The sequence below is a fragment of the Coregonus clupeaformis genome, chromosome 18, assembly GCF_020615455.1.
Source record: "Coregonus clupeaformis isolate EN_2021a chromosome 18, ASM2061545v1, whole genome shotgun sequence".
Classification (NCBI taxonomy): Eukaryota; Metazoa; Chordata; class Actinopteri; order Salmoniformes; family Salmonidae; genus Coregonus; species Coregonus clupeaformis.
The window spans coordinates 50,000,202-50,576,917 of NC_059209.1; the positions used below are offsets into that span (position 1 = coordinate 50,000,202).

The 576,716-nt window shown below is 44.3% G+C and overlaps 17 protein-coding genes and 1 long non-coding RNA gene across 36 annotated transcripts; 10 read left to right on the top strand and 8 right to left on the bottom strand.

Moving 5' to 3' along the window:
- Positions 1-3,799: 3,799 nt before the first annotated feature.
- LOC121530934 (RILP-like protein 1) lies at positions 3,800-25,922 on the top strand. 5 transcript variants are annotated; one of them, XR_005994076.2, is made up of 8 exons: positions 3,802-4,480; positions 8,288-8,435; positions 17,911-18,029; positions 18,272-18,547; positions 18,833-19,113; positions 20,475-20,573; positions 24,455-24,671; positions 25,577-25,665. XR_005994076.2 is itself a non-coding variant. In XM_041836325.2 (8 exons), exons 1-8 carry the CDS (start codon positions 4,193-4,195, stop codon positions 25,580-25,582), a joined length of 1,305 nt encoding a protein of 434 aa, XP_041692259.1. In that variant the 5' UTR covers positions 3,802-4,192; the 3' UTR covers positions 25,583-25,666. The 5 variants fall into 5 exon arrangements, 4 of the variants coding, with proteins under 4 accessions (XP_041692257.1, XP_041692259.1, XP_041692258.1 ...); XM_041836325.2 differs by having other exon boundaries at positions 24,455-24,542; positions 25,577-25,666; XM_041836323.2 differs by lacking the exon at positions 24,455-24,671 and having other exon boundaries at positions 3,800-4,480; positions 25,577-25,922.
- LOC121530935 lies at positions 6,196-7,756 on the bottom strand. Of its 2 annotated transcripts, XR_005994078.2 has the most exons (4): positions 7,497-7,756; positions 7,003-7,260; positions 6,674-6,913; positions 6,196-6,575 (listed from the first exon to the last, which is right to left on the bottom strand). It is a non-coding gene; the product is annotated as an uncharacterized LOC121530935 (long non-coding RNA). The 2 variants fall into 2 exon arrangements; XR_005994077.2 differs by having other exon boundaries at positions 7,003-7,756.
- A 232-nt stretch (positions 25,923-26,154) lies between the features above and the next one.
- Positions 26,155-29,347, top strand: rilpl2 (Rab interacting lysosomal protein-like 2). Its single transcript, XM_041836328.1, has 4 exons — positions 26,155-27,911; positions 28,135-28,286; positions 28,364-28,501; positions 28,976-29,347. The coding sequence occupies exons 1-4, from the start codon at positions 27,618-27,620 to the stop codon at positions 28,995-28,997; spliced, it is 606 nt and encodes a 201-aa protein (XP_041692262.1). The 5' UTR covers positions 26,155-27,617; the 3' UTR covers positions 28,998-29,347.
- A 3,247-nt stretch (positions 29,348-32,594) lies between these two features.
- LOC121530937 (N-lysine methyltransferase KMT5A-A) lies at positions 32,595-35,644 on the bottom strand. Of its 2 annotated transcripts, none has more exons than XM_041836330.2 (8): positions 35,481-35,644; positions 35,203-35,276; positions 34,861-35,008; positions 34,314-34,482; positions 34,088-34,175; positions 33,791-33,850; positions 33,515-33,705; positions 32,595-33,392 (listed from the first exon to the last, which is right to left on the bottom strand). In XM_041836330.2, the coding sequence occupies exons 1-8, from the start codon at positions 35,512-35,514 to the stop codon at positions 33,182-33,184; spliced, it is 975 nt and encodes a 324-aa protein (XP_041692264.1). In that variant the 5' UTR covers positions 35,515-35,644; the 3' UTR covers positions 32,595-33,181. The 2 variants fall into 2 exon arrangements, with proteins under 2 accessions (XP_041692264.1, XP_041692263.1); XM_041836329.2 differs by having other exon boundaries at positions 34,861-35,062.
- A 6,543-nt stretch (positions 35,645-42,187) lies between these two features.
- On the bottom strand, positions 42,188-51,065 carry mtrfr (mitochondrial translation release factor in rescue). Its single transcript, XM_041904255.2, has 2 exons — positions 50,633-51,065; positions 42,188-42,513 (listed from the first exon to the last, which is right to left on the bottom strand). The coding sequence occupies exons 1-2, from the start codon at positions 50,903-50,905 to the stop codon at positions 42,283-42,285; spliced, it is 504 nt and encodes a 167-aa protein (XP_041760189.1). The 5' UTR covers positions 50,906-51,065; the 3' UTR covers positions 42,188-42,282.
- A 24,975-nt stretch (positions 51,066-76,040) lies between these two features.
- Positions 76,041-180,125, top strand: LOC121530938 (membrane-associated phosphatidylinositol transfer protein 2-like). 2 transcript variants are annotated; one of them, XM_041836332.2, is made up of 25 exons: positions 76,041-76,640; positions 132,984-133,201; positions 138,798-139,012; positions 139,963-140,084; positions 147,986-148,219; positions 148,450-148,791; positions 149,647-149,742; positions 152,293-152,397; positions 152,547-152,611; positions 157,006-157,250; positions 157,392-157,575; positions 158,395-158,514; positions 158,763-158,977; positions 167,592-167,767; positions 171,123-171,293; positions 172,321-172,473; positions 173,685-173,849; positions 176,519-176,667; positions 176,777-176,893; positions 177,001-177,117; positions 177,769-177,917; positions 178,153-178,302; positions 178,439-178,619; positions 178,866-178,994; positions 179,097-180,125. In XM_041836332.2, exons 2-25 carry the CDS (start codon positions 133,124-133,126, stop codon positions 179,448-179,450), a joined length of 4,032 nt encoding a protein of 1,343 aa, XP_041692266.2. In that variant the 5' UTR covers positions 76,041-76,640; positions 132,984-133,123; the 3' UTR covers positions 179,451-180,125. The 2 variants fall into 2 exon arrangements, with proteins under 2 accessions (XP_041692266.2, XP_041692265.2); XM_041836331.2 differs by lacking the exons at positions 172,321-172,473; positions 173,685-173,849.
- Positions 180,126-186,758: 6,633 nt separating this feature from the next.
- LOC121530942 (ADP-ribosylation factor-like protein 6-interacting protein 4) lies at positions 186,759-189,286 on the bottom strand. The gene is made up of 6 exons (XM_041836335.2): positions 188,788-189,286; positions 188,303-188,650; positions 187,996-188,113; positions 187,814-187,880; positions 187,650-187,702; positions 186,759-187,346 (listed from the first exon to the last, which is right to left on the bottom strand). Exons 1-6 carry the CDS (start codon positions 188,972-188,974, stop codon positions 187,343-187,345), a joined length of 777 nt encoding a protein of 258 aa, XP_041692269.1. The 5' UTR covers positions 188,975-189,286; the 3' UTR covers positions 186,759-187,342.
- A 220-nt stretch (positions 189,287-189,506) lies between these two features.
- Positions 189,507-203,457, bottom strand: mthfd2 (methylenetetrahydrofolate dehydrogenase (NADP+ dependent) 2, methenyltetrahydrofolate cyclohydrolase). Its single transcript, XM_041836334.2, has 8 exons — positions 203,182-203,457; positions 197,496-197,680; positions 197,151-197,273; positions 196,744-196,896; positions 196,524-196,631; positions 196,218-196,310; positions 190,910-191,035; positions 189,507-190,784 (listed from the first exon to the last, which is right to left on the bottom strand). The coding sequence occupies exons 1-8, from the start codon at positions 203,259-203,261 to the stop codon at positions 190,636-190,638; spliced, it is 1,017 nt and encodes a 338-aa protein (XP_041692268.1). The 5' UTR covers positions 203,262-203,457; the 3' UTR covers positions 189,507-190,635.
- A 608-nt stretch (positions 203,458-204,065) lies between these two features.
- On the top strand, positions 204,066-222,306 carry mob1a (MOB kinase activator 1A). Its single transcript, XM_041836336.1, has 6 exons — positions 204,066-204,279; positions 204,854-205,020; positions 214,944-215,037; positions 219,191-219,324; positions 219,424-219,587; positions 219,859-222,306. Exons 1-6 carry the CDS (start codon positions 204,266-204,268, stop codon positions 219,934-219,936), a joined length of 651 nt encoding a protein of 216 aa, XP_041692270.1. The 5' UTR covers positions 204,066-204,265; the 3' UTR covers positions 219,937-222,306.
- Positions 222,307-222,454: 148 nt separating this feature from the next.
- LOC121530939 (TRAF-type zinc finger domain-containing protein 1) lies at positions 222,455-228,471 on the top strand. Its single transcript, XM_041836333.2, has 12 exons — positions 222,455-222,939; positions 223,301-223,337; positions 224,134-224,269; positions 224,400-224,453; positions 224,572-225,013; positions 225,190-225,465; positions 225,671-225,735; positions 226,418-226,672; positions 226,920-227,058; positions 227,221-227,407; positions 227,612-227,675; positions 227,771-228,471. The coding sequence occupies exons 2-12, from the start codon at positions 223,303-223,305 to the stop codon at positions 227,807-227,809; spliced, it is 1,692 nt and encodes a 563-aa protein (XP_041692267.1). The 5' UTR covers positions 222,455-222,939; positions 223,301-223,302; the 3' UTR covers positions 227,810-228,471.
- Positions 228,472-230,047: 1,576 nt separating this feature from the next.
- Positions 230,048-308,488, top strand: LOC121530944 (smoothelin). 5 transcript variants are annotated; one of them, XR_006661973.1, is made up of 21 exons: positions 230,048-230,487; positions 259,874-260,037; positions 261,566-261,644; positions 261,891-261,969; positions 263,975-264,054; positions 281,566-281,668; positions 285,118-285,806; positions 286,856-286,901; positions 287,810-288,451; positions 290,054-290,127; positions 300,380-300,556; positions 300,856-300,931; positions 301,282-301,311; positions 302,305-302,487; positions 302,593-302,655; positions 302,791-302,866; positions 303,028-303,183; positions 303,261-303,387; positions 303,659-303,810; positions 304,621-304,723; positions 305,682-305,757. XR_006661973.1 is itself a non-coding variant. In XM_041836339.2 (21 exons), the coding sequence occupies exons 1-20, from the start codon at positions 230,437-230,439 to the stop codon at positions 305,827-305,829; spliced, it is 3,195 nt and encodes a 1,064-aa protein (XP_041692273.1). In that variant the 5' UTR covers positions 230,048-230,436; the 3' UTR covers positions 305,830-305,862; positions 308,010-308,096. The 5 variants fall into 5 exon arrangements, 4 of the variants coding, with proteins under 4 accessions (XP_041692273.1, XP_041692272.1, XP_041692275.1 ...); XM_041836339.2 differs by lacking the exon at positions 304,621-304,723 and adding an exon at positions 308,010-308,096 and having other exon boundaries at positions 305,682-305,862; XM_041836338.2 differs by lacking the exons at positions 304,621-304,723; positions 305,682-305,757 and adding an exon at positions 308,010-308,488.
- Positions 308,489-311,912: 3,424 nt separating this feature from the next.
- On the bottom strand, positions 311,913-315,927 carry selenom (selenoprotein M). The gene is made up of 5 exons (XM_041836342.2): positions 315,592-315,927; positions 314,181-314,216; positions 313,981-314,015; positions 312,907-312,985; positions 311,913-312,624 (listed from the first exon to the last, which is right to left on the bottom strand). The coding sequence occupies exons 1-5, from the start codon at positions 315,685-315,687 to the stop codon at positions 312,406-312,408; spliced, it is 465 nt and encodes a 154-aa protein (XP_041692276.1). The 5' UTR covers positions 315,688-315,927; the 3' UTR covers positions 311,913-312,405.
- An 8,723-nt stretch (positions 315,928-324,650) lies between these two features.
- Positions 324,651-361,143, top strand: LOC121530946 (phosphatidylinositol 4,5-bisphosphate 5-phosphatase A). Of its 2 annotated transcripts, none has more exons than XM_041836343.2 (13): positions 324,651-326,287; positions 336,743-337,295; positions 337,900-338,007; positions 338,326-338,434; positions 350,479-350,595; positions 354,915-355,090; positions 356,522-356,633; positions 356,782-356,891; positions 357,008-357,215; positions 357,436-357,573; positions 357,721-357,804; positions 357,918-358,022; positions 358,253-361,143. In XM_041836343.2, exons 2-13 carry the CDS (start codon positions 336,757-336,759, stop codon positions 358,550-358,552), a joined length of 2,106 nt encoding a protein of 701 aa, XP_041692277.1. In that variant the 5' UTR covers positions 324,651-326,287; positions 336,743-336,756; the 3' UTR covers positions 358,553-361,143. The 2 variants fall into 2 exon arrangements, with proteins under 2 accessions (XP_041692277.1, XP_041692278.1); XM_041836344.2 differs by having other exon boundaries at positions 324,651-326,078.
- A 22,832-nt stretch (positions 361,144-383,975) lies between these two features.
- Positions 383,976-390,091, top strand: LOC121530947 (S-adenosylmethionine synthase). Of its 2 annotated transcripts, XM_041836345.1 has the most exons (8): positions 383,977-384,506; positions 385,492-385,569; positions 385,798-386,033; positions 386,238-386,381; positions 386,613-386,831; positions 387,044-387,226; positions 387,347-387,480; positions 388,126-390,091. In XM_041836345.1, exons 1-8 carry the CDS (start codon positions 384,413-384,415, stop codon positions 388,226-388,228), a joined length of 1,191 nt encoding a protein of 396 aa, XP_041692279.1. In that variant the 5' UTR covers positions 383,977-384,412; the 3' UTR covers positions 388,229-390,091. The 2 variants fall into 2 exon arrangements, with proteins under 2 accessions (XP_045082852.1, XP_041692279.1); XM_045226917.1 differs by lacking the exon at positions 388,126-390,091 and having other exon boundaries at positions 383,976-384,506; positions 387,347-387,484.
- A 20,077-nt stretch (positions 390,092-410,168) lies between these two features.
- On the bottom strand, positions 410,169-414,454 carry LOC121530950 (UPF0561 protein C2orf68 homolog). Its single transcript, XM_041836347.2, has 4 exons — positions 414,113-414,454; positions 412,697-412,812; positions 412,447-412,592; positions 410,169-411,256 (listed from the first exon to the last, which is right to left on the bottom strand). Exons 1-4 carry the CDS (start codon positions 414,220-414,222, stop codon positions 411,134-411,136), a joined length of 495 nt encoding a protein of 164 aa, XP_041692281.1. The 5' UTR covers positions 414,223-414,454; the 3' UTR covers positions 410,169-411,133.
- Positions 414,455-414,572: 118 nt separating this feature from the next.
- On the top strand, positions 414,573-418,659 carry usp39 (ubiquitin specific peptidase 39). The gene is made up of 13 exons (XM_041836346.2): positions 414,573-414,739; positions 415,083-415,155; positions 415,256-415,350; positions 415,452-415,588; positions 415,819-415,971; positions 416,091-416,316; positions 416,465-416,539; positions 416,706-416,773; positions 416,908-417,096; positions 417,612-417,754; positions 417,869-418,004; positions 418,148-418,234; positions 418,367-418,659. The coding sequence occupies exons 1-13, from the start codon at positions 414,688-414,690 to the stop codon at positions 418,418-418,420; spliced, it is 1,488 nt and encodes a 495-aa protein (XP_041692280.1). The 5' UTR covers positions 414,573-414,687; the 3' UTR covers positions 418,421-418,659.
- Positions 418,660-419,209: 550 nt separating this feature from the next.
- Positions 419,210-437,498, bottom strand: LOC121530951 (prosaposin). Of its 3 annotated transcripts, none has more exons than XM_041836349.1 (11): positions 437,413-437,492; positions 433,850-433,911; positions 425,836-425,910; positions 421,900-422,025; positions 421,572-421,706; positions 421,321-421,401; positions 421,044-421,227; positions 420,715-420,857; positions 420,272-420,352; positions 419,945-420,055; positions 419,210-419,764 (listed from the first exon to the last, which is right to left on the bottom strand). In XM_041836349.1, exons 1-11 carry the CDS (start codon positions 437,462-437,464, stop codon positions 419,729-419,731), a joined length of 1,086 nt encoding a protein of 361 aa, XP_041692283.1. In that variant the 5' UTR covers positions 437,465-437,492; the 3' UTR covers positions 419,210-419,728. The 3 variants fall into 3 exon arrangements, with proteins under 3 accessions (XP_041692283.1, XP_041692282.1, XP_041692285.1); XM_041836348.2 differs by lacking the exon at positions 437,413-437,492 and adding an exon at positions 435,811-436,495; XM_041836351.1 differs by lacking the exon at positions 433,850-433,911 and having other exon boundaries at positions 437,413-437,498.
- A 24,275-nt stretch (positions 437,499-461,773) lies between these two features.
- Positions 461,774-498,196, top strand: LOC121530952 (transcription factor COE2-like). 4 transcript variants are annotated; one of them, XM_041836353.1, is made up of 17 exons: positions 461,774-461,950; positions 462,252-462,367; positions 465,097-465,253; positions 467,268-467,331; positions 468,461-468,516; positions 468,633-468,706; positions 470,257-470,325; positions 492,075-492,156; positions 493,845-493,986; positions 494,270-494,400; positions 494,666-494,792; positions 494,941-495,029; positions 495,158-495,223; positions 495,333-495,507; positions 495,702-495,887; positions 496,168-496,332; positions 496,526-498,196. In XM_041836353.1, exons 1-17 carry the CDS (start codon positions 461,912-461,914, stop codon positions 496,549-496,551), a joined length of 1,764 nt encoding a protein of 587 aa, XP_041692287.1. In that variant the 5' UTR covers positions 461,774-461,911; the 3' UTR covers positions 496,552-498,196. The 4 variants fall into 4 exon arrangements, with proteins under 4 accessions (XP_041692287.1, XP_041692286.1, XP_041692288.1 ...); XM_041836352.1 differs by having other exon boundaries at positions 496,552-498,196; XM_041836354.1 differs by having other exon boundaries at positions 467,274-467,331; positions 496,552-498,196.
- The last annotated feature ends 78,520 nt before the right edge of the window (positions 498,197-576,716 follow it).

Here is a 576,716-nt window from a genome sequence, read left to right on the forward strand (position 1 = left end):
TGGACAGGATCACAACATATTGAACTAGGCCATATCTGGGACAGCCTCATGTTGTAATTTTCTATGTTGGTTGGTGTGTAGGAAAGGAAGGAGACATTGGCACACAGATCATGCGGAAAAGCACACATTTCCAAACATTAAGTCCCTGTTCGATGTCTCTGTATTAGTTCCAGGTTGTCATTACTCCTATAACTTGACCTATTTCTAAGTGGGACTGTGGAACTATTTCCATATCACCACATGATCATCAGTAAGACCAGGGGGTGAGAATGTTCAGAGAAAGATCACCCAACCCTGTTTAGGTTACCTCGCTTGATTCTAGATTTGACCAATTAACACCTGGTCCAGGAACAGCTCCCATCATTAAAGCATGTACTAGTTTAGCTATACACATGGAAGTATAATTATGCATTTTTATATACAATAGGAAATTCACTCAATAGGGATTAGCAATCTGCACATCACAAATTAATCTTTGTATCTCTCCTAGGTGCCCCCTAGCCACTGAATGTCTCTCACAATGGGTATATAAAACTGGCTATGCAGTCAAAGGTCGTTGGTGAAGATGTTGGTATACAAATGGAATCTACAGTTGAAGTCGGAAGTTTACATACACTTAGGTTGGAGTCATTCAAACTCGTTTTTCAACCACTCCACAAATTTCTTGTTAACAAACTATAGTTTTGGCAAGTCGGTTAGGACATCTACTTTGTGCATGACACAAGTAATTTTTCCAACAATTGTTTACAGACAGATTATTTCACTTATAATTCACTGTATCACAATTCAACTAAGTTGACTGTGCCTTTTAAACAGCTTGGAAAATTCCAGAAAATGATGTCATGGCTTTAGGTGTACCTGTGGATGTATTTCAAGGCCTACCTTCAAACTCAGTGCCTCTTTGCTTGACATCATGGGAAAATCAAAAGAAATCAGGCAAGACCTCAGAGAAAAATTGTAGACCTCCACAATCTGGTTCATCCTTGGGAGCAATTTCCAAACACCTGAAGGTACCACGTTCATCTGTACAAACAATAGTACGCAAGTATAAACACCATGGTACCACTTAGCCATCATACCGCTCAGGAAGGAGACGCGTTCTGTCTCCTAGAGATGAATGTACTTTAGTGCGAAAAGTGCAAATCAATCCCAGAACAACAGCAAAGGACCTTGTGAAGATGCTGGAGGAAACGGGTACAAAAGTATCTATATCCACAGTAAAACTAGTCCTATATCGACATAACCTGAAAGGCCGCTCAGCAAGGAAGAAGCCACTGCTCCAAAACTGCCATAAAAAAGCCAGACTACGGTTTGCAACTGCACATGGGGACAAAGATCGCACTTTTTGGAGAAATGTCCTCTGGTCTGATGAAACAAAAATAGAACTGTTGGGCCATAATGACCATCGTTATGTTTGGAGGAAAAAGGGGAATGCTTGCAAGCCGAAGAACACCATCCCAACCGTGAAGCACGGGGGTGGCAGCATCATGCTGTGGGGGTGCTTTGCTGCAGGAGGGACTGGTGCACTTCACAAAATAGATGGCATCATGAGGAAAGACAATTATGTGGCTATATTGAAGCAACATCTCAAGACATCAGTCAGGAAGTTAAAGCTTGGTCGCAAATGGGTCTTCCAAATGGACAATGACCCCAAGCATACTTCCAAAGTTGTGGCAAAATGGCTTAAGGACAACAAAGTCAAGGTATTGGAGTGGCCATCACAAAGCCCTGACCTCAATCCTATAGGACATTTGTGGGCAGAACTGAAAAAGCGTGTGCGAGCAAGGAGGCCTACAAACCTGACTCAGTTACACCAGCTCTGTCAGGAGGAATGGGCCAAAATTCACCCAACTTATTGTGGGAAGCTTGTGGAAGGCTACCTGAAACGTTTGACCCAAGTTAAACAATTTAAAGGCAATGCTACCAAATACAAATTGAGTGTATGTAAACTTCTGACCCACTGGGAATGTGATGAAATAAATAAAATCTGAACTAAATCATTCTCTACTATTATTCTGACATTTAACTTTCTTAAAATAAAGTGGTGATCCTAACTGACCTAAGACAGGGAATTTTTACTAGGATTAAATGTCAGGAATTGTGAAAAACTGAGTTTAAATGTATTTGGCTAAGGTGTATGTAAACTTCTGACTTCAACTGTATGTGCTTGACAAATAATGATCACCTTGAATTTTTAAAGAGGAAGGCTACTTTCCAAAGCTAAAAATGGACGGGGATCTAATGTGTGTATGTGACAGCACAAGGGGGCTGTACAGTATGTGGATCTCTTTTGCTTCTGGGAGCTTTTCTTAATGATTACTTTTATGTTCTTTCACCTGTATTAAACATGTTTATACATTCAAATCTATTAATATATTTTAGTAAAGATTACTGTGGTTCCTCCATGTAATAAGTGTACGTCAAATGAGCAATAAATGTTTATGGACATATCTGTTTGTTCCTCTGTATTTTGGACGGTAAAACGGTAGTTGTGTCAGCAGGTTTTTAAAACGTCAGTTTTGTTAACTGTAAATATTTGGCTATTGCTATTATTGACCCAGGAATTGTTTACTGGGACGAGGCATAAATGAGGGCAAATTGCCCAACATAGAGGGGCATTATATAGCCTAACAAACTGACACATCCTCCGAGGATGTTTGAAAATGGTAAACAGAAGAAACAAAATATAAATGCAACATTTAAAGTGTTGGTCCCATGTTTCATTAGCTGAAATAAAAGATCCCCGAAATGTTCCATATGCACAAAAAGCTTATTTATCTCATTGTATGCACAAATTTGTAGACACGCCAGCCCAGGACCTCCACATCCAGCTTCTTCACCTGCGGGATTGTCTGAGACCAGCCACCCGGACATTTGATGAAACTGGGTTTGCAATTCAAAGAATTTCGGCACAAACGGTCAGAAACCGTCTCAGGGAAGCTCATCTGCGTGCTTGTCGTCCTCACCAGGGTCTTGACCTGACTGCAGTTCGGCGTCGTAACCGGCTTCAGTGGGCAAATGCTCACCTTCGATGGGCACTGGCACGCTGGAGAAGTGTGCTCTTCACGGATAAATCCCAGTTTCATCTGTACCGGGCAGATGGAAGACAGCGTGTATGGCCGAGCAGTTTGCTGATGTCAACGTTGTGAACCGAGTGCCCCATGGTAGTGGTGGGGTTATGGTATGGGCAGGCATAATCTATGGACAACGAACACAGTTGCATTTTTACCGAAGGCAATTTGAATGCACAGAGATACCGTGACGAGATCCTGAGGCCCATTGTTGTGCCATTCATCCACCGCCACACCTTCATGTTTCAGCATGATAATACACGGCCCCATGTCGCAAGGATCTGTACACAATTCCTGGAAGCTGAAAATGTATCAGTTCTTCCATGGCCTGCATACTCACCATACATGTCACCCATTGAGCATGTTTGGGTTGCTCTGGATCGACGTGTACTACAGCTTGTTCCAGTTCCCGCCAATATCCAGCAACTTCGCACAGCCATTGAACAGGAGTGGGACAACATTCCACAGGCCACAATCAACAGCCTGATCAACTCTATGCAAAGGAGATGTGTCTTACTGCATGAGGCAAAATGTGGTTACACCAGATACTGACTGGTTTTCTGATCCATGCCCTACTTTTTTAAAAAAAAGGTATCTGTGACCAACATATGCATATCTGTATTCCCAGTCATAGATGAGGGCCTAATGCATTTATTTCAATTGACTGATTTCCTTATGAACTGTAACTATTTAAAATCTTAGAAATTGTTGCATGTTGCGTTTATATTTTTGTTCAGTCTACATTCACGTTCATGTTAACATTGGGCAAGAATGATTAATTCATAGAGGATAGAAAGAAGCCAAACTTGATGACCTGAAAGTGCCAGTCACAAGTACACTTCAGCAGCAGAACCAAGAATACCTTGACATGCGCAGTAGGCTACACGGACACTGTTCATACCCCGTGATAGGTATTGGATTGCACTGTCTGGGGAATCTGGAAGTTGATAATTATTTTAGAAATAGGCCTACATTATAATAGTAAAATGTTTAGGGGTTTTAGCAGTAGGCTATAGGAAAGAATAGCAATAAGAAGTAGGCCTAGATTGTACTACAAACGTTACAGAATAATAACTGTCAGATAACTGTCCTTGTTGATTTCGGGGAGGGGAGAAACAGCCATGGAAGACTTCGGAATACCCCTGGACAAAAACGCGACGGAGTTGACCGTTATGGACGTCTATGACATTGCCGCGGTTGTGGGCCAGGAGTTTGAACGCATTATCGATCAGTTTGGATGCAAAGTTTTACTGCGGCTGATGCCCAAAGTGGTCCGGGTTCTGGAAGTTCTGGAGGTGCTGGTCACCCGAAACAGTATCAACCCAGAGATAGAGGAGCTACGGCGCGAGCTGGACAGGTTGCGAATGGAACGGAATGACAGATTGGAGAAAGAGAAGATACATCAAAAGGTGTGTTTACGAAAGATTCAGCTGACGTGTGCAACACGAAGAGTAGCCTGCTACTCCATGTATTGGCTTTTCATGACATTCCTCTGCTCTATGACACGTGGTGTCACATTGCACAAGAGCATGTTGACAAAAGTTTCGTAAGTAATGTCGTACACATGCTGGATCCACTGTGCACCAAATACCTTGGTTTCAGACTCTTAATTATCCTTACAACTCTGAAGACTAGCCATTTACATGCCAGTCGGAAGAATGTAGGTGTTTTATCTCTGAACACTCAAAAGCTTGTTTCTCCACCGACAGTTGGATAAGGGGAACCATAGGTTGTTTACAACACTCGGTGGAGACTAGAGATCCTGCCATTAAATTAACCTGACACTCACACCTCACCATTTTTACAGCTCTCCCACTCTTGTCAGACTCCATACATAAAGTGTACAACATAAGACATTAGTAAAAACATATATATATATAATATATATATATATATATATATATATATATACATACATACATACATACATATACATATATATATATATATACACATATATACATATATATACACATATACATATATATACACATATACATATATATATATATATATATACATATATATATACACATATATATACACATATATATATATATATATCCCACTGCCCAAAAATAAGTCATGTAAAAACCTAAGACATTGCAAGCACTAACAGTGCAATACATATTTATAAATAAAAATACACAAAGACATTTATCACCAAAAACGATATAAAGGGAAGTAAAAAGAAGGGGGTAATGTTCTGTGTGTATATGTAACGGTGGGTGAGTGAGTGGGAGTCTGTGCAAAAACGTTTGAGAAGCAGGTGTGAAGAGTTCGTGAAAAGTCGTAAACGACAGGTGTAGACTAACAGTTAAATGCTTACTTACTGGTCCTTTACCAAAAATGCGGAGTTCAGGATAATTTTTGTTGTTGAAATAGTGACACAATGAATAAATACAGTGTATAATGAATAACAATAACGAGTAAAAATAACATGGGCTATATATATATAGGGAGTACCAGTACCAAATCGATGTGCAGGGGTACGAGGTAATTGAGGTAGCTAGTATGTACATGTAGTAGGGGTAAAGTGACTAGGCAACAGGATTGATTAACAGTAGCGTATGTGGTAACTGAAAGCGTGTGTGGTTGAGTGGCGTCAGTATGCATGTGTGTGCGTGTTGTGTGTTGGGGTGTCTAAGTATGTGCGAGTGTGGGTAGAGTCCAGTGTGTGTGCATGGCGTCAGAACAAGAGAGTTAGTGCAAAAAAGGGTCAATGCAGGTAGTCCGGGTAGCCATTTGATTAGCTATTTAGCAGTCTTGTTTAGTAGTCTTAAGGCTTGGGGCTAGAAGCTGTTCAGGGTCCTGTTGGTTCCAGACTTGGTGCACTGGTACCACTTTGTGTGCAGTAGTAGAGAGAACAGTCTATGGCTTGGGTGGCTGGAGTCAGAATTTGTTTTGGGTCTTCCTCTGACACCGCCTGGTATAGGGGTCCTGGATGGCAGGGAGCGCGGCCCCAGTGATGTACTGGGCCGTACTAACCACCCACTGTAGTGCCTTGCGGTCGGGTGCTCTGCAGTTGCCGAACAAAGTGGTGATGCAGCCTGTCAAGATGCTCTCAATGGTGCAGCTGTAGAACTGAGGATCTGAGGGCCCATGCCAAATATTTTCAGCCTCCTGAGGGGGAAGAGGTGCTGTCGTGTCCTCTTCACAACTGTGTGGGTGTGTGGACCATGTTAATTCCTTAGTGATGTTGACACCGTGGAACTTTGCAGGTGATTGTGGTCTATTGTACAATCAGATGTTTTGGGTAGGGCTGCAGTGGACGTGGACGGTTGCTCCGGTTTTCATTCTGACGGAGCCTTTTCTCCCAATAAGCACGCTTGGTCCTTCTCCAGTCTGCTGATACAATCAGGTCCTCAAACTCAGGGGAGTGCCATGGTGGGGAAGTTATAAAAAATCTGGGTCTGTCTCCACATCAGACATCATTTCTTCAGTTGCCCCTGCAAATCACTGCTTCTCTTCAGCAGAGAGTTATTTTGACCGACTGGCCAGAGCCTGTGAAATTACAGGAGACAATAAGTTATTCTGCCCAATAAACAAACAGTCTTGAACCCTGGAATCTCAACAACAAAAAAAGCTAAAGAAGCACTCACTAAAAGCTGTGGAACCAGTCTCAACTTGCAGCTGCATCTGAGGAGTTAGTGTGGTGTATTAGCAATGGTTATATGCATCAAAATCCTTGAGAAAATTGTAAGATGTAGAATTATACAGTCAGTCTATGTCTTTATGAGACTACTCGCCTTCAAAATCTGCCATGCTCCACTCTCCATCTGTGCACCTTAATCTCAGTTGACTGACCAGCAGACCCAGTACACAGGCGTTGTGCAGACTTCCTGAGACACGACAAAGAAAAAACATCAAATTGATATTCTCACCTCTATTTCATGTAAAATATTTGAGAATGCTAAGATAACTTCCATACAACTTATGGATAGCTTATTCCATCTTGCTCGACGAACGCCCGTTGCTCGTTCCAGTGCAGGCGCTGGAGAAGTACTCTGTTGTAGCTGCTGCTGTTGGAATTGTTGAGCGACTTGTGTCATCAGCCTTTCGTTCATATCAGCCACCGTGTTGTAGTCCGGCATCTGATTCAGCCTGCCCATGAGTTGTTGGAAATCCATGCTCTCGTTTGGTGATGCATCGTTTACTTGCACGAAGAGGCTCCTGGTGGTCCCACGAACTAATTGGATCAATGAAAAAAAAAAAAAATTCAATAGCCGCTTCTCTCTTTTTCTGTATTTTACTAGGCATGTAAGAATAGCTAGCTACCAAGCTAGCCGTTCTTCCAGCTAACGTTGGGTAGCTAACATTAGCCAATGTGCTTTGGTAGGTAGCTAGATAACGTTAGCTAGCTAACTTTGCTTGCCAGCTAACATTAGCTTGTTTTAGTCAAAACAGCAACGTTCAATTTCTTACTCCTACAACTAGAATCCATGTAACATGATCATGTTAGCTACAACGTTTGTTAACTAGCTAGGAAGGTTGTGGCCGTTGGTTGTAGAGTATTGCAGACTCAGAGTACCGTTATAAACGTGATCCGTAATGATCTCCATGGCTTGGTGCTACAAATAGAAATTCTGGGAGTTGTTCATTGTTAGCTAAAATAATATATTTGTTTTAGGACCGCCAATAGAAAACACACACAAATTAATTGTTGTGCCTTTTAAAGGGAAGTGGTATGGCAGAGTTTTCAAATCGCGTTCATTTGATTTGTCATTTTCAACCGTCACGCCCTCACTTCACTTTGATTGGATTATTTACCTTTCAATCACTACGCCCTCCCTTCTATTCCCATGCATTTGATTGGCTGATGAGTTTGTGCCAGTGTTTCATGAAACTACACTTCCTGTCCCATCAAAACAGAAACTCTGTGATATAAGTGTGTCGCTCCAGCAGAGACAGAAGAGGAAGCGAGACAACTCTCTGGCTAATTTTTGCGGGTTTATTTACAAGTAGACCAGACCCAGCTGCTATCGCATTGGCGTCTATAGGAGAGCCACCCCTTAAGTAGACCAGAACTGTAAAGATTTTTTAAATGGTAAACGGCTTGAGTAAGACATCTTCATTTATCCACCATCTTTGTCAACCAGTCTTTTTACCTTTAATCAATGACACCTTTGTGTTTTATGTGCAATTATGCAGAATGAAAAAGTTAAAGATGCTACACCTGTGTGTGTATGTGTGGGTGCGGTTGATGCTTTCCCCAGGAGTTGGAGCTGGTGGAGGATGTGTGGAGAGGGGAGGCCCAAGACCTGCTGTCTCAGATCACACAACTGCAGGTGGAGAATAAGAGCATTCTGAAGAGCCTGGCCTTAAAAGACTCACCTGTGACTGAGGAGCTGCAGAGACAGGAGGGTATGTGCAGCACAGAGTCAGTATGGCATTTAGCTGCAACGTGGTCTCAGAGCATTTCATATTATTCTTTAAGTAAATCCGAGACCCCATTTACATTTACATTTTAGTCATTTAGCAGACACTCTTATCCAGAGCGACTTACAGTTAGTGAGTGCATACATTTTCATTTAGTATGAAATGTCACGTTTCTAATGGTATGTATTAATTTGTCGATCATCCATTTAATTTGATATGTTACAACTTACAATTGGTATTATATGTTACGAATTGCAATTTGTACAATATGTTACGAATTGCAATTCCTACAATATGTTACGAATTTGAGAAACGTACAATATGTTACGAATTTGAAAAACGTATGATATGTTACGAATTCCAATTTGTTGTGGCTAACGTTAGCTTGGGGTGGCTAACTTTAGCTAGGCTAGGGGTTAGGGGTTAAGCTTAGGAGTTAGGCTAAAGGGTTAAGGTTAGGGTTAGCGGAAGGGTTAGCTAAAATGGTTAAGGTTAGGGTTAGGGGAAGGGTTAGCTAACATGTTAAGTAGTTGCAGAGTAGCTCAAAAGTAGTAAATAGTTGCAAAGTTGCTAATTAGCTAGAATGCTAAAGTTGTCCGTGATGGAATCGAACACGCAACCTTTGGTTTTTACCTTAAGTTACCTTCTATCTTATGTAACCATAGCAACATAACATATCATACTAGTTTGAGTGTCCTGGATTTACATTTACTATGTTACGTCTAGTCAATGAGACCAGTCTGAGTTAGCACCTTGTCAAAAACAGCACAAGTTATAACACAGGCCTACATGCATAACATGCATATGTAACAGTTAAAGGGATACTCTGGGATTTTGGCAATGAGGCCCTTTACCTACTTCCCCAGAGTCAGATTAATTATTGGATACCATTTTTGTGTCTCTGTCCAGTATGAAGGAAATTAGAGGTAGTTTCTTGAGCCAATGAAGAATTCCAGTCATTGCGCTAACACTAGTTAGCAATTGCGCTAGCGCTAGTTAGCAAATTCCTTCAAACTGCACGGAGAGACATAAAAATGGAATCCACAAGTAGATAAAGGGCCTCATTGTCAAAATCCCAAAGTATTCCTTTAAGAACGTACCTTAAGCTCACTCCACAGCTAGCTTGAAATGTCGCCAATGGAGCTATCCAATTGGATACTTTTTTATAGCTCAGTCAGTTGGTACGTTGTCAAGGAGGGCGGTCACGTGTTCTAGCAAGGCAGAGGTCCTGGCTTAGAGCCTTGTGTGAGCCAAATCAGGAGGAAGCAGCCTAATCGCCAAGCAAGCAGCATGACGTCTGTTACACATAAGTTCCATTTAAATTACCATTAAACTTAAATGAAATGCAAAGTCTCAAATAGCCGGCACACATTTTCGCAAACCCATACGGAAAAGTAATAGATTTATACAGTGTGTACTTATATGTATATATATGTGTGGATACATAAACTCAGCAAAAAAAGAAATGTCCTTTCACTGTCAACTGTGTTTATTTTCAGCAAACTTAACATGTGTAAATATTTGTATGAACATAACAAGATTCAACAACTGAGACATAAACTGAACAAGTTCCACAGACATGTGACTAACAGAAATGGAATAATGTGTCCCTGAACAAAGGGGGGGGGTCAAAATCAAAGGTAACAGCTGCATTAAGTACTGCAGTGCATCTCCTCCTCATGGACTGCACCAGATTTGACAGTTCTTCCTGTGAGATATTACCCCACTCTTCCACCAAGGCACCTGCAAGTTCCCAGACAGTTCTGGGGGGAATGGCCCTAGCCCTCACCCTCCGATCCAACAGGTCCCAGATGTGCTCAATGGGATTGAGATCCGGACTCTTCGCTGGCCATGGCAGAACACTGACATTCCTGTCTTGCAGGAAATCACGCACAGAACGAGCAGTATGGCTGGTGGCATTGTCAGGCTGGAGGGTCATGTCAGGATGAGCCTGCAGGAAGGGTACCACATGAGGGAGGAGGATGTCTTCCCTGTAACGCACAGCGTTGAGATTGCCTGCAATGACAACAAGCTCAGTCCGATGATGCTGTGACACACCGCCCCAGACCATGACAGACCCTCCACCTCCAAATCAATCCCGCTCCAGAGTACAGGCCTCGGTGCAACTCATTCCTTCGACGATAAACGCAAATCTGACCATCACCCCTGGTGAGACAAAACCGCGACACGTCAGTGAATAGCACTTTTTGCCAGTCCTGTCTGGTCCAGCGACGGTGGGTTTGTGTCCATAGGCGACGTTGTTGCCGGTGATGTCTGGTGAGGACCTGCCTTACAACAGGCCTACAAGCCCTCAGTCCAGCCTCTCTCAGCCTATTGCGGACAGTCTGAGCACTGATGGAGGGATTGTGCGTTCCTGGTGTAACTCGGGCAGTTGTTGTTGCCATCCTGTACCTGTCCCGCAGGTGTGATGTTTGGATGTACCGATCCCCCCCCCCAGAAGCGCGGCTCCAGCCACTGGACATCGCCGGCCAGGAGGACGACCCCAGCCGGAACCCAGCTCCTCTCAGGACCATACCCCTCCCAGTCCACCAGGTAATGGAGCCGTCCAGCAAGTCCCTCACTGCATACGCCGGACTCCCATCAATGTCCAGGGGCGGAGGAGGTGTATCCCGGGGGACGGCATCCGCCAGAGGACCAGGAACCACCGGCCTGAGGAGAGACACATGAAAAGTGGGTGAGAAACGGTAGTGAGGGGGAAGGAGCAGCCGGTATGATGCCTCATTTATCCGCCGGATGACCTTAAACGGCCCTACAAACCGGGGGCACAGTTTCTTGCAGGGCAGGCGGAGAGGGAGGTCTTTTGTGGACAGCCAGACACGATCCACAGGCTGGAATACAGGGGCCTCACTGCAGTGGCGGTCGGCTTGGTCCTTCTGCCGACGAATGGCCCTCTGGAGATGGACGTGGGCGGCGTCCCAGACCTGTCCGGCCCTTTGGAACCACAGGGCCGGCTGGTACCCCAGGACGCACTGGAAGGGAGTGAGCCCCGTGGAGGAGTGAATGAGGGAGTTCTGGGCATATTCTGCCCAGGGAAGAAACCTCGCCCACTCACCCTGCCGGTCCTGACAGTGGCAACGAAGAAACCTCCCCAGCTCCTGGTTCATGTGCTCCACCTGCCCATTCGACTGAGGCCTATACCCGGAAGTGAGGCTGGCCGTGGCCCCGATCTTCTCCAGGAAAGTCTTCCACACTCGGGAGGTTAATTGGGGGCCACGATCCGAGACGATGTCCTCCGGAAGTCCATAATGACGGAAGATCTGTTGGAACAGGACCTCAGCGACCTGGAGAGCAGAAGGAAGACCAGTTAGTGGCAAAAAACGGAATGATTTGGAGAACCGATCTACGACCACCATGACTGTGGTGAAGCCGTCAGAACGTGGAAGGTCGGTGACAAAATCTATGGACAGGTGTGACCAAGGTCGCTGAGGCACTGGGAGAGGAACTAGTTTGCCTGCCGGGGCGTTCTGAGGTCTCTTCGTTTGGGCACACACGGAAAAGGAGTTGACGTAGCGGGAGACATCAGAAGCCAAGGTGGGCCACCAGTATTTTTGGGCTAGAGAATGCAGGGTGTGCGTAATACCAGAGTGCCCTGCCGTAAGGGTGGTGTGTGTCCAGATCAGCAGGCGGTCACGGACACTGGTGGGTACATACACGCGCCCCGGAGGGGCGTTGGCAGGCGCTGGGTCCTCCTGAGCCACAAGGCGGATGTCTTCGTCCACATCCCAAACGACAGGAGCAACGATGAGAGACGAGGGCAGGATAGGACCCCCCAGATCCTTCCTTTCTCCGGTATGGTGCATCCTGGAGAGTGCGTCGGCCTTCACATTCTGGGATCCTGGGCGGTAGGACAGAATGAATTGGAAGCGAGTGAGAAATTGGGCCCACCTGGGTTGACGAGAGTTCATCGGTTTTGCTGCCCGTATGTGCTCCAAATTCCAGTGGTCAGTAAGAATCCGGAATGGATGGACTGCACCCTCCAGCCAGTGTCTCCATTCCTCCAGAGCGAGGACCACCACCAACAGCTCCCTGTCCCCAACTCCATAGTTCCTCTCTGCGGGGGTAAGCTTTTTAGAGAAAAAGGCACAGGGATACATTTTCTCTGGCTTACCGTGCCGCTGGGAGAGGACCGCACCCACGCCCTCCTCCGATGCGTCCACCTCCAGGATGAAAGGACGAGATGGATCTGGGTGTTTTAGGATGGGCACTGTGGTGAACCTCTCCTTCAGCCTCTTGAAGGCAGCGTCAGCCTCAGGGTTCCAGGCCAACTTCTGAGGCCCACCCTTAAGGAGAGAGGTGAGCGGGGCGGCAATGGAGCTGAAGGACCTGATGAAACGCCGGTAGAAATTAGCGAAGCCCAGGAAGCTCTGTAGGCCCTTGATGGTGGTGGGAAATGGCCATGACCTGACGGCGTCCTTCTTCACTCTTTCCATGAACACCCCCTGAGGACTGATCCGGTATCCCAGGAAGGAGATGGCCTGTTGGTGGAATTAGCATTTCTCCCCCTTCACCAACAGGCTGTGTTCCCGGAGGCGGAGTAGGACAGCTCGGACGTCCTTGACGTGCTCTTCGAACCTAGCCGAGTAGATCAGGATATCGTCAATGTACACCACCACCTGTCAATCAGCATGTCCCGGAACACGTCATTGACGAAGGACTGGAACACAGAAGGTGCGTTGGCGAGGCCGTAGGGCATGACGCAGTATTCATAGTGGCCTGAGGTAGTGCTGAATGGCGTCTTCCACTCGTCTCCTTCCCGGAATCGGATCAGGTTGTAGGCAATCCTTAGGTCCAACTTGGTAAAGTAACAGGCCCCTCGTAGCTGCTCGATGGCCGACGGAACCAGAGGGAGGGGGTACTGGTACTTGGTGGTGACTGCGTTCAGCCCCCTGTAGTCAATGCATGGTCTCAGTCCTCCGTCTTTTTTGGCCACGAAGAAGAAGCTGGCGGAGGCAGGAGAGGTAGAGCGTCTGATGAATCCCTGTTTCAGGGTCTCCGCCACATACAGTGGGGAAAAAAAGTATTTAGTCAGCCACCAATTGTGCAAGTTCACCCACTTAAAAAGATGAGAGAGGCCTGTAATTTTCATCATAGGTACACGTCAACTATGACTGACAAAGTGAGAAAATAAAATCCAGAAAATCACATTGTAGGATTTTTAATGAATTTATTTGCAAATTATGTTGGAAAATAAGTATTTGGTCAATAACAAAAGTTTCTCAATACTTTGTTATATACCCTTTGTTGGCAATGACACAGGTCAAACGTTTTCTGTAAGTCTTCACAAGGTTTTCACACACTGTTGCTGGTATTTTGGCCCATTCCTCCATGCAGATCTCCTCTAGAGCAGTGATGTTTTGGGGCTGTCGCTGGGCAACACGGACTTTCAACTCCCTCCAAAGATTTTCTATGGGGTTGAGATCTGGAGACTGGCTAGGCCACTCCAGGACCTTGAAATGCTTCTTACGAAGCCACTCCTTAGTTGCCCGGGCGGTGTGTTTGGGATCATTGTCATGCTGAAAGACCCAGCCACGTTTCATCTTCAATGCCCTCGCTGATGGAAGGAGGTTTTCACTCAAAATCTCACGATACATGGCCCCATTCATTCTTTCCTTTACACAGATCAGTCATCCTGGTCCCTTTGCAGAAAAACAGCCCCAAAGCATGATGTTTCCACCCCCATGCTTCACAGTAGGTATGGTGTTCTTTGGATGCAACTCAGCATTCTTTGTCCTCCAAACACGACGAGTTGAGTTTTTACCAAAAAGTTATATTTTGGTTTCATCTGACCATATGACATTCTCCCAATCCTCTTCTGGATCATCCAAATGCACTTCAGACGGGCCTGGACATGTACTGGCTTAGTACCGGCGTAGTGTGTTACTGATGGTAGGCTTTGTTACTTTGGTCCCAGCTCTCTGCAGGTCATTCACTAGGTCCCCCCGTGTGGTTCTGGGATTTTTGCTCACCGTTCTTGTGATCATTTTGACCCCACGGGGTGAGATCTTGCGTGGAGCCCCAGATCGAGGGAGATTATCAGTGGTCTTGTATGTCTTCCATTTCCTAATAAATGCTCCCACAGTTGATTTCTTCAAACCAAGCTGCTTACCTATTGCAGATTCAGTCTTCCCAGCCTGGTGCAGGTCTACAATTTTGTTTCTGGTGTCCTTTGACAGCTCTTTGGTCTTGGCCATAGTGGAGTTTGGAGTGTGTAGACAGGTGTCTTTTATACTGATAACAAGTTCAAACGGGTGCCATTAATACAGGTAACGAGTGGAGGACAAAGGAGCCTCTTAAAGAAGAAGTTACAGGTCTGTGAGAGCCAGAAATCTTGCTTGTTTGTAGGTGACCAAATACTTATTTTCCACCATAACTTGCAAATAAATTCATTAAAAATCCTACAATGTGATTTTCTGGAGAAAACAATTCTCAATTTGTCTGTCATAGTTGACGTGTACCTATGATGAAAATTACATGCCTCTCTCGTCTTTTTAAGTGGGAGAACTTGCATAATTGGTGGCTGACTAAATACTTTTTTCCCCCACTGTACTTCTCCATGGCCTCAGTCTCCGCCATGGAAAGGGGGTAAATGCGACTCTTCGGGGGGTGTTGTCCCTCCAGCAGGTCAATGGTGCAGTCCCAGGGCCTGTGAGGAGGGAGACACGTAGCCTTTACTGAAGAGAAGACATCGGAGAGATCTGCATACTCACGTGGAATGTTGGGCTGGAGGGCGGACTCCGGACTCTCCACTGACGTGGAACAACAAACCACCGGCAGGCAGGTCTTCCGGCATGAGGGGGACCAGGCTGTGATCCTCTTGGTGCTCCAATTGATGGTGGGGTTGTGTACTCTGAGCCAGGGCAATCCCAAGACAATCCGGTGAAGGGGTAACGTGACGATGTGGAATGACAGCTCCTCGTGGTGCTCCGGTAGTGTGGGAATGGTGATGGTGATGGGGAGAGTGACGTGTGTAATGGTGCCTGATCCAAGGGGTTTATTGTCCAGTGAGGTGACAAGTAGCGGAGATGGCAGTGGAACGGTGGGCAACCCCCATTCAGAGACCAGCTCCCTATCTATAATGTTCCCCGCTGATCATTGCGGTAGAAATGGAAGAGAAGGAATAACCAGTCACCGTTATGAGAACTAAAAACAATGGTTTTGTGATAGGAGCTGACGTAACACTCACGGAGAGGCGACGGGAGTCTTACCGCCTAGATAGGGAGCCGCCAGGAGATCTGTGGTCCGTGGTTGTGTAGGGGGTGCTGCCCACCTCCATGGGTGAGGACTCAGAAGCAGGGCGGCTTCCATAGCTCAGAGGGGGTGAGCGTCGAGGCTCCGGGAGGTGTTGGGAATGCCGTCTCTCTCCCAACATGTCGTCAAGACGGATGGACGTGGTGATGAGGGTATCAAGGTCCATCTCGTCGTCCCGACATGCGAGTTCCGTCTTGATGTCCTCCCATAAGCCTCTCCTGAAGGCAGTGCGCAGAGCACGCTCATTCCAGCCGGAAAACGCTGCCACCGTGCGAAAGCTCAGAGCGTACTCGGACGCGGGCCCCTCTCTCTGTTGTAGATGGAGGAGACGCTCACCCCCGCCCTTTCCCTCCGTGGGATGATCAAACACCGCCCTGAACCTAGCGAGGAAGGTGGGGTAGGGAAGCGCCACTGCCTCCTCTCCTTCCCAGACTACCGTGGCCCAATCCAGCGCCTTTCCTTTAAGAAGTGAAATCACCAGCACTATCCTGGCTTGGTCAGATTGATATGCCCCAGGCTGACGCTCCAGATAAAGGGAAACCTGTAGCAGGAAGCCGCTACATTTAGTAGTTTTACCGTCATAGCGCTCCGGTAGGGCGAGGGTTCCCGCAGGAGTGGGTGATACCACGGGAACAGGTGGATTGGGGGCACTCGCCACTCCCTGAGGTGGAACCGAAGCTCTGGGCAGATTATGCAGAGTTTGGAGCACTTCCTGCATGGCGGCGTTCAACTGGGCAAGCTGGTGCTGGTCGAGGCACTGGGAAACTCCTGCTGCATCCATTTTCATTTGGTGTGTGATTCTGTGTCTAGTGCTGAGTATACGAAGAGGCAGGACACAGACGCTGGAATTAACATGGTCAAGATTTACTTAACAATTGGCAAGAGAAATAACCAAGATAGAGTAAATGACATGAAGCTTAACAATCACACACAACATCATCCAGAACAGTCCAGGGCTAAATAGGAGTGGTGATGAGATGATGAGGTGCAGGTGCGCTGGAGGTGATTAGGGTGCGTTGGGTTTCCATTCCGGTGTTGCCGAGGTGGTGCGCTCAGACCGGTGGCTCAGTAGACTGGCGAATCAGAGCGCCGGGGAGACGTGACATGGAGAACATAAACTACAGAAAGTAGAGCATTGTATTGCTGGCAACACAGGGTCTCTGATCACCATGTCAGTGAACACCTGAATTTCCAGCTGTACCTAAATCCAGTAGGAAGACATGATCAGGTGATGCACCATAAATGGGACTGATTTATACGTTGAAGTGTCATTTGACCTACATGCTACCAGGTGCCCCTGGAATATGCGTGTGTATGTTTTAGTGTGGGTGTTTGAGTTTGATATCAGGTATTGGCATGTTATGCAGGGTGTGACAGGGACCCATTTCATCTCATTATCTGTTTGTGTCTTGTGTTAATATTTTTTGTCTCGCTGTATGTTTTGACGTAAAACAAAGCATTGCCCAGGACAGATCAGATTGAACCTACTAACCCTCATCAAAAGTGTTCCTTTTTATGAGGGTTAGTAGGTCTTATTGGTCTATTATAGGGTTATATCATGTCTATGAAGCCATGAGTCATGATCCTCCATTAGAAGAAGTGTGATGTCAGGTTCTGCATGTAAGCCAACATCTCATCTTTTAGTGTGTTTGTGTCCACTACATGTGTTAACTTGCTGACATCAGAGACAGAGGGTGAGGGGGAGGAGGCAGTAAAGGGAACTATTTTAAAACCAGACAGAAATACAGCCCATGTGCGAGTCTTTCATTGGTCACCATGGCTATATTTACTCATAGGGCCAAAACACACATAACCTAGAAACACCGAACAAATCAGGATGACCAACCAGCTATAATACTGAACATATACGGACACATATTACATCTCATGTATGCATGACATGAGATGAGAAAGCTCTCTGGTAGATATACTTCTGACTACATGCATTGTACAGTATGTGCTATTTAAGACTGAATTCCTTTGCCATTTAGATATAGTATTATTGTCCCTTGGTAATGCTCTGAATAAAACTACATAACATTCGGAAGTATTTAAATTCAGCAACATTAGTTCAGCAGCATTAGTTCCACCTGTTACATTATCACAGTTAGTTTTATTTAACACAGTATGTGCTGATATATGTTTATGTGTTAATGCCTGTGTGGGCTGTATGTGTGTATGTCTTGAACAGGTGTGTCAGAGAGAGAGCGTCAGCTGATGAAGATGCTAAAGGAGGTGGTAGACAAACAGAGGGATGAGATCCGGGATAAGGACCATGAGCTGAACCTCAAGAACGAGGACCTGGAGGCGGTGAGGCTTGTCTCTTTCCATCTAGTAGCATTCCACACTCCCTGAACTACATAAGACATCGCTCCTAGGCCTCCTACTGTCTGTAGCCTAATGCTCCAGCACATAGATGTCTCATCTTTCACAGTTGTTCTCATGCCTGAGGAGGACACCAACTTCCACAAACAATCTGGACACTCAGAGTTTCCATCAGTTCATTACAGACAAATGAGTAGGATTAAATGGACTCCTTCCTCCCCTTATAGATTCAGCTGCAGCAGCACCGTCTGATGAAGATCAACCTGGACCTGCGGCACAGGATCAGTGTGGTAGAGGCTCAGGGCAAGGCAGTGATCCAGCAGAAGGCTGAGCTGGAGGCTGTGTCCCAGGCGCGACAGCAGGAGCTGGGGGCCCTGCAGCAGGAGGTGGCAAGGCTGAAGGAGGAGCGCCAAGAGTGGGAGCTGGACATGAAGAGGTCAACCGAGGAGGAACCGTCACCCTCAAAGGCTGTGATGACAGTGCTTACACCAGCGTCGGCTAAGGTAACCACAGTTACAACCCCCTACCTGATCAAGTCCATTACATTTCTCTTTAAGACACCATTACATATCTGTACGCTTTACCTTATAGAGTTAAGAAGATTATAGAGTTAAGAAGATTATACCCAAATTACAGGGTTTTAAGTTCCCTATTGACAAGAACAAAATAACATTACATCCACCCAAGGAGGGTGAGTCATTCTTGTAGATTAGCTATTGAGTATCATTGCCACTGCTCACAAAGCCTTTCATAGCACTGAAAGTGACCATGCTATTTCCCAAATCCAGTCATTGGTACCAGCATCAGCAGCCTCCATCGTACACAATTCTTTTTGGGCGGAATGCAGAGGTGACCATGAATTCCTGGCACAGTGCTTTGAGTCAGCAGAGAGCCCTCCTGTCCTCCGGCTGTATGACGAGGAGCATGAGGAGGAACCTGATGCCCTGGACCAGAAGGAGTCCGACAGGCCCCACTTTACCCTTGAGGAGCTACAGGACGTCCTGCAGGAGAGGAACGAACTCAAAGCCCAAGTGTTCATGCTGCGAGAGGAGCTCATCTATTACAAAAGGTTACATGATGTGAAAAAACGAAGTGAATAAAAAAAAAAGATTCACCTGGAGTTGAGGGACAAGGGACTATCATCACTTTGTAATACCCCTGTCTCTTCAACTGCATCTTATGTTATTACGATACTGAACAAAAATATAAACGCAACATGCAACAATTTCAAAGATTTTACTGAGTTACGGAAATCAGTCAATTGAAATAAATTCGTTAGGCCCTAATCTATTGATTTCACATGACTGGGAATACAGATATGATTCTGTTGGTCACAGATACCTTTAAAAAATAAAGTAGGGGCGTGGATCAGAAAACCAGTCAGTATCATGCAGCGTGACACATCTCCTTCGCATAGTTTTGATCAGGCTGTTGATTGTGGCCTGTGGAATGCTGGATATTGGCCAGATCTGGAACATGCCATCGTACACGTCGATCCAGAGCATCCCAAACATGCTCAACGGGTGACACATCTGTGACTATGCAGGCCATGGAAGAACTGGGACATTTTCAGCTTCCAGGAATTGTGTACAGATCCTTGCGACATGGGGCCGTGCATTGTCATGCTGAAACATGAGGTGATGGCGGCGGATGAATGGCACGACAATGGGCCTCAGGATCTCGTCACGGTATCTCTGTACATTGAAATTGCCATCAATAAAATGCAATTGTGTTCGTTGTCCGTAGTTTATGCCTGCCTGCCCATACCATAACCCCCCCGCCACCATGGGGCACTCTGTTCACAACTTTGACATTAGCAAACTGCTCGCCCACACGACGCCATACACGTGATCTGCGGTTGTGAGGCTGGTTGGACGTACTGCCAAATTCTCTAAAACGACATTGGAGTTGGCTTATGGTAGATAAATGAACATTAAATTCTCTGGCAACAGCTCTGGTGGACATTCCTGCAGTCAGCATGCCAATTGCACGATCCCTCAACTTGAGACATCTGTGGCATTGTTGTGTGACAAAACTGCACATTTTAGAGTGGCCTTTTATTGTCCCAGCACAAGTTGCAGCTTCTTGATATGCCACACCTGTCAGGGGGATGGATTATCTTGGTAAAGGATACATGCTCACTAACCGGGATGTAAACACATTTGTGCACAAAATGTAAGAGAAAAAAGCTTATTGTGCATATGGAACATTTCTGGGATCTTTTATTTCAGCTCATGAAACATGGGACCAACACTTTACATGTCGCGTTTATATTTTTGTTCAGTGTACATTTACTAATGATGTAGTATTCCACTTTCTCCTTTTCATTTTTTGTATTTAGTTCATAATACAGACAAACACTTGATAGCCCCATCTTGATGACTTCACTAAGTCCACAGTCTTTTAATGAATCCCTTCTCCCTGCCTCAGTGAGGAGTTGGAGAATGAGATTTACGGCATCAACTTGGATCCACCACTTCAGTCACAGCCTGCAACCGCTGAACAGCCTGACTCAGGGATCAAACGTCTGTAAGTACTGAGACCCACTACACCTACACCATAATACCCCACTCTATCTCTCTTGATGGTATATGCTCAGGCCACACACATATAGGTGCTCAGCGTATCATTCCCACAATCTCTAACATTTTCAAACAAGGTTGTCACTAACCACGTTTCCATCCACAGTTTTTATGCAAGTAAAGTCATCACGACAGCTGTGATGGAAGTTTCAGTAATAAATAAATAAATGCTGACCGATAATTTGTTCGTTCCACGTGGTGGGATCTTTTTGTGTCAATAAAATTAATAATGCGAGAAATGCCGGTGGAAATGCCTTTATGCGTAAATATCGATATAATAACCATCGTATCAAAGTACTCCTGAGTGGCGCAGTGGTCTAAGGCACTGCATCGCAGTGCTAACTGTGCCACTAGAGATCCTGGTTCGAATCCAGGCTCTGTCGCAGCCGGCCGCGACCGGGAGACTCATGGGCGGTGCACAATTGGCCCAGCGTCGTCCAGGGTAGGGGAGGGAATGGCCGGCAGGGATGTAGCTCAGTTGATAGAGCATGGCGTTTGCAACGCCAGGGTTGTGGGTTCGTGTCCCACGGGGGGCCAGTATAAAAAAAAAAAAAAAAAAAAAAATATGTATTCACTAACTCTAAGTCGCTCTGGATAAGAGCGTCTGCTAAATGACTAAAATGTAAATGTAAAGTAAACTTGGAGTCATGAGATGATATGGCGTGTGGTCCTCCCACTACGACTCGGGAAACAATGCAGTTTATTAGGATACAGATGAAATAAGTTATTTTGAACTTCACAGGGTGGTGAAAGTGCAAGGGGATCTTGATGCTCCATTCCAGTAAATATCGAGGGTCTTAATCTGGTGACATGATGCTTGACTGCCGTTTTACAATTTTTTGTATTTTTATTTAACCTTTATTTTGACAGGGAAAACATATTGAGACCTAGGTCTCTTTTCCAAATGCGCCCTGTATAATACAATATAAAATACACATTAAACGAAAAATATATACACTACATGACCAAAAGCACCAAACTTTACAGTTGGCACTATGCATTGGGGCAGGTAGTGTTCTCCTGGCATCGTGAAGAGTGACTCATCACTCCAGAGAACGCGTTTCCACTGCTCCAGAGTCCAATGGTGTTGAGCTTTACACTATTCTAGCCAACGCTTGGCATTGCGCATGGTGTTCTTAGGCTTGTGTGCGGCTGCTCGGCCATGGAAACCCATTTCATGAAGCTCCTGACGAACAGTTATATTGCTGACGTTGCATCCAGAGGCAGTTTGGAACTCGGTAGTGAGTGTTGCAACCGAGGACAGACAATTTTTACGTGCTACGGGCTTCAGCACTCGGCGATCCCGTTCTGTGAGCTTGTGTGGCTTACCACTTCATGGCTGAGCCGTTGTTGATCCTAGACGTTTCCACTTCACAATAACAGCACTTACAGTTGACCGGGACAGCTCTAGCAGGGCAGAAGTTTGACGAACTGACTTGTTGGAAAGGTGACAACCTATGACGGTGCCACGTTGAAGGTCACTGAGCTCTTCAGTACGGGCCATTCTACTGCCAATGTTTGTCTATGGAGATTGCATGGCTGTATGCTCGATTTTATACACCTGTCAGCAACGGGTGTGGCTGAAATAGCTGAATCCACTAATTTGAAGTGGTGTCCACATACTTTTGTATATATAGTGTATATACACTACCGGTCAAAAGTTTTAGAACACCTACTCATTCAAGGGTTTTTCTTTATTTTTACTATTTTCTACATTGTAGAATAATAGTGAAGACATCAAAACTATGAAATAACACATATGGAATCATGTAGTAACCAAAAAAGTGTTAAACAAATCAAAATATATTTTATATTTGAGATTCTTCAAATAGCCACCCTTTGCCTTGATGACACCTTTGCACACTCTTGGCATATTCAGAGGTGTAGGGAGGGTGAAGTCTGTGAATCCAAAAAATAGGAATTATCAAAGTAAACTTGGAGTCACGCAATGACATGTTGTGTGGTCCTCCCACTACGAGCATGCAGTTTATTAGGATATAGATGAGTTATTGAATTAAGTTATGTACTTCACAGGGTGGTGAAAGTGCAAGGTGATGCGTTTGATGCTCCTTTCCAAAAAATATCGAGGGTCTTATTCTGGTGACATGATCATCGATGCTTGGCTGCCGTTTGACAAATAAAAATAATCTATTTTGTCCATGTTAATCTCATAACGTAGGGTATACCAGCACTGTATCTGCCAGCTGTTGGCTAGAGCGCACGTGCCAATACCAGAGTACGTACACTCGCTAGTCTAAAAAGAAAAGGTTCCTGGAGTATCCTTTAATGGATCCTCAAAGAACCTTTTGGGATTAATTTTTAACTACCCCTCCCCTATTATTATTATTATTAATAATAATAATAATACGCATAACAATAACAACAAAAACACAATATTTTAGTTCTTAGTGTTTATTATGATTTTAGTGGCAAAGCAAAATTAAAAAATCAAAATATGAGGTAAACTCCCAGCAGAGCTCCAAGTCCAATTGGTATATCCTCTGGCGTGTTGATGTTAATGTGTTGATGTTCTCCGTATCCATAGCGAGAATGATTTTGCAGTGCATGGTGATCGAACAGGTTTCCTGTTATACTCATCAGAGGTGTAGGGAGGGTGAAGTCTGTGAATCCAAAAAATAGGAATTATACAGATGATTAACAAACCATGCTCACAACAGTATTCATACCTTGGTTTTTATGGTAAATGTAAATGAAAAAAACTGTTTTGATAATCGTTTTCATACACATACCTTGTCCATAATGTAGAGGCCTATGGGATATTCATTGAAGAGGTAAGGGAGGAGGATGGTAAATGTGATCGGCCTAACATACCAATACCAATTGACATACCTTTGCATGGCTCCTCGTCTGTATACCTGCAGACACAAAAGTGTGCAGTTCAGTCATCTGCACCCAATACAGCTAGTCTTCAACATATTATTTTAGCCTACATATTCTTACCTCTTTGTTGATTGATATCCATTGAATTGTGTCCATTTTCTGTTTTAGAAAGATTTGCACAAATAGATGGTATCATCATAAAACAATATCAATATAGATCATACAAGGGACAAACATTACCTTAAATTGAGGAGATCTTTACATTTTTCAGTTAAGTGCCTGCACCTGCTGTCCTTTCAAATCCAAATGTTTCACTTGGGCAGTTAGGTTCCTGCAAGAACCCTCACCAACTGAGGAGGTTCCTCAATGAACCCCACCTCCTATGGGGTTCTTGGAATAACCTTTTGGGGGCCATTTTCAGTGCCAAGAACACTAAGGTTCTTCGAGGATCTTAGAAGAACCCTTGTTGAACCCCTAATTTTTAGAGTGTATATAACGCTTTTCTTTTTTTTGAGAAAACCATCAGCGTTGAAAATGCGATGGAAACCCATTTAACTTTAATTTTTTTAATAAACGCAAAAGGTATTTTTATGTGCACTACGTCATCATGCACAGACTTGTATCACCAACAAGTCAATTTGATGGAAATACATCTCTGGTGGGAAAATGTGCATATTGTTTTTACGCAGATTTTAGAATATTCGCATGAAAATCTGTCGCCAATTGGGTGGAAACCTAACTAATGTCATACTTCCTGTCATAGTGGTTCAGGTTTGCAGTCAGGGATTTGATCTAGCTTTATATCTGTATGTCACTGACCAATATGCTTGCGTGAGCACCAAAAAAAATAATGACAATTTAGTTTACACAATGCTTGTTTGGGAATGTTATATTTGTGGAAGGACCTATAACAGGACGAAGGGATGAAGTTTCAAACTCGGACTAGTCATTTCACTTATGTCTCTTTGTCTGTACTTCTTTGGACAGGATATTCACTGCAGTAATGCCGATGGTAGCAGCAGGGTTGATTGCAGACGATCCAACGTTACAGCCGATCAGACGACTTATGTCCTTTGTATGAACTTTTACATTTATTTTATCTCTTTTTGTGATGTCATTGTTCTTGAGCCAAGCACCTCCACTGTGCCAAAGCCCCTCCTCCGCCTGTCATCTCAAATGCAATGCTTCCTTGTGATCATGATGTGTGAGTAGAATGTGGGAGTATTCTTATTGGCTGATAATGTGTAGATCTTGAACCAGCTCATCATAATAGATGCCACGATCATTAAAATGGTCACCTCTTTTGCCAAAATACTAAGTAGAAGGCCACAAATCCACATATGCATGTTGTCTGAGCTAGGATTGTCTCATAGCAGGATAGTCACTGTTGACAGCTCTTAATTTGTTGAATAAAGTGGAGTGACTAACTATGTAACCCACTGACAGGGCAAAGCTTATGCACCCCCCAACCTTTTGTTTAGCACTTTTCCTCATGCAAGCACTCATTCTGCTTTTGTTCAATGTTATCACTCACACTTCATGAATAATCTTAAGTGTAACCAATGTATTGCTATTGATCTTAGCAGTAGTCAAATCAAATGTTATTTGTCACAACACGTGTTTAGCAGATGTTATAGCGGGTGTAGCGAAATGCTTGTGCTTCTAGCTCCAACAGTGCAGTAATATCTAACAATTTCACAACATATCCCTAATACACACAAAACTTGTAAGGAATGGAATTTAAGAAAATATACATATATATGGACAAGCAATGACAGAGCGGCATGGACTAAGATACAGTAAAATATTATAGAATAGAATGCAGTATACATATGAGATAGGATAGGATAGAAGTAATCCTTCTACCCCCCTTACCCCACCCCAAAGAAAGAAAGAAAGAAAAAAATTAAAGAAAAAAAAAACATATTGTAAAGTGGTTATCCCACTGGCTATAAGGTGAATGCACCAATTTGTAAGTCGCTCTGGATAAGAGCGTCTGCTAAATGACGTAAATGTAAATATTATTAAAGTGAGTGTTGTCATGGCTAGGTATTTTTTTTTGGCAGGGTGTAACCTAAATTCTTAATTTCTCTCATTGCACCTATCCAGGTTTAGCATCTTCTCCGGAGAAAAGAGGCGACCTGAGGAAGTGCCGGATTTGTGGGAGAGAGATTATTTGCACACAGAGCAGGCTCAGGAGGCACTGAAGCATCCATAACCAGTGACCTACACAGAGTGCACCAAACATTAGGAACACCTGCTCTTTCCATGACATAGACTGATCAGGTGAATCCAGTTGAAAGCTATGATCCCTTATTGATGTCACCTGTTAAATCCACTTCAATCAGTGTAGATGAGGAGACAGGTTACAGAAGGATTCTTAAGCCTTGAGACAATTGTGTATGTGTGCCATTCAGAGGGTGAATTGACAAAACAAAATATTTAAGTGCCTTTGAACGGGGTATGATCGTAGGTGCCAGGCGCATCGGTTTGTGTGTGTCAAGAACTGCAACGCTGCTGGGTTTTTCCACACTCAACAGTTTCCTGTGTGTATCAAGAATGGTCCACCAACCAAAGAACATCCATCCAGCCAACTTGACACAACTGTGGGAAGCATTGGAGTCAACATGGGCCAGCATCCCTGTGGAACGCTTGACACCCTGTAGTCCATGCCCTGACGAATTGAGGTTGTTCTGAGGGCAATAAGGGGGTGCAACTCAATATTAGGAAGGTGTTCCTAATGTTTTGTACACTCAATGTATAATATCCCATGCTGGTGGTCTCCAAGTAAAAACAGCACAGGACTGGGCTTCTGGTCAGTACACCCACAATTGCCATGCGAACAGCCCAGGACAGCAAGTTACCACCAGAGGGTGTAGGGGAGCGCCAGAGGGAGAATTATTGGAGCACTGGTTGAATACAGTACCACAAATATGTGCTCAGGCTTGGAGTCAGATGATTTATATTTAAGGCGTAGTTTTCCAGCAGAGCTTGGTGTTTTGAGGCCTAGAGTGACAGTTCCTCCAGGCAGAAGTGAGTAAGATGAACCTAAGAAGAGGGAAGGAAGAAAGTCATGAAGAGCCTCATGCCAAGAGGGATTGTCAGGACAAAGTTGTCTCTTGTGGGGACAATGGAGAGATGGATTCTGGAAAGAGTAATGTGCAATCAGAGATATCCTGTGCCTTTTGAATACATTTTAGGTTGTGCAGCCTATGGTGCTTTATACTAGCAGTAAGTATTAGTGTAACTTCAGAGATAGCTCACATGTTTATTTTATCAATAAAAGCAAACTTTTACCAAGTCTGATAAGGAGGCCCCAAGGTAGACAAAATATATTGAAGGCATTTTGACGTGGTTTGATGTGATGTAACTGTATCGGTCATATTTCAATGTTATTTATGTAAATAATTTATTTTGGACTATACTGCACTTAAGTTTCCTAGTGTCTGTTAGTCTGAATATAAAGCTGACATATTGTTGACTGTTTGTGATGTGAATATGAACACACACCATTTTTCCTATAGATATGGGTTTTCAACCCGTTTTCAATGTGTGCTCAATATTCATTGTGGACACCTAAAAATATGAAATTGCACAATGTTTTAATGCCTGTCAGTTCTTGCATTAAAATGTGAGATGTTTTGGCCTTGTTCAATTTGATAGTTTTATCCCTGCTTTTTCAGTGACCCCTGCAAACGTTGAGATCCCCAAGGCCCCCCTGGTTGATGGAATGTCAATTAAACTTCGAATTTTAAAGTATAAAATTGAAAATACCGGCGAAACATCACGTGCTGTTTCACCTGATTAGTGTGGCCCTACTGGATTATGTGCATGGCCTCACCTGTCGCCAGGGAAAATTTGTTATCTTGTTACAAGCGGAGGGGAACAGGACATTGCTATTGGCTTACTTGTATGTCACTTATACACTGGCTACAGCAAGTCAACCATTCAGAATTTAGAAAGAGGATGGTCTATTCAGTTAGGCTACTACCCGTAATTTGAAGTGGCTACTGTAGCATGCATGGAACTAAATTTACAGTTCATAAGTATCTTGTATGTTAAATGTCACAACGCTCGATTTGAGAAATCGTTCCCACCGGTTGAGAAAACAAAAACGTGTTGAATTCAGTGCGTTTTTGGAACACGAGCAATGGAAGAGTTGAGCGAGTCTTCACCCGCTTTAGCGTTCGAGAAGGAAGCATTTGAGCTGACAGTGGAAGATGTTTATGACATTTCATACGTGATTGGCAGAGATTTGCTGAAAATAAGTAATACAGGTGAGGAAGTCTCTGATTTGCAATTCAAAATTGTCCGGGTTTTGGAGATGTTTGAAACTTTAGTGAATAAGTACAACCTGTCACTGGAGGAGCTGAAAATGGAACGAGACAACTTGAAGAGTGAACTGGATAGAATCGTGAGAGAAAGTTCTGCCGGGCAGGAAGCGGTGAGTTTGATCTTTTCAAACCAGGAAACTTTGTAACTGTGGTCAAAATCGATAACTTTACATTTTCCATAAATTGGTTATTCTCTAACTGGACTACGTCTGTCAGGGTATGTTCAAGGATGTTCCGTAGAGTTTCACTGGGTCGCTATACACTACTGTGCAACATACAGTTGTGGAGTCTTTTTTTGTTATACGTTTATCCCTTTAATCAATATGTTCTCAGCAAACACTAGGACCAAACAAACTGGTGGTGGACTTGAAAGATCCCAATAGACCACGCTTCACAATGCAGGAGCTGAAGGAGGTGCTTCAGGAGAGGAACCAGCTCAAGGCCCAGCTACTGGTGGCACAAGAAGAGTTACAGCTCTACAAGAGGTAGAATACACATCCAGACTTGACCAGTCCCCACAACCCACACACATATTTCATGTAGTGATTTGTTGTACTTGCAGTGGGATGCTGCCACAGGGCGAGCAAGCAATGGTAGAGGTTGACCTAGTATCTCCATCCCCTTCGAACCCCGTTTCTGACACAACAGATGAGACTAAAGAAGAGGAACCTAATGAAGGAATGACCACCATCAGAAAGCTGTGAGCAATTAGCTTCTTTCACCACCTAACTTTGCATAATCATAGTGAATTGCGAGAAGAGCATGCAGTTTGAAAAGGTTTATTTACACCCTGAAAACAAGTATTTCAGAGACAACCATAGTATCACACAGTAGACAACCATGTGTAGTTTGTTCTCACGGTCTGTCTCTGCCCTCGTAATGACCCGCTTGTGACTGGCTGGCTGTGTTTGTGCTGATGCTGTGTGATTGGGAGAATCTGAATGAAGAGGGGGAAAGAGAGAGCTGATGCCACTTCACGAAGCCAGCTTCACTGCTGTTGTCAGTATTGTTATTGTCTGTCTGACGTGACTCAGTCAAGCCTCAGCAGACACTGCAAATTCACGCAATCTCCTTCACCTCCTCTGTTAAGACTAGTAACTTCCAGGGACCTACATTGTGTTGGCAAGCTTACTCTAAAAATAGATTATGAACTAATTCTTATTTCTTTTTGTAGGTTTTCATTCAGACGGAAATAAGGACAACCTGTGAGAACAAGGACCTAAGGCATTAATAATATTAACGATGAACCAAAACATTTATGCACATGCTTTCTATTAATTCTTTGTATTAGATCAGTTATTTTCGGTAATGAATGAATGTTTTTAACTGTGGAATAATTTTGGCTTTTTAAATGATATCTCAGCGTTGTCTTTTTATAGATTTGTCTTAACTGTTGTCATTAATACAGTTATGGGAAAATAACTATGCACATTTAGGTCAAATAACATGGTACAGACCAATGATTTATACAGTGCGTTTGGAAAGTATTCAGACTCCTTGACTTTTTCCACATTTTGTTACGTTACAGCCTTATTCTAAAATGGATTCAATTGTTTTTTCCCCCCCCTCAATCTACACCCAATATCCCATAATGACAAAGCAAAAGCAGGTTTTTAGAAATTTTGGGCAAATGTATTAAAAATAAAAAACGGAAATAACCCATTTACAAGTATACGGACCCTTTACTCAGTACTTTGTTGAAGCACGTTTGGCAGCGATTACAGCCTTGAGTCTTCTTGGGTATGACGCTACAAGCTTGGCACACCTGTATTTGGGCAGTTTCTCCCATTCTTCTCTGCAGATCCTCTCAAGCTCTGTCAGGTTGGATGGGGAGCGTCGCTGCACAGTAATTTTCAGGTCTCTCCAGAGATATTAGATCGGGTTCAAGTCCGGGCTCTGGCTGGGCCACTCAAGGACATTGAGACTTGTCCCGAAGCCACTCCTGCGTTGTCTTGGCTGTGTGCTTAGGGTCGTTGCCCTGTTGGAAGGTGAACCTTCACCCCAGTCTGAGGTCCTGAGCGCTCTGGAGCAGGTTTTCATGAATGATCCCTCTGTACATTGCTCCATTCGTCTTTCCCTCAATCCGGACTAGTCTCCCAGGCCCTGCCGCTGAAAAACATCCCCACAGCATGATGCTGCCACCACCATGCTTCACCGTCAGAATGGTGCCAGGTTTCCTCCAGACATGACGCTTGGCATTCAGGCCAAAGAGTTAAATATTTTTTCCATTTAAGAATGATGGAGGCCACTGTGTTCTTGGGGACCTTCAATGCTGCAGAAATGTTTTGGTACCCTTCCCCAGGTCTGTGCCTCGACACAATCCTGTCTCGGAGCTCTACAGACAATTCCTTCGACCTCATGGCTTGGTTTTTGCTCTGACATGCACTGTCAACTGTGGGACCTTTATATAGACAGGTGTGTGCCTTTCCAAATCATGTCCAATCAATTGAATTTACCACAGGTGGACTCCAATCAAGTTGTAGAAACATCTCAAGGATGATGTTGAGATGGCGGCAGGTAGCTTAGTGGGTAAGAGCGTTGTGCCAGAAACTGAAAGGTCGCTGGTTCTAATCCCCGAGCCGACTAGGTGAAAAAATGTGTCTGTGCCTTTGAGCAAGGCACTTAATCCTCATTGCTCATATAAGTCGCTCTGGATAAGAGCGTCTGCTAAATGACAAATGTAAATGATCAATGGAAACAGGATGCACCTGAGCTCGATTTCGAGTCTCACACCAAAGGGTCTGAATACTTATGTAAATAAAGTATGTTTATTTTTAATACATTTGCAAACATTTCTAAAAATATGTTGTTCGTATTGTCATTATGGGGTATTGTGTGTAGATTGAGGGGGGGTAGTAATCATTTCATAAATTTTAGAATAAGGCTGTAACCTAATAAAATGTGGAAAAAGTCAAGGGGTCTGAATAATTTCTGAATGCACTGTATATACACTTGATGACTGAGGGGGTGCTGTGTTGAAGCCACCACGCCTCCATCTTGGCATTCCTGCACAATTGTAAAAATATTTTGCCCACAGTGGAGGTTTCATAATACCCATAAAACCTAGCGGTCAAACAGGGAAATGGTCCCAATCGTTTTTCCACAGGGGATTTAGAAACAATTAAAATAAGGGCTGTGTTTCGTGTAGACTAACCCTGGCGTGACGTTTTGATAACCATGTAAATCTCTTTCGGGCAAGGTGACTTAACAATATATTCGGCGCTATTTACTCTGAGTCAAATGCTAATTCGCGTCAAAGTAGACATCATGCAAGACTACAAATCCCTGCAAGCTCTTGCACATCACATTTACATTTTAGTCATTTAGCAGACGCTCTTATCCAGAGCGACTTAGTGAGTGCATACATTTTTTTCATACTGTACATCATCTCTAGCTGACACCTTTGCCAACAGGTAGTGTACATTTTAAACTCAAGACCATTTACAGAATTGCCCATTTATTCATTACTACATTTAGCTAACATAGTTAATGGAGATGTTTTACCTTTGCCTCAATTCGGCAGTCTCATCCAGATCATGGCATTTTTAGTTCTTAATGATAGCCACATTAGCAGCTAATTAGCGTTTCATTTGTTTGGGGTAAATACCGGCAAATATTTTTATACGTCACCTTGTCCGAGAGAGATTTACATGATTATCATGTAAACGTCACGCCAGGGTAAGCCTTCATGACACATAGCCCTTATTAAGTTTCTAAAATCCCCTAAGAGAAGATTGAATGGTGAAAAAACAATTGGAACCATTTCCATGTTTGACCGCTAGGTTTTATGGGTATTATGACTCATAATCTATAGAAATGCATTTATGTCTAGGTTTGTTTTTGCCACATTTATTCTATCAGACACCTCAATGCATACTTTTAAATTGTGAGCTAAAACAAAAAATGTCCTTCAAGTATTTTGTCCCCACTACAACAAAAATAATGTATTTTTTACTTAACATTTTAATTGAAATACTGTAGAATTCCATTCATTCCTATGGAGGACTGCCAATATGGCTGACCGGTGGCTTCAAAGCCTCTCAATGGCCAAAACATAGCATTAGCAATCAAGGGTTTATATAGGCGGCAGGTAGCTTAGTGGTTAAGAGTGTTGTGCCAGGAACTGAAAGGTCGCCGGTTCTAATCCCCGAGCCGACTAGGTGAAACATCTGATGTGCGCTTGAGCAAGGCACTTAACCCTAATTGCTCCTGTAAGTCGCTCTCTGCTAAATGACTAAAATGTAAATGTAAATATACATCACTGGCAGAGACTCACAACTAAATGTTTCCTCAAACTTTGTAAACAAAGGAACTGTAACAGAGGGTGTGTCATTTCAATTGAAAATGTCTATGGCTTTTAACGCTGGGTTGAGTAGCACAGATCATGGTAATGAATCCCTCCCAAAATGATTTATTGTGGATTAGATAAAGTACAACAATTACATTTGCAACTACACAGGTAAAAGAGACTATATAAAAGTGTTACTAAAATTGTCTCTTGTAAATTTTTATGCACTTTCAGGACATTTTTTGCTCTGAGTGACTGAGCATAACTATTTCACGCTAGTTCACACGAGGGCTTTTAAAGTCGACCATTTTAACCTTTCAAATAAGAATAGAGCAGCTGTAAAGAAAGCAGTTTAGAATTACAAAATCACTTTGTTGCACATTTTGAAATACACTGACCTACAGGGAGGATGCTGGACTGTTACATGTCTTTGGTAATATTCATTGGTATATTGTCAAAGGCCAAACTAGCTTTTCTATGCATTGCAAAATGAGCTTCCATGCTAGCCAGATTTCTGAACAGATTTATTTGTCTATGTACACATTTCATTTACTCTCAGAGCACCTTACATTGTAAATTGTTCAAAATTCATTAGGATTTCACCCATTGCAAAACAAATACCTACATTTTAAATCAAGTATAAGCTGGTGTCCCCGAAGCCTGAAGAGCATTGATGATCATATGAAAATTGTTGCTTCAACTAGAACCATACCTAACATTATCACTAATATAAAAAGCAGCATTATAAAAACAATAGCTTATGTTACAAAATATTTTTAATATCTTCATGGAAGCACAGGCCTAAATATGTATAAAAACTACCCCCAAATCCAGCAAAAAATTGATATACAGTTTTAACAAATTGACCTATGTGTCATCTCGAAGGTTGTCCTCCATTGTTCATACTGCCACAGTTTTGCCCAAATACATTGCTTGAAAAAGCAGATTAAAGCCAAACAGATTTCATTTGTCTCACCTGGAATCCCGAGTTTGCAGCTTAGGGCCAATGGAATGGTTAAAAAAAGAGAAGCTGAATCAAATGCACCTAGTAATTCCCTTGAGAGAATACTCTGCTAGTGTAAAAACAGCACATCAGTATTTGAGCCAAGGGTGAGCCGAGATGGATTCCTTGCTGCGGTCACCGTAGTCATAAAGCAGCTCTTCCTTTGCCTCAATGTCCCTGGAAGCTACCAGTATGAGATGAGGTATTCCATCTATGTCATGGAGTTTGGTCTGGCAGTTGCCATTTTTACTGTGGTTTAGCAGCCTTCCCAGGCGAGTTGATTCTTTTGTAGCATCCACACTGTAAAGAGGAAATTAAAGGTTTGAAAACATCCATGAGCTAGCTGACAACATCAAAGTTGTGGCAATGCATAAGTCAGTTACTTAATACACATTAAAATGAAGTTTGAGTAGATACCTTACCAGTATGTTTTGCTGAGATACTGGAAATAGTACATGTAGCAGCCAGTCCCGGGGTCTTGGGCATACAGAGCCTCTCTCTCCTTGGCATCAGCCAGATGCAACAAGTCTCCATGATACTCAATTACAAACTGCCCCTTCTTGAAACGTCTGACGGCAAACACTCCTCTTCCCTTACCCTCTATATGTTTGACCTATTGGGTTCAAGTACAGGTCAAATCAAATGCCAGGTTAAGATGATCCATTTCAGTACAATGTTACTTTAATTTCTAAACTAACCTGCAGTCCTTCTTCAACTCCATTTTTTATCAGGTAATCAAGGTGTCCGTGTTCTTCATTCTGTTGGCAGAGAGTGTGGTGTTTAATGAGTAAATAAACATTAGCATCCTAGCCCGGATGACGAAGTTGGCATAATCCAATGCAATCCACAGATAGTGGAAACTGTGGGTTAAAGGGATAGTTCAGGGATAAAGGCCTTCATTGCTAAAATCCCAAACCATCCACACGTTTTTTTACTTGTTCTTGAATGGCATGGTTGATCTTCAAGCACAATTCACTCTGGCATTATAAACTGACCTTCAATTCAGCTTTGCTTTTTCTGGAACTCCGTCTAATAGGATAATAATCGGTGACCTTCCTGTTTTGGGCAGCATTGCTTTCTGCTCTGGATGAAAAGAGAATACAGTATTCCAGTGCGAAACAAGCTAATATTCCAATGGTCAGATGATCTGGTCATGAAGTGCTGGCCTGACAAAGAAATACTGTGCTCCATTTGAACAAATATTTTGTCAACATGACTTACTTTTTTACTTTGACTTTTTGACTAGCCCCCCTCTCAGTTTTGGGCTTGGTGACATTATCATCTGGTGCAGTTGGGTTGGGGTGTGATTCTGGATCCTCCTCCTGGACATGCAGGGTAGTTGTCTCTCTGGGTACCAGAGCCAGGCAGGTCCTCACTTTATTCAGTCTCCCTGAATAGAATAGTTTGGAAAGAAGCACAGTGTACATCAGACTTTGTTGTATAAGCAAAACATAAGGCTTCAGGAGGGGAATGTAATGAATGCCTAAATAAACAATTAGTGGTGTCATAAGACATTGGTCAGTGGACACTACTGCCATTCACACAGGAAATTATTCTGGGGGTCACTTAACTCCGATCTCCTGACTCAACGAAATTAGAGGTAAAAAATACATATGAGTGCAAGCATCGCATAGCAACATCTGGTGGGTCGCCAAGGTCTTATTCAGACCAATATTGTATGATGACGAAAAAGAGCAGGTAGAAGTCCAAGTAAGAGATTTTAACATTGTCATTAATGATGGTGGTTGAAGGACAAATGGTGGGTTACCTTTCACTTTCTTTGATGTCTCAGTTTGAGTACATTTCTCTGGCACATTTTCCTCTTGGATGACAGAACTTGAGTAGTCACACAGAGGAGATCTGGGTTTGCCAGGACTCCAAATACTTTTTATAGTGGGCTGACAATTACCTGCGTCCTGCAACACAATAACGGATGCAACATGCACTTGTGGCTGACCAGTACATGCGTCCTGCAACACATTGTTTTTTTAAAATAAGTGAATGGATGCAACACGCACTTGTATAATTTAGCTAGCTAACAACTGAAAAGTATTGATAACCAATTGCCTGTATTAGTGCTATATTTCCAACACATTTAATAATAAGTTACCCGATTCATTTCTGGTTTATTTTCCTTTGTCTTCTTTTTGACCTGACGGGTTTCCTCGGGTCTGTTTTTCTTCCCTTTGAAAGCAAACATGTCAGGAGGTTAGCTAAGTGGACCTTAATAGCCTACCATATCCACAGTATATCCAACGCTTATGATAACTAGCTAGCTGATAGTCAAATGAGGGACGCAGCTTGCTAAGGAGTAACGTCGTCATCTAGCTAACGTTACTTCAAAACAGCCCTGTCTCGACTTTACTACCCATAAATTTCGTTACTTACCTTTTGCCATCTCAACTCTCCCACAACTAGACATGTATGTGCACAAGTTCGTGTTAAAAGTTGTGTAATGTTCGCGTGTGCTTCGTTATGTTGTGTTAACGAACAAACGCATCGCTAGAAGCCGACATGAAGAGCCACCACCACGCACAGAATAACAAGACAGGGACTTCCTATCGTTTAAAAAGTTACTGCGTCCCTGATTGGTTAAACGCAACTTCTAGTAGCATGTGATTGGCGTGGTGCGAAACAAACTTTAGGAGCCCAACTAATGGTGAGTTCGTAAATTCACTCTGGAGTGCCAGAGTGCGCTCTAGGCGTTCGTAAATGCAGAGCATTGTCAGATTGTACTTTCATAAATTCTGAGCGTTGTGAACTCACAACGGCAGTCAAGCACCCAAGCTAACGTTGGCTAGACAGGATGAGAGAACCTCACCTCTGACCATTTTCCTAGACCTAGCAAAAAAAAAAGTATATATATATATATATATATAGGTCGAGGAAAATGGTCACATACATGTTTAGCAGATGTAATTGGTGGTGTAGCAATGCTTGTAGCAGAGCTGGTTAGGCTGCTTTCATGTTATCCAGAGCGTTGGTGACTAACTGTGCTGCTGGCAACAATGTAAATGTTTTTGTTTTGTTTTTAAAGGTCGGCAAAAAATGTAATGACGCTCTAGATAACATGAAAACAGCCTAACCAGCTCTTCCAGGTCGAGTAAAATTATCAGATTGAGGTGTTCTCTCATTTGTGTCTGGAAGTAACTAGCAAGCTAGCCAACTTTAACCAGCTAGCTTGGGTGCTAGACAATGTATCACTTTGGCTACTTAATTCTACCAGTACGATTCCATGATTGTTTCGCCAACGATTGATCGGGAAGTGGACCGTTCTTTGACTCTTATGACACCCAGTGTTCGCTGAGCCTCATTGCATCTCACCCCCCATACAGCCTACTACTATAGACTACATAAATTAAACAGACCTTGTATTTAATAATAATAATAATAATAATAATAATAATATGCCATTTAGCAGACGCTTTTATCCAAAGCGACTTACAGTCATGCGTGCATACATTTTTGTGTATGGGTGGTCCCGGGGAAGATAAAAGTAATGCAGCATACCCATTGAAACAATACCATTTGTGCGGTTGTGAGGTCAGAACGCTCAGATCAACCCTACTCCTCGGCCACAGCGTCCAGTGTACACTCCGAGAGCTAAACACTCTGAATTTAAGAACAGACAATCTGACAACGCTCTGAATTTACGAACGCCCAGAGGGCACTCTGGCACTCCAGATTGAATTTACGAAAACACCCTCTGATAATGCGCTAAATTTACAAACGACCCAGAGCACACTGGAGGCAATTTACGAACGCACCCTAAGGGTATCCCGAGAATGTATTTTATGAGTTGTCTGGGTTGATGTGATAAAAATAAAAAATCTCAGTAAGCGAGTAGGCAACATGTTTTCATTCCGTTTAACCCATATGTGTCAATGTGTGTGTGTGTGTGTGTATATATATATATATATATATATATATATATATATATATATATATATATATATATATATTCTGATAAAGATAAATGTTACCTGCAAATATTATTTGTTCTCACCTTCTGTTTCTATTTTAGAACTCTTGCTTTCCCAGTTCTAGATTCCGTCACCACCACATAGACTCAAGCGAAGCAATTCAATGCGTGTCATTCATCACATTGTATAGTCCATCATGATTGTGTAGCCTAAATGTTTAAATAATTGACGTAAGAGTAGGCATAGGCTATATTTTTAGATATTAAACGTTTTACTGTAACAACAATATGTGTAGGATAATAATAATGTAATTGTAATAATGTCCTTTATCCTTATTAGGCTACTAGCACAGGCTACAGTAGATGTGTACATAGTCATCTGCAGCATTCTATTTCATTCATTCAGTCATCCGAGTTTGACATTAGTACTATCTTTTGAAATATTTTGTGTTAAATATAACCTAATACAGTATTACAATAGGCAAATTCGCTGTTCACCCATGACAGAGTGGCCACGCACATCTCCAACTCAATCATCAAGTTTACAAACGACACAACAAGTTCCTCGGCGTGCACATCACTGACAACCAGAAATGGTGTATCCACTCAGACAGTGTGGTGAAGAAGGCGCGACAGCACCTCTTCATCCTCAGGAGGCTGAAGAAATTTGGCTTGGCCCCTAAGACCCTCACAAACTTCTACAGATGCACCATTGAGAGCATCCTGTCGGCCTGTATCACAGCCTGGCACACAACTGGACTGTCCGCAACCGCAGGGCTCTCCAGAGGGAGGTGCGGTCAGCCCAACGCATTACCGGAGGCACACTGCCTGCCCTTCAGGACATCTACAGCACCCGGTGTCACAGGATGGCCAAGAAGATCATTAAGGACCTCAACCACCCGAGCCACAGCCTGTTCACCCCGCTACCATTTAGAAGGCGGAGACAGTACAGGTGCATCAAAGCTGGGACCGAGAGACTGAAAAACAGCTTCTATCTCCAGGCCATCAGACTGTTAAATAGTCACCACTAGCCGGCCTCCGCCCAGTACCCTGCCCTGAACTTTAGTCACTGTTACTAGCCGGCTACCACCCAGTACTCAACCCTGCACCTAGAGACTGTTGCCCTATGTACATAGTCATTGAACACTGGTCACTTTTAATAATGTTTACATACTGTTTTACCCACTTCATATGTATATACTGTATTCTATTCAAGGCTTATTCTATATAACTACTGCTGTACACACCTTTTCTATTCATATACTGTCCATAATGTTTATATACACTGAGTGTACAAAACATACACTGACCAGGTGAATGCTATGATCCCTTTTTGATGTCACCTTATTGAATCCACTTCAATCAGTGTAGATGAAGGGGAGGAGACAGGTTAAATAAGGATTTTTAAGCCTTGAGACAATTGAGACATGGATTGTGTATGGGTGCCATTCAGAGGATGAATGAGAAAGACAAAAGATTGAAGTGCCTTTGAACGGGTTATGGTAGTAGGTGCCAGGTGCACCGGTTTGAATGTGTCAAGAACTGCAACGCTGCTGGGTTTTTCACACTCAGTGTGTATCAAGAATGGTCCACCACCCAAAGGACATCCAGCCAACTTAACACAACTGTGGGAAGCATTGGAGTCAACATGGGCCAGCATCCCTGTAGAACGCTTTCAACACCTTGTAGAGTCCATGCCCCGACGAATTGAGGCTATTCTGAGGGCAAAAGGGGGTGCAACTCAATATTAGGAATGTGTTCCTAATGTTTTGTACACTGTGTATATTTATATTCCAGACTCTGACATTGCTCGTTCTAATATTTCTTTATTTTTATTTGTGGGATTTGCGTGTATTGCTTTGTATTGTTAGTTATTACTGCACTGTTGGAGCTAGGAACATTTTGCTACACCCGACCAATACAATTGTATTTGATAAAGCAAGGTAAAGGTACACTTACTGTTAACTGTTTTACCATAGATTCACAGTTTTTTGGTGTAACAGTGTTGTCTCGTGGGTTTCATAACCACCTCCTTATAACAATTCAATAATGATGAGACAGGAATCAGTTCAACCATTTATCTAGAACGTGCTCGGTCTACAACACATACACCTCCCATGATGCTCTGCGGCACAACCCCAATACACAACACACAGCTTCGACTGTTTTTATTTTTATTCCCTCGAGTTTCCATTAGCTTATGAACTGTCGCCGTAGTTCAGGTAAATGTGCAACGCAAAATACCTCTGTGGGAACCTGTTAAAAAGGCGCACAGCAAGTATATATTTTGTATTGGTAAAATTAGTTCTCCGTGATATGAACGTTCCAAAGGCTTCCAAAAGCGTATCACAAGCAGGGATTATGAATGTTTCTAAACATTCAAACAGAGCGTCAGGACTGTAGTACACATTGGCCCAGCAGTGGTCCATATGTCTGACTGAAAACAATAGAGAGGGCTGTATGCCTCCTTGGGTTCTCCAAATCTAGTGCTTGCCGTGTGAAATATACTATGCACCATTGGGTTCTGTAAAGTTATAATTTGATGTTTCATGTACTTTTGTTTTTCATTTGAAGGTATCATTCATGCCAGGGGGCTTGTACGTGAATGCTTGGCAGAAACTGAGAGAAATGCAAGGCCCTAACAGGCAAAGTGCAAACAAAGTTATTGGATTGAATTGGATCAACTCTCCAGACTGAAGATCTACAAGGCTCAAAAGACAAAGCCCTTAGTTTTTATTGGTCCAATAAAAGTATTGACTAAAACGTCATTTAAAAAAAAAAAAACGAGGTGGCACATGGGGCTTCGACAAAAAAAGTTACCTATGAGCTGTACTTGACAGGAATTTCCTGGTTTTATTTGTGTTCCCATTGGGAATGCCTAATTTCAATATTGCTTGTATAAAATATGTATATACAGTGAGGGAAAAAAGTATTTGATCCCCTGCTGATTTTGTAAGTTTGCCCACTGACAAATAAATTATCAGTCTATAATTTTAATGGTAGGTTTATTTGAACAGTGAGAGACAGAATAACAACAACAAAAATCCAGAAAAACGCATGTCAAAAATGTTATAAATTGATTTGCATTTTAATGAGGGAAATAAGTATTTGACCCCCTCTCCATCAGAAAGATTTCTGGCTCCCAGGTGTCTTTTATACAGGTAACGAGCTGAGATTAGGTCTCATTTTTCTCAGCTTAGATCTCAGCTTGTTACCTGTAGAAAAGACACCTGTCCACAGAAGCAATCAATCAATCAATCAATCAGATTCCAAACTCTCCACCATGGCCAAGACCAAAGAGCTCTCCAAGGATGTCAGGGACAAGATTGTAGACCTACACAAGGCTGGAATGGGCTACAAGACCATCACCAAGCAGCTTGGTGAGAAGGTGACAACAGTTGGTGCGATTATTCGCAAATGGAAGAAACACAAAATAACTGTCAATATCCCTCAGCCTGGGGCTCCATGCAAGATCTCACCTCGTGGAGTTGCAATGATCATGAGAACGGTGAGGAATCAGCCCAGTACTACACGGGAGGATCTTTTCAATGATCTCAAGGCAGCTGGGACCATAGTCACCAAGAAAATAATTGGTAACACACTACGCCGTGAAGGACTGAAATCCTGCAGCGCCCGCAAGGTCCCCCTGCTCAAGAAAGCACATATACAGAGCCATCTGAAGTTTGCCAATTAACATCTGAATGATTCAGAGGAGAACTGGGTGAAAGTGTTGTGGTCAGATGAGACCAAAATCGAGCTCTTTGGCATCAACTCAACTCGCCGTGTTTGGAGGAGGAGGAATGCTGCCTATGACCCCAAGAACACCATCCCCACCGTCAAACATGGAGGTGGAAACATTATGCTTTGGGGGTGTTTTTCTGCTAAGGGGACAGGACAACTTCACCACATCAAAGGGACGATGGACGGGGCCATGTACCGTCAAATCTTGGGTGAGAACCTCCTTCCCTCAGCCAGGGCATTGAAAATGGGTCGTGGATGGGTATTCCAGCATGACAATGACCCAAAACACACGACCAAGGCAACAAAGGAGTGGCTCAAGAAGAAGCACATTAAGGTCCTGGAGTGGCCTAGCCAGTCTCCAGACCTTAATACTATAGAAAATCTGTGGAGGGAGCTGAAGGTTCAAGTTGCCAAACGTCAGCCTTGAAACCTTAATGACTTGGAGAAGATCTGCAAAGAGGAGTGGGACAAAATCCCTCCTGAGATGTGTGCACACCTGGTGGCCAACTACAAGAAACGTCTGTCCTCTGTGATTGCCAACAAGGGTTTTGCCACCAAGTACTAAGTCATGTTTTGCAGAGGGGTCAAATACTTATTTCCCTCATTAAAATGAAAATCAATTTATAACATTTTTGACATGTGTTTTTCTGGATGTTTTTGTTGTTATTATGTCTCTCACTGTTAAAATAAACCTACCATTACAATTATAGACTGATCATGTCTTTGTCAGTGGGCAAACGTACAAAATCAGCAGGGGATCAAATACTTTTTTCCCTCACTGTATATATTTTTTTTATGCATTGCATGTAGCAATGCCCCTATCATTTAGTGAAACTCGCATGGATTTTATAGTGTAAGAGTGTATAAAGGGCATTTTGACAATGGATGAGTACTAGCTAGTATCTTTTAAACATATTTAAGCATGAGTGACCGCAAAAGGGATAGTGCCAAACACACTGTGATAAACACACCACATTACATTTACATTTACGTCATTTAGCAGACGCTCTTATCCAGAGCGACTTACAGTTAGTGAGTGCATACATTATATATTTTTTATTATTATTTTTTCATACTGGACCCCCGTTGGAATCGAACCCACAACCCTGGCGTTGCAAACGCCATGCTCTACCAACTGAGCTACATCCCTGCCGGCCATTCCCTCCCCTACCCTGGGCCAATTGTGCGCCGCCCCATGGGTCTCCCGGTCGCGGCCGGCTACGACAGAGCCTGGATTCGAACCAGGATCTCTAGTGGCACAGCTAGCACTGCGATGCAGTGCCTTAGACCACTGCGCCACACGGGAGATCATTAAAGCCATTGTTTGCGTCTTTGTATTTATTACCCGTTGTAATAAAACTTAATTTCATTACAATTACAGAAAATACTATGACATCATTCCTGTACCTTAGACAGATTGATAACAATATAATTAATTTCAATAGGTGCTCTTTATTTACAATACAGATCATAATGAGGTAGGACATATTTGTTGATCAGTCTAAATGTTATGTTCATGCATACTTTTCATCCCCTGTCATCCCCTGGTTTGGAGTCTGCCATCAGTGCCTCTTTGAAAAGTCTCTTCTTCTCCAAATTCTCGTTTGCCTTTTTCCTCTTGTCTTGTTTCCTCTGTATAGACTCCTTCTTATTCTTCAGAATGTCGCTCTCTTCTCCCTTGTAGGTGACCTCAAGCTTCTCCCTCATTATCTCCCGCGCTCTTTTGCGGTTTGTTTCCACAGATCTGGTTTGATGGCACTGAATTAGGAGAGAGGAGTTAGCAATAAAAATGTACAGATTACAGTACCTCCTAAACAGGTGTGTAGTGCTGGGAGCGCCTCAATTTTTTTTGGTGTATTTTACCCCCTTTTTCTCCCCAATTTCGATCGTCTCATCGCTGCAACTCCCCATCGGGCTCGGAACCTGGAAGCCAGCCGCACCAATGTGTTGGAGGAAACACCGTTCAACTGACGACCGAGGTCAGCCTACAGGCGCCCAGCCCGCCACAAGGAGTCCCTAGAGCGTGATGAGCCAAGTAAAGCTCCCCCGGCCAAACCCTCCCCTAACCTGGACGACGCTGGGCCAATTGTGCGCCGCCCTATGGGACTCCCGAATCACGGCCGGTTGTGATACAGCCCGGGATCGAACCCGGGTCTGTAGTGATGCCTCTAGCACTGCGAAGCAGTGCCTTAGACCGCTGCGCCACTCGGGAGGCCCGCGCCTCTCATTTTTCAATTAGAGAATACACCAAAAATGTATTCTGATCAATTCTAAATAAATTATTTAATTACCACAAAAATTCCATGAAAAACGATAGAATGACATACCAAATAAATATGTAGTCTATAGCAGCCTAGAGGCAGGTAAATGGTGGTTTCTTCCCTGTCTTCTCTCTGGCGGTGGCGAGAATGATGAAGAACTGTAGGCTACATGTGTGCACTGCGGAGGCCCGTTGGAGGCTTGACAACTTTGGCCAATCAGAACATAAAAAATAAATAATCTAAATTCAACTTTGTGTCTGCCTTGATGTTCATAAAACTCCACCAACCCTCTCTTGCGCAGTGGAACCCAGAACGATATGCGACTACTTGGTTACGGCGACACCGTTCTGCCGAGGACACCCAACCAGAATGGCCACCGCAAAGCCCAAGAGCCTGACCCCCTCTGGAAGTTGCTGTAGCCATGCTTGGGATATTTAGCCTATATTGACTATTGGTTCTGTGGGCCTGTGAATCTGGGCCAAATTGGAGGTAATAATGTATTTAGGTTATAGTTTATTGAGATGCATGAATACACCACACCAAAAGCTTGATTTTATGGCTGGTTTAAAACGAATTCCCTTAAATTAGTAATGATTTATGTTCACTACATGGTCAATTGATTTGATGATTAAATCTATGCAAATAAATTCTATGAATTGATAGTTCACCTCTTATTTTATTCTGTAATAGGGTATATTATAACCAAGTGTTTAGACTAATCAAATCAAAATGTATTTAGCGCTGACCTTTTAGAACCACGAAGGGTGCTCCAATTGTTTAAAATAACAGTTACAGTGAGGGAAAAAAGTATTTGATCCCCTGCTGATTTTGTACGTTTGCCCACTGACAAAGACATGATCAGTCTATAATTTTAATGGTAGGTTAATTGAACAGTGAGAGACAGAATAACAACAAAGAAATCCAGAAAAACGCATGTCAAAAATGTTTTAAATTGATTTGCATTTTAATGAGGGAAATTTTTCTCAATACTTTGTTATATACCCTTTGTTGGCAATGACACAGGTCAAACGTTTTCTGTAAGTCTTCACAAGGTTTTCACACACTGTTGCTGGTATTTTGGCCCATTCCTCCATGCAGATCTCCTCTAGAGCAGTGATGTTTTGGGGCTGTCGCTGGGCAACACGGACTTTCAACTCCCTCCAAAGATTTTCTATGGGGTTGAGATCTGGAGATTGGCTAGGCCACTCCAGGACCTTGAAATGCTTCTTACGAAGCCACTCCTTCGTTGCCCGGGCGGTGTGTTTGGGATCATTGTCATGCTGAAAGACCCAGCCACGTTTCATCTTCAATGCCCTTGCTGATGGAAGGAGGTTTTCACTCAAAATCTCACAATACATGGCCCCATTCATTCTTTCCTTCACACGGATCAGTCATCCTGGTTTCCACCCCCATGCTTCACAGTAGGTATGGTGTTCTTTGGATGCAACTCAGCATCCTTTGTCCTCCAAACACGACGAGTTGAGTTTTTACCTAAATGTTCTATTTTGGTTTCATCTGACATTCTCCCAATCCTCTTCTGGATCATCCAAATGCACTCTAGCAAACTTCAGACGGGCCTGGACATGTACTGGCTTAAGCAGGGGGACACGTCTGGCACTGCAGGATTTGAGTCCCTGGCGGCGTAGTGTGTTACTGATGGTAGGCTTTGTTACTTTGGTCCCAGCTCTCTGCAGGTCATTCTCTAGGTCCCCCCGTGTGGTTCTGGGATTTTTGCTCACCGTTCTTGTGATCATTTTGACCCCACGGGGTGAGATCTTGCGTGGAGCCCCAGATCGAGGGAGATTATCAGTGGTCTTGTAGGTCTTCCATTTCCTAATAATTGCTCCCACAGTTGATTTCTTCAAACCAAGCTGCTTACCTATTGCAGATTCAGTCTTCCCAGCCTGGTGCAGGTCTACAATTTTGTTTCTGGTGTCCTTTGACAGTTCTTTGGTCTTGGCCATAGTGGAGTTTGGAGTGTGACTGTTTGAGGTTGTGGACAGGTGTCTTTTATACTGATAACAAGTTCAAACAGGTGCCATTAATACAGGTAACGAGTGGAGGACAGAGGAGCCTCTTAAAGAATAAGTTACAGGTCTGTGAGAGCCAGAAATCTTGCTTGTTTGTAGGTGACCAAATACTTATTTTCCACCATAATTTGCAAATAAATACATTAAAAATCCTACAATGTGATTTTCTGGAAAAAAAATTCTCAATTTGTCTGTCATAGTTGACGTGTACCTATGATGAAAATTACAGGCCTCTCTCATCTTTTTAAGTGGGAGAACTTGCACAATTGGTGGCTGACTAAATACTTTTTCCCCCCACTGTACCTTGCGTATCTATTTGGACAATTTGCACATTCGGATCGAAATTACTATTCATTAATATCATCACCCCTTTTGAGTTTCTTTGCCCATGGGAGAAGTATATTTCGCCCCCCCATTCCTTTTTCCACGCAACATCTAGAATTGTTGAATGAGTTTCCTGTAAACAATAGATATTATATTCCTTCTCTTTGAGCCATGTAAATATTGTTCTTCTAAGCCATTACAATTATAACTGGCTATACTTTCACCATACACCACAATGAGACACAAGTTTCAAGTCTATTTATCGCACAATTGGCCCAGCGTCGTCCAGGGTAGGGGAGGGAATGGCCGGCAGAGGTGTAGCTCAGTTGGTAGAGCATGGCGTTTGCAACGCCAGGGTTGTGGGTTTGATTCCCACGGTGGGCCAGTATAAAAAAATAATGTATGCACTCACTAACTGTAAGTCGCTCTGGATAAGAGCGTCTGCTAAATGACTAAAATGTAAATGTAAATATATGTTTGTAAATTTACCAATAAAAAATACCGTAATGATTGAGTGTCCATATAGCTGTACCATGATATTTGCATTGCTACTAAGTATCCCTTCAATTGTTCTCCACTAATTCCCCCGCAAAAGCCCCTCCCCATCCCAAGTTGAGCCGTCATCCCAGTGATCGGCATCCCACCCACATCCCTCCGGATCCCTAGGGCCCCGAGAGGCCAGGACCCATCCATCGAAAACAGCACACAGTGCCACACACATAACAGAAGCAGATTAACCGCCAAAAGCATTTCCAATGCTGTCACCTCTATATATAACTATTAAAAAATATATATCTATTCAAATATCTTGCATATCTTATTACAACTTTTTGAATAGCCATGGAGTAGTCTTTGTGTCTCTGAACATCTGGTTGTCAATATATAGTTTATCGACCACAAGTGCCACACGTTTCCCTTTTAATCTATTTTCCTTGAAGATTGGATACAGAACTTTGCGCCTTTCTGCAATCTCCCTCGGGAACTGATCATTCATAATATGGACTTGGTCTTTTACCAAATAGGGCTATCTTCTGTATACCCCCCACCTTGTCACAGCACAACTGATTGGCTCAAACACATTAAGAAGGAAATAAATTCCTCAAATTAACTTTTAACCTCTACAGGATCGGTGTCCCTTATACGGGACGGTTGTTGCTCAATATGCGATATGTGACTAGAATGGTGTTGTAAACAACAGCCAACATTCCGGGACATAGACATAAGTTTAAATTCTTGTTAATCTAACTGCAGTGTCCAATTTACAGTAGATATTACAGCTAAAAATACCATGCTATTGTTTGAGGATAGTGCACAACAACAAAACACTTATCACTTAATTGGTTTGGTACATTCACCTCTGAAGGTAAATAATGTACTTACATTCAGTAATCTTGCTCTGATTTGTCATCCTAAGGGTCCCAGAGATAAAATGTAGTGTAGTTTTGTTTGAAAAATCAATTTTTATATTAAAATGTAGGAACTGGGTTCTACAGTTTGACCTCTGACTCCACACCCACCCCGCCAGGCCATCTAGATGTGTGAAGGTTAGTGTCTTTTCATTTTTGTATGTTATCTATAGTTATGTACTTGAAAACCAATCCGGCACATTTGGGAAAACTCCTGGCAGACTTAATACAAAATATTGTGTAGTGATGTAATTCTTCACTGGATCAGTCTGAAACGTTGCACATACTGCTGCCATCTGGTGGACAACATCTAAATTACATATATAATCCTACATCACTGTCTGGCCTTTCTCTTGCATTAAAAAATTATGCAAACATTTTTTGTTTTTTGAAAATGCATGTTTTTTTGTTTGTATTATCTTTAACCAGATCTAATGTGTTATTCTCCTACATTAATTTCACATTTCCACAAACTTCAAAGTGTTTCCTTTCAAATGATATCAAGAATATGCATATCCTTGCTTCAGGTCCTGAGCTACAGGCAGTTAGATGTGGGTGTCATTTTAGGCGAAAATTGAATAAAAAGGGTCAGATCCTTAAGAGGTTTTAAGAAGGCACACCTGTTAATTGAAATGCATTCCAGGTGACTACCTCATGAAGCTGGTTGAGAGAATGCCAAGAGTGTGCAAAGCTGTCATCAAGGCAAGGGGTGGCTATTTGAAGAATCTCAAATATAAAATACATTTTGATTTCTTAAACACTTTTTGGTTACTACATGATTCCATATGTGTTATTTCATAGTGTTGATGTCTTCACTATTATTCTACAATGTAGAAAATAGTAAAATTAAAGAAAAACCCTTGAATGAGTAGGTGTGTCCAAACTTTTGACTGGTAGTGTACATAAAAATCTAGCTAGCTAGCTAAAAGACTAGCGAAGTTACAGTACCTTCAGAAAGGTATTCACACCCCTTGACTTTTTCCACATTTTGTTGTTACAGCCTGAATTTGAAATTGATTACATTGAGATTTTTTGTCACTGGCCTACACACAATACCCCATAATGTCAAAGTAGAATTATGTTTTTCAAAATGTTTACAAATTAATAACAAATTAAAAGCTGAACTGTCTTGATTCAATAAGTATTCAACCCCTTTGTTATGGCAAGCCTAAATAAGTCCAGGAGTAAAAATGTGCTTAACAAGTCACATAATACGTTGCATGGACTCACTCTGTGTGCAATTACAGTTTTTAACATGATTTTTGAATGACTACCTAATCTCTCTACCCCACACATACAATTATCTGTAAGGTCAATCAGTCGAGCAGTGCATTTCAAACACAGATTCAACCACAAAGACCAGGGAGGTTTAACAATAAAAAATAAGAAGCTGACACTGAATATCCCTTTGAGCATGGTGAAGTTATTAATTACACTTTGGATGGTGTATCAATACAACCAGTCGCTACAAAGATACAGGTGTCCTTCCTAACTCAGTTGCCGGAGAGGAAGGAAACTGCTCTGGGATTTCACCATGAGGCCACTGGATACTTTAAAACAGTTACAGAGTTTAATGGCTGTGATAGGAGAATGGATCAACAATATTGTAGTTACCCCACAATACTAACCTAATTGACAGAGTGAAAAGAAGGAAGCATGTACAGAACAAAAATATTTCAACAAGGCACTAAAGTAATACTGCAAAGAATGTGGCAAAGCAATTAACTTTTTGGCCTGAATACAAAGTGGGGCAAATCCAATACAACACATTACTGGGTACCACTCTCCATATTTTCAAGCATAGTGGTGGCTGCATCATGTTATGGGTATGCTTGTAATCGTTAAAGGACTGGGGAGTTTTTCAGGATAAAAAAGAAACGGAATGGAACTAAGCCCAGGCAAAATCCTAGAGGTAAACCTGCTTCAGTCTGCTTTCCACCAAACACTGGGAGATGAATTCACCTTTCAGCAGGAGAATAACCTAAAACAAAAGGCCAAATCTAAACTGGAGTTGCTTACCAAGAAGACAGTAAATGTTCATGAGTGGTTGAGTTACAGTTTTGACTTAAATCTACTTGAAAATCTATGGCAAGACCTGAAAATGATTGTTTAGCAATGATCAACAACCAATTTGACAGAGCTTGAAGAATTTCGAAAAGAATAATGGGCAAATCCAGCTGCGGAAAGCTCTTAGAGACTTACCCAAAAATACTCTGTAATCGCTGCCAAAGGTGCTTCTACAAAGTATTGACTCAGGGGTGTGAATACTTATGTAAATGAGATATTTCTGTATTTCATTTTCAATACATTTGCAACAATTTCTAAAAACATGTTTTCATTTTCTCATTATGGGGTATTGTGTGTAGATGGGTGAGAAAATTCAGGCTGTAACACAATAAAATATTGAATAAGTCAAGGGGTGTGAATACTTTCTGAAGGCTCTGTAGCTGCGTTGTTACTTGCATGTGTCTGTGGTCTTGGGGGTGGCATACAGTCTGGGAGACAGAGCTGCCTGTCAGTCATCGTTCAGGGCTTAAATGCCCCACAAGGGCTTAGATGCCCCAAGAGCTCTTAGCTCAAGGTAAAGGACATTTAGCTTTCTAACATTCTAACTTATAAACTGATGAGCTCCAAACACAAATGAACGCCTTATGTTAGCATAAAATGTACCATCCCTTAGTGTAGCAATCAATAAAAACAAATATGCAGATTGACTGTGGGCTTTGCCGCATAAGGCATACTGTCAATCTAACGTCATTGCGTCCACTCGTATTTATAGAGTTTCTCATGATCTCGACAAAACAACTTTTGTTATGTCGTGATCATGAGAAATGTATCATGTGATCTTGAAAAAAACTACTTTTAATATGTCGTGATCATGTGATTAATAAATTGTGATCGACATAATCAGGGAATCTTTTTTTTATTCATATGTCCTCTCTGGACTTCCGTACTAATTCACTCACAAACAGTAATTCAAGAAGATCGAAATGCATAGGCTATTCCCATGAAACTGATTGAGATCAATCAAATGATTGCCATGCAGATGCAGTTCGATCTGGTAAAACGTGTAGAATTATCATTCATGATCGACAGTGATTATGGCCTATTTTGAAATTAGGTATGCCTAACTTGGTGCTTTAGGGTATTTAAAAATACAACATTTTCTTGAGACAATATGTGTGGGCATAAGCAGATGTTGCAATTGGAGGATGCATTTTATGCATATTCCATAACAGGGCTCTCCAACCCTAGTCCTGGAGCGCTATCATGTAGGTTTTCATTTCAACCCGAATATAGCGCAGCTGATTCTAATAATTAGCTGGTTTATGAAATTAATCAGATTAGTTACAACTGGTGTTGGAGTGAAACCCTACAGGACGGTAGTGCTCCAGGAACAGGGTTGGAGAGCCCTGTAATGCTAGGTCCTCTGTAGCTCAATTGGTAGATCATGGCGCTTGTAACGCCAGGGTAGTGGGTTCGATCCCCGGGACCACCCATACGAAGAAAGGTATGCGCACGTGACTGTAAGTCGCTTTGGATAAAAGCGTCTGCTAAATGGCATATTATTATAGGCTACATCTGTCGGTACAAACTTTGATTGAGGAAATTACGTCATATACATATTTTTTGCGCTCACTCCCCTAAAAAATTTGCACTGCTCCTAAATAGGGCACCTTACCCGCCCTTATGGGGCACTTAAAAGACCGCCATACATCATATGCTAATGGATGTATGGCTCAGGGAGGATAGCCTATCGATAAGTAAATGTATTTATTGTTGTCCATGTGTAATACTGGTATCTTATGGTCATCATGAACTAATGAAGTCTTAATGTAATATGTTAGATAGTCACCTTAACGACAATGCCAGTTGGGATGTGCCTGAGCACCACACAGTTGCTGGTTTTGTTGGTCGCCTGACCACCAGGTCCAGACCCTCTAACAAACTGCTCGTTCAGCTCGTCTTCATTTAGGACAGGGAGATCAACGTAATCTTTCTTACCGGCGGTCTGAACGTGTGCCAAGCTAACGGGTGGCACGGTAAAAAGTGGAGGTCGTCCTGAGGGTCCCCATGTTACCCTCCCCGTCACTTGAAAGATCAGGTTAACGAACGATCTTGACGACATTTCCCTCCCGAATTACGTGACAGCGCTCAGTTTGCATTTACACTAAACGTGATATCTCTTTACAGTGTTTCAATAATGTAACGGACAAATGTAGGTGAAAAGATAATTGTTACGTTTGTATTTACACGTGAAAAATCACTTCCTCTTCAGCCTCAGCCAATCAAGTTCACCGTCTACTTATTATTCCCTCCTGGATTGGTGGCTATGAACCAACAGTGGGACACTATCGCCACCACATGGACTGAAATATAAGGAGGACCAACACCTCAGTGAAGGCTATCCTGGCTGTCTGACATGATTTCCTTTTACGCTTACCTTTAGCTTACCATTAATGTATTCTAGAGCATAATCAAATGGTAAAAAGGATCTGATTGGGAAACCGAGTCAGACAACACCATCCATATGCAACAATTCCTTGACCTTTTCACGATCAAATGTTGGTCTGTGAAAGTAGATTAATCATGTGTAGCGTGTATACAGTGCCTTCAGAAAGTATTCTCCTTAGTAGTGAATGTGTACACACAACAATCCCCTGGACAGTGGCAAAACAAAAAGAATGGAAACAGACCCAGGAATCAAGGGCACCGACCACAGCAGCAGACACACCAACAGACACAACAACCACAACAGGGTAATTGGCAAAGAAATGACACCAGCTCAGATGCATGGCAACAGTCTCAGACACAGGCTCCACAAGGCCCAGTGAACCCATGGGGAGGACCAAATCAGGGATACTAGGGATGCCCAGAGAATCCTAGAGGGGAGGGTCAGCTAGTGGCAGTAACTATGCAGGCTGATGAAGAACCTATGCTAAAGGTTCAGGTGAAGAATAGAGGCACCCCAATGATGATAGATACTGGAGCAACGTACTCATGTGTAAGTCCAAAGTATGCCTCTCACCTCCCCATGTCAGGCAAATATGCAAAGACAGTAGGATTTTCGGGACAAACGCATCCAAATGTATACTGGATAGGAAACATAGAATCACCAGTACAAGAGGTACTAAAGAAGTGGGGAAAATGTATCAGGGCACAGGTTCCAGAAATGAAATGACCAAAATTAGGCTACACTGCAATATTTTTTTTCCACCTTTATTTAACCAGGTAAGCCAGTTGAGAACAAGTTCTCATTTACAACTGCGACCTGGCCAAGATAAAGCAAAGCAGTGCGATTAAAAACAACAACAACACAGAGTTACATATGGAATAAACAAAACATACAGTCAATAACACAATAGAACATCTATATAAAGTGTGTGCAAATGTAGTAAGTTATGGAGGTAAGGCAATAAATAGGCCATAGTGCAAAATAATTACAATTTAATATTAACACTGGAGTGATAGATGTGCAGAAGATGATGTGCAAATAGAGATACTGGGGTGCATATGAGCTAAATAAATAACAATGTAAATAACAATATGGGGATGAGGTAGTTGGGTGGGCTAATTACAGATGGGCTGTGTACAGGTGCAGTGATCGGTAAGCTGCTCTGACAACTGATGCTTAAAGTTAGTGAGGGAGATAAGTGTCTCCAGCTTCAGAGATTTTTGCAGTTTGTTCCAGTCATTTGCAGCAGAGAACTGGAAGGAATAGCGGCCAAAGGAGGTGTTGGCTTTGGGGATGACCAGTGAGATATACCTGGTGGGTGTTGCTATGGTGACCAATGAGCTAAGATAAGGCGGGGATTTGCCTAGAAGTGATTTATAGATGACCTGGAGCCAGTGGGTTTGGCGACAAATATGTAGTGAGGGCCAGCCAACGAGAGCATACAGGTCACAATGGTGGGTAGTATATGGGGCTTTGGTGACAAAACGGATGGCACTGTGATAGACTACATCCAATTTGCTGAGTAGAGTGTTGGAAGCTATTTTGTAAATGACATCGCCGAAGTCAAGGATCAGTAGGATAGTCAGTTTTACGAGAGCATGTTTGGCAGCATGAGTGAAGGAGGCTTTGTTGCGAAATAGGAAGCCGATTCTAGACTTAACTTTGGATTGGAGATGCTTAATGTGAGTCTGGAAGGAGAGTTTACGGTCTAACCAGACACCTAGGTATTTGTAGTTGTCCACATATTCTAAGTCAGACCCACCGAGAGTAGTGATTCTAGTCGGGCGGGTGCAAGCAGCGTTCGATTGAAGAGCATGCATTTAGTAATATGACCCATATCAGAATCTTTTGCTGGAACAACTATGTTTGAGGAAGGCATGGGGTAAACCGGCCTCCATGAGATCGCAATATTTTATAATAGGGAAACAACGGGCAGCAATGGATGCACAAGATGCTCCAGGGTCTGATATCATACAAACCTGGTTTGATATACCAGGAACTGAACCTCATATAACACTTTTAGTGGCTGAAGGATATCAGGCAAAAGACCTAGGACCAATGATGAAGGAGGCTAAAAATACACTGTGGGTAAAAAGAGAATCCATTACAGTGGGGAAAAAAAGTATTTAGTCAGCCACCAACTGTGCAAGTTCTCCCACTTAATAAGGTGAGAGAGGCCTGTAATTTTAATCATAGGTACACGTCAACTATGACAGACAAATTGAGAATTTTTTTCTCCAGAAAATCACATTGTAGGATTTTTAATGAATTTATTTGCAAATTATGGTGGAAAATAAGTATTTGGTCACCTACAAACAAGCAAGATTTCTGGCTCTCACATACCTGTAACTTCTTCTTTAAGAGGCTCCTCTGTCCTCCACTCGTTACCTGTATTAATGGCACCTGATTGAACTTGTTATCAGTATAAAAAACACCTGTCCACAACCTCAAACAGTCACACTCCAAACTCCACTATGGCCAAGACCAATGAGCTGTCAAAGGACACCAGAAACAAAATTGTAGACCTGCACTAGGCTGGGAAGACTGAATCTGCAATAGGTAAGCAGCTTGGTTTGAAGAAATCAACTGTGGGAGCAATTATTAGGAAATGGAAGACATACAAGACCACTGATAATCTCCCCTCGATCTGGGGCTCCACGCAAGATCTCACCCCGTGGGGGTCAAAATGATCACAAGAACGGTGAGCAAAAATCCCAGAACCACACGGGGGGGACCTAGTGAATGACCTGCAGAGAGCTGGGACCAAAGTAACAAAGCCTACCATCAGTAACACACTACGCCGCCAGGGACTCAAATCCTGCAGTGCCAGACGTGTCCCCCTGCTTAAGCCAGTACATGTCCAGGCCCGTCTGAAGTTTGCTAGAGTGCATTTGGATGATCCAGAAGAGGATTGGGAGAATGTCATATGGTCAGATGAAACCAAAATAGAACTTTTTTGGTAAAAACTCAACTCGTCGTGTTTGGAGGACAAAGAATGCTGAGTTGCATCCAAAGAACACCATACCTACTGTGAAGCATGGGGGTGGAAACATCATGCTTTGGGGCTGTTTTTTCTGCAAAGGGACCAGGACGACTGATCTGTGTAAAGGAAAGAATGAATGGGGCCATGTATCGTGAGATTTTGAGTGAAAACCTCCTTCCATCAGCAAGGGCATTGAAGATGAAACGTGGCTGGGTCTTTCAGCATGACAATGATCCCAAACACACCGCCTGGGCAACGAAGGAGTGGCTTCGTAAGAAGCATTTCAAGGTCCTGGAGTGGCCTAGCCAGTCTCCAGATCTCAACCCCATAGAAAATCTTTGGAGGGAGTTGAAAGTCCGTGTTGCCCAGCGACAGCCCCAAAACATCACTGCTCTAGAGGAGATCTGCATGGAGGAATGGGCCAAAATACCAGCAACAGTGTGTGAAAACCTTGTGAAGACTTACAGAAAACGTTTGACCTGTGTCATTGCCAACAAATGATATATAACAAAGTATTGAGAAACTTTTGTTATTGACCAAATACTTATTTTCCACCATAATTTGCAAATAAATTAATTAAAAATCCTACAATGTGATTTGCAGGATTTTTTTTTCTCATTTTGTCTGTCATAGTTGACGTGTACCTATGATGAAAATTACAGGCCTCTCTCATCTTTTTAAGTGGGAGAACTTGCACAATTGGTGGCTGACTAAATACTTTTTTTCCCCACTGTAGTTGTCCAGTCTGTTGACAAAAACCTCATTAAAGTCATATGCTTTGCAGAGCTGATGGGGGAACCACAGGAAGTGGAAATAACTGAGGAAAGACAGATGCCAGTAGTTGAAGAAGAAACAAAACAAGAAAAGATAAGGAAACAAATGGAAAGTATGATCCCAGAACCCTTATGGGCAAAACATGATACAGATGTGGGTTTGGTAAAATCAGCTAATCCAATCTGCATTAAAGTAAAGGCAGACACAAGACCCCCACTCCACGAGGTACTGAAGGCCCCCCACCCGACACCTCGAATCCAGGATGGAACGGACGGAGTACGCCGGGGCCCCCTCGATGTCCAGAGGGGGTGGAGGGACCTCCCGCACCTTAGACTCCTGGAGCGGACCAACCACCACTGGCTTGAGGAGAGACACATGAAATGAGGAGTTAACACGGTAATCGGGAGGGAGTAGTAACCTATATGTAACCTCGTTGATTCTCCTCAGGACTTTGAACGGCCCCACAAACCACAGGCTCAGCTCCTGGCAGGGCAGGCGGAGGGGCAGATTCCGGGTCGAGAGCCAGACCCGATCACCCGGTACAAAAACCGGGGCCTCACTGCGGTGGCGGTCAGCGTTGGCCTTCTGGCGACACACGCCGTGCTGGAGGTGAACGTGAGCAGCGTTCCACGTCTCCTCCACATGCCAAAACCAGTCATCCACCGCAGGAGCTTCGGTCTGGCTTGGATGCCACGGTGCCAGAACCGGCTGATAACCTAAGACACATTGAAAGGGAGTTAGGTTAGTGGAGGAGTGGCGAAAACTATTCGGCCCATGGCAAAAACACAGACCACTCCCCCGGCCGGTCCTGGCAGTAGGACCGCAGGAACCTACCCACATCTTGATTCACCCGTTCCACCTGCCCATTAGACTCGGGGTGAAACCCAGAGGTCAGGCTGACCGAGACCCCCAGATGTTCCATGAACGTCTTTCAGACCCTGGATGTGAACTTGGGACCCCGGTCAGACACTATGTCCTCTGGCACCCCGTAGTGCCGGAAGACGTGAGAAAACAGGGCCTCCGCCGTCTGCAGGGCCGTGGGGAGACCGGGCAGAGGAAGGAGGCGGCAGGCTTTTGAAAAGCGGTCCACAACGACCAGGATGGTGATGTTACCCTGAGAGAGGGGAAGATCAGTTAGAAAGTCAATACACAGGTGGGACAATGGCCGTTGTGGAACTGGTAAGGGCTGTAACTTACCTGCTGGGAGGTGCTTAGGTGCCTTACTCTGGGCGCACACCGAGCAGGAGGAGACATACACCCTCACGTCCTTAGCCAAGGTAGGCCACCAGTACTTTCCGGTCAGGCAGCGCCCTCTACGACCGATACCTGGGTGACCAGAGGAGGGAGATGTGTGGGCCCAATAGATCAGACGGTCACAGACAAGAGACGGCACGTACTGCAACCCAGCTGGACACTGAGGTGGAGATGGCTTTGTGCGTAACGCCCGCTCTATGTCCGCGTCTATCGCCCATACTACCGGCGCCACAATGCAGGAGGCCGGGAGTATGGGGGTGTTGTCTATGGGCCTCTCCTCTGTGTTGTACAGTCGTGACAGCGCGTCTTCCTTCATGTTCTTCGTACCCGTGATGTATGACAGAGTAAACTCAAACCGGATGAAGAATAGGGCCCACCTGGCCTGGCGAGGGTTCAGCCTCCTCGCTGCCCGGATCTACTCCAGGTTACGGTGGTCCGTCCAGACGAGGAAAGGGTGTTTCGCCCCCTCGAGCCAGTGCCTCCACACTGTCAGGGCTCTGACTAAAGCCAACAGCTCCTGATCACCAATGTCGTAGTTCTGCTCCGCCGCGCTGAGCTTCTTGGAGAAGAAAGCACAGGGGCGGAGCTTGGGTGGCGTGCCTGAGCGTTGAGACAGGACAACGCCTATCCCTACCTCGTACGCATCAACCTCCACTACGAACGGTAGTGATGGATCGGGATGGGCTAGTACCGGGGCTGAGGTGAACAGAACCCTCAGATTACTGAAGCCCCTGTCAGCCTCAGCAGACCAGCGGAGCCGGGACGGCCCACCCTTCAACAGAGATGTGTTGGGAACTGCGACCTTGTCAAAGCCCTGGATAAACCTCCGATAGTAGTTGGCAAAGCAAATAAAGCACTGCACCTCCTTTACCATGGTTGGAGTCGGCCAATTACGCACGGCTGAAATGTGATCTTGTGGGTAATTTTTGGTTAACTACTCTCTCTCACTTAGGGGCAGACAACATAAAAACCAACTATATAAATTATGCATGTTGTAGAATGAAATGCCTATATGCCTTATATGCTTATGGATTAAGAACCAATTAAAGGGTTAAAACAGAGCAGATACATTTCTTTAGTGCAAATGCTGTGCTTCTGATAAGAATGGTTCCCTCTAATTCCCCGCAGCTGGTCTGGGTATGTCAATGACATGTGATGGAGATACAACTTCTCGTTGTGGCTGTGTGGAGATAGGAGGAACAATGGAACTAGTGTTATCACTTGTTTGTGCTTATGACCTGACACACATAGTCACATGCACATAGTCACAAGGAAAAACCATAGTGGCCAGGGAGGATGGCTGTTGGTAAAGGCTTAAATGTATGTGGTTGAGAATGGGTTACGGACAACATGTTTAAACCATGTTTAAGTATTAATTGATATGTTTTATAATGTGTTATGAAATGATAAAGGTAAAACAGAATGAACATGATTGATACTTTGTACTCCAGATGCATGCCTGGATAGTGTATATAGTCAATACAGAGTGTGTGTCACGTTTGTTGTGTAAAGGATCGGACCAAGGTGCAGCATGGTATGCGTACATACAGTGAGGGAAAAAAGTATTTGATCCCCTGCTGATTTTGTACGTTTGTCCACTGACAAAGAAATGATCAGTCTATAATTTTAATGGTAGGTTTATCTGAACAGTGAGAGACAGAATAACAACAACAAAATCCAGAAGAACGCATGTCAAAATTTTTATAAATTGATTTACATTTTAATGAGGGAAATAAGTATTTGACCCCCTCTCAATCAGAAAGATTTCTGGCTCCCAGTTGTCTTTTATACAGGTAACGAGCTGAGATTAGGAGCACACTCTTAAAGGGAGTGCTCCTAATCTCAGCTTGTTACCTGTATACTAGACACCTGTCCACAGAAGCAATCAATCAATCAGATTCCAAACTCTCCACCATGGCCAAGACCAAAGAGCTCTCCAAGGATGTCAGAGACAATATTGTAGACCTACACAAGGCTGGAATGGGCTACAAGACTATCGCCAAGCAGCTTGGTGAGAAGGTGACAACAGTTGGTGCGATTATTCGCAAATGGAAGAAACACAAAAGAACCGTCAATCTCCCTCGGCCTGGGGCTCCATGCAAGATATCACCTTGTGGAGTTGCAATGATCATGAGAACGGTGAGGAATCAGCCCAGAACTACACGGGAGGATCTTGTCAATGATCTCAAGGCAGCTGGGACCATAGTCACCAAGAAAACAATTGGTAACACACTACGCCATGAAGGACTGAGATCCTGCAGCGCCCGCAAGGTCCCCCTGCTCAAGAAAACATATATACAGGCCCGTCTGAAGTTTGCCAATGAACATCTGAATGATTCAGAGGAGAACTGGGTGAAAGTGTTGTAGTCAGATGAGACCAAAATCGAGCTCTTTGGCATCAACTCAACTCGCCGTATTTGGAGGAGGAATGCTGCCCATGACCCCAAGAACACCATCCCCACCGTCAAACATGGAGGTGGAAACATTATGCTTTGGGGGTGTTTTTCTGCGAAGGGGACAGGACAACTTCACCGCATCAAAGGGACGATGGACGGGGCCATGTACCGTCAAATCTTGGGTGAGAACCTCCTTCCCTCAGCCAGGGCATTGAAAATGGATTGTGGGTGTTCCAGCATGACAATGTCCCAAAACACACGGCCAAGGCAACAAAGGAGTGGCTCAAGAAGAAGCACATTAATGTCCTGGAGTGGCCTAGCCAGTCTCCAGACCTTAATCCCATAGAAAATCTGTGGAGGGAGCTGAAGGTTCGAGTTGCCAAACGTCAGCCTTGAAACCTTAATGACTTGGAGAAGATCTGCAAAGAGGAGTGGGACAAAATCCCTCCTGAGGTGTGTGCAAACCTGGTGGCCAACTACAAGAAACGTCTGACCTCTGTGATTGCCAACAAGGGTTTTGCCACCAAGTACTAAGTCATGTTTTGCAGAGGGGTCAAATACTTATTTCCCTCATTAAAATGCAAATAATTTTATAACATTTTTGACATGTGTTTTTCTGGATTTTGTTGTTGTTATTCTGTCTCTCACTGTTCAAATAAACCTACCATTAAAATTATAGACTGATCATTTCTTTGTCAGTTGTCAAACGTACAAAATCAGCAGGGGATCAAATACTTTTTTCCCTCACTGTAGTCGTTTATTTTAATAAACACTGACAAAATAACAAAATCCAACAGAATGTGAAGTTCAAGAGGCTAAACATCAAACAAGCCAAACAGAAACAAGATCCCACAACTAAGGTAGGCAACATGGCTGCCTAAGTATGATCCCGAATCAGAGACAACGACCGACAGCTGCCTCTGATTGGGAACCACACCCGGCCAACATAGAAATATGTAAATTAGATTTCACACCCTGACCAACTCAACTAGAGAGCTCAATGTCAGGGCGTGACAGTACCCCCCAAAGGTGCGGACTCCGGCCGCAAAAACCTGACTCATTAGGGGAGGGTCCGGGTGGGCATCTAGCCTCGGTGGCGGCTCCGGCTCCGGCTCCGGCTCCGGCTTCGGACGTGACGTAGGCAGTAAACTCTTCTCACATCCTGCCTCCCCTTTGCACGCCCGGTCCGGTCTGGACCCCGGCGCGATGCTCCCCCTCTCAGTCCTCCCACAATGCACCAAGCCCTGTCTGGACCCTGGTGTGGGAGCCCTCCACCCTGGAGAGGGGCTGACGTCTGGTCCCGGCCCAGCAGTCCTCCCGCGATGCACCAAGTCCTGTCCGGACCCTGGTGTGGGAGACCCCGACCCTGGAGAGGGGTTGACGTCTGGCTCTGGCTCGAACCCCGGTGGAGCGGATGGCTCCGGCATGGGGGAAGAGCAGCGGAACGGACCCGGACTGGGCACCGGTGAAGCGGACTGCCCCGGCTCTGGTAGGGAGCAGATAACCGGAGCTGGACTAGGCACCGGTGGAGCGGACTGCTCTGGCACTGGAGTGAAGCAGCTGACCGGAGCTGGACTAGGCACCGGTGGAGCGGACTGCTCTGGCACTGGAGTGAAGCAGCTGACCGGAGCTGGATTAGGCACCGGTGGAGCGGACTGCTCTGGCACTGGAGTGGAGCAGCTGACCGGGGCTGGACTGGGCTCCGGTGGAGCGGACTGCTCTGGCACAGAAGTGGAGCAGCTGACCGGCGCTGGACTAGACACCGGTGGAGCGGACTGCTCTTGCACTGGAGTAAAGCAGCTGACCGGAGCTGGAGACTCTGGACTGCAGACCGTCGCTGGAGGCTCTGGACTGCAGACTGTCGCAGGAGGCTCCGGGCCATGGACCATCACTGGAGTCTTCGTGCCATGGACCATCACAGGAGGCTTCGTGCCATGGATCATCACTGGAGGCTTCATGCCATGGATCATCACTGGAGGCTTCGTGCCATGGATCATCACTGGAGGCTTCGGGCCATGGATCATCACAGGAGCCCGGCAAGTGCGGGGCGCTGGCACATGATGCACTGGGCTGTGGACACGCACCATTGGTTTGGTGCGAGGAGCAGGCACGGGCCGTACCAAGCTGGGGACACGCACCACTGGTTTGGCGCGAGGAGCAGGTACGGGCCATACCGGACTGGAGACATGCACCACTGGTTTGGTGCGAGGAGCAGGTATGGGGCGCACCGGGCTGGAGACACGCACCACTGGTTTGGTGCGAGGAGCAGGTATGGGGCGCACAGGGCTGGAGACATGCACCACTGGTTTGGTGCGAGGAGCAGGTATGGGGCGCATCGGGCTGGAGACACGCACCACTGGTTTGGTGCGAGGAGCAGGTACGGGCCATACCGGACTGGAGACATGCACCACTGGTTTGGTGCGAGGAGCAGGTACGGGGCGCACCGGGCTGGAGACACGCACCACTGGTTTGGTGCGAGGAGCAGGTATGGGGCGCACAGGGCTGGAGACACGCACCACTGGTTTGGTGCGAGGAGCAGGTACAAGCCTTACCGGACTGGAGACACGCACCACTGGTTTGGTCTGTGAAGGCGCACTGGCGGCACAGTGCGTAAAGCCGGCGCATAGCCTGGTGCCTGCACGGTCACACGCTCCTCAAAGCGAGTGCAGGGAGTTGGCTCTGCTAAACCTGGCTCCGCCAGCCTCTGCTCTAAGGACTGAGCTCTCTGCTGCTGGAGGGTTAACTCCTCTCTCAGCTCCTCCTGTTACCTGGCCAGCTCCTCTCTCCGTGCATCCACTGACTCCTTCTCCCTATGGGCCTCCTGCAGCACCTCCTTCTGAAGGGAGAGCTCCTGCTCCCACTTAACTAACAGCTCCCGTAAGAGGGTGGTCTCCTCTCTCAGAGTACTGAGCTGCAGGTCTTGGAGGGCATCTATCATAGCGGCTTCTTCTATCGCTATCTCCCTCTCCAAAATCAGCCCTTCAAGGGCCTCCTGCTGCTCTGCTAACCACCCCGTGTGCCCCCCAATTTTTTTTTCTTGGGGCTGCCTCTCGGGCTTCCTTTGTGATTGGGACCTTTTGAGTCGCTGTTTTTTCTCTCCTGCCTGGGCTTCTTCCTTCGCCCAGGGTCCCTTACCGGCCAATATCTCCTCCCATGTCCAGAATGTTTTCCCCACCTGTGTCCAGCATGTCTGCTCCTCCTGGCCACGCTGCTTGGTCCGTTGGTGTTGGGATCTTCTGTCACATTCGTTGTGTAAAGGATCGTACCAAGGTGCAGCGTGGTATGCGTACATAGTCGTTTATTTTAATAAACACCGACAAAATAACAAAATCCAACAGACTGTGAAGTTCAAGAGGCTAAACATCAAACAAGTCAAACAGAAACAAGATCCCACAACTAAGGTAGGCAACATGGCTGCCTAAGTATGATCCCCAATCAGAGACAATGACCGACAACTGCCTCTGATTGGGAACCACACCCGGCCAACATAGAAATATATAAATTAGATTTCACCCCCTGACCAACTCAACTAGAGCTCTCAATGTCAGGGTGTGACAGTACATCAGGGTGTCACATTCGTTGTGTAAAGGATCGTACCAAGGTGCAGCGTGGTATGCGTACATAGTCGTTTATTTTAATAAACACCGACAAAATAACAAAATCCAACAGACTGTGAAGTTCAAGAGGCTAAACATCAAACAAGTCAAACAGAAACAAGATCCCACAACTAAGGTAGGCAACATGGCTGCCTAAGTATGATCCCCAATCAGAGACAATGACCGACAACTGCCTCTGATTGGGAACCACACCCGGCCAACATAGAAATATATAAATTAGATTTCACCCCCTGACCAACTCAACTAGAGCTCTCAATGTCAGGGTGTGACAGTACCCCCAAAGGTGCGGACTCCGGCCGCAAAAACCTGACTCATTAGGGGAGGGTCCGGGTGGGCATCTAGCCTCGGTGGCGGCTCCGGCTCCGGCTTCGGACGTGACGTAGGCATTAAACTCTTCTCCCATCCTGCCTCCCCTTTGCACGCCCGGTCCGGTCTGGACCCCGGCGCGATGCTCCCCCTCTCAGTCCTCCCACAATGCACCAGCTCGGCTTTCGTTGCTTTGTGTAATAAAAGTCTATCTTGATTCAACAAAAACTCTGGAAGTCGGCCCAGCACTTTGCGAACCAGGGACACATGCTCGGCGCGTGTAGCGGAATACACCATAATGTCATCGATGTAGACCACTACACCGTGACCAAGCATGTCCCGAAACGCCTTGTTCACAAAGGACTGGAAAATGATGGAGCATTCATCAAACCGTACGGTATCACCAGGTATTCGTAATGCCCCGTGGTTGTGCTGAATGCTGTCTTCCATTCGTCCCCCTCTCGGACACGCACCAGGTTATACCCACTCCGGAGATCTAATTTTGTGAAAAAGTGCGCCCCATGCATTGACACGATTACAGGTGGGATGAGGGGCAGAGGATAACTATAACGTAATGTCCCCTTGTTCAATGCTCGGTAAACAATGCACGGGCACAGACCTCCGTCTTTCTTCTTCACAAACCCCCCCACTGCCCCGATGAGGTGGTAATTTGGTCGCCTGCGTTTTGGAAAACGCGTGCGCCAAATTGAGGTATTCGGGGGGGATGCGCACAGTGGAGGAAGTGGTTGTACCAACTGAAACAGCTACGCACCTACCCTGACACTCTCGCGACCACCCCGTGAGAACCCTCTGCGGCCATGAAAAGGTGGGGTTGTGTAGTGCCAACCAGGGAAGACCCAATACAACAGGGAAATCGGGGGACAAAATAATAAAAAATGTGACGTGCTCTCTATGGGTCCTTTGGGTAACCATCGTGATTGGTGCTGTAACTTCCCTAACGAACCCTGACCTTGATGGTCGACTGTCAAGTGCTTTGATGGGCAGTGGAGTGGATAGGGGAACCAATGTAATACCTAGACTTAGAGCTAACGACCTGTCCATAAAGTTCCCAGCAGTGCCTGAATCGACCAGCGCCTTACACTGGGAAACTACGGGGTAGTCAGGGAAGGTGATGTGTATGGTGCAGTGTGCAGCAGAGGGCTCTGACCGAGTGTGGGTTTGCGCTACCTGGGGTGATGCGAGAGTGCCCTGCCTACCGCCTCCAGACCCGGAAGATCCCTGACGACAGCCTGCAGTATAATGTCCTCTTCTGCCACAAGAGTGACACTGAAGCTGTCCTCCTCCGTTCTCCCGGATCGCTGTCCCACCCAGCTCCATTGGAACGGACTCCGAGTTGGGGGTGTGAAACGGGAAGGCCACTCCCAGGACGTCCTTTAGCTGCAGCAGGTCAAAGGTTAACATGGCTTCCTGGCATGCTAGCTCCCTTTGGACGTCCTCTCGCAGGCTGCACCGGAATCCGTCGATCAGGGCCCGCTCGTTCCACCCGGACCCAGCCGCTAAGGTCTGAAACTCCAGGGCGAAGTCCTGCGCGGTCCTCGTCCCCTGCCTCAGTTGGATCAGACGCTCGCCCGCCTCTCATCCTTCGGGCGGGTGTTCGAAGACTGCCCAGAAGAGGCGAGCGAACTCCCCGTAGTTGTCCAATGCAGTTCCTCCTTCTTTCCAGACCGCATTGGCCCAGTCCAGGGCTTTCCCCGAGAGGCAGGAGACGAGTGCGGACACCTTCTCCTGCTCCGATGGAGCCGGGCTGATATTCACAAAGTAGAGGTCCAGCTGCAGGAGGAATCCCTGGCAGCGGGCAGCCGTCCCATTAAACTCCCTCGGTCGGGATAGATGAATCCCTCGGGGTGCTGGAGTGTGGGTGGCCGGATCCGGTCACTCAGCTGGTCCCGACGGGTCGGGTCCTCTCCTCTCCAGGCGTTGGACGACCTGGAGAACCCAATCCATTGCTTCTCCCAAGCTGGCTTGCATCCTGGAATGCTTGTGGACCCATGCCACGACTCCCGGCATGGACTCTTCTTCTGCTGACTCCATAGCGGGTGTGTGATTCTGTGGTGGTGTGATTTGAAGGAGTCAGGCACTGGAGGGTAAATCACAGAATAACAGGTTTATTCCATTGACACAGCGGTAAGCAGCAATGTGTCAAACACTCCAGTGCAGAAATATACAGCGCACTGGAAACAACAAGGCACATGGGAGAATATCCCAGCGATACAAAATACAAGAGCTCCACCGAGATAAACTAACCTTCACAATAAACAATCACACACAAAGACAAGGGGGCAGAGGGAACACTTATACAGGTACTGATGAGGGGAATTGAAACCAGGTGTGTGTAATAAACAAGACAAAACAAATGGAATGATGAGATGAGGAGCGGCAGTGGCTAGAAGACCGGTGACGACGAACGCTGAAGCCTGCCCGAACAAGGAGAGGAGGCAGCTTCGGAGGAAGTCGTGACATCAGCAGACTAAAGCAATTGCACCCTCGCAGTTGGAATGGTTGAGTAAGGCTCCAATGCCACAAACAGTGGGACAGATGCTAATGTTTTTAGGAATGGCAGGATTTAGTTCAGATTGGGTAGAGGAGTATGCAGTAAAAACAGCCCCTTTGAGAGAAATAATTAAGAGTGCAGGAGTAATAGAATTGAGGGCAAAGCTGAAATGGAATAGCAATGCAGTAGCAGCATTTGAAACGATAAAACAGGATACGCAAACAGCCCCAGCATTAGGCACTCCAGACTACATGAAACCTTTCTTACTGTATGTTGCAAACCGCTGTCAGGGATTTGCTACAGCAGTGTTGATGCAAGAAACCTGTGCAGGAAGAAGAAAGCAACCAATAGCATTCTATAGCTCTAAATTAGATTCAGTAGCACAAGGGCATCCACCGTGTTACCAGGGATGGGCAGCAATACAGTATGCATATGACAAAGCATCCACAATCACAATGGGTTACCCAGTGGTGATCTACACTCATCATAAAATAACTGAGCTGATTGAGCAAGGAACATTTGTACTGACCAATGCCAGAATATTGGAGCATTTGACACTATTGACCTATCCAGATGTAACCATAAAACGATGTACTTGTCACGCCCTGGCTCTGGGGACTCTTTAATGTTGAGCCAGGGTGTTAGTTCCTATGTTTAGTTGTTCTATGTGTTTATTCTAGATCGTTTAGATCTATGTTGGCCAGGGGGGTTCCCAATCAGAGGCAGCTGTAGCTCGTTGTCTCTGATTGGGAACCATACTTTGGCAGCCTGTTTTGCACAGTTGATTGTGGGATCTTGTTCTGTATAGGTTTGTGTTGGTGAACCTTTAGACTTCACGTATCGTTTTGTTGTTTTGTTGTTGGTGTAAAGTACTCATTAAAAGATGTACGCCTATCACGCTGCGCCTTGGTCTGCCTCTTACAACGATCGTGACAGTACTACAGTTATCCCAGCAGCAAGGATGCCAATAGAAACTCAAGGCGAACCACATGACTGGGTAGCAGAGTCCTTGGTGTTCACTAAATTGAGACCTGATTTGTTGTCAATTCCAATCCTGGGAGCTACAGAGGAATTGTTTGTAGATGGGTCTTGCTTTAGAGACTATGATGGTAATTATGGTGGTTATGCAGTAGTAAGGAAAGGACCAGACGACCAATTCTACACCATAGAGAGTGAAAGTTGTGACCAACCATGTTCTGCTCAACTAGTAGAGCTAAGAGCATTAACGGCAGCATGTAACCTAGGAAGGGATAAAGTAGTAAATATTTACACTGATTCAGCATATGCACATGGAGTATGCCACCTGTTTGGAGCAGTCTGGAAACAGAGAGGGTTTAGGAAAACAGATGGAAGCCCAATTTTGCATTTTGAACAAATACAATAACTACTGGTGCCAAGCTTCCTGCCATCCAGGACCTCTATACCAGGCGGTGTCAGAGGAAGGCCCTCAAAATTGTCAAAGACTCCAGCCACCCTAGTCATAGACTGTTCTCTCTGCTACCGCACGACAAACGGTACCTAGCTCCTTGCAGCTGGTCTGGCATGTAGTCAAGGACATGGGATGGAGATAAACTTTAGGAACAGATAGACCTGTATTGTTTCCATTTCTCATTGCTTCTGAGTAATCTGGTCACACGGTCAAGACAAACAGCCTCAGAATGACCACAGTTTTCTCAGTTCATCCTAGACAAAGAGCCTCAGAGTGACCACAGTTTTTCAGTTCATCCTGTCTTTTACTATCTTCCAAGGGCGCAGCTGTGTGGAGATATGAGTAGTAACGGAACTAACATTATCACTTGTTTGTGCGCTATGACCCGATACACATAGCCACAAGAAGAAACCATAGTGGCTCCAGGTCAAGGGAGGGTGGCTGTTTGGATAAAGAGGGGGTTCCGATATGATATGAAAAGGAGACCAAGCAGACATGGGGATAGACAATAAAGAAGCTAGACAAAGAAACCATAATGGCTCAGATATGATATGAAAAGATGAAGCTGTATAAAAAGAGAGCTCCAAGTCTGGGACGGCAGTTGCTCTGCAGACCAGCTCGGCTCTATTGCTTGTGTAATAAAGTCTATCTTGATTCTACAAAAACTCTGAAAGTACTTTGTTTGTTTGATAATTTTCCACAACAGTTTCTCTTTGATTATTTGAGCAGTTCTTACCCTAATATGGACTTGGTCTTTTACCAAATAGGGCTATCTTCTGTATACACCCCCTAACTTGTCACAACACAACTGATTGGCTCAAACACATTAAGAAGGAAATAAATTCCACAAATTAACTTTTAACAAGACCCACCTGTTAATTGAAATGCATTCCAGGTGACTACCTCATGAAGCTGGTTGAGATAGTGCAAAAAGCTGTCATCAAGGCAAAGGGTGGCTACTTTGAAGAATCTCAAATATAAAATATATTTTGATTTGTTTAACACTTCCTTGGTTACTACATGATTCCATATGTGTTATTTCATAGTTTTGATGTCTTCACTATTAATTTACAATGTAAAAAATAGTAAAAATAAAGAACAACCCTGAAATGAGTAGGTGTGTCCAAACCTTTGACTGGTACTGTATATTGTATATAATGGTGTGTATAGACAGTATGGACAGTATATGAATAGAAAAGGTGTGTACAGCAGTAGTTATATAGGATGAGCCTTGACTAAAATACAATATATACAGTACATATGACGTGGGTAAAACAGTATGTAAACATTATTAAAGTGACCATAGGGCAGCAGTCTCTAAGGTGCAGGGTAGAGTACCGTGGATAGCCAGCTAGTAACATTGACTAAGGTTCAGGACAGGTACTGGGCAGAGGCCGGCTAGTGGTGACTATTTAACAGTCTTGTGGCCTGGACATAGAAACAGTTTTTCAGTCTTTCGGTCCCAGTTTTCATGCACCTGTACTGTCTCCGCCTTATAGATGGTAGTGGAGTGAACAGGCCGTGGCTCGGTGTGTGAGGTCCTTGATGATCTTCTTGGCCTTCCTGTGACACCGGGTACTGTAGATGTCCTGAAGGGCAGGCAGTGTGCCCCTGGTGATGCGTTGGGCTGACCGCACCACCCTCTGGAGAGCCCTGCGGTTGCGGACGATGCAATTGCCATACCAGGCAGTGCTACAACCCGACAGGATACTCTCAATTGTGCATCTGTAGAAGTTTGTGAGGGTCTTAGGCGTCAAGCCGAATTTCTTCAGCTTCCTGAGGTTGAAGAGGCGTTGTTGTGCCTTTTTCAGCACACTGTCTGTGTGACTGGACCGTTAGTGTTGGGATCTGGGATGACAGTGTGAGATTATGTGTGAGATTTCACATTTTTAAGACCAATGCAAATTTCTGGGTTGATAATGGAGTACTCTTCCCTTAGACACCACCAAAAGATTGGAACAGGTGACTCTCAGTTTTGTTTAGGAGGAGCTTGATTAAATTGCATCCATATTATGTCACACAAGTGAGAAGGTTTCTGTGGGTCTTGCTCATAGACCGTATATATAAAGGTCTGGCTATAAACAATGCAACATATGGCTGCAAGGCCCCGTTTTGTTTGAAATCGTACAACATTAAGGATATAAGGAAAGCACAAAGGAAAAGAGACCACATTTAAAAATGTTCCACTTTACTTTATGTTTTCTTTCGGCTTTTAAAAGGATAGTTCACCCATATTCCAAAATTACATATTTGTTTCCTTACCCTGCATGCAGTCAGGGATATATGGTCATCATCAGCTGTAGGCTGGGTTTCCATGGTGCTTCCTATAGAGCCCCACAGTGGAGGTGTCATAATACCCATAAAACCTAGCGGTCAAACAAGGAAATGGTTCCAATCGTTTTTCCACCATTCATTTTTCCCATAGGGGATTTTTGTGTAGGCTAACCCTGGCGTGACGTTATAATAACCATGTAAATCTCTCCCGGACAAATCGAATCAAATCAAACCAAATGTTATTTGTCACATACACGTGTTTAGCAGATGTTATAGCGGCTGTAGCAAAATGCTTGTGCTTCTAGCTCCGACAGTGCAGTAATATCTAACACATAATATCTAACAATTTCACAACATATACCTAATACACACAAAACTAGTAAGGAATGGAATTTAAGAAAATATACATATATGGACAAGCAATGACAGAGCGGCATGGACTAAGATACAGTAGAATATTATAGAATAGAATGCAGTATATACATCTGAGATGAGTAGTGCAAGATATGTAAACATTATTAAAGTGACTGTAAACATTATTAAAGTGACTAGTGTTCCATTTCTTAAAGTGGCCAGTGATTTCAATAGGCAGCAGCAGCCTCTAATGTGCTAGTGATGGCTATTTAACAGTCTGATGGCCTTGAGATAGAAGCTGTTTTTCATTCTCTCGTACCAGCTTTGATGCACCTGTACTGACGTTGCCTTCTGGATGATAGCGGGATGAACAGGCAGTGGCTCGGGTGGTTGATGTCCTTGATTATCTTTTTGGCCTTCCTGTGACATCGGGTGCTGTATGTGTCTTGGAGGGCGGGTAGTTTGCCCCCGATAATGCGTTTGGCAGACCGCACCACCCTCTGGAGAGTCCTGTGGTTGCGGGCGGTGCAGTTGCCGTACCAGGTGGTGATACAGCCCGACAGGATGCTCTTAATTGTGCATCTGTAAAGGTTAGTTAATTTCTTCAGCCTCCTGAGGTTGAAGAGACTCTGTTGCGCCTTCTTCACCACACTGTCTGCGTGGGTGGACCATTTCAGTTTGTCGGTGATGTGTACGCCAAGGGACTTGAAGCTTTCCAACTTCTCCACTGCGGTCCTGTCGATGTGGATAGGGGGTGCACCCTCTGCTGTTTCCTGTAGTCCACGATCATCTCCTTTGTTTTGTTGACGTTGAGTGAGAGGTTATTTTCCTGGCACCACACTCCCAGAGCCCTCACCTCCTCCCTGTAGGCGGTCTCGTCATTGTTGGTAATAAAGCCTACTACTGTTGTGTCGTCTGCAAACTTGATGATTGAGTTGGAGGCGTGCTTGGCCACGCAGTCATGGGTGAACAGGGAGTACAGGAGGGGGCTGAGCACGCACACTTGTGGGGCCCCAGTGTTGAGGATCAGCGAAGTGGAGATGTTGTTTCCTACCTTCACCACCTGGGGGCGGCCCGTCAGGAAGTCCAGGAGCCAGTTGCACAGGGCGGGGTTCAGACCCAGGGCCTCAAGCTTGATAATGAGCTTGGAGGGTACTATGGTGTTGAATTCTGAGCTATAGTCAATGAACAGCATTCTGACATAGGTATTCCTCTTGTCCAGATGGGATAGGGCAGTGTGCAGTGTGATGGCGATTGCGTCGTCTGTGGATCTATTGGGGCGGTAAGCAAATTGAAGTGGGTCTAGGGTGACTGGTATGGTAGATGTGATATGATCCTTGACTAGTCTCTCAAAGCACTTCATGATGACAGAGGTGAGTGCTACAGGGCGATAGTCATTTAGTTCAGTTACCTTTGCTTTCTTGGGTACAGGAACAATGGTGGCCATCTTGAAGCATGTGGGACTGTGTTATCCTCAAAGCGGGCGAAGGTGTTTAGCTTGTCTGGAAGCGAGACGTCGGTGTCGGCGACGTGGCTGGTTTTCCTTTTGTAGTCCGTGATTGTCTGTAGACCCTGCCACATACGTCTCGTGTCTGAGCTGTTGAATTGCGACTCCACTTTGTCTCTATACTGATGTTTTGCCAGTTTAATTGACTTGCGGAGTGAGTAGCTACACTGTTTGTATTCTGCCATATTCCCAGTCACCTTGCCATGGTTGAATGCGGTGGTTCGCGCTTTCAGATTGGCGCGAATGCTGCCATCTATCCACAGTTTCTGGTTAGGGTAGGTTTTAGTAGTCACAGTGGGCACAACATCACCTATACACTTCCTGATAAACTCAGTCACCGTTTCAGTGTATTTGTCTAAATTATTTTCGGAAGCTACCTGGAACATATCCCAGTCCGCTTCATCAAAACAATCTTGAAGTGTGGATTCCGATTGGTCAGACCAGCGATGAATAGTCCTTAGCACGGGTATTTCCTGTTTGAGTTTCTGCTCATAGGAAGGGAGGAGCAAAATTGAGTTGTGGTCAGATTTACCGAAAGGAGGGTGGGGGAGGGCCTTATAACCATCCTGGAAGTTCGAATAGCAATGGTCGATGATTTTGGCAGCGTGAGTACAACAGTCGATATGTTGATAGAACTTCGGCAGCCTAGTCCTCAAATTTGCTTTGTTAAAATCCCCCGCTTCATCAATAAGTGCATCGATGACGTCGTCCCCACAGTGACCGTACGTACATACCCCAACCAGAAGCTATGGATTACAGGCAACATCCGCACTGAGCTAAAGGGTAGAGCTGCCGCTTTCAAGGAGCGGGACTCTAACCCGGACGCTTATAAGAAATCCCGCTATGCCCTCCGACAAACCATCAAACAGGCAAAGAGTCAATACCGGATTAAGATTGAATCGTACTACACCGGCTCTGACACTCGTCGGATGTGGCAGGGCTTGAAAACTATTACAGACTACAAAAGGAAGCACAGCCGCGAGCTGCCCAGTGACACAAGCCTACCAGACGAGCTAAATCACTTCTATGCTCGCTTCGAGGCAAGCAACACTGAAGCATGCATGAGAGCACCAGCTGTTCCTGATGACTATGTGATCACGCTCTCCGTAGCCAATGTGAGTAAGACTTTTAAGCAGGTCAACATTCACAAGGCCGCAGGGCCAGACGGACTAACAGGACGTGTACTCCGAGCATGTGCTGACCAATTGGCAAGTGTCTTCACTGACATTTTCAACATGTCCCTGACTGAGTCTGTAATATCAACATGTTTCAAGCAGACCACCATAGTCCCTGTGCCCAAGGACACTAAGATAACCTGATAAATGACTACCGACCCGTAGCACTCACGTCTGTAGCCATGAAGTGCTTTGAAAGGCTGGTCATGGCTCACATCAACACCTTTATCCCAGAAACCCTAGACCCACTCCAATTTGCATACCGCCCCAACAGATCCACAGATGATGCAATCTCTATTGCACTCCACACTGCCCTTTCCCACCTGGACAAGAGTAACACCTACGTGAGAATGCTGTTCATTGACTACAGCTCAGCGTTCAACACCATAGTGCCCTCAAAGCTCATCACTAAGCTAAGGATCCTGGGACTAAACACCTCCCTCTACAACTGGATCCTGGACTTCCTGACGGGCCGCCCCCAGGTGGTAAGGATAGGTAACAACACATCTGCCACGCTGATCCTCAACACAGGGGCCCCTCAGGGGTGGGTGCTCAGTCCCCTCCTGTACTCCCTGTTCACCCATGACTGCATGGCCAGGCACGACTCCAACACCATCATTAAGTTTGCTGACGACACAACAGTGGTAGGCCTGATCACCGACAACGTTGAGACAGCCTACAGGGAGGAGGTCCGAGACCTGGCCGTGTGGTGCCAGGATTACAACCTCTCCCTCAACGTGATCAAGACAAAGGAGATGATTGTGGACTACAAGGAAAAAAAGAGGACTGAGCACACCCCCATTCTCAACGACGGGGCTGTAGTGGAACAGGTTGAGAGCTTCAAGTTCCTTGGTGTCCACATCACCAATGAACTATCATGGTCCAAACACACCAAGACAGTCGTGAAGAGGGCACGACAAAGCCTATTCCCCCTCAGGAGACTGAACAGATTTGGCATCGGTCCTCAGATCCTCAAAAAGCTTCACCATCATCACCGCCTGGTATGGCAACTGCTCGGCCTCCGACCGCAAGGCACTACAGATGGTAGTGCGTACGGCCCAGTACATTACTGGGGCCAAGCTTCCTGTCATCCAGGACCTCTATACCAGGCGGTGTCAGAGGAAGTCCCTCCTAGTCATAGACTGTTCTCTCTGCTACCGCACGGCAAGCGATACCGGAGCGCCAAGTCTAGGTCCAAAAGGCTTCTCAACAGCTTCTACCCCCAAGCCATTATTATAAGACTCCTGAACAGCTAATCATTGCTACCTGGACTATTACGCTGCTGCTACTCTGTCTATTATTTATGCATAGTCACTTTAACTCTACCCACATGTACATATTACCTCAATTACCTTGACTAGCCGGTGCCCCCGCACATTGACTCTACACCGGTAGCCCCCTGTATATAGCCTCCCTACTGTTATTTTATTTTACTGCTGCTCTTTAATTATTATTATTTTATTTTTTTACTCAACACTTTAAAAAATACAATATTTAAAAAATGCATTGTTGGTTAAGGGCTTGTAAGTAAGCATTTCACTATAATGTCTACACCTGTTGTATTCGGCGCATGTGGCAAATACAATTTGATTTGATTTGATTTGAAATGCAGCCTCAGGATATGTGGTTTCCAGTTTGTATAAAGTCCAGTGAAGTTCTTTGAGGGCCGTCGTGGTATCGGCTTGAGGGGCGATGTACAAGGCCGTGACTATAACCAAATAAAATTATCTTGGGAGATAATACGGTTGGCATTTGATTGTGAGATATTCTAGGTCGGGTGAACAAAAGGACTCGAGTACCTGTATGTTACTACAATTACACCATGAGTCGTTAATCATGAAACACACACCTCCGCCCTTCTGCTTCCCGTAGAGATATTTATTCCTGTCTGCGCGATGAACTGAGAACCCATCGTGCTGGACCGATTTCGACAGAATATCCCAAGAGAGCCATGTTTCCGTGAAACAATGTATGTTACAGGCCTTGATGTCTCTCTGGAAGGAAATCCTTGCCTGGAGTTCGTCGATCTTGTTAACCAAAGACTGAACATTAGGGAGTAGTATACTTGGAAGCGGTGGGTGGTGTGCGCGCCTCGTAAGTCGAACCAACAGGCCACTCCGAGTGCCTCTCCTCCGCCGGCGATGTTTTGGGTCAGCCGCTGGAATCAGTTCAGTTGCCCTGGGGAGAGCAAACAAAGGATCTGCTTCGGGAAAGTCGTATCCCTGGTCGTAATGCTGGTGAGTTACCGTCGCTCTGATATCCAATAGTTTTCCCCGGCTGTATGTAATGATACAAAACACTTTCTGAGCTAATAATGTAAAAAATAATACATAAAAAAACAAAATACTGCAAAGTTTCCTAAGAGCTAGTCGCGAGGCCGCCATCTTCGACAGCGCCAGGTAGTCAGTCTATTCTTGTTGTCACGCCCTGGCTCTGGGGACTCTTAAATGTTGAGCCAGGGTGTGTAGTTTCTGTGTTGTGTTTATTTCTATGGTGAATATCTATTATGTGTAGATCTATGTTGGCCGGTTTGGTTCCCAATCAGAGGCAGCTGTAGCTCGTTGTCTCTGATTGGGGACCATACTTAGGCAGCCTTTTGGCACCAGTCAGTTGTGGGATCTTGTTCCGTGTAAGGTATGTTGTTTGTATGCTACCTTGGACTTCACGTTTCGTTTGTTGTTTTGTCGTTAATAAATATGAATGCATATCACGCTGCGCCTTGGTCCTTCTCGTCCGTAAACGATCGTGACACTTGTTCTGAGAAAAAATGAATAAATAGGCTACATTTCTTTAAATGTACAATTCTGTGAACTGTCTTGTGTAAGTTTTAAATTGACACAATACCTGTTAGCAAAGGTATCAGATAGAGATGACGTGCAGGAGCTTGCAGGGATTTGAAGTGGGTCTAGGGTGACAGGTATAGAGTACCATAGTATGAGTCATAATACCCATAAAACCTAGAGGACAAACAAGGAAATGGTTGCAATCGTTTTTTTACCATTCATTTTAGAAACACTTAAAATAAGGGCTGTGTTTTGTGTAGGCTTACTCTGGCGTGATGTTTTGATAACCGTTTAAATCTCTCTAGGACAAGGTGACTTTTATCAGTATATTCGGCTCTATTTACTATCAGATTCGAAAATGCTAATTAGCATCAAAGTAGACATCATGCAAAACTACAAATCCCTGCAAGCTCCTGCATGTCATATCTAGCTGAGATTTAAAACTTACACAAGACAGTTTACAGAATTGTCCATTTAAAGAAATGTAGCCTATTTATTCATTACTACATTTAGCTAACATTAGATAGTTAATCCAGAGATTCTTATCTTTGCCTCGATTCGGCAGTCTCGTCCAGATCATCATGGCATTTGTAGTTCTTTATGATAGCCACATTAGCAGCTAATTAGCATTTCATTTTTTGTATTTTTTTTTTTTTTGGGGGATAAATACAGGTGAATATATTGATAAAAGTCACCTTGTCCTAGAGAGATTTACACGGTTATCAAAACATCACGCCAGAGTAAGCCTACACAAAACACAGCCCTTATTTTAAGTGTTTCTAAAATGAATGGTGGAAAAACGTTTGGAACCATTTCCTTGTTTGTCCTCTACGTTTTATGGGTATTATGACTCATACTGTGTCTTTGAATGTAATGTTAAGCCTTATATCACTGTCATATGCACGACCTAAATTGTTCCTTTACATAATTTGATCTTTTCATAAGAATGCATCATATAGAGAGAAATAGTAATGGCATCTTTTTGTAGGCACTAACTCCGCCATGGTTCTTTGGACAAAGCCTATTGGGAAATTAATGGCGTTTTTGGATAAACGCCGAAAATAAGGTCTGTGGTAAACACAGGCTTAGGAGATGTTCTTCTATGAGATCATCTTCATCAGCTAACTTCATTTTTTGTAAATTTTGAAGCATTTATGTAATAAAAAAGAACATAAAGGCTTCCTAATTCATAAAGGTCATGTTAACTGACTGATATTGTCTCATATATCAAAATGTATAGGATCTTCTAAGCCTGTGTTAATCTCAGACCTTATTTTCGGCGTTTATCCTAAAACCCTATTCTTTCCCCATTAATTTTCCCCTAGGGATGGCTACACGAACCAGAGGTAATTTATTTCCGGTTGCGGAAATGGGTAATCTGCACGAGCGATTGGCCAACAGGGGGCGCATTCCATTTGGCCTGAGCGCGAGAGGGAAGCAAATTCATAGCTGTGGTTCACGTTCACATATGCAGCGAACAAGACTAGAGGCAACTATCTGAAGCTCAGGATTGCGAGGATCTTCATCATATTTTCGCTATACTCTTGATTCAAGAGGTTATACGGATTTTGCTTTTACCGGTGTTTGAATCCAGAGCGTCTCATTCGCTTGAGCGGTAACTGAAGTGATGAAGGCAACTCGTGTGTGAATTACTACTGGATACAAGTACGTTTTAGTAGCCTACATGGCTTTTCCGTCAGTTGTCATAACTTGACTCCTGCTTTTTATCGGTTTAAGTAGTACCAAACAGTTTAGGGCCAACGTAGTTATTTGGTCAAGGACATGTGAGGACTCTGATGCAGCTCGAAACAGATGATGACCTGAGGCTGTCCCTAATTCCTGTTTTACATGAAGTCGTTCAACTATCAAACGGCCTCAAGACAACGGAAAGGAAACCGACTCAATTAATTTTGGGCTACATTGTAACATTTCAAGCTGGCATGTGATGCCACCTTTTATTTTCTATGTCCGCTGAGTAGCCTACAGAGGAATCAGAACGCGCTCGTGACCAAAAGAGGGAACGGACAATTAACTTTGATTTTGGGTGAGTCCTAGACAGTATTCTATTTCAGCGAACAGGTGCGCATCCTTTTTATGTAGAGTATGTGATGAGCATTGCAAGCCATCAATTTGTGATTACCATGCCGCGATGTTGCTAGGTAACTGACTTGTGTAAAGATGGTGGGTTTACTTTGGGTCACAGTGAAAACCTCGGAACAATTTAAATCCTTTCCTCCACAGACAGCAGCAATTCAAAATCCAATTGCATATGAAATGTTCACTATGCTCTCAATAGCTCACGATCAGAGATGTCTGTCTAGTAACGTTAGTAGGTGAATGATTCGATGCAGAAGCATCATGCTTGATTCCCTTGACTTACATTGTTACCACCATCAACAATCTCTTCATCAGCACACGGAAGAGATCAATTAATGCACGGGAGAGCTAATCAACATCTCTGGATTTGTTGAATGCTGTTGAAAAGAGATGCATTATAACACTTCAAACTGTTCCCTATGTCTGGTTATTGGGGAATACTTTTTGCCATTGAGTGATTTAAAAATGAGCCTGTTTGGTTAACTTTTACATTGTTGCCTCAGCCAGTCACTTGTTATAAATCTGAAGATTGTGTAACATGTTGCAACATACTGTACCTTTCCACTGTACCTTTCTTGAGAATCTGCAGCTACGGATTCAGTACTGATTCATCATGCAAGTGCATACCTTAGCCCAACCCATGCTTATCTCTATAATATTGAGAGCATTAGCAGGTTGCCCTTTGTGTTGTCATTCTATATTTTAGGTTGTAAATATTAGTCAGTTATCTCCTGACACCGAGGCCCATCTGGGTCGCTGTGTTCATAGTTTGTCATCTTCTATTTTCACATGATGTATTTTCCCACAAGGTTTGTAACTGAACTGTGCTTGTTGTTATAACAGGGTAATAATGATATTGATTGGAACAGTTATATATGGTAGCCTCTTGGAATGATCTTGTGTTTTTCATCCAGGTTTTGTAATGGTCTCTTGTCAGTCTTTTAATAATTGGAATTAATAAGCTCTGACTGCAGCATAACCTGCACGTTTGTTCCACTTGATTTGACTGTCAAACTGAAGAGAGATAGTGTGCTGTCTGTCCATCAATGCCGCATAATATGTGAATTCCTGACCATGTCTCTTAATGTAGTCAGTTTGGTTAGGTTCTGTGGGCTTCCATGGTGAGGTGCGCTCCCCAGTCTACAGTAATTGAGGCCAGGGTGACTCACTCTCCAGTGCTGACAGGGGGCTGTGGCCTCTGCTGCCCAGATGGTGGTTCTGCACTGAAGGGCAGCCCTGACGCAGTGCCACTGTTCTGTAGGGCGGCCGCGCTACCACGGCACCCTACCCAAGGTTGCCCTCTCTCCCAGTGGCACTGTACTGAAAATATGCACATTCTTTCTGCAAATGTATGATTGTCGGGCCAAAAGGCGCAGGTTTCCCTTTAATTATTTGGTTGACAAAGTAGCTGAACCCCCCCTACTGTAGCAGGTTGTGGAGACATGTGGTGCCTCCCCCTCCAGGCCTGTGTAAAGGACAACATGGCATCACTCCAGCCACACACCATCAACACACTGATAGAACTGACGTCCTCCTCACACACAATAACATCAACATTACACGTCTACTGCCAGAAATAGATAAAGGGATTAAAAGTGCATAGGCTACTTTGAGGGGATGTGAGGAAACTGTTATGACACAGCTTTTTATTTTTAGGAAGTAGTAAACAGTGGAATTCCTGCCTTCCAAACATGGACGACAGGCTGCACTCGATTCTTAAGTGGCAAGTTGTTATTTTGAGATGACTCTGTAGGTGTTGACGTGTATTTCGTCATGTGCACAGGATCTTTGCACAGATCAGTTATCCTCCATGCTGGGCTTGTGGGATCTTGTTTTGTATCCTGATTTACAAGCATTTTTACAATTCAGTATCCCTAAAGAGACTGACAACAAAGCCAAATGCAATCGGAGACTTGAAATAAAGATTCTGTACATTTTTGCTGTATGAATTGAATTAGTGGCATGTCTTTGCCATTATTTCCCCAGTGCACACCCAGATGTAAAAATTTTTACATTTACGGATAGCCAGGGGCACACTCCATCACTCAGACATCATTCAGAAACAAAGGATTTGTGTTTAGTGAGTCCGTCAAATCAGAGGCAGTAGAGATGACCAGGGGTGTTCTCTTGATAAGTGAGTGAATTTGACAATTTCTGTCCTGCTAAGCATTAAAAATGTAACGAGTACTTTTGGGTGTCAGGGAAAATGTATGGAGTAAAGCGTACATAATGTTCCTTAGGAATGTAGTGAAGTAAAAGTTGTCAAAAATAGTAAAGTAAAGTACAGATACCACAAAAAACTACTTAAGTAGTACTTTAAAGTATTTTTACTTAAATACTTTACGTCACTGCAGAATGCTGTGGTAGCCACGCTGGTTAAGTGTGCCTTGAATTCTAAATAAATCACTGACGGTGTCACCAGCAAAGCACCATCACACCTCCTCCATGATTCACGGTGGGAACCACACATGCAGAGATAATCCGTTCACCTACTCTGCATCTCACAAAGACACAGCGGTTGGAACCAAAAATCTCAAATTTGGACTCATCAGACCAAAGGACAGATGTCCACTGGTCTAATGTCCATTGCTCTTGTTTCTTGGCCCAAGCAGGTCTCTTCTTCTTATTGGTGTCATTTAGTAGTGGTTTCTTTGCAGCAAATTGACCATGAAGGCCTGATTCACGCAGTCTCCTCTGAACAGTTGATTTTGAGATGTCTGTTATTTTTACTCTGAAAAAATGTAAATGCATTCCAGGTGACTACATCATGAAGCTGGTTGAGAGAATGCCAAGAGTGTGCAAAGTTGTCATCAAGGCAAAGGGTGGCTACTTTGAAGAATCTCAAATATGTTTTGATTTGTTTAACACTTTTTTGGTTACTACATGGTTCCATATGTGTTATTTCATAGTTTTGATGTCTTCACTATTATTCTACAATGTAGAAAATAATAAAAATAAAGAAGAACCCTGGAATGAGTAGGTGTGTCCAAACTTTTGACTACTACTGTATGTACAGATACTTCTGACACACGGTCAGCTTCATTATACGCTGCAGATTGTTATGTTTGCGCTCCCTGTTCAAAACACACGTCAGATAAATTGATTTATAACAGCATAAAGTGTGAAAAGGAAAATGAGTCACTGGGTATTTTCTCACTCTCTCACAAATGTTTCCGTGTGTCATGAGGCTGAGATGACTGTGTGTTCCCCAACCCCTGGAGTGGTGTCTGATGATAATAAAATAAAAATTCCACTCAAACTATCTTTTGTTATTTGTTTCATTAGTCCACCGTTGATACAGTCCCACAATGTTTTGCAAGTCAGCAATCATGATAAAGAACTTTCAAAATACAGAAATACAGCCAGTATGATGTGTTTTGCATTATGTGATGTATTTTGCGTCATACCCGCTGTATTTCTGCCCAGCGTGAACGGCAAGAGCTCAGATATGCATCGAAACATGAAATGACCCCGGGAATCGATGGAACATCACTCAGAGATGCCCCAAAATGATATAACATAAATGGGTGAATCTTTGCTTTAAGGGGGGAGAACTTGAGGTGAAGAAGATCTATTATAGCCGTCAGGATAACCACTAATACCCACTGACCCAGGGAAACTCCTCACTCTCACTTGATTGTAGGGGTGTAACGGTGCACGTATTCATACCGAACCGTTCATTACGGGGACCTCAGTTTGGTCCACACTGTGAACCCGAATGAATACATAACAAAAAATATTTACAAAATAAATGTGTATTTATTATTATGATCTATAGGCTATGCCTACACTGAGTTGTAGGTGTATGCATCTTGAGTAAATCTGGCTATTCAGGCTATTCCGTTAAAACAACTAGAGTCTATGCGCACGTTGCAATCAAAAATCCAAATCTTAATTGGCGCATTTCAAACTGTCCTTTTCCAGACCCGTCGCCAGACCTCAGTCTTAAGGGGGGCATATGAAATGCATGGGAGGGCAGGGCACAATTATTATTAGCCTACAGTACATATATTTAATAATAAATTCCCTCAAGTGGGGGGGGGGGACACAAGCATTTTTGGGGGCGGGCCCGGCCCCCTATGGCCCGCCCATAGCGACGGGTGTGTCCTTTTCTGAGGTGCAGCCTGGAATTAGTTCTGTACGATGGCGAGTGATGGGGTCGATAAACCAGAATTGGAGGATCCTCCATCATCGTTTAAATCTCCAGTTTTCGAACATTTTGGCTTCCCAGTAGACTACACCGGCGATGGAGAGTTGTGGATAAAACCCTAACAGTATGTCGCCATGCTCAACGAGCTGCCAACACCTCAAATATGTTGAAACATTTACGCCGACGTCACCCCAGTATACCGGAGCAAGATGGAAACAACAACACAACATCATCTCCCCTCTTCATTCAAGCAGCCCTTGGCAGCTGATTCTGACCTGGCCGAAGGAATTCCAATAGCCATAGGTAGGCTATGTTTATATTTTTTATAGTGTTTGGTTTATAGCTGCGGATATGCACCCATTCTCAGTGGTTGAGAATAGAGGGTTTCAGCACCTCGGGAAAGCCAGTGTGTAGAAAAGTACTACCCAAATATGCAAAGGAGGATATTGCATATTTCTACCTTTTGTATTTAGGATACATATCACCATGAAGAGAATGACATTCATATCCATAATTATGTATTTCTGTGTAGTACAGATCAGGGACCCATGAAGAAAATTATGTTACTGGGTGTAAATCCACTTCACTTACTGTAGTTCAATAACCAAAACAGATTTTTTCAAAGTCAAGGTGTCATGTCATAGCTGACACCCCAGTCTTCTCCAGACATCTTTGAATCTTAATTCGGAGCTGTCACGATTCAGACAGATGACCAGAGGACCACAATTGCGTCACACCAGAAAGTTTATTAAACTTAAGGGAAAAGGGAAGTAGGGAGTGAATGAAGGCTCCAGGGGTAACAGGGATCCCGTCCAATGCGCTGGGTCTGTGCCCCCCCCAGTGGCAGCGATGCGTCCTATGAAGCCGGTGGTGGGTGGTCCAGAAGTCCTGGGGGGGGGGAGACACAGACACAACAGGGCGGAATGAAACCAGGCAGCAGTACAGTTCAAGGGAAATCCAAAATACGTAGTAGCAAGGCAGAAGGCTGGTCAGAGTTACCGGGATTGAAGAGTAGTCAGGAGTCGTAATGGCAGAAGCAGGTCTGGATCTCCTGAGGCAGAAGAGTATCCAAAAAACAGGCAGGTCCGGGGTCACAAAACCAGGGTGAGCCAGAAGCGCGAGCAAACAGGTTCCGGGTGTGAGCTTTGCAGACGATCTGACACAGGAGAGCTGAAAGACAGGGCTATAAATACTGGGAGAGGTTAGTGGGTAATGCAGCGCAGCTGGCAGAGTAATTAGAGCCGAGCAGAGCAGGGACAGGTGGAGCTAGTTAGGCTGAGTAGAGAGAGAGTGGTGAGCAGAGTGGAAACAACTTAAGGTGGTAACCCAGTGGAGTGAGAGGGCTCATGACAGAACCCCCCCCCCCCCCAAGGGACGGCCCCAGAAGTCCCAAGAGCAACACCACGCCGGGCGGGAGGAGGGGAGCCGGAGGAGGGCTAGAACTCCTCCGAACGGTCCGAGTGAACGTCCTCATCCTCGGAGGAAACCGGAGGGCCGTGGTCGGGAGATGGGACAGGTCCCGAGACAGGATCAGGCACAGGACAGGAAGCCGAGCGGGCAGGACGGTTAGAGACCCCTCTGGGGCGGCCCCTACGGATTGCAGGTTGATCAGGATGCCGTTGGTGGAAAGCGGTGATGAGAGTCCTATCCACAATCCGACTAGCTGGCACCCAGGTCCTTTCCTCAGGTCCATAGCCCTCCCAGTCAATGAGGTACTGGAGACCCCTACCCCTCCGTCTGGACCGAAGCAGGCGGCGGACGGTGTAAACCAGACCACCATCGACGAGCCGTGGAGGAGGAGGACAAGGCGCAGCAGGGACCAGCGGACTCCTGGGCACAGGCAGGGGCTGCAGCAATCCGGCTGGGGGCTGGCAGGACGACTTGTGTTGGTTGCAGATGGGGCAGGCTTGGACGAATTCCCGTACATCCTTCCTCAGAGAGGGCCACCAGAACCTCTGGGCGAGCAGGTTGTAAGTGCGGGTGGAGCCAGGGTGACAAGCTAGGCGGGAGTCATGTCCCCACTGAACGACCTGGGACCTCAGGTCTTCGGGGACAAAAAGGCGGTCAGCTGGGCAAGTGCTGGAACCTGGCTGGTTACGGAGAGCCTCCAGCACCTGTTCCTCAACAGCCCAGGTCAGAGCTGCAACGATGCAGGGACTTGGCAGAATCGACACAGGGTCCTTGGAGGGGTCAGGAGCGGAGTTAGTAGGTACTGGCCGAGGGGGTAGTGCGGCGGCAAGCAGGCAGGTTCGGTGGCAGTCCTCTCCCCACTCCCTGATCACCCCGGTCACCCAGTCGAGCTGAGGGTTGTGCCGGGCGGAGCCATGGGTAACCCAGGATGAGGGGTTGGCCTGGAGAGGGGGAGCAGGTGAAACTGGATAGTTTCTTGATGGTTTCGGACAGACCCATCGAGACCGGGGCCGTGACATGAGTGACCGATCCGAGTAAGTGTCCGTCCAGTGCCCGGGCAGGAATAGGAGGTGTCAAACGGAGGTTCTCCAGTCCCAGTTGGCGTGCCAGCTTGATGTCCATTATGTTGGCTTCGGCGCCAGAATCCACCAGAGCAGCCAGGGTGTGAGTTGAGTCAGGGAGGCGGAGGTGAACTTGCAGCAGGGGTTTGCGGTCGGAGGACTGGATGGTCATTGAACTCAACCGGACTCCCCTATGCCCGGTGAGCTTCGGCCCTTTAAAGGGCAGGTTACCACACGATGTCCATCACCTCCACAATAGAGGCAGAGGTTTGAGGTGAAGCGTCGCTGGCGCTCTGCAGGAGTGAGAGAGGCTCGCCCAATCTCCATAGGCTCAGACTGATCAAGCTGAACTGGGTGAGTGGCAGTAGATGACAGGAGCCCAGTCGGATCTCTCCGAATGCCGGTAGTAGGTGGACCTTGGCGCCCCCTCTCACGACGACGGGTCTGTATCCCTCTGTCGATCCTGACAGTCAGTGCGATGGCTTCATCAAGAGTGGAAGGCAGTTCATGGGAGACCAACTCGTCCTTGATATAGTCAGCCAAACTATGGAAGAACGCGTCCACCAACGATGGTGTGTTCCAAGAACTTCGTCTAGCCAGGGTTCGGAAGTCGATGGAATGGTCTGCGACTGTACGTCTGCCTTGTCGAATACTGAACAGTTCACGAGACGCCTCTGCGGTTGGTGAATCCAGGTCAAACACCTTCAGCATCTCCTCGGCAAACCGGGTCGAAGGTTGCACATGCGGGGGTTTGACGTTCGAACTCTGCTGCTCCCCAGAGTCGAGCTCGGCCCGTCAGGTGAGTGATGGCATACCCAACCTTAGCCCCCTCCGTGGCGAAGGTCCTTGGCTGCAAGGAGAACTGAAGTCGGCAGCTAGTCAGGAATGGCCGGACCTGGGTAGAATCGCCGTTGAACCGCTCGGGGTTTCCAATCTTGGGTTCGAGCAGCGGCTGCAATGACCGGGGCAGGTAACTCGGGGGCAGGGCTGGTGGGCAGACTGGCTGGGGTCAGGTTGGTGAGGAGTTGAATGATCATGGCGAGTTGTTGTTGCTGCTGCTGGGACTGCTGCTGGTGCTGCTGGAACTGCTGATGCTGTTGGTAGCCGGCCTGAAGCAGAGAGGTGATGTCGCCGCTCATGCGGCCTAGCTCTCTCTCAGTGTGTTCCAGGCGTAGCATGGCGGTGGGTTGCTCAGGTTCTTCGGTTTCCATGTCGGGGGAAGTGTGCGCTGAGTCCATAATGGTCAGATCGTACTGTCACGATTCAGACAGATGACCAGAGGACCACAATTGCGTCACACCAGAAAGTTTATTAAACTTAAGGGAAAAGGGAAGTAGGGAGTGAATGAAGGCTCCAGGGGTAACAGGGATCCCGTCCAATGCGCTGGGTCTGTGCCCCCCCCAGTGGCAGCGATGCGTCCTATGAAGCCGGTGGTGGGTGGTCCAGAAGTCCTGGGGGAGACACAGACACAACAGGGCGGAATGAAACCAGGCAGCAGTACAGTTCAAGGGAAATCCAAAATACGTAGTAGCAAGGCAGAAGGCTGGTCAGAGTTACCGGGATTGAAGAGTAGTCAGGAGTCGTAATGGCAGAAGCAGGTCTGGATCTCCTGAGGCAGAAGAGTATCCAAAAAACAGGCAGGTCCGGGGGTCACAAAACCAGGGTGAGCCAGAAGCGCGAGCAAACAGGTTCCGGGTGTGAGCTTTGCAGACGATCTGACACAGGAGAGCTGAAAGACAGGGCTATAAATACTGGGAGAGGTTAGTGGGTAATGCAGCGCAGCTGGCAGAGTAATTAGAGCCGAGCAGAGCAGGGACAGGTGGAGCTAGTTAGGCTGAGTAGAGAGAGAGTGGTGAGCAGAGTGGAAACAACTTAAGGTGGTAACCCAGTGGAGTGAGAGGGCTCATGACAGGAGCAGATATTTAACAGAGTTTTTGGAAAAAGTGGTCACATAAAAAATTGAGGGAGAATTGACTGAAATTCTGTTACCAAACTTTGCATCTGCGCAGTTCTTCCAGTAAATGTTTTTGTAAAATGTTCAGTGTAAATTGTTAAAAGTAGTCCTTGTGCATGGAGTTGTATGGTTTGTTAAACTTTGAAATCAATGGTTTTTGTTTGGCATATATTTTAAAAGAAAAACATGAGTCTCAGCGCAATTCTGTGGAATTGCCCAGAGGTTTAGTGGCTTCACCCCCTCCTCTCTTGCATGTGGTGTCTGCTGTGGTATTAGTGTGTTATGTGATGGAGCTATGGCAGAACACCAGATTGCTCACTGTCTGTCCCACCTCTCTCTATCTGTGACAACGCTTATGCTCCAGCCTGCCAATCCTCAGCCAGGGGAGAGGACAGGAACCTGGTGTGCTCTGGTGTGCTGTGCTGTACATAGACAAAGTCAGGTGCCAGAGCGGGATCTTGCCCAGGTAGAGGAACCCACTAGACTACATTCTGCACATAGCCTACCTTCATTAAGACTGGGGTTTGGCCCAAGTCTGTTGAGCCTGTTGAGCTTGTTTCTCACACAGTAGATCTACACAGATGTGTAGCGCTAGGATCCTTTGTCCCCCAGGCAGTGTTAGCCACACCCCTCAGAGACAGTCTTAACTTTTAAAACTCAAACCTTTCCAAGTCCTGTCATCACAAATTCACATTCTGTTCAGGCCCTCATCAAAATCACAGTAGGTTAAATAAATGGTTTTTACTTTTGCTGTGTCTGCTACTTTCACTCCTGATGCCCCGTTGTATTGCTGTTGCCCAGACTTTGCTGTTAAGATAGACCTTTTGTGTTTCCTGCAATCAATATTTAACATTCTAGTACATTCTGATGATGATTTAATTGGAGGTCAGAATGTGATATGTCCACGCTAAAGCTATTTATAAACTGGGTGGTTCGAGCCCTGAATGCTGATTGGCTGAAAGCCGTGGTATATCACAGGTATGAGAAAAAAGTACTTTTTACTGTTCTAATTACATTGGTAACCAGTTTATAATAGCAATAAGGCACCTAGGGGGTTTGTGGTATATGGCCTCAGATTGCAGCCCAAATAAATGCTTCACAGTGTTCAAGTCACAGACACATCTCAACATCAACTGTTCAGAGGGGACTGTGTGAATCAGGCCTTCGTGGTCGAATTGCTGCAAAGAAACCACTACTAAAGGACACCAATAAGAAGAAGAGACCTGCTTGGGGCAAGAAACACGAGCAATGGACATTAGACCGGTGGAAATGTGTCCTTTGGTCTGGATTCCAAATTTGAGATTTTTGGTTCCAACCGCCATGTCTTTGTGAGACGCAGTGTGTGTGAACGGATTATCTCCGCATGTGTAGTTCCCACCGTAAAGCATGGAGGAGGAGGTATTATGGTGTGGGGGTGCTTTGCTGGTGACACTGTCTGTTATTTATTTAGAATTCAAGGCACACTTAACCAGCATGGCTACCACAGCATTCTGCAGCGATACGCCATCCCATCTGGTTTGGGCTTAGCGGGACTATCATTTGTTTTTCAACAAGACAATGACCCAACACACCTCCAGGCTGTGTAAGGGCTATTTTACTAAGAAGGAGAGTGATGGAGGGCTGCCTCAAATGACCTGGCCTCCAGGTGAAGCTGGTTGAGAGAATGCTAAGAGTGTGCAAAGCTGTCATCAAGGCAAAGGGTGGCTATTTGAAGAATCTCAAATTATAAAATATATTTGGATTTGTTTAACACTTATTTGGTTACTACATGATTCCATATGTGTTATTTCATAGTTTTGATGTATTCACTATTATTCTACAATGTAAAAAATTGTAAAAATAAAGAAAAACCCTTGAATGAGTAGGTGTGTCCAAACATTTGACTGGTAGTGTACAAAAGTATGTGGACACCCCTTCAAATTAGTGGATTTGGTTATTTCACCCACACCCGTTGCTGACAGGTGTATAAAATCGAGCGCACCGCCATGCAATCTCCATAGTCTAACATTGGCCGTTGAATGGCCTTACTGAAGAGCTCAGTGACTTTCAACGTGGCACGGTCATAGGATGCCACCTTTCCAACAAGTCCGTTGGTCAAATGTCTGCCCTGCTAGAGCTGCCTTGGTCAACTGTAAGTGCTGTTATTGTGAAGTGGAAGCGTCTAGGGAACAACAACGGCTCAGCCGCGAAGTGGTAGGCCACACAAGCTCACAGAATGGGACCGCCGAGGGCTGAAGTGCTGAAGCACGTTAAAATTGTCTGTCTTCTGGAAGCAACGTCCGCACAAGAACTGTTTGTCGGAAGCTTCATGAAATGGGTTTCCTTGGCCGAGCAGCCGCACACAAGCCTACGATCACCATGCGTAATGCCAAGCATCGGCTGGGGTGGTGTAAAGCTCGCCGCCATTGGACTCTGGAGCAGTGGAAACGTGTTCTCTGAAGTGGTGAATCACACTTCACCATCTGGCAGTCCGACATATGAATCTGGGTTTGGTGGATGCCAGGAGAACGCTACCTGCCCGAATGCATAGTGCCAACTGTGAAGTTTGGTGGAGGAGGAATAATGGTCTGGGTCTGTTTTTTTCATGGTTCGGGCTAGGCCCCTTAGTTCCAGTGACGGGATGTCTTTACGCTACAGCATACAATGACATTCTAGACTATTCTGTGCTTCCAACGTTGTAGCAACAGTTTGGGGAAGGCCCTTTCCTGTTTCTGCATGACAACGCCCCCATGCACAATATGGTTTGTCGAGATCGGTGTGGAAGAACTTGACTGGCCTGCACAGAGCCCTGACCTCAACCCCATCGAACACCTTTGTGATGAATTGGAATGCCGACTGCGAGCCAGGCCTAATCGGCCAACATCAGTGCCTGACCTGACTAATGTTCTTGTGGCTGAATGGAAGCAAGTCCCCGCAGCAATGTTCCAACAGCTAGTGGAAAGCCTTCCCAGAAGAGTGGAGGCTGTTATAGGAGCAAAGGAGGGACCAACTCCATATTAATTATCATGATTTTGGAATGAGATGTTCGAGCAGGTGTCCACATACTTTTGATAATGTAGTGGACATCTATATAGGATCTCCAATTTAACCCCTTGTGTACAATTAACCTACTGTATATGTTTAGTTCTATCTCTAAGACATTCGTCCATCTGATTTTAAACATCATCACACACACACACACACACACACACAGAACACGTTCTGAGTAATCAAGGAGTGTGATAGGAGGGGGTAAAATGAAAGGGCGGGCAGGTAGCTGACTGGTGGTGGCTATTCAGCAGCCTGATGGTCTGGGGGTAGAAGCTATTGGCCAGTCTGACAGCTTTTGCCATGATGCTCCTGTACTGCCCGCATCTGAGTGATGGGAGTGGGGAGAACAGGCAGTGGATCGGGTGGCTGAGGTCCCTGATGATCTTCTTGGCCTTCCTGTGACACCTGGTGTTGTAGGTGTTCTGGAGAGCAGGCAGTGTGCACCCAATGGTACTTTGGGCTGAGCGTACCACCCTCTGTAGAGCCTTGCGGTCAGCGGCGGTGGAGTTGCCGTACCAGGCTGTCATGCAGCCCGACAGTATGCTCTCGATGGTGCTCCTGTAGAACACTGTGTGTGTGTGTGTGCGTGCGTGCTTACAGGAGCTCATCAAACATTTATATTTTCTTGTTTTGGTTCTGCCTGTAACAGTGTGCTCATGTTTTTGTAATTTCCTTTCTGGAAGCAACAAACAGGAAGAGCAGAAGCATGTGTGTGTGTACAGCTCTTATTCACCATCGACCAGATTAGTTTACACTTCATATTGCAGTTACTGTGTGTAATGAGTTAATCATTCATTATATTATTATAAGCCATTCATTCATTATGACACTTGATGATGTTGATACTTGCCATCAGCAATTAGGGATATGTTTGCAGAAAATTACTGGTATCCAACCTTGCAGCCACTGCCAACATATAATCATGTCATTTTAAATTAACAGGAATAACTTGTTGAAAATACTTTATTTGAAGGTTTACTTAAACTGTGTGTTAACTATTAGTAAATAGTTTGTTAACCAAAATCAGTTATTTGAAAATCATTATGTATCATAGGCTAGTGGCTTGTGTTTTGGTTAATCATGTCACATGACCTGGATTTTAACCTTTATTGTAAGCCTTTTCCAGAAATGACAATTAGACCAAAAATGAGGATGGTGCTGGACCATCTGACATAAAAAGAAAAGGGTACAGTAATAAAAAAACGTTCAATAAAGGTTAAGATCCAGGTCATGTGACATGATTAATCAAAACACGGGGCCCTATCATAGCATATATCAACATGGTAAATGCATGTATACTTAATAGGGCTGTCCCAGACAACAACAAAAAATCTTAGACGACCGAGAGTCGTCTGTTCGATTGGTCGAAATGTTTAAACGTGTATTTTTCTATATAGACACACCCTATGTTTAAAAAATATATATATTACGCTATATATAGGCTACTGAGCCTGTCTGATGCTTTAAGCACTGTGATTTAAAAATGAAGACACAAATTACTAAAGAGGGAGCCAGAGAATTATATAGCCTAACCAGAAGAAAAAAACCTGTTCACGACCCGACCCTCCTCCCGCTGCTGCTGACCTTCACATATTCTGCCGTTATGCTCCTGAAGTTGCCGGTAATAGGCTACACCAGCGGTCGGCAACCTTTTCCATTTGGAGTGCCAAGTTATCGTACCATTTCTACTGATCTGCGTGCCAGTTATGACTTTCATATGTACATTTTCGTGGAACAGTTTAATTTCATTTATAATAAAGTCTTCATATCTCAAAATTAATGTAATGTGGTTAATCAAAATTATATCTTATGAAAATGATACAAATCTAAAAGTAACTTATATTGCCATTGCCAATATGTAAAAATAGCCTACATAAAGCCAACAAATAAAAACATTGCAGCCCGCAGGTAGAAAATATCCTGATACAAATAAATATCCTATAAATCACATTGGCTACGAATGGCCTGTTTGCAAGGAACTTGAAACATTGCTAGCACAAGCTTCAGTTGATTCCACCGGTCACAAACTTCCAACATTGCATAAAATATTCTGGGCCCTCAGTTTCCCACGCCAGTGAGCTACAGACAGACACAGCTGTATGCTATTTGCGAAAGGCATAAGAATTAATCAGGTAGGCCTTTCTTATGACGTTTCCACTGGATCAGAGCATTAAAAATTTTTCCCCTTTCATGCTGAGTGGTTATCGAAAGGGAGAGAGCTGGAAATATTTTTCAAATAGGCTACGTTGAGGAACTATTGTCATTCTCAATGGATGTAAAAACAGACTTTTGTTTACTTGCTGTCAGAGGCGAAGAAAAAATTACTTTGAGAAGCTCCCCAGTGATGGCAAGTTAAGACAATCAGAAATACTATCAGATCCCCAAATGGGCACATTTATAGGCCTACATTTGCGTGCAGGCCAGGTAGCCTAGGCCTACTTCTATGCGTAATCAGGTGCGTGTCCTTACTCAAGATTGACAGGAGTGCTCCAAACAAAAGACAATGAATAAATTGACAACTCGTAAATGGAAATAAACCAAAACTTTTTTCTCACAAGTGTAGCCTAGGTTGTGCGCTCTGCAAACAACGTGTCCACTCTTACAATGACAACGGTAAGACTGTAATAATAATATATTGAATGCATTAACAGAAATGACCTTAACCAAACAAACATTGTAGATTATAAATTATGGTAATTAATGGCACATTTACATTTACATTTTAGTCATTTAGCAGACGCTCTTATCCAGAGCGACTTACAGTTAGTGAATACATATTTTGTACTACTGGTGATACTGGTGTGCCATCCCCGCGGCCTCCGCAATGGATTAGTCCACTCAGACAGGCGTTAATCAGACTGGTGTCTCGTGTGCCATAAAACATTTTTCATATATTTGCCACAGCTCGACTAAAAAAATCTTGGTCGACCAACAGCCTATCGACCAAACAATCGACCAGTTGACTAAATGGGGTCAGCCCTAATACTTAAAATAATTTGTTAATAGGACCTGTAATAAATCATGGCTAACCGGAAATGTAGGTGTATTTATTCGATTTAGCTTAATTAACAAAAATAATGTTCATAAGCAGTTTATAAGAAGACCTTGAAATAAAATGATCAATTGATGGCCTAGTGAAAAGTCATCAACCTGAATTGTTGGTATGCTAATGTTTGAATTAGGCCTCTGCTTAATTCATGCTACTTCTGTAGCTGTAACATAGGCCTACATTGTAACAAACTTGTATTAAATATCACTCCCCCACTAAGCCTAGAACACCCGTGTTTTCTACATGACTGGCATAATCAGATTTGCATACAGGAAACAAAACGAGACATACTTCCTGGCAGTTGAGATTTTATAGACTTTTGTGGCCGTGCGGTGCATGATTTTGTTCATTTTGAAACTGTATAATTGGATACAAGATATCATGAGATCACTGAGCATGGAGAGTATAGAGAGAATGATGAGCATAGATCACAGTAGATTTTACAGGGCACAGACTCAACACAAACAAGCTTACAGCCTAAATGCTCCTTCTTGGGGAAACTCCTTAGATGGTATATAAGAGATGCTTCATGTTAGTAGTTGCAGCAACCTTATGTACATGTTATGTACTCTGTATTTGCACAACTGGTGTCAATATTTGTCCCAATTGTACTGATGTAAAAAATGTCAAAATGTGTTTACTCAGCGAACATTAACTGTAAATGTTTTCTTCTGCCTTGGCTAGTCAGAGGCTATCACAGTGTAACTGAATCATTCTTGTGTAACAACCCCTTCGCAGTCACCAGGTCCACATCAATAACTAACTAGGTCCACATAAATAACTATACTAAACTCATTTGCTTGTTGATTTGTGTGTGTGCTGGGTATTTTTTCGTAGCTGTCTATTTACCACCACAAACTGATGCTGGCACTAAGACCGCACCAAATGAGTTGTACAATGAGGGAAAAAAGTATTTGATCCCCTGCTGATTTTGTATGTTTGCCCACTGACAAAGAAATGATCAGTCTATAATTTTAATGGTAGGTTTATTTGAACAGTGAGAGACAGAATAACAACAAAAAAATCCAGAAGAACGCATGTCAAAAATGTTATAAATTGATTTGCATTTTAAGGAGGGAAATAAGTATTTGACCCCTCTGCAAAACATGACTTAGTACTTGGTGGCAAAACCCTTTTTGGCAATCACAGAGGTTAGACGTTTCTTGTAGTTGGCCACCAGGTTTGCACACATCTCAGGAGGGATTTTGTCCCAATCCTCTTTGCAGATCTTCTCCAAGTCATTAAGGTTTCGAACCTTCAGCTCCCTCCACATATTTTCTATGGGATTAAGGTCTGGAGACTGGCTAGGCCACTCCAGGACCTTAATGTGCTTCTTCTTGAGCCACTCCTTTGTTGCCTTGGCCGTGTGTTTTGGGTCATTGTCATGCTGGAATACCCATCCACGACCCATTTTCAATGCCCTGGCTGAGGGAAGGAGGTTCTCACCCAAGATTTGACGGTACATGGCCCCGTCCATCGTCCCTTTGATGCGGTGAAGTTGTCCTGTCCCCTTAGCAGAAAAACATCCCCAAAGCATAATGTTTCCACCTCCATATTTGACGGTGGGGATGGTGTTCTTGGGGTCATAGGCAGCATTCCTCCTCCTCCAAACACGGCGAGTTGAGTTGATGCCAAAGAGCTCCATTTTGGTCTCATCTGACCACAACACTTTCACCCAGTTCTCCTCTGAATCATTCAGATGTTCATTGGCAAACTTCAGACGGGCATGTATATGTGCTTTCTTGAGCAGGGGGACCTTGCGAGCGCTGCAGGATTTCAGTCCTTCACGGTGTAGTGTGTTACCAATTGTTTTCTTGGTGACTATGGTCCCAGCTGCCTTGAGATCATTGACAAGATCCTCCCGTGTAGTTCTGGGCTGATTCCTCAACGTTCTCATGATCATTGCAACTCCACGAGGTGAGATCTTGCATGGAGCCCCAGGCCGAGGGAGATTGACAGTTATTTTGTGTTTCTTCCATTTGCGAATAATCGCACCAACCGTTGTCACATTCTCACCAAGCTGCTTGGCGATGGTCTTGTAACCCAATCCAGCCTTGTGTAGGTCTACAATCTTGTCGCTGACATCCTTGGAGAGCTCTTTGGTCTTGGCCATGGTGGAGAGTTTGGAATCTGATTGATTGATTGCTTCTGTGGACAGGTGTCTTTTATACAGGTAACAAACTGAGATTAGGAGCACTCCCTTTAAGAGTGTGCTCCTAATCTCAGCTCGTTACCTGTATAAAAGACACCTGGGAGCCAGAAATCTTTCTGATTGAGAGGGGGTCAAATACTTCTTTCCCTCATTAAAATGCAAATCAATTTATATAATTTTTGACATGCGTTCAACATTTTTTTGTTGTTATTCTGTCTCTCACTGTTCAAATAAACCTACCATTAAAATTAGACTGATCATTTCTTTGTCAGTGGGCAAACTTACAAAATCAGCAGGAGATCAAATATTTTTTTCCCTCACTGTATGAGGCCATAAGCAACAGGAAAACGCTCATCCAGAGGCAGCGCTCCTAGTGGCCGGGGACTTTAAAGCAGGGAAACTTAAATCCGTTCTACCTAATTTCTACCAGCATGTTAAATGTGCAACCAGAGAAAAAAAAAACTCTAGACCACCTTTACTCCACACACAGAGACGCGTACAAAGCTCTCCCTTGCCCTCCATTTGGTAAATCTGACCATAATTCTATCCTCCTGATTCCTGCAAAAACTAAAGCAGGAAGCACCAGTGACTCGGTTAATAAGGAAGTGATCGGATGACGCAGATGCTAAGCTACAGGACTGTTTTGCTAGCACAGACTAGATATGTTCCGGGATTCTTCCGATGGAATTGAGGAGTACACCACATCAGTCACTGGCTTCATCAAAAAGTGCATCGATGACGTCGTCCCCACAGTGACCGTACGTACATACCCCAACCAGAAGCCATGGATTACAGGCAACATCCGCACTGAGCTAAAGGAGCGGGACTCTAACCCGGACGCTTATAAGAAATCCCGCTATGCCCTCCGACGAACCATCAAACAGGCAAAGAGTCAATACAGGACTAAGATTGAATCGTACTACACCGGCTCCGACAGGCTTGCAAACTATTACAGACTACAAAGGGAAGCACAGCCACGAGCAGCCCAGTGACACGAGCCTACCAGACGAGCTAAATCATTTCTATGCTCGCTTCGAGGCAAGCAACACTGAAGCATGCATGAAAGCATCAGCTGTTCCGGATGACTATGTGATCACGGTCTCTGTAGCCAATGTGAGTAAGACTTTTAAGCAGGTCAACATTCACAAGGCCGCAGGGCCAGACAGATTACCAGGACGTGAACTGAACTGGCAAGTGTCTTCATTGACATTTTCAACATGTCCCTGACTGAGTCTGTAATATCAACATGTTTCAAGCAGACCACCATAGTCCCTGTGCCCAAGAACACTAAGATAACCTGCCTAAATGACTACCGACCCATAGCACTCATGTCTGTAGCCATGAAGTGCTTTGAAAGGCTGGTCATGGCTCACATCAACACCATTATCCCAGAAACCCTAGACCCACTCCAATTTGCATACCGCCCCAACAGATCCACAGATGATGCAATCTCTATTGCACTCCACACTGCCCTTTCCCACCTGGACAAGAGGAGCACCTACGTGAGAATGCTATTCATTGACTACAGCTCAGCGTTCAACACCATAGTGCCCTCAAAGCTCATCACAAAGCTAAGGACCCTGGGACTTAACACCTCCCTCTGCAACTGGATCCTGGACTTCCTGACGGGCCGCCCCCAGGTGATAAGGGTAGGTAACAACAAATCTGCCACGCTGATCCTCAACACAGGAGCCCCTCAGGGGTGGGTGCTCAGTCCCCTCCTGTACTCCCTGTTCACCCATGACTGCATGGCCAGGCACGACTCCAACACCATCATTAAGTTTGCTGACGACACAACAGTGGACAACGATGAGACAGCCTATAGGGAGGAGGTCAGAGACCTGGTCCTGTGGTGCCAGGATAACAACCTCTCCCTCAACGTGATCAAGACAAAGGAGATGATTGTGGACTACAGGAAAAAAAAGAGGACTGAGCACGCCCCCATTCTCATCCACGGGGCTGTAGTGGAACAGGTTGAGAGCTTCAAGTTCCTTGGTGTCCACACCATTAACAAATTATCATTGTCTAAACACACCAAGACAGTCATGAAGAGGGCACGACAAAGCCTATTCCCTCTCAGGAGACTGAAATGATTTACAGCTACACCATCGAGAGCATCCTGACAGGTTGCATCACCGCCTGGTATGGCAACTGCTCGGCCTCCGACCGCAAGGCACTACAGAGGATAGTGCGTACGGCCCAGTACATCACTGGGGCCAAGCTTCCTGCCACCCAGGAACTCAATACCAGGCGGTGTCAGAGGAAGGCCCTAAAAATTGTCAAAGACTCCAACCACCCTAGTCATAGACTGTTCTCTCTGCTACCGCACGGCAAGCGCTACCGGAGCGCCAAGTCTAGGTCCAAAAGGCTTCTTAACAGTTTCTACCCTCAAGCCATAAGACTCCTGAACAGCTAATCATGGCTACCCAGACTATTTGCATTGTCCCCCCCCACCCCACCTCACCCCACCCCCTCTTTTACGTTGCTGCTACTCTCTGTTTATTATCTATGCATAGTCACTTTAACTCTACCCACATGTACATATTACCTCAATTACCTCGACCAACCTGTGCCCCCGCACATTGACTCTGTACCGGTACCCCCTGTATATAGCCTCCCTGCTGTCATTTTATTTTACTGCTGCTCTTTAATTATTTGTAATTTTAATTTTTTACTTATCTATTTTTTACTTAACACTTATTTTTCTTAAAACTGCATTGTTGGTTAAGGGGCTTGTAAGTAAGCATTTCACTGTAAGGTCTACACCTGTTGTATTCGGCGCATGTGGCAAATAACATTTGATTTGATTTGTGTCTATGTAGCCAATAGGAGACCAGTAGATTCCTCAAGTGTATTTCTGGCTTTGACATGTGGATTTTCACCCTAGCACTCATGCATGTTCTATTTGATACCGGTCGGATCAAAAGATCAGTGCGAGGGGCAGGAGAGATGCAGCGTATTGGCCTGACCAGTCCAACCTCAGAAAGCCTGCATCCTGAGTCCCACCCTTCCCCTAATCTCACCCCTGGAGGCTGAATTATCACTATGGGCCAGATGATAAGATGCAGTTGATAGTGTCTGAGATACAAATGCATTAGTGTAGCTTGTTGTTGATCTGAGAAGGACCACTATCTCACTTTTGTGACCTCTGATTTGTCCACATTCCAGACATTCCCATGGCCTTGTCGACCAAAGTCAGTGGCTCTAACAATTCTGCACGGTGCTAGTCGTAAAAAATTATTAGCTACAGGCGATGATGATGACATTGGCACATGGTTATTTTCTTACCACAGTTCATTGGAAGTAATAAAAAAGTGCATTGTTCAACTGGTAAAAAATAATGTGTGATGAGTTAAATGAATAGTTGCATGTTGATTATGAAGATGGACCACATATTTAGATAATGTTTCTTCCTGTATGCTGTTTCTATATTGTATATGTATGTTTGTATGTGACATTTGTATTAGTGCCTATGTGAGTACCAGAGTCTATTACAGCAAGCCTGCTTGTTTTAATGTTACATTTTTACCTCGGTTGGTACTTGAGGTGGTTGTCTTGATGATATTTTAAATTAACCTCCATCATTTACTCAGGTGCCATATCCTGAATGGAACATTGTGTTTCAGAACAGTTACCATGCCAACCTCCCTCCCCGTCCCCATACTGGTACCCAACTCAACTTATTCCACATTTTGTTGTTACAGCCTGAATTCAAAATTAATTAAATAGATACTTTTTCTCTCTCACCCATCTACACACAATACCCCATAATGACGGTGAAAACATGTTTTTAGAACCCCCCCCCTCAAAATGAAAATGATGTACAGAAATACCACATTTACATAAGTATTCATACCCCTGAGTCAATATGTTAGAATCACCTTTGGCAGCGTTTACAGCAGTGAGTCTTTCTGAGTAAGTCTCTAAGAGCTTTGCACACCTGGATTGTACAATATTTGCACATTATTATTAAAATAATTCTTCAAGCTCTGTCAAACTGGTTGTTGATCATTGCTAGACAGCCATTTTCAAGTCTTGCCATAGATCTTCAAGCCGATTTAAGTCAAAACTGTAACTCGGCTACTCCGGAACATTCAATGTCGTCTTGGTAAACAACTCCAGTGTTTATTTGGCCTTGTGTTTTAGGTTATTGTCCTGCTGAAAGGTGAATTTGTCTCCCAGTGTCTGTTGGAAAGCAGACTGAACCAGGTTTTCCTCTAGGATTTTGCCTGTGCTGGATTTGCCCCAAACATAAGGCTTTGTATACAGGACATGAAGTTCATTTCTTAGCCAATTTTTTTGCAGTGTAACTTTAGTCCCTTATTGCAAACAGGATATTCTGTATAGGGCTCCTTCTTTTCACTTTTAGGTTAGTATTTTAAATAGAATGTTGTTGATTCATCCTCAGTTTTCTCCTATCACAACCATTTAAACTCTGTAACTGTTTTAAAATCACCATTGGCCTCATGGTGTATTGATACACCATCCAAAGTGTAATTAATAACTTCACCATGCTCAAAGGGATATTCAAGGTCTGCTTTTTTTTTTTTACCCATCTACCAATAGGTGCCCTTCTTTGCAAGGCATTGAAAAACCTCCTTGGTCTTTGTGGTTGAATCTGTGTTTGAAATTCACTGCTTAACTGAGGGACCTTATACAGTGGGGAGAACAAATATTTGATACACTGCCGATGTTGCAGGTTTTCCTACTTACAAAGCATGTAGAGGTCTGTAATTTTTTATCATAGGTACACTTCAACTATGACAGACAAAATGAGAAAAAAAAATCCAGAAAATCACATTGTAGGATTTTTAATGAATTTATTTGCAAATTATGGTGGAAAATAAGTATTTGGTCAATAACAAAAGTTTCTCAATACTTTGTTATATACCCTTGGTTGGCAATGACACAGGTCAAACGTTTTCTGTAAGTCTTCACAAGGTTTTCACACACTGTTGCTGGTATTTTGGCCCATTCCTCCATGCATATCTCCTCTAGAGCAGTGATGTTTTGGGGCTGTCGCTGGGCAACACAGACTTTCAACTCCCTCCAAAGATTTTCTATTGGGTTGAGATCTGGAGACTGGCTAGGCCACTCCAGGACCTTGAAATGCTTCTTACGAAGCCACTCCTTCGTTGCCCGGGCGGTGTGTTTGGGATCATTGTCATGGTGAAAGACCCAGCCACGTTTCATCTTCAATGCCCTTGCTGATGGAAGGAGGTTTTCACTCAAAATCTCACGATACATGGCCCCATTCATTCTTTCCTTTACACGGATCAGTCGTCCTGGTCCCTTTGCAGAAAAACAGCCCCAAAGCATGATGTTTCCACCCCCATGCTTCACAGTAGGTATGGTGTTCTTTGGATGCAACTCAGCATTCTTTGTCCTCCAAACACGACGAGTTGAGTTTTTACCAAAAAGTTCTATTTTGGTTTCATCTGACCATATGACATTCTCCCAATCCTCTTCTGGATCATCCAAATGCACTCTAGCAAACTTCAGACGGGCCTGGACGTGTACTGGCTTAAGCAGGGGGACACGTCTGGCACTGCAGGATTTGAGTCCCTGGCGGCGTAGTGTGTTACTGATGGTAGGCTTTGTTACTTTGGTCCCAGCTCTCTGCAGGTCATTCACTAGGTCCCCCGTGTGGTTCTGGGATTTTTGCTCACCGTTCTTGTGATCATTTTGACCCCACGGGGTGAGATCTTGCGTGGAGCCCCAGATCGAGGGAGATTATCAGTGGTCTTGTATGTCTTCCATTTCCTAATAATTGCTCCCACAGTTGATTTCTTCAAACCAAGCTGCTTACCTATTGCAGATTCAGTCTTCCCAGCCTGGTGCAGGTCTACAATTTTTGCTCTTCAAGTCATTCCACAGATTCTCGATGGGATTTAGGTTGGGGCTCTGACTAGGCCACTCAAGGACATTCACCTTCTTGTCCTTCAGCCACTGTACGGTTGTTCACTTATCCAAATAGGGTATTATACTGTTTTACTTGTAATACATTTTCAGAGTTTATTATATATATTTTTTCACTTGGATATTGTAGGTTACTGTGTGTAAATAAAGCCGGAAAAATACTAATTTTATGTGTTTTCATTTCAGGCTGTAAGGCAACAAAAGGTGAACATTTTTTAAAGGGGGTGGTGACTTTCTATACCCACATTTATTTTTATTTTTTTTATTTTCTCCCCGGTCCCAGCTAAAAAGTTTGCAGAGGTATCTGGTTAGAATGTACCGTGTTCTGTCATGTCAAGCCTGCAATTTCTCTCTGTAGTGTTTTTTTGCCCTGACAGGTATTGCGTTTGGGAGGTGGGGGTGCAGTAAATCAAAAAAATTAGTGTTTTTGTGTATCAAGCCATTGGTGTGTGTTTTGCCTTGTCTGTCCTTGTAGAGGCATCTGTGCTTGGTTTGTGGGGTAGGTTCTTGTCAAATCTGCAGACAAATCCCTTTGTGGGAGTGATGTGTCTTGTCCAATGGAGCTGTGTTATGTGTTGCCATTCTAAAGGACTGGTGGGAGAGAGGTGATGAGCCCAGGGACTCAGGGGCCCACCATCTTCATCAGGGAAGTGCACAGCTATCAAAGAAGAAAAATGCAATTAGGCCTTACTCAAACGAAGCCAAGACCTCAATCCCCTGGTAGATGCTGGATTGGCAAATCTAATCAGCAAGTGCTCTGCTCTAGTGATGCGCGGGTTGACTCATAACCCGCAGTCCCTGTGGTCATATCTGCGGGTTTAGGGTCATGAAATATTGTGTTGATGAATGGCGGGTGGGTGGCGGGTTGAATAAAGAGAAAACAATGCATTCAAAATCCATAAATCTATAATTCTTGTGCAAATCTTATCTATAGGTTACATTTAGATTTTTCTTTCATAATTGTTTATCTGGCGTTAGTGCGTAGCCTGAACTTCAGGGCTTAACTGTAGCGAGCAAAATACATGCCAACTGCCAAATGCTTTTGGGAACTTGGGCAGCAAACGTCGATCTACTAAGGCAAAAAGGACAATGTCAGAGTTTAATTCATTAAGAGAAAAGTTGCGGAATGGTTGCGGAAGATAAATAAAAGGGAGGGCCAGACCAGTAGTCTAATGTTTGGAAAAGATTTGGTGAATTGTAAAAGAGGATGATAGCAGTGGCTATGTTATGTGTGATGATTGTGAGGCGTTATGCAAATTCGACAACCACAAGACGGGACTTCAAAATGGCACGTCAAGGGAATTTTACTGTTCAGATGGGTTAAATGAAAGGCGGCAGGTAGCTTAGTGGGTAAGAGCGTTGTGCCAGTAACCGAAAGGTCGCTGGTTATAATCCCCGAGCCGACTAGGTGAAAAATCTGTCGATGTGCCCTTAAGCAAGGCACTTAACCCTAATTGCTCCTGTAAGTCGCTCTGGATAAGAGCGTCTGCTAAATGACTAAAATGTAAAAAAAAATGTAAATGGAATTGTAGCCTAACTCAAATCTGGACACTGACTGTAGGCCTATAACCTCTCACATAGCCTAATATAATATTAACTCCTGATGAATTAAGCATTTCTTGCAGTAAAATGATACACCAAATGTCCATGTTGACTTGGGAACAGGAGTGGAGAAATATGATTAATTTATTTCAGCATCTTGAGAGAACGAATGCGCGGTTAGGGACCGTCTGTAAAGGTGCTATCTTTATCAGCATCATAAAAGCTGATAGTATTTCAACCACATAACATATGCTTCCAAGCCGAACTGAAATCTTATCAAAAACATGTTTCTTTAAAGGCAGTCAAACTGATGTCATTTGGACATTTTATGGAAAATATTTCCTTTTTTTTCTTCTTTCTTTTGGGTGCATTTTCTCCCTGGTCCCTAAAAGGTTTTGCTGCGGGAGAGATGCAGAGATGAAAGTGAAAACAAACTTTACCGATGTCAACTAGATTGAAGCATTCGTTCTATCGATTTTCTGACATTCTTCTGGTGAGCATGGGTTTATTTAGTCTTCTAGGGCAACATATAATGACAGAAGAGAAGCTGCATGTATCTCATTATAGACAAGTTGAATAGCCCCTACCAAAATGTTGGAAATTATAAGCAGAAACATAGGCCTATCAAAAAATCATTCAGCTATCTCTGACTGTACAGCACATTTGTATTTGCGGGTAGGAGTCGGGTGCTGGCCTCAGATTTTCACTTTATCACATAGTCGGGTGGTTGCAGATGGGTAAGCAATAATGGGTGGGTGCAGGTGAACAAAAAGCTGACCCGTGCTCACTACCCTGCTCTGCTTTGAATTATGAATGTTGCTGCCCCCTCTTCTAACCACACTGTTTTGTGGTCCTCTTTTGCCTAGGCCTGTCTGTCACCTGAGTGTGTTTGTTTGTGAAACTTTTAGTTACTGTGAACCTCAACTTTGCTGAATATTTATATATTGGATTTTCTTTTTATGTATGACGTGTCCCTCTCTCCTTGTATATGCCTGACTGTGTGTACAGTGCTTTCAGAAAGTATTCACACCCCTTGACTTTTTCTACATTTTGTTGTGTTACAGCCTGAATTTTTAAAATGCATTACATTTAGATTTTGTGTCCCTGGCCTACACATAATACCCCATAATGTCAAAGTAGAAATATATTTTTATTTTTTTATTTTTTTATTTTTATACAAATGAATTTAAAATGAAAAGCTGAAATGTTTTGAGTCAATAAGTATTCAACCCCTTTTGTTATGGCAAGCCTAAATTCAGGAGTACAAATTTGCTTAAAAAGTCACAGAATAAGTTGCATGGACTCACACTGTGTGTAATAATAGTGTTTAACATAATTTTTTTAATGGCTATCTCATCTTTGTACCCCACACATACAATGATCTGTAAGGTCACTCAGTCGAGCAGTGAATTTTAAACACAGATTCAACCAATTCCTCACAAAGAAGGGGACATATTGGTAGATGTGTAGAAATAACAGAAGCAGACATTGAATATCCCTTTGAGTTATTAATTACACTTTGGATGTTGTATCAATACACCCAGTCACTACAAAGATACAGGCATCCTTCCTAACTCAGTTGCCGGAGAGGAAGGAAACTGCTCAGAGATTTCACCCAATGTTGACTTTAAAACAGTTACAGAGTTTAATGGCTGTGATAGGAGAAAACTGAGGATATTGTTACTCCACAATACTAACCTAATTGACAGAGTGAAAATAAGGAATCCTGTACAGAATAAAAATATTCCAAGACGTGCATCTTGTTTTCAACAAGACACTAAAGTAATACTGCAAAGAATGTGGCAAAGAAATGAACTTTATGTTCTGAATACAATGTGTTATGTTTGGGGCAAATCCAACACATCACTAAGTACCACTCTTCATATTTTCGAGCATGAAGGTGGCTCCATCATGTTATGGGTATGCTAGTCATAGGCAAGGACTAGGGAGTTTTTTTTAGGATAAAAAGAAACAGAATAGAGCTAAGCACAAGCAAAATCCTAGAGGAAAATATGGTTCAGTCTGCTTTCCAACAGACACTGGGAGACAAATGTACCTTTCAGCAGGACAATTACCTAAAACACAAGGCCAACTATACATTGGAGATGCTTACCAAGACTACATACCCAGAAAGACTCACAGCTGTAATCGCTGCCAAATGTGATTCTAACATGCATTGACTCAGGGGTGTGAATACTTATGTAAATTATATTTTTCTGTATTTCATTTTCAATACATTTGCAGAAATGTCTAAAAACATTATTTCACTGTCATTATGGGTAGATGTTTTTTTAAAATGCATTTTGAATTCAGGCTGTAACACAACAAAATGTGGAATAAGTATGAACACTTCTGAAGGCTCTGTATGTGTATCAGTTTGTGTCTGCGTTTGTGTGTTCCCTCTCCCTGCTCCCACTCCCTGTGCAGTGTGTTTGTCTGCGCGCTCTGACTCACAGTGATCATGTAAAATAAAAGCGACAGCGCTGCTCCTTGTCACTTTACTCTGCTCCCCTCGTTCTTTTCCACTGGCCGCAGACGCCTGACTTTTATGTAGCTAAAAATAGCCCCCCCCCCTCCATCTTCTCCCTCCTCACCTCGTTCTCCTTTATTTCCCTGAATATGTGCTGCTGTCGGAAGTCTCTCCACATTATCCCTTTGCCACCTGGTTTCGTGTCACTCCGAGGCAGCTCCTCCTCTGGCCCTATCCTTCCATTCCCAATTTAGAATAGAGAGTGTGGCCGTGTTGTCCTTGTCAGAACCATCGGGGCCCCTCTGGGATGTGTCATGACACAGACAGGACTGTTGGATTTTTAAGCCTCGGTATGGTGAGAAACTTGTATGAGGGTAAATCCATTTGAATTCTATCACTATTTGACAGTATCACTTTTGATTTAAACAAAGTTTTCCATACATATTTGCCCATGGAAGAAGTGGTCAGATAGTGAGGTAAAGGTGACATCCATGTCTTCATTACTGGAAAAGATAAATGGTTGAGTTTGATATCATTTAAAAGCTTACAAACAAGGTTGTCAAACTACAGCACAGAGACCAGATGAACTCGAGTCACTGGAGTGGGAGAAACTCTGAAAAAGTAATTTTTATGGTCAACAGGAGAGTGGCACTCTGTGTTCACCGAGTAGGACCCTTCTGGAAAGACTGTGACCACATCAGTAGTGCACACTGGCACAAAGAACTGCATGAGACATCACTCAGACACACCACTGTCCCAGGTGTCCCTCTTTTTAGTTCTTTGGCCTGATGGATGCTATTTGTTTTAATTTGTTTAGTAGGATCCCCATCATGGTTTCTGTTAGGAAAATGTGGCACCGGACAACGTGAGTAGGAAGATTTTAATTGACTGTCCATTTGAGAAATGTACTTGACCCATATGCATTGGGTGCATAACCCATTAGGGCGTCCACCCACAGTGCTCAGAATGACAGAAATCACATTTGGATTATGGTAATGCATCTTAACAGAACATGCAACTCATGTAATGATGCAGCCAATAAAACATAATTGGAAAACACCATTCTAAACAGCACACCTGATAGTGGTTCCAAATGTGACAGAGATGAAAATCTCTGTTAGAAACTTAGAAAGAGGGGGAATCTAAAGATGCAACAACGAGGACGGGTTACTAATATGACTAGGATTGTGCCTTTGGCTTCTGGCCAATTAAATAATGTTGATATGAAAACCAATAGAACAGGAGAGAAATGGCATAGCGGTGGGTCCAATAGGGAAGTAAATGGAAATACATTTGCTAACATTCTATAATTACTCCTGTCTATACAGAAAGAAATCAAATCATTCAAAATACTTCACCAGAAAGCATGACATAGCCACAGAAGAATCAAGGATCATTAGCTTCTTTAAAAAAATTGCTGTGGATTGTTACAAATCACAAGTTCGTAGGCCTATGCCTATTTTTGGGAAGCACGCGTGGCAATAGGCCTAGCTGATTATTGAGTTGCGGCTGTCGGTGAAAAACATCTAAAATATGTGTGAAGATGAATTAGTCATTTGCCATTCTCATTCTCAGAGTGGAAACGTTGTTTGCAGAGGTCACAACCTGCTACACTTGTGAAAAACAAGTTTAGGTTAATTTCATAACCATAATTTACTAGATTTGTCAATTTGTTGTCTTTTGTTTGGCGTGCTCCATGTGAGCAATGAGCATGTGTCTGATAATGTTGAGGGAGCTCGCTCACCTGAGCACACACAGAAGTACACTACATGACCAAAAGTATGTGGACACCTGCTCATCGAACATCTCATTCCAAAATCATGATCATTCATGTGGAGTTGATCCCCTTTGCTGCTATAACAGCCTCCACTCTTCTGGGAAGGCTTTCTACTAGATGTTGGAACATTGCTGCGGGGACTTGATTCCATTCAGCCACGAGCATTAGTGAGGTCGGGCACTGATATTGGGCGACTAGGCCCGCAGTCGGTGCTCCAATTTATCCCAAAGGTGTTCGATGGGGTTGAGGTCAGGGCTCTGTGCAGGCCAGTCAAATTCTTCCACACCGATCTCGACAAACCATTTCTGTATGGAGCTCGCTTTGTGCACGGGGGGCATTGTCCTGCTGAAACTGGAAAGGGCCTTCCCCGAACTGTTGCCACAAAGTTGGAAGCACAGAATCGTCTAGAATGTCATTGTATGCTGTAACATTAAGATTTCCCTTCACTGGAACTAAGGGGCCTAGCCCGAACCATGAAAAACAGCCCCAGACCATTATTTATCCTCCACCAAACTTTACAGTCGGCACTATGCATTTGGGCAGGTGTTGTTCTCCTGGCATCCGCCAAACCAAGATTCGTGCGGCTGCTTGGCCATGGAAACCCATTTCATGAAGCTCCCGACTAACAGTTTTTGTGCTGACTTTGCTTCCAGAGGCAGTTTGGAACTCGGTAGTGAATGTTGCAACCGAGGATAGACAATTTTTACGCGCTTCAGCACTCGGCGGTCCCGTTCTGTAAGCTTGTGTGGCCTACCACTTCACAATAACAGCACTTACATTTGACGAACTGACTTGTTGGAAAGGTGGCATCCTATGACACTGAGCTCTTCAGTAAGGCCATTCTACTGGGAATGTTTGTCTATGGAGATTGCATGGCTGTGTGCTCGATTTTATACACCTGTCAGCAACAGGTGTGGCTGAAATAGCCGTATCCACTAATTCTAAGGTGTGTCCACATACTTTTTTTTATTTGTTTTATACCTTTACCCCTTTCTCTCCCCAATTTCGTGATATCCAATTGGTAGTTACAGTCTTGTCCCATCGCTGCAACTTCCCTACGGACTCGGGAGGGGCGAATGTCGAGAGCCATGTGTCCTCCGAAACACGACCCTGCCAAGCCGCACTGCTTCTTGACACACTGCTCGCTTAACCCGGAAGCCAGCCACACCAATGTGTCGGAGGAAACACAGTCCAGCTGGCGACCGAAGTCAGCTTGTAGGTTGCCCGGCCCGCCACAAGGAGTCGCTAGAGCACGATGAGACAAGGAAATCCCGGCCGGCCAAACCCTCCCCAAACCCAGACGATGCTGGGCCAATTGTGCGCCGCCTCATGGGTCTCCCGGTCACGGCCGGCTGTAACACAGCCTGGGATCGAGCCTGGGTCTGTATTGATGCCTCAAGCACTGCGATGCAGTGCCTTAGACCGCTACGCCACTCGGGAGGCCCTGTGTCCACATACTTTTGCATATATAGTGTACCTGGCCTGGTGTGCAGAAATGTAGTAAAGTGTTTTTCTAACATCCATTGCAAATGATAATATATTAACTATAGTTCCTCACAGTAAGCTATTTCAAAAGTACTTCCAACAATCTCCACCTCGATAATCACCAATCCTCAGTGTGAAAGAGCAATGGAAGTTACAGGCCTACTGCTGCATTGGCCTATAGGCTAGGAGTTCCATGCGCTCATTTATTTAGTCGCCAATGGATCATGGTGTATCAATATGTCCATATGGCAGAGGCTGGTGATTTCGCATTAGTTTACTTTTAACTTTAAAATTGTTATCATTTTAATTAAGATTTTTATGATTAACTACGTGACAATGATTTTGAGAAAATAAAATGTTATTATTGAAATGAAACTGTTCCACGAAAATGCGCATATAAAAATCATAACTGGCACGCAGAATGGTAGAAATGGTAGGATAAATTGTAAGCTTCCCTAAACTTGAAATGTATGCGCCGCCTATGAAGTCTTATAAAATAATTGCCTCCACGTTTCCATGGTCGGATTTTGCCTATAGGCTACTTTGAAATAAAACGTTTATGTTTCAAACAATTAAGTATGTTTTCAAAATGCGTACGGCCTCCAGATCACATTGTAAAGTGGTGAGTGACGCGCTGAATGGGAGGTAGGGTGACCACATTTAAAATACCCAAATGCGGGACAACATAATTATTTTGCGGGACATTCGAGGGACAGTGTAGCCTACATGAATAAAAATATCTGCCTAGTCAGGTGTTGTTTTTGGTGTAACAGTAATGTTATGATATTATATTTTGATGTTTTATGTAGAATACTAATGAATCATTGTGATCTTCCAAGACATTGATTCAGATTTGATCTAACATTACTAAACGAGAACCATTGGGAAAAGTGGCACTCTGTGTCCTCCAGCAGCACTACACTCCTGCAGTCCACTGCACCGACCGAGCAATTGAAGCGTAGCCTACTCTTGATGCAGAAATGTGAGACCACGTGACTGTTTTATGAAAATCTCTGAACATTTTCCCAAGGAAAAGTTTATGGTTGGTCTCAGGGAATGTAAAACAGTTAGGATGGGAACCTTTTAAAAAGCATGGAGAGCCTCACAATTTTGACGAAATTACAGAAATTACCTCTTTTAGTCTAAAACAGCTAATTACTTACTTTTGTAGCTCTTCATCAGAAGCACACTTTTTGTAAGTCGTTAGGAGGCCTAACCATCCTCTCCAAGGTTAGCTGGAATTTAGCCCGAAAGGATTAGTTATTTCATAGTTTTGATGTCTTTACTATTATTATACAATGTAGAAAATAGTAAAAATAAAGAAAAACCCTGGAATGAGTAGGTGTGTCCAAACTTTTGACTGGTACTGTACATACACACATTAAAATTCAAAAACACAGGCATGGTAAGCACAAATAAATCATCACAAATCACCCAGAAACAATACAACAAATAAATAATGTGTCTGTTTGAGTGTGTCTGTGTGTGTGTGTGTGTGTGTGTGTGTCCCCTCACAGTCCCCACCGTTCCATTAGTTGTTTTTTAAAGGTAATTTTGCTGTTTGCAGGGAGTTCCATGCAATCATGGCACTGTATAAAACTGTGCATGTACTTGAATTCGTTTTGGACTTGGGGACTATGTAGAGACTTGTTGTGGCATGTCTTGTGGGCTATGTATGGGTGTCTGTGCTGAATGTTATTTGATTATGCAGACAATCTGTACAATCTGTATGTGCATGATGCTGCCTGGATAATAAGTGAACTTGAGTGAACTATGCCGTTAGGATTGTGTAGGCCTAATCTTTGTGCAGGTGAACAGTCTTATAGCCCACACTCATGGTTTCTATTCAGAGCAAGACTGTGATCATGTATAGGCCTTTGCCAACTTGCCAAGACTTATCTAACTAGGCCTAAAATAGAGTTCTATATCAATAAATTGCTTTGCTCGTCTCCTGAAGAGACCTTAAATAACCAGGTAGAGATAAGTACTCATTCTGTTCTGTGTTCCTTGGTTGAGTTTAAGCGGATGGATGAGTGTGCTAGCCTATTGCATAAGCAGCCAGTCGGTTGTTGTGGTGCTGCTGCTGCTGTGTTTGGTGCATCTATGCTGCTCCAGAGCCTGGGAGCCCAGTGAGAGGAGCAGCAGTTTTTAATAGCCCTGAATAGTGGCACACTGTGGGGAGCTCTGAGCTCAAATAATTTAAAAACGAAGAAGTAAAAGAGGCAATGCAGCCCCTCATCTCTATAAATAAACCAGCATCCACCCTTCTCACCCATCCCTCCCTCCCTCCCCCCTCTCTCTCTCTCGCTCTGACGTTGGTCTTGGCGTCACGGCCTGATGTGTGCTCCTGTCTTTCTCCTTTTCTCCCTTATTTTCACCCCTCTTATCTGTCTCATTCCTTTCTCTTATCTGTCTCATTCCTTTCTCTTATCTGTCTCATTCCTTTCTCTTATCTGCTCTCTCTCTCTCTCTCTCTCTCTCTCTCTCTCTCTCTCTCTCTCTATACTCTTAATATCTTCTGTTGCACACATGTATCTTTTTCTCCCCGTTCTCTCCCTTTGTCCCCATTGCACTCTCCTTCTCTCAAAACTGTTTTTGTCAGTTCCAGAGCAGGAGAATTTGGGACACTATGGACTATGTTATTTTCAGGGACTGAATAGAAGAAGTTTGGACTTCATACGTTTTCTCCAGTGCGACAGCGCTTTCCATTCACAGTTAGGACTTTCAAAAGCACATATTGCACTATTCTGCAACAGTGATGCAAAATGTTGAGATGATCAACTACATTGTAATAGCACCATTACATTACCTGACAGCATAGTGTAATGACTGGCTGCCTGTGGGTACTGTCAGGGTTTGCCTTAATGCTGCTCTCCTGTCCTTCCTCTCCCAGGTGGGGCTGGAGGACAGCCAAACTAACATGAGTGTTCGCTCCGCTTCACCAACACATGCTTTTTCCTCTCTGTTTGTGTCTCTGTTTGTCCTGATTGTTAACGTGTGAAGTGGTCAAGGATAACCTGTCTGGTTTATGTGCTTACTACATGTACCAGTGAATGGGATCTATTTGTTTGAAATATATCATTTAAGGTGTGGTATGATATAGAGACAGCGTAAATAATTAGTGAATTAATTTCCTACATTCAATTATAGCTTATTTTTTCAGACAAAGAGTTCACAGGACAGACTTTCCAACAAGTTACATAATCACTAATCTCGGTTAACCCTGAACTAAAATCTAGCGTAATTGGTCAGCTGCTCGATTAAGTTCTGGGTCCATACGTGTTAAGAGAAGAGATGAATAGATGCTAGAACGAGGAACCGGAATAAGGAGGTCCACCCTCTCTCTTTGCAAGTTACGGGCAAGTCTATGTGCCGAATGTCCCCTCCCCTTTCCAAAATTCTAAAGATGCTATTATACACCTGTGAAATTGTGATCTGTCCAAATAACCGGTAAAGAAAAACCAAAGCACCGGAACTATTGCTGCTCGTTAGCTATCGGTGCCCATAGTGTAAAGACAGATCTACGTACCATTTATGTTTATGTAGTCTGCCCACGAGAGATTACAAAATCACTATAAAATCAATCACGTTTTCGGGATCATCAATAGTACACCAATGTAGTTATGGTCGTCTGACTCATACTGTGCCTCATACAGTGCCTGTCTTCCATTTGATTTCCTCTTGGACTAGACACGACCACAGTGCAGACAGTTATATTTACCTTTCTATCTACAAATGAAGCGTGTTTTGCATTGTGTTTATGAGAGAGAGAGAAAGAGATGTTATGTAGTCCCCATGGGACGTCTAGTGGTTAATATTTGTAGTCTTTATGTTGTACAACAAATAGGCCTACACGTAGGGTTCTATTTGTGAAGTTATTCCCATGTTATAACACACAGTCAGAGGAAAATTACATTGTGTGGATATACAGTATGTGGACTACACTGTGAGAGCAAGACACTGGCATAGAGCATAGAGGAATAATATAATCATACTGTATACAGTCACACAACATAAAAACAAGAGGGAGAGGAAGGAATCGAGGGAGAACATGGAAATTAAATGGAACTGATGAACTATGAGGAAGAAGGGGGAGATACAGTGGGGAAAAAATGTATTTAGTCAGCCACCAATTGTGCAAGTTCTCCCACTTAAAAAGATGAGAGAGGCCTGTAATTTTCATCATAGGTACACGTCAACTATGACAGACAAATCGAGAAAAAAATATCCAGAAAATCACATTGTAGGATTTTTAATGAATTTATTTGCAAATTATGGTGGAAAATAAGTATTTGGTCACCTACAAACAAGCAAGATTTCTGGCTCTCACAGACCTGTAACTTCTTCTTTAAGAGGCTCCTCTGTCCTCCACTCGTTACCTGTATTAATGGCACCTGTTTGAACTTGTTATCAGTATAAAATACACCTGTCCACAACCTCAAACAGTCACACTCCAAACTCCACTATGGCCAAGACCAAAGAGCTGTCAAAGGACACCAGAAACAAAATTGTAGACCTGCACCAGGCTGGGAAGACTGAATCTGCAATAGGTAAGCAGCTTGGTTTGAAGAAATCAACTGTGGGAGCAATTATTAGGAAATGGAAGACATACAAGACCACTGATAATCTCCCTCGATCTGGGGCTCCACGCAAGATCTCACCCCGTGGGGTCAAAATGATCACAAGAATGGTGAGCAAAAATCCCAGAACCACACAGGGGGACCTAGTGAATGACCTGCAGAGAGCTGGGACCAAAGCAACAAAGCCTACCATCAGTAACACACTACGCCGCCAGGGACTAAAATCCTGCAGTGCGAGACGTGTCCCCCTGCTTAAGCCAGTACATGTCCAGGCCCGTCTGAAGTTTGCTAGAGTGCATTTGGATGATCCAGAAGAGGATTGGGAGAATGTCATATGGTCAGATGAAACCAAAATATAACTTTTTGGTAAAAACTCAACTCGTCATGTTTGGAGGACAAAGAATGCTGAGTTGCATCCAAAGAACACCATACCTACTGTGAAGCATGGGGGTGGAAACATCATGCTTTGGGGCTGTTTTTCTGCAAAGGGACCAGGACGACTGATCCGTGTAAAGGAAAGAATGAATGGGGCCATGTATCGTGAGATTTTGAGTGAAAACCTCCTTCCATCAGCAAGGGCATTGAAGATGAAACGTGGCTGGGTCTTTCAGCATGACAATGATCCCAAACACACCGCCCGGGCAATGAAGGAGTGGCTTCGTAAGAAGCATTTCAAGGTCCTGGAGTGGCCTAGCCAGTCTCCAGATCTCAACCCCATAGAAAATCTTTGGAGGGAGTTGAAAGTCCGTGTTGCCCAGCGACAGCCCCAAAACATCACTGCTCTAGAGGAGATCTGCATGGAGGAATGGGCCAAAATACCAGCAACAGTGTGTGAAAACCTTGTGAAGACTTACAGAAAACATTTGACCTGTGTCATTGCCAACAAAGGGTATATAACAAAGTATTGATACACTTTTGTTATTGACCAAATACTTATTTTCCACCATAATTTGCAAATAAATTCATAAAAAATCCTACAATGTGATTTCCTGGATTTTTTCCCCTCATTTTGTCTGTCATAGTTGACGTGTACCTATGATGAAAATTACAGGCCTCTCTCATCTTTTTAAGTGGGAACACTTGCACAATTGGTGGCTGACTAAATACTTTTTTCCCCCACTGTATATCAAGTGAGGGGGAAAGAGGGGAGGGGGGGAGGAAAGAGAGAGAGATGCTCTGGCAGGGTCTGGTCTCCACTTTCCTCGTCACTCTGACTGCATCCCAGCAGCCAATGATGACAGAGCCTTCTATGTCTCCATAGTAATCTCCTGTTGAAGCAGTGATGTAGAGGATAGAGACTGAGTTTAGGGGCTCCATTGTAAAGAAGAAGAGCAATAGTTTCCGCCCCTTCAAAAACCATTAGTCAAAAATCAAACAATATTCACAATGTTGTCTCTCTTCACCTCCTACATTGTCTGTATATTATTAGAGTTGATTGCCAGGCCACAGCAGCAATATCAATAACAAGATGTATTAAGCTATTGGTGGTAGAGGACCTCAACTCAAGGCAACGATGAATACATGAGAACTGGGGTAATTGAATGAATTCATACATGAACGAATATGAACAATGCCCTTCACTTTTTCCACATTTTGTTACATTACAGCCTTATTATAAAATAGATTAAATCAAAAGAAATCCTCAGCAATATACACACAATACCCCATAATGACAAAGCAAAACAGGTTTTTAGAAATGTTGCCAAATGTATTAAAAATAAAAAACAGAAATACCTTATTCAGACCCTTTGCTATTAGACTCTAAATTGAGCTCAGGTGCATCCTGTTTCCATTGATCATCCTTGAGATGTTTCTACAACTTGATTGGAGTCCACCTGTGGTAAATTCAATTGATTGGGCATTATTTGGAAAGGCACACACCTGTCTATATAAGGTCCCACAGTTGACAGTGCATGTCAGAGCAAAAACCAAGCCATGAGGTCGAAGGAATTGTCCGTAGAGCTCCGAGACAGGATTGTGTCGAGGCACAGATCTGGGGTAGGCTACCAAAACATTTCTGCAGCATTGAAGGTCCCCGGGAACACAGTGGCTTCCATCATTCTTAAATGGAAGAAGTTTGGAACCACCAAGACTCTTCTTAGAGCTGGCCGCCCGGCCAAACTGAGCAGTCAGGGGAGAAGGGCCTTGGTCAGGGAGGTGACCAAGAACCTGATGGTCACCCTGACAGAGCTCTAGTGTTCCTCTGTGAAGATGGGAGAACATTCCAGAAGGACAACCATCTCTGCAGCACTCCACCAATCAGGTCTTTATGGTAGAGTGGCCAGACAGAAGCCACTCCTCAGTAAAAGGCACATGACAGCCCGCTTGGAGTTTGCCTAAAAGGCACTTAAAGACTCTCAGACCATGAGAAACAAGATTCTCTGGTCTGATGAAACCAAGATTGAACTCTTTGGCCTGAATGCCAAGCGTCACGTCTGGAGGAAACCTGGAACCATCCCTACAGTGAAGCATGGTGGTGGCAGAATCATGCTGTGGGGATGTTTTTCAGCGGCAGGAACTGGGAGACAAGTCAGGATCGAGGGAAAGATGAACGGAGCAAAATACAGAGAGATCCTTGATGAAAACCTGCTCCAGAGCGTTCAGGACCTCAGACTGGGGTGAAGGTTCACCTTCCAACAGGACAATGCCCCTAAGCACACAGCCAAGACAACGCAGGAGTGGCTTCGGGACAAGTCTCTGAATGTCCTTGAGTGGGCCAGCCAGAGCCCAGACTTGAACCAGATCGAACATCTCTGAAGAGACCTGAAAATTGCTGTGCAGCAATGCTCCCCATCCAACCTGACAGAGCTTAAGAGGATCTGCAGAGAAGAATGGGAGAAACTCCCCAAATACAGGTGTGCCAAGCTTGTAGCGTCATACACAAGAAGACTCAAGGCTGTAATCGCTGCCAAAGGCGGTTCAACAAAGTACTGAGTAAAGGGTCTGAATACTTATGTAAATGTGATATTTACGATTTTTTTATATATAAATTAGCAACAAAAAATGTTTACCTACTTTTTGCTTATGGTGTATTGTGTGCAGACTGATGTGGGGGGGAAAAAACGATTTAATCAATTTTAGAATAAGGCTTTAACCTACCAAAATGTGGAAAAAGTCAAGGGATTTGAATACTTTCCAAAGGCACTGTAATTCTGTGGAAATGGTCACTCCCAAACCTGAACTGTGGGAAGGTTTTCTCTTGACTGCATTATAAAGCCCATAACACGTCTCACACCATTAGTCTGACATGCTTAGTCGGTTCAAGTTCCCGTTTTTGTTTTGCCCAAGATTCATGGTATGCTGTTTTTAAGTGAAAATGCCTTGAAGATGTGTTTGGAACTTTCACCTGTGGAGAGGAACGAGGAAGAGTAGGGAGGAGGCTGGGGTATGAAATTACAGGCTTAAAATACAACTCTTTAAAAGTGTTTTTGACATGGGTACAGGGAAACCATCCGCAGGACGAGACCTGGTCTGATTGGGCTTGGGCTATGCCGTTTCTAATCAGCAGAGTGATTTCCCTGCCTTTTACTTCATCCAAGCAGGTGCACTGTCAGTGGTGGGAGCATTCTCGGTAATAAGCCCCATGACAATGGAACCATGCTGAGTTTGCCTTTAATCAGCTGATGATGACATCAGCGGGATTAATGGGGGGGGGCAGCAGGGATGTTTTTCCCTTCCGTCTTTGAGTTACATAAGGCTGTTCTCTGTTACGCAGTTCATTCCAGCTCTTCGATTAAGCTACCTGGACAGAATTTCACTGATGGGAGTTTTCATACTACCTCGGCACTTAACTGTTTTGCATACAAGGTCACCTCACCTAATCCAGTGTTTCAGGTGAAGGTATGGTGCAATGGAGGCTTCTCAGAGCAGGAAGGGGAGGACCATCTTCCTCTGTGAATTTCATAGATTTTTTTGATAAAACTATAAAAAATATATTCACATGTTACCAAATAATTGATTCAAACACACTGTTTTGCAATCAAGGTCTACAGTAGCCTAGGGCTGGGCGGTATACCGTATTTTACAATATAACGGTATTGATGCACGGACTGGTTTGGGTTTTTACTTTACCTTCTATAATGCTATTTGAATGTTTGGTTTGTTAAATGTGATACACCGTGTGTAACGTCCATTTTTATAGTTTACGTCGCTACTTGAGTCTTCTCTCTCCGCTCTATCTCTCTCCATGCCGCTTTCCACACAGACCTAGCCCCGCCCCGTCACTCAAGGAGCGCATTTGTTGTTCCTCCTTGACCACTAGACACTTGCGTTCAGTCTGCATGGTCAATGCAGTTTTCACTTTGCTTCTTAATATAAATCCTCTAGCGTTCTATAATTACACTATTCGTTTGTGTTTCTTACATCTGCAAACAGCTAGTTTTTATTTTCTTAGTAAGTTGGGCATAAATCTTGTTAGCCGCTAATGCTAATCGATAGCTAGCTAATAATTGTACTGAGTCAGAGCAAACATAACTAGCTATACAGCCTGATAAAACCAGTGATGGTGTAGACCTATATCTGCATGTTTTTTGTGCAACAGTATCTTCTAAATCAAAGGAATACGCGAAGAAAGAATTTGTACATGAAGTAGCTAAGCGAAAACATTCAGTGTAACCAAAGATTATAGGGTCCCCTAGGAAACACTTGTCAACACTTTGGTTCCTACCCTATCACAATAACTCCACCCTGGCATTTTCATTTGTTGTCATGTCAAACACTGTATTCAAAGTGCCCATTATTATATTCTTACTATAGAATTAGAATAGTCATTCTATTTACATGATTCCGACAGTTCACCCAAGTATTTTGCTTCAAATCACAAGTCAATTCGCAATTGCAACATTTGGTAAAAAATAAGGCCTAGATTGTTTTCCCATATTGTGCAGCAATACGTGGCAGTGTGGAAATGACTTCAAATGAGTGCAGGAAATGCAGAAATTGATGAAAATGCTTAAAATTATTTTGGTTGATGTTGTATTGAACAGTATAAAACAATTAGAATGGAGAAAGACCCATTAAAATCACTTAAAATGTATGTGTTGCCACCCTAGGGTCATGCACTACTCATGAAGCAAATGTAGAACTTGTATTATTCAAAAACATGAGAAAAAAGAAGAAACCCACACACTGCTCTTGCTAGTATCACTGCTCTTTATTAAGCTAGCTCAAGAGGAGTGTGCGGGTTTCTTCTTTTTTCGCATCTTATTCAGCGGTTAACATGCACCTGCAACAAAGATAGCTCAGATGTGCGATTGTGTTTTGAATGTATTATTCAAAAACATAAAATACTGTCATACCGTCTAAAAAATGTTTTAAAGCCGTGATATTATATTTTGTCCATATTGCCCTGCCCTACAGTAGCACCATGGTGTAGCCGGAGGACAGCTATTTTCGTCTTCCTCTGGGTACATTGACTTCAATACAACACCTAGGAGGCTTGTCGTTCTCACCCCATTCCATAGACTTACACAGTAATTATGACAACTTCCGGATGACGTCCTCCAACCTATCAGAGCTCTTACAGCATGAACTGACATGTTGTCTACCAAATCAAAGGGTCAGAGAATGAATCTAGTACTGAAAGCATAAGCTACAGCTAGCTAGCACTGCAGTGCATGAAATGTGGTGAGAAGTTGACTCAAAGAGAGAGAAAGACAATAGTTATACAGTTTTTAACAAATTCATTTCTTCAAAAAGAAGGTGATGCGAGAGAGAGCTAGTTATATTTCGTTGGTATATTTTTTCACTTTCACTTACTTAGCTAGCCGATGCAGCTAGCTAGTTTAGCCTACTTAAACACCCGGCTCAAACAGAGAGGGATGCTATGTTAGCTAGCTGGCTATGGCTATCCAACACTGTAACTCTTCCAAGTCAAGGTAAGCTTTTGGTTTTATTCATTTATTGCCACCCGGGCCCGCCGGTGTAACTGCTAAACTGCTTGCTCTACTGTACACTGTACTGCATGATTGTAGCGGGTTTACTAACGCATTAGTTCTAGTAGCTATGTTGATTATGACGTTAGCTAATAGGGTGACAACGATGTAGGCTGTGTGTAGCGGTTAGAGGTTATGATAGGAAGGTTTGGATTGGAAATGTTTTTTCGCCTGGTCACAGACAGCTGATGTGTTGTGCACTGAAGTCCACAAGCGAAGGGAAAAGGTGAGAGGAGTAAAGCACGTAGATGCGAGAAGGAATTATACAACGATCAAAGGGATCATGCTGTTTGTATGTGGCTGCTATGAAAGTGAACTGTGTTTGCGTGTGATCAGGGGGGTATTCATTCCTCCGATTCTGTTGAATACATTGAGCTGGGTGAATGGAATATGAATGACTGTCATCCAATATCCTGTAATAGAAATAAGGCCTTGCTCATGAAAAAAAAAATGGTCCTCCCTCATCTTAAACGGCACCGACCGCCACTGGTATGGTGTTGATTGGAGTGACAGCCAAGTATAAAAAGAGGCCCTGTGGTTCCTGGACTTAACGAGGCAGGACAATGCCGAACATAGCCTGAACCATACTACTAGCTACTAGTACATTGTTAATGACTGCAGGAGCTCACCGTAATCAATGCATGTACTTGAATTAACATCTGTTTACTATGCACCAATGGCGGCCTGGCAGCGGGATGCTGAGAGCTGCGGTCCACAATAACTAATCACTGAGTTCTAATTATAAAAGGTTATCCCCTTCCTCCATTGTAAGACAATTTAGTCCTGCCTTGCACCCCTCTACTTCTTCACCCCCTGATGTTTACAGCCATACTGCATCTAATTGAACAGAATAAGGTGTGTTTTACGGTGAGGGAAAAAAGTATTTGATCCCCTGCTGATTTTGTACGTTTTCCCACTGACAAAGAAATGATCAGTCTATAATTTTAATGGTAGGTTTATTTGAACAGTGAGAGACAGAATAACAACAACAAAAATCCAGAAAAACGCATGTCAAAAATGTTATAAATTTATTTGCATTTTAATGAGGGAAATAAGTATTTGACCCCCTCTCAATCAGAAAGATTTCTGGCTCCCAGGTGTCTTTTATATAGGTAACGAGCTGAGATTAGGAGCACACTCTTAACGGGAGTGCTCCTAATCTCAGCTTGTTACCTGTATAAAAGACACCTTTCCACAAAAGCAATCAATCAATCAGATTCCAAACTCTCCACCATGGCCAAGACCAAAGAGCTCTCCAAGGATGTCAGGGACAAGATTGTAGACCTCCACAAGGCTGGAATGGGCTACAAGACCATCGCCAAGCAGCTTGGTGAGAAGGTGACAACAGTTGGTGCGATTATTCGCAAATGGAAGAAACACAAAAGAACTGTCAATATCCCTCAGCCTGGGGCTCCATGCAAGATCTCACCTCGTGGAGTTGCAATGATGTATGGCAACTGGTATGGCAACTGCTTGGCCTCCGACCGCAAGGCACTACAGAGGGTAGTGCGTACGGCCCAGTACATCAAGCTTCCTGCCATCCAGGACCTCTATACCAGGCGGTGTCAGAGGAAGGCCCTCAATTGTCAAAGACTCCAGCCACCCTAGTCATAGACTGTTCTCTCTGCTACCGCACGGCAAGCGGTACCGGAGTGCCAAGTCTAGGTCCAAAAGACTTCTCAACAGCTTCTACCCCCAAGCCATAAGACTCCTGAACAGCTAATCATGGCTACCCGGACTATTTGCACTGCCCCCCCACCCCATCTTTTTACGCTGCTGCTACTCTGTTAATTATTTATGCATAGTCACTTTAACTCTACCCACATGTACATATTACTTCAACTACCTCAACTAGCCGGTGCCCCCGCACATTGACTCTGCACCGGTACCCCCTGTATATATAGCCTCCCTACTGTTATTTTATTTTACTTCTGCTCTTTTTTCTCAACACTTTTTTGTTGTTTTATTCTACTTTTTTATTAAAAATAAATGCACTGTTGGTTAAGGGCTGTAAGTAAGCATTTCACTGTAATGTCTGCACCTGTTGTATTCGGCGCATGTGGCCAATAAAATTTGATTTGATTTGAGTTGGTGCGATTATTCGCAAATGGAAGAAACACAAAATAACTGTCAATCTCCCTCGGCCTGGGGCTCCATGCAAGATCTCACCTCGTGGAGTTGCAATGATCATGAGAACGGTAAGGAATCAGCCCATAACTACACGGGAGGATCTTGTCAATGATCTCAAGGCAGCTAGGACCATAGTCACCAAGAAAACAATTGGTAACACACTACGCCGTGAAGGACTGAAATCCTGCAGTGCCCACAAGGTCCCCCTGCTCAAGAAAGCACATATACAGGCCCGTCTGAAGTTTGCCAATGAACATCTGAATGATTCAGAGGAGAACTGGGTGAAAGTGTTGTGGTCAGATGAGACCAAAATGGAGCTCTTTGGCATCAACTCAACTCGCCGTGTTTGGAGGAGGAGGAATGCTGCCTATGACCCCAAGAACACCATCCCCACCGTCAAACATGGAGGTGGAAACATTATTCTTTGGGGGTGTTTTTCTGCTAAGGGGACAGGACAACTTCACCGTATCAAAGGGACGATGGATGGCGCTATGTACCGTCAAATCTTGGGTGAGAACCTCCTTCCCTCAGCCAGGGCATTGAAAATGGGTCGTGGATGGGTATTCCAGCATGACAATGACCCAAAACACACAGCCAAGGCAACAAAGGAGTGGCTCAAGAAGAAGCACATGAAGGTCCTGGAGTGGCCTAGCCAGTCTCCAGACCTTAATCCCATAGAAAATCTGTGGAGGGAGCTGAAGGTTCGAGTTGCCAAACGTCAGGCTCGAAACCTTAATGACTTGGAGAAGATCTGCAAAGAGGAGTGGGACAAAATCCCTCCTGAGATGTGTGCAAACCTGGTGGCCAACTACAAGAAACGTCTGACCTCTGTGATTGCCAACAAGGGTTTTAGCCACCAAGTACTAAGTAATGTTTTGCAGAGGGGTCAAATACTTATTTCCCTCATTAAAATGAAAAATGAATTTATAACATTTTTGACATGCATTTGTCTGGATTTTGTTGTTGTTATTCTGTCTCTCACTGTTCAAATAAACCTACCATTAAAATTATAGACTGATCATGTCTTTGTCAGTGGACAAACGTACAAAATCAGCAGGGGATCAAATACTTTTTTCCCTAACTGTACATTGGAGTGCTGGTTTAGCAACAGGTTTTGATGTGCAGTGAGAGATCACGGTTGGTGGATAATTTACAACCTGCTTGTTGCTCAACTTGAGCTGCGTTTCAAGGAATCTTTCAGAAGTTTATCACATGCACAAAATTATAGCAGTATCAATATCCAGCTCTTTTTCTTTATTTCTCTCTGTGTAAACCAGAGTCATTTTTAGAAGCAGGCCTGACTTGATGGGTAGGAGTAGGAGGAGGTACATGATGAAAGAGATGCTCGTGGGTGTCGAGTATTTTTTATCTCTCTCCCCGTAGCGGAATGATGAGTAGAGGACCAGGCCAGGGCAGGTTGTGCTGTGAATCCCTCCTGCTCAGCTTGTGGAGGGCATGGAGAGGCGATGACTGACTGCTCCATGGTACACCGTCTGGACCATGGGAGGCTGCCCTGTGGGAAAGGCAAGAGCCCGGCCCCTGGGCTGCCATGGTTGTTAAACAATATTCAGTAATTTTCCTACTTGGATCTTTCTAGTCACGGTATGTCCACATGTCTGTTTTCCTCCTAAATGTTCATAGGAGATCGGGGCGCGGCAGGTAGCCTAGCGGTTAAGAGCATTGGGCTAGTAACCATAAGGTCGCTGGTTCGAATGCCTGAGCTGACTAGGTGAAAACAAATCTGTCGATGTGCCCTTGAGCAAGGCACTTAACCCTAATTGCTCCTGTAAGTCACTCTGGATAAGAGAGTGCTAATTTAAAACATTTTTTAAATGGTCATGGGAGGCAGATGGCAATACTGCCAATTCTTACCACGAGTCACACAGACGAGACTGTATTGTCCTAAGCGCTTTGCCATTTTATCAGGATTGGGAGATAAGCCCACTCATGGGGTTCTTACTATACACTGAGCTGTTTTTGAAGTGGTTGTCATGGCTAACGTTGCTCCTGCAATGTCAAGGCGACTGTGAAAGTGATATCTGGTATTTTAGGCTGACTAGGGAACAACATTTTCCACTTGTATTTAAAGGGGTTTTATTATTGGCGCGTCATGAGGGAACCGTCTTGCCGCCTTACGCTGTCGTGACGATGGCCAGCACCAGCTGTTCTGCGCTGTTGTTAGATGTGTTTACATGTACATTATGTGTTCACTATGATAAGAATTACGTGAAGAGAGGTCAATGCTGAATTTTAAAAAATTATTATCTAGATTGTTTTAATCATAGCTTGTCTTGCTATTACGTGAATAGCCCTTCCCTAGTAGGCCTATTCCTCTGTGGGAGTTGATGGTTGTTTGATGATACCATGGAATAGCCACAGAGCAGCACTACCTGGAAAATATTAGTGGGGTGTAGTAGAGGGTGTTAGAGGGGAACTGTGTTATGCGGCACTGAGATAGAGATGGTACTGGCATTAGATTTTGTGCTTTACTCTGCCACAATCCCGTATTAGTGGGAGAATGTCATGTGAGTGTAGGTAGGCGTGTACATGTATGTAAGATTGTGTGTGTGTGCGCGCTGTTACCCGTCTGTCAGGATGCATAGATGTTTGTGTGTTTACTGGTGCTGTCCTGCTGATTCCAGTAGGGCTAAGCATCATGTTATGTGGGGCTTAGGCCCAGGATCTCTGTTGAGCCATTCTGGAACTATGGAAAGTTAGATTTTCGAGTTCTAAAAGAGCTGTTAAGCTCTCACAAAGTGCCCCATGCACAAGTGTAGTTAAACATAGAACCTTCTCAGGAGTGTGTTCTGAATGACCTCCCTGTGTCCCTGGGGCCTCAGGCTAGTAGCAGACACTGAGGTTGGATCAGTCTCATTGCAAACGCAGCCTGTGCTCTTCAATGTCTAACATCTTATATGTCAAAATGTTACAGCAGATGTTACTCCCTTGCTGCTGGCCACCACTATTCAATTAAATTAAAATAACTTTATTTATAAACCAATGAGAAACCCTTCAGATGACACTGGCCCAGCCACAGTGGTACAGTTAGCCTAGTTTGAGTAGAGAAATCTCAGCTCCTCAGATTAATGCTGTGGGGCCACTGTGTGCTGCTATTGCGTCATTACCCAGGGTGTAGCAGTGACTGTATTTTTAGACGGGAATGGGCATATTCTACGTACGTACAGCGTCAGGCACTCTGCTTGCGTATGCTAGGATTATTATGACCATTCTATTTTTAGACCTCGTGTGTGTGTGTGTGTGTATGTGAAGGTTGCTGGTGGTACATGAATGAGAGGTATCTGCATAATTGTCCATTCATTCTAGTTGGGGAAAGATTACTGTGTTTTCTGTTATGACATTTTCTGGGTAGCATCTGAACAGGAAACTTGCTTCACAAAATGTTCTGGGAAAACTACTAATCCTTTATCAGGAAGATGATGGTCTTCGGTTGAGGAACGGTGCTGATTTACACTGTTCAGTAGAAAAGACAGAAGAGAAAAGACTAGGCCTAAGCAGAGTAACTAAAGTAATTCTCTGTTTGATGGGGAGGTTTTCTAGGATGCTGCTCTCTGTTCTCTTTCAGTACCTGTGTCACTCAACCATCAGTGCACCAGACCAGACAATCTCTCTCTCTCCAGCTTGAGTGTTTAACAAGCACACCGAAAGGTTTTTAGAGGAGTTTGAAGTTACTAGTGTGTGTCAGTTTGTGACTGTCTTTTTTCCAGGAGGCTCTAAAAAAGTTGGGTAGAGAGAGAGCGATAACGAGATGATTGAAAGAGACAGTGAGGGAAAAGATGGGAAGGGAGGAGAAGAGTAACTGTGACAGAGAAGGCCTTCCCTTTCCTCCATCTCTGAGCGGTGAAGCAAGAGGCTAATGAATCTTGTATGTTGATGGCTGGCTGTGTGGTAGACGGTGAGGAGGGCTGGGCCATATCTGAATGCGTCAGCACAATCCCTTTCTGCAGCGTCATTATCGCTGCCCACAGGCTCCCGTCAGGTCCCCCTAGACAGAGCCACACTGTGACATTGGACCGGTCTGTTGGAATCTCTCTTGCTCTCTCTCTCTCTCTCTCTCTCTCTCTCACACACACTCATACCCTGTCATTCACTCTTCCTCAAGGGAATTTTGACTGCAGAGGTCTGTAGGGACAAAGACACAGGGGCCTTTCTCTTCTCTGGCTTGACTGCTTAACAGTCAACAGTGTGTTTTCAGCATGGCAGATCATTTCTGTCAGTGTGCGCGTTACAGTATTCAAGACTGTATTAGCATCTGTTGGTGTGTTAGCACATAATTGTGTGTGAGAGGGGGTGTGTATAAGCTGTATGTGTGATGGGTGTGTGTTATCAAATAGCGCTAGAGAAGTAGGCCTACATTTGTCGGTGGTGGCTCAGAGACTTGCTAATCTCTCACACACTCTCCTCTGTGTAGATTTCCCCCTGTTCCACTTCCCCTAGATAACCTCTAAACAGTGTCTGCGTCATGACCCTGTGCTGCCTCACAATTACGTTTACCGGTATGCACAGGCCCTACCCTTGCTATAGGCTATTTAATGAAATCTGTTAAAACAATGGCTCTCACATCCTTTCCTGCATATTTGTCCAACCAGATGCATTACAGTACAGTATAAACCAGCCCCTCCTCACCACAAGTAATGTGCATTAACCCCCTTTCTCTTTCCCTTCTTTATGAGTTTTCAGGCCTAATGGGAGGATGACATCTTGGACTGGGCCCGGTTTCCCAAAAGCATTTTAAGGCTAAGTTCATCGTTAAAGCCTTCGTAGGAGCATTGTTAAATTACAGAGCTGTTTCCCAAAACCATTGTTATTAACGCTGAACATGAAAATGCTCATAATCTAACGCCTGCCTCAGACCACTCGTAGAACAGCTAAGTGCGTCGTTAGATGCTTTTTTGCCCTCTGCTAAATGAAAAAAAAAAAAAAAAACATCTCCGCTAAACATAAAATCGCATGGTTTAGCCGTTTCTCTGTGACCTCCAATAACTTCAGAACAAAGTTGACTACAAATACAAAGTTACCAATGTCTTTGCAATTGATAGAAACAAGCAACGTATAAAAATATACTTCAAACGAAAACCAAGATGACTGCATTAAAATATAAACAGAAGGCTATAGGTCTATTTCAGTCATATTGAAATACATTTCATGTTCAATCAATTTAGTTATATTTTGCTACTTGTAGGCTACTGTCTGTAATTTGTGTCAATATATTTCATGTGTAGCCTAACATACCAAATTGGTGATTTAGTGCATTTTTATTGGGTAAGCCACTTCAATATTTGCAGCCGTTGGTGGTAATATCTCTCTAGGAGCTGAAACGTAGTCAGTATTGTGAAATAATGTTAAGGTAAGATTTGAATGAGAAAGCTAATCCGAGAGTAGCGCTCCCTTTCTTTCGATCCCATCAGTATCGACCCATGCTCCAACGACGCACTTACGACCATTCTCTCTGCGTGGTGTTTTGGGAAACGCATGTTACATCTTCGGCCGTTATAGGAAAGATGCATCTTTAAAACACTTGTAAGTTCCATCGCTATCGAGAAAACCGGGCCCTGGACTGTAATGCAAGGATCATTATACCTGCTTGTTGTGTCTAGGGTGCATGTTGAATCAGCCCTGTCCTGTTAACTGCTGGTGTGTTGACTGACATTGGTTACAATGGACCGTTTCACATCATTATGATTTTGACTGTAAGAGCACTAGAGAAGGGAGTTCTGGAAATTGATTTCACAATTTTTCTTTCCACTATGCTCCATATTACAAAAACTGCAGGGATTAGATCATGTGTTTTGGCACAGTGGCACCAGGCTTAAAGGAAAATAACACTCAAAGACTATATTTTGCATGTCAGCAATCAAGTTTTCAGGATATAGAACTTTCAAAATACAGAAAGTGTCACAGGTCGTAAACGATTGTGGGACATCTTGGCTCGTTCAGTGTGACAGGGTCTAAGTCTACTGATTAAGTACCGCTACGTGTGGTCGTAGGCTCTGACAAAGTTCTAGCAGTGTCAGAATTGTGTTTTCCTTTATCGTGTAGTGTGGCTGCTGTTACGAGCCGATCCCAGTGACTGACCCTTAGAAACACGGCCGGCACTAAGTATGCACACAATAATACGATTATTGTGAATAGTCAGATGAATATAATAGTTTGAATTAAACATTTATCCTACATGCTGTCCAAGGATAATTATTTCCCTATTTACATGACACATCTGAAATCAGGCTACCTGATGGGATTTTGATAAATGCATAAAATCACCAATCAAAATAAATGTTCTACCACAGCGACCATGTTATTTTTGGGAAGCCTATTTTAGTCTGAGTTTTGACATATAAAGTTTGTGTGAAAACGAGTTGTAAGATGGATACTTTCAGTTTTTCTGAACTCACTGGCTTGCGCTGCTGGTGCTGACATTTTACATTTTAGTAGACGCTCTTAGCCAGAGCGACTTACAGGAGCAATTAGGGTTAAGGGCCTTGCTCAAGGGCACATCGACAGAGCCTTGTCGGCTCGGGGATTAGAACCAGCCACATATATCTAATACACCGCTGCAGTTGATGTAGATGTAGCCTACTTCGGCTGACATAGCCTAACAAGCCAATCGCAGAATGTGATGACAGAACGGAAGCAAATCGTACAATCTGGCCAGGTTGATATCAAGATTTGAATTTGGTAACATCGTACAGTGTGACGTGATAATCGTAAAAGACTGAATCCGTCATAGTCTGCAAAGTCCTTAAGGGGGATTGAAAGGTGGTGTTCAGCTACTGCAGTGTTAGCATGATGAGTGGTGGTTTGATTTCTATTCTCTATCTACAGTAATGTTGTTATCTCTTCTCCCAACCCCCCGGGCTCCCTCCTGTTTCTCTGCCTGCCTCCTCTGTAGGGCTCTCTAGCCTACTTTAATCTCAGTGTTTCCCAGGAGTGTGGTTATTTTAAGTGGAGCATGATGTTCCGCTCTGCTTTTGTGGATGTGTCGTCCCATCTAGAGCAGGCTGCTTCTCTTTGTGTAGAGGATGAAGAAATAGCGGAGGAGGAGAGAGAAGGAAGAGGAAGAGTTAAAACCCCACAGCTCCACCGCCCTCCCACACTGTGAGCCAGTGCTGCCTGCCTCTCAGTCAGACCTGTTAAGTCATCAAATCTATATCTAATCTAATTTTATTTGTCACATGCTTCGTAAACAACAGGTGTAGACTGACAGTGAAATGCTTACTTAAGGGCTCTTCCCAACAATGCATAGGAATAAATACACAATGAGTTACGATAACTTGGCTTTATACAGTATTCAGACCCCTTGACTTTTTCCACATTTTGTTACATTACAGCCTTATTCTAAAATAGATTCAATATTTTTTTTACTCATCAATCTACACACAATACCCCATAATGACAAAGCGAAAACAGAAATACCTTATTTACATAAGTATTCAGACCCTTTGCTATGAGACTTGAAATTGAGCTCAGGTGCATCCTGTTTCCAATGATCATCCTTGAGATGTTTCTACAACTTGACTGGAGTCCACCTGTGGTAAATTCAATTGATTGGACATGATTTGGAAAGGCATACACCTGTCTATATAACGTCCCACAGTTGACAGTGCATGTCAGAGCAAAAACCAAGCCATGAGGTCGAAGGAATTGTCTGTAGAGCTCTGAGACAGGATTGTGTCGAGGCACAGATCTGGGGTAGGGTACCAAAACATTTCTGCTGCATTGAAGGCCCTCAAGAACACAATGGCCTTCATCATTCTTAAATGGAAGAAGTTTGGAACCACCAAGACTCTTGCTAGAGCTGGACGCCTGGCCAAACTGAGCAATCTGGGGAGAAGGGCCTTAGTCAGGGAGGTGACCAAGAACCCAATGGTCCCTCTGACAGAGCTCCAGAGTTCCTCTGTGGCGATGGGAGAGAAGCTTCCAGAAGGATAACCATCTCTGCAGCACTCCACCAATCAGGCCTTTATGGTAGAGTGGCCAGACTGAAGCCAATCCTCAGTAAAAGGCACATGACAGCCCACTTGAATTTTGCCAAAAGGCACCTAAAGGACTCTCAGACCATGACAAACAAGATTCTCTGGTCTGATGAAACCAAAATTGAACTCTTTGGCCTGAATGCCAAACGTCACGTCTGGAGGAAACCTGGCACCATCCCTACGGTGAAGCATGGTGGTGGCAGCATCATGCTGTGGGGATGTTTTTCAGCGGCAGGGACTGGGAGACTAGTCAGGATCGAGGAAAAGATGAACGGAGCAAAGTACAGAGAGATCCTTGATGAAAACCTGCTTCAGAGCGCTCAGGATCTCACACTGGGGCAAAGGTTCACCTTCCAACAGGACAACGACCCTAAGCACACAGCCAAGACAACACAGGAGTGGCTTCGGGACAAGTCTCTGAATATCCTTGAGTGGCCCAGCCACAGCCCGGACTTGAACCTGATCGAACATCTCTGGAGAGACCTGAAAATAGCTGTGCAGCGACGCTCCCCATCCAACCTGACAGAGATTGAGAAGATCTGCAGAGAAGAATGGGAGAAACTCCCCAAATACAGGTGTGCCAAGCTTGTAGCGTCATACCCAAGAAGACTCAAGTCTGTAATCGCTGCTTCAACAAATTACTGAGTAAAAGGTCCGAATGGGATATTTCATTTTTTTTTTTAAATACATTTGCAGAAATAATCAAAAAAACCTGTTTTTGCTTTGTCATGGGTTATTGTGTGTAGATTGATGAGGGGAAAAAACTATTTAATCCATTATAAAATAAGGCTGTAACGTAACAAAATGTGGAAAAAGTAAACAGCTGCACCATTGAGAGCATCTTGACTGGCTCCATCAACGCTTGGTATGGCAACTACTTGGCATCCGACTGCAAGGCACTACAGAGCGTAGTGCGGACGGCCGAGCTCCCTGCCATCCAGGACCTCTATATCAGGCTGTACGCTTGTTAATTTAGCAGACAAGATATGCTTTTAAGTCCGGTGCCATTATTTTAAATAATATGATTTTATAGTAAGAAGAATATAATTGAACTTAGCTGAATAAAATAGAAAGGATATTTTCCCATTCTGGAGGGAGTGTGCATATGAAGTGGCTGTGTTGACTGTAAAATTGATCATTTGAAACAGATCCTATATGCTAGATTTATAGTTATTTGGCAACTTTAGTTGTGAATGATACAAACCTTAGAATGTCTTTAGAAATCAGAACATATGCATGATGCGACTATAGGCTATTGATGATTTGAGAAAATTGTTTTAAAAAAATCTATGTTATCTGTTCCTTGCCTCAGGCTGCACACACTGTTCTTTCATCAAGTGATCATATTTTCACCCATCAGACTATTCTCAATTTAATATTGTCTTTACTAAAATGTCAAATTAGTTTAGATTTAGAATGGCCCATTATCAAATGGGCAGGAACAGGGGCAGGGGAAAAATACTTGTCATCTGTATGCACTGGAATAGTGAATGTAGGCCGCTTTCCCACTGGCTCGCTTTTCAATCATGCCAGGTAGGCTACTCCGGTTATTTCACTCCATGCGTCAACCACTGTTTGAGGAGCATGCAGCCTCTTGCTGTGCGACAGGTGATATTCCGCCCAGACTCTGTATGCCTTGGGCTCTCCAACCCTGTTTCTGCAGCTACCCAGTGCTTAATTTGGGAAACCAAGTGAAATCTGTTTGGGAACATCACTAGTAACATGTTTTCACAACAATTTAATTCAACTGTTGATGCACTGGAAGAGGGACAATAGAGCCCTGTGTACCAGGCCATTAGTGACCTAATGGTCGTTATTGAGTTGGGCACTACCAACGCATGTCCAGAGTGCATAAGAGGAGATTACCGTGACTCAACTTTACTGCAGTCATGACACATGTATGCCAGTGTGGTGGTAATACAGTCACCGCAACAGCCCTATACTGGCCTCCTCTCTATAGGCGTTCTCATTGTCATCGGTGATCAGGATACCACCGTCGTGTTGTCAGCAAACTTAACGATGGTATTGGAGTCGTGCGCGACCATGCAGTCGTGGGTGAACGGGGAGTACAGGATGGGACTAAGCACGCACCCCTGAGGGGCCCCCATGTTGAGGGTCTGTTTGGTGGATGTGTTGTTGCCTACCCTCACCACCGGGGGGCGGCCCGTCAGGAAGTCCAGGATCAAGTTGCAGAGGGAGTCCCAGGGTCCTGAGCTTAGTGATGAGCTTGGACGGCAGTATGGTGTTGAACGATGAGCTGTGTTGATGTAGAAGTGTTTATCTCGAGCTGGATGGGTCCCATCCATGTCCTCTGTGTTCTAGGGGTGCATCACTCACCTTTTAACGGGTTAAGTGAGAGTGTCTGAGTGGAGGGGTGTGGGTGGGAGGTTCGGTGGAGCTCTCGACAGGTCGAAGACCAGAGTGTGGAGGGCGGCGTCACTAGGAGGTTCTCTCAAAGTCAGCCTTTGTTCAGTGGATGAGTGTCACAGTGGGAATATATTAGCGTGATTAGATGGGATGGCTGAGAGCCAGAGACGACCACAGTTGCTGCTATTGGGGGAGCGTTATGGTTATGCAATGCTGGGGTAATCACTAGTGTATGACCATGGGCTGCCAGTGTCAGGCCTGCAGTCAGTGCTCTGGGTTCGCTCCCCAGGTTAGGCCTCAGGAGAATGGGGAAATGGGATTGGATCAGTGGAAATAATCTAAAGGCTGGTTTACAGTCAGTCTATCGACATTTCTGTAGACAATTGTCGTAATGACATCATGAACATTCTATTGTCATAGTATAAAGACAAAACGACAGCCTCTGCATGACATCAACAGCCCGGTGCTCCAAGTAGCGTACTTTCTCTATTTTAACACCAATAAACCCATCCATCCAGGCAAATAAAATCAATTTTCTAAATCTTTTGGTTCGTTGCTAGCTAGCTAGCTGACTAGCCAGTTCAAATAATGACCAGTGTATAGTTGACACCGTTTTAACTTTAGCTACTTTTTGTTCATTACTACAGGAAAATAAACCCAAAACAACATCATTATTTACAAGGTAATTGCGAGCTTACAGAAAATAGCTTACTGCCACAATGTGACGAAATAAAAGTAGGTAATTCTATCTGAGAATTTTAGAACTGGATTTTATTTTCTCTACATTTTAGTCATTTAGCAGACACTCTTATCCAGAGCGACTTACAGGAGCAATTAGGGTTAAGTGCCTTGCTCAAGGGCACATCGATAGATTTTTCACCTAGTCGGCTCGGGGATTAGAACCAGCGATCTTTCGGTTACTGGCACAACACTCTTAACCACTAAGCTACCTGCCGCCCCATCATCTCTAGTGTTTTAAGGTCTGATTTTTCAAGACCAAGCTGCTGGTTAACTTTCCACACTCTATGACCAACTTCCACCTAGAAGCCTGTAGATCATCAGTTGCTGTTAAAGGAACTGTCCAGTGTTTCCAGATTTCTATGAAATATGACCTATAATTCATTAAAATATGAGTGAAATTGTTAAAAAACAGCTTTTCTGTGTTGGAATGGTGTGGGCGTACCCCAATAACAGAATTGTGTGACGAGTCACACATAGAAGCCCCACAGTCCCTCCCACCACCAGCCCCCCTCCCCTCCCTCTGTCCCTCTCCCCTCTTCCTGACCCCTATCCCCCCACCCCAGACTCACCATGCTGATCAAGGAGTACCGGATCCCAATGCCAATGAGCGTGGACGAGTACCGCATCGCCCAGCTCTACATGATCCAGGTGAGGCCAACAGACACCTCCAACTCCTGACCACTCACCTCCAGGACAACACCGCCACCCCAGGGTTCAACAGAACACTCACTGGACAACAAATCTGTACTGGAGCGGAGGGGGAGGTTTTGTTGTGTGGGCATACTGTATACCGGTTATTAAAAATATTCATGCCTGTAGATCGCTGATTGGCCAGCTCATCCTCTATGAGGAAATAGCAAACATTTTTGAAACTGTCTGTTTGAGATATAAGTTTGAGGTGGGTTATTTTTTTTTTTTTTAAGTGTTTATTCTCCAATATATGAGTATAGGATGAGTCAACAACATTATTTGGGTATGAGTTAACAGAATATGAAGTTTTAAAAGTGAGATTTTCACTGGACAGTTACTTTAACTAAGGGTTGGGCGGTATCCAGATCACCCCGGGATTTACGGTATTACCGGTTTGGGCAAAAAAGCCCATTGGGTGTCTATTATCAGAATGCTAACAGAATTAGCACAAGTAATAGTGAATTTCCATGGAGGCTGCTAGCTAAATATGCTAATGAGAGCAAACGAAAATAAACTAATTGCAAAGACAGGCAATCCAGCTCATAAAGTTATACATATATAGGTAGAATCTACTGCATGTCATTTTTTGTGAGTTTGGACATTTACAAGTGAATGTGAACGAGGGACATTGTGCAAATGTACAAAGTTTTGATGCATGCAGTACTGGCTCTTCAGCAGCATGTCTACATGCTGTGTCTGTGTGGAGTCTGGAGTCACTAGGGCAACGGGCCTGCCTGCTCTGTTTTGAGAAGATGGGGGAGAAGCAGACAGGCCTCGAAAGGGAGGAGAAAAAACAAGTAAATCAAGATAGCAGTGGCAGCTGTACAAATAACTCATCCAAAGGGCTTCTCCTTCTCAAACAAGGCAGAAAGCTAACATAATATGATGCCCATCACCTTATTAATTAATCCACTAGCAAGTTAAACTAGGGGCCGTGTTAACGCATAATTCTGCGTTTTTCACGCAGGAAAAAAATATAAAACGCATAAGAAATATCTTGCTCCGTTTTGTAAACACATATCTAAAATGCTTCTTATTGTAATTTCTGCTCGGCATCAGACTAATTTTGTGCTTCAGTTGCACTTCTAAACTCGGATGAGAATTCACCAACAGGCATTCTATCAGCAGACAGTTCTCCCACTGATGTGGAGCTTCTTTTCTCCGGTACTTTTCTCAGTGTAGCCAGCCTATTTTGCTCCGGTAAAATGCAAGATTAACTTTAAGCAAAACGTTAGGAAATGTAGCTGGCTACATTCTTTATATGACAGGCCTTAACATTAGAAATATGATGGCCATACATCGTTTTTGCAAGAATTACCTTGCTTTTTCATTGTAAGCTCATTTACTTGTGTGGCTGCCAGCCAAATAGCATTGCACTTCTGTTGTCATCTGATGAAAATGAAGCTATTTTATGCCGAATGTGTTGCACTATAGTTGTACGTCCCTGATCACTCTAGTGAAGCAAAAAAACACTGTTGACTTTCAATATAAAACACGACCCCTGTCAATACACAGCTGGACTCACCTGCTCCCACTTTCTCCTGTTGTGCTATTTGCAAACAAACACGTGACTGGCTCAACTGTGCTGGGGAACTAAGTAAGCTAAAATAATGTGACAGGTGAAATAAGAACATGATCTGCTTTACGCATTGCACAAGTTGACTGCAGGTATTTACTAAAAAAATTGCAACAAATATTAAAATGTATTGAAAAACTTCAAATAAATAGTTTAGACGGTATTGAAAAAGCATCCCCTGCCTATTTCCAAATACCCCGGTATACGGTATATACGGTATATTGCACAAGCCTACTTGAACTGTTCAGCTATCTTACCGTTATGTCTCTCTTCTCATCCACAGGCACCATCGATGAGGACGCCAGCAGTGAACTGACGAGTCACACATAGAAGCCCCACAGTCCCTCCCACCACCAGCCCCCCTCCCCTCCCTCTGTCCCTCTCCCCTCTTCCTGACCCCTATCCCCCCACCCCAGACTCACCATGCTGATCAAGGAGTACCGGATCCCAATGCCAATGAGCGTGGACGAGTACCGCATCGCCCAGCTCTACATGATCCAGGTGAGGCCAACAGACACCTCCAACTCCTGACCACTCACCTCCAGGACAACACCGCCACCCCAGGGTTCAACAGAACACTCACTGGACAACAAATCTGTACTGGAGCGGAAGGGGAGGTTTTGTTATTGGCCCTCCTGTAGCTCAGTTGGTAGAGCATGGCGCTTGCAACGCAAGGGTTGTGGGTTCGATTCCCACGGGGGGCCAGTATGAAAAATGTATGCACTCACTAATTGTAAGTCGCTCTGGATAAGAGCGTCTGCTAAATGACTAAAATATAAAAATATTATACAGGGGATTTTCTACCGCGATTGGTCATTAAAGTGCTTAATTATAAATTGATTGGTCACACAGCGTTTAATGTTGTAATACAGCTGGGTTCCCAAACTGGTGTCCGGCGCCCAAGTATTTTGCCCCCTAAGTTTTCTGAGCAAAAAAAAAAATATATAAACTTAGAATTTTCTTTGTTTGACATAAAATACTGTAAAAACACCAGGAAATCAGCTCCAAGTGATTTTAATTTAAGCAATCTGTTCCCAAGTATTCCCGCGCATAATAGAGAGACACCTGATCGTATACAAATGTAAGCAAAGTTTTAAATGATTTTTTTTAGTCAGCAAATTATTTGTAATTATGTTCAGGCCCCTGACCATCCGCTCAAGATAAAGTCGTCCCGCGGCTGAATCTAGTTGAATCTGGCTGCTCCTTCCTTCCCTCCCTCCCTCCCTCAGCTGGGTGTGTGTTTTGTCCAGGGAGGGAGGGAGGGGCACTCTGCTACTCTCTTACAGCAGGAAGGAACTGCTGTGACGTGAAAGCCGGCAGTCTGAAGCTGCTAGGAAGGCCCATTCTCCCCCAGGAGGGATGTTTCTAATGGATTCATTCTTTCTGTTGTTTATTTATGAGCCAGAAACATTTTGCTTGTAGGCACTAGGTAGGGATAATTAAGAAGCTGCTAACACAGGATATTGAGAATCACAATCAACGCTCCTCTGAATTCTCTTCTGTCTACTAGGCAGGTTGATTTAACTGCAGCTGTCCCTATTTAGCTGCATTACATGTAGCCAGCCCAGCCCTCTCCCTCTTCCCCTGCCTGCCTATGTACAGTAAATACAATTTGTCTTTAACCTTGCTGGATTAGATTTTGCAATATCGCTCCATAATAGATCTTGTTCCTACTGTAGCTGATGGTGGTGGAAAAAATCCGAGGAGATTAAAGCACCACTCCTTAATGTTGTTGCTGGTACTCTCTGGAAGGGTGCCAGGCCTCTTTGTCTACAACATTGTTATTTGTTATTTTTGTGCTGTGCATTATCCTCCGGTGTACATCACTGGCCACTAATCCAGTTGAGCTCCATTTCCCTGTAAATGGGTTTGAACATGGGCATGTGAACAGACATGCCCCAAGGCAGTCATAAAAGTTGTGTGCCTGCTTCTTTAGTGCTTTGTCAATACTGTATTAAAGGGGTTGGGTACTGTGCGGACTTGTACTAGACCTGTTTAAATAGGACTGTATCAGAGGAAGGGTTTTGACACTAGAAGGAAGAGTGGCTGATAAGTAATTTCCAAAAATGGGGTTGAGCTCCAGAGCCATTGATTCTGGCCCAGTGCCATAGGTACTGGCGAACCTCAGCAAAGTGAAAAGAGAGAGAATCCACAAGGATAGGGTGTTTACAGGCAGGCTGAGGCAGGCAGGCAAGGGAGGAAGGATGGTGTTAAATTGACCTGTTGGATCAGTGACCCATAGTTACCTTTCCCCCTGACCTCAGCCTTCTGTGTGCAGCCTCACTCTCTCGCTGCTGTGAAGTTCCCATTACCCAGGGCTCTGCTGACCTTTTTTACAAGGAGCACGTGTGCGCCTAAGTTGTGCACCTAATGAAACATATTTGAGATAATAAAGCTAGAATCCTTCACTAGTGTTCCTAAAATAAAATTCCAGGTCGCACAGACAAATATTTAGGCGCATATACGAGTAAAATGGTCACACTGTAGAGCCCTGTTACCATGCCAACCATGACATCAGCAGCATGCCGGCAGTCAGGTTTTGTTAGAGAGAGAGATAGAGAGAGAGAGAGAGAGCACGTGAGAGAGGAGAAGAAATGGTGAGGAGAAGAAACAGAGAGCGTGAGGAAAAGGGACAGGGAGAGGGAGAGTTAGAGACGGAGCGGAAGAGGGGAGGGAAGAAACAGAGAGGGAAATATATTTTAGGGAGAGTAGGAGAGGCAGGGTGTGGATGGATACCCTGTCTTCATTACTGCATGTTACCAGGGCAACCTCAGGCAGAATGCCTGCCCCTGATTTATCCCCAGTGTAAGCATGGTGGCTCAAGCCTGGGCCTCTCCGTACAATGAAAATCTTCTCTTTACTGTATGAGTATCTTCACTTCAGCAGGCCAGACTCCTCCTGACTCCATGTTCCACACTGCTGTCTCTTGTTTACCTTCATACCTTATCACGCTGCCTCCTCAATTGATAGTTAATTGTGAATGTATTATCGCGACTTTGATTTGCAAAGATATCAGAAATGCAGGGTGTAAGTTCAATTAAGTGGGCACTTTCTCTCTCGCTCGCTCTCTCCCTCCCCTTTCCGTATTTATTCACCACCCACCATTTTGCTCTTCCAGTTTCCCTGATCTGATGTCGTGAGGAATAGGCCAGGATATGACTCTCTCCTCCAGTCAATACAGTCAGCCAGGTAGTTATGAGGAAGCTGAACAGATAGATTACAGAAAGACTGTCCTCTATATTTAGTCCTTCCTGAATAACTTCATGTAATGTAGCTTCCTTCCTGAATGTAATTTATCCTTTAGTAACCTTACCTCTCTCTGTCAGTTTGGGTTTAACTCCTGGAAACATGTCAAACCAATGAGGAAAGAGACATAAATTGAAATAGCAATGGAACACCCCTGCCTGCATTCCCTTCCTCCCTTCCTTTTTCAGTTCAGTTTTGTTAGAGACCCTTGTTAGAGCCTGTTCCTTTAGCTCTATTCTCCCTAAGGGGAGGGCTGAGCTGTGGCCTGGCATTTTTTATCTTCCTGATGGTTTCTTCTGAGCTGCAGAGCACCAAGAGCCAGCCTCTGGCAGGAGGGCAGGATTGATACTGGCCAGTGGCACCCGGGTTTGCAGGCCACAGGCACCTGTCAGCAGGATAATGAAGTGCCTTGCATGTGTGTGGGTGTGCGTTTTCTGTGTGTGGGTGTGCGTTTTCTGTGTGTGGGTGTGCGTTTTCTGTGTGTGGGTGTGTACAAACTACAGTATGTTTGTGTAAGCGTCTGGCTGTGTCTATATATGGGCGTGCGTGTGTGCGGCTGTGTGCACATAGGCCTATACTGTATGCGTTGCAGAGTGTTTTTGAGCATCTGCTTGTGTTTGTGTGTGTGTGTATCTTTGTGTGTGTGTATTGTGTGCTTCTGCAGTCAGTCTGTCAGTGTCTGTGCTGTGTCTGAGGAGCTTTGTCTGGCTGTTGAGAGCAGGGTAGGTGACTAATGAACAACCTGTCAAAGGTCATGAGGGCTGGATGAGTGGATGCCTCGCCGCGCGCATCTCATCTCTCCACTACACCACTGATTCACTGCCTGCTCTCCATCCTGTTGTCCCTCTCCATCCTGGTGTCCCTCTCCATCCTGGTGTCCCTCTCCATCCTGGTGTCCCTCTCCATCCTGGTGTCCCTCTCCATCCTGTTGTCCCTCTCCATCCTGGTGTCCCTCTCCATCCTGTTCTCCCTCATCATCCTGTTGTCCTTCTCCATCCTGTTCTCCCTCTCCATCCTGTTCTCCCTCTCCGTCCTGTTCTCCCTTTCCATCCTGTTCTCCCTTTTCATCCTGGTGTTCCTCTCCATCCTGGTGTCCCTCTCCACCCTGTTCTCCCTCTCCATCCTGGTGTCCCTCTCCATCCTGGTGTCCCTCTCCATCCTGGTGTCCCTCTCCATCCTGGTGTCCCTCTCCATCCTGGTGTTCCTCTCCATCCTGTTCTCCCTCTCCACCCTGTTCTCCCTCTCCATCCTGGTGTCCCTCTCCATCCTGGTGTCCCTCTCCATCCTGGTGTTCCTCTCCATCCTGTTCTCCCTCTCCACCCTGTTCTCCCTCTCCATCCTGGTGTCCCTCTCCATCCTGGTGTCCCTCTCCATCCTGGTGTTCCTCTCCATCCTGGTGTCCCTCTCCATCCTGTTCTCCCTCTCCATCCTGTTCTCCCTCTCCATCCTGGTGGTCCTCTCTATCCTGTTCTCCCTCTCTGTCCTGTTCTCCCTCTCCACCCTGTTCTCCCTCTCCATCCTGGTGTCCCTCTCCATCCTGGTGTCCCTCTCCATCCTGGTGTTCCTCTCCATCCTGGTGGTCCTCTCCATCCTGGTGTCCCTCTCCATCCTGGTGTCCCTCTCCATCCTGGTGGTCCTCTCTATCCTGTTCTCCCTCTCTGTCCTGTTCTCCCTCTCCATCCTGTTCTCCCTCTCCATCCTGTTCTCCCTCTCTATCCTGGTGTTCCTCTCCATCCTGGTGTCCCTCTCCATCCTGGTGTTCCTCTCCATCCTGGTGTCCCTCTCCATCCTGTTCTCCCTCTCCATCCTGGTGGTCCTCTCCTTCCTGTTGTCCCTCTCCATCCTGTTGTCCCTCTCCATCCTGTTCTCCCTCTCCATCCTGTTCTCCCTCTCCATCCTGGTGTCCCTCTCCATCCTGGTGTCCCTCTCCATCCTGGTGTTCCTCTCCATCCTGGTGTCCCTCTCTATCCTGTTCTCCCTCTCCGTCCTGTTCTCCCTCACCATGCCCAAAAATGCTGCCTGTAATTAGTAAAATGCACTGTGTGCTTTGACAGGTTGATTTATGTACCATCATTTATATCAAAGTGAAAAATAGAGCATTATGTAAAAGCAGGTAGTAGCTAAGGTATTAAACGCACATGTAATATTGACTCTCTGATATTAACTCAGAGTCTCTGGGAATGTTATACTGTAGTCCTTGCCCTTACCCTCACGTTTTCACCGTCCTCAGCCACTTGGACTCTGTTCCCTAGTGTACTTTTAGCACGCCTGTTTCCCTTGTTTCTACATCAGCAGGAAGCCTCTCCCTGGTGGATCCCACTGCGTTATGTTTGAAAAGTAAAGTCATCAAACCATTAAGTCCCCTATGACGTGTCCTTCCAGCCCCCTACCCTCCCCCATTACTGTTGTGTACCTGGAATGTAAATATGGGAAAGGTGTGTCTCACTGAGCTGGCTCAGCAGCTCTCCTGACTAAGCAGTGTAGATCATACCTAGAGACAATGTTTATTGTCCACACATATGAGTCATGACATGCAGTGTTTCAACTGCTGGAACTTTACCAGCAGGGTAGAGTTCGTCCAAGCATCTGTTTTATGGCAGAAATCCTTTGTGAGTCGCCTATGGAACCGGTGAAATAACATACCCGGTGATTTCTAGACCTACGGGTGGAGCTTAGATTAATAAAAAACAACATTTGTTTTGGTTTTGATGCCACACTTGACTTGTTGTTGTCTTCACATCAGTGTGCTTCACCTGACCTCCCTTGTTTAACCTCATTTCAGTCCTCAGTTGACCTTTGACCTATGCTTCCTCCCCTAACCCATCACTGTAATGTATTGTGATCTGAACAGAAAAAGAGCCGGGATGAGACCTGTGGCGAGGGCAGCGGAGTGGAGATCCTGGAGAACAAGCCGTATGAGGACGGCCCAGGGGGAATCGGACAGTACACTCACAAGGTTTACCACATCGGCATGCACATCCCCAGCTGGTTCCGCTCCATCCTGCCCAAGGCAGCGCTCCGGGTGGAGGAGGAGTCCTGGAACGCCTACCCCTACACCCGCACAAGGTGTGAGACTATTACCCCCTACAGGAGTACCACCCTTACACCCCCCACACACAGGAGTACCACCCTTACACACCCCCACAAGAGTACCACCCTTACAACATCAAACCTTATCCATAATGGAGTGATTGTTTATCCAATCTGCCCCTTCAGGAAGAAAATACTGTTACTAAGAGCCAAGTAAAGAGCCAAGCAAAGCTAAAAGATTCCAGAGCAGTTATCAGAACACTGCAGAGCGTGCCAACCAAGACATGGGTAGTCATCCGGTCAGCAGCTCTGCTAGCCAGCCTATCGTTAGGAGTTGATGACCCCCTAGACTTAGGGTGTGTTTATTTGTTTGTCTGTCTGTCTGGGGCCTGGGCAGAGCTGCAGGCGTGAGGCTGAAATGAGAAGCGCCCCTTGAAAACACTGTCAAGGTATTGATAGACTGGAGCCGTCTGCTGACACGTTCATCAAAGCAGTGACAGCTCTGCAGCAGACGACAGATGGGCAGGGCTAACAGCTCTCCACCTCGCCTGGAGCCAGAGACAGAGAGAGAGTGAGAAAGAGCTAGAGTGACCAACAGAGACAAAGATGAGCAGTAGCTAGCTCTTGCCAGGTAGAAATGTTTAAGACTTGCCCATCATTTAGCCCAGAACCCACTAAATAACAGAGACATCGGCAGGTAGCATAGCGGTTAAGAGCGTTGGGCCAGTAAGCGAAAGGTTGCTGGTTCAAATCACCGAGACGACTAGGTGAAAAATCTGTCGATCTGCCCTTGAGCAAGGCACTTAACCCTAATTGTTCCTGTAAGTCGCTCTGGATAAGAGCGTCTGCTAAATGACTAAAATGTACAAATGTGATGTTTCCACCATACGCAAAGCATTTTTCTGTGATGATATACTGTGTCCTGGTCAACATATTGTGCTTATTTATTACCGACGCCTCTAAGCTTGCTCTCCTCTCTCCTCCAGATACACCTGTCCCTTTGTCGAGAAGTTCTCCATTGACATTGAGACGTACTACAAGCCAGACCTGGGAAACCAGCCAGACGTCTTCAACATGTCCCCAGCCGAGAAGAGGCTAAGGACTCTGGGTAAGACCCTGTGGTGCCAGTCTGGGACAAATAGTGGGAGATTAGAAGGACAATAGAGCTTCAGACCACAGTGTCCAAATTGACAGCACTTTTAGATGATGATGGTGATGATTTCTCCTTACTATGGACAACTTTCTACTACCTGCAGCAGTAAAGTCAAAATGACAGGTCTAGGTTAGTGGTCTTGTTTGAATAGCCATGGTTATTGTTGAGGGCTTCCTGATGCATGACCTCCACCAGGGTTAGAGTGAAGCTCCTGGGCTCACACAGCAGCCAGTAGAGTAGAGGCCCACTGGTGGCCGTTTGCTTCCACTGCAGCTGTTTTCCTGTTGTTGGCGGCAACAGAGGCTCTCGTTCTGACGCTGCTCAGATGCTCGTGGTTTGAGGCCATGCAGTGACCCAATTTACGTGATTCATTGTCACAATGTTTCTGAGATGTCATTAATGACGTTTCTACCATGGTTCATCCTCAGCTCTTGGACTGAAAATTGAAAATATATGTCCAAGAAATTCCTTACTTTGTTGTTAAACAAATTTGTTTTGACCAACAGCCATAAAACTACTGGCTATGTTATGTAGAAACATGTGGACACTCCAGCAACCCACCTTTCTTATATGCCTTAAAAAAAGTATTCACATCCCTCAACTTTTTCCACATTTTGTTGTGTTACAGTCTGAATTTTAAATGGATTAAATTGAGATTTTGTGTTACTGGCCTAAACAAAATACCCCATAATGTAAAAGTTGAATAATGTTTTTATTTTATTTTTTACAAATTAATACAAAAATTAAAGCTGAAATGTCTTGTCAATAAGTATTCAAACCCTTTGTTATCGCAAGCTTAAATACATTCAGATTAAAATGTGCTTAACAAGTCACATGATAAATTGCATGGACTCACTCTGTGTGCAATAATAGTGTTTAACATGATTTTTGAATGACTACCTCATCTCTGTACCCCACACTCTGTAAGGTCCGTCAGTCAAGCAGTGAATTTCAAACACAAATTCAACCACAAAGACCAGGGAGGTTTACCAATGGCATTGGCCTCCTGTAGCTCAGTTGGTAGAGCATGGCGCTTGCAACGCCAGGGTTGTATGTGTATGTATGTGTATATATATATATATATATATATATATATATATATATATATATATATATATATATGTATGTATATATATATATATATATATATATGTATGTATGTATGTATATATATAAAAAACATGGGGGATTGGAAGTGATGCAGACAATTACTGTCACGAGTTACAAAGCCAGAACCCAGAAGCAGACCAGGACAAGGTAAGTTGAAACGAAGGTGAGTGTTTATTTACAAAGTCAAGAGTGATGCTGAATAATCCAGGGAACAGAGCGGGCGGCGTCGATTAGTTGTTGGGGGGTGCAGTGGTTGATCCAATCATGGCTCGGCAGCCGCCGACCACCAGGCAGAGGTTGGATGAAGGTTCCGGACGAGTGACTGCAGATGGAACAAAACGGAGGTAAGTAAACAACAAACCAACAAGGTGCAAAACAACAAAACTAACGCTAGAAGCTCTAAGACTGATACTCTGGTAAACCTACTGTTCATGGCTAACGATCCGGCAGGGAATGGATGTTAGGCCAGAGCCTAAGAAGGGTGATGATCAGGACCAGGTGTGCAGATTGCTGATGGGATGCAGGTGCGGAAATCAAGAGAGCTCCCCCGAGCGTTCCAGAACCCTCGGGAAACTGGAGATCACGAGCCGAAAAACTAGTCCACAGACAGGACCCGACTCAGACTGCCGGGATCGTTACAGTACCCCCCCTCCGGCGAACGCCACCGGGCGGACTCCCGGAGCGCCAGGATGGAGGCGGTAGAAGTCACGGATGAGGTCAGCATCTAGGATCTGTCGCCGCGGAATCCAACTCCTCTCTTCAGGACCATACCCCTCCCAGTCCACGAGATACTGGAAACCCCGGCCCCGCCGTCTGGAATCCATGATGCGTCGCACCGTGTAGGCAGGACCACCTCCGATCATCCGAGGAGGAGGAGGAGGAGGCGGAGGAGGCAACAGAGGACTGAGGAAAACAGGCTTGAGGCAGGAGACATGAAAGGTGGGATGGACTCTGAGCGTCCTCGGGAGTTTGAGTCGAACTGCCACCGGATTGATCACCTTCTCCACCACAAACGGACCAATGAACTCGGTAACAACTTCCTAGACTCAGTCCGTAAAGGAAGATCCCGTGTGGCCAACCAGACCCTATCTCCGATGGTGTAGGTGGGAGCGGGGATCCGGCGACGATTCGCCTGGAGCTGATACCGGTCCGAAACTCTAAGGAGTGCCTTTCTGGCCCGATGCCAGGTCCGGTGGCAACGACGAATATGGACCTGAACAGAAGGCACTGAGAGCTCCTTCTCCTGAGAAGGGAACAAGGGAGGTTGGTAGCCATACAGGCACTGGAAGGGAGACATCCCAGTGGCAGATGTAGGGAGAGTATTGTGGGCATACTCAACCCAAGGCAACTGAGAGACCCAGGAGGGGGGGTTGGAAGAGGCCAGGCAGCGTAGCGTGGATTCCATCTTCTGGTTGGCTCTCTCCGCCTGACCATTAGATTGGGGGGTGAAAACCAGATGTGAGACTGACTGTAGCTCCAATGGCCAAACAGAAGGACTTCCAGACAGCAGAGGTAAACTGAGGGCCACGGTCGGAAACGATATCACTGGGCAACCCGTGGACCCTGAAAACCTCCCTAACCAGGATCTCGGACGTCTCCGAGGCAGAGGGAAGCTTGGCAATTGGCACAAAGTGGGCGAACTTGCTGAATCTGTCCACGATAGTCAGAACGACCGTGTTCCCCTCAGAAGCGGGCAACCCAGTGACAAAGTCCAGGGCCAGATGCGACCACGGTCGCGCGGGGAATAGGAAGGGGGTGAAGTAGTCCAGAGCTGGGCCGATTGGTACTCTTATTCTGCGCACACACTGGACAGGCAGCAACATAACCCCGAGTATCCTCGGCCATGGCAGGCCACCAAAAACGTCTGCGAAGAAACGCCATCGTCCGAGCCACGCCAGGGTGACAAGCCATCTTGCTGGCGTGGGACCATTTGAGGACCGCAGGACGAACCGACTCAGGCACAAACAACCGACCGGGTGGACCGTTACCGGGACCGGGCTGCGTCCGAAGAGCCGCCATCACCTCCTCCTCAATCTTCCACCTAACAGCTCCCACGACGCAGTTCCGGGGGAGAATTGTCTCGGTCTTGGACCCACTCTCCTCCGTCTTGGAGAACATCCGAGACAAGGCGTCCGCCTTGCCGTTCTTAGATCCAGGTCGGAACGTCAGGGAAAAATTGAATCGTCCGAAAAACAACGACCACCTGGCCTGGCGGGGAGTTGAGACGTCTAGCCGATTGCACGTAAGCAAGATTCTTGTGGTCAGTCCAGACAATAAACGGCTGCTCCGCCCCCTCCAACCAGTGGCGCCACTCCTCCAAGGCAAGTTTCACCGCGAGAAGCTCCCGGTTACCCACATCGTAATTCCTCTCCGCAGGCGAAAGGCGACGAGAGTAGTAGGCGCAGGGATGGAGTTTACTGTCCGTGGAGCATCGCTGCGACAGGATGGCGCCAACTCCCACATCAGACGCGTCCACTTCAACGACGAACTGACGGGCCGTGTCCGGTTGAGAGAGAATCGGTGCGTTGGTGAATCGCCTCTTCAAATCCAGAAACGCTCGGTCCGCCTCCGGATTCCACTTGAAGCTCCTGATACTGGAAGTCAAGGCCGTTAACGGAGCGGCCACACGGCTGTAATCCCGGATGAATCTGCGGTAGAAATTCGCAAACCCCAAAAATCTCTGGAGCTGCAATCTCGTACCGGGCTGGGCCCATTCCAGAACCGCTCTAACCTTCTCCTGGTCCATCCTAATCTCTCCCCTGGAGATGATGTACCCGAGAAAGGATGTCGTGTGGGCGTGAAACTCGCACTTCTCGGCCTTCACGAACAGGCGATTCTCCAACAATCGCTGCAGAACCTGCCGGACATGCTGGACGTGGTCGGAAGGTTCCTTCGAGAAGATCAGAATGTCATCCAGGTAAACAAACACAAAGAGACCGATCATATCTCTCAGGACGTCGTTCACCATACTCTGGAATACCGCTGGAGCATTGGTCAGTCCAAACGGCATCACCTGATACTCGAAGTGACCCATCGGTGTATTGAAACCCGTCAACCACTCGTCTCCCTCTCTGATCCGGACCATGTGATACGCATTGCGTGAGGTCTAGCTTGGTGAACACCGTAGCACCCTGTAAGGAGTCGAAGGCAGAACTCATCAAGGGCAGGGGATACTTGTTCTTGACCGTGATGTCATTCAACCCCCGATAATCAATACACGGTCGAAGAGAGCCATCCTTCTTACCCACAAAGAAGAATCCTGCCCCCAGGGGTGATGACGAGGGCCGAACGAGACCAGCAGCTAGGGACTCCTTGATGTAGGTCTCCAAAGCCTCACGTTCAGGGCGGGAGATACTGTATAACCTTCCCTTGGGGTAGACAGCTCCAGGGAACAGGTTGATGGCACAATCATATGGTCGGTGGGGGAGGGAGTGACAGAGCCTTCTGCTTACTGAACACTTCCCCCAAATCGTGATATGTCTCGGGAACCAGGGACAAATCTGGGGGTTTAGCCTCAATCACCTGACTGGGAACCGAATGGGGACAGGCAGTCTTGAGACAGTTAGCATGACAATCAAGGCTCCAACTCGTTACCTTGCCCGTCACCCAATCGAACGTGGGATTGTGTTCCTTCAGCCAGGGGTATCCAAGGACCAGAGGAACATGCGAAGACGGCAGAATGAAGAATGAAATCATCTCCGAATGATTCCCCGACAACAGCATCTTAACCGGTTCAGTCCTCATCGTGATACGTGCCAGACTACTGCCGTTCAGAGTGGTCGCTTCAATGGCTTCCGGCAATTGCTCCTTGGAAAGCCCCAGCTGTTCCACCAACTCGGCATCAAGAAAGCTTCCATCGGCACCTGAATCGATAAAAGCGTTAAATCGCTAAGCTCTGATTCCTGTTCACAAGGGTAGCCGGGAAACGGGGTCTGACAGAGGTACTGAGAGGTTGAAACTGGCTCGCTAAAAGTCCTCCCAACTTTAGCGAGCCGGGCAGTTTGACGACCGCCGGGAACAAGTGGAGATGTAATGCCCCGAGCTACCACAGTAGAGGCAGCAGTTGGTCTTACGTCTATGTTGACGCTCCTCCTTGGTTAACCCGTGCCGCCCCACTTGCATGGGTTCAGAATCGGGAGAGAGGACCTCTCCACTAATCCTTTGTGGTGGAGAATGATCGACGTGTTCTGGTCCACCACCCGACCCGACTGGGAACTGAGAAGCTGATCGATTGGACGGACCCCATTGCTTCTCCCTCCTTCGCTCTCGGACTCGATTATCCACCCGAATAGACAAGGCTACCAAGCTGTCCAGGTCACTAGGCTCCGGATAGGAGATCAACTCATCCTTGAGCTGCTCCGACAGACCCTGGTAAAAGGCCGCTTGCAGAGACTCCTCATTCCACCCACTCTCCACAGCCAACGTCTTGAACTCGATCACGAAGTCGGCCACGCTGCGAGTTCCTTGGTGAAGCGAAAACAGGCGCCTAGCTGCGTCCCTCCCTCGGACGGAATGGTCGAAGAGCTTCCTCATCTCGGCCGTGAACCCCTGGTATGAAGCCATGCAGGGGTCTTGTCGTTCCCAAACGGCTGAAGCCCACTCCAGCGCTCGACCACGCAGCAACTCAATCACAAAGGCTATCCTAGCCTTGTCTGTGGCATAAGAGTAGGGCTGTAGATCGAACACTAACCCACACTGCATAAGGAAAGAACGGCATCTTCCCAGCTCCCCCTCATATTTATCCGGCGTCGGAACCTTGGGCTCACGGAAGGACACCGCTCCAGACGCGGCAGGCGAGATGGGTGAAACCGGTAGTGAATCCTCCACCGGAAACTGGCGCTGGTTCTGGACCTCCGTCAGACCGGTAGAAAGGTTCCGAACTGCCAACGCGATCTCCTGTAGCTCCGTGCTATGATGGCCCAACATCTTCTCCTGATGGGTAATGGCATGGCGAACAGAGTCCAGGTCCGCTGGGTTCATTACTGGCCGGATCGTTCTGTCACGAGTTACAAAGCCAGAACCCAGAAGCAGACCAGGACAAGGTAAGTTGAAACGAAGGTGAGTGTTTATTTACAAAGTCAAGAGTGATGCTGAATAATCCAGGGAACAGAGCGGGCGGCGTCGATTAGTTGTTGGGGGTGCAGTGGTTGATCCAATCATGGCTCGGCAGCCGCCGACCACCAGGCAGAGGTTGGATTAAGGTTCCGGACGAGTGACTGCAGATGGAACAAAACGGAGGTAAGTAAACAACAAACCAACAAGGTGCAAAACAACAAAACTAACGCTAGAAGCTCTAAGACTGATACTCTGGTAAACCTACTGTTCATGGCTAACGATCCGGCAGGGAATGGATGTTAGGCCAGAGCCTAAGAAGGGTGATGATCAGGACCAGGTGTGCAGATTGCTGATGGGATGCAGGTGCGGAAATCAAGAGAGCTCCCCGGAGCGTTCCAGAACCCTCGGGAAACTGGAGATCACGAGCCGAAAAACTAGTCCACAGACAGGACCCGACTCAGACTGCCGGGATCGTTACAATTACATTGATGGAAGTTACAATCTATCTGCAATATTAAGCTGATCTACCCCCTAAGAAAAAAAAAAAGAAGGGCACCTATTGGTAGATGGGTAAAGAAAAAGCAGACAATGAGCATGGTGCAGTTATTAATTACACTTTGGATGGTGTATCAATACACCCAGTCACTACAAAGATATAGGAGTTCTTACTAACTCAGTTGCCGGAGAAAAAGTAAACCGCTCAGGGATTTCACCATGAGGCCAATGGTGACTTTAAAACAGTTACAGAGTTGAATGGCTGTGATAGAACTGAGGATGGATCAACAACATTGTAGTTACAATACTAACCTAAATGACAGAGTGAAAAGAAGGAAGCATGTACAGAATAAAAATAGTCCAAAACATGCGTCCTGTTTGCAATAAGGCACTAAAGTAAAACTGCAAAAAATGTTGCAAAGAAATGAACGTTATGTCCTGAATATAAAGCGTTATGTTTGGGGCAAATCCAACACAACACATCACTGAATACCACTCTTCATATTTTCAAGAATGGTGGTGGCTGCATCATGTTATGGGTATGCTTGTCAATAAACAGAATAAAGCTAAGCACAGGCAAAATCCTAGAGGAAAACTTGTTCAGTCTGCTTTCCAAAAGACACTGGGAGACAAATTCACCTTTCAGCAGCACAAAAACCTAAAACTCAAGGCCAAATATACACTGGAGTTGCTTACCAAGATTACTTTTAATGTTCCTGAGTGGCCTAGTTACAGTTTTGGCTTAAAAATCTATGGCAAGACTTGAAAATGGCTGTCTAGCAATGATCAACAACCAACTTGACAGAGCTTGAACAATCTTAAAAAGAATAATGTGCAAATATTATACAATCCAGATGTGCAAAGCTCTAAGAGACTTACCCAGAAAGACTCACAGCTGTAATCGCTGCCAAAAGTGATTCTAACATGTATTGGCTCAGGGGGCTGAATACTTATGTAATCAAGATATATTAGTGTTTTATATTTCATAATGTTTTTACCAATGTTACAATTTTTCTTCCACTTTGATATTAAAGAGTATTTTGTGTAGATCGTTGACAAAAAATGAAAATGAAATCCATTTTAATCCCACGTTGTAAAACAACAAAATGTGGAAAAAGTAAAGGGATGTGAATAATTTCTGAGGGCACTGTAAATGTTATTTGTGGCAAGTGTTGAAGTCAGACTCTCTCTTGCAGACCCCATCGACATTGTCAAAGATCCCATCACCCCACATGAGTACTTGCAAGAGGAGGACCCTCGGATCTACAGGTCAGACAAGACCAAGAGAGGGCCTCTGCAGGAGGACTGGATCAAGGAGTACAACAACAACCCGGGGAAGACGCCCATCATGTGTGCTTACAAACTGTGCAAGGTGGAGTTCCGCTACTGGGGCATGCAGTCCAAGATCGAGCGCTTCATCCATGATGTAGGTGCGTATGAGATGGGATGAGGCGTTGGAAGAGTAGTTTGAACAATACCTTAATATATCCCTGCCCGTTGCTGGCTATATGAGTGCTAGGTCCATGGAGCAGTTGTGTTTCCATACTACAGGCATGCTGCTGCTGACATCGTGTCAAGATGTTAGAGGTGGCGGCCTGTTGGGATGCCCTGATGTTTTCCAGTGCTGTCTGTCTAAACTCTCTCCCCTGACCTTTCTCAGGTCTGAGGAAGGTGATGGTGCGGGCCCACCGGCAGGCCTGGTGCTGGCAGGACGAGTGGTACGGCCTGACCATCGAAGACATCAGGCAGCTGGAGCTGGAGACCCAGCTGGCCCTGGCCCAGAAGATGGCCCAGTTCAGCCAGGCAGACGAGGCCACAGAGGCCAATGGAGCTGTTTCATCCTCAGACAAGAACCAGGAGGTCAAAGATACCATCAACTCCTTAGAAGCTGACGAGGTGGTCAGTGCAGGGGGCGGGGGAGACTCTCTCCAAACAAAACGAGCAGGGCTCACCAAGCAGTGGTCCACCTCCTCCAGATCCTCCCGCTCATCCAAGAGAGGAGGTGAGATGTTTGAGCCCAATTGTCTGTATCTGTGTGGAGGTATTGGACTGTTGACAATTAATTTTCCAAAATAAAATGTTCAAGCAGGTGGTGTACAAACATCATGTGTTAGTGAGTATGTATCTAGGTGCTGTATCTACAGTACCACTGTCACAGCTTTATCCAGATAGTTTTAACCTGCTTAAATATACAGTCTATGGACAAACCCCTCTCCTACAGACAGTACAACCCCTATCCCCATCCTCACTTCTAAGCAGCAGTCAGAATCCTGCTTGCCACCTGGATCCTCTCGCTCTCCACCAGCCAGACTAATTTCATCCCCTATTACCCCCCTCTCCAGAGCGCTCCTGGGCTATTTATAGCAGCAGTATTGACATCACAGGCTAGAGGAGGCTGACGCTCTTCACACTGACCCTCCGCTCCACCCCTGCGGCTCCCGTCTATCGGCTGACAGGCACAGCTGCGCTTCCCAGCCCATGAGCATCCAGTATGTGCCAGCCAGGGTTTCAAAGAGACCCCCTCCCCTCCCCACTCCTCCTCAGTGATATAGGAGGCAAACAACAAAGACATATGATGGACAGTCCTACTTTTAGTCCAGGCTCTTTTCTTCACACCCCCTCCTGACCACTGAGCAATCCTTCTGTGATTAAGTCAAGCATTACAGAGACTGTTGAGTGTTTATATAACACTGTGTGTGTGTGTGTGTGTGTGTGTGTGTGTGTGTGTGTGTGTGTGTGTGTGTGTGTGTGTGTGTGTGTGTGTCAGTATGAGCGTATGTCAGTAAGAATATTATTCAGTTGGATCTTTAAAATAACAGCGGTACTGTTTGTTTCCCTCCCTGTTTGTGTGTTTCAGCGAGCCCATCACGCCACAGCCTCTCTGAATGGAGGATGCAGAGCATAGCACGAGACTCCGAGGACAGCTCAGAGGAGGAGTTCTTTGATGCTCATGGTAAATCCACCATTTTGATAGTCGTCAAAAAAGCCTAGAGTAGGTTAGAGTAGATAACACTAGTAATGTGTTCCCTTTCCCATAACCCTCCTGGTGCTTCCTCCTCTGACTCTGCATGCGTCTCTTCAACACAGATCAGTTCTTAAGCTACCCAGATACCCAGCATGATTTGGGCCTGCGGTTGAAATAGGTGGGTGTAGCTCGACACACGGTTGTTCGTCTGTTGGGTGAGTCCAGGAGATGACTCAACCCGGGTTGGCTTGTCCTGAAGAAGTGCTGAAATCACCACCCTCTACCTTCACCTGTTCCCAATTGCCAAAACTATCTCACCCTGCCCTCACACACACACACACACACACATGCTCACAAACGCACACACATTCCCTGTGGCGAGTAAATCATCCCATCAAGTCAATCCACAAAATGATGTTCTATTGTGTAGGGGTATGTGTGGAAGCATGATTCACTTAGATGTTCCATATGACATCATGAATTTAGAAGTATGAATAACAAGTCATTAAGTAAGAATAATAAAGCAATGCATGTTTTCTTTTTATCTATTTATTTATATGATACTGATGCTATTTGGTTGTCATCTTTATCTAACTGTTGAAACTGTTCATGATATGTCATGAATTAACTGCATTTGCATTTAGCTGCATGTTCAAATATATATACCTGTATGCTTTTGGTGTTTGTGCCATTATTTATGTTCACAATGAGATGATAAATTGTTGTTTCATTCATGGATTAATCTGTTTTTCACTAACAATCATACAGTGGTATATACATCATGCATACCCCAGTATGTGGCTAAAGGGATTCTTCAACTTCTCATTGGACACCTGATTAGTATATTTAAATAAATTACAATGTGGAAAATAAATGCTGAAACACAATGAACAATATTTCACTATAACTCTTCTTTTATAACAAGCAACCCTACTCAGTCGCTTCATGAGTTAATCCCTTGAAAATGAACTGAGCCAACTTTGCCATATGAGCAAAGATTTCTAGAGCAGCAGTCTTGTGGGGTTGTAATTTTATAGGACAGTAAGCACTGAGCACTGACATTGGCTCCACTGAATCTTTTCCTCATTACATTTTCCTTGTGAGTACGGTAGTATATCATAAGAGTTGAGAACACCCATGCCTCTCCACCCTGTCTCTGTGTTAGCCATTCATTAAGATGGTTATGATCAGTTGGTGATGCGATCAAAGAGATTACAAGGATGACAAAAGCGTACATACAGGCATATGTAATACAATGTCAAGTCAGATAGTAGGTGTATACACTGAGTATACAAAACATTAGGAACACCTTCCTAATATTGAGTTGCACCCCTTTCTTGCCCTCAGAACAGCCTCAATTCGCCGGGCATGGACTCTACAAGGTGTCGAATGCGTTCCACAGGGATTCTGGCCCATATTGACTCCAATACTTCCCACAGTTGTGTCAAGTTGGCTGGATGTCATTTGGGTGGTGGACCATCCTTGATACACACAGGAAACTGTTGAGCGTGAAAAACCCAGCAGCGTTGCAGTTCTTGACACAAACCGGGGCGCCTGGCACCTACTACTGTACCCCGTTCAAAGGCACTTAAATATTTTGTCTTGCCCATTCACTCTGATTGGCACACATACACAATCCATCTCAAGGCTTAAAAATCCTTCTTTAACCTGTCTCCTCCCCTTCAGTGACACTGATTGAAGTGGATTTAACAAGTGACATCAATAAGGGATCATAGCTTTCACCTGGATTCACCTGGTCAGTCTATGTCATGGAAAGAGCTGTTCTTAATGTTTTGTACACTCAGTGTATATAGCCATAACATTTCATCCATAATCATAGTGCCACACTACTTACACTGTATCCATTCATGACATTCTATGTTAGGTCATGATGACATGACCAATGTGACACATTAATGCTACCGTTTGTAGCACCATTTTGATCAATTTATGCTGAAAAGTGTTTCATTGAGCATACTCAGATAAATGCTCATGGTCATGTAAAAGCTTTTATACTCCTCAGCTTCTCCCTGATCTGTGCAACCGAGGACCAGCAAAAAAATGTATGGCCTTTTATGAGTGGTGACCTTTTGATAAAGCAGACGTGCATAGGCTACAGTATGTGTAATGTGATTTCACTGAAAGATCCCAGTGTCCCAGTGGCTTGTTGATTCAATTGAGGAGGCTATGCTACTGCAAAACCACTGGTTTTCAGAGGAACACATAAAATGCAGGGTGCCAATTACTTTATTAATCAGTATTCATATTTATTTATCTTAAAGTAGTGCTCACATGGCCACATAATGTAATATGGTAGGGATCAGGGTGTATGTTTGTCTGTATCTGTACTCAGCCAGTACATGGAGGCCCCTTTCACATTTGTGAACATATAAATGTCTAAAAAGTTTGGTGTTCCTTGTCACAGAATGTTTGAGAATGATCTGTGACTGGTCATCTGAATATACTGAAGATGAGATAAAATGGCACATTGACTTAGCAGGTGTTAGTAAAAATCATGTCTGTCCCTTCTCCACACAGAGGACTTGTCAGGTGATGAAGAGGTCTTTCCCAAGGAGATCGCCAAGTGGAACTCTAACGACCTCATGGACAAGATTGAATCGGCTGATGCAGAAGACACTCCTGGTATGGAGAGGAACGCTGTGTGTGTTAATTGATTGGAGATGTCTGAGAGACAGAGGAGAGATGGAGTTTGTGTCAAAGTTTCCTTTTACAGACAGTATTATATTACTCTGATTCTCAATATTAAAGTGTGTCTGTGGATGTTTCTGCAGGAGAGCTATACAAGGACATGACAGGGGACTATGAAAGGGAGGCCAGCGAGGAGAGACTAGATGAGGTAGGTACCTGGGAGGGTGAATGGCTTTTCAACTGAACATTGGTATACCAACAACACCATGACAGCCAGATCCAATATCAGTAGCATGTCACATAGAATCTGTCTGGCTGAGATCATATACATTGATTGTGCCGACGAAGATGGCGGCCTCGCGACTAGCTCTTAGGAAACTTTGCGGTATTTCGTTTTTTCATGTATTGTTTTTTAAATTATTAGCTCAGAAAGTGTTTTGTATCATTACATACAGCCGGGAAAAACTATTGGATATCAGAGCGGCGGTAACTCACCAGCATTACGACCAGGAATACGACTTTCCCGAAGCAGATCCTTTGTTTGCTCTCCCCAGGGCAACTGAACTGATTCCAGCGGCTGACCCAAAACATCGCCGGCGGGGGAGAGGCACTTGGGGCGGCCTGCTGGTTCGACTTATATTACACGCTAATGTTCAGTCTTTGGATAACAAGGTCGGCGAGCTCAGTGCAAGGATTTCTTTCCAGAGAGACATCAGGGCATGTAACATACTTTGTTTAACAGGAAACATGGCTCTCTCGGGATATTCTGTCGAAATCGGTCCAGCCAGATGGGTTCTCAGCTCATCGCGCAGACAGAAATAAATATCTCTCCGGGAAGCAGAAGGGCGGAGGTGTGTGTTTCATGATTAACGACTCATGGTGTAATTGTAGTAACATACAGGAACTCAAGTCCTTTTGTTCACCCGACTTAGAATACCTCACAATCAAATGCCGACCGTATTATCTCCCAAGATAATTTTCTTCGGTTATAGTCACGGCCGTGTATATCCCCCCTCAAGCCGATACCACGACGGCCCTCAAAGAACTTCACTGGACTTTATGCAAACTGGAAACCACATATCCTGAGGCTGCATTTAATGTAGCCGGGAATTTTAACAAAGCAAATTTGAGGACTAGGCTGCCGAAGTTCTATCAACATATCGACTGTTGTACACGGGCTGCTAAAATTCTCGACCATTGCTATTCAAACTTCTGGGATGGTTATAAGGCCCTCCCCCGCCCTCCTTTCGGCAAATCTGACCACAACTCCATTTTGCTCCTCCCTTCCTATAGGCAGAAACTCAAACAGGAAATACCCGTGCTAAGAACTATTCAACGCTGGTCTGACCAATCGGAATCCACGTTTCAAGATTGTTTTGATCACGCGGACTGGGATATGTTCCGGGTAGCTTGCGAAAATAAATAATTTAGACGAATACACTGAAACGGTGACTGAGTTTATCAGGAAGTGTATAGGAGATGTTGTGCCAACTGTGACTATTAAAACCTACCCTAACCAGAAACCGTGGATAGATGGCAGCACTCGCGCAAAACTGAAAGCGCGAACCACCGCATTTAACCATGGCAAGGTGACTGGGAATATGACGAATACAAACAGTGTAGCTACTCACTCCGCAATGCAATTAAACAGGCAAAACATCAGTATAGAGACAAAGTGGAGTCGCAATTCTACGGCTCAGACACGAGACGTATGTGGCAGGGTCTACAGACAATCATGGACTACAAAAGGAAAACCAGCCACGTCGCCGACACCGACGTCTTGCTTCCGGACAAGCTAAACACCTTCTTTGACCGCTTTGAGGATAACACAGTGCCACCGACGCGGCCCACTACCAAGGACTGTGGGCTCTCCTCCGTGGCCGACATGAGTAAGACATTTAAGCATGTTAACCGCCGCAGGGCTGCTGGCCCAGACGGCATCCCTAGCCGCGTCCTCAGAGCATGCACAGACCAGCTGGCTGGTGTGTTTACGGACATATTCAATCTCTCCCTAGCCCAGTCTGCTGTCCCCACATGCCTCAAGATGGCCACCATTGTTCCTGTACCCAAGAAAGCAAAGGTAACTGAACTAAATGACTATCGCCCCGTAGAACTCACCACTGTCATCATGAAGTGCTTTGAGAGACTAGTCAAGGATCATATCACCTCTACCTTACCTGTCACCCTAGACCCACTTCAATTTGCTTAATGCCCCAATAGATCCACAGACGATGCAATCGCCATCACACTGCACACTGCCCTATCCCATCTGGACAAGAGGAATACCTATGTAAGAATGTTTTTCATTGACTATAGCTCAGCATTCAACACCATAGTACCCTCCAAGCTCATCATTAAGCTCGAGGCCCTGGGTCTGAACCCCACCCTGTGCAACTGGGTCCTGGACTTCCTGACAGGCCGCCCCCAGGTGGTGAAGGTAGGAAACAACATCTCCACTTCGCTGATCCTCAACACTGGGGCCCCTCAAGAGTGCGTGCTCAGCCCCCTCCTGTACTCCCTGTTCACTCATGACTGTGGGGCCAAGCACGCCTCCAACTCAATCATCAATTTTGGAGACGACACAACAGTAGTAGGCTTGATTACCAACAATGACGAGCCTACAGGGAGGAGGTGAGGGCTCTGGGAGTATGGTGCCAGGAAAATAACCTCTCACTCAACGTCAACAAAACAAAGGAGATGATCGTGGACTTCAGGAAACAGCAGAGGGTGCACCCCCCTATCCACATCGACAGGACCGCAGTGGAGAAGGTTGAAAGCTTCAAGTCCCTTGGCGTACACAAAAACTGACAAACTGAAATTGTCCACCCACGCAGACAGTGTGGTGAAGAATGCGCAACAGAGCCTCTTCAACCTAAGGAGGCTGAAGAAATTTGGCTTGGAACCTAAAACCCTCACAAACTTTTACAGATGCACAATTGAGAGCATCCTGTCGGGCTGTATCACCGCCTGATACGGCAACTGCACCGCCCGCAACCGCAGGGCTCTCCAGAGGGTGGTGCGGTCTGCCGAACGCATTACCAGGGGCAAACTACCCGCCCTCCAAGACACCTACAGCACCTGATATCACAGGAAGGCCAAAAAGATAATCAAGGACATCAACCACCCAAGCCACTGCCTGTTCACCCCGCTATCATCCAGAAGGCGAGGTCAGTGCAGGTGCATCAAAGCTGGGAACGAGAAACTGAAAAACAGCTTCTATCTCAAGGCCATCAGATTGTTAAATAGCCATCACTAGCACATTAGAGGCTGCTGCTGCCTATTGAAGTCACTGGCCACTTTAAGAAATGGAACACTAGTCACTTTAATAATGTTTACATATCTTGCATTACTCATCTCATATGTATATACTGTATTCTATATTATTGTACTATATCTTAGTCCATGCCGCTCTGTCATTGCTCGTCCATATACAGTGAGGGAAAAAAGTATTTGATCCCCTGCTGATTTTGTACGTTTGCCCACTGACAAAGAAATGATCAGTCTATAATTTTAATGGTAGGTTTATTTGAACAGTGAGAAACAGAATAACAACAAAAAAATCCAGAAAAACGCATGTTATAAATTGATTTGCATTTTAATGAGGGAAATAAGTATTTGACCCCCTCTCAATCAGAAAGATTTCTGGCTCCCAGGTGCCTTTTATACAGGTAACGAGCTGAGATTAGGAGCACACTCTTAAAGGGAGTGCTCCTAATCTCAGCTTGTTACCTGTATAAAAGACACCTGTCCACAGAAGCAATCAATCAATCAGATTCCAAACTCTCCACCATGGCCAAGACCAAAGAGCTCTCCATGGATGTATACAAATGTGTCTTTGCCCTTGGTTTATGTTGTTGTTCTTGGCTTGTTGTTGTGGTTGGCTAAAGTTGGAAGTGTTTGCTGTGTGACCAGCTGGGGTGTAGGTTGGTCCAGTGTCTCTTAACGATGCTCTAATGCTGTCTGAGTGTGAAGATGAAAGCTGGACGGGCATGCTGTTGTGCTGCTACATTACTATTGCTTTACTATCAATATTGCGTTACCAGAAGGGTGACATCACATATAGACTTCCTGTGATTCATGTCTGAAGGAAGTGGAAGTGCACACTGAACACACAATGAGATGTATCACTATACACTGAGTGTACAAAACATTAGGAACACCTGCTCTTTCCTTTCACCATGTTAATCCAGGTGAAAGCTATGATCCCTTATTGATGTCACTTGTTAAATCCGCTTAAATCAGTGTAGATGAAGGGGAGGAGATGGGTTAAAGAAGGATTTTTAAGCCTTGAGACAATTGAGACATGGATTGTGTATGTGTGCCATTCAGAGGGTGAATGGACAAGACAAAAGATTTAAGTGCCTTTGAACGGGGTATGGTGGTAGGTGCCAGGCGCACCGGTTTGAGTGTGTCAAGAACTGCAACGCTGCAGTTGTCAGTGGTCATGAATCATTAGCAGCCAAGCCAGAAGCATGGTTCTATGGGTGAATGGCTTCATTTCCCTTGAGTTTAACAGATCTCTCTAATGCCCCTCATCCTGCCTTTCCTCTTTACCTCCCATTCACCCCATCAATTCCCCCTCCTTTCCTCTCCCCATAATAGGACCTCTCCTCCCAGCAGTGTCTGCAGCCTTCTAAGATCCACATGCTGATCCTGGTGCTCCATGGAGGCAACATCCTGGACACGGGAGGAGGGGACCAGACCAGTAAGCAGGGCGACATCAACACCATCAGCACTACCTTTGACACAGTGATGCGCGTGCACTATCCCACCGCACTGGGACGAATCGCCATCCGCCTGGTGCCCTGCCCTGCCATCTGTGCTGAGGCCATCTCCCTGGTGTCCAAGTGAGGGACACACAGACACACACACACACACACACTACACAACCATAAATATTGTAATGTGTACATAATGACAGTACACACACTACCAATACTACTACTATTACGAACCTTTACCCTGTGTGTGTCCGTCCCTGGCTTCAGTCTGAGCCCGTACAGCTATGATGAGAGCTGTCTGTCTAGCAGTCAGGACCACATCCCCCTGGCTGTCCTGCCTCTCCTGGCCACCTCCGCCCCCCAGTACCAGGAGGCTGTGGCCACCGTAATCATGAAAGCCAACCAGGTGTACAATGACTTCATCAGGTCCATTGATGGGACAACCTTCAAGGTGAGGTGCTGCCACTGGCCTGTCAGCCTCTCCATTGTTCCAGGTGTGGGCATGGGCTGCTCTTTATTTGGAGCTCTCAAATGGCCGAACATAATATCTTCAGTCCAAACACTAAGATTCAAGAGCATGTTCCCAAGTCAAGGAGGAGATACACTTGATTTATTGTGAAGAACATCAGTTTTGAAGCCTTTTAGTACCAATGAATTATGTGAGTGGTTTCTGTTTCTGAATTATGTGGGTGTTTTCTGTTCCTCAATGTTCCTTTAGATAACCAAAATGACGCTAGCATTCGATATATTTGACACAGGTTCAATTTAGTATAAATTCTATCCTTTTTATAACAAATTATCAGAAACTCACATAATTTAATAGATTGCTCATTCCATAAAGGGTGTATTTTCATCTAGCTTTTGGTTTGTGTGTAGGTGTATGTGTTTTCTTTTTTTTGGGGGGGGGGGGGTTTACTATCCTTGTGGGGACCAGAAGTCCACAAGGACAATTCGGACAATTATGACATTTCGTCGGTCCCCACAAGGAAAACGGCTATTTTAGGCATAGGGGTTAGGTTTAGGGTTACAATTGGGGTTAAGGGTTAGGTTTACGGTTAGGGAAAATATGACATTGAATGGGAATCCATTGTTTGGTCCCCACAAGGATAGTAAAACAAACGTGTGTGTTTGCGTGAGCGGGTTTGTTTGATTACATGGTTATGACATCTGATTAGTTTAAAAAGGGTTGGACAATATTATCTGCATCCTGTTTGATAGATATCTAATGATCTGATCTGTTTTAGTAAATTGACCTGTGACCTCTATGTAGGTGTGCCTGATTGGGGACTGCGTGGGAGGGATCCTGGGGTTTGACGCCTTGTGTAGCAGCAACCTGACTATTGGTGAGAGCCAGAACAGCAGCCGCAGGGGTAGTGTAATCAGCATACAGGTAAGACCCAAACCTTAAAGCTTAGCTACTCTCCCTGTTCCTAAGTTTTGCCCCTCCCCCAAATCCCAGACACTCACCCAGAAGCTCTTATTCACCCTAAATACAGCCCTCCACTATTTCACCACCACATTTCTCCTCTAAGAAAGGACACTTATCCAGCGCCCATCCTAGTTCTGGTGCCGTTTACTTATCGGTCATTTCACTATACATTCTGCAATCTCTGTCCTTCCTCCCATACCTCCCTGCAGGACCAGGACCTCCTCTCCCCAGGTATCATCATCAACAGTGGGCACGGCTCTGCCTCTCCCACCCTGGAGGGCAGCCGCCACCTGAGCCGCAGCAACATTGACATCCCCCGCTCAGGAGGACCAGACGACCCCAAGAGAGAGCTGCCCCGCAAGACGAGCGACTCCTCCACATATGAGTTGGACACCATCAAACACCATCAGGCCTTCCTGACCAGGTGTGACGGGGGGTTACATTACTACAGTTACATTACATCATTGATGTAGCTGATGGTTAATATTGTTACTTTCACTGTACTGAGAAGGGTATATGGCTATGCATGTGATATTGTAGAGTAATGGGTATGGCCGCCACACGGGCGGTCACAAGACATGAAGGCAGTCAAATTCCACATGACCGTTTAGTCACGGTAATTAGGCTTCTCCAAGCTCTGATGCAGCTGATGGTCATTAGTTGCCTACCAAACTTGCTAACTGCCTGGTACTCAGCACTCTATTGTCCCTCTAATCACTCTGACATTTTATTTATTTATTTCACCTTTATTTAACCAGGTAAGCCAGTTGAGAACAAGTTCTCATTTACAACTGCGACCTGGCCAAGATAAAGCAAAGCAGTGCGATAAAAACAACAACACAGAGTTACATATGGTGTAAACAAAACATAAAGTCAAAAATACAACAGAAAATATATATACAGTGTGTGCGAATGTAGTAAGTTATGGAGGTAAGGCAATAAATAGGCCATAGTGCAAAATAGTTAAAATTTTGTATTAACACTGGAATAATAGATGTGCAACAGATGATGTGCAAATAGAGATACTGGGGTGCAAATTAGCAAAAATAAATAACAATATGGGGATGAGGTAGTTGGGTGGGCTAATTTCAGAATGGCTGTGTACAGGTGCAGTGATCGGTAAGCTGCTCTGACAACTGACGCTTAAAGTTAGTGAGGGAGATAAGAGTCTCCAGCTTCAGAGATTTTTGCAGTTCGTTCCAGTCATTAGCAGCAGAGAACTGGAAGGAATGGCGGCCAAAGGAGGTGTTGGCTTTGGGGATGACCAGTGAGCTAAGATAAGACGGGGATTTGCCTAGCAGTGATTTATAGATGACCTGGAGCCAGTGGGTTTGGCAAGGAATATGTAGTGAGGGCCAGCCAACAAGAGCGTACAGGTCACAATGGTGGGTAGTATATGGGGCTTTGGTGACAAAACAGATGGCACTGTGATAGACTACATCCAATTTGCTGAGTAGAGGGTTGGAGGCTATTTTGTAAATGACATCGCCGAAGTCAAGGATCGGTAGGATAGTCAGTTTTAAGAGGGCATGTTTGGCAGCATGAGTGAAGGAGGCTTTGTTGCGAAATAGGAAGCCGATTCAATGCAAATGTATTCGAAAATCGAATCAAACACTTCATGAGAGCCCATGTGCTCATGTTGCGCAACATTTCTATAGGCTATGCAATTGAGGGAGAAAACAGAGTGATGGCCGCAAATAATCAGCCATCACTCTGTTCGATCCCATCAGCTTTCTATAGGCTAGGCCTACTATATTTATTTCTCAATTTTTCTAATATTAAGCACATTGCTTATATTTACAGTGCCTTGCAAAAGTATTCATCCCCCTTGGCGTTTTTCCTATTTTGTTGCAATACAACCTGTAATTTAAATGGATTTTTATTTGGATTTCATGTAATGAACATACACAAAATAGTCCAAATTGGTGAAGTGAAATTTAAAAAATTACTTGTTTTAAGATCTGGTGCAACCAATTACCTTCAGAAGTCACATAATTAGTTAAATCAAGTCCACCTGTGTACAATCTAAGTGTCACATGATCTGTCACATGATCTCAGTATATATACACCTGTTCTGAAAAGCCCCAGAGTCTGCAACACCACTAAGCAAGGGGCACAACCAAGCAAGCGGCACCATGAAGACCAAGGAGCTCTCCAAACAGGTCAGGGACAAAGTTGTGGAGAAGTACAGATCAGGGTTGGGTTCTAAAAAAATATCAGAAACTTTGAACTTCCCACGGAGCACCATTAAATCCATTATTAAAAAATTGAAAGAATATGGCACCACAACAAACCTGCCAAGAGAGGGCCGCCCACCAAAACTCACAAACCAGGCAAGGAGGGCATTAATCAGAGAGGCAACTAAGAGACCAAAGATATCTCTGAAGGAGCTGCAAAGCTCCACAGCGGAGATTGGAGTATCTGTCCATATGTCACGTTCGTTGAAGGACGGATCAGACCAAGGCGCAGCGTGATATGCATACATGTTTATTAAATGCTAAACACACAACAAAACAACAAACCAACACGTGAAGTCCAAAGGCTAACACAAAACAAGCCTAAACACGGAACAAGATCCCACAACTAAACAGTGCCAATAGGCTGCCTAAGTATGATCCCCAATCAGAGACAACGAGCGACAGTTGCCTCTGATTGGGAACCACACCGGCCAACATAGATCTATACATACTAGATCATACACATAGCTATACACAACATAGAAAATCCACACCCTGACTCAACATACAAGAGTCCCCTGAGTCAGGGTGTGACAGTACCCCCAAAGGTGCGGACTCCGACCGCACAAACTTTACTTAACAGGGTAGGGGCCGGGTGGGCGGATCCGGCTGCGGGCGTGACGACCACATACTCTCCGCCTCCCTGTTGCGCCCCTGGTCTGGTCTGGACCTCGGCGCGCTGCTTCCCCTCTCCTTCCTCTTACGATACTCCAAGCCCTGTATGGACCCCGGTGTGGGAGACCCTGAACCTGGAGAGGGGCTGACGTCTGGGTCTGGACTGGAGCTGCTGACCGGAGCTGGACTAGGCACCGGTGGAACGGACTGCTCTGGCTCCGGAGTGGAGCAGCTGACCGGAGCTGGACTAGGCACCGGTGGAGCGGACTGCTCTGGCTCCGGAGTGGAGCAGCTGACAGGAGCTGGACTTGACCCCGGTGGAGCGGACTGCTCTGGCGGAACGGGCACGGGCCGGACTGGACACACGCACCACTGGCTTGGTGCGAGTAGCAGGAACATGCCCGGGCCGGACTGGGAACACGCACCACTGGCTTGGTGCGAGGAGCAGGAACGGGCCGGGCCGGACTGGCGACACGCACCACTGGCTTGGTGCGAGGAGCGGGAACAGGCCGGGCCGGACTGGGAACACGCACCACTGGCTTGGTGCGAGGAGCAGGAACGGGCCGGACTGGCGACACGCACCACTGGCTTGGTGCGAGGAGCAGGAACGGGCCGGGCCGGACTGGGAACACGCACCACTGGCTTGGTGCGAGGAGCAGGAACGGGCCGTACCGGGCTGACGACACACACCACTGGCTTGGTGCAGGGAGCAAACACGGGCCGTACCGGACTGGCGACACGCACCACAGGTTTGGTGCGGGGAGCAGGCACGGGCCGTACCGGACTGTGGAGGCGGACTGGAGGTCTGGAGCGGAGAGCTGGCACAACCCATCCTGGCTGGATGCCTACTTCCGCACATTATGTGTGAGGCATTAGCACAGGACGCACTGGGCTGTGCACGCGCACTGGCGATACAGTGTGTAGAACCGGCGCAGGATATGCGGGACCGAGGAGGCGTACTGGAGACCAGAAGCGTTGAGCCGGCACACCCCGTCCTGGCTGGATGCCCATCTTCGCACGGCACGTGCGTGGTGCTAGCACAGGACGTACAGGACTGTGCCGGCGCACTGGCGACACAGTACGTAGCTCCGCATAACACGGAGCCTGCCCAGTCACACGCTTCCTGGCGTGAGTACAGGGAGTTGGCTCTGCTCTGAAACTAGGCTCCACCAACCACCCCGTGTGCCCCCCCAAACATTTTTCTTGGGGCTGCTTCTCGGGCTTCCTCCTCGACCGGCGTCCTCTGTGTTGACGTAGCTCCTCTCCTGCCTGGGCATCTACCTTCGCCCATGGTCCTTTCCCCGCAAATATCTCCTCCCATGACCAAATCTTCCCCACCTGTGTCCAGGGTGTTCGGTCCTCCTGGGCACGCTGCTTGGTCCGTGTTTGGTGGGATCTTCTGTCACGTTCGTTGAAGGACGGATCAGACCAAGGCGCAGCGTGATATGCATACATGTTTTTTAAATGCTAAACACACGACAAAACAACAAACCAACGACACGTGAAGTCCAAAGGCTAACACAAAACAAGCCTAAACACGGAACAAGATCCCACAACTAAACAGTGCCTATAGGCTGCCTAAGTATGATCCCCAATCAGAGACAACGAGCGACAGCTGCCTCTGATTGGGAACCACACCGGCCAACATAGATCTATACATACTAGATCATACACATAGCTATACACAACATAGAAAATCCACACCCTGACTCAACATACAAGAGTCCCCTGAGTCAGGGCGTGACACCATAGGACTACTTTAAGCCGTACACTCCACAGAGCTGTGGCCAGAAAAAAGCCATTGCTTAAAGAAAAAAATAAGCAAACACGTTTGGTGTTCGCCAAAAGGCATGTGGGAGACTCCCCAAACATATGGAAGAAAGTATGAGACTAAAATTGAGCTTTTTGGCCATCAAGGAAAACGCTATGTCTGGCGCAAACCCAACACCTCTCATCACTCCGAGAACACCATCCCCACAGTGAAGCATGGTGGTGGCAGCATCATGCTGTGGTGATGTTTTTTGTCAGCAGGGACTGGGAAACTGGTCAGAATTGAACAATGATGGATGGCGCTAAATACAGGGACGTTCTTGAGGGAAACCTGTTTAAATCTTCCAGAGAATTGAGACTGGGACAGAGGTTCACCTTCCAGCAGGACAATGACCCTAAGCATACTGCTAACACAACATTCGAGTGGTTTAAGGGGAAACATTTAAATGTCTTGGAATGGCCTAGTCAAAGCCCAGACCTCAATCCAATTGAGAATCTGTGGTATGACTTAAAGATTGCTGTACACCAGCGGAACCCATCCAACTTGAAGGAGCTGGAGCAGTTTTGCCTTGAAGAATGGGCAAAAATCCCAATGGCTAAATGTGCCAAGCTTATAGAGACATACCCCAAGAGACTTGCAGCTGTAATTGCTGCAAAAGGTGTCTCTACAAAGTATTGACTTTGGGGGGGTGAATAGTTATGCACGCTCAAGTTTTCAGTTTTTTTGTCTTATTTCTTGTTTGTTTCACCCCAAAAATTATTTTGCATCTTCAAAGTGGTAGGCATGTTGTGTAAATCAAATGATACAAACCCCCCAAAAATCCATTTTAATTCCAGGTTGTAAGGCAACTAAATGGGAAAATGCCAAGGGGGGTGAATACTTTCGCAAGCCACTGTACAACAGATGTATAGCCTACCTGGCTGGCATGAAAATAAACCACGGGGAAAAGCGTCCTCCATTCGCTATTTAAGTGCATAGATGACATGTATTTTTTCCCGCTGCCCCTGTTTCGATACAGGTGCATGATAATGGTCCATTCTAAATCAAAACAAATTTCACACATATACAGTGGGGGAAAAAAGTATTTAGTCAGCCACCAATTGTGCAAGTTCTCCCACTTAAAAAGATGAGAGTGGCCTGTAATTTTCATCATAGGTACACGTCAACTATGAGAGACAAAATGAGAAAAAAAAATCCAGAAAATCACATTGTAGGATTTTTAATGAATTTATTTGCAAATTATGGTGGAAAATAAGTATTTGGTCAATAACAAAAGTTTCTCAATACTTTGTTATATACCCTTTGTTGGCAATGACACAGGTCAAACGTTTTCTGTAAGTCTTCACAAGGTTTTCACACACTGTTGCTGGTATTTTGGCCCATTCCTCCATGCATATCTCCTCTAGAGCAGTGATGTTTTGGGGCTGTCGCTGGGCAACACGGACTTTCAACTCCCTCCAAAGATTTTCTATGGGGTTGAGATCTAGAGACTGGCTAGGCCACTCCAGGACCTTGAAATGCTTCTTACGAAGCCACTCCTTCGTTGCCCGGGCGGTGTGTTTGGGATCATTGTCATGCTGAAAGACCCAGCCACGTTTCATCTTTAATGCCCTTGCTGATGGAAGGAGGTTTTCACTCAAAATCGCACGATACATGGCCCCATTCATTCTTTCCTTTACACGGATCAGTCGTCCTGGTCCCTTTGCAGAAAAACAGCCCCAAAGCAAGATGTTTCCACCCCCATGCTTCACAGTAGGTATGGTGTTCTTTGGATGCAACTCAGCATTCTTTGTCCTCCAAACACGACGAGTTGAGTTTTTACCAAAAAGTTCTATTTTGGTTTCATCTGACCATATGACATTCTCCCAATCCTCTTCTGGATCATCCAAATGCACTCTAGCAAACTTCAGACGGGCCTGGACATGTACTGGCTTAAGCAGGGGGACACGTCTGGCACTGCAGGATTTGAGTCCCTGGCGGCGTAGTGTGTTACTGATGGTAGGCTTTGTTACTTTGGTCCCAGCTCTCTGCAGGTCATTCACTAGGTCCCCCCGTGTGGTTCTGGGATTTTTGCTCACCGTTCTTGTGATCATTTTGACCCCACGGGGTGAGATCTTGCGTGGAGCCCCAGATCGAGGGAGATTATCAGTGGTCTTGTATGTCTTCCATTTCCTAATAATTGCTCCCACAGTTGATTTCTTCAAATCAAGCTGCTTACCTATTGCAGATTCAGTCTTCCCAGCCTGGTGCAGGTCTACAATTTTGTTTCTGGTGTCCTTTGACAGCTCTTTGGTCTTGGCCATAGTGGAGTTTGGAGTGTGACTGTTTGAGGTTGTGGACAGGTGTCTTTTATACTGATAACAAGTTCAAACAGGTGCCATTAATACAGGTAACGAGTGGAGGACAGAGGAGCCTCTTAAAGAAGAAGTTACAGGTCTGTGAGAGCCAGAAATCTTGCTTGTTTGTAGGTGACCAAATACTTATTTTCTACCATAATTTGCAAATAAATTCATAAAAAATCCTACAATGTGATTTTCTGGATTTTTTTCTTCTCAACCTATGATGAAAATTACAGGCCTCTCTCATCTTTTTAAGTGGGAGAACTTGCACAATTGGTGGCTGACTAAATACTTTTTTCCCCCACTGTATATTATTTAGTATATGTAAAGACAAGATTACATCAAGAATAGTCTGATGGGTGACAATATTAGCCTATCACTTGTGAATGATATATTATCACTTGTGAATGATGCACAGCATAAGAAACAATGCCTTTTCTGTGACTTTTTCGAATCATAGTCGCACACCTCATGTAGCCTAGCCCATAGGCCTATATGTTTTAATAAGGTTTGTATCACAACTAAAGTGGCCAAATAACTTCTTAAAATTAAGCACATTAATCCGCTTTACAAGGGGTGTAGAGCATTACTGGCATAAGCAGCGCGTGAGTTTCAATTTTGGGGAAGATAATTTGCACCATAAAAATGCACCTTTATAATAAAAGCATTACATGCAGAATTGCATTTGCGGTCACTTATAGCCTACTACCATGTGCGCATTGCTGTGCTTATAATGTGAAGAAAATAGCCCTATAATTTATCATTTTAAGCTAAACGTTCTGATCTGTTGCGTAAGCACATTGCATAAAAAAAAAAATTGGATGCTAGTGGTTGTATTAATTTGGGATCTATCGCATCCCACAACTGTCCCAGACTATGTTTGGAATATTTATTTCTCGCACAGATTAGAAGAGGTCGACTTTTGTACTATGGGGGATAGTAGATTGACATAGGCTAGTGCGTTTGCTGTTCGTTAGGCCTACTCATCTTGTTGGCTGACGAAAAGTAAATGTGGACAGTTCTTCCAATATCTTCAATATGCACCTCGGAATTGGATAAGGACGCGCGCAGTTGCGTCCCCGATGTGTCTGTCTTCACTTGTAGCCTGTGAGAAAGACCTGATCATGTGATGGAGCGCACAGCACTCAGAGAGAAGGGCACAACGGCCAATGGCTGCAAAAGGCATGGATTTTTTTAGGGTGCATTACAGCCACATAAAGGGGATGCCGCCGTGAAATTCAAGGCATTATCAAGTGCTTGTCAAATTGTGAATGAGTGACTGGTGTAGTGTGTACAGCCTGTACAAAAAACAAAGCAGAGCTCATGCCTTTCAAGCAACTTTTTTCAAATCATCATTAGAGTCGCATCATGCAGCCTGAGAATGTATTAAAAATCAAAACATATAGCCCAACGTTTGTAGAACAACTAAAGTTACATTAATAACTCTAAATTAAGCATATAGGAATACCTATTTCTTTGTTGACCGCTCAACACAGAATAGCTGCATGTGCGGCACTCCCTCAAATTGTTTGGAGAAAATATTCAGCTTTGTTCAATTGTATTCTTCATGCTATAAAATAATGCCATGGAATTCTAAGAAAATATTTTTTGCTAAATGAACTAGTGTAGCCCACAGCCATTTGGCATAGCCAGATCAGGACCTAAAATAAGGACAACTCAAGAGTATGCTATTCTGTTCTTCTGAAATAGACTACATTTTCTTCATATCATGCTTCTTTAGACCTGTCTAAAATAAATAATGCATTTATTGTAGGCTATATTACATGAATGTATTACTTTTTTTAAATGTAGATGTTCCAAAGGTCTGCGTCAGTGGCTTGTAGGCTATGTGTGGAAGCCAGGAGATGCTAAATGTGAGACCGACAGTTATTTGCTTGACAATCACCGGCTGATGAAATTTTGTGACCTCCACAGCCCTAGTCATGGGTTGCTATAATCGTTTACCTACATGGGTCTCGGTTTCTCTTACTGTGTGCTGTGTTTGTGTGTATACAGTACATGTGGATGTGGGTGTGCTTCCCTCCTTGTGACTCTGACTGTTTGTTGTCCACTCAGCCTTCACTCCAGTGTTCTGCGGACCGACCCATACTCACGCAGGTCCAGCAGCAGCACCTTCCAGGATGCAGGCTCTCTGGGGAAGTTTGACTTTGAGGTGGCAGACTTCTTCCTCTTCGGCTCTCCTCTGGGCCTTGTCCTCGCCCTGAGGAAGACTGTCATTCCTGTGCTGGATGGTAAGCCCACCTAAACAGAGGTAAAATGAATAAAGCACCTTAAAAATGTGTTATTTAACATTTAAAAGTGTTGTGCTATGAATTGGGTGGTGAAAACGTAGGAGGTACTGTGGGGTCTTATCTCCTTGAAACCCCCTTCTTCTCCTTTATACGGTCGTCACTAGTTACCACAGCCACAAAGTCAGAAGGCCCGCCTACTCTACCAATCAGATGAGGGAATGTGATGACGCGTATGCCGGTTTAAAAGGCCCGTCTACCCGACCAATCAGATGAGAGAGTGTGATGACACGTTTCCGGTTCGTGGGAAACGCCTAATTTCCGAAATGGCATATCTCGAGTTCAAGTTTGCGGACTAAATACATTTGGGAACAAGAATTGGCAACGTCATTAAAATTCATAACATTGAAAAAGGACAAACTTTTTTGGCAAAAGTGTAAGTTGTCTTTTCTTTTTTAGATAACTAGTAACAAACTTTGGCTACTCTAGTCTAAAATGAGCTAGCTAGCTAGCATAAAGGATTCCATTCCAAGCACAGAGTTATTCTGAGTGGCGCAGGGGTCTAAGGCACTGCATCGCAGTGCTAACTGTGCCACTAGAGATCCTGGTTCGAATCCAGGCTCTGTCGCAGCCGGCCGCGACCGGGAGACTCATGGGCGGCGCACAATTGGCCCAGCGTCGTCCAGGGTAGGGGAGGGAATGGCCGGCAGGGATGTAGCTCAGTTGATAGAGCATGGCGTTTGCAACGCCAGGGTTGTGGGTTCGTTTCCCACGGGGGACCAGTATAAAAAAATAAAATAAAATAAAAATATGTATTCACTAACTGTAAGTCGCTCTGGATAAGAGCGTCTGCTAAATGACTAAAATGTAAAATGTAAATGTTATTCTATTTGATAGAGCAACGTTGTTAGTTTCCCTACAAGCCTTTCAATCTAATAGTAATATAACATATTTTTGACCTTCAACAGATGCACAGCCTTTGGCAGGGAAAAAATATACTGTAAAGAGCTTTGGGTGTCTAGAAAAGTGCCATGTAAGTTCAATCAATTGCTATTATTAAATGTTTTGTCACCTTCCATAGCTTGAAGACCATGCCTTTGTACAGAGATGGAAACTGGACTGCAAGGCTATGTTAAGTTAAATAAATAAATTACTATAGTAAGTGCCTAGGTGTCAAATAAAGTAACAGGGTTGAAGTTTTCATCTTAAATCAGCCAAAAGAATGGCCAATTTCAAACATGTTTTACTTGTGGATTTTGAAAATAAAAATCTAAAATCAAGATGTACATTTCTTTGTTTACATGCCATTTAAAAAACGATGCAGATATTTGAGTAAACCTACACTGAACAAAAATATAATATATTTTGAAGATTTTACTGCGTTATATTTCATATAAGGAAATCAGTCAATTGAAATAAATGAATTAGGCCCTAATCTATGGATTTCACATGACTGGGAATACAGATAGGCATCTGTTGGTCACAGATACCTTAAAAAAGAAGTAGGGGGTGGATTAGAAAACCAGTCAGTATCTGGTGTGACCACCATTTGCCTCATGCAGCATGACACATCGCCTTCGCATAGAGTTGATTAGTCTGTTGATTGTGGCCTGTGGAATGTTGTCCCACTCTTCAATGGCTGTGCGAAGTTGCTGGATATTGGCGGGAACTGGAACATGCTGCCGTACACTTCGATCCAGAGCATCCCAAAGTTGCTCAATGGGTGACATATCTGGTGAGTATGCAGGCCATGGAAGAACTGGGACATTTCCAGCTCCCAGGAATTGTGTACAGATCCTTGCGACATGGGGCTGTGCATTATCATTTTACATTTTACATTTTAGTTATTTAGCAGACGCTCTTATCCAGAGCGACTTACAGGAGCAATTAGGGTTAAGTGCCTTGCTCAAGGGCACATCGACAGATTTTTCACCTAGTTGGCTCGGGGATTAGAACCAGCGACCTTTCGGTTACTGGCACAACGCTCTTAACCACTAAGCTACCTGCCGCCTCATGTTGAAACATGAGGTGATGGCGCCGGATGAATGGCACGACAATGGGCCTCAGGATCTTGTCACGGTATCTCTGTGCATTCAAATTGCCATCGATAAAATGCAATTGTGTTCGTAGCTTATGCCTGCCCATACCATAACCCCACCACCACCATGGGGCACTCTGCTCACAACGTTGACATCAGCAAACCGCTCGCCCACACAACGCCTTCTGCCCGGTACAGTTGAAACCGGGATTCATCCCTGAAGAGGACACTTCTCCAACGTGCCAGTGGCCATCGAAGGTGAATATTTGCCCACTGAAGTCGGTTACGACGCCGAGCTGCAGTCAGGTCAAGACCCTGGTGAGGGCATTGAGCACACAGATGAGTTCCCTGAGACGGTTGCTGACAGTTTGTGCAGAAATTATTGGGTTGTGCAAACCCACAGTTTCATCAGCTGTCCGGGTGGCTGGTCTCCGATGATCCCACAGGTGAAGAAGCCAGATGTGGAGGTCCTGGGCTGGCATGGTTACAAGTGGTCTGTGGTTGTGAGGCCGGTTGGACGTACTACCAAATTCTCTAACACGACGTTGGAGGTGGCTTATGGTAGAGAAATGAACATTACATTCTCTAGCAGCAGCTCTTGTGGACATTCCTTTAATCAGCATGCCAATTGCACGCTCCCTCAAAACTTGAGACATCTGTGGCATTGTGTTGTGTGACAAAACTGCCCTTTATTGTCCCCAGCAATAACCTGTGAAATGATCATGCTGTTTAATCAGCTTCATGATATGCCACACCTGTCAGGTGGATGGATTATCTTGGCAAAGGAGAAATGCTCACTAACAGGGATGTACAAAAATGTGTACACAAAAGTAGCGAGAAATAAGCTTTTTGTGCATATGGAACATTTCTGGGATCTTTTATTTCATCTCATGAAACATGGGACCAACACGTTTATATTTGGGTTCAGTATATTTGGGTTTAAGACAAAGTAACTATGAGTAAGGGCAAACATCAAGATAAGCTTGCAAGCTGAGTTTGAATAAGACATCCGATTACCACTTTGCATTTAGAACGGTTGGTTTTATTATAGCTAATCAATTACCAAATCATTGATGGATCACTAGATAAAACAAATGCATGTCTCTTGTCTGTCCCTGCAAGCCGGTCGGCATATGTGTCATCACACTTCCTCATCTGATTGGTTGAGTAAGCAGGCCTTCTGACTTTGTGGCTGTGGTAACTAATGACAACCCCTTTACGCCTGTTAACTCAATTCAATTTAAGGGCTTTATTGGCATGGGAAAAGTACATTAACATTGCCAAAGCAAGTGAAGTAGTTAACTCTCTGTCTCCCCCTAGTGGCCCAGCTGCACCCTACCTGCCAGCAGGTCTACAACCTGTTCCACCCAGCTGACCCCTCGGCCTCGCGCCTGGAGCCCCTCCTGGAGAAGAAGTTCCACCTCCTGCCCCCTTTCAATGTTCCCCGCTACACACGCTTCCCCCTGGGGGACGGCAACTCAGCTCTACTGGGTGAGCACACTGGATTGAGTGCTGGAAACTTGTACATACACACACACACACTCTTGTACCTGTATGAGCATATAACTGTTGTGCATTCATATGCAAAGAAAAATTTACATATTTTGTTACATTCATAGGTTATATAACCCGTGTTTTGATTAACCATTGGGGACTCTGTGTGATGTAACAGGGTGTGTAGAAACTGACAAGTGATGGATTATGTAGTTCGTTTTCTTTCCCACAAGGAATGTCTCAGACCTTTTGCCAGTGGTCTGTGGATTGCTGTTAGAGGCCGAAAAGGCCTTCAAGTTGAGAAAAATGTTCTATTGTTTGTTGTTCAAGTCTTTGTGAAGCAATGTTCTCATCTATATGTTTTCATGGTGCTGCTAGTTTCTGTTATGGCTGGCTAGCCCTTACAGTAGAGGAACCTTACAGGCTACACTGCACCCTTTCTGTTTAAGTAGGGCTCAATGATACACTATTATTCTGGATATCTAAGTTGCTATTCAAGAAGTAATGCTAGAGACTCAATCAGTCCTTTGCTGATACTCTTTTCCATTCATGGATATCCTTTAATCAGCAAGAGCAACAAGGGAAGTGCTAGTTGTGAATGGCTACTAGCTGTGAATCTTTTTATCTTAGATATGATATAATAGATTGTTAAGTAATATGATGATAGTTTTGATCTAATGAGCTGTCAGCCCATATCCTCAGGTTTACTGTGCAGCATTGAGAAAGTTTAAAAGATACATTTTGGTTCGTTAATCAGTATGTGCCGAGGTACATTTAAATGTGAGTTAGAGCCAGCCGAGTCTGAATTAGAATCTAGTACCAGCATTACCCTTCTACTGCTCACTTTAGCTCAACTCTAGAACTTGTTGTTGCCTTAGTTACAGCTACTGCAGTATTTCCTGGGCTTGACTCGCCTTTGCTGTCTTTTCTGTGTCTTCATTGTCTCCTTTTCCCCCTCCTCTCTCGGCCTCCTTCCCCTGCCCCCCTGCCCCCTCTCCTCTGACCCCCCCACCTCCCCCTCTAGTGGAGACAGTCCAGAGCAACCCTCAGCTCCTGCTCGATAGTGGGCCCCCCCTCTCTTTCCGCTGTCAGGAGCCCATCAGCGAGACCTGCATCCCTGTGCCCGTGCTAAACTGGCAGGAGGGCTCCCTCAAGGCCACACCTGCTGTTCTGGAGTGTGTGTAGCGTCTCCTCTTCACCTCTCGGGGGGGAAGTCTCTCACTCTGTGTCATACACGTGTATTTTTGTGTTAGTTGCAGTTGCACCCTCCCTTTCCACACTGACTGTGTCTGTGTGTGTATGTTTTCACACCCTTACCAATACTGGTGCATGAAAATGCTGTGAGAATGTTACCCCAGTCATGAGTTGGGGTCACATTACTGGCTGTTCCAGGTCAAACATGTCCTGCATGAGCCCTGTTTCTGCAGTATTCAGTCCATTACCTTTATTATAGCTCATTAGCATGGCTCTCAGAGCCTGTCTGTTTACACTATCTCTACGAAAATGAGGTCATTTTGCTAATCAAAATGTAATAGTCATTGTTGTTGGCATTTTAGTGATTTAGAGAGACAGCAATGGCTTTCACAGTGAATTATTCAGATAGGTACTTGGAGGAAACCTTGACCTGGAAGAGTCTGTCCTTGTTCTGCTGTGTTGTGCTTGCTGTTACCATCAATTATTAATGTCCTTTGTAATGGTATGAAAATACAGTACCACTACCTGCATTCATTGTTGTGATGTGGTTTCTTTGCTGCTGCAGCATCTCCTTAACGACAAATACAAGAGTTGGGGAGTGTGTAAAGGTGATAGGAAAATGTCTCCTTATAAACCATAACACTGTGACTAGAGAACTATCTTCTCCTAGTGGGGGATTTTGCCAAATTGGAGGCTTGGAAGCTATACGGATTGTGTTGCTCAGATGTCTGCTTGAACCATGGAACCCTGCCGCTTGCATTGTAATTGTGTATCCTTGTGTATCCTTGTGGTCAATATAGTTTCTCCTGACCTTTCTGTTACAACAACATGTTGATTACACATACTAAATGGACTGTTATCACCTTAGTGATACATGCTAATAATAATCCAGCTAATCCTTTGACAGACATTAAACATTTTGAGACATAGTAATGTGACAGCCAATAGAGTAAAAGTTGCCACACATGTCACTTTTCACATGCTGTTTTATTCATCAGACTACTATTTGACCACTCACTGATTGCCCCAGAAATCTGATGTTGGCTCCTGCTGGTTTCACACCCACTGAAACCATGGCCCATCACATATCTTGGTTGCAAACCCCCTCCTTCTCATCCTGTTTCCTCCCTGTTCATCCACCTCTCCTCTCCTCTTGTCTATGTCTAATGGGATATCCTTGTTTCGGCTCAATAGCGGATTTTGTTCAGTCTCATGGTGGTGTCTTCATGGACAGTTCGTACCCCTCCTCCCCTGTTACGGGCCCCCACTGCCGGGGCCTGCGGAGGGGCAGTGAGGGCAGCATTGCCAGCCAGGTCTCAGGAATGGCAGACAGTTACACTGCCACCAACATAGCCAACAGTAAGTGTTCTCGTTACCACAAGTATCTCTCTCTCTCTCACTCACACTGCTCCATCTCAACTCCTCTTTAAGTCAATCTCTTCTCGTTTTTCTCTCTCACACACACACACACACACACACAGACACACTGCTCCATCTCAACTCCTCTTTCAGTCAATCTCTTCTCTAGTCTTTCTCTCTATTTCTCTCTCTCTTTCTCTCTCTCTATTTCTCTCTCGTTCCTCTTTCTCTTTTCTTTCACCCCCTCTCTCCTTTCTTTCTTGCTCTCTCTTCCTCGTCCTACTCCACTTAATTCTCATCCCAATCCTTTCTCTCTCTGATTCTCACCCTCCTTACTCACACTCTGCACACATCACTCAGTGCGCCGGATCCCGAGCGGCTCTGTAGTGACCCAGTTGTGCCTGCATTCACAGAATAACTACTTAGTTACCTGCTAACTCAGCTCCAACACATTACGACACCTGTGATGGATTACACTGCTCTAAGCCCCTTCATCATAGAGGGAGCGTAACATCACCACAGACATACAGTGGACCTTATCCATTGTTCAAATACAATGTGCCAGAAGATTAATACACTTCTACTGAAGAATCAAAAGCTCACGTCCTGCCACTGCGTGTTTGTCCTACTCTGAGCCATTGTTTGAATGTAAATGCAAAGGAGGAGTTCTGCATTTGTTTAATGTGTTTGCAATGCATGTAAAGAGACCCCGTTTCGCTGAGTCATTCCTGCATCGTTCGCTCCCTGTCGCACTGTCTACCTAGATGCCCAAGCTTCTGTTGTGTTTGATGTAAAGAAGAATGTCTCCCAAAGTCTTGCTTTCCCTTGTAATCTCTATCTGAAGTGGATATGTCCTATATAAGGACCAATAACACATACATACGCATCACATGGCTTTCAAAACATTTACTAACGTTCTACTCAGTTGGGAAGTTGTAATAGTGCATTGATGAGGTCATTTCCAGTTCATGGTCGTTGGAAGAATTGCTTGTTGCTTGTCAAAAGCAAGTGCCATGGAATGCTTTTGTCGCTGTTCAGAAATGCAACAAAATGGAAAGTTTTGTAGTGAAAAAAAGAGTACGAAAATGGGTTTTGTCAAAGATAATTCTAATCTTCCTTTTTCAGTTCATCTGAGGACCAGTCGGACACTTAATTGATTACTTTGTTTTGAAGCCAGTTTCAGGTTGTGAATGCAGCTTGTAGCAGAAGTACTTCACACGTGTTTGCTAACTGGAATTAACTGCACTATAAGATATTGTACTCGACTGTATGAAAACGATTCCCTTTGTCATTATCCATCATTCATTTTCACGTGGTTTATTTATTTTTGTTTTGTTTCCCATAACACAAGCATGCCAAATTAACCAAACCAAAAAACTCAGCCTTTTGTCCCAAATTGCCTTGACATCACAAACCAAATTCTCCCTGAGAAGCCCCCTCAAGTCCCCTAGAAAACAAAGGAGTGACCCAGTCCCAGGAACTACTGATACAGATCCAGGAAACGGGCCACAACCAGACCTAGAGGCAGACCCAGACGCAGACGCCAACAGAGGTGTGAGCCCCTGTGGCTCTGGTCAGTTAGAGACACTTGTCAGCTGGCCTGGATTATGCCATATATGACCTGGTCTCACTGGACTCCAAGGCAGAAATGGATCAGGGTATTCTTATAAAACACTGGACCCTATCAACTATGTACCAAATCCAGGCTCAGCCTACTACTGACTTTATTCTGTGAAATCCTAATATATTGCACAATCAATCTCTTTTTAACATTGTTCTTGTCTACCAGAGATTTCTCTCAGCTTGTCTCGGTTTCTCCCTTTCTGTTTCTATGATGACCATGTTCCCTGGTGGACTATGTTTTTCGAATACAGCACAGTCCCATTAACTTCACAAACCAGACCAGTAAGAGAGACCCTCTACATACTGAGATGATATTGTGACTTTAAAAGTGTAACATACCCATCATCCAAGAATGCTACTTGCCCAACTTCCCAGTCTCTGCCTCACAGTTGACACCATTCAACAAAGGCAAGTTTGTGAGCAGTCCACCACCAACTAAATGTATTAATACTGAAGATTCTTTACAAAACCATCACACAATTTTACCACTGCCACGTGGTGGAGCCCTATGGACATTGTAACAGATTCAATAGAGTGAAACAATAACAAAACGGTTATTCAGAAATTTGTGCCCTAGCCTGTTCTGAAGGCAAACATTACTTCATCAGTGACAGTCCCAGTGTGAATCCACTTAGTGAAGTTTTATTTGGCAAAATCATTGACTTTATAATCCCATCGTCCCTTTTCTTCATAGTTCATATACTAATACAAATAACTGCTGGTTTGTTGCTATTTACGTTGACTCGTGTCTTGAACCAACTTTAACAATGTAATTATTGCATAATAATGATTATCTTCCTTATCTATATTTATTTCAAGAGTAACAATCTTCAACTCCTGCCTTACTTCCCCTATAGCTGAGGAACTGCTGTGGACTATCTGGGCTTTGATAGTGGTTTATGATTGAGTACAGCCTTCAATACAGCCAAACGGTTTATGGTTGAACTTTTCCAGTGGTGTGTATTGGGATGTTTTGCCCCTCTGCCTTACTCACATTGCAACTATGCCACCCCACCCCTACCCATGTACCCCCTCTCACCATGCAGTCGCAGCCCGTTGGTGGGGCACCAAGCGGGTGGACTTTGCCTTGTACTGCCCTGATGCCCTGACAGCCTTCCCCACAGTGGCACTACCGCACCTCTTTCATGCATCCTACTGGGAGTCCACTGATGTAGTGTCCTTCCTGCTGCGACAGGTGAGCTCACCCCACAAACTTCCATGGCCTGTGCTTCTGGCCCACTTTAAAATGTACACTAATGTAGCTATGGTGAGTATGTGTGTTGTCATCTATATGTTTCTTTTAGATTATGCGGCATGACAACTCCAGCATACTGGAGCTGGATGGTAAGGAGGTGTCAGAGTTCACTCCATCTAAACCCCGGGAGAAGTGGCTCAGGAAGAGAACCCACGTCAAGATCAGGGTACAGTCTGCTGCAGCTACAACAGTGTTGACCACTTGAAGAGATTCACTCTAGCTAACACTGTAATTGTGTCTCAATCTATTCATGTGTGTGTATTTCTTTGACAGAATGTGACAGCCAATCATCGTGTAAATGATGCAGTGTTCACAGAAGGTGGGCTGCAGATCGTGACTGGCCGCTTCATGTACGGACCTCTGGACATGGTCACACTGACGGGGGAGAAGGTGGGCTCTCTCTCTCTTTTTCTCTCTCTCTTCTCTCTCTCTCTCTCTCAGCAATCAGTATGATCATTTCCCATTAGAACAATGCAAACAGTGGGTCTGTAACACACAAAGGCCTACATACAAATATAGTTATCCCTCCATCCATCCACCTTATCCCTATGTACTTATCCCTATGTACTTATACCTCCATCCACCTTATCCTTATGTAGATATCCCTCCATCCACCTTATCCCTATGTACTTATACCTCCATCCACCTTATCCTTATGTAGATATCCCTCCATCCACCTTATCCCTATGTACTTATCCCTCCATCCACCTTATCCCTATGTACTTATCCCTATGTACTTATCCCTCCATCCACCTTATCCCTATGTACTTATCCCTCCATCCATGAGTCTTATCTGTATTTGTTTTCAGTTCAACATACTTTACGTGTATGTGTGCATATCCAATGTGTTTGTGTTCAAAGTGGTCGTATATCTATCTCTATGCTGGTCCTTTGTAGCTCAGTTGGTAGAGCATGGCGCTTGTAACGCCAGGGTAATGGGTTTGATTCCCAGGACCACCCATACGTAAAACGCTTGACTGTAAGTCGCTTTGGATAAAAGCGTCTACTAAATGGTATATATAGTATATATTATGTTTACAGGTGGACATCCACATCATGACCCAGCCCCCGTCTGGAGACTGGGTGTACTTTGACACGGAGCTGACCAACAGCAGTGGCCGCGTGTCCTTCATCATCCCAGAGAGCAAACGGCTGGGGGTTGGCATCTATCCGGTCAAACTGGTGGTCAGGTGAGACTGGCATCTATGGCACACTCTTCTATGGCCTCTTTCAGCCAATCCGGTCCTGAGGCTTCAGAAATGCTGACCTTTGTTTTTGGAGGGTTTTAGGTGACTCTGTCAAAAAACACTTACATCTCTTTTGTCTTCTTTTTTTATTCTGTTCCTCTGCCTCTTTTTCTTTCCATATGTCTCTGTCTCTTCTCCTCCATCTTCCAATTTTTTTGTGTCCTTCTATCACTGCCAGGGGGGACCACACGTTTGCAGACAGCTACCTGACAGTGCTTCCCCATGGGACAGAGTTTGTTGTGTTCAGTATAGATGGCTCATTCGCTGCCAGCGTGTCCATCATGGGGAGCGATCCCAAAGTGCGAGCCGGAGCAGTCGATGTGGTCAGGTAACATGCACCTGGCATCACTTGGGATTGAACAGTCATAAGCATCTGCCAAAATGATTTATGTCTGTTTCTGTCTCTATAACCCATTGTGTTGCACTCTCTCCACTCTTTCTTATACTGTTTGATTTCTTTCCAGGCACTGGCAGGACCTGGGCTATCTGATCGTCTATGTGACGGGGCGTCCAGACATGCAGAAGCAGAGAGTGGTGGCCTGGCTGTCTCAGCATAACTTCCCCCATGGCATTGTCTCCTTCTGTGATGGCCTGGTCCACGACCCACTCAGACACAAGGCCAACTTCCTCAAGTCACTCATGGAGGTCAGGATGGGAGTGGGAGTGGGGGTTGGGTGGTGGGTTTGTTGAGGGTACTGGGGTGGGTAACAGGGGCTGGGGGTAGGTTCAGAAGTAGGTGAGGGCTGAGGGGAATGGTGCAAAATACATGATAGGTGGACAATGAAGGGATGAAGGAAGAGATGGGGCAGACAAAAAGATTGAGAGATTTTCAAGTAAATACGTTTTCTTGGTCAGAATTTGTAGATGACACTTTCATTGCTGGTTCCACAGGCTCACATGAAGATCTTTGCTTGTTACGGTTCTACCAAAGACATCGCGGTCTACACCTCCATCGGCCTCTCTCCCTCCCAGATCTACATCATTGGCCGACCCTCCAAGAAGATGCAAGCTCAGTGCCAGGTACGATACACAAGCACTGACTTTTTAGTTTAGTCCTGGTTTACCATATTCAGCACTTCATTACATTATATGACTGTCTCTTTCCCCTGCCTGTCCCAACAGTTCATTACAGAGGGCTATGCGACCCACCTCTCTCAGCTGGAGTACAACCAGCGCTCCCGGCCAGCAAAGACCAGCAGTGCCCGCATGGTCCTACGGAAAGGCAGCTTTGGTGTGGGTGCAAACAGCGACTTCCTGCGGAAGCGGAACCACCTGCTGCGCACCATCTCCGCCCAGCCGGCCTCCAGCTTGCCCACTGGCAGCGGCCACAGTAGACCAGAGCGCACAAAGAGCCAGTCAGACAGCCACAGCCAGCACGGCCCGGGACCAGCCCAGCGCAGCATGAGCATTGCAGCAGGCTGCTGGGGCCGCAGTGGCAGCACCAAGCTGGAGCCTGGGGTTTTCAACCCAAAGTAGGAGGATGAAATTGAGAAAGGACAAAGGTGATGAGGAAAGGGAAAAACTGCAGAAAGAGAAATTCAAGAAATGAAGATTGAGATGACAAGAGAATAATTTAAAGATGTGAGAGTGAGATGCTGATCGTAGGCTTTCAAAGCTCTAAATAGAGACAGGAAGAAGAATGAGAGAATACATGCAGTAAAGAGGTCAATGTAACGTGGGGGAAAGCGCAAGGACGCTGTCATTGGCGCCTATTCAAAAAAGCTGATCTAACAAATTGGATATTCGTCAAATCCATCAGGATTTATGTGTTCTAACAGGCCCACAATGTGGTTACTAAAATCAGATTTGGATATATTTGGCAGTTTTCGCTTCATAATATATAAATGTCTGCTAAATGCTAACTTCTGTTCGTATAAGCTGGTAGTAAAGCAAGTCATAGAAATCGTTGGCGGTAATTGAAGCCGTTTTTAAGTGTAATGCTTGGTGACAATAACATAAACATGACATCCATAAAAGCATTATACTCCGAATTATAAACTGGGTGGTTTGAGACCTGAATGCTGATTGGCTAAGAGCCATGGTATATCAGACAGTATACCACAGGTAAGACAACAATTTATTTGAACTGCTCTAATTACGTTGGTAACCAGTTTATAATAGCAATAAGGCACCTCGGGGGTTTGTGATATATGGCCAATATACCACGGCTAAGGGCTGTGTCCAGGCACTCCGCGTTGCGTCGGGAATAAGAACAGCCCTTAGCCGTGGTATATTGGACAAATACCACACACCCTCGGGCCTTATTGCTTAATTCTACCCCAACATTGTGTGAAATACACATATAAACAATAGCATAAATGTAGGCTAATTTTGATGGGCGACAATGAGGAGATTCTGAATCTTGTGTGCATGGTGTTTCTGATGTTTTGGTCAAATTCCATTGATCTCTTTACCACATCTATACAGCATTGAAAACCTTTGGTGCTACGAACCAGTCTTTATAAAGCAACACCATCAATATGCCTCTTTTTTTTTTCAGACAATGATACAATGGAGAAAGGCCTTTTTAAGAAGCATCTTATTTAAGCAAGGAACATGCATGCACAGCACACAAACAAAACTCTGGCCAACAATAGGAAGAGACTCCTAAAGAAAGAGACTTGGACTGTTTCTGAGTTGCATATTTTTAAAGTTTTTATTTATCATATATGTCTTTAATACCATATATGGATATACAGAGTGTGTGTCCTGGACTGGGGCTTCAGATTGGAGCTGGTTTCATGCGGGTTCCATAATGTGGTAACTCCAGCGCCCCCATGTTGCCGATTTGGCTTAACTCCTGATAGATCCATGTGCCCCATCTCCCACTCTGGGGTACGCAGGTGGGTTGCACCATGACACAGTCTACAGTCTCCAGAACCACACACATACAGCCGAAATAGAATTATAGCAGTGCTTCAGCAGCTGCAATACTCTTAAGTCTGTATACCAATTGCGCTTTGATTACAGTAGAGACCCCAATCATTGTCTGTTTTATCATACAGAATGTGTTACATTATAGTCCACTGTAATTATTGCCTATACTTAAGTATATTTATGTATATCAATTGCAGGGCAAACTTGTATCACTGTAAGGTGATGTGCCAAAGTAGGCAGTATGAAATTGTGCTCAATTTACTACTGTATGTGAAGGGAGAAGCTGAATGGAAGATGTCCGTTGATTATATTGTATGTAGAGCTGGGGTCAGGCCTACCATGGGGCAATTCTCTAGTATCCTCTTCACACTGAGGACATGCACATTCAGGATACACTTTTTCATTATTATTTAACATGTTACATAGATATAAATGTATATATTCCTTTTTTGTGAACAGAAAAACTATTGTTTTAGTGCTTCTAACTACATAGTGTTTCATTTTTTATGTTATTTTCTCATGCAATCATCCGCAGCAGCCAATACACAGCAGAGGTATTTGCCTTCCATAGTATTGCATTTCTACCACATTGACTGATCATGCAAATGATGAGTCTTGTGTTAATGTATCTGCTATCTTAATGTGTCATATGTTTATTATGATATACACTACATGGCCAAAAGTATGTGGACACCTCGTCGAACATCTCATTCCAAAATCGTGGGAATTAATATGGAGTTGTTCCCCCCTTTGCTGCTAATAACAGCCTCCACTCTTCTGGGAAGGTATTCCACTAGATGTTGGGACATTGCTGCGGGGACTTGCGTCCATTCAGCCACAAGCGCATTAATGAGATCGGGCACTGATGTTGGGCGATTAGGCCTGCTCGCAGTCGGCATTCCAATTAATCCCAAAGGTGTTCGATGGGGTTAAGGTCAGGGCTCTGTGCAGGCCAGTCAAGTTCTTCCCACACCGATCTCGACAAATCATTTCTATATGGACCTCGCTTTGTGCACGGGGGCATTGTCATGCTGAAACAGGAAAGGGCCTTCCCCAAACTGTTGCCACAAAGTTGGAAGCACAGAATCGCCTAGAATGTCATTGTATGCTGTAGCGTTAAGATTTCCCTTCACTGGAACTAAGGGGCCTAGCCCGAACCATGAAAAACAGCCCCAGACCATTATTCCTCCTCAACCAAACTTTACAGTTGGCACTATGCTTTCGGGTAGGTAGCGTTCTCCTGGCATCCGCCAAACCCAGATTCGTCCGTCGGACTGCCAGATGGTGAAGCATGATTCATCACTCCAGAGAACGCGTTTCCACTGCTCCAGAGTCCAATGGCGGTGAGCTTTACACCACTCCAGCCGACGCTTGGCATTGCGCATGGTGATCTTAGGCTTGTGTGCGGCTGCTCGGCCATGGAAACCCATTTCATGAAGCTCCCGACGAACAGTTCTTGTGCTGACGTTGCTTCCAGAGGCAGTTTGGAACTCGGTAGTGAGTGTTGCAACCGAGGACAGGCGATTTGTACGCGCTACGCGCTTCAGCGTCCCCGTTCTGTGAGCTTGTGTGGCCTACCACTTCACGGCTGAGCCGTTGTTGCTCCTAGACGTTTCCACTTCACAATAAAAGCACTTACAGGTGACCGGGGCAGCTCTAGCAGGGCAGAAATGTGACAAACTGACTTGTTGGAAAGGTGGCATCCTATGACGGTGCCACGTTGAAAGTCACTGAGCTCTTCAGTAAAGCCATTTTACTGCCAATGTTTGTCTATGGAGATTGCATGGCTGTTTGCTCGATTTTATACACCTGTCTGCAACAGGTGTGGCTGAAATAGCCGAATCCACTAATTTGAAGGGGTGTCCACATACTTTTGTATATGTAGTGTATTTTGAAAGTCAATCACTTCCTGAGCTGTAAATGAGGCATTGAATGTTATTGAGCATGTAGACAATACTATTTAGGTTCAGTTGGGAGTTATTTGTTGAAGCCTCCGATGAAAAATCTGTAGATATTTGTAAAAATATGCTTTGGAAAGTAGGAACATACTGTAGAGTTAAGATGATTGATTTTAGGATTATTCATGCAAATGAGGTGTGTACCTTTTCCCTGTTTCAAAACTGTGTAGAACTATGACTGTAATGGACCACTGAGTACTGAAATGTTAGTGAGAAGGTGCAATATTACCCACAATCATGCCACAGCAGCAGATCCACCATATAGAAAGAATGCCACAATGCATCGACAATCAGTTAAGCAGGCACATGCAGCAGCAGAGACAGAACCTCGTGCTAACACACTCACAAAATGTCTAGGTGCCCTGTGATTTGAGACATACGGGTATAAACATTTTCAAAGCACATGATCATCATAGCAAATTGTTTAGCCAAATGGGATCTTGGTTGAACTGTCATTACATCATTGGTGTGATCCTGGGACAGCAAGGAAGACAGTGTTAGAGGTGTATGGGGAGGGAGGAGCATCATGGTGAAGTGGGGTCCTCGCAATCCAGACTGCTCTGGTCTATAGCCCTGTTTATACCTGGTACTAACATGTGCCCGTTGTCCTGATCTTGTCCACATTCTGATTGTGCCCACATTTTCAGACTGGTGTAGACTATTAAAAGACACATTGTGATCTGATTGTGATCAGATCTTCCTGACCAGGCACGCATTGTGTCTGGATATCAATCTAGTGAAAGCAGATATATATGGATGGTCAAACCATTTAAATTATTATACCGGCCTCTAAAATCATTGACAGGTAGCACAATTTACTTATGGCATCAGTAATTAAAGAAAAGCTTAATTCATATTACTTTGAAATAATATTTGTCAAATACTTTGCATACAGGGAGGCACCACCTAATCTGGTCACAATGTCGACACAGTTGTAATACAATGTGTAGACGCTAGAGCTGGCCGATATGGACAAAGATCCATGTCACGATAAATGTACTGAATTATCACGATAATGATCAATTGAACGATACGTTTATAAAATTAATAATCACCAGTAATTATTTGACCCTTTCAACTACTCCTACAACTTTGACTTATCAATTGTCCCGTTAGCAATAGACTATATTAGCAGACTTAGACCTATTTCATTTCAAACTTCACATTTCTCTAGTAAAGGCTACTTATTGTTGTTATCCATATCAGTAAAATGTCCTCGATAAATGGTCGGTTTTGATCATTTTCAGTTTATCGTCCCAGCTCTAGTACATTTACATTTACATTTTAGTTATTTAGCAGACGCTCTTATCGCTCGAATCGAACCCACAACCCTGGCGTTGCAAACGCCATGCTCTATCAACTGAGCTACATCCCTGCCGGCCATTCCCTCCCCTACCCTGGACGACGCTGGGCCAATTGTGCGCCGCCCATGAGTCTCCCGGTCGCGGCCGGCTGCGACAGAGCCTGGATTCGAACCAGGATCTCTAGTGGCACAGTTAGCACTGCGATGCAGTGCCTTAGACCACTGCGCCACTCAGGAGTAAAAATAGACTTGACTAACCTTAATAAGAGTGATTGGATCATACTGATCAGATCATGAAACTCACATGTTAGCACAAGGTTTAAATGAGGCTATTGTGAACCCAATGTTCTAGAATCCTTGCTTTACCACCAATTCATCTCATACATATAATATGAGCTCATGCTATTCCTGTCCATTGCCCTACTATAGGCATATTTCAGGGTGACCCAGAAAGCATCACCCCAAATACACATGAACATGCAACAGGCATGGTGAAGAATGCAGTCAGTTGAGATGGAAGGGCTTGTGTTGTGAAGAAATGCAGTTGTAACTGATACTTTGGGCTACGAGTCACTGTCCATATGATATGCTTTTTACCTTTTTTTGTGGCACATAACTCTAAGGGCAACCCACATGGATTTCTCTGTAGACAACAGTCTTTCTGTGCATCCTAACAGTGAAATTGGAGAAGACTGGTTAGCACATCCAGCTAAAAGAAAACATACACCTCTCTAACAATTATTACATGGTTGCTCTTTAAAGCATCAGTCTTGCTCCAGAGATACTGTATCAATCAACTGGACACTGACACCCCAAGAATGTAAAGATAACTTGTGCAATCATCAGTTATGCTCAGACATATCTGGACAAAGACATTCCCCGTAGTTCTGCTACTGGCAGATGCAGATATTACTAGAGGCCTTACAGTACAGTCGTGGTCAAAAGTTTTGAGAATGACACAAATACTAATTTTCACAAAGTCTGCTGCCTCAGTTTTGATGATGGCAATTTGCATATACTCCAGAATGTCATGAAGAGTGATCAGATGAATTGCAATTAATTGCAAAGTCCCTATTTGCCATGAAAATGAACTTAATCCCCCAAAAAAACATTTCCACTGCATTTCAGCCCTGCCACAAAAGGACCAGCTGCCATCATATCAGTGATTCTCTCGTTAACACAGGTGAGAGTGTTGACGAGGACAAGGCTGGAGATCACTCTGTCATGCTGATTGAGTTAGAATAACAGACTGGAAGCTTTAAAAGGAGGGTGGTGCTTGAAATCATTGTTCTTCCTCTGTTAACCATGGTTACCTGCAAGGAAACACGTGCCGTCATCATTGCTTTGCACAAAAAAGGGCTTCACAGGCAAGGATATTGCTGCTAGTAAGATTGCACCTAAATCAACCATTTATCGGATCATCAAGAACTTCAAGGAGAGAGGTTCAATTGTTGTGAAGAAGGCGTCAGGGCGCCCAAGAAAGTCCAGCAAGTGCCAGGACCGTCTCCTAAAGTTGATTCAGCTGTGGGATCGGGGCACCACCAGTGCAGAGCTTGCTCAGGAATGGCAGCAGGCAGGTGTGAGTGCATCTGCACGCACAGTGAGGCGAAGACTTTTGGAGGATGGCCTGGTGTCAAGAAGGGCAGCAAAGAAGCCACTTCTCTCCAGGAAAAACATCAGGGACAGACTGATATTCTGCAAAGGGTACAGGGATTGGACTGCTGAGGACTGGGGTAAAGTCATTTTCTCTGATGAATCCCCTTTCCGATTGTTTGGGGCATCTGGAAAACACCTTGTCCGGAGAAGACAAGGTGAGCGCTACCATCAGTCCTGTGTCATGCCAACAGTAAAGCATCCTGAGACCATTCATGTGTGGGGTTGCTTCTCAGCCAAGGGAGTGGGCTCACTCACAATTTTGCCTAAGAACACAGCCATGAATAAAGAATGGTACCAACACATCCTCCGAGAGCAACTTCTCACAACCATCCAAGAACAGTTTGGTGACGACCAATGCCTTTTCCAGCATGATGGAGCACCTTGCCATAAGGCAAAAGTGATAACTAAGTGGCTCGGGGAACAAAACATCGACATTTTGGGTCCATGGCCAGGAAACTCCCCAGACCTTAATCCCATTGAGAACTTGTGGTCGATCCTCAAGAGGCGGATGGACAGACAAAACCCCACAAATTCTGACAAACTCCAAGCATTGATTATGCAAGAATGGGCTGCCATCAGTCAGGATGTGGCCCAGAAGTTAATTGACAGCATGTCAGGGTGGATTGCAGAGGTCTTGAAAAATATGGGTCAACACTGCAAATATTGACTCTTTGCATATACTTAATGTGATTGTCAATAAAAGCCTATGACACTTATGGAATGCTTGTAATTATACTTCAGTATACCATAGTAACATCTGACAAAAATATACCATAACACTGAATCAGCAAACTTTGTGAAGACCAATACTTGCATCATTCTCAAAACTTTTGACCACGACTGTACATTTCCCCTTTTGCCTTAAATTTGCTGTTTCCCTGGTCTGACTCATGCCTCCATGGAATAATCCTCCAATAGAATTTGCTGTATGGTCACTGAAAAGGGCCATTATTTCCCAATTAGACTTTGGTATGACTTGTGTTTGGTTGGTTTTATCTCTAGGGAAATAGTATAAATGTACATAGGAATATATTAAATAAAACGACTTGCACACTGCGCTTAAAAACAGGTTTCATCTCACACGCTTATTGAAATGGCAATGCTGACAATTTGATCACATCAAAACGTCCCAATACCTTGGCTTTGTTAAAGCGTGGTATATTTAGTATACATTTTATTTGTGTTACTCTAAAGTTTGACAGTTTTATTTACCAGTTCCCTGTGTTTCCCTGTACAGTGTATAAAAAGTAAGTATGAAGAACAGAAATTAAATGTGTGGTTACTTGTCTCTAAATTATTTGAATGGCGGGTGTAAGATTAGGTTTTAAACCTGTAACTGAAATAGTAAATACCCGATGCACACAGGAATGGTCAAGGATAATTATCTAAGAAAAATACTTTATTACATGGTAAAAAAGTAAATCGCATTACACAGTTGACTTCTGTTTTTGTGGTCAGTTTGAATGTATGTTTAATTTAATTTATAAAAACTGACAGTTCGGCCATCATTGTCATTCTGAATTTCTGATGCATTCAGAGAAAGTCCAAAGTGAATTGTGATGAAAGGATGCTGGTCAACTAAAATAAAAAATAACATTTTATTACATTTAATTTGAGCAATTAAACAAAGTGTGGCCAAACCTAATTTAAAGTGTGACCAAACATTATGTATTTGATTGAGTCACACTTGCAGTACAGTACAGTCATAGATAGGCACAGAAAGGGTTGTTTTTCACTTTCATTTTGGAGACATGTAGGGATCCTGTCACAAACTAGGCACAGCCCAACTACCTGGAGACTTATTCTTCTGTCCTATCTAAACACAATAGTATAGATGGCTACTTCCTCCCATAGCCTTTACATCAGGGGGTTACCCTCTACCTGTTTAGTCCTAGTTTCTTCTGAAAGGAGTTTCCGTCTCCCTTTGTGGCTTGCTGTGACAAGAGAGGAGGGCCAGTGTTAGGTAGGCATTTTTTTTAGGTAGACGACAACATTTTAACCCACAGCACACATAGCTGCATGGCCTTTGATGGTTTTCCATTTACCTTGATGTCTTTGTGTCTCTCTTTACTGACAATCTCCTCAATGATCTCTCCCTCTCCCCTTATCAGCCTGAAAAACAAAAACAGAAGGAATAAAAACCAGCACACACCCATATAGGAATAGAGACTGAAACTACTGAACCATAGATGCCATGGGAACACTGTTGTATATAGCGTTGGTGTACCTGGTGCGTCCAGTCTCAGGGTCTACCACCCTGCGGATGACACTCTGCTTAGCCTCATACTCCTCCTTTGTTAAGGGCCTCTTGGTGGATAGCCTGGCTTTCTGCTCATCTGTCATTGCTACAGAATGGACAAAAACAAAACATCCATCTGCTCAGCTTTATATCTGGTTTCATCTTCCATTCTTTGTTGAGCTAGGTAACAAATAAACATCTAACTACTGACGATATATGACAAAATATGAGACCGCTACAAGTCTAAACTCAACTGCTGGCGCAAATTCCCTATGGATCTCATTGACCAGCATACCTGGTCCATGATCTTCTGTGCAATCATCACTCTGCCACAACTCCAGGAAGGGCTGGGGGGCGCTGCCTACAGGCTGTGGGGGGGCTGGAGGGGGCATCAAATCTACAAGCAGGGATGCTCTTCTTTCTTCCAATTTCTTTATCTTCTTCATTTTCTTCTTCTCCAATTTCATCTCTTTCTTCAACTTTCTTTTCTTCTTCTTTAACTTCTTCTTGAATTTTTTCTTTTTCCTTTCCTTCCTCTTGGACTTTCCATCACTTGAGGAGGATGAGGAGGATGAAGAAGAAGAGCTTGACGAGGAAGATGAGGAACTTCTTTTATTTTTCATTTTTTTCTTCAGTTTCCCATCTGAAGCAGACAAATGTACACATTGTAACATTGATAGACATACAAAGACATTTCATTATCTTATTCTCTGACATTAGATATCTGTCTATGTGAGGATGTACAGGGTGAAGCTGTCTACTACTACTAGTGAATAAAACCTTGGCTCTTGCTGAAGGAACGTGATGCTTTCTTTGAAGGGGTCGGACTCGCACTGCTGCTGGACGATGAGGAAGAAGAGGAGGAGTGTCTTCGCTTTTTCTTCTTGGCCAGTTTTTTCTCTCCGAATTGTCTGCTCGTGCTCTTGGTCGTATCCGCGGAACTGTCGCGAGATCTACTGCGCTCCATAGTCGAAAATGTATGCTATGGCAATCAATTAATCGTATTCCTCTAAAACTTTACTGACGTTTCTGTAAATAAATGTAGAAATACATTGCTAGCTACAGCTGAAAATGAGTGGCGACAAAACATGTCCACCCCAAAATAAATAGGTCGTGCAACTGTTTTATTCCCCAGTGCATTTCCGGATCGTTAGGAAGAGTGTCCGCTTCACATTGCTGTCCTCTTGCACACTGATAATGTCATTTTATGGGCCGCCTATCATATTGGCAATGAATTACCTGAATAAACCTTTTTATTTTATTTATGAGACTGATATAAAATCAAGATGTATATCATACTCAAAACTATTTTTCACCTGAGGGTTGAAGTAGAGGGTTAAAGGTATTGCATTATGTGATATTTTGTATCATTCCTATACAAACTTAACGAGAGTGACCTACCTGCAATCTTTACAATGGAAATTATCATATTAAGACTGATGTGTCTGTTGCAGAGCTATGCTATAAGCACCTCACCCCAAAAAAACATGAAGACCATCCATTTGCAAAAACATTTTATTTCGAAATAATTTTTACAAAGGCATTTTTGAAACTAAATGTAAATGTTATGGTGTTTAACAGACTTGTTTGTTGCTTACATTTCATTACTAGCCCTTAACCCTCTTAGCTCACAGTGCTTATGTGACCTAAAGCAGGGATGGGCTTTTATTTATTTTTTACTTACTGTTGCGAGTTAGAATAGTAGGATATACATTGCTTGACTTGGACTAAAATAGGTGCCGGTATTCATTTTGGGTGCCAGAACTGTTTATATTTAGGGGCAGGAGCACCACAATACTTTTGAGCTAATATTCTATAAGAGGGACAGGAGCTCAGGCAGTAGAACATTTGAGGTGCAAGTGCTCAGCACCGGTGAGCTCCTGCCTAAGTCAAGCACTGAGAATACACAAGGTGCATTTTGATATTTGGTTGTGCATCAGCAGTTTTTCTTTTTATGTCAGTCATTGATAGTCAGTGAATTAGCCCATGTCAGCTAAAAGTGTTTAGATAGCTGGCCACTAAACGAATGTAGCAATCTAAACTTGTTATCGTGGTCGGGGGGGGGATGTGGGTACGCAGACTCGCAACCAAATGCGGCCCCTCATGATGAGCAGATTTTTTTGTGGCCCCCACCCCCATCAAAGTTGCCCATCCCTGATCTAAAGGGTGTTGTAGAGATGGGAGATAGACAAAACTGTCCATAGAATAAGGAATTGGAATAATTAATTGGAATAATTAACTGTCTTTCTTGCTAATTTAAATTGACCGGTTCCCCTTGCAATTTTTTATGCTTTCAACATATTTGACAAATGAATGCAGAGAAATAAATAAACAGGTAGTTCAAATTCACCTAAAACCAACAGGTCTCATAAAAAGGACATGAGAAAAAAATATAATAAAAAGTCTAGAAAATAATAAATATGTAGTAGCTGCATGGGTGAGTTGTAACATTCTGAAATGGCGGGTAGAGGTTATGTAAGTGTAAGGTACCAGCAAGTTGAGAACCTTAAAGCTATCATGTTTTCATCCATGTCTGTGTGCAAGGGAGTTCACCGAGTTGCTCAGAGTAAAAAGTGGAGGGGTGTGGGGATGTAATGTGTCACTGTTGACGGGGTTAGGCATAGCCTGTTATGAAGAGGCTACCATTCGGATCCTCTCAGGGGGAGTCAGCAGGAGGTTCTTAGCTGCCTTGATGGTGTTCTTCATAAGCATGGCCACTGTCATGGGTCCTACTCCTCCAGGCACTGGGGTAATGAAGCTAGCCTTTTGCCTCACACCTACAAAGGTAGTGATAAAAGGAGAGAAAATGTTGCAGAGAAAATGTGTGTGAGAACACAGTACATGTTAGGATTAATGCAAAATTTGACAAATTGTGAAGTCTGTCTAGATTAGAAACTCGCACCTTCAAAATCCACGTCCCCTACAAGTCTGTTCTTGCCAGTCAGAGGGTCATGCACTCTGTTTATTCCAACATCAATGACGGCTGCTCCTTCTTTGATCATGTCTGCAGTGATGAGGTTTGGAATCCCTGAGATTAGGAGAGGGTTTAGAGGGAGATCAGTTAGTAAGGGACCACACACACACCGCATCCATGGCTGTAATGGTCATTTGTTCTAATTTCATATATTTTTTTAAATAATAAAAAAATATAAATTGTACACAATAAAGAAAATCAATTACGGGTCAATATCTAAATATTGCTCCCAGCGTTGAGCAAAGCTCAGAACATTTATATTCTTGATCTGACTGAGTTCTAAATTGCACCTGCCTCTACGAATGAGTGGAATCATGAACAGTGGTTTGTTCGTTATGTTCGCCTGCATCCCCCGGATATGCCCTTTTTAGCAGCACATTCAGCGCACTCTCAAATTGCTAACTCCGCCCTCTCACGGCACAGGCTGAGGGCGACGTGAAACAAACTACCCCAGCTTGCGAGATGCCGGACAAAAGGCAATTTAAAACCATCCCGCGACTCCTGCCATGTCTACAGACATCCCCCAAACAAACAAAAAACAACTCTCGGAGAATAAGTGCACAACTGCTAAATAGTCGCTTATAGATACAATACCAGTCAAACGTTTGGACACACCTACAGTTGAAGTCGGAACTTTACATACACTTGGGTTGGAGTCATTAAAACTCGCTTTTCAACCACTCCACAAATTTCTTGTTAACAAATTATATTTTTGGCAAGTCGGTTAGGACATCTACTTTGTGCATGACACAAGTAATTTTTCCAACAACTGTTTACAGACAGATTATTTCACTTGTTTCATTATGTTTGGAGGAAAAAGGGGGTCACTTGCAAGCCGAAAAACACCATCCCAACCGTGAAGCACGGAGGTGGCAGCATCATGCTGTGGGGGTGCTTTGCTGCAGGAGGGACTGGTGCACTTCACAAAATAGATGGCATCATATGAGGAAGGGAAATGATGTGGATATATTGAAGCAACATTTCAAGACATCAGTCAGGAAGTTAAAGCTGGGTCGCAAATGGGTCTTCCAAATGGACAATGACCCAAAGCATACTTCCAAAGTTGTGGCAAAATGGCTTAAGGACAACAAAGTCAAGGTATTGGTGGCCATCACAAAGCCCTGACCTCAATCCTATAGAAAATGTGTGGGCAGAACTGAAAAAGTGTGTGCGAGCAAGGAGGCCTACAAACCTGACTCAGTTACACCAGCTCTGTCAGGAGAAATGGGCCAAAATTCACCCAACTTATTGTGGGAAGCTTGTGGAAGGCTAACCGAAACGTTTGACCCAAGTTAAACAATTTAAAGGCAATGCTACCAAATACTAATTCAGTGTATGGAAACTTCTGAATTTTTACTAGGATTAAATGTCAGGAATTGTGAAAAACTGAGTTTAAATGTATTTGGCTAAGGTGTATATAAACTTCCGACTTCAACTGTACTCATTCAAGGGTTTTTCTTAATTTTTACAAATTTTTACATTGTAGAATAATAGCGAAGACATCAAAACTATGAAATAACACATATGGAATCATGTAGTAACCAAAAAAGTGTTAAACAAATCAAAATATATTTTCGATTTGAGATAATAGCCACCCTTTGCCTTGATGACAGCTTTGCACTCTTGCCATTCTCTCAACCAGCTTCACCTGGAATGCTTTTCCAACAGTCTTGAAGGAGTTCCCACATATGCTGAGCACTTGTTGGCTGCTTTTCCTTCACTCTGCCGTCCGACTCATCCCAAACCATCTCAATTGGGTTGAGGTCGGGGGATTGTGGAGGCCAGGTCATCTGATGCAGCACTCCATCACTCTCCTTCTTGGTAAAATAGCCATTTCACAGCCTGGAGGTGATTTGGGGCATTGTACTGTTGAAAAACAAACGATAGTCCCACTAAGCCCAAACCAGATGGGATGGCGTATCGCTGCAGAATGCTGTGGTAGCCATGCTGGTTTGTGTGCCTTGAATTCTAAATAAATCACAGACAGTGTCACCAGCAAAGCACACCCACACCATAACACCTCCTCCTCCATGCTTTATGGTGGGAACTACACATGCGCAAAATCATCCGTTCACCCACAAAGACACTGCGTTTTGAACCAAAAATCTCAAATTTGGACTCCAGACCAAAGGACAAATTTCCACCCGTCTAATGTCCATTGCTCGTGTTTTTTGGCCCAAGCAGGTCTCTTCTTATTTTTGGTGTCCTTTAGTAGTGGTTTCTTTGCAGCAAATCGACCATGAAGGCCTGATTCACACTGTCCCCTCTGAACAGTTGATGTTGAGATGTGTCTGTTACTTGAACTCTGAAGCTTTTATTTGGGCTGCAATTTCTGAGGCAGGTAACTCTAATGAACTTATCCTCTGCAGCAGAGGTAACTCTGGGTCTTCCATTCCTGTGGCGGTCCTCATGAGAGCCAGTTTCATCATAGCGCTTGATGGTTTTTGCCACTGCACTTGAATAAACTTTCAAAGTTCTTGAAATGTTCCGTATTGACTGACCTTCATGTCTTAAAGTAATGATGGACTGTTATTTCTCTTTGCTTATTTGAGCTCTTCTTGCCATAATATGGATTTGGTATTTTACCAAATAGGGCTATCTTCTGTATACCTCCCCTACCTTGTCACAACACAACTGATTGACTCAAACACATTAAGAAGGAAATAAATTCCACAAATTAACTTTTAAGAAGGCACACCTGTTAATTGAAATGCATTCCAGGTGACTACCTCATGAAGCTGGTTGAGAGAATGCCAAGAGTGTGCAAAGCTGTCATCAAGGCAAAGGGTGGCTATTTGAAGAATCTCAAATATAACATATTCTGATTTGTGTAACACTTTTTTGGTTACTACATGATTCCATATGTGTTATTTCATAGTTTTGATGTCTTCACTATTATTCTACAATGTAAGAAATTGTACAAAAACTTTTGACTGGTAGTGTATGTCAGACAGGTGGCTATCAGCCGGCAGAGACTTCTATTGCAGTAACGTTGAAGGGCTCTGGCTAGAATTACTTAGCTTCTTACTTCATCCTTCTAGCTGGCTAACGTTAAACGGAGCCTACCTCAGCAGGGGCAAAAAATAGGCTTCTACTGTAAGTTCTCATAATAACTTTGCTTTACAGAGAGTAGGCTACTGAGACAGACAGTGATGTGGCGCTCACTGGTAAGGCTGAGGCAAGCTGCAATGCATGCAGGAGGAAGCAGAGGAGACACTTGGGGTCAGGCCCCATGTGGGGTCCCTTGAGAAAATCTGTACTAATCTTTTCAAACAAGTTAGGAACTTATAAAAAAGAAGATATGCTTCAATATGAACATATCCACATGGCCCATCTTCCATATAAGCCTACATTAAAATGCAATCAAAATGCAAACAGTAAAGTTCAAAAAAATATGTTTAGTCGTTAATGCTATGTGTCAGTGTGAATCATCTCTCATATTTTCCCCCTTACAGGGGTATAACATTACAATTGTATAGCTAATAGGCAATGTGTTTTTTTGTAGATGGACTGAGGTGATTGAACCTACAGCAGCCATGCTAATAATGGCTGGGGGAATTTATGCTGCTCTCCAAATAGTATTGTAAAATTGTTTGAACTGTATAGAAATGCAGTAAATGAGCTTCACCTTTCAAAGTTGGTTTGCACTCGGTTGGCTAAGTACTCTCCGCCGGCAAACGCTACCGGTGTGTCCGTGCCTTAAGAGACCCACCCAGGACAAGCTACTCAAGAGATAGAGCCAGCTAGTAGTCACAAATTATAAACTTACAAATACAGTGAGGGAAAAAAGTATTTGATCCCCTGCTGATTTTGTACGTTTGCCCACTGACAAAGACATGATCAGTCTATAATTTTAATGGTAGGTTTATTTGAACAGTGAGAAACAGAATAACAACAAAAAAATCCAGAAAAACGCATGTCAAAAATGTTATAAATTGATTTGCATTTTAATGAGGGAAATAAGTATTTGACCCCTCTGCAAAACATGACTTAGTACTTGGTGGCAAAACCCTTGTTGGCAATCACAGAGGACAGACGTTTCTTGTAGTTGGCCACCAGGTTTGCACACATCTCAGGAGGGATTTTGTCCCACTCCTCTTTGCAGATCTTCTCCAAGTCATTAAGGTTTCGAGCCTGATGTTTGGCAACTCGAACCTTCAGCTCCCTCCACAGATTTTCTATGGGATTAAGGTCTGGAGACTGGCTAGGCCACTCCAGGACCTTAATGTGCTTCTTCTTGAGCCACTCCTTTGTTGCCTTGGCCATGTGTTTTGGGTCATTGTCATGCTGGAATACCCATCCACGACCCATTTTCAATGCCCTGGCTGAGGGAAGGAGGTTCTCACCCAAGATTTGACGGTACATGGCCCCGTCCATCGTCCCTTTGATGCGGTGAAGTTGTCCGGTCCCCTTAGCAGAAAAACATCCCCAAAGCTTAATGTTTCCACCTCCATGTTTGACGGTGGGGATGGTGTTCTTGGGGTCATAGGCAGCATTCCTCCTCCTCCAAACACGGCGAGTTGAGTTGATGCCAAAGAGCTCGACCACAACACTTTCACCCAGTTCTCCTCTGAATCATTCAGATGTTCATTGGCAAACTTCAGACGGGCCTGTATATGTGCTTTCTTGAGCAGGGGGACCTTGCGGGCGGTGCAGGATTTCAGTCCTTCACGGCGTAGTGTGTTACTAATTGTTTTCTTGGTGACTATGGTCCCAGCTGCCTTGAGATCATTGACAAGATCCTCCCGTGTAGTTCTGGGCTGATTCCTCACCGTTCTCATGATCATTGCAACTCCACGAGGTGAGATCTTGCATGGAGCCCCAGGCCGAGGGAGATTGACAGTTCTTTTGTGTTTCTTCCATTTGCGAATAATCGCACCAACTGTTGTCACCTTCTCACCAAGCTGCTTGGCGATGGTCTTGTAGCCCATTCCAGCCTTGTGTTATTCTGTCTCTCACTGTTCAAATAAACCTACCATTAAAATTATAGACTGATCATTTCTTTGTCACATTTTTACACATTTACATCATTTAGCAGACGCTCTTATCCAGAGCGACTTACAAATTGGTGCATTCACCTTATAGCCAGTGGGATAACCATTTTACAATATGTTTTGTCAGTGGGCAAACATACAAAATCAGCAGGGGATCAAATACTTTTTTCCCTCACTGTAAGAGAGAGACAGGTAGTATACAAGGTAAAGATATATCCTCAGTAGGAGGAGAGGATCCATACCTGCAGCAGCAACAACGATGTCTGCAATTCTTGTGTGCTGACGGAGCTGATCCTTTGGTGTGTAACGGTGAGAGATGGTGACTGTTGCATCACCTGCAGAACCAAAAAATAAGTAAATGCCAGGGCCATGATCCACAAATTCCATTTCAACTTCATCATTTCAGCTTTAAGTTAAAACTCAGTATTATCTTTATTACCCATTGTTAATCTACTTTGACATTATTAATAATAATCAATTAATAATAATTGATCGCAATTATATAGCATACACCCTATCACTGTAGCCCCTAAGTCATCCAGACTCACCCCCAGGCCTCTCATGGCGCCCATCTGAGTGCAGCAACATGGCAATGGGCATGCCCACATTCTTGGAGCGTCCCGCCACCACAACATTCTTCCCAAGGGTAGGAATTCCTGGGAAACAGGATTGAACAGTCAGTGACAGAGTTGTCATTATTTCCCCCATAACAGTCTAATTCCATTCATATAACAGAGGGAGGTGAGAGCTCCCCTCCCACTAGCTCACCTGTGCGTTTGATGATTTCCCAGACTCCCCAGGGAGTGGCGGGCAGCATGGTGGACTGGTCCAGGCACATGCGGCCCACATTGACCACGTGGAAGCCGTCCACATCCTTGCCAGGGGACACAGCATTACAGATGCGCCGCTCATCAATGTGTTCTGTGAGAAGACAGTGGGAATGATGGTTACAAGACAGTATGTAAATGGCTGTTCTACAGTAAATAGGGCAAAGGCCAAACCATTCAGGGATATGCAAGTATTAGCTATACATATTCAAAACAGCTTCAAACTGTCATTATTTATTTGTCTACAAGGGTTGTATAACTGTTTGCTCACCAAGAGCAATAACCCCCCTACCCATATGCCCTTTCCAATGCCATGCATCGTCTCCTCGCCCTAAAGCCACTCCTTACCTGGCAGAGGCAGCTGCACCAGCAGGCCGTCGACCCGGTGGTCTGTGTTGAGTTTGTAGATCAGGTCCATGAGTTCATCCTCAGAGATACAGGAGGGCTTCAGGATGGTCTCACTGCTGATACCTGCAGAGAAGAAGAAGAGGGAGGAATTATGAACCCATTCTATCCCAGATTAATATGAACAGGGACAGAGAGAGGGATGGTGACCAGGAAGAAAGAGGGAATTAGAAAGCCACGTTGAAAATTCATAGAGTAGTTTCTAAGTCAAGTATGCCCAGTATGTACACTGTTGTGCAACAGAATTCAGCTCCAGCACAGGTAAAGTGTGTGAGTGTGTTTACATACCAACATCAGCTGCAGCCCGGGTTTTATTCAGGACGTAGGAGTGACTGGCTGCATTATCTCCTACAAGGACCACGCTCAGGTGGGGTCTCCGGTTGCCAGTGGAGACCCACTGTTCAACATCGGCCCTGGCCTCCTCCCGGATCTGACAGGCCAACTTCCTGCCTGAGATGACCACTGCTTCCTGTCTAGAGAATCAGAGAGGCAGATGTTAGAGGACAGCAGAACATGTAAACAGCCAGGGGAACGTATACACTGGGGTGGGCACGTGATTTATAGTCCTGCAGACTAGTTGACAATCCCAAAGTGAGTGTGCATGGCAGTCTTAGCCAGCAAGGAGTGCTGGTAGGCAACCATGTAGGGTTCCCCATAAGCCAGCGATGGCAAAATACAGTCAAACCATGTACAGGGCTCCTGGTGTTACCCATGCATGAGAAGTGTGGCGGCTAAAAACAGCAATACACGAGTTACACTGTGGCCCATGCTATTAAATAAACTTATTGGAACCCCTGGCCTTTAAGTCAAGTTGTTGGCCTCGGTGTGGAGTGCCATTCACACTCACTTTGCCCAACTTCCAACGTGCACACAAAGCATGAACATAATGTTTTGGTCTGGGGTTTTTTGGTCTCCATAGGAGGACAACCTTGTTGGAAATGTGTTGAGTTCTCAGCAAACAGTTGACCACAGACCATGTTAATGAGTAGTTCATCTCTGACAGGATAGAGGGCATCACAACCAATGAGAGGTCTGCAGAATGCAGAAAGGACACATTAGGCCTTAACTTCCACCCAATGAATACACCTTTGTCAAAAATGCATGCACTTTTCACAACTTGCTGCCTACCAGACTAGTTCTCCTTCACACAGTGCCAGTACCATGATAGGGAAAGGATTGGCAGCAGACCCAAAGAATCAATACTGTCAGCTCTGAACTAGAACCCAAGCCAATGTGTTTTAACACATTTCCTAATTACCAATCAGCAAGGCTGTGCCAGCTCTGTTCCCAAGTATGGGCTTTGTCCTGAGTGTGAAATGTAAATAGAACAAACAATGCAACTTGTTTTGTGTTATGGTTTTATAAAGTAGGCTATGCTCATCTGAAGTGATGATAGGTAACTGTTCTGAAAAAACACTGTCCTATGTTGACCCTAACCTTCTACTCAATAAAGTGCATCTTAAATGTGCATGCTCCAAATGAGACTCATCTCGTGCTGGCTTAAAAGTGGCTAAATCAGTTGTGATGTTAGTCATGTGCATAGTCACAGTGCAAACACAGGCGTTTTTTGTTTCTGGATGATGTCTGGAACATTAATTATCCTAAGGAATGTGCTGCAGCAAGGCATGCCTCAAATAAAACATGGAATTAATCAAATACAGTGGGGAGAACAAGTATTTGATACACTGCCGATTTTGCAGGTTTTCCTACTTACAAAGCATGTAGAGGTCTGTAATTTTTATCATAGGTACACTTCAACTGCGAGAGACGGAATCTAAAACAAAAATCCAGAAAATCACATTGTATGATTTTTAACTAATTAATTTGCATTTTATTGCATGACATAAGTATTTGATCACCTACCAACCAGTAAGAATTCCGGCTCTCACAGACCTGTTAGTTTTTCTTTAAGAAGCCCTCCTGTTCTCCACTCATTACCTTTATTAACTGCACATGTTTGAACTCGTTACCTGTATAAAAGACACCTGTCCACACACTCAATCAAACTCCAACCTCTCCACAATGGCCAAGACCAGAGAGCTGTGTAAGTACATCAGGGATAAAATTGTAAACCTGCACAAGGCTGGGATGGGCTACAGGACAATAGGCAAGCAGCTTGGTGAGAAGGCAACAACTGTTGGCGCAATTGTTAGAAAATGGAAGAAGTTCAAGATGACGGTCAATCACCCTCGGTCTGGGGCTCCATGCAACATCTCACCTCGTGGGGCATCAATGATCATGAGGAAGGTGAGGGATCAGCCCAGAACTACACGGCAGGACCTGGTCAATGACCTGAAGAGAGCTGGGACCACAGTCTCAAAGAAAACCATTAGTAACACACTACGCCGTCATGGATTAAAATCCTGCAGCGCACGCAAGGTCCCCCTGCTCAAGCCAGCGCATGTCCAGGCCCGTCTGAAGTTTGCCAATGACCATCTGGATGATCCAGAGGAGGAATGGGAGAAGGTCATGTGGTCTGATGAGACAAAAATAGAGCTTTTTGGTCTAAACTCCACTCGCCGTGTTTGGAAGAAGAAGAAGGATGAGTACAACCCCAAGAACACCATCCCAACCGTGAAGCATGGAGGTGGAAACATCATTCTTTGGGGATGCTTTTCTGCAAAGGGGACAGGATGACTGCACCGTATTGAGGGGAGGATGGATGGTGCCATGTATCGCGAGATCTTGGCCAACAACCTCCTTCCCTCAGTAAGAGCATTGAAGATGGGTCGTGGCTGGGTCTTCCAGCATGACAACGAACCGAAACACACAGCCAGGGCAACTAAGGAGTGGCTCTGTAAGAAGCATCTCAAGGTACTGGAGTGGCCTAGCCAGTCTCCAGACCTGAACCCAATAGAAAATCTTTGGAGGGAGCTGAAAGTCCGTATTGCCCAGCGACAGCCCTGAAACCTGAAGGATCTGGAGAAGGTCTGTATGGAGGAGTGGGCCAAAATCCCTGCTGCAGTGTGTGCAAACCTGGTCAAGACCTACAGAAAACGTATGATCTCTGTAATTGCAAACAAAGGTTTCTGTACCAAATATTAAGTTCTGCTTTTCTGATATAAAATGCAAATTAATTACTTAAAAATCATACAATGTGATTTTCTGGATTTCGGCAGTGTATCAAATACTTGTTCTCCCCACTGTACATTTAGGCAGACAGTTGGAGGAAAGATTGTCTGCAAAAGCTAGGTTTATGTACACTACCAGTCAAAAGTTTGGACACACCTACTCATTCAAGGGGTTTTCTTTATTTGTACTATTTTTTACATTGTAGAATAATAGTGAAGACATCAAAACTATGAAATAACACATATGGAATCATGTAGTAACCAAAAGTGTTAAAGAAATCAAAATATTTTACATTTGAGATTCTTCAAATAGCCACCCTTTGCCTTGATGACAGCTTTGCACACTCTTGGCATCATCTCAACCAGCTTCATGAGGTATTCACCTGGAATGCATTTCAATTAACAGGTGTGCCTTCTTAAAAGTTAATTTGTGAAATGTATTTCCTTCTTAATGCGTTTGAGCCAATCAGTTGTGTTGTGACAAGGTAGGGGAGGTATACAGAAGATAGCCCTATTTGGTAAAAGACCAAGTCCATATTATGGCAAGAACAGCTCTAATAAGCAAAGAGAAACAACAGTCCATCATTACTTTAAGACATGAAGGTCAGTCAATACGGAAAATGTCAAGAACTTTGAAAGTTTCTTCAAGTGCAGTCGCAAAAACCATCAAGCGCTATGATGAAACTGGCACTCATGAGGACTGCCACAGGAATGGATGACCCAGAGTTACCACTGCTGCAGAGGATAAGTTCATTAGAGTTACCAGCCTCAGAAATTGCAGCCCACAGACACATCTCAACAGCAACTGTTCAGAGGGGACTGTGTGAATCAGGCCTTCATGGTCGATTTGCTGCAAAGAAACCACTACTAAAGGACACCAAAAATAAGAAGAGACCTGCTTGGGACAAAAAACACGAGCAATGGACATTAGACGGGTGGAAATTTGTCCAAATTGGAGACTTTTGGTTCCAACCGCTGTGTCTTTGTGAAACACGGTGTGGGTGAATGGATGATCTCTGCATGTGTAGTTCCCACCGTAAAGCATGAAGGAGGTGGTGTTATGGTGTGGGGGTGCTCTGCTGGTGACACTGTCTGTGATTTATTTAGAATTCAAGGCACACTTAACCACCAGCATGGCTACCACAGCATTCTGCAGCGATACGCCATTTAATCTGGTTTGGGCTTAGTGGGACTATCATTAGTTTTTTAACAGGACAATGACCCAACACACCTCCAGGCTGTGTAAGGGCTATTTTACCAAGAAGGAGAGTGATGGAGTGCTACATCAGATGACCTGGCCTCCACAATCCCCCGACCTCAACCCAAAATTGAGATGGCTTGGGATGAGTCGGACGGCAGAGTGAAGGAAAAGCAGCCAACAAGTGCTCAGTATATGTGGGAACTCCTTCAAGACTGTTGGAAAAGCATTCCAGGTGAAGCTGATTGAGAGAATGCCAAGAGTGTGCAAAGCTGTCATCAAGGCAAAGGGTGGCTACTTTGAAGAATTTAAAATATAACATATCTTTTGATTTGTTTAACACTTTTTAGATTACTACATGATTCCATGTGTTATTTCATTGTTTTGATGTCGTCACTATTATTCTACAATGTAGAAAATAGTAAAAATAAAGAAAACCCCTTGAATGAGTAGGTGTGTCCAAACTTTTGACTGGTACTGTATATATATATATATATATATTTTTTTTTTAAAGGTTGTCTGGTGTTCAACCTTCCCAAGTTCTCTCACGTCACCCCCCTCCTCCGCACACTCCACTGGCTTCCAGTTGAAGCTCGCATCCGTTACAAGACCATGGTGCTTGCCTTTGGAGCAGCGAGGGGAACGGCACCTCTGTACCTTCGGGCTCTGATCAGTCCCTACACCCAAACGAGGGCATTGCGTTCATCCACCTCTGGCCTGCTGGCTCCCCTTCCTCTACGGAAGCATAGTTCCCGCTCAGCCCAGTCAAAACTGTTCGCTGCTCTGGCACCCCAATGGTGGAACAAGCTCCCTCACGACGCCAGGACAGCGGAGTCACTCACCACCTTCCGGAGACATTTGAAACCCCACCTCTTTAAGGAATACCTGGGATAGGATAAAGCAATCCTTCTACCCCCCCCACACACACAGCGGAGTCGCTCACCACCTTCCGGAGACATTTGAAACCCCACCTCTTTAAGGAATACCTGGGATAGGATAAAGTAATCCTTCTACCCCCAAAAAAAAAACAAAAAATGAATGCATCAATTTGTGAGTCGCTCTGGTCTAGAGCGTCTGCTAAATGACGTAAATGTGCCCTTGAGCAAGGCACTTAACCCTAATTGCTCCTGTAAGTCGCTCTGGATAAGAGCGTCTGCTAAATGACTAAAATGTAAATGTAAAAATGTTAAACACATAGGATATGAAAAACAACTGTGAATACTGATCACTGTAGTTGTTTGGTGACCCCCATTTGTAACAACTGTCTGAATACTGATCACTGTAGTTGTTTGGTGACTCCCATTGGGAACTTGCTCGCCTATATGCAAGTGTTCTGTGCGATTTCATCAGCCATGTACCACTGCAATGATACCGGCATAACGTTAGGCGGCGCATTACGACGATCATTGATTCAAGACCACTCTTCGCTACAATGTATCGTTTAAAACGTTACATAATTGTCCTCAGGGCACAATCAGAAACGTTATATGCATAGAGACGGTCAGATGCCGGGATACGGTGACACATAGAAAACAAACGTAAGGGAAAGTGCCATAGACAAGCAGGAAATTAATACCTGGTAGGCTACCTTAAAAAGAAGAGGGCGCATTTTTCATATAGAAAGCAACCTATCATAGTTCACCAAGATAGATAAATAACAATAATCTATTTGATATCTTAATTGTATAGGATTACTAATACATACCTTGATGCTGACATATGTAGACTACACACTTGATGCTGCGATTGCTGGCATAATTTTCTCAGAGCCCTCAGCGTTGCCATGTTTACTGATCTAGATAGGCTAAGTAATCCAACAATGAGAAAGGTGAGAGAGAAGTGAGGGAGATTGAAAGAGGAAGCAAGCCCGGTCTGACAAACAGACCACCGTCTGTAAAAAAAAAGATAGATACGGCTCGAGATGTTTTAAAGGCTTAAGTCCCCCCGCCCGCATATTGTATCTACGTCAGTTTCCAGGCAAAATGGCCACACCTCTAAATGCAAAGCTGCCGAACCCTCCTCGAACCTGGTGGCAGCAGTGCTTTCCTTTACCTCACTCACTACCCTGGCTTATGTTCTGAAAAACTACCCTTGACTAGTTCGAGTTCACCACTGAAAACCATAGAAAAGTAAAATCCCGTTTTATTGAAAATGACCATGTGGTTTGGTTTACAATTGCAATCGGCTTGTGACTGGTGAAAACATCCAAACTCAGGCACGTGGAGCCCATTGTCATTTAGCATACATGTGCCTCTGCCATAAAAGTTGAGGTGCATCCGGAAGTCAATAATTCTCTGACACTTAAATATTTCTTATAAATGCGCATGCCATGATTTGTAATTGTGTATAAATACGGTTAATGCTATCCGGAATTCTTGGGACGTCCATACACAAAACACTAACCCATTTCAACTTCAATTGTATAATGTCAGAGTTTGGACCTCTCAAGGAACTAAGATTGTAAGGACCGTATGAATACTGCTGAACCAACCATGTTACATCAATTACTGAAATGGTTTCCATGTGAGTCCATATGAGGGCGACAAACGTACATGTCAACAAAATGTTGCGCTAACTATCTACGTCAAAATATTATTTATTCTGCGTACGACACACACTGACAAGTGAGAGAAGGGTTGGAAAGTTCGGAGACTTTTCACCAGGGAAGCTAGAAAGGCTGTATATTCACCAAACAACCAGTGAAACGTTCGACACGACAGTTTTACTTTGAGCGTCCACATTCTTTGGTCTGCATTTGTCTTCGTTTTTCGACCGAAATTAAGTTAACGATGAGCTTCCTATTGTAAGTAAAGCTAGCTATGTATGTCGCGTTTTACTCGTAGCAAGCTAATGTTACCGCGCCGGCTAGCTAACATGTTAACTATAACGTTAGCTATGTTTGCATAACTTTAGATGCAAACATATTGACTAATTAGTCATGATGGAACCACAGATTATCATAATCTTTGCTGTAACTGTTGATTATCTTACGTTTAATATAGTTAGCCAAATGTGACTAACGTTACCCAGCTAGCTAGATTAGCTAACGTTAGTTAGCTAAATAACAACACGATCATGTCACGTTATAGTTATCTTACGTTAATTAGTTAAATTAGGTGTTTCACTCATCAGGGGAACTGCTCATTGACGCATTTTTAGCATGTAGCCAACTAGTGAATAAGTTAACTAGCTAGTAAACAATTATAGATAGCCTGGCTTCCTTCCTGTTTTGTTGCTGTCTGCTGATCGGAGTAAAGTGTTTAACAGGAAGACTCTGACTAGTATGGTTTCATATCTGAGCACATCTACTCATCACTAATAGCTAAAACGTGGAACATCACAGTTTGACTCGAGCTCCCTCTCCTCCCTTGATCCAGTGGCAGTCGCTCATCTAAGACCTTCAAGCCGAAGAAGAACATCCCAGAGGGCTCCCACCAATACGAGCTGTTGAAGCATGCAGAGGCAACGCTGGGGAGTGGGAACCTGAGGCAGGCTGTCATGCTGCCAGAGGGGGAAGATCTCAATGAGTGGATTGCTGTTAACAGTGAGTAAAGGGTGATTGAAGGAGGGGAGCACAGAATTGACACATGTTCTTAATGACAGCCTTTAGGTTTCACAGGCGGACGCACAGTCTAGTAGCCTAGTGGTTAAGTAACCGAAAGGTCGCTGGTTTGAATCTTTTGGTGCCCTTGAGCAAGGCACTTAACCCTAATTGTTCCTGTAAGTCGCTCTGGATAAGCGCGTCTGCTAAATGAGCGAGAGAGAGACAGGGCCAAAAATATTGGCACCCTTGCACTTTTTTCAAATAATGCACAATTTCTTCCAGAAAACGGTTGAAATTAAACAATATTTTGGTATCCACATATGTATGTCTTTGGTTTGCAGTTGAACAAAACAAAAAATCGGAATAATTGACTAATCTTACCTTAATCCACAAAGAAATCCGACAATATTATTGGCACCTTCTAGAAGTAGTTAGAAATAATTAGATTTCAAGCAGGTGATTCTCCTTTACTTTGGAATTGAACTCACCTGTGGTGAGTTGCAGGTGCCTGCAATATAAAAATCCCTAATTCAATGAGTTTGAATAGAGAAAAGGACCCATTCTCCTGTTTTGTGACAGTGTGTACCGCAAGGAGAATCGAAAGAAACCAGATAATTATCTGAGGAGATCAGTCAGACACAATATTGTAGCCAAGCATGGACAATCTCAAGGCTACAAGTCCATCTTCACAGACCTTGATGTTCCTGTTTCCACTGTACGTAATGTCATCAAGAAGTTTAAGGCCCATGCCACTGTAGCCAACCTCCCTGGACATGGCCGCAAGAGAAGTTGATGGATGATTGCAGCAAAGGAATGTTAGAATGAACAATCAACTGCCACACAGATTCAAGCTGACTTTCAGACATAGGGTACGACAGCTTCAACTCGCACCATCCATCAACTCAATGAAAGGGGGTTATATAATAATAAATAATAATATGCCATTTAGCAGATGCTTTTATCCAAAGCGACTTAGTCATGCGTGCATACATTTTTGTGTATGGGTGGTCCCGGGGATCGAACCCACTACCTTGGCGTTACAAGCGCCATGCTCTACCAGCTGAGCTACAGAGGACCAGGAGACCCAGGAGGACCCCACTGCTGAAAGAGAGAGACATAAGAAAGCCCGACTGCAATTTGCCATAACACACCTGAACATGCCAAAATCCTTCTGGGAGAATTTTGGTAAAGAACACTTTCTCTGTTTACAGAAAACTAAATGAAGCCTTCGAAGAAAATAAAACCTTCCCTACAGTCAAACATGGAGGAGGTTCAGTGATGTTTTGGGGTTGCTTTGCTGCCTCTGGCAATGGGTGCCTTGAACTTGTGCATGGCATCATGAAATCAGGAGAATACCAAGGCATTTTGGAGCACAATATCGGACCCAGTGTCAGAAAGCTGGGTCTCCTTCTTAGGTCATAGGTCTTCCAGCAGGACAATGACCCCCAACACACTTCAAAACGCACCCAGGAATGGTTCAAGACAAACGCTGGACTGTTCTGAAGTGGCCAGCAATGAGTCAAGATCTAAATCCCATTGAAAACTTGTGAAGAGATCTGAAACAGCAGTTGGGAGAAGGCACCATTCAAATCTGGGAGAACTGGATACGTTTGCACAAGAGGAGTGGACCAAACTGCCAGTACAGAGGTGCAGGAAGCTTTGCTGGTTATAGGAAGCGCTTGATTGCAGTTTTTTGACCAAAGGCTGTGCTAACAAATAATAGGTCTAGGGTGTACATTTTGTCAATACCATTTCTGTTGATTTTCTGATTTTTAAATTGATCTGTAATATCAACAGTGAAATAAAGAATTGTGGAGACTAAATTTCAACTTATTTTTAGGGATAATAGTGAGTTACTTGAAAAAGTGCAAGGGTGCCAATATATTTAGCCACATGTGTATGTACAGTACCAGTCAAAAGTTTGGACACACCTACTCATTCAAGGGTTTTTCTTTATTTTTACTATTTTCTACATTGTAGAATAATAGTGAAGACATCAAAACTATGAAATAACACATATGGAATCATGTAGTAACCAAAAAAAGTGCTTAACAAATTCAAATATATTTTATATTTGAGATTCTTCAAAGTAGGCTATCTTCTGTATACCAACCCTACCTTGTCACAACACAACTGATTGGCTCAAAGGCATTAAGAAATAACACACATTTCAGGTGACTACCTCATGAAGCTGGTTGAGAGAATGCCAAGAGTGTGCAAAGCTGTCATCAAGGCAAAGGGTGGCCTATTTGGTAAAAGACCAAGTCCATATTATGGCAAGAACAGCTCAAATCAGCAAAGAGAAACAACAGTCCATCATTACTTTAAGACATGAAGTCAATCTGGAAAATGTCAAGAACTTTGAACGTTTCTTCAAGTGCAGTCGCAAAAACCATCAAGCGCTATGATGAAACTGGCTCTCATGAGGACCGCCACAGAAAAGGAAGACCCAGAGTTACCTCTGCTGCAGAGGATACATTCATTAGAGTTAACTGCACCTCAGATTACAGCCCAAATAAATGCTTCAGAGTTCAAGTAACAGACATATCAACTGTTCAGAGGAGACTGTGTGAATCAGGCCTTTATGGTCGAATTGCTGCAAAGAAACCACTACTAAAGGACACCAATAAGAACAAGAGACTTGCTTGGGCCAAGAAACATGAGCAATGGACATTGGACCGGTGGAAATCTGTCCATTGGTCCGATGACTCCAAATTTGAGATTTTTGGTTCCAACCGCTGTGTCTTTGTGAGACGCAGAGTAGGTGAACGGATGATCTCTGCATGTGTGATTCCCACCGTGAAGCATGGAGGAGGTGGTGTGATGATGTGGGAGTGCTTTGCTGTCTCTGATTTATTTAGAATTCAAGGCACACTTAACCAGCATGGCTACCACAGCATTCTGCAGCGATAAGCCATCCCATCTGGTTTGGGTTTAGCGGGACAATCATTTGTTTTTCAACAGGACAATGACCCAACACACCTCCAGGCTGTGTACGGGCTATTTGACTAATAAGGAGAGTGATGGAGTGCTGCATCAGATGACCTTGGCTCCACAATCACCCGACCTCAACCCAATTGAGATGGTTTGGGATGAGTTTGACCGCAGAGTGAAGGAAAAGCAGCCAACAAGTGCTCAGCATATGTGGGAACTCCAAGACTGTTGGAAAAGCATTCCAGGTGAAGCTGGTTGAGAGAATGCCAAGCGTGTACAAAGCTGTCAAAGGCAAAGGGTGGCTACTTTGAAGAATCTGGTTACTACATGATTCCATATGTGTTATTTCATAGTTTCTATGTCTTCACTATAATTCTACAATGTTGAAAATAGTAAAAATATAGAAAAACCCTTGAATGAGTAGGTGTGTCCAAACTTCTGACTGGTACTGCATTTGGAAAGTATTCAGACCCCTTCACTTTTTCCACATTTTGTCAAGTTGAAGTAGTTTTTTCTCCCCTCGTCAATCTACACACACAATACCCCATAATGACAAAGCGAAAACAGGTTTTTAGAAATTTTTTGTTTCTGGATGATGTCTGGAACATTAATTATCCTAAGGAATGTGCTGCAGCAAGGCATGCCTCAAATAAAACATGGAATTAATCAAATACAGTGGGGAGAACAAGTATTTGATACACTGCCGATTTTGCAGGTTTTCCTACTTACAAAGCATGTAGAGGTCTGTAATTTTTTATCATAGGTACACTTCAACTGTGAGAGACGGAATCTAAAACAAAAATCCAGAAAATCACATTGTATGATTTTTAACTAATTAATTTGCATTTTATTGCATGACATAAGTATTTGATCACCTACCAACCAGTAAGAATTCCGGCTCTCACAGACCTGTTAGTTTTTCTTTAAGAAGCCCTCCTGTTCTCCACTCGTTACCTGTATAAAAGACACCTCTCCACACACTCAATCAAACAGACTCCAACCTCTCCACAATGGCCAAGACCAGAGAGCTGTGTAAGGACATCAGGGATAAAATTGTAGACCAGCACAAGGCTGGGATGGGCTACAGGACAATAGGCACGCAGCTTGGTGAGAAGGCAACAACTGTTGGCGCAATTATTCGAAAATGGAAGAAGTTCAAGATGACGGTCAATCACCCTCAGTCTGGGGCTCCATGCAAGATATCACCTCGTGGGGCATCAATGATCATGAGGAAAGTGAGGGATCAGCCCAGAACTACACGGCAGGACCTGGTCAATGACCTGAAGAGAGCTGGGACCACAGTCTCAAAGAAAACCATTAGTAACACACTACGCCGTCATGGATTAAAATCCTGCAGCGCACGCAAGGTCCCCCTGCTCAAGCCAGCGCATGTCCAGGCCCGTCTGAAGTTTGCCAATGACCATCTGGATGATCCAGAGGAGGAATGGGAGAAGGTCATGTGGTCTGATGAGACAAAAATATAGCGTTTTGGTCTAAACTCCACTTGCCATGTTTGGAGGAAGAAGAAGGATGAGTACAACCCCAAGAACACCATCCCAACCGTGAAGCATGGAGGTGGAAACATCATTCTTTGGGGATGCTTTTCTGCAAAGGGGACAGGACGACTGCACCGTATTGAGGGGAGGATGGATGGGGCCATGTATCGCAAGATCTTGGCCAACAACCTCCTTCCCTCAGTAAGAGCATTGAAGATGGGTTGTGGCTGGGTCTTCCAGCATGACAACGACCCGACACACAGCCAGGGCAACTAAGGAGTGGCTCTGTAAGAAGCATCTCAAGGTCCTGGAGTGGCGAGCCAGTCTCCAGACCTGAACCCAATAGAAAATCTTTGGAGGGAGCTGAAAGTCCGTATTGCCCAGCGACAGCCCCGAAACCTGAAGGATCTGGAGAAGGTCTGTATGGAGGAGTGGGCCAAAATCCCTGCTGCAGTGTGTGCAAACCTGGTCAAGACCTACATGAAACGTATGATCTCTGTAATTGCAAACAAAGGTTTCTGTACCAAATATTAAGTTCTCCTTTTCTGATGTATCAAATACTTATGTCATGCAATAAAATGTAAATTTAATTACTTAAAAATCATACAATGTGATTTTCTGGATATTTGTTTTAGATTCCGTCTCTCACAGTTGAAGTGTACCTATGATAAAAATTAGACCTCTACATGCTTTGTAAGTAGGAAAACCTGCAAAATCGTCAGTGTATCAAATACTTGTTCTCCCCACTGTATATAAATACCTTATTTACATAAGTATTCAGACCCTTTGCTATAAGACTAGAAATTGAGCTCCGGTGCATCCTGTTTCCATTTATCATCCTTGAGATGTTTGTACAACTTGATTGGAGTCCACCTGTGGTAAATTTAATTGATTGGACATGATTTGGAAAGGTACACACCTGTCTATGTAAGGTCCTACAGTTGACAGTGCATGTCGGAGCAAAAACCAAGCCATGAGGTCGAAGGTATTGTCCGTAGAGCTCCGAGACAGGATTGTGTCGAGGCACAGATCTGGGGAACGGTACCAAAACATTTCTGCAGCATTGAAGGTCCCCAAGAACACAGTGGCCTTGATCATTCTTAAATGGAAGAAGTTTGGAACCACCAAGACTCTTTTAGAGCTGGCCGCCCGGCCAATCCGAGCAATCGGGGGAGAAGGGCCTTGGCCAGGGAGGTGACCAAGAACCCAATGGCTACTCTGACAGAGCTCCAGAGTTCTTCTGTGGAGATGGGAGAACCTTCTAGACCGACAACCATCTCTGCAGCACTCCACCAATCAGGCCTTTATGGTAGTGGCCAGACGGAACCCACTTGTCCTTAAAAGGCACATGACAGCCCACTTGGAGTTTGCCAAAAGGCACCTAAAGGACTCTCAGACCATGAGAAACAAGATTCTCTGGTCTGATGAAACCATGACTGAACTCTTTGGCCTGAATGCCAAGCGTTACGTCTGGAGGAAACCTGGCACCATCCCTACGGTGAAGCATGGGGGTGGCAGCATCATGCTGTGGGGATGTTTTTCAGTGGTAGGGACTGGGAGACTAGTGAGGATCGAGGAAAAGATGAACAGGGCAAAGTACAGAAAGATCCTTGATGAAAACCTGCTCAGGACCTCAGACTGGGGCGACGGTTCACTTTCCAACAGGACAATGACCATAAGCGCACAGCCTGGGCAATGCAGGAGTGGCTTCGGGACAAGTCTCTGAATGTCCTTAAATGGCCCAGCCAGAGCCCGGACTTGAACCTGATCGAACGTCCCTGGAGAGACCTGAAAATAGCTGTGCAGTGACGCTCTCCATCCAACCTGACAGAGCTTGTGAGGATCGGCAGAGAAGAATGGGAGAAACTCCCCAAATACAGGTGTGCCAAGCTTGTAGCGTCATGTCCAGGAAGACTCGAGGCTGTCATCGCTGCCAAAGGTGCTTCAACAATGCACTGAGTAAAGGGTCTGAATACTTACAGTTGAAGTCGGGAGTTTACATACACCTTAGCCAAATACATTTAAACTCAGTTTTTCACAATTCCTGACATTTAATCCTAGTAAAAATTCCCTGTCTTAGGTCCGTTAGGATCACCACTTTATTTTAAGAATGTGAAATGTCCGAAATAATAGTAGTGATTTATTTAAGCTTTTATTTCTTTCATCAGTTTCCCAGTGGGTCAGAAGTTTACATGCGCTCAATTAGTATTTGGTAGCATTGCCTTAAAATTGTTTAACTTGGGTCAAACGTTTTGGGTAGTCTTCCACAAGCTTCCCACGATAAGTTGGGTGAATCTTGGCCCATTCCTCCTGACAGAGCTGCTGTAACTGAGTCAGGTTTGTAGGCCTCCTTGCTCACATGCTTTTTCAGTTCTTCCCACAAATGTTCTATAGAATTGAGGTCAGGGCTTTGTGATGGCCACTCCAATACCTTGACTTTGTTGTCCTTAAGCCATTTTGCCACAACTTTGGAAGTATGCTTGGGGTCATTGTCCATTTGGAAGACCCATTTGCAACCAAGCTTTAACTTCCTGACTGATGTCTTGAGATGTTGCTTCAATATATCCACATAATTTCCCTTCCTCATGATGCCATCTATTTTGTGAAGTGCACCAGTCCCTCCTGCAGCAAAGCACCCCCACAGCATGATGTTGCCACCCCCGTGCTTCACGGTTGGGATGGTGGTGTTCGGCTTGCAAGCTGCCCCCTTTTTCCTCCAAACACTACGATGGTTATTATGGTCAGTTCTATTTTTGTTTAATCAGACCAGAGGACATTTCTCCAAAAAGTACGATCTTTGTCCCCATGTGCAGTTGCAAACCGTAGTCTGGCTTTTTTATGGCAGTTTTGGAGCAGTGGCTTCTTCCTTGCTGAGCGGCCTTTCAGGTTATGTCGATATAGGACTCGTTTTACTGTGGATATACAGTGAGTGAAAAAAGTATTTGATCCCCTGCTGATTTTGTACGTTTGCCCACTGACAAAGACATGATCAGTCTATAATTTTAATAGTAGGTTTATTTGAACAGTGAGAGACAGAATAACAACAACAACAACAACAAATCCAGAAAAACGCATGTCAAAAATGTTATAAATTGATTTGCATGTTAATGAGGGAAATAAGTATTTGACCCCTCTGCAAAACATGACTTAGTACTTGGTGCCAAAACCCTTGTTGGCAATCAGAGGTCAGACGTTTCTTGTAGTTAGCCACCAGGTTTGCACACATCTCAGGAGGGATTTAGTCCCACTCCTCTTTGCAGATCTTCTCCAAGTCATTAAGGTTTCGAGCCTGACGTTTGGCAACTCGAACTTTCAGCTCCCTCCACAGATTTTCTATGGGATTAAGGTCTGGAGACTGGCTAGGCCACTCCAGGACATTAATGTGCTTCTTCTTGAGCCACTCCTTTGTTGCCTTGGCCGTGTGTTTTGGGTCATTGTCATGCTGGAATACCCATCCACGACCCATTTTCAATGCCCTGGCTGAGGGAAGGAGGTTCTCACCCAAGATTTGACGGTACATGGCCCCATCCATCGTCCATTTGATGCGGTGAAGTTGTCCTGTCCCCTTAGCAGAAAAACACCCCCAAAGCATAATGTTTCCACCTCCATGTTTGACGGTGGGGATGGTGTTCTTGGGGTCATAGGCGGCATCACTCCTCCTCCAAACACGGCGAGTTGAGTTGATGCCAAAGAGCTCCATTTTGGTCTCATCTGACCACAACACTTTCACCCAGTTCTCCTCTGAATCATTCAGATGTTCATTGGCAAACTTCAGACGGGCCTGTATATGTGCTTTCTTGAGCAGGGGGACCTTGCTGGCGCTGCAGGATTTCAGTCCTTCACGGCGTAGTGTGTTACTAATTGTTTTCTTGGTGACTATGGTCCCAGCTGCCTTGAGATCATTGCCAAGATCCTCCCGTGTAGTTCTGGGCTGATTCCTCACCGTTCTCATGATCATTGCAACTCCACGAGGTGAGATCTTGCATGGAGCCCCAGGCCGAGGGAGATTGACAGTTATTTTGTGTTAATTCCATTGCGAATAATCGCACCAACTGTTGTCACCTTCTCACCAAGCTGCTTGGCGATGGTCTTGTAGCCCATTCCAGCCTTGTGTAGGTCTACAATCTTGTCCCTGACATCCTTGGAGAGCTCTTTGGTCTTTGCCATGGTGGAGAGTTTGGAATCTGATTGATTGATTGCTTTTGTGGACAGGTGTCTTTTTATACAGGTAACAAGCTGAGATTAGGAGCACTCCCTTTAAGAGTGTGCTCCTAATCTCAGCTCGTTACCTATATAAAAGGCACCTGGGAGCCAGAAATCTTTCTTATTGAGAGGGGGTCAAATACTTATTTCCCTCATTAAAATGCAAATCAATTTATAACATTTTTGACATGCGTTTTTCTGGATTTTTTTTGTTGTTATTCTGTCTCTCACTTTTCAAATAAACCTACCATTAAAATTATAGACTGATCATTTCTTTGTCAGTGGGCAAACTTACAAAATCAGCAGGGGATCAAATACTTTTTCCCTCACTGTAGGTACTTTTGTACCTGTTTCCTCCAGCATCTTCACAAGTTCCTTTGCTGTTGTACAGGGATTGATTTGCACTTTTCGCACTAAAGTACGTTAATCTCTAGGAGACAGAACGCCTCTCCTTCCTGAGCGGTATGACGGCTGCGTGGTCCCATGGTGTTTATACTTGCGTACTATTGTTTGTACAGATGAACGTGGTACCTTCAGGCATTTGGAAATTGCTCCCAAGGATGAACTAGACTTGTGGAGGTCTACCATTTGTTTTCAGAGGTCTTGGCTGATTTCTTTTGATTTTCCCATGATGTCAAGCAAAGAGGCACTGAGTTTGAAGGTAGGCCTTGAAATACATCCACAGGTACACCTCCAATTGACTCAAATTATGTCAATTAGCCTATCAGAAGCTTCTAAAGCCATGACATCATTTTCTGGAATTTTCCAAGCTGTTTAAAGGCACAGTCAACTTAGTGTATGTAAAGTTCTGACCCACTGGAATTGTGATACAGTGAAATAATCTGTCTGTAAACAACTGTTGGAAAAATTACTTGTGTCATGCACAAAGTAGATGTCCTAACCGACTTGCCAAAACTATAGTTTGTTAACAAGAAATTTGTGGAGTGGTTGAAAAAACGAGTTGTAATGACTCCAACCTAAGTCTATGTAAACTTCCGACTTCAACTGTATGTAAATGTTTTTTATTTTGAATACATTTGCAAAAATTTCTAAACCTGTTTTTGCTTTGTCAATATGGGGTATTGTGTGTAGATGGGGGGGGGGTTGGCGGGACTATTTAATCCATTTTAGAAGAAGGGAATATTATTTTGTCTGTGTGCTCAGTATCTCAGAACACCCTTGGTTGCTGCCTATCTTTCATATTAAGTACTTTGTCATTGGGCATTTGGTTGCCCATTCAGTTATGCTTTTGCATTAGATAATATGGGCCTTTGGTCTGCTCTGTTTCAGCTGTGGACTTCTTCAATCAGATCAACATGCTCTACGGCACCATTACTGAGTTCTGCACTGAGACCAGCTGCTCTGTGATGTCTGCAGGGCCTAGGTAAGATAGGCAGGGAGACAGACTATTCAAATGGAAAAGGAAGATGCAAATGTGTCTGTCTTTGCTGTTGATTAATTTGACCAATTTTTGGCTTAAGAACCTTCATCAGACAGACATTCCATGCATATTCCCTCTTTCAGTTATATTATTCTCTGAAAGGACCTGAAGAGTGATAAAACACTTTTTTTTTTTTTTTACTACTTTGCAGATATGAAACAGACAATCATAATATCAGTCAAAAATATAAAATTCCCAGTTTATGCTACAAAACCAACTTTGTAAGAGGGATTAAAAATAAGTTATGACTCAAAATGACAGAGTAAGGCATTGTTGGCAGAATAGATTGATGCAGTTCAATGCATCGATTCATATAATTCACCAATACATGTTGGTAGTCCAACAAATATTGATACCAGGTTGTAAATCAGTTGGCCTGGTACATTGTTTGCTTCCTCCAGCCATTGGGGATGCACTGTTTCAGTTTCAATTACTCAATATTTTGGAGAAAAGCGGACGAATGTAACTAAGGTTGGGAATGCCAATACAATCAAACTAGCAAGGGCAATCATAACGTGGGTAATAGGCTAGCTTATGTATTTAGGTAGCTATGTATTTAGCAAGCTAAAAACACGAAGCCTAACGTTAGATAGGCAAAAGTATGTGGACACCCCTTCAAATTAGTCGATTTGGCAATTTTAGCCACACCCGTTGCTGACAGGTGTATAAAATCGAGCACACAGCCATGCAATCTCCATAGACAAACATTGGCAGTAGAGACAGGTGTCCTCATACTTTTGGTCATGTAGTGTAGCTGCTGGGAGGATGATGACATTGGGCGAGTGGCCAACTTTGTCTCCCCATGTTTTTCTGTGGCTACCGCTAGAGATGGTGTCATTTGGTTAGCTAGCAAGAAATGTGAATCACTTTGCTTGCTAGCTATGCTAAACTTGAACAACTGTTATCCACAGTTCAGCATATCTCTTAGTTGTCAATCAAATGTATTTAGCATCGGTCAAATGGGCGGGCAGGCAAGTTCCCATTCAGTCGTCAAAACGTGGCTTGGGACAAGCATGCATTGGCGGGCGAGCAGACTACTATTCCCCGTCGTTTATCAGTGCAATTTTGACAGCCAACTACAAGCTGAAAAAGTTTGAGAGGGTTTATCTACTGTTCCCTCGTTAGATTTTAGATCATATCGGGCTTGCTAACAACAGTTTATATTGTTGATGTATAGACAACTGAGGGAGAGTGAGCCTACCTTTTTCATGGTGGTTTGATCAATAGGACTGTAAAGTTTCCAAATGTAAGACTCCTGTGGTATTTACATATTTGCAGAAATCCATTCAGGTGTAGTTTGTGGCTTTTGGCCAATTCCTTTTAAGATCTAAAGTCGCGCTACTGCCTGTAAACACATGATCCAGTTAAAAGTGAATGATGGCAGGCCCGTGTGGCCAATGGCTTATTTGCATATAGGCCTATTGTAGCTCTGATTGGTTATGGCGCACCGGTCTGTATTGACTCCTGTCCTGGACAAGACGGATGTTTTTATTAGGTTTTATTTAATGCCGTGTCTATTAATTGTCCAAACGCACAGCCGCTTTCCCACTCTATATTGCTATAGAGTTTTCACTAATGCCTTCCTCTACGTCATTCCCAAATATTCTATGAATCATTGAAAACTTGAAATGACCATATTTAAGTGCTTGCTTGTCAGAAAATATAAAAAAAAGTAATATCCTTCCTGGGGGTGTATATTATAATAATACGATTTAATGTTGCTAAAACGCTGTCAGTTCCGCTTTTAAACTTGAATATGGTAGTTATTCACATGCCACTGCTATGGTCAGCCCAGGCCTGACTTCCCACACGCACACACAGAAATGCTTTATTTTGCTACCTAATTTTAAACTTTGGTTCAGTGTGTTAGTTTCACTTCATGTTTTTACAATGTCAATGCAGTACAGAACAAATCATTTCTGGAGTTTTCTCTGAGCCCATATTCACAAAGCGTCTCACAAGAGTGCTGATCTGATTTATGTAATCTTATTCATTATGATTTAAAAGGGAAAACGGATCCTAGTCCAGCAGTCCTTCTCAGAGACACTTTGTGAATTCTGATTCTTGTGTCCGCTGAAACCACTTGAAATATAAACGCAACAATTTCAAAGATATTATTGAGTTACAGTTCATATAAGGAAATCAGTCAATTGAAATAAATTCATTAGGCCCTAATCTATGGATTTCACATCACTGGGAATACAGATATGCATGTGTTGGTCACTGATACTATATATATTTTTTTAAGGTAGGGGCATGGATCAGAAAACCAGTCAGTATCTGGTGTGACCACCATTTGCCTCATGCAGCTTCTCCTTCGCATAGAGTTGATCAGGCCGTTGGTTGTGGCCTGTGTAATGTTGTCCCACTCCTCTTCAATGGCTGTGTGAAGTTGCTGGATATTGGCTGGACCTGGAACACGCTGTCGTACACGTCGATCCAGAGCATCCCAAACATGCTCAATGGGTGACATGTCTGGTGAGGTATGCAGGCCATGGAAGAACTGGGACATTTTCAGCTTTCAGGAATTGTGTACAGATAGATCCTTGCAACATGTGGCCGTGCATTATCATGCTGAAACATGAGATGATGGCGGTGGATGAATGGCACAACAATGGGCCTCAGGATCTTGTCACGTGCATTCAAGTTGCCATCGATTTAAAATGCAATTGTGTTCGTTGTCCGTAACTTATGCCTGCCCATACCATAACCCCACCACCACCATGGGGCTATCTGTTCACAACGTTGACATTAGCAAACCGCTCGCCCATACGAGGCCATCTGCCCAGTACAGTTGAAACCGGGATTCATCCATGAAGAGGACACTTCTCCAGCGTGCCAGTGGCCATCGAAGGTGAGCATTTGCCTACTGAAGTCTTATGACACCGAACTGCAGTCAGGTCTAGACCCTGGTGAGGATGACGAGCACGCAGATGAGCTTCCCTGAGACTGTTTCTGACAGTTTGTGCAGAAATTATTGGATTGTGCAAACCCACAGTTTCATCAGTTGTTCAGGTGGCTGGTCTCAGACGATCACGCAGGTGAAGAAGCCGGATGTGGAGGTCCTGGGCTGGCATGGTTACACGTGGTCTGCGGCTGTTTGGACGTACTGCCAAATTCTTGAAAACAACGTTGGAGGCGGCTTATGGTAGAGAAATGATCATTCATTTCTCTGTTAACAGCTCTGGTGGGCATTCCTGCAGTCAGCATGCCAATTGCACGCTCCCTCAACTTGAGACATCTGTGGCATTGTGTTGTCTGACAAAACTGCACATTTTAGTGGCCTTTTATTGGCCCCACACAAGGTGCACCTGTGTAATGATCATGCTGTTAAATCAGCTTCTTGATATGCCACACCTGTCAGGTGGATTATCTTGGCAAAGGAGAAATGCTCACTATCAGGGATGTAAACCAATTTGTACGCAACATTTATACGCGTTTTGTGCGTATGGACATTTGAAACATGGGACCAGCACTTTACATGTTGCATTTTATATTTCTGTTCAGTGTAGTTTTGGCACTTCCTCAGAGTTCCTTCTTCTTGCTCTATTTTCGGTCTCTAATCGGGAGGAAAATACCCGAGCCGACTTCCTGCCAACATGGCCATAATCAAGGTCACTGTAGTGTTTTACCTCTAGTCTCTTCTGCTCTTTTCCAGCTCCTGAATCTTACTCTAGTATACTCTGTACTAATCATTTATGGTAAATGTCGTCTTCTAAGAAGAACAGAAATTAAATTTGTGCACTGGTAAAATGCTGTGTCTTAATAGGACAACCTTTTATACCCCAAACTGGGTCTTGTTAGGAAGATGTCCTCTTCTAGCCATATGACTGTCCAACAAACACTGATGTTGAATTGTGCCAAAAACATTCAGAGGAAGCCAGAATTTCATGTTATTAAAATTCTCATTCCATCTGTAGTCCCGTGTAGCTCAGTTTTGCAACGCCAGGGTTGTGGGTTCGATTCCCACAGGGGGCCAGTATGAAAAAAATATAATGCACTCACTAACTGTAAGTCGCTCTGGATAAGAGCGTCTGCTAAATGACAAAAAAATAAATAATAATCTCGCTATTGGTCCGTCTCTACCTCCCTCAAGGTATGAATACCACTGGGCTGATGGCACCAACATCAAAAAGCCCATCAAGTGCTCTGCTCCTAAGTACATAGACTACCTGATGACCTGGGTGCAGGATCAGCTGGATGATGAGACACTCTTCCCCTCCAAGATAGGTTAGTTGAAAAATCAGTTCGTATGAATTCGAAACCTTCACAACTTTCGCCAAGACTTTCGGCTTTTTGACAATAGAACTCCCGCTCTGTCTCCCTTAGGAGTGCCCTTTCCCAAGAACTTCATGTCTGTGGCCAAGACTATTCTGAAGCGCCTGTTCAGAGTCTATGCCCACATCTACCACCAGCATTTTGACTCTGTGATGCAGCTGCAGGAGGAGGCCCACCTAAACACCTCCTTCAAACACTTCATCTTCTTTGTCCAGGTGCCAATACTAATACATTCCAAATATCAAATGTTCTCTTTATTGCTGGTTAGAAATGATTGTCATGATTCTGTCAGAGGGGTTCTTGTCATAAATCATGCTTCCATGGATGTAGTAAATAGTATTATATTCCCATTGATGCATTGTGCAATTATAATTCATGGTTAACAGGCGTACTTGTTACTATCCTGTGTAAATATAGCATAGCAGGTAAAAATGATGTTCGATCACATATAGCTTGTGTGGTATTTTACCGTGTGTGTCTGTGTAGGAGTTCAACCTCATTGATCGGCGTGAGCTGGCCCCCCTGCAGGACCTCATTGAAAAACTGGGCTCCAAGGACAGATAAACGCCTTCCTCTCTCGCTCTCGCCTTTCTGGCTTTCTGTAACTTTTTCACTTTGTGCATTTTTATTCCCCCTCTTTCTCCCTACATTCATTACCTGTATATTTCCTATTCTAGTTTTTTTTGCTCTCTCCCTCTAGTTGTCTGACATTGTTTCAGAGCTTGTTTTGTTAAAGGTCACTCTAGTCTTTAAGGTAAGATACCAGGGTGTAGTATATTAAAGGTATTTTTATAATTGGGACCTACTGACCTGTACTGTGGACCAATATGTTTTAGGAGTTTAAATGGAAACCAGCAATTCTTTCCTATAATATTTGGGTCAGTTTATAGTATATTAATATCCTAAACAGTTTTACAAGCACATTTTAAAAACTTTAACAATCACATTTTCAGTTGGGGTTTTAGTCAATGTACTTAAATACTGTTTTTTGGGATCTTGTATCTGAAACGTTTTTGTATTTTAGATTAAGGTGAACGAAGTTGCAAAAGACAGGGGATATTGATCAATAAATATTTGCAGTGACACTTTTGATATACTTGTGAATCTTCCATAGTTCATAAACAATCAGTGATCATATTTCTATGCTCGACCTGACTATTTAGGTGTTATACGGTATTTTAAGAGAACGCGATCAAAGTATCAGAGAGGACATTTAGAAAAATTAAATATAGTATAATGTGAATATTTTGATCTTACTCATTCTCATTTCACTCAAATAGCACATGTGCCTCAGTTATGTTTTTACTATGTCAAATTCCTTGGATGCCTTTGTCCTTCATGCTGGTATTTAATTGTAATATCAGTATCAAGTCAATCCTTGTTTTATTGTTTATTAAACATACCTTTACTCAAGCATGCAAAATGCAATATTAGCAATAGTGCTCGCACCAATACATGACACGGGTGAGTGTATGTGATATTTGTCATTTTTTTCATGTTTAACATGTTTTGTGTTATTTGTCTTATCTGAGTGTGTGACATGTTAACTCACCCTTGTCATTGTGTTCAATCCAGGCACAGTGCTAAAGCAGCAGGGCTGTTTGTTGTGCCACCTTGACACATTAAATTTTGATCCCATTCCATCCAAATTCCTTGCCACAAATTGAATGTTATTTATAAAGAAAAAAGCTATTAGTATTTACCCTCTTCCTGATTTGGACTGAGTGTAAAGGTCTATGTGCTACTCCATTTGATACCTTAGACATGCTCCGGAACTTTGGCGACTACTAAGTATTTTTTTTAAACCTCCCACTTTGGGCAGGATGTGTTAATGTGTAGTTCATACATGCATAATCTATGAGCAGAATTACCTCAATTAGCCACGAAATCCCTAGTTTGAAAACGACTTTTCTGGAATCAGTGCTGTGCTATTTTCCCCCAAGTGGGCCAGCCCCCTAGCAATTTGAGTTCAACCAATGAGCTTCAGCCCTTTGCCGTATGAGTGATAGCTAGCAAGAGGCACATCATGCACACACAGCAAAGTGAGAGGGAGCAATGACGTGTTGTGCATACTACGTCAAGTATGTCATTTTGGGGGACCACTTTTGGCTCGTTAGTGCTACTTTCAGAACTACTGGATAAAAAGTATAGAAAAGTACTGGAGAATCTCTAACTAATTTCAGACAATTTCGGCCAATGTAAATACGTTTTTACACAGCTTATCTCTCATTTGGCCCCCTGGTTGGAAAATACATCCTTGTAAAAGTATGATCTACTAGCCAACACATGGTATTAAGCAAGTGTGAGATTGGTGTGTCTTTACAAATCTCCAGCATGTTTGTAATATTCATAATCTTTCCTAATATGTGCTTATGTTTGATCTGTCTGGATAAAGTTACCTGATATACTGCCAGTATGTGTACTTATAGGTTTTATTACATTCAACATTGATTTTGAATGTGGTGTTACATTCCCCATAGGCAATGCGATGTTGGGAATAAGACAATACACACACTGTATGTTTCTGGAATATATTAAGTGTAGTTTTTATTTTTTTATTTTTTTGGAAAAAGATGGCTACTTTTTATTTACACATTACATTTTTTGGGTCTACCTTTTTTTCTCCCAGATATCCAATGAAAACAGTTTGTAAAGCCATAGATTTGGAGTTACATTTAATCTTATTTTTTGATATTGCTGTTAAATTAACTAACTTTGGTTAAGGAATTTTAAAAAGGGTATGACTTTTTATATATTTTGGAGGTAATTTGTGGCCAATGTGATTTATGTTACAACTGTGAGTCCAATACTCTGCTGTAAATAGGGTAATTTACAGCACATTATCTTAACAAAACTGTGCCTTTAGAAAATATTGTCTGAATTTACAGTATTCACAGCGGAATAGCTTAATAAACATTAAAATGACTTTGTGGAGATTCTGTTTGTATTGAAATGATTTGAAATGGGTATGAGAGTTGAGACATTTAATTTATAGCTCAAGTGGTCAAAAATAAGTGTGGAACTAAGTTAAATCTTTCTTGATAATAACCCATCTTGACCATTTCACTGCTTTTGCTCTGCCTGGCATAAGATCACATCTACTTTTAACAATCACTCCCATCAATATGTCCTAGGCTATTGGTTATTTCTATCAACATTCTGTCAATGAAATGTTATTATCCGAAGACAACATTCAGAAATACTATTCATTTTGTCGAAGTGTTTGTTGACCGTTTTGGGTGGTCTCATTGGTCAACAGTATTTCGATTAGCGAGTCAGATACTAGATACTTGTGTGTCGCTAGCTACTTTCAGGAAACGCTTGCTGACAAGCTAACATGGCTTGCATAAACGAGCTTGGAAGGCAGCAAGCTAGCTAGGGTTAAACTAAAACAAAGTAAGCAGCAGAAGGGCTTTCTTGTCGCTATGGAAGTTTTATTCTGACATTAGCTATTGAAAACAGCGATTTAAAGCCTCATTTAGCTAGCTAGCTACTAGCTAACTAGCGCCTAGCTACCTAGAAAGAAGCCAAGTAAACTTACAAGGGACCGAAGTCACAGCACAGCAGGTATGTAACTTTCTCATTTTATAGATAAAGGTACAAGTGGCTAAATCTAAACTACCGGCATTGAACTGAAACAATAGCTAGCTACGTTGCAAATTTGCTTGGTCATTGTCAGCCAAATGACAATACAAAATGGGAACGTTTTCCAGCTAGCTTGTGTGTTAATTATCTAACGTTAACGATACGGTTCTTTACTTTGGGCACTTACTGGGATAACTAACTAGCAATAATGTGGGTTGTTAACGTTATATCGGTAACTAACAAACTAGATTTCTTCAGTGGATTGGTTATTGCCACCCCAGTTTGAAATATCACTTGGCAATTGTATCCTCTTTATCTCTCTCCCTTTTTATGTCCCTGCAAGCCATGGCAGATGAAAGCACACAGTTCTGTGCCAATTGGTAAGTACACGTTATATACAAAAGTATGTGGACACCCCTAGTGGATTCGGCTATTTCAGCCACACCCGTTGCTGACAGGTGTATAAAATCAAGCACACCGCCATGCAATCTCCATAGACAAACATTGGCAGTAGAATGGCGTTTCTGAAGAGCTCAGTGACTTTCAACGTGGCGCCGTCATAGGATGCCACCTTTCCAACAAGTCAGTTCGTCAAATTTCTGCCCTGCTAGAGCTGCCCCGGTCAACTGTGCTGTTATTGTGTAGTGGAAACTTCTAGGAGCAACAACAGCTCAGACACGAAGTGGGAGGCCACACAAGCTCACAGAACGGGACTGCTGAATTGCATAGCGCTTAAAAATTGTCTGTCCTCGGTTGCAACACTACCGAGTTCCAAACTGCCTCTGGAAGCAACGTCAGCACATCGAACACCTTTGGGATGAATTGGACCGCCGACTGCAAGCCAGGCCTAATTGCCGAACATCGGTGCCCAACCTCCCTAATGCTCTTGTGGCTGAATGGAAGCAAGTCCCCGCAGCAATTTTCCAACGTCTAGTGGAAACCCTTCCCAGAAGAGTGGAGGCTGTTATACCAGCAAAGGGGGGACCAACTCTATATTAATGCCCATGATTTTGGAATGAAATGTTTGACGAGCAGGTGTCCACATACTTTTGGTCATGTAGTGTATCAAGATTCAGGCAAGTTGAGAAGTAGGGACAATGTTAGATACACATTCTGTCTGACTTGCTCTCTTTCTTGCTCTTTTTCATCTCTCTCGCTCTCTCTCCCACTCTCTAGTCAGCATGACATTCCAGAGGCTAATTTCACTACTCATGAGATTCACTGTCGCCGGAATATTGCTCTGTGTGATGTGTGCCAAGAGCCAGTGCCCCGTTCAGATCTGCAGCAGCACAAGGAACAGGAGCACATGCAGGTACGGTGCTAAAGATGTAGAGGGCGGGAGTTGGGAAGTGGGTGAACTAGAAACTTGAGTGAACATCATCCCAAAGTTGCTGTACAATTGTTACACAGGAGGCTTCACAAACATTTTATTTTAATTTCAGGTGAAATGTAAGTGTGGTTTAAAGGTTGAGAAAAGCCTCATGGAATCCCACCAGGTATGTACAACTTGTATTAGGATGGAGATCTTCTCACCTTCCCGACTTGTGATGGCCACAGATAATGTATTTCATGGTAACTGAGACTGTGCCTTTTCATCTGACCTCTCTTTTCCAGAGCTCTGAGTGTAATCAGCGGATGGTGCCGTGTCAGTACTGTGAACTGGAGCTGGTTTTCAGTCAGTCTAAGGAGCATGAGGATTATTGTGGGACGCGCACAGAGCCTTGTCCATTCTGCAAGTGCAATGTAATGTTGAGGGATCAAGCTGTCCACCCAGCCTTGTGTGGTAGCGTCACACCTCCTCAAGAGAGGAACAACAGCCGGGCAAGTCACAGCCTAGCGGAGACCCAGTCTCCAGGAGCATGGTTTGAATCTCACTCCATCCGTAACTTGCTGAGGGCCCAGGAGGGAGGAGGCCACAAGAACAACAACGCCAGTGCGTCTGACCGCAGGGCCCTACCACGGCCACTGGAGGCCAGAGTGCACAACAGCACCCGGGGGCAAGTGGGCCTGGGAGGAAGGGGGAACATTGCCCCTAGGAATACAGACTTCAGCCACTGTAAGTCCGCCAATGGCTCATACAAAGTGTTCAAGTTTTAACATTATGCAAAAACCATTTACTTCAACTTAGTCTGGTATTGATAAAACGCCCTGGCCCATATTAAAGTGGAAAACTGTTTCACTGGAATAACTTTTTTGTGTGATTGTAAAAATATCTCATGTGTTGTCTCCCAGTGCTGGAACAGGAAGCCGCAGTGCAGGGCAACAACAATAACAGCATGGCTTCATTGGCATCACTGGGAGAAGACTCTGCCAGCCTGGACTACCTACTGGCCCTCAGCCTGCAGAGTGATGGAGACACAGGGGGAGGAGAGGGGGCATTGTGGACAGATGTCTGGGACCACAAATTTGGAAGGATGTCCAACAGCGGCTCTCCCATCTCTCCCCCTAACAACTACTACCAGCATATCACCACTGGCACCAATACAGCACCAGAACATGACCAGACAGGTCAGATACTGTACTAAAATACCAGTTATTGTCCTAGTTGGTTTTCATGTGAGATTGATATTGTTACAGTATGCTGCTCTCCTCTCCTTTTTACTTTTTACATTTTGACATTCTTCAACCCTGTGATGATTAAAAATATGTTCAGAATAAAATCATATGTTTCTTACTGTACCCATTATTTCTCTGCTCTTTTTCTCCAATGTAGACACCATGTTGCCCTGTGAGTTCTGTGAGGAGCTGTTTCCTGGAGAGGACCTTATTTTACACCAGGTTAGAAGGATCTTATGCTGCTTAGCCTACAAGACGCTAATGCCATGGAAGCTGAGCCTGAGCCGGCCATGGAATCCATTTCCTTTATATGTTGCAGCAGTTAGTTATAAACTCAGGCCCTCTCATGCCCCTTTTTTCCTTACTGTGAGTGCATGTTTCGTTGCTCTCGTTCACTCCCTCTGGACTAGTTTCCTAGATGCCCCTCCTGAATACAGTTAATTCTTTTTTTTGGACAATTTGTCTTTTTGTTTTTCTACAGAGCTGTCAAGTCAATATACATCTCCCTCCCTCCCAACACCTACACCCCAACACACACACACACACACACACACAAATTATCACAGAGGGATCCACAAACAAAGCACGAAGACAAAAAATCGATCCAAAACAAACTGACATACAGAAACAACACAACACAAAAACAGTTCATTATTGGTCACTGTCCATTTTGTGTCTTGCACTTGGTATCCCCCCACCTCCTTTAAGAACATAATTATGTAACGTAAATAGTTACTGAGGAATGCCACAATCTGTGACTGTTAGAACTGTTAGCAATTTTCCATCTCAGGGCTGATCGATAGTGTGTTTCATTTGGTAATCACCTGAGGGTAGCTAGCCACGACCTATCTGTTTAGCAGAAATATATATTTTTCCCCTCACACCTGTCTTTGTTGTCTTTCAGACTGGTTGTAGTCCAGCCTCAGCCTTTGCATCTTTCAGCAAGCGACCTCCATCTCCATGCTATGATGACAGGATTGCTAGGGGTGCTGGTGGTCTTCTGCACATCCCACCTGACAACCCTAGCTTCCCCTCCTTCCCCCGTTCAGTCTCCCCGCTCTCCTGCAGTCCACCTGCCAGTCCACTACAGAGAGACGTGGTCATTCCCTGTGAGTTCTGTGGAGTGGCCCTGGAGGAGACCGTTGTCTTTCACCACCAGGTACATTATTTACAGTGCAAGAGATGGTACTGTATAATGTAGATCATGTTCAAATAGTGTATGCCAGTAAGGTCAAATAGTCCTGTCACATTACCAATGTTTCGACAGGGGTAGAAAAAATCTGATAACACTTTGCTACCATTCCTGTGTATTAACATTGTAATTAATCCAGTATTTTCATTGCACTAACATGCTGTTCCATAGTAATTACCTAGTAATCAAGTAGAGCTTGACACTTTGTTTACAGGATAAATGTGACCTCCGACCTCGCACTGCTCCCTCAGTGGATAAGGTCAACAAAGTGTCCTTTCAAAAACCATCTCTTCCTCTCAAAGAGAGCCATGGACGGAGCTCCCCTGAGGTGCAGAGGAGACTCAAGCACCAATGTAAGACACTGAACCCCACATTCACCAATGCATAATAATTTTGAACACTGATTTCTTGAAAACAAAGTCAATGTTGCTTGGGTTCCATCTATCCACCTATGTATAATTTTTTACATCAAATTCAGAGACTAATTTTGTGTGTGCACACGCTTGTGTCTAAAGCGGACCCCTTGGATGGGCTGGACAGAGGGCTGCCCCAGGTGCGAAGCCCAAATGAATGGCAGAGAGTCCGCAGTGGGCTACCCATTCCAGGGAAGATCTCAAACTGTGATCCTCAGGTGAAGAACAGGCCCCAGCATGGCAGTGAGGCAGAGGGAGGCCACAAATCCAACTCTGCAGCAGGTGTGGGGTAAGAACAATGACACTTGCTGTAATAATGTAATTTTAACATTTGTTTAATTTGTTTTGGTACAACTTCATTTGAAAATTGTTTGGGTACCTCATATTTGGATTACGTTTTGTGTTACAGAACTAGGGTTGAATGTGTTTTCTTTTGTATAATATAGTGATAAGGCTAACAAATGTAACGAAATATGTTGTATCCATCTGACAGACCACCCCTAATAGAAAATGAGGGACCAAGGAATAAGGGACCAAGGAATGCAGGGCCATCAAAGGTTAACAAACAATCCTTATTTCTTTAGATCCTCTATGGTGGCCATAATTATTTGTTTATAGTTTAATGTTTTTCTGTAACAACATTCATTTCTAGGTGCCTAAGAAGCAAAACAAAGAACAGGAAGGGGAGTGAGGGCAAGACTGTCGATGGACAGAGCTGCAGGCAATCACCAAATGCTTTTTGTGTGTGCTCTAGACTGTCGCTCTAACAGTGGTGGCGTTCCTGGCTGACTACATTGCAGACGCCTGCCAGATCTCACCACACTTGGGTAGGTGTTTAACTTATCAGCAAACCACAAATTGTATAGCAATCTGGTGCCAGATTGCGCAACAGAAGACGTGGCGCGAAACCAGTGGTTGATGCAATGTAGTCCGCCTGGAACACGACCAGAGTCTCTTTATTGCCTGTGTGTGTGTCTCTGTATGTTTCAGTCGCTCTTCCTTTTAAAGTCTAAACAGTCAAACTGAAATATTTTAGTGATTCCAATAGTTTGTAATATAACATTCAGCTTTTTGTAATCTTTTACGTTTTAAACTTTTAATATAAATTGTATAGAATTTAGAAAAACTGCCTTAATATACTCTTGAAAAACCTATGTAAAAATGTATACCGGTATGTAAGAAATCTTAAAGCTCCACAAAGTAATTGTACTCTTCACTGAATAATCCAAAATCAATGACAAATAAATACAGTATCAAAGCATTATTTGTATTTAGGGCTGCACCTATCGAACTGTTTGTTTTTTGTATGCTTTGTGATATTATCTTCATACTTTTAATAAATCTTAGTATCGACGTTTTGGTGCTTGTGGATGACTGTTAATGTAAAAGTGTCCTCAATACTAAGTATTAATCACATGGCTATTTTCCTATAATCATAATTGGCTATAATGCTTTGAACCCTCCGCATGTAAAAACTGCACATATCACATATGCAGTTTGACCGGAGTGAGCTTTGCAGAGATTCAAAATGAGTACTTTGTCAATGGTACTCTATTTGATGTCGGTCTGGTTTGCAGACTGATTGGCCTCCTCCAGTTCAGTGTTGGCTGTACCCCTCACACAATATGCTGAACATCATCAGAATTCATTCATACAAAATAAAAATCAAATTTTGTGTTACAGCCTGAATATACAATTGATTAAATTTAGATTTTGTGTCACTGGCCTACACACAATACCCCATAATGTCAAAGTGGGAATTCTGTTTTATAGATTAAAAAATAAAATGTGCTTGTCACATAAATTGTATGGACTGTGTGTGATAATAGTTTTAAAAATAATTTTTGAATGACAACCTCATCTCTTTACCCAACACAGGTTTGACTTAAATCGGCTTTAAATGTATGGCAAGACTTGAAATGGCTGTCTAGCAATGATCCACAACCAACTTGACAGAGCTTGAAGAATTCTAAAAATAATAATGTGCAATATTGTACAATCCAGGTGATCAAAGCTCTTAGAGCGACTTACAGCTGTAATCACTACCAAAGGGGATTCTAACATGTATTGACTGAAAACTTATGTAAATGAGATATTTCTGTATTTCATTTTCAAAAAATGTGCAAACATTTCTACAAACATGTTTTCACTTTGTCATTATTTTTACATTTTTAGTCATTTAGCAGATGCTCTTATCCAGAGCGACTTACAGGAGCAATTAGGGTTAAGTGCCTTGCTTAAGGGCACATCGACAGATTTTTCACCTAGTCGGCTCTGGGATTAGAACCAGCGACCTTTCGGTTACTGGCACAACGCTCTTACCCACTAAGCTACCTGCCGCCCTATTATGGGGTTTCGTGTGTAGATGGGTGAATAAAAAAAATTGATTGAATCAATTTAGAATTCCGTCTGTAATGCAACAAACTGTGGAATAAATCAAGGGGTATGAATACTTTCTGAATGAACTGTAGCCTCTATAGGGGTGGCCATCGGCCATTGCCTTCAGGTAGTTCTCATATTGTTCACTGGTGGGCGCACTCTACTCAGCTATTTGTGCCACTGCCTTTGAATCCACAATTCAGCATATTAATGTCTGTCTATGCATGAGGTTCACATCCTATAGCTGGGTTTCCCAATCTCGGTCCTGGGGGACCCCCCTGGACCGAGATTGGGAAAAAGTTAAGGCAACATAATACTATTGCATGTCCAAAGAGTAGGTATGTCCTCTACTTTTTTTTTTTTTTTTTTACCTTTTACATAATCATGATTTTCGCAAAAATAATTAATTACTTCTTGACTGTAACAATCCATCCACAAAGTGTCTCAGTTTTGAATATCTGTTATTCAATTGGTCGAGGAGTTTGAATGGGCGGGACAGACCTCACATTAGTGGGAGTTCTGGATTCAAAGCTCGCGCTATCTGTTTCAAACTCCGGTTCTCGTGTTCTAAAGGTTTTAGGAGAGAAAAGTGAAAGGCAGAGTTTTGTAAAATATGTTTTCCAACTCTAGGGCACTCCAATCGTTTCTTATAAACGTAATCCAACATTTATTTTGAGGCAGGAATTCGCATTGTGATCAGACACAAGTTCTATGTGAAGTTGCTTGGAAGAAACCGTAAATATAAGAGCAGGTGGAGCATCAATTCCAACACGTGAAAAGGGGACTTGGGTCTTTTGGGACACATTTGTTGCCAGCATTTGTATCCTGCTGGTCTGCTTTATTCGTTTGACGGACGTTTCCAAAACAAAAGCCGTCTTTTTCTTCCTTTGAGTTTGAACTTTTTACATTTCACCTGTCATTGTATCCTAAAAACTGAAAATGTCTGCTGAAAGATACTCAACATTGGATGAACCGTCTCTTCGGAACCTGGTGAGTGTGAAAATCACCCTGCTTTATTTATCCTGTTGTGTGTAATAAAACTTTACTAGAGGCTATTATGTTTTTTGTACACACCTGTTTTTTGTACACACCTGAGAATAATTGGGCATGAGAGGGCTGGGAGATTTGCAATAACGTTACAGGTTCTCTCCATGCAGTGACCAGCCTGTGCTGGGTTTCGCAAAAAGCATTTTCGCAATGAAATTATCTTAATTCCACGATGCTGGTCTGGTCTCATAGACTAGACATAACATAGTAAATGTAAATCCTGGACACTGATGTTACGTTTGGTATGGTTACATAAAACAGAAGGCTACTGGGGATGGGTGGGCAGATAACGCAAGCATCTAGCAACCCAAAGGTTACTTGTTCGAATCTAATCACAGACAATTTTAGCTATTTAGAAACTTTGCAACTACTTAGCATGTTAGCTAACCCCAACCCGTTAACCTAACTCCTGACCTTAACCTCTAACCCAGCTACCGTTAGCGTTAGCCACAACAAATTAGAATTTGTAACATACCATACATTTAGCAAATTCGTAACATACTTTTGTATATAAAATGTATGTGGACAGCCCTTCAAATTTATGGATTTGGCTATTTCAGCCATACCCGTTGCTGACAGGTGTATAAAATTGAGCGCACAGCCATGCAATCTCCATAGACAGACAAACATTGGCAGTAGAATGGCCTTATTGAAGAGCTCTGTGCACCTTCATAGGATGCCACTTTTCCAACAAGTCAGTTCGTCAAATTTCTGCCCAGCTAGAGCTGCCCCGGTCAACTGTAAGTGCTGTTCTTATGTATTGGAAACTTCTAGGAGCAGCAACTGCTCAGCCGCGAAGTGGTAGGCCACACAAGCTCACAGAATGGGCCCGCCGAGTGCTGAAGTGTGTAAAAATCGTCTGTCCTCGGTTGCAACACTCTATACAGATTTCCAAACTGCCTCTGGAAGCAATGTCAGCACAAGAACTGTTCATCGGGATCTTCATGAAATGGGTTTCCATGGCCGAGCAGCTGCACACAAGCCTAAGATCACCATGCGCAATGCCAAGCATCGCTGGAGTGGTGTAAAGCTTGCCGCCATTGGACTCAATGGAAACGCATTCTCTGGCGTGATGAATCACGCTTCACCATCTGGTGATGGACGAATCTGGGTTTGGTGGATGCCAGGAGAACCCTACCTGCCCCAATGCATAGTGCCAACTGTAAAGTTTGGTGGAGGAGGAATAATGGTCTGGGGCTGTTTTTCATGGTTTGGGCTAAGCCCATTAGGTCCAGTGAAGGGAAATCTTAACGCTACAGCATACAATGACATTCTAGACTTTGTGGCAACAGTTTGGGGAAGGCCCTTTCCTGTTTCAGCATGACAATGCCCCGTGCACAAAACGAGGTCTATACAGAAATGGTTTGTCGATCAGTGTGGAAGAACTTGACTGGCTTGCACAGAGCCCTGACCTGAACCCCATCGAACACCTTTGGGATGAATTGGAACGCCAACTGCGAGCCAGGCCTAATCGCCCAACATCAGTGCCCGACCTGACTAATGCTCTTGTGGCTGAGTGGAAGCACGTCCCCGCAGCAATGTTCCAACATCTGGTGGAAAGCCTTCCCAGAAGAGTGGAGACTGTTATAGCAGCAAAGGGGTTAACAACTCCATATTAATGCCCATGATTTTAGAATGAGATGTTAGACGAGCAGATGTCCACATACTTTTGGTAGTGTATCATACTTTTGCAAATTCGTAACATATCGTACGAATTGTAACTTGTCATAAGAATTGGATGATGGACATCCACAAATACATACCATATGTGTCATAATTACTGGACACTCCAATTAGTAAGTTTAGTATGTTACGTCTACCCCTGAGTCCAGGTTGCAGTGACCTGTTTCATAACAGTGAGGGATGATCATGTGGTGTGGGATCGAAATGTTGGTCAATTAATTGATTGAACTTATACTGAACAAAAATATAAATGCAACAATTTCAAAGATTTTACTGAGTTACAGTTCCTATAAGGAAATCAGTCAATTGAAATAAATTCATTAGGCCCTAATCTATGGATTTCACATGACTGGGAATACAGATATGCATCTTGGTCACAGATACCTTAAAAAAACAAAGGTAGGGGTGGGGACCCGAAAAGCAGTCAGTATCTGGTGTGCCCAACATTTGCCAAATGCAGCACTACACATCTCCTTCGAATAGAGTTGATCAGGCTACTGATTTGTGGCCTGTGGAAAGTTGTCCCACTCTTCTTCAATGGCTGTGCAAAGTTGTTGGATATTGGCCAGACCTGGAACACGCTGTCGTACGCGCCGATCCAGAGCATCCCAAACATGCTCAATGGGTGACATATCTGGTGAGTATGCAGGCCATGGAAGAACTTGGACATTTTCAGCTTCCAGGAATTGTTTATAGATCCTTGCGAAATGTGGATGTGCATTATCTTGCTGAAACATGCATTAGGTAATGGCGGCGGATGAATGGTACGGCAATGGCCCTTGGTACCTGTGCATTCAAATTGCCATCGATAAAATGCAATTGTGTTCGTTGTCCGTATCTTATGCCTGCCCATACTATAACCCCACTGCCACCATGGGGTACTCTGTTCGCGATGTTGACATCCGCAAACCACTCACCATACACGTGGTCTGCGGTTGTGAGGCCTGTTGGATGTACTGCCAAATTCTCTAAAACGACGGAGGTGGCTTATGGTAGAGAAATGAACAGTCAATTCTCTGGCAACAGCTCTGGTGGACATTCCTGCAGTTAGTATGCCAATTGCACGCTCCCTCAAATTGAGACATCTGTGGCATTGTGCTGTATGACAAAACTGCACATTTAAGTGGCCTTTTATTTCCCCCAGCACAAGCTGCACCTGTGTAATGATCATGCTGTTCTAACAGCTTCTCGATATGCTGCTCCTGTCAGGTGGGTGGATTATCTTGGCAAAGGAGAAATGCTCACTATCAGGGATGTAAACAAATTTGTGCACAAACTTTAAGAGAAATAAGCTTTTTATGACTATGTACAATTATTTCTGGGATCTTTATTTCAGCTCCTATAACATGGGACCAACACTATGTTGTGTTTATATTTTTGTTCAGTGTAAGGAGAGTAATCTAGCTCAAATTGAAAAGTTTAGTTGACCTCAAGCTCGGAGGTGGACATGTTATGTCTTCTGTTTGCGTAAAGTTGATTGCACACTTTCGACTCTTGTTCATAGGCATTATCCTTGCCTAATTTGCGATGGATTGTGGTCCTGAGGCGAAGAGCTGTAGCTTAACCTACTAACTAAAACCTGGTGTGAACTGAAAGCATGTCGTCAACTTGGAGGGAGCGTGACGAAGACATCTCTGAACACCACCACAGGCCAACATGTTTTTTATATACTCAACGAGGAGAGCTCCAGGGGGTGGTAAACCATGTCCAGAGTCCCAAACAATGTAGAATGACAAGAGTTCTCTGACACTCAATGTTGCGTTTTAATGTTGTTTTTACATGTCCAAACATTATTTTCCTAAAAGATTAACCTAAAATGGCTACAATATATTATATTATAACCTTTACACCTCATATGACATTTAGCCTATGGCGATTTTAGAGGAGTCTCAACATTTTCAGACCGCAATGTAGGCCTATGCTTGATGTACTGTATGTTGGATGGAAGATCCTAGCCTACATGTCAATTGCGTCCCAATTATTCTAATTTTCTATAGACTTACTGTGGTTTGGTGAGCACGAGCAGTGCTTGCGAATTTAGAATTGTTTTGATGAGCACACACATTCTTCAGTGCACCCCTTGACCCGTTAGGATGCCGGTCTTTTTTTGCAGTTTGAGGTACTGGTTCTAGAGTCTAGACGCTCGTTTAAATCGGTGCACACTTTTTTGTAGCAAATGACATTGAGGCGCTAAGTACTCTGTCAGCAAACGGTATTGGTCTGTCTGAGCCCTTACTGTTTTTAAATTAAAATGGTTAAATAGAAACATATAGCTTTTAAGCAAAGAGCAATTTCTCAAACAATAATTCTAGGACTGTCTGGGATTTGTCTGAGTGGGGAGGGGAAAACTGAACTAGCTGTTATCGGCAGAGGTTTGGAACTTATTGATCTGTCGACTAATTTTACAACCTGGTGATGTCATCAGGTACGCCAAAACTCCATCCAACCAAAACTGACTGATACTTCAGGCAGTCTTTTCAAAGAGCTGTTACACGAAAATCCTCAAAGTTCTACAGCTGCGCCATTGAGAGCATCTTGACTGGCTGCATCACCGCTTGGTATGACAACCGCTTACCACGCAAGGCGCTACAGAGGGTGGTGCAGACGGCCCAGTACATCATGGGGTTATGGTATGGGCAGGCATAAGCTACGTACAATGAACACAATTGTATTTTATCGATGGCAGTTTGAATGCTCAGAGATACCGTGATGAGATCCTGAGGCCCATTGTTCTGCCATTCATCCACCGCCATCACCTAATGCATGTTTCAGCATGATAATGCACATCCCCATTTCGCAAGGATCTGTACACAATTCCTGGAAGCTGAAAATGTCCCAGTTCTTCCATGGCCTGCATACTCCATACACGTCACCCCATTTAGGATGCTCTGGATCGACGTGTACGACCGCGTGTTCCAGTTCCCGCCAATATCCAGCAACTTCGCACAGCCATTGAAGAGGAGTGAGACAACATTCCACAGGCCACAATCAACGTCCTGATCAACTGTATGCGCTGCATGAGGCAAATGGTGGTCACACCAGATACTGACTGGTTTTCTGATCCACCACCCCTACTTTCTTTTTTAAGGTATAGTATCTGTGACCAACAGATGTCTATCTGTATTCCCAGTCGTGAAATCCAAAGATTAGGGCCTAATTTATTTAAATTGACTGTTATCCTTATGAACTCTAACTCAGTAAAATCTTTGAAATTGTTGCATGTTGCATTATATATTTGTTGTTCTGTATAGCTACTGCCCTCTCCTTACTGTGGTAAGCATGAGCGAAGGACACTGTGCCCTGTGTTGCCGGCTTGCAGCACAAACTCTCCCCATTGAGAAGTGTAGACTGTATCATGCTGACAGCCAGATGGTTACTACCAATATTACAAGTTATTTCCGTGTAGGCTGCTATCCTACTCTAAGTAAAATCAAGTGAGATGGAACAAATTGGAGTGGTGACAAAATCCAGATGGTGACCAATACTACAAGTTATTTCTCCCTCGCCCATCGAAATAAACGTCACGTTTTTACAAGTTTCAACTAGCGCCATGCTGCTGCTGTTGCAAGCTAGCCAGCATAAACTAGCTGAGCATGGGAAGGGCTCATCAGGACGACTGCCTGAACCGAATCCATTTGTCTCCACACTCGACTCTCCGCGACATACAGTGCATTCGTAAAGTATTCAGACGCCTTCACTTTTTCCACATTTTGTTACATTACAGCCTTATTCTAAAATTGATTCAATTGTTTTTCTCTCTCATCAATCTACACACAATACCCCATAATGACAAAGCAAAAACAGGATTTTAGATTTTTTTTGCAAATTTATTACAAAAACAATCACATTTACAGAAGTATTCAGACCCTTTACTCAGTACTTTGTGGAAGCAACCTTTGGCAGCAATTACATCCTCAAGTCTTCTTGGGTATGACGCTACAAGCTTGGCACACCTGTATTTGGGGAGTTTATCCCATTCTTCTCTGCAGATCCTCTCAAGCTCTGTCAGGTTGGATGGGGAGTGTCGCTGGACAGCTTTTTTCAGGTCGCTCCAAAGATGTTAGATTAGGTTCAAGTCCGGGCTCTGGCTGGGCCACTCAAGGACATTCAGAGACTTGTCCCGAAGCCACTCCTGTGTTGTCTTGGGGTCGTTGTCCTGTTGGAAGGTGAACCTTCGCCCCAGTCTGAGGTCCTGAGCGCTCTGGAGCAGGTTTTCATCAAGGATCTCTGTACTTTGCTCCGTTCATCTTTCCCTCGATCCTAACTAGTCTCCCAGTCCCTGCTGCTGAAAAACATCCCCACCGCATGATGCTGCCACCACCATGCTTCACCATAGGGATGGTGCCAGGTTTCTTCCAGAGGTGATGCTTGGTATTCAGGCCAAAGAGTTCTGTCTTGGTTTCATCAGACCAGAGAATCTTGTTTCTCATGGTCTGAGTCTTTAGGTGCCTTTTGGCAAACTCCAAGCGGGCTGTCGTGCCTTTTGCTGAGGAGTGGCTTCCGTCTGGCCACTCTACCATAAAGGCCTGATTGGGGGAGTGCTGCAGACATTGTTGTCCTTCTGGAATGTTCACCCATCTCCACAGAGGAACTTTGGACCTGATGGAGGCCACTGTGTTCTTGGGGACCTTCAATGCTGCAGAAATATTTTTGTACCCTTCCCTAGATCTGTGCCTCGATACAATCCTGTCTCGGATCTCACCAGAGGAATTGTCTGTTCTTTTAATGTCCTCAATTTAAAAATTATCGGATTTCAGTCTGGACTAATAAAGGACTATATGGAATACTAAGCGGCGGAAATATGCACATCTGTAGCTTTTGTCTAGTTTTTCCACATCCACAATTCCCACATTTTTGTTATTCACTGACCATATTCCCTAAATGACAGGTGTACTGTACAGTGGCTTGCGAAAGTATTCACCCCCCTTGGCATGGTGTTCTCGGAGTGATGAGGTGTTGGGTTTGCGCCAGACATAGCGTTTTCCTTGATGGCCAAAAAGCAACATTTTAATCTCATCTGCCCAGAGTACCTTCTTCCATATGTTTGGGGAGTCTCCCACATGCCTTTTGGCGAACACCAAACGTGTTTGCTTATTTTTTTCTTTAAGCAATGGCTTTTTTCTGGCCACTCTTCCATAAAGCCCAGCTCTGTGGAGTGTACGGCTTAAAGTGGTCCTATGGACAGATACTCCAATCTCCGCTGTGGAGCTTTGCATCTCCTTCAGGGTTATCTTTGGTCTCTTTGTTGCCTCTCTGATTAATGCCCTCCTTGAAGAAGATGGACTTTATTTAACTAATTATGTGACTTCTGAAGGTAATTGGTTGCACCAGATCTTATTTAGGGGCTTCATGGCAAAGGGGGTGAATACATATGCATTTTTTATTTATTTAACTATTTTGTGTATGTCCATTACATGAAATCCAAATAAAAATCCAGTTAAATTACAGGTTGTAATGCAACCAAATAGGAAAAACGCCAAGGGGGATGAATACTTTTGAAAGTCACTGTATGTATTTCCCAGCATGGGAAGATTGGAGGGTTGCAAAAATGTTGATCAAACTGCAGCAGAAGATGTATAAAGTAACCACTTTCCTATACAAACTTAAACTTGTGAGCCGTTAGAACAAAAGTGGAATGACATTTAAGGAAAATATATCCCAAGGAATAGACATACATACATTTTGTATATTTATGCTGATTTGACATGATAATCAAATAATAACGAAGAATGGAATGCTGTGTCTCGCCACAGACCCCAGTGCAGTATTTAGGGGGCTGAGTTAGGTCTCTACTGGTACATGGCTCCCGCATCTTCCCCATCTCAGATGTGACCACCAACAAGGGTCGCAGAGCTCCCAGCCCTCCCAGAGCCCTACAAAGACGCTTGATGTTTTGTGGTGTCCAAAGGAAACAAAAGGCTGTCTGGGGCTTATTGCTCCAGCGGAGTTGTTTATATGGAGGCATGCGATTCGGCCCATGCTGCTTGAGAGAAGACTGAATTGGCCAAAGGTTTTTCTAAAGCTGTTTTTCTTTCTCCCAATAAAATATGGCCCACAGCATCCAAGGGTTTGTTAAAAAAAATATATAAATAATCATCTGAGTTGCGATGGTTTAGAATATGAATTAACATGGCTCCAGCAGCAGGGTAGCAGTTTGAACAGAGGGTTTATAACCTGTTGCTACTCAGGAAGCTGGTAAAAAAGAAAGCCATTGACAAGAATTTAACGGTAGAACTGGGATTGGCCTATATTTACTACAGGCATTGTGGAACGCTGGTGTGGCGTTGCTACAAAAACACATTTGGAATAAACACGCACACGAACACAGTTGTGCTTAATGAATTAAACAGCTAGTAGGTCATATGGTGGTCTCCTTAACGGCACTAATCTCATGAATACACTTCCATTCAGTCCGCCGCCTGCATGCTGGTATATTGCTCATTCGTTCCCCTCCACAGCAACCAGGAAAAACACTGTTCAGTTGGTCTCAGCTCCTTAAACACACACAAAATCATCAGTTGGGGACTTCTGTCTTTTTGACACCAACTGTTGGAGGCAGGTTCCGAGAGCTTAACTACTCCTGTCTAGTGTGAAATGCAGAAAGGAAAGCCATGATCACAGAGCAGTGACAAATGCTAGGGTCAATATTCCTTTGAAAACATGTGTCCCAATACTCCTAAGTGAACATGGAGTCCTTTGCAACTTTTTAGAGTCTTTGTGCTGATCTGAAAGCTTTATGAAAGCAACGGCGGGGGGGGTAAACTCACTATCGCTATCTAGTCCTTCATGATCAGCGGTTCCAAAGGAAAATAAAAAAGGAAGCAGTTTTAAGAAAATTGGGAGACATCTGTGTTTTTCTTGCCATCGGTCCTCATAATAACCTGTGATGTTAAAGAAAAAAACAGTGGGCCAGTTTTTCAGGTAAGCTGATTACTAGCTAGCTGTATGATGATTATTAATCATTATGCTCTCAGCTGTGAGCCAATGTGACATCTCACAGGTGTTTTAGACAGAAGGTTCTTTCAGTGCTGCTTTCCCCACCCTCTCGCCACGGGCTGCTCTGTCACACCTGCACAGAAGGGGCGCACCTGCTCACTCGCATGAGACTGACAGTCTGACAGATCCCTGGTGTCAAGCTGCCTCCCCACCCCTCTACAGTGCCTCTGAATCTGCAGTGGGCCCTCCCTCCTTCCCTCTGCTCTAGCCTGTGTGCAGGTGAGGCCCAGGTCAGCGACGAACCGGCTCTGACCTCCTAGTTAACAAACGTTGATATGTCTCTCTGTGCCCCCCCTTCTCTCCAGCGAGAGAGATTCACATGTAAAAAATTTAGTAGTTCAGGCCCAGCGACATATGGGACCCCCAGGCTAGAGGTTTATGGCTCTCTGGGGGGCCCTCCTCTGTGGTGACAGGGGCTCTGGGGTAAAGAGTGGAGAGAAGGAATGGGTTTGTTTTGGAGGTGCACACATCAGTCCCAGGTTCTCAGGTCCCAAGAGACCTGCTCAGAAATGTGAACTCCATCAGAGAAGTACACTGAATTATGTAATCAATATGGGTTTATTTATACATAGATGTTGTGGATATTCTGGGTATTCTGTTTTCATGTTTGTCTTTTGCAGTAAGTCTGTTACATTAGGTTGCAGAGGCCAATATTTTTGCTTTTCAAAGGGCTACACTTTGTTGATGTGTTGAACCCTTTACACTCGTACCCATGTATGGGTTGAAAATGGCAGATTTGGGCACTGATAAACGCCTAAATTGGAACACAGTGGCTGTACAGTAAAATGTTATACATGACTTCAGAGCTCTGGCTCTGCTCTTCACAGCGCTGTATGGGTTTTAACCAATAGCCATTCTGAACTTGAGCATCTCATGTGATAAGTATCCCCCATCCCTCCCGCTAATTGGGCAACTTTTGCATATGTTTTGTCTGAGTGAGGGAAATGCTATAAATTAAGAGGACTATGCATTTTGAAAGATGAGTGTCACGAACCGGCTCAAGTTCGTAACAAAAGGGAGACACGTGGAGACTAAAGTAAACTAACTCAAATAACAATGGGGTGTGTAATCAGTAATCAGTAGTGTAAGTGAGTGTTTGCTTGCATAAATGTAATATGGAAAAGTGTTGAGAGGTGCCAAAGCAAACAACCAAAAAGGCCACAAAAATACCACAACCAAAGTCAAAGTATCTGCCTGGAGAGAGTCTCCTTCATGAATGTGGAAGAGTTCCATTTATGCTGGGACACACCCGGCCCAGGTGTTTCCCATGTAGCTGACGACCCTCCCAACTCCGCCCACCGGCATCCTAATAAGGAACAAGAGCAAAGAGAGAATACGGCAGACAGAGTGGGAGGGTCGTCACATGAGACGTTGAGGATTATAATAAATACCACTGTCAAACAAGCAAGCCAGACACCTGTGAGTCCAAATGTGCACTTCACATTTCCATATCATAAAACTCATGTCATATACAGTGTCAACATTTATGATCACTATGTTTGATGCACAGTTACAAAATGACATGGCGTCATACCCTGGGTTGTTCTGAACAGAATGAGCCTATGTTTGTCTATTGTGAAGAAAATTCACTGTGGCATACGCACCTCAATGCACTCAAGACTCCTTTCTATGCGCACCAAAATGATGACTCTTCTTTTGAGTCAAAAGTGCATTTAAATGACAAAGGAACTGCACACTTTGGAGAAGAGTGTGGCCACTTGGAGACAACAGTTAGTCCTCTCACTCAAACCCTTGTAATTTATTTGTCTCATCAGTGTTTCCCCTATATTCCTCAGGCCTGGAGGGAAGCCGCTACCCAAGGGTGGTAAAGCAGCCTTTACTGGTTCTAATAGCAGACCTTTCAGCTTGCCTCCAGCTCTTAGCAAACTGTTGAAAATAATGGTGTTTGACCAAATACAATGCAACTTCTCATTAAACAAATTAACGTCAGAATTTCAGCATGCTTATAGAGAATGGCACTCAACATGTACTGCACTGACACAAATGACTGATGATTGGTTGAAAGAAATTGATAATAAGAAGATTGGGAGCTGTAGAATTAGATTTCAGTGACCATAACCTGTTATTGAGAACTTATGTGTTATGGCTTTTCAACCACTGCCATATAGTGGATTCAGAGATATCTATCTAATAGAACTCAGTTTTCTTTAATGGAAACTTCTCTAATGTCAAACATGTAAAGTGTGGTGTACCGCAGGGCAGCTCTCTAGGCCCTCTACTCTTTTCTATTTTTACCAATGACCTGCCACTGGCATTAAACAAAGCATGTGTGTCCATGTATGCTGATGATTTAACCATATACGCATCAGCAACCACAGCTAATGAAGTCACTGAAACCCTTAACAAAGAGTTGCAGTCTGTTTTGGAATGGGTGGCCAGTAATAAACTGGTCCTGAACATCTCAAACCAAGAGCATTGTATTTGGGACAAATCATTCCCTAAGTTCTAGACCTCAGCTGAATCTGGTAATGAATGTTGTGGCTGTTGAACAGGTTGAGGAGACTAAATGACTTGGTGTAACCTTTGATTGTAAACGGTAATGGTCAAAACATATAGATTAAATGGCTGTAAAGATGGGGAGAGGTCTGTCAGTAATAAAGAGATGCTCTGCTTTTTTGACTCCACACTCCACAAAGCAAGTCCTGCAGGCTCTAGTTTTATCTTGATTTTTGTCCAGTGATATGGTGAAGTGCTACAAAGAAAGACCTAGTTAAGCTGCAGCTGTTCCAGAACAGAGCGGCACGTCTTGGTCTTCATTGTAATCAGAGGGCAAGTGAACAGCAAACCTGGTTTCAAAAAACAAATAAAGCAACACTTCACGGCACCACGCCTCTCCCCCATATGACCTACTTGTTGTGTGTATGTATTGACATGTATGTGTAACTGATAGATGTACACACACTACATGTTAATGTTTTTAAATGTATTTTGTCTGTCTTTTTCGTTATACGTCAGACCCCAATAAGACTAGCTTATTGGCATCGGCTAATGGGGATCCTAATAAATCAAATCAAATCAAATTCATTTAGCAGCGGCAGGCCACCGCTGCGAAATTGTTGTTGCCACTCAAATATGCAGTTGAAGTCGGAAGTTTACATACACTTAGGTTGGAATCATTAAAACTAGTTTTTCAACCACTCCACAAATGTCTTGTTAACAAACTATAGTTTTGGCAAGTCGGTTAGGACATCTACTTTGTGCATGACACAAGTAATTTTTCAAACAATTATTTACAGACAGATTATTTCACTTATAATTCACTGTATCAAAATTCCAGTGGGTCAGAAGTTTACATACACTAAGTTGACTGTGCCTTTAAACAGCTTGGAAAATTCCAGAAAATGATGTCATGGCTTTAGAAGCTTCTGATAGGCTAATTGACATAATTTGAGTCAATTGGAGGTGTACCTGTGGATGTATTTCAAGGCCTACCTTCAAACTCAGTGCCTCTTTGCTTGACATCATGGGAAAATCAAAAGAAATCAGCCAAGACCTCAGAAAACAAATTGTAGACCTCCACAAGTCTGGTTCATCCTTGGGAGCAATTTCCAAACGCCTAAAGGTACCACGTTCATCTGTACAAACAATAGTACGCCAGTATAAACACCATGGGAACACGCAGCTGTCATACCACTCAGGAAGGAGATGCGTTCTGTCTCCTAAAGATTAACGTAATTTGGTGCGAAAAGTGCAAATCAATACCAGTACAACAGCAAAGGACCTTGTGAAGATGCTGGAGGAAACCGGTACAAAAGTCTTTATATCCACAGTAAAACGAGTCCTGTATCGACATAACCTGAAAGGCCGCTCAGCAAGGAAGAAGCCACTGCTCCAAAACCGCCATAAAAAAGCCAGACTACGGTTTGCAACTGCACATGGGGACAAAGATCGTACTTTTTGGAGAAATGTCCTCTGGTCTGATTAAACAAAAATAGAACTGACCATAATGACCATCGTTATGTTTGGAGGAAAAGGGGGGCGGCTTGCAAGCCGAAGAACACCATCCCAACCGTGAAGCACGGGGTGGCAGCATCATGCTGTGGGGGTGCTTTGCTGCAGGAGGGACTGGTGCACTTCACAAAATAGATGGCATCATGAGGAAGGATAATTATGTGGATATATTGAAGCAACATCTCAAGACATCAGTCAGGAAGTTAAAGCTTGGTCGCAAATGGGTCTTCCAAATGGACAATGACCCCAAGCATACTTCCAAAGTTGTGGCAAAATGGCTTAAGGACAACAAAGTCAAGGTATTGGAGTGGCCATCACAAAGCTCTGACCTCTATCCTATAGAAAATGTGTGGGCAGAACTGAAAAAGCGTGTGCGAGCAAGGAGGGCTACAAACCTGACTCAGTTACACCAGCTCTGTCAGGAGGAATGGGCCAAAATTCACCCAACTTATTGTGGGAAGCTTGTGGAAGGCTACCTGAAACGTTTGACCCAAGTTAAACAATTTAAAGGCAATGCTACCAAATACTAATTGAGTATGTGTAAACTTCTGACGCACTGGGAATGTGATGAAATAAATAAAAGCTGAAATAAATAATTCTCTCTACTATTATTCTGACATTTCACATTCTTAAAATAAAGTGGTGATCCTAACTGACCTAAGACAGGGAATTTTTACTAGGATTAAATGTCAGGAATTGTGAAAAACTGAGTTTAAATGTATTTGGCTAAGGTGTATGTAAACTTCAGACTTCAACTGTATGTGCTTTGCTTTCTTCCTCCACCTCCTCTCCTCCCTGTTCCTCCTCCTCTCCTCCCTGTTCCTTCTCCTCCTCTCCTCCCTGTTCCTTCTCCTCCTCCTCTCCTCCCTGTTCCTTCTCCTCCTCTACCTCCTCTCCTCCCTGTTCCATCTCCTCCTCCTCTCCTCCCTGTTCCATCTCCTCCTCCTCTCCTCCCTGTTCCGTCTTTGGCTAAGGTGTATGTAAACTTCCGACTTCAACTGTATTATTTAAAAAAAATAATAATAATAATTTCGGGATGGTAAAAGTTTTCAGTGTAAACGACTAAAAACTGGTATATTTTACATATAAAGTATGTAAAAAAAGATAATGGAGCTATATATATTTTTTCATAAGTTCATCTTTAAGAACAAACAGTCACCAAAATAAAAACTAGACAGTCAGGAAGAATCTAAAATTCAAAATATTTCATGGCTTGGGGCCCCTGTTGATTTTGTTATGTTTTGAGTCACTCAGATGGCATAAGAACACTGCATAAGCCATAGGAAAGTGTGTAGAATTGCAGGAAATTTGCTTTAAAACATAATGATTTTGTCTCTGCGGCCAAGAGGACGGCCTCTCAAACTTTGGCTATTGCTGTTGGAAAAAATCCTAGGGGAAACACTGCTTGTGTAGCAGCTACCCCACATTTTACAGAAATATTCTTATGTTACTGAATGTATCCAGAGTATTTTCAGATTTAGTTATCAACAAATGCGGAGAAAAGTACAGTAAATGTGTAAAATGCAAATAAAATCAACAGTTTTAATGTTTGGATTCAGTCTTGTGTCAGGTGAACTGTTGTCCTCACCTTTTGGTCTAATAATTTTCCCATAATTGCCAAACTGTTCCCTTTCAATTGCTGCCAAGGTTATGCATATGCATTTCATATTTCTTCTGTAAGAAACATTTCAATTATGCCTTATCCATATAGGCCAATTCCCACAAGTGTAAAGGGTTAAGACGTCTCCACTCCTCTCCCTGCTATCACCATCTAACACCTCCTTCTTAAAACCATTAAAGGCAGAACCAGTCTGCTGCGCTGCACAAGTTACAGCAGACTGGCATTGCAAAGCTAGAAATTAGTTTTTGATTAAAGTTGACCGTTGAGGCATCAAGAAAACCAGCCCTCTCTTGGTTTCCCCTCTGATTGTGGGAAGAAGGTGCAGTTAATGCTTGAGTATTTTCAGAGTAGGCCCCGGATTCAAGCTGCTGCATGCCTTACAGATACCAGGCTGCCACACACGCTGGTAGAGAGGATTCCAGGTAGTTTCAGAGCAGAAACCATTGATAACACCCATTTGAGCCTTGGTTTACAATAACCCAGAAATCTCCTGATTGGTAGATGGAATTACCTTTGAACGTTTTATGGCTGGTGTTTACCTCACCCAGAGCGAGGAAAGCTATACAGTATGTGAGCAAACGGCACACCTGATTCACTCCACTGGACCTGTTGTCATTCTCAGGCGTTTCTAGTCATGTCATGTTGGACAAAGCTCCTCTATTCTCAAGTAGAACAAATGAGGATGAAGGAAGGCTTCATGTATTCTCTACCCAGTGACCATTGTCTTACATCAGACAATGCCCAATGACTGTGTTGTCACGGTCATTAGACTTGTGTGGACCCTCTATTATATTAGCATTACAACCACAGTTCTATGTCCCACTGCTCAACTGATGACTGTGTATCACGTCATTGACTGACAGCAATGTGGTGGTGGTGTCATACGTACTGACTATAACGTTAGAACACACAAGCCAGGGAGATCAGGCAGAACATGTTTATTTGATAAGACAGGAAACTTCTGTCTCTCTGACAAGTGCTTAAAATAGTATTTTTGGCCCAGTAGTGGTGAGAAAAAATGCAATGAACTTTGAGATGGGCTACATTTATAGTATGGGTTATTTTTAGTCCATTGTATTGCGCAATGTTTTTGATACAAGAACAATAGCTTTGAGTAAATATACTATGGATGTTTAGTTTTATTTATCAAATATTATAGGCCATGTGCTGTAAGCTGAAACAAAATGGCATGATATTCAGTCAAATATTTTCTATTTGTAAATTCACGACTTGTAAACCATAAATGTATTTGAAGTTCTTTATGTATTTCCAACAGAATAAGTTATGTTACCCATTTGTCCTGCAGTGCCTGGGGAACTAGCAGGAAAAAACAGGCTTGAGAAATGAATTGACTCCTGGACATCTGTGTGACTCCCACTCTATCCCTCTGCTAGCTGCAGTGTGGTCCAGTGTTGACAGACTAAAGGGAGGACATCCAGAGAGCTGCAGGTTGAAGTGCAAGAGAGACCTTTCCACAGCTGGTCTATTCTGCAAGACTTTTAACCTGAACCACATCTGTTAGTGTCCAACTCGGTTCAGTTTATGCAGAACAGCATGTAAGAATAAAAAATATGTATAATCGTTCTTGAGCGTCCTAATAGATCTTGATATTCCACTGTCAGGGTTCTGGTCTGACTCTATAAAGTAAAGCAGTAGGCAGGGCTTTGGGGGCTGCTTGTCTGCAGCAACACCCGGCCAAACTGAAAGCTCTGGAAAAGGAATTGGAGGCGTTTTCCTCATCCTCCGGGTTTCTCCAGGACGGCTATATAGGGGCCTGGTTGGGCCAGGTGTACCCAGTCTGACCTCACACTTTGGGGATCTTGAGTTTGGAAAAATGTCTGTCTTCTGCGTTCTCTGGCAAATACCTGCTTCAGATTCATGGAGCAGGTGTTGTGATCCCAGCAGGGACGTTTGACAGATGTTTACAGTCGCCTGTGTGACAACCCTCAGCCAGCCGTTGTCAGTGACTGCTGGTCCCCCAGCCGCCCTCTCCCCTCAGCCTGGCCCAGGCCATGACAGCCCTGACACTTCACGTCCAGCCTGGAAGCTTATTGCGTACGTTGGGGTAATAATGATGGACGGAGATCGCTCCCCTGTCCTCTTACATTCTCTTTTCGTCACCTCTACCATCATACACTCAGTGGCTAGTTTTTTAGGTATACCACCGCAGTCACAAATGGTTCGCTCCTACAGACAGTCACGTGGCTGTGGCTTGCTATATAAAGCAGGCAGACTGGCATCAAGGCATTCAGTTACTGTTTGATTAAATGTTAGAATGGGTAAAACGAGTGGCCTATGTGACTGAGTGTGGTATGATCGTCTTTGCCAGGTGCACCGGTTCCAGTATCACAGAAACGGCCGGCAACCTGGGCTTTTCACGCACAACAGTGTCTAGGGTTTACCGAGAATGGTGCGACAAACAAAAAACATCCAGTCCTGTGGGCAAAAACGTTGATGAGAGGTCAAAGGAAAATGGTAAGAATTGTGCAAGCAGGTGGGCCACAAACAGGAAAATAACGGCACAGTACAACAGTGGTGTGCAGAGCGGCATCTCGGAACTCCCAACTTGTCGGTTCTTGTCATGGAGGGGCTATTGCAGCAGACGACCACACTGGGTTCCACTTCTATCAGCTATAAACAAGAGGAAGCAGCTCTAGTGGGCACGCGATCACAAACACTAGACAATTGAGGCGTGGAATAACATTGCCTGAATAATTCAGGCTGTTATGGAGGCAAACGGGGGTCCGACCTGGTACTAGAGTGTATTTGGCTAGAGCTCTTTAGCAGCTCCTCTCCTCCTCCATGAGCTGTATATCAGACAGGCCTGTAAAGATCATCTCCAGGTGTGAGATGGGGATTTGCAGACCCACTATGACACACCACACACACAGCGGTGTCATGGTCTCTACCCTCACGTGCCATAACCAATGTGAAGCACAACTCATTAAAACTATTTTTCAAAAGAAGCAATAGTCTAAACTAAAAACAAACCTTACTTCGGACCAGACGGACAGGCTAGTTATTTAGCAGTGTTTTCCAACTCCGGTCCTCGAGTACCCCCAAAATAACATATTTTTGTTGTGGCCCTTGAGAAGCACACCTGATTCTACTTCTCAATTAATCATCAAGCACTTGACAAGTTGAATCGGGTGTTTTTGTCCGGGGCTACAACATAAATGTGTGCTGTTGGGGGTACTCAAGGACCGGAGTTGGGAAACACTGATTTACAGACAGGGAGAGAGTGAAAGCACATAACTGGGGTTTACACTTTCCTGTCTGGAGTCCCTCAGGATAGAGGTATTTCCTGAGATCCACCAAAGACGTCCTCTAGCGGATGTTGATGTTTTGCTTTCCTTGTTAGTGTTTAAAATGGTGGTGCTCCCTAGATATACACAGCTGATTTGTATCTGCTCCTGTCCGTGTTGTGTTGTAGGATAGGCTGGACCAGCTGAACACCATGTTCCAGTTCTAGACATCCCATTGTGCTACAAGCTCCATGTTCCATCCCATGGGACTTCCCTCTGTTGCCTCCCTGATTTAAGACCAACAAATCGATCGTGCAGAGCTTCAGTTAGATTTGTTTCGTGAGGGTAACATGTTCCATATTTGGAGTAGGGCTACCCATCATGCAAGTTGCCGTGCTCTGGGATTTCAGAGAGGACGTCAACACAAGCGCACAGAATGGGACCGCAGCGTGCTGTAGCGCGTAAAAGTCGTCTGTTCTCGGTTGCAACACTCACTACCGAGTTCCAAACTGCCTCTGGAAGCAACGTCAGCACAATAACTGTTCGTCGGGAGCTGTTCGTCGGGAGCAGCCGCACACAAGCCTATGATCACCAATGCGCAATGCCAAGCATCGGCTGGAGTGGTGTAAAGCTTGCCGCCATTGGACTCTGGAGCAGTGGAAAAGCGTTCACTGTAAAGTTTGGTGGAGGAGGAATAATGGTCTGTTTTTCACGTTTCGGGCTAGGCCGCTTAGTTCCAGTGAAGGGGAATCTTAATGCTACAGCACACACTGACATTCTAGATGATTCTGTGCTTCCAACTTTGTGGCAACAGTTTAGGGATGGCCCTTTCCTGTTTCAGCATGACAATGCCCCCGTGCACAAAGCGAGGTCCATACAGAAATGGTTTGTCGGGCCTCCCGAGTGGCGCAGCGATCTAAGACACTGCAGGGCAGCCGGCCGTGACTGTGAGACCCATGAGGCAGCGCACAATTGGCCCAGCGTCTTCCGAGTTAGGGGAGGGTTTGGCCAGCTGGGATGTCCTTGTCCCATCGCGCTATAGCGACTCCTTGTGGCGGCCGGGCGCATGCATGCTGACTTCGGTCACCAGCTGCACATTGGTGCGGCTGGCTTCCGGGTTAAGCGAGCAGTGTGTCAAGAAGCAGTGCGGCTTGGCAGGTCCGTACGGGAGTTGCAGCTATGGGACAAGACTGTAACTATCAATTGGATATCACGAAATTGGGGAGGGTACTTTTTACCCCCAAAAAATATATAGAAATGGTTTGTCGAGATCAGTGTGGAAGAACTTGACTGGCCTGCACAGAGCCCTGACCTCAACCCCATCGAACACCTTTGGGATGAATTGGAAAGCCGACTGCAGGCCTAATCGCCCAACATCAGTGCCCGACCTCACTAATGGTCTTGTGGCTGAATGGAAGCAAGTCCCAGCAGCAATGTTCCAACATCTAGTGGGGGGACCAACTCCATATTAATGGCCATGATTTTGAAATGAGATGTTCGACGAGCAAGTGTCCACATACTTTTGGTCATGCATGTTTTGCAATATTTTTTGTCTGTACAGGCTTCCTAATTTTCACTGTCATTTAGGTTAGTATTGTGGAGTAACTACAATGTCCTCAGTTTTCGCCTATCACAGCCATTAAACACTTTAACTGTTTTAAAATCACCATTGGCCACATGGTGAAATCCCTGAGCGGTTTCCTTCCTTTCCGGCAACTGAGTTAGGAAGGACGCCTGCATCTTTGTTGTGACTGGGTGTATTGATACACCATCCAAAGTGTAATTAATAACTTGACCATGTTCAAAGGGATATTCAGTGTTTATTGTTTTATATTTTGTATATTTTCATCTACCAATAGGTGCCCTGCTTTGCGAGGCATCAGAACCTCCCTGGTCTTTATTATTGCATACAGAGTGAATCTATGCAACTTATGTGACTTGTTAAGCACATTTTTACTCTTGAACTTATTTAGGCTTGACATAAAGGGGTTGAATACTTACTGACTCTATACATTTCAGCTTTTCATTTTTTGAAATTAATTTGTAAAAATGTCTAAAACCAAAATTCCACTGACAATATTGGATATTGTGTGTAGATCAGTGAGACAAAATTTCAATTGAATCCATTTTAAATTCAGGCTGTAACACAACAAAATGTGGAAAAAGCCAAGGGGTGTGAATACTTCATGAAGGCACTGTATTTCTATAATGGAACATACCGATATGTAGCTATACCCAGGTGTTCTTGCATTGGAATTATATTGAATTCTGATTATATCACGCTATACCACAATAAACAACTTTTATTTATTTATTTAACCTTTTATTTAACCAGGCAAGTCAATTAAGAACAAATTCTTATTTGAATTCATCCAGTTAGAATACCCATCTTTGGTGAAGGCCTTGTCTGCGTTAGCATTGGACCCAACACAAAATGCTGCATCTGCAGTAACCAAGTATTCCAGCCAGTCTCCTATGAACCAGTTGCTATTAAATGAATGTTTTTGGACAGAAAACCTCTGGTTAGTGTAGGATTCTAGGCTAACCTGGGCTGGCTCCTTTTTTCCAAGATCGTCAGGAACAGTTGGAGGTGGGGACTGTGGAGTCATTATCCTGGCAGTGCTTGTGGAAGGGTGGGTAGGCTCTGCATGCGGAACTAGCAGGAGCTCGGCAGCATCGTCGCTGCTGGACTTGCTTGCGGCCTTGGTTGTTTGCTGCTGCTGCTCATCGCTCTCCTTCTCCTTTTGGCTTTGTTTGGGTGCTTTGGCGAAGCCAATTTCTGATATCCATCGTGGCAGTGGCATATTAGCTGTTTTGAGCTAGCTAAATAGGCTAAGGCTAATAACACTAACACTTTACAGCTAGCTAAGAAGCTAACTAAACTCTGTAGTGGTGAGGCAGAGTTGAGTGAAGCAGCTTCAATGGTAAGCTTGACCCCGTCCTTATAAATCTAAATAAAATATTACAGGCGGAGGTGTATCACGTTATTCATTTAGCCTACCACAGATGAGTTTTTCCCCTCTTTTTATTGAAACCCAAAGGAGTCATACCTAGCCACCCCAGTGGCTTTCCACAGCCCCCCTACACCCACAGCGACACGCTCTGTCCATTGTGCTAACACAGCACAGCGAATAGACAGATTTTGCACCAACCTGTCACTCAATAATTTAAACTTTTTTTGCTATTTTTATATAGGGACATATAACTAAAACTGAGGGAGCACACATTTCAACTGAGGGGGCTAAGCCCCCTTTTGCCTCCTTTTGGAGCCGGGCCCGCCCATGCATGGAACTCATAACAGACCCTGCATGAAGAGGATCCCTTCTCTAACCCCCTTTCATCTCTCGTCCTCTCCCATCTTTCTTTCTCTCTGTGTGTTACCCCTCTGAAGACAATGGCTGCACAGTATAGTGAGGTGTAATCTGGCCCTGGGTTATTCAGTGCATATTAAAGTAATTTATTTCCCCTTGGAGGCTACTGGCTGGGGCCAGGCAGGAAACCACTAGTCTTTCAGCCATCTCATACGCAATAAGGCCCTTATATACTATGATCATATTTCCATATAAATGGGTGTGGTATGTATTACTCATGTTTGCCAGTGTCATCGGGGAATGGTTCAGAAGGTTTTACCTGTCTGTTATGATGGACTTTCAGTTCTCTTTTATGACAGCCAACAGCTAGCTAGTGGTGGGATGCCAAGGCAATAACATGATGTTGGACCGCAGAACAACTGAGACCCTCCAGTTATATGTAATTTATCTCTGCTGAGTCCATCACTCTCCTCTGTTTGTTTGTTCCTGTCTATCTCTCGGCTTGTGCCAGTCTGGCTTCCTCAGTGGCAGCTGGTAATCCGCTCAGGCTCTGAGGAGTGTGCTATGCCCTTATAAGGACAAACTAACTCTGGGCCTCACACTGGAGTCTGAGGCGCTGATCCAATCTGCTGCTTTGGCTACACTCTAACCCCCGTTCTGGAAAGTATTACACCCCCCACCATACACACAAACACCTACACACATTTTTCATCCTTTGTTTTGAATATTTATTTAAGCCGTACACACTTGAGCTCTTTTGGATGCCCGTCAGGATGCCTACCCAAACCACACATTTATACAGTGGGGGAAAAAAGTATTTAGTCAGCCACCAATTGTGCAAGTTCTCCCACTTAAAAAGATGAGAGAGGCCTGTAATTTTCATCATAGGTACACATCAACTATGACAGACAAAATTAGAAAAAATAAATCCAGAAAATCACATTGTAGGATTTTTAATGAATTTACATGGCCCCATTCATTCTTTCCTTTACATGGATCAGTCGTCCTGGTCCCTTTGCAGAAAAACACCCCCAAAGCATGATGTTTCCACCCCCATGCTTCACAATAGGTATGGTGTTCTTTGGATGCAACTCAGCATTCTTTGTCCTCCAAACACGACGAGTTGAGTTTTTACCAAGAAGTTCTATTTTGGTTTCATCTGACCATATGACATTCTCCCAATCCTCTTCTGGATCATCCAAATGCACTCTAGCAAACTTCAGACGGGCCTGGACATGTACTGGCTTAAGCAGGGGGACACGTCTGGCACTGCAGGATTTGAGTCCCTGGCGGCGTAGTGTGTTACTGATGGTAGGCTTTGTTACTTTGGTCCCAGCTCTCTGCAGGTCATTCACTAGGTCCCCCCGTGTGGTTCTGGGATTTTTGCTCACCGTTCTTGTGATCATTTTGACCCCACGGGGTGAGATCTTGCGTGGAGCCCCAGATCGAGGGAGATTATCAGTGGTCTTGTATGTCTTCCATTTCCTAATAATTGCTCCCACAGTTGATTTCTTCAAATCAAGCTGCTTACCTATTGTAGATTCAGTCTTCCCAGCCTGGTGCAGGTCTACAATTTTGTTTCTGATGTCCTTTGACAGCTCTTTGGTCTTGGCCATAGTGGAGTTGTGGAGTGTGACTGTTTTGAGGTTGTGGACAGGTGTCTTTTATACTGATAACAAGTTCAAACAGGTGCCATTAATACAGGTAACGAGTGGAGGACAGAGGAGCCTCTTAAAGAAGAAGTTACAGGTCTGTGAGAGCCAGAAATCTTGCTTGTTTGTAGGTGACCAAATACTTATTTTCCACCATAATTTGCAAATAAATTCATAAAAAATCCTACAATGTGATTTTCTGGAATTTTTTTTCTCAATTTGTCTGTCATAGTTGACGTGTACCTATGATGAAAATTACAGGCCTCTCTCATCTTTTTAAGTGGGAGAACTTGCACAATTGGTGGCTGACTAAATACTTTTTTCCCCCACTGTATATACCTGTCAAATGAACAAAACAAACAGTTTAACTGTATTTGAGACATACTTTTTCATTTACCAATACGTGTGCACACCCGCTGTCAGTCAAAAGGTTACAACACAGCCTGAGAGTCTGTTGTGCTCTGAGACTGGGCTGGGGGAAGGAGGAGGAGGAGGAGAGTGGGATTCCTTCCAGACGTAGGCTGTGATGTAGAGTGACTACAGACTGGAGTGGAGCAGCAGCAGGACGTTGCTCAGGCCGCGTGATTGTGAGTCACTCGGTACCACGGGGAGGCTGGTCTTTCTCTGCACTGACACACAGCAGAGAGACACTGTCTCTGCCTGCCTGTCCGTCATCCTACAGCAGGGATGGGCAACTCCAGTCCTCGGGCCTGATTGGTTTCACACTTTTGCCTCAGCAAACACACCAGACTCCAATAATCAACTAATCATGATCTTCAGTTTAGAATGCAATTAGTTTAATGAGCTGTGTTTGCTAGGGATGGGGATAAAGTGTGACACCACTCCGGCCCCCGAGGACTAGAGTTGCCCATCCCTCGCCTACAGGGAGAGGGACCAGAGCATGGCTATATGTATTTTTGTCTAAGTGGTTAGGACCTGGACTGCACTGGCCAGAGGTGTTGTGGCTCTGAGTTCAATCCAGCAGCACTGAACTGTATGTGATTGCAACACCCACATCTCCATGTATCCCTTGCCAAGCCGCTCTTTTTCTTGGCTGGTCCACATGACTTCTGACACTTAGCCATGCATATAATTCGCAATCAACTTTTCAACTAAACCTTGACACTATATTTACTATAACTTTGTAACAAGCAAGCTGAAACTGCTCAAGGACTACCTTTGAGATGCATTCCTCCTCTGACCTCATAGTCTGAGTCTTAGCTATAAGGCTTCATTCTGTAGATAAGTAGGTGACACAATGTAACTAACTAAGTGGTACCCATTGTTGTGGTGATATTTTGGCTTGGACTGGTATGTAGCTGCTCTGGTTTGTTTTCCCTACTGTAGTGTTTCACCACAGACAGGCAGAGACGGACGTGGGCTTGGTGCTTTATTCCGTGGTGTCCTCAGGAGCCTGTCCCCAGCTGGTGGGCATTATGAGCAAGGCCTGGTGCGCCATAATCACCCGCTAATTGACAGTGATTGATTGGGCTACTTCAGCTGAATTACTTTTTGGACAAATTTGAGGTTTTCATTCCATGGAAATGTGCCATTAGTCTATAGGAAGTTGACTCCCACGGGGCTGCATGCCTTTAAAAGACTGCTTATAAAAAAGTTAAAATGTTATACTCGTTTTAACCACAGTACATTTAGTCATTTGACACGTTTCCCATGGGCAGTGAAACAGAGCTCCCAGCTCTGCTGATAACTTCAGATCTTTGGTGTATTTGATGGAGGAAATTAAAAGGGTTATAATGTCACAGGATAACAGGATTGCCTGCTTGCCCATTTTTTTTTTCAACCTCCTCCCTCGTCTATTCTGTCTGTGAGAACCACCCCACCTCCCCTGTTTCCTAATGCACCATCTAATGAACCCCTAACTGCCTGGATCTTGAGGCGCCACCTTCCTTTCCCACCACAGTGTCATGGTGATCAGGACAGAACAGCCCGGTAGAGCGGAGTGCTCTCGGTCCAGCAGAGAGCTCTGGACTGGCTACAGAACATTCAGTACTGTGAGCATAGTGTCTCGGCTCAGGAAATGCTCCTTTCTTGATCAGTGTTGTTTTGTTTGACCAAAGTGACGGTTAGTAACCCGTGCACTACAGTGGTTCAGTTTGAAAAATGCACATTGGTACAGGGAGCCCTTGCTAATCATCTGGACTATGGACGTGTCCCTGTCTACACCTCCTTTCCTTCTCTCGTTATTCTCCCTCTCCTGCCATACAATGCCTTCAGTAAGTATTTACACCCCTGAATTTAAAATGATTTTTTTGGGGTCACTGGCCTACACACATACCCCCATAATTTGGAATCATGTTTTTTTCTAATGACTACCTAATTTTTGTGCCCCACACATACAATTATCTGTAAGATCCCTCAGTCGAGCAGTGAATTTCAAACACCGATTCAACCACAAAGACCAGGGAGGTTTTCCAATGTCTCACGAAGAAGGGCACCTATTGGTAGATGGGTAAAAATAAAACCTTGAATAGCCCTTTGAGCATGGTGAAGTTATTAATTACACTTTGGATGGTGTATCAATACACCCAGTCACTACAAAGATACAGGCATCCTTCATAACTCAGTTGACGGAGAGGAAGGAAACCGCTCAGATTTATAACCATGAGGCCAATGGTGAGTTTAAAACAGTTAGACATTAATGGCTGTGATGGGAGAAAACTGAGGATGGATCAACAACATTGTAGTTACTCCACAATACTAACCTAATTGACAGAGTGAAAAGAAAGCCTGTACAGAAGAAAAAAAAAGATTCCAAAACATGCATCCTGTTTGCAACAAGGCACTAAAGTAATATTGCAAAAAAATTGGCAAAGAAATTCACTTTTTGTCCTGAATACAAAGTGTTATGTTTGGGGCAAATCCAATACAACACATTACTGAGTACCACTCTCCATATTTTCAAGCATAGTGGTGGCTGCATCATGTTATGGGTATGCTTGTAATCGTTAAGGACTGCAGTTTTTCAGGATAAAAAAGAAACAGAATGGACCTAAGCACAGGGAAAATCCTAGAGGAAAACATGGTTCAGTCTGCTTTCCACCAGACACTGGGAGATTAATTCAACTTTCAGCAGGACAATAACATAAAACAAATCTACACTGGAGTTGCTTACCAAGAGGACAGTGAATGTTCCTGTTTTTACTTAAATCTACTTGAAAATCTATGGCAAGACCTGAAAATGGTTGTCTAGCAATGATCAACAACCAATTTGACAGAGCTTGAAGAATTTTGAAAATAATAATGGGCAAATGTTGCACAATCCAGGTGTGGGAAGCTCTTAGAGACTTACCCAGAAAGACTCACAGCTGTAATCGCTGCCAAAGGTGCTTCTACAAAGTATTGACTCGGTTGTGAATGCTTATGTAAATTAGATATTTCACTATGTCATTGTGTGTAGATGGGTGAGGGGGAAAAAATCTATTTAATCAATTTTGAATTCAGGCTGTAACACAACAAAATGTGGAATAAATCAAGGGGTATGAATACTTTCTGAAAGCACTGTATACCACTACAGTGGGCTCCCTGTGTCGATTACACACACCTAGGAGTCAAAAGTCAAATAACTCTGTGTGTGTGTTTCCGTGTCTGGTTCTTTTTGGTATTTTGTGTTTTTCTTGGCAGACGCCCAAGTGAAAGGTATGTTTTATTTGCTCTATCATTACTCATTACCTTCCTGTACCGGCCCAGTCGTTGGCACGAGTGTTTCTTTTCCTTCTTCCCCCTTTTTCCAAATGGACGGATGGAGGGAAAGACGGTTACAGCTGCTGGCCTGCTGCCAACAGTCATTTCCTCACCCTGCATGTCTGGACCAATCAGGGTTGACGTTAGGTTAAGCCCTGTGAACATATTGGCCAGTTGGAGACTCTTTGGAACCCACCTGATGCTGTTACTTAGTAACGTGCTGTCGGCACGGGGCAAAGGTCAGAGTCCTGATGATCACAAGTTATAGATTGTTTCATCTTGTGATCTAAATGTCTATCTGTCTGTGTTGTAAGGACTGGGGTAATTCATCTGGACAGCTGGTAATGCCAGCCAGACCACGGTCCATCTGCAGTCCGTCACATGCTCTGTTCATGGGATGAAGAAAGAGTTTTTATGACATTCTTCCGCTTGATCATCAACAGAAATTAATGTAATTTAGAAGAATGTGATTGACTCCCTCCCACACAGGCTGCGTATGGTGGAGTATTTGGTGTGCTTGATTTGTGCTCTAGATGTAGCCTAGCTCTCACCTGTTTTCACTGGTTTTTCTCTCCGGCTCCAGGCGCTTTCTCTGTTGTCTGACAAATTAATCAATATATCTATAAATCACTAAAAATAAAACACTAAATCCTAGTTAAGAACTTGGCAGCATATTGGGATATGTAATAAAATTATAGCATTCACGCAGCAAAAATCTCATTGTGCAGAAAGGGACCACCCTGTGTGTGTCTGTGTGGTGTAAGTGTGTGAGAGAGAAACTGAGTGGAAGTGAACACGTGCATTTTCATTTCCTCCTCTCCCACCTGCACCCTCAACCCTGTCCTACTCTGGACATGCTTCCAGCCCATGTGTCATCTGTGTGAGCCTGCCTGTCTGTCCCAGTCCCTGGCTGTGTGTGTTGCTGATTGCCCTCCTCACCTCTCTCCACTCCTGAGTCAGCAGGAATGTGAGGAATGACCTGGCCATTCCCACCCTGCTCTTGTCTGCCCATTTTTAGGCATGACTGACTCTCTCTCTTTTTCCTTAATTTCTCTCCTTCTTTCATCCAATCCCACCATTAACTACTGTACATATCCTCTCTCTCTCTCTCTCTCTCTCTCTCTCTCTCTCTCTCTCTCTCTCTCTCTCTCTCTCTCTCTCTCTCTCTCTCTCTCTCTCTCTCTCTCTCTCTCTCTCTCTCTCTCTCTCTCTCTCTCTCTCTCTCTCTCTCTCTCTCTCTCCTCTTACACATTTTCTCCTCAGTCAGCTCAACACTTGACATTTCCCAAAATTATATGTGTGCCCCCTTGAGCAAGAGGTGCTTAGCTCTGTATTTTACCAAACCGCAGAGAGGCCTCAAACCCAGTGACCCTGTGCCTCCCCCATGAGTAGTACTGTACCTCCTGGTTCATCCTTTACGATTCACAGGGGCTGTTCAGGGGTGTCCTGTTTACACCCAAGTTTACAACCCCTGCTGCCCCTCACACTCCTACTGTAAGTTAAGGGGCCATTGGCACACTTCTGACGTGCCTGGGCCATGTGGGCTGTTCCAGAAATGTGTTAGGTCTCCCAGTGCAGTCTGTCTGCCAGAGGAGATGGGGCTCTTCATCCCTGCGTATGTTGACAGGTTGCTGTTGTCAATGCTGGAGTAGAGTCCTGCTGCCTGTCCCACCTGATGGAAGACTGCTTCCTCTCCACTCTCCTATACTCCCTTTTGTGCTGGTGAATTAATCTCACATTAAAGCACCTGGCTTACACAACTTCTGTGTATGTAAAGGCTCAGTGGTTTGGGATGAGAGCGCTAAGTAGCCACTTCATCAGCGGTCTCTCAGTCAACCGCAATCCACAGCACCCAGGGAACTGCTCCACAGCAGAGAAATGCTACATACCCATAGATATTTATACATTTTTATTTAACCTTTATTTAACTATGAATGTCTTTGGGATAGTACCTGGGCTATTGGTTTACAGTCAGCCTGGCCCAGCCTCTCTCCTAGAGCCCAGTAGGTTTACAGTCAGCCTGGCCCAGCCTCTCTCCTAGAGCCCATTAGGTTTACAGTCAGCCTGGCCCAGCCTCTCTCCTAGAGCCCAGTAGGTTTACAGTCAGCCTGGCCCAGCCTCTCTCCTAGAGCCCAGTAGGTTTACAGTCAGCCTGGCCCAGCCTCTCTCCTAGAGCCCAGTAGGTTTACAGTCAGCCTGGCCCAGCCTCTCTCCTAGAGCCCAGTAGGTTTACAGTCAGCCTGGCCCAGCCTCTCTCCTAGAGCCCATTAGCTCAGCAGCAGCTGGGATGCTGTCTGTTTCTCATTGTCCGCTCCATGCTCAGGTGGTCCTCACTCTGCACTTTATTGAAGTTAAATGACTTGTCGCCAAACTATAAAACCTCCCATAAGCCCTGCAGACCCCATGACTCCGCACCACATTGTGGAAGCTAAGCCATGGCCCAGCAGCAGCAGCAATACAAAGCTGCCTGGCTCTTACAGAGCAATATACAACTAACACTTTCTACTGCTCACTCTCCATGTTGAACTTCCTTTGATAATTTAACAAAGCAGGGAAAAATCTAACACTGTGCACTCATAAAAGCAGGATTACATTTAACTCTGTGGTCTATGACTGATCAGAGATCAGGCATAACATTTTCAAGATGCTGAGGATTCTGCTGTGTGTGTTCGGCGGGGCAGGGTGGCCATAACTCTGCCCTCTCGTGTAAACGCACGTCTTAACAGAGGGCCAGATAGGGCTACCGTGCGAGGCAGGCCGGAGAGAAGAGGGTAGGGCCTGTTTCCCATGGAGAGGCTGGGATGAGCATGAAGGAGCCGTTCCGGAGGTGCTTTGACTGCACTGCCACAGTGGATTGACTTTACAGGGCAGAGGAAAGGCCAAAAGGCTCCAGCAGCACCGCACAGCCGGACTGGCTAATTGCCACTCTGGAAATAGAGCATGACCATCTGGGCCCTGCTGGCCCTCCATTTTCATGTTGTCTGTTAGAAACATTTGTGTTTTGTGTGGGTGGGTGTGTTGATGTACACGTGCTCTTAAATGGTGGTGGAAGAGGTTGAGTGTCATGGCAGCTCTCTTAGATGTGTGTGTCCCAACGTGCTTGATCTCCATTGCTGACACTCCCGCTCTTTCCCTCTGTGTGTGTAGCTGGATGGGACGATGGACTTGGATGAGCGGCGGCTGATCCGTTCAGCCATCAGAGAGCTGAGGAGAAGGGAGATGGAGAACATGGAGGCAGCTCTGGCCAGAAAACGCTTCCGGCCCACAAGTCTCAACCAGAACGACGACAAAGAGAACCAACTTGCACATAGGTGAGCCTCCTGAATCTGAATATAAACAAACACACACACACGCACGCACACAGACCCCTTACCTATTACAGATTGTACCAGTCCAGGTGAGTTGACTGGAGACTCTGAGAAGACAAGCACACAAACCCAGATGCAGCATTCCCTCTCCTTTTCCAGGGAGGCCTTCTGGGAATTTGGGCCACGACACTGCAGATCTGGAAAAACCATAATAGAGACAGGGGAGTTGGACGAACTCATTTAACATTTTTTGTTACGCAAATACTCACCTGTGTAGGCATAACATTTTATGATAAATGGTATGTACTGTATGTATTCTCATACATTTATTCATACCTCTAATTTGATATCCCTGACGGTATCGATGTCATAGCCTTCAGACGAATGCACACGTATTCTATTAGGCTGCTAGAAGCCATATCCCTGGAGGTAAAGACGTCAATGCAGTCGTTTGCTTGCATTTTATTTATTTGTATTTCATTAGTCATTATTGACCCGTTACAGCAGGCTTTTGCGTTTTACTGGTTCAGTGATGCGCAACCGCCAGGACCCGTCACGCCACGCAGCCGTAGCAGACAACTGACGACTTTGCCTTAATACCACTGTCGCTTCCTGTCATCTGTTTACTACACCAGTTTGCTTTTATTAGAATCCAATTAGGAACAGGGTTAACAGGCTAACAACATCCCTTTGTGTGCCCATCATTGTAGTTTTTATTTGTTTTCTTTGGGCAGTAATGGTAGTGAGTGAGTTTAGGCTGGAGTGTCTAGGCCAATCCCTGTGGGCGGGTTACTGCTCCTCTCTGCTAATTAATGACTGTCTTTACTACAGCAGCTTTACTGCAGCCAGGCAGGGCCCCAGCAGGCAGCTGCTCCTAGCTGACTCCTGTTCTGGGTTGCGCTTCAGACCTCACAGATCCCCAACATGAGGAGGACAATGGCCCAAAGCTCCTACATCTCTACTCCTACTGGATCACATTAGGAACAATGACTGTTATATTTGCTGTGGTAGTTGGATTACTTGGGTTACAAAAATAACAGGAGATGACCCTTTAAAGCAGGCGGAATATGTGTACCCTATTAACCAAATGTGTGCGCGCGCACAAACAAAAGCATTCTGAAAGCAACGTTATTCTTTGCTACTCACTGAAGGAATGTAAAATATATTATCTTCCAAGTTCCACACATCCTCCAATGAGGAGAGGGAAAGGGAGGCAGAGAGATATACGAGGATGGAGAAGAGGAAGTATTTGCCAGGCTGTGTGCTTCTCTCTCCTTTACGTGTTTCTCATGCTGGGGAATCTTTTTTTCCGAAGGCTGTCATTTTTTTGGGTTACTCCACCGCCTGCCCATCACACGCTATAGTTCCGAGTGGAGCAGTGAGGCCCATAACACTGCATGATGTCTCCCAATGTGGATTACACTGCCCCTCGGGCAACCCTAACACATGCAGGGTCAAGCATCACCAACTATCATATAAGCAGCACTCTGATGTGTCAGTGTGTGTTTCTGTGTGTGTTTCTGTATCTCAGGTCAGAATTGGGGGACTCCCTAAATGTGCTCTCTGTGAAACTACAAGCCATCCAGGACATTGAGGAGCTGACTGGACTGGTGAGGACAGTGATGTACACCACACACACTACTTGTGAATTTCTTGTTAGACATCATCAATACTAATATTTCACAAACCTCCATAGGCACACACTTTCCTAGACTAGTGACTAGATGGTTACATTACTAGCCAGCCACTTTCTGCATCTCTATATGTCCTTCTGAGTTTGTCTCCCTGTCCACATGAAACATGAATGGTTCTGAGCATCACTGTCCCTGTGTTGTAATGGCTGTCCTGTCTGTCAGCTGCGCGGGGCCAATGAGTATGAGGAGAGGAAACTGATCAGAGCTGCCATCCGCCGCCTCCGAGACGAGGAGCAGCAGGGTGAGTACAGAGGAGGAGGTAGAGGAGGAGAAGGAACCGGGAGGAGAGGAGGTAGAGGATGAGAATGAACAGGGAGGAGAGGAGGAGAAGGAACAGGGAGGAGAAGGAACAGGGAGGAGAGGAGGTAGAGGGGGAGAATGAACAGGGAGGAGAGGAGGAGAAGGAACAGGGAGGAGAGGAGGAGAAGGAACAGGGAGGAGAAGGAACAGGGAGGAGAGGAGGAGGAGAAGGAAGAGGGAGGAGGAGGAGAAGGAACAGGGAGGAGAGGAGGTAGAGGAGGAGAATGAACAGGGAGGAGAGGAGGAGAAGGAACAGGGAGGAGAGGAGGTAGAGGAGGAGAAGGAACAGGGAGGAGAGGAGGTGGGGGAGGAGAAGGAACAGGGAGGAGAGGAGGAGAAGGAACAGGGAGAAGAGGAGGAGAACGAACAGGGAGGAGAAGGAACAGGGAGGAGAGGAGGAGGAGAGGAAGTAGAGGAGGAACAGGGAGGAGGTGGAGGAGAAGAGGTAGAGGAGGAGAAGGAACAGGGAGGAGAGGAGGAGAAGGAACAGGGAGGAGAAGGAACGAGGAGGAGAGGAGGAGAAGGAACAGGGAGGAGAAGGAACAGGGAGGAGAGGAGGAGGAGAAGGAAGAGGGAGGAGGAGGAGAAGGAACAGGGAGGAGAGGAGGAGGAGAAGGAACAGGGAGGAGAGGAGGTAGAGGAGGAACAGGGAGGAGGTGGAGGAGACGAGGTAGAGGAGGAGAAGGAACAGGGAGGAGAGGAGGAGGAGAAGGAACAGGGAGGAGAGGAGGAGGAGAAGGAACAGGGAGGAGAGGAGGTAGAGGAGGAACAGGGAGGAGGTGGAGGAGAGGGGGTAGAGGAGGAGAAGGAACAGGGAGGAGAGGAGGTAGAGGAGGAGAAGGAACAGGGAGGAGAGGAGGTGGAGGAAGAAAGCACAGCATGTACAGTTGAAGTCTGAAGTTTATATACACCTTAGCCAAATACATTTAAACTCAGTTTTTTACAATTCCTGACATTTAATCCTAGTAAAAATTCCCTGTCTTAGGTCAGTTAGGATCACCACTTTATTTTAAGAATGTGAAATGTCAGAATAATAGTAGAGAGAATGATTTATTTAAGCTTTTATTTCTTTCATCACATTCCCAGTGGGTCAGAAGTTTACATACACTCAATTAGTATTTGGTAGCATTGCCTTTACATTTTTTAACTTGGGTCAAACGTTTCGAGTAGCCTTCCACAAGCTTCCCACAATAAGTTGGGTGAATTTTGGCCCATTCCTCCTGACAGAGCTGGTGTAACTGAGTCAGGTTTGTAGGCCTCCTTGCTCGCACACGCTTTTTCAGTTCTGCCCACAAATGTCCTATAGGATTGAGGTCAGGGCTTTGTGATGGCCACTCCAATACCTTGACTTTGTTGTCCTTAAGCCATTTTGCCACAACTTTGGAAGTATGCTTGGGGTCATTGTCCATTTGGAAGACGCATTTGCGACCAAGCTTTAACTTCCTGACTGATGTCTTGAGATGTTGCTTCAATATATCAACATAATTATCCTTCCTCATGATGCCATCTATTTTGTGAAGTGCACCAGTCCCTGGTGTTCTAGGTGTGACCCAGTTTCAGTGGTGAGGCAGCACTTCTCTACCTCTGACATGTGTATGTAGTGTGTGCGTCTGTACGGCACTCATGGGCAGCGGTGCAGATCCTACCTGTGATGGTGGAGCAGATTGCAGTGCATTCCTTCCATTCCTTGCTTCTGTCTGGTCTGTATGAGGCCCCCAGCACACACACACACACACACACCTCCTCCAGGGGAGCAGGTACATAGCGCTGCCTGATGAGAATATTTGATAGGTTTGGATCCTCTTCCCCCTTATCAGTACTCAGTCATCACCAGAGTAACCACACAGGCCTCCTTTTCTCTCTCTCTGCTCAAGTTTTATTGCTATAGCTGAGGCGTGTGTGTGTGTGTTTTATGTGTAACCAGTTGCTTGTGGTGTGTGTTTCAGGTACAAGGGAGAAAGAGAGGACCACCGGCCGATGTCTGGAGTCCGAGGGCCTGGAGCCCCAAAGCAGCCTGGGAGCAAGGGTGAGTACAGAGATGGAGGTGGGGGAGGGAGGGGGAGAAAGAGAGGGAGGTGGGGGAGATGGAAAGTACAGAGGGAGGTGGGGGAGCAGGTTGGTACAGAGGGAGGTGGGAGAGATGGAAATTACAGATGGAGGTGGAAGAGAAGGTAAATTAGAGGAAGGTGGGGGATCAGGAGTGTACAGAGGGAGGTGGGGGAGTAGAGGGGGGTACAGAGGGAGGTGGGGGAGATGGAAAGTACAGAGGGAGGTGGGGGAGCAGAGGGTACAGAGGGAGGTGGGGGAGCAGGGGGGTACAGAGGGAGGTGGGGGAGTAGGAGGTACAGAGGGAGGTGGAGGAGTAGGAGGTACAGAGGGAGGTGGGAGAGCAGGTTTGATTATGAGCGCTGTATGAAATACAGTGAGGGAAAAAAGTATTTGATCCCCTGCTGATTTTGTACGTTTGCCCACTGACAAAGAAATGATCAGTCTATAATTTTAAATGGTAGGTTTATTTTAACAGTGAGAGACAGAATAACAACAACAAAATCCAGAAAAACGCTTGTCAAAAATGTTATAAATTGATTTGCATTTTAATGAGGGAAATAAGTATTTGACCCCCTCTCAATCAGAAAGATTTCTGGCTCCCAGGTGTCTTTTATACAGGTAACGAGCTGAGATTAGGAGCACACTCTTAAAGGGAGTGCTCCTAATCTCAGTTTGTTACCTGTATAAAAGACACCTGTCCACAGAAGCAATCAATCTCAGATTCCAAACTCTCCACCATGGCCAAGACCAAAGAGCTCTCCAAGGATGTCAGGGACAAGATTTGTAGACCTACACAAGGCTGGAATGGGCTACAAGACCATCGTCAAGCAGCTTGGTGAGAAGGTGACAACAGTTGGTGCGATTATTCGCAAATGGAAGAAACACAAAATAACTGTCAATCTCCCTCGGCCTGGGGCTCCATGCAAGATCTCACCTCGTGGAGTTGCAATGATCATGAGAACGGTGAGGAATCAGCCCAGAACTACACGGGAGGATCTTGTCAATGATCTCAAGGCAGCTGGGACCATAGTCACCAAGAAAACAATTGGTAACACACTACGCCGTGAAGGACTGAAATCCTGCAGCGCCCGCAAGGTCCCCCTGCTCAAGAAAGCACATATACAGGGCCGTCTGAAGTTTGTCAATGAACATCTGAATGATTCAGAGGAGAACTGGGTGAATGTGTTGTGGTCAGATGAGACCAAATTGGAGCTCTTTGGCATCAACTCAACTCGCCGTGTTTGAAGGAGGAGGAATGCTGCCTATGACCCCAAGAACACGATCCCCACCGTCAAACATGGAGGTGGAAAAATGCTTTGGAGGTGTTTTTCTGCGAAGGGGACAGGACAACTTCACCGCATCAAAGGGACGATGGACGGGGCCATGTACCGTCAAATCTTGGGTGAGAACCTCCTTCCCTCAGCCAGGGCATTGAAAATGGGTTGTGGATGGGTATTCCAGCATGACAATGACCCAAAACACACGGCCAAGGCAACAAAGGAGTGGCTCAAGAAGAAGCACATTAAGGTCCTGGAGTGGCCTAGCCAGTCTCCAGACCTTATTCCCATAGAACATCTGTGGAGGGAGCTGAAGGTTCGAGTTGCCAAATGTCATCCTCGAAACCTTAATGACTTGGAGAAGATCTGCAAAGAGGAGTGGAACAAAATCCCTCCTGAGATGTGTGCAAACCTGGTGGCCAACTACAAGAAACGTCTGACCTCTGTGATTGCCAACAAGGGTTTTGCCACCAAGTACTAAGTCATGTTTTGCAGAGGGGTCAAATACTTATTTCCCTCATTAAAATGCAAATCAATTTATAACATTTTTGACATGTGTTTTTCTGGATTTTGCTGTTGTTATTCTGTCTCTCACTGTTCAAATAAACCTACCATTAAAATTATAGACTGATCATGTCTTTGTCAGTGGGCAAACGTACAAAATCAGCAGGGGATCAAATACTTTTTTCCCTGCTTCTCCAAGTCATTAAGGTTTCGAGGCTGACGTTTGGCAACTTGAACCTTCAGCTCCCTCCACAGATTTTCTATGGGATTAAGGTCTGGAGACTGGCTAGGCCACTCCAGGACCTTAATGTGCTTCTTCTTGAGCCACTCCTTTGTTGCCTTGGCTGTGTGTTTTGGGTCATTGTCATGCTGGAATACCCATCCACGACCCATTTTCAATGCCCTGGCTGAGGGAAGGAGGTTCTCACCCAAGATTTGACGGTACATGGCCCCGTCCATCGTCCCTTTGATGCGGTGAAATTGTCCTGTCCCCTTAGCAGAAAAACACCCCCAAAGCATAATGTTTCCACCTCCATGTTTGACGGTGGGGATGGTGTTCTTGGGGTCATAGGCAGCATTCCTCCTCCTCCAAACACTGCGAGTTGAGTTGATGCCAAAGAGCTCGATTTTGGTCTCATCTGACCACAACAATTTCACCCAGTTCTCCTCTGAATCATTCAGATGTTCATTGGCAAACTTCAGACGGGCCTGTATATGTGCAGGATTTCAGTCCTTCACGGCATAGTGTGTTACCAATTGTTTTCTTGGTGAATATGGTCCCAGCTGCTTTGAGATCATTGACAAGATCCTCCCGTTTAGTTCTGGGCTGATTCCTCACCGTTCTCATGATCATTGCAACTCCACGAGGTGAGATCTTGCATGGAGCCCCAGGCCGAGGGAGATTGACGGTTCTTTTGTGTTTCTTCCATTTGCGAATAATCGCACCAACTGTTGTCACCTTCTCACCAAGCTGCTTGGCGATGGTCTTGTAGCCCATTCCAGCCTTGTGTAGGTCTACAATCTTGTCCCTGACATCCTTGGAGAGCTCTTTGGTCTAGGCCATGGTAGAGAGTTTGGAATCTGATTGATTGATTGCTTCTGTGGACAGGTGTCTTTTATACAGGTAACAAACTGAGATTAGGAGCACTCCCTTTAAGAGTGTGCTCCTAATCTCAGCTCATTACTTGTATAAAAGACACATGGGAGCCAGAAATCTTTCTGATTGAGAGGGGGTCAAATACTTATTTCCCTCATTTGACATGCGTATTTCTGGATTTTTTTGTTGTTATTCTGTCTCTCACTGTTCAAATAAACCTACCATTAAAATTATAGACTGATCATTTCTTTGTCAGTGGGCAAACGTACAAAATCAGCAGGGGATCAAATACTTTTTTCCCTCACTGTATAAGGTGTCGAAAGCGTTCCACAGGGATGCTTCCCATAGTTGGCTGGATGTCCATCTTGAACTTGTCTCCTCCCCTTCATCTACACTGATTGAAGTGGATTTAACAAGTGACATCAATAATGGATCATAGTTTTCACCTGGTCAGTCTGTCATGGAAAGAGCTGGTGTTCCTAATGATTTGTACACTCAGTGTATGTTTGCAGGGAACCGTGACCATTGAGGTTTTGAGCTGCCACAATGAAGAATGAAAACAACAACACCCAGGCATGTGACTGTCAGACCATGTCCCAAACACAAACTGTCTGTCATTTGAGACACATCGACCGACAGACGCACGCGCACACACACACACACACACACACACACACACGCTTACGCCACAGTGGCTGCCACGACGCAAGGAAAGTATTTTCATTCTTCAAACCCCATTCATTTCTGGCTAAGTAGACTCCGGCTCTGGAGTTTAGTAAAGGCAGTAAATCCTTGGTAATATGAAATACTGCGAGTCAGGCCTGTCATTTTACACACTACTATTTACCCAGGCTGTCACTCTCCACACACTTACGTCAGTCACACTGAAGGGAAATAAAAAAGTTGGATTATGTGTGGCAACCAGATCTTGGGCCTGTGCGTGTGTGTGTTTGTCTGTTTCTGTCTGTGTCGTAGAATGGAAGGGAAAAGCAATGTAGTCTCGTTCCCATTCTATACCCCCCCCTCTTGCTTTCTCTCTCCTTTTTCAGAGGCTTGAGGCTTTGCGTGTCAGAAACCCTTTAAACATTTGGTTAGAAGAGCCCCCTTGTGGTCAGTGAAGTGAACTACTGTATTCACAACCATAATACTTCAAGATGAAATAATATTTTTTTTCCTGTGAAAGCATTGCAGATTGACTGATGAGCTTAATGTGCTGATAATGCTGAAAGACATCTCTGTAAAACAACATAGTCTCCAAGAGCAGGTCGCCTGGGGCCAGATGCTATCTTATTGCACTCACCCCGCACTCCAAAAGACAGCATCCCTATTGGGAAAACAGTTTTTTCTTATTGTATGCCGTCATTCCTGTAGGAATTGGGTTGGCGATGGAGGTTAGGCTATATGCTCAGCCGGAGTCCTGTATACAGTTACTATGATAGAGCAATGCTTAACGGTCTAGTACCTGGGGCGGCAGGTAGCCTAGCGGTAAGATAGGCGAGCCAGCAACCAAAGGGTTGACAGTTCGAATCCTGGGTCCGACGGGAAAGATCTGTCAGGAAGTGAGCTGGCAACCAGAGGGTTGCTGGTATCAAATCCTAGTTGCCATTGCGCCCTTGTGCTAGGCACTTAACCCCCCACAACAGCTCCCCCATCCCAGTGTGGCAGTCCCCCTGCACTTCTCCATAGAAAAACAGTATGTGTATTTATGTGTCTTTCGGAGGGGTTGGGTTAAAAGCGGAAGTCACATTTTGGTTGGACCTTGTGGGCAATTGACCAATAAAGTGATCTTAGTTAGGAGTTTTGTGTTGGTTCATAACAAAATGCTTTAAGGTCAGTTAATGGCTTAGGTCACCTTTGTTTCTTCGTAAACTGTATTTCCTTTGCATCTGGTTTTGTTTGTCATAGATTTTGGCACCAAATACTGGCTTTAGTATTGCGTTAAACTATGCAATTGTAAGAGGCTGGAGGGAGTAGTTCAGACCACACATCTAGCAGATGAGAATTAGTGGCTGGCACCATCTATAAAGGTTGTATGCAATACTCTGTATGTGCCTGTTCTTGTTCTTGACTGTGTCTGTAGTTGATGTTGTAGTGTGTCCCATATACATTGTATATTTGAGCTAATGTCTGAGCTCAGTGTATGCGTGTTTCTTTGAGTCTGTATGTTTGGAGTCTGGCGTTCTAGACTAGGTTGAAGATAACAAAGGTTAAAAGGATTGTAATATCCCATAACTCTTTGCGTAAATGAGGAAGAATTCTAAACAATGGGACCAGCGATGCTAGTTAGCAATGGCGCTGGTCCTATGAATCTGAAAAGCTTCCTCATTAAATTAATAGCTTATCCTTACCTGGGTATCTTCAACCGAGGTTCTAGACAGGAAGTAGCAATAGCATTTTTGGGGTTGTGGGGCCTGCTTCCTCTCAGGTGGATGGGCTGTTCTGGCCTTCATGCTGGGGCTACGGGTGGATGGGAGGGGGTGAGGTGATGGGGGGCAGACGGACACAGCCAGCCCACCAGCTGTGCTCCAGCAGTCTATCTTCAGTCAGTCTGCTCCCTCTGTAATGGGGCCGTGGCCAAGAACAACAGCAGCCACCAGCAGCAGGGCTCCTTCCACACATCACAGGAGCGGATCTCTTTGAGCTGCGCTTGATTGTCCCGGGGCAGATGGAGGCCCCAGATAATGGTCTATAGTTGAGACACACACCCACACACACACAGGGAGTAGAGGTCTATGGCAGCCAACTACAAACAACGGAGTGTAGCAAGCAGCTGCTGACACATACACTGAATGTACAAAACATTAGGAACATCTTCCTAATATTGAGTTGCAGCCCATGTTGCCCTCAGAACAGCCTAAATTCATCAGGGCATGGACTACAAGGTGTCAAAAGCATTCCACAGGGATGCTGGCCAATGTTGACTCCAATGCTTCCCACAGTTGTCAAGTTGGCTGGATGTCCTTTGGGTGGTGAAACATTCTTGATACACATGGGAAACTGTTGAATGTGAGAAACCCAGCAGCGTTGCAGTTCTTCACACACTCACACCGGTGCGCCTGGCACCTACTACCATACCCCGTTCAAAGGCACTTCAATATTTTGTGTTGCCCATTCACCCTCTAAATGGCACACATACACAATCCATGTCTCAATTGTCTCAAGGCTTGAAAATCCTTCTTTAACCTGTCTCCTCCTCTTCATCTACACTGATTGAAGTGGATTTAACAGGTGACATCAATAAGGGATCATAGCTTTCACCTGGGTTCACCATACTACGTGTATGTCAAATCAATGCAGTACATCTCTTCTATCTCACATTCGAATGAGAAATAGGTATACACATGTTCAACTGTGGTGGGAGTTTTTATGTATTTATCATAGTGGGCCTGCTAGTGGTTATTGATGACTATGTTTATATTGAATGTGCTTGAATTGAGAGGGGATAGCTGAGGTAAAAGTTTCCTTCTGGCCAGTAAGGAAAGTGCATTTTGTACACGTAGCAGCTCAAAACTGTAATTACTGTATGGGTGAAGGAATGTTGGCTTGAAGAAACAACTTTTGTGGGACCAAAATAATATTTCTTTGTTTAGTGTAGTCTGAATTCTAAGTGCAGCTGTTTCATTCTAAATTTATATTTTGTCTGAAGTAACATGCCAATTAAGGCAGACTCTGTACTGGCAAAAACAATGGAGCATACTTTGGTAGAAACAAAGAAAAACTGTGTGTTAAATGTCAATTATCAACCAGGTGACCTGCTAACCTGTATAGAGCCCCGCAGTGGAGGTTTCATAATACCCATAAAATCTAGCGGTCAAACAGGGAAATGGTTCCAATCAGTTTTCCAACATTAATTTTTCCCATAGGGGATTTTAGAAACACTTAAAATAAGGGCTGTATTTCGTGTAGGCTTACCCTGACATGATGTTTTGATAACCATGTAAATCTCTCTCGGACAAAGTGACTTTTATCAATATATTCGGCTCGATTTACTCTGATTCGAAAATGATCATTCGCATCAAAGTAAACATCATGCCAGACTACAAATCCCTGCAAGCTCCTGCACGTCATCTCTAGCTGACACCTTTGCTAACAGTTATTGTGTCAAATTAAAACTACAAGGTGTCAAAAGCATTCCACAGGGATGCTGGCCAATGTTGACTCCAATGCTTCCCACAGTTGTCAAGTTGGCTGGATGTCCTGCACAAGACAGTTCACAGAATTGTCCATTTAAATACAGTTGGCCAATTTATTAATTACAAAATTTTGACAACATTAGATAGTTAATCCAGAAATTCTTACCTTTGCCTCGATTCGGCAGTCTCGTCCAGATCATCCTGGCATTTGTAGTTCTTTATTATATCCACATTAGCAGCTGATTAGTATTTCATTTTTGGGGGGTAAATACAGGTGAATATATTCATAAAAGTCACCTTGTCCTAGAGAGATTTACACGGTTATCAAAATGTCACGCCAGGGTAAGCCTACACGAAACACAGCCCTTATTTTAAGTGTTTCTAAAATCACCTATGGGAAAAATGAATTGGAACCCTTTCCCTGTTTGACCGCTAGGTTTTATGGGTATTATGACTTATACTGTGGTACTCTATTGAGAGAGCGATAGAGACAAGGAATGAGGGAGGGAGGGTCTGAGAATGAGCCCTGTGGTGACAGAAAGGGAGGGAGGGGAAGTGGAGGGAGTGGCCTGTTGGTGAGTGTGTGTGTGTGGTGACAGAGAGTGGAGGCAGAGTATAGGACGTTCTGACTATAAGAGTGAGAGAGGGTGACAGGCAGCGGAGCCAACAAGGTAAATTACATATTCTAGATCTTCCACTCTAACAGACCTACTACTTCTACTCTCCTCTACCTGTCATTTTTTCAGACTTTTTTCTTCCTTATCAATTTCCGTGTACTTCTCTTTACACAAACTCATCCCTGTTTCTTGTTTCTCTTTGCGCTGAGACCTGAGGACCTGGCTGCCTCTGAAGTTCAACTGAGGTTTAATTTTAGGATAGTTGGGCAGTCCTTTAGATAATTTATTTCTATTGGTTTCAGAAATCCATACTAAATAGTATACAGGTGTGTGTATTTTGAGCATATGGCAACTTTACAAATGGTTATGTATTAGATCTGTTTCCGTGGACAGGTGTGTGCAGTATGGATCAGGTGAGGTGGCAGAGACGGACAGAGAGTCTTGTTTGTTCACTAATTTGATATGATCATAAACCTGTAATGAACTGAGACGAGCAGTTTATGATGACCGGTATAATGGCAACCAACATCTGCTGTACTGAGAGGATAGGAGCTGGAGAAAGGGTCAAGCAAGACAAGAAAGGAGATGGATGCAAAAATGGAGGGAGTTGGATGGAGGAAGGGAGAAACGGCTTTAACTGGGCTTTGAATGAGGGGTGGGTAAGGGAAAAATGGGAATGAGGCTTATGGGTAAATTCTCCGTGGGTTGTCTCTTGTCCAGGTGTTGTGTGTGTGTGTGTGTGTGTGTGTGTGTGTGTGTGATGCAGAAATGATTGCTACTTCATTCCTGCTACTGTATTTCACTTACTGGAGGTGGACCGTGTGTGTGGTTCCTCAGTCTTTGCCATGCAGTCATGGAAAAGGACCCTGTCTGTCAGACTTCCCTCAGCGAGCCATGTGCAGGCATGGAGAGGAGCGCCTGACCTCATCGCATTCTGATCTCATCTGCAGAATGATGGATTCAGTTTCCATGGAAAATGAGCCAATTCTAACCCAGGTAGCTGCAGTAATCCCTGGTTTAACTGAACTGCCTCTGCTCTGCATGGAGCAATAATCTATAGTAGTCTGACTCAGCTCTGTGCCTCAGTCTGTTCCACCTCATTGTTGTTTCTGTGGCTCTGAAGGTTCAGAGGAGTCCAGATGGCCCACGCCTTGCTGTGGTCAGGCCAGTGGACAGTTGCCATTTTTGTGTGTTTACGGGGCAGAGTTTTCGCAAATACAACACTGACCGAAACAAACAGCCTCCTGAACCCTTATGGTGAGGCCATGAGCACCACAGAAGGAAATAGGAGCCAAGCTCAGACTCTGAGGCCAAGGAGTTGATGAGGCCAGGGTGCTGGAGTGGGTCTGCCTCTGCCGTGGTTCCACTCTGTCAGGTCTGCACTGTCAGCCTGGGCCAGTCACCAGAGACCAAAGAGAGCCTGCTAATGACAGTTTGGGATTAACAGGTCGTGGGATGGGATCGCCTGCTCTCTCTCTCTCTTTTTTCTATCGCACACACCACTTTATCTCGCTATTTCCTTCTGTCTGTCTCTGTGACATATGTTCCCTGTGGTTTAGTGGGAGCTGTGAAACAATTACTGTATGGGTGTCTGTCTCGGTCGTGGCAGCTGAGGGGAGGGGAAGGAAAGAGGGGGATAGGGGAGGAAAGAGAGGGATAGGGGAGGAAAGAGAGGGATAGGGGAGGAAAGAGAGGGATAGGGGAGGAAAGAGAGGGATAGGGGAGGAAAGAGAGGGATAGGGGAGGAAAGAGGGGGATAGGGGAGGAAAGAGGGGGATAGGGGAGGAAAGCAGAGGGATAGGGGAGGAAAGTGAGGGATAGGGGAGGAAAGAGAGGGATAGGGGAGGAAAGAGAGGGATAGGGGAGGAAAGAGAGGGATAGGGGAGGAAAGAGAGGGATAGGGGAGGAAAGAGAGGGATAGGGGAGGAAAGCAGAGGTGCAGTGTTTCCAGCTCAAATGTAATCATCTCCCCTCAGCTTCTTTGAATGAAGAACCTTCCTGAGGGAGAGTATTTTAAAGCAACTTCTCATTATTCTATAGTTTCTCTCTCTGATATATTCTCTGGATCAGCTGTTCAGGTTTGGGGTGATTTTTCCGACCTGCAGTCACAGGCTGGTTCTGGCTCGTCATTAAGCTGATCTGAGAGCAGTGCTCCACCTCAGTAAACAGAGTATAAAGCTTCTGTTTGTGTTGTCTGCTGGTGCTGGGTGACTGTGGCACATGACACAGAGGCTGTTGATTAGCCTTTCTGTCTGTGTGCCAGCCACTCTGTCCTCTAATCCAGGGTTTCCCAAACTCTGTCCTGGGGGCCCCCCTGGGTGCACTTTTTGTTTTTTGCCCTAGCACTACACAGCTGATTCAAATAGCCAACTCATCATCAAGCTTTGATTATTTGAATCAGCTGTGTAGTGCTAGGGTAAAAAGAAAACATGCATCCGGGGGGGGGGTGTATCTAGGCTAATTGAGGCCACATGCTGCCCTTTCTACCCAACCCCATTCAGATTAAACAGCCTACCTGTTGGTTGCTTGTTGTAGCCTACTCCTTTTCATTTCGCTAACGTTTCTGAAATGTTATTCCATCTTGCATTGCATTAGTGAACTCACTCCACGTGCTACACATTGAGCCGCTTTGATTGGCCAACATAAACAACAAGCTACACACGAAGGCGCACGTCATAAAAACAACATTGAAAAGTTTGTTTTATTAAATTAATAATTTGAAATGGTATATCCTTGTATGTAACAATGTAACATGGATATTTTAATTTTGAAAAAGCCTTTTCAGTGTTTAAATGGGCCTTTACATTTTTTCAGCAAAAATGTATACTCACAAAAGTATTAAGATACTAAAGTCCATTCAGATATTCTAATAACCGTGGCCATCCCTAGTTTGTGTGGTACCAGGCTTTGTTCACTCTCACCTCCCTCTGATCACAGCCTGATTTGATTAACTCTTTTCACAAGGCTGTAATTTTTACCCTTCTCAAACTGCTGACAGCTTTATCAGCCCCAGGATAACACGCATTAAGCAAATATGTGCTGTGTTTGTGTCCCAGATTTTATGAGTTTAGAGGTTGGTGGATTTGAATCAAATATGCTCTAGGCCTGTCTTGTAATTCACGTGTCCCTCCCTAACCACCACCTCTGTGTGTGCTTCGTTACATTAGGTAGACATGTATTAGTAGTGGTACTCTGCTGTAATTCTGGCACAAACATGATGACATTGTAGTTTCAGGGCATTTAAAGATGGAATCCGCATTATGGAAAACAGAGCCAAAGTCCGCCCCAGCACCTTTATTGTTTTTGTTTTGTGGACGAAACGGAGGTGATAAATCTCTTCAGATTACCTAAACAAATTGACAACTAGAATGTCAAAGGTCTGCAAGGCTGTAATTGCTGCAAATGGAGGATTCTTTGACGAAAGCAAAGTTTGAAGGACACAATTATTATTTCAATTAAAAATCATTATTTCTAACCTTGTCAATGACTACATTTCCTATTCATTTTGCTATATTTCCTATTCAAACACATTCAAGGAAATGTCTAAGTGACCCCAAACTTTTGAATGGTAGTGTATGGCTACCCGGACTATTTGCACTGCCCCCCCCCCACCCCCCACCCCATCTTTTTACGCTGCTGCTACTCTGTTAATTATTTATGCATAGTCACTTTAACTCTACCCACATGTACATATTACTTCAACTACCTCAACTAGCCGGTGCCCCCGCACATTGACTCTGCACCGGTACCCCCCTGTATATATAGCCTCCCTACTGTTATTTTATTTTACTTCTGCTCTTTTTTTTCTCAACACTTTTTTGTTGTTGTTTTATTTTACTTTTTTAATTAAAAATAAATGCACTGTTGGTTAAGGGCTGTAAGTAAGCATTTCACTGTAATGTCTGCACCTGTTGTATTCGGCGCATGTGGCCAATAAAAATTGATTTGATTTGGTATGCTACAAATCAACATTCTACTAATCCATAGGATGCTGAGAATGTGTCATCTAATGCTCAATCACACATGTGCCCTGCTATTCGTACATTTCTGTAGTGCCTCCCCTATTCTGATATCGGGTTTTTTTAATGTTGTTTTTTTTGTGAAGCAATTCAAAATAAACAATATAGAATTAACAGAGTATACAAACATTACAAACAACAGCCCGGAATACAGACAATGCAGTATATAAAGACCTTGTAAAAAGTACAAACATTCAAAGTTATTATTTGCTTTTTTGAGAAGATGAAATTGATTAAATATTGTTCAATTTCATTTGATTATCAGCTGTTGTCGAACACACGTGGGTGTCAAGACTATTCTCTTCCTCAATAGTGTGCAGCGAATTCTACCAAAGATTGTATTTTATATTGACAAGATAGTCAAGTGACCGCTCTAACAATGGAAATACATGTCCTCAAAGATAGAAGGCAGGCGGGAGGAGGCGAGATCAGGTGGGACCATTCTAGCCAATGAGAGGGCAAATCTAACTGCAATAGATGTTGTTGTAGGAAGAATGCATCGTAGTAGGATTGTATTGTATTGACAGGCACGACTCCGGCCCGTACTCTACACAGACCGGTGCACCATTTTGTCTTAATTGGGCAGTGTTGTATTTTGAGACAGGCTTGAATAGGCTAAGTAGCCAATAGGCAGAGGGTATCATAATTTGTCAGATTTTCTGTAATAATGGTATAATGATGCATTTTATTTTGTAAAGTGGTTTCTTGCATCAAACAACACAACATTTTCAGTCACCTCCTTGAAGGACAAGTGGATAAACATGTCAAGCCCTGCATGTTTTTTTCAAAAGTCTCATGGAATGTAGGCCTACATTGAACACCACACATTGGCTGCTACTGTAGGCTGAATGATAGAACAGGTATTTCCACGTTAAAATGTTATGGGATGCAATTTCTCCTTTGTTTTTTTTATGGTAGGACACTCTGGTAGGCCTACATTATGATCAAATAGCCACAGTAGCCTACTTCACCACTGTTAAAACTGTAACTTAAAGCGGGTACAGCCTCAGTATTCACAGTAAACGGGCGCCGGAAGTTGCACAGAATTTTCACAAGTTTGCGCTCAGAAGACCTGAAATTTGCTCAGTGCCGATAAAAAACATTGGTTGTGAGTTCAATCGCTGTACGAGTCATACCAAAGACTGTAAAAATGGGACCTGATGCATCTCTGCTTGGCACTCAGCATTAAGGAGATAGATCGGGGTTAAGGCCCTGTGATAGACTAGTGTCCTGTCCAAGGGGTGTACTCATGCTACAGAAACAGGAGATAGGCTCCTGCCCTATGAGCCATTCCGGCTCGCACAAGCCAAGGCTCGTGCAAGGCTAAATACTATGGGTATTCGGACACGGACAGTGTTTGTTGTTTGCAGTAACTTCTTTGTTGTAATATGAGAAGAGTAAATTGTGTTTACAGTGCCCTCAGAAAGTATTCATACCCCTTGACTTATTCCACATTTTGTTACAGCCTGAATTCAAAATGGATTAAATAAAAAATGTTCTCTCACCTACACAATACCCAAAGTCAAAACATGTTTTTTATATTTTTGGCAAATGTATTGAAAATCAAATACAGAAATATCTCATTTACAGAAGTATTCAGACCACTGAGTCAATACATGCTAGAATCACCTTTGGCAGCGATTACAGCTGTAATTCTCTCTAAGAGCTTTGCACACCTGGATTGTACAATATTTGCACATTATTCTTCAAACTCTTTCCAGTTGGTTGTTGATCATTGCTAGACAGCCATTTTCAAGTCTTGACATAGATTTAAGCCGATTTTAAGTCAAAACTGTAACTATGCCACTCAGGAACATTCAATGTTGTCTTGGTAAGCAACTCCAGTGTATATTTGGCCTTCCTCTAGGATTTTGCCTGTGCTTAGCTCGATTCTGTTTATTTGTATCCTAAAAAGACTCCCTAGACCTTGCCGATGACAAGCATACCCATAACATGATGCAGCCACCACCATGCTTGAAAATATGAAGAGTGGTACTCAGTGACGTGTTGTGTTGGATTTGCCCCAAACATAAAGCTTTGTATTCTGGACATAAAGTTAATTTCTTTGCCACATTTTACTTTAGTGCCTTATTGCAAGCAGGGTGCATGTTTTGGAATATTTTTTATTCTGTGACAAATGTAAAATGTCTCTTAATGTTTAAACTGCCATTTCTTTGTTTAAACAAAGCTTTATTTCTTTGTTTAAACATTTAAACATTAAAACATTCATAAAATGACATGAATTCAAAATTCAGATGTAATTTTGCATACGACCGTTAGGGGGCAATGGAGTTCAATCTACCGTAGTCCTGGCTACCTACATATGGGTCGTCACTAGGTGCCACAGCCACAAAGTAAAAAAGGCCGCATATTTCTAAAATGTATCTTCTTAAAATGTGATTTTAATCCTGACCTTAACCACACTGCTAACCTTATGCCTAACCCTAACCTTAAATTATATTTTAAAAATATAATGTATTTGTTCATGAATTTTTATGATAGACTTTGTGGCTGTGGTAACTAGTGGAAACCCCTACCAGATGGCACTCACGTTACTGCTGTCCACACTCACTCAGCAACATTTTACATTTACATTTTAGTCATTTAGCAGACGTTCTTATCCAGAGCGACTTACAGTTAGTGAGTGCATACATTTTTCATACTGGCCCCCCGTGGGAATCGAACCCACAATCCTGGCGTTGCAAGCACCATGCTCTACCAACTGAGCTACAGGAGGCCTTCAGCAACGATGGTATTTCTCTGTGTGCCTCTCCTCCATGTTCTCAGTTGTCAGTACGTACTTCATGTCACACTTCTTATCAATGTGATGGCTCGTTACAGTGATTTATGACAGCATGTTTATAGATGTCCACCAATCTGTTGTTAACGACACATATGGTGTTTGAGAGCTGGCGCTTTGTACTTGCATTTGCAGAGCAATCATTGTACAATTTCTCCATCAGGGCTGTCACGGTTTTTCGACATGGCATCTTGTAGTCTGGTTCTAGATATGCCATTAGGGTATTGAAGCCGACATACACTACCGTTGACAATGGCTGCATATCAACTGCAATCATTTCTGTAATCAGTGCTGTGATTTTCTCACTCCCTTATCGCACTGCTGCCAGCAATGGGTTGGGTCATCCCTTTCAGCACAGCCTGGTCTCATAGACTAGAGGTAACATAGTAAACATACATCTGGGAGACTGAAATTGGTATGATATTTCACGTTTGGTATGGTTACATAAGACAGATGGTTACTTAAAGCAAAAATGTATAATGCGAGACGCGAACTTCTAGCATCCCAAAGGTGGCGAGATGGAATCTCATCACGGACAACTTTAGCATTTTAGCTAATTAGCAACTTTTTCACCACCTTTTTAGCTACTTTGCAACTACTTAGCATGGTAGCTAACAATTCCCCTAACCCTAACCTTAACCCTTTTAGCTAACCCTAACCTTAACCCTTTAACCTAACTCCTAAACTTAACCTTAACCCCTAGCCTAGCTAATGTTAGCCAGCTAGCTAACGTCAGCCACCTAGCTAGAATTTGTAAAATATCATACATTTTGCAAATTCGTAACATATAGTATGTTTTGCAAATTCGTAACATATAATACTAATTGTAATTCGTAACATACAGTATCATACGAAATGGGTGATGGACATCCACAAATTAATACATACCATACAATATCGAACATATCATACTGGAGTGTATGTACAGAATAATATGAAATGCTCTGAGACCAGGTTGTTCAGCATTACACCTGGACTGCCAACTGTAGCTCAATTCCACCTTGCAAAGTTTGCTTTTCATTACCTTCTCATTTAACTTCTCAAAGTATTGCTATACAGGACTTCACGGCTGTGTCTCACTCTGCCATTTTTCCAACTGTTAACGAAGATGACATGCGTGGCAAATAATTTGAAAGATTTGTATCTTCTTCTACTAACATTACAGCATTGTTGCATTAGGTATTTGTAAAAATAATAATAATAACATTCCCATTATGATGATGATTCGGGCCTGTTAGTGGTAGTTTTGTGATAACTGCACTGTGATTTTAATTTTGTAATTAAAAATAATAATTAGGTTAGGGATTTTTTCTAAACTTTAACGATCACAACGTCGTTTAAACATTCTTACGCCTAGTGCAGGCTTCCTTCTTTTCACTCTGTAATTTAGGTTAGTATTGTGGACTAACTACAATGTTGTTGATCCATCCTCAGTTTTCTCCTATCACAGCCATTAAACTCTGTAACTGTTTTAAAGTCACCAATGGCCTCATGGTGAAGTCCCTGAGCGGTTTCCTTCCTCCCCAGCAACTGAGTTAGGAAGGATGCCTGTATCTTTGTAGTGACTGGGTGTATTGATACACTATTCAAAGTGTAATTTATAAATTCACCATGCTCAAAGGGATATTCAATGTCTGCTTCTTTCTTTTTTACACATCTACCAATAGTTGCCCTTCTTTAATAATAATATAATAATAATATGCCATTTAGCAGACGCTTTTATCCAAAGCGACTTACAGGCATTGGAAAACCTCTCCGGTCTTTGTGGTTGAATCTGTTTGAAATTCACTGCTCGACTGAGGGACCTTACAGATAGTTATATGTGGGGTACAGAGGTGAGGTAATCATATTCTCATGATATCCATTTAAAGACCAGTGAACCAGACACAGCTCTGGTTTTACTATTCCTGAATTTATTATGCCAAATACCTGTATGGTTATAAAAAAATTACTTACTGTGAAGTTATTTATACATTTCTAAATAAGCATGTATAGAGACTCCATAAAACCACCTGTTCCTTTTCCACACAATATCACAGATGCACTATAGTGGAAAGGTTTGCAGGGCACTGGAGCGTTCTGGACAAGGGAGAGTGTGTGTGTGCTTGTGTAGGAGGGAAAGTGTGTGTGTGTGTTTTGGCCTTGGTGTCTATACAGCTGATCTTCCTGTGGAGTAGCTCAAAGTCAGGCACCAGTGGCAGCCTCTACATCTCTCCCTCTCCTTCTCTCTCCCTCTGTCTCGACTTCCCTGCAGCTCAGATTTCCTCTCCATATGCCAAAACGTTGCACTCTCTATTCTATCGTCTCCCTCCTACTGTGTCTTTCCTCTATTATTGTAGATGGAGACCCAGTGTGTTTCTCTGGCTGTGCAGTGTACTTCTCTACCTGTACTGAGGACCAGACGTTACTAATACAGCAGGCCACGTGGAGGAGTGAGGGGTCAGAGAGGTCAGGCAGATGCTAACCCAACCCAGCACACAGGCTACACACTTCAATCATTATCCAACAGAAGGCCATGTCCTGGGCTGTTACAGCTGGGTCGCTAACTCCCTTGGTGTAACATTTAGGTTCAAAGCATTATGGGTTGGTTGGTTGATTTACCTGGCTGGCTCTCAGGGCGTGTTGTGATGTGCCGTGTCTCTCCCGGGGTGAGTAGGGACAGGGTGGAGGCACGGAAGCAGCCATTTTATCTCAGCCGGTAGGCAGGGCCTGGGCCTCATCATGGCCTCTCTCTTTGAGGAGCACTTGATCCGGACATCACACACACGGTTCTGATTTCTCCATACAGACAGAGGACTTTTGTGTACCTGATGGTTCTACTTATTTGCTGATCAGACCACTGAGAGGGATTGGATGGTTGGGGTTCAGCTCAGTATTGTAGCTGGGCAGGGGCTGACTGAATGACTGTACCCAATCTATGTCATACTGCCTGGAACAGCATGTGAGAAGAACTGAATGACCTTATCTCAACTCTTTCTGCATTGAAGCAATGATGTATTGAAAATCAATGAGCGTCTCTGATTTGCTGTGTTGTTTCTGCAGGACACAGAGAAGGAGAGCCTTGTCGAGCGAGAGAGAATCAAGTCACAGATCTGGGAGCTACGGAGCCACCAGACACAGCAGGGCAGAAAGCTGCACAGGACAGGTGAGCAACGGCACTGTTCAAAGAACTGAGCTGAGAGGTTGAAAGACCATATGGATGGTTGACTGTTTCTTTCCCTTAGCCAGTCCGTAGGCCCCCCCCCCACACACACACACACACACACAGAGACACACATACACATACAGTTCATTTTCTACCTGTTCTGTTCTATATATGGCATGCTTATATGATCATGTTTGTCTTAGCTTAAGGGTCAAGTTTGGATAGGCACTTATACTTAAACACAACATTGATTCAAATATTGCCTGTACCTCCACACTTATGCACCTAGATGCAATTTCCTCTGGCCTGCTAGTGAAAATAGCCAGCCAATAGAGCCATTCTGCTGTAGAGGGCGGCAGTGGAGCTGAGACTGTCACATTGGTTATCACTGTTTTTAGCTCCTCACTCCATCTTTATTTTCAGGTTAGAGGCACCACAGTCATGGGACTCTGGCTTTGGGTGTGTAGTGATTTCATTAACCACTGTTAGAAAACCTAAATTGAAAACACAGTGAATGCTTTACTATAGGTGTGCTATCTTTAGCCAAGACCTTACGACTTGTACACACACACACTCCCCCACACAGAAAGACAAACTGAAAAAGTTTGAATGAGAAAAGACTGGTAAAGGGCTTTGAGAGAGCAGGATATAGGAGAGAGGTATATCTGAGAGAGCATGTAGTAGAATAGAGAATTTCAATAGTAACCACACTGCTAACCTTATGCCTAACCTAACCTTAAATTATATTAAAAAATATAATTTATTTGTTCATGAATTTTTATGATAGACTTTGTGGCTGTGGTAACTAGTGGAAACCCCTACCAGATGGCACTCACGTTACTGCTGTCCACACTCACTCAGCAACATTTTACATTTACATTTTAGTCATTTAGCAGACGCTCACATCTCTCACACTTTGAATGCCTCTAAAGTGAGCAAGTGTTTGTTGAACCAATATACGCCGCCTCTACTGCTTTATTTTTACTCTAAGGCTAAAGGTAAGTATTTTTCTGATCAAGGAACCCACCCCAATGTTGACCTGAACCTGGCCAGTCCCTGGCTGGGCCCTTTGACTGTAATTACCTCATGTGGCCTGGTCTACCCTTACCCTACAGCACCCCGCTCATCAGCCAGTGTCTGGTAGTAGTGGGGTTATGAGACGGAACAGGAACATCACCCGTTCAAAGGGGAACCACACCTAGTAGTAATACATCTGCTATTTTAAGCACATACCAGAACAGAACCCTTTCTTGACATGGCCCTCGCCCTGCAATTTGGTCCGGGGTGAAGGCAGGGCCAGCGGCAGGCAGGAGCAGACCTCCACAGAGCAGAGGGATTGTGGGTAGGAGCTGTTTGAAATGGACGCCGATACACAGACACAGGAAGTTAGTGGCTGGGAACGGATAGGGTGGGTTGGGCCGGGGGGTGGGGGGGGCTGTCCTTTTTAACAGAGAGAAGGAGAGCGGTGTCTAGAGGGAGGACTAAACTTGGGGGTACTGTGGCACACTGCCTGCCACACACACACACACACACACACACACACACACTACCTCTCTCTCTTTTCTTACACACACACCCTCAAATATACAGCACAGTCTTGCACACATATATACACTCACACTCCATAGTGTTGGTGAAAAGCAAGCTTGTGCTCAATTCAGAATTGAATTGAATGCCGCATACATTTCAATTATTGAATTTGAATTGAAGTAGTAAACAGGATACAGAATTGCTATTATAATTTGAATGAAAGAAAATAGAATTCAATGAAATTCAAATACCTCTTTTATTCTATGTTAGGTGTAGTCTATACAAATATACATCTTGTACATAAAACATGTCATTATAGACCTGCATATAAAATATGAATTAACAATAGATTTTCAGGACTAACTTCAAATGAACGATCAAGGAAAACAACCTGTATATGAATATTCTAAGTTATTATATTTCATTAATCACTTTTAAAAAATCACATTAAAAAATATATTTATGGGGAAAATAATACATTTCCAAGAATGCGTTAGTTTTACCCTCAAGTTGACCCCAAAGCCTTCAAAAAGAAGCCAAACAAATTAAATGGTTGGTGGAAATATAATTGGCTATTCTAAGCACCAAGGTAAAAATATTATATGAACATTGTTTCCAGAGAAAGGTAATATATTTGGTATCTGGAAGTGAGACCTGTCAGCTTCAATCAAACTCATGTTATTTGACTGAGTGTAATTTCTTTGCATTGCACTGAATTACATTTTATATCCTGTGGGGTGTGGCCAATTCAATTAGAATTTCAACACATGAGTTGAATAGGGGTCAATTCCAAAATTCTGAATTGAGCACAACCCTGGTGAGAAGTCTGTAGTTTAGGAAATGACCCGTTTGTGAGTGGCTCAGTGGAATGTGCTCTGTCCCTCAGATAGTCCCAGGGGAGACTCCTCAACTTTGAACTCGACAATGTTGTTGCTGTTTTGTTTTTGTGTGTTCGTTAAGAAGGGGGGAGGGGAGGGAAGTCTGTATTATGCACTATTGTGGTTATTTAAAACAATCCTCTCATTATCTAAGAGCAATAGGGGTTTTTCCCAGAAACCCTCACAACAGCACACAATTGACTGGACATGATGTACAAACTGCAACAACATCAATCACTAGTTTGCAACTCTTTGGCAGCTCCTCCCTTCAACTATAGGTATCTTTTAATTGGACTTGACTGAGGCATACAATGATGTGTCTCTTGTAAGGACACTGTGATTTTCCACTCTGTGACCTGTCTTTATGCAGCTTGTCTGTGGTCCCTGTACAGCCCCCAGAGTTAAAGATGCTGAGCAGTGTGCATCACGGGGAGAGTGAGAGACTGAGCGAGAGACTGGCTCTAGGAGGGGGAGGATGTGGGCACTGCAGTGTTTGGAGTGTGGTTTCCTGATGAGAGGAGGAGGAATGAAGGAGGTTGGATTCAGACCGGGGGAGGGGGAAGTACTTGTCCTATTTTCTATTTCACCCCCACTTCCTGTTCCCCTACACTTCCTGCTAGTTGGTTCCCACCTAGTGTTCCGGCGCTTGCGCTCTAATCTCTTTTACACACACTCACACACAACAGACACACAGACATCTGGTCCAGGAATTGAGTCAGGCGTGGAGGAAATGCCTACATCCCCTTGTGTCCTCTTTTATCCCCAGTGACGCTCACATGTCTCTCACACTGTACTCTGGGGGTGTTTGGCCTCTGCGGAAACCTTTTAATTTTCACCAGCAGTCTCCAAGTTGTCCAGAAACTGCTCACGTGATCCTACATTCCATCTTGTTTATGTTAGGTCAGAGAAACTGAAAAAAAATGCAAGAACAGAATTGTACATAACAGAGTTGTATTTCCATGGTATGTGTTCCTCGGCACTATACTAGATCTACTCATGGGTATGTTCCACTCACTGTATTGTGGTCTTTGTGTTCCGTAGGCTCCAACTCAGGCATGGTTCTGGTTCTGGACCCCCTGGTGAGGGATGAGGTCCCGGGGACTCAGCTGACCCGCCCACAGCCCCGGGACCCTGTGACATCATCAGAGCCGGACGTGGTCCTATCCCACCGCCAGCGCTCTGACTCGACAGCCTCAGACCGCAGCCTGGCCTCCAGGCCCCGTCTGGACTCTGGAGCATCAGAAAAGAGCCTGGGCTCAGCCTTCCGGACCAGGGTGGACTCAGGAGCTTCAGACAGAAGCCAGTGTTCCGCCCACAGAGGCAGACTGGACTCTGGGGCCTCAGAGTCCCGCTTCAGACAGAGACTGGACTCTGGCACGTCAGACTCCAGCATGGGACCGCCAGCCCCCCTGGGCTCTGAGACCTCCGACAGCGCAGGGCTCCTGTCACGGAAACGGCTGGACTCGGGGACGTCTGACCTGAGCGTGGGCGTGTTCTCTGTGGGCCGGAGCCGAGTAGAACAGCCAGTGGTGACCATGAGTAGCTCCTCCTCCAGCATAGAATCCGAGGCTGAAAGCACCAACCACCATCCAGTCCAGCCCCGTCAGGACAGCTCCACTACCAACTGTTATCTGCCTGATGGGGCCGTCCTATTCAGGAAAGCCCCAGACTCCCACAGTGGCCTGCTCAATGGCAGTGCCAAGGAAAGAGGAGACATCCAGGAACAGAAGGTACAGTCTTGTTGAATCTGCCTGGCTAATGCTTGCTGACATGATCTGCTGTATCTCTAGGTAGAACAGTAGAATATTTAGGTTCACACCACTAGAGGGGGATGTTGAGCTATGATGGCGTGTCTCCCTCCCTCTCTCTCCTTCCCTCTCTTTTGAAGCACCAGTTCTCAGCAGCATCTTTGTAACGTCGGCAGCTATAAACATATAATCTTTCTCTGTACGTGTTTAAAATATTTGTTTGACTATGGTTACTTGGCTACACAAATAAACCTAGCACCTCAGAGCTGGCCCAAATCCTTTCTTGTGCTCAGCTGGTTCTGGTTCCCCTCAGATCTCTGTGTCCCTCACCTGCTGTCAGAGGGAGAGCCACTGGGGCTGGCCAGCAACAGCCAAACACACAGGCAGGAGATGGCTTCTGAAGCATTCGGAGTCTCTATTGTTTGCTTAACGGCCTCATCAGAGACTAGTGTCATCATGACGCCACGTTGTTGCCCTTATGGGGAGTGTTTACCCAACGCAGGCTCCAGGCTCTTTTATAGAACCCTGCAATATGGTATGCTTATCTTCCATGTGTTTACATTGCGCTGTGGAGGCTCAGGCACATCGTGGCCCCTCAGCCCAAAAAAGAACAGCTCCAAACGTGCCTCCCTCGTGCCAAACACTGTTACATAATGTATACGTGGATGTCTCCATGACCAGCCTGATCCTCCCTGCCATCCCATGGATCTGCACCACTGTTACATAATGTTGACGTGGATGTCTCCATGACCAGCCTGATCCTCCCTGCCATCCCATGGATCTGCACCACTGTTACATAATGTTGACGTGGATGTCTCCATGACCAGCCTGATCCTCCCTGCCATCCCATGGATCTGCACCACTGTTACATAATGTTGACGTGGATGTCACCATGACCAGCCTGATCCTCCCTGCCATCCCATGGATCTGCACTATTGCCCTGTGTTTCTTATTGCTGTGTTCTAATTTAAGCTTCTCTCACTTTGACTCTTTTCTCTCTCTCTCTCTCTTGCTCCCCCCCCCCCTTTCAGGTCAGATATACTTTACTCACTCCTCTCAGCAAATCAAAGGATGCAGGTAAGCATGTTTGCAGATACAAACCTTATCTATGTGTGTATGTATATGTAATCGCCTGACATTAAGTGGGAGCCAGGGCGGATTTGTGGCTCTACTGTGAAACTCCACCAGCAGTGTTGATAACATCACACCAGAGGATCAATGAACTGAGGCCCTTAGTGCTGCTGAGTTATAGCTGTTCCTTTAATATCAAGACGTCTTGCTCCCTGACTCCTATCAGTTTAATGGCTTCCATCCAGAAGAGCTTTGCAGGGCCAGCATGACCGTATAGGGCCAGACATACAGGGGAAGGGGTGAGGGCGCACCGCTAGAGGACTGGATGGTGAGATAGAAGAATGCCCTTCTTTATAATCTCCTCTCTGTGGCCCCAGACTCCTAAAAGCTTTTGATTCTCAAGAACACTAAATTGAGATTATTACGAGGGAGGGAAATGCTTCTCTAAATGATTGTGGAGCCTTTCCCTATATGTGGTGAAAGCAGACCATCACTCTACTGTACAGAAAGGAGCATGAATCCGGAAACACTCAGGCAACCTAGAAACGGAGCAAATCTGTCAGCTAATGGCCTAAGATGACGCACTGAAGAAGAGGGAGAATTAGGGAGGGCGAGGGGGATTGAAGAAAAGGAGGGGGGGAGAGAGGGGGAGAGCGAGAGAAGGGAAATCAAGTCAAGGGATTTGCAGAGAGCTTTAGCATGAGACGGGCAGTAAGAGTGCTGCTTTGAGTTTGGGGACTTTTAGTCATATTGTCCTGCTGAAGACTTTTAAATGTTTCCAGTCTTTGTATGTCAGCTGTACCGGGGGGCTGGGTAATTAACTACTGAGTTTGTTTACTTGACTGTGTCTGTTCCTCTGTTCTTTGCTACTGTGTGTAAATCATTTCCACTCATGCTTTCTGTCTGTTTTGCAGTTCCTGAGAAGAAAGAGCCGGTTGTCTTGGCCCCGTTCGGCCGGGCTAACTCTGTGCGGGACCGTATGCGTAAGTTCACAGAGCCCAGTCCCAGTGTCCCGGTCCTGAAGAGGGGCTCTCAGTCTCTGAGGAACACGACAGCCCCCAGTGCCCGGGTCCTAGGCAGAGCCACCCAGCTGAGTGAGGGGCCAGCAGCAGGGCCAGCCAAGCAGACAGGGACCACAGCAGTATCCATCACCACCCCTACAGACAGGCCCGGGAGACCCCACTTAGGCTCTACATCTTACTCTTCATCCTCCTCCTCCTCAAATAACCATGTCCAATGCCAGGGCACAGTTCATCCAGGGGGCGTGGCCACCAAATCTCTGCAAAGCGCTGCTCAATCTCTGAACGCTGTAGGCGGGGCAAATCAGACGGCTGAAAAGCTGCGGCACGCCTCGGACGGCTCAAAGGAAGACAAGACCCCAGGGAGAGCAGCTGCACAGCGGGACAGCAAGGGAGCGGCAGACCCCGACATGAAGACCTTCCTAACTATCGAGATCAAAGATGGGCGCACCACCACCACCTCCTCTTCATCCTCTAGAGGCAACCTGGCCCCCATGGCCCCACGCATCACCACCAACGCCATAGGACAGAGAGCAGGTAGGAGCACTACCTAACTCTAAACCTAACACTCCTCCCTCCCAAGCATCACTCACTACTGTCTGAGCACACTAGGGACATGATGTGCTGGTTTGTTTACTGTGGCCTTTGAATTCCCACCTGAATCTTAGAATAGATCAACAAACATTACCAGTGGAACATACAGGGACATTTTCCATCCCTCCAGCCCAGTGTACTGCAGCAGATCAGATGCACTGTGCCTGTGTGTGGACTGGAGGCAGGCAGTGTAGATATGGATCCTGCTCTGTCCCAGCTCCACCTCTGCATGCTAATATCAGCCTTCAGATACCACTGGAATCCCTGTTGCCGTGGGAGACCAGAGACGCCACAGGGGCAGGGGGCAGTCAGCAGGACAGGCCAGGGTCAGGGAGTGTGTGTGTGTGGGAGCAGGGGTCTGCTGTGGATATGGAGCAGCATAGTCTCTGTGATGGGCAGGCACACTGTGTGGAGGGGGGTGGGAGGGTGGTATGAGAATAGGTACACACAACAATGGGCAGTTATTGAGTGTAGCTAGCTACTATATGGTCTGACATTACAATACGCTATGGTCTCTCTGTGGCATCCTGCAGAGTTGGCGATGTCCACAACAGACTATGGTCTGTGTACCACTGTAAATGCCATACTAACACTCACTGTACCGTTGTACCCAGGCAAACGTTGTCAACGCAAAAGTAGAAAAATGGGCATTATCACTACATTTCCAGGACACCTACTTGTCTGTGTCTGTCAATACAGTATGTGTTTCTGTATGTGTATGTTAGTGTCTTGGTGCATCTCAGAAGCAGCCTGCTGTGGAGATCTGTCCAAACAGCCAGTCCTGTTCTCCAACACTTTCCAGCCACCAGGACCTCTAACCCAAACAGTTTACTTAAGACCCTGCCTGGAGCAGGACTATTACAGCACCCAGTCAGCCTCTGATTACCCCTCCCCTCCTCCCAGACCCTCCGACAGCTCCACTGGGCTTCTTCAAGAGGCCGGCATTGTTGCTTTTAAGCCTCATTTGCTCTAATGGCTTTGGGGTCTTTTTTTGGAAGCTCCCTGACTGACTGAAGACAGGCTTGGATAATGTCTAGTTCTCCCAGCAGCTCCTATCAACAGTCCTGGCTGAGTGTGCAGTACAGAAAACTGGAACGGATCAAACAGGCACTTCTGTTTTATAGCTGCGGTTAAACTGACAGAGATGCTGTCTTATGATGGCCTCCAGCTTACTGTGTGGGGGTGTTAGTGCACTGGTCACATGAAAATGTGTGTATACATACAGAGAGGGATGGAACATGAGTGTTTATATTAGCGGCGGCTTTGTCCATAGTGTTACTCACTCGTTAGATATGAGACCTCCCATCACCATGGCAGCTCATGTCAGTGAGTGATGGCCCCCTCAGCACACTCAGGGACATGGGCACATCATCATGTCCAATATACAAAAATATATAGGCTTAGGGGCCTTAAGTCCATTTAACATTTTAATATTTATGGATACACACTGGTGGTGTGCTGTGACATTGTTTTTAAATGACAGCTTTTGACATTTCAGCTCCATGTAAGTCTCTTCCTGTATGTCTCCCTCTCTCTCCCTGGCAGAGTTGACCCTGGGCCTGAGAGCAACCCCCTTCAAGATGTCCTCCTCCAGCCTTACCACCGGATCCTCCTTCAAGGTAACTGTAACAATCCACTCCTCCTGACCTGGCAGATAGACTGGGTGTAATGACCATAACATAACCTGTCAAACCTGAGTTCTGCATGTCATGCCTATAACAGCTATCAATGTTGGACTGTAAGTTGAACAGTCATGGTTTACCTCTTGCCTTGAAGTTTCAATTGCAACTTAATTTGATTGAATTAAAAACCACAACCCAAAGGCCCCTAAAGGCAAGTGCCTCAGATGCTGATAGAGAGATTTTTTAAAGTGTACAATGTTTATAGGGAGAGAGGGGTCACATCTGTCCTTGTATGATAAACATACAGTGAGGGATGTGCACTGGGAACTCTTCACATTCTCTTTCTGTCCCATCCCTCCTGAGATGCATCTCTAGCCACTCAACTAGACAAGGACACAGATTCTTCATATTTTCTCGTACCCTAGAAAACCCCTGAGCCCTTCTACCATTAACCGGGGTTCAGGCACTTTGATTGGTAGAGAGTCATCAGGTTCATTGATGATTGGTGCTGATGTCTCCAGTCAGGTGGGTTAGGGTTAGTTGAGGTGGTGAGCAGAGGGAAGAGACCACCCATCCCCTCCCACCCCAGGCCCTGCAGTGCCCTGACCTCTCAGAGGGTGAGAGTCAGTGTCCTCAGGGTGCCTACTCTCCCCTCCTTCCATTAAGGAAAAAGCTCTGTGGTGATTGAGTGAATGGAGGGTATGGGAGAAGTGTAGTCTAGTTTACTCACTCATTAATGGTTCTGTATTCCACCCCCCATGGAGGGTGGAGCAGTAATCTGGTTAGGGGATCAGGGCCGGGCTGGGAGGACGCTGGCTGGGCCTGGGAGTGGGGGGGGACTGTCTCCATCAGTTAACCCTGCAGTCACACACATCCAGACAAATACACACACAGATGGGTGGCTCTTACACACAGACAGACTGAGCCAGTCGGACCGAGAAAGAGGCAAGAAGGCATTCATTCATTCTGCAGAAGATGAGGTGTATGCTTGACTGAGCTAAGCGTTATCAGGAGTCAGGACAAATAGGTAACTACAGTGGAGAGTGATTAGAGTTTAGAGTTTAATATGTCTGTGTGTATGTGATATATTACGATTAAATTTAAACTTTTCCAAATATCAGTGGTGAATTTTGGTGCCTCATGTGAATGTCATGGATAGAACCACTACATACCGGTATGTCCACTTTTTATTGTTTACAGGTATTAAGACCATGTGCTGTGGTTTAGAATGTGTACTTCTGTAATCCACACTGTTTGTGAATAAGATCACAAGGCCAGTGTTTATTTTTGTGTAGGCACGCTGGGGACTCTTTTCTTTCATCCCAAGCCACCAGCATGGTGCTCTGGATTATAGCATGGTGTATCAGTTACCGTTACTTAAGCCCTAAATTGTTATTATGCTACTAATGCGATTGTTATACAGCGCTGTCAGGGGTAGGGGTTAAGCCTTTGAACTTGACACATGCAGCAAAGTGTAACACGCTGTACTTTCTGCTTGCATTGGCATGTTATATTAGCATATTAGCAGGTAGGTAATGCAGACACAAACGTGGGTGAACAAGCAAGCAGAAAGAACACTGGTAATGACTGCCGCATGAGGTCTCATGTCTTCCATGATTACTGTGAGGATGGGAGAGCCACCGGTGGGCCTCCTCACTCTCTCCCTGGGCTCTGAAAGTGAGCAGGGTCCCTGAATTATCCTGCCGTCAGGCTTATTCGGTTATTAGGCAATCGTGGAATTGTGGGAGATGCTGGCAGTCGCTGTTTTCACTCTGAGTTAGTATCAAGCAGGGGAGAGTTGGGCTGCTGCACTGTAACTCTTCCCTGGGCCCAGACCCCACCACCTGTCCACACAGTCTCTCAGGCCCATGGAAGTTCAAGGGTGCGTGACAACGACGTTACCAGGACCATGGACTTTGTCCAGGATGATGGATTGGCTTCCAGTCCCACCATCAACATGCATTGACAGCAATCCTCATTCACATTCCTCTGTCCTCTATTGGATTGTAGGGTTGTCTGATGTATACACACTGATGAAACAGTCCTATTATGGATGTCTTGCAATCAGAGATTTGTGATAAGAGGGTTGTTTTGGATTAGTTGGTCTTTATTGGTGTTTGGTAAAGGAGGCTACAGACTGTCTGTGATCTGTGTGGGTGGTCCTCTGCTCCTCTCTGGTGGTCTGTCCTCAAAACAGTTACTTAATGACGGCTTACTTTAGGTTGAGATTAGTTTATAGACTGGGATAATGCAGATAGGGTAGCATTGAGTCTGGGCAGAATAATAAAAATGCATCAACTCTGAAGAAAGCGAGCAAGAAGCATGTGAGGGAGGTAAATTAGTGATGGTAAGTAGAGAACATTAAAAATAGGAAGCATTAAGGATAGAAATGGAGGGTAAGTAAGATCGACAGATGGGTAAATAGGGCAGACAGTGAAAGAGGGAGGATGGAATATTGAAAGAGAAAGTACGAAAGGGAAAGGTGAAAGGTGAAACGGAAAGTGAAAAAGAGGGAGTGCTGTAAAGAATTGCTGCCACCCACCCGCTCATCTCTGTCACCCACGTCCATGCTGTCTGCTGCCCCCGTGCCCTCGGATATAAATAATGCCATCTCTCTGTCTCCGCGGCGATGACAGACAGGCAATAAGTAGATTTCCCACGGGCATGGAGATCACAGCAGAGCCTTGGGTCACGCTAGTAACACTGTACTGGGTTATTTGGCCACTGTCCAACAGTGAATGATTAACTGTCAGTCCTGGCCCCTTACTGTCATATAGCACACTCATCTCCCTATTGGCAGCCTGAACATACTCTCTGAACATGGGCTACCCCAACCAGCACACATGTGCCCCATTGTATGAACTTTGTAGAGGAAAGGAGAAGGGGGGAGAGAGAGGAGGACTGCCTATTTTGGAGATGATCCTGATCTGTGGAGCCATGAAAGTCAGAAGCAGTGTGTTACTGTTTTATCCCTGGAGGTTTATGGCCATCTGGTTTAAAGCTGTGCTCTAAGAGCATTTATCCCATTGTGCTGTTCTTCCCCTGCAGTGGGGCCAGGGTGAAGTCCCAGACGAGCTTGATTGGTGCGTTCTGGATAAAGCTGCTAACTCCATTTTTAGACACTCGTAAATAACTGCAGAGGGGTCACAATGGCCAAAGACATTCTCACGTCTCTGAGACACACAGAATTAATGTCTATCTGATTCACACAGGCGTGCCTTGGGGCATAAATACAGGCACTTGCTTATTAAACATATACAGAACATCTAGAGATATAGAGAACATCCACACATGAACATTGACATGCACAACACATGCTCTCTCTGTCTCCGACTCTCTTTCTCGTTCTTCCTCTCCCACACACATGCTCAAATACGCACAAACAAAACGGACTGTTTTTTTGACAAGCACACACACAAACCTTGTCAGTGTTCAGATGCCGCTCTGTGTGTGTGTGCCAGACTAGGGTGATGTCCTTGACGGAGTCTGACCCACTTCTCCTGGCATGCCTGGCCACAGTTTCTCTGGACAACTCCCTGTTCCTGGAAGCTGCTCCGCTCTCCTTTAAACCCAGGAAAACACCACTCTCCAGGGTCAGCACACACTATCAAGGAATACAATGAATGACGAGGGGTTTGATGAAACCACCATGTAAAATGAATAAAACTGTTTTGAGTTCCGATTGCTTGTTTTCAGTGAACAGAGTTTAGTTGAGTATCTATTTGAATAATATCTCATTCAGTTTTAGCTATATTACTTAGTCAAGCACCATTTAGGTGTGTGTACCAGAGGTTAAGAACAACATCACTTGCAGAGGGCATACCTGTGTTGCGCTAACCTTGTTCACCTGATATACTGTAGTTTGAGCTATTATGCACACCTACAGTACTGTAATATTCTGGAATTGGTATAAGCATTCGATACACAAACAAACATACTGGACGCACATATTCTCATGAAGACACATAGACTATTCTTGACAGACAAAGCACTTGAAGCATGCACACGTAACAGCAGCTGGTCAGATCACTGTGATATTCTATCAGCAAGTTCCAAAGCAAACACACTGCAGAGAGCAGCTGGCCTTTTCCAAGAGCCTTCCCTACAACCAGGGTCAGCCAGAACCAGGTTCAGGTTTTCTATAGCCCACTGCATTCGCCACCCTCCGTCTCTCTCTCATGGCTCTGTGTGCTTCTTAGGTTCTCCTTACCCTTGGTGGCCTGTCCTATGACCTGACCAATGCAGCTCAACTGACTCATGATGTCAAGCCTGAGAGGCTGCAGTTTGTCAGAAACCGTTTTAGGGGAGTGAAACTAGCTGAGCCCTCCCAGTCGGCCAGGCCCAGAGCCCCATCCAAACACCCAGTTGCCTGCCAATCAAGGTGTGAAGGACAAGGGCTCTAAATAAAAGGGGAGTTGAGGGAGGTAGGGGAGAGAGCGTTTCTGAATTGATGCCACCAGTATTCCCCCACTGGCCCCCACTAGTCCCCCAGGCCCTGACTGGCTCAGTGGAATAATAGACTGGTCCAGTGATAAATAGACATGTCTATAGCACCTGAGGGAAGAAAAGGTGGTGGGGGCCTCTGCTGCCTTAGAAACTGTATTCCTTGCATGCTCATTGGCTGTCTGGGACCAGGTCCCTAAAGAGGGGAGATTTGTGGGGGGTATAAAGAACGAGAGTTGTTTTGGAGGGTTTCTATAAACAGGCCGACAGAGAAAGCCTACTGTCCTCTTCTCCCAGGGGATATATACTCAAAAACTCAACACCCAGCGCCCTTGGATGGTTGAACTTTTAGAGCCTGATTCCAGTACTTGGTTCCTAGCGATGAGTTGAAAGAGAAGGTCTTTGCATCTCATTGTAACAGGATCGGACCTTCATTGTGACTGGTGATATTGAGAGCAGTTACCCACCATGCCTGGCATGAACCTAGACTTCCTGTCGGCCTCAGAGGCTCCACAGCCTCTGGTGGGCAGCCCAGACAGCCTATGTGTGGAGTCTGGTCTGGAGAAGGTGATCGGGGACCTGCTAGCCCAAGAGCAGGCTGAGGAGGAGGTGGGTGAGGGGGCCGAGTGTGGGCTAGAGCTGACACTGCGCTGTGCCGTGGGGGAGATCCACACTGACCTGCAGGCTTTTGGGAAGCGGGTGGATGCACGGCTAAAGGAGGCTGCGGAACGTGTGGCTCCTCTCTCCACAGCTCTGGCAGCTCTGCAGGAGGAGAACCTGAGGCTGCGTATCCAGCAGGAGAGGCTTGCCCGCCAGGTGGAAGCTCTGTGTCAGGCCATGGGGCAGCCTGAACCCCCACCTTACACAGCCTTTGTCCCGGAGCCCACACCCAATGACCTCCAACTTCCATCCAGCACACTCCTCAGCCCTAAAACACCCGATGGGCTAGACTGGGAACCTGAGGCCGTCCCTGTCCCCCACCGTCCCACCTTTGCCACACGTCGCTCTTCCTCCACCTCCTCTCTGATAGGACTAGGTGGCATCTCACGTAGCAACAGCATGGTACGCCGCTCTCTCTCTGGCTGAATGGACCCCCTCCCGCCATCATATTTATCGTCATAATTTCCAGCCTTTTACTCTTTACTGACGCTCTCTTCGCTATCCCTCTTTGATATTTACCTCTAATCTGACGTCTTGAATAACACATTTTCCCATCTCTCACTGGTACTAATGAGCATCTGATCAGTCTAGATTTGTTGATGGTTTTATTGGCTGTACTAGTGCTTCGCTTGACAGCTTCAGTCTGCAGATTAGAGCACGTTGTCAGTGTCGATGGGTAGTTACATCTCAGTTTTGGTTATCATGGGGGTATCATTGTGTAGAAGTGGATTTACCCGTAACTAACCAGCTTTATCTGCATGCTTTTCTGTAGTCCCTCCTTCTTTCCTTCTGTCTTTTCCCACCCTCTATCATGAGGACAATTCCAACAGGTTCTCTTATCATCCCACATCATCCCCTCCCATCCACAATGCATGACCTTCTCTCTTTTCTCTCACTCTTTCATGCCAGCTCCTCAATCATTGTCTGTTAGTGTGTCAACTGTGTTTGTCACTGATGTGCTTTAATTCCATTGGGTGGATGATGGGGTTTGTGAAGCTGCCCTGGCAGAACCTGGCAGAGTGTTTGTTTGCATGTGTTCCTGTTTGTGTCCGTGTTCTGTCAGGGGAAATGTGTCAGGGGACACACTTCCTGTGCTGTGCTGGGAGGAAGTATCCTGTTTGCTGTCATTTAATCTTCTGAGTAACAGCCTGGTCATGATGATAGCCTCTGGTCTACTGCCGAAAAACCCTGGGCTCCTTAAGTTTCTTTGGCACGCTCCTCAGAAGAAGTCCCAAACATTGTGTTGGACTTGTGGCTCAGAGTTCGCACTTCACAGTGCTCCTGGTCAGATACTGAACCATACCCCTCTCTGTGGCAAAATTATGGTTCACAGCCTGGGTGCACTCTCTGAATACATCTCAGGTGTGTAACACCAATGTCACACCATCTCCAATCTTCTAGAGGCAGTCAGAGTGATCTTGAACCCTGCAGCCTGTTGTAGTCCAGGTCAAGAAGGTCAGCTCTGCTCTGTTGTGACTGGGGTAAAGGGAAAGCCAGCCAAAGAGCTGTGAACTTAGAGGCTCTCTTTCTGCCCTCTGTTACTTACCTTCTAATCGTTCTAATGGTATTAAACACAGGTACAGCTAACACTGATAGGCTCTGAAACCTGCCGACCTCTCTGCTGTTTTGGTCATGAGTGACAGTGTTGTGTGTGTTGATTACATTTTAAGGGATATTGAAGGGTATTTATTTGGTATTACCTGTAGTTATTCAGCTGGACAGGGTTCTTAGGCCTAGTAATGCTCCCAGTCCAGCTGGTCCTGTCCATCAGCCTCTCCAGGCCCAGGGAAGCTGTTCTCTTTGAGTTCAGCCATGTCACAGATGGATGACTGGGGTGCATGGAGGCTGACCTTACCCGACCCCTACTCTTCACAATGTGGTAGTATACAGATACACTTCTGCCTCACCAGCTTACATAACCTAGTCCTGTAGGTCAATACAGACACTTTCAATGGCATAATGTTAGACACACCAGACACCCTTAGCATATGTCCACTCTCACGCTCATTAAAGAAACTGGAAACCCATCTTTCTTCCCAACATTTAATTATTCATCATATATGCAGTTGTGTTTCCCCAGTGCTTACATAACCTAGTCCTATAGGTCTATAGACACTTTCACACACTGGCATAGTGTTAGGCACACCAGCCACTCTGAACATGAGGTCCACTCTCACACTCTCATAGAAGAAGAAAATACAATATGTCTCCCTAGGGTACGATAACTGTTACCCTAATCACCAATTAATTATATAACCATTTAAAGTGAATCTGTCCTCTCCCTCACCCTTAACCCCACCATGGCCACACTCTCTTCCAGTGAGGCCTTGTTTGTTTGGCAGGGCCATGTCCAATAACATTCCACTGCGGTCAAGTGGCTCTCACTAGGACCTGTCCCATGGGTCAGACCCCTGAGTCTCAGTCCAGACCTCCAGAACCAGAGGCCACCCTGGATCACACAGCTCTGGCTGTACTGGGGCTGGGTGGGCACCCTCTCCCTGGCTGGACTCTCTGAGAAGAGAGAGGGGGTGGAGGGTGGGAGCTGATGGGGATAGTGCCAGCTGTCTGGGGCTAAATCTGGACCTGGACTCTGTTACAACAAAGGCAATAGTCTAGAGGCAGACCAGCCCAGCCTCTATAGTCTGCAGAAGGCATGTGGCACCATATGGAAATCTATTTGAGGTGTTATCTATAGGCTTTATGGCCACTTAAAATACATGGTTAAAAAGCCAGACAGTGGTATCTTAATGGAAGACTATGCTGTGTTTATGTCCATGTCCCATCTCCTTTCTTCGCTTGTCAGCAGCGGAGGCACACAAAAACCCTACATCTCTCTCCTGACTGTTACAGCACTGACTGAGTGCGCTATCTGCTTCTGGACAATGTGATTGTGCTTTTACAGTGATGTAGTGTGTATAGTCCTGTATCTTGTAGGAGGATGGAGCTGGTGTCTATCCTACACAGTTTACATTAATGCAGCTCTCCGGGCCCATAGCCAAAGTAGTGCTTTACCGCTGTGACATGACATGAGCCCTCTGTTCATGGAAGCCTCGTACTGTTTAGACCGACTGAGAGGGCGTCAGTCAGAAGTGGTCAGTGAAGGGTGAGCTAACTGTTGCTTGGCAGGGTATTGTGCCCCCTGCTGTACAGTCGTGGTCAATAGTTTTGAGAATGACACAAATATAAATTTTCACAAAGTCTGCTGCCTCAGTTTTTATGATGGCAATTTGCATATACTCCAGAATGTTATGAAGAGTGATCAGATTAATTGCAATTAATTGCAAAGTCCCTCTTTGCCATGAAAATGAACTTAATCCCAAAAAAAACATTTCCACTGCATTTCAGCCCTGCCACAAAAGGACCAGCTGACATCATGTCAGTGATTCTCTCGTTAACACAGGTGAGAGTGTTGACGAGGACAAGGCTGGAGATCACTCTGTCATGCTGATTGAGTTAGAATAACAGACTGGAAGCTTTAAAAGGACGGTGGTGCTTGAAATCATTGTTCTTCCTCTGTTAACCATGGTTACTTGCAAGGAAACATGTGCCGTCATCATTGCTTTGCACAAAAAGGGCTTCACAGGCAAGGATATTGCTGCTAGTAAGATTGCACCTAAATCAACCATTTATCGGATCATCAAGAACTTCAAGGAGAGAGGTTCAATTGTTGTGAAGAAGGCTTCAGGGCGCCCAAGAAAGTCCAGCAAGCGCCAGGACCGTCTCATAAAGTTGATTCAGCTGCGGGATCGGGGCACCACCAGTGCAGAGCTTGCTCAGGAATGGCAGCAGGCAGGTGTGAGTGCATCTGCACACACAGTGAGGCGAAGACTTTTGGAGGATAGCCTGGTGTCAAGAAGGCAGCGAGGAAGCCACTTCTCTCCAGGACAGACTGATATTCTGCAAAAGGTACAGGGATTGGACTGCTGAGGACTGGGGTAAAGTCATTTTCTCTGATGAATCCCCTTTCCGATTGTTTGGAGCATCCGGAAAAAAGCTTGTCCGGAGAAGAAAAGGTGAGCGCTACCATCAGTCCTGTGTCATGCCAACAGTAAAGCATCCTGAGACCATTCATGTGTGGGGTTGCTTCACAGTTTTGCCTAAGAACACAGCCATGAATAAAGAATGGTACCAACACATCCTCAGAGAGCAACTTCTCCCAACCATCCAAGAACAGTTTGGTGACGAACAATGCCTTTTCCAGCATGATGGAGCACCTTGCCATAAGGCAAAAGTGATAACTAAGTGGCTCGGGGAACAAAACATCGACATTTTGGGTCCATGGCCAGGAAACTCCCCAGACCTTAATCCCATTGAGAACTTGTGGTCGATCCTCAAGAGGCGGGTGGACAAACAAAACCCCACAAATTCTGACAAACTCCAAGCATTGATAATGAAAGAATGGGCTGCCATCAGTCAGGATGTGGCCCAGAAGTTAATTGACAGCATGCCAGGGCGGATTGCAGAGGTCTTGAAAAAGAAGGGTCAACACTGCAAATATTGACTCTTTGCATAAACTTAATGTAATTGTCAATAAAAAGCCTTTGACACTAATGGAATGCTTGTAATTATACTTCAGTATACCATAGTAACATCTGACAAAAATATCTAAAAACACTGAAGCAGCAAACTTTGTGAAGACCAATACTTGTGTCATTCTCCAAACTTTTGACCACGACTGTATACAAATCCTCACTCTCTGAGACAAAGACGGAGGAGCTGGAGGGCCTGGAGGGGCATGAGGGGTGTGAAAGTGTACATGCTCCCCCTCCCACCACCGAAGGTTCCAGGAAGTTTTCCTGAAATCCTCCGGTGCTCATTCTGTCCTAAATGTCAGCAAGCCTCTGTGTCTTTTCTGTAAACACAGCTGTAGGGATTGATGGATCGGAAGCCTCCCTTTTTTGTCTCTCCCCTGGCCTGGTGTGTCCTGGTCCTATGGTTTGTCATCAGCTTGGGAATGGTGTTTGAGTATGATCGACCTCCAACGCTACTGGGCTTTTGTATGTGTTTATATATGTGCTGCCACTGACATTGACCCTTAGCTAAGGATAAAAAGATGGCCATGGTTTTCAAACTCACAGTCTAAAATGGATGACAATCCTTATTTAAAAGCTGTATAACCTGAAAATAATCCATAATTCCCTCGTAGATGGCCTCAGAGCCAGTGTTTGCAGTGGAGCCCTCAGTGCAGGTGGCCTGCTCTCAGCCCCCGGCTGCTGTACCCAACGGCTCCTCTGCGCCTCGGGCCAAATTCGAAGAGTGCTCCAGAGAACTGACCGCAGAACAGCTGGCCGCCATCGACGATGAAGAGCTCCTGGATAAAATGGTACTTTCCCCTCCCCCATATCACACACACTCTTAGTCCTTAAATCCCCAGACCTAGATTTGTTGGAATCTGGTCTTTTTGTGTATTATTGAGGGGTTATATCTGGTCTGCTGTGAGAGTTTACATTTGGAATGGTCATACCCTTACATTTCGGTCTGTGTGTGTGTGTGTGTGTGTGTGTGTGTGTGTGTGTGTGTGTGTGTGTGTACTACACTGTGTATGAGTGTGCTGTATGTGTGTATTTGGAGCTATGTAACAGAGTTTGTCTGTAGACCGACCCCTCTCATTCTTCCCCACAGCTGGATGAGTCCAAGGACTTTGAGGAGAGGAAGATGATCCGACAGGCCATGAGAGATCTGCGTAAGAGGAGGAGAGGTGAGAGTGACCACAGCCAGACTAACAAACCTCCTGTCCATTCCCTCTCTCCAACTTCTAGCACCCCTTTCTCAATCTCTCACTCTCCACTTACCTGACCACTCTATCCCTCAACCAAATTTCTTCATTTACTGCTTTTTTTCATTCTTCCTTCCTTATCCATTTCTTTGTTCTTTCTTCATATTTTTTGCCGTCTTTTCTTCATCATTGTCTTCCTTTTATCATTATTTTAACTGCTGGGTCTCTCTGCTGGTAGATGACCTTCATCAAATCTAGTCTGCATTATGTACCTGCCTCATCTCTCGTCATTTCCATCCACTTATTTTCACATTCTCGCATCCTGCTCTCAGAGGCCGAACTGGGATGTAAGGAGGAAATAGGTAGGAACGTCCTGTGTGTTTGTGTGGACTACAGTGAGGAAAAAAAGTATTTGATCCCCTGCTGATTTTGTACGTTTGCCCACTGACAAAGAAATGATAACATTTTTGACATGCGTTTTTCTGGATTCTTTTGTTGTTATTCTGTCTCTCACTGTTCAAATAAACCTACCATTAAAATTATAGACTGATCATTTCTTTGTCAGTGGGCAAACGTACAAAATCAGCAGGGGATCCAATACTTTTTTCCCTCACTGTATATTAATACAGTATGCATCTGTGTTTGTCATTTGTCAATGTCCGACTTGGTTGTATACCCTCATTGTCAACCATACTGTCCTACCAGTGCTGTTATTGAGCTTGACGCTCATCATTGAGTTTTCTCAGTGATACACATTGATCATGAACTGACCAGCAAAACACGTGAACATGGGGAACCTGTATGGTGGACGATGAGGGATATGTTAATACGTCTGTTGAAACGCATGAGTCATGATGTTTGTACATGTTTGTGTGACTACCCAGCACTCACCAGGTTGCCATATGTGATATATCAGGGTGACACGGCACATTAGGGTTCACTCACTGCCTCAGGGAAAACACACCTCAGGTTGTTCCACATATGGCTGGCTGGGTGCATAGTGCTGACTGCTCGTTGACACTCCAGAAAGGACTCAGAACTCGGTGTCAGAGAAGGTTCCTTGGGCTCAGTAGCTCACCACCCAGTTTATCCCTGTATTGCCCTTAACCCTAGCCAGTAAATGAGAGACCTGAGGAATATAGTTCAGTGATAATGAGAGCTTTACTGTGGGTCTGGGGCATAGGAAGGTAAATGGACAGGTAAGACTGCTAGAGCGCCGAGGCATCGGGTAGCTGTACTGGTGTTAATGTTTAGTTTAGCTTTATAGCAGAGAGGGGCTGTCAGCTTGCCTCTTCTCCTCCCTCTTTTTCCACTGACCTTCTCCCTCCCTCCGTCCCTCCTGTCCTCCATCTCAGACCAGAGAGAAAAGGAGCGGGAGTGTCGTCTTGCGGAGCTTCGGCAGCAGAGAGAGGAGCATGCTCAGAAGGGTCGTACGGGAGGAGGAGGAGCTGGAGAGGTGGTGATGAGGAAGGTGGAGAAGTCAGCTGATGGCTCCACCCTCAGCCAAGTCACCAAGACAGACCGCTTCGCCCAGTCTGGTAGGCCAATCATACACCATGTCTTAGGCTGACAACATTAACAGTGCATGATCTTCCCAAGTCCGTTGAAATACTTCAAATGTATTTCTATGTTTGTGTGTCTAGGTGATGGCAGCAGGACAGCTCACAGCACCATCATGGAGGCCAGTTATGTGAAGAAAACAGACGGTGAGTCAACACATCTTCCTCCTAATTTAAATCAGCATTTTCTATCATCATCATCATCATTTGATTACTATCACTCTTTTCATCCATATATGGTGTTGTGTGATCTCACCACCATCACCTCCCTGTGTTCTCTAGTGGGGACAGTTCAGTCCAAGTCCTACAGCTATTCCTCCTCTACCTCCAGCAGCAGCTCCACCAGGAAAGTGGGCAGGTGAGCGCTGAACCCATAGATGCAATATAATACTGTGTTGTATTGAATTCTGTGGCTGAACCCTCCTCCTCAGCAACCCCTATAGGATTAACTGATATTGTGTTGAACAGTAATTTACCCCTTCTCTCTCTTCCTCCCTCCTCCCTTCTTCCATCCATCAGTGTGTTTGACCGCGAGGACGACTCGGCGTCCCGTGCTGCGGAGCGCCGGCAGGCAGAGAAGCGCAAGGAGCTGATTAGAGCCCAGACTCTGCCCAAGACGTCCGCCGCACAGTCCCGCAAAGCCATGATAGAGAAACTGGACAAGGAGAGCGGAGGGTAAGGATAGAAAGAACTGAGAATAGTAAAGAAGGAGAAAACGTCAATACTAACATAAACCAATCCCCCTTCTTCAGGCCAGGAAATAAAGCAGTTGCCAAGGTGAACACGGTCCAGCGCTCAGCTAGCTGTGTGGTGCCCAATGCCAACTCCATCAAACAGATGCTGCTGGACTGGTGCCGCGCCAAGACCCGCTCATATGAGGTGAGCCAACCCGCCATGGCACCATCCTGAGTGTCCAGTCTACTTAAAGATCTGAGGCATTCACACTTTAGTTCATCCTGCTATGAGGGTTAGGCCTTTTCTATAACCCCTCTACTGCAAGCAAAACATGCCACCATGTATTCTCTGTCAGCAGTGCTGTGGTCTCTCACATACTCTTAGGTCTATTGGGTGACCAATGGCATTGGCTCATGATTTGTGACTGAATCATGTCTCTCCTCTTTTTCTTCTTTCCTCCTCTTTCGCCCTGCAGAATGTGGACATCCAGAACTTCTCGTCCAGTTGGAGTGATGGCATGGCATTCTGTGCCCTGGTGCATAACTTCTTCCCAGAGGCCTTCGACTACTCCTCTCTCACCCCTGCCAACCGCAGACACAACTTTGAGGTGGCCTTCAGCACTGCAGAGTGAGTACACACATACACAAATACATACACTTGTAAACTGTACGTCATGTGTGCACTCATAGATGTACTGAATGTCATGTCTTGGAGTGTGATATTGAATCAGAACTTCAGACCTGGGCTACATGGAAGCTTCACTCTTGGAGTTGCCCCGTGGCCATTTACAGCAAACTGGACAAGGATCTGTGTTCACCATCTTCTAAACATCCTCCGTCCCCAAGACCATCAATCGTCTGACCACCCCAAGGCTCTGTTTTTGGGGAAGTAGATCCACTGTAGCTGTCTAGCCAACTCTTTGCCCACACATTGAACTCAAAATCGGTCAAACATCTTGAGAACCCAAAGACAAACTACTTCCCTCGCCTTTCTCTGCCCAAAACCAACACACTCCTCTTTCTCTGAACAGATTTGATCCCTCTATTGGGTATGTTTGTTTGACCTCTGAAAGATCAACACTGAGCTGCCAGTCTATGGATTCCACAGGCTCAACAGTACAGGACCTCTGGGTTCTCACCACCCTCTCTTAGCCTTGCTACCACCTAACTACCCCTCCACATACAGTAGTAAGACTGTCTGCCTGAGGGAGGAAGAGAATGTGCATCCACAGGATTCAGCATTTTGGATTCAGCTATTTTACTCAACTCACTATGTGTCAAAGGGCCTACAGTGAGAGGGTTGGGAAGGGCCAGGGCCCACTGCTCAGTTTTATCCCTCCTCTCTCTCTCAGGTCAATCAAGTCAGCTTCTGGATCTACTACTACTACTATGTCCTGTACCTCTAAACCTCCACTCTCCATCCACTCTCTCCTCTCAGAGATGCTCTCCTCAGTAACCGCTGTGTGATGTGACCCTCCGTCCACCAATCCTGATCTAAACCAGGAAACTCCTGAGACTGACCCCTTCCCAACAACCACCAGGTTACTACAGTACAGGAAGAGCACTCGACTGACTGCCTCCCAGACCCCTCTCCTTCCCTCTCTCCTTTAATCTGTCCATCTCCTCCTCCTCCTCCTCTTCCTCACTCCACCTCTGTCATCTCGTTTTCTGATGAGGTCATGTACTGTCAACCTTTTCCCTGTCACCCACCAGTGTCTGCTGAGTTCACCTGTTAAGACCATGATGACGTAACCACCGGATTGTCAAACACGTGTTCCTCCTAGCTACCCCCACAACCCCCTCTTTGTCACTGTGCTGCACTGTCACTCCTTTCCCTGGGCACCAACCTCACCCCCTCCTCCCCCACAACCTGCCAGTGTGCCTCATCTGGAACCCTCTCACACACCCCTCCAACACACACACACCACCCTGTGCACCACCAGTGTGTTTCTCTTCTAGGTTCACCCTGTGGTCCATGTCTTTGTCATTGTAGAATTCTTGTTGTTTTGTCCTTGTCTCTTGTTTTTGTACTGGACAAAACAAAGCCAATGTTCTATTGTTGATGTCCCTATACCCCCATGTCAAAGTCTTTTGTCTCAGTGCACAAAAATAGAAAACAAACAAACAAAACTGCAAAATGGACGTCGCCTGACGCTTCATTTTCCATTTTGTGTCTGCGTGTGTGCGCGCATATGTGTCATGTTGTTCATGAAGCATGTCAACTCATGGATATGCCTGTCAACACAGACCATGTAATGTTATCCTTTCTTTTTCTTTTCTCTCTCTCCCTCTCTCCACACCCTGGGTATTCCTCTTGTTTGGCTACTCACTGCTTTACTATTTCTCTCTTCCTTCTGTCTATCTGTTGACTTATATCTGTACCTTCTCGCTATATATTTCCGGCTCTTTTTCTGTCTCTCTCTCTTCCTCCCTCTTCTCTTTCTCTCCCCTTCCCTCGCCCCCCTCTCTCCCCCTGCTCCCTCCGGGGTGCGGGTGCAGGAAGCTGGCTGACTGTCCCGAGCTGTTGGACGTGGAGGACATGGTGCGGATGCGTGAGCCGGATTGGAAGTGTGTGTACACGTACCTGCAGGAGTTCTACAGGGGCCTGGTGACCAAGGGCCTGGTTAAAACCAAAAACTCCTCCTAAAGTCGCACCCCTAGGACCCCAAATGCACTCATGGTGAGAGAGGGAACAGGCCCACGGAGGAACCTCACGCTGGTGCTGGGGGTTTATGGGGTGGGATTGGTGGGAGATATGTGTGAGATTCTCAATTGGGGAAAAGTCTGTCCTTTACTCGACTCCTCAGTCCTCCTCTCCGCCGTGACCCAGAAACCAATGAGTTTCAATTCTTTAATAGGTGAAGGGAGGAGTTTCCTCATCTCCTAGATTGCCTCCTCCAGCAGAGGGTACCGAAGTGTTTCCTGCGCAGAAGAGTTTTGAAATCTGCCTCACCCTCTTGAATCAGCTGTTTACTCAGAGGAGAAATGCATACATTTAAAAACGATACGCTACTTATGCTTGTATCTATAAAATGTCTAGCCAACTAGCTACATTTCTTTTTACCACTTTACACATGTATTTTGGGATTCCTCTGCTGTAAACTTAATCTGCCTGATGACGAGCTAGTCGAGGAGTCATTTCATACAAGCACATTTGTTTCCATGTTTCTTCTCCTCGACTCCTATCCTCGATTACCTTTGACCTTTTTCAAAAGGAGGAGAGGACAGAGGACAGAACGTGAGGAATTGAGCAAACCCAATTGAGATTCTCTCAGTGTGTGACTGTGGGTGTAGGAGTGCATGTTGTGGAGTGGGGGGGTGAATGGCAGGGTCAACAACAGTTCCACCAGAAATGCCACTGCTTATTCATATTATGATGGTGAAGTCAAAGAGGAGAACCGTGAGCTATCAATGAATACAAAACATGATCATTATCCTGCAGGAAGTCATATGAAGTGGTAGGAAGTGTTGGAGTGTGTGTAGGTCAGAGCGCAGTTTTCTCAGCTTTGTGAGCCTGGTGCTGGGTTCCAGAGGCCCAAACATGGACTGTGAGCGTGTGACTGCAGTCAGAGCCAGGCTCCAGGCTCCAGGCTCCAGGCAGGCAGAGGGCCAGCCATCAGCACACCCCATCTGCAGCTCCACACTTTAAAAGGAGCTGCCGCAACACAACACCGGAGCGGAAACCGATTGGAAACAAAGTGGAGAGGAAAAATACATGTCAGAGCTGTGGTGTGTGGAGCATGTGTATCATCTCCCCTCATTTAGTGACTTCAGAATTACAGATGTTTTTGTACTTAATGTGTATAAAGCCATCGCTAAACGACATAAATAGACATCTCTTTAGTATTTAAAACAATAAAGGGAAAACGTCATAAAGTTTTACAGTGTTGACATTTGTCTCTCTTTGAGGGGCTAGGTTACCATCTGCTGTTCTAGGCTAGGTTACCATCTGCTGTTCTAGGCTAGGTTACCATCTGCTGTTCTAGGCTAGGTTACCATCTGCTGTTCTAGGCTAGGTTACCATCTGCTGTTCTAGGCTAGGTTACCATCTGCTGTTCTAGGCTAGGTTACCATCTGCTGTTCTAGGCTAGGTTACCATCTGCTGTTCTAGGCTAGGTTACCATCTGCTGTTCTAGGCTAGGTTACCATCTGCTGTTCTAGGCTAGGTTACCATCTGCTGTTCTAGGCTAGGTTACCATCTGCTGTTCTAGGCTAGGTTACCATCTGCTGTTCTAGGCTAGGTTACCATCTGCTGTTCTAGGCTAGGTTACCATCTGCTGTTCTAGGCTAGGTTACCATCTGCTGTTCTAGGCTAGGTTACCATCTGCTGTTCTAGGCTAGGTTACCATCTGCTGTTCTAGGCTAGGTTACCATCCTGTTGTGCTCACTCGGTCTCCCACCTTGCAGCTGTTTCCCAGAGCTCTCCTCCTGCTCTCCTGGCTGGGCAGCTCACACTGTTGTAACAGTCAGTCAGCTACAGTACTGTCACTGTTGAGTAGTCTGTCAAGTGTGCCACCCTGTGGTTATATGCATGCATACACATATATTATTTTGTTTACCTAATGGCAGAATATGTTTGGAATGTTCTCTGTAAATACATCTCCTAAATGTATGCCTATAATGCTTTTTTTAAACTAATACTTTGTAGAGTGGCTCCCTCGTATCTGCTTAGATTGGGTAGATAAAAAAGCTGTTATGAGAGCAGTGTTTGTGGAGAGAATATCATATTTTATCCTTACCATCTCTCTGTTCATCTCTTTCTCCATCTCCCCACCGCTCCCTCTCTCCCTTTCTCTGTCTCACCATCTCTCCGTCTCCGTCCTCTAGGGAATGTGCCAACTGTATGCCCCTGCTGGAGGTGGAGGACATGATGATCATGGGGAGGAAGCCTGACTCCAAGTGTGTGTTCACCTATGTGCAGTCACTGGTCAACCACCTGCGCAGGCACGAGATGAAACTCGCCAAACTCCAGGGCACCGACCTCTGATCTGCCCCTCTGCTCTTCCCCCATCGCACCACTGTGCCCCTCCTCTCCTCCTGAGCCCTGGCCCCGAACACCACCCCTGACCCAACAGACAGCAGCCCTGACTCTGAGTGAGGGGTGTTACTGATTTGCACATCTCTGATGGCCAACGGGGTGGGGAGTGTGTTTGTGTAGGTGTTGGCATCCGTCTCATGATTAACTTGGTTGACGGTGGTGGCATGTCAGACAGATAAATTCCCCTCCTCTGGACACATACAGTTGAAGTCGGAAGTTTACATACACCTTAGCCAAATACATTTAAACTCAGTTTTTCACAATTCCTGACATTTAATCCTAGTAAAAATGCCCTGTCTTAGGTGAGTTAGGATCACCACTTTATTTTAAGAATGTGAAATGTCAGAATAATAGTAGAGAGAATGATTTATTTCAGCTTTTATTTATTTCATCACATTCCCAGTGGGTCAGAAGTTTACATACACTCAATTAGTATTTGGTAGCGTTGCCTTTAAATTGTTTAACTTGGGTCAAATGTTTCAGGTAGCCTTCCACAAGCTTCCCACAATAAGTTGGGTGAATTTTGGCCCATTCTTCCTGACAGAGCTGGTGTAACTGAGTCAGGTTTGTAGGCCTCCTTACTCACACACGCTTTTTCAGTTCTGCCCACAAACTTTCCTTAGGATTGAGGTCAGGGCTTTGTGATGGCCACTCCAATAACTTGACCATTTTGCCACAACTTTGGAAGTATGCTTGGGGTCATTGTCCATTTGGAAGACCCATTTGCGACCAAGCTTTAACTTCCTGACTGATGTCTTGAGATGTTGCTTCAATATATCCACATAATTTTCCTTCCTCATGATGCCATCTATTTTGTGAAGTGCATCAGTCCTCCTGCAGCAAAGCACCCCCACAGCATGATGCTGCCACCCTCGTGCTTCACGGTTGGGATGGTGTAGCCCTCCTGTAGCTCAGGGTTGTGGGTTCGATTCCCACGGGGAGCCAGTATGAAAAATGTATGCACTCACTAACTGTAAGTCGCTCTGGATAAGAGCGTCTGCTAAATGACTCAAATGTAAAATGTAAATGTGTTCTTCGGCTTGCAAGCCTTCCCCTTTTTCCTCCAAACATAGCAATGGTCATTATGGCCAAACAGTTCTATTTTTGTTTCATCAGACCGGAGGACATTTCTCAAAAAAGTACGATCTTTGTCCCCATGTGCAGTTGCAAACCGTAGTCTGGCTTTTTTATGGCGGTTTTGGAGCAGTGGCTTCTTCCTTGCTGAGCGGCCTTTCAGGTTATGTCGATATAGGACTCGTTTTACTGTGGATATAGATACTTTTGTACCTGTTTCCTCCAGCATCTTCACAAGGTCCTTTGCTGTTGTTCTGGGATTGATTTGCACTTTTCGCACCAAAGTACGTTAATCTCTAGGAGACAGGAGTGTGTGTAAACTTCCGACTTCAACTGTATTTGTTCAGGCTGTGCGAACCTTCCCGTCTTCCAGAAAGAGAATTCCAACGTTTTTAATAGAGAATCTTTTTAAGCTTTAATTGATATTTTATACTGATATTTAGTTGTACAGCCTATCAGTCATAAGGCAATTCTATACATGCTTTGGAAGTCCTAGGGTTGGTGCCTGAAGATATGGCACCAACAAAACCCTACATGAAATGTACATGAGAAGAATAGGAATTTAACTGTATTCCCTCACCGACCTTAATGCCTACATTTTTTTGTTTTCTGTGACAATTGCAAGATGTTGGTGATGATGAAGAAAGAAATATGATATATGAGTCATTGTTAATATTCCTTCAGTCCCCACTCTGGTACTGTTAAAGGTGTTACCAGATCTGCTAAACACATCTACTTGAATTGTTTTAAATAGTCCTTGGTATGGAGGGATGTTAATTATTATTATTATTGTTATTATTTGGTGGGTGCTTCTATTTATCCTATTACACACACGTACAAGTATGTATTAATACGCATGTGTGATTGTTTTTTTTTTTTTGCATATCACAACGCTCCCTGAGACATCCTCGGAAAGTGGGTTCACAGCCACCCTGGAGCAATTATGGTTAAATGCTTTGCTCAAAGGCACAGACAGATTTTTCACCTTATCGGCTTGAGGATTTCAACTAGCGACCTTTCGGTTACCAGCCCAACACTCTAACCCAGGGATGGGAAACTCCAGTCCTCGGGCCGGAGTGGTGTCGCACTTTTTCCCCATCCCAAGCAAACACAGCTGATTAAAGTAATTGCATTCTAAACTGAATATCATGATTAGTTGATTATTTGAGTCTGGTGTGTTAGCTGGGGGCAAAAGTGTGGCACCAATCAGGCCCCTAAGGACTGCAGTTGCCCATCCCTACTCTAACCGCTAGGCTACTTGCCGCCCGATGTTATTCAGTAGTTGGCATTATGAAATTGGCGGATCCGTCTAGCAGCCCTAACGTAGCAGGCATAAAAGAAACACCTGAGCAGGTTTTGCAGAAACCAGAAGCATCTGGTTTTCAGGCTTTGTCTCTTCTCTGCTTTTCCCCTGAAAACTGTATGCTTCCGGTTTCTACTGACCCGCTCAAGGTGATGCAGCCCTATGCTGAGCAAGAACGAGATCTGAATCTACAGACCCACTGAGGTTAAAGCCAGACTAGGTTGTAATAGCCATTTTCTAATACTGAAATGTTGTGATAGTAGTTGTGAAACTATAATTGTGTTTTAATACCACTCATACAGTATTTACATCATTTTGGTCTGTGGAGAAACACCAGTGTTGAAAAGTAGGTTCCAAGTGCTTCTCAGACAGGTAAAATCACACATTGGTGTTTCTAGATTATCACGTCTCTTCCCACCTTTCCTCCTTGTCCCTGCCTCAGTTTGCTACATTGGGGCCTAAAAAGACTTGGCATGGGGTTGTCACATTCACACTGCCAGCACTAGCTCACCCAACAAACAAATACAAACACACAGCTCTTTTTTTGTGGGCTCTTTAATTATGCTTGGGTAAAATGTTTGTTGGTGGTCATACTATATGCTTTGAAGTTTTGTTTCATGAGTCCGTCTATGAAAACAACCTATAGCCAGTACAAACTTTATGGTAATGTCAGTATTTGATTGAATATGAAAGGTTTGTTGGAAGCCAACTTCCCTTCTCTACATTCTTGGGCCCAATAAAACTGGCTTTCAGCTCAGTTGATTATATGACAGACAGGTGAACAGGAGAATATTAATGATAAAGGCTGAATATACTTTATTGCCAATGTATATTTTCTGAATTCTAGCAAAATAAAATAAATTCCATTATGTATTACGGTTTCTTTATCAATAATTTTAAGATTTCGGTTGGTTTTAGAATTGGTTTTGATTTAATTCACTGTTTCGTTCTCTGTTCATCTGTAATTGAGACTAGAGAAATCTAATTTTATTTGTCACATGCTTCGTAAACAGGTGTCGACTAACAGTGAAATGATTACTTACGGGTCCATTTCCAACAATGCAGAGTTAAGATCAAATATTCCACAACCAGAAAGTTTCCACAAACCAGTTAATCCTGTACTGTACATACATGCTTGGACACAGTCATAATTCAATGTTTCTGTACACCACAATGTGAAGTAACAATTAAACTAATTTAAGAAACAAAGTATGTGTTCTAATCGAACACAGGTTTTTTTTGTGTGTGTGTTTGCTTGCAATGGGAGTTTGATTTGAAGATGGACAGTCTACAAATGGGACATCATACAAAAATATTGAAAGTTACACTTTTTTTATTGTTTTACAGTTATTTGTCATCCCATCACTTGAATCCCCTTGTGTGCCTAAGCCCTACCCACCAGGACACGTTACATCGGCCCCAAGCCAATCAGGAGATTTTACAGCCAGGGGCGTCATTCAGTTCCACAGCGGACAGGAAGTCATTAGACACACGAGCGAGATGAGCAGAGGAGAGACCCCTTAAGACACTTGACACCTAGTGGTATATCATACGCATCACCTGAAATAAATGGACAAACGGCAGAAAGAAATTATGTGCAATTTTAGTGTGACCTTTGAAAACTTTTCTGATGCTACAGAGAGACCGTTACCCCAAGTGCTGAACCAGGATCTGCTTTTCCCGTGTTCTGATCCCAAACATTTATGTTATGAGCTGCAGAAACAAACTGGTCTTGGACCAGCACTGGAGGAGAGTAACCCTGTCTGTCTAGGTCCACACAGACTGCAGACTCTTTAAAGCTGTGAGGATTACAGGTCAGAGCGCTTGGCCTCTGCGTCAGACTCTGAGGAAGCGTTGTCTGTGGGGGCTGAAGAAGAGGAGGGATTCGCTTTGAAGGGGCTGTCCTTGGCGGGGGAGAAGCGGAACTCCTCTGGGACCTGGTCCTCAGGCTGAGCCTTCTTGTAGAAGCCCAACTTCTCCAGCAGCTCGTTGATCTCAGAGCGGGTCATGTCAGACAGGGCGATCCGCTGAACAGGGCAGATACATTTAGGTGAGATGCCTATCCTCACAAGAGCGCTCTATTCTTCCACAAGCTGTAGCATTGCACAGATGGGTTTGTCATACAATTTCTGTGCAATAGTAGGCCCACCCTTTACATGCATGCATCTCTAGATAAGTAAGCCTGCACCATTTTTTGACCAATCTTTTAACCATTATAGCGCACTAGTGAGAACTTACAGTAAATCATTAACACCAGAGATGTGATAAAGTTACAGTAAAACTTCAGTGTGTTTCAGCAGCTCACTTACGTCCAGCTCTTCGTAGTAGTGGTTGAGGAGGACAAGCTCGGGGTCAGCCCCAGGGATGTGCTTCATTACCAGGTTATGACTGGGATGGCATGAATCAAGGGTTACAAACAAAAAGAGGCAAACGGGGAAATGCAATGCAAACAGAGTGCCCGCACGCAGCTGACAGGTGTCTGACACCCCAGGCCAGGACGACTTCCTTCAGGCACTAGTGCCCTGCCTGCTGCCTGTCATCACACCAGCTAGTGAAGTATGGTGATGTACGGCTTGGACTTTGTGCTCCAGCCTCCATACATGACAGGGAAATGCATGAAGCACTTCAGTTATGAGATCACTTCAAGACAGGCTTACATGCTGGAGTTGTGACTGCTTCAGGACAGAAAGCTATCTGCAGGGTAAAGGTATGGCTTTCTTTAGGGCTATAGAAGATATATATATATATATATATATATATATATATATATATATATATATAAGCTTCTGTCTGCAGAAATAGCTTTAATTTACTTGGTCAGATGAGTACAAATGTGTGGTAAGTTTAGCTGCTGTGTAACTTTGTTCTCGTTACTCCATACGGTAGGACTTTACATCAAAAGGGGCAGTTGCTACATTCATTTTTGGACTTATAAATCAATTATATATACACACACCCATTGATTCTTGTAAATGAGCTTAGTTCAACTGTCGTACCCCATCAGGAACCAAAATATAAGCTTGTTTTACTCCATTGTTTGTAAACAAACACTGTATAGCCTCAAAACATGGTTAAAACTATCATTTAGATTTCATGGATGATCAATGGTGGGTTAATTTGATTGGTTACAGTTCTCTAGCCCCATCCCTCATCTTTTTACCAAAACAGTGGTGAGGTTACCTCTTATTGTTTCAACTGCGGATTGGCCCTTAACTTACTTAGTTTATAAATCAGTAAGGCTGTTAATTATTTATTCTGAGATGGTTAAATCAGTTAAATGTTGTCAACCAGTGCATGGCTTCCACATCACGGCAGAGGACCTAACTACCTCACATTGGCTATCACATCTCTGCACATCTGCCATCACCAAAATAAAAGGATACTAAAGAGGAATGTCCTGGGTCACAAAGGCTTTGACCTGAGGGGTTGAAGAGGTTGATGATTAGTGTAACTCTGCAGTCTGCTTTGTTGGGCAGGCAGTGATATTTATGAGCATTTCAGCAATTGCAAAAAAACAATCAATAATACTGTACATATACAGAGAAGACTGTTGATAAAACAATAGGCCTACTTAAGCGCTTACCTCTCTCAGCCTGTTCAGCTGTCATCCACCGCATGACTGAGAAACAGAGATTAAGCAGGATAGTGGTTATAAATCCCCCCAGGACAGGAGCAGGGCAGTGGGTGACTGACTGGGTATGACTCAGACCCAGGTGATCCTCCTGACCCATTAGTAGTGTAGGAGTCAGGACTATCAGCAGATAAAGGGACTTATCGCACCATCTGGACAGGAGTGAAACACTCACTGTCTGAAAAACATGTTGCCTCTTGTTGAGATACCATAGGCCTATACTATATTGTAGGCCATATGTAAGGGTTCCCCACGGGTGGTTTTATTTGGCCCCCCAATTTTTGAGCAAAAAATAAGCCATTTTAATTTTTTATTTTCATTGTTGGACATAAACAACTAAAAACACCAGGAAATACGCTCCAAGTTATTTTAATTTGGGAAATCTGTTCCCAAGTATTGCCACGCATAACAAAGAGACACCTGATTATGTAAGAAAGGTTTGAAATTATTGTTTAGTCAAATATTATATCAGTTTGGGCTTCTTGCGGTCAATTTGCAGTCGACATATTATTTGTAATTATGTTCCGGCCCCCCGACCATCTGCTCAAAAAATAAATATAGAGCCTCAGCTGAATCTAGTTGATGATCCCTGCCCTATGTAATGATATTTTGTTTAGCCAATGGGAGAGGGATGTGGTTTGCACATCCATGGGTACATAGATAAGTGGCCAAGCTTACAGCTCTGCTCTTAGATTCATTACAACCTGCTGGTAGGTAGGTATCCCACAGGTAAATGCCAACTTGACAATATTTTTCGCTGAAAGATCCTGGCAGGTGTGATGCACCCTGGAGGATAATATGTTCTCTCACAAAGAGGAGAAGAAAGTCTGAAAAAGGCATTGTTAACCCACTGTAATTTGAACCTTAGGTCTCATCTTTCAGCCACGTTGAAGTAATTCACTGGCATTCTATTGTAACACAGAATGATTACAGATAATAGCCTATCATGTAGGCCTATAAATGCCCATGAGAGTCTCACTCCATTAGATAGTATAATGTGCAGTGGAATCACTTAATGTTTATTCCCAAAATGTTTGGTCAAAAGCTAATAACATGGATAGACACCCATCGGCGCAGATGCGAGGAGGTTTTCAACTTTCATTCATTCATTTTCCTCCTCCCAAACACCTACGCATGCGCACATAGGATAACAGTTAGGCTACCCAATATTTACCTCAATACGAATCTAAATGTATTGATCTATACGTTTATCCAATAAAATACCAAAACATGATCCATAATTATATCGACAAATATGTTTATAAAGCCTGCTTCTTATTCATTCTTGTTATCTTAGGCTACTTGTAGTGGCTTTGTTTACGAATCTAATAGAATATTAACGCAATTGCATACTCAAACCTACCTCCACCTTCGCTTTTGCGAGACCATCCAGTTTCAACAGATCTACATCATAGGCGGACACACAGTTAAGGAAGCTGGCGAAAATGAACAACCACATAATTTCCTCTGATTGCTGGACGTTGAGGAGATTCAGGCTTTAGAGCAGACGGTCTTGGTCGTTCGTGTCGCTCACCTATTCTGCAAACCTATCGTTACTTGCAGTTAGGCTATACTTGAATAGCAAGATGTAGCAGGCTAGCAGCGGTGATGCTGCTCTAAGGTGATGTTCAACGATGTCATCTCCGGACCCTATGCCACGTCAAACGCTTTCCTGCTGTCTTTGGAGAGGGCGGAGGAATGAGTGAAAAACGAAACTGCTTCTTAAAGGCGCAATCTGTAATATTTTCTGCTGTTCCATTTTTTTTATTAATGATTGGCATTGGGCTGGCTAGGCTAAAATATATACCGATTATTTTTTAAGAATATCAGCTTAGCAATTGTCGAGCAGTTTCCCCATTCCTCATTTTACAAAAAAGGTGGCAGGGTCAGATTGTTGAAATTACTGATTGTACCTTAAAACAGAAGCTCATTGGTAGATAAACAAGGGAGAGCAGGAAAGCAGCCACCTCAGGTTGCACTTCACTGTGCCTACACTGCATGTGCCCTGGGATGAATTAGAAGAATGTGTTTAGCTAAATAGGATCTTGAAATTTTCATTTTAGGTTATTGATTTGATTGATAAAGTAATTGATCTTTTTTTTATATTAGACTACATTAGGATGATGTTTTAATAACACAGCTACATCAGTAAACATGATCCATCTATAATACTAGTATTAGGGTATTATACAATTATTTCTAATACAATATCACAACATTATTATGGTAATTAACTCAGTGATTGTAGACGATAAAGTAGACACTTTAGCATTCCTCAGAGGAAACAGCTGTGTAGACTAACTGCTTTTTGGTCTACTTTGAGACAGAACTGTTGTATGCACACATGACTGTAAGTTGCTTTGGATAAAAGCGTCTGCTAAATGGCATATTATCATTATAGAACCTTTTTGACAGATTACCTAATTTAGTGTCAGGACCATACAATTAGGAATTAGAATACTTTAACAATTTAATAGGATCTCTATGGTCAGGACACTGTCAAACAATCCTAATTCTAAATAATAAATGGTCTGACACTGGGAAATATGTGCCCTTTTAAATCTGCAGGTACTTGGCTAAATCCTTTATTTGGTCAGCCCTCAGGGAGGCAGTCAGACCCATAAAGAATGTCCAATGCAAAGGGGAGGGGGGAGTTTAATGAAAAGTGACTTATTTCAGTACCCATGGCAACCAGAGAACGTGAGCGGAGCAGAGCTGGAACAGAGCGAGGAGCGGAATGTGCCGAATTTGACTGGAGTGTCGACCTTCTTGCCCGCTCCAATTTCACTCCAGTAGCGCTCGCTTCACGAGCGTTCCCGCCCCAACATGCATTTGTCGTCTACTTGTGTGCTGCTATAGCCCCTTGTTTTAGCTACTGTCATGGAGTTCGATAAATATTTTCATAAAGAAACTGCTAAAACACACAGGTGCTAAATCAAGGTGACTTACAAAGATAAGGACCAAGAGCAAGAGAGGGAGTGTGGTGATGTAGTGTCAAATCAAATCAAATCCAATTTTATTTGCCACATGCGCCGAATACAACCTTACTTACAAGCCCTAACCTCTTAAGGATCGGACCCTTTTTTTAAATGTTCGCCTAAAATGACATACCCAAATCTAACTGCCTGTAGCTCAGGACCTGAAGCAAGGATATGCATATTCTTGATACCATTTGAAAGGAAACACTTTGAAGTTTGTGGTAATGTGAAATTAATGTAGGAGAATATAACACATTAGATCTGGTAAAAGATAATACAAACAAAAAAAACATGCGTTTTCTATAAAAAAATTGTTCCATCATCTTTGAAATGCAAGAGAAAGGCCATAATATTATATAGGAGTTTAGGCGCAATTTAGATATTGGCCACTAGATGGCAGCAGTGTGCAAAGTTTCAGATTGATCCAGTGAAGCGTTGCAATACTGGACTATTTTGTATCAAGTCTGCCCAAATGTGCCGAATTGGTCAATTGATACATTTTCAAGTACACAACTATAGATAACATACAAAAATTATATGGTAATACAAAATGTAAGTTTACACACTCCCAGGAATGTCATACATGATGGATCATTAGCTTATACACTAACTTTCACACTAGATGGCCAGATGGGGTGGGTGTGGAGCCAGAGACAGCAGGGGTTCAAACTGTAGAACCCAGTTCCTACATTTTAATATAAAAATTGATTTTGTCAAACAGACCTATGATACATTTTATCTCTGGGACCCTTAGGATGACAAATCCGAGCAAGATTACTGAATGTAAGTACATTATTTACCTTCAGAGGGGAATGTATCAAACCAGTTGCTGTGATAAGTTTTTTGTTGTTGTGCAGGCTCCTCAAACAATAGCATGTTATTTTTTCACTGTAATAGCTACTGTAAATTGGACAGTGCAGTTAGATTAACAAGAATTTAAGCTTTCTGCCCATATAAGACATGTCTATGTCCTGGAAAGTGTGCCGTTACTTACATTTTACATTTACATTTTAGTCATTTAGCAGACGCTCTTATCCAGAGCGACTTACAGGAGCAATTAGGGTTAAGTGCCTTGCTCAAGGGCACATTTACGTCATTTAGCAGACGCTCTTATCCAGAGCGACTTACAAATTGGTGCATTCACCCTTTAGCCAGTGGGATAACCACTTTCCACTTTTTTTTTGGGGGGGGTAGAAGGATTACTTTATCCTATCCCAGGTATTCCTTAAAGAGGTGGGGTTTCAAATGTCTCCGGAAGGTGGTGAGTGACTCCGCTGTCCTGGCGTCGTGAGGGAGCTTGTTCCACCATTGGGGTGCCAGAGCAGCGAACAGTTTTGACTGGGCTGAGCGGGAACTATGCTTCCGCAGAGGAAGGGGAGCCAGCAGGCCAGAGGTGGATGAACGCAATGCCCTCGTTTGGGTGTAGGGACTGATCAGAGCCTGAAGGTACGGAGGTGCCATTCCCCTCACTGCTCCATAGGCAAGCACCATGGTCTTGTAACGGATGCGAGCTTCAACTGGAAGCCAGTGGAGTGTGCGGAGGAGGGGGGTGACGTGAGAGAACTTGGGAAGGTTGAACACCAGACGGGCTGCGGCATTCTGGATGAGTTGTAGGGGTTTAATGGCACAGGCAGGGAGCCCAGCCAACAGCGAGTTGCAGTAATCCAGACGGGAGATGACAAGTGCCTGGATTAGGACCTGTGCCGCTTCCTGTGTAAGGCAGGGTCGTACTCTCCGAATGTTGTAGAGCATGAACCTGCAGGATCGGGTCACCGCCTTGATGTTAGCGGAGAACGACAGGGTGTTGTCCAGGGTCACGCCAAGGCTCTTCGCACTCTGGGTTGTCAACCGTGATGGCGAGATCATGGAACGGGCAGTCCTTCCCCGGGAGGAAGAGCAGCTCCGTCTTGCCAGGGTTCAGCTTGAGGTGGTGATCCGTCATCCATACTGATATGTCTGCCAGACATGCAGAGATGCGATTCGCCACCTGGTTATCAGAAGGGGGAAAGGAGAAGATTAGTTGTGTATCGTCAGCGTAGCAATGATAGGAGAGGCCATGTGAGGATATGACAGAGCCAAGTGACTTTGTGTATAGGGAGAAAAGGAGAGGGCCTAGAACTGAGCCCTGGGGGACACCAGTGGTGAGAGCACGTGGTGCGGAGACAGCTTCTCGCCACGCCACTTGGTAGGAGCGACCGGTCAGGTAGGACGCAATCCAGGAGTGAGCCGCGCCGGAGATGCCCAGCTCGGAGAGGGTGGAGAGGAGGATCTGATGGTTCACAGTATCAAAGGCAGCAGACAGGTCTAGAAGGACAAGAGCAGAGGAGAGAGAGTTAGCTTTAGCAGTGCGGAGAGCCTCCGTGACACAGAGAAGAGCAGTCTCAGTTGAATGACCAGTCCTGAAACCTGACTGGTTTGGATCAAGAAGGTCATTCTGAGAGAGATAGCAAGAGAGTTGGCTAAAGATGGCACGCTCAATAGTTTTGGAAAGAAAAGAAAGAAGGGATACTGGTCTGTAGTTGTTGACATCAGTGGGATCGAGTGTTGGTTTTTTGAGAAGGGGGTGCAACTCTCGCTCTCTTGAAGACGGAAGGGACATAGCCAGCGGTCAAGGATGAGTTGATCAGCGAGGTGAGGTAGGGGAGAAGGTCACCGGAGATGGTCTGGAGAAGAGAGGAGGGGATGGGGTCAAGCGGGCAGGTTGTTGGGCGGCCTGCAGTCACTAGTCGCAAGATTTTATCTGGAGAGAGAGGGGAGAAAAAAGTCAAAGCATAGGGTAGGGCAGTGTGAGCAGGACCAGCAGTGTCATTAGACTTAACAAACGAGGATCGGATGTCGTCAACCTTCTTTTCAAAGTGGTTGACGAAGTCATCCACAGAGAGGGAGGAGGGGGGGATTCAGCAGTGAGGAGAATGTGGCAAAGAGCTTCCTAGGGTTAGAGGCAGATGCTTGGAATTTAGAGTGGTAGAAAGTGGCCTTAGCAGCAGAAACAGATGAAGAAAATGTAGAGAGGAGGGAGTGAAAAGATGCCAGGTCGGCAGGGAGTTTAGTTTTCTTCCATTTCCGCTCAGCTGCCCGGAGCTCTGTTCTGTGAGCTCGCAATGAGTCGTAAAGCCACGGAGCTGGAGGGGAGGACCGAGCCGGCCGGGAGGATAGGGGACACAGGGAGTCAAAGGATGCAGAAAGGGAGGAGAGGAGGGTTGAGGAGGCAGAATCAGGAGATTGGAGGGAGAAGGATTGAGCAGAGGGAAGAGATGATAGGATGGAAGAGGAGAGAGTAGTGGGAGAGAGAGAGCGAAGGTTGCGGCGGCACGTTACCATCTGTGTAGGGGCAGAGTGAGTAGTGTTGGAGGAGAGCGAGAGAGAAAAGGATACAAAGTAGTGGTCGGAGACATGGAGGGGAGTTGCAGTGAGATTAGTAGAAGAGCAACATCTAGTAAAGATGAAGTCAAGCGTATTGCCTGCCTTGTGAGTAGGGGGGACGGTGAGAGGGTGAGGTCAAAAGAGGAGAGGAGTGGAAAGAAGGAGGCAGAGAGAAATGAGTCAAATGTAGACGTAGGGAGGTTGAAATCCCCCAAAACTGTGAAGGGTGAGCCATCCTCAGGAAAGGAACTTATCAAGGCGTCAAGCTCATTGATGAACTCTCCAAGGGAACCTGGAGGGCGATAGATGACAAGGATATTAAGCTTAAATGGGCTAGTGACTGTGACAGCGTGGAATTCAAATGAGGAGATAGACAGATGGGTTAGGGGAAAAATTGAGAATGACCACTTGGGAGAGATGAGGATTCCTGTGCCACCACCCCTCTGACCAGATGCTCTCGGGGTATGCGAGAACACATGGTCAGACGAGGAGAGAGCAGTAGGAGTAGCAGTGTTTTCAGTGGTAATCCATGTTTCCGTCAGCGCCAGGAAGTCGAGGGACTGGAGGGTAGCATAGGCTGGGATGAAGTCAGCCTTGTTGGCAGCAGAACGGCAGTTCCAGAGGCTGCCTGAGACCTGGAACTCCAGGTGTGTGGTGCGTGCAGGGACCACCAGGTTAGAGAGGCAGCAGCCACGCGGTGTGAGGCGTTTGTGTAGCCTGTGCGGAGAGGAGAGAACAGGGATAGGCAGAGGCATAGTTGACAGGCTGTAGCAGATGGCTACAATAATGCAGAGGAGATCGGAATGAAATGAACTAAACATCTGGGAAAGGAGAGAGCAAGGCCTCCCTCACCAAAAAAATATAACTCTCCCAACTTCCACCTCAGAAACTATAATTGTTTCACTGCTAATCACATTAGCGCACGTTAGCTCAACCATCCCGTATACGGGACACCGATCCCGTAGAGGTTTTAACCAACAATGCAGTAAAAAAATAAAAATCTTAAGTAAAACATAGATAAGTAAAAAATAAAAAATAATTAAAGAGCAGCAATAAAATAAAATAACAGTAGGGAGGCTATATACAGGGGGTACCCGTACAGAGTCAATGTGCGGGGGCACCTGTTAGTCGAGGTAATTGAGGTAATATGTACATGGGGGTAGAGTTAAAGTGACTATGCATAGATAATAAACAGAATAGCAGCAGCGTAAAATAGGGGGGTGGGGGGGGGGGTGGGGTGGGGGTGGGGTGGGGAGGACAATGCAAATAGATTGTGGAATCTGAAAAGACACGTATCCCAAAAGCATGATGGTGTACTTACTCCATGCACATGCTAAAAGAAAGGAACGAGGTGGGTAGATAACTAAGTGTGTCATTGTAGCAAAGTATTTATAAACTAAAAATCATTGTCTAAATGTCACATAGAAAAATATTAATAACCTAAAGGAGTAACTAGCCCCCAGGGGCCACAATTTTACACTGAATTAATTTGTTAAGTTATTAGTTATTGTTATCAAATGTTATATTCCAATGTTATTGAATGTCATTAGTTATATTCCATTCCAATATTCCAATGAATATTTATTTTATGAATTAAAAACAACTATTGAAAACCTTTTGTTCCTCAATGTCATTTTAAAATCTTGCATTATTCAAATAATATTTACTGCAATCGTATGGAAAAGGAACAACAAAGAAAGAACAAAAAAAATGAATGTGCAGGTGAGGTAAAAAGAGGGGCTTTACATCAAATCTCCTCATAGTGCGGATATTAATGGTGACATGTGCAACACCATTTCCCCCCCATATGTTATTAAAATAATTAAAATAAGACAACTAGACTTAGCTTTTAAGTATTACTTACTAAGCATTTCTAAATAAAACAGATTAAATGGATTTTAACACACTTGTGTGAAACCCTATGCCATAATCTTCTATGGGGTAACTGGCACCCCCGGGGGTAGTTACACAGATTTGAAATTATGTTTGCTTCTTACATTCAACTTTTCATGTTAATTCAAATACTTTTCATTCAAATCCATATGGTTTGGTTTCAATACTTAAAAAACAATTGGTAGGTCCAGGTAGTCACAAAAATAGATGGGTGTTGGTTAAATTGTGATTTTAATGAATGGAGCGAATTTGGAGCAGCAGTCTTTTTTCCTGTGTGCGCGGAGCGGATTTAATGGAGCAGTAGGAAAAGACATGGAGCACCTTTTAAAAAAACGCCTAGTTCATTTACCTAAGCATGACCTTCATCCACATACCATTTTTTTCCCAAACGATGCTTTTTTGTGTCAGCAATTAGACATTGTTCTTAGGGGGACTAGTTACCTCTTAGTACCCTAGCTTATTTGACAATTTAACCAACACCCATCTATTTTTGTGACTACCTGGACCTACCAATTGTTTTTTAAGTATTGAAACCAAACCATATGGATTTGAATGAAAAGTATTTGAATTAACATGAAAAGTTGAATGTAAGAAGCAAACATAATTTCAAATAAGCTAGGGTACTAAGAGGTAACTAGTCCCCCTAAGAACAATGTCTAATTGCTGACACAAAAAAGCATCGTTTGGGAAAAAAATGGTATGTGGATGAAGGTCATGCTTAGGCAAATGAACTAGGCGTTTTTTTTAAAGTACGGGGGTAACATAAAAATTGTGATTTTAATGAATGGAGCGAATTTGGAGCAGCAGTCTTTTTTCCTGTGTGCGCGGAGCGGATTTAATGGAGCAGTAGGAAAAGACATGGAGCACCGCACCTAACCGCTAAACTCCGCTCACATGCTCTGATGGCAACATAGGCTTTTGGTTCCAACATGTTAGCATTGTTGCTGAGGTTTTTCCTTTTGCAATGGCAGTATGTGTTTGCCATGCCAGTGTTGGGCTATTCTTAGTTGATCTATGTTGTCATAAGAGGGTGTTATTGTCACATGCTGTGGTTGGGAGCGAGATTGGTTCACTGAGACTGTGTTTGTTCTAATTTTAGGAACGGTCAACCACAGGAGGTTGGTGGCACCTTAATTGGGGAGGACGGGCTCGTGGTAATGGCTGGAGCGGAATTGGTGGAATGGTTTCAAATACATCAAACACATGGTTTCCATGTGTTTGATGTCATTCCATCTGCTCTGTTCCAGCCATTATTATGAGCCGTCCTCCCCTCAGCAGCCTCCACTGAGATCAACACATTATATTTTCAGCCCAAGAGCCTTGTTAACTGCAGACACTAATTCAGACATAGAGGTACATTTGGGATGGAACTGAGCCAGACCCATTCCCATCCACAACAATCAGTGGGGGAATTTCACTCACATTTGAAGTTTTACAGAGGTTTTACACTGTCATTCAGGAAGTCATACAGTAGGTCCTATGTGGGGGGACAGGAACCCTGGGATGTTGCCTAGGTAACTTTGGTGCTGTCAATCACAGCTTCAGAATGAGCCAGCTACCTAAGGAGGATGTTTGTCAGGCACATACAATCATATGAGATCAAAGTCATGATATGACATGAGAAGAGAGGGACAGGGCTATCCATTGTGGGTTTATATACTGAACATAAATATAAATACAACATGTAAAGTGTTGGCCCAATGTTTCATGAGATGAAATAAAAGAACCCAGAAATGTTCCATACCCACAAAAATCAAATTTCTCTCAAATGTTGACAACAAATTTGTTTACATCCCTGTTAGTGAGCATTTCTCCTTTGCCAAGATAATCCATCCACCTGACAGGTGTGGCATATCAAGAAGCTGATTAAACAGCATGATCATTACACAGATGCACCTTGTGCTGGGGACAATAAAAGGCCACTCTAAAATGTGCAGTTTTGTCACAAGTTTTGATGGAGCGTGCAATTGGCATGGTGACTGCAGGAATTCCCACCAGAGCTGTTGCCAGAGAATTGAATGTTCATTTCTCTACCAACATCGTTTTAGGTATCTGTGATCAACAGATGCATATCTATATTCCCAGTCATGTGCAATCCAAAGATTAGGGCTTAATTCATTTATTTCAATTGACTGAGTTCCTTATATGAAACGTAACTCAGTAAAATCTTTGAAATTGTTGCATGTTGCGTTTATATATTTGTTCAGTATAGCTCATTAAGAGTGATAATTTCATTAGTGGTGATGCTGATGTTAGGATTCTGTTTTTAAAGGTTTATCTTAAACCTGGAGTTTATTTAGTGTCATTTCAGCTCAGAGCTTAATAGCTATTTGTCAGAGGAAATACACAGTTCTTATGCATACAGACAGTGGGTAAACCTATTAATGAATATAAAATATGAACCTTCAATTATGAATGCCTGTCTTATTGTCGCATTGCTAATTATCTCTGTATTGTCTCTAGAAAAGTGGAGCTTTTATTATGTGCCCATTATGGCCTTATTTGATGTTATTGTCATTGTAATAGATGGGGGACATACAGTATGTTCAATGATAATACAATACAGTATTACAATGCTGTCGCTTTAAATTAGACATCCTATTCCCTCACTATCAAGAGCTTGATGGTGGAACTGGGACCCAATGTAATTATGTCTTGTGTAGTTCGTGGGAACTGAATTTTGACTAGGATACTGCCTCTGGTAGCCTAACTGAGAAACCCTAAGAAACACAAGTAGTGGTCCATTGGTAAATAATAGGCCACATCAGACATAATAAAACCTTGGAGGACTACTGAAGTAACAATAAGACGTTTAAATATGGAGAGGTGCACCCCTGGAGTCTGTGAAGGGATGCAGGTGTAGTAGGCGGCCTATAGCTTCCCGCCCATGTACACTAGGGGGCGGCACCGCGCGGTGAAACACTGCTTCCCATTAGGTAGCTTATACAGGCGCCTGTGCGGGTATAGCCTAGCGCTAGGGCACCTATGGCACGGATAGGACTGATTGTAATAAATTGTAAATAAGAAGTCTTGAGGCACATTTATTCTACTGTTAATGTTCATGAAAGATTGGAAAGACGCGCAAAGACGCACGCCCCACCTCGCCAAATTGTGCGACATTGAGCAACCTTCACAGTTCCATTTCTGTAAATGGCCAGTTCACAAATCTAACCGCTGTGCGGCGGTAAAGCTCCAAGATATATAGCCTACTGTAGGCTGTCTGATCGCTGACACTGTCGGTGTGATCGAGGCGTAACCACTCATCATCAAGAGAACATCGCGTAGTTGTAGAGTGGGCGTTCTTGTACGGAACCGGCCGAACGAGTGTTCACAAATTGAAGGGCATAGGCTACCAAACTGTGCAAGCCATAACGGTTTAATCGACGCAGCATTTGCATTCGCCGTGTAAAGGTTGTTTTATCATTCAGAAGCTAGTAAGCGCAACGGGTGAATATGGATGTACACCTCGTTTGTTTATGAAATGTATCTGCCTCCCGTGAGCGTGGAACCTCGAAACACTTCACTTTGCAGCGTACCTGTCCTGCACTCGGACATCGCCAGTGTGGAACGCGCTTGGATGCCGATGGTTACATTTGAAGAACGTCAGGACAGGCAGGTCTGATATTATAAAAGTATCGTAAAGGGGAAATGCTATTTAAACCTCATCCTCTGACAAGCAGTAAACACAGTAATAGCCCAGACCTATTCATCGTCAGGAGAGGTAGGCGCCGAACAAGCATCAGGCTATACTCAACTAACCAAGTCTTCATTCAGAGGGTTATTTCGTCGTCTGACATCCTTTCATCTGTAATCTTGACTGAACAGGTGATGTAGTTATGTAATGACATATTAACTACTGTACTTATAGTAATGACAAGTCGTTGCATGCTGCTGACAATGTAGGCGACCTGAGCACAACACTGAATCGAATCCTGATCATAATTTCTGATGATGTTATGTATTTAATCTGGTGTCCTTTGACAGCCACATGTAGAACCCAGAGTTATTACATTGAATAAACATGATCACAACAAGCTATCAAAACAAAATCTTGCCCACTTGGTGGTGACATGCAATCTAAACAAACCCTGTCAGTGTTCTTGTTTACATTATCAGTTTGAGTTGTCTTACTCAGAAAAGCAGTGAAATGCACCATGGGTTATTGGTACAAATCATATTATGCTAATATGAATTGTATGTATTGTAGTGCTACCATTGTATTTACTCATATGCCATCGTATGAAAGCATGGCATCCATCCATACTCTGCTTCTCTATCATGTTATTTTTTGCTCTGATTGAGTTACACAGCTTCAGGAAGTGAAGAGAGGTTGGGGTTCAGATACAGGAATATGACCACTGGGCCCATGTGGGTAGATGAGAGGTCAGCAAGTAGTTTGGAGAGTGATTGTATCATAATGAAAACCTCCTAGGGCATTGTTATGTCTAGTGGAAAAATCATTTGTGCAACTAGACTGGTGTTCCCCCATGCATCAGTGTTTGTACACATTTGTACTAATTAACATGGGGTAACTATGTTGGGCACTACACCCATATTCTGGTCATGATTTACAATCATGTTGTCATCACACACATTCACTGATGAAGACACACAGATGCCCTCTCTCTGTCTTTATCTCTCTAACACATACACAAACATGCTCTGAGATAAGATCTGAGACTGAGACACCAAATGAAACCCACCTTTTTTCTCTCAGAATGCCCTTGAAATAGGAGCAGAATTAGGCCACACAAGCGACTGGCTTCATTCAGTCATTGGTTGATTGGATTCCTGAATAAATCCATTTACACGTTTATATCTCTTCAGTCAGTCACTTCATTTAAAACATTAGGACCAATGGCTGTTGTATACACAAGTCAACTTGCCAAGATATCTGTGATATGCTAAAGAACATGAGACTGAAGATATGATCTCATCTCAGAATGGCTTTCTTTTTAATTCAGTTTGCTTTTTTTGGTCATTTCAACTATTTGGTCATTTAAACTATTTGGTCATTTCAACTGTAACTTGCTGTAGCTTTTAGTTGGACATTTTTCCTCTCTGACTGGTAGAAAAAACATTACAACCCTGGTTATTGTAATTATATTAGCTTGGCCTATGCCCTCTGGCAATGTAAACTGGTGAACTCACAGTGCTGACATTTTTCACATTTGATGGATACAAAAATAAGTATTGACTACAGACTGATGTGGTTTCCTGCAGACATAAGGTTCGTTTTGATGCCAAAAAATTGATACATTCACTATATTTTGAAGTGGTAATAACCCATTTATATATAATTGATACATGTGTTGTTATAAGAACATATATTTTTGTATATATATATATATCATAACTTCACAAAGGCATCTGCAATTCAAATAATCGAGAGATATTATTTGCATTTCTATACCATTAATATGCTTATTTTACTGGATCTTATTGCTCTCAGACGTTCACACCCCTAGTGTCTCTTATTATCAGGCTGTTTGACTCTTTGGCTGAGTCCTTGAAGCTCCTGCCAATAGTTTTCAGTCCTACAGGCCTCTCATGGTCTCATTCTACAGCTCACAGACTGAACAACCCTCAGAAGATAGCGACTCAGGCAAAGAGTAAATTAGTTCACTTTTTTCATCTTAATGTGCAGCTATACGCCTCCGTTTGCCTAAAGCGAAAGAGATTAATTATTTGTGTCCTAATTTCTGTTAAAAACAAAACCCAAAATATTGTACACCCATCCAATCATGTTCCTGTAACCACATGCCCACTGGTTAAATTGTAGGATTGTTGGTCCCACAGTTCAGTCAGTGTCGAGATTATGAATTCACCCCCCTTCGCACTCATCCACTCACACAAACCCAAAAGCATGTTGTGTTGTCGCATCCTCTGGCAAGGCCTTTTGAAGGGATTTCATATTTCTCATTAAAAAGATAGCAGCAGGCAGGACGGAACACTTGGGCATTTAATTGACTTCCCTTTGAGATTGCATAAGCCTTTAATTCCACGCACATGCAGGCATTAGTCGTCCAGATCCATGGGGCCTGTCTAATGTTCCAGTCATCCAAGCACAGCCGCCTTGTGTTCTGCCTCTACTGATTCTCCTTAATGACTGGAGCTATTTTTTTCTATTTTGTTACTCTCTGTACAATTTGTTTGATTCTGTCAGGTTACTGGCTCAGACCTGGTGCCTCATACATGCTGCCTCTGCAGCGAGATAGTCACCAAATCCTATTACCCAGACGTGACTTGTCTTGACTTGTCTTTCACTGTTAACATCAGAAGGAAAGTCTTCTACTACCCTGTCCAGCCAAAGTATGCCAGCTTCTCAAAGCCTACTGAGGAGGGTTTCATCCATCGCTGTTATAGAATACCTACTCACTTTACTATTCATACAGTCATGTGGAGTAATGTTGAGGGTTCAGGACTGCATGCAGTGGTTCTATAGTAGTTAGACTAGTTAAGTGAGACCAGTAGGGCCTGGGGTCTTGTGACAAAGGAGGATACATTTTTATTATTGAATATTTCTGTTTCCATGACGAGGTTACCCTTTGTATTTGAGGTCTCTGGAAACTGAGGTCTGGGATGTGGGGGTGGTGGGTGGGGGCGGTTTCTTCTGGGTCCCAGTAGCACTAGGACCTTAAAGATGTCCGTCTACAATTGTGGCAGCAGCAGTACATCATTTGTATCCCTGTCAGGAGGGACATATGGCCCTGGAGCGCAGCAAAGCAAAGCAGAGCAGCATGCTCTGCTCTTCAGCTGTAATTTAAACCATTAACACGGAAGATGTGGGCTGAATGTGATCAGTCTTAACAATGCTGCCAGAGTCATTGATTTGAATGAAAACCTGCAGAGAGACCACCACTGTTCAGTATATCAGCTAAATTGTTTTGGTTTATGTTCTGATAGGCTACATCAGAACGCATATAGGAAATATTCAGAATAACCTTGAAGAGAATGAAATACAGTATTGAGTTATTTCAATCCTATATCTGCACAGGGCATTTGAAATCATCAATACAAAGCACCTCTCATGTGAAGCTTTGGTTATGACTGGTAATGTAGGGCCATTTGTTTTTGCTATTTGTTCTACAGTCTATAGATACTTACTTTTTAGAGCTGTATGTATTCTTGTGTGGTGTTTGCTGTAAGGACGGCCTCTCTTTTGCTCCTGCTGCCCCTCTTTGTCAGGATGTCAATGTGATGCGGTAGGACGAAGTCAAGCGCAGGACACAGAGCTAATCGAAAACATACTTTACTCATAGGTAACTTCAAATAACATAACCTCCACGCAGGGAGGAAACAAACCCGCTCACCAGACGACAACCAAACATGAACAAACACGCACAACATACAGTGAGAGCCAGAGGGTTAAATAGGGCAGTGATCAATGATAATGGGAAACAGGTGTGAACAATCAAGACAAGACAAGTAGAACACAGAAACATAGATCGGTAGCAGCTAGTACTCCGGTGACGACGAACGCCGAAGCCTGCCCGAGCAAGGAGGAGGAGCAGCCTCGGCTGAATCCGTGACACTCTTGCTATCTCAGGGGGGTGCATGTCAACATCATGACAGATTTGCTATTATCAAATCATTCCGCTCTTTCTCCCTGTAGAACATGTGTGGAATGAGAAGTAGTTGCTGTCAGTCAGTGTAGCCTGTCTATTCAGGCCCATGTGTAGTTCTCAGGGAAGATGTACGTACAGTAGATAGCTAACATTGTCCTGCTCATAATATAGTGTGCACTCTCCATTCCCTTAGTCAGTCAGGGCATTTCCTTTTTCCTAAATAATGATCTTAATTTCATATCTTCCTGCTTTTTGTATTGCTCACTATCAGTCCCACTACCTCCCCTATCCTCCCTTTCTAGTCATCCAGTAATTCTGTCCAGACCTCATCCCCCATCACTCCATTGGCTGCTGATACTGTAGTTATCGCTAGCTGTATGTGACAGCGGCCATCGGGACTGTGACATGTTGACGTCACAGATAGCGACTGTGAGGGGGTTGGCTGAGTGGGACATACAGCTCACGTTAGCCAGCCAAGTGCACAGCACAAGTGTCACATCAGAGTGTAGAGCGATTGAGAGGCAGAGAGTGAGCGTAGCCATCATTTTAGGTGTAGAATTAGATAGACAGGCAGAGTTAAACAGAGTGAATAGAAAATTACAGAGAAGAGGCAAAATAGAGGAGAATAAATGAGAGAGGAACAGTGTGTGTGAGATGGAGACGATGGAGAGAAAAAGGGAGCTAAGGAGTGGAAGTGAAGGGGGCTATGGCATGGAGAATGAGATCATACCAGAGAGAGACAATGTGTACAAATGGGAAAAGAACAAACATGATAAAGGCTACTGTGTTGAGAGACATAGGATGATATAGTCAGCCTGCCTGACGCTCATCCCCAGTCAGCACTGCTCATTTTGTACCCACCCTCTCCCACGTGTGCCGAATCACCAGCCACCCTTCTCCACATTCCTCCACAAAAACACCATACGTGGACTATAGACGTGCCCAGGGACCAGGCTATTGGTCCACATAAACACCACCATGTTATCATGAATGTACATCTCAAGGGGACATGTCACGTGAATTGGACTGACCTTCAAGGAGCTGTAGCTCTCCTATCTGCTCTCTGCATAGAGTTCATGACCCTGGCTGCAGAAAGTCATGTGACTTATTGTGAGAGCAGATAAGAATTGTTGTATGTTTTTGGTTTAAGAGACTTGTAAATATTAGTGGATGATAAAGATCTAGCCGCTTCGTTTTCACACCATCCCTCCTTGTTTTCCTGTCTTGTTTATGATAATTTGCCTGCAGTTAAGATATGGACCTATCCTACTGTTACACTGCACTGCCATTTGCTCTGTGATAAAGATACGGTATGGTGTCAGTACTTTCAGATAGACCTTATAGAGGGTGAGTGAATGTTGTGTTGGATGGATGCCCAACGATCTTGGCAGTCAAGAGGTGCCCTCCTTGTATTTCCTGGGCCAATCTGAGAGATGACGTCTCTCCCCCAGCCAGGCGTCTCTCCTCACGTTTCTCTCCTGACCACTGTGGTTGAGTGATGGGAATGGGAAGGGGGCCCAGACTGGCCCTGAGTCATCTCTCCCAGCCCCATGGACACTCACAAGCCAGATGCTGCATCATCATACTACACGTTAGAGGTCTTCACGGGTCCAAAAACTTGGACCCGTTCTGAAAAGGATCGTGGCTTTCCCACCCGACCAGGCATGCATAATATATATTTGTTTAAACGGACGCCCATTCCGAATGGACCTGAGGACAATGGACCCGAGGACCCGTTCAGATAGAAAGATAGAAAGAAACCTCTGACTGGGCGCTGCCAGCGCCATCAATAAACAAGTGATATTGGCCAAATTATCCACAGTTACTTACGTGTCCTTAAAAACTGCCTATAACAAATAACAAAAAACTATTAGTTGTGTTTTGATATGTAGCATATTCAAAACTTTATAGCCTGTTGTTTTATTGATTTTTACTTTCCTAAAACAATAATTGTCCACCCCACGGTTCAGCTGTCAGAGATTTGAGCGCTAAATGCATCAGGGCATTGCATGCATATAGGCCTAGGCGTCCACTCTACAGTATATTAATATTTTTTAAATAAATATAATGGAAGAGAAGTTTAGGCCTAGCCCTAGAGACCGAGAGAAAGATAGAGATATGCCGGCGCCATGTTCCTGACACCAACATGCATTCTTTATTCTTTTCAGATTGGCTACTATTATACAGATAGGCGTACAGAAGGAGGCTAATTCGTTAATTTTCGATCCAAATATTTTAAATAAAGATAAGCATTATATTGTTAGATTAAAGGAGTAACTCTGGTAGGCCTGAAACATTCTTCCTGACCTCAAGTTCAATTGTCAGAGAGAGTTGGAACACTGGTGCGTACTGCCTTCATAGGCCTGCAGTAGCTAAGCCTAATAATAGCCATACCACAACAAACCTTCACAAAAGTTTATTAACTTTATTAGTGTAATATCAAAAGTCAGTGAAGTCATTATATTATTATATGGCGACATTAAATTACATTTTGCATCTCGCCCTTTTTGGTTTTTCCTTTTCATGGTTTGAGTGCGAGTAGCCCTACATAGGCCTGCCGGTAATTCTATTATATTGTGGCAAACTGTCACGCCCTGGCTCTGGGGACTCTTATATGTTGAGCCAGGGTGTTAGTTTATATGTGTAGTGTCTATGTTTTGTTTTCTATGTGTTCTTTTCTAGATTGTGTGTTTCTGTGTTGGCTGGGGTGGTTCCCAATCGGAGGCAGCTGTGTCTTGTTGTCTCTGATTGGGAACCATACTTAGGCAGCCTGTTGTGCACTTGTCATTGGTGGGATCTTGTTCCGTGTAGGTTTGTGTTTTATGACCGAGGACTTCACGTTTCGTTTTGTTGTTTTGTTGTTGTATCGTTATTGTTAATAGTACTCAATTAAAAGATGTACGCATATCACGCTGCGCCTTGGTCCACTTATTACGACGATCGTGACAGAAGATCCCACCATAACAGGACCAAGCAGCGTGTCCAGGAGCAGACAGCCTGGACTTGGGAGGAGATCTTGGACGGGCAGGGATCCTGGACTTGGGAGGAAATCCAGGCCGGAATGGATCGCCGTCCGTGGGAGGAGACGGTGGAGGCGCGCGCCATTGAGAGGAGCAGCGGCGCCAACCGTGCCGATGTCGGACATGCAAGAGGCAACCCCAAGACATTCTTTTTGGGGGGGCACACGGCATGGACGACGGGGCTGCTGGAGGCAGCTACAGGGCGAGTTTGTGGATTAGGAGAGGAGGCCACCGGGTTTGGGGGGCTGGAAGGGAGGTTGGCGGAGCCTAGAGGTAGAGCAGAGCCAACTCCCCGTACTCAGGCTAGGCAGTGTGAGACTGGGCAGGTTCCGAGGTATGCGGAGCTGCGTACTGTGCCGCGAGTGGTCCGGCACAGTCCTGTACATCCTGTGCTAGCAACACGCACGTGTCGTGCTAAGGTGGGCATGCAGCCAGGACGGAGTGTGCCGGCTCAACGCTCGTGGCCTCCAGTACCCCTCCTCGGTCCCGGATATCCTGCGCCAGTGCCACGTGCTGTAGTGCCAGTACGAGTACACAGCCCTGTACGTCCTGTGCTGATGCCTCACACAGAGTGTGTAAAAATAGGCATTCAGCCAGGACGGGTTGTGTCAGCTCTTCGCTCCAGACCTCCAGTCCGTCTCCACAGCCCGGTCCGGCCTGTTCCTGTTCCCCGCACCAAGCCTGTGGTGCGCGTCGCCAACCCGGCCCGGCCTGTTCCTGCTCCCCGCACCAAGCCTGTGGTGCGCGTCGCCAGCCCGGCCCGGCCTGTTCCTGCCCCTCGCACCAAGCCTGTGGTGCGCGTCGCCAGCCCGGCCCGGCCTGTTCCCTCCCCTCGCACCAAGCCTGTGGTGCGCGTCGCCAGCCCGGCCCGGCCTGTTCCTGCCCCTCGCACCAAGCCTGTGGTGCGCATCGCCAGCCCGGCCCGGCCTGTTCCTGCTCCCTGCACCAAGCCTGTGGTGTGCGTCGCCAGCCCGGCCCGGCCTGTTCCTGCCCCCCGCACCAAGCCTGTGGTGTGCGTCGCCAGCCCGGCCCGGCCTGTTCCTGCCCCTCGCACCAAGCCTGTGGTGCGCGTCGCCAGCCCGGCCCGGCCTGTTCCTGCTCCCCGCACCAAGACAGTGGTGCGCGTCGTCAGCCCGGTCCGGCCTGTTCCTGCTCCCCGCACCAAGACAGTGGTGCGCGTCGTCAGCCCGGTCCGGCCCGTTCCTGCTCCCCGCACAAGCCAGTGGTGCGCGTCGTCAGCCCGGTCCGGCCCGTTCCTGCTCCCCGCACCAAGCCAGTGGTGCGTGTCGCCAGTCCGGTCCGGCCCGTCCCTGCTCCCCGCACCAAGCCTGTGGTGCGCGTCGTCAGTCCGGCACAGCCCGTGCCTGTTTCACCGGTGCCTTGTCAGGTACCGGTCAGCTGCTCCACACCGGAGCCTAAGCAATCCGCTCCACCGATGTCCAGCTCCAGCCAGCGGGACCAGACCAGGGGCGCTACGGGGGGGTAGTTAGAGGGTGGTGGTCACGCCCGGAGCCGGATCCGCCTCCGAGGCGGAATGCCCACCCGGCCCCTCCCCTGTTGGGTTTAGTTGGCGCGGTCGCAGTCCGCGCCTTAGGGGGGGGGGTACTGTCACGCCCTGGCTCTGGGGACTCTTATATGTTGAGCCAGGGTGTTAGTTTATATGTGTAGTGTCTATGTTTTGTTTTCTATGTGTTCTTTTCTAGATCGTGTGTTTCTGTGTTGGCCGGGGTGGGTCCCAATCGGAGGCAGCTGTGTCTTGTTCTCTCTGATTGGGAACCATACTTAGGCAGCCTGTTGTGCACTTGTCATTGGTGGGATCTTGTTCCGTGTAGGTTTGTGTTTTATGACCGAGGACTTCACGTTTCGTTTTGTTGTTTTGTTGTTGTATCATTATTGTTAATAGTACTCAATTAAAAGATGTACGCATATCACGCTGCGCCTTGGTCCACTTATTACGACGATCGTGACACAAACACAACATTATAGTTGGAACTTAATTTGGCCAAAGAAAATGGCTCAACAGAATAAAACAAAACACATATTTAAACTGAACTGGTTTAAACCTTCACTAAAGTTTTGAACAGGCTTATATTGCAGCAATTGCCAACAAAGGTGAGTTCCTACCGTAGGCCTACCGAACAAATGACAGCAATAGGCTAATTATATTTATTTTACAACAGGCTTACTTTTAACCTATCTTAAACTAAATACGGAGCACAAAATTAAAAAGACTGTTTGAACTTAATTTAGCCAATGAAAATGTCTCAACAAAATGAAACAAAACACTTTTAGCATATTTAAAGAACTGGTTTAGATTCTTAAATAGGTCTACAGTAATAATAATGATACATAATAATAATAATAATAATAATAATAATAATAATAATGATAAAACAAATAAATACGAAAATAAATAAAAGTTCTAAAATTGTATCAAACCTGAATAGCGAGTTGCACACAGTCCCATTTGGCCGTGCCAACGTTCTTCTCATCTTTGTCCACCCACTGAGGACATTCCCCTTGTCGGCTTCTTTTCACTATACACTTTTTTCACTAACTTTTGTTTTACTTCAATGAAAAGGCCTCCATCTTCGCAATCAACATTAGCCTAGGCCAAGCCTCCTTTCACTCACTCTCGCTCTACCTCCTCAGCAGCAGGCTCACGTGAGGTGAGTGGCCGGAACCAGTTTCAGGTGGACATAATTTGTAAGTCGCTCTGGATAAGAGCGTCTGCTAAATGACGTAAATGTAAATAAGCTATATGTTTTATTGCGTTGCAGTTGGCTGACACAGATAACAAGCTCGCATAGTTCTCATCACCTCACACATTAAATTAACAGAGGACGGGTCCAATCGGGTCTAGTCAGTAAATCAATTTTGATTGCATATACCCGAGACCGGTGGCAATTTATATCAGACCCGATCCAGATTCGAGACAAAAAATTTAGGATCCGGATCTCAGAATTTTGGGTCTGTTGGACCCGTGAAGACCTCTACTACACGTGCCCTCTAGGGTTCTCTCTCTCTCTCCCTCACTCTCTCTCTCTCTCTCTCTTTCTCTTTCTCTCTCTCTCCCCCTCTCTCTCTCTGTCTCTCTCTCTCTCTCCCTCTCCCTCTCTCTCTGTTGTCATTAACATTCTATCAGGTTGTGTTGCTGCAGACCCTACAGCGGTTTCCGTGGCTTGTGTCTAGCAGGTGTTCTGAGCTGATATGAACTTACTCTGCGTCTCCGTGGTAACCGGAGGAATGGCAGGCGAGGTGGCTCCTGTACAAAGAGAGCTGCTGAGATAAGCGGCACCCCGGCTTGTTCTCCTCGTTCTATTTCTGGAGTTGGTCCAAGAGCTGTGAGAGGTGTGAAGTGTAGGAGGGCTCTCCTTTTCTCTCTCTCTTTCTCCTCCTGAACGACTTAATTCCCTGTTTCCGACGCTCTCAGTCGCCCATGAGAGTTCAAACAGCCAGACACTCAGGGCTGGCATTATGCTGCCAGAGCACCCTAGGAATGGGGGGAATGTGAACTGCTCAATCACATGAACGGCTGAGTCAATGAGAGTACATAATAACCCTCCCCACCCTCACCAGACATTTGGAACTTCTGTCTTCCATTGCTAGTTTAACATCTGGTCTGTCTATACTGCGTGGCACACTCAGATGGAATATGGTGATCATGACATTCCTCTGCTATTGTTTTTCAGTGAGTTTGTGGGAGATGAATCCAGACAACCAGAACCAAAGCCAGCCACAGCCTGAGAACCCACCTGGACTAGCAGAGGTTTTAACCCCCACTCCAGCAGCACCTCCAGGCACAGAAGCCCCAGCCTCCGACCCTTCTGCCTCTGCTCCTGCTCCTCAACTGTCAGTCCCAGCGCGGCCTCAACGGCCTCAGAGGACCCCTAGAATAGAGGGCTCTGTGGACGTCTGTGATCCCAAATCTGACCCTCCAGAGGCCAACCAGGACCGATCCACTCATGATGCTCCAGCTGGGGCCAGCCATTCTAAGCCCCTGCGGCCTGGAGCAGCCAAGCCCCTTGGGGGGCATGGGGGGGCCACTGAAACCACTCTGAAGGCTGGCCCTAAAGTCCCAGGCCACCCCCCAGGGGCCAGGAGCCCCATCTCAATGAGGGCAGCCTCAGTGCCCCAGCCACCGTCCTCCAGGTCTATACCTCCCCATCTCAACCCTCATGCCCAGAGGGCCTTCTCTGTGGCGGGCACCGCGGACACACAGTCCCAGGTGGTGGAAGACTTCAGGTGAGCTCCAGGCTCTATGTGTTTTCTATCAGATCCAGCTTTCACTACAGCATAATAGTTGTTTTGAACATGAACCGAAATCACTTTTTAAGAGCATGCTTCAGACCTTCAATGCTGTGGTGGTGACACAGTAATTTGTCAATATATAGCCCCAAGCACCATAGTACAGTTTGCAGTGGCATGTGACCAACTAAACTTTTAGTCATTTCCCTTTATCACAGTGGCAGGAAACTGATTAACCACAAATACCAGAGTACATCCAGAGGAGATTGAGGTCCTGGTTTAGTGACTACTACTTCTAAAGGTCTTTTCCTCTCTTGACTCAAGCTCAACTCAAGACAATGTGTCTATGCCACTGAAATTCCCAAATTGAGAAGCTGTAACAGTCAGCAGTTCGAGATATTCCCACCTCCCACTCTGTGTTATTTTCTATACTCACAGCACAGACCCAGTGTCCCCGAGGCTTTGTCAGAGCTCTCTGCTAACCTCTCTCATTTATTATGCTAATTAAGCTAATGGAGAGAGTGGATACTCAGAGAACCAAGCTTCTATTAATTGTATACTGTATGTGATTGTGAGATTCTGTGTTCCTTCTCTCTGATAGGGTGCACCTAATCACATGGAATGTGGGCGGTGCCATGCCGCCAGATGACATCACTGCTCTGCTGGGGTTGCACATTGGGGATGGAAACACAGACATGTATATAATTGGGTGAGCTTTTCCCTGGTGGCAGTCAGCCAACCATGTCCTCATCGCCAAGTATTCCAGAAGACCTCTCTTATCCATTATATCCATCCTCCTTCCATAGACAGTCCCCTGGGTTGAGTGGTTGGGTTTACTGTTAAACAACATTGATCCATCTATTTAGCTCTCTTTATATGTGTGTCCCCCTACATATGTTTTATTCTCCGTCCATTTCCTTGTTACAGTCCTTTCTCACTTACTCTCTCTCTCCTCCCCTCTCTTTTATCTCTCTCTTTCTCCCTGTGGTCTCCTTAAAATGACTGTGTGTTACTGCTGCACTCTCAGGCTACAGGAAGTCAACTCAATGATCAACAAAAGGCTGAAAGACGTTCTCTTCACAGACCAATGGAGCGACGCCTGCATGGAGAGACTCAGCCCCTTTGGATACGTACTGGTCAGTAAAGGGTTGACACGTACACAGAGCGGATGGGCTCATTACTTCAAACAAGTGTGCAGTGTTGGTTTATCTATTATCTTCCTCTGTCTGCCAGCCAGGCTCTCATCTCTCTCTCTCTCTCTCTCTCTCTCTCTCTCTCTCTAATTTAAGGCCTTTATTGGCATGGGAAACATATGTTAACATTGCCAAAGCAAGTCAAGTAGATAATATACAAAAGTGAAATAAACAATACAAATTAACAGTAAACATTACACTCACAAAAGTTCCAAAATAATAAAGACATCTCAAATGTAAACATAAATATGGGTTGTATTTACAATGGTGTTTGTACTTCACTGGTTGCCCTTTTCTTGTGGCAACAGGTCACAAATATTGCTGCTGTGATGGCACACTGTGGTATTTCACCCAATAGATATTGGAAAATTGTGTTTCTTTTTGAATTCTTTGTGGATCTGTGTAATCTGAGGGAAATATGTGTCTCTAAAATGGTCATACATTTGGCAGGAGGTTAGGAAGTGCAGCTCAGTTTCCACCTCATTTTGTGGGCAGTGTGCACATAGCCTGTCTTCTCTTGAGAGCCAGGTCTGCCTACGGCGGCCTTTCTCAATAGGAAGGCTATGCTCACTGAGTCTGTACATAGTCAAAGCTTTCCTTAAATTTGGGTCAGTCACAGTGGTCAGGTATTCTGTGTACTCTCTGTTTAGGGCCAAATAGCATTCTAGTTTGCTGTGTTTTTTTGTTAATTCTTTCCAATGTGTCAAGTAATTATCTTTTTGTTTTCTCATGATTTGGTTGGGTCTAATTGTGTTGCTGTCCTGGGGCTCTGTGGGGTCTGTTTGTGTTTGTGAACAGAGCCCAAGGACCAGCTTGCTTAGGGGACTCTTCTCCAGGTTAATCTTTCTGTAGGTGATGGCTTTGTTATGGAAGGTTTGGGAATCGCTTCTTTTTAGGTGGTTGTAGAATTTAACGGCTCTTTTCTGGATTTTGATAATTACCGGGTATCGGCCTAATTCTGCTCTGCGTGCATTATTTGGTGTTTTACGTTGTACACTGAGGATATTTTTGCAGAATTCTGCATGCAGAGTCTCAATTTGGTGTTTGTCCAATTTTGTGAATTCTTGGTTGGTGAGCGGACCCCAGACCTCACAATCATGAAGGGCAATGGGTTCTATAACGTCGCATAATCCTTGAACCTGCAAGAACCCTAACCTTACTTATGAGTCAGCAATACACAAATTGGCTTAATTATTTATTTACTAGCTAACTAAATAATAACACAGAATACATAAACACACACACGGTATAAGTTATTGATTACTAACGTAATACATTGAAAACAGGTCCCTAGTGGACTAACAGCATGACTGCTTGGTTAGGGAAGGAGGGGTCAAAAGAAAGAGAGTGAAAGGGAGAGACAAAGAGATTCAACTTGTCGTTGTTACATTTGGAAACCACCGCTCATTCGGATAAGAAATGCAATGCATATTTACGCGTAGCTGTCCTTGATCGTCGTCTCTCTGTTGAACCACTTTCTCAAAAAGGGTTTAAGTGTCCTTTCCCACTTCAGTGAGACTCGGCTTGTCTTCGAGTGGAGTGTTCGTTAGAATAGATACTTCAGATGTACCAACAGTTGTCTGAGATGGGATTGTCCTTCCCAACTCATGTCTTTCGTGAAAGTTCTAGACTACTTTACATGCCAGCTGCAGACTGGTAATGCTACGGTCTAGTGAGTTTCTTCTTCTTGTGTAGAGATTGAGAGTTTCAGAGTTTCTCACCATTTCAAACGTGTGGACTAACGTCTCACGTTTCCTGGTCTTAGAGTGTCAACCATTTGTAACGTTCAGCTCCCGCTGCACGTCGGCTGGTCTTTCTGGTCTAACCATTTTAAGCCGTGTAGCCACAGCTCCACGCTTTCTGGTCTAAATGTAAATTTCGTTACTAAGGCTTTTATCCTCGGGTAAAAAGGGGGCGTGCCATCACACCAACCCAATGTCTGTGCTCACTTGGGCGTGGTTACTGACTGGGCAAAAGTTTATATCGAACAATTATCTCATTAGAAGAATAAAATCACATTGCTATCTTCACAAAAGTACTCTCATACTTAATCATATATTTTATACAACATTTAGATGTAAACTTGATAAATAGAACGTGTACACTTTCAGAGTTACAGTTATTCCATTATACCATCCTTAATGACATCACAAACTAATAAAGAATATGACATGATTATTCTTTGTGTCCCCACTGACCATTCCAAACATTTGGATGTTAGGAATATTGTTCCAGTGTTTACTTTTTGGACGTTTATAGTTTTGGCTGCAAAAGTATTCTGGAACAAAGACATTCCTTTACCAAAACTGGAGAGCAAGGTAGAGATCCCCTTCCTCTCTAATTTATGGCAGAGTGTTAAGGTGTCAAAACCGGCACAGCTCCCTCTTATGTGGGTGAGATGGGGTCTGGTTGTTATCAGCCGTTTGCCAAGCTGCTCTGAGGCCTTTGGATCCTCAGCCAGGAGAGTCATGACATGCTGATGTTTAGGCCGAGGTATGTATAGTTTTTTGTTTGCTCTAGGGCAACGGTGTCTAGATGGAATTTGTATTTGTGGTCCTGGCAACTGGACCTTTTTTGGAACACCATTATTTTTGTCTTACTGAGATTTACTGTCAGGGCCCAGGTCTGACAGAATCTGTGCAGAATATCTCTATATCTCTCTCAGCTCTGTGCCTTGCAGCAGCACTATTGGTTGGAGAACAGTTCTCATCCGTTTCCAATGTGCTTATTTACGCTCCATCTATTCAAACATGCTTGTGTGTGTGTTTGAGAGAGAGAAAGAGGGAGAGGAGGGGGTCCTGCCTCAGCTGGTGCAGTGTGGTTGGTTTGTGTTTGTTGGCCTGTCAGTGTCTAACACATTATTCGGCCCTGTTGGAGAGGTAGGTAGAGAGGATGAATCAGCTGCAGAGAGACAGCGGAGAGCTAGACGAGAGGGTGTCTCCCAGGGTGCTGGTTTATTTCTGGACTGTAAGGCTCCCTCCGTGTTGATGGCTCTGTGACAGTGAGACTGATCATGCCCTGCTTGACTCCAAAACACTCTTATAATTTTGCTCATGAGAGTTTTTTATGTGCATGTGTTCACAAGCATGCATGGGTATTTGTTAGGATTGTATGTCTGAGTGGTTGTTAGCGTCTGTAGTCTATGTTGTCATGACTCACTCCTTGGTGAGGATCAAAGGTGCCAGATAAGCTTGGCAAATGGCTGACAGATAGCCAGACCCCCCCTCTCTCCCATAGGAGAGGAGAAGGGGGAGTTGGGCCGGTTTTATGACTTAACAGCTGGTCATAAATAGTTTGCAGAAAAGGACTCATTTTGGTCTCTAGTATGGGAAGACTGAGATTTTATTTGTTCCAGAGACTCTTTGCCACCTAAAAACGTTTACGTCAATAAAAGTGGATGTTGGAACATTATTCCTGACCACGAAATGTTTGGAATGGTCAGTGGGGATCTAAAGAATAATCATGTCATATTGTTTATTATTTTGTGATGTTATTAAAAACTGTATGAACCAAATACTGTAACGTAGGAAGGATACCCCCTTTATCTGTAAAGTTTCCATCCAATACGTTGTCTATGTGATATGAAAATGGATCAAACTATTTTTGTTAAGATAGGAATGTGATTTTAGCAGTCAAAAGAGAACTTCTAATCATATCCTTTGCACAGTAACTAGCCACGCTCCAAGTGCCATCAGAGATCGTGTCAGCAAGTAGGAACGCCCCTTTTACCAAGAGGGCATAAAGGCTTGAAAGACAAATTAACATTAGACCAGGAAGTGTGGAGCTGTGGCTAAACGGTTTTAAATGGTTAGATCAGAAAGACCAGAAAACGTGAGAGTGGTGACTGCATGTTTAGAATGGTTAGAACTTTGAATGAGAAAGACCAGCCGATGTGAAGCGCGAGCTCACGTTACAAATGGTTGAACCTCTACAGACCAGGCGACGTGCAGCGGGAACTGAACGTTACAAATGGTTGACACTTTAAGACCAGGAAACGTGAGACGTTAGTCCACACGTTTGAAATGGTGAGAAACTCTGAAACTCTCAATCTCTACACAAGAAGAAGAAACTCACTAGACAGTAGCATTACCAGTCTGCAGCTGACATCTAAAGTAGTCTAGAACTTTCACTAAAGACCCGAGGTGGCAAGGACAATCTCATCTCAGACAACCGTTGGTACATCTGAAGTATCTGTTCACTACCAGAGAAGCTTTACAAAGGACATTGGGACCTCTGGTGGACAAACCAGAGCCTTACACCCATCAACACCTTCCCCATAGGAGTGATTGGTTTCAACAGAGAGACGACGGAGAAGACATTCTACACGTAAATACATTGCATTTCTTACCCAAACGGGCGGTGGTTAGGGTGCTAAGTATTCTGATTACTGTGAGTGTAGTTTCCAAATGTATGTATGATAAGTTTGACTCTCTTTGTCCCTCTCTCCCTCCTTCTACTGACCCCTCCCTTTTTGATAACCAAGCAGTCATGCTGTTGTTAGTCTGCTAGGGACTTTTCTCATGTATTAAGTATGTATGTATTCTGTGTTATTATTTAGTTAGCTAGTAAATAAATATTTAAGCCAATTTCTGTATTGCTGACTCATAAGTAAGGTTAGGGTTCTTGCAGGTTCAAGGATTATGCGACGTTCAGAATGAGACTGATGAAGTAATGATTCATAAGTGACTGTTATCGATATATAATATATATATATATATCTTCTAAGAGTTTAATTTCGGGAGATGGTAACTCGTTAAACAACTTATTCCGTGGTGCCCCAAATTCCTAATGAGTTAATTGTTACATGATTAATTTAATCAAGTAACAATTAAACATAGTTAATTGATTTGATAAAAAACAGTCATCACATTAATGCAAGTCACATCATGACAATGTGTTACCTCAGAACTTGAACCATATTAGTATTATTGTAATAGTCTGTCTATTCATGGAATGACCTGTAACCCTAAGGTCACTGTCAGTAATACCCCACTTCCCTCCCCTCTTTCCGCTCTCCTCCGCTCTCACAGCCCACTGTCAGACTTGGCTGGTGATTAGACCTATCAGAAGAGAGCTTGCCAAACCATCCAACCTACAGACAAATCAGTCAATCAAGTATTTTTCTCTAACCAGCACCATCTGTTGAAGATATTGTAGGCTGGTCCCAGATCTGTTTGTGCTCTTGCCAACCCCATTGCTGTCATTTTGTTTGGCATGACAATTCCGTAAGGCGTTGGCAAGAGAGCAGAAACAGACCCAGGCTACCTCTATTGCTATTTTGGTGGACATATCAACCAATCAAAAATGTTGTTTTTTAGAGACTAATCACAGGAAAAAAATGTAATGTAGTTGAAGTAAAGAAAAAGCTTGTGAAAGATGAAGGGCACATGAATATTCCCATGGTCTTCAGAGCTGTGGCCCGGCATTACGCTAAGCTGGATTTGCGCTTGACTTCCTCTGCAAAACTCCAGGGCTGCCCTGTTGATACTGGCTAACAGCTCATCTCAGGCCTAAGTCAGGCACGTACACACACACACACACACACACACACACTCACACACACACACACACACACACACTCTCACACACACACACACACTCACACACTCACACACTCACACACTCACATGCCTAGGGGCCCCAAATGTATTTTGTATTATGAACCCAAAATGTGGTTTGGCAGCCCTCAGCAGCACTCTCAAATGTTCACTGAAGTTAATCAGAGATGTTTTTCAACCCCATACACAATCACACATCTACACTTATTCACACTGTAATTTACACACAATCACACATACAGAACACACAGGCGCGCATTCATTCTGTCCTTACACAGAAACACACACACACACACATACATAAACCCAGTCCAGTTTATGGTTCAATAAAGCCCATTACGCAACTAAGCCCTCCAAATAGCCAGTGAGAATGCAAGCGAGAGGGGCCTTCTCTCTCGTGGAGATGTGTGCCTCTGTTAATGCCTTGAAGGCATCACAGACCCCAGCGATGTGAGGTCAGGCTTCTTATGGATGTGGATGGGGGCGGGGTGTGTTTACTGAGGAAAGGGGAAGGGAGCAGCATTACTTTAATCTCTGCTCTGGAGTGAGGAAACGTTTACAACAGTCCCCCCTTCATTAATTAGAAATATGAATCACAAACTTTATTACCTGGTCTCTAAACCAATAAAATACAAGTGAAATACAATTGCAGGCTGGGTAGGCTCAATATGATAATCGTGAGTACAGGCCTACTGTGGTGTATGCTGTATCATGTATTCCACAGTGCAGGATTGTCAAATCATGCATCACGTTTTTCCCTCACATGGGTTTACTGTTTAGACAGAGAGGGTAGAGGAGGCTATGGCCTCCTTTATGTTCGCTGCTTCATGCAAAACAGTGGGAGAGCTGGACCACTGGATCCTGCAGGGCACAATGCAAATGTGAGGAGAAAGAGAAGAGGAGAGAGAGAGACATCACTGGTACACAGCAGAGAGACATCACTGGTACACAGCAGAGAGATATCACTGGTACACAGCAGAGAGACATCACTGGTACACAGCAGAGAGACATCACTGGTACACAGCAGATAGACATCACTGGGACACAGCAGAGAGACATCACTGGTACACAGCAGAGAGACAGACATACATACAGTTATATTCAGTCATACAGTTAGCAGGCTTCAGGCAGACAGCCCCGAGAGGATGCTTATATACAGTGCCTTGCAAAAGTATTCATCCCCCTTGGCGTTTTTCCTATTTTGTTGCATTACAACCTGTAATAAATTGATTTTTATTTGGATTTCATGTAATGGACATACACAAAATAGTCAAAATTGGTGAAGTGAAATTAAAAAAATAACTTGTTTAAAGAAATTCAAAAAAATTAATAACGGAAAAGTGGTGTATTCACCCCCTTTGCTATGAAGCCCCTACATAAGATATGGTGTAACCAATTACATTCAGAAGTCACATAATTAGTTAAATAAAGTCCACCTGTGTGCAATCTAAGTGTCACATGATCTGTCACATGATCTCAGTATATATACACCTGTTCTGAAAGGCCCCAGAGTCTGCAACACCACTAAGCAAGGGGCACCACCAAGCAAGTGCCACAATGAAGACCAAGGAGCTCTCCAAACAGGTCAGGGACAAAGTTGTGGTGAAGTACAGATCAGGGTTGGGTTATAAAAAAATATCAGAAACTTTGAACATCCCACGGAGCACCATTAAATCCATTATTAAACATTTTTAAAAATATGGCACCACAACAAACCTGCCAAGAGAGGGCCACCCACCAAAACTCACGGACCAGGCAAGGAGGGCATTAATCAGAGAGGCAACAAAGAGACCAAAGATAACCCTGAAGGAGCTGCAAAGCTCCACAGCAGAGATTGGAGTATCTGTCCATAGGACCACTTTAAGCTGTACACTCCACAAAGCTGGGCTTTACGGAAGAGTGGCCAGAAAAAAGCCATTTCTTAAAGAAACAATTAAGCAAACACGTTTGGTGTTCGCCAAAAGGCATGTGGGAGACTCCCCAAACATATGGAAGAAGGTACTCTGGTCAGATGAGACTAAAATTGAGCTTTTTGGCCAAGGAAAACGCTATGTCTGGCGCAAACCCAACACCTCTCATCACCCCGAGAACACCATCCCCACAGTGAAGCATGGTGGTGGTACCATCATGCTGTGGGGATGTTTTTAATCGGCAGGGACTGGAAAACTGGTCAGAATTGAAGGAATGATGGATGGCGCTAAATACAGGGAAAGTCTTGAGGGAAACCTGTTTCAGTCTTCCAGAGATTTGAGACTGGGACGGAGGGTCACCTTCCAGCAGGACAATGACCCTAAGCATACTGCTAAAGCAACACTTGAGTGGTTTAAGGGGAAACATTTAAATGTCTTGGAATGGAATGGAATGGGATGATGGCGCCGGAGAAGATGGCTGCCGTTTTACAGCCCTCTAACCAATTGTACAATTATGTGTGTTTTTTCGCATTATTTGTAATTTATTCTGTACATAATGCTTCTGCCATCGTCTCTTATAACCAAAAAGAGCTTCTGGATATCAGGACAGCGATTACTCACCTCGTATTGGACGAAGATTTTTTCTTCAACGAGGCGGCCGCGAAGGATACCCTACAGACACCCGACAAGGCCCAAATCCCCGTCATTCGCAGGAGAAAAAGACAGAGATATCCTGGACGTAAGGATCCGACGGCGAGCGAGTAAACTGCCTCTTCCATCAATCCTATTAGCCAATCTTCAATCATTGGAAAATAAATTAGATGACCTACGATTACGCTTATCCTACCAACGGGACATTAAAAACTGTAATATCTTATATTTCACAGAGTCGTGGCTGAACTACGACATGGACAACATACAGCTAGCGGGCTATACGCTACATCGGCAGGATAGAGCGGCTGACTCCGGTAAGACAAGGGGTGGCGGTCTGTGTATATTTGTAAACAACAGCTGGTGCACAAAATCAAATACTAAGGAAGTCTCGAGGTTTTGCTCGCCTGAGGTAGAGTACCGTATGATAAGCTGTAGACCACACTATTTACCAAGAGAGTTTTCATCTATATTTTTCATAGCTGTCTATTTACCACCACAAACCAATGCTGGCATTAAGATTGCACTCAATGAGCTGTATAAGGCCATAACTAAACAGGAAAACGCTCATCCAGATTCAGCGCTCCTAGTGGCCGGGGACTTTAATGCAGGGAAACTTAAATCCGTTCTACCTAATTTCTACCAGCATGTTAAATGTGCAACCAGAGGAAAAAAAACTCTAGACCACCTTTACTCCACACACAGAGATGCATACAAAGCTCTCCCTCGCCCTCCATTTGGCAAATCTGACCTTAAATCTATCCTCCTGATTCCTGCTTATAAGCAAAAACTAAAGCAGGAAGCACCAGTGACTCAGTTAATAAAAAAGTGGTCAGATGACGCAGATGCTAAGCTACAGGACTGTTTTGCTAGCACAGACTGGAACATGTTCCGGGATTCTTCAGATAGCATTGAGGAGTACACCACATCAGTCACTGGCTTCATCAATAAGTGCATCGATGACGTCGCCCCCACAGTGACCGTACGTACATACCCCAACCAGAAGCCATGGATTACAGGCAACATCCGCACTGAGCTAAAGGGTAGAGCTGCCACTTTCAAGGAGCGGGACTCTACTCCGGACGCTTATAAGAAATCCCGCTATGCCCTCCGACAAACAATCAAACAGGCAAAGAGTCAATACAGGACTAAGATTGAATCGTACTACACCGGCTCTGACACTCGTCGGATGTGGCAGGGCTTGAAAACTATTACAGACTACAAAGGAAAGCACAGCTGCAAGCTGCCCAGTGACACAAGCCTACCAGACGAGCTAAACCACTTCTATGCTCGCTTCGAGGCAAGCAACACTGAAGCATGCATGAGAGCACCAGCTGTTCCGGATGACTATGTGATCACGCTCTCCATAGCCGATGTGAGAAAGACTTTTAAGCAGGTCAACATTCACAAGGCCGCAGGGCCAGACGGATTACCAGGACGTGTACTCCGAGCATGTGCTGACCAACTGGCAAGTGTCTTCACCGACATTTTCAACATGTCCCTGACTGAGTCTGTAATACCAACATGTTTCAAGCAGACCACCATAGTCCCCGTGCCCAAGGACACTAAGATAACCTGCCTAAATGACTACCGACCCGTAGCACTGACGTCTGTAGCCATGAAGTGCTTTGAAAGGCTGGTCATGGCTCACATCAACACCATTATCCCAGAAACCCTAGACCCACTCCAATTTTCATACCGCCCCAACAGATCCACAGATGATGCAATCTCTATTGCACTCCACACTGCCCTTTCCCACCTGGACAAGAGGAACACCTACGTGAGAACGCTGTTCATTGACTACAGCTCAGCATTCAACACCATAGTGCCCTCAAAGGTCATCACTAAGCTAAGGATCCTGGGACTAAACACCTCCCTCTGCAACTGGATCCTGGACTTCCTGACGGGCCGCCCCCAGGTGGTAAGGGTAGGTAACAACACATCTGCCATGCTGATCCTCAACACGGGGGCCCCTCAGGGGTGCGTGCTCAGTCCCCTCCTGTACTCCCTGTTCATCCATGACTGCATGGCCAGGCACGACTCCAACTCCATCATTAAGTTTGCCGACGGCACAACAGTGGTAGGCCTGATCACCGACAACGATGAGACAGCCTATAGGGAGGAGGTCAGAGACCTGGCCGTGTGGTGCCAGGATAACCACCTCTCCCTCAACGTGACCAAGACAAAGCAGATGATTGTGGACTACAGGATAAAAAAGAGGACTGAGCACGCCCCCATTCTCATCGATGGGGCTGTAGTGGAACAGGTTGAGAGCTTCAAGTTCCTTGGTGTCCACATCACCAACCGCTATCATGGTCCAAACACACCAAGACAGTCGTGAAGAGGACACGACAAAGCCTATTCCCCCTCAGGAGAGTGAGAAGATTTGGCATGGGTCCTCAGATCCTCAAAAGGTTCTACAGCTGCACCATCGAGAGCATCCTGACTGGTTGCATCACCGGCTGGTATGGCAACTGCTCGGCCTCCGACTGCAAGGCAGTACAGCGGGTAGTGCGTTCGGCCCAGTACATCACTGGGGCCAAGCTTCCTGCCATCCAGGACCTCTATACCAGGCGGTGTCAGAGGAAGGCCCTCAAAATTGTCAAAGACTCCAGCCACCCTAGTCATAGACTGTTCTCTCTGCTACCGCACGGCAAGCGGTACCGGAGCGCCAAGTCTAGGTCCAAAAGGCTTCTCAACAGCTTCTACCCCCAAGCCATAAGACTCCTGAACAGCTAATCATGGCTACCCGGACTATTTGCACTGCCCCCCCACCCCATCTTTTTACGCTGCTGCTACTCTGTTAATTATTTATGCATAGTCACTTTAACTCTACCCACATGTACATATTAATACCTCAACTAGCCGGTGCCCCCGCACATTGACTCTGCACCGGTACCCCCCTGTATATAGCCTCCCTACTGTTATTTTATTTTACTTCTGCTCATTTTTTCTCAACACTTTTTTGTTGTTGTTGTTTTATTTTACTTTTTTATTAAGAAAGAAATGCATTGTTGGTTAAGGGCTGTAAGTAAGCATTTCACGGTAATGTCTACACCTGTCGTATTCGGCGCATGTGGCAAATAAAATTTGGTATGATTTGATTTGATTTGAATGGCCTAGTCAAAGCCCAGACCTCAATCCAATTGAGAATCTGTGGTATGACTTAAAGATTGCTGTACACCAGCGGAACCCATCCAACTTGAAGGAGCTGGAGCAGTTTTGCCTTGAAGAATGGGCAAAAATCCCAGTGGCTAGATGTGCCAAGCTTATTGAGACATACCCCAAGAGACTTGCAGCTGTAATTGCTGCAAAAGGTGGCTCTACAAAGTATTGACTTTGGGGGGGGTGAATAGTTATGCACGCTCAAGTTTTCTGTGTTTTTGTCTTATTTCTTGTTTGTTTCACAATAAAAATTATTTTGCATCTTCAAAGTAGTAGGCATGTTGTGTAAATCAAATGATACAACCCCCCCAAAAAATCAATTTTAATTCCAGGTTGTAAGGCAACAAAATAGGAAAAATGCCAAGGGGGTGAATACTTTCGCAAGCCACTGTAAACTTGGCGATATAAAACAGAGGTGTTAATTTGCCTAGAGATTACAGTAATCACTATCCCACTGACTGGTGGACTAGAAGAGCATGGGTGAATAAAAGCAACTCATAGGTGCGCTTCTCATGTTCACTTATCAGTAGGCTTTATAGGCAATCAGCTCGTCTATAAAGGCAAATTGAACTGTCAAATTTAGCAGGAGACAAATTACCTCCCCCATCACCTTACATTGTGACTCATTATCTTACAACTTCTCTCCCGTTTCTGTCTCCCTCCCTCTATTTTCTTCCTCTCCCTCTCTCTCGCTCTCTCTCAGGTGACGTCCCAGCGGATGCAGGGGGTGTTGCTGCTGGTCTTTGCTAAGTACTACCACCTCCCCTTCCTCCGAGGGGTGCAGACAGAGACCACCCGCACCGGCCTGGGGGGCTACTGGGTGAGAAACCTGCCAGCTGAGACTACATCCTACAGAGAACCACACAAAACTGTCCACACTGACTAGTGATGGGGGGGAAAAATAGCTAGTTACATATCGCAATATAATTTTGGGATGATATTATATCGATATTTGACCAATTTTATCATGTTCTCTCTTGTCTCTCTGCAGCAGACATATAGTGAGCAATATGTTTTGAACATCAAATCGCAATAAAATCACAGTATCGAATCGCAATACATATAGAATCATGAGAATCGCAATACAGTTGAAGTCGGAAGTTTACATACACCTTAGCCAAATACATTTAAACTCAGTTTTTCATAATTCCTGACATTTAATCCTAGTAAAAATTCCCTGTTTTAGGTCAGTTAGGATTACCACTTTATTTTAAGAATGTGAAATGTCAGAATAATAGTAGAGATAATTATTTATTTCAGCTTTTATTTATTTCATCACATTCCCAGTGGGTCAGAAGTTTACATACACTCAATTAGTATTTGGTAGCATTGCCTTTAAATTGTTTAACTTGGGTCAAAGGTTTCGGGTAGCCTTCCACAAGCTTCCCACAATAAGTTGGGTGAATTTTGGCCCATTCTTCCTGACAGAGCTGGTGTAACTGAGTCAGGTTTGTAGGCCTCCTTGCTCGCACACGCTTTTTCAGTTCTGCCCACAAACTTTCTATAGGATTGAGGACAGGGCTTTGTGATGGCCACTCCAATAACTTGACTTTGTTGTCCTTAAGCCATTTTGCCACAACTTTGGAAGTATGCTTGGGGTCATTGTCCATTTGGAAGGCCCATTTGCGACCAAGCTTTAACTTCCTGACTGATGTCTTGAGATGTTGCTTCAATATATCCACATAATTTTCCTTCCTCATTTACATTTTTTACATTTACATTTTTTGTCATTTAGCAGACGCTCTTATCCAGAGCGACTTACAGGAGCAATTAGGGTTAAGTGCCTTGCTCAAGGGCACATCGACAGATTTTTCACCTAGTCGGCTCGGGGATTAGAACCAGCGACCTTTCGGTTACTGGCACAACGCTCTTAACCACTAAGCCACCTGCCGCTCATGATGCCATCTATTTTGTGAAGTGCATCAGTCCCTCCTGCAGCAAAGCACCCCCACAGCATGATGCTGCCATCCTCGTGCTTCACGGTTGGGATGGTGTTCTTCGGCTTGCAAGCCTTCCCCTTTATCCTCCAAACATAATGATGGTCATTAGGCCAAACAGTTCTATTTTTGTTTAATCAGACCGGAGGACATTTCTCAAAAAAGTACGATCTTTGTTCCCATGTGCAGTTGCAAACCGTAGTCTGACTTTTTTATGGCAGTTTTGGAGCAGTGGCTTCTTCCTTGCTGAGCGGCCTTTCAGGTTATGTCGATATAGGACTCGTTTTACTGTGGATATAGATACTTTTGTACCTGTTTCCTCCAGCATCTTCACAAGGTCCTTTGCTGTTGTTCTGGGATTGATTTGCACTTTTCGCACCAAAGTACGTTCATCTCTAGGAGACAGAACGCGTCTCCTTCCTGAGCGGTATGATGGCTGCATGGTCCCATGGTGTTTATACTTGCGTACTATTGTTTGTACAGATGAACGTGGTACCTTCAGGCGTTTGGAAATTGCTCCCAAGGATGAATCAGACTTGTGGAGGTCTACAATTTGTTTTCTGAGGTCTTGGCTGATTTCTTTTGATTTTCCCATGATGTCAAGCAAAGAGGCACTGAGTTTGAAAGTAGGGCTTGAAATACATCCACAGGTACACCTCCAATTGACTCAAATGATGTCAATTAGCCTATCAGAAGCTTCTAAAGCCATGACATCATTTTCTGGAATTTTCAAAGCTGTTTAAAGGCACAGTCAACTTAGTGTATGTAAACTTCTGACCCACTGGAATTGTGATACAGTGAATTATAAGTGAAATAATCTGTCTGTAAACAATTGTTGGAAAAATTACTTGTGTCATGCACAAAGTAGATGTCCTAACCGACTTGCCAAAACCATAGTTTGTTAACAAGAAATGTGGGGAGTGGTTGAAAAACAAGTTTTAATGACTCCAACCTAAATGTGTGTAAACTTCCGACTTCAACTGTACATATCGTATCGGCACCTAAGTATCGTGATAATATCGTATCGTGAGGTCCCTGGCAATTCCCATCCCTAACACTGACTTATCCTAATGACCAACTGACAGAGAACCAGACCGACCACATTAATGAAGACAGCCCCAATACTCTAGGCTAAGATATAGAAGTGGGAATGTCAGCACTATTGAACTGAAGTGCACAATCAGAACTGACCCACCCTTAGAGCTAGAATCTTTATAATTACATTTTACATTTACATTTTAGTAATTTAGCAGATGCTTTTATCCAGAGCAACTTACAGTAATGAGTGCATTAATTTTTTTACAAAATGTTTTTATTGAAACAATAAAAAGGAGGCACCCCACCTCTTTGGTAAAAAGCTGAGGGATAAGTCTGGAGAAATTTTACCACTCTCAAAATCATAGACAGAGCTATGAATGCAAGGACTGACCATCCATAATATTACAATTAATAGTTTTAACCATATTTTGATATTTTTTGCAGCACTTGTTTACATTTACAGTACATTGTTTATAAACATTGGAGTAAAACAAGCATATATTTTGGGTTCTGATGGGGTACGACAGTTGAACTAAGCTCATGAGGCATTTATGTTATATTCTTCAAGACTCAATTGGTATATATCATTCATTTATATGTCAAAAAATTGATCTAGCAACTTCTAGCTTTAAAAAGCCTTCCCACAGCAAGTCAGTCTAAGGACAGCCAGACAGTGCTAAGGATGAAAAACGACCTCCCCTCCAGGGTTGCTTCTGTTGGCCTCTCTGTTTCTCTTACTTCTCATTATTTAGCAGGAAGGGTTATGTTTGGGCAGGCTGTACCCAAAGCTTGTCTGGAAGTATGTGCTGCCTCCATACCTCTGAAGGTGGTGCTTTAGTATTCCCAAAGAGAGAATGTCTTTATGGTTCACAGCATTAAAGGTAGACTCAGCGATATGACATAGATGCAGAAAGTAAACCGCATATTGGGTCTATTTCCACAACAACTAAGAGCGTTGATGCGCGAGGCTCATCTTCTCTGCTGTTTTGGTGACCTGGCTTCCACGCCGTGAACAACGTGAAGCGAACCCGTGCACATGTGTGGAAGCGAAGTCTGTGTGACTGTGAAAGCGAAGTCTTGCATCTCACTCATCTCAATATCTATGGTGCTGCTTGTGGCGTCATTTCGCTGAGTCTACCTTTAAAGGCATACTTCAGGATTTTGGCAATGAAACCCTTTATTTACTTCCCCAGAATCAGATGAACTCATAGATGCCATTTGCCATTTCTCTGCATCCAGTATGAAGGAAGTTAGAGGTAGTTTCGTGAGCCAATGCTAACTAGCATGCTAGCTGTTACGATACACTTCCTCATTGCGCTAGTTACCATAGGCTTCCAGTCATTGCGCTAATGCTAGTAAGCAATTGCGCTAATGCTAGTAAGCAATTGCGCTAATGCTAGTTAGCAACTTCCTTCAAACTGCAGACAGAGACATAAAAATGGTATCCACTAGTTCATCTGACTCTGGGGAAGTAGATAAAGGGCTTCTTTGCCACAATCCCAAAGTATCCCTTTAAACACTCCCCAGATAATTTCTTTAGATATGTAAATGACACCTTTTTTATATATATGCTCTTTTATCTGAACTTAAAATAATCAATTTCCTATGATGTACCCTTTAAGGGTAATGAAAGCCCATGCAGTTGATCAAAGTGTGCAGAGGGTGTCAGTCTGCCTGTTTTCCTGAGGGATGCATAAAGGTCCATGTAGTAATTCACTGTGAAGTCTTTCTATTGCCTCTCTGTATGACCTCAGATAAGCATCAGCACATTCTGCAGTTCTCCCTCTGCTTTGTCATCTCTTGTATTTTAGTAGGTCAGAGCTGTAGAGGGAGAGCAGCAGGAGGAACCACACGGCTCCATCCTGCCTTCACTCACATAGAGCACGTTAAATATTGATAATGTTCTTCACTGGTCATTCATGTATCCGCAAACTTCCTGCCCTCAGATAGGTTTCCGCACTGGGGGCGTGTCTCATAGGCTAGGCTACTATTCGTACCATTTGTTCTCTCAGTTTGCAAATTGAATGTTTTATCCCATCATACTAATCCTGCCATTCTTCTGCTCCTGTCCCCAATCTTCAACCTTATTCTGTTCCTCTATTTTTCTCTCACTACCCCTTCCTTTATTCTCTCACTCCCTCTCCTTTCTCCGTTCCTGTTCTAGGGTAATAAAGGGGGTGTGAGTGCGCGCATGTCTGTGTTTGGTCACACCATCTGTTTCTTGAACTGCCACCTGCCGGCCCACATGGAGAACTCGGAGCAGCGCATGGAAGACTTTGAAAGCATCCTGCAGCAGCAGCAGTTTGAAGGCCAGGCTGCCACAGGGGTGCTCGACCACGAGTTAGTCACTATATATATGAACGCACACACTCACTTAAGTTTGCACCCAGGCACTTGCACAAATAAACAACAGTGTAGCTGCTGATCTGACTTTTTTCGGACCTTTTTTAAATTTTCATTTTGGACCTGCTAAAGGTCCCGAAACTTCTGGTCATGTGTGAGATTCTCTATGTAGATGTTTTATGTAGCTGCTGCTCACTCTGTGACGAGGTGTGAAAGGAGGAGTCAGGCGCAGGAGGTAAAATACCGAAGTCCAGAGTTTCAACCGTTTGCATAAATCAAACGCTCCAAGCGTCAAACGAAACTGTACAAGGGAAAACATCCACCTTGGCAATAACACAGTGAAATGTAGCTACACGCTCTCACAACAAACAATCACTCACAAAGACAAGGGGAACAGAGGGAACACTTATACACATACTAATTAGGGGAATGAGCACCAGGTGTGTGTGATTGACAAGACATGACAAGTGGAGTGATGAGAATGGGATCGGCAGTAACTAGTACTCCGGTGACGACGAACACCGAAGCCTGCCCGAACCAGCAGTGGGGGCAGCCTTGGCAGAAGTCGTGACACACTCTGCTACCGCTTCCCCCTCCTTCCTCCCTGCGGCGATGATCGGACGTCTTTGTCTTGTGTAGCCTAGTCTACAAACTCTGGCGTGTTGTACAATAAACATTACTGACATGTTGTACAATAGACATTACCAACGTGTTGTACAATAGACATTACCAACGTGTTGTACAATAGACATTACCAACGTGTTGTACAATAGACATTACCAACGTGTTGTACAATAGACATTACCAACGTGTTGTACAATAGACATTACCGACGTGTTGTACAATAGACATTACCGACGTGTTGTACAATAGACATTACCAACGTGTTGTACAATAGACATTACCAACGTGTTGTACAATAGACATTACCAACGTGTTGTACAATAGACATTACCAACGTGTTGTACAATAGACATTACCAACGTGTTGTACAATAGACATTACCGACGTGTTGTACAATAGACATTACCGGCGTGTTGTACAATAGACATTACCAACGTGTTGTACAATAGACATTACCAACGTGTTGTACAATAGACATTACCGACGTGTTGTACAACAAACTACTGTCTGTTGTAACAGTAGGCTATTGCTAACATAAGCACAACACAAACAGGCAGTCTAAATAGCGATTGCATTTTATTTTTTCATCGACATTGCAATCATAAGAAAGCATACGGTCCACCCTCCCTTGTATCCAATAAAGATATAGAGGGTGTAGTTACGGTTACACTAAAAGGAGTATCTCATTTAGCCATCAATATACCTAACCAAAAGCAAATATTTTGTGTGATTTAGAGAACATACCTTATTGTTAAAGGCATCTTTACAGTTCCGCTCTCAGTCCACTATTCTCCTCCTCCACAGTGTGGTGTTCTGGTTTGGAGATCTGAATTTCCGCATTGATGAACTGGAAATTCCGGCAGTGAAAGCAGCCATTGATAACAACAAACTCACCATGCTGTGGGAGAAAGACCAGGTGAGATGCATGTTCAAGATGAAGGCCCACTATGAAGTCTTAAACAGAGAGTGTAATGTGTAGAGGATGCCACTAGAAGGCATTCAGAGACCAAAATAAAAGAGACACTTCATTTAAACCTTATTCACTGTTATCCCCCATTCTACAGCTGAACATGGCCAAAGACAGCGAGTCGGTGCTGGGGGGATTTCTGGAGGGGCCTCTCAAATTCCCCCCCACTTACAAGTTTGACGTGGGGACAGATACATACGATACAAGGTTTGTGGTGACATGGGGGTCCACCTTTCACCTCTTTGACGTAAAGATCAAATGAGATGAGTGTTCTGATCATCACAGTTCTTAACCCACCTGCTCTCTCTTTCTATCTCTCTCAGTGGGAAGAAGCGTAAGCCTGCGTGGACAGACAGGATCCTGTGGCGTCTCAGGGCCACAGCTCCCTCTGGGCCGGCCCCTAATGCTGGTAAGAGAGGCTCTATTTTAGGGCTGAGCAGCGGAATCAAGGTCACCCAGCACTTCTACCGCAGTCACATGGAGTACATGGTCAGCGACCACAAGCCTGTCTCCTCCATATTCACCCTCCAGGTGAGACACAGCCCCTCTCTCTCTCTCTCCCCCCCATGCCCCACTTGTCAACTGAGTTGTGACATGCACATAACTTTACCCAAAACGCCCCTGTAACCTGTAATAAACAGATTCCTACAGACTGTATGTTGATGCTGTATTCTATTGGAGAGAGATGTTGATGTTGTGTTCTATTGATTATCTACCGTGATGATATTGACCTCCAGAATGCTGTGTGTAGTTCCCCTATAAGGTGGACAACGCCCTGGTGACGATCATGGTGGAGGATGAGTGGAACAGCATTGCAGACGCCACCTGCACATTCAAGGCTGCGCCTAATTTCGCTCGCAGCTCCTGGGACTGGATTGGGCTGTACAAGGTTCTCACTCTCAACCTTCTAGTGTGGATTTCAATTATTAACAAAGCTTGAAGTAACCCAGATAATGTGTCATGATAAAGTAATAATTAGCTAAGACATTAAGAGTTTTTGTAAAATCAGGAATTGGTGTTGCCTTTGCCTCCCCAGGTGGGATTCAAACACCATAAGGACTATGTAGGCTATGTGTGGGCCAAGCAGGAGGAGGCTGATTACCATAGAGTAGAACACGAGGTAAGGGCGACTTTTAATAACACACATAAATGAACTGTAGAACCCTGTCATGGTACTGTATCTTTATGTGTTTTGACTCGTCTCTCCCTCTTTTTCTGTCTTTACCTCTGCAGGTGACCTTTACTGAGGAAGAGTTGCCCAAGGGCTCAGGAGACTTCATCTTGTGTTACTATAGCAACAACATGAGCACCCTCGTGGGTGTGACAGAGCCTTTTCAGGTACTTACAATGATGCTGTCTGGTTTTTATGGTAAATATATAAAACATTGAAGTATAATGGGATTGGTCATTTAACTCTACATTGGTTCTTCCACACCCATCCCCACTCCTTCATTTTGATCTTCACCCTTTCCTGTGCTACTTCCCTATGCTCTTCTTTTCCTTGATCCTTCTCTCTTCCTTCTCTATCTCTTCCTCCTCTCCTCCTCTCCTTCATCTCTCCTCTACAGATCCAGCTGCCCACCTCCAGCCCCGCCGGTAGCCCCTCTGACGACAGCTCTGATTTCACCTCTGAGGATGACAGCACCGTGGTTGGTATGAAGACCATGTCCCGCAGTCCCAGCCCCCGGAAAAAGAAGCACAGAGCCCGACGCAGCCATAGCCGCAGTCCCAGCCACAGCCGTAGCCGCAGTGGCAGCCCTGCGCTGCCCGAAATGAAGGGCCTCAAGCTGCAGCTTGGCTCGGCCCACAACACCACAGATGGGGTGAAGGAGAAGGCCTCAGCTGAGGCTGGGGATAGAGGGTTGTGATGGAGCCCCTGTTATCCAGCTCTCACATGACCAACTCTGTGTGGTTTCTTTATACATGATGCACTGTACTGTATTGTATGTTTCCTTTATTGAAAATGTACATTTTCGGGTGCCATTTGTTTCAGGACTGGGGTTAGGCTTCTGGTACAAGAAGACTACTTTGTCTTGTGTGATTTTTCATAAGCTGTTTTCAAATGTATATCTCCCAGTAGATTCTCTCATTCCTCTCACACTCTCTCTCTCACTCTGTCACTCTTCCCTCTCAGGCGTAGAAAATACAGGGAGCTTTTGGCTGATTTTAAGAGATCCTTACATGGCAAATCATTTCCAAATCTCAGGCAGAGGGAATTGGCCACCAAATTAATTTTGGGTCCATTTCGCCAGTTGTTTCACAGATATTTTGAAGCAGCATAATATTTAGCCCTCGTTATCAGCCCTGGTGGCTTAGTCAGCAGGGTAGCATGTGTGTGAGCATGAGCCAATGCTGTCTTTTGATGAGGTGAACAATTAGTTTGACTCCCAAAGGGAACATTCCTCGCAAATAGTAATAACCCGGCCCACAAGTGGTTTTTCATTTGAGTTTTGGGTCAAAAAAGACTGTAGAATTTCAAGGAATTCAGCAACAAATGACTTTAATTTAGTAAATCTGTTCCAAAGTATTCCCACGAATAAAAAAGAGACATGTGGTTGGGTTTCAATGTAATCAAGGTATGAAATTAATGTTATTTTCAAATACAATTTATTTTTGGGCTTAGTTGTGGTTAGTTTGCAGTGTACTAATTATTATAATTATGCTCCCGACCATCCGATCCGACAAAAATCAGCCCGCGGCTGAATCAAGTTGCCTACCCCTGCCTTAGGAATTGGGCCAAGGAGATGAAGATAGAGAAATGTGATTCCAATAGCATCCTTTGTGTTAGACAGAGTTCTAAATGCTAGGTGTAGTATATGGGTACCTGCCCTTCTTCATAGACTCTTGTGAGTTGTGAGCTCACCTCTGAGCGGCAGGTCTTTGTAAAACTATCCCAAGGCTTGACTGCATGGGTCACTTAAATGCCATGATGAAAAAATAAGGTAAAACATTTTCACCTTCAGGGTACTGGTGTTTCCAGTTCTCTTATTTTCTTATCTGCTCTTCACCTCTCTTTTTTCCTCTTTCTCTCTCGCTCTCGTGTCCCCTCTCTCCCTTTTTCTCTATTGGTGATGGTGATTAGCTAAAACTGTTCTGTCACTAGTAGTGATGTGTTGGATTGTTAGCCTGTGACCTCCAATGTGCCACCCTAGACACTTTGTACCTATGGGCTGTTAGCTTAGGACAGTGTGTGCTGTTGTACTGAAATTCATTGTGAGTGTGTTCATGTATGTATGCCACTGTATGAGTGTGTTTTATGAAAGGGTGTGTGTGTGTGTGTGTGTGTGTGTGTGTGTGTGTGTGTGTGTGTGTGTGTGTTTTGGGTTTACAAAAGTGAGTGTGTAATTGTGTATGACTGATAGTGATGTGTGTATGCGCTTGCATGGTTTTCTGGACATACTGTACATTCCGGTACTGTGATTTTGTGCCGTTAAAAGTGCTGTTTTTGACTAGTCTTTGTAAAATAACCAGCTGTTGAGAAGTGTTTGGAAAAAATGTTATATTGACAGTGTAAACACAAAATGATATGCTAGATATAGTAGCTACACAAGGAATATGAAAGACTGAAATAGTTTGCTTGCAGAACAACAAGAAAGACAATTTATTTCATCCTATTTAAATGATACAAAATACACTGTAGATGGTGTGAAGCTCATCCAAGGTAAATGATCAGCGCTGCATATGTACAAGTGAACTTGGTTTTTTGTTGTTGTTATCCATTGATTATGTGTATCAATTAATATAACTGAATTGATTCAAAGTATGGTTATAGAAAAGGTGATAAGGAAAGACTAGATCTGAAAATCTAATTCAATTGTCTTTTGTTATTTTAGTCTTTGGAAATGTCTCTCTCCCACACTGTATGTGGAATTTAAAATATATGAATAAGGAATGTTATTGAAAGCTTATAATGTATTTAAAACAGATTAGAGTAGGCTATGCACTGTATGTAAATGACAAATATCAAATAGAGAACATATGACAATCAATGTCAAAATATTATGCATTTATTTTCTTATTTTATTGTGTCAAATGAGAGCCTGAATTCTGATGGCAAGTGTGGGAGAATCATTTTAAAGCAAAAGGGTTTGAAGTTCAAGTTCTATTTAATTTAATAGACTATATAGTGTATACATATTTGTTTTATCTTTATTTTACTTTTATATTTATTCATGCACACAACATAGTTTTATGTGGAGGCAAAAATAAACAACCTCTTTTCAAAAGTCATTTTTAGTTAACTGTATTGGCTCTGCAAGCTTGTATGTGATTGGGATTAAAACATCTGGACAACATTACAGAGGCTTGAATTGGCTAGTTGTTGAATGTTGATATTAGAGAGCAGGGTGTGGACCCATCCAGGGGGGTCAGGGGGTCAGGGCACAGAGGGGGAACCCCTGTGCTTTCCAGGTCAACACCTCTGTCCAGGTCAAAAAATAAAACCCCTCTTTAAGCTGTATAGCTGGTGTGATCTCTGAGTCTTTCTTGTTTTCAGTCGGCCAGATCAAAGAACATTGACCACCCTGATAAGGAACTTTGCACTACATTGATGTTGTTGCAGTGATTTGTAAGAAAGAGCTCTATTATAAAACATACAATGCTCAGACACCTCATTGTATTGGGGGTGTTTGGTTACAGAGGAGAAGACCCCTAGACCCCTTACAAAGGAGGCATACGCTATGAGGTACTTTCAGTGTTGGTTATTAAGGAACAAAAACCAGGTCAGATCTACAATAGTCATTGTAGGAAGCATTAACATTATTTTTTAATTCTACCAACATATTTCCTAAACCTAAAGACCCACGACTCTGCTAGTATTCAAATCAAAGTGTATTGGTCGCGTACACAGATTAGATAGTAGAAGTATGACTAAAGGTAGAAAATAATGTATTTAGCCTTTACATTGGCTGCATTAATGTAAAGCCCTAGGTAACAACACATCTGCCACACTGATCCTCAACACGGGGGCCCCTCAGGGGTGCGTGCTCAGTCCCCTCCTGTACTCTCTGTTCACCCATGACTGCATGGCCAGGCACGACTCCAACACCATCATTAAGTTTGCCGACGACACAACAGTGGTAGGCCTGATCACCGACAACGATGAGACAGCCTATAGGGAGGAGGTCAGAGATCTGGCCGTGTGGTGCCAGGACAACAACCTCTCCCTCAACGTGACCAAGACAAAGGAGATGATTGTGGACTACAGGAAAAAAAAGAGGACTGAGCACGCCCCCATTCTCATCGACGGGGCTGTAGTGGAACAGGTTGAGAGCTTCAAGTTCCTTGGTGTCCACATCACCAACGAACTATCATGGTCCAAACACACCAAGACAGTCGTGAAGAGGGCACATCAAAGCCTATTCCCCCTCAGGAGACTAAAAAGATTTGGCATGGGTCCTCAGATCCTCAAAAAATTCTACAGCTGCACCATCGAGAGCATCCTGACTGGTTGCATCACCGCCTGGTATGGCAACTGCTTGGCCTCTGACCGCAAGGCACTACAGAGGGTAGTGCGTACGGCCCAGTACATCACTGGGGCAAAGCTCCCTGCCATCCAGGACCTCTATACCAGGCGGTGTCAGAGGAAGGCCCTCAAAATTGTCAAAGACTCCAGTCACCCTAGTCATAGACTGTTCTCTCTGCTACCGCACGGCAAGCGGTACCGGAGTGCCAAGTCTAGGTCCAAAAGACTTCTCAACAGCTTCTACCCCCAAGCCATAAGACTCCTGAACAGCTAATCATGGCTACCCGGACTATTTGCACTGCCCCCCCACCCCATCCTTTTTACGCTGCTGCTACTCTGTTAAGTATTTATGCATAGTCACTTTAACTCTACCCACATGTACATATTACCTCAACTACCTCAACTAGCCGGTGCCTCCGCACATTGACTATGCAACGGTACCCCCCTGTATATATAGCCTCCCTACTGTCACTTTATTTTATTGTATATATAGCCTCCCTACTGTCACTTTATTTTACTTCTGCTCTTTTTTTCTCAACACTTTTTTGTTGTTGTTTTATTCTTACTTTTTTGTTTAAAATAAATGCACTGTTGGTTAAGGGCTGTAAGTAAGCATTTCACTGTAATGTCTGCACCTGTTGTATTCGGCGCATGTGACCAATAAAATTTGATTTGATTTGATTTGATTTGATTTAAACCATTTACAATTGTCTGTCCCCACTCCCGAGGCTGCCATCCAGTCCCAGCTAGACGGGGTACGTACAGGTGTCAGTCATATATCCAAAAGCCTGTTGATTTGAATTGCTTATTCAGTGGCCCTCTCCTTCTACCTGTATATGTGAGTCTGGTCGAGGCTGAGGTCCTGAGTGTTCCAGTGGAGGAGCGCAGCCAGGGAACAGTGCCCTCCAGATGCTTACTCATGGACCTGAACACCGGCCTGATCAAGAAACACGTCAGCGAGATGGACAGGAGGGTGACACAAGGTAAGGATGAATGATAGAAACGTTAAGGTCATTTTCCGGACCTTTTGAATAAAGTTATGTCCACTGCTGGAAGGCTCACTCTCTCTCCCTGATTCTCTCCTCTCTCCAGTGTACACTCGTTCCTCTGTGGACGAGTTCCGACAGGGAACCGAGAACTCCCAGAAAACTCTGGTGGACATCAGGAGCGGACACATCACCAAGCCTGTCGGAGCGATGGAGAGGACTGGAGGCAAAGCATCAACACCGTTGAATCCTGAGGGATGTAAAATATGCTGGGATGCAACACAGTCAGCTTGCCTCAGCCGTGGAGAACCTGAAGAATATATTTTAAAATGCCACTTGATTGGGAACTATTATTGTTGGCTTGCATTGCATTTGTTGTGACACTGTATGACAGGCCTCTTCAACCCTGTTCCTGGAGAGTTACCTAATTATTATCTGGTTGATAAGCTAAATCAGATACAGTACCTTCGGAAAGTATTCACAGCCCTTGACTTTTTCCACACTTTGTTGTGTTACAGCCTGAATTTAAAATAGATTAAATTGAGATGTTTTGGTCACTGGCCTACACACAATATACCCCATAATGTCAAACTGGAATTATGTTTTTTGAAATTATTACAAATTAATTAAAATTAAAAGCTGAAATGTCTTGAGTCAATAAGTATTCAACCCCTTTTTTATGGCAAGCCTAAATAAGTTCAGGAGTAAAGATGTGCTTAACAAGTCACATAATAAGTTGCATGGACTCACTCTGTGTGCAATAATAGTGTTTAACATGATTTCTTTATGACTACCTCGTCTCTGTACCCCACACATACAGCAGTGAATTTCAAACAAGGATTCAACCAAAAAGACCAGGGAGGTTTTTCAATGCCTCACAAAGAAGGGCACATATTGGTAGATGGGTATAAAAAAAAAGCAGACATTGAATATCCCTTTGAGCATGGTGAAGTTATTAATTACACTTTGGATGATGTGTCACTACCAGTGGCGATTTTAGCATGTCAATCTTGGTGGGGTAAAACATTTGTTTTTGTTTTTTAGATGCATGCCAGCAAAGCCACAACACAACACTAAACAATACATTAATTGCACTATAACGGTGACAAACGGCGCCCACAAACTGTTAGGGCCTACATAAAGCTGTCCCAACAGCAGAGTCCCAACAGCAGTCCCAACACCTTACCACTGCTACACCTGTCTATCAGCAGAGCCTTGTCTGGCAGCGAAACAGTTCATTCAGCCTGCCTTTTTAAAAAACATAGCTGATATGGCTGACTTGCTTAAACAAATGTGGTTTCTACTGACAATTGAGAAGTACAAAATATGGCATAAGGGGACGATGAGCGGATGAGAGGCAATCTGTAATTTCGATTAAGACATTAATGAGCGAGCTAGGACAAACGAAGTCAATATAACTATTTGTTCAGCACTTTTGAAATGTACAGCGACAGAATTCAGAACATGGGCCGTTCTTACAGTATTCTCCCTGTACACCAAGTCAGAACAGAAGGATAAATAAAGGGGGCATATAAGCAGACAATGATAGCTCTTACAATATTCGATGATTACATTTCTCTTAAACAGGCTATAGGCTACATGTGCACCACCAAGTCAGAACAGTAGGCGAAATTAAGAGGGGGAAAGGGACCACATTATTAGGGTGAGGCACATGGGCTACTAACAGCTTACTACATTTATTATTACCTTCTTAGCTACAGTATACATATCTCCCTGGCATATTACGTCATTTATGCAGCAGCATACAATACATTTTTGGACTCACCTTGTTGTGCTGTGCTCACTTGAACAGGGAGAGGGCGCGGCGGTCCTTCGTGGGCAAATTGTGTCATCAAACTGGGTGGGGAAGCCATAGTCTGCTTTCAAGACAACTGGGAACTCGGAAAAAAAACAAGGTTGAATCATGATGACGTCAGTGATCTTCAGGTCGGAGCTCCGGAAAAGAGTCCAGAGTTTCCGACTTGCAATTCAAAGTTGGATGACCATTCAAAATGTTCCCAGTCGGAGCTCGTTTTTTTCAGAGTTCCCAGTTGTCTTGAACTCACTGAAGTCAGATTTCCCAGTTCTGAGTTTCCAGTTGTTTTGAGCATGGCAGAAATCATGCTGGATTGACAGCATGGCCAATGTTGAATGTTTATCCTTTTAAACTTGGAAAAGAGACCCTTAAACCCAGACTTGGATTACACACCCACTCCACTGAATAGCAGGCTAGTGATTGCTTTGCAATGCTTGCAGTTAGCCACTGATTCCTTCCAAACCACTCATTGTTGAATTTGCCATTTTGTTAAGTCAATTATTTAACTAACTATTTAAGTGTCTCTGTGCGTCTCCCAAAAGGTTGTAAGTCTTTTGGGATTTAAGTAACGGACAGAGTCCCGGTCTGCATAGTCAGAGATGTATTAATTGAGAATTCTGCCATCACAATTTCAGAGTCCATCTTTTATACTCATAGCTCTCCTGACCATCAGTTCATACACACACACACACACACACATACATACACACACACACACATGCATACACACACACATACATACACACACATGCATTCCTTAGTTATCGCCTTCCTCATACTCCTTAAAAAGCCTAACCGTTTCTCTCCTCCCTAAATTGGGAGGCCTCTTTATCTTGGTTTCTCAGTTGTCTGTAGACAGTTCTCCTTGTCCTTTGTTGTCCCAAAAACCGCCATCCCAATCCTGTCCCTGACCCACCTTCCTGTTACTTCCCCATACCCACACCTCTATAACCACCCCACAGTGATGAAAGGTCGGGGTAGGGTTTCTTCGTTAACAGAGTTTACCCCCGAACCCTAGTGGTCAGTTCTTCTCTTTAACTCTGTGTGTGTTCAACGGTGTTGGTATGTGGGCCTACCTTTTTGCAGTGGGTAACGTGGACCCAAGTGGCTCTCTCAGCTATTCTTATAGTGAAGGCAGTTACCAATAGGACTTGGGATGGTCCCTCCCAGCGTAGCCGCTTTCAATCCTTTTTCCTCAACGATTGGATCCACACCCAGTCTCCAGGTTATATACTATGAATCACCTTCTCCTTTAATTCTCCTGTAGGACACAAATTCTTAGACATACGGGTATGGTTAACGAACAATTTTCTCATGTGTTCTGCTAGTGTACTCTCTAGTTCTATGTCTGCCTGTTCTGGTCCTGCCAACTGTGGCATTCTGTAAGGTCTTCCAAACACTTTCTCAATGGGGGATAACCCATCTTTATCTGGGGTTACTCTAAATTTCTTCCCTTCACTCCGTGATAACTCTATAAAATCCATTTCCAATTGCTGGAAGGGGTACTTAGCCGGAGGATACTCACCCTGAGGTGCCCTTTGTCTGCCCTGGTGATTATTTTGAGCACAGATAACACATTTATTCTCATAAGAAATCATATATACCCTAAACTGGAATCACCCCTTTCTGTATAGCTAGTCTTGACTAGTCCCCCAGAATTATCTCATACTCTACGGAGGAATTTATCCCCACAATGTAATCTTGATCATTCCTGACAGTCTCATACAACAGGAATAGGTTCTCCCTCTTTTCTATACAACCACCTGGAATTATTCATAGATGTGACTTTTGAGCAAATATTAGGTCTCACACGTATACAACCTTACATGATTATTGGTTAACACCAGGGACGGCCTGTTCAATAGGGCGATATGGGCGACGCACTGCCAAACGGGAAAAGGAAGGGATTTTTTTTCTAATCAATTATATCACGGCAACAGTAGTTATCAGTGTTCACGTCTGATCTGCCAGCCACTAAATGTCAAATCAGGCTAAAGTCGTGCTTCAAATGGCCCTGCCCGTTTTTGGGGCGATTTCAGTCAAGTTGAAAATCGCCCAGAAGTCTCTCATAGCCTGTCATGTAAAATCTATTTTTTTCAAATTTCAAAGCTTTCAATACATTCTCTATGGGTGTCTGTGGGCTTGCACTTACGCGCTTTCGTCATACGTGACGTAACCATGAACGTAACTAAGACAATAGCGGCTAGCAGCGTCTCTGTTGCGACCTGCAGTGTGGCGTTATTTTATGTTTTTAATTTGTAGACTTAGTTTACAAACATTCTGCCAACCATGGATTTCCAGTGGTTGGTTTTGGACTGATCTTGTTGATCGTGTACATACCCGCTACGAACGGACTAAATAATGAAAACGCTGCTGGCAGCGGAATCCCAATACAGCTGGGAGACTTGGCTGGATGACAGAGTCCCGGACAGAGAAGTGGAGCCGGCCGGCTTCACCCTGGTCAGAGCGGACCGCGATCCTGGTAAGAGAGCGACTCTGTACCCCGACATTGAACTGCTTTCTGTGTCATTGCGACCTTACTATCTGCCCCGTGAGTTCCCCCAATTGTTTGTTACCGTTGTGTACTGTTGATAATCACAAGTTTACTGGAGAACTGAGACCAAGTAGAGACTTTGGACAGGGTGGATATGGTATAATAAAGGCAGTTTATTCAGAGGTAAAGATATCTGGAATCGCGTGCACGGACTCGTTCGTCAAACTCTTAGGGAGAAGAGAGCCCCGAAAACATTGTGTGCAGACATTTTATACAATAAATGATGTAGGTTGAATCTAGTAGTTCTGATCTTCTGATTGGTCCTGATGAGTTGGGCGAGGTCCCCTCCACTGTTGCATTGGCTCTGAGTCGGGTTCTCTGTCTTCAAATGTTCAGCCTAAAGAGAGGGGATTTGTGTGTGTGTGTGTGTGTGTGTGTGTTTAACAGTGATGATGTGTGTGTGTGTGTGTGTTATCAGTGATGATGTGTGTGTGTGTGTGTGTGTGTGTGTGTGTGTGTGTGTCCTCAGAGCAAGAACTCGTGAGTTGGAAGAACTGAGAGACCTATGGCGTGGGTGTTGTCCTTGGCCACCTGCTGACAAGGCTGACAAGATAGGACTCTTTTGTCCATTGTTATAGGATAGGAACAGCATTGATTGAAAACAAACGCCCAACACAAAATGGGTCATGCACAAGATTTTAGTCAGACCAAGCTATAACATTATATATTTACTACGACAGTACATTCAACCAAAAGCTAATATAACAAAGGCATCAGAGATTATTTATAATCTGTCACAGAAACTGGAATCCATCTCCCCAGATCAGTCAATAAATGCTTCTGGTATTGACTTATATGCTGCCCCTGTCTTCATGTTGTTGCTGGACATATCTTTTTTAAAATGTGTGTAGGTCACCTAAATCATCAGAAAAATTGCCCCTCCTGAGAATTTTTTCAGGAGCCGCCACTGGTTAACACCATCGGTAACCCGGAGTTTGTAAGGCTCCAGTTTCATGAAACAGATAGAGTTACGGCAAAATCTACAGTTGTTTGTGACTTTTGACTTTACTAATATTCTATTTCACACATGCTATTTTAATTCCTTCTGGTGTACACCCCTCCCTGTATTTCTTTATCCCGGATTATTTGTTGAACATTACTGTTCTATAATCTACTACAGGTTCTCTGAATACAGGGTAGTTTCTTTTGGTAATGACCTATTACCGTGAATCGTTACGGACCCACCCTGAGCAATCCCAGACTTCCCCAATTAATGAATAAAGACTACTGACCTTATCCTTGCAGCCGAGATTCAATGTAGGTTTGGATTCCGTCACCGTCTCTGTCATTAATCAGGTGTCCTCTGGCCTGTCTTAACCCTTAATGTCAAAGGGCAGGACTTTCTATTTACGAATGTATCATTCGCCCGTCAACGGTTTTCAGAGTTACCTGGAATGACAGAGGCAGGTATTGGATTCCGAGCTCGAAGGACCAAGCTGTTAAGTGAATTATTTAACAAACTATTTCAGTGTCTCTGTGCGTCTCCCAAAAGGTTGTAAGTCTTTTGGGATTTAAGTAACAGACAGAGTTCCGGACTGCATAGTCAGAGATTTATTCATTGAGAATTCTGCCATCACAATTTCAGAGTCCATCTTTTACATTTACATTTTAGTCATTTTAGCAGACGCTCTTATCCAGAGCGACTTACAGTTAGTGAGTGCATACATTTTAATTTTTTTATACTGGAATCGAACCCACAACCCTCGCGTTGCAAACACCATGCTCTACCAACTGAGCTACATCCCTGCCGGCCATTCCCTCCCCTACCCTGGACGACGCTGGGTCAATTGTGCGCCGCCACATGGGTCTCCCGGTCGCGGCCGGCTACGACAGAGCCTGGATTCGAACCAGGATCTCTAGTGGCACAGCTAGCACTGCAATGTAGTGCCTTAGACCACTGTGCCACTCGGGAGGACCCAGATCATGACTCATACATCATACAAAAATCCCTCCCCTCTTTAGGCAGGCTGTAGTTTTCCACTTTATAATTGCTCTCCTGGCCATCAGTTCACACACACACACACACACACACACACACACATACACACACACATACATACACACACACACACACACACACATGCATACACACACACATACATACACACACATGCATTCCTTAGTTATTGCCGTCCTCATACTCCTTAGAAAACCTAACCGTTTCTCTCCTCCCTAAATTGGGAGGCCTCTTTATCTTGGTTTCTCAGTTGTCTGTAGACAGTTCTCCTTGTCCTTTGTTGTCTGGTCTAACTCTTACTCATATTGCTAAATAGTAGCTCAATGTCATAGTCTTTACTGGTCCTACACTCACACATTACCAGGTAGTAGATTCTAACACATCTCACACAGTTTCAGAGTGTAATAATTAGTCATTAATAATTAATCTATCAGATTTCCAACTTGTTATGTAATGTTTATGTCCAATGGCCGATGAGCACCGATTCGTTTTATCTATAATTTCTCTTCATTTTTAAAGGATTAAAAAGGATTTGCCAGTAGATTGTCGACTTGATTCATGATGATGACTGCTAGCTTGCTAGCTAAGATTTTGAAAGTATGATGTTGACATGATCAGTCCAATCAAAGCTACTGTAGATATAACGTGATTTGACATCATTTTATCTGTGGCCAATGACCTTGAGCCTTCTTGGATGGGCACTTCTAATGTAACTCTATGGCAGCACCCAAGTGGCTTGAATTTTCGATCTCAACCTTAAGATTTGGCGGTGACGTAGTGTCCCCATGAGTGACAGAACACTGAGCAAATCACGGCGCAACTAGAGAACATTACCAACCCCTACGCTCCATATTTTCGGCTGGCTGCCCCACCACCACAGAAAGCACTGAGCTAGGCTGAAACACCTGCAATTTGGAGCTGCCTTACTCGAGAAAGCAAAAAAGAGACCATGTTTGTATGCGGCTTTATTAACTCACTGATTTTTATTTCATATTTTTTACATTGTTTGCAAACTGATATGTGACACGTGTTAATGCCAAAATAACATGCAAAACAGGCAACCCAAGCTTTTTTTCAGCTCTGCCCCACCTGCCCTGAATGATGGGTTGCCACTGGTCACTACAAAGATACAGGCGTCCTTCCTAACTCAGTTGCCTGGGAGGAAGGAAACCGCTCAGGGATTTCAATGGTGACTTTAAAACAGTTACAGAGTTTATTGGCTGTGAAAAGAGAAAACTGAGGATGGATCAACAACATTGTAGTTAATTCACAATACTAACCTAAATCACAGTGAACAGAAGGAAGCCAGTACAGAATATGCAAAACATGCATCCTGTTTGCAATAAGGCACTAAAGTAAAACTGCAAAACATTTGGCAAAGAAATGAACTTTATGTCCTGAATACAAAGCATTATGTTTGGGGCAAATCCAACACAACACATCACTGAGTACCACTCTTCATATTTTCAAGCATGGTGGTTGCTGCACCATGTTATGGGTATACTTGTCATCGGCAAGGACTAGGGAGTTTTTTAGGATAAAAATAAATGGAATAGAGCTAAGCATAGGCAAACTCCTAGAGGAAAACCTGGTTAAGTCTGCAACTACTTGTGATGTAGTGATTTGAAGGAGTCAGGCGCAGGAGGGTAAATCACAGAATGACAGGATTTATTCTGGAATACAGAGTTACTCAATAAAGTGACAAAACAGGAGCACTGAAACCAAGAAGGCACACGGGGAAAATAACCCGGTGATACAAAATACAAGGAGCTCCTCCGAGCTTCACTAATATCACAATATACAATCACACACAAAGACAAGGAGGCAGAGGGAACACTTATACAGGTACTGATGAGGGGATATGAACCAGGTGTGTGTAATAAACAAGACAAAACAAATGGAATGATGAGATGAGGAGAGGCAGTGGCTAGAAGGCCGGTGACGACGAACGCCGAAGCCTGCCCGAACAAGGAGAGGAGGCAGCCTCGGAGGAAGTCGTGAGAGTACCCCCCCCCAACCCCGCCTTGACGCGCAGCTCCAGCAGCGCGCCGATACCGGCCTCTGGGACGACCAGGAGAACGCGGAGCAGGGCGAGCCGGATGGCGACGGTGGAAATCCTGCAACAGGGAGGGATCGAGGATATCCCTGCACTGGGACCCAGCACCGCTCCTCCGGACCGTACCCCTGCCAATCCACGAGGTACTGAAGGCCCCCCACCCGACGCCTCGAATCCAGGGTGGAACGGACGGAGTACTCTCTGGAGGGAGTAATAACCTATAAATAACCTATTTTATTCTCCTCAGGACTTTGAACGGCCCCACAAACCGCGGGCTCAGCTTCCGGCAAGGCAGCCGGAGGGGCAGATTCCGGGTCGAGAGCCAGACCCGATCACCCAGTACGAAGACCGGGGACTCACTTCAGTGGCGGTCAGCGTTGGCCTTCTAGCGACGCACAGCACGTTGGAGGTGGATGTGGGCAGCGTCCCACGTCTCCTCCGTGCGCCGAAACCAGTAATCCACCGCAGGAGCCTCGGTCTGGCTCTGATACCACGGTGCCAGAACCGGCTGATAACCTAAAACACATTGAAATGGCGTTAGGTTAGTGGAAGAGTGGCGGAGAGAGTTCTGGGCATATTCGGCCCATGGCAAAAACACTGACCACTCCCCCAGCCGGTCCTGGCAGTAGGACCACAGGAACCTACCCACATCCTGATTTACCCGTTCTACCTACCCATTAGACTCGGGGTGAAAACCAAAGGTCAGGCTGACCGAGACCCCCAGACGTTCCATGAACCCCTTCCAGACCCTGGATGTGAACTGGGGACCCCGGTCAGACCCTATGTCCTCTGGCACCCCGTAGTGCCGGAAGACATGTGTAAACAGGGCCTCCGCAGTCTGCAGGGCCGTGGGGAGACCGGGCAGAGGAAGGAGGCGGCAGGCTTTGGAAAAGCGGTCCACAACGACCAGAATGGTGGTGTTACCTTGAGAGAGGAGAAGATCAGTAAGGAAGTCAATACACAAGTGGGACCATGGCCGTTGTGGAACTGGTAAGGGTTGTAACTTACCCGCTGGAAGGTGCCTAGGTGCCTTACTCTGGGCGCACACCGAGCAGGAGGAGACATACACCCTCACGTCCTCAGCCAAGGTAGGCCACCAGTACTTTCCGGTCAGGCAGCGCACTGTACGACCGATACCTGGGTGACCAGAGGAGGGTGACGTGTGTGCCCAATAGATCAGACGGTCACAGACAAGAGAAGGCACGTACTGCAGCCCAGCTGGACACTGAGCTGGAGATGGCTCTGTGCGTAACGCCCACACTATGTCCGCGTCCATCGCCCATACTACCGGCGCCACAATGCAGGAGGCCGGGAGTATGGGGGTGTTGTCTATGGGCCTCTCCTCTGGGTCGTACAGCCGTGACAGTGCGTCTGCCTTCACGTTCTTCATACCCGGGATGTAAGATAGTGTAAAGTCAAACCAGGTGAAGAATAGGGCCCACCTGGCCTGGCGAGGGTTCAGCCTCCTTGCTGCCCGGATGTACTCCATGTTACGGTGGTCTGTCCAGACGAGGAAAGGGTGTTTCGTCCCCTCGAGCGAGTGCCTCGGACAACAGCCAACAGCTCCCGATCACCAACGTCGTAGTTCTGCTCCGCCGGGCTGAGCTTCTTGGAGAAGAAGGCACAGGGGCGGAGCTTGGGTGGCGTGCCCAAGCGTTGAGATAGGACAGCGCCTATCCCTACCTCGGACACATCCACCTCCACTACGAACGGTAGTGATGGATCGGGATGGGCCAATACCGGGGCTGAGGTGAACAGAACCCTCAGGTTACTGAAGGCCCTGTCAGCCTCAGCAGACCAGCAGAGCCGGGACGGCCCACCCTTCAACAGTGATGTGATGGGAGCTGCGACCTTGCCAAAGCCCTGGATAAACCTCCAATAGCAGTTGGCAAAGCCAATAAAGCGCTGCACCTACTTTACTGTGGTTGGAGTCTGCCAATTACGCACGGCTGAAATGCGATCTCCCTCCATCTCCACACCTGAGGTGGTAATGCGGTATCTGAGGAAGGAGACGGACTGTTGGAAAAACAGACACTTTTCTGCCTTGGCATAAAGGTCATGTTCCAACAGTCGGGCCAGCACTTTGCGAACCAGGGACACATGCTCGGCGCGCGTAGCGGAATACACCTAAATGTAATCGATGTAGACCACTACACCGCGACCAAGCATGTCCCGAAACACCTAGTTCACAAAGGACTGGAAGACGGATGGAGCATTGATCAAACCGTAAGGCATCACCAGGTATTCGTAATGCCCCGTGGTGGTGCTGAATGCTGTCTTCCACTCGTCCCCCTCTCGGACACGCACCAGGTTGTATGCACAACGGAGATCTAATTTTGTGAAGAAGGGCGCAACATGCATTGACTCGATCACAGATGGAATGAGGGGTAGAGGATAACTATAACGTATTGTCCCCTTGTTCAGTGCTCGGTAATCAATGCAAGGGCGCAGACCTCCGTCTTTCTTCTTCACAAAAAAGAAACTCGAGGAGGCGGGTGAAGTGGAGGGACGTATGAACCTCTGGCGCAGGACTCGGAGACGTCCTTGTTCAGTGCTCGGTAATCAATGCAAGGGCGCAGACCTCCGTCTTTCTTCTTCACAAAAAAGAAACTCGAGGAGGCGGGTGAAGTGGAGGGACGTATGAACCCCTGGCGCAGGACTCGGAGACGTATGTCTCCATAGCCTCTGTTTCAGCCTGCGACAGGGGATACACATGACTCCTGGGAGGCACAGTGTCTGGGGTTCACTGTTAGACAGTGTGGTGTCTGTATATCCCAGAAATGTTACATATGCACAAAAAGCTTATTTATCTCAAGTTGTGTGCACAAATTTGATTGCATCCCTGTTAGTGAGCATTTATCCTTTACCAAGATCATCCATCCACCTGACAGTTGTGGCTTATCAAGAAGTTGAATAAGCAGCATGATCATTACACCGGTGCATTCATCCGCCGCCATCACCTCATGTTTCAGCATGATAATGCATGGCCCCATGTCGCAAGTATCTGTACACAATTCCTGGAAGCTGAAAATGTTCCAGTTCTTCCATGGCCTGCATACTCACCAGACATGTCACCCATTGAGCATGTTTGGGATGCTCTGGATTTATGTGTATGACAGCGTGTTCCAGCTCCCGCCACTATCCAGCAACTTCGCACAGCCATTGAAGTTGAGTGGTACAACATTCCACAGGCCACAATCAAAAGCCTGATCAACTATGCGAAGGAGATGTGTCTCGCTGCATGAGGCAAATGGTGGTCACACTTTTCTGATCCACACCCCTACCATTTTTTTTTGTTAGTATCTGTGACCAACAGATGCATATCTGTATTCCCAGTCATGTGAAATCCATAGATTAGGGTCTAATTCATTTATTTAAATTGACTGATTTCCTTATATGAACTGTAACTCAGTCAAATCTTTGAAATTGTTGCATGTTGCTTTTATAGCTTTGTTCAGTATAGTTAGGCAGTTGCTTCCAGCTAAAGTCCAAATTATTCACATCTTCTCTCTCTCTCGTTTAGTCCCGTCCATCTCAGAGCTGTGACCAACCCTCCTCTCATGGGCCTAGGCCTGTGACTCCTCTCTCAGAGTGAATATGTGTGCTGTTGTGGATGGGGCTCTGCTCCCTACTCTTTACCCTATGATTTGTTGTATGAATTGCTTTGATCTGAGACCGTAGTTGATGTTGTTCAACTCAATAAGATCATGAGCTTAAAACTGTTTCTGAATATAATCATATCACTTAAATATTTTGGTTCCAAAAGAGGGGTTTCGTATTTTGCCTCAACACTGAACTTGGACGGTCAATATGGTGGGTAAAATCTCTAAACAGAAGCACTGGTTTAATTCAAACCCAGAGAAAGAGAAGCCCATACCTTGTGCCATCTCTTCATGGTCCTCTTGTGCAGCCTCTATGAGTGGAATGTATCCCTCATCGTTGACCTCCTCCAGGTTGGCGCCCCACTCGATCAGCAGGGCAGCCAGCTCTATGTGTGCCCATCAGGGTGCCAGTGTCAGGGGAGACTCAAACGAGTCAGCAGACATATTGACCTGTGACCCCCGCTGTCCAATAACCGAGTTCGGCCTGAGTCCTGGTGCTAGCTGGGCTGTGTTACAGATGATTTAGCATGTAAGACCCCGTAAGAACAAATACAATTCGATAGCTTCGCCGGGAGTAGTGGGCGGATGCAGATTGGTCTCTGCCATTGCAAGGCATGAAATGTCAAAAACAGTCTAATGTCAAGGGCATGGAACTCTCTGAAGGCATTCCTCTCTACAAGTCTGTATTTGTTGTTGAGAGACTCATTTCAGGTGATCCCTGGCCCCATACAGCTGTGGAAGGCTGTACATAAGCAGTAGATAGCCATTAGGAGCTACAGCGCTTCTGCAGGGGCGGATTCTGTGTGTTCCAGAGATGAACAACGTGCTGCAATTCTTCCTATAAAATAAAAAACACTGAAAAAATAATTGGATTAGTCACAATATTTTAATAAATATACCTTTCCTGCCTTAGTTAAGGGTACACCGTGATGGTTAGTTGTGAATTCTTAACCTATAATTTTGGCATGAGTATAGCTTTGAAGAAATGAATCAACCCTTTACTCCATTCAACCCACATAATCATTATTTTTAGGCTGACAAATTCTTGAAAAGCTTTTGCACTCTAACCAATGAGGTAATGTATTGACAATATGTCTGGACCTGTTTTAAGGTTGCTCCCCCAGTGGCAAATTTTACACATACCGATACCATTTTTAATCGATAGAATTCGGCTTTGCCTTCCGGTCATCCCAGAATTGCTGCATGTAGGCTATTCTTCTATTGCCTCATTTCTATTCATGATAATGTTGTTGCCTGTGTAGGTCAATTGAGTAGCTTAGTGTAGCAGCATTGTCTTACCCTTTCATAATTTACAAATAACATACATTTGGAAAACTATAGGCTTTGAATTTGCCCTTTAATCAAGTGTGTGTAACAGTGTTGCTTCCGTCCCTCTCCTCGCCCCTACCTGGGCTTGAACCAGGGACCCCCTGCACACATCGACAACAGTCACCCTCGAAGCACCGTTACCCGTCGCTCCACAAAAGCCACGGCCCTTGCAGAGCAAGGGAAACTACTACTTCAAGGTCTCAGAGCGAGTGACGTCACCGATTGAAATGCTACTAGTGCGCACCGCTAACTAGCTAGCCATTTCACACCGGTTACATATGGGTCACAATTTATTTGGATAGTCCCCTATGGTATTATACAGATGCTCAAACTATCAACTGCAACTGTTAATATGCAACAGCTTGCTGGGGTTATGTCTAAGGGTTAGGGTTAGAGTAAGGGTTAGGGTAAGAATAAGGGTTAAGTGTTAGAGCTAGGTTATAGGGTTAGTGGATAGTTTACATTTTGTTGACTGTTACTTGAAAATAATTTCCTGTACCTTGATAATTTGTAGACAGGTAAATAATATTACATTCTTGTCCATAAAAGCACCAGAAAAATGGTCTGAGTCCTTCAAATCTTGAAATCTGTTCATCCAGTACTGAGCATGATGTTTCCTTAAAAATCCCCACCAGCTCTCAATCCGCTGGTTGTGGTTGTGGATCCATATAAATTATATGGCATTTTCCTGCTTGGATGCAAGATGCATTAGTTTGTATGTGAAGCTTCACATGTCGGCCCAGTTGATAAAAAAGGACGCTATGTCAAGGAGGTCCAATAGATTTTTCCCATATGTAGAGCCTTAGAAAACTCAGAATCCTCGGCAATGTATGTAAATTAATGACAACACCATCTATATTGCTCAATGACACTAATATCTCCCAATGCATCAAAGAAAATAAAAATGTATCAACTCAAGCAAACCGGCCATATTGTCAACCTGTGCATGAGAGGAAGCCAAGCTTGCAGAGTAGCCTATGCTAACTTTCAGCATAACAAAGGCATAGACTATTTCTCATAATAACGGGCAACCGGATGATTTTGCAATAACCACATCTTTCTCATTATAACGTGATCTTTCTTATAATAACAAGGTCTTTATCCTTATAATGTTCTTTCCCGTAATAACGAGATAATTGATTATTTTGTTATAATGGGTTATTGAATTATTTCGTAATAATTGATCATATATCCTAATAATGATGGGTGGCAGCCATACCTGAGTGGCAGCCATACTAAGTAGACAGAGCAGAAAGAAATGTAAATTTACCAGCCATGACAGCTGTAGTCAAATCGTGTCTCTCACCAACAGTGTTGCCAACTATTTTTCAGTTAGAATGGCTATTGTCTCTAGATGTCGCTAGATGACGTTTTGCCGTTTCTGCGATCCCCTATATAGCGTTTTTGCCCCCTTCCCCGTCGCACACCTCCTCCTTCTCTGCCTGTGTGTGCGCTGTAGCTGTGACTTTGTTGCACAGACAGTTTCTCCCACTCTCGTTTGCGGCAGAATTGAGTGGGAAAAGTCGCTCAATCTTATCAAAACCATAGAAGCTCTCGGTGGCAGAACTCCCCAAAGGCGTTGGGAGGCTAGCTCGCAGCCAGCTCCAAGGAATTACAGCGCAAAACACAGCTGGAATACACCTCTATCTCTCAATATTGGCCACCATTTAATTGGATATTTTAGTGATATAAAATAAAACTGTTTTACCTGACAAGTATGTGTGGTTTAGGCTGCTCTGTTAAGCAGCAGAAGGGCGCATTTGCCCACGTGTGTATCGTACTAGCTAGCCATAAACAATATTTGTCAGCAAGAAACTTTATTAATAAACATTGGTAAGTTCTGTACTTTTTTCTCTCCAACCAACATACCATAGCTAGCTAATATTATACCCCTTTCAACATTGATTTTAAAACTGTTTAATCACAATTGCTGCTGGAAAGCAATTTATACAGACATTGATGGACCACATCAAATTGGCTAACTAGCTATTTAATACAGATCACGTCAATTTGGCTAGCTAACAGCTAGCTAGCTTTCAGTGGATAAACTATCTAGCTATTTAGCTATCTCTAAATATTGCCAGCAATGCCTAGTGATGACAGTAACTTAGTCAGACAGACAACTTTACCAGGCGGAGTTTAGACTCAAAATAAACTACTTGCCATGTCAAGCTCTTTTCAAAAGCCTTCTCTGTTGAAGCAAGCTAAATGACACTGTCACGCCCTGACTCTGAGGACTTGTATTTGTTGAGTCAGGGTGTGTATATTTCGTGTTGTGTTTATTTCGATGGTGATATGTTCTAGTATGTCTATTTCTATGTTGGCCGGTGTGGTTCCCAATCAGGGGCAGCTGTCGCTCGTTGTCTCTGATTGGGGACCATACTTAGGCAGCCTTTTGGCACCTGTTAGTTGTGGGATCTTGTTCCTTGTAAGGTATGTTGTGTGTATGCTACCTTGGACTTCACGTTTCGTTTGTTGTTTTGTCGTGTGTTAAGTCGTTAATAAATATGAATGCATATCACGCTGCGCCTTGGTCCTTCTCGTTCATGAACGATCGTGACAGAAGATCCCACCAATCCTGGATCAAGCAGCGTGACGAGGAGAGAGGATGGACTTGGGAGGAGATGAGCGAGAGTCTGGCAAGAGGGATGGAGGCCATGATCACGGGGGAGAGACAATCCCCCAAAAAAATTAGGGGGGGGCTCACGCCGTGGACGACGAGGCAGCAGGAGGCGGCGATAGAGCGGTTCAGCTGTTTAGCAGAGGAGGACACCAGATTAGGGGGGTCATTGGTTCAGAGGGAGCAGAAGGAAAGTGTAGAGGCACGGCGAGAGGAGCTGGTTAGGCAGCAGAAGGAGTGGGGGTTAATGAAGGAACCCAGTCCCGCTCCTCGCACCAATCAAGTGGTGCGTGTCGCCAGTCCGGTCCGGCCCGTTCCTGCTTCCCGCACTAAGCCAGTGGTGTGTGTTCCCAGTACGGTTCGGCCCGTTCCTGCTCCTCGCATCAAGCCATTGGTGCACGTCGCCAGCCCGGTCCGGCCTGTTCCTGTCCCTCGCACCAAGTCCGTGGTGCGCGTCGCCAGCCCGGTCCGACCTGTTCCTGTCCCTCGCACCAAGTCAGTGGTGCTCGTCGCCAGCCCGGCCCGGCCCGTTCCTGCTCGTCGCACCAAGCCAGTGGTGCGTGTCGTCAGCCCAGTCCGGCCCGTTCCTGCTCCCCGCACCAAGCCAGTGGTGCGTGTGTCCAGTCCGGCACGGCCCGTGCCTGTTCCACCGGTGCCAGGTCCGGCACCGGTCAGCTGCTCCACTCCGGAGCCAGAGCAATCCGCTCCACCGGGGTCCAGTCCAGCTCCGGTCAGCGGCTCCACCCCGGAGCCAGAGCAGTCCGCTCCACCGGTGCCTGATCCAGCTCCGGTCAGCGGCTCCACCCCGGAGCCAGAGCAGTTCGATCCACCGTCGTCGGGTCCAGCTCCAGTCAGCGGTTCCAGTCCAGACCCAGACGTCAGCCCCTCTCCAGGTTCGGGGTCTCCCATACCAGGGTCCAGACAGGGCTTGGTACTTCGTGGGAGGAAGGAGAGGGGAAGCAGCGTGCCGAGGTCCAGACCAGACCAGGGGCGCAACGGGGAGGTGGAGAGTAAGAGGTGGTCACACCCGGAGCCGGATCCGGGGGTACTGTCACGCCCTGACTCTGAGGACTTGTATTTGTTGAGTCAGGGTGTGTATATTTCGTGTTGTTTATTTCGATGGTGATATGTTCTAGTATGTCTATTTCTATGTTGGCCGGTGTGGTTCCCAATCAGGGGCAGCTGTCGCTCGTTGTCTCTGATTGGGGACCATACTTAGGCAGCCTTTTGGCACCTGTTAGTTGTGGGATCTTGTTCCGTGTAAGGTATGTTGTGTGTATGCTACCTTGGACTTCACGTTTCGTTTGTTGTTTAGTCGTTAATAAATATGAATGCATATCACGCTGCGCCTTGGTCCTTCTCGTTCATGAACGATCGTGACAGACACAAGTTGTTTGCTTAGCTACATGCCGAATGGATAGGCCAATGCTACCTTCACATAGCTTATCTTAAATTACATTATGTTTACTGATCATAAAAAGCATGCAGTTACTTTCTGAATAACTATGATATAGAGCTAAATGTGTACAATTGTTTTGCATGGAATAATCGGAAATTAGTCATTCTGATGTGCTCTTCAAGAGGTGATCATATTACAACCAAATAATTGTAACATTTATTTGACAATCCCTTGAGAACAGCATGCAGTTGTCAATGGTTTTAGCGGGGCTGGAAGTCTCCTAGCCCCCCAGAAGGCAAATCGAACGCTCTTCACCTTATTGTGATGTTTTATTGATAATGACCTATAGAAATGCATTTATTAATGTCTACATTCATTTTTGCCACATTTAATCTATTACAGACACCTTAATGTATACTTTTTAATTATATTATGTGAGCTAAACATTTGAAATATATATATATATATATATATGGGACGGACACTGGTTGAGTAACTGTTATGGGCTTCATTGATAAGAATCACCTCTGCATGAAGCAATCCATAAATGAATGTAAAAACATTTTCCTTAAAGTATCATTTTTAGAGATTACTAATGTTACCGCCCCCACTACAACAACAAAAATACTGAAATACATGTAATTTTGTCCTTGAAACATTTTATTGAAATACTGTAGAACACCATTTATTCCTAGGGAGGACTGCTCCTAATGGGGAGTGCCAATATGTCCGACCAGTGGCTTCAAATCCTCGCAATGGCCAATACATAGCATTAACAATCCAGGGTTCATATACATCATTGGTCTGGACACTCACTGATTATATAGAGGGACAAAGTGGGGTGCAAAGTCGCTAAATTAGCAACTCTGCTCACGACACGTCATCATACTGTAACGCATGCGCACGTCGTGATCCTCGGGCGTCAAGGCTCGATAGCAGGACCGCAAACTCCATGATGCAATACTGGCCAAGTGTTGGGTGATCTGGTTGGGTGACAATAAACCAGGAATTTCCATTGCACAACATGGCACGACATGGTTTGGTTTGTATTGGAATAGATTTTTATTTTTCACTGATTTAGACATAATTCCAATATTATTTTCTTATCGGATGCAATCTCCTTAGAGATCACATGCGAAAAAGAGGAAGGGTTTTTCCCTCCGAAAATATCAAAGTGGATTGGTGACACTAGATGTGATTTTTACCTATCCACTCCACTTAGCCTACATACATACAGTAAAGGCATGATGATAATAGAATACGATATTACATAACGAGGCAATAAGCACAACTCCCATACCTAAAAGTGTTATGCTTGACTCCCCTGTGCAACCTGGACACAGGGGTAGACATAATATAATTCGAAGATTTTCTCAGAGCTGTGTGTATGGGGGAATGCCAGCTCTCTGTTCTCCCTGATGCAACACGGGGCTGGTGTTGAGGCAGAGGGGAACGTGGCTGTGCCATTGTGTCTCAGGCACATACCAGACAATCTCTCTCAAAAAATGCTTTGTCACTCTGACTGGGGCAGCTGATATGAAGCAGGATGTTTGGATTAACACATGGCTTGATAATAATAGGATCGCAGTTGACTCATTGTCCCTCCTCTGCTCCTATCATATGACAACGAGTGAATGAGAAAAGTATCAAACTAAAGATGATGTTGCAGATTCCTTTCAGATGTAATATGCCCTGCTTGTAACTAAACACATGTTTTACAGATCACTTTTGCTGGTACAGATTCTGTTTGGTTTTCACTCGCACTGTACTTCACTCGCACTGTACTTTTTGCTCCTAAATTGGGATGAGTAACTCATTTCTGGCATGGTAGATGTTTATCGCTGTAATGCATGGCATTGAATGAGGGAGGGGTACCACTTTTGCTGTTGACTTCTAATCACTAATATACACTGAGTGTACAAAACATTAGGAGCACCTTCCTAATATTGAGTTGCACCCCCTTTTGCCCTCAGAACAGCCTCAATTCGTCAGGGCATGGACTCTACATTTTACATGTTATATACTGTACATGCTGACAGATTTAATGTGGCCCAGCAATCAATACTAGTGACAATGACTCCACCAGTGAATGAAAGCTGTGCTGGGTGAGTTGAGTGCAATGTCTACAATTATTTATTTTTCATCTCTCTCTTGTTATGTCACTGATCTGACATGAACATGAGTGGATGTCCATTTAGAGTGCACCAAGTGCCCCCACTTTCTGACAGTAACACATTACATACAATATCTACCAGACAATCATTGATGAATATGAATTCAAGATGAAGTGGACTGAAATAGGTGTTGATGCTCATTTTGGGGTGCCGGCACTCATTACATTTTAGAGGCAATATTCTATAAGAGGTTCCAGAACAGTCAATCAGTAGCACATTTGAGGTGCACACCGGTTCAAGCTCTGTTTTTAAAAGACCTAAAACAGCCATCCAAAATGCGATTTACAGTTCTACCAACCGTTGCAATGATTAGGGACAAACATGCCCGGAAGCAATCTGATAAACCTGAAAATAAGTTTATGACAAAGTAAAATGGACGATGGAGGATCCCGCGTAGGCTGAGCGTGTTATCACTTGCATAACTGAATTTCGGGATTCACAAAAAGCCCCCATTTCACCATTCCCCTTCAGGCTAGATTGATCTGCTCAGTCTCTCCGTTTTGTAACTTAATCAAAAGCCCTGGCTTTGAACATTGGGTACCTTTTTGAGGGCAGATAACATTAACAATGTCTGTGCATGGACTGATTTGCCGTGGCTTTAACTGTAGAGTGGTACAGTTTGGTTTAAAAAAGAACTGAGAAGCTGCACATTTCATAGCTGGACCTTGATCAGCTGTTTGACCAACCTGTTTCTAAATTCGAAAGATTTGATGCCAAATAGAATGCCATAAATCTGCAGTTTACAGTGTAAAAAACAACAACAGTGAAATTATAAAAATCCCCATCATTGCTTAATGCAAATAAATGTACCGTGCACATCAAAATCATACATACTTTTACCAAATTTAGTAAATTATATACAATATTATAGCCTACAAAACAAGACTTTACTCCTTGCTTTACCGTTTGTGTTTTTTTTATACCTCCTGCCCCTGAACATTTCTCTTGGTGACTGGTTACTCAGCTTGTAAACTATAGACAGCTATGGGCTGTACTAAAGACTGTTGACCTATTTTGCCATTCATTTATTTATGTGAAACTGCACATTCACCATGAATTTGATGTGACACACACATTTCTCTGCTTTCAACTATGTTTGACGATACATATACATTTATTCCACCAATACAGGCAATTTATGTAGCTACAGGAAAACTCTGTGGCAATATTGTGGCCTAATTAATGTAGTTTCCCTAAATTGGTGAAGCAAAAAGTGCATATATAAATAAACAACGGCTGATGCAATCGAACACCACAATGATGACTCGATTACACGAGAAGTAGGATGAGGAAGCACCCGATACCCAAAACAGTTGCTGTCCGTACTCCCACATTGTCGATGGTGGTCTTGTCTCGAAGGGATACATCTTTTGTCAGAAATTGACTTTCCGTAGCAGGTTTAGGAGAACTTACGCAACAGGTTAGGATAATTAATGTAGCGGGTTGGGAGGAATAGGTTAGGGTTAGGAAAGGGTTAGCTAAAATGTACAAAAACAACTTTTGACGTCAATTCGACAAAAGCAGTATCCCATCTAGACATGATCGTCAATGGTTGGTTCCACCCCCCTGTATGGTCAAACGCTCCCTACGGTGACGTCTCTGAATTTGTGAATAAATAATCGAGCGCCACGACCGAAAGATCGTGAATACACGGCATGAACTGACTGAGGTGAAGTCGCAGGAGGACACGAGAAACTAGTTATTAAAAGCCACATCATTTAGCTAGCTACGACATTACTTTATTTTATCTCCCAAACGAAGAACGCTAACAATGATGAACGGACAGATGAACGGTTTTCATAACTCCCTTATTGATGAGGACTGCTTCCTATTCACCTCGGAGTCAGTAGGAGAAGGACACCCTGGTAAGAACTAACTAGATACAAATACACCCTATAATAATAAATACTTATGACTTGGCTTAGTACCTATTTATTTAGATATAGGTAACTAACGTTAGCTTGCGAGCACACACATGCAAATCGGTGGTGCTTAGCCTAGCTTGCTAGCTAGCTAACATGCTTAGCTAACTACCTGCAGATCAAACCACGCCATAAGCATCTTGCATAAAAGCCGCATGTGAGGCCCAACTGCATGGTTCTTGCTTTATTAACCAGCTAGCTACTTTGCTGAGCGTTGTTAACATGGCCTTTATTGGACAATAATATCCGTCCTAGGGATTGAGGCGCTTAAAAACGATGTATATACTCGAGTCGTCATAAGTATGCCTAATTCAATAGCGCGTTTGCCCGGGCCGAGCCATATAGATCTCGAAGATTCGGACTAGTTTGCGCGCGAGCTCTCGGGGTACGCTATCTATACTAGCGTTTTGTTGCTATGTAAGGATCTCTAAATATACTTTATTAAGTGTTCCATCCCTTGTCTCGACGGTTCGTAGTTTACCTTTAGATATCCCAACAAATAAGAGCGTTTTTTATTTTATTTACACACGAACCCGCGGAAATGGTGCCGGGTTTAGCCCCATTGCACGGCTACGAGTACAAGGTGTTCCCCGCTTCAGCCTCTCCCACCATCACCATAATCCTGAGAGATGGTACAGCATGTGTACAACTAGAACTGCAGTCAGTATCCAAACAGAAAAACACTTCAATTATTCCCATCAGTGTCATTTAGCAGACGCTCTGACTTAGTGAGTGCATACATTTTCATACTGGCCCCCCGTGGGAAACGAACCCACAACCCTGGCGTTGCAAGCGCCATGCTCTACCAACTGAGCTACAGGGGACTACACACGATTTACACGCTCTGTTCACGCAACCAACGTTGTACAAATGTCTGTAGGCTTGTGAACTAGAGGTGCCAACTGTGTTCTTCCCCATTTTTATATAGATAAGATTTGCGACCAGATCAGTGATGCAGTGCTTGACGCCCATCTCAAGCAGGATCCTGATGCCAAAGTTGCTTGTGGTAAGAAAAAGCACCTCCTTTGTATGATGCAATTTCTAACTGCCCTGGAGTCAGCTGTGACCACAACAATGAAAGCACCTCATTCAACTCTTGATGCTGCATCTTCATGTGTAGTAGGCCTATATTATGGCACCAGTCCCCTGAGTTTTTGCCAGATGAGTATTGATTGATATGTGTCCTCTGAAAGGATATGGTTATAATGTACTCTTCCCCTTCCACCTTTCTCAGAGACTGTTGCTAAGACTGGGATGATCCTGCTGGCAGGTGAGGTGACGTCGCATGCTACAGTGGACTATCAGAAGGTTGTTCGCGACACCATCCGCCACATCGGATACGATGACTCCTCCAAAGGTTTTGACTATAAGACCTGCAACGTGCTGGTGGCCCTAGAGCAGCAATCTCCAGACATCGCCCAGGGTGTTCATATCGACCGCAATGAGGAGGACGTAGGGGCAGGGGACCAGGTATGTGTTGTGCAGAGGACCGCTGCAGTAGCAATGTTAGCTGTGCATTTATTTAACATTTACATTTTAGTCATTTAGCAGACGCTCTTATCCAGAGCGACTTACAGTTAGTGAGTGCATACATGGGTAATTTTTTAAAAATGTATACTGTTAAAATTGGAGCTTTCCTTTCTGATGTAACAGTTATACGTTTTCTATCCTCAGGGCCTGATGTTTGGGTATGCCACTGATGAGACTGAGGAGTGCATGCCCCTCACTATTATGCTCGCCCACAAGCTCAACGCTAAGATGGCTGAACTGCGTCGCAATGGCACCCTGCCCTGGCTCCGGCCTGACTCCAAGACCCAGGTAAGCAGCCAGTGTGTGATTGATAGGCGGTTTACATTAGGTTAACTTGAGGAAATGTCTGTAAAACTGGTTTGTCCTAGTTTATTTATCACACCCATCAGATGAGTGCAATATTACTTTTCTTATTCAATCTTTCCAACCTGGTTGCGGCCAGCTGTAACTCCAGCATTGAACTAGTTTTAATCCATGCCTGCTGTTGTACAACCCTGCTGACGTTCTCTCTGTGTGTAGGTGACCGTTCAGTACCGCCAGGACCGTGGCGCCATGCTGCCAGTGCGTGTCCACACCATTGTGGTCTCTGTGCAGCATGATGAGGACATCTGCCTGGATGAGATGCGTGACGCTCTGAAGGAGAAGATTGTCAAGGCTGTCGTGCCCTGCATTTACCTGGATGACGACACCATCTATCACATGCAGCCCAGCGGACGCTTCGTCATCGGAGGCCCACAGGTGAGACTAAGGGGTGGAGGTAGGATTGGGCATCTAGGACCTGGGACTCTGAGCTTGAAAGGGGGGGGAAGCTAAAGTATATTTAATGGATGAGCTTGTTTAACTGATCACATCTTTTTACAATGATATTTGATTCCATATTTATTTTACTGCTGTTAGAAATATGTCTGGGTAAAGGAATGACCATGAACTATTCATCCTTTCCCTTGCAGGGTGACGCTGGCCTGACGGGCCGTAAGATAATTGTTGACACTTATGGCGGCTGGGGGGCCCATGGTGGAGGAGCCTTCTCAGGGAAGGACTACACTAAGGTGGACCGCTCTGCTGCCTACGCTGCCCGCTGGGTGGCCAAGTCTCTGGTGAAGGCGGAGCTGTGCAAGAGGGTCCTGGTTCAGGTGAGGGCAGGGTGATATTGATACGCCTCATGCACATAAATCACAGGAGCAAAGGGGTGCCACAAGATTAAACTTAAAGTCTGCTGTATGTTTATTCTTCATGCATCTATGCTACATCAGGTTGCCTATGCCATCGGAGTGGCCCACCCCCTCTCAATCTCCATTTTCCACTATGGCACATCCCAGAAGAGTGAGAGGGAGCTGCTGGACATCGTCAAGAAGAACTTTGACCTTCGTCCTGGTGTCATTGTCAGGTAAAGTATATCCCTCTGACGCTGTGTGCCTCTATCCGAATCTCCCTCATGTTACTCACACTTCCGGTCTTTCGGTTCTGCCTAAACTGTCACAGCCAGTGTTCAGAGATGGCTCTAACCCTTTACTGAATGATTTGCAGTGTGATTACTGTCGTACCGTTTACTGCTCTGCTGCTTTCTGTTTGGCTTTGTGTCAATCAGGGCTTGTGATCAGTTTGCCAACCCTTGCTTTAAATGCCAGTACAGTATGTAATGTTAAAGCTTGGAGGGTTGAGGTCTGTTCTGCTAGATTGCATGTTTAATTACCCAGCATGAGGAAAGGTTTCCTGCTCCCATCCAATTGGAAGGTCATAGGGTTCTCAGACCTTGTTAAAGTTCAATGCCATTTATAAATGGGATCAGTGTGCTTTCCATCTCCAAGCTGCAGTCCCTACACTGCTCAAGGATGAGTTGATTGGCAGGGTAAGTGTCGACGCTTCACTCACCTCTCTTTTTACAAGCTGGCCTAATGAACCTTTCTGATCATGGTTTTCTTGCTGTGGCTCGACACTCCCTATTGGCTGATTTGAGCGTCATGGCTGTGATTGTTGCTCTGAGGTCATTTTCTGTGACGGGCCTCTAAAATGAATCGATTGTGTATTCCAGGGAGCTGGAGCTGAAGAAGCCAATGTATCAGAGGACCGCTGCCTACGGCCACTTTGGCCGGGAATCCTTCCCATGGGAGGTGCCCAAAAAGCTCAAATACTAAACCTGTCAAGCTTTTTTCTCCCAGGCCTGTTGGTGTATACTACAGAGAAGCCTACATGGTCTCGGGGTAAAAGGCCCTTAAAAACCCCTTCCCTCTTAATGGCATATTAAAACCCGATCTACCCCTCAATGCACCCCCCAACCCCCCTTTCTAATTCTGCTCTGTCATCTGTACTGTCTTTTTGCTGTTAGTAGTATAAGCTCTAACATTCTCAAAATATTTCAGAAAAGTAATGTTGAGAGAATAAAAGGGTGTTAGCTAGCTACCCGATAATCACTGAAATGTGCACCCTGTGCTTCATTGTCCCCTTTGAGGAGGTCCTGAAGTACCCTGGTCTTCCATTGATGTCCCTCACACTACAACTCCTAGCCCCTGCCCAGCCTTAATAAGGAACTGTAAATACTGCAGTTTGGTTATCTGGGCTTAGCTGTCCTTATACTTAATCAGCTTGGAAATGTTTTGCTACCGTTAAGTCTAATGACTTACCAAGGCTACACATTTATATAATGTTCATTTACTGGTGCTACGGATGTAAGGGACACCGCTCGACGCAAACAGTTTAGGGAAGCCGTATTTGTATTTATTAGGGATCCCCAGCAGCTGCTCTTCCTGGGGTCCCCCCCCCCAATCTTTCCTTTTAGTGTAGACTTTTCTTTGTTAGTCTGGTATTGAGGCACCCCTCATCCTTCTCCCTCCCTTTTTCAAGCTTTCTCTTCCCTTATCCTTATGGAGGATATAAAAAGGGCACGATTTTTAAGGGTCAGTGGTTGCTGTTTTTCAAAAATGCTATGCATTGCATGCTGAGTAACAAACACAAATCTTTATTGTCAAGTTCTTGAATAAGCGCAGTAAAGTCTCGGATGCCCCTGCAGATGTCTGTGCTGTTTTCTGACGTAATACAGAAAAGTCAGAAGCTGCTATGTCACTGCGAAGGTCTGTAGGGATGTTTGATTTTATACTTGATTGTTTAAAATATCTCATTGGATTGTCTTATTAATACTGATGTTTCAATTTTAAACAAACCCTTCAAAAGGTACTGTAATTTCCTTCTGTTTTTTTTATTTATATTTTATAAAAAATTGTTTAAGGTCAAGGCAAGCCTTCCTTGGGTATTGGTGGCAGGTGTAGCTACAAAGAAACCATCATTTTTATCCTGAAGAAGAGCAGTCTTTGCCACAATGCATAGCTCTTACTACTAGCAAACAATATAAAACAAACCATTTTGAGTATTTATTTGTTCTCTGAAACTTGGCGTGGCTACAGGAGCCAATGGATTCAGAAGGCAGCTTAAAAACAAGGTTTTAATCACATTTTGACTTGACTGAATGCCGTAACTAAGTTACATTTTCAGTGTTTCTCTCGTGGTTCCAAAGTGTCATACAGAAAAGCTTTGGTCTGCTTCCACAGGGAACTGTCACTGGCTGATGTGATGAGTATGTTGCTATTTTGACCCGCAGATTATTTTGGGTGAGAATTGTATTAACCATACAAGTCTACTGTTCTCCTAACTCCCCCACCTTATCCTTACATTAAGAGATGGCAAAGTTTGGCTGGTGTTGTACAGAGAAACCAGCCTTGTTTACAAGCTGTCTCTTGTTTGTATGGGTAGGGTTTCCCTTGCCACTTTGGTTTTGTTTCCTGTTACCGCTCGGAGCCTAGTCTGCCGGCTACTGTGAGTAAAAGTGCCTTTTCTATTTCCTCCCCCCAATCCCTGTACTGAACCCCTTTCTCCCCTCCTGTTCTCTATCAACATGCGTCTGACATCCTGAGGAACAGGTAGCTTGTCTCAATTCTGTCTTCAGAGGTTGGATACTGATTCCTCATGTCAAAGATCTGAAATAAATGGCTACTTTCCTTCATGAAGCATGTTTCTGGTGTCTCATTCATTGTCAGTTTTGGGTTTTTACTGTAGTATTTGAAAAGGAAATTTGCATTCATTAAATGTCACATTATTGTTTGACCAGTGGTTCCACTAAAAGTCATAAGTAGCTAATGGTATTATTAGACGGGTCGGTCGTGGTGAATATAAATTTAAGTAAAACATTTTTAATTTGCTGTAATCCCATGTGTTTCTGGGTATTTAAGCCATGGAGAACACCTGTTCCATAACTGATTATGCAGCACAGAGCTGTTAACCTGAAATGCCCTCTGGACACTACTGCTCTTTTATGTAATGGTAGTATCTTGCCTTAAGGTGATCCCAACCAAGACCCAAGTCCCCGACACTTTGTTATGGTGGCTGTGCCAGGGTGTCGTTTCCCCAACAGTGACTCGTTAGGATGACTATTTAGTCAACAAGCCAGAGTAAATATTATGGTGAGAAATTACACATCCTGTATAGTGGTTTTAGTGTACCAGCTTGACTTAACACTTGTATGTGTGTAATGGACACTGTTGGTGATTTTACATACTAAACTTAAAATATGACACACCCAATGCTTTTCTCCATGAGTATCTTTCATACTTAGACAAATTGATTAATCCAGGATCAAGTTGAAGGGCAAACAATCTTCTGGATAAGAGCTTTTCTTGCGCTCTTTAGTTAAGAATGTCGACCCTTGGGTACATCCCAGTGGGTAGGCTGCAGAAAGGAATTCGCCCACACACCCTCTGGTGTTCGTAAACCAATCACCTCACAGAATGCATACACACCTCCTTGGCCAACTGACAACATAAATAATTCCTTCAGGCAGGGTGTACAGTAAGGTTCCCATGAAATCATTATTTGTTTTACCTACAGGTGTGTAGCAACTGATAATGTAATCGCTGCTAATAATCTAAACTTTTGCATTTATGTAATAAATACTGATGTAATAAATATGCAGAATGTGTAATGTAAAATGTTTGTGCATAATGTAAATTAAATGATTATGCGTTGATTACATTAAGTGGTAAAACATTTTTAATTTGTGTAATAACTTAAGCCAATAATGTAAACCTCAAATCACACTTTCATGGCATGCCTATTAAGTGTCACACACTTGTATTTGCATCCATTGCCACAACTGGGGTTGCAAAGGGAGGGTATATTACTGGAAACTTTCTAAGTTTACCTGTAAACTACCAGAATTTTGGTTTCTTTCAAAAATTGTATGTACTCTAATCACAAGACATCTAGTGTCCCTTTAGGTTATTTCAGATTTTAACAGGCATCTGAAATTATCTCTGGCCTACTGTGTGACCTTATCACATGTAAAATAGACTGAGTATACAAAACAATAACACCACTTTCCATGACTGACTGACCAGGTGAAAGCTATGATCCTTTGATGTTAAATCCACTTCAATCAGTGTAGATGAACAGGAGGAGATGTGTTAAATAAGGATTTTTAAGCCTTGAGACATGGATTGTGTATGTGTGCCATTGAGGGTGAATGGGCAAGACAAAATAATTAGGTGCCTCTGAACGGGGTATGGTAGAAGGTGCCAGGCTCACCGGTTTGAGTGTGTCAAGAACTGCAACGCTGCTGAGGTTTTCACGCTCAACAGTTTCTCGTGTGTATCGAGAATGGTCCACCACCCAAATGACATCCAGCCAACTTGACCCAACTGAGTCGACATGGGCCAGCATCCCTGTGGAAAGCTTTTGACACCTTGTAGAGTCTGCCCTGACAAATTGAGGCTGTTGTGAGGGCAAAAGGGGGTGCAACTCAATATTAGGAAGGTGCTCCTAATGTTTGGTATACTCAGTGTAAAAAAGAAAAAAAAACTTCCACTGACAAAGCTGTAAAACGTTATCCTAAATATAAACCATCAACTTAGTGAATACCATTGGTGTTTAATGTGAGGGTTTCAGCATGAAATGTGTAATTTTTTTACACACTTATTTATTGTATTATGTCAGTATGTATTTTTTTATGTTTATGCGTCAAATTGCTGGCAGTTGTGAAAAAACGTATGCACTTCCGTTCTGACAGAGTGGAGGCTTATGTCAACCCCCCTCAGGTGGAACCATTCTAGCCAATGAGAGGGCAGATACAGTTTGCGTGTGAACAACAGGCACAACTCCGATCTAAAAATGAGGGGTGATCTATGGCGAAGGTATTTCACATTCATCGACCTCGTGAATATGCATAGCCCGTCTTGAATTTCAACAGGACAACTCCAATATAAAGTGTTTTTTCTCAAAGTTGCCGGGATGTCATGTGAATCATACTTACTGTATATCAGTACATTCGTTACAACCTAAGCATTATGAAACCTCCAGGGGACCATGAAACAACGTCCCATGAACATCCTAAAAACTTTCTCGGGAACTAGACCTAACCTCCAGGGAACCATGACACAATGTCCCAAGAACGTCTTAAACGTCCTCGGGGATGTCCCCGGGACAAACCGGAATCTAGACAAAAACCTCCAGGGAACCATGACACAACGTCCTAACCACTTTAGGCAACCATTTCGTGATGTTCTGGGGAAGTCCTAAAGACTCATTTTTGTTTTCAGGGTTATATCTATAAAAAACATTGCATATCAGCTGAGATTTTAGTAGTAGTTTGCTAAAAGATTTGATCATGCACAAACACACACACACACACACACACACACACTCTCTCTCTCTCATTTACACAGACAGACAGACTCACTCACTCACTGATTAACTGACTGACTGGGGTTGTGGGTGTGTATTGGGGGGTCAATTGTGTAATTTGAAGGTCTTGATTTTACTGCTAAAGTCAGGTTTAGAGCTAGGATTCAGGAATGTGGTTTGGTGTGTAGTCAGCTAATAGTGAAACATTACATAAAAAAAGAGAGTGAATATGAAATTATTGGTTAAAGTTCTTACACTATTCATGGCTTTTTTTACCCACTTCATAATGTAATAATCAACACAATGTCATAATTATTACATTATGCGCAAAAACGTTATTACGTTCAGCATTTGTATTACATTATTGGCAATGTATTACATTATCAGCATTTATTACATTATAAATGCATAAGTTATTAAATTATTAGCAGCTATTACATTTTTTGCATTTTATTACATTATCAGTTGCTACAAGGTGCAAACTGTAAATCCCTGCTTTACATTGTTAAACTTGTTATCCAGAGGCAGTCAGTAAAGGTTGAGATATAGTTTATTGAGGTCAGAAGACATAGCTCTGTCCTTTTCTAGGGTACAAAGCTACCGTGTCTTAGGAGGTGGTCTTTAATGTGAAATGGACTGTCTTAGCCCAGTATTATTTCACTTCCTGATTTAGAAATAAAAGCCCACCTTTCTCTGTACAGATTGTTCTACCTGTAATTCTTAGAGAGTAATCTGCTTCCCATAAAGTACAACTGGTTCATTCTGTAGTATTCAGAGCATGATCGGTAATAGAAACACTTTCTCAGGCAGACCATTTAGCATCAGCAGCCAAATTCTGTTCAGTTTGTTACTCAGAATCCAAATAAAAACTGTAACTAGCTGTTCTAAATGAGTAATCTTTTGAGCTGGCTCCCTTCTAATAACTTGGGTAGTCATCGGCCGCTGTGGTACATTGTGACGCATTTGTCATTAATAGATTATATAGTCTGCTCATCCCAGAGTCTGCTCCATCTCGAAGGGGATTGGGTATCAACGTTGTGCTATGTTAGCCTGGGCACCATTCTGTTTTTGTATGTTCTGGCTTTTTGCCATCTTGGCAAGGCAAAAAAACAGCATTGTTGAACACATAAACTGTTGAGTAGCCTATAGGCCAGGGGTCTCCAACCCTGTTCCTGGAGAGCTATCCTCCTGTAAGTTTTCGCTCCAACCCGAGTTGTAACTAACATGGTTCAGTTTATCAACCACCTAATTATTAGAATCAGTTGTGCTAGATTAGGGTTGTAGTGAAAACCTACAGGACGGAAGCTCTCCAGGAACAGGGTTGGAGAGCCCTGCTATAGTGGTGTATGTACAGGTTGTACAGTAATTTGTCAAACTTAGTTTGTTTTGTGTCATTGTCTTGTGCCAGAGTTGCCTCCCTAAAGAGATTAGGTGACCGACACCTAAACAGGCGTGGCAGCTACTGTGTGTGTGTGGAGGTTTGTAGCCTCGATAGTGGCTCAGATAGCATCTGCTTTAGGACGCATTAGTAAAGCAACTCTCACTCACCCTTCATCTTTCTGGACATAAATATCCAGGTGACACCTGACTCCCCTAAGGATCAGAGTTCACTGGGCTTACTTGCCCCTGGAGATATCAGAGGTAAAAGAGCAATACGAAGAATGGTGTGTATTCATGGATGCCAAGGGAAGCCGGGCTTCCCCCAAATATGTACCAAGAAAAAAATATATAAAATAATTTATCTTTCGTCTCTCTGTGTTTCATAATTTTCCTTCAATTTGCAAGAGGCTGAATGTATCTCACCGGAGAAAGCATCAGAGCAAGTGAAACAGCGCCTCTCTGTCTCTATGTGTAGGCCATCTATCCGATGCTGTCTGGTCCAAAAGAGTATGACATTGTTGCCGCCCATAGCATTGAATGCAAGGGAAGCCAGCGAGCATTTGGCCTCCCTTGATAAAAAAATGTATAAAATAATAGCCAATCAGCGTTGACCTAAACTGAGTGAGCTCAACTGTTTATGGTCCTGGTTTGGATTTGGCGTCACTCCTATCAAATCGCATCGAGAGCATAAGTCATTGACAGAAACAACTTGAATTGTTGCATCTCGTTGTGTTGTTGTCCTCCGGTGGCTAGCTAGCTAGCTACAATTATCCCTTTCCTAAATTAGCCATGGATGGAGATAGGGATTTGGACTTGTGGTTTTACTTAATTCTCCGGACTGGCCAATGATTATAACAGCGATTCTGATCCAACCATTAATTCATACATTGTGCCCCTGGCCTAAGAGGATGGAAGTTCAATATGTAGCTAGATGTAGAAGGCTAATGTTAACTAGCTAACATTGCCAATGAAAGGAAGTTAGGCTAGCTAGCAAGCATTTTAGCCAGGTAGCATAAGACAACAACAAATAAAAGTGTGTACTCTATGACAGAGTGATAGACCGTTTTGTCTACATGAAAGAGAGGAGGATTGCATTGGATTTCTCCAGAAGTAGGATGAATCAACATATTTTTTCTACTTGCACGAACATGCATGCACGCACAAACACAGAAATCAGAACCATGGAAAGCCAGATCATATTTAGCTTACGTTGATTGGACTAAATCGTTTTTGGTATCTTTTAGTTGTCACTGTATTAGACTAAGCATAGGTGATTTGATGATGTTGAAGTTGAAATGGTGCTGGAATAGTGGAGGCTGCTCCTGTTTTCTTTGCGACATGCGGTAACTCTCCGTGGTTCTAAATCAATAGTTGTTTAGTAGTCCGAAATTGTCGGAAACATTAACTTGCTTGACCATGCTGTTGGTCATGTAACTGTTAGTCACATGCAATATGCTTTGTGGACTTCACCGGACAGAGGTTGCTCTCAGGTTTTGTGATGAAACAAAGTTGTGGTTGAATTTATTCTACCACTGTGTCTTCTTTTTGTCTCTGGCTTTAGGCCTATATATCACGGTCGCAAGGCATATGACCTAACAGGTTATAGAGCAAACAACGCAATTATCACAACACATAGGTTGTAATATGGCTTTTTTTTTCTGGTTTCCCCAGTGATTTTACCCAGGCAACGCTACTGAATATGAAAAGGCCAATGGAGGCCGGCGTTGCACATTTTTCTGAATTCACTTGCATGTGGGCAGGGATGGATCCAGCTGCCTGTGTCACATGCTGCAAAGGAATGCAGGCACTGATACCTCACTCTTGCCCTACAAAATGTTTCCTCTTTGTAGACTTACGGTAATCTGCCAATCAACCTGTACTCACGCAGAATAGTTATTTAGCTTTGGTGATCATCACCACACCATAACAATCTAAAAGAGAATTCTAATGACCCTGTTGATTGCTTGATTGTTCAACAGTTAAATTGTTTAAAGGGGGCTGAACTTCCTGATTTGGCCTAATTTTTTTGGCTAGGTCATAAGAAATGCAGCGGCAATGACTGCAGCCAAACGAGTTGTCTTTTGGGGGGTGGTTTAATGTGGTTGTCTCTTGTGTGTGTGTGTGTTCGCACATGGCAAGCATTTGTAAATTCACAAAACAGTACACAGTTACAGTCACTCATCCTTTAAGATAACTTGAAACAGTCTAACCAGTTCTTGTGTCTTGAAGTCGCCTAGGCTAGCTAGTGCCAACTTCTTTAGCCAATTAGCTTCAGCCGGCTGGTGTGTGACCGTGGCAAGGTTGGTTTCACATTGGATAGCCTATCTCTGGCGCTAGTTGGGGACTGTCAATTAATTAGAGAAAGTACTAAGAGGGCTGGGAAAGCAATTATTCTGGATGGAAGCAAGGGATCGGGCTGGGAGATGCAATTTTTTCATCCTGCATAGGCACACTACAAAGATTACATATCTGCTAATGTTGCATCATACTGTCACCCTAACCCTGCAGCGCCACACTCCTAACCTTGGCCAAAGAGCCAACTGGCCTGATCATGACCTTCTCAATGATCTTCTCACCATGACACTGCCCCTTGCCCCCCAACGCCCATTCTTGGGAGTCCATCGAGACTCAATGGACTTTAGCCACCAACCCTTCATACCAAAGTATGTGAGCTAAGAATGTACTAGAATGTAAATTAACATCATTTCCATAGGTTTCCTGATACATTCTCTACACAGCATTTTGTTTAGTCTCATCTCAAATGCTCTATAAACCTGTCACACACATGTAATGTCCTTTCACCTCTTTGTTTACGTTCAGTTGTTACGTCTGCAGTGTGGTACAGGTCAGTAGAGTTAGTCTGTCCCTTATCTGTCTACCTCCTGGACAAAACACTTAGCTGATACACATCCTTCCCAAGGTGATACATTTACCTACAGTATAGTTTTATAACAGTTCACCCCTTCAAGAGATGGCCAACAACAGTGGAATTGTTCTGGGACAAAGGTGGCTTAGGCTTAATATATATATATATATATTAGGGGGTAGATCAGGCTTGATTGAAACACTCTTCCACTACCCCTTCCAGGTATGACTGAAACTCCATTCATATTTGTTGGTCACATACACTACCTGAACAAAAGTATCTGGACACCTACTTGTCGAACGTCTCATTCCAAAATCATGGGCATTAATATGGAGTTGGTCTCCCCTTTGCTGCTATAACAGCCTCCACTTTCTGGGAAGACTTTCCACTAGATGTTGGAACATTGCTGCAGGGACTTGCTTCCATTCAGCCACAAGAGCATTAGTGAGGTCGGGCACTGATTGTTGGGCGATTAGGCCTGGCTCGCAGTTGGTGTTCCAATTCATCCCAAAGGTGTTCGATGGGGTTGAGGTCTGGGCTCTGTGCAGGCCAGTCAAGCTCTTCCACACCGATCTTAACAAATCATTTCTGTATGGACCACGCTTTGTGCATGGGGGCATTGTCATGCTGAAACAGGAAAGGGCCTTCCCCAAACTGTTGCCACAAAGTTGGAAGCACAGAATGGTCTAGAATGTCATTGTATGCTGTAGCGTTAAGATTTCCCTTCACTGGAACTAAGGGGCCTTTCCCGAACCATGAAAAACAGCCCCAGACCATTATTCCTACTCCACCAAACTTTAAAGTTGGCACTATGCATTGGGGCAGGTAGTGTGCTCCTGGCAAACGCCAAACCCAGATTCGTCCGTTGGACTGCCAGATGGTGAAGCGTGATTCATCACTCCAGAGAATGCATTTCCACAGCTCCAGAGTCCAATGGTGGCGAGCTTTTTACCACTCCAGCCGACGCTTGGCATTGTGCATGGTGATCTTAGGCTTGTGTACGGCTGCTCGTCCATGGAAACCCATTTCATGAAGCTCCCGACTAACAGTTATTGTGCTGACGTTGCCTCCAGAGGCAGTTTGGAACTCGGTAGTGAGTGTTGCAACCGAGGACAGACAATTTTTAAGCGCTTCAGCACTCGGCGGTCCCGTTCTGTGAGCTTGTGTGGCCTACCACTTCACGGCTGAGCCATTGTTGCCCCTAGACTTTTCCACTACACAATAACAGCACTTACAGTTGACCGGGGCAGCTCTAGCAGGGCAGAAATTTGACAAACTGACTTGTTGGAAAGGTGGCATCCTATGACGGTGCCACGTTGAAAGTCACTGAGCTCTACAGTAAGGCCATTCTACTGCCAATGTTTGTCTATGGAGATTGCATGGGTGTGTGCTCGATTTTATACACCTGTCAGCAACGGGTGTGGTTGAAAAGCCGAATCCACTAATTTGAAGGGATGTCCAAATACTTTTGTACATATAGTGTAGGTGTTTTTTGTGTCTCTAATCGTGTGGGAGGTATTGTATACCTAATAGTGAACATGTCCATGTCCATAGTGGATTGAGGCTGCCATAGTGCAAACCCCAGAAATCTAACAATGAGTGTGAGTTAAAAATAGAAGTTTGAGTAAGCCATGTACCAAGTAAGTACTTGGTAGTGTAAGTGGACGGCAGCTGTGGAGTGTAGTCCATTTGCGGCAGACAGTTTGGACACTCGTCACATGAGTAACTTGAGCATGGAAGCTATTCATGGTCCCTGGTCAGTACAGTGTAACTGTAGTAATGTACTACCTCATGATCTGTAAAATGTGCTTAGGCAGTCCTCCTGGAGGTTCCTGGAGTTGACGTTGAGTCATTAAAGGGAGAGAGATGAGTTATTAAAGGCCATTAAATGTCACCGTTTTATTTGGTGTCACAGGGGAGCAGTAACACTGATGATGCGGACAGGTTGGTCACAGAGATCATATGAAATTATTATGTGGGATTCTATATGTAACTCTATGAGGTTCATGCTCTCTTTGTCTGAGGACAGATTCCAAGAGTTCTTCAGAAGCAACAGAAGAAAACAAATATTAAAGATCGACTGCCCCTAAAAAGCAACTTCTCGTTTTGAAAACGGCCTATGTAGCATCGTTATGAGTAAGAAACATTTATTATTGTGTCAAAATTGATAAATAGGATAATTTTGGTCCGAAACTGAGATTTGCAAGATGATAGGGAAAATAATTATGTCACAGAATGAAGGGTACTGTAACAGTTTTCCTTGAGTTGGGTTTGTTTCAATCCTGCCCACATGCCCACAGCTGGCAGCACACAAGTATTCGTCATTTCTGAGCGCAGCTGCACACGACCCCATCGTAATGACCATGGTCAATTTGGTTTGACATTCGATATCCCTATGGGGCTAGTTAGGGACCATCAGTAAGTTACACAATATTTTAAAATGTCAATAGCTCCAAATGTCAGTGACTTAAAAACCTCCAACCAAATATAAATTGTTGAAATTCATATACAAATATTGAAAGCATTTAATGAGCCAACTAAAAGATGTGCAACATGAAAATATTGTCCCATTTACATTGTTGAGGGTTAGGTATGTAGAGAAAGCCCATTGTTTGTGTGTGTCCCAAATGGCACCCTAGTTCCTATATATGGCACTACTTTTGACCAGAGCCCTATGGGAACTTGTAAAGTGAAGTGAAGGGGCAAGGGTGCCAAAAAGTGAAGGGGCAAGGGTGCCATTTAGGATATACAGTGCATTCGGAAAGTATTCAGACCCCTTCACTTTTTCCACATTATGTTACGTTACAGCCTTATTCTAAAATTTATTAAATTATTTTTCCCCCTCACCAATCTACACACAATACCCCATAATGACAAAGTGAAAACAGGTTTTTAGAAATGTTTGCACATTTGTAAAACAGAAAAAACTAAAAAACCTTATTTACAGTATTTAGACCCTTTGCTATGAGATTCGAAATTGAGCTCAGGTGCATCCTGTTTCCATTGATCATCCTTGAGATGTTTCTACAACTTGATTGGAGTCCACCTGTGGTAAATTCAATTGATTGGACATGATTTTGAAAGGCACACACCTGTCTATATAAGGCCCCACAGTTGACAGTGCATGTCAGAACAAAAACCAAGCCATGAGGTCGAAGGAATTGTCCGTAGAGCTCCGAGACAGGATTGTGTCGAGGCACAGATCTGTGGAAGGGTACCAAAACATTTCTGCAGCATTGAAGGTCCCCAAGAACACAGTGGCCTCCATCATCTCTGCAGCACTCCACCAATCAGGCCTTTATGGTAGAGTGGCCACTCCTCAGTAAAAGGCACATGACAGCCAGCTTGGAGTTTGCCAAAAGGCACCTAAAGGTCTCTCAGTCCATGAGAAACATGATTCTCTGGTCTGATGAAACCAAGATTAAACTCTTTGGGCTGAATGCCAAGCGTCACATCTGGAGGAAACCTGGCACCATCCCTACGGTGAAGCATGGTGGTGGCAGCATCATTCTGTGGGGATGTTTTTCAGCGGCAGGGACTGGGAGACTAGTCAGGATCAAGGGAAAGATGAACGGAGCAAAGTACAGAGCGATCCTTGATGAAAACCTGCTCCAGAGCGCTCAGGACCTCAGACTGGGGCGAAGGTTCACCTTCCAACAGGACAACGACCCTAAGCACACAGCCAAGACAACGCAGGAGTGGCTTCGGGACAAGTCTCTGAATGTCCTTGAGTGGCCCAGCCAGAGCCTGGACTTGAACCGATCTAACATCTCTGGAGAGACCTGAAAATAGCTGTGCAGCGACGCTTTCCATCCAACCTGACAGAGCTTAAGAGGATCTGCAGAGAAGAATGGGAGAAACTCCCCAAATACAGGTGTGCCAAGCTTGTAGCATTATACCCAAGAAGACTCGAGGCTGTAATCGCTGCCAAAAGTGCTTCAACAAAGTACTGAGTAAAGGGTCTGAATACTTATGTAAATGTCATATTTCCGTTTTTTATATTTAATAAATTTGCTAAAAATTCTAAAAACCTGTTTTTGCTTTGTCATTAAGGGGTATTGTGTGTAGATTCATGAGGGGAGAGGGAACAATTCAATCCATTGTAGAATAAGGCTGTAACGTAACAAAATGTGGAAAAAGTGAAGGGGTCTGAATATTTCCCAAATGCACTTTATCCTTGTTGTCTGGATAAGAACGTCTGCTAAATGAATTAAATGTTAAATGTTAAAAATTATCCATCTCTTCCTGGATGGTGACTACAAGTCTGTGTCTGGATGATACTAATTTAATCTCTGTCTCACTGGCTTCACTACCTTTCAAAGCCCATAGGTCTGTGGCCCCAGGGCAACTTCTCCAGCTACAAAAATGCAATTTATAGGGTAATGCAATGCAGTTATGTGAACCATCAAACCATAATTCATTTTTACAATGGATTTGAATGTGTTTGTAAATTGTTAGATATAAACTTTTGATATCTTTGCATCTCTGATCTCATCCAGTATTTTGAAATAATGGAGTTAGACTATTGTTTTATTTATACAATTTCGTCATTGCTGGAGGAGTATTGTCTTGCCAGTCATGCAGTCTTGTCTTAACATGTGAACCTTTTATATAACACCTGAATCTCTGACATTGGTTCAACTGCTTTTCGCAGTTTTGTAATACGCTAATAGAACAACGATGACTTGCAAAAACAGTCAAAGGTGAGGAAGGAATGCGAGTCACAAAATCCTCTTAGTAATTGCACCATGATCAGTCATGTTCAGATGTCTGTCTGCTCTGCTTTCTAAATCAGACCTGCCACACAAAGAGGTGGTTCATTCACTCATTCCAAATCAGGAAACCCTGTGCAGGCCAATAAATTAAAACAATTAATGGTGACAAATGGATGGAACAGTTTTGCCATTTATACCCAAGCGGTAAAAGTACACAGATTAATATACCACCATTTTCAGACCACCAAACACCTGAGTCTGTACTGTTGCGAAATTGTTGTGTAGATATTGTGGGGATGAACATTTTAAAATACATTTTCTGCAATTCTACACAGTTTGACAATAATTATTATGCCTCTCTTGAGGGGTATATGGAGGGGTATTTTGAAAAGACAGTATAAGGATAAGTGGAAGCCCCCCAATCTAAACATTGTTGTTGTTGTTTAGGAAAACAGATTTTGCATTTCAACACATTTTGCCATGGGGGCAGAGAGAAAAATGTGCAGTTTTATAATGCTATTCTACACATTTTGTCATGAGTCAGAGAAAATATAGCAGTTTTAAAGCAAATATCCATCAATTTTACACATTTTGCCATAGGGCAGAGAGAACAATTCACTTTTTTATAGCTCATATCATGCTATTCTTCACATTTTGCTATGAGGATGAGAGCATTTTGTAGTTTTAAAGTGAATTTCCTGCTGCTCTACCATTCAGCCATGAGGCTGAGAGAAAATGTTAGTTTTAAAGTAACTGTCCAGTGAAAATCTCACTTCTAAAAGTTAATATTCTGTTAACTCATACCCAAAGATGATGTTGACTCATCCTATACTCGTAGTGAGGCCAAAGCATAAATTGGAGAAAAAACACTTCAAACCTGTATCTCAAACAGACCGTTTAAAAAATGCTTGCTATTTCCTCATAGAGGATGATGTCATCCTCCTGAGGAGGATGAGCTGGCCAATCAGCTGTCTACTTGTATGAATATTTTTTATGACCGGTATACGCCCACAACATTCTGTTGTTGGGGTACGCCCACACCATTCCAACACAGAAAATATGCTTTTTAACATATTTAATTACCATTTTTTGAAAGGAAAACTATTTCACTCATATTGTAATTAATTATAGGTCATATTTTTATTTATTTATTTTTTGACCCCTTTTTCTCCCCAATTGGTAGTTACAGTCTTGTCCCATTGCTGCAACTCCCGTACGGACTCGGGAGAGGCGAAGGTCGAGAGCCAATGCGTCCTCCGAAACACAACCCTGCCAAGCTGCACTGCTTCTTGACACACTGCTCGCTAAACCCGTAAGCGAGCTGCACCAATGTGTCAGAGGAAACACTGTACAACTGGCGACCGTGTCAGCGTGCATGCGCCCGGCCCGCCACAGGAATTGCTAGAGTGCGATGGGACAAGGACATCCCGGATCTGTAGTGACGCCTCAAGCACTGCGATGCAGTGCCTTAGACCGCTGCGCCACTCGGGAGGCCCTTAAGGTCATATTTAATAGAAATCTGGAAACACTGGACAGTTACTTTAAAGGTCGACTTTGGGCAAAAACAACAGCTTTAAACTGTATAACTGATCAATGCACCATCATCATACCATGTCATTTAATGCTTAATAATTGTTTTATGAAAAAGATAGCTGTTGGCACTGTCCTGTCATGTCCTGATGCTATTCGGAATCCTTGGGACGTCCATCTCTGACGTCACCCAATTGAAGTTGAAATTTAAGGATTATGGTTAGGGTAGAGGTTAGGTTAGGGACGTCCCAAGGATACTGGATAGCACTACCTGATATAGAAAGGAAAAGGGACACACACAATCATTTTGTTAGTAAGTTATTTATAATAAGGGTTACCTGGAGAAAATCGGACCTTCAGCAAAATATATTTTAACTAAACCCTCCCTGAACGCTTGAAAAAAAAAAACTAGGTGACCCTCTCCTATACCCAAAATTATAATTAAAACATCAAGTGGATTGCAGAGAACATGCCTACCGTTTACCCTGGCTTATAGGTCAGACCAGAGCCTTGGATATGCAGTTTTAGAAACTGTTCTTAGTCCTATTGTCACGATCGTTACATGATGAAGATGCGGACCAAGGCGCAGCGTGATAAGCGTACATTATTTTAATGAGTACACACGAACAAAACAATAAACGATACGTGAAGTCCTAGGGTTTAAACACAAACCTTACGGATCAAGATCCCACAATTAACTGTGCCAAACAGGCTGCCTAAGTATGGTTCCCAATCAGAGACAACGAGCAACAGCTGCCTCTGATCGGGAACCACCCTGGCCAACATAGAACTAAACGATCTAGAATAAACACATAGAAACTATAACATAGAAACTAACACCCTGGCTCAACATTAAAGAGTCCCCAGAGCCAGGGCGTGACACCTATAAGCATTAGATGGCAATGTGGACCGGTTGGTAACCCAAAACACATTGGAAGGGTGTTAGGTTAATGGAGGAGTGGCGGAGAGAGTTCTGAGCGTATTCTGCCCATGGCAGGAACACCGACCACTCCCCCGGCCGGTCCTGACAGTAGGTCCGCAGGAACCTACCCACATCTTGATTCACCCTTTCCACCTGGCCATTACTCTCGGGGTGAAATCCAGAGGTCAGGCTGACCGAGACCCCCAGACGTTCCATGAACGCCTTCCAGACTCTAGACGTGAACTGGGGACCTCGGTCGGACACTATATCCTCTGGTACCCCGTAGTGCCGGAAGACGTGAGTAAACAGAGCCTCCGCAGTTTGTAAGGCCGTGGGGAGACCGGGCAGAGGAAGGAGGCGGCAGGACTTCGAAAAGCAATACACAATGACCAGGATAGTGGCGTTACCTTGGGAGAGGGGAAGATCAGTAAGAAAATCAATACTAAGGTGAGACCATGGTCGTTGTGGAACTGGTAAAGGTTGTAGCTTACCCGCTGGGAGGTGCCTAGGTGCCTTACTCTGGGCGCACACTGAGCAGGGGAAGCATACACCCTCACGTCCTTAGCCAAGTTAGGCCACCAGTACTTCTCGGTCAGGCAGCGCATTGTACGACCGATACCTGGATGACCAGAGGATGGTGTCGTGTGTGCCCCCCTCCTGATGAGGTGGTAATTTAGTCGCTTGCGTCTTGGAAAACACGAGCGCCAGATCATAGTATTTGGGGGGAATGCGCACGGTGGGGGTACCGTCTGGACTTTCCACCGTGGTTGCACCAACGGAAACAGCTAGACACCTACCCTGACACTCTCGCGACCACCCCGTGAGAACCCTCTGCGGCCATGAAAAGGTGGGGTTGTGTAGTGCTAACCAGGAAAGATCCAACACAACAGGGAAATCAGGAGACTGAATAATAAAAAAGGTGACTTGCTCTCTATTGGTCTCTTGCGTAACCATTGTGACTGGTGCTGTAACCTCCCTAATGAACCCTGACCCTAATGGTCAACTGTCAAGTGCTTTAATGGGCAGTGGAATGGATAGGGGAACCAATGTAATAACTAGACTATGAGCTAACGACCTGTCCATAAAGTTCCCAGCTGTGCCTGAATTGACCAGCGCCTTACACTGGGGAACTACCGTGTAATCAGGGAAGTGGACGTGTATGGTAAAGTGCGCAGCAGAGGGCTCTGAACGAATGTGGGTTTGCGCTACCTGGGGTGCCGCCTCCAGACCCAGAAGAACCCTGACGACAGCGTGCAGCAGAATGTCCTCTCTTGCCACAAGAGTGACACTGGAGATGTCGTCCTCCCGGATCGCTGCACCACCCAGCACCATCGGAACGGAATCCGGGTTGAAGGGGTGTGAAATGGGCAGGCCACTTCCAGGATGTCCTCTTGAAGCTAGCAGGTTGTCCAACCGGATGGCCATGTCCACTAGCTGGTCGAAAGTCAACGTGGTGTCCCGTCAGGCTAGCTCCCTTTGGACGTCCTCTCGCAGGCTGCACTGGAAGTGGTCGATGAGGTCCCGCTCGTTCCACCCGGACCCAGCCGCTAGAGTTCGAAACTCCAGGGCAAAGTCCTGCGCGGCCCTCGTCCCCTGCCTCAGGTGGACTAGCGAACGCCCCATAGTTGTCCATCGCATCTCCTCCTTCACTCCAGACCACGTTGGCCCACCAGGGCTTTCCCCGAGAGGCAGGAGACGAGGGCGGACACCTTCTCCCGCTCCTATGGAGCCGGGCTGCAGGAGGAATCCCTGGCAATGGGCCCCTGTCCTGTCGTACTCCCTCGGTCGTGATAGGTGAATCCCTCTGGGCACTGGGGTGTGGGTGGCTGGATCCGGTCGCTCAACTGGTCCCGAAGGGTCGGGTCCTCTCCTCTCCAGGCGTTGGACGACCTGGAGAACCCGATCCATCGCTTCTCCCTAGCTGGCTAGCATGTTGGAGTGCTCCCAGACCCGCTCCACAACTCCAGGCATGTTCTCCGCTCCTGCTGACTCCATGAACGGGTGTGTGATTCTGTGGTGAGTGATTTAGAAGGAGTCAGGCGCAGGAGGGTAAATAACAGAATAAATGGGTTATTCCGTAACACAGCGCTACAGAGCAATGCGTAAAACACTCCAGTGCGGAAATACAGCGCACTGGAAAACAACAAGGCACACGGGTGAATATCCCGGCAATACAAAATACAATATAGCTCCACCGAGCAAAGGTAACCTCCACAATAAACAATCACACACAAAGACAAGGGGCCAGAGGGAACACTTATACAGGTACTGATGAGGGGATATGAACCAGGTGTGTGTAATAAACAAGACAAAACAAATGGAATGATGAGATGAGGAGTGCAGTGGCTAGAAGGCCGGTGACGACGAATGCCGAAGCCTGCCCAAACAAGGAGAGGAGGCAGCTTCGGAGGAAGTCGTGACTCCTACTCAGTATTGAAGGCTTGGTTTGACAATCTCTGAATGTCATTGAGGTCTTTGGTGTTTTGTAACAGATAACTCTTTCCATTAATCGAATTGCCATTGCACAGTTTGGATGCTGGAATTACATTGTGTGTACAAAACATTAAGAACACCTGCTCTTTCCATGACAGACTGACAAAGTCCAGGTGAAAACTATGATCCCTTATTAAATCCACTTCAATCAGTGTAGATGAAGGGGAGGAGACAGGTTAAAGAAGGATTTTTAAGCCTTGAGACAATTGAGAAAAGGATTGTGTATGTGTGCCATTCAGAGGGTGAATGAGCAAGACAAAAGATTGAAGTGCCTTTGAACGGGGTATCGTAGTAGGTGCTAGGCGCACCGGTTTGTGTCAAGAACTGCAACCCTGCTGGGTTTTTCATGCTCAACAGTTTCAAATCAAATCAAATGTTATTTGTCACATGCGCCGAATACCTTACCGTGAAATGCTAACTTACAAGCCCTTAACCAACAATGCAGTTTTAATAAAAAATAAAGAGTTAAGAAAAGATTTACTAAATAAACGAAAGTAATAAAAAAGTAACACAATAAAATAACAATAACGAGGCTATATACAGGGGGTACTGGTACCGAGTCAATGTGCGGGGGTACAGTTTAGTCAGGGTAATTGAGGTAGTATATACATGTAGGTAGGGGTAAAGTGACTATGCAAAGATAATAAACAGTGAGTAGCAGCAGCGTAGCCATTTGATTAACTGTTCAGCAGTCTTATGGCTTGGGGTAGAAGCTGTTAAGGAGCCTTTTGGACCTAGACTTGGCGCTCCGGTACCACTTGCCGTGGGGTAGCAGAGAGAACAGTCTATGACTAGGGTTGCTGGAGTCTTTGACCATTTTTAGGGCCTTCCTCTGACACTGCCTGGTATAGAGGTCCTGGATGGCAGGGAACTTCGCCCCAGTGATGTACTGGGCCGTACGCACTACCCTCTGTAGTGCCTTGCGGTCGGATGCCGCAAGTTTGTTGGTGATGTGGACACCAAGGAACTTGAAGCACTCAACCTGCTCCACTACAGCCCCATCGATGTGAATGGGGGTGTGCTCGGCCCTCTCTTTCCTGTAGTCCACAATCAGCTCCTTTTTCTTGATCACGTTGAGGGAGAGGTTGTTGTCCTGGCACCACACTGCCAGGTCTCTGACCTCCTCTCTCATTGTTGTCAGTGATCAGGCCTACCACACCTTTGGGTCGTCAACAAACTTAATGATGGTGTTGGAGTTGTGCTTGGACACGCAGTCGTGGGTGAACAGGGACTAAGCACGCACCCATGAGAGGCCCCCATGTTGAGGATCAGCGTGGCAGTTATGTTGTTGCCTACCCTTACCGCCCCCTTACCTGGGGGCGGCCTCGGTCAGGGACTGGTTGAAAATGTCAGTGAAGACACTTGCCAGTTAGTCAGCGCATGCTCTGAGTACACGTCCTGGTAACCCGTCTGGTCCTGCTGCCTTCTGAATTTTGACCTGTTTATAGGTCTTACTCACATCGGCTACGGAGAGCGTGATCACACATTCGTCCGGAACAGCTGGTGCTCTCATGCATGCTTCAGTGTTGCTTGCCTTGCATATAAGTCATTTAGCTTGTCTGGTAGGCTCATGTCACTGAGCAGCTTGCGGCATGGCTTCTCTTTGTATTCCGTAATAGTTTGCAAGCCTTGCCACATCAGACGAGCGTCAGTGCTGGTGTAGTAGGTTTCAATCTTAGTCCTGTATTGACGCTTTGCCTGTTTGATGGTTTGTCGGAGGGCATAGCGGGATTTCTTGTAAGCGTCCGGGTTAGTGTCCCGCTCCTTGATGGCGGCAGCTCTACCCTTTAGCTCAGTGCGGATGTTGCCTGTAATCCATGGCTTCTGGTTGGGGTATGTATGTATGGTCACTGTGGGGATGACGTCATCGATGCGCTTATTGATGAAGCTGGTGACTGATGTGGTATACTGCTCAATGCCATTGGATAAGTCCCGGAACATATTCCAGTCTTTGCAAGCAAAATAGTATTGTAGCTTAGCATCTGCCTCATCTGACCACTTCGGTATTGAGCGAGTCACTGGTACTTCCTGCTTTAGATTTTGCATGTAAGCAGGAATCAGGAGGATATAATTATGGTCAGATTTGCCAAATGGAGAGCAAGGGAGAGGTTTGTACAAGTCTCTGTGTGTGGAGTAAAGGTGGTCTAGAGTTTTTTCCCCTCTGGTTGCACATGTGACATGCTGGTAGAAATGAGGTAAAACGGCCTTATACAGCTCCTTGAGTGCGGTCTTAGTGCCAGCATCGATTTGTGGTGATGAATAGACAGCTACGAAAAATATAGAGGAAAACGTTCTTGGTAAATAGTGTGGTCTACAGCTTATCATGATGTACTCCACCTCAGGCGAGCAAAACCTCTAGACTTCTTTAATATTAGATTTCGCGCACCAGCTGTTATTGACAAATATACACAGACCACCACTCCTCGTCTTACCGGAGGTAGCTGTTCGGTCTTGCCGATGCACGGAAAACCCAGCCATGTCGTCGTTCAGCCACGACTCGGTGAAACATAAGATATTACAGTTCCAATCCCCCTCGTTTTTTCTCTAGGTGTGATTGTTGAGTCCCATGGAAACAAGTAATACCACAGCTTTAGGAAAAACCTTTGTTTAGTTATAGGTCTAATATCTAACAAAGTTTCCACACCTTGCATTAGTGTACTAGTGTCAGTAGGCCCCTGGTATGGATGGAGGTTTGTGTGCCACAACTCTAGCCATGTGACTCGTGAGGGCTGCAGGATCCTATCACTCTGGTTCAATGGCTGACTCTAGTTACACAAGGTCGACGACCTAACCATGCAACAGTACATTTTCCCAAAATGAGTAACAAATAAAGGGTTCCAAAATAAGTCACTTTGTTACTATAAAAAAGTTATTTGATGGGTCTGAAAGTGTTTGAGGGCATTAAACCCGAATGAATGTATAAACCTCGACGAAACATGTTCACTCCTGTCATTGCTGAAAGAGAAACCGTAACAGTAAAAATATGAGAATGGTGTAAGCGCATCAAGAAGTAGAATGGAAAATACACGTTGGTAACGGGCTCCGTGGATCAATTTTGTTATATTTACCCTCAAGCTGGACCGTGTCAGCGCCTTGTCTAAGTAGTAATGGTATATGCTGCCCCCTAGTGACAAATAATAACATTACATTGCTCCTAGAGAGAACAGTTATTTTCACATTATGTAGGGCTGTGCTTTCTGTTCACTCCATAACATACACAAGAGCAGGACTTTCCATCCAACCCCAGTTGCAATTTACCTGATTCAGTTTATCAGTTGGAGTGAAAACCTACAGGTTGGTAGCTCTCCAGGAACAGGGTTGGAGAGCCCTGTGCTAGAGTCTAATCTGGCCATGTCATTTAAGATTGCATGAAGCGCAGCATCTGGAATTTCAACCATGACAATGACCTTCTCCCCCACCCTAATGGTACTCCCATCACCATGCATCACCCAGGCCGTAAATTAAAACATTGACCTGGAACTGAGTAAGAGAAGGAGAGCATACAATCTCGGCCACCTTTAACAAAACTGTGTACACTAATCTGCATACAGTATACAACCAACCACCTTTTGGGAATAAATAGCCAATAAACACCTTTGGAAAATATATATATGTAATATACAGTATGTAATACTGAAACTATAAGGACCTCTCCAGAAATGTACATTATCAAAAATAAAAGTATCTCAGAAAATATAGGCCAATCGAAAATAAATTAGAATAGAGAGAAGTTAAAGACCACGGCACATTTGTAACACAAACACAAAAAACTGTTACGACCAAAATATTTGCTCTCCAGCCTAATGGTCAAAGTAGATTGATCACGAAACAACCATACTACTTCAGTCACAGTGACCTCATATGTAACCCTGCAGAGCAAATAAAATGGTCACTTTTTCATGAAAACAAAACGCATAACTGCAACGTCATCCCATTAACAGCACTTTGCCAAAAATTATTTTTAAACCACATCTATATAAACAAAAAGTACATTTTGTTAAAACAGAATACACAGCACACTTTCTATGGGGCTGAGGATGTCACCGTGTGGTGTAAAAGGAACATTCACGGGGGGTTACAGTTTTTGGGGCCTGGTGTGGCTCAGAGAGGGGTCCAGGTTGTTATCAGCTCGGTCCTTTGGAGCAGGTTGACAGCCAATGGTCAGAGCAGGTTGACAGCCAATGCCAGCCCAATACAGGAGCTATGAGGACGGCTCCATTTCTACCCTTCTGTAAATCAATCTATTCCCCATGGTTGTACACTAGCACATATGGGACGGCTTGGCTGTGTGAAGTCACTCAGATCCTGGCTTACAGTCCCTCTGTCCCTCAGGATGAGGGTCCACAGTAGTCCTCTGCTACTAGCATTCTTTACATACAGGGAGAGGGTTGGTTGGATGGTAAACAGAGGCTTCTGGGTCCTCCTCAACCCTCTCATCACCACTATCTGTTAACTCCAGTCTCTTCCTTCAGCGTTTGTTCCGCCGTTTATCCATTTCCTTTCGAACCCGGGCCTGCAATGCCACCCTCATGGTGGAGTCCAGAACATTCTCCTCCGCTACGCGCTCCACCACCCTCTCTGGCTTATCCTCCTAAGAGACAGATGGAGCACAGGGGTCATGACGAGGACACATTGTACTGCATGCAACAGGATGAGGACCACCATAAGAATATTTAAGTAATAATGCCCGAGAAGCCGGTGTTTGGAGGATATATTGGCACGGATGTTGTTAGGCCCGAGACGAAGTCAAGGGCCGGAAACCGTGCCAATATATTCTCCAAACACCGGCTTCGAGGGCATTATCACTTTTATACATCGGGTTACCAACATATTCAAATAATGATTTACATATTTTCATTAAAAACATTCTTTTTATTAAATGTATTAATCCTATTTCATCCTTCCACAAGATATAGTCCGACACAAATCTAGGGTTGCTACCCAAGCCGGCTGGTCGTTCTATCGGTTCAGTTGCCCGAGACGAGACGCGACCCAGTCATTCAGTCTTTTTGTTCTGTATCTGTGGACGTGACACAGTCGTTCATTCTAAATGTAGCCATACTTATCCCTTGCTTGCTAGCTAGCCAACTACGGCTAACTTAGTCACGTTCTCTGGAGTGATTAATCACGCTTCACCATCTTGCAGTCCGACGGACTAATCTGGGTTTGGCAGATGCCAGGCGAACGCTACCTGCCCGAATGTATAGTGCCAACTGTAAAGTTTGGTGGAGGAGGAATAATGGTCTGGGGCTGTTTTTCATGGTTCGGGTCAGGCCCCTTAGTTCCAGTTAAGGGAAATCTTAACGCTACAGCATACAATGAAATTCTAGACGATTCTGTGCTTCCAACTTTGTGGCAACAGTTTGGGGAAGGCCCTTTCCTGTTACAGCATGACAATGCCGCCGTGCACAAAGCGAGGTCCATACAGAAATGGTTTGTCAAGATCGGTGTGAAAGAACTTGACTGGCCTGCACAGAGCCCTGACCTCAACACCTTTGGGATGAATTGGAACGCTGACTGTGAGACAGGCCTAATCGCCCAACATCAGTGCCTGACCTCACTAATGCTCTTGTGGCTGAATGGAAGTTAGTCCCCGCAGCAATGTTCCAACATCTAGTGGAAAGCCTTCCCAGAAGAAGGCTGTTATAGCAGCAAAGGGGGGACCAACTCCATATCAATGCCCATGATTTTGTAATGAGATGTTTGATGAGCAGGTGTCCACATACTGTTGGCCATGTAGTGTATGTATGTGACCAATAAACTTTGATTTGACAGACAGACCTTGAGTACGATGTAGGAGGTGACACGGCCAGAGTCAGCCTGGTAGTCCAGCCAGAAGAGCTCAGTTCCATGGGTCTCTGGCTCTGTACTGGACCCACTCTCATTCCACTCCTCAGTCTCTGCACCCACTCCTGGCTCAGATCCATCTGGAGAGGCATATACATACATGCATACATTCATAAATCACCACTTACCAGAGCCTTCCATCAAGTTAACAGAAGAGTTCATACTAGCAGCAGTGTTTTCTTACTTCCACGTCGAGGATGGTACACTTGGATGTCTGGACGTCGGGGGTGTCGGGGGGTAGTGGTTTGCCTGGGCCTCTGATGCTCATTGGCCTGCTTCACCTGCTTATCATAGTCATCTCTGCAAGACATCAAAGTAACAAGTCAGTGTAAAGGATCCATCAAAACATGTAGAGAGCATCACCGCTTGGTACGGCAACTGCTTGGCATCCAACCGCAAGGCACTACATACAGAGAGAGGGTAGTGCGTACGGCCCAGTACATCACTGGGGCCGAGCTCCCTGCCATCCAGGACTTCTATACCTGGTGGTCTCTGAGGAAGATCCTCTGTAGCTCAGCTGGTAGAGCACGGCGCTTGTAACGCCAAGGTAGTGGGTTCGATCCCCGGGACCACCCATACACCAAAAAAAATGTATGCACGCATGACTGTAAGTCGCTTTGGATAAAAGCATCTGCTAAATGGCATATTATTTATTATAAAAATTGTCAAAGACTCCAGCCACCCAAGTCAAAGACAAACAATACGCACATAATCTAAAAAGTTAAAATAAAGAAATGTATATCAGAATGAGCAATATCATTTATATATTACGGACTCTGACATTGCTCATTCTGATATTTCAATTTTGGGATTATGTGCTTATTGTTTGTATTGCTAGGTATCCTTACTGCACTGTTGGAACTACAAACACAAGCATTTCGCAGCACCTGCAAATCTGTGTACGTGACAAATATCTCCCGAGTGGCGCAGTGGTCTAAGGCTAGCTGTGCCACTAGAGATCCTGGTTCGAATCCAGGCTCTGTCGTAGCAGGCCGCGACCGGGAGACCCATGGGGCGGCGCACAATTGGCTCAGGGTAGGGGAGGGAATGGCCGGCAGGGATGTAGCTCAGTTGGTAGAGCATGGCGTTTGCAACGCCAGGGTTGTGGGTTTGATTCCCACGGGGGGCCAGTATGAAAAAAATTAATGTATGCACTAACTGTAAGTCGCTCTGGATAAGAGCATCTGCTAAATGACTAAACTGTAAATACATTTTGATTTATAATGGCACAGATACAAAGATGAGTCCTCTATCTATATGGCCTGTTGTTCACACGCGTATCTGCCCTCTAATTGGCTAGAATGGTCCCACCTGATCTCGCCTGCCTTCCATCTTTGAGGACATGCATTTCCATTGTTAGAGCGGTCACATGTATATATTATCAAGATAATAAACAGTCTTTGGTTATAGTTAGGGAGGGGAAGATCTCTGTTAGACGTTGTGCGCATGCCCAGAAGTGGTTGGCGTACTAGCGATGAATTTCAACGTTATGTAGAAAACACTCGAAATTGAACAACTGCACGCTCTCAGAATTGATTACATTGATAAACTATATACCCCACGTGTTAGCTCAGATTAACATGAACGTTTAGTGATTCACCTGGCGATCTGGTTCCTTCGAATGTGGTGTAAGAAACCGTGGCTCATGTCCAAACGACCCGTACGTTTATATTTGAGCTCTTGTTCTTCATCATCCCGCAAAATCTCCATCGTGATAGATGATTGACAATTGATTTAGTATTTCTTTATATGCACAACACCACAACAAGCGGCATCGTAACGTTAATCAAGCTTTTAAAGTGGGCTGCTGTCCAACTACAATTGCACACGGAGTTACGAGCCTTTCCATAGTCAATTTTTCTGGATAAAGTTTCTACTCCGCAAATGATCATTTTCTCACATTTTCAATCCTCGTTAATTGTTATTTAAATTGTATAATAACCTATGTTTGAAAGCTGCGTTGCTTTAGAGGCCCACATTACTAAATCTCAACCGTTCAGTTTTCACCAGAGTAAACGTCAAAACTCGGGGTACACTCTGGTTGGCCATTCTGATATTGTAGCCTGGAGTTTGCGGTGTTTTGGCAAGCACGCTAGTTAGCTAAATAAATTCACCAGTGGCTTTAGCTAGTTAACTATTTTCTCTGTTTTTCCATACATAACAAAGATTAGCGCTATGGTATCTGTAAAACGGGAGCGAGAAATTGACTTGGAAGACGATGATGAAGGTAGCTAGCCAACATATTTGAAAACGTGTATAAGCGAACTCTTGCTAGCTAACTAGCTAGATAGTAACAAGCTAACGTTGGCGTTTATTTCTAAACGTGTAGCATAAAACACATTGTTGGTAGCTAGCTCTAGCTTGCTGACTATTTTTAGCTAGCTAAGATCCCATACAAGCATCAAACGTGTTTTTCCTAGCTAAGCTACGTTATTGTTAGCCAGAGCAGATGTTTCTTGTAAAAAATAACGATCTGGTGTTAGCTACCTAGCTAGATACGATTGTTGTCATTGTTTGTTAACATTTAGCTACAGTTAATTATTTGTTGAAATGTTATTTGTCTTATACAGTACCTGTGAAAATTGGCCGTTCATCCGAGGACGGCAGAAGTCGCCATTGTCCCTACCTCGACACAATCAATAGGTAACGTCAACTGGCCTTAACATGGAAGATGCACAAGATAAGGCATTTCTCGGATGTATACTCTGTGTAAATCACCTCTAACACACACATTTGTCTTCAGGAGTGTACTGGACTTCGATTTTGAGAAGCTATGCTCCATCTCCCTCTCCCACATCAACGTATATGCCTGTCTAATCTGTGGGAAATACTTCCAAGGTAAATTATCCAATACTTCAGATTAAAATTGTTCCCTCCCTACCTAAGAAGTGTTCAGAAATTATTTGACCTAGGCCTAAACGAATGTGTGTGTCTTACAGGTAGAGGTCTGAAGTCCCATGCCTACACTCACAGTGTGCAGTTCACCCACCATGTGTTCCTCAATCTGCACACCCTCAAGTTCTACTGTCTGCCAGATAACTACGAGATCATTGACTCATCCTTGGAAGACATCACGGTGAGTCCAAGGAGATGGGTGTGCACACATTAACTGTAATAAGAAATTACATTTCAGAAGTGTCAGATGCATCAATTCAAACAGGCACTGATTGAATGGTGCTAAACCGATAGTTCTGAATTATAAAGTTTTTTAATTGTTACGGTTCAGCCATAGTTTATACAATAATCCAGTGGTATGTGTCTAAAGTTATATAGAGGTGGTAATGTATTTTTCTTCTTTGTGTTTAGTATGTATTGAAGCCCACATTCACCAGACAGCACATCTCTGGATTGGATAAGCAGGGCAAGCTGTATCGAGCCTATGATGGCACCACCTATCTGCCTGGCATCGTAGGGCTGAACAACATCAAGGCTAATGACTACGCTAATGTGGTGCTGCAGGTAAGACTGTTATCCACCACAGAGTATCCACTGGTGAATCTGACCTCTCACCATTCACATGCTGCTAAACCTTTACCTGTGTGATGATCATCCATGTTGATCTGTCTTTATCCTTCCAGGCCCTGTCCAATGTGCCCCCACTGCGGAACTACTTTTTGGAAGAGGATAATTACCGCGGCATCCGTAGGCCGCCGGGTGACATCATGTTCCTGCTGGTGCAGCGATTCGGTGAGCTGATGCGCAAGCTGTGGAACCCACGGAACTTCAAGGCCCATGTCTCGCCCCACGAGATGTTGCAGGCTGTAGTGCTGTGCAGCAAGAAGAACTTCCAGATCACCAAGCAAGGTAGGGTTTTATTATAACACATTCAGTGGGGCACAGAGCCTTGATTCTCAAGAAAAAATGTTTTTAGTACAGTCAAATGTATGTTTTGGTATGTGTTGCCCGTTATGTTGTGAATAAGCTATGCTGCTGAATGGTCTCTGTCCTGCAGGGGATGCTGTGGACTTCCTGTCATGGTTCATGAACGCTCTGCACGGCGCGCTGGGAGGAACCAAGAAGAAACCCTGTGAGTGGCAGTGGGAGGTGGAGGGAATGATGTTGGGAAGGAGGATAGGACTTAAACTGTTTTCATTGTCTTTGTCATTCAGTGTTTTCTGCCTTACTGTACAACCTGTGAGATTAACAAAGATATTTCCCTCTTCTTTCCCCTCTCTCTCCTATTGCCATTATAGCAAGCCTTACCAAAGTGTTCCAGGGTTCCATGCGTATCTTCTCCAAGAAGCTTCCTCACCCAGATTTGGTAAGTGGCTTATTGTCAGACTGCAGCATTATATCAAAGTTTAAATCCTTACTTGTGAATTCATGACTCTTCAATATTCATGCCATATTTCAACGGTTAAATTGTCCACGTTACATGCCTTTCTCTCTCTCCAGCCACCCGAGGAGAAGGAGGCTCTGCTTCTGAAGGAGGAGTACCAGGAGGAGATGTCTGACACCACCTTCCTCTTCCTGACCCTTGACCTCCCCACAGCCCCGCTGTACAAGGATGAGAAGGAGCAGCTCATCATCCCACAGGTCCCCCTCTTCAACATCCTGGCCAAGTTCAACGGCAACACAGAGAAGGTACTGCCATAAAATTCACACTTAAATTAGCTCAGGTGAACAGCACTCCTATCTCCAAGCCAACCATCTCTCCCACCAAGTGAGATGAAAACTAGTCTTGGAAGCCTAGGATTCTCACATTCTTTTTTCGAAAGCCTGGTGAAGTTCTCCTCAGGAAGATGATAAAAAGGGGTGGAATACGGTGGAGTCTAGATGTAAACTAGTGATGCGTTGCCACTCGTCAAGCCAATCAAATATTTAGCATGGGTGGATCTACAAACAGATGTTGTGTTTCTGAAAAGATTTCGGACTTGCAACAAGCTAACTAACGCTGCATAGGCTACTAAAACAAATGCGAGTTTAAAGCTAGCGCTCCCATTCAAACGCAAAATCTACCAAAAGCAGTCAACGAGACAAGATTTAGGATGGCCTGCAAGACTTCAGCTTTGGTTTGAAAGAGATTTTAAGTGCTTTATCACATCTTGATTTCCCTCACCTCTTCGACCTTTCCTCTGAACCCTCCTGTTTGCTTTTAGGAGTATAAAACATACAAAGAGAATTTCCTCAAGAGGTTCCAGTTGCTCAAGCTGCCCCCCTATCTCATCTTCTGCATCAAGAGGTTCACCAAGAACAACTTCTTTGTGGAGAAGAACCCCACCATCGTCAACTTCCCCATCACGTAAGTGACTGTTGCATACTTTCCCCATGTACTCAATGGTAATTTAGCATTGTGCTCAGGCTTATGATTCTGTGTGTGTTTTTGACTGTCCCCTTGCATTTGCTCCTTGATCAGGAACGTAGACCTTCGTGAGTACCTGACAGAGGAAGCACAGGTCACAGAGAAGAACACAACCTATGACCTGGTGGCCAACGTGGTACATGATGGGAAGCCCACTGAGGGGGCATACAGAATTCATGTCCTTCATCATGTAAGTGACAGCTGCATGTTTAGGACTTTTTCCTGGTGAAAATTGGTAAAGCTTAAGATGTGCAATATTTTATGATATTGTGAAAGAAATACTCATCCTGTTCAGTTATTGGTGCTAATGTGTGCCTATGTTTGTCGCTGAAGGGCACTGGGAAGTGGTACGAGCTCCAGGACCTGCAGGTGACAGATATCCTGCCCCAGATGATCACACTGTCAGAGGCCTACATTCAGGTAAGTTCTATTGTCACATTGACCACTGATTATACAAGATGCTTTTCTCTAATTTACAGGTTTATGTCTAGATAAGTTACTGACTCCCTGTAACTGTCAATTATATTGATGTGTGGGTTCTCTGTGTTCCAGATTTGGAAAAGAAGAGAGAGCGAAGATGACACAACTAACCACACGGGGGCGTGAATGAGGCATTTAATGAGCATTGATCATATTTAAAGATTGATTGCTGGCTAGTGGTCAGACAGTATCCAGTGGAATTGGATACTGTCCAAGATGACCTCAGGGTAAGCCCCCACCACATGAGGACCACAACATTTTATTTGAGGATTTTGGATATAGAGAAAACAATGATGTATACTATTTTTTGTTCTTCACTTCAATTTGTAACTGTAAATGGTGGAATAAACCAGCTTTGAAATGTCTGTTTTCAGTCGTTAATATTATTTGAGATTTTGCACGTTTTGAAATGTGTTGATTTATTAGAATCTTAGCCAGAGTTGGGTATTTATTTGTGAAACAAGGAAGTAAAAACATTAAATAAAATGCCAACATTTGGAATAAGACATGACCAAATAGTGAGGGTTACAAAAGGATTTTCATATTGTAAGCAGTACATTATAGGATAAGTATACTAATGTATACACAAATACTTTGGTCTCACACATGCATATTTACTTAGATCACAAAAATGAAGTCTAATCATTGTACATTAAACTGTGGCGGCAGGTAGCTTAGTGGTTAAGAGCATTGTGCCAGTAACCGAAAGGTCGCTGGTTCTAATCCCTGAGCCGACTAGGTGAAAAATCTGTCCGTGCCCTTGAGCAAGGCACTTAACCCTAATTGCTCCTGTAAGTCACTCTGGATAAGAGCGTCTGCTAAATGACTAAAAAAAATAAGGCAGTGCATTGACATATTACTGATTTTAAAGGATTTCTCATCAACAGGAGGTACATGTCCACTCATATATTTTTCAAGGCACTTTGCCATTTTATTTACTGTACCATATTTGTTTTTCCTGATTATGACTGATTTTATATGAAGATAGCCTAACTTTATTGCAGACAACAGTGAAAAGTCACAATGAATTTCCAATATAAATGATGTATTATACTTGTGGATATATCTGCTTAAATAGGTCCACTATTATTTTAACTCAAACATTTACAGTATGTTTGAATTAATTACTTACTGCGCTCGTAACAGCCTACACAGTGCAAATCAAACCTGACAACATCAAATCATCATCTCAGTGCTACAACATTAACCTACCACAACAAGTACAAATCAAATGAAGGAAATGTACAGACATTTTTCTCAAATTGCTCATCAGTAGAATATCATACCTGTTAAATGAAATGTACAGAAAAATATTAAGGCAACAGTGCAGTCAGTAACAAGTGCAATTCTTAAACACATTTTGCAGTTAATAAATGCAGATAAATCATCAGAGATTCATCCATGAAGGGAGATCGCTGGGTGTGGTTCTCAGCTCTAGTTCCACATGACCTTCAGGCAGAAGTCTACCATCTGGAGTTGTATGAAAATAAAACCAGATCAGATATAATGCACTATACCAAAACATTGGTGTGGGTAGGGATGTTTTTCAGACAATACACCATAGCTTGTACTATGCTCTAGTTTGCTTATTTACCTGTAGTTTGGGTTGTTGTATCAGATAATAAACCATGGCAGATCTAGTTTACTTACACCATACTCCTGAGCGGTTTTCAAGTCCCCGCAGATGTAACTGGGTCCCCAGGTACACTGGTTCTTCCTCAGAAGATGCTGCTCTTTCACAGCAACACACACACCAGCTCTCTGGAGGACACAGTGATAAATAGCTGATATACTGACTAAGAGAAGACTCAGTCACTCTACACACAATCACACCACTGTTGTCACCGGGACAGTTGGTCATGGTTAGTAATGAAAAGAAGTGGTCTGGGGATTATAGACGGCGAGGTTAGGAGTGTCAGACACTGTAGAGTCAGAGGAGGACCTCTCCTATGGCTGGGGTAGGAATGGTTTAATTACCTCACATGCATCCGGAGTATCCATTTGGCTTCCCAGAACCTTCTGCAGCCTGGGGCCATAGAGTTTGGTGAACATTTCACACTGGAAAGAACACAAAGGCAGGCACAATGAAACTGACGTAACTGCTACTCGCTGTTTATTATCTATGTATAGTCACTTTACCCCTACCTAGATGTACATATTCCCTTGACTAACCTGTACCCTCCGCACATTGACTCGGTACCGTTACCCCCTGTATATAGCCTCGTGATTGTTATTTGATTGTGTCTTTTAAATATTTGTTTTACTTTATTTAGTAAACATTTTCTTAACTCTTATTTTTCTTAAAACGACATTGTTGGTTATGGGCTTATAAGTAAGCATTTCACGATAAGGTCTTCTACACCTGTTGTATTCGGTGCTTCTCATACACTAAACAAACATGTAGGGGCTGAGGGGCAGACCTTGGGGATGGCGTTGGGGTGCTTCAGGCAGACAGACTGGAGGAAAGAGGAGGTCTGAGGTTCAGTGGCGTTGAGACCCAGGTGGAGCCGGCTCAGAACCGCCATCGTACGGCAGGAATCACAGTCAGAGGGTAGGGGCATCTCTGGGGGGGGTATAGGGTTACAGAGGGCTACAGTGTTGAAGAGCAGCACCAAGTGAGATGGGCAATCTACAGACCATGGAGAGCATAAACGATGAGGGAAGACGAGGAGAGAGCCGCCCACCACACACATATAACCTTATGATTGAGGAGGATAGAGCCCTGGTCTGAACAAATTACCCCACTCACCCATGCTGGGGGTCTCCTGGAACATATACAGGTGCAGCAGGGCACAGATGGAGTAAGGGGTAGCTGACGGCAGCAGGATGTCAACTATCTCCTTGCCATACTTGTTGATGAAGTCATTGCACTGGTCCTTGTAGCTGGCAGGCAGGAGGCCACACACTCCTCCCATTAGCTTCAATACGGCATCCTGCAAGGTTCAAGGTGAACAAGGGTGTCCAGCAAAAAGTGTTTTTGTCTGTGTGTTAGTGGTTGCAGACGTGTGAAAAAAAGGATGGGTTACCCCAATCTTCTCCGTAGGCAACAAGCTCTCCAGTTTCTTCATGAGATAAACACAGAAGGTACATTGTGGTCTGACCTGCACCTAGAGAGGAGATGACATGGTGAGAGAGCGTTCAGTGCAGAGTGCAGACAGATGATGACTAACTGACAGCCAAATAATTTAGAACAAGACAAACACATTGACAATCAAACAAAAAGGGCATGAATGGGACTTCTGCTCCTAGACTGTACAAAAGTTCAGCTCTCACTCACCTCTGGGCTGGTGCCTGAGTCAAGGACAGCGTTGGACAGCTTCATGTCAGTGATTGTAGGAGAAAGCTGTTTAGGTGCTCCCCTCTCTGAGCAGACAGCACACAGTCCCAAGACCATACATGTCTCACCTGGCTTCTACAAATATGAAGGAGGGAGGAAGATTGTTAATAAAGGAGAGGAAGACAGGTAAGAGTTCTTGTATAATCACAAAATCGTCGCCCTTGAATGTATCATAAAAGTGAATGTAGAAACATTTTGGATGGTTATGTTGTAGCCCTGTAAACCAGACCTCCCTATCTCTGTATGTTTGCAGTGCTCAGGAACTCACCAGTATGCCAATGAGGTACTGGAGGGCTTGGGGCAGGTACATCTCCACCTGGGATATACAGTGGCTTTGAGCCATACCTCCAGGGAGGCGCTTACACAGGTAATCCAGGGTGTTGTGGATCAGCTCCTAAACAATCAACACAGGTACAGTACCAGTCAAAGGTTTGGACACACCTACTCATTCCAGGGTTTTTCTTTATTTTTACTATTTTTTACATTGTAGAATAATAGTGAAGACATAACTATGAAATAACACATATGGAATCATGTAGTAACCCAAAAAGTGTTAAACAAATCAAAATATATGTTATATTTGAGATTCTTCAAAGTAGCCACCCTTTGCCTTGATGACAGCTTTGCACACTCTTGGCATTCTCTCAACCTGCTTCATGAGGTAGTCACCTGGAATGCATTTCAATGAACAGGTGTGCCTTCTTAAAAGTTAATTTGTGGAATTTCTTTCCTTCTTAATGCGTATACAGAAGATAGCCCTATTTGGTAAAAGACCAATTCCATATTATGGCAAGAACAGCTCAAATAAGCAAAGATAAACGACAGTCCATCATTGCTTTAGGACATGAGGTCAGTCAATCAGGAACATTTCAAGAACTTTGAAAGTTTCTTCAAGTGCAGTCACAAAAACCATCAAGCGCTATGATGAAACTAGCTCTCATGAGGACAGCCACAGGAAAGGAAGACCCAGAGTTACCTCTGCTGCAGAGGATAAGTTCATTAGAGTTAACTGCACCTCAGATTGCAGCCAAAATAAATGCTTCACAGAGTTCAAGTAACAGACACATCTCAACATCAACTGTTCAGAGGAGACTGCGTGATTCAGGCCTTCATGGTCGAATTGCTGCAAAGAAACCATTACTAAAGGACACCAATAAGAAGAAGAGACTTGCTTGGGCCAAGAAACACGAGCAATGAACATTAGACCGGTGGAAATCTGTCCTTTGGTCTGATGAGTCCAAATTTGAGATTTTTGGTTCCAACCGCCGTGTCTTTATGAGACGCAGAGTAGGTGAATGGATGATCTCTGCACGTGTGGTTCCCAACATGAAGCATGGAGGAGGAGATGTGATGGTGTGGGGGTGCTTTGCTGGTGACACTGTCAGTGATTTATTTAGAATTCAAGGCACACTTAACCAGCATGGCTACCACAGCATTCTGCAGTGATAAGCCATCCCATCTGGTTTGGGCTTAGTGGGACTATCATTTGTTTTTCAACAGGACAATGACCCAAAACACACCTCCAGGCTGTGTAAGGGCTATTTGACCAAGAAGGATGATGGAGTGCTGCATCAGATGACCTGGCATCCACAATCACCCGACCTCAACCCAATTGATATGGTTTGGGATGAGTTGAACCGCAGAGTGAAGGAAAAGCAGCCAACAAGTGCTCAGCATATGTGAGAACTCCTTCAAGACTGTTGGAAAAGCATTCCTCATGAAGTTGGTTGAGAGAATGTCAAGAGCGTGTAAAGCTGTCATCAAAGCAAAATGGTGGCTACTTTGAAGAATCTCAAATATAAAATACATTTTGATTTGTTTAACACTTTTTTGGTTACTACATGATTCCATATGTGTTATTTCATAGTTTTGATGTCTTCACTATTATTCTACAATGTAGAAAATAGTTTTAAAAAGAAGAAAACCCTTGAATGAGTAGGTGTGTCCAAACTTTTAACTGGTACTGTACATATACAGTTACACTGTTGGTGGCTCACTTTGTTGAGGGGTGAAATGCACAATTTGACATCCTTCTAGCAGACTTTGACATCCTTCTAGCAGACTTTGTTTTAAGCTCAGAGTTCAACATAATGTAGTCTCTGTTGACTGTAGTGTAAGGGAGTTTTTGCTAGACATGATATTCTATATTTGCACTGTAAACGGGAACTGAAAGATGGGGGAGGTCTGAGACCAGATGGCTTTTTTTTAGATGTACAGTTGAAGTCGGAAGTTTACATACACTTAGGTTGAAGTCATTAAAACTCGTTTTTCAACCACTCCACACATTTCTTGTTAACAAACTATAGTTTTGGCAAGTCGGTTAGGACATCTACTTTGTGCATGACACAAGTCACTTTTCCAACAATTGTTTACATACAGATTATTTCACTTATAATTCCCTGTATCACAATTCCAGTGGGTCAGAAGTTTACATACACTAAATTGACTGTGCCTTTAAACAGCTTGGAAAATTCCAGAAAATGATTTCATGGCTTTAGAAGCTTCTGATAGGCTAATTGACATACTTTGAGTCAATTGGAGGTGTACCTGTGGGTGTATTTCAAGGCCTACCTTCAAACTCAGTGCCTCTTTGCTTGACATCATGGGAAAATCAAAAGAAATCAGCCAAGACCTCAGAAATAAAAATGGTAGACCTCCACAAGTCTGGTTCATCCTTGGGAGCAATTTCCAAATGCCTAAAGGTACCACGTTCATCTGTACAAACAATAGTATGCAAGTATAAACACCATGGGACCACGCAGCCGTCATACCGCTCAGGAAGGAGACGCGTTCCGTCTCCTAGAGATGAACATACTTTGGTGCGAAAAGTGCAAATCAATCCCAGAACAACAGCAAAGGACCTTGTGAAGATGCTGGAGGAAACAGGTACAAAAGTATCTATATCCACAGTAAAACGAGTCCTATATCGACATAACCTGAAAGGCCGCTCAGCAAGGAAGAAGCCACTGCTTCACAACCGCAATTAAAAAGCCAGACTACGGTTTGCAACTGCACATGGGGACAAAGATCGTACTTTTTGGAGAAATGTCCTCTGGTCTGATTAAACAAAAATATAACTGTTGGGCCATAATGACCATCGTTATGTTTGGAGGAAAAAGGGGAAGGCTTGCAAGCCGAAGAACACCATCCCAACCGTGAAGTACGGGGGTGGCAGCATCATGCTGTGGGGATGCTTTGCTGCAGGAGGGACTGGTGCACTTCACAAAATAGATGGCATCATGAGGAAGGAATATTATGTGGATATATTGAAGCAACATCTCAAGACATCAGTCAGGAAGTTAAAGCTTGGTCGCAAATGGGTCTTCCAAATGGACAATGACCCCAAGCATACTTCCAAAGTTGTGGCAAAATGGCTTAAGGACAACAAAGTCAAGGTATTGGAGTGGCCATCACAAAGCCCTTACCTTAATCCTATAGAATATTTGTGGGCAGAACTGAAAAAGCGTGAGCAAGCAAGGAGGCCTACAAACCTGACTCAGTTACACCAGCTCTGTCAGGAGGAATGGGCCAAAATTCACCCAACTTATTGTGGGAAGCTTGTGGAAGGCTACCCGAAACGTTTGACCCAAGTTAAACAATTTAAAGGCAATGCTACCAAATACTAATTGAGTGTATGTAAACTTCTTACCCACTGGGAATGTGATGAAAGAAATAAAAGCTGAAATAATAATTCTCTCTACTATTAGGCTCCTGAGTGGCGCAGCGGTCTAAGGCACTGCATCTCAGTGCTTGAGGCGTCACTACAGACCCCCTGGTTTGATTCCAGGCTGTATCACAACCGGACGTGATTGGGAGTCCCATAGGGCGGGGCACAATTGGCCCAGCGTCGTCCGGGTTTGGCCGGTGTAGGCTGTCATTGTAAATAAGAATTTGTTCTTAACTGACTTGCCTAGTTAAATAAAGGTTAAATAAAAATAAAAATACATATTCTGACATTTCACATTCTTAAAATAAAGTGGTGATCCTAACTGACCTAAAACATGGATTTTTTACTAGGATTAAATGTCAGGAATTGTGAATGTATTTGGCTAAGGTGTATGTAAACTTCCGACTTCAACTGTATTTCTGGCTACAGAAATTAAATGAAAAGTAACACTTTCTGGTCAGGGTGTTATCTGCATCTCTGGCTACAACGAAAAAATATTGAGCAACATACTTCAGCAGAATCAGAATAGGTACTCACCTGGGTGTCTGTGTTGGAGATCATGTCTGTGAATAGCTCAATGATCTGGCTGCAGTCTGAGCAGATGTCAGTTGTCTGGTAGAAGGGCAGAGGTGAGAGGTGAGAGGTCAGCGATTCACTATAATTTACCATTTTCATCTCTAACCTAACAACCACATGATTTTCAGCTTGTGTACAGTTCAGGCCTGGAAGCTCTGGTGAAAAAAGGGACACCACAACAACCATCTTTCTTACGTAGAAAAATGACTAGTGTGTGAAAGCAGAAGTGAAACAGGCTTGGTGTGTTAATAGAAATATGTGGCCAAGAGTTATCTATGGATGAATAATTTGTAAACCAAGTACTGGGGCATATCCTCTAGAATCGAGAATACAAGCTATACAATTGGTAACTGTTAACAGGGGACTTGGGTATACAGTGAAGGAAAAAAGTATTTGATCCCCTGCTGATTTTGTACGTTTGCCCACTGACAAAGAAATGATCAGTCTATAATTTTAATGGTAGGTTTATTTGAACAGTGAGAGAGAATAACAACATAAAAATCCAGAAAAATGAATGTCAAAAATGTTATAAATTGATTTGCATTTTAATGAGGGAAATATGTATTTGACCCCCTTTCAATCAGAAAGATTTCTGGCTCCCAGGTGTATTTTATACAGGTAATGAGCTGAGATTAGGAGCACACTCACTTAGAGTGCTCCTAATCTCAGTTTGTTACCTGTATAAAAGACACCTGTCCACAGAAGCAATCAATCAATCAGATTCCAAATCTCCACCATGGCCAAGACCAAAGAGCTCTCCAAGGATGTCAGGGACAAGATTGTAGACCTACACAAGGCTGGAATGGGCTACAAGACCATCGCCAAGCAGCTGGGTGAGAAGGTGACAACAGTTGGTGCTATTATTCGCAAATGGAAGAAACACAAAAGAACAGTCAATCTCCCTCGGCCTGGGGCTCCATGCAAGATCTCACCTCGTGGAGTATGAGTATATCCTACAATGTGATTTTCTGGATTTATTTTTCTCAATTTGTCTGTCATAGTTGATGTGTACCTATGATGAAAATTACAGGCCTCTCTCATCTTTTTAAGTGGGAGAACTTGCACAATTGGTGGCTGACTAAATACTTTTTTTCCCCCACTGTATATTAGTGTCAGAACAAATTCCAGTTAATTTAGTAGGAAGAGATACACTATGTAGAATAGGGGTCCAGATTAAATGCAGATCAGAGGGACTAATAATAGTTAAGGAAGGGGTATGTCCACAGATGGTAATGGGGAAACCATCATCACATTAGTAAACTATTTTGGTAGAAGGGGGGCCACAGGCATGTGGGAAAGTATAACCAACAAGGCAAGGGATAGCATATTTCAGTTTTCGAGGTAACGAAGCATGTTGGGGGTGATTGAGTGGTAGCAGTGCGGAAAAGCCTAGGGGTTTAAGTCTTATGGGATTTTATTTCGTTTTATGTGCGCTGAATTGTGGAATTCACAGGAGAAGGGAGCAGTCACAAGTGATGTTCTTGAGGGTTGTCGGAAAGGAGGGATCAGGAGATGTGGCAAGGGAGTGAGAATTTCGAATTTAGATTGTGTGGACTGATTAAGAGGTATCAAAATGAAAACTAACTAAATGAGTGATTCTTTTTTCTTTGAAATATTTTCTGAGACTATAAATAAGGCCTGGCCATTTTTTGTTTGTTTATTGTTTTACTATATGGTGTTCGAATAACTACAAACAAACCACTTAGTATGAAATGTTAGCTGTATAGGATTTGTATTTCTATTTTGGGTTTTTTGATGGGATGGAAGTGAAATATTTTAAAGGGGCATACACATGTAATTTGGGTTTTTATTTATTGAGGGATAAGTAAATATGTGTGATTTATTTTGAAAAGAGCTGTACTAAGGACTTACTGTATACTTGGGATACAACATTTATGAAATGTCTTGATGGTTGTTAAGAGTAGTATACTATTGGATGAAACAATTCATTGAATGATTTCAATGACCTCTGAAATCTGTCCTGGCTTTATAGTGTGACCTGATCACCCGCACTGTAAATTCTAGAGGCATGCTGAATTAGGGGGTTAGATATAATAAGGAATTGTAAAATAAGTATATAATTTGGAAAAAATCCTATATATAAATTAGTCCAAACAGGACAAGGATGAAGTGAGAGAGTTCGTCCTGAAGGAGGGGTATTCTTGAATAGTGATATGGGATACAGTTCAGTAAAGATATGCTCAACTGTTGTCATTTTAAGTTTAGTTATTATTTTTGGTTTGATAGGCAATATTGTTGTTGTTTTGTTTTTTGAACACATGAATCACGATGTGATGCATGTGTCCAAGGGGGGAAGTTGGGCTTACAGAGGTTTTAATGTTTTATAATGGTTTTGTGGGGAAATATGCAAGGTGTATTAAGGATATGAGCAGTAGTAATAATGTGTTATGGGTTAGGTTAAATCATTTTTGTTTTTGTGATAGGAGGCATGGTGTAGAGGAGGTCTGTGTCACGATCGTCTTGTAGCGAAGTAGACCAAGGCGCAGCGTGTGAACCAAACATGACTTTATTTAATTAAAGTAACAAACAAAACACGATTCGTGAAGTCCACGGTTAAACATACCGACACGGAACAAAAACCCACAAACACAAAGTGAAACACAGACAGTTAAGTATGGCTCCCAATCAGAGACAACCAGCAAACAGCTGACACTCGTTGCCTCTGATTGGGAGTCACTTAGGCCAACACAGAAAACAACAACCTAGAACACCCAACCTAGAAACAACCCACACAGAACGAACACACCCTGGCTCAACATACAGAGTCCCGGAGCCAGAGCGTGACAGTACCCCCCCCTAAAGGCGCGGACTGCGACCGCGCCTCAATAAGGGCTAAACAAGGGGAGGGCTGGGTGGGCATACCTCCTCGGCGGCGGTTCTGGCTCGGCCTTGCCCACCACCCTCCAATCAACCCCCCATAGCGCCCCTGGTCCGGTCTGACCCCGCTGGCTGGATCTGGACTGGACATTGACGGGAGCGGATTGCTTACGCTCCGTTGTGGAGCAGCTGACCGGTCTTACCAGGCTGACGACTCGCACCCCGGGCTTGGTGCGAGTAGCAGGAACGGCTGAACCAGGCTGGCGACTTCGCACCCCTGGCTTGGTGCGAGTGGCAGGAACGGGCTGGACCAGGCTGACGACTCGCACCCCTGGCTTGGTGCGAGTGGCAGGAACGGGCTGGACCAGGCTGACGACACACACCGTAGGCTTGGTGCGTGGAGCAGGGACAGGCCGGGCTGGGCTGACGACGCACACCGTAGGCCTGGTGCGTGGAGCAGGGACAGGCCGGTCAGGGCTGGCGACGCACACCGTAGGCTTGGTGCGTGGAGCAGGGACAGGCCGGACAGGGCTGGCGACGCACACCGTAGGCTTGGTGCGTGGAGCAGGAACAGGCCGGGCAGGGATGTCGACGCACACCGTAGGCTTGGTGCGTGGAGCAGGGACAGGCCGGGCAGGGCTGGCGACGCACACCGTGAGGCTTGGTGCGTGGAGCAGGAACAGGCCGGGCAGGGCTGTCGACGCACACCGTAGGCTTGGTGCGTGGAGCAGGGACAGGCCGGGCAGGGCTGGCGACGCACACCGTAGGCTTGGTGCGTGGAGCAGGAACAGGCCGGGCAGGGCTGTCGACGCACACCGTAGGCTTGGTGCGTGGAGCAGGGACAGGCCGGGCAGGGCTGGCGACGCACACCGTAGGCTTGGTGCGTGGAGCAGGAACAGGCCGGGCAGGGCTGTCGACGCACACCGTAGGCTTGGTGCGTGGAGCAGGGACAGGCCGGGCAGGGCTGGCGGCGCACACCGTAGGCTTGGTGCGTGGAGCAGGGACAGGCCGGACTGGGCTATGGAGACGGATAGGAGACCTGGAGTGAAGAGCTGCCACAACCCGTCCTGGCTGAATGCCTACCTTCACACACTCTGTGTGAGGCATCAGCACAGGACGTACAGGGCTGTGTACCCGTACTGGCATAACAGCACGTGATACTGGCGCAGGATATCCGGGACCGAGGAGAGGCACTGGAGGCCCCGAGCGCTGAGCCGGCACACTCCGTCCTGGCTGCATGCCCACCTTCGCACAACACGTGCGGGGTGCTCGCACAGGGCGTACGGACTATGCCGGACCACTCGTGGCACAGTGCGCAGCTCCGCATACCGCGGAACCTGCCCAGTCTCATGCTGCCATGCCTGAGTACGGGGAGTTGGCTCTGCTCTCCATCCAGGCTCCGCCAACCTGCCTTCTGGCCCCCAAAACCCGGTGGCCTTCTCTCCTCTTCTCCTATTTCGCCCTGTGGCAGCCTCCTGCTGCCCAGTCGCCCATGCCGTGTGCCCCCCTAAAAAATATTGGGGGTGCCTCTCGTCCGTCCGACGATGGCACTGCTGACGCCGCTGCTCCTCTCCTGCCTGGGTCTCCCCCTTCATTGCCCTCCGGTACCGGACGGCCTCCTCCTCGGTAATCTGCCCCCAACCGAGGAGGACATCCACCAGAGTCACCTCCTGCGTGTGTTCCTGGACACGCTGCTTGGTCGTTGTATGGTGGGTTTTTCTGTCACGATCGTCTTGTAGCGAAGTAGACCAAGGCGCAGCGTGTGAACCAAACATGACTTTATTTAATTAAAGTAACAAACAAAACACGATTTGTGAAGTCCACGGTTAAACATACCGACACGGAACAAAAACCCACAAACACAAAGTGAAACACAGACAGTTAAGTATGGCTCCCAATCAGAGACAACCAGCAAACAGCTGACACTCGTTGCCTCTGATTGGGAGTCACTTAGGCCAACACAGAAAACAACAACCTAGAACACCCAACCTAGAAACAACCCACACAGAACGAACACACCCTGGCTCAACATACAGAGTCCCGGAGCCAGAGCGTGACAGTCTGTCTATGAGATAAGTGGACTACAACAAGCTGGAAGCAGGTGCTTCATAATCTCAAGGCTTCTCCTGACGGATGAGAGGACATAAGTAGCATATAGTGTCTCACAACTTTATTACAATTTTATTTTCATGGGTAAAGATAACTCTGCCCAACTGAGTAGGATAATCTGAGTATTTTCTGCGCCCTGGAGACTATGTGATGGCAAAAGACTACAGAAGAAAGAGCTGGAAAGACCCTATGTGGAGGGGCCTGTACCAGGTGTTGTTGGCTACCTCAATGATGGTAAAAGTGGGGGAGACAGATACTTAGATCCATGTTTCCTACTATAGGAGTGTTCCAACCTCAGCCATTGGGTAGCATTGTTGTCTTTTGTGTGTGTCTGTGCTTATGTGTCTTTGCAGTAGTAACTCCGAGCTTCCCTATGGGTAGGCTGATAGAAGGACACTCTTCGCAGACCGATGTCGATAGATTGAGAGGGACTCTGGCTGATCCGGAGACCCTAGTGATGGAAGAAGGTTAAAAGCTAAAGTGATCATACATCGTCATCCAGGTTACACCAACAGCGGTACGGATAGAGGGGAGTGCGATCGGGTATCATCTAAACCATTGTACCAGAGTGAGGGAACTGATGACTAAGAGACCACTGAGACTTTCAAGACATCCCAAGACCTTCCAGACCGCCGAGAGATTCCAGACCTCCAAGACGCACCAGATATCCTCATCATTGATTTCTCTGTACTTGACTAGTTCCCTGAGAATAAGGGAAATGGGGTACTGATAATAGTAGAGAGCAGAAGAACAAGACATAGAAGGGATATAGACAGGATTATAATGTATATTCCTGCACAGGCAGGAACCATAACTAAAATACAGAAGTGGGGAGCAATGTTTACATAGATGGCAATCATGATAGGCATAGCACTTGTAGTAATGGGAATGGTATTTTGCTGTATACTACCTCTGTTAAAATAATTGGTTGATCCAAACCACAGTAAAACAAATGACTGTACAGATCATTGTTACTAGTTCAGCCAAAGAAATACACCCAGTTCAGGGAGCTCCAGGACAGTATGTAAATGAATATGGGACATTTTGTAAACGTTAAGGGAGGACCAATGGACTGTCCATTTGGGAATTCTGAATGTTTGTATGGAGTTGTTCCTGGGGGTGGATGGGCTGCCATGGTTACAAAGCACAATAGAACAATGTGGAGGTTAATTTAGAGGAAAACCTTCCAGACTTGTATCCAATACCTGACTGGGCTCTGGGTCCTCATCAGGATGGGTCAAACAATGAGGAATATATATTGGTTTAAATATATGTATATAAAAAGTAACCACATATGGCAAGGCTAAGAATAAGTAAATGCACAGGCTTACATTCATTTTAAAGTAAATCTTTGTATTATTGGGACATTGTTGGAATGTCCAAAGGGGGGATTATATGGTAATACATTTTGTATCATTAAGGCAAAATGTTGGGAAATGTCAAAGGTAAAATATAGTAAACATGATTGACATTCTATAATCCAGATGTATGCTCAAATAAGGAATATAGCCAATACAGTGTGTAAACATGCATTAATGTATGTATGTGTATTGTTTTTAAGAAAGGGTCTGCCACCAATATAATGAGATTAGGGAAGAGGCCTCATATGGAAAAGCGCCCATGGCCTTTTGGAGTAAACCACATGTGACATCTGGACGTTGAAAGATAAGGGTAGAGTGGCACTAAAATAAGTTCATCATTTGCCCTAAGGGGAGTGACTGTATATGCTATGTAACATGATTATGCATTTGTGTATTAAAGGGAGCTCTAAGCCAAAGAGAGACAGCCGTTCCATGGAGTGGCTCGGCTTTGTTACGCAAATAATAAAGTCTAATTTTTGGATTCACAAGCTCCAGTCTCTTGAGATATATTTTTGAGTTGACTACTTTTGAGTCAAATATTTCTACGACAGGAGTTGCAATGATCATGAGAACGGTGAGGAATCAGCTCAGAACTACACGGGAGGATCTTGTCAATGATCTCAAGGCAGCTGGGACCATAGTCACCAAGAAAACAATTGGTAACACACTACGCCGTGAAGGACTGAAATCTTGCAGCGCCCGCAAGGTCCCCCTGCTCAAGAAAGCACATATACAGGCCCGTCTGAAGTTTTCCAATGAACATCTGAATGATTCAGAGGAGAACTGGGTGAAAGTGTTGTGGTCAGATGAGACCAAAATCGAGCTCTTTGGCATCAACTCAACTCGCCGTGTTTGGAGGAGGAGGAATGCTGCCTATGACCCCAAGAACACCATCCCCACCATCAAACATGGAGGTGGAAACATTATGCTTTGGGGGTGTTTTCTGCTAAGGGGACAGGACAACTTCACTGCATCAAAGGGACGATGGACGGAGCCATGTACCGTCAAATCTTGGGTGAGAACCTCCTTCCCTCAGCCAGGGCATTGAAAATGGGTCGTGGATGGGTATTCCAGCATGACAATGACCCAAAACACACGGCCAAGGCAACAAAGGACTGGCTCAAGAAGAAGCACATTAAGGTCCTGGAGTGGCCTAGCCAGTCTCCAGACCTTAATCCCATAGAAAATATGTGGAGGGAGCTGAAGGTTTGAGTTGCCAAACGTCAGGCTCGAAACCTTAATGACTTGGAGAAGATCTGCAAAGAGGAGTGTGACAAAATCCCTCCTGAGATGTGTGCAAACCTGGTGGCCAACTACAAGAAACGTCTGACCTCTGTGATTGCCAACAAGGGTTTTGCCACCAAGTACTAAGTCATGTTTTGCAGAGGGGTCAAATACTTATTTCCCTCATTAAAATGCAAATCAATTTATAACATTTTTGACATGCGTTTTTCTGGATTTTTGTTGTTGTTATTCTGTCTCTCACTGTTTAAATAAACCTATCATTAAAATGATAGACTGATCATGTCTTTGTCAGTGGGCAAATGTACAAAATCAGCAGGGGATCAAATACTTTTTTCCCTCACTGTAGTCTCCATCAAACCTGGTCCTGGAAGACTCATGTTAGATCTGTTGGTGTTTCACGCATACAGTAATTGATATCTTACTGATGACTGCTGTGTGATGTCCAACTTGGCCCTGGTAGGCTCACCGATGACCATGGTCTCACCTGTGAAGATCCCGTAGAATAACTCACAGTTTAGTTAGTTAGTAAAAACTAAATGTGTTAAATAGGTCAGGTCTGAACCAGTATCTGTGCATTAGAGACCTGTCTAATGCCTAGAAAGCTCAGATTCCAACTCCCATTCACCAGCTCTGCAAGCATTATAATGTCAAAATACGTTCATTGCTCACCATGGGTGACAGGTTGCCTAGTGGTTAGGATAGTTGGGCCAGTAAATGAAAGGTCGCTGGTTCAAATCCCAGAGTCGACTAGGTGAAAAAACTGTCGATGTGCCCGTGAGCAAGGCACTTAACCCTTGTTGCTTCAGGGTCACCGTCAATAATGGCTGATGTGCAGGCATAATCAAAGTGACACTGGACTAGTGCACTTGCCACAGTCTTTAGGTTGTCTATAGCTACGTTTCCATCCAATTGGTGACAGATTTTCATGCGAATATTCTAAAATCTGCATATAAACAACATTAACATTTCAGGGTTTCCTTTAGGAAAATTTTACACCGGTTAACGTGACCGGGAAGATTTTAATTTACCGAACATTTGAGAAATTTACCTGACATCCATATGCATTCAGATTCGACTTGGCGCAACCAGCGCCATCAAAAAACGAGGGATATTGGCCAAATGAGCCACATTTATTTGTCCTTAAAAACAGCCTATAACAAATTACAAAAACACTATTCGTTTTGTTTCGATATGTAGCATAATAAAAACTTCATAGCCTATTGTTTTATGCGTTTTTAGGCTACTTTACTACAACAATAATTGTCCACCTCATGGTTCAGCTGTCGGATATTTGAGCACCAAATGCATCAGGGCATTGCATGCATATGCCTATAGGCTTAGGTATCCACTGTATTTTAAAACAAATATAGCCTATATAAAGGAAGAGAAGCTTAGGCCTATCCCCAGAGAGATAGAGAGAGAGAGATAGCGATATTCCGGCGGCATGCTACAACACAGACATGCATTTATTTACGTCAGATGGCTACTGCGTCTGCTATATTGACTTACAGAAGGAGGTTAATTCGTTTATTTTCGTTCAGAATCTTTTGCATAAAGATAAACATTATACTGTTAGATTATAGGAGTAACTCTGGTAGGCCTAAAACATTCTTCCTCACCTCAAGTTATAATAATAATATGCCATTTAGCAGACGCTTTTATCCAAAGCGACTTACAGTCATGTGTGCATACATTTTTACGTATGGGTGGTCCCGGGGATCGAACCCACTACCCTGGCGTTACAAGCGCCATGCTCTACCAATTGAGCTACAGAGGACCGCAAGTTCAACTGTCGGAGTCAGTTGGAGCGCCAGTGCGCACTGCCTTCATATCATAGGCTTGCAGTAGCCAAAGCTTAATAATAGCCACACCACACCAAACTTTCACAAAAGTTTCTAAACTTTATTAGGGTAATATCAAAAGTAAGGGAAGCCATTGTTTATAGCAAAAATACGAGCAGGCTATTATATTGTAGCAAACACAGAATTACAGTTTGAACTTAATTTGGCCAAAGAAAATAGCTCAATAGAATTAAATAAAACACTTGCGAACTGGTTTAAACATTCACAAAAGATTTGAACAGGCTATATTGCAGCAATTACCAACTAAGGCAAGTGCCTACCATACCCAACAAATGACAGAAATAGGCTAATGCTATTTATTTTACAACAGACCTACTTATAACTAAATAATTAAAAAGACAGATCAAATGTTATTTAGCCAATAAAAATGTCTGAAGAGAATTAAACAAAACAGGTTTGCATATTTTAAAAAACAGGTTTCGATTAATAAATAGGCTTACAATAATAACAATGATATACAATAATAATAATGGTAAAACAAATGATTATAAATACATTTAAGTTCCAAAATTGCATCCTACCTGAATAGGGAGTTACACAGTAGACTGCATTTGGCCTTGCCAACATTCTTCTCATCTTAGTCCACTACAATATTAAAACTTATATTAAATTCCCCTTGTAGGCTTTTCACTATAGGCATACTCTTTTTCCTCTAACGTTTGTTTTACTTCAATGAAAAAGGCCTCCATCTTCACAATCAACAGTAGCCAAGGCCAAGGTACCTCGCTCTCTCTCTCCTCAGCCGGAGGCCAGTGCATACAAGGCGTGAGAGAATGGTGCTGAAGCGCGCATTCAGGGTCTAGGCTATGCTAGACAGCCTCTCTTGGACCATTTGGCTGGATACAATTGTATTTATTGGCTTTTCATTTTTTATCGGCCAAAAGCCGCAATTACTGGCTAAGGGAAACCCTGGCGCATTTTCCCATCAGAGTTGTGTTTCCATCAAATTGACTTGTTGCGGATAAAAGTATGTCCGTCAATACGTAGTGCACATAAAAATAACTTTTGAGTTTAAATTCCTTAAATAAAAAAATACAAGTTAAATGAGTTTCCATCGCATTTTCAACTGTAGGCCTACTGATGATTTTGTCACAAAAAGTGTAGCGAATGTGCTGACTCTGGTATTTGCATTTGCGCTCTATCCAACAGTTTTCAGATACAGTGCAGGTATAGCCTACTACATGATGAGATTATTATGGACAACAGTGGCGAGATTATTTGTATTTGTCAAATGGCAGCCAAGCATCGATCATCATGTCACCAGAATAAGACCCTCCATATTTATTGAAAGGAGCATCAACCTCATCGCTGTGCACTTTCAAGTGATGAACTGTGAAGTTCATCATACTGTAATTTATTTCATCTGTAGCCGAATAAACTGCATGCATTCCCATGATTCCATGACATTTTTTATCCGACATGTAGGCTACTTTACTCGGATAAAAAGGTTGGATGGAAACCTAGTTAATGTCAAGCCATTTTGAGGATGCTGGAATTATATTTTGGATGAATGTGCGCATGGCTACAGGAGACTTTTGAAGTAGCCTAATCCGATTAAAACATCGTGACTTGTTGTGTTTATGCCACATATAAAAGGTACTACATTTAAAAAGTGAAATGATAAATATTTAGGCTATACTCAAGCGTTAGGTTTTAGGTGCGCGAGTAATAGCCGCTCTGATTGGAGGAGGCAGAGTGCGTGTTAAGCTTTCCTGAACAACATTATTATAGGACGATTTGGGAGAATGGGCTAGAACTTAGCTCTGACATGTTTCAGACCATTGTATTTAAAACATTTTTTTATCAGAACTTTTGGTCCAATATTTAATTTAATTAATTATACGTTAGGCAGAGGAAAAAGGCAGAAATGTATCTTCCATAATCTGGCATTACTAATTAATGAAAAAAGCACTGTGGTCAAAGTCTGAAAATAGCACGACTACTTCCTAGCACAGAGTAAACTGATATATTTGTGCAGAATACACCAGGTCTATTTTTGTAACTGGTTAAACAATGTAGCGACAGCCATTCAGTGACAGAGTCTCGATGCATTATCTGACAAGGATTCGCCAAAAATACTGTCAATATAGAATCATATATGAGCTAGCCTAGTATCTACTTACCGATACAAAAATATGCAATGAAGATCGAGACAATAAATTGTAAAACCGCCATCGTAAGAGAGGACAGAGAATGATTTACAGTCGGCACTGTATCAACAAAAGTGACAGTAGGCTATCCAATGGCTATGAGTCCGGAAGCACCGATTGACTCGCAGCCAATCAGAGAGACAGGAAATAATGCATTTAGGCAGAGTTTATTTTTAGGTTAAGGCAGTCGAAAAAAACAACAACACAGTGACATGTTATGCTTGCTGTGACAAATGTACCTTACCAGTTGACATGCTTAAATTTTTAAAAACAGAGTTAGGGTATTATGGGGTAACTAGCTCCCCCTTGTAATTCAAATTAAGACCACAAGATGTCACCAAATGATTTGTTTCCCTGGCTGCCACTGCTCTTGCGCAACTAAAAATGTCCTCTGTGTCATCACAACTTTTGGAGATATTTCAACAAAACTATTTTGTGGTAAGTTGATCTATTTTTTTTACATTTCGAAAAAGTTGTAGATATATTCCAATGAAGTTAGATCTATAATTGTTTTTTAAATATACAAGTAGGAAAGCCTTAAGATAAATAATCCACTTCTTTAGAGAGAAAATTTTTAGATACTTTTTGAGTAAAGTAGTAATATGTTGGACGAGTGTGTTGGGGGCTAGTTAACCCTTTAAGGTTATGAATGTGTTTCTACCTGTCATTTAGACAATGACTAGCCCATTTAGCGCTAGTTTATGCTAACTTGCTAGCTAGCAACTTCACTAGCAGTAAATGCTTGCCAGCTAGCTAGTTAGCATAAGTAGCAACCCTACTACCAGATCATCTGAGGTAAAATATATTAAAAATATAACGTAACTTAATTGCAGTTGTAAATGTTTTCACTAGTGACTGATAGCTTTACAGTAATGTTACTTTATAGCCTTTTAGCTATTTTACACAGCATTTTATGTCATATAGCTAGATAGCTAGCTACGTTTTTTAAGAGAGCTTTTCAATTGGCATATCTCCCCCTGTTTTCAGTCACAGGTTTAGGTGGATTAGGTGTGAGCAGTGCAGGCGGTGGGCTCTTGAGTTGTGCAACAATTTAACTGGGGATATCTTTATTTGTGACCTATGTACAAATGAGAATCATGCAATAGCAGAGCATAAGAGAGTTGCCACATCAATGTTACACTGAGTTAATTAGTTAATTTATTGTTATTAAATGTTATATTCCAATGTTATTTAATGTTATTAGTTATATTATATTATATTCCAATGAATATTTTTTTGTATGAATTAAAAACAACTATTGAAAACCTTTTGCTCCTGAATGTCATTTTAAAGACTGCTGGGATTTAAAATCTTGCATTATTCAAATAATATTTAGTGTAAATGTACATAATGGTTTGCATGGAAAAAGAACAACAAAGAAAGAACAAAGAAAATTAATCTGCAGGTGATTTAAAAAGAGGGACTACATCAAATCTCTTCATAGTGCGGATATTAATGGTAACATGTGCAACACCATTTCCCCCCATATTGTATTTAAATAATTAAAATAAGACAACTAGACTTAGCTTTTAAGTATTACAAACTAAATATTTTTAAAATAAAACGGATTAAATGAATTTTAACACACTTGTGTGAAACCCTATGGCATAATCTTCTACCTGGGTAACTGGCACCCCCGGGCGCCAGTTACCCCACGGGGGAGGGGCCAGTTACCCCAGTACTTTAAAAAAACGCCCCTTTTCTAAAAACAACATTTCATGAAATAACTAAAAAAGTGTAAACTGTAGCCATTTATTTCCCTTTATAGTTTATTTGCATAAGCATGACCTTCATCCACATACCATTTCCCCCCCCCCAAACATTGCTTTTTTTGTGTCAGCAATTAGACATTGTTCTAAGGGGGGGCTAGTTACCCCCTAGTACCCTACATTTGATTTGTCTTGGTTTATTTGGCTAAATCAAATCAGCACTTGTGTTCGTCCATAGTGGGCCTAGTGCCAATTTAGTATTAACATTTATAACTATTATTCCAGATCTAGGCTTACAAAGTAAATAATAATAAGCCATTTAGCAGACGCTTTTATCCAAAGCGACTTACAGTCATGCGTGCATACATTTTTTTATTGTGTATGGGTGGTCGCGAACCCACTACCTTGGCGTTACAAGCGCCGTGCTCTACCAGCTGAGCTACATAGGACCACAAGCAATAACTAACCATGTAAAAAGTGTTTTTGAACCATTTATAACGTTCCACCAAAATAAGTTTCAGAACCGAGTTTGGGAAACCCAGAACCGAGTTTGGGAAACCCTACAGTATGAAGGAACTGAAAGGCTTCAACTGATGAAATAACACTTGTATGTACTATAGTGACCTCTAGCGAATGATGTTAGACATTGCAGTATGACAATTTCAGTTTGCGACACTTGTTTTCGACTTATAAATTCATTTGGGACATTATTTTTCCCTTGCACCGAACATTTCTTACATTCAAGTTAGAAAACCACATTTTAGTTTAGGCCTATTTGTTTGAATAGCCTATACTTAATCACACAGTGGTTATACTGACCAGTGCCACATTGAACGTGTTTTTTTGTTTCTCACAATGGCATATACTGTAGTTAATTCTGATCCAAATCAACTACATTTTTTCACTGAAACTGTGCATCACTTCCTCTGTGTCTGTACCTCTCAGGTTGTTACAGAACTAGTTTCAAACAAACATTATTCTCAGATTGTATTTTTTAAACTCTACTTGTTGCTACAATTACCTTACTCTGGTTCTCTGATCTGAGGAATGGGGAAGTATGCTATTTTTGTGCCAGTCTTTCAGAGGCCTCACCTTTTCTGTAAAGCAGTATGATTTAAGATAAGTTCATAAGATACATTAATTGTGGTTTGTTTGATAATTTACTGTAATGCGTTTTGTTTTTCTTCCATTAGGCCTATGTGTCATTCCTCTTTGACTTATAGATGTGATACAATAATGTGCATTCAACATTTCAAAAAGGATGCTGCAACCTTAATAAGTAAAATGATGAACGTCGAACAATATTTAATGCATCCCAGTGCAAATTCAAGGGTAAATAAATTAAGATTGAGCAATTCATGAAAATAGTATTACTGTAATCCAATGGTTTTATGGATACAGGTGACAGATTGACAATGCAGGTCTTCACACGTCTTCACACAGATTTTCACACAGGTGACAGTGACCAATTTTGTGATGTTGATTAACCACACCTCAAGAGAACTGAACTCACAAACTCAGTCGTCTGCTTTTCTCCCCCATTAAATTTCACCATCTTCACTCAGCCCTTTCAGCAAAGACAAATTGGTTGTAACCAGAGGTCATCTTGATGAAATTGAAACAAGGGTAGGATGCCTCTTTGTGTGTCAACACAGGGTAAATCTCTCACAGGTCAAAAGTCACAGGTCAAATTTGTGTCACTGTGTGTGGCTGGCTGTTGAACAGGTGCGAATAAAACCCCATATGTCAAGACAGTCTCTGTCTCTGATGAGACAAGCCAAAGTTAAGAATGTGATTGACATACAGGTAACTGCCAAAATAAAGGAAACACCAACATAAAGTGTCTTAATAGGCTGTTGGCCCTAGGGTCGCAAAGGGAGGGTATATTACTGGAAAAAAATAACTTCTTTAAATAAATTCTACAAAATAAATAACGGAAAAGTGGTGTGTGCATATGTATTCACCCCCTTTGCTATGAAGCCCCTAAATAAGAGCTGGTGCAACCAATTACCTTCAGAAGTCACATAATTAGTTAAATAAAGTCCACCTGTGTACATTCTAAGTGTCACATGATCTGTCACATGATCTCAGTATATATACACCTGTTCTGAAAGGCCCCAGAGTCTGCAACACCACTAAGCAAGGGGCACCATCAAGCAAGCGGCACCATGAAGACCAAGGAGCTCTCCAAACAGGTCAGGGACAAAGTTGTGGAGAAGTACAGATCAGGATGGGTTATAAACAAATATCCGAAACTTTGAACATCCCACGGAGCACCATTAAATCCATTATTAAAAAATGGAAATAATATGGCACCATAACAAACCTGCCAAGAGAGGGCTGCCCACCAAAACTCACAGACCAGGCAAGGAGGGCATTAATCAGAGAGGCAACAAAGAGACCAAAGATAACCCTAGAGGAGCTGCAAAGCTCCACAGCGGAGATTGGAGTATCTGTTCATAGGACCACTTTAATACGTACACTCCACAGAGCTGGGCTTTATGGAAGAGTGGCCAGAAAAAAGCCATTGCTTTAAGACAAAAATAAGCAAACACGTTTGATGTTCGCCAAAAGGCATGTGGGAGACTCCCCAAACATATGGAAGAAGGTACTCTGGTCAGATGAGACTAAAATTGAGGTTTTTGGCCATCAAGGAAAACGCTATGTCTGGCGCAAACCCAACACCTCTCATCACCCCGAGAACACCACCATGTTTTTCATCGGCAGGGACTGGGAAACTGGTCAGAATTGAAGGAATGATGGATGGCACTAAATACAGGGACATTCTTGAGGGAAACCAGTTTCAGTCTTCCAGAGATTTGAGACTGGGACGGAGGTTCACCTTCCAGCAGGACAATGACACTAAGCATACTGCTAAAGCAACACTCAAGTGGTTTAAGGGGAAACATTTAAATGTCTTGGAATGGCCTGGTCAAAGCCCAGACCTCAATCCAATTGAGAATCTGTGGTATGACTTAAAGATTGCTGTACACCAGCGGAACCCATCCAACTTGAAGGAGCTGGAGCAGTTTTACCTTGAGGAATGGGCAACAATCCCAGTGGCTAGATGTGCCAAGCTTATAGAGACATACCCCAAGAGACTTGCAGCTGTAATTGCTGCAAAAGGTGGCTCTACAAAGTATTGACTTTGGGGGGGGTGAATAGTTATGCACACTCAAGTTTTCTGTTTTTCTGTCTTATTTCTTGTTTGTTTCACCCCAAAAAATATTTTGCATCTTCAAAGTGGTAGGCATTTTGTGTAAATCAAATGATACAACCCCCCCCCCCAAAATCTATTTTAATTCCAGGTTGTAAGGCAACAAAATAGGAAAAGGGGGGTGAATACTTTCGCAAGCTACTGTAAATCGGCTTGAAAATCTATGGCAAGACTTGAAAATGGCTGTCTAGCAATGATCAACAATCAACTTGACAGAGCTTGAAGAATTTAAAAAAGAATAATGGGCAAATATTGTACAATCCAGGTGTGCAAATTTCACTCTATCCACTTACCCAAAGAAACTCACAGCTATAATTGACGCCAAAGTTGATTCTACAAAATACTGACTGGACATTTCGAGAGCTTGGAAATATAAGGTTATAGGTGCATTTTGTCTAAATTGAGTTACTGACAGCCTTGTTCTGTTCAATGTTTTCTACCTATAGTACTGTAAATACCCCAATTCAAGTTCAGAAGAATACAATATAAAATTGCTGACACCATTCAAACCAATGATGATTCAGAACTTTAAAGCCAATTATCTCATAATCATTGTTTTGCAGATAGAACCTTATAGTCCCAAGCTCCCGATTTCGCTGTCTAACAGTTATTGTTGTCTTTAGCCACAGACAATTGACACATCAAGTACGAGAGAGCATAAAAAATGAGTGAGAGAGAGAGAGAGAGAGAGAAAGAGAGAGAGAGAGAAAGAGAGAGAGAGAGAGAGAGAGAGAGAGAGAGAGAGAGAGAGAGAGAGAGAGAGAGAGAGAGAGAGAGAGAGAGGATGATACAACAATTATTAACACAGTATTGAAAGATTTGAAAACATGGATGTACTGTAATAATTAAAGAAAATAAAAAAGACAAAATATATAAGAATGATAAAAACAGCCAAATACGTTAAACCATCATAAATAACACTGGAGATTAAAATAGTATCACTGTTACAAAATAATGTAGGAAAATCATTAAATATTTTATATTTCCTTTTTCAGTTGTACTGATTTGAGAAGCACTATCTAAGGTAGACATATTGTACATTTAGAAAATACTGAATATAGGCCAATAACTGGATTATGATTAAAAACAAAAAACAAATGCTTTCCATAACATTAAGAAATGTACCTAAATCTAATGTTTATGTTTTAAATTTGCAATCCTAATCATATGTTCATAGATTTTAGAACAGAATAAATGCTTTTACTCATATAATGTGATGTTATGGGCGCACATCCGCATACCATATTATTTATTTTAAATCTGAAATGAGAAATGGGACTATTACCTTTACGGTAAAGCAAACGTTTCCTTTATTGAGCTGGTAACATAAATGTATGGCAAAGGAGTTTCCCTCACTCTACTGGGTATCACTCCTGGCTTTGCCTGCAACAGCAAACAGCATCCTCCTTCATTTCTGTTAATATGATACTATCTTTCTCGATCTCTTTCTCGATCTCCAGACATCAATTCTGTCTACAGGTTAAATTGGGACAGTATAGTTTAATTGGTTGCATTGCCATGGTCATTTTAAGACAGATCTTATTTCCAACTGAATAGTGTCTCCCATCCTAAAGTGTTGGAACTGCACTTTCCAATCTAAACCCTGGTTCTTTATTTTTTCTATGGGCTCTATTTTAACAAAGCAGGCGTGAAAGAAAGATACAGCAAAGATGATACTGTGAGATTTCTAAACTTTTAAAACCATGACTAGAGAGAGACTTTCAACGAATACAGTGGTTTTTATGAGTGAGTTCATTACTCAGCACTGTCAAAGAAATGTATTCAACACTTTTATAAGCCATAAAATGCGTGTTCCTCCTACTTCCACTTGCGCTACAACCAGCACTGCAGCTGTAATGAATTAGTAAGAAAGTGTACCGATAGCCTTGCGTTATTATTATTTAATATTGAGGAATATTTCACTTTCTCTGTTCATTTAGCTATTTGATCTTGAATTTTAGGACCCTTTTAGGCCAAACAGACGTTTTCGTTAGAAAACCGATTTTCGGGATGTATCATGGTCTGACAAACACCGCTGTAGCTAGGCCACCTTCCACTTCAGATATGGAAGGCCAACATAGGCATATCTCTAGCTTAAACTGACAGATTTTGATGGGGATTTTTTTATTATGTTACTTAGATGGACGGACGGGTGCGTCAATAGACTCTTAAGGACAAAAATGCATTGGCAGGGCAATTCAAACAAAGCAAATATGTGGTGATATTTGCCCTAACATTACACAGCTGATTCAAATAATCAAATCTTGATGATGAGTTGGTTATTTGAATCAGCTGTATAGTGCTAGGGTAAAAAACAAAATGTGCACCCAGGGGAGGGCCCCAGGTCCGAGTTTGGGAAACCCTGCTATAGCCTACTGCACAAAACTCATTGCTACAGTACTGTTTTTAATAGGTTAATGTTACATAGGCTTACGTTTTTTAAGTCATGTTCAAAAACAATCTGAGCGGTAGAGCTCGGCTTGCATTTTGACTCAGAAAGTGATCTTGACTCAGAAAAGGTTGGTGACCACTGACATAGACTGACCAGGTGAATCCAGGTGAAAGCTATGATCCCTTATTGATGTCACTTGTTAAATCCACTTCAATCAGTGTGGATGAAGGGGAGGAGACAGGTTAAATAAGGATTTTTAAGCCTTGAGACAATTGAGAAATGGATTGTGTATGTGTGCCATTCAGAGGGTGAATGGGCAAGACACAATATTTAAGTGCCTTTGAACAGGGTATAGTAGTAGGTGCCAGGTCCACCGTTTTATGTCAAGAACTGCAATGCTGCTGGGTTTTTCACACTCAACAGTTTCCTGTGTGTATCAGGAATGGTCCACCACCCAAAGGACATCCAGCCAATTTGACACAACTGTGGGAAGCATTGTAGTCAACATCTGCCAGCATCCCTGTGGAACGCTTTTGACACCTTGCAGACCCAGCGCCAGGATAAAATGACTAAGGGGGCAGTATAAATTGCCATGGGGGCAAACAATTTTGGGGTTCTTGCATTGGAATTATATCGAATTCTGTTTAATAGCTAATCACCCTCTACGATAATAATCATAAAGTTCAAATGCCGAGATTCCGAGACCATTGAGTGCTTTTGAAATCTGTAGCCTATCTCTGCTGCGCTGTACAGCAGAATGGACAGCCTCCTACAGCAATGCCATTTAGATGGGCAATAACCCTATTACAAACAGCCTATGTGAATTCAATGCAGCCGTACACACAGCTCTCTTACCAAAATAATGCAAAATAAATGCTGAAAGTAGTAGCCTAGTTATTCATGCATGCAAACAAAAATACTGAATAGCAGTTTGGCTTAGAATAACGACACAACTGCGAATGCGAACGAATGCGAACATAACAAAACAGCGGTACAAGTAGTAGGCCTTGTAAACAAAATATCAGATCGATAAAGGCAATCTATTGCCTATTTAGTCTAGTTACATTAACAGTAACCAAATGCGGTACGCAAAAGGCGATTGAGAACCAAATAACCAAAACATAGCCTACAGCCTACTGGGTCATTCTACAGATTCGGTGACATTTCAGTATTGTCAGTGTCCCAAGATGTACTAGTGTTATAACTTGTCAGAACATTTATCAAACTACACTTAAATTACAACATTTCAAAGTTTTACATGTTTTTAATATGGAGTAGAGAATATGATTTTAAACAGAGATGAATTTCAATACTTATATGTTTGCTTTTCTTAGGAGTATTAAGAATTTCGCCTGTCCCTATTGACCATCATGCAAATGGCGTGACTCATTTTGAGTACACAGTGTTAAATAATAATGCTTTTTTTTGTTAAATTAATTGTATATGCCCCCTTATTATGCATAATCCATTTTCTCAGCATAAGACATTTTATTTTCTGAGAAATTCAGGCTTTTACCCCTGTCCTTGTATTTCTTTCAACCCCGTAACGCAACAATACCCCCCACTCACAATTAAATAATGGTTTGATCCTGTGGACATCATTTATGAGGAAGTGACATCATACAAGTCTTCAGAGAAGCCTGGTGTGACAAGTGGTAAGCTGCTCTCTCACTTTTTATAAATATTTCATGTTTTTTAAGCACATATGGGCTTTGTCAATCTCAGGTATTCAACTCTGTTGGGGGGGAATTCATAGTTAAGATTTTACCAAGAATTGTTTTTATAGCTATGAAGTATAACAATGTCTTTTGTTGAATAAGGCCATGTGGCACACTGCTAGCTGCTAGCATCCCGAATTAGCAACAGATTAGCACAAAATCTTCAACCCTGTCACATTCAACCCCATCACATTTTTCAATGTTACGGGGTTGAATGGCTGTTACAGGGTTGAATAGCTGTTAAATCTTAGCAATATTTAATGTATATTGCTTAATACCAATCATATTTTCTTGTTGAATGTTTGTTGTTTACGGTTTTACAGTATCAACTAAAAGTACGAGGAATTACAGAAAATAATAACTTAAAAAATGACAATTAATTTGTTCTCTCTCCTATATACATTGACATATTTAGGAGTATTATCTGCAAGTTCATGTTCATTTTACTACATAGTGATTAAAAGGATACAATATTTAGTCTTGAAGAGTAAGCAGGTCATTGACTTGACCTTGACCTACAATTTCAGATTCAACAATGGAAAAAACAGCAGCAGAAAGGAAACACACATAGAGAGGAAGGTGAGGGACATCCGCGCGCCGGTGGTCAGGTAATTCTCCTGGAAATGTAAGATCTTTAAGACACGAGGTGGTGGTGGTCATGGACACACAATCAACAGAAAATAAAGTTTTGTTGCTTTAAAGCATAATTTGGTAATGCATAAAAAGACTAGAGAATGTAAATGAAGACTAGTCTAAAAAGACATACAGTATACTGCCTTGGCAACTGGTGCGTGAGGGGTTCATGTTCACTAGCCGACTGGTTTGTACTGACATATTTAGGAGTATTATCTGCAAGTTCACGTTCATTTTACTACATAGTGATTAAAAGGATACAGTAATTAGTTTTGGAGAGTAAACTGGTCATTGACTTGACCTTGACCTACAATTTCAGATGTTGTTACTGTTATTAGTTCATTAATGTGTTTTACTCTGTCTAGCTTTCATCTAGATTCTTTAGATTTTAAAAGCTATGTTGACAGTAGGTTTAAAAATGTTTAAAATGTTTAAAAAATGGCAACATGTTAGTGATCTCAAAAGATAAAACATATGACACGTGATGCTTTTCACTCAACCCTGTTACATGATTTTCAACCCTGTTGCGGTGCATTCATCCCTGTTACGAGATTTTTTTTTTTTACATTTTTGTATTAAATACACAAAATATAACATCAATAGTGTTTTTATTGTGTGTATTAAATCAGGGTAAATAAGGCTATTTCAATTTTGTCAGGAATTACGCAGCATTCTTGCACATTTCTTGCGAAAATGTGGAGTTAGATTAGAAATTTCTTCATCGTAAACTGGAAAGGATGGTGCTGGTCAGTTTTTTCTTGATTTTCTCTTTAATTACAATATGCCATTATTTACAAGGGACATCTAAACTGTGAGATTATGCCAGAAGCTGATCTCAAGCTTATTGGAAAAATGAATAGTTGAATAACAAAATGACTGTGACGGGGTTGAATTAAATTGGGACTTGTTTGAGAAAATAATACAGAATAATAACTTAATACTCTACATTGAGATGGGAAAAGGTATTTTCTATCAAGTACACACATTACTTTGTCACATCAAATAAAAAAAAGCTTAAGATTTTAATGTTCATTGTTTCATCCTCCTCAATCACAAAAGGCACCGAATCTGTAGAATGACCCTACTACAGTGAGATGCAGCCATGCACAGCTGTCTTGCCAAATCAATAGGCCTATACACGAAACATTGAAAGTCATGCCACTCATGAGTTCAGCAACACGTTGTGATATGGCACAATACACTTCTTTGAATCAAATTCGACCAACTTAATCAATTAAGCAATGGCAACCTACCATAAACACATTTCCAATAAATACAGTTAAGTTTTGAGCCCCACATTTTTAGCAAAGAAAAACAAAATATATATATACAGTACCAGTCAAAAGTTTGGACACACCTACTTATTCAAGGGGTTATCTTTATTTTTTAAACTATTTTCTACATTGTAGAATAATAGTGAAGACATCAAAACTATGTAATAACACATATGGAATCATGTAGTCACCAAAAAAGTGTTAAACAAATCAAAATATATTTTATATTTGAGATTCTTCAAAGTAGCCACCGTTTGCCTTGATGACAGCTTTGCACACTCTTGGCATTCTCTCAACCAGCTTCATGAGGTAGTCACCTGGAATGAATTTCAATTAACAGTTAATTTGTGGAATTTATTTCCTTCTTAATACGTTTGAGCCAATCAGTTGTATTGTAGCATGGTAGGGGGGTATACAGAAGATAGCCCTATTTGGTAAAAGACCAAGTCCATATTATGGCAAGAACAGCTCAAATAAGCAAAGAGAAATGACAGTCCATCATTACTTTAAGACATGAAGGTCAGTCAATACGGAACATTTCAAGAACTTTGAAAAACCATCAAGCTCTATGATGAAACTGGCTCTCATGAGGACCGCCACAGGAATGGAAGACCTCTGCTGCAGAGGATAAGTTCATTAGAGTTACCAGCCTCAGAAATTGCAGCCCAAATAAATGCTTCATTTACATTTTTAGTCATTTAGCAGACGCTCTTATCAAGAGCGACTTACAGGAGCAATTAGGGTTAAGTGCCTTGCTCAAGGGCACATCTACAGATTTTTTACCTAGTCGGTTCTGGGATTAGAACCAGCGACCTTTCGGTTACTGGCACAACGCTCTTAACCACTAAGCTACCTGCCACCCCACAGAGTTCAAGTAACAGACACATCTGAACATCAACTGTTCAGAGGGGACTTTGTGAATCAGGCCTTCATGGTCGAATTGCTGAAAAGAAACCACTACTAAAGGACACCAATAAGAAGAAGAGACCTGCTTGGGCCAAGAAACACGAGCAATGGACATTAGACTGGTGGAAATGTGTCCTTTAGTCTGGAGTCCAAATGTGAGATTTTTGGTTCCAACCACCGTGTCTTTGTGAGACGCGGTGTGGGTGAACGGATGATCTCTGCATGTGTAGTTCCCACCGTAAAGCATGGAGGAGGAGGTGTTATGGTGTGGGGGTGCTTTGCTGGTGACACTGTCTGTGATTTATTGAGAATTCAAGGCACACTTAACCAGCATGGCTACCACAGCATTCTGCAGCGATACGCCATCCCATCTGGTTTGGGCTTAGTGGGACTATCATTTGTTTTTCAACAGGACAATGACCCAACACACCTCCAGGCTGTGTAAGGGCTATTTTACCAAGAAGGAGAGTGACGGAGTGCTGCATCAGATGACCTGGCCTCCACAGTGCCCCGACCTCAACCCAATTGAGATGGTTTGGGATGAGTCGGAGTGAAGGAAAAGCAGCCAACAAGTGCTCAGCATATATTGGAAAAGCATTCCAGGTGAAGCTGGTTGAGAGAATGCCAAGAGTGTGCAAAGCTGTCATAAAGGCAAAGGGTGGCTATTTGAAGAATCTCAAATATAAAATATATTTTGATTTGTTTAACACTTTTTTGGTTACTACATGATTCCATATGTGTTATTTCATAGTTTTGATGTCTTCACTATTATTCTACAATGTAGAAAATAGTTTTAAAAAATAAGAAAACCCCTTGAATGAATAGGTGTGTCCAAACTTTTGACTGGTACTGTATATACAGTGGGGAGAACAAGTATTTGACACACTGCCGATTTTGCAGGTTTTCCTACTTACAAAGCATGTAGAGGTCTGTAAATTTTATCATAGGTACACTTCAACTGTGAGAGACGGAATCTAAAACAAAACTCCAGAAAATCACATTGTATGATTTTTAAGTAATTAATTTGCATTTTATTGCATGACATATGTATTTGATCACCTACCAACCAGTAAGAATTCCGGCTCTCACAGACCTGTTAGTTTTTCTTTAAGAAGCCCTCCTGTTCTCCACTCATTACCTGTATTAACTGCTCCTGTTTGAACTCGTTACCTGTATAAAAGACACCTGTCCACACACTCAATCAAACAGACTCCAGCCTCTCCACAATGGCCAAGACCAGAGAGCTGTGTAAGGACATCAGGGATAAAATTGTAGACCTGCACAAGGCTGGGATGGGCTACAGGACAATAGGCAAGCAGCTTGGTGAGAAGGCAACAACTGTTGGCACAATTATTAGAAAATGGAAGAAGTTCAAGATGACGGTCAATCACCCTCGGTCTGGGGCTCCATGCAAGATCTCACCTCGTGGGGCATCAATGATCATGAGGAAGGTGAGGGATCAGCCCAGAACTACACGGCAGGACCTGGTCAATGACCTGAAGAGAGCTGGCACCACAGTCTCAAAGAAAACCATTAGTAACACACTACGCCGTCATGGATTAAAATCCTGCAGCGCACGCAAGGTCCCCCTGCTCAAGCCAGCGCATGTCCAGGCCCGTCTGAAGTTTGCCAATGACCATCTGGATGATCCAGAGGAGGAATGGGAGAAGGTCATGTGGTCTGATGAGACAAAAATATAGCTTTTTGGTCTAAACTCCTCTCACCGTGTTTGGAGGAAGAAGAAGGATGAGTACAACCCCAAGAACACCATCCCAACCGTGAAGCATGGAGGTGGAAACATCATTCTTTGGGGATGCTTTTCTGCAAAGGGGACAGGACGACTGCACCGTATTGAGGGGAGGATGGATGGGGCAACTAAGGAGTGGCTCCGTAAGAAGCATCTCAAGGTCCTGGAGTGGCCTAGCCAGTCTCCAGACCTGAACCCAATAGAACATCTTTGGAGGGAGCTGAAAGTCCGTATTGCCCAGCGACAGCCCAGAAACCTGAAGGATCTGGAGAAGGTCTGTATGGAGGAGTGGGCCAAAATCCCTGCTGCAGTGTGTGCAAACCTGGTCAAGACCTACAGGAAACGTATCATCTCTGTAATTGCAAACAAAGGTTTCTGTACCAAATATTAAGTTCTACTTTTCTGATATATCAAATACTTATGTCATGCAATAAAATGGAAATGAATTATTTAAAAATCATACAATGTGTACCTATGATAAAAATGACAGACCTCTACATGCTTTGTAAGTAGGAAAACCTGCAAAATCGGCAGTGTATCAAATACTTGTTCTCCCCACTGTATATATATATATATATTCTTATTTCATTTTTGGGGGGGGCGGGGGTTGCCTGTTTTGCATGTTATTTTGGCATTAACAAGTGTCACATATCAGTTTGCAAACAATGTAAAAAAATAAAAATAATAATTGAGTTAAGAAAGCCGCATACAAACATGGTCTCTTTTTTGCTTTCTTGAGTAAGGCAGCTCCAAAATGCAGGTGTTTCAGCCTAGCTCAGTGCTTTCTGTGGTGGTGGGGCAGCCAGCGGAAAATACGGAGCGTAGGTGTTGGTAATGTTCTCTAGTTGCGCTGTGTTCTGTCACTCATGGGGACACTAGGTCACCGCCAAGTCTAAGGGTAGAGCTCGAAAATTGAAGCCCCTTGGGTGCTGCCATAGAGTTACATTAGAAGTGCCCATCCAAGAAGGCTCAAGATCATTGGCCACAGATAGAATGACGTCAAATGACGTCATATCTACAGTAGCTTTGATTGGACTGATCATGTCAACATCATACTTTCAAAATCTTATCTAGCAGTCATCATCGTGAATCAAGTTGACAATCTACTGGCAAATCCTTTTTAATCCTTGCCATATGAAGATAAATAATTAAGAGAAAATATAGATAAAACGTATCGGTGCTCATTGGCCATTGGGCATAAGCATTACACAACAGGTTGGAAATCGCAAATTCAACAATGAGTGGTTTGGAAGGAATCAGTGGCTAACTGCAAGCATTGCAAAGCAATCACTAGCCAGCTATTCAGTAGAACTCGGTCCTCTTTCTAGAGCTACGACCTGAAGATCACTGACGTCATCATGATTCGACCTTGTTTTTTTCAGAGTTCCCAGTTGTCTTGAAAGCACCATAAATCCAGAGAATGCCAGACTTTGATGACAAAATTTGCCCACGAAGGACCACCGCGCCACCTTCCTGTTCAAGTGAGCACAGCACAACAAGGTAAGTCCAAAAATGTATTGTATGCTGCTGCATAAATTATGTAATATGCCAGGGACATATGTATACTGTAGCTAAGAAAGTAATACTAAGTGTATGTTGTGTAGTAAGCCGTTAGTAGCCCATGTGCCTCACCCAAATAATTTGGTCTATTTTCCCCTCTTAATTTCGCCTACTGTTCTGACTTGGTGGTGCACATGTAGCCTATAACCTGTTTTAGAGAAGTGTAATCATCGAATATTGTAAGAGCTTTCATTGTCTGCTTATATGCCCCCTTTATTTATCCTACGGTTCTGACTTGGTGTACAGGGAGTACACTGTAAGAACGGCCCATGTTCTGAATTCTGTCGCTCTACATTTAAAAAGTGCTGAACAAATAGTTATATTGACTACGTCCGTCCTAGCTCGCTCATTAATGTCTTCATCGAAATTACGGATTGCCTCTTATCCGCTTGTCATCCCCTTATGCCATAGTTTGTACATATTAATTGTCAGTAGAAACCACATTTGTTTAAGCAAGTCAGCCATATCAGCTATGATTTTTTTAAAGACAGTAAATGAGGCTGAATTAACTGTTTCGCTGCCAGACAAGGCTCCACTGATAGCCAGGTGTAGCAGTGGTAACATGTTAGGACTGCTGTTGGGATAGCTTTAAGTAGGCCCTAACAGTTTGTGGGCACCGTTTGTCACCGTTATAGTGCAATTAATGTATTGTTTAGTGTTGTGTTGTGTCGTGGCTTTGCTGGCATTCATCCCACATTTTTTTTATTTTGTTTGCCCTACCAAGATTTACATGCTAAAATCGCCACGGGCACAGTTCCATTTACAGCAATGAAAACCAATATGCTACCAAGAAAACCATAATAGAATGTAGCCTATATATATTTATATGATGAAACATACAGATATGTAGCTATACCCAGGGGCGTCATTTGGGTTCTTGCATTGGAATTATATAACATTCTGCTTATATCACGCTATACGACAAACGTAAAAGTAAAAAAAGAATGCTTTTGACCAAGAAGTGACAGGTTCAGTGGCATGAAATCTCGCTGCACTTTATCAGCACCATGGACAGCGCCTTACACACGAAACCAAGATTTTGATAAAAACCAACCAGCTAGATTGTTTTAATCTTACCTTTTCAAAAGGGTTGAACCCGTTCAATAGTTGGGCTATCCATATTACCGGAGCTTCATCTCATTCTTTCTATTTCTATGGCGGATTCCCGGCCACAATTTATGGAACATACCAACATGTTTGAGATTACAATAGATGGCAAAGTCAAAGATACTTGTTTGCCCTAACCATCTGTGGCAAAGTTTTCCCTAAATGTTTCTGACAAATCCAGCTCCAGAACCAGCCATAGCCTAGCCAGCTGGCTAATCTTTTGAATATGGTGTAGCAACAACAGATAACATTAGAGTTTTCATCCAAAAGTGAATTGCTTAAATGGCTAAATAATTGAACAGTGCACCAGGGGTACTTGCTACTGTGATTCCTGAAATGCGGAGCCTGTTGATGGAGTATTTTTCAAATTTGAAATTATACCTTTATTACATTGTTTGCTAGCTCAGCTGGTTAGCTAGCTCTCAGTTTTACTGACTACCCAATGTTGCTAACGCTATCTCTAGCTAGCTAGTAGCCAGTTAATATTACTTGTTTGTATGTTAGCTAGCTAAGTTAGCCATGTTATGAAAACAACTCATCTGCTGTCGGCATCAAGATACAATTTGAGAGCACTAGTTAGCTTCAAAAGTGGTTAGTAACTTTGGCTGCATGCTGACAGTGCATTCAGAGCCATTTGGCTGCATGCTGACAGTGCATTCAGAGCCATCCAGTGGCTAGCCACACTACAACCTTCATTTTACTAGGTTCCCGTGAAGCAATTGTAATGACAGTCCACCACAACATAACAGAACGTCTCCTGATTAGCAAGGGGTAGTCTGTGTTTAATTTCATTGTTCATTAAAAACACAGTTTAAGATTATTGTGAGGGGCTTCCTGTGAAAATGTTGTCCAAGGTTGCAATAGTTGCAACAGGGGGGTGGGGCTTAGCAAAGGGTCAATTGTCAGCTAATTGAGTGACTGACATAACAAGAGAAAAACTGCTGATTCACAACCAAATTTCGAAATTGCACTATTCTTACTCTCAACAGTAAGTTGAGACCCCGACTGAGTTCCTTGGTCAGACCACTTATGTCGCTAATGCCTGGAGCCGGCCCTGGAAAGGACTTAGCCATGTCTTATTTGGACTTTCATATCTCTGAGTCTTCAGCCATAGTTAGCAAAAACCCTGTTAATAACCCTCATTTGTGTTTTTTTCAGACTGTGGTGGGAGAACAAAGGGGTCTTCACCTAGGATCACAAAGAAAGCCTGAGGAAGACATCTCTGGCTCGCATAAAACATCTTTATATTATTATTTTTTAAATAATCTGTGACAACATTGCCATTGCCGATGTCCCTGAGACCCTTCCAGTACTGCCCCTGTGAGTCCGGTTAAACCTGTTGTGAAGACATTCCTGCCTTCGACCTCAGCGCCTGAAAGGACAATGGTGATGGTGAGTGTTGATCTGAGGCCTCGTGTGACATACAGCTCTCTTTAACTGAGCTTTATGGAGGTGTGATTTTTTGTGTTCTCATGTGTGAGTTAGAAAGATATTATTTGGTAAGTAATACATGATTTCTAATGTGATTTTTTAAAACACAGTCCAAACACAGATCCCAAATCTGGTGGGACTGGACTAGTAGGACCGAGAGGACCACCAGGACCAGAAGGTAAAATCACCCCCCCTCCACCATTCTTTTTCTCCCCAATATATTTAGTTACTGTCTAGTTACTGTCTATATCCTGTCATAAATATTCCACTGGTAAAGTTTGAATTTTCACTCATTAGGCCTGATTTGAGGTGTAAGTGGTTCTCTGATGAGGTCCCCCAGAACATAACCACTGCTATGACTATTAGTATATAACGAGGAGGTGCATAACCACTGTTGTGACTAATAGTGAATAACGAGGAGCTTAACCACTATTATAACTAATAGTGTCTGTTGTAGTGTTGACATAATTTCTAACCTTGCTCTCTCTCACTCAGGGCCACAAGGGCCACGTGGCTTCCGTGGTATCGCCGCAAAATCTGCCTTCGCCTGTCGGCTGGGCTACAACTATCCCAAACCAGGCAAGCCGATCCAATTCCGTAAGGTCATCTACAACGAACAGAACCGAGTTTGAGTTTCATTGCAGCATATACCAGAATGTGGGCAACATGGACCTGCGGAAAAACGGCCAGCTGGTGCTGCACTCCTTCACCACCCAGCAGAATGGCTGCAGCTCAAAAAGGGGGATGAGATCTGTCTGTCAGCTAACTATGGTGGCAACGGCATGACCTCCGACAGCTTCTTCTCAGGGCACCTGATCTTCACTGTCCAGAGCCGATCCTGACCTGGACACTGATCCCAAGACACGCACAACCACTCTGACACACAGGTTAGAACTAAGCTAAGGTTCTGTCTTTTAAAAGGGAGATTTTTTAGATTTATTTCAAAAGACTATTTTAACTAATGATAGTCTTTATCACATCTACAATGAAAAGAGAGGTCAATGCACTGGTTTCTAATACTTGCACTGAAGTTTGTTATACTTGCACATGAGTTGCAGAGTCATTGCATGCCACATTTGTCTCTCTTCCTCTTTCCGCTATCTTTCACCTTTTTCACCAATCCAACACCAATGTCTAAACACAGTTTATCTGTGTGCTGACCCAACCCCAATACCCCCCCAAACCCAATTATTGTTTTTAGATATAATTAATCTTACCACATCAGGGAAATGCAATGTGATAGCTTTTTGATTGTTAATTGCATTCTTTCTTCTAATTATTGGTATGTGTTTTCCTTCTTATTAACTTTTAGGCTAATTAAATGATATAGTTTAGGTCTTGCACATAAAACAGATAAGAACAAAACCTAAGAACTTAATATATGCTAATTAGGAGTTTTTGGGTGATGGTAAAATTATGAGTAATAAGAAAAAACTCAAAACTATGCTCAGGGAGCCTACCTGCTGCATTGGGTCGGCAAAACATTGAATTCTAAAGCTAAAGTTGGAAAATGTATGCAGCAAACTTCAGATGTCAATTATTATAAAGAATATACTTTTAAAAAATATGTTGTATTTTCACATACACCGGATAGGTGCAGTGAAATGTATTGTTTTACAGGGTCAGCCATAGTAGTACGGCGCCCCAGGAGCAAATTAGGGCTAAATGCCTTGCTCAGGCTTGGGCATTCAAATCAGTTTTTGATAAACAATTATATTCTGACGGTTTCATCTTCCGAAAAAATAAATACAAATAAATACAACAATAAAATAATACATTTACATACTCTTCTGTGTTTTCTGTGTCACCTCAAGTCAAGACCTGCCCTCACATTTTTGGAGTAGAGAGACACAGCACAGCATGCACTTCATGCTCAACCAAAGGGGGGCGTGAATTTTCCACCTCGGCTCGCACACTTCTTCTTAGGTGGAAGATGTGTATAGGGCTTTTCACCAAATACGTATATTTCCACACGTTATACTTTTATTAAACAAGTTTTTTGTTTTTGCTCGTTGAGCTACAGATTTCACGCATTGGGGCACGGTTGAGTGCAATAGGCATAACAATGTGCAAAAAATAAACCAATTTCTTACCCTTGGATGCCAGATATTTGCCTATAGGCGACAGTGCGTGGCTTATCACACATATAATTAATAATCTAAATGAAATGTCTGTTTTATTTAAATTGGCCTATACACTGAGTGTACAAAACATTAGGAACACTTTCCTAAATTTGAGTTGCACCCCCTTTTGCCCTCAATACAGCCTCAATTCGTTGGGGCATGGACTCTACAAGGTGTCAAAAGCGTTCGACAGGGATGCTGGCCCATGTTGACTCCAATGCTTCCCACGGTCGTGTCAAGTTGGCTGGATGTCCTTTGGGTGGTGGACCATTCTTGATACACATGGGAAACTGTTGAGAGTGAAAAACCCAGCAGGGTTGCAGTTCTGACACACTCAATCTGGTGCGCCTGGCACCTACTACCATACCCTGTTCAAAGGCACTTTTGTCTTGCCCAGTCACAATCCATGTCTCAATTGTCTCAAGTCTTAAAAATCCTTCTTTAACCTGTCTCCTCCCTTTCATCTACACTGATTGAAGTGGATTTAACAAGTGACATCAATAAGGGATCATAGCTTTCAACTGGATTCACCTGGTCAGTCTGTAATCGAAAGAGTAGGTGTTCCTAATGTTTTGTACACTCAGTCTAACTAAGAGTCAAGAATGTGCAAAAAAAAGACAAACTCGACAACATAACTTTTTGTGCATAGAGAAAATTTGTAACAAAAATATACATAAAACCAGCCAACTTTCAAATGTTGTCAACTTTAACAGGCCTATTCATTTAAAAACCAATCATCAGCAATATTAAAGAAAACTAACATATTCAATAAACATTTTCATTAACAAAAAAGTTATATTACCGAAGATAATGATTTAGAAAAATATATAGGCCTACAATGATACAGACAGAGGATAACAGAAGATGTGGTTTGACTGCGCACCATTTTTAATTGTTGTTGCCTATTTTCCCCTGGGACTGACCTTACTTAAATAAGTAAACAAATAAATGAGCGCAATATATAGGCTAGCATCGATACAGACGTGGTGGGCCGCATTATCCCATTGTTCTCATCCGAGTGGAATGAGGGGACGGGAACCAGCTGCTGCGTCTTGGGCCATCCCCCACACGCCCCCGTGACCTCCTAGGACCGAGTGCCATCCATAGAGAGTGGCGCTGGTAGGCTACTCCCGTGGGAGCGAGGGAATGCTTGTAGAGGGAGAGTGGCACACGATACCCCATTGTTCGGTCTAGCAGTCACTGATTCCTCGTCCCACCCCCCATAAACACGCGCGGATGACCGTCTCAGTGGCTTAAATTAATTAGAAAGCCAATTTTCGCTACAATATCGAAGCGAGCAAATTCATTTTTCTTTCGATGTGGCTACATGGCTAGACCTACCCATCTGTAAAGCATTTTTGGAAGGCAACCCAGCATTTTTTAGAGTGCACTGCAAATACTGCTAGGCATAGTTGGCTGTCATTTAGAACTGACAAAAATGTTATTGACATGAGTCCCATTTGTCTAGCCACCCTCTCCGTGTACAATGCTCCTTGACTTGTGAGTGGAAGAGCAAACACATCAATGTTTGCATTGAGGAAGTTCTGAGAGTCCTTCAATCGCTTCTGAGGAGTCTACTGTTTTAGGCCAATAGCCCTCCTCCATTAGTCCAGAAGTCAAGAAGGTCTCTCTTCTGCCAGTAGATGACTCCATTCACCTGAGAGGAAATGGGTAGCCTACATAAAGCAGGTGGGCTATAGTTCACAATAAGTAGCCTAGGCCTAGACAGCCCTCAATGCCAAAATCCTTGTAAAAGCAAGTGCGGTTATTTTAGTGATGTCATCTCGGTGTAGACCTAGGCTACTTGTGTATTACTTCTTTCAGCATCTGTAGTTATTTAATGGTTTCTGGTTAAGCAGAGCTGTCAATCAAACAAGTCGGGATGCGGGGAAGATGAGTGTGGAACGAACATGGGGAGGGGGCGAAGATTCAGTGGCAAGGATTCCGCAAGACTGTTCTTATAATTGGGGGAACATCTGACTCTGTCGCGCGCTGGCAGATGGTCGGTTGAGGCGGGTTCGAAGGAGGGAGATTTAGGTTCATTGTTCAGGCGCTGGAGCTCAATCCAGAGACAATAGCCTCCGCAAGGAGCAAGGGATGAAAAAACTTTCCTTTTCAGATACAGAAAGATGGATAAAGAAAGCAACGGAAATTAATAAATAAAAAAACGTTTCTGGAAATTAAAACGCATAAAAACGTCTGCCAGCTCATCGAGCACACCTGTCAGTAGGCCTATAGAAACATGCAGTTTGTCAGCAATTGTAATGTAAATCATTTTGCATTTTATGGTACAAACCTCAGTAAAACGCATCATACACACCTGGCCAGTATTTATTGCAGACAGACAAACTGCAAACGTAACGGTGTGTCTGCACAGGCTCTTCAGTGACATGACATCCTCATTGGGACTGATGAGGTCTAACTTTCCAACTGTAGAATATTTTTGATATGGTTGAACGCATTTATAACTCAAAATGTGTTAAATGAATTGAACACGGGTTCACATCCTATGTCTATAAGCAAGAGATATGATTCCTCTATTATGGAACATGTTGGAATGTGCACAAACTATATATTGATTATTTATTTCGAATGATAGCCTCTCCAATTTAAACATAAAACCACATTATTTTTCATGGCTGTCTTGTCATTGCATTGGCTGTTGTTACAGCAGATATCATTATTTATCCTGTGTTAATTTGAAACGTATCAAACATATATCTGTAACATTTTAGACAGAACTTCCAACCGTGTTGCCTCATACTCACAGCACTGTATTGGATAAGCAGCACAAACGTATAGCAGTGAAGATTAATAGACCAACCAGATACAATTGTTTAGCATTATGCCACTGATATCCTTAGTCGAATCACAGCTTTCAATCACTGCGCATTGTTCATGACAGACAGAGCGCGAGAGCGTGGCTGGTTGAATAGGCAACGCGCCTGCCGGGTGCGCTCTTGTGTTTATTGATGACTCGACTGAAAACACCAAATAAGATATTCAGGATCGTTGCTTTAGACTTTTAATCCAGTTATCCTATTAAAAGACAATTTGCAAAAGAACTGAAACTTGGGCCAAATTTTGAATAGCAAAATAAATAGTCCAATAGTTTTGTTGGAAATGCAATATGTGTAAACAATAATATTACATTTTAAGTAAGTAACAAAGACTTAAATGCTTAATAAACTTTAGAAAAATTTGCTGCAACGTGTAGGCTTAGTTGTCTTTTTGCAGCACTTTCATATAGGCTTAGTTGACTTTTTGCAGGATTTTCATATTTCAAATGGAACTTTTTCAAAGGGAATGTACAATATAGCAGTGAAGATTAATAGACCAACCAGACTATAATTGTTTAGCACGACACTGATATCCTTAGTCGAATCACAGCTTTCAATCACTGCGCATTGTTCAAGGAGAGCAGACAGAGCGCGAGAGCGTGGCTGGTTGAATAGGCAACGCGCCTGCCGGGTGCGCTCTTGTGTTTATTGATGACTCGACTGAAAACGCCAAATAAGATATTCAGGATCGTTGCTTTAGACTTTTAATCCAGTTATCCTATTAAAAGACAATTTGCAATAGAATACCTAACGCAAGCAATATAACTGAAACTTGGGCCAAATGTTGAATAGCAAACTAAATAGGCCAATAGTTTTGCTGGAAATGCAATGTGTGTAAACAATAATATAACATTTGAAATGTTTTAAGTAGCCTAGACTTAAATGCTTAGTAAACTTTAGAAAACATTTCTGCAAGGTGTAGGCTTAGTTGTCTGTTTGCAGGCCTTTCATATTTCAAATGGAACTTATTCAAAGGGAATGTTTTGTCTATGTTATTTCTTTCGGTTTGCATGAATTTGCTGACTTAGCTTAATTATTTTCTCCCATGGTAATTGCGTGCATGCAACACTGACAAATCGTCAAGTAATCGAAAATGAAGTAGTAAATATATTAGGTGATTCTTATCAATGGCTGAATTAGTTTGTGGCTGCAGTAAATAACCTAGTTCCAAGATGAAAGCCTATTGTGTTCACTGAAATTATAAATAGTTGATTTCAACATTGAAGAATAATTTGTTGAAACACAAAATCAAGCAATGAACATAATGTAGCCTGATAGTTCGATAGTCAACAAATAATAAAGGACCATTGTATGAATTCTTCATTTGACCAAATTGATAAAAGTAATACATAAAAAATATATATTTGGTTACATTTCATATTCTTGTTTGTATAATCAATTAGTCTAAACAGCTGAATTGTTGCTTATGTTAGCCCACTTTCACCTGGAATCCGAAGCGGTCTTTGGTAGGACTTCACTACAGAAAAGTTTGAAGAGACGAGAGAGCTATAGGCTAGCTGAATACTAAAAATTAGCATAAGTCCAACTAACGGAGGCATTTTACACCAATGAGAGCATCAATTTCAACAATCGGTCCCCCATATGGCAGTGTAGCCCCTCCCCCCGACCCTATCCCGGCAGAGGAAGTCATTCATGCTCCAGGACTGTGGAGCATTATTGCCAGCTCTTTGGCCCATACATTCAAAGCGCAAAAGGTCTCTCTACTCTGTTTGAGAAATATTTTTCACCTGATTTTAGGACTTTCGTGAGGAAGTGTGTGCATGCATATCTGTGGTGTGCATATCTACGGTGTGCATGAGCTTGTCGAGGAGTGCGCGCATGTCCACCAAACAGGTGAACCTTGTTTATGGTCGAACCGACTTTGGACGTTACCTATCCCCTGTTCTTGGACAATGATTGCAGTCCAACAGAAGATACATCTATTGTCTGTTTTCCTTCATTAGCACGTTTGAAGACAAGCAGTATTATTTACTTTGGGAAGCTAAGCCTCAGTCATCATCGATAGCACAGTATCCTGGAACTGACCTTCCAGTTCTAGTTTCCCAAATTGATATTGCTCTCTCGTTTACTCTGAATTTCTCCAAATAAATAAAAAAACAGCGTTTGGTTTGTGTTTTAAATGTACGGGATCCAGGAGCATCTGATAAGAGACGTCAGCGGATTAAAAGAAAGAACTCTGGGAGAGATGGATCCGGTTCGGTCCTGGGTGCGTAATGTCGGTGTTGTGGATGCTAACGTAGCGGCGCAAAGGTACAGTATACCTTCATGTTCTCACGTCCTTTGTGGTATTTTGACGAAATACAGGAGTCAATCTTTTTTATTGGCAACACAACATAAAACACTATTACGGACGTATAATAAATTAATTAGACCTCTTTAAGTATGCAAGAGGAGTCGATGTAGGGTATTATGTAGGTAGGTTGTCTCACTTCAATATCCAAAAGCATATTATGCTCGGGAAATAATTAATAAAAGTAAATGACAAATAACCTATATGCACGGATACCCATAACATAGCCTATAAGTGACCGGTGGTGCCAAGCAGTCAAAGAGAACGTATTTTTGTTGATTATGCTCATGCTTCTTGTTTGATACTCATTGACCCCAAACTTCTCCAGACTTGGGATGAAACAAAAAAGCAAGTTAACTTTGGGAGTTAATGGCCGGCGGTAAAGAATGACAAATGTAAAAAAATAGATCTCGAACAGCCCTGGCTTTATGTGCGATAAGAGTGCTGCTAGTCCGGGGTACGCGCTGTCAATAGCAGAGGTGGCGGTGTCACGAGCATGAAAGGGATAAAACAAAACAAAACAATAAAACAAAAACGCATTCTGTCAGGAAAGCGAGCGCCCGGAATAATGTTATCTTATTGAGGATCACACCTCTTGGCTATTGATTTGTAGGAAGCGCATACAACGCTTTTAACGGTTGAAGTCTGTTAATTAATCCATGTTGAATTATTATAATCACTAATGATTTTATATCTCCATCCAGTTCTCTTATCACCATAGTTTAGGCCTATATCCAATAGGCTAAGGACGATGTAAGTTGATAATAATAATAACCCAATAATAATAGTAGTAATAATAATACAATTATATTGGTTTGTCTACTGAAATATTAATCAGTAGACAAATTCATATTTATAATGTCATCCCTTTCCCCAAAAGAAAGAGCTTGGAGAAAAATCAAATGTTCTTTTGATCATTATCTTATGCATTGAAAATATTTTCTCAGTGCTTTTCATACTGTTTTAAAAGTAACTTTGTGAATTCTTAATGTTAAAATACTCCTGTACATCTACAGGCTGTTATGTTAGCCTTGGTATAAATTAGCCTTAAAATACTCCAGTACATTTACAGGCTGTTTAAGATAGCCTTGGTATAAATTAGCCTATGTTTATATTTTTCAAAGGAGAACATGTAAAAAAGTAAGCATGCAGACAAGGTAGCCAAACATTAATTTCAAAGGTGTATTTGCCAAAATAAACAGATTTCTGGTTCTAGGACAAGCTTTTAACAAATCTCTGTTATTTGGTGTGTTCGATTAAGGTTATGACTGACCTTTCAAATGTACGTTAATCAGATCACAGTCTTTTCATATTTTAAATTTATTTTTTGCAAACGAAACACGTTTTGAGTCATTTGTTGATTGAAGTCCTTTGTCACGTCATGAATATCTACTTTCATAATAGGCTACTCACCAGATATGGTAACTTTACCTAAAAGTTCTCTGATAATTATTTGGTATGTGCATTTCTAAATCAAACCTATGTTGTACAGCTGTAACTACGTAACACAGTTCAGACGTGTCCTATCAGTGTTTATTTGGTGGGATCCCGTTTGAAATCGGTGAAATGGACCGTGGCACAGGCCCGCGCTTGAGTATTGAGTAGGCCTATAGGCTAGGATCCACCTATCAACCTAACCTATTATTCTCGTCCTGTGGGAAAATTATATGTTTCTGTCTTCTGCTAGGCCTACATTATGCATGCGAAAAAAAATTACGCTGCACACAATTATCCCATCTAAAGCAAATGTTAATTTATGTCAGACTTTGAAACTTTTTGTCCTTGGACTATTCAAATGTCAAGAGGATGAAGGTCAGCATGAGTTCCAAAATAACTTTCACAGTATAAGAAACATGTTTTATCTGAACGAAAGAAAACCTCTAAGGTTTGGAACTTTATATTGTGCAGCGTCGAAAAAAACAGCCTTGGTCTCACCTAGTGTAAGAGGTGAAGCATCAATAAACAATCAGTGTTAATTAAGCTGCAGGCATCCGCGCTTGGGGCAAGTCTAACTTTGACCCATCAATTAATGATAAAAACCACACTGAGAGTAGTGTTAGGATATTTTTTGTCTTCATTTCATTCCACCATCGATAATGCGTGATTTCCTAGGTAGGTCATGCATAGAAAGTTACAGTCATTGAACCCAATGCTTTAAAACGTTTTGAAAGCCATTGTTGAATTGTTGCTAACAAATAATCTAAATTTCAGCTCGTGAAAATTAAGCATCAACCAAGAATACAGTTAGACTACAGTAATAGGCTATTTATTTATTTATTTCAATATTAATTAAGCATATTAATCATATAGGCTCTAATTACTTTGATGTTTTTGCCACAGTATTTGTTCAGTGAGTATTTTTCAAAACGAATTTCCTCCATATTGCCATTCCTGACCAATTCATGTTGCAATAGTTGTTGAATCTAGAAATTAAAAACATAAAGATCAGGAAGCATATCACTACAGACTTATTTTTCTTTCATCATTTACTTTTCTCTGCAAATAAATGCATTGTTCATTAGACCTTTATTAGCTCAAAGTCTAAACTCAATAACCCTGTAATTATTATGTTGTAGCCTATACAGTTGACCTTAATAAACAGTGATTGGAGTTGTAAGAGTTTTTTTGATGTGTGCCTGAGGATTGTGTTGTAGTGTGAGTTGATTTCCCTCTCCTCTCATCTCCACAGTGGTGTAGCTCTCTCCAGGGCCCACTTTGAGAAGCAGCCCCCCTCTAACCTGCGCAAGTCCAACTTCTTCCACTTTGTCCTGGCACTCTATGACAGACACGGACAGCCTGTAGAGGTGGAGAGGACTTCCTTTGTGGACTTTGTAGAGCACGACAAGGTGTGTTTGTTTGTTTGTTTCAGTTTGTTGAGTGTGTGAGTATATTTGGGAATAATATGTCTCCATGTATTTATCTTTATTATGCATGTCCTCTTTGGCTATTATTTACCAGAAAGAGTGAACAAAAAGTTGGTAGCTATTACAGCAGTACAATCTAGCAAAGCTTTAAGCTGACCACATTTGCACAACCTGTACCAGGACATTTCTGTGCAGCCAGTAGTCTACAACCAGGCGTTCAACTTGACCTTCCACATCCCCTATAAAGCTGAGTTTAATGAACAGCTGACAGCTCCATGTTACACAAGCCTCACTCCCAATAAGCTGAGCTGATGATGAGCGATTGAAAAATAATACCTAATGACTAATTAGCAGCCTTCCTCATTAGTGGGACATCACTACTTAAAAAAAAGCAAATTACGCTTGCCTCTGTTAAGCTATACCATGACCACATCATCAAAGTCTCTTTTCCTCCCACCCCCATGTACTAAATACTGCTGAGGGGAAGAAGTAAATTCCTCAGGTCAGACATGGGGCCAAAAGAAGGAGAGGAAGAGGTGCAGAGTGGCGGTCAGATCAAGAGAGAGAGAGGGGGGGAGATGGAAAGAGAGAGAAAGAAAGAGAGAGTTTAGAGAGAACCAGAGAGACAGGGTAGGGGAGGGGTACACTGCCCACGGTGGGAGCCTTGTGCCCAGTGTTGATGGATGTTTTTGCCTTGTGGTTAAACTTGAGCTGGGCGTGTGAGGCTTGTGGTCCAAACTGGTAACAGCTCTCCCCTCAGAGAGAGAAGAGGGCACTGTCCTGTCAACGGAAGTTCAAACACAGTTTTTTTTTACTGAGAGTGTGAGAGGGAGGGAGACATGGAGGGAGGGAGACAGGGAGAGAGCGAGGGAGGGAGACAGGGAGAGAGGGAGACAGGGAGAGAGCGAGGGAGGGAGACATGGAGGGAGGGAGACAGGGAGAGAGGGAGACAGGGAGAGAGGGAGAGAGGGAGACAGGGAGAGAGGGAGGGAGGGAGACAGGGCTCCACTCTGGGCGTCAGTGCTAATGCCAGGGCTGAGGGCTGTCAGTGTTACCCCTAGCGCCACACACACAGCCAGTGCGAGGCAGAGTGATATGACGGTTGCAGAGGAGTTCATTTTCTGCATGGTTAACCTGGCATCTGGTTTTGTTTTGTTGTTATTCAGAGGTGGAAGGGTGATAAGGGGAAATGAATGTTCCTCTGTGTATATGAACAAAACATTATATTCCAGTCTCTACTGTATCTCTACTGTATCTCTACTGTATCTCTACTGTATCTCTTCTGTCAATTTCTCTCTTTCTCACTTTCGCTCATCTCTTTTAAACTGTCAATTTCTTTCCTTCCTCTCTTATCTCTCTTACTTTCTCCCCATCTCTGTCTTCCTCTTTCTGCTCAGAGATGACGGCTCCCTGGGTTATTGGACCAAAGAGCATTCCTTTGAGACCAGTTAGGGAAAGACTAGGAAAGGGAGAGAAAGAGAGGGATAAAATGAAAGAGGGTGGTGTAGAGCCAGGGGGAAGAAGGGATGGAGGAAGGGAAGTTTCTCCTTCAAGGTCGACTGCACTGAAAGAGTTTCCACTCATTGAAGTACACACTCACACACGCACACACGCACAAAGCCACACAGACACACAGACACTCAAAGGCATGCATGCAGACCTATACATGTGCACACATGAGCTTGTGCGCACATGACCTGTTGCATACATTATCCTTTGTACACTGTTGTATGTGATCATAAGGATCCCACGGCTTTAGGATTTCACATCAGACATGCTGCAGTTCAACTTCTAAAAAGAGGAGCTAATTCAAGGTTAAGTACACTGTTCTGGAGCTCAGTGCAGGGTCCCATCTACAGGGTAGGAAACCTAAAACCCTCTGATCCCACACCACTCCCAGGGATGAAGTGTTCTTAACTGTGCTTAACTCAAACCCCACCGCGCTATAACTGCATGACTGCATTGTGTGTTTGTCTGTTTGTCCTCTCATTCCAAGGAGCAGACGGGAGAAAAAACCAACAACGGCACGCACTACAAGCTACAGCTCCTCTACAGTAATGGTGAGTCCACCTGACCTCCAAACCACCATGGCATCAGATGATGAGCAGCATGCCCCATTCATGTCAGTGTGAGAACTTGGGCACTCAGGAGTTGATATGTTCTGTGTGGTTTCATGTCTCTTGATTCTATGTCCCGAAAACATTTTAGTGTCTGACCACTTTAGAGTGGGAGGAGGAACAGGTTGTCCTGAGCCAGACCACTGACCAAACACCATCCTGCATCTCAATGGTATGGCCATGGAATGGACATGATATGGACATACCCACTTCTCATTTGTTCCAAATATAAGAGGAAAAGCCCACTTTCCCCCAACCCCCTCTCCCAGTACTCTTCTCCCTACCTCTTCCTCTGCCTCTCATCCCACCTCACCCCGCTCCTAAATATCTATCCATTCATCCAATCGCTGAGTTATTTAAGCCCCAGATTTAGTTGTGTGTGAAGCTGCTTCGGGCCCCATAAACAGGGAAACGAGGTACATGGTGCCCCCCATGGTGTTACAACATCAGATAAGGGATGTGCACAGAGATTTGGGTTCCCATGAGCCTCCACTGCCCCTACTCTGCCATCCCTGTGGCACCCATGGGAGAGGAGATAAAAGACCCCGACCAAACACACTCATATACATGTACACACACACGCCTGCCTCCGCACCCTCCCTTCCCCTCCCTTTCCCTCTAGTGATTTCAAAGGCCCCCCGATTGAGACTTTGATGAGGGGAACCCGTTTTAAAAAGCAATACTCTGCATAGTAGGCTCCATAGAAAAAAACTTGGATAAAACATGCTGCTCTTCAGAAGCAATTGATTACATCGATGCCGTTTCTCTGTCCTGTGTGATTCTCAGCAGCCTACAAGGAAGTAAAACCAGTCGGTTTGAAGCACCCAAAGACCAAAGGTTCCGGTGTTTTCTAAAAGCATGCTGGGAGGCTTGCTGTGTCAGATCCCAGAGCTCCTAAAGCCTTCCATTGCTCCTGATCTGACCTGTATGGATGACCCAGGGAATGGCCATTATGGGAGTCAAATAAATGTCCAGTCTAAAACACTCATATCCCATGGTTGTCCCATGATTTGGTTGTCTCTGTGAGGTTAGTTTAGTTTCCGCTAATCATTGTGTATATGTCTGTGTGCAGGGGTTCGTACGGAACAGGATCTTTATGCACGGCTTATTGACTCCGTCACTAAACAGGTAAGGAGCCCTGTTTTCACTGACTGGATTTAGCCTGCTGTGGAGCTCATGCTTACAGCTTGATTGATTGCACATGAAATCTAATTCCCCCATCACCCGCTCTCCCTCTCTCTCAGCCCATATCATATGAGGGACAGAACAAGAATCCTGAAATGTGCCGGGTTCTGCTCACTCACGAGGTTATGTGCAGGTGAGTCATATACTCTCGCGCGCGCGTGTGCGCACACACACACACACACACACACACACACACACACACACACACACACATCCTTAAAAATGTATTTATGTTTTGTCTTGATGTGTCTGGCATGTGGTATGCCATTTGAAAATAAGACTGAGGTTGAAGTGAAAGTATAGCCTGTCTGTCATCAGGCTTGTTACAGTGTGAGCCCCCTGCTGCCCTCCGTGTCCCCCGCCAGCTCCTGTTTCTCTCTGGAGCCTCCCTCACAGACAGACAGGGGGAGGTATCAGGCCAGTCTCCCTTCAACCTTCACTGAAACATGTTGAGGGAATAATCCTCCCCCTAACCCCCCACCCCATCACCACCCCAGACCCTTATGTTATGCATGGACAATGGTCCACATAGGAACAATGTTGAAACATAAGAATTAGATTTAGATTAGTTTCTCACATTTCTGAATGCTTTAGTTTCTAACAATGTGTATGGAAACTAATGCATGTGTAAGAAGAATAAGACAGTGTCAGGAATGGGTCAGGGTGGAAGAAGAGAGCTGCCTTTATGGTGCTTTTTGGAAGACGGGGCTTCTTCACCATGCATTCAGTGTTTTTGGAGGTATGGAGCAGTGGAGGCTGTTGAGGGGAGGAACAGCTCATTATAATGGCTGGAATGGAGTAAATGGAATGGCATCAAACACATGGAAACCATGTGTTTGATGTATTTGATACCATTCCACTGATTCCACTCCAGCCATTACCATGAGCCCGTCCTCCCCAATTAAGGTGCCACCAACCTCCTATGGTATGGAGGTAGGAAGAGAGGGACAGAGTGAGAGAGAGAGTTAGTGTTGGGGAAGTGGGGCAGTGACCCAGTGTTTGAGGGCAGGAGAGGGAATGAGAGGGGGGTTGGGCAGGGGGAGAAGGGCTAAGACTGAGTGAGCTTTGCCATTGTGTAGCCAGCAGATGACCGAATGTGACTCACAGCTGGCTAATAACAGAGCCGGGGAGGCAGAGGGCAAGCGTCACAGCTGGGGAGTGAGGCCGTCTGACAGGGGGGCGGAGGGAGGGTGGAAGGGGGCAGGGCAAGGCCAAGCTGGGACACGAGAGGGGTGAGGCGAGGTGTAGGGTGGCAGATGGTTAGGGGTGGGGGCACTTTTGTTATGCAGCGGAGGGGACTTGGAGAGGGGGCCAGCAGGCTCCACAGACAGGACTGCTGACGAATTGTAGGATGCTGTGTGTGTGTGTTGATGTGTTTGTCTGTGTCTCTGTGTGATGGGGTAGGGGTTGTCTTTGATTTCGAAATCAATGTGACAGATTGCCAGGGTGGCTTTTCACTTTTGAATGGTCTCTCCCTGTTTGTATGGTACCTTTTCTCCCCCTTTCTTTATTCTTTTGTCTATTTTTTGTCTTTGTCTTTGGCCCTTTTTGTTTCCCTGGATCTGTGCAGTCTGCAGTGCAGTCTGGGACGGTGGTCAGGCCAGAGGAAAGATCAGTCCTGTCATGCTGGTTTGTTTCACTCACTGTGTTGTTGTGTTTTCTGGTTATTATTTTGGAACACAGTCGCTGTTGTGAGAAGAAAAGCTGTGGAAACCGCAACGAGACCCCCTCTGACCCAGTCATCATTGACAGGTAACGCCACCTGTCACTCACTCACACTACCCAGACAACGTCAAACAACCCAACTGAGCCTATGTTCTTCTGTCTCCCCCTCAACTGTCCCTCTCATGCCTCTAAGATGTCCATTGTCCAGACATGCCCAGGTGCAGAAATACTCACACAAACATACATTTTGAGAGAGAGAGAGACAGAGAGAGAGAGAGAGGAGAAGGAGAGAGAGTTTGGAGTGAGGGCAGAGAACCACATCCATGTGGTTCCTGTGATGAGATCTCACAAATCAGCTGTTGCTTTTATGGCCAATAAAGACAGAGGACCCAGTGAGAGAGGGAGGGTTAGTGGGGGCAACGGGAGAGGAGGAGGGGGCAGGGGTAGGGTGTAGATGTGTAGGGGTGGTGGCAGGGTGCATACATGTCTGCATGTTAAATGTGTGGGCGAGTATGTACAGTCCATGTGTGTGTGTATATATTTAGGAGCTCGCCCTCTAGGTCTGTTGCTGTGCCAGATCCCTTTAACGGAGTACACCCACCCTGTGAGTGTTTATGGCACTGAGGCATGCGTCTGTGATAATTAGTGTCTCTGCAGTATACCTGTCAGTGCTAATGTAAGCATCTGTGTTTGTTAGTGACTGTGCTCACATACTGTCTGTCTATCCGGTGTCTCTGTCTGTCTGTCTGTCTGTCTGTCTGTCTGTCTGTCTGTCTGTCTGTCTGTCTGTCTGTCTGTCTGTCTGTCTGTCTGTCTGTCTGTCTGTCTGTCTGTCTGTCTGTCTGTCTGTCTGTCTGTCTGTCTGTCTATCCGGTGTCTCTGTCTGTCTGTCTGTCTGTCTGTCTGTCTGTCTGTCTGTCTATCCGGTGTCTCTGTCTGTCTGTCTGTCTGTCTGTATGTCTGTCTAGCCGGTGTTTACTTTGCTCTGGTTGGTCAGCACACAGAACACTGTGGCCGCCCCTTGCACTTAGTCCGCACTGTCCTACTAAAATTACCTCCTCTGTACACAGTCCTAACTCCTGCCAAATATATTAATAAAAAAAGATCATGAAGAGTTAGGGTCTATCGTGCAATGTGGGGGTTATGTATTGTCTGTAGCCTCCCCACCTGACAGTCAGTTATCAGGCTTTAGGGAGACGGCGCATTACCTTAATGGGCATGTGTGAGGGTTTCCACGTCCCAGGAATTTTGGAGTCACACAGTGTCTGCCTGATATTAACCACTGTGATAAATGCTCATAAGCAGACCTTTTGTACAATGGTTTTTCTGTGATGTCATCTCTTCAACCTTCATCGCCCCTTCCTTCCCCTCACTCTTCCTCCCTCCTTCTCTCCCTCCCTCCATCCCTCCCAAAATACATCCCAAAATGTCAAGGATTTTTCTCTCCCACTTTCCCTCCCTCTTCTGTCTTTGTCTCTCCCCTTCACTCTCACTCCTCCCCTCCCTCTCTCTCCTTCACTCTCACCCCTCCTCCCTCTCTCTCCTTCTCTGTTCGAGCTGGCTGGCAGTTGACAGTGTGTCTCAGAGGATCTCTGCTGAAGATAGTTTTCATATAACGGAAAATTGGTCTGTTGTCTTTTGGATTTTCCCAGAATCCCTAGCAGCTGTTTTGCTCATTTGGCGCATTACTTTCCCAACGACCCCCCTTCTCTTCCTCCATCTTCCATGGGAAAACCTCTCCAAAGATTGTTTATAAGTAGCATAGGGGGCTTGTGAATTGGAGGATCTAAATGATATCAGTGTGTGAGCCTGTGCATGCTGATGGTGGTGCTGTGAGGATGGATTTAAATGGGATCGTTGACCTACTGTACGCTCTAATCACACTGGGCCCATCCAGGTCTGATAGCAGCTTTTCCCTCTTGACAGGCCCATGGATCCCTCTCCTTGGGGACCAGCCTATTAGCAGTTATGTAATTTGGGATAAGCTGGTGGAATTTGTTGTAGCGTTGCACTGTGTCCTTGCAGAGATCTCAACTTTATTTATTGTGGATTTGTGTGTGTGTGCATGTGCATGTGTGTATGTGATAAATAGCAAGAGAGAGAGAGAGAGAACGTGTCTGTCTGTGAATATGCCCACATTGTTTGTGTATACATAAATTAATGTATGTGTGTGTGTGTGTGTGTGTGTGTGTGTGTGTTTGTGGGTGTGGGTGTGGGTGGGTATGTGTGTACATGGATGTGCACAGATGTTTATTTATGTATGTATGTATATGGATGTGTGTGCAATTGTGTATGTGTCTGTGGCCCCTTGCCTGAACCTATCCCAGAGTCACTGCTTGGGGCCTAAATTATTAATATGTGTATGTGGAGGGGGTAGGTGGGTGAGGGGGGCTGTTTCTGAGGCTGCAGTAATCAGCCTCCTGCTCCCAGCCCCAACACCTGTTCTCCAATTAACATGCAGTGTGCTGGGGCCCACCCGCTCCTACTGACCCCCCTACTGCTGCCCCATCTCTCTATCTCCATCTCTCTCCCTTTCTCTCTCTATCGCTCTCTCTCCATCTCTATCTCGCTCCATCTCTCTCCATCTCTGTCTCTCTCTCTCTCCATCTCTGTCTCTCTCCATCTGTCTCTCTCTCTATCTCTCCTTCTCGCTCAGTGTTTCTGTCTCTCTATTCAGTCTCTTTCTCTCTCATTCTCTCTCTCTTTCTCTCTATGGTCCCCTTCTCTCTTAGTTTCTCATGCTCATACCAGTGTTTCTACCCCACTCGTTCATTCTTTATCTCTTTTTCTTTCACTTCCTCTCTGCCCTTGTCTTTCTCTCTTCCTCTCCCTTGTGTTCCCTCATCCCTCTCTTTCCCCTTCCTCTTAGCCCATCTTATTTTGTAGTAATTAGGCAGTGTCATTAGGACACCTACCCAAGCACAAGGGAGTTTGCAATTCCCCAAACGGCCCAACCCCCCTCTTTTTCTTATCTCCTTTCCATATTGTTTCGGTCCCCCCCCCCCCCCACACACACAAATCCCCTCCTCCCTCTCCTGCTGCTCCACTCCGTCCTTCTCCCTAATCCTGATTTGAGTGAAAGGGGAGAGAGTAGATCACAGCTGATCCATAGGGAGGGGTGGTGGAGCCAGGGGGCTTGTAGGGGGTTAGTCAGAATAGGGAGATGACTCTTAAAGATGCCCTTGTGTCACGCTTTTATTCAGAGTAAAACACTGATCAGGTCATACTGCTTGCAGCGTCTACTAGTCTTGTTATTGTTCAATCTGTCACTCACTCACTGACATTCTTACTTATGCAATTGAAGGGGACCTCTGTTTCAAAGATGTCAATGGTCTTTGACTGATTGATTGACTGATTGATTGATTCCTCTGTCTTGCCCATTTCAAATATTAATGGTTTACATCCACACAAGTGCCCTGTTGTTGACTGACTCTCTGGTGATTGAATGTTTTTTTTTTACCGTATGGCTACAGCACTCCATACTCCGATATTCTGTTTTTACAAGCTTTGCTTTTGCATTATCTGGTTTTGATATTTTCTTAGAGCTTGTCTAACTTGTGTATACCAGAACATACAGTATCCCTGTCTGTGTCCCTCCCTCCTCTTAGTTAAGGAGTTCTCCCTCTACCCTCTACTCAGAGACAGACAGGTCAGTTAACAGTGGCATTACTGCCAGATGACCCCTGACCTTTAGAAGGTGCTAGCCTCTGTATTTATAGAGAAGCATGCTTTACAACAGAGACAGGCAGAGAGTCAGTATTAGTGCTAGTGTTTGTAGGAATGGGAAGTGTGGGCTGGTTAGAGGGAGCAGTCAGGGTTGGTGTGTACAAGTGTGGTTTTATATTTGGCTAGGAGGTTGGGATCAATAGATGGTCATAAGGAAAGCATGGAGGATCCATTGTAAGGCAGGGGAGAAGAGTGGAGGAGAGGGGAGGCAGGGGAGGAGAGGGCGAGGAGAGGGGATCAATGGCATGCACCATCTCACTAATTGATCGTGTTTTCAGGAGGGGTCTTTTTTAACAAGATGGTACTCTGATGAAACAGGAATAATCGTTTGGAATTTTCCAATTTAGTCAATATCGATTTTCCCTTCCCCCGTTCAAAAAGAAAAGCCATTTCACAAAGACTGGATGCAAGGGAGAGATACAGCAGAGTTTTCCTTTCTGTCAACTAGAACATACAAAATCTTTCAAGCAAGTTATTTTCTCATCACAAACCAAGTTTCAATCTAACATTTTTATGAGAGTAAAGTACATGTCGGATACAAATTTCATGACGGGCCTGATGGAAACAGAAAATGTATCGGTAAACGTTCCAAATGTCGACAAAACAAAAACTATAGACAAGGTGGGATCTTTTTGTATCTGTAAATTAATTGTGCGAGAATTGTCAGTGGAAACGCTTTTATGGGCAAATATTGATATAATAACCATCATATCGAAGTAAACATGGAGTCACGCGATGACAGCATGCAGTTTATTAGGCTACAGATGAAATATATGTTGATGACCTTCACAGGGTGGTGAAAGTGCAAGGTGATGAGCTTGACGCTCCTTTCCAATAAAAATCGAGGGTCTTATTCGGCTGTTTGACAAATACAAATAATTTTGCTCTTTTGTCCATATTAATCTCATAACGTAGGGTATACCCGCACTGTATCTGCGAGCTGTTGGCTATAGCGCACATGCCAATACCAGAGTGGGCACACTCACTATATAATGCAACATTTGTTTGTGAGAAAACCATCAGTAGAGTGAAAAATGCGATGGAAACCAATTTAACTTGTATTTTTTATTCGGTACATGGGAATTTAACTGCAAAAAGGTATTTTTATGTGCACTACATCATCACGCACAGCCTTTTCTCTGCAACAAGTCAATTTGATGGAAACACACCTCTAGTGGCAAAATGCACATATTGTTTTTATGCTGATTTTTGAATATTTGCATGAAAATCTGTTGCCAATTGGATGGAAGCCTAGCTAATTCGACCAGAGAAATCCTTTCCTATGTGTTAATAATAGTAACTGTTAAAGACTTATTATAGGAGGCAGTAATGGTTATGGTAAAGCCCACTTTTAGAAATGTGAATAGCCTTTTACTGTGATAAGAGCGTCTGCTAAATGACTTAAATGTAAATGTACTGCAGTGGGGTAAATCAGGGTCACACAGAGTGATTCTTGGTAGTCTTAAACAAATCTACTTTCAAACAAAAGCATACACCTCAAACACATGGTTATGGGCTTAAAAAAAAGAAGACACCTATACCATGTCAGATATAGTTAAAATGCATCCCAATATTACACTTTATATACATCACAGAAGACTGAAATACAACAAAACAGTTTGACTTAGAAACACCGGATTTTGTTCAAATATTTTTGTTAATTATGAAATTAAGAAAAATATTAATAACATTCCACACATGGGGCCAAAGAGGGCGCTTTTGGTCATTGACTGCAGGAAAGGGCTACAGTTCCCTTGCGAAGGCTTGATTTCAGGTCGTCGACCCTAAGAGGAATCCATTGCTCTTCATCTTGTGTAACAGACCGTATTGATCTTGTACTCCTGATTCTAGCTATGTGCACGTTTGGTTGTTTTTAACTTGCCCTCACATAGCAGGGAATTAAAGTGTGCACATATTTGCTTTGAATCAATATCCACAACATTAACCTCCCGAAAATCATTTGGGTCAATTTCTAATGTCTTCATTTGGATGAGGATTATTTCAATAAATGTTTTGCATGTTATCTGTTGGAATGGATCCCTGTAGACGTAGCTAGTTTCCACTGTGAGAACATACAGAATGTGTCTGTGTAGCAGCACGGTGTAGCCTAACATCCGTCTGTCTCTGTCCTCTGGTGCAATAAAACTGGAGGCATTTTCATGGGTCTTTACGGATTTAGTCTGTCTGGACAGTTTGACAATAAAGCATTCAGATATCATTTTTATCAATTTGTATCTGAATGCCCTTCTTTAACCACCACGTCTCTGTCATGAGCCCTCTCACTCCACCGGGTTACCACCTTTATGTGTTTCCACTATCTTCCACTCTGCTCATCTCTCTCTCTCTACTCAGCCTAACGAGCTCCACCTGTCCCTGCTCTGCTCGGCTCTAATTACTCTGCCAGCTGCGCTGCATTACCCACTAACCTCTCCCAGTATTTTAAGTCCCGTCTTTCAGCTCTCCTTTGTCAGATCGTCTGCAAAGCTCACACCCGGAACCTGTGTGCTCGCGCTTCTGGCTCACCCTTGTTTTGTGACCCCGGACCTGCCTGATTCTTGGATACTCTTCTGCCCCAGGAAAACCAGACCTGCTTTCTGCCATTACGACTCCTGACTACTCTTCGACCCCGGACTTCTGGACCACCAACCACCGGCGTCATCGGACGCATCGCTGCCACTGGGGGAGGGGCACAGACCCAGCACATTGGACGGGATAACCCCTGGAGCCTTCACTCACGCCCTACTTCCCTTTTCCCTTAAGTTTTAATAAACTTTCTGGTGTGACGCAATTGTGGTCCTCTTGTCGTCTGTCTGAACCGTGACAGTACGATCTGACCATCATGGACTCAGCGCACACTTCCCCCGACATGGAAACCGAAGAACCTGAGCAACCCACCGCCATGCTACGCCTGGAACACACTGAGAGAGAGCTAGGCCGCATGAGCGGCGACATCACCTCTCTGCTTCAGGTCGGCCACCAACAGCATCAGCAGTTCCAGCAGCACCAGCAGCAGTCCCAGCAGCAGCAACAACAACTCGCCAGGATCATCCAACTCCTCACCAACCTTACCCCAGCCAGTCTGCCCACCAGCCCTGCCTCCGAGTTACCTGCCCCGGTCATTTCAGCCGCCGCCCGGAACCCAAGATTGGAAACCCCGAGCGGTTCAACGGCGATTCTACCCAGGTCCGGCCATTCCTGACTAGCTGCCGACTTCAGTTCTCCTTGCAGCCAAGGACCTTCGCCACGGAGGGGGCTAGGGGTCGGGTATGCCATCACTCACCTGACGGGCCGAGCTCGACTCTGGGGAACAGCAGAGTTCGAACGTCAAACCCCCGCATGTGCAACCTTCGACCTGTTTGCTGAGGAGATGCTGAAGGTGTTTGACCTGGATTCACCAACCGCAGAGGCGTCTCGTGAACTGTTCAGGATTCGACAAGGCAGACGTACAGTCGCAGACCATTCCATCGACTTCCGAACCCTGGCAAGACGAAGTTCTTGGAACACACCATCGTTGGTGGACGCGTTCTTCCATAGCGTGGCTGACTATATCAAGGACGAGTTGGTCTCCCATGAACTGCCTTCCACTCTTGATGAAGCCATCGCACTGACTGTCCGGATCGACAGAAGGATACAGACCCGTCGTCGTGAGAGGGGGCGCCAAGGTCCACCTACTACCGGCATTCGGAGAGATCCGACTGGGCTCCTGTCAGCTACTGCCACTCACCCAAGTCAGCTTGATCAGTCTGAGCCTATGGAGATTGGGCGAGCCTCTCTCACTCCTGCAGAGCGCCAGCGCCGCTTCACCTCAAACCTCTGCCTCTATTGTGGAGGTGATGGACATCGTGTGGTAACCTGCCCTTTTAAAGGCCGAAGCTCACCGGGCATAGGGGGAGTCCGGTTGAGCTCAATGACCATCCAGTCCTCCGACCGCAAACCCTTGCTGCAAGTTCACCTCCGCCTCTCTGACTCTACTCACACCCTGGCTGCTCTGGTGGATTCTGGCGCCGAAGCCAACATAATGGACATCAAGCTGGCACGCCAACTGGGACTGGAGAACCTCCGTTTGACACCTCCTATTCCTGCCCGGGCACTGGACGGACACTTACTCGGATCGGTCACTCATGTCACGGCCCCGGTCTTGATGGGTCTGTCCGGAAACCATCAAGAAACTATCCAGTTTCACCTGCTCCCCTCTCCAGGCCAACCCCTCATCCTGGGTTACCCATGGCTCCGCCGGCACAACCCTCAGCTCGACTGGGTGACCGGGGTGATCAGGGAGTGGGGGAGAGGACTGCCACCGAACCTGCCTGCTTGCTGCCGCACTACCCCCTCGGCCAGTACCTACTAACTCCGCCCCTGACCTCTCCCATGTCCCAGAATGCTACCATGGTCTCAGAGAAGTGTTTAACAAAGCAAGAGCCACATCTCTGCCCCCTCACCGACCGTACGACTGTGCCATCGACCTCCTCCCTGGAACAGCCCCTCCAAGGGGCCGTCTTTATTCGTTGTCTGCTCCTGAAAGAAGGTCCATGGAGGACTACATCAATGACTCTCTGTCCACAGGATTGATCCGTTCATCTTCATCTCCGGCTGGTGCTGGCTTCTTCTTTGTGGGGAAGAGGGACGGATCTCTTCGCCCCTGCATCGACTACAGGGGACTCAACGACATCACAGTGAAAAACCGTTACCCTCTCCCTCTGCTCACCTCTGCTTTTGAGTTGCTCCAGGGAGCCACTGTTTTTACCAAGTTGGATCTCAGAAACGCTTACCACCTAGTGCGGATCCGGGAGGGAGATGAATGGAAGACCGCATTCAATACACCAACAGGCCACTACGAGTATCTGGTTATGCCTTTTGGCCTCACCAATGCTCCTGCTGTGTTCCAGGCTCTAGTGAATGATGTACTGCGGGACATGTTAAACAAGTTTGTCTTCGTTTACCTGGATGACATCTTAATCTACTCCAGAAACCTGTCTGAACACACCCGCCATGTCCAGCAAGTCCTTCATCGTCTTCTGGAGAATTCCCTCTACGCCAAGGCAGAGAAATGTGAGTTTCACGTCAAGACAGTGGCCTTCCTGGGGTACATAGTGGCAGAGGGAAGTATCCAAATGGATCCTGCCAAAGTATCAGCAGTCACGTCATGGCCAGTTCCGGAGAACAGAAAGAAGCTGCAACAGTTTCTGGGGTTTGCTAACTTCTATAGAAAGTTTATCCGGAACTACAGTACCGTTGCTGCCCCTCTCACTGCTCTAACCAGCACCAAGCAACCCTTCACCTGGACCCCAGCAGCCGACAAGGCCTTCAGTACCCTCAAGGTAAGGTTCACCTCCGCTCCCATCCTCCAGATGCCTGACGTGGACCGGCAATTCATTGTGGAGGTGGACGCCTCGGATGTGGGAGTTGGTGCTGTGATTTCTCAGTGGGCTGCGGAGGATAGGAAGCTCCATCCCTGTGCCTTTTTCTCACGTCGGTTGTCCCCCTCTGAGTGCAATTACGACATAGGGAACCGAGAGCTGCTGGCTGTGAAGCTTGCCTTGGAGGAGTGGCGTCACTGGCTGGAGGGGTCCACCATTCCATTTTCGTTTGGACCGATCATAAGAACTTGGAGTACATCCGCACGGCCAAACGGTTGAACTCCAGGCAGTCCCGCTGGGCCCTGTTCTTCACCAGGTTTAATTTCACTCTGTCATACCGGCCTGGATCACGCAACACCAAGCCAGACGCCCTCTCCCGTCAATTCCAGAAGGATGACAACCCCTCCAAGGATCCTGTGTCGATTCTGCCAAGTCCCTGCATCGTAGCAGCTCTGACCTGGGCTGTTGAGGAACAGGTGCTGGAAGCTCTCCGTAACCAGCCCGGTCCCAGCACTTGCCCAGCTGACCGCCTTTTTGTCCCCGAAAACCTAAGGTCCCAGGTCGTTCAGTGGGGACATGACTCCCGCCTAGCTTGTCACCCTGGCTCCACCCGCACTTACAACCTGCTCGCCCAGAGGTTCTGGTGGCCCGCTCTGAGAAAGGATGTACGGGAATTCGTCCAAGCCTGCCCCATCTGCAACCAACACAAGTCGTCCTGCCAGCCCCCCAGCCGGATTGCTGCAGCCCCTGCCTGTGCCCAGACGTCCCTGGTCTCACATCGCCCTTGACTTTGTCACGGGGCTGCCCCCTTCAAGGGGCAAGACCGTCATTCTCACCATAGTTGACCGATTCAGCAAGATGGCACACTTCATTCCCCTCCCCAAGCTCCCAACCGCCAAGGAGACCGCCCAGGTGGTCCTGGAACACGTCTTCCGGATCCACGGACTGCCAAAGGATGTAGTTTCTGACCGTGGTCCACAATTCTCCTCCGCTTTTTGGAAGGAGTTCTGTCACCTGCTGGGAGCCACAGTCAGTCTGACTTCCGGATTCCATCCCCAATCCAATGGGCAGTCAGAGCGGGCTAATCAGGAGCTCGAGAAGGCACTGCGATGCATGACTTCACGCAACCCCCACTCCTGGTCGCAGCAATTGACATGGGTGGAGTACGCACACAATTCTCTGACCTGCTCTGCCATCGGTATGTCCCCTTTCCAATGTGTTTATGGATACCAGCCTCCTCTATTTGCCAGTCAGGAAGGGGAGGTTACTTGCCCATCTGCACTTGCGTTTGCCCGTCGATGTCGCCGCACCTGGTCACAGGCCCGAGCCACACTTCTCAGATCCGTTGCCAGCTACACTACCGGGGCCAACCGTCGGAGAATCCCTGCTCCCACCTACCATGTTGGTCAAAGGGTGTGGTTGTCGTCAAGGAACCTGCCACTCAGGGTGGAGTCGCAGAAGTTGGCACCTCGGTTCATTGGCCCATTCCCTATCATAAGAGTGATTAGCCCAACTGCTGTCCGGCTCCAACTGCCTAATTCCATGAGGGTGCACCCCACTTTCCATGTGTCTAAGATTAAGCCCATTCATGAGAGTCCGCTGGTCCCTGCTGCGCCTTGTCCTCCTCCTCCACGGCTCGTCGATGGTGGTCTGGTTTACACCGTCCGCCGCCTGCTTCGGTCCAGACGGAGGGGTAGGGGTCTCCAGTACCTCATTGACTGGGAGGGCTATGGACCTGAGGAAAGGACCTGGGTGCCAGCTAGTCGGATTGTGGATAGGACTCTCATCACCGCCTTCCACCAACGGCATCCTGATCAACCTGCAATCCGTAGGGGGCCGCCCCAGAGGGATCCCTAACCGTCCTGCCCGCTCGGCTTCCTGTCCTGTGCCTGATCCTGTCTCGGGACCTGTCCCATCTCCCGACCACGGCCCTCCGGCTTCCTCCGAGGATGAGGGCGTTCGCTCGGACCGTTCGGAGGAGTTCTAGCCCTCCTCCGGCTCCCCTCCTCCCGCCCGGCGTGGTGTTGCTCTTGGGACTTCTGGGGCCGTCCCCTTGGGGGGGTTCTGTCATGAGCCCTCTCACTCCACCCGGGTTACCACCTTTATGTGTTTCCACTATCTTCCACTCTGCTCATCTCTCTCTCTCTACTCAGCCTAACGAGCTCCACCTGTCCCTGCTCTGCTCGGCTCTAATTACTCTGCCAGCTGCGCTGCATTACCCACTAACCTCTCCCAGTATTTTAAGTCCCGTCTTTCAGCTCTCCTTTGTCAGATCGTCTGCAAAGCTCACACCCCGGAACCTGTGTGCTCGCGCTTCTGGCTCACCCCTTGTTTTGTGACCCCGGACCTGCCTGATTCTTGGATACTCTTCTGCCCCAGGAAAACCAGACCTGCTTTCTGCCATTACGACTCCTGACTACTCTTCGACCCCCGGACTTCTGGACCACCAACCACCGGCGTCATCGGACGCATCGCTGCCACTGGGGGAGGGGCACAGACCCAGCACATTGGACGGGATAACCCCTGGAGCCTTCACTCACGCCCTACTTCCCTTTTCCCTTAAGTTTTAATAAACTTTCTGGTGTGACGCAATTGTGGTCCTCTTGTCGTCTGTCTGAACCGTGACACGTCTCTAAGGGACTGTTTAACCACCACGTCTCTAAGGGACTGTTTAACCACCACGTCTCTAAGGGACTGTTTAACCACCACGTCTCTAAGGGACTGTTTAACCACCACGTCTCTAAGGGACTGTTTAACCACCTGTCTGAATCTTATTCCTTTCTTTCTTCCTCTCTCAACTTTTTTCTCACTTACTTTCCCCTATAAATACGATTTATTTAGGTGATAGTTATGAACACGCAGCGTGACAGTACTTGCTTTTTGTGCATGGTTTTATCTCCTCCTCCTGCCTCTGTGTGTTGCCTCTGTGTCGTTCTGAGTTACTGTAGGTCTGTGTTGACACGTCCCTACTCCCTGTGCCAGCTAGCCTCGTTAGCCTCTCACTGTAATTTTAATGGAGGGGAACATCACCCGCCCCTCTCAGCAGAGCCCCCGGGAACATGCAGGGAGCAGGGCTTTTGGAAAGGAACATTAAACAATTGGCCCCAAAAAATGGAAATGGCAACCATTATTTGGACAGTGTCAGGGGGTCGAATTCTTCCCGTCTCCCAGATGCATACTCAGTAGCAGCCAAACGACCCTGTTACGTCATCAGTATGTACTATTGGAGATGTAAATAGTGTCCGTTTTAAAGATTGTTTCTCATAATCACAGAATCTGTATCTCCTTTACCTGTGGATATCATGGTCACCAGCAGCAGTGCATGTCAGGGTGGAGATTCTAGTTAACAGACATACTGGGCCCCACCACCACCATCACCCCCTGTGTGGTCTGGACCTTTCCACAATGGTGGTTCTTTCTTAGACTCATTTAAAAGTGTCCCAGAGAGCCCTGATTTTAGAGGACGGGGGATCCCTGCATCTGAATTACACAGATCAATAGCATGACAAGCCATCTATACAGGCTCATCTCCACTACGTCTGGTCCTAAGCGTGCCCTTTCTGGTAGCCAAAACATATACATCCCCCACAGGCACTCACTGAGCCAGCTATAGCTACAGGCAGAATCTACCTAGATGCTGATTTAATACATTCTCATAATTACAGCCACACATCTGTATTGTCTTTAAAGCAACACACACACACAAACACACACACACACACACACACACACACACACACACACACACACACACACACACACACACACACACACACACACACACACACACACACACACACACACACACACACACACACACACACACACACACACACACACACCCTCCAGTCCCTTCACTTCCCTGTCACAGGCGTCTCCCTGGTGGCTGGTAGTGTCCCTCCAGACCCCCTGTCAGGGAGCCCCTTCAGGCAGGGGACAGGCAGTGAGTGGAGACAGAGACAGGGCCCAGCAGCTCCACTGCACACAACAGCACAGGCTGGACCAGTTGGAGCAGCTGGCACAGGAGTGGGGGATATCTCTTCCCAGGAGGCAATGAGGGGAGGAGAATGACACAGACATACAGAGGGAGAGGGTGCAACTGTCTGGAATATCAAATACTCACTGACAGGTACTGCTTGTAAGAAACAGAGAGAGAGAGATCTATTCAGAGTCAGGGTGGTATAAAAAGTCAGAAGATCTTTTGTGATGTATGAGGTTTTGGGCAGGTGGTCTCATGTGAACCAGGAAGACCCACGACTCAAATACAGACAGGAAGTGAACCTTGAGTGGTAGATTAGATGACCGGATTGTATTGTGTCACCTCTGGCTGTGTTGGGCTGTGCAGGGCTGCGTTGGGTTGGTTGTCGTGGCTTGAACCCTAACACTCAGAACAGGCCTGGGTTGTTTTCTCAGGGAGAGCGCACAGAGGGGGCAGTCGGAAACGGAGCGCAGCAGAGAAATGCTTTGACAGGAAATGGGAATGGACTGCAAATGGGCTAATGTGGGAGAAGGACAGGGGAATTTAGGAGGGGGGGCTCACATCGCTCAAAATGGTGGCTGGGGCCGGGCATTGCATTACTGGGAGAGAGGGAGCGAGAGGAAAGCCGCTTCCCATTTGTCTGGCCACTAATAGGTTTCACCTTTGGTAGTGCAGCATGGAGATTAAGTGGGGGGCACTTGATTTATTTTAGAGAGTATTTGAGATAGTGAGTGTGGGTTATGTGTACATGGATGTGTGTGTGTCTGCAGGCGTGCATGTGTGTGTGTGAGAGTACGTGTGTGTCAGAGGCCAGAGTCAGAGGCCAGTTAGCAGTGGTGTTTAGGAACAGGGGCTGTTTTCTTTGGTTGCATGCTGGTGGGTAGGGGTGAGGCAGAGTGGGTGTGGGTGTGGGTGTGTGGGATGGATCTGTTTGTTTGTTTGTCTGTTAGCAATCTGGAGAGAATTTATTTCCCAGAAAGGACTCGGATTTCCCTGATATTCCCCCATCCTCCACATTGTACTCCCCCTCACCACCTCAAACTGCCTCAAAGCACAACATTCACATATACCCCTACTTACCCCTACAACATAAGTATTGAAATACAGAGGGAAGTATTCGATGTGCATGCCTGCTACAGTGTGGTCATAGTGTAGTCAGAACAACTTGCTATAAAGGTGCATTTGAGGCAGCTTGCATATTTCTGTAATATCTAATAACCATTTGAGCAACACATGTCTGCAAATGCATTCCTCTGATATTATTTTTGTAGAAAACAAACAAAACAATTCAGATGTTTTATGGTGTGTGTTTTATGGTGTGTGTGTCCTGATGAATCCGTCAGGGCTAAGGGCAGGGGGTGATGTGCTGACAGCCTCCCAGCATGCCGAGCGCCCAACAGTCCCCCTTTCCTCTCTTTTGTTCCGTCACTTTTCTCCTTCCCTCCCTCTCTCTCCCGCTCCTCTCCTCAGCTCCACACATTTGCTGTGGATTAGCTACGGACAGTAAATTACAGCACCCTGGACCTCTGAGTGATTCCATACCCATCTCTTCACATGTTCCACCTCTCCCTCCCACCTTCCCTCCCTCATGTGCCATTTTCCAGTCCTACCCTCAGTCTGTCTGTCTGTCTGTCTGTCTGTCTGTCTGTCTGTCTGCGTCTCTTCATTTTGATCAGTTTTTTTTCCCTTTCTATCTGTTATTTCCGTCCTGGTTCCTAGATTCCCTCAACCCTGTCAGAATTATCTTCTCCTGTCTGTCTGTCGCTCTCTCTTTTTCATTTTACTTCACTCCTTCGTTCGTTCTTCTATGGTGTCACGCTACACAGCATTCTCTCTTTTACACGTCCACCTCCTGTCCCCCCCCCCACTCCTTTATACAAGCAGGTCCCTCTTGTCTTGCCTTCACAGGTTTCTTTAGCTAGCTGCCTCTCTCTATTCCTCCCTCCTATCCCTCTCTCTCACCCTCTCTCTCTCCCACCCTCTCCTCCTCCCCCTCTGCTTCCCTCTCTCTCTGGAAACAGATGTTGTTTGTCAGATCTTATCATTACTGGCTAATTAAGAAGACATCTCTTCTCATTCTGTTGTTGCTTCTCTCCTCTCTCCTTCTCTCTAGCGTCCATCCCTCTGTCTTTATTCCTCTCTGAGGAAGGTTTGGGAGGTGCTGTGGTATGTGGGTATATTTAGTACTACAAAGGTGATTATCGGCTGATAATAGCCTATACATTTTGACAGTATTAGTAAGGAGGACTCAGTATCCAGGAATAATTGTTATGTGTAGAGGGAGCACATGACACATATCTGTGGTACATTTGTGCATTTTGACATTTGTTTGACACAATATAGTATGTGCCCATATTGCTGTTCTGTAGAAGCTTTATGTTATATTTGGGGTTTATTCATGCTGCTGCAGTTAGAGCTGCCAGTTTTGTGTCACCGGTGTAGTGTGGGGATTGTAAAGGTCCGTACTGGTATATATGAGACCTATCCATGCACAATGGGCTGCTCAAGAAATCCACTGTGACAGTGTGGAGAGGGTATTTTAAATCTTCATCCCATAAGACTCACAAAGCATGCTGGGAAAGGTCAGGCCACTGATGGAGGTATATTCCCTATTCTGACTCATGTTCTCTCCTGCCTGGATCTCTGTGTATTTGTCTGCCAGTCTGTCCATCCATAGATCCATATACCTATTACTCTCTCTCTCTCTAGCCTTCATTATTATGCCAAGTGTTGGACACTGGAACATAACTTTCAACTATTTCAAAGATTAGAGTAATACCATCATGCCAGCAGTGATATTGTAAAGTAATTTTAAGATCAAGGAGATGCATTGTTCAAAACGTACACGTTCACACTTCTCAGGAGGGTCCATGAGCCCACATCCCTGTCTCTCTATAACCTCCCCCCTATCCCCCCTCTCCTCTCACCCCACACCCCTCTCACCTCACAGCCCCGCCTCAGCTGAGGCACTTTTGCGGTGGTAAGCCGGGTGGTTTTACAGCACTACCAAGCTCTATAAATCAGCACTAGTGGTTTAAATGTTTGGCTTTGACACAGTTCTCATGTTTAGAGACGGGGTGGGCTGGGGCCGGGGCTGGGGCCGCAGGGGTGAGGCTGGACTGGGCTGAAATGGAGAACGGGCCATGGGGGCACATCCAATCCAGCAGTCAAACTTTAAGAAACAGAGTCCTCATTCCCCATGCTCCGTTTCAGTCTGTGTGGCACATCGCCAATTAATCTAGCTGCTATTTTTGATACCACAGGTCAATCTGAGTCCTTCCCTCCACCACTGATCTAGTGTACCCATCTCATGTCAGTCAGTGTATGGTTGTTAGTGCATAGGGCGGTGGGTGTTGGTATGCCTGACTGTCAACCCATAAAGACAGGTTTAATCCCTGGATCAAAACAGGCGTCAATGAGAGATTTACAGGGTCCAGATTATAGATTATGACAGGGTGGGATTAGGAAAGGTGGGGGTTGCTGGAAATTTGAGAGGACAGAGGTGCAAAGCTGTGTACCCAATAAAACTAAACAAAAATAAGGGAAACCCCTGCTAAAACAAGTTGCTAAGGGTTACTTAAATGTTGTTGTTGTTGTTGATTACTTTAAAAAATGATGCAGTTGGACAGAGGGAGGGTTAGTGAGAGGGGGTGAGAGTTATATGAAGTATGTTAAGTAAAGGTGAGTGCAAAACTAAGTATTATTTCTGTAGTAAAATATGAGGGAGCGGGTTAGTAGGCTGGTGTGAAATGTCCCGTGGTGGTATGCGACAGAGGGGGTATCAGTTCGTGGAGGGTTCTCTGTGCCCCATTAGCAGAGTCAAAGGTCGGGTGCCCCGGGTGTTAACCCTGGTGACCAGTCTAGCTTCCAGTCTGCCATGGGACCCTGGGATCCAGGGGTATTTATTACCTCCTCCCTAGTCCCCCTCCTCACCCCTCCCCAACTCTCCCCATGGAGAAAGAAAATCCTCCCCCATCCCTCACCACAACCCACTCCATGTATTATTTGGATGCATATCCATACATTGATGCATGACGATCCATCTGTAGATTTCTGCATCAGTGTGAAATATTCTTAGGTCAACTCTGGCCTATGCAGAACTCAGCCAATAGCCAGGAGCCATGAACCTTGCTTGACCCAATACATGCATATTTTATGCCTACATTTTAAATTGTGTTTACATGCATTTGATTTTCTATTCGAATGTATGCGTTCATTATAGTTTGTTTGTGTGTATGTAATGTTTGTGTGCTTGCATGTGGCATGTGAACATGTGAGCGTGTGTGTGCGTGTGTGTGTATGAGTTACTGTTCTCAGTGTGTGGCAGAAGAAGGTCCTCAGCATGTCAGTATGTTTTAATGCCTCACATCTGGTTTCCTAATTTTCCTCCCCTAAACCCCCCCACTATGTCAGGACACTGTTTTGTTTTTCCAGGATGGGGGGCGATGGGGAGGATGTCTGACATCAACATTCCCCCCTCTCTCCCTCTCGTTCTCTTTTTGTCTCTCCCTCTCTTCTTCTCTCTCACTCTTTCAACCTTGTCTTTCCCCACCACCTATCCACACCTTTCCTCTCTACTTCCTTCAGTCCCTCCGCCTGTCGTCTAAATACTGATAGAAGGAAGATCATGCTCCTGACCTGTCACTCCATCCCTGTTGTCTCTCCTTCCTTCCTTCCTTCCTTCCTTCCTTCCTTCCTTCCTTCCTTCCTTCCTTCCTTCCTTCCTTCCTTCCTTCCTTCCTTCCTTCCTTCCTTCCTTCCTTCCTTCCTTCCTTCCTTCCTCTTCCTACCAGAGACTCTCCCACCCTGCCAGACTAAATATCTCAATTTTAGTCCTTTCTCTCTGTCTTTCATAGTTCAAATCCCTCCCAAGTCTTTTATTGAAATATGATTATGTCATCATTAATGCAGCTGTCTGAAACCAGAGGACTAGTCTCACATGAGAAGGACTGATGTCCCACAGGAAGACAAGGCTGCAGGAACTGGTCTAGTTGTGTGGCAGCTTCATATGACCTCTATGAAGCCTGTAATAAATCTATGTATCATAGCGTAAAGATCTATTGACACTGATACAGCTTTGTGTCTAATCAGCATAGATAGAGAGTGATGTGTTGTGTCTCTGTGACATGGCAGTTCATGTCAGTAGTAATTAAGGTTGATAAATGCCAATAAAAGTTATTGTTAGGGGTCCTGTGCAGCTTTTGTTCTAGCAGTATGATTAAGGCCATATGTAAAGGCTTAGCTACGTGTAACAGATGCCTCAGATAGGACTGACTAAGGCTGAACGTGGTCTGACGGCAAGTCAATGCATAGGTGAACATGTAGGAATAAAACAATTACAGACTTAAGTTTGTAACTTTGCTGTTACTGCAGTGTCATGACTTACTCTTTATTTTTTTTGAACTCGTTTTAGTTAAGCAAGTTGTCACCCTGCGGATTGCTTGCCCCACACTGTGAGGCCTGTGTTTAGTCTTGGGAACTGAAGCAGATGCAGACAAAGGGGATCTGGAGGCCTTGACAGAGATACAGAGGGGAAGACTGAGGGGGAAAAGACTCCCCATGGAGCCAGTGTGGAAATTGATCCCAAGGCTTAAGACTTGGGCCTACCTTTTGTTTGTGTTTCCTAGTCAGGGTCTCTGAGGAGGGTAGTGGGGAACACCAGTTGGAGGGGTTATAGCTTGATGACAACTGCACAACTCCTAAAATATTAAACTGGCATCTCAACTAGTTACAAAAAGTTACCCCTTTCCGAAAAAAAATAATTTCCAAATTAAATAGTGATCGAATGGAAAATATGATCGAATGGAAAATAAATTCCAGTGACTGTGTATGTTTATGGAATAACCACTTTGAGTATGAGAGGCAGAGCTGCTAAAACATACCTCTGAGTCTAATCTACAGTGTAGCTAATAGAGTTCTCCTTTGAAAGTGGACCTTCCTCCGCTCACACAGTTTCCTTCTGACATCCAGATCAATGTTTTCCAAGTCCTCCTCCTCTTTAGCCTATGGGTGGGAAGGTGTGTGGGCGTATTACATTACCAAAACAAAAACAAACAACGCCGATATTAAACTTTTGCGACCACAATAGAGGTGAAAAACAGAGGGTCCTCGACTTCTTATTAATTATGCAAGATTAGTCTAATTATAATTCAGCAAATGAATGTGTGGCAGAAGGTGCGAGGCGATGAGGCTGGGAGATTTGCATGTTAAGTGAGCAGGGGGAAGTGGCTAATGCATGCTAATATATGCACCAACGTCTCGCTTTAATTTCAGCATTTGCAGCTGTGTGCGTCCGAACTGAGGGGAGTGAAAAGTTGACTGAATGTGGTTTGGGGGGACAGAGGTGGTGGTGGTGGTGGTGGTGGTGGTGGTGTTACACAAATAAACACAGTGAGGGAATGATGGGTGAAAGTCAGAAGAAGGAGCAACCAATGCACACTGACCAATGGGGATGTCGGCATAGAACATGTCCTAACTCACAGAGGGTCGTCGCTACATGTCCAGTGTGTCCTTAATCCCTTCTGTGATGTCACCAATGTGACTGGTTGAAGTGAGCGGTCATTGCTGGCTGGGTGCACTTGAAGTGGCCAGAGAACCAAAGAGCAGGTGGCCGGGCAGGGAGAGGAGGGTGTCTGGGACAGAGCAGGGCCATGGCCACAGTCATTTAGCCCAACAAAGGAGCCCGCGGTAATGTTGTCATAAATTACTTTGCAAAGTCTCTTTATGGGAGTTCCCACATGAATTTGAAGCAAATTAATATAATGTTCCCCATCATATATCAGGGTAGACGTCACATACTGAAGGATCCTGAAGTGCACTGTTTAAAAGAAGTGGAAAACAGCAGAACATAATCCAATATATCCCTCATCAGCAGATATGAAGCCAACTGGATTCAAACACTGAGCATAACACACTGTAACATATCATATAAATCATGACAGCATGATAGATACTGTACAGAGAGAGGAGAGAGAGAGGGAAGGGAGGGAGGGGGAGTGAGGGTGCGAAAGATGGAGAGAGGGAGGGAGAGAGAGAAGGGAGGGAGGGGGAGTGAGGGAGGGAGAGAGAGATGGGGATTGGGATAGAAAGAGGAGGAAGTCGTTAGAGGGAGGGAGAGGCTAGGTGACCTTTTGTACACATCCACCCGGAGCCCAACTGTAGTGGAGCGGAGAGGTTGGAGGTCCGAGCTCTCACTGATAAATCATAATCACCCTCCGCCAACAACAATATTGATTGTCCTCCACTGAAATAGCTCAAATCAAGAAATATTGGACACTGTTTTGGAAGCAAGCGATCGTTCTGAGCAAGGGCCTGTTCACAAGGGAGGAGGGGAGGAGGTGATGGAAGAAGAGAGAGAAAGCAGCTGAGAGAGGGAAGGAGAGATTACTATTGAATGGGAGGGTCCTGGGCTGCGGAGCCAATACGAAGTCCCTCTCCAAACAAACTCTATCCATTAACATGACTTATATTTGCAGTGTGCACAAAGTGGGTGGGATTGGATAGCTAGCTGACCAGCTCCTGCTTCTCTCTCTCCCCATCATTTCTCCTCATCAATGTTGTTATTTGTTTAATTTCAGCGTTGGGTGTGTCAGTGAAATTGAGGCCAAATTTGTGGCTAAAATGACAAAGCATCTGATCCACGGACACACATATACCAGTTGTCCTGATCTCACCATGTCCCATTTCACTCCCATTCTCTTTTTCTCTTCAGACCATTTCTTAACTCCCTCTCCCCTGCCTCCTCTCCATCTCCCCTGCCTCCTCTCCATCTCCCCTGCCTCCTCTCCATCTCCCCTGCCTATACCCTTTTTATCCCCCGCCCCTCTCTCTCTCTCTCTCTCTCTCTCTCTCTCTCTCTCTCTCTCTCTCTCTCTCTCTCTCTCTCTCTCTCTCACTCTCTCGGAATGTGTGTTCCTTGTGGTTGCCTTCTCATTCCCATCTCTCTCTTTCCCTATCAGCGTGGGGACTTTGGGATTGCGGCAGAGCTATGTTGCCATGGCAGCGGGCTGTGTTGCCGAACTGTGTACACCTGGGATTTGGAGTCTCTCCCTCTCCTCCCCCCTCTCCCCATCTTATTTTCAGTCTCTCCAGCTCTCGCTCCCTCTCTCTGCTCTTCTCTGCTCTAGTGGAGGCTATCAGCACCCCTCTCTCTCTCTTTCTACAATCTGATACTCTCTCTCACTCTCTCACTCACTCACACACACACACACACACACACACACAGTTAATGAAACACATACATGAGAAAATACACACACAAACCTCATTCAAACATGCACATGTGCACACGTACATACAAATACTCTGTCTCTATCCTTCTCCTCCTTTCACTTTCTCTTTAGTTGTCTTTCTCTCTTCCACCACTGTTCCCATGTGGGGCTTCAAATACAGCATGGTGGGATACCATGTTCCCCAGAGTCCCCTGGCATACATCATTGTCTCCTGTTCACTTTGAAACACAGCAGCAGTTTTCACTGGACTGCATTTCAAATTCTCATCATTTGATTTAAAGTGTAATAACATTGACTCTAATGCTAAACTAAACCGCAGTGATTAATGCCAGGGCAGATATCACCCAGCAGATATCACCCCCCCCACACACACACACACACACACTCACTCTCAGATGTTCATAATGCTTATCTATGACCGGAACAGTAATCAGCATCTTCTTGACTGACAGGCCAACAAATAATGAATGCATTGTTCATGTTATGTTTTCCTGTCTATTGAGTTAATGATTTTGTCCTGTTTTTGTTCTCTTACCCCTGCAGGTTCTTCTTGAAGTTTTTCTTGAAGTGTAACCAGAATTGTCTGAAGACAGCAGGAAACCCAAGGGACATGAGGAGATTTCAGGTATGGAGAGTAGGAGAGAGAGAGAGAAAGAGAGAGAGGGGTTTGTGTATGTGTGAGAGAGGGAGAACGTGTGTGCAGCATACATGATGTTGAAAATAGCCATTTTATGGTTATCTAAAATAAAATAAAAACTATCCCACCTTTCCTCCCACTCTACTTTCACAAAGAGGGAATTATTTCGTTCAGGGTCTGCCCAGGTATAGTTGGAATCACATTTCTCCATACCGTAGCCTGAAGCACTGCTTGGACGTTTTCCAATGGAAGGAATGGAGGGAAAAGTTAAAGGTGAAAGTAAAAAATCTACAGTGAAACAAAGAGGGAGAGATGGAAAGAGAAGGGAAAAGGGTGTACTGGGGGAGACAAGGGGGGAAGGCGGGCAGGAAATAGGCTGAGGTGTTTCAGGAAGTTGTCAAGAATTGAGTGATTGGCTCCAGATGGGGGAGGTCATGCTCCGTGACCCAGGAAGTGGTCACAGGGGACACTCCCGCTTCACTTCCTCTGCTGTCTTTCAGCACCGGAGCCCCTGTCTGGCTCTCTCTCTCTCTCTCTCTCTCTCTCTCTCTCTCGTTCCTCTTCTCTTCTCTTCTCTTCTCTTCTCTTCTCTTCTCTTCTCTTCTCTTCTCTTCTCTTCTCTTCTCTTCTCTTCTCTTCTCTTCTCTTCTCTTCTCTTCTCTTCTCTTCTCTTCTCTCTCTCCCGGATCTCTCTGCCTCTCCCTCCTTCTCTCTCTCCCTGTCTTCCACCATGTTTGTTTTAACTCCTGCGCTTTGACGCATGCTGAGAAGTTATGAGCGGGCGGCCGCTCCGAGGCCCTCCAGGTTAAAAGGCGATTAGCGCTGGACAGGAGCCCGTTTATGCTGCTTGATCGATAATTTACTGTTATTTTCCTATAGATTCCTCACCACTCCTAGTCAACCATCTACAAGCACATCTGATTTCTCTCTTTCTCTTTCCTTCTCTGCGTCTGTGCTCCAGAGTCTCTTCATTTGCAGCTCTGCGATCCTGAAACTATTCTGTGTTATCTTTGCCCTTACACATCACTTTCTTATTGTAAAGCTTATTTCAAAATGTCTAAAGCTTAGTCTTTCAGCACTTCATATACATAGATCCTACAGCACCATCACCACCCCCTCCTGCATGTACACCTATATATATACGGTATGGACACTCTTAAACACACAGACCCAAGGAAAGCACACAAGAACACACATTTTGTATGCATGTCCTCCATGGTGAACAGATGTATCTCGTGGAGAGGAAGGGACACACACATGCTGTTGGACAGAAATCAAATTAGGGCCACCATATATCATACTCTACTTTAACGGCCAGTAAAAATAGGAGATTCAGTCCATATGTCTGGTGTCAGTGAAGGATTAGGCCTGAACCTCTGTGGGCCGCTGGTCCAGACCACAACTCCAACCACAGTCTCAGGAGGGGAGAGGAGGGGAGAGAAAGGGAGAGGCCACAGAGAGGGGGGCGATGATGTCAAAATATGATATAGAGTGTAGTAGGGTTGTCACATTACCCCATTGAGAAATATTCATATCACCTGGATGTTGAAATGGATTGTGGCCAAGGGATTTTGCAGGAAACCAAATCTCACAAAAAGTGAACTAACATCGCTTTAGTTACCCAGATAAACTCATGGAGTGTCTTTTCCTCTGCTCCTTCCTCCCCTGTCTTTCAGGTGGTCCTGTCCAGCACTGTGAGTGTAGACGGCCATGTCTTAGCCGTGTCTGACAACATGTTTGTCCACAATAACTCCAAACACGGCCGGAGAGCTCGCAGGCTGGAGCCTGGAGAGTCAGTGGAGAACGGCATGGAGTACGGTAAGAAGAGACAGACCACTACCTGCACTGGGGCACTGATACATCAGGAACACATTCGTACTGTAAACCTTCATACTGTGCTTCTACATCTGTAGAAGCACTTTGGGACAACTGTTGATCTAAAAAGGGCTTTATAAAATACATTTGATTGATTGATTGACTACTGCTGTACTAATGGCTAACCTCAAGGTCTAGGGCTGACACCCTGAAACAGACATTAAATACATTGCCAAGAGATGGAATGAGTTAAAATTAAAATGACGTTATTGCCCTTCCTCTCCAGCCACCCCGTTTATCAAAGCCATCAGCCCCAGTGAGGGCTGGACCACGGGCGGAGCCATGGTCATCGTGATCGGGGAGAACTTCTTTGATGGACTGCAGGTGGTGTTTGGCAGCATGCTGGTGTGGAGTGAGGTAGCTATGTGGCTTTACTGTAACTGTCTCTTTAAAACAACTCATTAATTATACTGTTACTGATTGAAAACATAAGGGACAAGGTAGCAAAAGCATATGGCTTGTCTCATTAGCACAGTAATTTATTGGCTGCCTACTACATGTTGGCATTATGAGAGCAAACTGTATTATTCTCTCAGATATTGTAGACTATCAAACAGTCGTTTCGTTGCTCATTCCTTCTCTGTCTTGTCCCTGTTTCTCTCTCTCTCTCTCTCTCTCTTAGTTGATCACGCCCCATGCCATCCGTGTCCAGACGCCCCCTCGCCACATCCCAGGGGTTGTGGAGGTCACGCTGTCCTACAAATCTAAACAGTTCTGCAAGGGGGCACCTGGACGCTTCATCTACACAGGTAAACACACACCTCCTATTAACCCCCCAGCCACATCTACCCTATCCAGCAACCATTCACCAACAACATATTAAACAGCACCATTACATGGGATAAGTCATGAGTCATGACCTAGTGCTGATGTATTTGTGTATGTGTTTGTGTATAGCGCTGAATGAGCCCACCATAGACTACGGTTTCCAGAGGCTTCAAAAGGTCATTCCCAGACACCCTGGTGACCCTGACAAACTGGCCAAGGTGAGTGAGAACATACCACACATAGTGAGATGATGTACATGCCATATCTCACCACACCTCACCTTTGTACATAAAGTACACACTATGTAACACCAGAGGCTAATGCATGTCTCTCTGTCTGTGTGTAGGAGATGCTACTGAAGAGAGCAGCTGATCTGGTAGAAGCCTTGTATGGAAACCCACACAGTAATCAGGTAACCAGCACTGTTTAGTCCCTCCGTTCCTCTAATAATTCCACTCATCAATAACTACTGTTCATCTGTGAGGTCTGGGTTAGTAACAGTTTGTATTGTCTCTCTTTAGGACATGTTGCTGAAGCGTGCAGCGGACATCGCTGAGGCCCTGTACAGTGTTCCCCGTCCCCACAGCCAGCTGCAGGCCCTGCCCAGCTCCCCAGCCCATGGCAGTGTCATGGGCCTGGGCTCATACCCCTCCCAGCTGGGGGTCAGCATCGGCGAGCCAGGACAAACCAGCCAGGGTGAGCAGGACTAGACCTACAATGGGATTCCCTGTATTTATAGAAGTCTGGCCCTTTGATTTTCTTCTAGTTGGTGATATGATATCCCCAGTGGGAAAATCACTTGTATCTTCCTGTCTTTTCCTATCCTCTGTCTTTCTTGTTCTAACACTTTGTATCTCTCTCTCTCTCTGTTTCTCTCTCTCTCGCTCCAGGTTATATTCGTAACTCCAGCAGTTTGTCCCCACGGGGGTACCCCTCTGCCTCCACCCCTCAGCAGTCAGGCTATGGGGGTGGTGGAGGCATGAGTGGGGGGTACGGGGCAGTGCCCATGACTAGTCTGGGGGTGCCAGGGTCCCCTGGTTTCAGCAGTGCCTCCCCCACTGGTTCTCCCTATGGCAGTGAGTGTCTCTCCTCTTACTCAATCAATCTATCCTGTGTTTTCTTCCTGTCCCTGTTACAATAAAACATAATAGCCCATTATTGACAAAGGTTGACCAGTGCCTAGAATTCTTCTGTTATAAAGTAACAACTGTTATCCTCTCTAGAATGCTTCTGTTATAAAGTAACAACTGTTATCCTCTCTCTCTCTCTCTCTCTCTCTCTCTCTCTCTCTCTCTCTCTCTCTCTCTCTCTCTCTCTCTCTCTCTCTCTCTCTCTCTCTCTCTCTCTCATCCACAGTAATGCCATCTAGTCCCACTATCCCGGGTTCCAGCTCCTCCTCCCTCCTGCCGTTCTCCTCCTTCCCGTCCTCAGCCAAACAGAAGAGCGCCTTCGCTCCTGTCCTCCGGCCCCAGGGCTCCTCCTCTCCTGCCTGTCCTGCCTCAGGAGTCAACAGCTTCAGAGGTAGAACCAAACTACAATCTTAGAAACATCTCGTTGTTTGTTAAAAAAATTAAACTATTTCTGTATAAAAACTAATCCATGCCCAAATACACATAGCTTAGGCAGGCATGACAATACAATATGTCTGGCTTTTTTTGGGGTTATAATAATGATTGCCATTGTCAAGAATAAGATTTTATCTAAAACATAATAGATTATTACTATTCTCTTTCTCTATAGCGATGACTGGCCTGGTAGTTCCCCCGATGTAGCAGCACTCCACCAACTCCCATCCATCACCTACAAACCAGACCAGACCACTGCTCCAACACTGCTACTCCTCTGCAGGCACTGACAGGGATAAATGGAACACACATTGATTTCTTGACCACCAACAACTATCCTCACTGATGCTCTGCCACTTGTTGAGTCCATGTTTCATCCAACTGAATGAAAGGGATGGGGACAGAAAGAGTCCAAAGACCAGCCAGTCACTCCAGAAGCAGAGAGAAAAAGACCTCTTCATCTGCAGTAGCTGTAAAGACATGAGACTTCCTTGGGCCACACCACAACACAATGGAGATCTATGGGTGTCTCTGCATTTTGAAAGGACAGCAGAAGTCAACGTCAAGATGCCTTCACGAGCTTCAAAAGCACTCGTACCACCCAATGCTACAGCCGTATGCAGCATTTGGTTCTTCCAACAAAAACACCTAACCTAAACGGATCAACCTCTTGGCTAGCAGTGTGCTAGAAGAACATTTATGTTGATGATTCGTTGTTAGAGCACTGAACTGAATGGACAATGGACAACTCTGATACTATGTGCTGAAACTCTATGAAGCAGGGTGCTATTTGTCTCTGTCAGGACACTGTCAAAGGCATGTATGTACATTGTCCCTGAGAAGACTCAGAGATTTTGAAGGTGATTTACATTCCGGAATGATAGACCCTTTATTTTTTGTTCTGATCGCCTAGATTTTACAAGGGCAAACTCGTTGTCCTCCAGGGTTGGTAATACAAAATTAATTCATATATTGATTTATTTAAGAAGAAAAAAACAAGCAATTTAACTTATTATTATAGTTACTTTAGGGAATAATATAAACATGTTTTAATTCCTTTTTTGCAATTGTTATAAATATGATTATGTTATCTCTATGTTGCCATTATTATTTTTTAATTGAAATCTTTGAGGTTTTGTCAGACATGACTGATGATTAATACGTTTATTTGAAATAAATTATTGCCCAATACTTTTTCCTGGGTTGTCACATAACAAAATAGAAGTGTTAAGTCCAGTGTCAAAAAAAGCAAATGACCTTGCTGTTCTCTATAAAGGAAAATTAGTTAGGCTATATTATTATTCATTTCATTTTTATGTATGTTCTTTCCACACTGATTCCCTGATATTATTTCATTCCATGTTGCAAATTTGAAATTGTATGTCAAAGATTAGGATTTTTATTGTTGATTCATTTGATGTTTTTCATCCCACAGTCTCTTGTCACTATGCAGTAAAGCAAGCACAAACTGAAAACAAAATAAGGAACATATTGGGGATTTGTCATAAACCCATGCAACAGTTTTCTTACTCACTGTTGTAACACAATACAAACATCATACTCAGGATTAGAAAATAAATAATTAAAAAGAGGTAGCTGACATCTATTCAAAGTTGTTTGTAGTGTTTTACTGGTTTTATTTATTTGAAAGCCGTTAGTAAAATGTAAGGTTACTCAAAGTTTTTTTCCCCAAAAGCCATCTTTCTTTTTTAATGGTACAGAATAACATGATGACTGTCTGAAAATGTGATTTGTATATCTTAAGCTGTAATTATATTTTGTCCTCCCAAATAAAACAAATAAATCACAGCAAGAACTCACTGTTGGTAATAATTCAGAACTGAAATATGAGGAAAGTGTGTGTTTTCATTATGCAATTAGACATGGTATAGAAATGTACAGATATCCACAGTACAGTATATAAGTGAGGTATTGCTATATACAGCATTATGGTAATATTTCAAGACCACACCAGGACTATTTTTTTACTCACCTGTATGCTTGTGTAGTTTGACACACTGCTTTCTGTATACATAGCTGATGAGGCGCAGCATCTTAATTGTGGAGTGAGCGTTGCAGACTGTAGCTACTGCCTTTAAAGATAAACAACATCTCCCATCACTCTCCTCTCCTCCTCTCCAGCAGCAAACCTGCTGATTCCTCTACGGACCAGGCCTCTGGGGGCCCCACTAAGAACCACATGAGCCTCTCCTCCCTCGCTCTCTCTGGCGTGTGCCCTCTTTCTCTCCCTCTCTCTCGCTACCCTGCCATTACTTCTTTCACTTTTTGTTTCAATCCCCTTTCATCCCTTCTTTCTTTCTCTCCTGCTCCCTCTCTCCCTCAGTAATGGCTTCTCTCTGTTAATGTAATTAGCACTGGTAAAAGAGGGCAGTTAATTACCAGCTCTTTTTTGATGGGGTAATTAATGTTATGCCAGGAAACAGCAACTGTTTCATTAACACAGCGCTCAAAGCAGTGAGGGGGTGGGGCAGTGCTGAGTGTATGCATGTCCATATGTGCATCATTGTGTGTGGTTGTGTACTACACGTCTGCGTGTACACTATAGTAGGGTATATACACTGAGTATATACACTATACTCTTTCCATTACATAGACTGACCAGGTGAAAGCTACGATCCTTTATTGATGTCACTTGTTAAATCCACTTCAATCAATGTAGATGAAGGGGAGGAGCAGTGGCGGCTCCTGAAAAAATTCTCAGGGGGGGCAATTTTTCTGATGATTTAGGTCCTACACACATTTTAAAAAAGATATGTCCAGCAACAACATGAAGACAGGGGCAGCATATAAGTCAATACCAGAAGCATTTATTGACTGATCTCAAAAGTGTTGGCTTACCAGGGTTGGTGGAGCCCTCAGTTTCATCTTTGCCTCGCAAAGCTAACTCAAACACTCCGCAAAACTTCACACACTGGATTAGCCGGCTGAGGATGTGGCGGTTCTTGCTAATGTCGTAGTAAATATATTTGTTATAGTGAATATGGAATATGATATGTTGAGTAAAATGTTGTGCTAAGATCTATTTAGGTCAGGAGCTGGTTATAAGTTCTGTTCCTATCCAATAACAATGGACAAAAGGGTCCTATCTTGTCAGCCTTGTCAGCAGGTGGCCAAGGACAACACCCACGCCATAGGCCTCTCAGTTCTTCCAACTCACGAGTTCTTGCTCTGAGGACACACACACACACACACACAAACACACACACACACACATCATCACTGTTAAACACACACACACACACACACACACACACACACACACACATCATCACTGTTAAACACACACACACACACACACACACAAAAATCCCCTCTCTTAGGCTGAACATTTGAAGACAGAGAACCCGACTCAGAGCCAATGCAACAGTGACAGTAGCCTGGAGGGGACCTCGCCCAACTCATCAGGACCAATCAGAAGATCAGAACTACTAGATTCAACCTACTTCATTTATTGCATAAAATGTCTGCACACAATGTTTCGGGGCTCTCTTCAGATAATAATAATAATAATAATAATATGCCATTTAGCAGACGCTTTTATCCAAAGCGACTTACAGTCATGCGTGCATAAATTTTTGTGTATGGGTGGTCCCGGGGATCGAACCCACTACCTTGGCGTTACAAGCGCCGTGCTCTACCAGCTGAGCTACAGAAAGTGGATACTCATGGATGCGCATCGCAATTGTAAAATGTCAACACAATTGGAGACACCACGTCATTTTTGGAGACATGTTATTGACAGTAAACTATTGTAGATGCGACTGCTAACTAAATAAAACATTTTAGCTGGCTAGCTAATCATCTTAGCTAAATGTGGGGCAAACAATTCAGTTATTTACCGTTAATTTGAGGGATTGGGGTGAAAGAAATCGAGTTACATAGTGATACTTTACGATATACTGTATTGACAATATCGCAATATTTTAGCGCTAGTTGGCTGTACCTGCACCAAAACACCATTATTGTTCCTTCATAGCTTGTTCTCAATCTTTTCACATTGGGAGCCAATTTGTTTTCAGCACTTTTATTTCCATGACTGATCAAAACTCGTTCTCATGGCTTTCTGATCCCTCTGCAACAGACATATGGTGCGCAATAAAATCACAGTATCGAATCGCAATACGTATAGAATCATGAGACTCGCAATGCATATATCTTATCGTGAGGTTCCTGGCAATTCCCAGCCCAAGTTCATTTGCCACAACAAATCTCTTCGCTAGCAAACGCGATGTCTTCTCCAAAACGGCAATGTGTCTCCAGCAATGTTTACTTTTTTGACGTTCTATGGCATCTCCACTTTCCAAGCATATATGACCACATGTAATATTTTGGTAAGTGATGCAAATAGTGAACTATGTAGGGCCAGGATGTAAAATATATGTAGCTGCAGCAATTTCTCTTATCTGATATGGTAAGTAATGGGGCTTAATGTATAGCTCCCTAAGAGTTTGACGAACGGGTCCGTGCACGCGATTCCAGATATCTTTACCTCTGAATAAACTGCCTTTATTATACCATATCCACCCTGTCCAAAGTCTCTACTTGGTCTCAGTTCTCCAGTAAACTTGTGATTATCAACACTAACCTCATCGTTGTGGCGGCGGACAGCTAGCCTGTATCCCTCATCCAGTTGAGTGGCAATGTTATTTTTCGTTCGTACCAATTTTTGGAAAATCCTCGGGTGTAGGACTTTCCGCCTTTAGTAGAAACCTGTTGAATTATTAAATTTGGTCTGGGAGGTCCTAATTGTTTCGTTGCCAATTTATCTTCATTTGTTCGCCGACAAAAAGGAACTTCTTTCAAAGACACAATCGAGTTGCACTGAAGCCTAGCCATTTTGATAGTAGTAGTGAATTGATTGAGGCTGCTACCCGGTCTTTTCTTAGTTACGTTCATGGTTACGTTACGTATGACGAAAGCGCGTAAGTGCAAGCCCTCAGACACCCATAGAGATTGTATTGAAAGCTCTGAAATTTGAAAAAAATAGATTTTACATGGGAGTCTATGACAGACTTCTGGGCGATTTTCAACCTGACTGAAATCGCCCCAAAAGGGGGGGGAGCCATTTGAAGCACGACTTTAGCCTGATTGGACATTTAGTGGCAGTGTGGCACTGTGGCAGATCAGACGTCTAGATTACAACACTGATAACTACTGTTGCCGTGATATAATTGATTAGGAAAAAAATCCCTTCCTTTTCCCGTTTGGCAGTGCGTCGCCCATATCGCCCTATTGAACACACCGCCCCTGGGGAGGAGACAGGTTAAAGAAGGATTTTTAAGCCTTCAGACAATTGGATTGTGTATGTGTGCCATTCAGAGGGTGAATGTGCAAGACAAAATATTTAAGTGCCTTTGAACGGGGTATGGTAGTAGGTGCCAGGCACACTGGTTTGAGTGTGTCAAGAACTGCAGCGCTGCTGGATTTTTCACGCTAAAAAGTTTCCCTTGTGTTTCAAGAATGGTCCACCACCCAAAGGACATCCAGACAACTTGACACAACTGTGGGAAGCATTGGAGTCAACATGAGCCAGCATCCCTGTGGAATGCTTTCGACACCTTGTAGAGTCCATGCCTCAACAAATTGAGGCTGTTCTGAGGGCAAAAGGGGGTGCAACTCAATATTAGGAAGTTGTTCTTAATGTTTTGTACACTCAGTGTAGATAACTATGCTCAGGGATGGAGTCATATAGAGGTATTGACTTTAAAAAGCAGCGCTGCTCTCCCTTTTAGATGTAGCTTTTTGTTCGATTTCTTTGTCACCATCAAGTGGCACTTGACAAAGAAGTCAAAGCTGCTACCGATCCCTCTCTCTCTCTTTCTCTTTCTCTCTCTCCCTTTCTACCTCTCTCTCCCCTCTCTCTATACCTCTCTCTTCCTTTCTACCTCTTTCTCCCTCTTTCTCTCTCTCCCTTTCAACCCCCCCCTCTCTTTTTCTCTCGCTTTACTCCTCTCTCTCCCTTTCTTTCTCTCTCACTGTAAACGTGCTGCTAATTTGACAAGTTAAAGTCAGCTTTGTTGTCAGCACCTCAGCATTCATCCCACTGAGTGCTCCTTCTGCCCAGTGGTACAGGAGCCATACGCTTTCTGACTGTTTAGTTGTTTTGGCTGCTGCATCACACGCCCCATTTCACTGTCTTCAGATCACACATTCCATTAAGGAAGGACGTTACACCGCCTGCCACCATTTCACTGTCTTCAGATCACACATTCCATTAAGGAAGGACGTTACACCGCCTGCCACCATTTCACTGTCTTCAGATCACACATTCCATTAAGGAAGGACGTTACACCGCCTGCCATCAAGCACTTCTCACAGACTTACGCAATCTCTTATTATAAGCAGCATCACCATTTTTATGCCTTAAATGTAAAAGCAATACAAATAAATGTATGATGTTTTAATATGAATTCCTTCGTCTTGTAGCAAGATAGAATAGAAAATATAGAGAAAAAGAAAAGTAAAGAGCATATAAGACAAAAATCCATCCCCCCTTTCTCTCAAGGGATGTGTTTGTGTTTATTTACCCAACTAGCCCTCTGGTCACAGCATGGTCCGGCATTAGGCTGACATTAGCTCAGAGTGTGTGCAGTTTGTGCAGCGTGTGTGTGTGTGTCCATCCCCTTCTCATTTGAATCTTAGATGCCAGCTAAAGGCAGTCTGAGATAGGACTTGAGAGAGGGACTGTTTGGGCAAATAGATGTGTAGATTGGCTCAACCTTTGGCCAATCACCAAATCCTGTATTGTTGTCCATTAGACCACTGGACCCCCTTTCCTTTTTCCAAAATGAACCCCCCACCCCTCCATCCCCATTCCCTTGGGTGTCAGTAGAGTGGGGTGACAGATGGGATAGACAGAGAGCTGCCCCATGAGACAACCTCCCCAACAAAACACACACACACCAACACCCCCACCCCCTCCACACACACAGACCTCATCTGTCTGTCCTATGCTTTTGTTCACTATGGAAAAGTGTGCTCTGTGAACACAGAGTGACGCCTCTGCCCCTCTGTCTCATTCTCTCTGTGTGTGTGTTGTGTGTGTTTGTGTGTGTGTGTGTGTGTGTGCGTGCGTGTGTGTGTGCACGTGCATGTGTGTGTGTGTGTGTGCGGTTGTGTGTTGAATGACATATGCAGAGTATACGTTTATTATCTACTGTTTATTATATGTCACTTTATTCCTAGTTATATGTACATATCTACCTCAATTACCTCGTACCCCTGCACATCGACTCGGTACTGGTACCCCGTGTATATAGCCATGCTATCATTACTCATTATGTATTTATTATTACTTTTATTATTACTGGTTTTACTTTTCTATTATTTCTCTATTTTCTTTCTCTCTGCATTGTTGGGAAGGGCCCATAAGTAAGCATTTCACTGTTAGTCTACACCTGTTGTTTACGAAGCATGTGACAAATGAATTAGATTTGATTGATTTGATTTAAAGTGTGGGGTGAATGATTCTCAGATGAAGCCAGATGTACTCAATCATCATATTCAGAACTGTATGTAGTGTACACATGGTGCCGTATGGTACCTCATAATGATGCTTGCCTACTGTGTGGAGGAGAGGACCCAGATGTGAAGGTTTTATTTCTGGACACCTCAGAAACGACATCTGACCTAAAAACACACGGGAAGATACAATTATAGGTTGCCAAAGTTGATTTAAAGTATGGACACTAAATGTGCTTTTTATGGCAAACATTCCAACATGTCATTGTAGCCCAAGTAGAAAACTGAGCATGTAAAGTGTGGGTCCCATGTTTCATGAGCTGAAATAAAAGAGGCCAGACATTTTCCATACGCACAAAAAGCTTATTTCTCTCAAATTTGGGGCACACATTTTTTTACATCCCTGTTATTGAGCATTTCTCCTTTGCCAAGATAACCCATCCACCTGACAGGTGTAGCATATCAAGAAGCTGATTAAACAGCATGATCATTACACAGGTGCACCTTGTGCTGGGGACAGTAAAAGGCAACTCTAAAATGTGCAGTTTTGCCACACAACACAATGCCACAGATGTCTCAAGTTTTGAGGGAGCGTGCAATTGGGATGCTGACTGCAGGAATGTCCACCAGAGCTGTTGCCAGATAATTGAATGTTAATTTCTCTACCATAAGCCTCCAATGTTGTTTTAGAGAATTTGGCAGTATGTCCAACCGGCCTCACAACCACAGACCACGTGTATGGTGTTGTCTGGGCCAGCGGTTTGCTGATGTCAACATTGTGAACAGAGTGCCCCATGGTGGCGGTGGGGTTATGGTATGGGCAGGCATAAACTACGGACAACGAACACAATTGCATTTTATCAATGGCAATTTGAAGACACAGAGATAGCGGAATGAGATCCTGAGGCCCATTGTCGTGCCATTCATCCACCGCCATCACCTCATGTTTCAGCATGATAATGCACGGCCCCATGCCGCAAGGATCTGTACACAATTCCTGGAAGCTGAAAATGTCCCAGTTCTTCCATGGCCTGCATACTCACCAGACATGTCACCCATTGAGCATGTTTGGGATGCTCTGGATCGACGTGAACGACAGCGTGTTCCAGTTCCCGCCAATATCCAGCAACTTCGCACAGCCATTAAAGAGGAGTGGGACAACATTCCACAGGCCACAATCAACAGCCTGATCAACTCTATGCGAAGGAGATGTGTTGCGCTGCATGAGGCAGATCTGGCACACCAGATACTGACTGGTTTTCTGATCCACACCCCTCCCTTTTTTTTAAGGTACAGTATCTGTGACCAACAGATGCATATCTGCATTCCCAGTCATGTGAAATCCATAGATTAGGGCCTAATGAATTTATTTAAATTGACTGATTCCCTTATATGAACTGTAACTCAGTAAAATCTTTGAAATTGTTGCATATTGCGTTTATATTTTTGTTCAGTATATTATATTGTTGAGGATTTTATGACTTTATTTAGATTATGAGCCACATCAGGTGTCAATGTAGACTGGCCTACAGGACAGACTTTGCATTTATGGTAAATATATTTTTTAAACTCTTTAACTCTAACTAATTGTAATATTGACAAAAGCAGAGTAGAATCAGTGAAGATCTAATCTAGCCTAACTGCGCTATTGGCTGTTTTTGCAGAGTGGAGGTCTGAGGAGGTGAGAAGGCCCTGTACCAGTGATTAATTACACCCACACCGGGTGACAGCATTGGGATCTCTCAACGTGGTGCCTGCAACCGACAAGGAGGGAAACCCACCCTGGCTAATTGACCCGGCTTCTGTTAGGCCATCCATCACCAGTGGCCCAAGTGCCCCCGTAAGAAACACATTATTCAGGGGTAAGTTAGTTAACCAACTACCGCTCCACCTTTCATTAATGGTATTAGCTTTACGGACGTGCCTGGTTAGAAAGACTAGTGTCTTAGGTTGTTTGCCTAAACTAAAGAACTGTTGTGCGCCTAAATAAGTGCCAAAATTAGAATGCAGTGATATTATAAGTAGCCTAGGCTATGCCTATAAGCAAATGATAATAACATATCCCTTTTTGTAAAGCGCTCAACAATTTTTCATTGTGCAGTTCTATAGGCCTTACAGGCCCAATACGCAGGTGTGGAAGAGGGCCGGTTAGGCCTACCTTCATTATTAGCCACGATCTCTGATGGAATTCCTCAGCTTGAGTGAATGGAGTGTTCTTCAGAGAAGTGGCGACATTAGGTAGGCCACTACAGCTTCCTCTTGATGGACAGACAGCATTCTTTCAGATGTGAGGGTCGGTCATAAGCCACTGTCATTGTGTGTCGATGTGAATGAAGAGAAATAGCCATTTCGGTAGTGTAAACAGCGTGTTTGGATTCACTTAATGTAACATATAATTCAACATACAGTGCCTTGCAAAAGTATTCAGCCCCCTTGGCGTTTTCCTATTTTGTTGCATTACAACCTGTAATTTAAATGGATTTTTATTTGGATTTCATGTAATGGACATACACAAAATAGTCCAAATTGGTGAAGTGAAATGAAAAATATAACTTGTTTCAAAACATTCTAAAAATTAAATAACGGAAAAGTGGTGCGTGCATATGTATTCACCCCCTTTGCTATGAAGCCCCTAAATAAGATCTGGTGCAACTAATTACCTTCAGAAGTCACATAATTAGTTAAATAAAGTCCACCTGTCACATGATCTCAGTATATATACACCTGCCTAGGCATCCAAAAACAAGGAGGGACCACATCTGAAGGGGGATCAGAATTTAACACAACAGGATCATTTTGATCTGAATTAAGGGCTCTATTAAATCTGTATCGCTGAAGCGTTACAGATAGTGTGCTAGAAATGTAAAGGTAATTTCCGATTGAGACGACATATGCAGCGTTTACCGTGAATGCAGTCTCCGCTAACGCGGGAACATTGCCTTTAAATTTCCATCACGCTGTAACACGATACAGATTGAATAGAGCCCGAAATGTTTTTAAAAACTGGGCCCTGTGTTAAATGGATGAATGGTGGTTTATGTGAATCTCAGTGGTGAACACCTTTGTAGGCCTGTAGGTTACATGTATTTATAACCTTATATTAGGAAGCCTCATAAAACTATATTTAATTTCCCAATCAACATAAGATACTAAAGAGGTCCTACTGTGTTACAGTAAAGGCCTCAGGTCATACAATGAGACTGCAGCAGAGGCTTAGTTGCTTTGTACTTCTCAGTATTTTGGTTAATTGGAGTCATTCCCTCCCTGTCCTTAGTACACAATAGGCTACAGTTGGCACCAGTAGGGTACAGTAGGCAACAGTAGGGTACAGTAGGCTAGAGTAGTATACAGTAGTATACAGTAGGCTACAGTAGGGTACAGTAGACTATAGTAGTATACAGTAGTATACAGTAGGCTACAGTAGTATACAGTAGGCAACAGTAGTATAAAGTAGGCTACAGTAGGGACCAGTAGGCTACAGTAGTATACAGTAGGGTACAGTAGGCTACAGTAGTATACAGTAGGGTACAGTAGGCAACAGTAGGGTACAGTAGGCTACAGTAGTATACAGTAGGGTCAGTAGGGTACAGTAGACTATAGTTGGCTACAGTAGGCTACAGTAGTCTATAGTAGACTATAGTAGGCTACAGTAGGCTACAGTAGACTATAGTAGGCTACAGTAGACCATAGTAGGCTACAGGAGGCTACAGTAGACTATAGTAGGCTACAGTAGGCTACAGTAGGCTATAGTAGACTATAGTAGGCTACAGTAGGGTACAGTAGACTATAGTAGGCTACAGTAGGCAACAGTAGGGTACAGTAGACTATAGTAGGCTACAGTAGGCAACAGTAGGGTACAGTAGACTATAGTAGGCTACAGTAGGCAACAGTAGGGTACAGTAGGCTACAGTAGGCTCAAAGATCCCATCAGTGCAGTGTGGTGTGTGTCTGGGTGAGGACAGCAGATAGAAAGGAAGAGATGGAAGGGCCTGTGTCCTCTCTCCTTCACACCGGGTCTGGTCAGGGCCCACATGTGGTTTCGCTTTGCTCCTCAGGAAACGGAGGGACAGTCATCAAGAAGAAGGGAGAGGAGGAGTGAGATATACACTACCAGTCAAAAGTTTTAGAACACCTACTCATTCCAGGGTTTTTCTTTATTTTAACTATTTTCTACATTGTAGAATAATAGTGATGACATCAAAACTATGAAATAACACATATGGAATCATGTAGTAACCAAAAAAGTGTTAAACAAATCAAAATATATGTTATATTTGAGATTCTTCAAATAGCCACCCTTTGCCTTGATGACAGCTTTGCACACTCTTGGCATTCTCTCAACCAGCTTCATGAGGTAGTCACCTGGAATGCATTTCAATTAACTTGTTAAAAGTTAATTTGTGGAATTTCTTTCCATCTTAATGCGTTTGAGTCAATGAGTTGTGTTGTTTCAAGGTAGGGGTGGTATACAGAAGATAGCCCTATTTGGTAAAAGACCAAGTCCATATTATGGCAAGAACAGCTCAAATAAGCAAAGAGAAACGACAGTCCATCATTACTTTAAGACATGAAGATCAGTCAATACGGAACATGCAGTCGCAAAAGCCATCAAGCGCTATGATGAAACTGGCTCTCATGAGGACCGCCACAGGAATGGAAGACCCAGAGTTATCTCTGCTGCAGAGGATAAGTTCACTAGAGTTACCAGCCTCAGAAATTGCAGCCCAAATAAATGCTTCACAGAGTTCAAGTAACAGATACATCTCAACATCAACTGTTCAGAGGAGACTGTGTGAATCAGGACTTCATGGTCGAATTGCTGCAAAGAAACCACTACTAAAGGACCAATAAGAAGAAGAGACCTGCTTTGGCCAAGAAACACGAGCAATGGACATTAGACCGGTGGACATTTGTCCTTTGGTCTGGAGTCCAAATTGGAGACTTTTGGTTCCAACCGCCGTGTCTTTGTGAGACGTGGTGTGGGTGAATGGTTGATCTCTGCATGTGTATTTCCCACCGTAAAGCATGGAGGAAGAGGTGTTATGGTGTGGGGGTGCTTTGCTGGTGACACTGTCTATAATTTATTTAGAATTCAAGGCACACTTAACCAGCATGGCTACCACAGCATTCTGCAGCGATATGCCATCCCATCTGGTTTGGGCTTAGTGGGACTATAATTTGTTTTTCAACACACCTCCAGGCTGTGTAAGGGCTATTTTACGAAGAAGGAGAGTGATGGAGTGCTGCATCAGATGACCTGGGCTCCACAATCCCCCGACCTCAACCAAATTGAGATGGTTTGGGACGTGTCGGACGGCAGAGTGAAGGAAAAGCAGCCAACAAATGCTCAGCATATGTGGGAACTCCTTCAAGACTGTTGGAAAAGCATTCCAGGTGAAGCTGGTTGAGAGATTGCCAAGAGTGTGTAAAGCTGTCATCAAGGCAAATGGTGGCTATTTGAAGAATCTCAAATATATTTTGATTTGTTTAACACTTTTTTGGTTTCTACATGATTCCATGTATTATTTCATAGTTTTGATGTCTTCACTATTACTCTACAATTTAGAAAATAGTAAAAATAAAGAAAAACCCTTGAATGAGTAGGTGTTCTAAAACTTTTGACCGGTAGTGTATATTAGAGAGGGAGAGCCGTGGGGAGAGACTGTGAGCAGGACAAATTATTTCTCATCCCCAATGGGTGACTCAGTCATACCAGAAACTCTCCCAAAATAACTGCCCCTTTCTCTCCCATGGAGAAAGCTGGCTCAGTGTTTACAGAGGTACACAGCGAGAACAGTTAGAATTGATACAGATAGGCCTACTTGTTGAATGAGATGATATGTCTTTGACTGTCTGCCTGCCTATCTGTCTGTCTGTCCGGCTGTAGCCTCCTTTGCTCTGTTTGTCAATATTTTATATGTTTAATAGTGGGCCTCCAATTACTGTATTTGATCTGTGTTGTGGACACACAGCAGATCTCTTCTGTAGCAACATATGGACAGCCGTCTGTCGCACAGGAGGTTGGTTGCACCTCAATTGGGGAGGACGGACTCGTGGTAATGGCTGGAGCGGAATGAGTGAAATGGTATAAAATATATACATCAAACACATGGTTTCCATGTGATTGATGCCATTCCATTTACTCCGTTCCAGCCATTATTATGAGTCGTCCTCCTCTCAGCACCCTCCACTGGTCTCTAGTGAGATGAGGGTGTAATGGTCTGCACAGTATGAAAAGTTAGACAGTGGCCCTGCGGTTGCTGCCTGATGATGTAGTTTTGGACTGTGCAAAGAAGCTCTAGGGTGCCACCTTCTGGTAAAATAAAATAAAATAAAATAGAATTTGTGTAGACCTTAGAGTGAAATACTTACTTACAAGCCCTTAACCAACAATGCAGTTTTAAGAAAAATAAGTGTTTAGTAAAAAATAGCTAAGTAAAAAATAAAAATTACAAATAATTAAAGAGCAGCAGTAAAATAAAATAACAGTAGGGAGGCTATATACAGGGGGCACAGGTAGTCAAGGTAATTGAGGTAATATGTACATGGTAATATGTACGTGCGTAGAGTTAAAGTGACTATGCATAGATAATAAACAGAGAGTAGCAGCAGCGTAAAATAGGGGGTGGGGTGAGGTGGGGTGGGGGGGACAATGCAAATAGTCTGGGTAGCCATGATTAGCTGTTCAGGAATCTTATGGCTTGTGGGTAGAAGCTGTTAAGAATACTTTTGGACCTAGACTTGGTGCTCTGGTAGAGCTTGCCGTGCGGTAGCAGAGAGAACAGCCTATGACTAGGGTGGCTGGAGTCTTTGACAATTTTTAGGGCCTTCCTCTGACACCTCCGGGTATAGAGGTCCTGGATGGCAGGAAGCTTGGCCCCAGTGATGTACTGGGCCGTACGCACTACCCTCTGTAGTGCATTGCAGTCGGAAGCCGAGCAGTTGCCATACCAGCCGGTGATGCAACCAGTCAGGATGCTCTCGATGGTGCAGCTGTAGAACTGTACCCATGCCAAATCTTTTCAGTCTCCTGAGAGGGAATAGGCTTTGTCGTGCCCTCTTCACGACTGTCTTGGTGTGTTTGGACAATGATAGTTTGTCAGTGGTGTGGACACCAAGGAACCTGAATCTCTCAACCTATTCCATTACAGCCTTGTCGATGAGAATGGGGGCGTGCTCAGTCCTCTTTTTTTTCCTGTAGTCCACAATCATCTCCTTTGTCTTGGTCACGTTGAGGGAGAGGTTGTTATCCTGGCACCACACGGCCAGGTCTCTGACCTCCTCCCTATAGGCTGTCTCATCGTTGTCGGTGATCAGACCTACCACTGTTGTGTTGTCGGCAAACTTAATGATGGTGTTGGAGTCGTGCCTGGCAATGCAGTCATGGATGAACAGGGAGTACAGGAGGGGACTGAGCACGCACCCCTGAGGGGCCCCCGTGTTGAGGATCAGCGTGGCAGATGTGTTGTTACCTACCCTTACCACCTGGGGGCGGCCCGTCAGGAAGTCCAGGATCCAGTTGCAGAGGGAGGTGTTTAGTCCCAGGGTCCTTAGCTTAGTAATGAGCTTTGAGGGCGCTATGGTGTTGAACGCTGAGCTGTAGTCAATGAATAGCATTCTCAAATAGGTGTTCCTCTTGTCCAGGTGGGAAAGGGCAGTGTGGAGTGTAATAGAGATTGCATAATCTGTGGATCTGTTGGAGCGGTATGCAAATTGGAGTGGGTCTAGGGTTTCTGGGATAATGGTGTTGATGTGAGCTATGACCAGCCTTTCAAAGCACTTCATGGCTATAGACGTGAGTGCTATGGGTCGGTAGTAATTTAGGCAGGTTATCTTAGTGTTCTTGGGCACAGGGACTATGGTGGTCTGTTTGAAACATGTTGGTATTGCAGACTCAGTCAGGGACATGTTGAAAATGTCAGTGAAGACACTTGCCAGTTGGTCAGCACATGCTCGGAGTACACGTCCTGGTAATCCGTCTGGCCCTGCGGCCTTGTGAATTTTTATTTTTTAAAATCTTTATTTTAACAGGGAAAAACAGACTGAGACCTGGATCTCTTTTACGGCTGTGCCCTGTGTAAACATGTTGACATGTACAGTTTTAGACATACAGACAAGAACATTTCAAACATACAAAACAAAAACACAATTCAACAGAAACAATCACAGACAACATCATATTGATCCTCCATAACATTTTTTAAATGGGCAAGGGACACCAGAGTGTCTAACTTAAGTTGGATCTGCAGTTTGTTCCATAAATAAGGTGCAAAGGAACTGAAGGCAGTCCTACCCAACTCTGTGGAGACCACAGAAGTCTCTAATGTAATCCACATCTGTGATCTGGTTTTAAAATTAGTATATCTAGTGGAAATTAATGATGATATATATGGAGGTAGTTTTAAAAGAAGTGCTTTATAAATAAATAAGAGAGCATGTTGCTCTCGCCTCACAGATAGAGAGGCTCAACCCACATGTTGATATAGGAAACAGTGATGAGTTTTGTAACTATCACCCGTGATAAACCTGAGTGCACAATGGTAAATAGCATCCAGTGGTTTTAATGTGTTTGCCGATGCATGCATATAGATAATATCACCATAATCTAAAACGGACATAAAAGTAGCCTGCACAATTTGTTTTCTATTTACGGAGGACAGACAAGCCCTGTTTCTGTAAAGGAGCCCTATCTTGAATTTGAGCTTTTTTCCCAATTCAGTAACATGTTTTTTAAAAGAAAGCCTATCATCTAACCATACCCCTAAGTATTTATATGCAGAGACCTGTTTGATTTGAGTACCATCCAAGCTAGTGATTACAAAAGTGTTTCTAATTGAGAGTTTAGACCTAGAAAAAAACATGACATTTGTTTTCTTAGCGTTTAAAACAAGTTTAAGCTGTAAAAGAGCCCCCTGTAGTATCCTAAAATCTGACTCCAACTGCATTAAAGCTTGGTCCGCTGTTGGAGCAATAGAGTACATCACTGTGTCATCTGCATATAAATGAATTTACAATATCTGACATCATCACCAATGTTGTTTATATAAAGTGAGAACAATAGTGGGCTAATTATTGAACCCTGAGGGACCCCTTTAAGTAACTGTAAGGGGTCAGACTTGACCCCGTTGACCATGACGGCCTGAGTTCTATCTTTAAGATAGTAATAAAACCATCAACAGGCATCAGTGCCCAGTCCTATAGATGACAGCTTACTCAAAAGGATAGCATGGTCTACAGTGTCAAAAGCTTTTGACAAATCTACAAACAACGCAGCACAGTGCTTTCTATCATCTAAGGCATTTGCAATATAATTTACAACAAGCATAGTGGCCGATGTGGTACTGTATTTAGATCTAAAACCAGATTGATTGTTGCTAAAAATACTGTTAACAGAAAGAAAAGATTGTAACTGTTTGTTGACTATAGATTCTAGGATCTTTGCCAGACAAGGGAGCCTAGAGATGGGTCGATAGTTATCCAAATCACTACTGTCACCTCCCTTATGTAATGGCAGAACAAAAGCTACTTTCCACACCTTAGGGATATTTCCTGTGCTTAATGTTAGATTTAAAATGTGTGTCACTGAACCAGCAATGATAGGTGCAGCACACTTAAGTAAGGATTTCTTAGTATCAATGGCACACAGGGCAGCTAGAACCTCTGCTTCAGTTATTTTCTGGAAACTAAAAACAGGGTTACCATTTTTCAGAGTAACGGTTGAAAAGCAAGACGAAAAATCAACTAACTGGCCAGTACCACAATGGCCACTTTTCTTTTCAAATAAAAAAACAGCAGAGATGAAATGCTTATTAAAAGCATCACAAATATCATTTTTTTCACTTAGAATACAGGAGTCTGAGATAATTTGCTTAGGAAGAGAAACAGCAGAATTCCCCGGTTTCAGTGAATTAACGGTTTTCCAGAATTTTCCCAATTCTTTTGCAGAAAAAGACCTGACAATTCAGGAGAGAACCAAGAACTGGTTCGGTTTCTTACTCTGTGATTCTTAAGCGGGGCATGTTTATCAGACATAGAGGTAACAGAAAGCAGCAAGTGGATAAAAGCTCAGAGTGATATAAGTCAAGGATAAAAGCTTGCTGTGCAGGTAGCTTAGTGGTTAAGAGCGTTGTGCCAGTAACCGAAAGGTTGCTGGTTCTAATCCCCTGGCCGACTAGGTGAAAAATCTGTCGATGTACTCTTGAGCAAGGTACTTAACCCTAATTGCTCATGTAAGTCGCTCTGGATAAGAGCGTCTGTAAAATGTAAATGTTTATAATTTCTCTTAGAGATTATACAGGGATCAGAGTGTTTCAGCCTGGTATCTCTAATACAAGCAATAGAGCAGTGGTCACTGATATCATTTGAAAAAACCCCACTGGCTGTGTATTTATGGGGGTATTTGTTAGAATAATGTCTAGTAGAGTAGATTTTACTGGATTCTTAAAGTTGGGACGGGTTGGTTTAGTTATCAGCTGAGTTAGATTTAGCTCAGTACAAATATCTTTTAATTTATCGGATACTGGTGAAAGCCAATCCAGGTTAAAATCTCCCAAAATCAGTAATTCAGAGTTTGCATAATTAGACAGTATATCAGATAATTTGCATAGAGTACAAGGAGGAGCTGAGGGGGGCGATATACCCCTGCTAGAGTTAAATGAGCATTATTACCAAGTACCACATTTAAAACTAGACATTCATATTGCTTTGGGACAGAGGTTGATATGGACACAGAAACATTTAAGCAGCATTTTACATAAATCGCGATACCATCACCTCTACCAACTCTATCAGCTCTATAAATATTGTACCCAATCAACTGAACATCTGAATCAGGCACAGAATCACACAGCCATGATTCAGATACAATCAGTACTTCAACATTTGATTGTGAGACCAACATTTCAATAAAGTCCAACTTTTGGATCAGGCTTCTAGCATTCAAATGAATTATTCCAATGCCATTGCTACGGGAATTCATATCAGATGGAGTATCCAAGGTAGCACCTGAAGCTGCACTGATTGAGCAATAAACCATTTCCGAGCTATTGACAGAGCTCAATTTTATGGGGACAAGATTACTACTAACAATACCTCTCTGCATGTAAGTAGTATTCGCAATACGGTGATTGGACAATAATCTAGGAATTGCAGAAAGGTTGTTAGCTGAAGTTTGTTCCATATTTGCAATTGAGGGACTAATTAATGAAACTGGGAGAGGAGCATTGAACATAGTCTGATAGGGGAGCGTACAATCCCAAAAGTCAAACCCCGAAAATACACGTCAGGTATCAAAGGCTCTACATGAGGCAAGAGTAAGAGAGATGTTGGTGGAGAGGATGCTGGAGCCATACCTGTTAAGATGTAAATTGTCCCGAAGAAATAGACCTGGTTGGTCTGTAAAAGCTGCAAAGTTATCCACAAAAGGAATTCCCATCGTGCAGCAGTACAGTGGGGAAAAAAAGTATTTAGTCAGCCACCAATTGTGCAAGTTCTCCCACTTAAAAAGATGAGAGAGGCCTGTAATTTTCATCATAGGTACACGTCAACTATGACAGACAAATTGAGAAGAAAAAATCCAGAAAATCACATTGTAGGATTTTTAATGAATTTATTTGCAAATTATGGTGGAAAATAAGTATTTGGTCACCTACAAACAAGCAGGATTTCTGGCTCTCACAGACCTGTAACTTCTTCTTTAAGAGGCTCCTCTGTCCTCCACTCGTTACCTGAATTAATGGCACCTGTTTGAACTTGTTATCAGTATAAAAGACACCTGTCCACAACCTCAAACAGTCACACTCCAAACTCCACTATGGCCAAGACCAAAAAGCTGTCAAAGGACACCAGAAACAAAATTGTAGACCTGCACCAGGCTGGGGAAGACTGAATCTGCAATAGGTAAGCAGCTTGGTTTGAAGAAATCAACTGTGGGAGCAATTATTAGGAAATGGAAGACATACAAGACCACTGATAATCTCCCTCGATCTGGGGCTCCACGCAAGATCTCACCCCATGGGGTCAAAATGATCACAAGAACGGTGAGCAAAAATCCCAGAACCACACGGGGGGACCTAGTGAATGACCTGCAGAGAGCTGGGACCAAAGTAACAAAGCCTACCATCAGTAACACACTACGCCGCCAGGGACTTAAATCCTGCAGTGCCAGACGTGTCCCCCTGCTTAAGCCAGTACATGTCCAGGCCCGTCTGAAGTTTGCTAGAGTGCATTTGGATGATCCAGAAGAGGATTGGGAGAATGTCATATGGTCAGATGAACCCAAAATATAACTTTTTGGTAAAAACTAAACTCGTCGTGTTTGGAGGACAAAGAATGCTGAGTTGCATCCAAAGAACACCATACCTACTGTGAAGCATGGGGGTGGAAACATCATGCTTTGGGGCTGTTTTTCTGCAAAGGGACCAGGACGACTGATCCGTGTAAAGGAAAGAATGAATGGCGCCATGTATCGTGAGATTTTGAGTGAAAACCTCCTTCCATCAGCAAGGGCATTGAAGATGAAACGTGGCTGGGTCTTTCAGCATGACAATGATCCCAAACACACCCCCCGGGCAACGAAGGAGTGGCTTCGTAAGAAGCATTTCAAGGTCCTGGAGTGGCCTAGCCAGTCTCCAGATCTCAACCCCATAGAAAATCTTTGGAGGGAGTTGAAAGTCCGTGTTGCCCAGCGACAGCCCCAAAACATCACTGCTCTAGAGGAGATCTGCATGGAGGAATGGGCCAAAATACCAGCAACAGTGTGTGAAAACCTTGTGAAGACTTACAGAAAACGTTTGACCTGTGTCATTGCCAACAAAAGGGTATATAACAAAGTATTTAGAAACTTTTGTTATTGACCAAATACTTATTTTCCACCATAATTTGCAAATAAATTCATTAAAAATCCTACAATGTGATTTTCTGGAATTTTTTTTCTCATTTTGTCTGTCATAGTTGACGTGTACCTATGATGAAAATTACAGGCCTCTCATCTTTTTAAGTGGGAGAACTTGCACAATTGGTGGCTGACTAAATACTTTTTTCCCCCACTGTATCCCTTAAGGCAGGTGTATAATTGGCGTATACGACTATAAACCATATCCGTGTAGCGTGGGGATGGAAAAGGACCGGAAACAACACACTGCTTCCCAGATTCCAGCAGCGTATTTATCAATGTTTTAAAATCGTCTCTCAATTTCTCTGACTGCTGGAGTTTAATGTCATTTGACCCAACATGGACAATGACAGTTGAAGAGGCGGAGTGCTTGCTAATAAGTAGCGGTAGCATGGAATTTAGGTCAGGGATCCTAGCGCCAGGGTAGCAGAAAGTCTCAGCTTTCCGGATTGAAACGTTTCGGACCATGGATGAACCCACCACGAGAACGGAAGGACTACAGATTGGTTTATTGGGTAAATGACGGGGCCTCTCCCAGGTGATCTGCCTCCTAGCAGGTTGAGGGGGGCTAGCAGCTGAGACTGACGACCTAGCGGTAGGCAAGGAGCGCAGATGAGTGTGCTTGGGCACTTCCACCTGAGAGTGAGACGGCAGCAGTAGAGATGTAGCGGAGGGGCCCTGTACAGTATGATTGGAATGCACTTCCAGGTCTTCCAGGACCTTGAATCTCCTCCCCAATTGTAGCACTTCCGAAACATTTGATGGATTCCGTTTCCTGGAGTGCTTTACTCCCCGGACAGCAATCCAGGCATCCTGAGGCGGAGCAGAAGGGGTGGAACAGACCGGGCCCTTCGGTTTAGCTCCTAGCCTGGGCCATGGCTCATTTAAGGGAACCGAATGGAGTTTCTCAGTTACAGGCTCCCCAGAAGTGGAGGTGCCGAGCCAGGGGCAGGTGACGTCGTAGATTTTGGAGGTGGTTTGTGCAACCATGGAGTCCAGGAGTTCTTCGTCCTCCTTGATCTGGCGCAAGACAGATACTCTCCCCTCCAGCTCAGCGACTCTCTGGCTCAGGTACTGGCAGGTGGTACATCCAGGGGTGAGCGAAGCCATGAGAGACATCCAACTTTCAGCTTGCTCCTCTCTGTAGGTCGTCTCATCGTTGTTGGTAACCAGGAATCTGGGACACAAACTTGCGGTCCCAGCCGTAAAGGCTGACCGCGTCGCGGAATCAGTAGCAATGCAAACTTTAGCTATGATTTAAAAACGATTTCATAAAAACAACAAACCGAGTGTAGGCAGTACACGGTTCTGTTGCACACTCCGATGACGTCTGTTGCGTGATGACGTGTTGAATGAAGAACTCTCACATGTTGACCTGCTTAAAAGTCTTACTCACATCGGCTACGGAGAGCGTGATCACATAGTCATCCGAAACAGCTGATGCTCTCATGCATGCTTCAGTGTTGCTTGCCTCGAAGTGAGCATAGAAGTGATTTAGCTCGTCTGGTAGGCTCGTGTCACTGGGCAGCTCGTGGCTGTGCTTCCCTTTGTAGTCTGTAATAGTTTGCAAGCCCTGCCACATCCGACGAGCGTCGGAGCCGGTGTAGTATGATTCAATCTTATTCCTGTATTGACTCTTTGCCTGTTTGATGGTTCGTCGGAGGGCATAGTGGGATTTCTCATAAGCGTCCGGGTTAGAGTCCCGCTCCTTGAAATGGGCAGCTCTACCCTTTAGCTCAGTGCCTGTAATCCATGGCTTCTGGTTGGGGTATGTACGTACGGTCACTGTGGGGACGACGTCATGGATGCACTTATTGATGAAGCTAGTGACTGATGTGGTGTACTCCTCAATGCCATCGGAAGAATCCCGGAACATATTCCAGTCTGTGCTAGCCAAACAGTCCTGTAGCTTAGCATCTGCGTCATCTGACCACTTCCTTATTAACCGAGTCACTGGTGCTTCCTGCTTTAGTTTTTGCTTATAAGCAGGAATCAGGAGGATAGAATTATGGTCAGATTTGCTAAATGGAGGGCAAGGGAGAGCTTTGTACATGTCTCTGTGTGTGGAGTAAAGGTGGTCTAGAGTTTTTTTTCCTCTGGTTGCACATTTAACATGCTGGTAGGAATTAGGTAGAACGGATTTAAGTTTCCCTGCATTAAAGTCCCCGGCTAATAGGAGCGCTGCCTCTGGATGAACGTTTTCCTGTTTGCTTATGGCCTTATACAGCTCATTGAGTGCAGTCTTAGTGCCAGCATCGGTTTGTGGTGGTAAATAGACAGCTACGAAAAATATAGAAGAAAAATGTATTTATTTCAACTCTTTTATTGGTCTCTAGTCAAAGATATAGTAACGATTTGGTCAGTGTCCATCTGTGCGTGTGTGCGTGTGTGCTCAGTTCCACAGTCAGTGCATCTATCTCTGTGGGGTAACAACATTGTGACAACAGTCACAAACAACCAGTGCATCACCACTCCACCCAGTGCATCACCACTCCACCCAGTGCATCACCACTCCACCCAGTGCATCACCACTCCACCCAGTGCACCACTGAATAGCAACATGCATAAATATGCAGCAGGATATCTAATCAAATAAATCCATAAATTAACAGAGTTGCTGGTATTTCTTATTTTGCATTAATTACATAGTCATTACCTTATCAATTAGAGAAATCAGAGATCATGTAATTAAGATTTAACCAGGAGCACCTGCTACCTCTGTGTTGTTTACGTGTGTGTGTGTTCCAGTCCTAATCTCATCTCAGGTCTTTGACAGGACTCTCCCTCATCAATCTCAGCTGTCGGAATGAAACTTTTTTGTTGTTTTGCTGTTGTCTTTCAGTGGGGGAGGGGGAGGGGGGGGCAGGCTGAGAGAGGCAGGCTGACCCATCTTAAGGAACAAATTGGGCTAGAGTGAGAACATGGGGCATCAGGCTGTATTTTGTGTTTGTGTTTGTGTTGTTAATAGTGTTATAACGGCTCGGATAACACATGTCAAAAAAAAATCTCTCTCTTACTGGTCACAGTAAATTTCCTGTTGAGGGCTTGCTTGAAACTTTACCACATATTCTTTATGTCCATATAGATTGCTTACAAATATATGGGTATCTGGATAGATGAAAAGCTGTCTTTTAAAAAGCATATTGATGAGTTAGTTAAGAAGCTGAATAAAAAAGGGCTTCTTCTATAGAAATACAGTGCCTTGCAAAATTATTCATCCCCCTTGGCGTTTTTCCTATTTTGTTGCATTACAACCTGTAATTTAAATGGATTTTTATTTGGATTTCATGTAATGGACATACACAAAATAGTCAAAATTGGTGAAGTCAAATGAAAAAAATTACTTAATGGAAAAGTGGTGTGTGCATATGTATTCACCACCTTTGCTATGAAGCCCCTAAATAAGATCTGGTGCAACCAATTACCTTCAGAAGTCACATAATTAGTTAAATAAAGTCCACCTGTCACATGATCTCAGTATATATACACCTGTTCTGAAAGGCCCCAGAGTCTGCAACACCTCTAAGCAAGGGGCACCACCAAGCAAGCGGCACCATGAAGACCAAGGAGCTCTCCAAACAGGTCAGGGACAAAGTTGTGGAGAAGTACAGATCAGGGTTGGGTTATAAAAAAATATCAGAAACATTGAACTTCCCACGGAGTACCATTAAATCCATTATTAAAAAATGGAAAGAAAATGGCACCACAACAAACCTGCCAAGAGAAGGCCGCCCACCAAAACTCACAGACCAGGCAAGGAGGGCATTAATCAGAGAGGCAACAAAGTGACCAAAGATAACCCTGAAGGAGCTGCACAGCTCCACAGCGGAGATTGGAGTATCTGTCCATAGGACCACTTTAAGCTGTACACTCCACAGAGCTGGGCTTTATGGAAGAGTGGCCATAAAAAAGCCATTGCTTAAAGAAAAAAAGTAAGCAAACACGTTTGGTGTTTGCCAAAAGGCGTGTGGGAGACTCCCCAAACATATGGAAGAAGGTACTCTGTCAGATGAGACTAAAATTGAGCTTTTTGGCCATCAAGGAAAGCGCTATGTCTGGCGCAAACCCAACACCTCTCATCACCCCGAGAACACCATCACAGTGAAGCATGGGTGTGGCAGCATCATGCTGTGGGGATGTTTTTCCATCGGCAGGGACTGGGAAGCTGATCAGAATTGAAGGAATGATGGATGGCGCTAAATTAAGGGAAATTCTTGAGGGAAACCTGTTTCAGTCTTCCAGAGAAGACTGGGTTTGCACAACCCAATAATTTCTGCACAAACTGTCAGAAACCGTCTTGGGGAAGCTCATCTGCGTGCTCGTCGTCCTCACCAGGGTCTTGACCTGACTGCAGTTTGGCATCATAACCGACTTCAGTGGGCAAATGCTCACCTTCGATAGCCACTGGCATGCTGGAGAAGTGTGCTCTTCATGGATGAATCCCGGTTTCAACTGTACTGGGCAGATGGCAGACAGCGTGTATGGCGTCGTGTGGGCAAGCGGTTTGCTGATGTCAACATTGTGAAAAGAGTGCTGCATGGTGGTGGTGGGGTTATGGTATAGGCAGGCATAAGCTACGGTCAATGAACACAATTACATTTTATCTATGGCAATTTGAATACACAGAGATACCGTGACGAGATCCTGAGGCTCATTTTCGTGCCATTCATTCGCTGCCATCACTTCATGTTTCAGAACAATAATGCATGGCCCCATGTCTCAAGGATCTGTACACAATTCCTGGAAGCTGAAAATGTCCCAGTTCTTCCATGGCCTGTGTTACGGATACAGGTATCCTGTATGTGTTTTTGTGTTTTTCCTCTCCTTCTGCCCTAATCACAGGTGTCCTTGGTGTTCCTGATTGGAGGTTGTTGGTGTGTCCCACCTGTCAGTAATCTGCTGATTGCTGAGGTGGACCAATCAGTGGACATTTCCCCTGATTGCACCACCTGTTTCTGTTTTCTTACCCAATCATATCACACATTCCCTTGTGTTAAAAGCTAGTCAGTTGTGTTTGCTGACAGAGACTCTTTTTGTATGTGAGTATGTATACGGTGGTGTCTTGTTTTTGTGTACTCACTCGTTAACTGTTTAGTCCGTATGGTACCTATATTGGTTGTTTGTGCTTGGGAAAAGGGGGATTTAGCAAGTCGCCCTTGGGCATACACTACCCGTAGGAAAACCTTGTCTAAACACACTAGTTAGACCTGAGCGGACCACCCACTGTATTTTTGTATGGTTAGCAGTAAACGTAGTAGTTCTTGAGGCAGGTAAGATCAGTTTAGGGGTTTTTGACTTTATTGTTTCATTCCTTGGGTCCAGCTCAGCCCCTTTTCCCCAAACCATTTACTGTGTGTTTTATAATAAACATTTTGTGTTTGACGGTAGCATTTGGTTGTTGGCGTATTTTGTTCTCACTGTTCCTTGGCAATAGCCTAATTTGCATGAGTTATGTTACGGGCCTCTTTTCCATCCACCCTAGACTTTTAAAGCCACAGGGTTCGTAACATAACGCGGGGGCTCGTCTGGGATCTATCTCAATGATACCCATACCACTCATGCAAATTGGTTTAGTGTCTGGTTCAGTGTTGAACTTGTCAGCTGTGACTATCTGGTTTTGTGTTCAGTATTCGTCGGCTCGTGTTGCTAGCTTAAGATGGCTACTTTTGATTTGGATGTCTTTTTGGAAAACCCTACGTGGGAGGTTTTTGATAATTGCCGTAGAGTGGATCTACAGGCTTTGGCTGACCACTTTTCTGTACCCATAACAAGGGTTTTAGTGAAAGCAGAAGTTAGGAAAGTGGTGTTAGAGATATTATTGAACTAGCGAGTGCTTGCGTTACCGCCGCCTGCTGCTCCTGTAGGGGATGTGACTGCTGCTCCTGTAAGCCCGTCGGTGTCTGAGGACGAGAGCGAGGCTAAGGCTCCAGCCACATTGCCCCGTTTTGACCCACTGTCCGACAGTGATGCCAGGATGGAGGTTGACTCCTATTTCAGTGTTTTTGAGTGTATAGCGGTAGCATTGAAATGGCCCGAAGAGGTATGGTGCCTATTACTTCAGTGTAAATTAACAGGTAAAGCCCGAGGTTCTGTCAGCGCTACCTCTTGAAGACAGCTTGAATTATGACGTGGTCAAAGCTACTGTTCTTCGTGCCTATGAGCTGGTTCCTGAGACATATCGACAGAGATTTAGGTCTCATAAAAAGTATTTTACTCAGACTTATGTGGAGTTTGCTAGAGACAAAGGAAATCTGTTTGACAAATGGCACACTGCTAGTAAGGTAACTGATTTTAACTCTCTATGGGAGTTAATCTTATTAGAAGAGTTTAAAAATTGCTTACCCGAACGCATTGTAGTTTACCTAAACGAACAGAAAGTATCCTCACTGTCGGAAGCGTCTGTATTGGCAGACGAGTTTGTGTTGACGCATTAGAGCGTGTTTTCAGCTCGTACGGAGAGCAGGGCCACGGAGTTGCTAACTCTTAGCCCTAGTCGACCAGCAGTACATCCAGCACGCCCGAAAGATGTGCATCACTGTTTCTATTGTCATAAGGTGGGACATATGGTTAATGAATGCTTTCTGCTAAAACGCACAGGGGATGCCTCTGCACACCAGGCCGCCAACGAGTGTTGGGCTGATTCGTACGGTTGTAAGACCAGAATCAAAACAGATGCCTCAGGGTAAAAGGTGGTTTGAAAGTCCCAGATCGCAGTTATGAACCGTTCATTTTTGAGGGGTTTGTTTCCATATCAGATGACTAAGCGTCTCAGCGTCCGGTTAGAATCCTTAGAGATACTGGTGTGGCGCAGTCGTTTATACTATCTGATGTGTTGCCCTTGTCTGATAATACATATTGTGGTTCCAGTGTGTTAGGAATTGAAATGGGATTCGTCCTATTGCACTTTGTGAACGTACACTCTGAGTTAGTCAGTGGATTGTTCAGAGTTGGAGTACGTCCTATGTTGCCAGTAAAAGGTGTGACATTTATAATGCCAAACGATATTGCCGGAGGAAAGGTGATACCCGTATTGGAGGTATTAGATGAAAGTGACCAGTCTCTCTCCGAGGAGCTGGCACAGAGTTATCCAGATGTGTTCCCCGCTTGTGCTGTCACACGTGCTCAAGCACGACAAGTGGGTGACGTGATAGATTTGTCGAACACGATTCTATTCAGAGAGCGTGACCCAGAGGATAGCTTGGGTGCTACCTCTGGTAAGCTGGTGCAGTCTGACCAACAGCCGAGGGAAAGGAAGAAATATGTGGAACTTGTTGCTGAGGCAATACAGTTACCAGTCACTTGTGAGCAGCTGATCGCTAAACAGAAGGTTGACATTAGCCTGGCTAAATGTTTTTCTAGTGTTGTCTCAGTGGAGGAGCTAAAGAAGAAAAACATGGCATACTTCATTGATGGTAATCTCCTCATGCGTAAATGGACATCCCATGTTGACGCTGGCGGAGATTGGAATGCTGTTTACCAAATTGTGATTCCTACAGCCTTTCAACGAAATGTTTTATCCCTCGCTCATGATCACCAGTGGCCCGGACATCTGGGAGTCACCAAGACTTATGATCGGGTTTTGCTACATTTCTTTTGGCCTGGTTTAAAACAAGATGTGGCTCAGTTCTGTCGGACATGCCACACCTGTCAAGTAACTGGGAAACCAAACCAGGTTATTCCTCCCGCGCCTCTTTGTCCCATACCTGCCATAGGTGAACCATTCAAACATGTGATGGTTGATTGTGTTGGACCATTACCAAAGACAAAATCTGGTAACCAGTTTCTGTTAACGATAATGTGTGTGGCCACCAGGTACCCAGAGGCCAATCCTCTGCGAAGGATTACTGCTCCGGTGGTGAGTAAAGCTTAGATCAAATTCTTCTCAACTTTTGGGTTACCTAAGGTGGTACAAACTGATCAGGGTACAAATTTCCTTTCTAAGCTTTTCAAACAAGTGTTAAAATCCTTGTCAGTTACACACCGTGTGTCAAGCGCATATCACCCAGAGTCTCAGGGTGCGCTTGAACGTTGGCATCAGACACTGAAGTCTATGCTCCGTAAATATTGCTTGGAATCTGAGAAGGATTGGGATGAGGGAGTTCTTCTAGTTTTGTTTGCTGTCCGTGAGACGGTACAGGAATCCCTAGGGTTCAGCCCAGCTGAACTGGTGTTTGGACACACCGTGAGAGGACCTATGAAAGTCCTTAAGGATCAGTTTTTATCACAAGAGTTGTGTGTGAAAGAAAATGTGTTGGACTACGTTAGTTGCGTTCTTGAGCGCCTACATGGTGCCTGTGCTCTAGCAAAGGAAGCGCTGTCTTCCTCACAGAGACGTATGAAACGGCACTATGACAACCACGCTGTTTCTCGTTCACTGCAGCCAGGTGACCAAGTTCTTGTATTGTTGCCTGTGCCAGGAGCGTCATTGTCAGCACGTTTCTCTGGTCCTTATGTAATTGAAAATAAACGAAGTGAAACTGATTATGTGATACAGACTCCTGATAGAAAACGCCAATCTCGTGTGTGCCACATTAACATGTTGAAGACATACCACACCAGACCCGTCACTCAGATAGATAGTCCAGAGAAACTGGCCGAGACGGCTGTCTCTATTGCTGCAGCGGCTGTAGTGGGAGGTCATGTTAATGATGTGGACGGAGATGGTTTGGAGTTGTGCAATACTCAGCAGCAGTGTGCTAGATTGCCCAATTCAGAGATGCTGCTGTCTCTCCCGTCAAGCCTGATTCATTTAACGGACGGACAGTCAGATGATATTGTGAGGCTATTACACAGCTTTCCATGTCTTTTTAATGATGTTCCTACACGCACAAATGTGTTAGAACATGACATTAATGTGGGAAACGCTGCACCTATCAAGCAACATGCTTATCGTGTCAACGTCTCTAAAAGAAAGATAATGAGGGATGAGGTCGGTTATTTGCTGGAGAATAACCTGGCTATGCTAAGTTCAAGTCCTTGGAGTTCTCCGTGCATTCTGGTTCCCAAACCTGATGCAACATCCAGGTTATGTACGGACTATCGAAAGGTCAATGCTGTCACAGTGCCCGACTCGTTCCCGTTACCCAGACTGGATGACTGTATTGACACTGTTGGTGCTGCTACTTATGTAACCAAACTAGATATTCTAAAAGGTTACTGGCAGGTGCCGTTAACCTCACGTGCCTCCGACATCTCTGCCTTTGTGACCCCAGACCACTTCCTACAATATGCTGTCATGGCATTTGGGATGCGGAACGCACCAGCCACTTTCCAACGCCTGGTTAACACAGTATTGGCTGGTGTTCCTAATTGTAGTGCTTACCTTGATGATCTTGTCATTTATTCTACTGAGTGGTCAGATCATATTAACACTCTAAGGGTAGTGTGTGAACGTCTAGTAGCCGCTTCTCTAACACTGAACTTAGCAAAGTGCGAGTTTGGGAAGGCCACTGTCACTTATCTCGGTAAACAGGTCGGCCATGGTCAGGTGCGCCCTGTAGATGCCAAGGTCTCAGCTATAAATGCATTTCCCGCACCTACCACTAGAAGAGAGCTACACCGCTTTTTAGGGATGGTTGGCTACTACCGTAGTTTCTGTAAAAATGTATCTGCGGTAGTTGCTCCATTAACAAATTTGCTCAGTCCGGCGAGAATTTGTATGGTCTGCAGATTGTCACACTGCTAAAGCACTCTTATGTAGTACCCCTGTTCTTGCTGCACCAGATTTTGAACGGCAGTTTAAACTGGAGGTAGATGCAAGTGCCAGAGGTGCTGGTGCTGTTCTACTGCAGCCGGACCAGAGTGGAGTGGACCATCCTGTCTGTTATTTTTTGCGGAAATTTAACAAATGTCAAACTAACTATTCAACCATTGAACAAGAAGCCCTAGCTTTGTTGTTAGCTCTGCAGTACTTCGAAGTCTATGTTGGTTCCAGTGCACTACCAATGATAGCATAACCCCTAAGTTTTCTCCACCGAATGTACAACCAGAACCAACGCCTTACGCGTTGGGCACTTGTTGTGCAAAATTATAATTTGGAGATCCACCACAAAAAGGGTTTGGATAATGTGTTGGCAGATGCTTTGTCTCGTGTTTAGAGATCTAGGATTTTTTTTTTATCCTGTCAGGATGCTTTTGATCTTTGAATTTCTGTGTGTTGTGATAGTACGTGTGTCACAAACCATTGTGTTTTTCCTCTCCTTCTGCCCTAATCACAGGTGTCCTTGGTGTTCCTGATTTGGAGGTCGTTGGTGTGTCCCACCTGCCAGTCATCAGTTAGTCTACTGATTGCTGAGGTGGACATTTCCCCTGATTGCACCACCTGTTTCTGTTTTCTTACCCAATCATATCACACATCCCCTTGTGTTAAAAGCTAGTCAGTTGTGTTTGCTGACAGATACTTTTTGTTTGTGAGTATGTATACGGTGGTGTCTTGTTTTTGTGTACTCACTCGTTAACTGTTTAGTCCGTATGGTACCTATATTGTTTGTTTGTGCCTGGGGAAAAGGGGTTTTAGCAAGTCGCCCTTGGGCATACACTACCCGTAGGAAAACCTTGTCTAAACACACTAGTTAGACCTGAGCGGACCACCCACTGTATATTTGTATGGTTAGCAGTAAGCTTAGTAGTTCTTGAGGCAGTTAAGATCAGTTTAGGGGTTTTTGACTTGTTTCATTCCTTGGGTCCAGCTCAGCCCCTTTTCCCCAAACCATTTACTGTGTGTTTTATAATAAACATTTTGTGTTTGACGGTAGCATTTGGTTGTTGGCGTATTTTGTTCTCACTTTTCCTTGGCAATAGCCTAATTTGCATGAGTTATGTTACGGGCCTCTTTTACATCCACCCTAGACTTTTAAAGCCACGGGGTTCGTAACAGCCTGCATACTCACCAGACATGTCACCCATTGAGCATATTTGGGATGCTCTGGATCAACGTGTACGACAGTATGTTCCAGTTCTCGCCAATATCCAGCAACTTCGCACAGCCATTGCAGAGGAGTGGGACAACATTCCACAGGCCACAATCAACAGCCTGATCAACTCTATGTGAAGGAGATATGTCGTGCTGCATGAGGTAAATGGTGGTCACACCAGATACTGATTGGTTTTCTGATCCACGCCCCTACCTTTTTTCTTTAAGGTACCTTTGACCAACAGATGCATATCTGTATTCCCAGTCATGTGAAATCCATAGATTAGGGCCTAATGAATTCATTTCAATTGACTGATTTCCTTATATGAACCATAACTCAGTAAAATCTTTGAAATTGTTGCATTCATATTTTTGATGTGTGTATTTTCTGAAAATTATGTAATTCAGGGCTCATCTGTAAAAGAGACCTTGGTCCAAGTATGACTCCCTGATAAAATAAAGGGTAAATTAAAAATTATAACAGTTGTAGAATTCCTGAAATTACAGTTCTCATCACATATTCCTGATGTATTCCACATGGATCATGAAGTAGACTTTCTATTAGTTCAAATTTTCACCACAGTCGCACCTATGATTTATTTTGGGACCAAAGAGACGTCAGTTTGGGCAGTGGACCATGGTAGTTCTGACCAGGTTGTAGAGGAAGGGGAGTAGGGGTTAGGGATGGTCCCCTCTGGGGAAAGGATGGAGGGGGTCGGTACAGGAGAAGGATGGAATATTTTTGATTGGGGAAGAAGGAAGCTTAGAAAGAAAAACACCCAGAGGAATAGGGGCAGTGGAGGAGAGGAGGTGAGGAAAGGGAGCGGACAAGGGGAAGGGGGGGCATTTTGGGAATGGGGCTCTGGGGAACATGTCTCAGCTGCACGGGGCCTCAGAGTGGCACCTACCTCCGGCCTGCTCCCCTGTTCTTTCCTGTTCCACTTCCTCTGTTTTCTCAACTCTGCTACCCATTTTCTCACCCCCTCTCTCTCTCTCTCTCTCTCTCTCATTCTCTGGACACTAACCACATCCCTCTGGTTTGTCCTCAACATACACCCACACTAACTTAGACAAATTCCCTTACTTATACAACAATCTAGTACACGCAAACATCCTCACAGACAGTGCATTCGGAAAGTATTCAGACCCCTTGACTTTTTCCATATTTTGTTACGTTACAGCCTTATTCTAAAATTTATTAAATTAAAAGTTTTCCTCATCAATCTACACACAATACACCATAATGACAAAGCAATAAACAGGTTTATAATTTTTTTGCAAATGTACTAAAAATAAAAAACTGAAATACCTTATTTATATAAGTATTCAGACCCTTTGCTATGAAACTCGAAATTGAGCTCAGGTGCATCCTGTTTCCATTGATCAACCTTGAGATGTTTCTACAACTTGATTGGAGTCCACCTGTGGTAAATTCAATTGATTGGACATGATTTGGAAAGGCACACACCTGTCTATATAAGGTCCCACAGTTGACAGTGCATGTCAGAGCAAAGAACAAGCCACGAGGTCGAAGGAACTGTCCGTAGAGCTCCGAGACAGGATTGTGTCGAGGCACAGATCTGTGGAAGGGTACCAAAACATTTATGCAGCATTGAAGCTCCACAAGAACACAGTGGCCTCCATCATTCTTAAATGGAAGAAGTTTGGAACCAAGACACTTCCTAGAGCTGGCTGCCCGGCCAAACTGAGCAATCGGGGGAGAAGGGCCTTGGTCAGGGAGGTGACCAAGAACCCGATGGTCATTCTGAGTTCCTCTGTGGAGATGGGAGAACCTTCCAAAAGGACAACCATCTCTGCAGCACTCCACCAATCAGGCCTTTATGGTAGAGTGGCCAGACAGAAGCCACTCCTCAGTAAAAGGCACAGGACAGCCTGCTTGGAGTTTGCCAAAAGGCACCTAAAGGACACTCAGACCATGAGAAACAAGATTCCCTACGGTGAAGCATGGTGGTGGCAGCACCATGCTGTGGGGATGTTTTTCAGCGGCAGGGACTGGGAGACTAGTTAGGATCGAGGGACAGATGAAGGGAGCAAAGTACAGAGAAATGCTTAATGAAAACCTGCTCCAGAGCGCTCAGGACCTCAGACTGGGGCGAAGATTCACCTTCCAACAGGACAATGACCCTAATCACACAGCCAAGACAACGCAGGAGTGGCTTCAGGACAAGTCTCTGAATGTCCTTGAATGGCCCAGCCAGAGCCCAGGCTTAAAACCTGATCGATGGAGAGACCTGAAAATAGCTGTGCAGCAACGTTCCCCATCCAACCTGACTGAGCATTATACCCAAGAAGACTCTAGGCTGTAATTGCTACCAAAGGTGCTTTAACAAAGTACTGAGTAAAGGGTCTGAATACTTATGTAAATGTATTTCAGAGTTTCTATTTTTAATAAATTAGCAAAGATTTCTAAAAAACTGTTTTTGCTTTGTCATTATGGGGTATTGTGTGTAGATTGATGAGGTGGGAAAAAACAATTTAATCCATATTAGAATAAGGCTGTAACGTAACAAAATGTGGAAAAAGTCAAGGGGTCTGAATACTTTCTGAATGCAGTTGTTGCGGTTGTAGCAGTTCTGATCCCTTGCCCTGACCGGACAACCTCCTAGGCCTTTGACATCATCTGGCCTCCTCCCTGTAAGCCCCACTGTGCATTGAGGTAGTAAATCCATCTCTTCCTTCTCACCCAGCCCCTCACCCCCTGTCCCCCCTCTACCTCCCCCCACTACCTTCCACAGCAGCACTAGCACAGAGTATTTTCAACACCGCCAAGCCAGCCAGTAAAAGCCCTCCTGTGTGAATATGGAGAGAAATGTCAAAAGGTGAGGTTCCTGTGTGTGATGCAGTCGGCCCTGTGTGATGCCTCTGCTGGTTGAAGTAGGGCCCTATAAAATCCGCGTTGCGGAGAACCCTGACAGAATCAGGAAATCCAGACATTGAAACCGAATTCAACAATATTCCAACATTTATTGAACGTAGTAAGTAATCAACTAAATGTCTTGAACTTATTCGAAAATGCATTAATTTGCCCAAGTTAATCATAAGACATGGACAAAATGCATCATTGATTTGTATTTTCCTGCAACTTTTTGAAAAACACAGGAATCACCTGTCTGTGTGTGTGTGTGTGTGGCACGTATGTCTAGCCGTTAGCGAAGATGCTAATAACCGTATTTTGGTAGAGATGGAAAGGCTTTCCCAAAAACCTTATCAATTAAATGTTAACTAGAAATAAGCCTATGCCTACCTGGCAGAATGATACCATGATTATTTGCATCAATCCCCCCTAAATGTATTTGATTTTTCCCAGACCTCAAAAGTGGTCTCCTGATGTGGTTTAAGCATTGTTGTGGATTTAGAAAATCCAATTTGATAGTTTTTCTATTAAAAAGGGCCGATTCTGAGAGCAAAAACCAAAAAAAATTGAAAACGGAATTTGGGAAAAAACTAAACTTAGTAGGTAAAAAATATAACTGATTTTATGGAGCCCTATTGAAGGAACTACCATCTGTCTGCTTTCAGCGAAGACATGCCTCTTTGCCTTGTTGACTGTGCGGTCTTAGAATGTCTCTGAGGCAAACAGCACCACTCTGCTACCACCCCAGATGTCTTAATGTAAAATATCTAAAGCCATGCAATGCAATACAATACCACTACGTGGAAGGAGTAAGCTGTATTTATATCTATACCAGCTCAGCTCTGCATTTCTCCATGCTGTCATGCGCTAGTCCAGCAGAGCTTCTAGAATGAGAGCTCAAATCTACCACTAGATCTTAATCTCATCCTATCAGCATGATTTTCCTTTTCCCAGGTCATTTATAATTGGTCAGCTGGTAATGGACTGTATTCTGATGGTGGAACAAACAGAGAGGCAGAAATATGGAGCAGATAAAATAAAATCATCAAATCGAATCAAATAAAATAAAATTGTATTTGTCACATGCGCCAAATACAACAGACCTTACCGTGAAATGCTTACTTACAAGCCCTTATACAACGGGTGGGTCTAATCCTGAATGCTGATTGGTTAAAACCGCATTCCAGCCGGTGTCTATTCCACAAGTTACCACCGGCTAAATTTATGATGTTAAAATGCCTATTTACTCTGTTCCATCTGACTGTGCAATCCACTGTCTCATCAGCCCAGCCAAGCAATTTATAAACTTGATCTCCTCTATAAAAAGCATCTCGACATTATCTCACATTTCTTTTAAACTAACATTTAGTTTTCAACAGCAGAGATTTGTATAATCCTTGCTGTCTGTCTCTTCGACATTTGCAACATTGTTTCAATATTTAAATTCGATCTCCAGCTGTCCCATAGTAATGAACGTGTTGGAGTCGGGACAAGACAGACAGGCAGGCAGAGTTTCTCAGCCAGTCGAAATCATGAATCAGCTGGCATCATTTAAAATGTAAATTGAAAAAAGTTCAAACGAAACAGAGTGCAGCTAGTTTGCAGTCTTTCCAGCTTCAGTTTGAAGTGATTGTGTTAGCTGTGTTGTTGGCTAGCTCCTCTGAACAACAGTGTCCTGACGAGTGAGCAAATGTTCTATGACAGGCAAAATTGCACCTCATTAGCTCATTGTTATGGTATTATATTATTATATTTATGTATCCAAATAAATGAAACTAGAAAACAGCTTAAACAAATGCAAATGCTGCTACTTTGCTGTTATTCTGGCTGCACTTTTTTACGTGACTGTAAGTTAGCTGTAGTTGGCTAGCTAGCAAGCAAGGGATAAGAACGTTGCCAGCCAGTATGGCAATGGAACATTTAGAACGAATGACTGGATTGCGTCCATATATACAGAACAAAAAGACTGAACGACTGGGTCACATCTCTAGCAACCGAACAGATAGAACGAACGACCAGCCGGCTTGGGTAGCAACCCTAGATTTGTGTCGGGACTATATTTTGTGGAAGTATTAAATAGTATGAAAAAATTAATAAAAATAACATTTTTAATGAAAATATGTAAATCATTATTATTGGTAACCCCATTGTATAAAAGTGATAATGCCCTCGAAGCCGGTGTTTAGAGGATATATTGGCACGGTTTGCACCTGTGCCAATATATCCTCCAAACAAAGGCTTCTCGGGCATTATCACTTAATTAATCAACAATGCAGTTTTAAGAAAATAAGAGTTAAGAAAATATTTACTAAATAAACTAAAGTAAAAAAAAGTAACACAATAAAATAACAATAACGAGGCTATATACAAGGGGTACCGATACTGAGTCAATGTGCGGGGGTACAGGTTAGTCGAGGTAATTGAGGTAATACATACATGTAGGTAAGGGTAAAGTGACTATGCATATATAATAAACAGCGAGTAGCAGCAGTATAAAAAAAGGTGTGTGGGGTGGGGGGTCAATGCAAATAGTCTAAGTAGCCATTTGATTAATTGTTCGGCAGTCTTATGGCTTGGGGGTAGAAGCTGTTAAGGAGCCTTTTGGACCTAGACTTGGCACACCGGTACCGCTTGCCATACGGTAGCAGAGAGAACAGTCTTGGGTGGCTGGAGTCTTTGACCATTTTTTGGGCCTTCCTCCCACCGCCTACTATAGAGGTCCTGGATGGCAAGAAGCTTGGCCCCAGTGATGTACTGGGCCGTACGCACTACCCTATATAGGGCCGTCGGATGCCGAGCAGTTGCCATACCAGGTGGTGATGCAGACATCTAGTAGAAGTGTCAATAGTTGCCACTCAGATCACTTTGTAACTTTGTCTGTTTGTGAATGATGAGAGAAACAGCATCCCTCCAGAGACCTGTAATACACAACTGAAGCTTCTTGATAAGAGTACTGTTTAGACTAAAAATTGATCAACTCTCCCATTAGAGCAGCCTGGTCTCAGAGCAAAACGTATTATATTTTACTCCAACCTTTTCTAGCATGAGCTACTTTTAAAATAATACACGTGGCGAGCTACAATCTTTTTTTCTACCTTTCAAATAGGCACATTCTTCTCTTCTCCTCTCCTCTCCCCTGCAACTCTTCCCCAGGTCCTTAGTGTACAAGAGAAATTATGTTTTCTGTCAATATACCTGCTAAAATAATGGTTAATAAACAACTCAAATGGGGTAGCTCACGATCGACATGTTGGAGACCCCTGATTTAGTGTAATATATTAGGCAGTGTTGCAACCTGGTCTCATAGCATTTCGTATTATTCTGTATGTTAATCCGGGACATTTTATGGTATTATAATAATGACAGAGCTACATGAGTTTGTGTTTTGAATTTTGTGGTTGCACATTGTGATTTGTGGTTGCGAGTACGCAAATGTGTAATTTAATTTCTCCAGTTTGTATCATGATGTGTGAAAGATTTAACAATGGTCGCAAACTTGTAACTTGACATTTGAATACATTCAATAAGATTTGAAAGCATAATTTATTTTACGACTATGAATATTTTTCTGCTGTGACTCAAAAATACACTTGCAGATTTTGAATCTGAGCACGCTCGGAATTCTGTCACTGTTGTCACGTTACCAAGAGATTTGTAAAGTTGTAGAAAGTTTTGTAAGATTGTAGAAAGAAATTCGCAAGTAAAATTTTGATTTGAGCTGCTCTTGGGGCAGGACCTTTTACTCCTGACCAATCAGTTCCCTCTGCCAAAACCACAGCCACCTAACCATTGGCTGGATTGTTCCATCAGGATGAGGACTGAACTGTATACAAGTTTTTGTTCAATTTAGGACACAATTATATTTAAATGAAGTGTTAGTGAAGTGCTGGAACAAAAACCTGTACACTCCTTTGTAAAGAACCTATGGCTTTCATGACTTCAATTGACTAAATACAGTTACCATTTTATTTTGTTAATCTATGCAGGTTTGTCATATGCTTTACAGGAGCCTGGTGGAGATGGATACAACCATTCTCCAAGGCAGAACATTTTCCTGCATGCAGGTTGAGGCCTGCTACCAGCAGGAACATGGAGTCATGCATATTTCTTTTTATACATTGCATTCGGAAAGTATTCAGACCTCTTGACCTTTTCCACATTTTGTTACGTTACAGCCTTATTCTAAAAATGATTACATTGTTTTTTCCCCCTCATCAATCTACATACAATACCCAATAATGACAAAGCAAAAACTGATTTTTTGACATTGTTGCACATAAAAAATAATATATATCACATTTACATAAGTATTCAGTCCATTTACTCAGTACTTTGTTGAAGCACCTTTGGCAGTGATTACAGCCTTGAGTCTTCTTGGGTATGACGCTACACGCTTGGCACACCTGTATTTGGGGAGTTACCTCCCATTCTTTTCTGCAGATCCTCTCAAGCTCTGTCAGGTTGGATGGGAAGCGTTACTGCACAGCATTTTCAGGTCTCTCGAGAGATGTTCGATTGGGTTCAAGTCCGAGCTCTGGCTGGGCCACTCAAGGACATTCAAAAGACTTGTCCCGAAGCCACTCCTGCATTTCTTGGCTGTGTGCTTAGGGTCGTTGTCCTGTTGGAAGGTGAACCTTTGCCCCAGTCTGAGGTCCTGAGCGCTCTGGAGCAGGTTTTCATCAAGGATCGCTCTGTACTTTGCTCCATTCATCTTTCCTTCGATCCTGACTCGTCTCCCAGTCCCTGCCGCTGAAAAACATCCCCACAGCATGATGCTGCCACCACCATGCTTCACCGTAGGGATGGTGTCAAGTTTCCTCCAGATGTGACGCTTGGCATTCAGGCCAAAGAGTTCAATCTTGGTTTCATCAGACCAGAGAATCTTGTTTCTCATGGTCTGAGAGTCCTTTAGGTGCCTTTTGGCAAACTCCATTTTGGCAAACTCCAAGCGGGCTGTCATGTGCCTTTTACTGAGGAGTGGCTTCCATCTGGCAACTCTACCATAAAGGCCTGATTGGTGGAGTGCTGCAGAGATGGTTGTCCAATCTCCACAGAGGAACTCTGGAGCTCTGTCAGAGTCACCATTGGGTTCTTGGTCACCAAGACCCTTCTCCCCCAATTGCTCAGTTTGGCCGGGTGGCCAGCTCTAGGAAGACTCTTGGTGGTTCCAAACTTCTTCCATTTAAGAATGAAGGACGCCACTGTGTTCTTGGGGACCTCCAATGCTGCAGACATTCTTTGGTACCCTCCCCCAGATCTGTTCCTCGACACAATCCTGTCTCGGAGCTCTACGGACAATTCCTTCGACCTGATGGCTTGGTTTTTGCTCTGACATGCACTGTCAACTGTGGGACCTTATATAGACAGGTGTGTGCCTTTCCAAATCATGTCCAATCAATATAATTTATTTTAATAATAATAATCCATTTTAGAATAAGGCTGTAACATAACAAAATGTGGAAAATGGGAAGGGGTCTGAATACTTTCCGAATGCAGTGTATATAATACTCCAATCATATGAGGAGTGTTGAAGCCCTATGCACCATAAACCTGTCTAGTCCTGGAGTAAATCCCTGCTCTCTCTCTTTCAGTACCTCTATCCATCTCTCTACAGGTGCTACAGAGACAGAATATTCCAAGGACCTCCAGAGCACTTCAGACCAACTACCTGCGATCTCTCCAGAGCACAGAGAAGTAAGCTCTGCTGGTGGTAATATACTTTATGCACTGTGTAAACCTCCTTCACTATGGCTGTCTGTCTGTATGATGACATATAGCATATTATTTAGGGCCACTGGTTGTATTTGATTTACTGTACTCACTCCAACTCAGGCGCACTCCTCCCTCTAAACCTCTCCCAGACTTTTATAAAAACAAACATGTCCATCCCCTATTCCCAGGTGAGTCTGCTGGGCCATGGAACTCTAGAGCAGCACATTAAAAAACCTGCCACCATGTTGTCAGCTATCAGCAGACAGTTGGATGCAACTATCAAGGCTTTAAATGGTCAAATTTGGTTGTTGACCACCAAATGCAATAAAGTTGTGTATAAACTATGTTTTACATTTTTTAATAGGTTACAAAACAATAACTTTTTCTTACCCTATTCTTCTCATTTTTACAAACTACTCCGGTAACTTAAACATCTGACAACGTGCAGACTTTCTCCATCAAGACAACACTTAGAGCTTATGACTCAAAAAGGTCTAAAATTAATTAATTAAGTCTCATATCCAGGGTGAATACATTTTTATTAATGTATACTGAAAAAAACTATAAACACAACATGCAACAATTTCAAAGATTTTACTGAGTTACAACTCATGTAAGGAAATCAATGTCACGTCTCCTCCCGTTGCTCCCCTCTGGCGCTCTGATTCGCCGTTCTACTGAGCCAACGGTCTGAGCACACCACCTCGGCAACACCAGAATGGAAACCCAACGCACCCTAATCACCTCCAGCGCACCTGCACCTCATCATCTCATCACCACCCCTATTTAGCCCTGGACTGTTCCTTATGATGTTGTGTGTGATTGTTTAGCTTTGTGTCGTGTCCTCTATCTTTGTTATTTCTCTTTGTCATTGTTTAAGTAAACCTTGACCTTGTTAATTCCTGCGTCTGCGTCCTGCCTCTTCGTATACTCAGTACTAGTCACAGAATCACACACCAAACAAAAATGGATGCAGCAGGCGTTTCCCAGTGCCTCGACCAGCACCAGCAGCAGCTTGCCCAGTTGAACGGCACCATGCAGGAAGTGCTCCAAACTCTGCATAATCTGCCCAGCGCTCCGGTTCCACCTTAGGGAGCGGCGAGTGCCCCCAATCCACCTGTTCCCGGGCTATCACCCACTTCTGCGGGAACCTTCGCCCTACCGGAGTGCTTTGACGGTAAAACTACTAAATGTAGCGGCTTCCTGTAACAGGTTTCACTTTATCTGGAGCGTCAGCCTGGGGCATATCAATCTGACCAAGCCAGGATAGCGCTGGTGATTTTGTTACTTAAAGGGAAGGCGCTGGATTGGGCCACGGCAGTCTGGGAAGGAGAGGAGGCAGTGGCACTACCCTACCCCACCTTCCTCGCTCGGTTCAGGGCGGTGTTTTATCATCCCATGGAGGGAAAGGACGGGGGTGAGCGTCTCCTCCATCTACAACAGAGAGAGGGGCCCGCGTCCGACTATGCTCTGAGCTTTCGCACGGTGGCGGCGTCTTGCGGCTGGAATGAGCATGCTCTGCGCACAGCCTTCAGGAGTGGCTTACGGGAGGACATCAAGACGGAACTCGCATGTCGGGACTACGAGATGGACCTTGATACCCTCATCACCATGGCCATCCGTCTTGACGACATGTTGAGAGAGAGACGGCGTTCCCAACACCTCCGGAGTCTTGACGCTCACCCCATCTGAGCTATGGAAGCCGCCCTGCTTCCGAGTCCTCACCCATGGAGGTGGGCAGCACTCCTACACCACCACGGACCACAGATCTCCTGGGGCTCCCTATCTAGGCGGTATGACTCCCGTCTCCACTCCGTGAGTGATACGTCAGCTACTATTTCAAAACCATTGATTTTAGTTCCCATAACGGTGTCTGGTTATTACTTCTCTTCCATTTCTACTGCTATGATAGATTCCGGATCAGCGGGGAACCTTATAGATAGGGAACTGGTCTCTGAATGGGGGTTGCCCACCATGCCACTGCCATCTCCGCTACACGTCACCTCACTGGACAATAAACCCCTTGGATCAGGCACCATTACGCACGTCACTCTCCCCATCACCATCACCATTCCCACACTAACGGAGTACCACGAGGAGCTGTCATTCCACATCGTCACGTCACCCCTTCACCGGATCGTCTTGGGATTGCCCTGGCTCAGACTACACAACCGCACCATCAATTGGAGCACCAAGAGTATCACAGCCTGGTCTACCTCATGCCGGAAGACCTGCCTGCAGGTGGTTTGTTGTTCCATGTCAGTGGAGAGTCCGGAGTCCGCCCTCCAGCCCAACATTCCACGTGAGTACGCAGATCTCTCCGATGTCTTCTCTTCAGTAAAGGCTACGTCTCCCTCCTCACAGGCCATGGGACTGCGCCATTGACCTGCTGGAGGGACAACACCCCCCGAAGAGTCGCATTTAGCCCCTTTCCATGGCAGAGACTGAGGCCATGGAGAAGTATGTGGCGGAGACCCTGAAACAGGGGTTCATCAGACGCTCTACCTCTCCTGCCTCCGCCAGCTTCTTCTTCGTGGCCAAAAGGACGGAGGAACTGAGACCATGCATTGACTACAGGGGGCTGAACACAGTCACCACCAAGTACCGGTACCCCCTCCCTCTGGTTCAGTCGGCCATCGAGCAGCTACGAGGGGCCCGGTACTTTACCAAGTTGGACCTGAGGAGTGCCTACAAACTGATCCGAATCCGGGAAGGAGACAAGTGGAAGACGGCATTCAGCACTACCTCAGGCCACTATGAATACTGCGTCATGCCCTACGGCCTCGCCAACGGACCTTTTGTGTTCCAGTCCTTCGTCAATGACGTGTTCCGGGACATGCTGAGTAGACAGGTGGTGGTGATATCCTGATCTACTCGGCTATGTTCGAGAAGCACGTCAGGGACGTCCGAGCTGTCCTACTCCGCCTCCGGGAACACAGCCTGTTGGTGAAGGGGGAGAAATGCGAATTCCACCAACAGGCCATCTCCTTCCTGGGATACCGGATCAGTCCTCAGAGGGTGTTCATGAAAGGAGTGAAGACGGACGCCGTCAGGTCATGGCCAGTTTTCACCACCATTAAGGGCCTACAGAGCTTCCTGGGCTTCGCTAATTTCTACCGGCGTTTCATCAGGTCCTTCAGCTCCAAAGCCGCCCCGCTCACCTCTCTTCTTAAGGGTGGGCCTCAGAAGCTGGCCTGGAACCCTGAGGCTGACGCTGCCTTCAAGAGGCTGAAGGAGAGGTTCACCACAGCGCCCATCCTAAAACACCCAGATCCATCTCATCCTTTCATCCTGGAGGTGGACGCATCGGAGGAGGGCGTGGGTGCGGTCCTCTCTCAGCGGCACGGTAAGCCAGAGAAAATGTATCCCTGTGCCTTTTTCTCTAAAAAGCTTACCCCCGCAGAGAGGAACTATAGAGTTGGAGACAGGGAGCTGTTGGCGGTGGTCCTCGCTCTGGAGGAATGGAGACACTGGCTGGAGGGCGCAGTCCATCCATTCCGGATTCTTACTGACCACCGGAATTTGGAGCACATACGGGCAGCGAAACAGATGAACTCTCGTCAAGCCAGGTGCACCCAATTTCTCACTCGCTTCCAATTCATTCTGTCCTACCCACCAGGATCCCAGAATGTGAAGGCCGACGCACTCTCCAGGACGCACCATACCGGAGAAAGGAAGGATCTGGGGTTCCTATCCTGCCCTCGTCTCTCATCGTTGCACCTGTCGTTTGGGATGTGGATGAAGACATCTGCCTGGTGGCTCAGGAGGACCCAGCGGCTGCAAAAGCCCCTCCGGGGCGCGTGGATGTACCCACCAGAGTCCGTGACCGCCTGCTAATCTGGGTACACACCACCCTTACGGCAGGTCACTCTGGTATTACGCGCACCCTGCATTCTCTAGCCCAAAAATACTGGTGGCCCACCTTGGCTTCTGATGTCTCCCGCTATGTCAACTCCTGTTCCGTTTGTGCCCAAACGAAGACACCTCGGAACGCCCCGGCAGGCAAACTAGTTCCTCTCCCAGTGCCTCAGCGACCTTGGTCACACCTGTCCATAGACTTTGTCACCGACCTTCCACGTTCTGACGGCTTCACCACAGTCATGGTGGTCGTAGATCGGTTCTCCAAATCATGCCGTTTTTTGGCCACTAACTGGTCTTCCTTCTGCTCTCCAGGTCGCTGAGGTCCTGTTCCAACAGGTCTTCCAACATTATTTATTTGTATTTTTTATTTTACCTTTATTTAACTAGGCAAGTCAGTTAAGAACAAATTCTTATTTACAATGACGGCCTATGCCGGCCAAACCCGGACGACGCTGGGCTAATGATGCGCCGCCCTATAGGACTCCCAATCACGGCCGGTTGTGATACAGCCTGGAATCGAACCAGGGGGTCTGTATTGATGCCTCAAGCACTGAGATGCAGTGACTTAGACCGGAGGACATCGTCTCGGACCGTGGCCCCCAATTCACCTCCAGAGTGTGGAAGGCTTTCCTGGAGAATATCGGGGCCACGGCCAGTCTCACATCCGGGTATAGGCCTCAGTCAAATGGTCAGGTGGAGCGCATGAACCAGGAGCTGGGGAGGTTTCTTCGTTGCCACTGTCAGGACCGGCAGGGTGAGTGGGCGAGGTTTCTTCCCTGGGCAGAATATGCCCAGAACTCCCCGTTCACTCCTCCATGGGGCTCACTCCCTTCCAGTGCGTCCTGGGGTACCAGCTGGCCCTGGCCCCTTGTTGTACCAGCTGGCCCAAGGCCCACCCATGGCTGAACCCCTGCCCAGTCATGTGAAATCCATAGATTAGGGCCTAATGAATTCATTTCAGTTGACTGATTGTGACCAGTACTGAGTATACGAAGAGGCAGGACGCAGACGCAGGTTTACTTAAACAATGACAAAGAGAAATAACAAAGATAGAGTACACGACACGAAGCTAAACAATCACACACAACATCATAAGGGACAGTCCAGGGCTAAATAGGGGTGGTGATGAGATGATGAGTGGTTCCACAGGGCCGGACAGGTCTGGGACGCCGCCCATGTCCATCTCCAGAGGGCCATTCGACGGCAGAAGGACCAAGCCGACCTCCACCGGAGTGAGGCCCCTGTATTCCAGCCTGGGGATTGTGTCTGGCTGTCCACAAAAAACCTCCCTCTCCGCCTGCCCTGCAAGAAACTGAGCCCCCGGTTTGTGGGGCCGTTTAAGGTCCTCCGGCGGATAAACAAGGTATCATACCGGCTGCTCCTTCCCCCTCACTACCGTGTCTCACCCACTTTTCATGTGTCTCTCCTCAGGCCAGTGATTCCTGGTCCTCTGGCGGATGCTGTCCCCCTGGCTACGCCTCCTCCACCCCTGTATATTGACGGGAGTCCGACATATGCGGTGAGGGACCTGCTGGACTCCATTACCTGGTGGACTGGGTGGGGTATAGTGCTGAGGAGAGGAGCTGGGTTCCGGCTGGGGACGTTCTGGACCCCAACCTAATTCGGGACTTCCACCGTCGCTGCCCTGACCGGTCCGCTCCTCGTCCTCGGGGTCGTCCTCCTGGCCGGCGACGTACAGTGGCTGGAGATGCGCGTCTGGGGGGGGGGGTACTGTCATGTCTCCTCCCGTTGCTGCCCTCTGGCGCTCTGATTCGCCGGTCTACTGAACCACCGGTCTAAGCGCACCAACTCAGAAACACCGGAATGGTAACCCAACGCACCCTAATCACTTCCAGCGCACCAGCACCACATCTTATCACCACCTATTTAGCCCTGGACTGTTCCTTATGATGTTGTGTGTGATTGTTTAGCTTCGTGTTGTGTACTCTATCTTTGTTATTTCTCTTTGTCATTGTTTAAGTAAACCTGCGTCTGCGTCCTGCCTCTTCGTATACTCAGTACTGGTCACAATCAGTCAACTGAAATGAATTCATTAGGCCCTAATCTATGGATTTCACATGACTGGGCAGGGGTTCAGCCATGGGTGGGCCTTGGGGGACATAGGGCCACCCACTTGGCAGCCAGGCCCAGCCAATCATAATGAGTTTTTCCTCACAAAAGGGCTTTATTACAGACAGAAATACTCATCCCCAACCCCCTCAGACGATCCCGCAGGTGAAGAAGCCAGATGTGGAGGTCCTGGGCTGGCGTGGTTACACGTGGTCTGCAGTTGTGAGGCCGGTTGGACGTACTGCCAAATTCTCTAAAACGACGTTGGAGGCAGATTATGGTAGAGAAATTAACATTATATTATCTGGCAACAGCTCTGGTGGACATTCCTGCAGTAAGCATGCCAATTGCACGCTCCCTCAAAACTTGAGATATCTGTGGCATTGTGTTGTGTGACAAAACTGAATATTTTAGAATGGCCTTTTATTGTCCCCAGCACAAGGTGCACCTGTGTAATGATCATGTTGTTTCATCAGCTTCTTGATATGCCACACCTGTCAGGTGGATGGATTATCTTGGCAATGGAGAAATGCTCATTAACAGGGATGTAAACAAATTTGTGCACAACATTTTAGAGAAATAAGCTTTTTGTGCGTATGGAACATTTCTGGGATTTTTTATTTCAGCTCATGAAACATGGGACCCACACTTTACATGTTGTGTTTGTATTTTTGTTCAGTGTACAGTGAGGGAAAAAAGTATTTGATCCCCTGCTGATTTTGTACGTTTGCCCACTGACAAAGAAATTATCAGTCTATAATTTTAATGGTAGGTTTATTTGAACAGTGAGAGACAGAATAACAACAAAAAAATCCAGAAAAACGCATGTCAAAAATGTTATAAATTGATTTGCATTTGAATGAGGGAAATAAGTATTTGACCCCCTCTCAATCAGAAAGATTTCTGGCTCCCAGGTGTCTTTTATACAGGTAACGAGCTGAGATTAGGAGCACACTCTTAAAGGGAGTGCTCCTAATCTCAGTTTGTTACCTGTATAAAAGACACCTGTCCACAGAAGCAATCAATCAATCAGATTCCAAACTCTCCACCATGGCCAAGACCAAAGAGCTCTCCAAGGATGTCAGGGACAAGATTGTAGACCTACACAAGGCTGGAATGGGCTACAAGACCATCACCAAGCAGCTAGGTGAGAAGGTGAAAACAGTTGGTGCGATTATTCTCAAATGGAAGAAACACAAAATAACTGTCAATCTCCCTCGGCCTGGGGCTCCATGCAAGATCTCACCTCGTGGAGTTGCAATGATCATGAGAACGGTGAGGAATCAGCCCAGAACTACACGGGAGGATCTTGTCAATGATCTCAAGGCAGCTGGGACCATATTCACCAAGAAAACAATTGGTAACACACTACGCCGTGAAGGACTGAAATCCTGCAGCGCCCGCAAGGTCCCCCTGCTCAAGAAAGCACATATACAGGCCCGTCTGACGTTTGCCAATGAACATCTGAATAATTCAGAGGAGAACTGGGTGAATGTGTTGTGGTCAGATGAGACCAAAATCGAGCTCTTTGGCATCAACTCAACTCGCCATGTTTGGAGGAGGAGGAATGCTGCCTATGACCCCAAGAACACCATCCCCATCGTCAAACATGGAGGTGGAAACATTATGCTTTGGGGGTGTTTTTCTGCTAAGGGGACAGGACAACTTCACCGCATCAAAGGGACGATGGACGGGCCATGTACCGTCAAATCTTGGGTGAGAACCTCCTTCCCTCAGCCAGGGCATTGAAAATGGGTCGTGAATGGGTATTCCAGCATGACAATGACCCAAAACACACGGCCAAGGCAACAAAGGAGTGGCTCAAGAAGAAGCACATTAAGGTCCTGGAGTGGCCTAGTCAGTCTCCAGACCTTAATCCCATAGAAAATCTGTGGAGCGAGCTGAAGGTTCAAGTTGCCAAACGTCCGCCTCGAAACCTTAATGACTTGGAGAAGATCTGCAAAGAGGAGTGGGACAAAATCCCTCCTGAGATGTGTGCAAACCTGGTGGCCAACTACAAGAAACGTCTGACCTCTGTGATTGCCAACAAGGGTTTTGCCACCAAGTACTAAGTCATGTTTTGCAGAGGGGTCAAATACTTATTTCCCTCATTAAAATGCAAATCAATTTATAAAATTTTTTACATTCGTTTTTTTCTGGATTTTTTTTTTGTTATTCTGTCTCTCACTGTTCAAATACACCCACCATTAAAATTATAGACTGATAATTTCTTTGTCAGTGGACAAACGTACAAAATCAGCAGGGGATCAAATACTTTTTTCCCTCACTGTATATAAGACATCACAGTTGTGCCAACTAAAATAAACTTAAGAATAGGACAAATAGGCTGCGTTTAGACAGGCAGCCCAAGTCTGAATTTTTTTTGCTCACTAATTGGTCTTTTGACCAATCAGATCAAATCTGAAAAAGATCTGATGTGAAAAGGTCTGATATGATTGGTCAAAAGCCAATTAGGCCAAGTCTAGACTTGACAGTTCATGCAGCTTTAGTATTCTGATCATAGAGTTCTGTTCATGGAATTCCGAACGCGTCATGCATCTACACCTGCATTTAAATGTGTCTACAGTGTGTCCGGATTCCCTATTCCCGCTCTATATTCAAATGCCAGAATGCATTCTCCAAACGGTGGAATAGGCAAAATATGATAATACAACAACAACTGATGGCAGTAGCTAACTACTGTAGCTAACTATCCAGCTAACCTCTGTAGCTAGCAAGCAACACTAAAGGGATTGCAAATGGGTTAGGATAACTGTAGCCAAACAAACAAACAAAAAATATTCTAAATATTAGCTAGCTGGCTAGCAGTTATGAGGCCAACAAACTCGTTTCTCACACTCTAGGAACGTATTTCCTCTAACATTATAATGAAAAGGTGCCTCTTGGGCCCAAAACACAAGTTTTCTGGAGACTTGTGGGAGGAGTATGTACTTTCGGTAGCCTGAAATCCGTACACAATGCATTCCTGACCACCTTCTGAAGTGGTCAGCCAGATCTGAACACAATCAGACCACAAAGCGATCTTTTCAATGCGATCTTCGTATTCTGATAGCAGAAGTCACATGTAAGGGTCAAGTGTAGACACGATAAAAAGTGAAAAGATATCAGAATTGGGCTGCTTGTCTAAACATAGCAGTTTGAATGAATTTGAGTGGTTATATACAGTACATGTTAAATGGCTACGAGACAGCGATGATACTCTTGCTGTAATCAAAGGGAGGGTACCACTGAAGGCCCCAGTATTCAGGCAGGCAGCTTGAAGCAGATGTGTGTCACCATCCAGGCCCTTGTCACATGATAAGCAAACTATTGTATATTATACCTTTTCACACAAAAAATCGAGGTACACAGATAAAAGAGACGATTACCTTCAAGTCGATCGTTTTGGATTTCTTTACCTCATCCTCTCTTGCTCATGTGGGTAGCTACTTCCTGAGATTTGATTGATAGAACAATCCAGCCAATGGTTACGGCTGTGGTTTTGGCAGAGGGAACTAATTGGTCAGGAGTAAAAGGTCCTGCCCTCAGAGCAGCTCAAATCAATTTTTTACTTGCAAATCTCTTTCTACAAACTTACAAAACTTTCTACAAGCTTACGAATCTCTTGATAACGTGACAACAGTGCCAGAATTCCAAGCGCATGCAGATTCAAAATCTGCAAGTGTTTTCATATTCATAGTCGTAAATGAACATGTAATAATTCTGATAATAAATTATGCGTGCAAATGTTATTGAATGTATTCAAATGTCAAGTTACAAGTTTGCGACCGTTGTTCAATCTTTCACACATCACGATACAAGCTAAATTAAATTTCACATTTGCAAATCATACTTGCAATCAAAAATGTCAATGTGCGACCACAAAATTCAGAATACAAACTCACATAATCCCATACCATTTAGTATGAAATGTTATGTTTCGTATGGTACGTATTGATTTGTGGATGTCCATCACCTATTTCGTATGATATGCTGTGAATGACAATTTTATGTTACAAATGAGCAAAACTTACAATATGTTACGAATTTGCCAAGCGTACCATATGTTATGAATTTGCTAAACGTATGATATGTTATGAATTCTAGCTAGGTGGCTAATGTTAGCTAGCTGGCTAACGTTAGCTAGGTTAGGGGTCAGGGTTAGGATTAAGTTTAGGAGTTAGGTTAAAGGGTTGAGGTTAGGGTTAGGGAAAGGGTTAGCTAAAAGGGTTAAGATTAGGGTTAAGGGAAGGGTTAGCTAAAAGGGTTAAGGTTAGGGTTAGGGTTAGGGTTAGGAGAAGGGTTAGCTAACATGATAAGTAGTTGCAAAATAGCTAAAAAGTAGTATGTAGTTGGAAAGTTGCTAAAATGCTAAAGTTGGCCATGATGAGATTCAAACTCGCAACCTTTGGGTTGCTAGACATTTGCATTATACGCCCACCCATCCATAACAATCTGTTTTCTGTAACCGTCACAAACATAACATATCATACTAAATATTGCAATCCTTTAGCCATTCCTGGACCTGTGTCCAAAAACAAGCTACAAATGGACAGTACCAAAACAAATTATCTAATGATTCTGTCTCTTCGCAGCAAAATCTGCAGAGCTGGGATGATTGTATCCCCCATATAAATAACATTATATTGGTAGCAAGAATTTTATATAATAATTTAAATTGAAAGATTCTAAGTTTTGAATCCGGTGTCATTTTGCGTATCAGTTCATAAACACTATGCCATGGGATCGATACGTCAAAAATCTCTTCCCAACTATTTTGCAATCTATATGGGACGGCTGTCAATCCTTTGGTCCTTAAATGAAACAGGTATACTTTTTTATTTATCACAGTTTTCTTTAACCAATTATGTTCTTTAATGCAAGGCCGACAGACAAGTTCCTTACTTTCTCCCCCTTCCACTTTCCTTTTCCATTTTTGCGGTAAGGCTGCAATTATTTGGTTGTAATTTTGGGTAGAGCAGACATTTCCATATGTTTTTGTTAGCTGCATGTGCGACATAACTCCACCAGTCCAACCGATTGTCACGATCGTTATAGGAAGCGGACCAAGGCGCAGTGTGATATGCGTACATCTTTTAATTAGTACTTATATAACAATAACAAAACAACAAAACGATACGTGAAGTCCTAAGGTTAACAAAACACAAACCTCTCCGGAACAAGATCCCACAAATGACAAGTGCAAAACAGGCTGCCTAAGTATGGTTCCCAATCAGAGACAACAAGCCACAGCTGCCTCTGATTGGGAACCACCCCGGCCAACATAGAAACACATGAACTAGAATATGAACATAGAACACTAAACATAGAAACTAACACCCTGGCTCAACATATAAGAGTCCCCAGAGCCAGGGCGTGACAGTACCCCACCCCAAAGGCGCGGACTGCGACCGCGCCAACTAAACCCAACAGGGGAGGGGCCGGGTGGGCATTCCGCCTCAGAGGCGGATCCGGCTCCGGGCGTGACCACCACTCTCTAGCTACCCCCCCGTAGCGCCCCTGGTCTGGTCCCGCTGGCTGGAGCTGGACTGGACATCGGTGGAGCGGATTGCTTAGGCTCTGGTGTGGAGCAGCTGACCGGTACCTGACCAGGCACCGGTGGAACAGGAACCGGCCGGACCGGGCTGGCGACGCGCACCACTGGCTTGGTGCGGGGAGCAGGGACGGGCCGGACCGGGCTGGCGACGCGCACCACTGGCTTGGTGCGGGGAGCAGGAACAGGCCGGACCGGGCTGACGACGCGCACCACTGGCTTGGTGCGGGGAGCAGGAACAGGCCGGACCGGGCTGGCGACGCGCACCACTGGCTTGGTGCGAGGGGCAGGAACAGGCCGGGCCGGGCTGGCGACGCGCACCACAGGCTTGGTGCGAGGGGCAGGAACAGGCTGGACCTGGCTGGCGACGCGCACCACTGGCTTGGTGCGAGGGGCAGCAACAGGCCGGGCCGGGCTGGCGACGCGCACCACAGGCTTGGTGCGAGGGGCAGGAACAGGCCGGGCCGGGCTGGCGACGCGCACCACAGGCTTGGTACGAGGGGCAGGAACAGGCCGGGCCGGGCTGGCGACGCGCACCACAGGCTTGGTGCGAGGAGCAGGAACAGGCCGGGCCGGACTGGGAACACGCACCACTAACTTAGTGCGGGGAGCAGGAACGGGTTGGGCCGTACTGGGAACACGCACCACTAACTTAGTGCGGGGAGCAGGAACGGGTTGGGCCGTACTGGGAACACGCACCACTAACTTAGTGCGGGGAGCAGGAACGGGTTGGGCCGTACTGGGAACACGCACCACTAACTTAGTGCGGGGAGCAGGAACGGGTCGGGCCGGACTGGGAACACGCACCACTAACTTAGTGCGGGGAGCAGGAACGGGTTGGGCCGTACTGGGAACACGCACCACTAACTTAGTGCGGGGAGCAGGAACGGGCCTGACCGTACTGGGAACACACACCACTGGCCTTGTGCGGGAATCAGGAACAGGCCGGACCGGGCTGGCGACGCGCACCACTGGCTTGGTGCGAGGGGCAGGAACAGGCCGGGCCGGGCTGGCGACGCGCACCACAGGCTTGGTGCGAGGGGCAGGAACAGGCTGGACCTGGCTGGCGACGCGCACCACTGGCTTGGTGCGAGGGGCAGCAACAGGCCGGGCCGGGCTGGCGTGCGCACCACAGGCTTGGTGCGAGGGGCAGGAACAGGCCGGGCCGGGCTGGCGACGCGCACCACAGGCTTGGTGCGAGGGGCAGGAACAGGCCGGGCCGGGCTGGCGACGCGCACCACAGGCTTGGTGCGAGGAGCAGGAACAGGCCGGGCCGGACTGGGAACACGCACCACTAACTTAGTGCGGGGAGCAGGAACGGGTTGGGCCGTACTGGGAACACGCACCACTAACTTAGTGCGGGGAGCAGGAACGGGTTGGGCCGTACTGGGAACACGCACCACTAACTTAGTGCGGGGAGCAGGAACAGGTTGGGCCGTACTGGGAACACGCACCACTAACTTAGTGCGGGGAGCAGGAACGGGTCGGGCCGGACTGGGAACACGCACCACTAACTTAGTGCGGGGAGCAGGAACGGGTTGGGCCGTACTGGGAACACGCACCACTAACTTAGTGCGGGGAGCAGGAACGGGTCGGGCCGGACTGGGAACACGCACCACTAACTTAGTGCGGGGAGCAGGAACGGGTTGGGCCGTACTGGGAACACGCACCACTAACTTAGTGCGGGGAGCAGGAACGGGCCTGACCGTACTGGGAACACACACCACTGGCCTTGTGCGGGAATCAGGAACGGGCCGGACCGGACTGGTGACACACACCACTTGCTTGGTGCGAGGAGCGGGACTGGGTTTCCTCATAAACCTCCGCTCCCTCTGCTGCCTACTCAGTTCCTCTCGCCGTGCCTCTACACTCTCCTTCTCCCTCCTGACCAATGGCCCCCATAACCTGGTGGCCTCCTCTCCTAGTCCACAAACTCGCCCTGTAGCTATCTCCAGCAGCCCCGTCGTCCATGCCGTGTGCCCCCCCCAAAACATTTATTGGGGTCGCCTCTCGCCTGTCCGACGACGGCCCGGTTGGCGCCGCTTCTCCTCTCCTGCCTGGACATCCTCCCTCATCGCCCTCCGGTAGCGGACGGCCTCCTCCACGGTGATCTTCCCCCAACCGAGGAGGACATCCACTAGCGTTACCTCCGGCGTTTGCTCCTGGACACGCTGCTTGGTCCTTAATTGGTGAGATCTTCTGTCACGATCGTCATAAGAAGTGGACCAAGGCGCAGCGTGATATGCGTGCATCTTTTAATGAGTACTTTACATAACCATAACAAAACAACAAAATGATAACGTGAAGTCCTAAGGTTAACAAACACAAACCTCTCCGGAACAAGATCCCACAAGTGACAAGTGCAAGACAGGCTGCCTAAGTATGGTTCCCAATCAGAGACAACAAGCCACAGCTGCCTCTGATTGGGAACCACCCCGGCCAACATAGAAACACATGAACTAGAACATGAACATAGAACACTAAACATAGAAACTAACACCCTGGCTCAACATATAAGAGTCCCCAGAGCCAGGGCGTGACACCGATGATATCATTTACAAAGATTATACCTTTTTTAAACATTAAAAATAATAAATAAGTTTTTTGTCAATTAGTATATTTGAGTTTAACCACAATATTTGTTGCATTATTTGTTCTGTCGTTTCTGGAGGATTATATTGAAATTGCAACCAACATTCTATGGCTTGTTTTAGAAATAGTGATATTTGGGAGATGATTTCCTTTTCAAATAACTGAAAGTGAGAGGTTGTAATCTGAATAAAGGGAAAAAGGCCATTCTTGAACATTGGGTGAGACAATCTTACTAATTTGCTAGAGAACCAGTTCGGATTTAAGTATAACTGAAGCTTTTAGTGATAGGTCTAATGCTTTAATATTTAATCATTTCTGTCCTCCGAATTCATATTCATTATATAAATAGGCCCGTTTAATTTTGTCTGGCTTGCCGTTCCAAATAAAATGGAATATATTTTTCGCATATAATTAAAAAAACTGTTCGCTAGGCGTAGGCAAGACCATAAGCAAATAGGTAAACTGGGATAATACTAAAGACTTAATCAGGGTGATTTTCCACAAACTGACAGGTATTTACCTTTCCATGGTAGCAAGATCTTATCTATTTTTGCTAACTTTCTATTAAAATGTATTGGAGTGAGATCATTTATTTCCTTTGGGATATGTATTCCGAGTATATCCACATCACCATCAGACCATTTTATTGGTAAACTACATGGTAATGTAAAAATTGTATTTTTTTGTGATCCAATACGTAATATAGTACATTTGTCATCATCTGGTTGTAATCCAGAGAGGTTAGAAAATGTATCTAGATCCTCTATGAGGCTGTGGAGGGATTCTAGTTGTGGATTTAAAAGAAAACATGAATCATCAGCGTACAATGACACCTTTGTTTTTAAGCCCTGGATTTCTAATCCCTTGATATTATTGTTGGATCTGATTTTAATAGCTAACATCTCGATGGCCATAATAAATAGATATGCCGATAGTGGACAACCTTGTTTCACTCCTCTTGACAGTTTAAAACTTTCTGAGAAATAGCCATTATTTACTATTTTACACCTAGGGTTACTATACATGATTTTGACCCATTTTATAAGAGATTCTCCAAAATTGAAATGCTCCAGGCATTTATATATAAACCCAGTCGTACTTTATCAAATGCCTTTTCGAAGTCTGCTATGAATAGCAGGCCTGGTTTCCCAGATTTTCCATAGTGTTCTATTGTTTCCAGTACTTGCCTTATATTATCTCCAATGTATCTTCCATGTAAAAAACCTGTCTGATTAGAATGAATAATGTCCGACAATACCTTTTTAATTCTATGCGCTATACATTTTGCTAGAATTTTTGCATCACAACACTGAAGTGTAAGGGGCCTCCAATGTTTTTAATGGACTCTTTATTTCCACTTGTATCCTGTTTCAGTAATAATGAAATCAGACCTTCTTCTTGAGTGTCTGATAATCTACCATTTACATAGGAGTGGTTAAAACATGCTAATAACGGTCCTCTTAGTATATCAAAAAAGGTTTGGTATACCTCGACTGGTATGCCATCCAACCCTGGAGTTTTCCCGGACTTAAAGTCTTTAATGGCATCCAGAAGTTCCTCCTCTGTAATTTCACCTTCACATGAGTCTTTCTGTATTGGCTGTTAATTTTACATTATCAATATAAAAAAATATCTTCAGTTGCTTAAAGTACTTTGTTTCTTCCTTCAAAATATCATTTGGTGAATCATGGGTGACTCCGTCAATTGTAACCATTTTCATTAAATTTTTTTTGGTAGCATTCCTATGTTGAAGATTAAAAAAGAATTTGGTGTATTTTTATAATATATTACACTTGATCTTTCTTGAATAAGTTTCTCCATTTATTTTGTTTTTCCTCTAATTTATTCTGAGCCTCTATGTTACAGTTTTTATTGCCATCTATCTGTTCTGTTAGACCTTCTATTTTCTTTGTTAGTATAAACTCTTTTGACCTAAATTGCTTTTGTTTTCGAGATGAGTACCGAATTGCATGGCCTCTAAAGGCACATTTAAAGGCGTCCCATACAATAAGGGGATTTGCTGTACCTATGTTATGTCGGAAAAAATCAGTTATAAATTCCTAGTTAAAAATAAATTATCATCCAATAGGCTTTGATTACATTTCCAATATCCTCGCCCACGTGGAAATTCAGTAAGAGTAATGTATATGCCAATTATATGATGGTCCGACCACATTCTGTCCCCTATCAACACTTATTAAACTTTTGGTGCCAACGAGAATGACATAAGTGTCACGCCCTGGCTCTGGGGACACTGTTATGTTGAGCCAGGGTGTGTAACTCTATGTTTGTATTTCTATGTTGGCCTGAGTGACTCCCAATCAGAGGCAACGAGTGTCAGCTGGTTGTCTCTAATTGGGAGCCATATTTAACTGTCTGTCTTTCACTTTGTGTTTGTGGTTTCTTGTTCTTTTTTGGTTTGTGTTAAACCGTAGACATCACGTTATCGTCCGTTGTTTTGATCGTGTGATCATTCTATTAATAAATATGTACGCATTCAACGCTGCGCCTTGGTCTCTCCCTGACGATCGTGACAGAAGAAACCACCAAGATGTGACCAAGCAGCGTGTCCAGGAGCCATCGCCAGGGAGATCCCTAACAGATCTCCTTCGCCTCCTCGACTGGGTCAAGCCGAGTGAGGAAGAGAAGGGCTTGACATTGTGGCAGAAGGGCGAACGGCTGGCGAGGGACATGGAGACCTGGTCCACGGGTAGGAGAGACGCCCCGAACATTTTTAGGGGGGGGCTAACGCCGTGGACGACGGGCCAGCAGGAGACCGCGGCAGAGTGGCCCAGCGGATTGGCAGAGGAGGCCGCCAGGTTACGGGGGCCACTGGTCGAAGAGGGGGTGGAAGATGTAGAGGCACGGCGAGAGGTACTGGCGAGTATTGCCAGTCCGGTCCGGCCTGTTCCTGATCCCCACGTAGGGCCAGTGGTGTGTGTTCCCAGTACGGTCCGGCCTGTTCCTGCCACTCGCACCAAGTCTACGGTGCGCATCGCCAGCTCGGCCCGGCCCATTCCTGCTCCCCGCACCAAGTCAGCGGTGCGTTTCGTCAGCCCTGTCCGGCCCGTTCCTGCTCTCCGCACCAAGTCTGTGGTGCGCGTCGCCAGCCCAGTCCGGCCCATTCCTGCTCCCCGCACCAAGTCTGTGGTGCGCGTCGCCAGCCCAGTCCGGCCCGTTCCTGCTCTCCGCACGAAGTCTGTGGTGCGCGTCACCAGCCCAGTCCGGCCCATTCCTGCTCCCCGCACCAAGTCTGTGGTGCGTATCGTCAGCCCTGTCCGGCCCGCTCCTGCTCCCCACACCAAGCCAGTGGTGTGCGTCGTCAGTCCAGCACGGCCCGTGCCTGTTCCCCACACCAAGCCAGTGGTGTGCGTCGTCCGGTCCGGCACGGCCCGTGCTTGTTCCACTGGTGCCTGGTCGGCACCGGTCAGATGCGTTACGCCGGAGCTAGAGCAATCCGCTCCATCAGTGTGCAGTCCAGCTCCGGCCAGCGGGGCCAGACCCGGACCAGGGGTACTTTGGGGGTTGGAGAGGGAGTGGGGATCAGGCCCGGGCCGGATCCGCCGCCAAGGCGGAGTGCCCACCCGGTCCCTCCCCTGTGGTATTTAGTTGGCGCGGTCGGAGTCCGCGCCTTTAGGGGGGGGGTACTGTCACGCCCTGGCTCTGGGGACACTGTTATGTTGAGCCAGGGTGTGTAACTCTATGTTTGTATTTCTATGTTGGCCTGAGTGACTCCCAATCAGAGGCAACGAGTGTCAGCTGGTTGTCTCTGATTGGGAGCCATATTTAACTGTCTGTCTTTCACTTTGTGTTTGTGGTTTCTTGTTCTTTTTTGGTTTGTGTTAAACCGTAGACATCACGTTATCGTCCGTTGTTTTGATCGTGTGATCATTCTATTAATAAATATGTACGCATTCAACGCTGCGCCTTGGTCTCTCCCTGACGATCGTGACAATAAGAAAGAAGTCAAGATGACTAGTGTAGTATACGTCAATCGTAGGTGTTACCATCAATTAAAAGAGTCTGCTTAGACTGGATCGTGTTCAAAGGCCTTTATTCAAACCACGAGGTTCCAGCGTAAGTACAGACACAATGTCCGGAGAACCAGACCCAATTAAATCTTGCTGCATTCTAACTCTCCGTCGTTGCTCCCCCCTTTATATAGCCTTCCAAGAGTTGAATAGCTCCCTCTACTGTTCAATCCCCGTATCTTCCCACCCACTTCCTGTTTGTCATATGTGACGTCACGCTAAAACCTTCCCTCTGGATAGCAATAATCAACCTTCCATTTCTTCATGAAAAACCTTTAACAAAGACATAATTTTAATATACTACATATTCCCCCCTTCGAGACAAAACTAAAAGTCTCGACAACAATAGGATTATGACCAGTAACAATTTATCTTATTGAGTATCTTTAACCTTAAACCAAAAACATTCTTCTCTAGAGTGTAAATACCTTTCTATGAAATAACTGTTTATGAAATGTAAATACATTACTATGAAATATGAACAACTGTTTGTGAAGTATGAATACATTACTATGACATATGAAGAAATCTCTATGGAGTGTAAGAGCGAAAAACTGTCCAGCAGCCATCCATCCATATCAATCAAGACAGTAAAATTCTCTCACGGTCCCTCTGCCCCAGGCAACCACCGTCGGTACTCCAGATAACCTCATTAACCATGTAAATGCATTTGAAACTATGATGTAATTAAATACACATGTAAACAAAATCCTATCCATAAATATCCATTGTACGGCTGGTCAACCCATCGAATCGTACAATGAATCTCTCCCCTTCCTAGACCTTCTGTCCCTAAACCCCATCGAAATAAACAAAAGCATCTAAGATCCTCATCTGCATTCAATAACATCAAACATCATTCTACTAAAATCAATACCTAAGAATATGACACAATTATGTATTACACATCAAATATGTCTATATTTCATTGCAGACACTGGAATGTAGTCCACTACACTTCATCTCCTCCGTAGTCTCGACTTCCAATGGACTTGTTAATGATGGAATCGGCCACACCCTCCTTGTTTCATCTCCTCCAGTCATATTGTCCCTTCATATTGTCTTTGTTTGAGTATTCCAATCTCCACATGTTCTCCCAAATGCCTCTGGAAGAAAAAGAAAAAAGACCAAACAGTATCTTTTCCAAAAAAACACTTTCAAATTAAACATCACTATCCACTAAGACTATAAAACTGATATATAAATGATGCATGAATCACATAAACCCATTCCCCCCTTGATTCATAAATCATACTAAAAAATCACACTAATATTGAAAAAAATTGTAAAATGATCAAATAATCAAAAAGGATATTTATCCATCAGTAGTCCATCTAGACCCCCTCGTCCATCTTCGTCCAGATCAGGAACAATCAACAACGGCATCTGAGTGTTGTCTCCAGGCATCACAACACCAACCCATCTTAATATCATAGCTTTTGCAAAGGTCAGTAACAAAGTACAAAAGCAAAACATCACACACAGCGCTATCAGAGCTGCGATTAAAATCTGAACCATCACTGCTCCTATTGGGCCTAACTGATCTTGCAACCAAGACTTCGCTGACCATCCAGCTTTCTCAGATCTTCCAAATGCATCCCTGATATTCTTCAAGGCATCGATAACACTCGTGATATTATCGGTACTATCTGGGATCAAAGTATAACAATCATCCCCCGTCAGATTCATAGCCAAACATAAGCCACCTTGTCTTGCCAAAATATAATCAAGAGCCATGTCATGTTTCAACAACGTCAGTCTGTGACTTCTTTGAGCATTTGACAGAAGGTTAAACCCTCTTATTGTTTCATTCGCAAAGCCCTGCAACGTATATGTAATATTATCAATATGATCTGCTAAAAATGTTACACCATACCATGGAAAAAGACCAAGTCCCCACTTCTCTCCCAGACTTATTCTCCAATGGTAGGCTTCAAGATTAGTAAATTTAGCCATGTCTCTTTTAACCCTATTTTCAACAGTAATTTCAGATTGATCTGTGGTCGGTGCGACTCCTCTTCTAATTGTAAACACCTCATATGGAAGCTTTAACGTTGACATGTAACAACATCCTTTCCATCCATAAGGTAAGAATATATAGGCTTTATCCCCACAAACCCACCAAATATCTCTAAAATTCCCAATAGTTACATTCATAATGACAAATTGATCTCTCACTAGTAAAGTCCTGCCCTCCTTACTACCTGGTGCATAAAAAGTTACATTATATTGATCAACTTTAACCTTTTGTCCATTTTTACCCAAAGTCATCAAATAACTATCACAATCTGATATTCCCATGAACATACCATTTACTTCCTCTGTATTATTAGAACAAAAACAACTTTTAGCCCTCACTCCTCTCACCTCAAATGCTTCAGGGATCATTGTCACCTGACTTTCTTTACCATCCAACATATTCACATAGGGAAATTCACTTAACCAAGAACACTTATACCTAGGCCTATACAAATGTTGTGACAACAACATGTCTTTATCTGTTAATGCTCGTTGATGATACAACAACCATCTCAACGCATAGGCCTGACACCCACCCGACAATGGTTGCGCGACCGTCTGTAAAATTGAACCCCACGTCTCTGGTGCTGGAATCCTCAACAAACAGGGACCCTCAAGATTCCTCACTGATCTTACAGCATGAGTTATCTGCTGAAACCAAAGATTTCTCCCCGCCCATTGATCTTTAATTTTCAAAACAGCCGAATCAAATCCAAATGCTTTCCATTTAGCGTCTCTTTTCCCTACTGAGCGATATTGATCAGATGTATCTTCTGATGTTAAGTTGAAGCCCAAGAAATCCTCCTGTACTTCCATTATATTATCCTGTACTATTTCAGATGAACCTATATTGTTCTCTACCACTATTTGCTGAGTCATTTCTTTTACATCATTTATTTTTAGAAAAGTTGTTAGTGTCGGTATCATACCTCCTACATTTGTTATTGCCGTCGTACCATTAAATCCTTCCAAAGTTACCATTAAAGTAGTTGATTTAGTTGCTGGCACTATTGGTTCCCTTTGTAATCGAATGCGATATATTTATGGCTTTAATACCTCTCAAAGTTGAAAGAGTTAACTTGTTTACCACCGTTGTTATAACAGACTGACGTGTTGGCGTTATTGTTGTTATTACATTCCTAGTTTTCGTACCGTTTGGTCTGACTTTTCTCCTAACTGGTCTAGGCCTATTTTGTCCAACTGACTCACCAGCTTCTCCTGCAACAGAGTTGCCCTTGGTGGTCTCTGCTGCTTCACATCCCATTGAAATATTCCCTGTTGCTTCTGGGACGTATTGAAAATCAATTTCCCCCAAATCCCCTGTCCTTTCCATCCCCTGCATAGTCATCTCTGGCATCATCAGAAGTGTCACCAGTATCAACGTTAACCCCAACACTGACAATCTCTCCCTCTTCCTGTTCTCCCCTATCTCCATCCTCTCTCTCTGCACGTGGCCCCTCTTCTGGAGGTGCTTTAACACAATGTGACAAATGATACCACGTAGGAGACCCCTTAACCTGGACAGCTGTTCCAGTACTACGAACCACTTCAAATGGTCCTTCACGACGTTCGTGATACCACTTCCTTCTGAATACCTTTACGAATACTTTGTCTCCCGGTTGTACTTTATTCCTCCTATCCTCCTCAAGCTCCTTCTGCACCTCTTCTTGTCTTTGCCTGTCAGAAACATATGTGGACAACTTTTTATGAAAATTGGCCATATATGTAACGTACGCTCTCATTTCATCTTCCAACAGGGCCAAGCTTGGACCCTTTCCACTTGTTCGTAAACAAGGCGTTGGCATCCTCCTTCCTGTTAACAACTCATGGGGTGTCATACGTAAATCACGTAGCTCACTTGAGCGACACACCATTAGTGCTAAAGGAAGCGCCGCTATCCAGTTTAGACCTGTATGTTGACAAATCTTCACAATGCGATTTTTCAAGACACCGTTCATTCTTTCACACATCCCCTGACTTTGTGGGTGATAAACTGCTCCAAGACGTTGCTTAATTCCCAATTTTTTGCAACATCAATTTTACTGATTTATCCACAAATTCTCTTCCATTGTCTGAGGATATTCGATCGGGTAATCCCCACCTGCTTATGACCTCTTTACATAAGAACTTGGCAACTGACTGAGCATCCTTACGCTTGGTTGGACAAGCTTCCGTCCATCGTGAAAATCTATCTACAACCACCAACATGTATCTTTTCCCATCAACTGGTTTTATCATATCAAAAAGTCAATGACCAACTCACGCATAGGACCCCTGGGTGTAGGAATGTAACCTGGATGAACAGGTATCCCTCTTCGAACATTATTTTTAAGACAGATAGTGCATCTTCCTATCAAATAATCAATTTGTTCAAACAAATATGGAGCCCAAAAACCATATTCCTTTGTGATCTTTCTGTGAACCTCCCCCCTCGCAACATGAGCTAAGCCATGTGCTTCCTGAATCATCAGACCTAGAAGGTCTAGAGGCGCTACTATCAACCCCTCATGGTTTCTCCACAGACCAGTAGCATCTTTGACCGCTCCTCGGTCTAGCCATAGCTGTTTGTCGATCATAGAAGCGGCTTCTTGCATCAAAATTACATCTCGAAGCGTAATTTTGTCTTCCAAGTCCACTACATGAGTGGCCAGAAAAACTTTCCCCAATTTATCCGCTCCTGCGACGGCTTTTGCAGCTTCATCAGCAGCTTTGTTCCCTTGTGTCACTCTTGACATATCTGTCTTGTGAGCTGCACACTTAGCTATCGCTATCTCTGTAGGTTTCATCATAGCATGCAACAATTTCATGATTTGTGCATGATGCTGTATCGGAGAACCATCCGATTTCTTGAACCCTCGACCTTTCCATACCGCCCCAAACAAATGACATACACTATGTGCATATGCTGAATCAGTGTATATGGTTACTCGCTTACCTTCCGCTAACAAACATGCTTCTGTTAGCCCCACAAGTTCAGCAAGTTGTGCAGACGCAGGCTGTGGTATTACTTCAGCCTTTTCAACAACAAATCCCGTCCCTCTGCCTCTAACTACTGCATAACCAGCACATAATCTATCCCCCACCCGATAGCAAGACCCATCAGTCCAATACTCCAGGTCTGCCTCACGTAATGGAAAGGCTTGTAAATCTGATCGAAGCCTCGAATATCTCTCTGCCTCTTGGACACAATCATGTGGCTCACCATCCTCGGAAGTTGGTAAACTCTCGGCTGGATTTATTGTATCACATCTCACAAGGGTGACATCCTCCTGCTCTAAGAGTCTATGATAGTCTCTGAGCCTAGGCATTGTCAATGTATACTTCCCATAGTTCAAAAGATTTCTGAGACTATGATGGGTAAGAATTGTCACGGGGTAGCCCATCGTGACCGATGATGCTTTGTCATACATGGAATACACCCCCACCATTGCTCTGTAGCATAATGGTAACCCTAGTTCTACCTCTGAATAAGCAGTAGAGTAGTAGGAAATAGGCTGAGGATTCGTCCCCATGCCTGTCGGTTGACAAAGAACCGCGCATGCATATCTACCTCCAGCAGAAGTAGACACATATAGCAAAAAGTTCCTTGAATAATCTGGTAGTGCAAGTGCAGGTGCCTCCTGCAACCTCTGTTTGATAGTTTCAAATGCCACATGGCCTTCCTGTGTCCAGGAAAGATTGCTATGGAGTTGACCACTCTCAGTACCCCTCACCATAGCCCTCAATGGGGCCATCAAACTAGTATAATCCTCTACCCAAGCGGAGGAATAACCAGCAATACCCAGAAATGTCATCATTTCTCTGACTGTTCTAGGTTTTGGAGCCTTACGAATAGTTTCCACCTGCTTGTCCGAAATGTTTCTGTGGCCATGAGTTATGTTTTGACCTAAATATACAACTTTCTCCTGACAATATTGCAACTTTTTCTGTGACACCTTGTGTCCCTTTTCTGCCAATACCTGTAGTAATTTAATTGAGTCCCTATGACATGTTTCCTTATTTTGTGAGCAAACCATTATATCATCCACGTACTGAATGACAGTGCTCTGCAATATCTGATCTATCCCTACCAAATCTTCCTTCAGTACTTTATTGAAGATATGCGGCGAATGCCGGTACCCCTGTGGCATTCTATTGTACTCATAGCACTGTCCCTTATAGGTGAACCCAAATAAATCCTGACTCTCTACACTAAGTGGAACACTGAAAAATGCTCCACATAAGTCCAGTACTGTAAAATGTGTCGCATCTGGAGGAACTTGAGCTAACAAGGTATGAGGATCTGGCACATCTGCTGGAAAGTCAATCACTATCTCATTTACTGCTCTCAAGTCATGAGCTACACGATAACTTCCATCTGGTTTTTTTACAGGCCACAAAGGCGTGTTACTCCGAGGGTGTTTTGTTGTCTTTAAAACCCCTGCTGTCGAAAGTCCATCAATTTGTGGTTCAATTCCTTTGATTGCTTCCTCTTTCAATGGATACTGATTTTTCCATGGAGGTCTGGCTCCTGGTCTAAGTTCAACCTTCACAGGTTGGGCTGATTTTACAAGTCCAATATCAGTACTATGTTGAGACCACAATCCTTCTGGAACTTGTTGCAACATCTCCTCTTTCATAGGGTCTGAATCAATCTTCATATTGCAAATAGATTCATGTGTCATTCCTACAGCCTGTGGCTCCCCTTGTCCTTGAGCCGAAATCATTATTTTGAGAAATCGTTGATCTTCACTTCTCCAGATCGCCAAATTTTCTTTCATTGGTCTGAAACAAAGTTTCTCTGCTTCTGTCATCATTTCTCCCATTTGCTTTTGCTCATAGCCTTCTGAAACCAACAAGGTAACATGTGGCACACTCTTCTCAATATCAAATTCTTTATTCAGATAATCATCTGTGTTTATCTTCATAGCTGCTCCTTGTGGTCCTAAAATAATGCAACTTGAGCTAAGTTGAACATTCTTCGGTTGATGACTCAACCATTCCTCTGAGTGTGGTTGAGCAGCCTTCTTGAAATACTTGAGCGTACAATGGAATGGATATTCCGGAAGCTTTGCATCCGGCATATTTGCAACAATAAATCTTTCCCATATCTTAGCCTGTTTCATAAAATCTTCACTGAGATTTCCAATCCAGAATACTGAAGACGAATCCATCTCCGTCATCATCGACAATTGGTAAACCTTTTCCTTTGGCACTTCTATCAGACAGCCGTCTGGTGTACATCTGATTGTACAGTTCAACTTACACAAGGCATCTCTTCCCAATAATGCCACAGGTGTATGTTCTGATACCAGTATGGGTATTGTAATTTTCTGATCTTTATAGCAGAGCTCAATTGGTTCCGTAAGAGGAATCAGCTGTTTTACTCCCTCAAATCCGATTGTCCTAACGAGTTGATTGGACATAGGGAGATGTGTAGCATCTTCAGGTCGAACACAGGTGAACGCAGCTCCGCTATCCGCCATTACTTCCAATGGTCGGTTGTTTATTTTCACCTCAATTGTTGGATCTCTTTCCGATCCTGACGCTACCAGCTGACACCCCCCTTCGAATCATCTAGGCACCGCTAGAATCCTGGCTCCGGACCCCTGTAGGGGTTCACTGGTCCTCCAGATGATTTTGCCTGGCCCCTGTATCTTCCTCTGAAATTCCCTCTAAGGTCTCCTCCTGACCAATTACACTCACGGGCAAAGTGACCAACATGTCCACAATTATAACACACATCTGGAGACGGCGGGAAGACTGGCTTACCTCTTCCTCTTCCTCTCCAATTCTGTGTCTGCCCAGAAATTGGCTGTGGGTATGAATTAACTGGTGCCGTCATTGGTGGCTGGTACAATTGCGGTTGGAACTGTTCTGGTTGAAGCTGTGGCAGTGCTTGTTGGTTCGGTGCACACGGACTCTGCATAACCAAAGCTTGTTTCTTCTCCTTTTTATTCTCTCCCAGTTGTATCAGATTAAGTTTCCGGAGAGTTTCTTCGTCCTGCTCTTTCTGGTTGAGTTCCTTCTTCCTGTACAGATCCACTTGATGAGCTATGTGATCTGTATAGACACCTTTTGTCATGCTTCCAAGTCCAACCACTTCCGCCAGTTTGTTTCTTACTGGGGAGGGCAGTCCCATTTGCAGTTTAGCTCTCAAAATTGACTGCTCAATTTGACTCACATCTGGATCATTTCCAGTAATATTTCTCCATACTTGATGAACTCTTGACACATAGGCTCTCGGATTTTCTTGTTGTCCTAGTGGGTCAATCAGAATATTATCAGGATGCACATTTGTTGGAAATGTATCTTTCAATGCTCTCCACAGACGATTCCTACTTGCAGCCAACAATTCAGGATCGTTCACTGCCGTCCCAACATATCTCATGAGTCCAGCCCTCTGGAAGACTTCTTCCATATCCGGAATCCCAATGAGATTAGCCAACAGTCTCTTAACGTCTCCTATGGCAGACTGTGTTCCCACCGTAATTTCCTCCAATTTCGAAATCCAAGGATAGGCCCCATTCTGAAGAATAGGCAGCTTCTCAAGTATGTTCGACATATCGGTATTTTGCAACGGCTTATATTCAAAGTTTTGACCTCGAATGATAACTGGTACCATTTTGCTCGTGCTATCTTTCCTTGACCTTAATGCATATTTTGTCTCATCTTTTTCAGATTCTCTTCTCAGCTGTCTCTCCTTCCGTATGGTCAGCATCTGAAGTTCTTCCTGTAACTCTCTTACTTCTCCTGCAGTCCTTGCACTCTTCAGTTCTGATAAGCATTGGTCTATATCTCCATCTATTTCTTCTGCAACAGTCTTTGCCGGAGAAACTCCTTTCGAATACGCAGCACCTTCAGTCTTCTCTTTATCGCTGTCTTCATCTTTGCTTCCCTCAGCACTCGAATATATTGTATCCTTCTTCTTCGAATCTTCCTCAGCACTGTAATATCTTGTATCCTTCTTCTTCAAACCTTCCTTACCCCTTCTCTCCGTTCTGGCCAACCTCCGTTTGATGACCGGATCATATCCACCCATGATCCCCTCTAAATCACTCTGATCATCATCGTCCTTCTCCAATTCCATCCTACTTAACCTCATACCACCCTTAGTTTTCAGACTTCTCGTTTTCTTTCCACCTTTGGTGCTTGGATGCATTTTTACGGTCGTTTCTGCTTGTCCTCTCTCTATAATTTGTTCATCTTCATCTCTGATGTAATAATCCCCCCTGTTGGAGGATTACTGGAAGCTGTGGATAAGCATCCCTAAACTCAACTTCCTTCTCATACGGTGGGGGTCTTCTCGCCGAATCCGTATGTGAGAAAGGTATACCGACCTCTACCCTCAGTTTCTCTGTCGACGTCTCTTCCTTTAGCTTTTTCTCCATACCTTTGCTTCCCTTGTCTTTGGTATCTTTCATCAGTTTTTGTCCTTCCTCTTCAAACAATTTAAGAACACCCAGCTCCCTCTGTCTCTTCTCTTTACGTCGTTCCTTTTGTTTTCCCTTCTTCTGATCTGCCTTGTAAATTGACAGAAGTACTTTCATGATGTTGATAACATCCGGATTAAGAGTCCCTTCTTCTGGCCAGGGTTGTTCAATGTCCGCCAACGTTTGTTCCATTTGCCGGATAATCTCGCAATACCCTTAACTAAAGGATTACTATGTTCGACTATATTAACTGGTGTAATAACTTTCATAGCCTTGCTATCCTTTCTCCCCATTGTAAGTCCTCTTTTATCTTCCTTTATTGTGAACTATTTATTTTAACCTATGGCTTCCCCCCCTTTAATTATTAATATAACCTAAACAACCAGAGAGCAAACAAAAAATTTTTTTTAAATTAATTTTTTTTAAATTACTAAATAAAAATTAAAATTAAAAAATATGACTATTAAAAATTTTTACAAATCTGAATTCAAACTTTTTCAAAAAATATGAATATTAAAATTTTGAGAAAAATATGAATAATTAAAAAAATTAAAATATGAATATTAAAATTTTGAAAAATATGAATAATTAAAAAAATTAAAATATGAATATTAAAACCTTTTGAAAAATATGAATAATTAAAAAAATTAAAATATGAATATTAAAACTTTTTGAAAAATATGCATAATTAAAAATTAAAATATGAATATTAAAATTTTAATCAAAAATAAACCCCCTAAAAAACAATTAAATTATTCAATTAAAATTTTAATTAACCACCATGAATAATTATGAATAATTAAGACCAATTTTTATTTCTACACCTATTTTACCAATTTAGGACCCACTTACCTTAACCCCTCCGGAAAGTGAATACCAGTAGTCAACTTCCACAGCAATCCAAACAACATGGAATTCCAATCTACAACACCATCACCCCAATAAATTCCATTGTTTAATCTGCACCCAAGTATTTTACTATCACAGAATAAAACCATATGCACCCAAGTATTTTAATATCACAGAATAAAACAATATGCACCCAAGTATTTTAATATCACAGAATAAAAGACTTCCAATCTACAACAATACCACACCAATATAAACCATTGTTTAATATGAACCCAAATATTTCAATATCACAGAATAATGTCAGTACCTGCTTTCCAACCGAATCTCCCAGTCAGGCCCAGTAATGCACAGAGACCCAAAACTGCAACTTTTATTCCCTGATCAGTCCGTTGCCAAGCGTGTAAGAGAGTATCATTGCATCCAACATCCTAGGGAAAGATTTTGTAGACAAAAAAGCACTAGCCTGATTTGGAATGATCCTCTGCCTGCGTCACACCTTGTCACGTCACGTCACGCACACGTTAGCCCCCCTCTCTCTCCTTCGCTCCGTTCTATAGCCTCATAACAAGGGAAGAAAACGGTACAGACCAGCATTTAAAGTTTATACACTTAACCAAGTTATTACATTCAATATTCCCCACTCATATTTGCTACAAAACTGAACCCAGGAACAAATAAATCGCTCAGAACATTTTAAAACCTGAATTCAAGAATAAACAGATCGCCCAAAACATGTTAATTTCATTTTAATCCGTCATTCAATTCAATGCATTATACTTCGTCAACATATATTTAATTTATAAATGTACTACATCTCAACAAATAGTTTAACGTTCAAATAACAGTTACTTTAACGATTTTTAAAAGATTCGGTCCACCTGTCCTTCTCGGTAGCTATTAAACCCCTGCAAAAACCCTACAAGAAACCCCAAAGACCTCCGACCTTAAGCCACCATTTTGTTTTGGAGGCTCAGCGCGCCCAACGTGGTAGCCTTAGCCCTGTAAACTCAAACGCGTGCGCACATCCAATCACAAACACATTTTCCCCTCCACTAAACGGATACCAGTCCAGCTGTATCTTCCATTCCCCTCCTAGTGAAATAACATTTACCAGTACTCACAAAACATACAACCTGACTTACAGACAGTAACAAGTTTAAGAGACTTTAATCCATCGCAATGGAATCTCTAAGGATATCCGTTAGCATGTAGCATGCAACACAATTAGCATTAACAGTTAGCCGTTAGCATTAGCCTGAAGTACATGGTGACACAACACACATTTAGCCGTTAGCATTAGCATTAGCATTAGCCTGAAGTACATGGTGACACAACACACATTTAGTCGTTAGCATTAGCATTAGCCTGAAGTACATGGTGACACAACACACATTTAGCCTTTAGCCTTAAGTATTAAGCATTAGCATTAGCATTTAGCCACAATGTACCACGTGGGCCGAACCATACAATCAAGCCTTAGCCACGAGGCACCACGTGTCCTGAAACAATCCAGCATTAACACCAACCTCCAGCTAACTGCAGCCTACTAGCTATACAAATGAACACCCCGCACCGTGGCCCAATCATTGTCCATGATTATCAATAATATCTCCTTCTAACTTTGTGTTGCCGTAAGTTCTGGATAATCATAGAGAGGTTACCCCAAGCATTATAGTTCGTCAACCATACGATGAGTATATAACATACATATAATTCATCCAGCTTAATAATTCCCAGAATTAACCTTCCACCACATAACGCGTTGCAAGGATTTTATGGCCCATTCCTAAAGAACCGCCTCGATTCGAGGGCTTTTCCAGATCCCCGGTGCCCTAATTATGCAGACATCTCCCAACATATATTCTCTACCAATCCATTGTCCTAAACATGCTATTATTCCCCATTTACCCATCAACCAAATTTAGAATATTTATTATCAGACTCCCAATCGACAGCAACACCACATCAACCATAACCCAAGTACTTTTAACTGTACACCGTCAAAGCCCTCTCATGAATCAACGGGATAACCAATGGCCAAATTTCTTTGTGAGCAATCTCTCACCTTTAGAGCCGGCTTGGCCAGTAGTCAACTCGCGAATCCAGGAAAGGGACCAACAACGATGCAATCAATATCTCAGCGGAGCCTCCAAATGTAGTATACGTCAATCGTAGGTGTTACCATCAATTAAAAGAGTCTGCTTAGACTGGATCGTGTTCAAAGGCCTTTATTCAAACCACGAGGTTCCAGCGTAAGTACAGACACAATGTCCGGAGAACCAGACCCAATTAAATCTTGCTGCATTCTAACTCTCCGTCGTTGCTCCCCCCTTTATATAGCCTTCCAAGAGTTGAATAGCTCCCTCTACTGTTCAATCCCCGTATCTTCCCACCCACTTCCTGTTTGTCATATGTGACGTCACGCTAAAACCTTCCCTCTGGATAGCAATAATCAACCTTCCATTTCTTCATGAAAAACCTTTAACAAAGACATAATTTTAATATACTACACTAGCTTGATTGAGTCTCCGCCATGTATATCTCACTAGATCAGGATATTTAAGCCTCCATATATCTACTAGTTCTAATGTATCCATGACATTCACGATTTCCTTAAGAGCATGTGGGTGATTGTTTGTGGTGTGATTTCCTATTTAAAACAGTATTATAATCCCCCACCATAATAATATTGTCTTGAATTGCTTGCAGGGTTGATCATTTATTATATATATTGTCAAAGAAGTGTGGATCATCATTATTTGGTCCGTAAAGGTTAATGAGCCATATCTGTTTATGGTCCAATAACATATTTAAAATAATCCATCTACCTTGCGTATCTATTTGGACAATTTGCACATTCGGATCGAAATTACTATTAATTAATATCATCACCCCTTTTGAGTTTCTTTGCCCATGGGAGAAGTATATTTCGCCCCCCCCATTCCTTTTTCCACGCAACTTCATCTAGAATTGTTGAATGAGTTTCCTGTAAACATTAGATATTATATTCCTTCTCTTTGAGCCATGTAAATATTGTTCTTCTTTTGTTATTATCTGCTAAGCCATTACAATTATAACTGGCTATACTTATTTCACCATACACCATAATGAGATACAAGTTTCAAGTCTATTTATCATTATATATGTTTGTACATTTACCAATAAAAAAATACTGTAATGATTGAGTGTCCATATAGCTGTACCATGATATTTGCATTGCTACTAAGTAACCCTCCAATTGTTCTCCACTAATTCCCCTGCTAAAGCCCCTCCCCGTCCCAAGTTGAGCCGTCATCCTAGTGATCGGCATCCCACCCCCGTCCATCCGGATCCCTAGGGCCCAGAGAGGCCAGGACCCATCCATCGAACACAGTACACAGTGCCACCCACAAAACAGAAGCAGGTTAACCGCCAAAAGCATTTCCAATGCTGTCACCTCAAAATATATATATATAACTATTTAAAAATGTATATCTATTCAAATATCTTGCATATCTTATTTTCCATCATTATCAATTAATATGCGTAATAATGTCGGCAGTTCATGCGTAGGATTTTAACATATAACCCGGATTGCCATTGTATTACATTTCATTTTGGACAAGCAATTATTATTTTAGCAAACAATTATTGTGGTTCATCCTATATTCTCCCTAACATCCTTACCCCCTTGCAACAGATGTGGGATAAACACACACGCACATACTCACATACTCTAACACACTCAACCCATTTCCTCCACAATCAACCATAAAATCAGATGCTCAACGGTTGTTACATCCCAGAGCCCAACTCAAGAAAGGACCTGATTTACGAATGCATATACAGTTACATCTGATTGAGAAAGCATGCAAGAGTTAGCAGAAATTGAGATTTGATTAATCTATTTAATCTATGTCAAGTCCTAGGTGATGGAGATCAGATCCACCCTCTTCACCTGAGACACAAACACTCTGGTCCCCCGTTGTAACCATTTTCCCCAAGCATCTCCGTGCAGTCAGACCTTTGATTATTTTGTGACACCTGGGCCACAATGATAAGCCCCCTCTCTGAAGCCCCCTCCCCATGGGTTACTGCAGCCAGTGTTGCCAGCACTGCCACTACCTGGGTGGGGTTACCCCACCGGAATCCCCACCGGCTAGGTACAAGTTCGTCAAGGTTCTCATTAGCAGCTTTGAGAATTTCCTTGTATATAATGCTCTCCCATCAGGGGGTCTGGCTTTGTAGGACCAACCCTGCCAGGCAGGCTCAGAATCTTGAGGGGGTGGGGCTGCTCAAGTAGGTCTCTGACCGCATTTATTTTCCTGTTTTGGCTGCATATAGGCAACTCACAGCAGGTCCATAAAACAGATGGGGACTTCTCTTTGGTGTATGGGTCACTCAGGTGGGTGTCTAGGATATAGGGTTGGGGATCGTTCCATCATGATAGGACAATAAAAAATATATTAGATGTATACTATACTTTAAAATGTATATCCTTCATCTGCACAAAATTGAAAGCTCTCTCTCACAACCCCTGCTCACAGACACATGTTGGTTCTGGGATATGCAACCATTTCCTTTCTCACTCACTTAACGCCACACTTATTCAAAGACCAAAACACACACCACGCCTTCCATCACAATTCATCCACACATATCCCCACACTGTGCCTTCTATGTCTTCTGTTTGCTATGTTTTTATCTCCACTATGTTGATTGAATACTTGTGTTCTAATTTAGTTGTATTTGAAGATGTATTATTTAGCTTGTTATCTTTTCTTGTAATACTGTCTTTTCCCTTTATAAATTACTATACCTACTATAAATATGTTTTATTATTACAATCCCTACCATGACTAGTATTGGGTGTTCCATTATTCGACTCCTCTATTAGAACTTTCAGAATAGCCATGGAGTAGTCTTTGTGTCGCGGAACATTTGGTTGTCAATATACAGTTTATCAACAACGAGAGCAACACGCTTCCCTTTTAATCTGTTTTCCTTGAAGATTGGGTACAGAACTTTGTGCCGTTCTGCAATCTCCCTCGGGAACTGATAATTCATGCCTATTTTCGTGCCAGCAAGTATTTTTCCTAGGCTTTTAACCATTACTTTGTCCTTAAAAAAGGCAAATTTGGCAACGATTGGACGCTCATATCTCTGCCCTCTTTGTCCGAAACGGTGTACACGTTCGAGTTGGATTTTATCGACAGCCTCGAGTGGAATCTGCAGCGCTGTAAGAAAGAATTCTAAAATGTATTAAATATTTTTTTCCCATCATCAATCCGCACACAATACCCCATAATGACAAAGGAAACAGTTTTTTTGAAATATTTGTAAATGTATCTTTTTAAAAACAGAAATACCTTATTTACATAAGTATTCAGACCTGTTTTTACGTTGGCATTATGGAGTATTGTGTGTAGAATGATGAGGGGAAAAAACTATTTAATCAATTATAGAATAAGGCGGTAACATAACAAAATGTGAAAAAAGTCAAGGGGTCTGAATACTTTCCGAAGGCACTGTATATCCTTGGTTAAACCCTTGTTGTGTCTCGAGGGCAGAGCAGTAGAATACCCCTGGCCTTAACAAGAGCATGTACATCCCAACCCTTTATCTGTTGATATGGATTTCTCTCCAACGCTTAGCAGTAGTGGTGCCATAGTCATCAGAGGCATGAGACAGAACAGTGGTGGTTGCCAAGCTGCCCCAGGCTGTTGTCATTCCCAGCTGGTGTGACCCGGCGATGCCAACACGGACCCCATTGTTATCATAACACCCTCAGGCCTGCCCACACTGGCCACTGGTCAACACACACACAACGCGTACACCAGTGGTGGCTGCTGAGGGGAGGACGGCTCATAATAACGTCCGGAATGGAGTGGATGGAATGGTATAACATTCCATTCACTCCCTTCCAGCCATTACACTCCACTCCAGCCATTATTATGAACCATCCTCCCCTCAGCAGCCTCCACTGACGTACACACGTACACACACACATACACACGCACATACAGTCGTGGTCAAAAGTTTTGAGAATGACACAAGTATTGGTCTTCACAAAGTTCGCTGCTTCAGTGTTATGAGATATTATTGTCAGATGTTACTATGGTGTACTGAAGTATAATTACAAGCATTCCATAAGTGTCAAAGGCTTACATTAAGTTTATGCAGAGTCAATATTTGCAGTGTTGACCCTTCTTTTTCAAGACCTCTGCAATCCGCCCTGGCATGCTGTCAATTAACTTCTGGGCCACATCCTGACTGATGGCAGCCGATTCTTGCTTAATCAATGCTTGGAGTTTGTCAGAATTTGTGGGGTTTTGTTTGTCCACCCGCCTCTTGAGGATCGACCACAAGTTCTCAATGGGATTAAGGTCTGGGGAGTTTCCTGGCTATGGACCCAAAATGTCGATGTTTTGTTCCCCGAGCCACTTAGTTATCACGTTTGCCTTATGGCAAGGTGCTCCATCATGCTGGAAAAGGCATTGGTCATCACCAAACTGTTCTTGGATGGTTGGGAGAAGTTGCTCTCGGAGGATGTGTTGGTACCAATCTTTATTCATGGCTGTGTTCTTAGGCAAAATTGTGAGTGAACCCACTCCCTTGGCTGAGAAGCAACCCCACACATGAATGGTCTCAGGATGCTTTACTGTTGGCATGACACAGGACTGATGGTAGCGCTCACCTTGTCTTCTCCGGACAAGGTGTTTTCCGGATGCCCCAAACAATCGGAAAGGGGATTCATCAGAGAAAATGACTTTACCCCAGTCCTCAGCTGTCCAATCCCTGTACCTTTTGCAGAATATCAGTCTGTCCCTGATGTTTTTCCTGGAGAGAAGTGGCTTCTTTGCTGCCCTTCTTGACACCAGGCCATCCTCCAAAAGTATTTCCCTCACTGTGCGTGCAGATGCACTCACACCTGCCTGCTGCCATTCCTGAGCAAGCTCTGCACTGGTGGTGCCCCGATCCTGCAGCTGAATCAACTTTAGGAGACGGTCCTGGCGCTTGCTGGACTTTCTTGGGCGCCCTGACGCCTTCTTCACAACAATTGAACCTCTCTCCTTGAAGTTCTTGATGATCCGATAAATGGTTGATTTAGGTGCAATCTTACTAGCAGCAATATCCTTGCCTGTAAAGCCCTTTTTGTGCAAAGCAATGATGACGGCACATGTTTCCTTGCAGGTAACCATGGTTAACAGAGGAAGAACAATGATTTCAAGCACCACCCTCCTTTTAAAGCTTCCAGTCTGTTATTCTAACTCAATCAGCATGACAGAGTGATCTCCAACCTTGTCCTCATCAACACTCTCACCTGTGTTAATGAGAGAATCACTGACATGATGGCAGCTTGTCCTTTTGTGGCAGGGCTGAAATGCAGTAGAAATGTTTTTTTGGGGATTAAGTTCATTTTCATGGCAAAGAGGGACTTCATCTGATCACTCTTCATGACATTCTGGAGTATATGCAAATTGCCATCATCAAAAATGAGGCAGCAGACTTTGTGAAAATTAATATTTGTGTAATTCTCAAAACCTTTGACCACGACTGTACATACACACACACACACTGCAGTGTTAGTGACTGATCAGCCCTTCAGATTACATGTCAGAGTGCCGGGGCCATGAGTCCCTGCCCTTGGTTTGTTATCCACCATATGGCATTGCCAATCAGTCCCCTCTCTTGATGCTGTGTCAGGACCAGGCTGCCCAGCACTGACAGGCTCACCAGAGGAGACACTCCAAGGCTCTAAGCCTGAGCTCTAGGGCTTTATGCTCCGCCATGAAACAGACAAATGTCAGAGATGCTTTTAAAAAATGAACTAAATGTCAGAAGGGCTGTATGGGTATTAACCGTCTAGTTTACTAATTTGCTAGACATGGAGAATATGAACAAAAAGAAGTAGCTGGCTGTTCTCGTATTTTAATATGTAAATCTATGACGCAGGTTTGTCATTGCTGACGCAAACGGAGGGGTGCCAGACTCAGACGTTGCTGCAAATAATACTAATAGATCACCGTCCCGTGGTGTTGTGTTGGCTCAGATGTCATAATATTGTACTGTCTTTACAGTGTTTGATTAGTAGTAGTTTGTGTGTTTGTTTGCATATAGGAGGCGATGTGTATGTATTTTGCTGTCTGGGTTGAGCAGTGCTCTTTGCTGGAGCTGTGTTCTGGGTTTGCTCTGTGGTGCAGTGCGGTGCTGAGCCTCCAGCTATATAACATACACCATCTGATAACACTTCCAGTATTCTCCACAGGGGGCGCCATTGGTCAGGGAGTAGTAGACATACAGCATGTAAAAAACTCCTGCCACTGCAACATTCCTTGTCTCTGCTCTTTCAATGATGTTTTCTCTCACATTGTCAGATTCATTGAAAAGTCATATTTGCTTGATCAGAGGTAGGTCTACAGGTTTACAGTGATTGGAATGAGTGTGGGCACTCGGGTGACTGGTCAGGCTAGGAGGTTGACTTGGTGAACAGGTGAACCACGGTCAGATGGTTAGGTGGAATCGAATGAAAGGACACTGAGAATGGGATCCTCTTCAGTCTCACTCTTGGTGAGGTTTATTATATTCAGTGTGTGTGTGGTTGTTTCTTTGGACACACTCAAAGGAAATAAAATGATTAATTGTTTCTAGATAAGCTGACATGGATCCAACAACAGGTGAGAAGGTGGAGTTCAATGCCAGCCTTTCCCGGCAGACATTTTTAACTGCCAGGGGCACTGGCAGCTCTTAAATGGCCAGTATCCCATATTGGCCTTTGGTGCACAAACCTTTCATACAGTGATAACACAAATGGAGGTAGTGCATCATTAACCAGTCCCTCTTTTATTCTGTTGGTTTGGTGTACTGTTCTCTGTCAGTACTGACTCCTCTCTGTCCCATACCCCCTGTCTCATCAATGCTTACACTCTCCACTAGATGGGGTCAGTTACTCTGCACTACTCATACTGTTAGTCCCTGGCTGTAATGTGAGAGAGGGGGAACACAGTGAACAACTATATGTATCTGATCACCACCCTCTGCAATTGGATCCTGAACTTCCTTACGGGCAGACCCCAGATGGTAGGCAACAACACCTCCGCCACGCTGACTCTCAACACGTGGGCCCACCAGGGGTGTGTGCTTAGTCCCCTCCTGTACTCCCTGTTCACCCACGACTATGTGGTCAAACATGACACCAACACCATCATCAAGTTTGCTGACGACACGATGGTGGTAGGCCTGATCAACGACAATTATGAGAAAGCCTACAGGGAGGATGTTAGAGCCCTGGCAGAGTGGTGCCAGGTCAATAACCTCTCCCTTAACGTCAGCAAAACCAATGAGCTGATCTTAGACTACAGGAAGAAGAGGGGGGAGCATGTCCCCATCCACATCGACAGGGCTGCAGCAGAGAGGGTCAAGAACTTCAAGTTCCTTGGTGTGCATATCACTGAGGACTTAACGTCCGATCACACCGGTACAGTCATAAAGAAGGCGCAGCAGCTCCTCATCTCCCTCAGGCAGCTGAAGAGATTTGGCATGGCCCCTCCGATCATCTGGAACTTCTACAGATGCACTATTGAGAGCATTCTGTCTGGCTGCATCACCGCCTGGTACAGCAACTGCACCGCCCTCGATCGTAAGTCTCTACAGAGGGTGGTGCGGATGGCCCAGTACATCACTAGAGGCGAGCTCCCAGCCATCTACACCAGGCAGTGTCTGAGGATTTTTTTTGGGTCAAAGACTTCAACCACCCCAGCCATGGACTGTTCTGCCTGCTACCGTCTGGCAAGCGGTACCGGAGGATCAGGTCTCGAACCAACAGGCTCCGGGTCAACTCCTACCTCCAAGCAATAAAACCGCTGAACAGCTAATCTAGGGCTGACCCCCCCACACACATGCACACTCACACACTGAAGTTTATACACACACACAAACACTCACACACTACACACACACACACACACACAAACACTCACACACTACACACACACACACACACAAACACTCTCACACACACACACACACACACACACACACATACACACACACACACACACACACACACACACACACACACACACAACCACACATGCACTCACACAATCACCATATTTGCTGCTGTTACTATTTATTATATTTATCCTGTTGCTCAGTAACATACTTAAACTCAAAATATGCTATTGTGTTATTTTGAAATAAATGTTCTTAATATTATAATGTTTCTTAAGACTGGCCTAAACAAACAAATTGATTTTTTTGTGATGGTGTATACTACAGTTTTTTACAATTGCTTACACACTAAAATTAAACTTTTCCCACAATTAGCAAAACCTTACACTCAAGGAGCAAAACACAAGGCTAGATCCCATGGCATAGTGTTTATGAACTGACACGCAAAACGACACCGGATTCAAAAATTACAATCTTTCAATTTAAATTATTATATAAAATTCTTGCTACCAATAGAATGTTATTTATATGGGGGATACAATTTTCCCAGCTCTGCTGATTTTGCTGTGAAGAGACAGAATCATTAGATCATTTGTTTTGGTTCTGTCCATTTGTAGCTTGTTTTTGGACACAGGTCCAGGAATGGCTAAAGGATTGCAATATTTACCTAGAGCTAACCTTGCAGATAGCATTACTGGGTGATCTGAAAAGTCATAGTCAATCGATCAATAATATAATAATACTTTTAGCAAAAATGTTTAATTTTAATTCACAATCTGTAGAAGCAATGAGAATAGAAAGGTTCAGAACTTTTGTAAAACATCACAGTACGGTTGAAATATATATGGCAAATAGAAATCCTATATGGATGGTGTTAAGAGATAGATGGGAGGTATTGAATAGAGTTGAAGGATGGGACTAATAACAAATAACAACAAAGATAGCTAATAATGTAAGCATACTGTGTCCATAATAAGTATATAGGTTGTATGTTGGGAGCTTTTGGGAAAGAGCACAGTTAGAAAGATATGGCATATAGAAGCAAACCGGATGGACATCATGAAAATGATCGGAGAGGTTGAGGGTAGAAGAAGTTCAGGAGCAAAAAAAAAATATATATATATATATATATATACAGTGGGGAAAAAAAGTATTTAGTCAGCCACCAATTGTGCAAGTTCTCCCACTTAAAAAGATGAGAGAGGCCTGTAATTTTCATCATAGGTACATGTCAACTATGACAGACAAAATGAGAAAAAAAAATCCTGAAAATCACATTGTAGGATTTTTAATTAATTTATTTGCAAATTATGGTGGAAAATAAGTATTTGGTCAATAACAAAAGTTTCTCAATACTTTGTTATATACCCTTTGTTGGCAATGACACAGGTCAAACGTTTTCTGTAAGTCTTCACAAGGTTTTCACACACTGTTGCTGGTATTTTGGCCCATTCCTCCATGCAGATCTCCTCTAGAGCAGTGATGTTTTGGGGCTGTCGCTGGGCAACACGGACTTTCAACTCCCTCCAAAGATTTTCTATGGGGTTGAGATCTGGAGACTGGCTAGGCCACTCCAGGACCTTGAAATGCTTCTTACGAAGCCACTCCTTCGTTGCCCGGGCGGTGTGTTTGGGATCATTGTCATGCTGAAAGACCCAGCCACGTTTAATCTTCAATGCCCTTGCTGATGGAAGGAGGTTTTCACTCAAAATCTCACGATACATGGCGCCATTCATTCTTTCCTTTACACAGATCAGTCGTCCTGGTCCCTTTGCAGAAAAACAGCCCCAAAGCATGATGTTTCCACCCCCATGCTTCACAGTAGGTATGGTGTTCTTTTGGATGCAACTCAGCATTCGTTGTCCTCCAAACACGACGAGTTGAGTTTTTACCAAAAAGTTATATTTTGGTTTCATCTGACCATATGACATTCTCCCCAATCCTCTTCTGGATCATCCAAATGCACTCTAGCAAACTTCAGACAGGCCTGGACATGTACTGGTTTAAGCAGGGGGACACGTCTGGCACTGCAGGATTTGAGTCCCTGGCGGCGTAGTGTGTTACTGATGGTAGGCTTTGTTACTTTGGTCCCAGCTCTCTGCAGGTCATTCACTAGGTCCCCCCGTGTGGTTCTGGGATTTTT

What these genes read in the sequence shown, in the direction of transcription:
- rilpl2 (XM_041836328.1), top strand. Translation starts at nt 27,618, where the DNA reads ATGGAAGAGTTGAGCGAGTCTTCACCCGCTTTAGCGTTCGAGAAGGAA. An exon ending in GTTCTGCCGGGCAGGAAGCG is followed by an intron (nt 27,912 to 28,134) that starts GTGAGTTTGATC and finishes ATATGTTCTCAG; the next exon opens with CAAACACTAGGACCAAACAA. An exon ending in GAGTTACAGCTCTACAAGAG is followed by an intron (nt 28,287 to 28,363) that starts GTAGAATACACA and finishes TTGTACTTGCAG; the next exon opens with TGGGATGCTGCCACAGGGCG.
- LOC121530937 (XM_041836329.2), bottom strand. Translation starts at nt 35,514, where the DNA reads ATGTCTAGTTGTGGGAGAGTTGAGATGGCAAAAG. An exon ending in GAGAGTTGAGATGGCAAAAG is followed by an intron (nt 35,277 to 35,480) that starts GTAAGTAACGAA and finishes TTGCTTTCAAAG; the next exon opens with GGAAGAAAAACAGACCCGAG. An exon ending in ATAAACCAGAAATGAATCGG is followed by an intron (nt 35,063 to 35,202) that starts GTAACTTATTAT and finishes AATGTGTTGCAG; the next exon opens with GACGCATGTACTGGTCAGCC.
- LOC121530934 (XM_041836323.2), top strand. Translation starts at nt 4,193, where the DNA reads ATGGAAGACTTCGGAATACCCCTGGACAAAAACGCGACGGAGTTGACC. An exon ending in AAGAGAAGATACATCAAAAG is followed by an intron (nt 4,481 to 8,287) that starts GTGTGTTTACGA and finishes TGCTTTCCCCAG; the next exon opens with GAGTTGGAGCTGGTGGAGGA. An exon ending in GGAGCTGCAGAGACAGGAGG is followed by an intron (nt 8,436 to 17,910) that starts GTATGTGCAGCA and finishes TGTCTTGAACAG; the next exon opens with GTGTGTCAGAGAGAGAGCGT.
- mthfd2 (XM_041836334.2), bottom strand. Translation starts at nt 203,261, where the DNA reads ATGGCAACGCTGAGGGCTCTGAGAAAATTATGCCAGCAATCGCAGCAT. An exon ending in CTACATATGTCAGCATCAAG is followed by an intron (nt 197,681 to 203,181) that starts GTATGTATTAGT and finishes CTGATTCTCTAG; the next exon opens with ACAGGAAGCAGTGGTCATCT. An exon ending in GCGCCATGAGAGGCCTGGGG is followed by an intron (nt 196,311 to 196,523) that starts GTGAGTCTGGAT and finishes TTGGTTCTGCAG; the next exon opens with GTGATGCAACAGTCACCATC.
- LOC121530952 (XM_041836352.1), top strand. Translation starts at nt 461,912, where the DNA reads ATGAGCTTGTCGAGGAGTGCGCGCATGTCCACCAAACAG. An exon ending in TTGACTCCGTCACTAAACAG is followed by an intron (nt 468,517 to 468,632) that starts GTAAGGAGCCCT and finishes CCTCTCTCTCAG; the next exon opens with CCCATATCATATGAGGGACA. An exon ending in GCATGCTGGTGTGGAGTGAG is followed by an intron (nt 494,401 to 494,665) that starts GTAGCTATGTGG and finishes TCTCTCTCTTAG; the next exon opens with TTGATCACGCCCCATGCCAT.
- LOC121530942 (XM_041836335.2), bottom strand. Translation starts at nt 188,974, where the DNA reads ATGGAGCGCAGTAGATCTCGCGACAGTTCCGCGGATACGACCAAGAGC. An exon ending in TTCCTTCAGCAAGAGCCAAG is followed by an intron (nt 188,651 to 188,787) that starts GTTTTATTCACT and finishes TGTCTGCTTCAG; the next exon opens with ATGGGAAACTGAAGAAAAAA. An exon ending in CACAGAAGATCATGGACCAG is followed by an intron (nt 188,114 to 188,302) that starts GTATGCTGGTCA and finishes TCCATTCTGTAG; the next exon opens with CAATGACAGATGAGCAGAAA.
- LOC121530951 (XM_041836348.2), bottom strand. Translation starts at nt 435,865, where the DNA reads ATGAGAAGAATGTTGGCAAGGCCAAATGCAGTCTACTGTGTAACTCCC. An exon ending in ACTCAGGCACCAGCCCAGAG is followed by an intron (nt 421,402 to 421,571) that starts GTGAGTGAGAGC and finishes TCTCCTCTCTAG; the next exon opens with GTGCAGGTCAGACCACAATG. An exon ending in ATACTCCGGATGCATGTGAG is followed by an intron (nt 420,056 to 420,271) that starts GTAATTAAACCA and finishes TGTGTCCTCCAG; the next exon opens with AGAGCTGGTGTGTGTGTTGC.
- LOC121530947 (XM_041836345.1), top strand. Translation starts at nt 384,413, where the DNA reads ATGATGAACGGACAGATGAACGGTTTTCATAACTCCCTTATTGATGAG. An exon ending in ACGTAGGGGCAGGGGACCAG is followed by an intron (nt 386,034 to 386,237) that starts GTATGTGTTGTG and finishes TTCTATCCTCAG; the next exon opens with GGCCTGATGTTTGGGTATGC. An exon ending in CGTCCTGGTGTCATTGTCAG is followed by an intron (nt 387,481 to 388,125) that starts GTAAAGTATATC and finishes TGTGTATTCCAG; the next exon opens with GGAGCTGGAGCTGAAGAAGC.
- LOC121530939 (XM_041836333.2), top strand. Translation starts at nt 223,303, where the DNA reads ATGGCAGATGAAAGCACACAGTTCTGTGCCAATTG. An exon ending in GAATACAGACTTCAGCCACT is followed by an intron (nt 225,014 to 225,189) that starts GTAAGTCCGCCA and finishes GTTGTCTCCCAG; the next exon opens with TGCTGGAACAGGAAGCCGCA. An exon ending in CCGTTGTCTTTCACCACCAG is followed by an intron (nt 226,673 to 226,919) that starts GTACATTATTTA and finishes CTTTGTTTACAG; the next exon opens with GATAAATGTGACCTCCGACC.
- usp39 (XM_041836346.2), top strand. Translation starts at nt 414,688, where the DNA reads ATGGTATCTGTAAAACGGGAGCGAGAAATTGACTTGGAAGACGATGAT. An exon ending in AGCTTCCTCACCCAGATTTG is followed by an intron (nt 416,774 to 416,907) that starts GTAAGTGGCTTA and finishes CTCTCTCTCCAG; the next exon opens with CCACCCGAGGAGAAGGAGGC. An exon ending in GAATTCATGTCCTTCATCAT is followed by an intron (nt 418,005 to 418,147) that starts GTAAGTGACAGC and finishes TTGTCGCTGAAG; the next exon opens with GGCACTGGGAAGTGGTACGA.
- LOC121530938 (XM_041836332.2), top strand. Translation starts at nt 133,124, where the DNA reads ATGCTGATCAAGGAGTACCGGATCCCAATGCCAATGAGCGTGGACGAG. An exon ending in CCGCTCATCCAAGAGAGGAG is followed by an intron (nt 148,792 to 149,646) that starts GTGAGATGTTTG and finishes TGTGTGTTTCAG; the next exon opens with CGAGCCCATCACGCCACAGC. An exon ending in TGATGCAGAAGACACTCCTG is followed by an intron (nt 152,398 to 152,546) that starts GTATGGAGAGGA and finishes ATGTTTCTGCAG; the next exon opens with GAGAGCTATACAAGGACATG.
- LOC121530950 (XM_041836347.2), bottom strand. Translation starts at nt 414,222, where the DNA reads ATGGAGATTTTGCGGGATGATGAAGAACAAGAGCTCAAATATAAACGT. An exon ending in GTACCATCCTCGACGTGGAA is followed by an intron (nt 412,593 to 412,696) that starts GTAAGAAAACAC and finishes ATGCCTCTCCAG; the next exon opens with ATGGATCTGAGCCAGGAGTG. An exon ending in CCTCCTACATCGTACTCAAG is followed by an intron (nt 411,257 to 412,446) that starts GTCTGTCTGTCA and finishes TCTGTCTCTTAG; the next exon opens with GAGGATAAGCCAGAGAGGGT.
- mtrfr (XM_041904255.2), bottom strand. Translation starts at nt 50,905, where the DNA reads ATGTCGTCAAGATCGTTCGTTAACCTGATCTTTCAAGTGACGGGGAGG. An exon ending in CAACTGGCATTGTCGTTAAG is followed by an intron (nt 42,514 to 50,632) that starts GTGACTATCTAA and finishes CTCCTAATTCAG; the next exon opens with TGCCATCAAACCAGATCTGT.
- LOC121530946 (XM_041836343.2), top strand. Translation starts at nt 336,757, where the DNA reads ATGAATCCAGACAACCAGAACCAAAGCCAGCCACAGCCTGAGAACCCA. An exon ending in CCTCCATATTCACCCTCCAG is followed by an intron (nt 357,216 to 357,435) that starts GTGAGACACAGC and finishes TGCTGTGTGTAG; the next exon opens with TTCCCCTATAAGGTGGACAA. An exon ending in ACTGGATTGGGCTGTACAAG is followed by an intron (nt 357,574 to 357,720) that starts GTTCTCACTCTC and finishes TTGCCTCCCCAG; the next exon opens with GTGGGATTCAAACACCATAA.
- mob1a (XM_041836336.1), top strand. An exon ending in TGAGTGGATTGCTGTTAACA is followed by an intron (nt 205,021 to 214,943) that starts GTGAGTAAAGGG and finishes GCTCTGTTTCAG; the next exon opens with CTGTGGACTTCTTCAATCAG. An exon ending in ACTCTTCCCCTCCAAGATAG is followed by an intron (nt 219,325 to 219,423) that starts GTTAGTTGAAAA and finishes TGTCTCCCTTAG; the next exon opens with GAGTGCCCTTTCCCAAGAAC.
- LOC121530944 (XM_041836338.2), top strand. Translation starts at nt 230,437, where the DNA reads ATGTCTGCTGAAAGATACTCAACATTGGATGAACCGTCTCTTCGGAAC. An exon ending in GGGATGTAAGGAGGAAATAG is followed by an intron (nt 301,312 to 302,304) that starts GTAGGAACGTCC and finishes CCTCCATCTCAG; the next exon opens with ACCAGAGAGAAAAGGAGCGG. An exon ending in TCCACCAGGAAAGTGGGCAG is followed by an intron (nt 302,867 to 303,027) that starts GTGAGCGCTGAA and finishes TCCATCCATCAG; the next exon opens with TGTGTTTGACCGCGAGGACG.